The sequence below is a fragment of the Lygodium microphyllum genome, chromosome 30 (assembly GCF_053477565.2).
Source record: "Lygodium microphyllum isolate KBCC chromosome 30, Lygodium_microphyllum_v1.1.10, whole genome shotgun sequence".
Classification (NCBI taxonomy): Eukaryota; Viridiplantae; Streptophyta; class Polypodiopsida; order Schizaeales; family Lygodiaceae; genus Lygodium; species Lygodium microphyllum.
Window position 1 is genome coordinate 55,484,539 of NC_141164.1, and position 576,716 is coordinate 56,061,254.

The following is a 576,716-nucleotide window of genomic DNA, read 5'->3' on the forward strand; positions in this document are numbered from 1 at the left end:
GATAAGGACAAGTCAATATGTGGACAAAAGGATCTCATAGATATCCACTTTGTAAATATATTAGATATTTAGAGATAAGGCTCACCTACCTCATTTAATGTACTTTGTATATATACAACCACTAGCAAAGAAATGCTTAACTACAGTTCACTACCTTTTCTATATTGTCTCTATCTCTATCTCTTATTGTGCACATTATCCTCTTATCTTCAAGTTCATGGTTCTCATTACATGCTATCAGAGCACCAGGTCCTGTCTTTCTAGCTTATCATATTCTCCTTAAATTCACAAACTACTCGTCCTCCTTTACTCTCATTCTTCCAATGGCTCTCATTAATGCCACCACCTCCTACAACCAACACATCAAGATCAACAAACTCAATGGCAACAAATATCAAGTCTGGAAGGTAAGGATGGAACTTCACCTATCTCAAGAAAATCTATGGAATATTATCAATGTCAAGGAAGATTTCCTTGAACAAGAAGGAGGAGACAAGGAAGATTGGATGCAAAAAGATGCAGCTATGAGAATGGAAATACTTATCCATTGTGGAGATCATCAAGTACAACTAGTGAGAACAATAGCCACTGCAAAAGGTATTTGGGAATTCTTCAACAATACATATGAACACACAGATGTTGTTTATCAAATGACCATGTTTAGAAAACTATCTATTGCTACTATGCATGAAGATCAATCTGCCACTAAGTTCTTAGAATAGTGGCAATCCTTGCTAGATGAAACCATAATATCTAGATTTGGTCAGCTCAAAAGAATTACAAGCCACATTTTGTAACATGTCCTCTTCGTATCATCTAGGACACGTCTTAGCAGTCCATCGGAAAGGATGTCTAGAAAGCTCCGCCTGGCACTCCCATGGAATGTTACGGGATTTGCAATTTAGGTCTTTGCGCGTCTGCCACGTAGCGGAAGTATCCTGGCCGTTTCCCCTTAGGATCGACTGGAACTAGGGTTTTCCTGACTGGTCATAACTAGCGTCGGACCCAATCGAACTACTTTATGCAGAAGCGCCAGGTCCGAAGTGGATTCATGCTGCACTTGGTTCAAGGAGAATGGGAAACGAGAGGGATGCAAAGCTCAACCTCTCTTTCATAAGGCATAGATTCATTCCATTCCCCTAAAACAACGTAAATCGGTTAAGACATAACTCTAGGTCATCACTTTCATTATTTGTTTTCTTTGACAATCATCCCGCTGTTCTTTGAGAAAAATTCCCGGCTAACCGGGACCACCCAACGGCAGGACGGACCTATGGCCCATCCTCCGCACTTTCCTCGGTTTGTTTTAGTTATGTAATTATCTAACACATTAATTTGACATGTAACAACCAGCTTCTTTAATTAATCCGTTAAACACTGGTTCCTTCACGTAATCTTATCATGTGACATAGAAAAACAATATCAAACAAGTTTTTTATTAACATATTATCATTGTTATCTATGAAATATAAGGAGTTCCACCCGTAGGCTTGTCCATAATCTGCCTGAAGGCTATCTAGTAATCCACACTGATCACTATTCCAAGCTTCTACCCGTAAACTAGTATGCGGGCCTCGAGATCCAATCCCGAGTCACATTAGCCTCTTGTGCAAGAGCCGGAAGGTGAGGGATTTACGGCCAGAGCCCCCCCTAGCACCCAAGCATCCTCCTACTCCAAGTAGAGCTCAACGGAGCGATCTCTCATGGCGGGTTTGGTCCATGTTCCCGGCATGGTTAACAAACCCCTTGGTTAGGGTTAGGAAGACAGTCAAGGGTAACTGAAACTGCCTCTCCCTTCAGACCTTCAACCTGAAGTTTAGGTGTTTATTTAATTTGTAATTCATAAAATCAAACAGTACTCTAAAATCTCTAGCGAGTAGAATCATTTCCATTAATTGACCTTGTTGTTTGGCAAACTGCTAAGGAATGATTCTTTCCTTTCGAATGTATCCACACTCGTTCTAAGGGATCTTGCAACTTGGCAAGCTCATTTATATTCCGGGTTAGGGCGTACCTTATTAACCCAACTTGGTCAACCTTAAAGTTTATTGGACACTTTTAGTTTCCGATTTATAACTTTCCTTATTTAGAAGGATATCCAAGAATACATCCATTTGCAAGATAACTTGCGTAAGGATCTGCCATCCTTGTTGAGGTTGTTTACCCTTTCGTCTTGTGAATCAATCACAAGACTACATGACTTTGTACTTGTTGCGCAAGTCCTGCATTGAAATAATCTGTTTTAGTTTCCTTAAGATGATGTATGTCGGACCTAGGGTTTCTTTTTAAGAACCTTAGGGACAAACCCTAGTTCTTTATCTTTACGAATTTATTGACCCTACATTAAGGAAAGTAGTCAAGTGCTTAAGGTATAAACATTTCTTTCGTCTTTAAATCATTTCCAATGCATTTTTTTTTCAGTATGGTATTTCTAAGTTTAGATTGGTTTGGTTATCTTTTGGAAGGTAATATTGATCGCTCGTCACGATTTGTTATCCTTGTGACAATTGATTTTTTAGTCGGTAAATTCAATTTAATCTTCCTTTTTCCTTGCAAACGAACTCATGCCAAATAACAATCTTTTCCGTTGCTAAGATATGCAATTAGCAATGATAACTTCCTAGTAATTTGAGTAACGAAAAAAAACCTTTCATGAATTTCATGATCAATCGTTGCAAAAAGGATAGGGTTAATGGTGCAAGATACAATTTTTATACCTTCAGGATTTAACTGAAATATACTACTATAATAAGTAGATGATCTATAATGCATGATGCTATTCGAGTGAAACTATGTTCTATACATTATCATTTGTTCAATTAGACTAAACTCCTTCATTGTAAATAACTCGGAAAAATATATCCTATCCCTAACAATTTCTCTTTGCCTGATTGATTTAAAACTGATTTAAAACCAAGAAGAAAAAAAAACCTGGTTTTGCGATGAGATATCCACATGGATACCAGGAGATGATCCTCCCGCAGCTACTCCTTGGACTTTCTTAGGCAGCATCGCAGTTTGATTGTGAAGATAACTTTTACTCTTTCTTTCGGATTTCCACGGTCTCTCTTTCGAGCCAAGAAGTAGTTCAAAAAGTTGACCACAAGAAGGGATAATAAGATCTCAAAAATCTTATCTTCTTCGGAGAGGGAAAGGTTTATAAAGCTTAAGAGAAAAAGGGTCTATAGGATATAATCACGGTGGAAAACATTATGTGTGAGTGTGGCTTCACAACATCTATGGAAGCCCTTGGGATATCTTTGGCAATGGAGTGGAAGGATTTAGGGTTTTTTTTCAGACACAAAGGAAAAGTTGAAAAATAACACAAGGGTTTATAGTTGGGGGAAAAAGCATGTACGGGTTTTAGAAAGGCCTTAGGAGTGTAATAAAAGAAAAATAACATATGAGGGTAAAACACGGGGTCAAACACAAGACGGGACTTATGGTTCTTGGCACGGGGATTAAGGGTTTTCTCTTGCTAGAGTAAGGTGAATTTTAAGGGACTTGGCTTTAATGCACCTCAGGAAAAGGGTTAATTGTACCCCGGAAAAGGCTTAAGTCTACCCCGGAAAAGGGGTTAATGCACCACGAGAAAGGGGGCTTGGGAGGAGGCCTTTAGAAGTTACTAGAAGCTTCCAAAGCTTCTGGTTACAGTTGTGGTAGGGAGAGGAGATGGGATGACGACTTCCCACATGGCCAGGTGGACATGACCTCAACGGCGCATGTGGCGGCTCTTCGTGCCAGCGATGAACGCCAACGTCCGACACGTAAAGAGAGGCGAGCTTATTGCTGTTGATGTTGCCTATGGGGATGAACGCCAACGTCCCGCACGTCAAGAGAGGCGACGACAGCCCACGTTCGGTCCTCCTCTCGGCCTTCCACTCAACGACATGGCCCGCGGTGTTCCTCCTTGTCCCTGCCTCTGTAGACGCCTCCACTCAGCAATCGATCCACCAGCCTTTCACCATGACCCTCTTCCCTTCTCACCCCCTTAGAGGGGGTATTTATAGGAAGGGATAAGGCCTTCTCTTCCCCTCCCACGTGTTAGGCCACATGTAGACTCTCCCCTCCACCTCATTCACTCTCCCATTTTAGTACCATTCCCTTCCCTCAGCCACGCTTCGGCTAGGGGAAGGTAATAAAAAAATTTACATTAAATTAATATTTATCCTTATCCTCCTCCCAAGAGAAGGTTCCCATGAGAAATACCGGGTTTTGCTAAGCCATGTCCTGATTGGGCTTGGTGGTCAGTGTATTAGATTAACCCATCTCCATGTAACATTGTCACTTCCCCGAGATTTCACCTGGCCTTTATAATATATACATATATTTTTTTAACAAGAATATTGCATTCTCTCCCCCTTAGAGAAATCGAGATGTCCTCATCTGGAGATAAACTGGGGATATTGATGGTTGAGAGTACCTTCCTCTACCCAAGTGGCATCCTCCTCAGGATAATCTTTCCACTGGACGAGATATTCTCTTAAGGTTCTGGATCTTAACTGTCTCTCCCTAACATCTAAGATCCTATCCGGCCTTAGTTGAAGGACTCCTTGACTAGGCATTACAATTTGTTGGTCATCAAATACATGGTTAGGGTTGGGTACATATTTTTTTAATAGGCTGATATGGAATACATTTTGAACCTTTAGGTTCTTAGGGAGTTGTAATCTATAAGCATTGGGTCCTAGGCAATTGAGGACTTTGTACGGCCCACAATACCTTGGACTTATCTTCTCCTAGGGATAGAGAACTCTTTTTAGGGTGTACGTGAATGAAGACCATGTCTCCTTCTTCGAAGACTCTTTCTTGATGCTTCAAATCTGCGTATGCCTTTTGTCTATCCTTGGCCGCTTGTATGTCTTGTCTTATTGACTTTATTTGATAATCCATATCTTCCAACATCTATCTTGACACTTCAACCCTTAGGGTTGGATCAGAAAAGTTTAGAGGACTTCGACAATCATGGCCATATAATGCTTGGAAAGGGGTCATCTGAATGCTTTGCTGGTAAGAAGCATTGTAGGCAAATTCTACCAAAGGCAAGTATTGAATCCACTTTTTGGGTTCTCGAGAGCAATATGCCCTAAGCATATCCTTGATGACTTGGTTTACTCGCTCTGTTTGGCCATCCATTTGGGGATGGTAGGCAGTGCTAAAATAGAGTTGAGTCCCAATAGCTTCAAAGATAGCTCTCCAGAAGTGTGATGTGAAGAGAGAATCTCGATCACTAATGATTCTTTTGGGTAAACTATGTAGCTTGAATATCTCCTTAATCAACAATCTTGCAATGTTGGAGGCTTTATAGTTTGTCTTTACTAGAATAAGGTGTGCAACCTTAGTAAGCATGTCAACCACAACCATGATGGAGTTGTATCCTCCCTGGACTTGGGGTAAGCCTACAACAAAATCCATACTGATGAATTCCCATTTCGTTTGAGGGATGTCAAGCGGTTTCAGTTTCCCTGGCATCATGATATGTTTGGCTTTGAAACGTTGGCAAGACAAACACTTAATGACATATTTGAGAATGTCACCTTTGAGCCTCTCCCAATGGTAGCTCTTCCTAACTGCATTAAGAGTCTTAGCATAACCAGGATGTCCTGCGAAAGAAGAATCATGAGCTTCCCACATTATCTTCTGCTTAAGTGACTGGCTTGCTAGAATACACAGCCTTGTTCTATAGTAGATAAGTCCATTTTCAATGGAAAATTCCTGATACTTAGCTTGCAACTTTTGATTCTGCTCCTTGGTAGATATTTCCTTTAGCATTGTTTGGTAGGCCAAATCATGGCATGCTCCCTCTCTAGCTAATTCAAGTATAGGGTTATTTGGCATAGATACTTTTGTAGCCAGAGATCTGGCCGTTGATGGATTCTGTAGGATTAGGAAATTTAGGAATGCCTTGTGACTAAGTGCATCGGTAACTACATTCTCTTTCCCTGGTCGGTACTTGATTTCAAAGTCATATTCCTCCAACACTTCAATCCACCGACGTTGCCTCATGTTGAGCTCGTTTTTTCACGATTCTTCAATTTCCTTGAAGAATATGCTACTGGATGACCTTCCTGCATAAGTACACACCCCAAGGCAAGAATGCTAGCATCAGTTACTACCTCAAACTCCTTATTGAGGTCAAGAAGTTTTAGAATAGGTGTTGATACCAAACTTTGCTTCAATCTGTCGAAGCTATTTTGTTCGGAAGTTGACCATGTAACGGAAGTCTGCTTCTTTAGTAAGTCTGTAAGAGGTGCTGCAATCAAAGCATAGTTTTTGATGAAGACCCTATACCATCCTGTCAATCCAAGAAAGCTACGTATCTCTTTGACGGATACTGGTATTGGCCATTCAAGCACATCTCTGACCTTGGCTGGGTCTACTGATATTCCTTCTGATGATACTATGAATCCCAGATATTCAATCTGACGCTTGAAGAATGCACACTTCTTTATTTTTGCATACAGCTTATGTGACCTCATTATCTCAAGGACAATCCGAAGTTGAGGTTCATGATCTTCTTCCTATTTAGAATAGACTAAAGTGTCATCGAAGAAGACAAGCACAAAATCATCAAGATATGGTCTAAAGATATCCTGCATTAATCTATTGAAGGTGGCAGGTGCATTCATAAGCCCGAATGACATAACGAGGAACTCAAAGTGCCCATATCTTGTATTGAAAGCCGTCTTTGGGATATCTTCTTCCTTGATCCTTATGTGATAGTAACCTGACCTGAGATCAATCTTGGAAAAGATCTTTGCACCCTGCAGACGATCAAGAAGCTCATCTATTCTAGGAATGGGATACTTGTTTTTGACTGTTTATTGGTTCAACCCTCAGTAATCAATACATAGTCGAAGTGTCCCATCTTTCTTTTTCTGAAATAGTACTGGAGCTTCCTATGGTGAATTGCTAGGCCGGATGTAGCCCTGATCTAAGAGTTGCTTGAGTTGTTCCTTTAGCTCAATTGCTTCTGGTATGGACATTCTATAAGGTCTCTTTGCAATTGGTGTAGCTCCAAGCACTAACCTAATCTCATGATCTACTTCTCTTTGAGGCGGAAGTTCGGTCAATTCTTCAAGGAATAGGTCAGCGTATTCCTTTAGCCAAGAAGGTCCTTCATGAGACTTTTTCTTTTGATCTAACTTGTTGAGTTTGATCAAGTGAACGGATAATCCTTTTTTGACTCCTTTTATGATCCGAGATACTTTGGCCAATTGGATTCTTGGCACTACTGCCTCACCTTGAGGAGACACTCATGGATACCTAAATTCATGACTCTGAATTGGACCGAAGTCTTCTTTCCTCCCAGAAAGAATTCCACCTTAGCAGTTTGCCTTGTACAAGTTACCTCACAACCATTTTCCAATTCCACAAGCAGGGTAGGTGCTTCTACTGTGGCTATTTCTAATCTTTTTGCACATGCTTGTGAGATAAATGAATGTGTACTGCCACAATCAATCAAGGTTTTGAAACCTTTACCTTGATAGTCCGATGGTGTCTGAATCACCGAGAACTGGCGATTCGGCCCTTTCTTGTGTAAAGCGGCATGGACTGTCGCTCTTTTGAATTCTGCTTCCATGGTCGGATCTTCCTCTTCTTCTTCTTTGCATCTTTGCCTATTGGCAATGCAGGCGGTTCTTCCTCTTCCTCGGGTAGCGGCTCCTTGACCACAGCCTGCTCCTTGGAAAGGTGCTTGACGATGTCCTCCATTGAGCTTGGGACATTGCCTCTTGAAGTGACCGGGTTCGTTGCAGTGGAAACAACAGAGGTTCCAGCCATTACTTTGAGTAGGAACAAAGTTGTTGATGTTATTTGTCCTTGCTTTCTTTCTTTGTCCTTGATTATGACCTTGAACTCTCTTCATTTGAGGTTTGAACGCTCCTCTGTTCGGGTCACTATAGACCAAGTTTTGTTACCCCTTGGTCTAGCTTGCACCTCCTCAATTATGGGCGCTGCTCGAATGAGTGCATCCTGAAGATCTGATGGACGTATAGATTCGAGACGGGTATTTACTGGTGGATTTAGGCCCGCACAAAATTTGGACACCTGCTGCGTCATGTCCATATGTGGCGCATACTTTAAAAGTGAAACGAATTTAGAGTAGTATGCGTCAAGAGTGAGTCCTAGCTGTTTTAGTTTGTAGAACTCGTTCATTTTCTGCGTGCGATATGCAGGTTGTAAGTATCTTCCCTGCACGGCTTTCTTCAGTGTCTCCCAGGTAATAGATCCCTCTGTAATCCCTTGATCCCTGCACCATTGCTTCCACCAAAGTTTCGCTTCGCCGGTGAGTTTTTACTTGGCGAGCATAGCGTGATTGGTGGGTGCAGTACCGGCTGCTTTGAAGTAATCCTCCATGGATTCAATCCAAATTTCAGCATCAGCCTGAACAAACCTACCTCTCCCGTCAAACTCGAGTGGCTTTATCTGCTTGAGGAGGAACTTCTTCTCCTGGATCACATCAAAACTTGATGTAGGAGGCGAATTCGGAACCTCTACCTGGGGTTGTGCCTGAATAAAGGTTTTCTTAACGTTATTATATGATAATCGACGTTAGCTTATCTTTCATTTTTAGTTTAACTATCTCGTAAACAATGTAGCTACTTAACTTTTTAACAACTCTTATGCACAGCTAGATATTGAAAAAAAGAAGTCTCTATTTGTATTTACATGGGCATAGCCCTTTTGAATACACTGTTTCATGTAATGATAAGCCAATCGTTACATTCAGTTTGGGGCAACGTTGTATTGCATTTGTCTACAGGAACTGTGTAATAGTAGGGTTTTGGGTCATGGATCTTTAGGAATTGATAAGTCATTGGAAGTTCAGGATACGCTTTCTGTTGGAATCCATACTTCTCATGGCGGCCCAACACTTTAATCCTATCTGCTGGGATTACACGGGTTACTTCCTCATATACATATGAGTTCATCTCAACCCTCTGACCTCGGATATGTAAAGTTGAATTTACGTGAGCTTCCACAAAAACGAACAGCTTCACGACCTTCAAGTCTTCCAACCATTTGATCCTCTTTAGGTTGGTCTTTAGATAAGCAAACTGGTGGGCGACTATACAGTAGATTCCTGAAGACCCCGTCCATCTTCGTTCTATGTATAAAGGTGATGGATTATAAATCTGCTCCAGGATGTTCATCATCCCAATTCTTTGTCTGTAAAGCGGAGAATGCATTACAGTCATAAACAAGACTCGAAATGCCAAAAAATTGTTCCACGCTTCATAATTCTGCAAGACAGCATTGAAGGTAAGAAAATGTTTGGACAGCAACAATTTCTTTACTTCATTTTATTGAGATCTCATAAAAACAATTCCGTTGTTGGTCGGCTCTGATACCAACTGTAACGTGTCCTCTTCGTATCGTCTAGGACACGTCTTAGCAGTCCATCGGAAAGGATGTCTAGAAAGCTCCGCCCGGCACTCCCATGGAATGTTACGGGATTTGCGATCTAGGTCTTTGCGCGTCTGCCACGTAGCAAAAGTATCCTGGCTGTTCCCACTTGGATCGACCGGAATTAGGGTTTTTCTGACTGGTCATTAACTAACAACAACTAGCGTTAAACCCAAACGAACTACTTTACGCAGAAACGCCAGGTTCGAAGGGGATTCATGCTGCACTTGGTTCAAGGAGAATGGGAAACGAGAGGGATGCAAAGTGCAACCTCTCTGCCATAAGGCATAGACCCATTCCGTTCCCCTATAACAGCGTAAATCGGTTAAGACATAACTCTAGGTCATCGCTTTAGTTATTCGTTTTCTTTGACGATCATCCCGCTATTCTTTGAGAAAAGTTCCCGGCTAATCGGGACCACCCAACCACAGGACGGACCTATGGCCCATCCTCCGTACTTTCCTCGGTTTGTTTTAGTTATGTAATTATCTAATACATTAATTTCACATGTAACAACCAGCTTCTTTAATTAATCCGTTAAACATCGGTTCCTTCACGTAATCTTATCACGTGACATAGAAAAACAATATCAAACAAGTTTTTTATTAACATATCATCATTGTTATATTTGAAATACAAGGAGTTCTGCCCATAGGCTTGTCCATAATCTGCCTGAAGGCTATCCAGTAATCCACAGTGATCACTATTCCAAGCTTCTGCCCGTAGACTAGTATGTGGGCCTCGAGATCCAATCCTGAGTCACGTTAGCCTCTTGTGCAAGACCTGGAAGGTGAGGGATTTACGGCTAGAGCCCCCCTGGCACCCAAGCGTCCTCCTACTCCAAGTAGAGCTCAACAGAGCGACCTCTCGCGGCAGATTTGGTCCATGTTCCCAGCACCGTTAACAACCCCCTTAGTTAGGGTTAGGCAGATAGTCGGAAATAACTGAAACTGCCTCTCCCTTCAGGCCTTCAACCGGAAGTTTAGGTGTTTATTTAATTTGTAATTCATAAAATCAAATAGTACTCTAAAATCTCTAGCAAGCACAATCATTTCCATTAATAGACCTGTTGTTTGGCAAACTGCTAAGGAATGATTCTTTCCTTTCGAATGTATCCACACTCGTTCTAAGGGATCTTGCAACTTGGCAAGCTCATTTATATTCTGGGTTAGGGCGTACCTTATTAACCCAACTTGGTCAACCTTAAAGTTTATTGGACACTTTTAGTTTCCGATTTATAACTTTTCTTATTTAGAAGGATATCCAAGAATACATCCATTTGCAAGATAACTTGCGTAAGGATCTGCCATCCTTGTTGAGGTTGTTTACCCTTTCGTCTTGTGAATCAATCACAAGACTACATGACTTTGTACTTGTTGCGCAAGTCCTGCGTTGAAATAATCCGTTTTAGTTTCCTTAAGCTGACGTATGTCGGACCTAGGGTTTCTTTTTAAGAACCTTAGGGACAACCCCTAGTTCTTTATCTTTACGAATTTATTGACCCTACATTAAGGAAAGTAGTCAAGTGCTTAAGGTATAAACATTTCTTTTGTCTTTGAATCATTTCCAAGGAATTTTTTTTCAGTATGGTATTTCTAAGTTTAGATTGGTTTGGTTATCTTTTGGAAGGTAATATTGATCACTCGTCACGATTTGTTATCCTTGTGACAATTGATTTTTTAGTCGGTAAATTCAATTTAATCTTCCTTTTTCCTTGCAAACAAACTCATGCCAAATAACAATCTTTTCCCGTGCCAAGATATGCAATTAGCAATGATAACTTCCTAATAATTTGAGTAATGGAAAAAGACCTTTCATGAATTTCATGATCAATCGTTGCAAAAAGGATAGGGTTAATGGTGCAAGATACAATTTTTATACCTTCAGGATTTAACTGAAATATACTACTATAATAAGTAGATGATCTATAATGCATGATGCTATTCGAGTGAAACTATGTTCTATACATTATCATTTGTTCAATTAGACTAAACTCCTTCATTGTAAATAACTCGGAAAAATATATCCTATCCCTAACAATTTCTCTTTGCCTGATTGATTTAAAACTAATTTAAATCCAAGAAGAAAAAAAAACCTGGTTTTGCGGTGAGATATCCACATGGATACCAGGAGATGATCCTCCCGCAGCTACTCCTTGGACTTTCTTAGGCGGCATCGGAGTTCGATTGTGAAGACAACTTTTACTCTTTCTTCTGGATTTCCACCGTTTCTCTTTCGAGCCAAGAAGTCGTTCAAAAAGTTGACCATAAGAAGGGATAATAAGATCTCAAAAATCTTATCTTCTTCGGAGAGGGAAAGGTTTTTAAAGCTTAAGAGAAAAAGGGTCTATAGGATATAATCACGGTGGAAAAGATTATGTGTGAGTGTGGCTTCACAACATCTATGGAAGCCCTTAGGATATCTTTGGCAATGGAGTGGAAGGATTTAGGGTTTTTTTTCAAACCCAAAGGAAAAGTTGAAAAATAACACAAGGGTTTATAGTTGGGGGAAAAAGCGTGTACGGATTTTAGAAAGGCCTTAGGAGTGCACAAAAGAAAAATAACATATGAGGGTAAAACACGGGGTCAAACACAAGACGAGACTTATGGTTTCAGGCACGGGGACTAAGGGTTTTCTCTTCCTAGAGTAAGGTGAATTTTAAGGGACTTGGCTTTAATGCACCCCGAGAAAAGGGTTAATTGTACCTCGGAAAAGGGGTTAATGCACCACAGGAAAGGGTGCTTGGGAGGAGGCCTTTAGAAGTTACTAGAAGCTTCCAAAGCTTCTAGTTACAATTGTGGCAGGGAGAGGAGATGGGATGATGACTTCCCACGTGGCGAGGTGGACGTGACCTCAACGGCGCATGTGGCGGCTCTTCGTGCCAGCGATGAACGCCAAGGTCCGACATGTCAAGAGAGGCGAGCTTATTGCTGTTGGTGTTGCCTATGGGGATGAACGCCAACGTCCGACACGTCAAGAGAGGCGACAGCAGCCCACGTTCGGTCCTCCTCTTGGCCTTCCACTCAACGACACGGCTCGCGGCGTTCCTCCTTGTCCCTGCCTGCGTAGACGCCTCCACTCAGCGATCGATCCACCAGCCTTTCACCATGACCCTCTTCCCTTCTCACCCCCTTAGAGGGGGTATTTATAGGAAGGGATAAGGCCTTCTCTTCCCCCCCACGTGTTAGGCCGCATGTAGACTCTCCCCTCCACCTCATTCACTCTCCCATTTTAGTACCATTCCCTTCCCTCAGCCACGCTTCGGCTGGGGGAAGGTAATAATTTTTTTTGCATTAAATCAATATTTATCCTTATCCTCCTCCCAAGAGAAGATTCCCATGAGAAATATTACACGTTTCTACTCTCTTCTTTGCCTCTATCTTGGAGAGCCTTTATTACTAGTCAAACTTCCATTCATAAACTCAAGCTTCATCAACTGATTAATAGAATCAAACAAGAGAAAGTCATGAGAGATACCCTTTCTACTTCCTCAAATCAAGAATCCAAGGCTCTAGCTGTAACTGCTTACAACCCAAAACATTTCACAAAAGAGGTGAACACTTTCAACAAAAGCCTAATTTTTCTTCTCGGTCTAACTTGAAAGGGATTCTTGGTAATCCACAACAGAAGCCCAACTCTTACCAGGCTTCTCAATCCCTATCCTTAACAAGAAACCCCCATTATCATCTCATATGTAATGTTTGCAAAAGACAAGGTCATATTGAAAAGGATTGACATCAAAAAAATAGATTCAACAAATATTAATGAAAAGGTCAGGGTCACTTTGTTAGCATCGGCAATTATGACATAGAAGAGGAACCAAAAACAATCATCAGCCTAGCCACCAGTGTTTGGGCACCTTCATCAAACTCCAAAGAAGAATATACATGGTTTCTAGATTCTAGAGCTACTCATCATATGACTTTTCATAAGGAATGGCTAGTCGACTTCAAAGAGATCTCTACTCCACTCTATGTTGCCATGGGGGACAACAGCATTCAACAAGCTCAGGTCTACAGCACAATTCAAGTGGAGCTTCCCTCCAATCACATCATCAAGGTACATAGATTCTATTATGTTCCCAATCTCAATAAAAATCTACTAAGTATCAGTGAGCTCACTTCTATAAAGACCACTACATCTTACAACTACTCTCACCTTCTCTCAAACTTACCTATCCCAAAGAAGGTGGGCTTTATATACTTGGGTATTCACTACTACAACCTTATTCAAATGCTTCAGCTAACTCCACTTCACTCACAAGTCTACCACAAAACGCTCTCCTATGGCACTCTAGGCTTGGTCATGGCTCTCAGAATGTTCTCCAACAACTTTTTCACAAGAATCTTGTCCACGTCATTCCACCTTCTCTCTCTCAACTTCCATTTTGTCAAGCTTGTGCTCTCAATAAAGCCACAAATCTTCCTTATCCCAAATCTTACTCCATTATGACTCAAACACTTCAATTAGTACACCTAGACATTTGTGGTCCAATAAATCCTATATCTCTCACTGGAGCAAAATACGTTATGGTACTTATTGATGATTATTAGATATAATGTTGTAGATTTTCTCACAAGAAAGTCACAAGTCTTCTCCAAGTTTCAAGAATATAAGGAAGCAGTTGAAAATAAGCACGAGTTACGACTCAAAGCTCTTCGTACCGACAAACAGAGGATAATATACTTCAAATGAATTCAAAGATTATTGCAAGGCCTTTGGCATTCAACATGAGCTTACCATACCACATCACCCACAGCAAAATGGAGTTGCTAAAAGAAAGAATCGTGCACTACTCAATGCTGCAAGAGCAGTGCTATCACTAGCTCATCTGGGAAGAGATTACTAGGAGGAAGCAATTGCTACTGCAACATATCTTCAAAATAGGTTATATTCCAACTCCCCTACAAAATAGTACTCCTTACGGGTTGTGGTTTGGTCACTCTCCTGACTTATCGCATCTTAAAGTCTTTGGATGCACTGCATTTCTTGTCAATCAAGATCACAAATCTATGTTTTCGCCTAGAGACACACAACTGATCTTTACAGGACATGGAGAGCCACATGGTCACAAAGCCTATCGCTTCTATGATCCAATTGATAAAGTCTTTATTTATGGCCGAAGTGCCATTTTTTATGAAGATAATCTTATTCTGTCCAACACCACATGTCCATCTCTCACACATTTTCTAGTCAAAGAATCCCCAACATTAGATATGCCTCATACAAATCCAAACTTCACTTCGATAAAATCCTCTCCATCCAGTTCTGGCCACAACCGCTCTTTACCTTTTTCCTCAGCCTATACTTCTTATAAAAGATGGAATTCCCTTAACACATGTGAACACCCCTTATCTTCAAAGCATTCAAGCCTTAAAGCTTTAAAAAACCTTTAAGAGCTATAAAAGTCTCAGGTTGTTGATCAGCGCCAATCACAGCTGCTGACTACAAATAGTGCCACACAACAGCAAAAGCTACACGACACACAACTATTGTCTTCACTAAACGATGGACAGCTCATGGATGCTTTGAGCAATCCCAGCCCACAAGCTCCTCCACAAAACAACAGGCAGCAGGTGTCATCACTGCCTTCCAAAAGGCAGCATTTGGTGCAATCTGTCAACTCCAATTATCCTTTTGCAAGCCAACAAGCTGCCATCATTTGCAAAATCAGATCTCAATCTTCACTTCAAACTTATACTCTTAGTCATCCACAATTTGAAAGTTCCCAAGAAAATCTATATAAAGATCAAGGTTTCATTCAACAAGCCTCATTTCCTCATGAACACTTGCCTCCTCTCCATGCCTCTACTCCCAACTTAGCTCCATCCACTAATGAACAAAAACCTCGAAGGTCTACTCCCATAGCCGCAATGTCTTCGACATCAAGCAGTACTTCTCCTACAGGTCTCATTGTTACGACTCTATGGCCTCCATCTCCAACTTCTCCATGAATGCCCATTACTCTATTCAGTACATCCGACTCTGACAATAAAGAGGTACAATCACAATCAACTCTATGCTTCAAGAACTTACATGATCTTCATCTTCAAGCAAACATTGCTCTTGGCCAAGCTTGAAACTCACCTCCAATCACTATTCCCGAAGCTCCAATTTGTCCTACTATTACTCAAGCACTTCAAAGTACTAAAGTATCTCAATGGCAAGCTGCAATGCTTGAAGAATACAAAGCTCTACTTCACAATAACACTTAGAAATCGGTACCCCTTCCTCCTGAAGAATCTGCAATAAGCTGCAAATCGGTACTTCGCAAAAAGTTCAAACCACATGGCTCCATCCACAAGTACAAAGCTCGACTTGTGGCTCGTGGTTTCAAAGAAATTGAAGGCCTCCATTACAGAAGTACATTCTCTCATGGACTTTCTTTGTCCTCTTTACGGGTATTACTCTCCATGGTAGCTCATTTTAAATTAATTCTTCACCACATTGATGTTAAGATTGCCTTCTTGCATGGTCACTTAGAAGAAAAAATCTATATGTCTCAACCACCAAACTTTGTTGATCCCAAATTTCCTACACACATTTGCCTATTGCATAAAGCTCTTTATGGTCTAAAACAAACATCTAGGCAGTGGTACACTCATATTCATTCTCACTTGCTACACCATGGATTTCGGAGACTAGAAATAGATCACAACATTTATACGTTTCTTCAAAGCAACATTGTCATTATCTTAGGTCTCTATGTTGATGACATTCCTATTCTTGCCAACACTCCTCATGCAATGTCCAAAGCCAAATCTATCATATCTTCACAGTTTGCTATAACAGACTATGCTCATATGCATTGAAATTGAACAATCAACCACATCCATCAAAATGCATCAACATACCTACATTATGTCTATTCTCTCCCGTTATTCCATGCTAAAATGTAATCCCATAGTCACTCCACTTGCCCAAAATCTACAATTGAATCCATCCTCCTCCCATTCTCTTTCAATTGATCAGGCTCGTGAAATGGAGACCATTCCTTACATGGAAGCACATGGATATCTCCGATATCTAATTACTTGTACCCATCCATATTTATCTTATGCAGGACACATTCTCTCCAAGTCCATACATCAACCCACTTATAAACTTTTGGAAGCAGCTCAAACGGGTCTTGCGATATCTAAAATCAACATCAAATGTGAGAATTTGTTTTACAAAAGACAACAATGATTTTCTCTTACGAGCCTATTCTGATGCAGATTGGGGTGGTGATCTTTCTACCCAAAAATCTCTCACTAGTTTTATCATTACTTTAGCAGGAGGTCCCATCTCTTGGAGTACTAAACATCAACACTCCATTGCACTTTCTACTACTGAAGCTGAATATGTGGCATGCAGCATGGCTGCCCAGGAAATAATTTATTTGAAGAAACTCTTGGACGAAATTAGTTTTGGGTATCAGCCTCAGCAAATTCCAATCTTCAGCAATAAAGCATCAATCTCTATCATTCAAGGACCAATATTGAGCATTAAACTCCGCCATATTGATATGAGATATCATTTTGTATGAGAATTAGTTACAAGTTCCCATATCATCCTTCAATATGTACCATCATGTGACAATGCTATTGATTTCCTCACCAAATAAGCTCCTCACATGAAGCACAAAATTACCATGCAAATCCTTTGCATGATCTGATCGGGAGAGGAAAACATTTAGCTAAATTGATGAATTGAATGCAATCTTTTTTTATTTCTCTACAGATATCTATGGAATCCTTTTGAGGGGGGTGTTAAGATAAAGTTGTGGATAAGGATAAAAGGTGGATAAGATAAGGACAAGTCAGTATGTGGACAAAAGGATCTCATAGATATCCACTTTATAAATATCTTAGATATTTAGAGATAAGGCTCACCTACCTCATTTAATGTACTTTGTATATATACAACCACTAGCAAATAAATGCTTAATTACAGTTCACTACCTTTTCTATATTGTCTCTATCTCTATCTCTTATTGTGCACATTATCCTCTTATCTTCAAGTTCCTAGTTTTCATTACACTATTACGTATAATTCACATTTAGCTAACCTGTACTAGACTCAAATAGTCAATGCTATCCTAGTTGCAATTATTGAAATCGCTTCTATCTAGTTTATCACCATGAGGGCTACCATGCTAACTACTACCATGACGAACACACTACTAGTGATACTTCACATTCACTTAGCATGTATTAACATGACATAGCCTAAGTGTATTATAGGATAGCATAGCCTATGTCTATGCCTACATTTTTGGCTATCTTAGTAGTTTGTAGCTAAGCATACATCTATCTTAAAATTATCTACCCTAGCTTGGCCTATATCTAATTCTCCATCTATCCCACACTTACATAGACTAGCTTAGTCTAGGCTAAGCTAGCCTAGACTAAGCACACATGCTCAATCAACTAAGGCACTAGTCCATTTAATTTATACGCTTGATTTTTTCATTTAAATTAAGCTTATTAAATTATTGTATAGAGAAGAAAACTACAAATTAAGCTTGAAGGTGATTTTGAACTTTGATTGAGATTACCATGTGCTCATAACCAAGAAACACATTTAACAATATCTCCAAGTATATATAGAAAGCAACCATGCATACAAAGATGAGCATTGATATCTCTCTATTGAGATAAATTAGAATATGTACATGCATGTATGTGTGATGCATTTACATACATACATGATGTATGTATGTATGTATGTATGTATGTATGTATGTATTTATGTAGAGAGAGAGACAGAGAAAGAGAGAGGAGGGGGCTTAGCAACACCTTTAACAATTTCTATAAGTGTATATAGAAGAAAATCATGCATCCACAAATTCTCACTAATCTATCTCTCATAATATAATTTAGTCTCTCTCTCTCTCTCTCTCTCTCTCTTTGTGCATACACAGAAACATCTCTCTCTCCAAATTAGATCGATTGAGAGAAAGAGGGAGATAGCTTATCTTGAGGACATTTCTAATAGGTACGGCATTGATAAGAAACATAGAGAGAGAGAGAGTGGGAAGTGCAAAAAATGTAGCAGAATAGTCATGGGAATATTTTAAAGAAGCACCACTTAAGCCATGCACATCACATAAGGCATGAAAACAAGTTTTGTGACATCATTTCTAGCATTACTCAATAACCTCATCAAAGCAACACTTGTGGTGAATAATGTGTGATATATGTGTGGGATTGATCATGGTTTAAATGATGCTAAGTTACTACATGTTTCTTAATATGCAATAGCATCATCTTTTGCTATGCCCCTTTCCTTGTTGCTAGATATTCATTTGGTTGACATGCACATGCTTGGCTCTGGTCACATGATGCTACTATGTGCAAACAGAGGGGGTGATATGAAAATGTAATTATAGGAACCATTTGAGTGAGCACTATGTTTATCTCCATCATTTAGAGATAGTGAGTGGGCATATAAAAGAGATAGTTCTAGAAGAATACATTTTATTTGGATTTAGGGAACGCATTAGAGTCAATTATACAACACTCACCCTTCATAAAGGAAGTAAAGAAACATAGATCTAAAAAGTTGGTGTGAACATGAAATGTGTGACAAAAGAGATTTGAGAATGAAATGTCAAAAGGACATCACTTGGTGCAAACATGAAATGTATGACAAAAGAAATTTGAGAATGAAATGTGCGACAAAAGAAAATTGAGAATCAAATGCTAGAAGGATAGGACTTCGAAAAGGGTATTCTTCAGTAAAGCTTTGACAACATCAACTAGGTTGGTCCATGCAATTTTGTTGGAATGATAGATACAACATTTCGTGCAAGAGAAAGACTATGGAGTTGCCACGGGAAGCTTTGTCATTTTATCACCTTAAGTGTAAGGATACCATGTGCCACATTGAACCTTAGGAAAGGCATACCTGAAAATGCAACCAGAAAAAGACATAAATGAGAAGTTGAATCGTAAAGAAGCTTTTAATAATTATAGAATGACACAAAAAAAAGCTTCCAGTTGGATACCCAAGGCAGGTTCGGACCCGGCAGACAAACAACATCCCAAATACAGATGGCCAATTAAATCTCAGCATGAAAAACTGTATGTTCACACACATGGTGGAAGGCCAAAAAAATTAGGGGCCTTTTTTGACACGTCATGGCCAAGTTTTTGCTCCTCTCTTCTGACCTGCCCAGCATGGATACTTCTCCTTCATGCCATGTCTTCTCTTTGGCTCCTTTCCTTGTCTACCACTAATGTGAATGAGATGGCGGACAACTCTTGAGAAATCCTTGTAGATGGGTGGAAAAGGGGATTTTTCACCCTTTTGTCCACCGGGCAAGTGTGAACCCACCCTTAGTGATATTGGAAGTGCCGCATAGGCTTAGGCTTAGCATGCCTTGCCCTGTAGTGCAAGGAATACTTAAACAACTGTTCTTCTGGCGAAGTACAGTTGTGAGGAGGTTCAGGTGTTATGTGTACGCGAGAATTACGAAAACTACGAGGCAGAGGAAATAAACGATACCTCGGCTAATTTGCAGTATTGGTAAAAGATGAGATGATGATTACCTGCTTGCCAATGGGGAGGTCGTCGCAGTCGATGCCACGGTTGAGCTTCTTGAATTTCTTCACGGAGATGTGGCCCTCCCTGGCGAGGTCGAAGCACGTGTCGCCCTTCTCCACCACCACCGCAGAGTTGCACGAAGTCGCCGCAACCCCGATGTCCTCCACGCCCACTACTGCAGCAAAACATTACAAGCATATTCATCAAATCAAATCATGATCGTATGCCCATTTCACACACCAAACAAATCGGGATCCAGTTTCCCGTCCTCAATATATATAAACCATCCTATCACAGCTCGCGAGTGCAGTACTAACAACCATTCATAGCTAGCCACACGCACGCTATTCCGTTTTAACTCATAGCCACACCCTATATAATCAGATTGCTAGCTGCGCCTCACATGAATCGAAGCAATCCTGCATAGTCGCAGCATATATATATCGCAAGTCCACATTGATCAGAGACTCATACATATCAGAAACGCTGCCAGCATCATCATCGTTGCTAGTATTGCGGCAGACATCTTCTTCCCAATGACACCAGCCATAATTGTTATAATCGCCTCTACTGATCGCTGCCTTGAATGCCTACGTTGCGTTGATGTTAATTAGTGATAACAATCGGCCGGCCGGTTGTACTGGGTGCAGACAGTACTCCTCTTACTATATATATACTGAGACGATGGGAGCTCCAGCAACGATATTATCGCCACCGGCGAGCTTATAATTGTTTTATTTTCCCATTAAGCTAATATAAGAACCTTCTAATTCTGGCCGGCTGCGCTTGGACGATCATTTTTCTGCGTTTCTAACATTTCTCCCTTTAATTGTACCATTCAATTGTGCGTGATCTGCCGGCTGGAGCTCCCATTCGACGTTTCGCATTTGCAACAAGGAACTTTAGACACTAAACTAGATGGTAAATAGCTTTATAACTAGTAAATACACATTTTTTTCTAGTTAGTATCTAGGATTTTTTTAATTGAAACTAGGTTTTTAATTTTACTATATAGATGTGAAGCTATAACTAGTAAAATAAGTGTTTATATGGTAAAGAAAGGAAAATTTTTATATATCACCTAATATAGCTATGCTTATTGGATAAAATTATGAAGCTATGGATCATAGGATAATGTGTATGCATAGTAAATCAAAACAAATTTGTATAGAATATCTAACATAGTCATGCTTATATAGTCATGTTAAAGTAATATACATCACAATTGATAGGCCTAACTATCAGCCATGTAATCAATCTCAAATAAGATAATGTCGATACACACTTGTAATGGATATGTTTGTATGCATCCAAAATGTACATGTGCTGTAAGATACATTTGTGCATTTTGATAACTTTTAATTCTTACTCACATAGCACAAATAGTTTACACATTTACAAATAAAATATCATTTTTAACAATATAAATATTTTCTTGTCACATTAAAACAAAGAAGAATCTCATTCAATTCAACTCAATGCCATGGCTCTAAATCTTGAAATTCCCCTCAAATCTCCCCTGAAGTGTGGGATATACCTAGCATCCATACAAGCACAAATAGTTATCAAAAGTTATTTGAGCCCCTTACATACAAGGAGCATATCCATCCATTAGCAAAATAGAAACAATTCAAATTGTAATAGTCTTTTCCTTAAATGAAAGACATAGAACCTCTTGAGTATGAGGAAACTTGAAGAGGGGAGCTCTCAATAGATAGTCATGGCACATGGTCTATTAACTAGGGTAGTTGTATTAAGTTCATGTGGCATATACTCCTACTTTCATGCATGTAGCATATTCATGGGGTGAACAAGGAGTAAGAGATGATGGAACACATAGCATTAACATAAAGCAATAGAAGCAAGACAATGGGATGGAGATGGATTATGCTAGCATTGTCGTTGATAGCATGAACATGGAAGAGCTAGAGAAGAAGATGTGGGGTAACAAAAAATGTTTCAATGAGAATTAAAAGAGAGTCACAGTACAGTTTGGGGAGCAAGTGCTATGTGCATGAGTGGTATCCTTGTTGCCATGCATTCGGCAAAGCAATGCTAAGTATTCTCTATGCAACATGTACATATATTTTAGGGGAAGGTCCCCCTTGAGGATGAGTTTGCTAGATTGTTTTGGCTCACCTATGGATCAAAGTGGTGCTCACATTGTTTTGCTTGCCATTAGACTTCTTTTGGGTCTTGCTTTCATCTAAAGCAAAAAGAGATTGGGTTTTGGGTTGACTTGTTTGGCTTAAAGTGAGCCTTACTGACATGCTTCCATGGCATCATGATTTGATTCCTGAGGAGGTCTTGCAAATTGAATACCTAATATGGGCTAGTTTTCATGGACTTCCTACTTTGCTAGATGGAGAAGTAATGTGCTAGTAGAAGTGCTAGGTAGAGCGCTCTATGTTCTTACAATAATATCAACTAGTGGAGCAAGTGAGCTCTCGTACTTTGGGATAAGAGGAAGAAGATCCTTGAGATGCTCTAGATTTTTTATCCTAATGGGATTGAGTTGTTGGTCGATGTCAAATTCTCCCTCTTCTTGGATACATGCTTCAAATGTAAAGACGATGGGTGCTTTGCAAAGGAATGCCCAAAAAGGAATTGAGATAAGAAAAAGTAAATGAGAAAATAGTGGAGATAAGGAAGAACTTCAAAATAAGAAAAAAGGAAAAAACATAGGTTGAGAAGGCTAAATTCAAGGAAACAAACAAGCCTCAAAAGAAGGAACCTAATTATCAGTTGTGATCCTAAAGATGCTGAAGTTAAAGCGGGATGGAAACAAATAATTTCAACCACCAAATTCTTTGAAGTCTAATGGAGGTAAGAAATAAAAAAATTCCCTTTAAAAGCTTCTTGCAAATGTTTTGTTGACAGTGCTATTTTACTATTTTGGATTATGGAGGTTCGAACAAAGATATAATGTTAGTTAGTTGGCTCACTATGATCTCTTGGAATGTGAGGTGCCTAGGAAGTCCATCCAAGAAGGATGCATTTAGTAGGAGAAAGAAATGGAAGCCCCTCTCTTTCAACACCTCCTTTCTAGAAAGGGAAGGATTCAACTTATATAGCTGAAGGATGCTTGGAAACAAAACAACAATCCAATGGGCAATCCAACATAGAACTAGATGAGATCCATTGCTATCATAACTGAGATTACCAATATGTATGGCAAAGATCAAGATTGACTTCAAAGAGAGTTGCATGTTAGTAGTTAGCAATGCAGTGAGTATATTATTATGACTCTTTCTAAGTGTTCTAGTAATGGGATGTTTTATCAAATTCTCAAAGAAGTGGAGCATTACATGGAGGATTTGCAAAAACATAAAGGTGAAGTTGCCAAAATTTAGTCTAAGCAAAATGGTATCTTATGGGACTGGTTCTTCGACCAATTAATTTTATGAATTGATAAAGCAAAAGAAGCAACAAGAGTTCATCACTATGATAGATGATAGAGGAGGAATCGTGGAATTTATGTAGGTTTCTTTCAATCTCTTTGGAATGTATTTGTGAATGGTCTATGCTTAGGTCCATTTGAGGTAAAGATGTCAATGCCAAAGGGTGTCCCATTGTCCCATTACTCTTTGCTACTATAATCACCAAACCTTTGCTTAGGAATTTGGATTTGAAGGTGCAACATGGAATAAGCAAGGGGCTTCCTATACCATTAAGAAGACACTTGGTGTCCCAATTCTTTGCCAACAATAACTTACCAATATTGTGCAAATAGAGAGGAAACTAGTAGATGCATTTGATGAAAGTGTATGAAATTTTTCTAGAGCTATCTGGGGTTGTGACTAATGTGAGCAAAAGCAAGCTTATTTACCTATGATTGAATGAGTTAGCAAAGTTGCTAAGGGATCTAGGCTTCCAAGTAGCAAAATTGGAGCTGTAGTTGCTTGATTCTAAAGAATTTGGGTGGTTTCAAGATTTCTAGCATCAGACCTTAATTGCTGAGCATATGATGGAGAAATTTATTTGATTATCTTGTACATTATGTATGTTGTGAGTCAAGTAACATGCAATAGTGACAAAAAATACATGCACATGAATGGCCTAATTTTGGCATCATGAATCTAGTGAGATTAATGAAGGTTAAAGATCCATAGCCTAGATTATTATATAAGACACTAGAAGTGAAGTAGGACTCTTGTTTCCCACATTGTAACTAGGGTAATGGTCAACAATGGGAGAGGGATGGTCAATGCTAGCTTGAGTTGATCCAGACCACCTATAGGTGGATACACTTGAATTTTTGTGTTATCTTGAAGATAACAACTAAATAACTTTAATGGTCCCCCTTTATATAGTGATTACGCTTGCAAATCTAAAGCCTAACATGCAATTATCTATATCTTTTTCTATCAAAATAGTTTGAAGAAATTCTAGTAACTGATGAAAGCATGTGTACAATTCTAGATCACTGGGAGGCGGAGACTTAGCCCCATTGCATAAATTCATGTAATGCATTGTTCACCACATGAAAATCAGATACTATTACACACTAGTGAGAGGGGCCTAAAACAAATCAAGATTATACTTGAAACAAATTGGGATTATACCTTCATAGTTGATTTCAATCATAACCTTCATCAAAGTGTTATTTTTCAAATTCTGTTTGGACATTGTTCACCTATCATTTAGATAAGTGATAATCAACATCAATGTGAGAGTAAATGAAACAAATAAAGATAAACTCAAGGGGAGTCGAACCCCAAACACAATTTGTGTCTACCGAGAGGAGTCTACCTGCAAAATTTAAAAAGAATATTTGTATAGAGAGAGACATGATTGCCTCTAAGGCAATCATGCCTTAGAGGCAATCATGCCTCTCTCTCACTCACACACACTCTCTGTCCCTCCCTCGTGCATTTTTCTAATTAAGAGCATATGACTTTAATTCCACATATACACATGTATAGCTCCCACAATATGCATACGAAACTATGTTCTCTAACGAAATTAAAAACTTAAAACTACAAGAGAAAGGCTCTATACATGCGCACTGTACACGCGAAATAGCGGGCACGTTTATTAGCGCGTCTATTGGCGCTAGTATATAGAGGCAAAAAACGTGTCTATATACCCACGTTTCTAAACGCGCTTATGGATGCGAAAATAAACACAGATTTTTCATTTCTCATAGAGTCCCTAAATATGATCAAACATCTTAACAACTAGTATTTTTTAGAATACATTACCAACTTTACTTCTTTGTGGTCTAATATAGCTTACCCAATTGTACTTCTTTGTGCATCTTGGTGCATTGTTCTTTGGATGTGCGCATTCAATTCTAATACTATAACACAACAAACGTTATATGTATCACAAAAGTAAATGGCTCTTAATTGATATTTTAGTTGTTTCTGAGTATTACAAATATACATCCAATCATTCAAAGCTAATTATAAGCTACAATGTATGATCAATCTCATCTTTAATGAGATCGGCCCTTGCTAGACTATCTACCCCTAGGTCTATGTTACCAATAGGCAATAAAAAAAATAAGTCTATCCCACTATCAGATGTATTGCTATGCTCAATTTCTTCGTCAACATCTGCAACCATATTGTTATCCTCTTCTGCGCTTCCTTGAACATCCTCGCGGAGATCATCTTGCACTGCATCATGTATATCATCGATCATGGCATCATCATCTACATCATCATTGATTGCTGGATTGTCATTAACTATCGTTATGTTAGTAGCATTGCCATATATTGGTTTTGAACGATTAGATATGGGGATGACGTGCCACCATCGGTTATTGCTTACCATTGGGTGATACACAACTTGCATTTAAAAAATAAAAAATAAGCAACTTATATATTTATTGTATTTTTAGAATGTATCAAGAAGTAATATATATGAAAATAAATAGCTTCTAATATACATGCCTGCATTATTAAGGTAGTACGAATGTGTCATTCTTGCCTTGGTGAAATTTTGTAGAGTCAATCACTACAAAACCACTTGGATGATGTCTAATTGTGCAATGCTTACCCGTTATTACTACTTCTTTAAACCACTTCACATCTAGTACATATATAAAAAATTGCCTAAAGTCAAACTTCAAAATATCTTGGATCAAGCCACAATAACCTTACATGGTGCCATTGGTATCCTGGAAGTTTGCAAGGATACCACAATCCTAGGTATTTCTCCTACATCTATACACTGCATTCGAAAATGTTTGCCTTCATACAAAATAGCATTGAAGTTTATACACTAGTAGTACATTGTTGAGATCATATTAATGATTTAGGTAAAGATGAAACATGTGAAATTATTATATCATATATAACTAAAGATAATTTAATTATAAGTATATCTCACCTTTGATAAGCAACCTCGTGTGTATTCCCACTTCTTTGCGATATATCCATCGCCTCCTCTTTTTCCATCTTCTCCATTTCTTCATGTAGCCAATCTATATCAATATGATGTGGAATCGCACTTAAATGTTTTGGATATGGGACATTACATCCATGTCTAACACGAAATGCTTGCCTTTCGCTTACTCTTCTTGCTCTTGCTTCTTTATATAGTGTCATCCATTTGCTCGTTACTTTGCTCTTAAGCACACAAAATACATTTAACTTACGAAGTTACTCTTTCATTAGTGCTTTGGTTGTTCCTTTTCCTTGAGGTATTATAAGGTCATCCTCAAATCTTCATCATCTTTCCATAGTCGTGGTAAAGAGGGGTCCACTTTAGTAAGATATTCAAAGATTTGTACAAGGGATGATTGCACTAACCAACCCTCAGCCATGCTTCCCTCAAGCCGTGCATTTTTCCTTACAAAATCTTTTAGGGTTTTCATAAAGCGCTCTAGAAAAACGTCCACCTTGCATAAACTACCCCACAAATTGTGATCTCATCAATTAGATGTATAAGTAAGTGTACTTGAGTAGTCAAAATGGAGCAATAAAAAGTTTCCTCCACCAAACAAACCACCTCAATGGACAATACTTGAGCCTCTTGCAACGTATTTGGATCGATTTCCTTCAAACTCACAAATCTACCAACATACAATTGAGAACAATTATTAGTTTTTCCCATAAATTAAAGCAGGTTTACTACGTGATGTACATAATATGTAAACTAAAAAATATGTATAATGTATACATACCTCGCGAGCTCACCCATCTTGTAACTTGGAATAGGCCATTAAACCATGCAACACAGGGCGATAGCACGTATGCGCGAACTATTAGTGTCACAACATGCATATTCATTCAAGTGAAGTGTAACAAATACAACTTCGAAGCACTGAGATTTCATTCAATGATACACATATTAATGCTAAATGTAAGCCATACATTATGCATTATTCAATGAGATACAATATTCAACTGTACAATAGAGAATGCACATTGTTTTAAAAAGCATTCTAAGTCACCGTGGATTGCAGTAAGAAAGCTTCTCGGTAAAGTTGCAATAACTGAGGCGAATCTGCCAATTCAGCCTCTTCCATCCATTTGGCATCCATTGATGAATAGTTTTTGAACTTCACCAAAAATCTTCTTATAACTATATCTTTCACTTTCCTATCCTTATGTGCCAGGATTTGCTCAAGAACTAGAATCTCATCTAATTCCTCTACTTCACGCTGTTCCTCTTGAACCAAATCTTCTGGCAGTTCACTAATAAAAGGCCTCAATAGGCCCACATGGAATGCATTATGAATTTTCCAATTCTCTGGCAATTTCAACCTATATGCTATGTCATTGATATTCTTTGAGACTTGAAAAGGGCCATAATAACGCATACTCAACTTTGGAAACAAATGTTCCTTGCCCTTCTGTTTTCTCAAACGTGCCATTTCAAAACGCAATAAGACCCAATCATCCTTTTTGAACAAGAGCTCCCGACGATGACTATTAGCAACTCTTTTTTGTTTAGCTTGTGACTTTTCTAGGGCATATTTGACCTTTTTATGCTTCTTCCCAATCTTTTACATAGTGATCTGCTTCAAAGATGTTATCTTTTGTCTGCAAAATGGGAGGCAATTTCTTTCTACCTTCCACAATCTCAAAAGGTGCTTTGCCAGTAGATGAGTGCACTGTATTATTGTATGCATACTCAACCAATGGCAAGTAGTGTTCCCAAGAAGTCTTATGATCTGAAACATAACACTTCAGTAAATCTAAAACAGTCGAATTTGCTTCTTCAGACTGTCCATCAGTTTGTGGATGGAAAGAAGATAAAAATTTCAGTGTAGTGCCCATGTTTTCAAACAATGCTTTCCAAAACAAGCTAGTCATTCTTCGGTCTCTATCACTGACAATTGACTGTGGCATTCTATGGTGCTTGAAGATATTTTACACAAATATCTTTACCATGTGTTCAGACTTAATCTTTTTCCTTATAGGAATGAAATGTGCTTGTTTGCTGAATCTGCAAATGATAGTCCAGATTCCATCATTCCCTGAAGAAGGTCTTGGAAGATCAAAAATGAAATCCATGGCAATACTTTTTCATCGCTTTTCTGGAATAGGCAGTGGTTGCAATAACCCTGGTGCCTTCTGTCTATCAAATTTGACCTTTTGACATACAAGGCAAGATCTGACATATGTATCAATATTAGATCTGAGCGCTCTATTGTATGATGTGATGACTCAGCCTGAGAATCCTCATTATGTGACTTCAAAAATTTTTGCATCTGAGGATTCTTTACGAGTTGTTGGAAAGAGCCAACCATAGTGAGGAGTCGTGCCATAAACAAGTCCTCTTGTTCTTGCTCCTCATCATGTGGTTCAATCTCGGTTCTAGAAGGTGTTGACACCTGTGCATCAATACTCTCTCTTCGGTGTCTATGAGCAAAAGAAGAACTCTCTTCTTCATGGGGGAGTTTTCCTTTGCCTTTATCTATGTCTGCAATCTCTCTAGTCCTGTAATCTTTGTAAAACTTGTGTGTATGGTCTTGTCACCCAAAACTATGCGAGCTTAAATTCTTACAGAAAAGAATTCAAATCCCGGGGATGGAACCATGCAACCAGGTCTATGACTCACATAAAGTGGTAGTTCCTTCAATTAACACCCGGACTTTACATACACACACATAAATAGAGACCTCTCTCCCTCGCTCAACACCAAATTGGCCCCAAAGACCGGCGCCCCTCTCGGTATTTCTTTATCAATTAAAAAGATAGAAAATTACAAAAATGGTAATGTTTCAAAATATATAACTTGTGAATAGTTGGTTTTCATCTCTTCTAAGTAAATCCCGGCTGCATAGGAATAGTATAGCATGTCCAGATTAACATCTCTTACTATCCAGCATGTGCAGAATTCACTGTTCTTACTGTCTAGCACACTGTTCTTACTGTTTAGCATGTGTAGAGTTCACTGTTCTTACTCAGCATGAGCAGAGTTCATTGTTCTTACGATTCAGCATGTACAGAGTTTACTGTTTTGATTCAACATGAACAGAGCTCACTGTTCTTATTCAGCATGTGCAGAGTTCACTGTTCTGATTCAGCATGAACAGAGTTCACTGTTCTTACGATTCAGCATGTACAGAGTTCACTGTTCTAATTCAGCATGAACAGAGTTCATTGTTCTTGTCACGAGGACGTGAAAATTTGATACTTTGCTTATGTTTAATTGACATTTGATTAAAGGATTAATCAAATGTCAATTAAAAGATGCACATGTGTTGCACATGTGAGGTGCAAGCTACTTTCTCATAGTTGAAGACCAAAGAACCCTGTGAAAAAGATGGATGTCAAAGGCAAAAGTTGTAACAAGTTACACTTGTTAGATTCTAGGTGAATTTTGGTGTCAGTTTGCCCCTAGGATCATTAATTGGCCATTAAGTGTCAGTGGTGACACTAGGGACTAGGCATTAAGTAATGGATTAATGCTTGTCCAAGGGTCAATTAATGCATGGGACCACTTTGGGTTGAAAATGGCCTAGCCAATTAATTTTTGGATGGGCAAGGTCAATTTTCTGGGCATGGATTAAGGGCTGAATTAATTTTCAGAATTAATTAATTCTGAAAATTAATTAAATGGCTGGAAAATGCTGAAAATGGATTAAGAAAGCTGCCACTTGGCAAAACTTTTCCATGCAAGTGGGGGAAAGGCTAAATAGGGCTGATTGAGAGCGTTGTATATACGAGTGATTTTTCATGATTGTACTCCTACCATCGCCCCATGTCATCTGTTACAAATTGCTCCCATTTGGATAATGTAGGCAATGACGGTGAAATAATCCGTTTTAGTTTCCTTAAGCTGACGTATGTCGGACCTAGGGTTTCTTTTTAAGAACCTTAGGGACAACCCCTAGTTCTTTATCTTTACGAATTTATTGACCCTACATTAAGGAAAGTAGTCAAGTGCTTAAGGTATAAACATTTCTTTTGTCTTTGAATCATTTCCAAGGAATTTTTTTTCAGTATGGTATTTCTAAGTTTAGATTGGTTTGGTTATCTTTTGGAAGGTAATATTGATCACTCGTCACGATTTGTTATCCTTGTGACAATTGATTTTTTAGTCGGTAAATTCAATTTAATCTTCCTTTTTCCTTGCAAACAAACTCATGCCAAATAACAATCTTTTCCCGTGCCAAGATATGCAATTAGCAATGATAACTTCCTAATAATTTGAGTAATGGAAAAAGACCTTTCATGAATTTCATGATCAATCGTTGCAAAAAGGATAGGGTTAATGGTGCAAGATACAATTTTTATACCTTCAGGATTTAACTGAAATATACTACTATAATAAGTAGATGATCTATAATGCATGATGCTATTCGAGTGAAGCTATGTTCTATACATTATCATTTGTTCAATTAGACTAAACTCCTTCATTGTAAATAACTCCGAAAAATATATCCTATCCCTAACAATTTCTCTTTGCCTGATTGATTTAAAACTAATTTAAATCCAAGAAGAAAAAAAAACCTGGTTTTGCGGTGAGATATCCACATGGATACCAGGAGATGATCCTCCCGCAGCTACTCCTTGGACTTTCTTAGGCGGCATCGGAGTTCGATTGTGAAGACAACTTTTACTCTTTCTTCCGGATTTCCACCGTTTCTCTTTCGAGCCAAGAAGTCGTTCAAAAAGTTGACCATAAGAAGGGATAATAAGATCTCAAAAATCTTATCTTCTTCGGAGAGGGAAAGGTTTTTAAAGCTTAAGAGAAAAAGGGTCTATAGGATATAATCACGGTGGAAAAGATTATGTGTGAGTGTGGCTTCACAACATCTATGGAAGCCCTTAGGATATCTTTGGCAATGGAGTGGAAGGATTTAGGGTTTTTTTTCAAACCCAAAGAAAAAGTTGAAAATAACACAAGGGTTTATAGTTGGGGGAAAAAGCGTGTACGGATTTTAGAAAGGCCTTAGGAGTGCACAAAAGAAAAATAACATATGAGGGTAAAACACGGGGTCAAACACAAGACGAGACTTATGGTTTCAGGCACGGGGACTAAGGGTTTTCTCTTCCTAGAGTAAGGTGAATTTTAAGGGACTTGGCTTTAATGCACCCCGAGAAAAGGGTTAATTGTACCCCGGAAAAGGGGTTAATGCACCACAGGAAAGGGTGCTTGGGAGGAGGCCTTTAGAAGTTACTAGAAGCTTCCAAAGCTTCTAGTTACAATTGTGGTAGGGAGAGGAGATGGGATGACGACTTCCCACGTGGCGAGGTGGACGTGACCTCAACGGCGCATGTGGCGGCTCTTCGTGCCAGCGATGAACGCCAACGCCCGACATGTCAAGAGAGGCGAGCTTGTTGCTGTTGATGTTGCCTATGGGGATGAACGCCAACGTCCAACATGTCAAGAGAGGCGACAGCAGCCCACGTTCGGTCCTCCTCTTGGCCTTCCACTCAACGACACGGCTCGCAGCGTTCCTCCTTGTCCCTGCCTGCGTAGACGCCTCCACTCAGCGATCGATCCACCAGCCTTTCACCACGACCCTCTTCCCTTCTCACCCCCTTAGAGGGGGTATTTATAGGAAGGGATAAGGCCTTCTCTTCCCCCCCACGTGTTAGGCCGCATGTAGACTCTCCCCTCCACCTCATTCACTCTCCCATTTTAGTACCATTCCCTTCCCTCAGCCACGCTTCGGCTGGGGGAAGGTAATAAAAATTTTTGCATTAAATCAATATTTATCCTTATCCTCCTCCCAAGAGAAGATTCCCATGAGAAATATTACACGTTTCTACTCTCTTCTTTGCCTCTATCTTGGAGAGCCTTTATTACTAGTCAAACTTCCATTCATAAACTCAAGCTTCATCAACTGATTAATAGAATCAAGCAAGAGAAAGTCATGAGAGATACCCTTTCTACTTCCTCAAATCAAGAATCCAAGGCTCTAGCTGTAACTGCTTACAACCCAAAACATTTCACAAAAGAGGTGAATACTTTCAACAAAAGCCTAATTTTTCTTCTCGGTCTAACTTGAAAGGGATTCTTGGTAATCCACAACAGAAGCCCAACTCTTACCAGGCTTCTCAATCCCTATCCTTAACAAGAAACCCCCATTATCATCTCATATGTAATGTTTGCAAAAGACAAGGTCATATTGAAAAGGATTGACATCAAAAAAATAGATTCAACAAATATTAATGAAAAGGTCAGGGTCACTTTGTTAGCATCGGCAATTATGACATAGAAGAGGAACCAAAAACAATCATCAGCCTAGCCACCAGTGTTTGGGCACCTTCATCAAACTCCAAAGAAGAATATACATGGTTTCTAGATTCTAGAGCTACTCATCATATGACTTTTCATAAGGAATGGCTAGTCGACTTCAAAGAGATCTCTACTCCACTCTATGTTGCCATGGGGGACAACAGCATTCAACAAGCTCAGGTCTACGGCACAATTCAAGTGGAGCTTCCCTCCAATCACATCATCAAGGTACATAGATTCTATTATGTTCCCAATCTCAATAAAAATCTACTAAGTATCAGTGAGCTCACTTCTATAAAGACCACTACATCTTACAACTACTCTCACCTTCTCTCAAACTTACCTATCCCAAAGAAGGTGGGCTTGATATACTTGGGTATTCACTACTACAACCTTATTCAAATGCTTCAGCTAACTCCACTTCACTCACAAGTCTACCACAAAACGCTCTCCTATGGCACTCTAGGCTTGGTCATGGCTCTCAGAATGTTCTCCAACAACTTTTTCACAAGAATCTTGTCCACGTCATTCCACCTTCTCTCTCTCAACTTCCATTTTGTCAAGCTTGTGCTCTCAATAAAGCCACAAATCTTCCTTATCCCAAATCTTACTCCATTACGACTCAAACACTTCAATTAGTACACCTAGACATTTGTGGTCCAATAAATCCTATATCTCTCACTGGAGCAAAATACGTTATGGTACTTATTGATGATTATTAGATATAATGTTGTAGATTTTCTCACAAGAAAGTCACAAGTCTTCTCCAAGTTTCAAGAATATAAGGAAGCAGTTGAAAATAAGCACGAGTTACGACTCAAAGCTCTTCGTACCGACAAACAGAGGATTATATACTTCAAATGAATTCAAAGATTATTGCAAGGCCTTTGGCATTCAACATGAGCTTACCATACCACATCACCCACAGCAAAATGGAGTTGCTAAAAGAAAGAATCGTGCACTACTCAATGCTGCAAGAGCAGTGCTATCACTAGCTCATCTGGGAAGAGATTACTAGGAGGAAGCAATTGCTACTGCAACATATCTTCAAAATAGGTTATATTCCAACTCCCCTACAAAATAGTACTCCTTACGGGTTGTGGTTTGGTCACTCTCCTGACTTATCGCATCTTAAAGTCTTTGGATGCACTGCATTTCTTGTCAATCAAGATCACAAATCTATGTTTTTGCCTAGAGACACACAACTGATCTTTACAGGACATGGAGAGCCACATGGTCACAAAGCCTATCGCTTCTATGATCCAATTGATAAAGTCTTTATTTATGGCCGAAGTGCCATTTTTTATGAAGATAATCTTATTCTGTCCAACACCACATGTCCATCTCTCACACATTTTCTAGTCAAAGAATCCCCAACATTAGATATGCCTCATACAAATCCAAACTTCACTTCGATAAAATCCTCTCCATCCAGTTCTGGCCACAACCGCTCTTTACCTTTTTCCTCAGCCTATACTTCTTATAAAAGATGGAATTCCCTTAACACATGTGAACACCCCTTATCTTCAAAGCATTCAAGCCTTAAAGCTTTAAAAAACCTTTAAGAGCTATAAAAGTCTCAGGTTGTTGATCAGCGCCAATCACAGCTGCTGACTACAAATAGTGCCACACAACAGCAAAAGCTACACGACACACAACTATTGTCTTCACTAAACGATGGACAGCTCATGGATGCTTTGAGCAATCCCAGCCCACAAGCTCCTCCACAAAACAACAGGCAGCAGGTGCCATCACTGCCTTCCAAAAGGCAGCATTTGGTGCAATCTGTCAACTCCAATTATCCTTTTGCAAGCCAACAAGCTGCCATCATTTGCAAAATCAGATCTCAATCTTCACTTCAAACTTATACTCTTAGTCATCCACAATTTGAAAGTTCCCAAGAAAATCTATATAAAGATCAAGGTTTCATTCAACAAGCCTCATTTCCTCATGAACACTTGCCTCCTCTCCATGCCTCTACTCCCAACTTAGCTCCATCCACTGATGAACAAAAACCTCGAAGGTCTACTCCCATAGCCGCAATGTCTTCGACATCAAGCAATACTTCTCCTACAGGTCTCATTGTTACGACTCTATGGCCTCCATCTCCAACTTCTCCATGAATGCCCATTACTCTATTCAGTACATCCGACTCTGACAATAAAGAGGTACAATCACAATCAACTCTATGCTTCAAGAACTTACATGATCTTCATCTTCAAGCAAACATTGCTCTTGGCCAAGCTTGAAACTCACCTCCAATCACTATTCCCGAAGCTCCAATTTGTCCTACTATTACTCAAGCACTTCAAAGTACTAAAGTATCTCAATGGCAAGCTACAATGCTTGAAGAATACAAAGCTCTACTTCACAATAACACTTGGAAATCGGTACCCCTTCCTCCTGAAGAATCTGCAATAAGCTGCAAATCGGTACTTCGCAAAAAGTTCAAACCACATGGCTCCATCCACAAGTACAAAGCTCGACTTGTGGCTCGTGGTTTCGAAGAAATTGAAGGCCTCCATTACAGAAGTACATTCTCTCATGGACTTTCTTTGTCCTCTTTACGGGTATTACTCTCCATGGTAGCTCATTTTAAATTAATTCTTCACCACATTGATGTTAAGATTGCCTTCTTGCATGGTCACTTAGAAGAAAAAATCTATATGTCTCAACCACCAAACTTTGTTGATCCCAAATTTCCTACACACATTTGCCTATTGCATAAAGCTCTTTATGGTCTAAAACAAACACCTAGGCAGTGGTACACTCATATTCATTCTCACTTGCTACACCATGGATTTCGGAGACTAGAAATAGATCACAACATTTATACGCTTCTTCAAAGCAACATTGTCATTATCTTAGGTCTCTATGTTGATGACATTCCTATTCTTGCCAACACTCCTCATGCAATGTCCAAAGCCAAATCTATCATATCTTCACAGTTTGCTATAACAGACTATGCTCATATGCATTGAAATTGAACAATCAACCACATCCATCAAAATGCATCAACATACCTACATTATGTCTATTCTCTCCCGTTATTCCATGCTAAAATGTAATCCCATAGTCACTCCACTTGCCCAAAATCTACAATTGAATCCATCCTCCTCCCATTCTCTTTCAATTGATCAGGCTCGTGAAATGGAGACCATTCCTTACATGGAAGCACATGGATATCTCCGATATCTAATTACTTGTACCCATCCATATTTATCTTATGCAGGACACATTCTCTCCAAGTCCATACATCAACCCACTTATAAACTTTTGGAAGCAGCTCAAACGGGTCTTGCGATATCTAAAATCAACATCAAATGTGAGAATTTGTTTTACAAAAGACAACAATGATTTTCTCTTACGAGCCTATTCTGATGCAGATTGGGGTGGTGATCTTTCTACCCAAAAATCTCTCACTAGTTTTATCATTACTTTAGCAGGAGGTCCCATCTCTTGGAGTACTAAACATCAACACTCCATTGCACTTTCTACTACTGAAGCTGAATATGTGGCATGCAGCATGGCTGCCCAGGAAATAATTTATTTGAAGAAACTCTTGGACGAAATTAGTTTTGGGTATCAGCCTCAGCAAATTCCAATCTTCAGCAATAATCTTCAGCAATAAAGCATCAATCTCTATCATTCAAGGACCAATATTGAGCATTAAACTCCGCCATATTGATATGAGATATCATTTTGTATGAGAATTAGTTACAAGTTCCCATATCATCCTTCAATATGTACCATCATGTGACAATGCTATTGATTTCCTCACCAAATAAGCTCCTCACATGAAGCACAAAATTACCATGCAAATCCTTTGCATGATCTGATCGGGAGAGGAAAACATTTAGCTAAATTGATGAATTGAATGCAATCTTTTTTTATTTCTCTACAGATATCTATGGAATCCTTTTGAGGGGAGTGTTAAGATAAAGTTGTGGATAAGGATAAAAGGTGGATAAGATAAGGACAAGTCAGTATGTGGACAAAAGGATCTCATAGATATCCACTTTATAAATATCTTAGATATTTAGAGATAAGGCTCACCTACCTCATTTAATGTACTTTGTATATATACAACCACTAGCAAATAAATGCTTAATTACAGTTCACTACCTTTTCTATATTGTCTCTATCTCTATCTCTTATTGTGCACATTATCCTCTTATCTTCAAGTTCCTAGTTTTCATTACACTATTACGTATAATTCACATTTAGCTAACCTGTACTAGACTCAAATAGTCAATGCTATCCTAGTTGCAATTATTGAAATCGCTTCTATCTAGTTTATCACCATGAGGGCTACCATGCTAACTACTACCATGACGAACACACTACTAGTGATACTTCACATTCACTTAGCATGTATTAACATGACATAGCCTAAGTGTATTATAGGATAGCATAGCCTATGTCTATGCCTACATTTTTGGCTATCTTAGTAGTTTGTAGCTAAGCATACATCTATCTTAAAATTATCTACCCTAGCTTGGCCTATATCTAATTCTCCATCTATCCCACACTTACATAGACTAGCTTAGTCTAGGCTAAGCTAGCCTAGACTAAGCACACATGCTCAATCAACTAAGGCACTAGTCCATTTAATTTATACGCTTGATTTTTTCATTTAAATTAAGCTTATTAAATTATTGTATAGAGAAGAAAACTACAAATTAAGCTTGAAGGTGATTTTGAACTTTGATTGAGATTACCATGTGCTCATAACCAAGAAACACATTTAACAATATCTCCAAGTATATATAGAAAGCAACCATGCATACAAAGATGAGCATTGATATCTCTCTATTGAGATAAATTAGAATATGTACATGCATGTATGTGTGATGCATTTACATACATACATGATGTATGTATGTATGTATGTATGTATGTATGTATGTATTTATGTAGAGAGAGAGACAGAGAAAGAGAGAGGAGGGGGCTTAGCAACACCTTTAACAATTTCTATAAGTGTATATAGAAGAAAATCATGCATCCACAAATTCTCACTAATCTATCTCTCATAATATAATTTAGTCTCTCTCTCTCTCTCTCTCTCTCTCTTTGTGCATACACAGAAACATCTCTCTCTCCAAATTAGATCGATTGAGAGAAAGAGGGAGATAGCTTATCTTGAGGACATTTCTAATAGGTACGGCATTGATAAGAAACATAGAGAGAGAGAGAGTGGGAAGTGCAAAAAATGTAGCAGAATAGTCATGGGAATATTTTAAAGAAGCACCACTTAAGCCATGCACATCACATAAGGCATGAAAACAAGTTTTGTGACATCATTTCTAGCATTACTCAATAACCTCATCAAAGCAACACTTGTGGTGAATAATGTGTGATATATGTGTGGGATTGATCATGGTTTAAATGATGCTAAGTTACTACATGTTTCTTAATATGCAATAGCATCATCTTTTGCTATGCCCCTTTCCTTGTTGCTAGATATTCATTTGGTTGACATGCACATGCTTGGCTCTGGTCACATGATGCTACTATGTGCAAACAGAGGGGGTGATATGAAAATGTAATTATAGGAACCATTTGAGTGAGCACTATGTTTATCTCCATCATTTAGAGATAGTGAGTGGGCATATAAAAGAGATAGTTCTAGAAGAATACATTTTATTTGGATTTAGGGAACGCATTAGAGTCAATTATACAACACTCACCCTTCATAAAGGAAGTAAAGAAACATAGATCTAAAAAGTTGGTGTGAACATGAAATGTGTGACAAAAGAGATTTGAGAATGAAATGTCAAAAGGACATCACTTGGTGCAAACATGAAATGTATGACAAAAGAAATTTGAGAATGAAATGTGCGACAAAAGAAAATTGAGAATCAAATGCTAGAAGGATAGGACTTCGAAAAGGGTATTCTTCAGTAAAGCTTTGACAACATCAACTAGGTTGGTCCATGCAATTTTGTTGGAATGATAGATACAACATTTCGTGCAAGAGAAAGACTATGGAGTTGCCACGGGAAGCTTTGTCATTTTATCACCTTAAGTGTAAGGATACCATGTGCCACATTGAACCTTAGGAAAGGCATACCTGAAAATGCAACCAGAAAAAGACATAAATGAGAAGTTGAATCGTAAAGAAGCTTTTAATAATTATAGAATGACACAAAAAAAAGCTTCCAGTTGGATACCTAGGGCAGGTTCGGACCCGGCAGACAAACAACATCCCAAATACAGATGGCCAATTAAATCTCAGCATGAAAAACTGTATGTTCACACACATGGTGGAAGGCCAAAAAAATTAGGGGCCTTTTTTGACACGTCATGGCCAAGTTTTTGCTCCTCTCTTCTGACCTGCCCAACATGGATACTTCTCCTTCATGCCATGTCTTCTCTTTGGCTCCTTTCCTTGTCTACCACTAATGTGAATGAGATGGCGGACAACTCTTGAGAAATCCTTGTAGATCGGTGGAAAAGGGGATTTTTCACCCTTTTGTCCACCGGGCAAGTGTGAACCCACCCTTAGTGATATTGGAAGTGCCGCATAGGCTTAGGCTAAGCATGCCTTGCCCTGTAGTGCAAGGAATACTTAAACAACTGTTCTTCTGGCGAAGTACAGTTGTGAGGAGGTTCAGGTGTTATGTGTACGCGAGAATTACGAAAACTACGAGGCAGAGGAAATAAACGATACCTCGGCTAATTTGCAGTATTGGTAAAAGATGAGATGATGATTACCTGCTTGCCAATGGGGAGGTCGTCGCAGTCGATGCCACGGTTGAGCTTCTTGAATTTCTTCACGGAGATGTGGCCCTCCCTGGCGAGGTCGAAGCACGTGTCGCCCTTCTCCACCACCACCGCAGAGTTGCACGAAGTCGCCGCAACCCCGATGTCCTCCACGCCCACTACTGCAGCAAAACATTACAAGCATATTCATCAAATCAAATCATGATCGTATGCCCATTTCACACACCAAACAAATCGGGATCCAGTTTCCCGTCCTCAATATATATAAACCATCCTATCACAGCTCGCGAGTGCAGTACTAACAACCATTCATAGCTAGCCACACGCACGCTATTCCGTTTTAACTCATAGCCACACCCTATATAATCAGATTGCTAGCTGCGCCTCACATGAATCGAAGCAATCCTGCATAGTCGCAGCATATATATATCGCAAGTCCACATTGATCAGAGACTCATACATATCAGAAACGCTGCCAGCATCATCATCGTTGCTAGTATTGCGGCAGACATCTTCTTCCCAATGACACCAGCCATAATTGTTATAATCGCCTCTACTGATCGCTGCCTTGAATCCCTACGTTGCGTTGATGTTAATTAGTGATAACAATCGGCCGGCCGGTTGTACTGGGTGCAGACAGTACTCCTCTTACTATATATATACTGAGACGATGGGAGCTCCAGCAACGATATTATCGCCACCGGCGAGCTTATAATTGTTTTATTTTCCCATTAAGCTAATATAAGAACCTTCTAATTCTGGCCGGCTGCGCTTGGACGATCATTTTTCTGCGTTTCTAACATTTCTCCCTTTAATTGTACCATTCAATTGTGCGTGATCTGCCGGCTGGAGCTCCCATTCGACGTTTCGCATTTGCAACAAGGAACTTTAGACACTAAACTAGATGGTAAATAGCTTTATAACTAGTAAATACACATTTTTTTCTAGTTAGTATCTAGGATTTTTTTAATTGAAACTAGGTTTTTAATTTTACTATATAGATGTGAAGCTATAACTAGTAAAATAAGTGTTTATATGGTAAAGAAAGGAAAATTTTTATATATCACCTAATATAGCTATGCTTATTGGATAAAATTATGAAGCTATGGATCATAGGATAATGTGTATGCATAGTAAATCAAAACAAATTTGTATAGAATATCTAACATAGTCATGCTTATATAGTCATGTTAAAGTAATATACATCACAATTGATAGGCCTAACTATCAGCCATGTAATCAATCTCAAATAAGATAATGTCGATACACACTTGTAATGGATATGTTTGTATGCATCCAAAATGTACATGTGCTGTAAGATACATTTGTGCATTTTGATAACTTTTAATTCTTACTCACATAGCACAAATAGTTTACACATTTACAAATAAAATATCATTTTTAACAATATAAATATTTTCTTGTCACATTAAAACAAAGAAGAATCTCATTCAATTCAACTCAATGCCATGGCTCTAAATCTTGAAATTCCCCTCAAATCTCCCCTGAAGTGTGGGATATACCTAGCATCCATACAAGCACAAATAGTTATCAAAAGTTATTTGAGCCCCTTACATACAAGGAGCATATCCATCCATTAGCAAAATAGAAACAATTCAAATTGTAATAGCCTTTTCCTTAAATGAAAGACATAGAACCTCTTGAGTATGAGGAAACTTGAAGAGGGGAGCTCTCAATAGATAGTCATGGCACATGGTCTATTAACTAGGGTAGTTGTATTAAGTTCATGTGGCATATACTCCTACTTTCATGCATGTAGCATATTCATGGGGTGAACAAGGAGTAAGAGATGATGGAACACATAGCATTAACATAAAGCAATAGAAGCAAGACAATGGGATGGAGATGGATTATGCTAGCATTGTCGTTGATAGCATGAACATGGAAGAGCTAGAGAAGAAGATGTGGGGTAACAAAAAATGTTTCAATGAGAATTAAAAGAGAGTCACAGTACAGTTTGGGGAGCAAGTGCTATGTGCGTGAGTGGTATCCTTGTTGCCATGCATTCGGCAAAGCAATGCTAAGTATTCTCTATGCAACATGTACATATATTTTAGGGGAAGGTCCCCCTTGAGGATGAGTTTGCTAGATTGTTTTGGCTCACCTATGGATCAAAGTGGTGCTCACATTGTTTTGCTTGCCATTAGACTTCTTTTGGGTCTTGCTTTCATCTAAAGCAAAAAGAGATTGGGTTTTGGGTTGACTTGTTTGGCTTAAAGTGAGCCTTACTGACATGCTTCCATGGCATCATGATTTGATTCCTGAGGAGGTCTTGCAAATTGAATACCTAATATGGGCTAGTTTTCATGGACTTCCTACTTTGCTAGATGGAGAAGTAATGTGCTAGTAGAAGTGCTAGGTAGAGCGCTCTATGTTCTTACAATAATATCAACTAGTGGAGCAAGTGAGCTCTCGTACTTTGGGATAAGAGGAAGAAGATCCTTGAGATGCTCTAGATTTTTTATCCTAATGGGATTGAGTTGTTGGTCGATGTCAAATTCTCCCTCTTCTTGGATACATGCTTCAAATGTAAAGACGATGGGTGCTTTGCAAAGGAATGCCCAAAAAGGAATTGAGATAAGAAAAAGTAAATGAGAAAATAGTGGAGATAAGGAAGAACTTCAAAATAAGAAAAAAGGAAAAAACATAGGTTGAGAAGGCTAAATTCAAGGAAACAAACAAGCCTCAAAAGAAGGAACCTAATTATCAGTTGTGATCCTAAAGATGCTGAAGTTAAAGCGGGATGGAAACAAATAATTTCAACCACCAAATTCTTTGAAGTCTAATGGAGGTAAGAAATAAAAAAATTCCCTTTAAAAGCTTCTTGCAAATGTTTTGTTGACAGTGCTATTTTACTATTTTGGATTATGGAGGTTCGAACAAAGATATAATGTTAGTTAGTTGGCTCACTATGATCTCTTGGAATGTGAGGTGCCTAGGAAGTCCATCCAAGAAGGATGCATTTAGTAGGAGAAAGAAATGGAAGCCCCTCTCTTTCAACACCTCCTTTCTAGAAAGGGAAGGATTCAACTTATATAGCTGAAGGATGCTTGGAAACAAAACAACAATCCAATGGGCAATCCAACATAGAACTAGATGAGATCCATTGCTATCATAACTGAGATTACCAATATGTATGGCAAAGATCAAGATTGACTTCAAAGAGAGTTGCATGTTAGTAGTTAGCAATGCAGTGAGTATATTATTATGACTCTTTCTAAGTGTTCTAGTAATGGGATGTTTTATCAAATTCTCAAAGAAGTGGAGCATTACATGGAGGATTTGCAAAAACATAAAGGTGAAGTTGCCAAAATTTAGTCTAAGCAAAATGGTATCTTATGGGACTGGTTCTTCGACCAATTAATTTTATGAATTGATAAAGCAAAAGAAGCAACAAGAGTTCATCACTATGATAGATGATAGAGGAGGAATCGTGGAATTTATGTAGGTTTCTTTCAATCTCTTTGGAATGTATTTGTGAATGGTCTATGCTTAGGTCCATTTGAGGTAAAGATGTCAATGCCAAAGGGTGTCCCATTGTCCCATTACTCTTTGCTACTATAATCACCAAACCTTTGCTTAGGAATTTGGATTTGAAGGTGCAACATGGAATAAGCAAGGGGCTTCCTATACCATTAAGAAGACACTTGGTGTCCCAATTCTTTGCCAACAATAACTTACCAATATTGTGCAAATAGAGAGGAAACTAGTAGATGCATTTGATGAAAGTGTATGAAATTTTTCTAGAGCTATCTAGGGTTGTGACTAATGTGAGCAAAAGCAAGCTTATTTACCTATGATTGAATGAGTTAGCAAAGTTGCTAAGGGATCTAGGCTTCCAAGTAGCAAAATTGGAGCTGTAGTTGCTTGATTCTAAAGAATTTGGGTGGTTTCAAGATTTCTAGCATCAGACCTTAATTGCTGAGCATATGATGGAGAAATTTATTTGATTATCTTGTACATTATGTATGTTGTGAGTCAAGTAACATGCAATAGTGACAAAAAATACATGCACATGAATGGCCTAATTTTGGCATCATGAATCTAGTGAGATTAATGAAGGTTAAAGATCCATAGCCTAGATTATTATATAAGACACTAGAAGTGAAGTAGGACTCTTGTTTCCCACATTGTAACTAGGGTAATGGCCAACAATGGGAGAGGGATGGTCAATGCTAGCTTGAGTTGATCCAGACCACCTATAGGTGGATACACTTGAATTTTTGTGTTATCTTGAAGATAACAACTAAATAACTTTAATGGTCCCCCTTTATATAGTGATTACGCTTGCAAATCTAAAGCCTAACATGCAATTATCTATATCTTTTTCTATCAAAATAGTTTGAAGAAATTCTAGTAACTGATGAAAGCATGTGTACAATTCTAGATCACTGGGAGGCGGAGACTTAGCCCCATTGCATAAATTCATGTAATGCATTGTTCACCACATGAAAATCAGATACTATTACACACTAGTGAGAGGGGCCTAAAACAAATCAAGATTATACTTGAAACAAATTGGGATTATACCTTCATAGTTGATTTCAATCATAACCTTCATCAAAGTTTTGTTTTTCAAATTCTGTTTGGACATTGTTCACCTATCATTTAGATAAGTGATAATCAACATCAATGTGAGAGTAAATGAAACAAATAAAGATAAACTCAAGGGGAGTCGAACCCCAAACACAATTTGTGTCTACCGAGAGGAGTCTACCTGCAAAATTTAAAAAGAATATTTGTATAGAGAGAGACATGATTGCCTCTAAGGCAATCATGCCTTAGAGGCAATCATGCCTCTCTCTCACTCACACACACTCTCTGTCCCTCCCTCGTGCATTTTTCTAATTAAGAGCATATGACTTTAATTCCACATATACACATGTATAGCTCCCACAATATGCATACGAAACTATGTTCTCTAACGAAATTAAAAACTTAAAACTACAAGAGAAAGGCTCTATACATGCGCACTGTACACGCGAAATAGGGGGCACGTTTATTAGCACGTCTATTGGCGCTAGTATATAGAGGCAAAAAACGTGTCTATATACCCACGTTTCTAAACGCGCTTATGGATGCGAAAATAAACACAGATTTTTCATTTCTCATAGAGTCCCTAAATATGATCAAACATCTTAACAACTAGTATTTTTTAGAATACATTACCAACTTTACTTCTTTGTGGTCTAATATAGCTTACCCAGTTGTACTTCTTTGTGCATCTTGGTGCATTGTTCTTTGGATGTGCGCATTCAATTCTAATACTATAACACAACAAACGTTATATGTATCACAAAAGTAAATGGCTCTTAATTGATATTTTAGTTGTTTCTGAGTATTACAAATATACATCCAATCATTCAAAGCTAATTATAAGCTACAATGTATGATCAATCTCATCTTTAATGAGATCGGCCCTTGCTAGACTATCTACCCCTAGGTCTATGTTACCAATAGGCAATGAAAAAAATAAGTCTATCCCACTATCAGATGTATTGCTATGCTCAATTTCTTCGTCAACATCTGCAACCATATTGTTATCCTCTTCTGCGCTTCCTTGAACATCCTCGCGGAGATCATCTTGCACTGCATCATGTATATCATCGATTATGGCATCATCATCTACATCATCATTGATTGCTGGATTGTCATTAACTATCGTTATGTTAGTAGCATTGCCATATATTGGTTTTGAACGATTAGATATGGAGATGACGTGCCACCATCGGTTATTGCTTACCATTGGGTGATACACAACTTGCATTTAAAAAATAAAAAATAAGCAACTTAGATATTTATTGTATTTTTAGAATGTATCAAGAAGTAATATATATGAAAATAAATAGCTTCTAATATACATGCCTGCATTATTAAGGTAGTACGAATGTGTCATTCTTGCCTTGGTGAAATTTTGTAGAGTCAATCACTACAAAACCACTTGGATGATGTCTAATTGTGCAATGCTTACCCGTTATTACTACTTCTTTAAACCACTTCACATCTAGTACATATATAAAAAATTGCCTAAAGTCAAACTTCAAAATATCTTGGATCAAGCCACAATAACCTTACATGGTGCCATTGGTATCCTGGAAGTTTGCAAGGATACCACAATCCTAGGTATTTCTCCTACATCTATACACTGCATTCGAAAATGTTTGCCTTCACACAAAATAGCATTGAAGTTTATACACTAGTAGTACATTGTTGAGATCATATTAATGATTTAGGTAAAGATGAAACATGTGAAATTATTATATCATATATAACTAAAGATAATTTAATTATAAGTATATCTCACCTTTGATAAGCAACCTCGTGTGTATTCCCACTTCTTTGCAATATATCCATCGCCTCCTCTTTTTCCATCTTCTCCATTTCTTCATGTAGCCAATCTATATCAATATGATGTAGAATCGCACTTAAATGTTTTGGATATGGGACATTACATCCATGTCTAACACGAAATGCTTGCCTTTCGCTTACTCTTCTTGCTCTTGCTTCTTTATATAGTGTCACCCATTTACTCTTTACTTCGCTCTTAAGCACACAAAATACATTTAACTTACGAAGTTACTCTTTCATTAGTGCTTTGGTTGTTCCTTTTCCTTGAGGTATTATAAGGTCATCCTCAAATCTTCATCATCTTTCCATAGTCGTGGTAAAGAGGGGTCCACTTTAGTAAGATATTCAAAGATTTGTACAAGGGATGATTGCACTAACCAACCCTCAGCCATGCTTCCCTCAAGCCGTGCATTTTTCCTTACAAAATCTTTTAGGGTTTTCATAAAGCGCTCTAGAAAAACGTCCACCTTGCATAAACTACCCCACAAATTGTGATCTCATCAATTAGATGTATGAGTAAGTGTACTTGAGTGGTCAAAATGGAGCAATAAAAAGTTTCCTCCACCAAACAAACCACCTCAATGGACAATACTTGAGCCTCTTGCAACGTATTTGGATCGATTTCCTTCAAACTCACAAATCTACCAACATACAATTGAGAACAAAGCAGGTTTACTACGTGATGTACATAATATGCAAACTAAAAAATATGTATAATGTATACATACCTCGCGAGCTCACCCATCTTGTAAATGATATCACACACATCTTTTGAAACACAATGGGATATGCTAGTAGGAAGGATGAACTGTATGTAAATATTCATGTATTGTTAATTAGTCTTCATAGTTACTCCACTAATGAATATATTTATGGCTATGAAAATCCTTACTTGAATCATTTTTTGACATCGTGCGACTTCAAACCAGATAGGTGCTCTACACCTCTTTTCTTTTTCTTTATGAAGGCTCCCTTGAGGCATCTTATATATCCTGTGGGAGTTTGAAAGCTACATGCACTACAAGGATATCAGGCCATAGTGATGCCGATTAGCGACAATAAATAACAGTGTCGCTATTTGCATTGCTATTAGCATCACATATTTGCGTCGCTATTAGCATCGCATTTGCGACACTAATAGCAACACAAATAGCGATGGCACCCAGAGCAAAAAAACATTGGTCGAAACCTGAGCGCGTTATATTTCGCGCATTCATGAAAGAGAGTGAGAGGGAGAGTGATCGTCTTGCTAAGAGGGAGAAAAAGAGAGAAAGAAGACTTCTCACCACCATCACCACCATCGCCGCCGTTCACGAAGAAGAGGAGGAGGTGTATGGAGGGCGAAGAGGAGCCACCGTCACAAAGAGGAGCCGCCAAACCCTTCTTTGAGTCTTTATAGTGAGTGCATTCTCTCTCTCTTTTACTTTTTTTTTTCTATAATTTGTGTATATTGAGAGAGGAAGAGAAAATGAGAGAGAAAGAGAGGGAGAGGGAGAGGGAGGGAGAGGAAATGAGAGAGGGAGAGGGAGGAAATGGGAGAGGGAGGGGAAGTAAATAAGAAAGGGAGAGGGAGGGAGAGAGAGAGAAAGATAGGGAGAGGGAGAGGGGGAGGAAATGGGAAAGGAAGAGGGAGGAAGAGGGAGGGAGAGGGAGAGAGAAAGAGAGGGGGAGAGAGAGGGAGGGAGAGGAAATGATAGAGGGAGAGGGAGACATTAAACATAATAGGGAAATGAAAGAGGAAGAGGGAAATGATAGAGGTAGAGGGAGAGGGAGAAGAACACATTAAACATAATGAGGGAATGAGAGAGGGAGAGGGAGAGGGAGGGAGACACTAAACATAATAGGAAAATGAGAGAGGGAGAGGGAGAGGGAGGAAATTGGAGAGGGAGAGGGAGGGAGAGAGAGAGAAAGAGAGGGAGAGGGAGAGGGGAGGAAATGGAAAAGAAAGAGGGAGGGAGAGGGGGAGCGAGGGAGAGACAAAGAGAGGGGGAGGGTGAGGGAGGGAGAGGAAATGAGAGAGGGAGAGAAAGAGGGAGGGAGACATTAAACATAATAGGAAATGAGAGAGGGAGAGGAGAGAGAAAAATAGAAAAAATCATTAAACCTAATAGGGAAAGAGAAAAAGAGAGGGTGAGTGTAAGGGAGGGAGAGAGAGGAAATTTGAGAGGGAGAGAAAGAGAGAAAAGGAAATGAGAGAGGGAAAGGAGAGATAAAAAAATGAGAGAGGTAGAGGAGAGAGAAAAAGAGAAAAAAATCATTACACCTAATAGGGAAAGAGAGGGAGGGAGAGGAAATGAGAGAGGGAGAGAAAGAGAGAAAAGGAAATAAAACCTTACAATAAGCTCATCCTAGGCTCATAGGGGTTAGGCCGATCCTCAACAAACCTAAGGGATATATGGCTAGAGAACCCTAGCACACTTGCACATCCTAGCATAATATTCTTCCTACAAAGAGACCTCTCATATATGGGGCTTGTCCTAGCTACCACCACACAAGTATACAACGAAGGCAATCCACCTATCAGTTAGAAAAACATTCATTTTTCATAACGTTAATCCAAAAATAACTTTGGATATTCCATACAAATTAATCTCTTCTTAAAAAGAAAAATACAAAAAACTAAAACAGCATCATTCATATGCTTCGCAAAACTAAAACAGCATCACCACAAGATCTCTTAGGAAACTTATCTTTAACTATCAATTTTAATTAGAAAATATAATATAATATTACTTGCAAGGAGTGACACTCTTTTATCATTAACCCTCTTTCTTTCTTAGAATAGTCTTAGGAATAAATTTCTGCTCTAACAAGCATATATTTGAGCATAATAACTATTTTAAGGTTTATTCCATGAGTAGTAGTAGTATATATGCAGCCATCAAGCTAGAGATCATGCTTTGGTTTTTGTGGAGATCCCAATCGCATGTCCTCATAGAGATTATAGTGTGCAATACTGTGGAGAGAAGGTGGGTGAGTTGTAAATGGTAAAGGAGAATTCCATTGATGATGGAGAGAAGATGAGGTGAGTTACCAATTCTATTCTTAGTGAGTGCAACCTACCCATAGTATAGCATCCATGACCGATTGAAATTAGTAAGACTTTGAAATCCTACCTCGAGTATTATAACTATTGTTTTGTGGTGGATTTTCTTACCATAATTCAATGTCAATTTGTGCTTGTGTTTTCCATGGTGTGTTGACTATGGATGTCAGATGCTCTAGTCGGATCTCTCTCTCTTTCTCCTCTCTCTTCTCTCAACCCTTCTCTCTCCCTCAATCTTCCCTCTTTCTCTCTTCCTATACTCTCCCTAAATTATTCTATCTCCCCCTATCTCTTTTCTCTCTCTATCTCTCCTTCTATTTCTACCTCTCTCACTTCTCTCCTCTTCTTCTCTAACTTTACTCTCTCCCTAACTCTTGTCTCTCTCTTCATCTCTATATAAGTAGTCATAGTCATGGTTGTGGTCGTGGTCGTAGTTGTAGTCGTGGTCGTGGTCGTAGTTGTAGTCGTGGTCGTAGTCCTAGTTATAGTCATGGTCGTAGTCCTAGTCGTGGTCATAGTCATGGTTGTACTTGTAGTCGTGGTCGTCGTGGTCATGGTCGTGGTGGTCGTAGTCGTGGTCGTGATCGTAGTCGTGGTCGTCATAGTCATGGTCATGGTCGTGGTCATGGTCATGGTCGTGGCCGTGGTCGTGGTGGTGGTAGTCGTAGTCATAGTCGTGGTCGTGGTCATGGTCCTGGTCCTAGTCATAGTGGTAGTTGTGGTCGTAGTCATAATGTAGAAAAAGAGAGAGAGATGGAAGGAGAGGAGAACAATTTAAGAAAGAAAAAAAGAGAGAGAGATGGAAGGAGAGGAGAACAATTTAAGAAAGAAAAAAAGAGAGAGAGATGGAAGGAGAGGAGAACAATTTAAGAAAGAGAAAAAGAATGATAACAAAAACAAATTGTTTGTCGTAACATAGACAAAATCGGAAACGATGAAGGTCTTGTTGTTCAAGATCGGGAGGCGTACCTTAATCAGCGTGTCCCATGTCCTTGCTCTCAATGCAAGTTGGTAATTAGATGAAAATGTCGATTGTCTATAGAACACGTATGAGGATTCGGCGAGTTTCAATCTGAGATCATTGATCAGGCGATTGTGGATTTTCAACAAACGATAAGAAAAGTTAATATCAATCATGCATTGTACTCGCAAGATAATTCAATACCATATACAATAAGATTGGGTCTGGCTGGAAAATTTTCTATCCAAGGAGGTGACGTCTTGTCCCAAGGAGGAGTGCACTCTTTGTGGCCAATTAGAAGAGTTTGTGGGCGTGCGATGGATGGAGTGCATGAGCCAATCCACCACTTGCAAGGCACTACCCAATCTATACCATCAATGCCAAAGGAGATAGGAAGCCTTCCAGACCTACCTAAAATCATGGAGGCAATGATCGATGCATTGATTTCCATGGATGTCGAGACTTCTGATCTACTTAGAGAGTAAGTATCCATACCATTATATGATGGATGCCGAGTATCTTGCCTGAAGACACTGCTTGTACCCTTAAGTGTGCAAGCAAAATACGGGTGGAGCGATGCGACACTACAGGAGAAAGGCCCTATAGACGCGCATTGTACACGCGAAAAAGCGGGTGTGTTTATAGGCGTGTGTATCAGTGCGTCTATTCACGCTAGTATAAAAAATGTGTCTATATATCCGCCCTGATAAACGCGCTTATAGATGCGAAAATAAACACACATATTTTTCATTTCTCATAAAGTCCTTGAATATGACCAAACCTCTTAACAGCTAGTATTTTTTTACATGTATAGGATCATACGGACATGATATACATGTATATACGACATGATATACATGTATAGGGCATATACATACATAGGACATGATATACATTACCAACTTTACTTCTTTCTGAGTATTACAATTATACATCCAATCATGCCCTATACAAATGTGATTGGATAGGGCATGATGATTGGATGTATACATAGATCAAAGGTTGACTTGTGCATTTGCAATATATATATATATATATAGAGAGAGAGAGAGAGAGAGAAAGAGAGAGAGAACTGATCAATACACTCGCATGTCTCATTTGTTGTGCACTTAACCTAGCCATGCATGCCAATTCATAGCATGAGTAGATTGATGTAAATCAGTTGGCTTGTGCATATGCAAGCTATTCCAGTCATGTCAAGGTGCACTTATAGCTCACATATAATTTTAGACAAGGTGGACCACATGTAACCAATGTGCACATGTCCTCTTTTCATCATCTTTAGCCAATGTGTCCACTTGTTGGTGACTAATACCAACAAGCCAACTACAAATCTCTTATATATGAAATGTATAAGTAAATTAACTTGGTTAATTTGATGAGGCCAAGTTTTCCTTCCATGGATAGTGTGGTTGGCTATATTCTACTTCAAGGTTATAGGAACTTGCAGAAGTCAATGGAGCATCCTAAAAATGACGATACTTTAATTACTATATCAAGTCACTTCATGTACATATCTTTGATTGATTGATGGATAATATGCCTTTCTCTATCTCTTTCGTGTACACCTTCATTGCATTATCTCTCTCTAGCTAAAAACCATTCGTGCTTTATCCACCTATTGATACTTGCATGCAATTGTAAGTGGGATGGTCTAGTAAGTCACTATATATGTGCCAATTGACTTGCCAATGTGTTATCTCTTATCCTCAAGATTTGTTATATATGTCACCACATAGGTCAATTGATTCCCTAAATGCATGCATTGATTCCTTAAATTGTTCCTATACGTCTGTAAGTGCGTGTAACAGGAATTATCTATGCATATACACGCGCAATTACAAGCACTTACATATGCACCACGCAGGTATAGAAAAAGTTTAAAAAATTTGTGGTTTTCTTTTCAAACCTGTGCTTTCCTGCATTTTTTGTGCGTTTTTTGTAGTTCGAGCTCGATATCACTACTCATGTCTATCTATCACTTCATGAAGACAATGAGGCAAGGAAATAAGAGTAAAAAGAGGACAGGAGAAAAGAAGAGCCAAAGAGTAAAGAACAAGAGCCAAACAGCAAGGAAGAGAACAAGATTTAAGGAACTTACCAAGGGAAGAGAGAAGGAGGACAAGGAGCTTGCAACCTAGCCGCCACCCATTGGAACAAGCAAAGAAGGTGAGTTCTTCTTTTCTCTCTCAATCTTGTTTGCTTTCTCTGTTTGTTTGTCTCTCTCTTCTCTCTCTTCACATGCTGGATCTTGTCATCTATGGAGGTTTTTTTGCACATTTTTTAAGCAAGTTTAAAAAGAAATGGTCTGACTGTGTGCGTGTGTGTGCGTCCAGATGACAGTGTAGATGCAGGTATAGACGTGAAAATAGACGCGCTGACAATCGCGCTAACAGACGCTCACAGAGACGCAGATATAGATTCGCACAGAGACGCTGGTATAGACGCTGCATGTAATAAGTTTTATCTGCATAGAGTAATATGACTTTTCTTGTGTAGATGTGGAATCCTGGATCCTCCAGTACCCCATTCAACAAGGAGCAATTCATGGGGGAGATGACCAATTAACTTGGTCGCCCTACCACTGCAGAGGAGGTTTTCAATGTGATGTTTGGAACACCTATCACATCTTTGCCTACATAGGGATCATTTGAGGTACATGGATCGGCCGAAGCCCATGAATCTGCAGAAGCATGTGTATCGAGTGAGGTAGAGGGTAGTGCATGTCGAGGGAGGAGGGAGAGTGGTGCGGGAGGACGAGGAGGTCGAGGGCTTTGTGGGGGTTGCCTAGGTGGTGGCTCTCGATCACCCTCACCGAAAAATGAGAGAGGTGAGCCTCCACAAATGTACTACTCTATCACTGATGCTGGTGGTATCTTGCATGACTTTGAGGGGAGGGAAGTGATAGCCTACTTGAGGAGTATCGTGCATGCCACATACAAAGATTGCATGATTCCCTTCAAGCACCAAAAAAATGGTTTTTGGCAAGAGGTGTTGCAGGCAGTACATAAAAGGTACCCTAATCCCAAGAATTCACGATTCTCAGATGATTAGGGACGGTCAAAGGTGAGAGACACGCTTCATAAGAAGAGGTATCACCTTATGACGCGCCCCAAGGAGTCATTGCGAAGACAAGAGCAGGGGCGCCCTAGATATGGCCAACCACCCAATTGCCACCGTAAGGAGTGGAAAGAGGCCAAGAAGAGAGCAGCAGAGAAAATGATAAGTCGCCAGCATGCAGAGGCGCAACGTATCCAGATGGCAACCATGGAATCGTCGCATTATGGATCGGGTGGCAGGGAGTCATGGGAGGCTCAGTTTGTAAGTATTATTTGATTTCTTTTTTTAAATTAAATTTTGTAATTTGTTTCACTTCATTATGTAGTGTGTTTTAATACGTTGTATGTTCAAATTGTTTTGTAGTATCATATCGTTGGTAGGATGTCGACTCCTAGAGAGGTAGGCTACCATCAAGATCATAACCGCGCATCCACTTGGCAGCATTTCTACGAGGAGGGACTCATCAAGGAGGAGCAATATAATCCTACCATGAGGATTCCACCACCAGAAGAGATATGTTTTATTTTTTACATGAAAAGTATAGATAACTCTAATTTATTATTTGTAATGGTATTTATATACCTTAATCCTTTGTGTAGGGGAACCCTGATGCAGAGGAGGATAGTGAAGGGGGGACTAGCAATAGCGGTGGTGGCAACAACAGCGGCACAAGCAGCGGTGGTGGTAGCGATGATGATGCCTATTTTGAGGAGATATAGAGGAGCCCCATGCATGCATGCCTCCCCTTGGCTTGTAATTTTCATTTTTTATATGTATTACTTTTAGCTAGTGCTTGTGACCATGACGTCACAAGCACTAGAACTCATAATGTAAAAACGTTTCATCTATATATATGAAATTTCGTGTTCTATATACATTGTTTTCTTTTTAGTATCCAATCTTCAAAATAATATTTCTCTGTTTTTCCAAAGCATACAATTTGATGTTGATGGGGGGAAAAAAACCAGAGAGCATGTGGCTTGCAATGCCACATGCTCTTTGGTTTTTTTTTCATACCTCTGTTTTACACATCTATCAGCGCATCTAAATTGCAGGATAAATGCACGTCTATTCTCGTCAAAAACTTGCAGAGTAAACATGGTTTTAGACGCGTAGATACATGCGTGTATAGATACACAATATGAATATGTCCACTTTTTTATAAATTTGATTATATATTTACGTAACGCGTCTATATGTGCATCTAACTGTGCGTGTAACTCTGATTATAAGCACGCTTCTAAATACGATATGGTAGACGCACAAATAGACGTGGTAATAAACGCGCCTGACAATTTTTTCCACAATTCAAATATTGCGTCTACAAGCACGTCTTTGGAGCCTTTTTGTTGTAGTGCCTCCTTTGAGGTTTTTTTGAGTTTTGTGGACCTGGGGCGTGTAGGAGCGCGTCTAGGGTGCAGTGTACACGCACTGATAGACGCGTAACTTTGTTGTGCAAAATATGCAAAGAGAGAGAAAGACAGAGAGATAGAGGGAGAGAGACAGAGAGAGACAGACAGACAAACATATAGAGAGACAAATAGACAAACATGTAGATAGAAATACTCACTATAATGCAATGGCACCTTAAGTGTAACGAATCCTTGCAACGGATCCTAGCTTATAAAATCACTTCTTCTTTTTTCTATTAGCTACCTTGTAAAATTACTTATCTCTCACACTGGTAGTACACGATCTTTGCAATGGAATTTTACGAGAAGGGGCTCATCATAGATAAGGTATATTTTATTATTGCATGAGAAGTACGGCTAATATTCTTGAGTAATATTCTTGTTTTTTTCCCTAATACATAAAATTTGATGGGGGAAAAAAGCTAGAGAGCATGTGGTTGCATGGCAACCACATGCTCTTTGGTTTTTTTTTCATGCACTATTTTGCACGTCTATATTTGCATCTAATTTGCAGGTGAAATCGCATCTATGTGCGCATGTATATGTGCGTGTATATGCGCATCTATAAGTGCGTCTATAGGAGCATCTATATTTGGGTGTATATGTGTGTCTATATGCGCGTGTAGTTTTCACTATAAAAACGCTTGTAGTCGCAAAATTTTAGCCGTGCTAGTAGACGCGGTAATAAACACGCCCGGAATTTTTAAGCACAATTCAAATATTGCGTCTAGATACGCATCTATGGAGCCTTTTTGTTGTAGTAGTGAGTAGCGTGAGGCAGCGAGGGCATGAATAGAGGCCGGAGTGGTCCATCATCTTGGAAGTGGCAGCCACAGGACATATATAGAGGACTTTGTAAGTTTTTCTTTTGTTTTACTTGCTTATTTTTTTACAATATCATTTGTACTGACAATCATGTTTCTAACAGTTAGTATTTTGTTTACAGCACTCCATTACAAATCGCGATCCGACCGGCCTTGAGACTTGATATGCAGAGAGGCACGGTCTCACTGCATTGATCGACCGATTGTATAGATGCGGCGGCCCTATAGGTCACTCATCTTTCTTGTCCCTGGTTACCATATTTAATTAGAATGCATTATTGTATGGTGGACTGATGTGTTGTTGTTTCTTTTTTTGCAGAGTCTGTTCGATGTTCCTTTGTGGCAGGACGAGCTTTTGGATGGGCGAGGATATGTAGCTCGCCCTTGGATCCCTGGAGCTCACACACCTTTCTTTTTTGGTCGCTTGATCTGTGTAGGCATTTTCTATGTAGTAGTGATATCTTGTCATGATTGTACCAGTCGCTTTTACTATGTCATCATGTATTTATTTCATGTATCAGTGTTATGATTTCAGTATACTTTGTTTTTGTTTACACGAGCATTGTACACAGTGTAGAAACTATTTTGTATGGCCCAAATAAAGCACACAATGCCATATGTGGCAGGGCAACTTGCTGCCCTCCCACAAATTTTTTTTCCTATTACCGTCGCCATTAGCATTGCAAATTTACTACACGTGTCGTTATTGGCATCGTTATTAGTATCGCAGAGCATCGGTATCGATGTCGTTATTTATGTCGGTATCGTTGATACCGACGCAAATAACAACGTTGATACCGACACTCAAATCGACGCTGATAGCGACTGTTCTATGGCATCACCAATAACGACACTTTTTGCAACGACGGGAAAAAAATTTGTTATTTACATTTTCGTCTCTTTTAACATCGGTATAAGGCCTATACCTTGTAGTGATATCTATTGCTGCAACATCTTTTCTTCATTCTTCGACAACATCCAAGGTGCTTGCGGTAACTCGGTCTTTCCTTTGGGACCGATGCGTGGCCAAGCTCATCTCATACATCCAATACTATATAAATCCTCTGTTACATTGATAGAATCACGAGCCCTGATTAAGTGATCCCATAATGTAGATGCAACATTCTTGAATATATGCATGGGGTCCAATAAGTGATTGAGTTCAATCCAGTATGGGAGACAAAAAAATATAGAGAATCTAAGGCACAAATAATATATTATTTCTCGTTCTCATAATGGAGTGTACTTTAAAGACAAACAAAAGAAGTAAACTAGTTACCGACTCATGCCGAGTGGAGGATGATCATTAGTGTGCGTCCAAGTGTCCTTCCAATCTTGAATGGTCAGAGATTGTGGAGTTATTTCATTAGTGGGGGTTGCATATTTGGAGTGGTCAATAGAAAGAAAATGATGATGATTGTCATAGATAACCTTCTTCAAGCGTGTTCGTCTAGAAGAAACCAGAGAGGGACCACAAATTGGACATGCATGATATCCTGATGTAGTTAAACCTGTAGAAACAAGTGGGTTAATGATGACATATATTTGATTAAGGGTAAGAATGAATAAAATAGAGTAGGTAACTACGTGAACACTCTCCATAGCGTGGAAAGTCATGCATGGTCCACAACAACATGCCCTTTAAAGTGAAATCTCTAGAGGACAGAGGGATATTATAGTTCACTAATACCACTGGCCATATACTATATGAGGTGCTTTTGATACCAAATGGATTTATTTCATCAAATCCTAGATCAAATCTCAAATTTCTGGGCTCTTCTTTGAAAGCAGTCCACAAATTTTCTACGTGTTGGCAAGCTAGTGTGTCTGAAGGAATTCTCCACTTTCCATCACTTAAATGGTAACTAGCATGCCATGACATGAGTCTCGCAATAGATTCACACTTAAAGATAAGTTGAATACATTGAATAATAGGAAAATTTTGCAAAACCTTACAAGGCACATCCATTGATTTCATCTCCTGGTTGTATCTTGGTTCACCACAAATAGAACACTGTTGTACTGATGTATGATCCCCACGAAACAAGATGCAATCATTGACACATGCATGGATTTTAACATAATCGAGACCTCCAAGAGATTTCAAGAAACGCCTTGCTTTCTCCCTTCTAGTTGGTAATCTATTTCCATTTGGAAGCACTTGTGACAATAACCTGCATATATTGTGCAAAAAAAGTTAACAAACCGCGAATATTGTCTACAAGCATTTATGAATTAATATCAAATGATACATACTTCAATAATGCATTCAAGCTAGCATTACTCCATGCATAAATGGTTTTAAGCTCAGTATCTCGAGACATGCACATAGAACCGAGTATGTGCAACCTTTGCACAATGGAGTTTTTGACGCTATGTGTAGCGGGTTATCTATCTCTCTAGTGGCGCCCTCCCCCCGAACCTCATGGAAAAATAAATCCTGCACCATATTGTCCAAAATCTCTTCCTCAAAACTTGATGGGGCATTTGAAGAGGGATGCTATCGTCGTCATCAGTCTCTACTCTTCTTGAGGACTCTGTCTCCTCGCGTCGATGCTTTGCAACCTCTCGACGCCTTGGAGGGACCATTTGAGGATGTGGTACCGCATCCTGCTCAATAAAAAAAGGGGGTTTGTTTAATGGTGAAGATGCAACATAGACCAATAATATTTGTGCAAATAAAGTAGTAAAAATTACTTGGTCTTTTTCTTGGTCCCACTCTCCATACATGCTAAGGTTTGACATTGTGATTCGATGTCCTAAAAAAAAACCATCCTCGACAATGATCACACATACATTTGATTTTTTGTCATAGCTAAGTATCTTGATTGTGAAGAAGCAATGTCTCATCCTCACTAGAGGATGTATTATTTGTTGACTTAACAGGTCCCATACTAGTAGAAGATGACGACATAATTACACGTGAATCATAAGGATATATATGATTTCATTTGCAATATATGTCATATTCCCTAAATATTTTGATGCTTACAATATGGAGACAAATATTTTGATATTGAAAGACTAGAAAAGTCATGTTGGTCCAAAAACAACCATAAGCTAGCATTTTAATAAGTTTAATTGTAATCGCATCTATCAGTGCGTGTAATATCTTTTATCTACGCATATAGACGTGCAATTACATGCACTTACAAATGTGCCACATAAATATAATTTTATTTTAAAAAAAAGTTGTGGCTTTCTTTTCAAACCACTGCTGTCTTGCGTTTTTTACGCTTTTTTTACAATTTGAGCTTGACATCACTAATCATGTCTATCTATCACTTCATGAAGACAAGGAGGGAAGGAAATAAGAGTAAAAAGAGGAGGGTGTAAGAGCCAAAGAGTAAAGAACAAGAGCCAAACAACAAGGAAGAGAAAAAGAATCAAACAACCTACCAAGGGAAGGGAGGAGGAGGACGAGCTTGCAACCTAGCCGCCACTCGTCGGAACAAGCAAAGAAGGTGAGTTCTTCTTCCTTATCTCAATCTTCATTACTTTCTCTTTGTCTGTTTCTCTCTCTCTCTCTCTTTATATACTTCAGACAATCTATGGAGGCTTCGTGCCATTTTTTATAACACTTTTTGAAAATATGGTCCGACTTTGCGTGTCTAGCTGATAATCTAGACGCGTTTTTAGATGCATATATAGACGAGCTATCGGTATAACTAATTAGAGTCAAGGCCTGAGTTTTTTTGTTTGTTTAATATTATACTTTTGCGTCTGTTGGAGTGTCTAGAATGGAGAGTAGAGGCAGGTATAGACATGCTAACAGACGCGAAACAGAACTACATCTTTCAAAGCTTCTTGATTTTATAGTAATGGATTTTTGCTTGTGTAGAATGGAGAGTAGAGGCAAGTATAGACGCGCTAACAGACGCGAAATAGAACTACATCTTTCAAAGCTTCCTGATTTTGTAGTAATGGATTTTTGCTTGTGTAGATGTGAAATCTTGGATCTTCCAGCAGTGATCCTGATTTGAAACGCATGAACAACACGTTAGCAGAGTTTTCTAGAGGTGTTAGTAGTTTTTTTGGAGGTTTTCCAACAAGGAACAATTCATGGGGGAGATGACCAATTATCTTGGTCGCCCTCCCACTGCAGAGGAGGTTTTTAGTGTCATGTCCAGGGTACCTATCATATCTTTGCCTAGCACTGCCGCACAAACACCAAACCTTGGCACTCCAAACCTTGGTACACCACAACTTGGTACACCTCTAACAGGTACTCCACGCACTATGCATATACATAGATCAACTGATGCACAGGGATCAGCTGAAGTACATGGATCGGCTGAAGCACGTGCATCTACAAAATCACGTGCATCAGGTGAGGTAGAGGGTAGTGCCCGTCGCGGGAGAAGGGAGAGTCGTGCGAGAGGATGAGGAGGTCGAGGGCTTTGTGGGGATTTCCTACGAGGTGGCTCTCGATCACCCTCACCGGGAAATGAGAGAGGTGAGCCTCCACAAATGTACTACTCTGTCATGGATGTTGGTGGTATATTGCATAACCCTCCGGAGGGGGAAGCGATAGCCTACTTGAGGAGTATTGTGCATGCCACATACAAAGATTGTTTGATTCCCTTGAAGCACCAAAAAAGTGGTTTGTGACAAGAGATGCTAAGGGCAGTACATAGAAGGTACCCTAATCCTGAGAATTCGCATTTCTCAAATGATTCGGGACGGTCAAAGGTGAGAGACACGCTTCATAACAATAGGTCTCACCTAATGGTGCACGCCAAGGAGTCACTGCAGAGACGAGCAGAGGCGCCCTGGATATGGCCAACCACCCAATTTCCAGAAGTGGAAAGAGGCCAAGAAGAGAGCAATAGAGAAAAAGACAAGTCGCCAGCATGCAGAGGCACGACGTATCCATATGGTAACCATGGGATCGTCACATTATGGATCGGGTGGCAAGGAGTCATGGGAGGCTGAGTTTGTAAGTATTATTTGATTTCTTTTTCTAATTAAATTTTGTAATTTTTTTCAATTCATTGGGTAGTGTGTTCTAATACGTTATATGTTAAAATTGTTTTGTAGCATCATATCATTGGTAGGATGCCTACTCCTAGAGAGGTAGGCTACCATCCAGATCATAATCGGGCATCCACTTGGCAACATTTCTACGAGGAGGAATTAATCATGGAGCAGTAATACAATCGTGCCATGAGGATTCCACAGTCAGAAGAGGTATGTTTTATTTTTTACATGAAAAGTATAGGTAACTCTAATTTATTGTTTGTAATGGTATTTATATATCTTAATCCTTTGTGTAGACAAACCCTGATGCAGTTGAGGATAGCGAAGGGGAGACTAGCAGTAGTGGTGGCGGTAGCAGTAGCGGCAATGGTGGTGGTAGCGACAATGATGCCTCTTCTGAGGAGATGTAGAGGAGCCCCGTGCATGCATGCCTCCCCTTGGTCTTGTAGTTTTCATTTTTCATATGTATTATTTTCAGCTAGTACTTGCCACCATGACCATGCTTGAGGTCGCAAGCACTAGAACTCGTCATGTAAAAATGTTTCATCTTTATATATGAAATTTCGTGTTCTACATTGTTTTGTTTTCAGTACAAAAATCTTCAAAATATGTACAAATGTTTCAGCACAGTACGCTCATCATGTGTTATTATCAATATATGGACTTTGGCTCTCCACATTCTTTTGCTTTCAGTATAATAATCTTTCTCTGCTCCCTAAGCATACAACTTGATGGGGGGACAAAAAAACCAAAGAGCATGTGGCTTGTAAAGCCACATGCTCTCTAGTTTTTTTTTCATACTCTGTTTTGCGCGTCTATCCATGCATCTAAATTGCAGGAAAAATGCACGTCTATAATCGTCAAAAAATTGCAGAGTACACGTGTTTTTAGATGCGGAGTTACACGCCTCTATAGATGTAGAATTTGAATATATCTTCTTTTTTATAAATATGATTATATATTTACGGAGCGCGTCAATATGCGCATCTATATTTGTGTCTGTTTTCGTGTCTATATGCGCGTGTAGTTTTCACCATAAGCGTGCTTGTAGACGCGAAATTTTAGATGCACTAGTAGATGCGGTAATAAGCACACCTGACATTTTTAAACACAATTCAAATATTGTGTCTTTAAGCGCATCTATGAAGCCTTTTTGTTGTAGTGAAAACAAAAAGTAAGTGAATTTACATATCAAAATAAAAGGTTGACTCTACTTTTACATTATCTAATGACCTTTCATATTTTTATCCAATTTGTGTTTTTTTTTTAAAGATCTCGAAAGAAAAACCATGAAACCATCCCATGACCAGTAGAGACAAAACCTAATTCTCTCTTAAAGGCTGAATAATCAACATCAACAAAATTTTGTTTGTTGAGCCAAAGATGTAGACTATTACAAAGATATAGTCTATATTACAAATATATTTTTGGGATAAAAATTAGGATTATTTTTAAGAGCCCTTTTCTATAATAATATACCAACAACAAGTCATGGGGATATTTATTAAGATTTTAAGGTGCCAATGTTAACAACATATGCAAATTGATTTGAAGCATTAGGTAGATAGGAATATTAGATATATAAGATCCAATTAGACACTAGATGTTGGAAACAGGTCTATTAGAGATGTAGACTCTATTAGATATGTAAATAATTCCATCACTCTTGGTAGCTAATATTATCACTGATGAGACAAAACATTTTTAATTTAAAGAATCTTGAGTGTTACCAAGATCCCTTTAAGTCTTCCAATTTTCATGAGACATTGGCACCATGGCCTCTGTATTTAAAATAATGAGGGTAGATGTTGGAAACAGATCTATTAGAGATGTAGACTCTATTAGATATGTAAATAATTCCACGAGTCTTAGTAGCTAATATTTTCACTTATGAGACTAAACATTTTTAATTTAAAGAATCTTGAGTGTTACCAAAATCCCTTTAAGTCTTCCAATTTTCATGAGACATGGGCACCATGGCCTCTGTATTTAAAATAATGAGGGTAATTCCTATCATGTTGTTGGATACATGTTGGCATAGGGGAGTACAAGCCATCCCAACCTATGGAGATAGAGAGAGAGAGAGAGAGGAATGGTGCACACATCAATATTCTTTTGGCATAATTTCTACCACTGTAGTTGGTCTATAAATGTCTTTCACTCCTATACAAGGGTTCATTTTCATGTCTTAGTACACTAGCTCTCTCTTGTCTTTCCATAGGCTCTTTAGCTAGTTCAAACTCTGTCTTCTTCTCAACCGTCCTTTCTTGATACTTAGCCAACTTCACAGGTTCCTCAAAGGTATGTGGATCCTTCAGCTCCACTTGAGCTTTCCATTTGGATCTTCAACTCGTAGAAAAGTAGATTGCCTTCAAAAATTTTGGGCTACTCCTCCATCATCAAGATGAGGAGCAAGACATTACCTTTTACTACATATGATACATAGCTAATCACAATGGCATCCAAATCTTGCTCCACAACATGTACTTTCTAGGGAGCAAGCCCTATGTGCACCAATGAGATAAAGACATTGAGAATAACTTTTACATAATTGAAGGGTATCTCCTCTGTTTAGCGAAATCCTTATCTTTGCTTATTCCCAAATTCTCCCCATCTTTGAATTCATTTGAGACAAAAACAACTTGAGGTTCAAAGATGTTGACTAGAAATTGAACCTAAAGGCTTGTTTCAAATTTTAGAGGGATTGGAGCAAGAAACTATCCCATCTCCCCAACGAATTTATAAAAAAAAAATCTAGTTTTCCAATCCAATAACAAGTAACCATGCTTCTAGAAGACCCTAAGAAACCTTGAAATTGATTATTCTAATCCTATTATCTAGGTTGGGATTTCACCCTCTGAAGTTATACCTAGGTATTGCATGCCAAAGACAAATCTTAACATGATTTCTCCACTCCAATCTACTTGAAAAGAGAAAATATGAGCCTACTATCCTTACAACTAATATCTACAATGGCACTCCATTGACATCGCTTCTTTGTTCACCATAAGGAAAAAGAAAAGTGATGCTCTAGTCATCCCCAAATATCCCTTGCTCAAATTTAAGATAGATATTTAAAAAAGCCATGTTAGCTGTGAGCACCATCTTGAACACCACTAACTTTGACCACGCAGTTGGCTATTTAATACGGACTCTCGTGATGGTGGTCACAAGGAGCTCCTTGTGAAGCTACCCTTAAAGCTAACTTTAAAGAAAAAACCCTTCATGAAGTGTAAGGTATGTGAAGCTACCCTTAAAGGAAAATTCGTATCCGTTTCCCACCAACCAATATTTTCTTCATTTTCTTGTACTTCCTGTACATACCGTCTTTCTAATCTCTCATCCTCGCATCGTGATTCATGCTCCCATTGTTTTGCATGCCGGTGCTCCCATTCATCTGCATGCTGGTGCTCCCATTGTTCTGGGTGCTTGAGTGAAAACAAGGCTACCAATAGACGTTGCTTTTGCATGACCGAGCTGCCTGTGGATCGAAAGCCAATATCAAAGGAGAAGTACATGATGTCGGCACAAGAATATGATAGAGTACATATGCGATGGACTTATATATTGCGGCCGACAGGTGAGAAAGCTCTCGATCAGACTAGATATGTAAGCTAACAAATGTAAATCGTTATAATATCCTCTCTGCGTCTGATTAGTACTCTGTAATAATTAGTTGTATTGAAAGCTCTCACATATTATAATTGCGATGGACTATGCTAATCAGCACCCTGTGAGCAATGATTGGGCGGCCGGATGTCGATCATCCATATGCGTCTGGGAATAGGTATATTCTGGGATGGAGTATGCTGATCATTACCCTATGAGCAATGATTGGGCGGCCGGATGTCGATCATCCATATGCGTCTAGGAATAAGCATCTGCAAGCCGATGAGATGTTCATATTGAAATGGAAGACCATTAGTTTTGGGAGATGTTGAATGATCCGCAGCCCCCTTTTGCATGAATATTAGGCCTGATCTATTTTTCTGAACATTATTTTGTTTTTCTATGGTTGCAAGTATATAGTAACCTTCTCTCACACATGTAGATCATTTATTCAAAGGGATAAGGTTTTTGGTTATTTGCCACCATTTTGGGTAGAGCTATGAGGCCAATATGCGGCATGTTTCTTTGATATTGGGCTAACCTTGTGTAGTATTGGCTAATCATTCATAGTTATGTGGTAGGAATCGACTACGATTTTCCATCAGCCATTCGTTGCATCTCCATGTGTGGGATCATATATTGACTAGGGTTTGCCTTTTATTGAGTTGATGATCCACATCCATATACTTTGAATTGAAACCTTAATTTAATTAGCTTAGGTTTCTTGTAATTAACATGCCAATCCTATGGTGCCCAAGGCTTTTTTATGGTGGCCTCGACATCATTACAAGTTTAAAGGCTTTTTTATGGTGGCCTCGACATCATTACAAGTTTAAGGGCTTGCCAAAGATCAAAACAAACTTGAGGATTAAAGTTATGATGTTAAACTCCTCAACATCTTTGAGTAAATTTCAGTTATATTCAATCTCATTCAGCCTCATGAGAGTTTGTCCCCCTCCATTTGATGGCTAGAGACTTTGTCCACTCCGTTCCGTCAAATTTTTCCACTTCAACACACCCATTGATTAATTTTGTTACATACTATCTCTCTATAAGTGACTTTTGATATTGCATTTGGTGCTAGAAGGCATCCTTGCCTTGCCAAACATGAATGTACATATCTAATCTAATATGTCCTTTTCGGGTCTCCTACTAATTACTTTTCCTTTGATGTTTTCGCAGGATGCAGTGATATATTCATAAAGGATAAAAGACGATTTACTCCAATATATTAGGTACTTGTGCTAGTGTAGTGATATATTCATAAAGGATTAAAGATGATTTACTCCAATATATAAGGTACTTGTGCCAGTGATATATTCATAAAGGATAAAAGACAATTTACTCCAATATATTAGGTACTTGTGCCAGTGTAGTCATTCATAAAATAAACATTACAACAATTTCCTCGACCGATAGTTTTAGGTATGCTTTTATAGCTTTGGATGGTGGATGTGTGGTGGATATATGTATGTAGCTTTGGATATATGTATGGTGGATCTATGATGCTTTTGTAGCTCTGGATATATGTATGTAAGCCAAATAAAAAATAAAAAATTCAAAGTACTAGTCTATGTAGTTTATGTGTAGTTCAAGGGTATATGTGGAATGAACCACACCCATGCTAATCGGCAATGTCTAGAATAAACTATTGCTATAGGTCTCTGACTTGTTGACTATGGCACAAAACTCACTACACTCTCCTCATGAGTCACAATAAACTATTGCTATAGGTCTCTGACTTCTATATACAACTCACTACACTCTCCTCATGACTCACAATATACCTCCTATATACTCCACTAATGAGGGAACCTCTCAACCACCTCCTTTACACTCACACCCCTCCCCCATAAACCTTCCTTTATGACAACTACCATTACTTTTGACAAGTATGTTGCTCTAGGAGCCCCACTTGAACTCCTCATCACAAAAAAGAGCAAGCTTACACCTAGCTCCAAGCCATTAGTCTTCCTCACTCTTCCTATCCTTTTGTTTTCCCTCATTTTTCCTCAACTTTCCAATCCCTTATCTTGGCCTCATACCCATTTATGTGCTCATCAACTAATGCCAATGTTTACAAAATTTGACGCCATCACTTTAAGGAAGTGTTTGGGAAAGATTACTTCTTTTTAATTGTTTTTAATTACTTATATTTTTAATTACTTATATTTTAAAAAAAAATTAAAAATAATTGTTAAAAATATATAAAGATTTATAATTATAAATTTTTGCTTTGAATATTTGCTTTTGATCCATTGTATTGTAATTATAGTAGTCTTTATATTAATGAACAGTGTCCACAAAGGGAGGTTGGGAGGTCATTCTACGTGTCTTCTATCCCATTGGGGTTGTCTTCTATTGCATCTTTCAAGGCAAGTTATCTCTAGAACCAAAATTACATGCTTTCATGTCCCTCACGAACCCTGTTTTCTTCTTGCTCTTGAGATCAAGGCTAGGACGAGATGGATGGCTTCCAAGCCTCTCGTACCACTCAAAAGGACTGTGGTGTGGTTGAAATTAAGGTTCTTAATGGTGGGAAGGGTTCCATATTAGGAATTATTCCTATTTTATTCATACCTTTTAGTTGCTCTAAATTTATTCATAATACTCCTGATGTATTTCAAACTTTTTTAAGACCACTTATTAGTGAGCTACAAGACCTTTACATAAATGGTATGCAAGTGTCATACAACTACCTTGTAGAAAAGATTTTTAAAAATCCAATGGGATAATCAAAATTTTGTGTTGTTAGATTCATGCTAATGATGGTTACAGGGGATCATCCTGCACAATGCAAAATAAGATCCTTCAAAGATGGTGGGCAATTCTTTTGTCGTAGTGACAAAGCCCAAGCTACTCTTGATACTAGTAATTACTCATTCCAAGGATGTTACCTTTATGATGGTAGTGGATATTAAGCAAGATATCCTCCAACCCAACGGTCCGTAGGTGAAATGATTGATGCCTTATTAAGTTCAAAGAGGGCATGTACACAAGTTGAAAAGGATGGAAAACTAAAGCTTGCAAGATTAGCTAGAGAGTCTATTCTATGGAAACTGTATGATTTGTATGGTTTCAACTTGTCAATAGACTTTGTATATGATGTGATGCATGTGCTATCTCTAAATATATTTCAAAAATACATACCAATACTCATGAGAGCCATGTCCAATGAAAAGAAAAAGATGATAGATTTTTGTTGTGAAAAGGCTTATAAGCTCTCTCCACCCTCTATTCGTTATGGACGGTGGCCTCGTAATCCAACTAAGTACTATGAAAGCTTTAAGGCTGAAGAGAACCAAAAGCTCATCCAATGGTGCTTACCATATATTTTAGGTATAGTTGATGAGATACCAAAGTCAATTTTTGACCTAGGTTTGTTGCTCATAGATATTGCACATGCCTTCTATAGTTATAGTCAATATATTGGTTGGTCAAAAGAATGCTTAGGTGTTGTACATACTTTTTTTTTTCTTAGAGAGTTCAAAAGGAAGAAGCCTTTGGTGCTACTTCTTCTCCCTTAGAACATGTTGCAGGAAATGGAGAACTACTAGATGACATATTGAGACATGGATCGCAGGAAATGCATTCCACATTAGCAACAATCATGTGGACTTTGATAATGCAACCCTTATGTTTCCTTAAACGATCATCAACCATTTGGAGAATTGTGGAGGTATCCTTTTGGATTTCTAGTCCCAACCTTTTCATTAACTCTAAACTCATACTATTGATAGAGGATCCTATGTCCACAATGGCATGCTCCACTAATATATGGTCAAATTATGTTGCCCCCTTGGGTAATACATTTTAGCATGTTCAAACCTATCATCTCCCAGTATGTAACATTTCCGAATTCTAAACCCCCATTCTTCATAAGAACCTCCTCTTAGGAGGCCAAAAGGATAATTTTTGGAAAAATGTCAAATTTTTTTTATCCCTTCTTTCCTCCAGCCGACGGTCGTGCTGGAGGAGAGGGAGGGGAGGCGTGATGACTGAGCATCCTTGTTGGATGCCATGGAGGGGGTGAATGCTATGTGTAAGGCCGTGTGGGGGAGGGAGGTTCCCCTCCCCTCACCTATAAAAGCCCTATGCCAAGGAAGAAAGAGGGGGAAGCTGTCATGTTTCCGTTAAGAGGGAGACTGTGAGATAGGATGGGACACCGCCGTTGAGAGTGGAGGGAGGAGCCATAACGCCACTAGAGGGAGCTGAGTGTAACGCTGCGCGCCGTGAAGGAGGAATTGTCGCCAAAAGTTCTGCCATGCCTTTCAGTTTTTCTGGCCGCCATCTTCAATCCCTTCGCCATTTGTTGAAGCTCCTTTCTAAGAAGCTTCTAAGGGGGCTGTCATAAGCCCCCTTTCCCAAGCAAATTTTTTCACCCCTATTTTTCTTCACAGTTTTAGTCCCTTTTCCCCCTTGCCCCCCCCCCCCCCCCCCCGGGATCCAAAGCCCCCCTTCTTGTTCCCTTTCCTATTGCCTTTTCAAAGCGGATTTTTTATGACTCCACCCCCAAGATTTAACCCCTTCAGAAGCGCCCCTTTACACCTCCTTTTTCCCCCTTGCGTTCTTATACAAAGGGAGTCTCACCTCGGAATTTAGACCCTTGCATTCCACAAAGCCATTTTTTAAAACTCCATTTCCGTGGATTTTCCTTTCCTTATATCTCCCATAAAGCTCACAATAATCAAGTTTTTCAAGTCCATTTTCACATCCCCACAAAGTTTTAAACCCGTTTCTTTTCATTGATTCTCCTCAAGTTCATTTTAACCACCAGATCAAAAACCATCTTTCCTATTGCAACTCCCACAAGCTTATAAGGCCTTCTAAAGCTCGATTTTGAAAGACGCTGGAATCAATCACATCACAAAGGGAGTCTCGTGTGCGAAGGAGACAGCCAAGATCATAAATCTATGTCCAAGGCGGAAAGGTCGAAGTCTCGATGGCTCCTAAGAAGGTGCAAGGCGCAACCGCAGGAGGATCATCTCCTAACATCCATGTGGACATTTCACCACAAGTCTAGGTTTTTCTTCGTAAATTTGATTAACATCGTAATATTTCGATTGTGCATGGATCATTTATAAACTTAGGATGCACTTTTTTGATTGAAATACTTTGGATAAATTAAAAAAAAGCTTACGATCAAGGAAATTGGTCATTTGTATTTTTCCAATGGAACGAATGAAAGGACATAAGACGTCTATGCATTCTTAGCAATTTATTTTATGCATTGCAAAGTAACGAACTTAGACTAACTAATGCCCATCTTTACAAGTCAAAATAATGATAGCACACTTCGATTATGCATGGAAGGAATAAATCGCATTATTGAACATCTTTTCTTCGAAATGATTCTTTAAAGAAGGTTGCTAAAAATCATAGGAAATTGCTAGTCATGGAAAGGATTGTAGGCTGCATGAAGAAGATTAAACTCTAGGCAAATGGCATAAATCTCATTTCAGCTACATAGTTGCTAGAAAAAAGATACATGGTTCAATCATAAAGCCCTAAAGCTTAGTAGCATGAATCTTGATTGTATGTACAGAAGGATCAGTTGGAATTATGCTATAACTTAACATATTCTTTGATCTTAATCAGAAAAATTAGGGTTTGTAAGTCGACTCATACGTAAGCAATGAATCATGTGGTTAGAAAAATGGTATCCTAAATAGCTTCAAGAGTAGACAAGTAAATTGTCTTAACCTAAACACCTAAACCCCGAGGAACTCATTAGGAATGGTTTAATGGATGCAACATATCCCAAGTGCTAACTGGGATTTAGCATGTTGAGGACGTGACTTAATCGCTCTTATTGCAAAGCTGAAACTCTTAAACCTAAAGACTTGCCCACATTCACAGAATGTAGGGACAATAGGACGTACTTGCGAAAGACGATCTAGGGTTTTTACCCTAAGGATCGCTCGCTAAAAGGATGAAACTCAATTTGAATTTGGAACCTTAGGACTGACAATGTCTGCCTAGTGCAATCAGGAATAGATTGTTATGAAGACACCCTAACCCTCTTTCTTATCCAATCATGATTTCGTTATTAGGAGACCCCATTCGATGGGTAAAATAGTTCCATAGTTTTGATGCGACACTTCTGCAACAAGTTTTAGTGTCACATGATCTTGTGAGTTGATCACAAGGGAATGGCCAATTCCCCGCCAATTCCCTGGAGTGAGATTGTAGATTCTTATGCAAGTTTTTCTTGTAAGAGGATGAATAATCGTCCTGATATAGCACCTTTCTTGGGTAAAGTAACCAAGATACGAGGATTAGATATTTGCTTGGAAGCAAAAGACCAATCAGTACATTGGAATAACATATTTACTCCTAATAGAACTTAAGGTATTGGTTAAGTTGGGTTAGTAGGGTACGGCCCTAACCCAAGGATATAAGGGTTAACAAATAAACCCTTGGAGATATTTCCAAGTCGCAATTGATCCCGCATCGAGTGCTGGATGCATTTGGAAAGAAGGTTTCACTCCTTAGCAGTTGGCCAAAAATAACGACAATGGAATTGATTGTGCTCGTAATAGTTTTAAGAGAACTGTTTTGCTTTGTTTGCTCAAAGAATTAAAGGATGAAAAGATATCTAATGCTTCAGGTTGAAGGCCTGAAGGGAGAGGTAGCTTCAGTTACCCCCGACTGCCAGCCTAACCCTAACCAAGGGGGTTGTTAGCTGCGCCGGGAAGGTGGACTGAACCGGCTGCGAGAGGTCTCTCCGTTGAGCGCTACTTGGAGCAAGAGGACGCTTGGGTTCCAGGGGGGCTCTGGTCGTAAATCCCTCGCCTTCTGGGCCCTGCACAAGAGGCCAATGTGACTCGGGATTGGATCTCGAGGCCTGCATACTAGTCTACGGGCGAAATCTAGGATTAGTAATCCCTGTGGATTGCTGATAGCCTTTGGGCGGATTGTGGATAAGCCTACGAGCTAGATTTTATAAATGTAATTCAAAGATAAATATGATAACCTATTGAAAAGGAACTTGTTTGACATTGTTTTTCTATGTCAAGTGCTATGATTATGTGAAGGAACCTGTGCCTAACGAACTAATTAAGGAAGCTGATTGATGCATGTACAACTAAATGTGATAGGTAATTAGATAACTAAAACAACTGGAGGAAAGTGCGGTGGATGTGGCCATGGGTTCGTTCTACATATGGGTGGTCCCGGTTGGCTGAAAACTTTTCTCAATCATGATGGTCAGCAAGAAGATCATTCAAAGGACACAAATAATAAGGGCAATGACCTAGAATCTAAGTTACAATAATCACGATTTACGCTATTTTAGGGGAATGGAATGGAACTATGCCTTATGGCAGAGATGTCGATCCTTGCAACACTCTAGTTTCCCATTCTCCTTGAACCAACTGCAGTGTGAATCCGCTTTGGACCTGGCACTTTTGCGTAAAGTAGTTCGCTCGGGTTCAACGCTAGTTGCCGTTTAGGAAATGACCATTAGGGAAAAACCCTGATTCAAGTCGGTTCTAAGTGGGAATGACCAGAATACTTCTGCTACGTGGCACACACGGAAAGACCTAGATCGCAAACCCCTTGACATTCCATGGGAGTGGTGGGCGGAGCTTTCTAGACATCCTTTCCGATGGACTACTAAGACGTGTCCTGAAGATTACAGGCGGGCACGTTAGAGTTGGTATCATAGCGAACCAACAAAGGATTTGCTTTTATGAAATCTTAATAAGATAAAGTAAAGCAAATGTTGCTATTCCGAACATTTTCTTACTTTCAATGTTGTCTTGCACAATTATGAAGCATGGAACAGGTTCTTAGTTTTCCAAATCATGTTTATGACTACGATGCATTCCCCGGATTATCAACAAAGGGTTGAGATGATGAACATCCTAGAGTGTATCTATAATCCATCGCCTTTGTACGTGGAATGAAGATGGAAGGGTGCCTCAAGAATCTACTAGATAGCTGCCCAACGGTTTGTATACCTTCAAACCAACCTAAAGAGGATCAAGTGGTTGGAAGACCTGAAAGTCGTGAAGCTGTTCATTTTTGTGGAGGCTCACGTAAACTCAACTTTACATATTCGAGATCGGAGGGTTAAGCTAAACTTATATGTCTATGAGGAAGTGACCCGTGTAATTCCCGCCGACAGGATCAAGGTGCTAGGATGCTATGAGAAGAATGGGTTCCAAAAGAAAGGATACCCTGATCTTCCCATGACTTACCGATTCCTGAAGATCCATGACCCGAAACCATACTATTATCCAGTTCTCATAGATAAATGTAATACAACATTATTCTCTCCAAACTAAATGTAAACGGTTGCTCTATCATCTTTGGAAAAGTTGTACTCCAAAAGGGCTAGGCCCATATGTGTTACAACTATATATATCATCTCTCACTTGACTTGGGTCTCACCTATATATACTAACTCTACATCAATATGAATCATTCTTTGGGAGCATGTCTTGTGTATCTCTCTCGTACTCTCTATCTCTCTCAACATGGTAACAGAGCTATGGATGCGTAGCAACAACAAGGAAGATAAGTTGTTTCATTGTTTATACTTGATTGAATTCTTTGTACAAGTGATGATTTGATACATGAACTTGTTCAAATTAGAAGTATTTGTTAATTTTGTCTTTAAAAACAAAACACGTCTGGCTGCGTAGCTCTCGTTGTGCTCTCAAATCCTGTCAAAACCGCTTCTCAATCGGAGTTCTGGATCAAAAGTTATGACAGTTCAGGATTCAAGACAACAATTTTGCTCAAATCTGCGATTCTTTATTTAAAACTGTATTTCTAATTACTGTTCGTTAATCCCCAATTACAGTTTATTAATCGCTCCTCTTTGTTAATGATGTTGATTACGACAAGCAAACATCTTGTTATTTTTAGCGATGTTTTATTATTGTTCACATTCTTTGCTCGACCAAAATAGCACTATTCTTATATGCGTCATTTCGTCTTGCACGTTACGTCTCTCTATTTCGGCCTTTTTTTTTAGTCACTCAATACTTTTTCTCGTTCTTACGTGCATATCCCTAGTTTGATTGTCATGCGTCTCAACTATGCTCCTCTTGATCATGGTTTGCAGATTCTGCGATCTCATCTTATTTGTTTTCTCTCGACATACAGGCATGACCAATTGCGTAATTGCTAACGGATATCCGTCTGGCCAACGTTCGGTTCCCTTCTTCCAAGGACAAGGCTTTCCTGGGTGGAAAGCAAAGATGATGCTAATTCTTGAAGGTGACGAATTATTTGATATTATTTTGGGCGACCTGTCTTGCCCAGTTCAACCTATTGATGTCATGAATAACAATTTTGTGATTACTGATGGTTCATTATTTGAACAATGGAAAATTGATCATATTGATTGGATTCGTCGTGACAAAGCGGCTCGTCGTTACATATTGTCTGCACTTCCTGACTCACTTATGTTGGATGTCTTTCATCTCGAAACCTCTCATGCTATTTGGGAATATCTTATCTCAAGGTTTGAGAATAAATTGGTCACCGAAATTTTATATCTCCAAACTTGTTTGGATAATCTTCAATATAAGGTTGGTACTTCTATGCACTCTCATATCGAGGCTTTTAAAGACATTATGAATCAGCTTAGTGCTGCCAACGCTCCTGTTGCTAAAAATCAGATTGTTACTCAACTTCTTCATACCATCAAAGATCCTTTATTTGACAATATCATCACTATTTTGTCTAACAAGGATAATATCCACTTTGACAAAGCATGTATATCTCTTATTGAATATTCTCAAGGTCATGAGCATCATTTGGAAAAATCTGATGCTGTTTTGGTCACTCGCGAACAAAGGGATTTTGATGCTGCTTTTGTTGCTCGCAAGCATCCTACTTCACGTTTTCAGCAGGGTGGACGTCCTAATCCAGGTAGTAAATCTTCTCGTCTTGCTTATCCTAACAAATATTGTTCTTATTGTGATAAGAAAGGTCATGTGGCTTCTGATTGTTGCTGGGCACATCAATATGATGAGGAGCATGGAGTTACTACAAAGCAACGTCGCCCGTCCAAAAGTTTTCCTCCTTGTGATTATTGTGCACATACAGATCATCCATCTCGTCGTTGTTATAAACGCAGATATGATGAAGAACGTTCTCGAGCTTATATTGTTCAACAAACTACAACTGATGATGATCATACTCATCAGGAGCTCAATTTCATCCATTATGATATCTCTCCAGAAAAGGTACTTCATGTTCATGATAGTTCTCTATTCATCGTTGATTCAGGTGCCACTGGACACATGACATACCAATCGCAGTGGCTTCACAATTATCATTCTCTTCATGTCAAGAAGTTTGTTTACCTTGCGGATGATACGACTTGTCAAGTCAAAGGAGTGGGTGATTTATATCTGGGGACTGTGTCATCCACTAGAATATTAAGGGGAGTTATTCATATTCCAGATTTGCAAACAAATCTTCTTTCTATTGCTCGTCTAGTTGATCTTGGTTTGTTTGTTGGCTTTGATCATAATCAATGTCGTATAGAGAAAGATGGGCATACTATAGCAGTGGCTCCTCGATATGGTAATCTATTTGAGCTATCATTGAACGATACAGTTGCAAATGTTGTTACTGCCCCTAGAGATGTAGATTGCAAATTATGGCATCAACGATTTGCACACTCCGATTTTGCCAAAAATCTTGATCTTCATCATCATGGTCTTGTGCAAGGTATGGATCTTAAATCTCATCCATGTATGGGAATATGTGAGTACTGTGCACTTGGAAAACACTATCATTCGCCTTTCCACACTTCTACTTCATCACATTCCTGTGCTCTCTTGGATTTGGTTCATACCGATATTTGCAGTCCTTTTCCTGCCTCAAAGTCTCAATATCGATATTTTCTAACTTTCATTGATGATTTCTCACGGTACACACATGTCTATCTTCTTCGACATAAGTCTAAGGCTTTACCTATATTTAAAAAATATAAGATAAGTGTGGAGCTTCAAACTGGATTCTCTATAAAGACCCTTCGCAGTGACAATGGCAGTGAATATGTATCCAATCTATTTGATGACTTCTGTAAGGATGAAGGTATTCATCATGAGTTTACAGTTCCTTATTCTCCTCAACAAAATGGTGTTGCTGAGCGTAAAAATCACACGATTCTTAATGCTATACGTTGCATGCTTATGCACTCTGGTTTGTCTTGAAAGTTTTGGACTGAAGTACTTCTAACAGCTGTTTTTATTCAAAATCATCTTCCAACTACTGCACCTGCTGGTAAAATTCCTATAACAATTTGGACAGGGAAGATGCCTTCAATCTCTCACTTTCGCACATTTGGCTGCATTACTTATATTCATGTGCCCAAGGACACTCGACATAAGTTGGATCCTCCAGGTTTGAAGGTTATTTTTCTTGGTTATTCAGATCATTCCAAAGGTTACAAATTTTATGATCCTTCTTCTCAAAAGGTTATCATTAGTCGTGATGCTATATTTGATGAGAAGACTATGGGTGGAACATGGTCGTCAGATGTTTCAGATGATACACAGTCTTTGCTTAGTGCATTTCCTTACTTGCTTTGTGATTCTACTAATTCTGATGATCATAAACCTCCTTCACCTCCAAAGAAGATCAATGAAAATTTGGAGATCTATGTCAATCTTCCTATTCGGATAGAGCATGGATTCTATTCTATTGAATATGATGTCTTTGATGATGCTATGTCTGTCCAAGAGGATCCAATATCGGTTATGGAAGCTATCAATTCGTCTCAAAGGGATCAATGGCAAGAAGCTATGCAAGCTCAGTACGATTCTTTAATCTCCAAAGGTACATGGATTCTTACTGAACTCCCCCCAAATCGTGTTCCTATCAAATGTAAATGGGTTTATAAAACCAAGACCAAAGCTGATGGCTCGTTTGATAAGTTCAAAGCACGACTTGTTGCAAAGGGTTACTCATAGATTGCAGGAGTAGATTATCAAGAAACATTTTCTCCCGTTGTGCGCTCCACAACTGTTCGTATGATTTTGGCTTTTGCAACACTATTTGATCTAGAAATTCACCAAATGTATGTTAAAATGGCTTTTCTCAATGGAGATCTTGAAGAAGAAATCTATATGGAGCAACCTGAAGGTTTTATGATTGCAGGAAAGGAGCATCTTGTATGCTAGCTTCATCGTGCATTATATGGATTGAAGCAAGCCTCTCATGCTTGGTATATTAGGATTGATCTATTCCTCACATCTAAAGGTTTTGTTGCATGTTTTGCTGACCCAAATCTTTACATCAAAAGGGAGGACAAATATTTTATTATTCTTGCTCTATATGTTGATGATACTATTCTTGTGTCAAATAATATTGCTTTCTTGGATGCTATGAAGAAGCTTTTATCGACTGCATTTGAAATGGTGGATCTTGGTGAGATACAATCTTGTTTGGGTATTTAAGTTCAACGACACTGACAACAAGGCATTCTTCTTCTTCGCCAGACAAAGTTTATTGATGATATTGTTAAGAAGTTTGGGTTGACAAATGCGCACTCTGCCAACACTCCCATTCTTTCAAGCTCTATCAGGGTACATCTACAACACGCAATGAAGAATCAGCCATTCATCAACCTTTTGCTAATCTTGTTGGTTGTCTTCAATTTATTGGTTTAAACACAAGACCAGATATTTTATTTGCAGCTAAATTTTTGGGACAATATCTTTCTTCCCCTTCCACTATTCATTGGAGTGCTCCAAAACGTATTCTTAAGTACCTCAAGGGTACTAAGGAATTTGGTCTTATTTATTGTCGTCGAGAGGATTCTTCTTTATCTTCTTCAACTTCTCTTGACCTTATTGGATATATAGATGCTGATTGGGCAAGTTCACACTTATCCATGCGATCTACAAGTGGGAATTGTTTCTTTGTAAATGGATGTTTGGTTTCTTGGTCCAACAAGAAACAACGATGTGTTGCGGTTTCTACAACTGAACCCGAATATGTTGTTGCATCATTAGCAGCTCGTGAACTAGGTTGGCTTCGACAACTACTTGCAGATTTGGGACATCCTTCATCATCTAGTACACCTCTTCGATGTGATAACCAAAGTGCTATTATTCTTACCAAAGACTATATATAACATAGTAAATCAAAGCATATCTCTATTCATTATCATTATGTTCGACATGAAGTCAAGAAAGGTTCCATTATGGTGGAGCATTGTCCTAGTGATCAAATGGTTGCAGAAATCTTCACAAAAGCTCTTAATGAAGCTCGCTTTAGCTCATTAAGACATGCACTTGGTATTGTTCCAAGTTCTTGTCTCACTGATTGAGGCATGTATCATTGTATTCAAGAAAACTTTATAGTAAATCATTTTTGTATCGTAGGTATGTGTAGGGGCTCGGGTTTTTTCACTCATAGCCAGAGACCTTTGTTTGAGTGGGGATGTTACAACTATATATATCGTCTCTCACTTGACTTGGGTCTCACCTATATATACTAACTCTACATCAATATGAATCATTCTTTGGGAGCATGTCTTGTGTATCTCTCTCGTACTCTCTCTCTCTCTCAACAATATGAATGCAATAAGACTTCTTTTTATCAATGTCTGTATTGTCGATGAGAATTGATAAAAAGTTAAGTTGCTAGGATTGTTGGTTGATAGCTGAATTGGAGATGAAATATAATTGTAATGATTAACGAGTAATAACATTAAGAAAAATTTATCCAGGCACAACCTCAGGTACAGATTCCCAATTCGCCTCCTACATCAAGTATTGCTGTAATCCAGGAGAAGAAGTTTTTTCTCAAGCAGATTAAGCCACCCGAATTTGACAGGAAAGGGAGGACTGTCCAAGCGGATGCTGAAATTTGGATTACTTTGAAGCATCTAGTAGTGCACCCGCCAACCAGGCTATGCTCGCCAAGGTAAAGCTCATTGGCGAAGCTAGGCTTTGGTGGAAACAATGGTGCAGAGATCAAGGGATAGCGGAAGGATCTGTTACATGGGAGAAGCTAAACAAATCCATGTAGGGAAGATACTTACCACCTGCATATCGCACGCAGAAAATGAATGAGTTCTACGAGCTAAAACAGCTGGGACTCACTCTTGACACATACTATTCTAAATTTGTCTCACTTCTTAAGTATTCGTCACAGATGCACATGACACAACAAGTGTCAAAATTTTGTGCTGGTTTAAACCCACCAGTGAATACCCTTCTCGAATCTATGCGCCCATCAGATCTTCAGTACGCACTCATTTGAGCTATGTCTATAATTCAGGAGGTGTAGGCTAGACCAAGAGGTATCAAAACTCGATCTTTTAATGACCTAAATAGAGGAGCATATAGACCTCAAATTAAGAGAGTTCAAGGTCAGAATAAGAAACAAAGAAAGAAAGCACGGTGTTGTGCTACTGTGCATTCGAGCCGTAAACACCTCTATTTTTGTTGTGCATTTGTGTTATCTTTTTGCGTGTGATTTATTGTGTGTGATTGATGCATTAAGATAATCCGTCCGTTCAGTATCCGCACCCAATGTACATACTCCACTTGTGTGTTTGTGTTTGTGTGTGTTTCAGTTTGTATGCATGTTGTATATGTGACAAAAAAATATGAAAAACTGATGCCAAATGACATTATCAAGCTGATAAGTTCAATGATGATCTCCAAGAAAAGTGCAGGAAATCGTGGAATCAAATGAGGCAGATGGGGGAGATAAACCAGAGAGCTTTGTGACATCGAAGGTCATTGAAGCATTGAATCAGATCATGCTATCGTGCTATTTTTTCTGATGCTTGTGGTTCATGTCATCCATGGCTGAACTTATGAACCTTGCTTCGATTGGATCACAACAAAAATCCTTTGCTACATCTGATTTCAAAGGTTGGTTATAAATTGGTGCATTTGATACTATGGATTCATGGGAGAAATCATTAAAGTAGTAAAAGAGAAGACTTTCTGTTTTGAAAGTTGGAGGGAAAGATAGAAAGAATGGTACTTTCAGAATAGCCTTACGAATGCTATGTTGAGATTGGAGAGGGAAAAAGCTAAGAAAAGGGGGATATTTTTGAAAGGACTATCAATGGCAGGTGGCAAAAAAGTCTGGGGAGAAGGATGATGACTATCAGGAGGAGCATAGAGATGAAACGGATTTTCCTAGCTCTCAATTCGTTTGACAATCTGCTTCCAAGCTTTATGAGCCACCTTTCTCAAAAGAAGCAGGCCTAGGGACCTTCTCTACTCCTTTGAAATGCTCTTGGCAAGCCCGAGAGTAAGCGTCCTAGTGGGAGACCACGAAAGTCTGCTTGTGGCAAGATTAAAGAGCAGCCTGCATTCTACTCGACCAGAAAGGAGAAGGCAATTGCCTCTATTGTAACTAGAAGCAGAAAAGAAATTTGCGTTGCAACTCTCATATTCAAAATCTCAGCTGATCGCCATCTAATTCAGCTGAAAGGCATGACTTCTTAGCATCCTTATTCCACTTCGGCAGCAGGTAGATCCTCAATCGCAATCATCCACAGCTGCAGTAGTTTATAATCCGACAAGAAAGCCAGAAGATGTTGTCGATGAGAGCTTTTTCAGTGACCCAGAACACTTCTCAGCAACCTCTTCTTCAATACCAGAAGCTGACTGTGAAGCAGACAATTCCAGACATTTCTGCATTTGGCCTCCATCAAAGTAAATATTGGAGGATTATCGTGAGGCTCGATTGTCGCGAACCACAACACCTGGTCATTCAAATCCTGGTCTCTGTTTGATTTTGCTTACTTCTGACACGGTCGCACAGCAAGAAAGCACGTTGGCATAAGGCAGCCTTTCAATGTGGCTGCCATCGCTTTGTGGTGGAGTATGATCTCTCTCTTAGACATGCTTGAAGCATCTGCATTGCAGTGCAGTTTGATGCAATTGATGGTGCTTTAAGCTCCATAGTAGCTTCGCAGAACAGTCTGCCACCTGGGCTGCTAAGTTTTGGAAGGAATAAGCATGAGAAATTTTTAAATTCTTGTAGCAACCTCCTGGTACAGTCACCGAGGACATCATCCTTTGTTAGACACGTTTCTACTGGGCAAGCTGCAGGGATTGATGCAACTCACAAAAGAATCTCCAACATAGTTACGGCTTTGCCGATGGAGACAAGTGATGATGATGACAGTGGATTGTGTACAACTTGTATGTCTTCACTGCTGCCTGTCAATGGCTCTTCTACAACAGCCAATGTTTCCTTAAGGATGTTGGTTCGTTTATATTCAACCAAAACTGCGATGATGTTGCAGAAGTGGCTGAAACCAGTTTATATACCACAAGTGGAGGCATAGCTGATGTCCTTGGCATGATATCAAAGACCTGCTAAAAGTGTATGAAACAATCAAGTTTGTAGAATATAGTTATGGTCAACCATCTGGATTTGTCCAATTTGAGAATGTTGAAACCGTGTACGTTTCACTGGAGGTGAAGACTACACTGTGAGAGCATGGGATACAAGAACAGCTGAGCTTACTCTGAAAATACCTGGTGCTCATTCCAATCGAATCAGGGGGCTGAGTGTATTGGATTCAAGTCATACATCAGAAGTGTTTCCATTCTCTGCTGTCCACTGCTATTGTCTTCTCTTGTGGCAATCTCTTGCTGAAATTTGAATGCTGTGAATAGTCTTGAACTGTGCTGCATGTTGGGTAGACTTATAGGTTGATTGCTCAATGATTATATCGTGAAAAGGCTCAGAATTGATGCCCAGCAGAACTCTTTCTAGCTGAACTCTTCAAGACACTTCAAGCCTATGTGCCAAAGGCATAACTATCTTCAAACACCTGAATGTAAAACAGTTTATGAGATACTATAGATTCTTCTGAACATGGACCTCACGTAATTTACTTAACAAGGAATATAGTGAACTTTGGCATCAAAAATTTGATTTCTTCTTGTTAGCCTCTTTCCTTGTTACAACTTGAACTCCGTGTTCAGCAGCTCTTACACGAAATCTATGACATTTCTGGTGAACCCGACGTGAAAGTGCTGCGTCAATTTTCAGCAAGATGGGAGACTCACAAGAAGAGATGACAGATGAGAATGTCATGAAGAACCTGTTTCAGTCATTTACAACCTATATGCAATAGCAAGCTCACGTGAAACGTGATAGTGATGCCATGGATGCCTTGAAAGCTGTCCAACAGGAGATGAAGCAGTTCAATGGCCAACAAGTGTCAACTTACTTGCATTTATATGAAGAAAAGATGAAGTTTTTTGGGGTTTCTCAAGATGTTTGGAGTCGCTACTTCTTGCGGATCATGGTACGCGCTGTTGAAGTCCGAGTTTCAGAAATTCAAGAAACACATGCTGGCTGGGCAGAGTTTAAGAAGGCATTAAAAGATGAATATTTCCTGGAGGATACAGGTCTTATGAACTGCAAGAATTTCTTAGCATGGGTTTCTATGCCTAATAAGGGACTTTCAGTTACCGCCCTTTTGCGAGAGTTTGAGAGCCGCTATGATCAGTTGGATGGAACTGAGCAGCAAGCTTTGGAGATGCATAAAGTGGAATTATTTTTACAAGCTGCTGATGCTGATTTACAGGAAAAGTTGGATGATCTTTTGGAAGATCAAGCTACCGATTCAGGTTTAAAGATCGAGTAGAGACATGTCATTGATGCTGTGAATGCTCTTGTTAAGAAGCAGCGTAGGAGAGTACGATTGCATCGTAATACAGGATCTGCTTCTGAAAAATCCTTGGAGACCTCTTCTTCTACCCCTGCTGCAAGTTCTATGCCTAAACCTACTCCTCCTATTGTAAATCCACCAGTTCCCGCTGCTCCAGTGCCCTTATCTGTAGATGATGTTATTAAAGCCTTGGCAGATTTGACGATTGAAGCAGTCAAAGCTGAAGTTGGAAAGTTAAAGGAGCAACTTATGTCAGTATACCTACTGTAGCACCTACTCCAGCGACTGCTTTTCCAGATGGCCAAAGAAAAGGGAGACGATGTATTTGGTGCGATAGTACAGAGCACCAACATTGTAGAGATTGTGATGCTTTTCAGGAAGCGCATAAGAAGAATGTAGTGTTCTAGGGACAAGATGGGAAGATATGGCTGACAGAGACTGGTGCTCCTCTTGACATGAACTTTGGTAAGGGAGGCATGAAGAAGCTTGTTGATGATATGGCTGCGCGATCAGCTTATGTGAGTGTTAGAGGAGATGCTTCAGCTTATGGAGTCCAGCTTGAGCAGAAATCAGATGGAGACTCTGCTTTATGGTCCTCTGCCTTGGAGATAGCGAGAAGAGGGAAAGTTCAGGCATCCACTATGACTTGTGTGGGCTCCAACATTCGAGGAGAAACAGGATGGGATTCTCCTATTAACATGTATTCTATTTTTGCTTATATGGCAAAAACACAGGGTTTAGATGCCATGGTTGAGGAAAAGAGAAGAAGAGATGAGGAGGGTCTCAGCACCTTGAAAAAGACTAGAGGGGGGTGACTTTGTTTCACCACCTGTTACAGCTCCACCTATGACAAGTTCTCTAGCTCAATCAGGTCCTGAACAACCTATGGGAGACAAGCAGATGAAAGAGAAGAGGGAGCAGACCTTGATATGCAGACGGATATGAGTAAGATTTTTCATGAAAGAATTTTGAATAGTGAAGTCACTTTTACTGTTGGAGAAGCTCTTGGGATTGCTAGAAGAGAAATACAGGATCAAATGCAGGATCTTTTGCGGAGAAAATAACATGCGATGGAAGGACCTGCTTTACAGGGATTATGGCATGGAGCTCTTGGGGAAGAGCATGATGATGCAGTGATGGTTGAGAATGCTTCTGTCAATCCGCAATTGGAGAAAATAGTTCTGCCTCTGCAGTATGAAGATGATGATACCCCTATCCTCATTCCTCGCAGCCATTTTTCACATAATCATTGGGCTAGAGCAACCACTGAGACGGTGGTAAGGATTGGAGAGAAACAGATTCCTTTGGTCGCTTTAGTCGATCATGGTTCCGAGATTAATCTTATTGCTTGAGGTGTTTATGAGATTGGCAAGTGGCCTATGGATGCAGAGCATGGCTGGTGAATGAGAGCCACCAATAATACTTCTGGTGATATGTATGCTGCTTGTCGGAGCATCATAATTTCTATTGGTAATGTTGAAGAGGATTATCATTGCTTTGTTCAGGATTCTTGCTCTTATCCGATTATTCTTGGATAGCCTTTCATTACAGAAGCAAGAATGGAGACGAAAGTGATGGATGACGGCTCAGCCTATGCACGGATACACAGTAAGGATATTGGTATGTGAGCTGTTCAGTTTATGACTGTTGGGGTAAATCATCCGAGAAACAGGGACTCCTTGCGTGAGGCACCACTACCTGCGAAGGAGTTGGATTTTCATTAGGTACCACTGTCTTGTGAGACACCAGTGGTACGGAGCGGAGAAAAGAGGAGATCTCGCCTCCTGGCAGCTAGTCTTTCTCCACTAATTTTGTTGGTTTTTCTTCAGATAGTTCTGTGAGTTATCAGAAAATTTCAGATTTGTCTAGAGCTGCCAGGCAGTACATTGGTCGTAAGGAGAAAGAGTTGAAGATTGCAGGTATTTTGTAAGCAGAAGAGCATGCAGATGGGCTGTATGAAGGGATGTCTTATGCAGATACATTGTCTGAGATGGGAACAATGCTGAAAATTGATGTATGTAAGGGTTCAAAGATCATACCTGTGCAAACCTTGGATATGTTTCAGGAAATTTCTGATTTTATGCTGAAAACAGAGTTAGAGGTTGAGAAAACTCAGCAAACTAAATCTATGGTTAATCTTGATCACCTTACAGAGTTGCAGAGGGCTGAAACCTTTTAGCCAGCAGAGTTAAATGCTGGAAAAATTCAGCATATGGAGTATGAGGCTGCACCCATGCAGTCCATAGAGCCAAGGGCTGAATCCATTTAGCCAATAGAGTTTAATGCTGAAAAATTTCAGCATACAGAGTTTCAGACTGCACCCATGCAGTCCATAAAGCAAAGGGTTGAAATCTTGCAGTCAACAGAGTTGAGAGTTGCTGAAAATTTGTAGAAATTGTAGCAAAGAAAAGAGTGCCTGACTGATGCCAAGGTTGACACGAAGTATAAAATAGTTGATAAGAAGGTTAAGTCCGTTGCAAGGCCGCTTCCTCTTGATAGTGATGAGCAGATAGAAAAAGCTATGAAACAGCCTATGTTAAGAGATCCTGCAAATATTGGACATAAATTTACAGCTGAAACTCTTGCAGAATTGAAGACTGGAAATGATGATTTCTTGCTTCTAGTGGAAAAAGAATGTTTTAGAGAGATGCTTGGACATCATGGTAAGGCATTTGCTTTCTTTCCTCATGAAATTGGCTGCATTAGTCCCGAATTGGTTGCGCCTATGGTCATCTTCACTGTCCCTCATGTGCCATGGAATATACGTCCTATACCTGTGCCTAGAGCACACTTACCAAAGATGATAGAGTTGCTGAATGAGAACATTAAGATGGGGATTTTGGAACCCTCTTCTGCACCCTATTCTAACAGGTGGTTTACTGTACCAAAGAAGAATGGTACTTTGAGATTTATTCAAGATATGCAGCCCGTGAACAAAGTGACAATCAGGAATGTCGGAACATGTCCAGTTGTGGATGAATTTGCTGAGGCTTTTGCAGGACGAGCCATCTATTCTCTAGGTGACTTGTATTCAAGTTATGATTAGTTTCAGCTTGCCTTAGAAAGCAGGGATATTACTACTATGCAGACACCTATTGGTCTTGTGAGGATGTGTACCTTGCCTCAAGGTGCCACCAACTCAGTTGCTCATATGATGAATGCTATGCATAGAGTTCTACGAGACTATATTCCGTAGTTTACCATGCCTTTCCTAGATGATGTGCCTATTAAGGGTTGTGCAGAAGAAGAAAAGAATGAGAATCTTGATTTGCGAGGATGTAGACAGTTTGTGGCTCAATACTTGGTTGCTTGTGAGAAAATATTGACACGATTAGAGGAGGTAAACTTGACTCTTCCAGGGCTGAAATCTGTCTTTGGTGTTAATGAAGTCATCATAGTTGGGCATATGGTTGGTTATTATGGCAGGAAGCCTTCACCTGCAAAGGTAGATGCCATAAGTAGGATTGTAGAGTATTACTCGACTACTTCAGAGGTGCGGAGATTTGTGGGAGCTTGTGTATTTTACATGATTTGGATTCCTCATTTTGCTCACATAGCAGATGTTCTCTATCAATTGCTTTGAAAGGGGCAGAAATTTCATTGGGATGAGAAGCATTCGAAAGCCATGCGTAAACTCAAGAAGCTGTTGCAGTCAACTCCTACTCTTCGCAAGGCGGATTATCAGTGTGGATGGCCAATCATGTTGACAATTGGTACTAGCCCTATTGGCATAGGTTGGGCAGTGGGACAGGATGATGTTGATGGAAATAGATATGCAATCCGCTTTGGAGCTAAAGTTCTTAATGAGCGACAGAGGAGATATCCGCAGATTAAAAGAGAGTTGTGGGGAGTAGTCACTGCACTAAAGTGTGATAAAGAGTATTTTATTGGAGCTTCAGTTGTTGTGGAAACAGATTGTTTGCCTTTGCTTGGCATGATTACTAGCTGTTCGACTCCAGATATAGCAATGCTTCGGTGGATTGCCTACATCAAATCATTGAATCCAGAATTTCGACATATAGCAGGAAAAGATAATCGAGTTGTTGCTTACATGCTGTCTAGAGCGAGATATGAGGATGAGGAGCCAATGCTTGCAGAAGATGATGAGACAGAGTTTGCAGCTTCTTTCCTTGTTCATGATTGTCATGTATCTACTGTTGAAGCTTTTATTGAAGAACTCTATGTTGATGAGTGACTACAAATTGGACAGTATCTAAGTTCATTGACTCGAAGAGCTGATTGGACAGATGATGAATTCAAGAAAATCAGAAGAAAGGCTTATGGGTATTTCTTGAAAGATGGTTTTCTTTGGAAGCATCCAAAGAAGAGAGGCGGCTTACCCTTGAGAGTAGTTTGTGAGGTAGCAATGAAGATACAGATTATGCGAGAATTTCACGAGAGTTCTTGGGCTGGTCATAGAGGTGTGTGGGCTACCTATGAGAAAATCAAAGAAAGATACTAGTGGAAAGGGATGTATAAAGATGTTTCCCACTTTGTGGAGACTTGCAGGGACTGTCAGCTTTACTCTTTAGTGCGGCATCGTGATGAGTTGCATCCGACTTATCCACTATGTATTCATTATAAATGGGTGGTTGACTTGGTTACTTTGCCAGTGGGACTTTGGCAGATGAGATATCTTGTCTTGGCTAGGGAGGATCTTACAAACTATGTTGAAGGCACATCTTTGCGGACGAAGACCACCACTACAGTATGTAAATTCTTGTTGGAAGAAATATTTTGCAGGTATGGATGTATAGGCAAGATTATAGGTGATCGTGGAGAGCTAGATGTAGACGAATCTAGAGAATTTTTCTCACGGCTTGGGATTAAGTTGGCTCTTACTACTGCCTATAATCCAGAGGGAAATGGCAAGAGCAAAAGAGGACAGCCGCTGATAATTAAGGCATTGGCAAAATCTTGTAGAGGTCGGATTGGAGATTAGCCGAGATTACTACCTTTTGCACTGTGGGCAGATTGCTCTACACATAGCGTGACTATTGGATATATGCATGCAGAGTTGATGTATGGGCAAAAACTTGTCATGCCTATAGAAATTTGTGCTCTCACGTGGAGTGCTCTTCCATGGCAAGAGAATTTATCAAGGGAGGAGCTACTAGCTCTTTGGATTCATCAACTAGAGAGAAGAACAGAATATGTGCAGCTCTAGCAGTTGATCGTTTCAAGGTAGCCCGACTCAGAAACAAGGACAGGTTTGATTTGAGGCATCGCTTGCGGCCTTGAGCCATAAAAGAGGGAGATTGGGTTCTAATCTACGACAATAGCCTAGGGAATCAGCATAGTAGCATGAGAAAAATGGTTCAAAGATGGTTTGGACCATATGAGGTGAAATAGGTTTTTGACAATGCTACCTATGAGTTGGCTGAATTAGATGGGACGGTATTGAGGGTGCCCATTGCTGGAAAACGAGTCAAGATTTTCAAGAGAAGAGAAGATGAAGAGTATTCACTTGAAGCATTGGCAGAAGAAGAGCAGGTAGAAGAAAGTCTAGCAGAAGAAGTAGAGAATATGGAAGATGAAGCTGATGGAGAAACATATCTACTAGAAACTGATGAAGGATTGGACCTGTTTGTGGACTTGGATGATCCTGGATAGTTGGTTCATCCGGAGGATGTGCAGGTTTAGAGGGGGTGGATGTCGTGCTGCTGCGCATCCGATCCGTAAACACCTCCATTTTTGTTGTGCATTTGTGTTATCTTTTCGCGTGTGATTTATTGTGTGTGATTGATGCATTAAGATAATCTGTCCTTTCAGTATCCGCACCCAATGTACATACTCCACTTATGTGTTTGTGTTTGTGTGTGTTTCAGTTTGTATGCATGTTGTATATGTGACAGAAAAATATGAAAAACTGATGCCAACGGACATTATCAAGCTGATAAGTTCAATGATAATCTCCAAGAAAAGTGCAGGAAATTGTGGAATCAAATGAGGTGGATGGGGGAGATGAACAAGAGAGCTTTGTGACATCGAAGGTCATTGAAGCATTGAATCAGATCGTGCTATCGTGCTATTTTTCTGATGCTTGTGGTTCATGTCATCCATGGCTAAACTTATGAACCTTGCTTCGATTGGATCACAACAGAAATCCTTTGCTACATCTAATTTCAAAGGTTGGTTATAAATTGGTGCATTTGATACTATGGATTCATGGGAGAAATCATTGAAGTAGTAAAAGAGAAGGATTTCTCTTTTGAAAGTTGGAGGGAAAGATAGAAAGTTTGGTACTTTCAGAATAGCCTTACGAATGCTATGTTGAGATTGGAGAGGGAAAAAGCTAAGAAAAGGGGGATATTTTTGAAAGGACTATCAATGGTGGGCTAGCAAAAAAGTCTGGGGAGAAGGATGACGACTATCAGGAGGAGCACAGAGATGAAATGGATTTTCCTGGCTCTCAATTTGTTTGACAGCCTGCTTCCAAGCTTTATGAGCCACCTTTCTCAAAAGAAGCAAGCCTGCGGACTTTCTCTACTCCTCTGAAATGCTCTTGGCAAGCCCGAGAGTAAGCGTCCTAGTGGGAGACCACGAAAGTCTACTTGTGGCAAGATTAAAGAGAAGCCTGCATTCTATTCGACCAGAAAGGAGAAGGCAATTGTCTCTCTTGTAACTAGAAGCAGAAAAGAAATTTGCATTGCAACTCTCCTATTGAGAACCTCAGCTGATCGCCATCTAGTTCGGCTGAAAGGCATGACTTCTTAGCATCCTTATTTCACTTCGGCAGCAGGTAGATCCTCCATCGCAATCATCCACAGCTGTAGTAGTTTATAATCCGACAAGAAAGCCAGAAGATGTTGCCGATGAGAGCTTTTTCAGTGACCCAGAACACTGCTCAGCAACCTCTTCTTCGATACGAGAAGCTAACTGTGAAGCAGACAATTTCAGACATTTTTGCATTTGGCCTCCATCAAAGTAAATATTGGAGGACTATCGTGAGGCTCGATTGTCGCGAACCACAGCACCTCGTCATTCAAAGCCTGGCCTCTATTTGATTTTTCTTGCTTCTGACACGGTCACACAACAAGAAAGCACATTGGCATAAGGCAGCCTTTCAATGTGGCTGACATCGCTTTGTGGTGGAGTATGATCTCTCTCTTAGACATGCTTGAAGCATCTACATTGCAGTGCAGTTTGATGCAATTGGCGGTGCTTTAAGCTCCACAGTAGCTTCGCAGAACAGTCTGCCACCTAGGCTGTTAGGTTTTGGAACGAATAAGCACGTGAAATTTGTAAATTCTTGTAGCAACCTCCTGGTACAGTCACCGAGGACATCATCCTTTATTAGACACGTTTCTACTGGGCAAGCTGTAGGGATTGATGCAACTCACAAAAGAATCTCCAACACAGTTACGACTTTGCCAATGGAGATAAGTGATGATGATGACAGTGGATTGTGTACAACTTGTATGTCTTCACTGTTGCCTATCAATGGCTCTTCTACAATAGCCAATGTTTCCTTAGGGATGTTGGTTCGTTTACATTCAACCAAAACTGCGATGATGTTGCAAAAGTGGCTGAAACCAGTTTATATACCACAAGTGGAGGCATAGTTGATGTCCTTGGCGTGATATCAAAGACCTGCTAAAAGTGTATGAAACAATCAAGTTTGTAGAATATAGTTATGGTCAACCATTTGGATTTGTCCGACTTGAGAATGCTGAAACCGTGCACTTTTCACTGGAGGTGAAGACTGCACTGTGAGAGCATGGGATACAAGAACAACTGAGCTTGCTCTGAAAATATCTGGTGCTCATTCCAATCGAATCAGGGGGACTGAGTGTATTGGATTCAAGTCATACAGCAGAAGTGTTTCCATTCTCTACTATCCACTGCTATTGTCTTCTCCTATGGCAATCTCTTGCTGAAATTTGAATGCTGTGAACAGCCTTGAACTGTGCTGCATGTTGGGTAGACTTATAGGTTGATTGCTCAATGATTAGATCGTGAAAAGGCTCAGAATTGATGCCCAGCAGAACTCTTTCCTGCTGAACTCTTCAAGACACTTCAAGCCTATGTGCCAAAGGCATAACTATTTTCAAACACCTGAATGTAAAACAGTTTATGAGATACTACAGATTTTTCTGAACATGAACCTCATGTAATTTACTTAAGGAATATAGTGAACTTTGGCATCAAAAATTCAATTTCTTCTTGTTAGCCTCTTTCCTTATTACAACTTGAACTCCGTGTTTAGTAGCTCTTACACGAAATCTACGACAACGGACTAATAATGCCAATAGCTTTGTCCCTACCCAAAGCAATGGCCGAAATTTTCGTTGTTTTCGCTGCAACGAGCTCGGACATTTTAAGAGGCAATGTCCCAAGCTTGGATGAGGACATTGCCAACAAGCATCTTTCCAAGGAACTAGCAGAGGCCATGGAGCCACTACCTGAGGCAGAGGAAGAACGGTCTATGTTGCCAATAGGGAAATGTGCGAAGAAGAAGAAGATTTGACCATAGAAGCAGAGTTTGGAAGGGCGACAGTCCATGCCGCTCTGGACAAGAAAGGGTCGAACCGCCACTTCTCGGTGATTCAAACACCATCAGACTATCAAGGTAAAGGTTTCAAGACCTTGATTGATTGTGGCAGTACACATTCCTTTATCTCAGCAGCTTGTGCAAAAAGATTAGGAATAGCCACAGTAGAAGCACCTATCTTGTTTATGGAATTGGCATATGTTCGTAAGGTCACTTGTACCAGGCAAACTGCTAAGGTGGAATTCTTTTTGGGAGGAAAGACGACTTCGGTCAAATTCAGAGTCATGAACCTAGGTATCCATGAGTGTCTACTTGGTATGGATTGGCTTAAACCAAATGACGCCCACATTCATTGTGGAAAGGGCCAAATTTCCTTTCGAAACTTTGAAGGGGAATTGGTTACAACTCAAGGTGAAGTAGGGAAGCCAAAAATTCAATTGGCCAAAGCATCTCAGATTATAAAAGGAGTCAAAAAGGGACTACCTATCTACTTGATTAAGCTCAACAAGTTAGATAAAAAGAAAGAGTCTAGTGAAGGACCTTCATGGCTAAAGGAATACGCACACATATTTCCTGAAGAGTTAGCAGAACTTCCACCCCAAAGAGAAGTGGATCATAACATTAAGCTAGTACCAGGAGCTGCGCCAATTGCAAAGAGACCTTATAGAATGTCCATCCTGGAAGGAATTGAGCTGAAGGAAAAACTCAAGCAACTACTAGATCAAGGCTACATCTGTCCTAGCAGTTCACCATGCAGAGCTCTTGTATTGTTCCAGAAAAAGAAAGATGGAACACTTTGACTATGTATTGATTACAGAGGGTTGAATCAATCAACTGTGAAGAACAAGTATCCTATTCCTAAAATAGATGAACTTCTTGATCGTCTTCAGGGAGCGAAGATATTTTTCAAGATTGATCTTAGGTCTGGTTACTATCAGATAAGGATCAAGGAAGAAGATATCCCAAAGACGGCCTTCAACACAAGATATGGACACTTTGAGTTCCTAGTTATGTCATTCGGGCTTACGAATGCGCCTGCCACCTTCAACAGGTTAATGCAAGATATCTTTAGGCCATATCTTGATGACTTCATACTCTTCTACTTTGACGATACTTTATTCTATTCCAAATAGGAAGAAGATCATGAACCCCAACTTCGGATTGTCCTTGTTGAGACAATGAGGGCACATAAGCTATATGCTAAGATGAAGAAGTGTGCATTCTTCAAACATCAGATTGAATATTTGGGATTCATCATATCAGCAGAAGGAATCTCAATGGACCCAGCTAAGGTCAGAGATGTGCTTGAATGGCCAATACCCACAACTGTCAAAGAATTAAAAATTTTCTTGGATTGACAGGATGGTATAGGGTCTTCATCAAAAACTATGCTTTGATTGCAACACCTTTGACGAACTTATTGAAGAAGCAAACATCCATTGCATGGTCAACTCCCAAACAAACTAGCTTTGATAGATTGAAGCAAAGTTTGGTATTAGCACCTATCCTAAAACTTCCAGACCTCAGTAAGGAGTTTGAGGTAGTAACTGATGCTAGCACGCTTGCCTTAGGATGTGTGCTCATGCAGGAAGGTCATCCTGTAGCATACTCTTCAAGGAAACTGAAGAGCCATGAAAAGAATTATACTACCCATGATCTAGAACTGTTAGCTGTCATCCATGCCCTAAAGCTTTGGAGACACTACCGGTTGGGTAACAAGTTTACTCTAGTGATGACTGATCATAAGAGTCTCAAATGGATCTTTACCTAGAATGAGCTCAATATGAGACAACGTTGATGGATTGAAGTACTGGAGGAGTATGACTTTGAAATCAAGTACCGACCTAGAAAGGAGAATGTAGTTGCCGATGCACTTAGTCGCAAAGCATTCATTAATTCACTAATCTTGCATAATCCATCAATAGCTAGATCTCTAGCTACAAAGGTGTCCATGCCAAACAACCCAATACTTGAGCTAGCTAGAGAGGAAGCATGCCATGATTCATCCTATCAAAAGATGCTAAGGGAGATCTTTATCAAGGACCAGGACCAAAAGCTACAGGCTAAGTATCATGAATTCTCTATCAATAGTGGACTTGTCTACTATAGAACGAGGCTATGTATACCGGCAAGCCAGCCACTTAAGCAGAAGATATTGTGGGAAGCTCATGATTCCCCTTTTTCACGACATCCTGGCTATGCCAAGACTCTCAATGCAGTTAGGAAAACCTACTATTGGGAGAGGCTTAAAGGTGACGTTCTCAAATATGTCACTGAGTGTTTGTCATGTCAACGTATCAAAGCTGAACACGTCAAAATGCCAGGAAAGATACAACCACTCGACATTTTCCAAATGAAATGGAAATTCATAAGTATGGACTTTCTTGTTGGCCTACCCCAAGTTCAAGGAGGATACAACTCCATCATGGTTGTGGTTGACATGCTTACTAAGATTGCAAACCTTATTCTAGTAAAGACAAACTATAAAGCCTCAGACATTGCAAGGTTGTTCATCAAGCAGATATTCAAGCTACATGGGCTACCTAGAAGAATCTTTAGTGATCATGATTCTCTTTTCACATCACATTTTTGGAGAGCTATCTTTGAAGCCATTGGGACTCAACTCTCTTTTAGCACAGCTTACCATCCCCAAACCGATGGTCAAACGGAGCAAGTCAATCAAGTTATCGAGGATATGCTTAGGGCACACTACTGTCATGAACCAAAAAGGTGGATTCAATACTTTCCTTTGGTTGAATTTGCCTACAATGCTTCTTACCAACAAAGCATTCAGATGACCCCTTTCCAAGCATTGTATGGTCATGACTGTTGAAGTCCCCTAAACTTCTTAGATCCAACCTTGAGGGTTTAAGCTTCAAGGAAGATGTTGGAAGAGATGGATGACTAAATAAAGTCAATAAGATAGGACATCCAAGCTGCCAAGGATAGACAAAAGGCATACGTGGATTTGAAGCGTCAAGATAGAATCGTCAAGGAAGGAGACATGGTCTTCATTCGTGTACGCCCAAAGAAGAGTTCTCTATCCTTGGGAGATTGCAAGAAGCTAAGTCCAAGGTATCATGGACCATATAAGATCCTCAAGTGCCTAGGACCTAATGCGTATAGATTGCAACTCCCTGAGAACCTAAAGGTTCATAATGTATTCCATATTAGCCTATTGAAGAAGTATGTACCTAATCCTAACCATCTACTTGATGACCAATAAGTTGTAATGCCTAGTCAAGGAGTCCTTGAACTATGACCTGACAGGATCTTAGATGTTAGGGAGAGACAACTGAGATCTTAGATGCTAGGGAGAGACAAGTGAGATCCAGATTCTCTCGTCTAGTGGAAAGATCATCCCGAGGAGGATTCCACTTGGGTAGATGAAAGCACACTCAACCATCAATATCCCCAATTTATCTCGAGATGAGGACATCTCGATTCCTCCAAGGTGGAGAGAATGTAACATTTCCGATTTCTAAACCTCCATTCTTCATAAGAACCTTTTCTTAGGAGGCCAAAAGGATAATTTTTGGGAAAATGACAAAAAAAAATTATCCCCTCCAGTCGACAGTCATGCTGGAGGAGAGGGAGGGGAGGCATGATGAGACTGAGCATCCTTGCTCGATGCCATGGAGGGGGTGAATGCCATGCGTAAGGCTGCATGGGGGAGGGAGGTTCCCCTCCCCTCACCTATAAAAGCCCTATGCCAAGGAAGAAAGAGGGGGAAGCCGTCACGCTGCCGTTAAGAGGGAGGCTGTGAGATAGGATGGTACACTGCGGTTGAGAGTGGAGGGAGGAGCCATAATGCCGCCAGAGGGAGCTAAGTGTAACGCTGCACGCTGTGAAGGAGGAACTGCCGCCAAAAGTTCCGCCATGCCTTTCAGTTTGTCTGGCCGCCATCATCAATCCCTTTACCACGTGTTGAAGCTCCTTAGAAGCTCTAAGAAGCTTCTAAGGGGGCTATCATAAGCCCCCTTTTCTAAGCAAATTTTTTCACCCCCTTTTTCCTTCACAGTTTTAGTCCCTTTTTCCCCTTGCCCCTGCCCCCCCCACAAAACTCTTTCTTGTGGGCTTCGTAAAAGCCCTTTAAAGTGGGTTTAATAACCCCCCCTCCCTCGGGATCCAAAGCCCCCCTTCCCCTGTCCTTTCCTATTGCCTTTTCAAAGCGGGTTTTTTATGACCCCACCCCCAGATTTAACCCCTTCACAAGCGCCCCTTTACACCTCCTTTTCCCCCCTTGCGTTCTTATAGAAAGGGAGTCTCACCCCAGAATTTAGACCCTTGCATTCCACAAAGCCGTTATTTTAAACTCCATTCCCGTGGATTTTCCTTTCCTTACATCTCCCATAAAGCTCACAATAACCGGGTTTTTCAAGTCCATTTTCATAGCATCCCCAAAAAATTTTAAACCCATTTCTTTTCATTGATTCTCCTCAAGTTCATTTTAACCACCAGATCAAAAACCATCTTTCCTATTGCAACTCCCACAAGCTTATAAGGCCTTCTAAAGCTCGATTTTGAAAGACGGTGGAATTGATCAAATCACAAAGGGAGTCTCGCGTGCGAAGGAGACGGCCAAGATCATAAATCTGCATCCAAGGCGGAAAGGTTGAAGTCTCGATGGCTCCTAAGAAGGCACAAGGCGCAACCGAAGGAGGATCATCTCCTAACATCCATGTGGACATTTCACCACAAGTCTAGGTTTTTTCTTCCTAAATTTGATTAACGTCGTAATATTTTGATTGTGCATGGATCATTATAAAATTAGGATGCACTTTTTTGATTGAAATACTTTGGATAAATCAAAAGGAAATAATGTACGATCAAGGAAATTGGTCATTTGTATTTTTCCAATGGAACGAATGAGAGGACATAAGATGTCTATGCATTCTTAGCAAATTGTTTTATGCATTGCAAAGTAATGAACTTAGATTAACTAATACCCCATCTTTACAAGTCAAAATAATGATAGCACACTTTGATTATGCATGGAAGAAATAAATTGCATTATTGAACATCTTTTGTTCGAAATGATTCTTTAAAGAAGGTTGCTAACAATCGTAGATGGAAATTGCTAGTCATAAAAAGGAATCTAGGCTGCATGAAGAAGATTAAACTTTAGGCAAATGGCATAAATCTCGTTTCAACTGCATAGTTGTTAGAAAAAGGCTACATGGTTCAATCATAAAGCCCTAAAGCTTAGTAGCATGAATCTTGATTGCATGTACAGAAGGATTAGTTGGAATTATGCTATAACTTAACATATGCTTTAATCTTAACCAAAAAAGTTAGGGTTTCTAAATCGACTCATATGTAAGCAATGAATCATGTGGTTACAAAAATGATATCGTAAATAGCTTCAAGAGTAGACAAGTAAATTGGGTTAACCTAAACACCTAAACCCCGAGGAACTCGTTAGGAATGGTTAAATCGATGCAACATATCCCAAGTGCTAATTGGGATTTAGCATGTTGAGGACGTGACTTAATCACTCTTATTGCCAAAGCTAAAACTCTTAAACCTAAAGACTTACCCACATTCACGGAATGTAGGGACAATAGGATGTACTTGCGAGAGATGATCAAGGGTTTTTACCCTAAGGATCGCTCACTAAAAGGATGAGACTCAATTTGAATTTGGAACCTTAGGACTGAAAATGTCGGCCTCGTGCAATTGGGAACAGATTTTTATGAAGACACCCTAATCCTGTTTCTTATCCAATCATGATTTCGTGAATAGGAGATCCCATTCGATGGGTAAAATAGTCCCATAGTTTTGATGCTACACCTGTGCAACAAGTTGCAGTGTCGCATGATCTTGTGAGTTGATCACAAGGGAATGGCCGATTCCCCAGAATGAGATTGGCAAATTCTTATGCAAGTTTTTCTTGTAAGAGGATGAATAATCGTCGTGATATAGCACCTTTCTTGGGTAAAGTAACCCTTGGGTTAACAAACAAACCCTTGGGGATCTTGCCAAGTCACAATTGATCCCGCATCGAGTGCTGGATGCATTTGGAAAGAAGGTTTCACTCCTTAGTAGTTGGCCAAAAATAACGACCAATGGAATTGTTTTTCTTGTAACAATTTTCAGAGCACTGTTTTGCTTTGTTTGCTCAAAGAATTAAAGGATGAAAAGATATCTAATGCTTTAGGTTTAAGGCCTGAAGGGAGAGGCAGCTTCAGTTACCCCCGACTGCCTGCCTAACCCTAACCAAGGGGGTTGTTAACCGCGCCGGGAAGGTGGACCGAACCTGCCGCGAGAGGTCTCTCCGTTGAGCGCTACTTGGAGGCAGGAGGACACTTGGGTGCCGCGGGGGGCTCCGGTCGTAAATCCCTCACCTTTCGGGCCCTGCACAAGAGTCCAACGTGACTGGGGATTGTATCTCAAGGCCCGCATACTAGTCTATGGGTGGAATCTTGGATTAGTAATCCCTGTGGATTGCTCAATAGCCTTCGGGTGGATTGTGGATAAGCCTATGGGCTAGATTTTATAAGTGTATTTCAAAGATAAATATGATAACATGTTGAAAAGGAACTTGTTTGACATTGTTTTCCTTTGTCAAGTGTTATGACTACGTGAAGGAACCTGTGCCTAACAGGCTAATTAAGGAAGTTGATTGATGCATGTACAACTAAATGTGATAGGTAATTAGATAACTAAAACAACTTGAGGAAAGTGCGGTGGATGTGGCCATGGGTCCATCCTACGAATGGGTGGTCCCGGTTGGCCGGGAACTTTTCTCAATCATGATGTACAGCAAGAAGATCATTCAAAGGACATGAACAGCAAGGGGGGTGATCTAGAATTTAAGTTACAATAATCTCGGTTTACGTTGTTTTAGGGGAACTGAATGGGACTATGCCTTATGGCAGAGAGATCGAGCCTTGCATCCCTCTCGTTTCCCATTCTCCTTGAACCAAGTGCAACATGAATCCTCTTTGAACCTGGCATTTTTGCATAAAGTAGTTCGCTCAGGTTCAATGCTAGTTGCTATTTAGGAAATGACCATTAGGGAAAAATCCTGATTCAAGTCGGCCCTAAGTGGAAACGGTGTCGAAGGGTTTGTGAAAGCAATATCGCATCCACAGAGGACCTTGACTAATTTCAAGATGAAAGATTAATCAAGAAAGATCAAATTCCATTTGAAAGCTCAATTTTAAATAATATGTGACAAATATCCAGTTACATCTGAATGAGAGCATGTCCAATATACAACTTTTTGTGGAAACCATCCAGATCTAATGTAATCTTGGATAGATATACACAGCTTTTGTATAGTTAAAACTCTGTCATAGATCTTTCAAAATACGTAATTCTTCACCATATAGAATTGTGGTAAGATCAAACGTGAATAACATGAATTTTCATTGTCATGTTGATAATGGCTCATGGTTCACAGCTCATAATGCAGAATCTAAAAGTCTGAGATCTCTGTTGCAGGTTGAAAGTTTCATAGGAATGTGGAGTATCAAGATTTGATTGAGTTTTACAACTGGATTCAGTGTATGATCTAGCATATGTGCTTAAACCAACTCTCTATAGGGATCTCCAAATGTGGGATGATTCATTTTAAGAGGTTTGAAGATTCTATAGTAGCTGAAACTGTGACTGTTGTTGTAAATGTTAAAGATGCTTCTGCTTTACTGCTATTCAAGTCCTCCACTACTTCGTCTTTCATCACCAACATCTTTTTAAGCACATTCCACTGTTTTAGCAACTGCCATGTAAACCCAATTCTCTTATGCTGTCCCTGTAAGTGACTTAATGTGTTATTAAAATCTGTAACCATGTGTCTCACATGGACTTTTCGAAGGTGCATTGTTCTCAGAATTCCTGAATCTTTTTTTGGATCATGTCCACATCATGGGCTGAACGAAGAGGCAATGGCTATCATCAAGTACATGGATGATGAATTTCTGAGCATTAGGCATACTTTCGTTCAAGCTGATGACAAACTGACAGAGCTCTTAAGTTGAAGCCTGAAGTATCGTTTTCATTGGAACATCATACGGAGACCCAATTGATTAATCTCTTGCACCCGTCATCAGTTTTTTACATTATGTTCAAATTCAGCTGTTTGTTTAACTGAGAGTGCCTTCACTTGGCTTCCTTGTGGTATACCTCTGGCGAAATCACCACTTGTGGTACCGAACTGGCCCTCTTGTTGCTCTTCATCTTGTCAACTGTTTCAGCTTTACTGGTTCCCACCTACTCATGAACGGCATTCTCATGGCTGTGGGTGGAGTCAGTGTCAATGTGTCCAGAAATTTCGACCTGTTTTGCAGCCGACGGCTCTGGTCTATCCTCGAGAACCTTCCCTTGGCTCTCAATTGAAAGGGGAATCAAATTCTTGCTAGGGAATTCGGCCCAGCGGCATGTAACTTTGGCGAATGATAACAAATCTGGACGAAGTAGTGTCTGTTTTTGGAGTCCAAAAATATGGCAAGGGTTTGTCCTTTTCATGTGATGGCAATCAGGTTTCAAATGAGAGCGCAGAAGGCCGGCCCTGCTCGATCGCGATTCCTCTCTTTCTGCGTCGTTCAGGCCACCATCTTTCTATCCTCCGAATTTGACGACCTCCAGTTCTCTTTCCACATGAAACAAACGTCGTATGTTTTCTTCTCATTAGAGCTTCAGCATCCCTTGTGAATCTCTGAGAATTGTCTATCTCCCTCCATCTCCTGTCGATCCTCAATGCTCTGTTCCTCCTTCATCTTCATTAATTCATATTTTCATAGTCTACGTCGACTTGCTGTATAGCTTCGGCTTCTCCTTCGCCTCCTTTGTTCTCCGTCCCTGTCCTCCCAAAGCTCTGTTTCCCCTATTTCTCTGATTCCACGTAATACTCCCCTTTCTTCCTGTTCGTCCCGCACTCTCCTTTGTCTTCACACAAAATCAGTCTTTTCGTCCCTTCTGCCAATCAGTCAAACGTTGCTGGGGTCTGTCCTTCATCGTCATTCCGGCCACATCTGCTGCATCCCCCAAGATCGACTGCTTCCGCCACCGTACTCCCTTATTCCCCCAATTGCCGAGTTTTCTTTCTCATGAAGTTTTTAAAAACCAGTAAAAACCTGCGTATCTGAATCTCCAAGGTTTTTCCCCCCAAAAAGCCTCCTTTTCAAAAATAGCCCAAAAGCTTCTCCTTTTTCCCCTCAAAGCACGGCTCCTTTTATGAGCTCGAATATGCCTCCACTAAATATGAAACACTAGAACCCAAAAAAAAAGACATGTCCCAACAAGTGCCTTAGATGTTGCACAAAACAAGAGCTTCATATCGTACTCACAAGGTCAAATGTCCATTCCCAGTTCCAATCTGTAAATTTGTGTAATTCCTTGGCTCATCACTATTCTCCCCTATAATTTCCTCCAAGGATCTTCCCTTTGTTTCAGGGACAAGAAAAGTGAAAAAGAAACCCAGCCCATTGCAGTATTTGCTATTCATAGCAATAAGATTGATTGTGTACAGATTTGAGAAAATGCCCTCCTCTTACATCTGTTTATATAGTTGTAATGTCTTCTCTCCTTGACCCTGCCTGAAAGCAACCCTTCATGCTCGCCACTATACTCATACGCAGAAAATAAATGTAATCACAACAACTAAATATGTACAAAGTACCAAATCCCATGCACAACTTTTGGGTGGTTTACACACCTCGAATGTGCAGCAATACGACATCCACCCCCTCTAATCGTGCGCATCCCCTGGATGGGCCAACTACCCATGATCATTATCATCAAGATCCACAAACAAATCAATCTCTTCGTTATGCATTTCCGGTAGATCAACAAGATTTTCAGCCATATCATCTGTCTCTTCCATTGGAGTTTCTTGTCGTTGCTCTTCTCTTGAAAATTCTTCCAATGCATAATCCTCATCATCTCTTTTCTTGAAAATCTTAATTCTTTTTCCAGCAATAGGCACTCTAAGCACTGTTCCATCCAATTCTGTCAGCTCATATGTTGCATTATCAAAGACATGTCTGACTATGTATGGCCCAAACCATCTTTTCACCATCTTCCGAAGTGCAGTATGCTGATTTTCAAGGCTGCTATCCAACACCAATACCCAATCTCCCTCTTCTATTGCTTTAGGCCGCAAGCGATGCATGCTATCAAACCTGTCCTTGTTCCTTAGTCTAGCAACTTTCAACCTGTCAATAGCTAGCTGAATATCCTCAGGTCTCCTCTCCAACTGTCGAATCCGAAGAGCTAAGAGCTCCTCTCTCATCAAATCCTCCTGCCAAGGTAAAACTGACCAAGTCAAAGCACAAGTCTCAATCGGCATAACAGGTTTCTGACCATACATCAACTCTGCAGGCATATATCCTGTAGTAACACTATGAGTCGTACGATTAGCCCATAAAGCAAATGGTAGAAGTCTCGGCCATTCTCCAATTCGTCCTCTGCATGCTTTGGCTAATGCTTTCACTATTGGCAGATGCCCTCTTTCACTCTTCCCATTTCCCTCTGGATTGTATGCTGTGGTTAGAGCCAATTTGATTCCTAGCTGAGAGAAAAACTCCCTAGCTTCATCTGCATCCAATTCACCACGATCCGCAGTGATCTTACCCACACAACCATACCTGCAGAAAATTTCCTCCAATAAGAACTTACACACTGCACTAGTGGTCTTCGTTCTCAAAGATCTGCCCTCAACATGATTAGAAAGATCCTCTCTAGCCAAAACCATGTATCTCATCTGCCATAGACCCATAGTCATGGTAACCAAATCAACTACCCACTTATAATGAATGCATAGTGGATAGGTCGGATGAAGCTCATCTCTGTGGCGCACTACTGAATACATCTGGCAGTCTCTGCAAGTCTCAACAAAGTGAGAAACATCTCTATACATGCCTTTCCACCAAAATTTCTCCCTGATTTTCTCATAAGTAGCCCATACTCCTCTATGACCAGCCCAAGGACTCTCATGAAACTCCCTCATCACCTGTAACTGTGTCTCTCTATCGCAGACAACCCGCAAAGGTAATCCGCCTCTTTTCTTCGGATGCTTCCAAAGAAATCCGTCCTTGAGAAAATATCCATAGGCTTTCCTTCTAATCTTCTTGAACTCTTCATCTGTCCATTCATCTCTTTTGCTTAGTGTACTAAGGTACCTGCCAATCTGCAACCAATCTCCAACATAAAGTTCTTCTGTAAAAGCCATAATATCAAAGACATGACAAACATGATCAACCATAGTGGCTGAAATTTCTACATCATCCTCTTCTGCAAGTAGAGTCTCCTCATCATCATATCTGGCTCTAGACAACATATCTGCCACTGGATTATCCTTCCCTGCTATGTGTTTAAATTCCGGATTTAATGACTTGATGTATGCAATCCATCTCAACATAGCTATATCCGGAGTAGAGCAACTCGTGATCATACCAATCAATGGCAAGCAATCTGTCTCTACCACAACTGAAGCTCCAATAAAGTACTCCTTGTCACATTTGAGAGCCGTGACAATCCCCAATAACTCCCTCTTAATTTTCGGATATCTCCTCTGTCTCTCGTTTAGGACTTTTGCCCCAAACCGAATAGCATACCTATTTCCATCTGCATCATCTTGACCCACAGTCCAACCTATGCCAATTGAACTAGTGTCAACTGTCAATACAATAGTCCTATCACAATTATAATCCGCTTTCCTGAGAGTAGGAGCATTTTGCAATAACTTCTTCAATTTCCGCATGGCTCTAGTGTGACTCTCATCCCAATAAAATTTCTACCCCTTTCGAAGCAGCTGATACAAACAATCTGCAATGTGTGCAAAATGAGGTATCCAAATCATATAAAACACACAAGCACCAATGAATCTCTGTACCTCTGAAGTAGTAGAACAATACTCTGCAATCTTGCCTATAGCATTCACCTTATCGGGTGAGGGTTTCCTGCCATAATATCCACACATATGCCCAAAAATGACAACCTCATTCACTCCAAAAACAGATTTTTGCCCTGAAAGTGTCAAGTTCACTTCTTCTAACCTGGCCAAAATCTTCTCACATGCTGAAATATGATCAGCCACAAAGTATCTGCATCCCTGCTCATTTAGGCTCTCATTCTTCTCTTCTTCTGCACACCCTTCAATGGGCACATCATCCAAGAAAGGCATAGTAAGCTGAGGTATGTAATCACGAAGGACCTTATGCATGGCATTCATCATATGCGCAACAGAATTAGTGGCACCTTGAGGCAAGGTACACATCCTCACAAGCCCAACAGGAGTTCTCATGGTGGTTATGTCCCTGCTTTCCAAAGCCAGCTCAAACTGATCATAACCTGAATACAAATCACCCAAAGAATAGATGGCACGTCCAGCAAATGCCTCTGCAAACTCATCCAGAACTGGACCTATACCAACATTCCTGATAGTAACTCTGTTCACTGGCTGCATATCCTGAATAAATCGAAGAGTACCATTCTTCTTTGGAACTGTAAACCACGTGTTTGAGTATGGTGCAGATGAAGGCTCAAGGATTCCCATCCTGATTTTCTCATTCAATAAATCAATCAGCTTTGGCAAGTATGCTTTAGGCACTGGAATAGGTCGGAGATTCCATGGAATATGAGAAATAGTAAAAATGACCATAGGAGCAACAATATCAGGATTCACACATCCAATCTCATGTGGGACAAAAGCAAATCCCCTTCCATGACGCTCAAGCATCTCCTGAAAGCATTGCTTCTCCATGGGTAACAAGAAATCACCATTTCCAATTTTCAATTCAGCAAGTGTCTCTGCTGAAAATTTATGACCAATATGCTCCGAATTCCTCAAAATTTGCTGTTTAGCAGCCCTTTCTATTTGCGGATCACTGTCAGGTGGAAGCGGTAGAGCAACCGGCTTCACCTTCTTATCCACAGTTTTATATTTCGTGTCAACCCTGGCTTCATTATGCTCTTCTGCATTACATAAACCTTGCTGTAAATCAGCAATTCTACACTCCAATGGCTGAATATTCTCAGCCCTCTGCTCTATGATTAGGGTTGGGTTGGGCAAGAAGACACCCTAAACCCTGCTTCTTGTCTAAACATAATTCCTTGACCAGGAAACGTCATTCAATGGGTGAAATGATCCCATGGAATAGATGCGACACTTGTGCAACAAGTCGCAACATCGCATAGCCTTGTGGTTTGATCACAAGAGAGTTTTGCCATTCCTTGGAATGAGTTTGGCAGGTTCTTGCGCAAGTTTAACTTACAAGAGGATGAGTAATCATCCTGTTACATCACCTTTCTTGGGGACAATTGCCAAGTTAAGGGAAGATATGTATTTGCTTGGAAGTAAAGGATCAATCAAGTTAGAGCGATATGGTCGCCAAGATTTACTATTGAATTATGAAACCTAAGGTATTGGTTAAGCTGGGTTAACAGGATATGGCCCTAACCCAAGGACAAAATGGTGGACAAACAAACCCTGGGGATCTTGCCAAGTCGCAATTGATCCCGGATCGAATGCTGGATGCATTCAGAGAAAAGGATTTACTCCTTAGCAGTTGGCCAAATAAACGACCACTGGAAATGATTGTGCTTGTAACAGTTTAGAAGCACTATTTGCATTGTTTGCTCAAGGAACTAAATGATGGAAAGTTAATTAATGCTTTAGGTTGAAGGCCTGAAGGGAGAGACAGCTTCTGTTACCCCCAACTGTCTACCTGACCCTAACCAAGGGGGTTGCTAACTGCACCAGGAACGTGGACCGAACCCACCACGCGAGGTCTCTCTGTTGGGCGCTACTTGGAGCAGGAGGATGCTTGGATGCCAAGGGGCTCTAGCCATAAATCCCTTGCCTTTCGGGCCCTACACAAGAGGCGAACATGACTTGGGATTGGATCTCGAGGCCGGCATACTAGTCTACGGGAAGAATCTTGGATTAGTAATCCATGTGGATTGCTGGATAGCCTTCGGGTGGATTATGGATTGCCTTCGGGCAGATTATGGATTAGCCTACGGGCTGGACTTTATGAATGTATTCCAAAGATAAATAAGATAACCTGTTGGAAAGGAACTTGTTTGACATTGGCTTTTCTATGTCAAGTGCTAAGATTACGTGAAGGAACCAGTGTCTAACTGGCTAATTAAGAAAGCTACTTGATGCATGTCCAACTAAATGTGGTAGGTAATTAGACAACTAAAGTAACCCTGAGGAAATTGCAGTGGATGTGGCCATGCGTCCGTGCTATGGATGGGTGGTCCCGGTTGGCCAAAAACTTTTCTCAATCGAAATGGATTGGAAGGAGCACTTCTCAAAGGAAATGAACAGCAAGGACGCTGACCTAGAGTTTAGGTTACTAGAATCCCGATTTATGCTGTTTTAGGGGAATGGAATGGGACTTTGCCTTATGGGTAGAGAGGTTGAGCCTTGCATCCCTCTCATTTCCCATTCTCCTTGAACCAAGTGCAGCATGAATCCGCTTCGTCCCTAGCATTTCTACGTAGAGTAGTTCGCCTGGGGTTCGGGGTTTGACGCTAGCTCCCATTTAGGAAAGTGACCATTAGGGGAAACCTTGATTCAGGTCGGTCCTAAGTGGGAATGGCCGGAATACTTCTGCTACGTGGCAAACGCGGGATGTCCTAGATCGCAAACCCCGTAACATTCCATGGGAGTGCCGGGCAGAGCTTTCTAGTCTCTCTTTTCGATGGACTGCTAAGACATGGCTTGAAAGGGAATAGGTGGACACGTTACAGGTCCTTAGCCCTGCCGACTCGGCCCAACCCCACTCCGACAAGTTGACATTCAGCCCGACCAAATTCACCATTGGGCCCTCGGCTCTCGAACTGGCCGAATTTGACATTCGGACTAGTTACATTCACCTTTTCTCATTCAGCCCTCGGCCCTTGGATGAGCTGAATCGGGCATTCAGCCCCTGCAATTTGGACCTATTGGACCCAATTTGGATTTTTTTTAATTTTAACCTATAGACTCGAACTGACCGAGAGACAATATAGAGCCGAAAACATATCATAGATCGATCACTAGGCTAAAATCTAGAGTAAGTGGTTCAAAATTTGGCTACGAATGGTCCTTCAAATCGTGCATGGCATTTATTATAACGGCCCTGCGGGCTAGGGGGGACTGCCTCCCCTAGACCCCTATAGAGGGGCTCTGCCCCCCTCTGCACCTCCCCCAAGTAGGTTGGAGAGAAAACGCACGCCGTGAGAGGTTCTACACAAGCATGATTCTCACTTGCAAAGGAGCAACCAAAATCCCATACCCGAACAAAGACAAACAGAGACCCTAGAACCTCAATGGGCCAATCTAGCCAACAAGGGCAAAAAGGCCACACTGCAAAAACACGTATGTATTGCACTCAGAATGCATCTAGTCAAAGTGAAAATCAACAACATCAAGCTACAATTGCGAGGATAACTAGATATGACAATCTTGAAGATAGATGCACCTTGAATGGCACTACACAGATGACCCAAAATATCAGTGGAGAATCAACATCTAGTCGTGTAATTGGGGACTCAAAGGCATTTCTCAGAAGGCTTAAGTTTACAAGACAAGACTTGAAAGATGAAGACATAGCACCAAAGGGTGAAACCCACTGTAAAAAGAGAGCACACTATCAATGCTCTGATCGATGAAGAAGCAGATTTTAATATCTTGACCTATGAAGCATGGACCCTACTAGGCCAACCACAGCTCACACAGACTAATGCAACTCTTAGTCCTTATAGGGGACAACCACAAGCACTTTTAGGAAAGTGCAAAATTCTCGCAACAATTGAAACTTAGAGATTGCCTTCATGTTCCTCAAAATACTGCTGTGTGGAAAGGAAACCCTCTTAGGAAGACCCTTCAAAAGGGCGGCCAAGTGTGAGGCTGATTACGTAGCACAGAGGATACACTTGGCACTATCGGGTGTGAGGATAGTCACAACCTTTAGTAAGGGTGACCTCATCAAACCTTGAGGGAAAAGCAAGGTGCTTATATAATAGGAAACCCTTGTAATGAGAGCAAGGACTTGTTGAAAGAGTTAATACAAGCATAGGTTGAACAATGAGAATGAGTGAGTGAGGCCATGCTTGAAACATTAACGCCAAGAGACAATGCTGAGGATGGGCTTGGACTTATAAATATCTTAGAAGACCCCAAAAGAAGCCCAAGCTTTACAGAAGAAGACATCGATGGAGAGCCAATACAACACCGACATGGATATCCAAAGCGTTACTACATGCTCAAGGGTATTATGCAGGTAACCAATGGATTTGGATACCACCACCCCTTTGCTCAATACATCCTTAGAAATTCATCCATGAAAGAGGCATCGCAACCAACATCCTTGACACTTCCAGCACTTCCAAAGCACCTAAAGCCTAGACTGGAGGAGAAATCTCTCAAAGAGGTGGCCAAGAAGAGGATGCATCTGACCAATCAACCTAGCAAAGGCTATTTGGCAAGTCATAGCTAAGTCCATGAGAGAACACTACAGAAAGAGAGTGCTAAGGCCCAACCAAGCACACCAATGATTGACCTAGTTAAGGGTCCTAAGTCCTTAAAGGAGACACCGCAATCACCCAAGAAAGCAAGGACAAAACAATAAAAACAACAACGGCAAGTGCAAGCGATTCTAGACCCCAAGAAGATTGAGATCGAGAGTGCCGAAGAGCTAAGGAATAAAGCATCGAGTCCATCCACCAATGAACCCATTGATAACTCTCCTAATAGCGATGAAACCTCAAACACATCCATGTGCTCTGAAAAATCAAAGTAGTTATTACCATCAACGGTTGCTTGCAACACTCAATCCACTAGGAACAAAACTCACATTGACCAATCAAGAGTGGATACAAAACTATCAAAACAGGGTGTCAAATTTATACAAGTCACATCCAAGGAGAACCATGACGCAATATCAAAGCCTCCGAATAAACATGGAAACCTTGAGAGCATAAGCAATCCTAGCGTTAACCAATCTTTCTCATCTAGGCCTGAGCCCCCAACTATGCTAAAGCCTAGGGAAACTCCTAGAACCTTGCATGAGATAGCAACCGAGCAAGCCCTCATTGAACCTAGAAGTGTCGCAGAATGCTTAATTGACTTGGATGCTAAAATCAAAGTATTTGCATGTGTCTACGTCCTTGCAGACATGGGTGCATTCCCTAAGGAGCAGCTTGAAGAATACTTGCCATTTTTCCTATCCTAGGAAGAGCAAGAACATCTTCAAGAGCACTATGGCAGGCTCCTGCATGAACGCATGCGACTCACCTCAAACGAGGAAGTCGACAAACTACGCCTAACTATAACATTCAATGATGTGCTTTGCCAATCAAATCTCTTAGAGATAGAGAAACTAAAGCAACAATCAGAGGGTTTAAGTCAATTAAAAAAATGTTGGGTTTGAAACCGTGTTGCAATGTCTGAATTAGCAGCCCAAATTATGATAGTTTCAGAGGAGCGATTGGCCAAATGGCGGTCTCAAAGAGACCCAACCTATGTGGCACCAACTTCCTTTTGAGTGTTGAATGCCATTTGGGGTACGAACTTAGCTGGAACTAGCCAAGAGAACTCTTTGACTGATAAGGTTCTCACTGAGGAGGAGTTACATGTTGCCAGTAGACTCGGAGAAGGTGCCATGCTACTCGATATTACAAAATATCTATCATTATTGAGTAAGCTGCCACGAGTACTGGATGTGTGTGCCACACTCGAGTACAATCCGAAGTTTTACAATTGGTTTTTATCCTTGTGAAGTGACATGGATTCGTAAATATGTACATAAATGAACAATGAATTTTGTGACCCTGTATAGATAATATCAACACATACAAGCAATGATAGTCAAGCACAAGGAGAAGAGTTGGGTTTGACAGGTTGAGCTCCCTAAGTCCTATCACCATACATTTAGAAATCGGGTGACCGTTCCCACCTCTAGGAGGAGGGCATGCAACCCTCATTACTGCCATAAGAAGCCTTGACCAACATCTCTAATGGTGTAGACAGGGCACCGTTCCTTTCTATACACCTTTCCCCTTTCCGGTCTATCCTTTCGGAGATGAGCCCTGCTCCACTCCATGACAACCAATCGCGTATCTTAGCATAAGCCAAGATCTACTAATGGATGGAGGCAAAACAAACATCATCACGGGGGTCGTCCCTTTACAACAAAAAAAACATGCCTCACCTCACCCCTCCTCGTCATATGTGCTTGATAACCCACTGTATAATCCCTTCCATTCTGGCCTCAGGGCCTAACCCTTGGTTTGCATTTTGCAAGTCTCCCCATGGTAGCACTCATGGACCACATAGTGCAGCTGGCCTACAAGGAAGATCTCCGCCGTCGAAGGGAGCATAAGGCACTAGCACCCCCACCAGAATACTACATTCCTAATCTAAAGAGGTATGGCGCTGAAAAGAGGCCCCAAACGACACCACCCAAGATGCAGGCTGAAAATCCCCAAGCTAAGAGGATGAGGGCTCAAGGGAGCACACAGGGTGTGGCAACACCAGCCGTATAGGCTTCCACCAAACGTGCAGGCACCAGGTGCTCGAAAGAGGAGAGGGTAGCTCGAGACAAGCAAGAATTTGATGCATTGTTCAAAAGCATTCTATAAACAGTTGCAGCTAGGGACTACACCATTCAGGTCCGGCTCACATCTTCCCCACCAAGCCTCACAGGAGCCCCTCACCGGTCTTCGTGTGAAAGCATTCAATGCCCAATTCACTGCAAGCTCATTGCTACGACCATCCATATGGACAGCATGAGCATTATGGTCATGAGCATGGACAGCCATCTATTGTATATGAGCAGCATGCTTATGTACGTGAGCAACAAACATCAGTGGAAGCAAATGCATATGCTCAACCAAAATGTCCCTCTGATGCACAACAGGGCTATTATCACCTTATGTAGTATGGATAGCATGAATATCATTGTGAGCAACAGCCACATTAGTATGACTATCCATATGGACATCATGAGCATTATGGTCATGAGCATGGACAGCCATCTGTTGTAGATGAGCAACACGATGACTATGAGTAGCATGTTAGAACTATTATTGAGCTGACCAATGGTGATGAGCAGGTGTGTAAATTGCTATCTAAGGATAAACGCATTGGACACCTTACTAGTGATACGATACGGAAATTGCATGCTGCGGGCTTATACTATCGATGTGCTAAGCCAACATCTTGTAATCATCAAGCCACATGTAGGGCAAAGACTGCCAAAATACTCTTGGTATTAGAATATTATGATGCAAAGGATGGAGAAGATCTTGTTGAAGACCATTTTAGTATGGGTCCACAACGAAAACCTCAGTTCAAGAAACCAAATCATGGGTAGCATGTGGATTTGGATGATCATGACCCCATGTGGGAGCCCCGTCATTCCACAGACCTGCAGTTTAAATGCTTGGACATCACTAAGAATGCAAGGTCCATGATTATGCAGCACTTAGGGGTTGATGCAGTCCATGCAATGGTGACTTCAGCCTCATATGCTTCAGTTATACAGAGCATGGTGATGCGTGAGAGGCTTATGGAAGAGCTAGAGAATACCACCACGCTGATCATGCTTCCAGCTGTACTTGACTTTAACCTAACGAAAGCTGATCCAATTCATGGCAGCGATACCACTTTCCCTTTTGACTCGGGTGGCTACAGGTTGACCTTGACCCTCTGCATAGACTAGTACTACTCTTGAATATTAGGCAATCTTTTACTGGGTCTATGCCAAGAACCTCCCCCCCCCACTATCTTTTGCCACTTGTAATGCTGTACAGAGTAGTACTCTGCAGCCCACTACTTGGCTATACCAATAAGTCCGATCTTTGTTTTTTAGGACAAAAACTTCATTTTGAGTGGGGATGGGTTGTAATGGAGGGAAATACTTAGGTCAAGTTATTGTAATGGAGGTAAATACTTAGGTCAAGTTGACCTAAGTATAAATGGTGTAAGGGACACTGCATAGGCACCATTTGATAAATACACATTTGTCCTTTCACCTTCTTCACCTTCTTCCCTGTCCTTCCATGGCTGCCAGCCATTTCTCTCTCGTCTTCTTGCCTTCCTCTCTCTACTTCTAGTCTTTCTCTCTCCTCGTCACCCTCTTTCTCTCTCTTCTTCTTACCTTTCTCTCTCCTCTCCCTCTTCTTCTGCAGTCCTCTCTCTCTTTCCTCTTAGTTAGGACAGTTAGGTCTCCTTTATTACAATATTCTTTTTAGCCTATCAATGCCCATGCAAATTCTGCAATATCTCTTTTATTGTGGCATAAACATGCAAGTAAATTGTCTCTTTATCCCATGAGTCCTCAAAAATTCATTAAACTTATTAGAGAGGTACTCTCCCCCTCTATTTGATCTCAAGCATTTAACTTTCAAACCTGTGTTTGTTTCAACAAATATCTTGAAAGTTTTGAAGTGCTCAAATACATCACTCTTTTCCCTCATGAAATATACCCATAGATTTCTTGAATATTCATCAATAAACTTTACAAAGTATTTGCTATCACCAAGAGATATGTTTCTTATAGGCCCCTAACCATCTATATGCACAACATCAAGTATGCTTTTGCCCACATCTCTGTCATGCAAAAAAGTTTGTCTTTCTTGCTTACCAAATTGACATACTTCACATACTTTACAAAATTTTGCAACTCTAAAAGTAGCCAACTTGTAACTAATCCTTTGGAATGCATTGATTTTAGCCTTTGCACCTTTGCATGCCCATTCCTTTTCCTTTAGCATACATGGTAGCATTTATAGCAAAAAATCTAGCATCTAAAGTGAACATGTGACCAACTCTACTTTCTATTGCAAACAACTTACACTTATCATTAAAGTATTCTACAAAATAACCTTTTACATTAAATGAAACATGCAACCCTTGCTCTACCATTTGGCCAATAGATACTAAATTATTTGTGATTGATAGCACATGTAATACATCTTATAGACTCTTTGTCTAGCCATCATTCAAGGATAAGGGAACCTTTCCAATATGTGAATTAATTTAGTGGAACAAATCATCACCCGTCTGTATATAGCCTAGATTTTGTAAATCTTGCATCTCTCTAGACCATTCAACATGACTAGTCACATGATTAGATGCACTTGGATTTATATATTATATATCATCATGTGTTCCCTTTCTTGTAACAATATTCATCATATGCTGCATAAAAAATAGACATTAATTTTTGTCTTCATTTTGTTGTGAAGATGATCCATAATTTTCTTATTGGAATTTATTACTATGGATATAGTCATTTTTAGCATAATAATGGCATGCAATATGACGTGTTTTGCAACATTAATGATAGAAAATACCAGAATTTCTAGAATCTTTATTTTTCCATCCACATCTTCCTCTAGAGCTCCCCCTACCTCTAAAGTTTCCTTAGCCTCTTGAAACTTGCATTTTTGTGAATAGCTAATTTAACTTGTTTTGCTAGTTATCACTAGCACATTCCATACTATAGTCTCTCGAAGAGGATTTGTTGGGTCCCCTTCCTGAACTTGAGTAAAATATTTGGATCTAGTCACCAATTCTTTTAGATGACTCACCTTGCATATTGATCTCTTTGGTGATCATGAAAGAGACCCTCATCAAAATCTAAAAATGGCCTTTGTACATATATAGAAGTGGTAAATGATTTCTAAGTCTTGTCACTATTAAGGCCACCCAAAGTAAATAAAACCAAATCATCAAGATCAAGCATTGCATCAATAGTTTTCAAAGCATCAGCAATGCCCCTCGTCTTCAAAATATTCTCATTAATATACATTTTTCCTTTCTTCAAAGTGTTCAACTCTTGCTTTAGTTGAATCTTCCATGTCTTTGTATTTATTGAAAACATATTCTCAAAAATTATCTAAGGTATATGTGAAGCTTCTGCATTTGTGATATGCTCTAGCATAGCATTATCAATGACTACAGATTGCCAATATATCATCTTTTTATCCTTTGTATTTCATTCTTCTCATATCTTTAAGTCATTTGCACTCGCAAGGTTACTCAACTTTGGCTCCTTCTTTTCACCTAAAACAAACTTATAAATACATTTTTCAATAAGGAAGTTTGTCACACAAAGCTTCCATGATGAGTAGTTATTCTTATTCAACTTCTCAATGATGGGGTTTCCACTATTATATGTCACTATCACAAAATAGATTTACGACCTCTTGCGATTTTCTTGTTGGAAAAATTCTTATTGAAACACAATCTTTGTTGGGTATAGATGTATCACATCCTTGATCTTTGGCCCTTTTTCTTTTCTAGACAATTTTGGCAGAATGTTAAGGATCTTAAAGGCTTTTTTATCAGTAGTGGGCAAGAGTCTCAATACCTTGTCAAGAACCTATACCTAATTCTGTCGACCATACAAAAATCTTTGTTCATCAAGTGAGCATGAGTAGCATCAATGTAAGCATCATTCATAAAGTCAATAACAAATTCTTCAGCTTCCTCTTGAAGACAAAGAATGGTTGCAAATATGCCATTTCTTTTGCATGCTAGTTTTTCAATCGACACCCTTGATAATCTATTAGAAATGTCCTTGACAACTGTGATAAAAGCTATCTTTGAAATGACATGTTGTGTAGCTCCTCAGGTAAGTTACTCATGAATATATGTGTGCATCATGTGGGTTCAAAATAAGGTATTTTAAAAATACCATTTTAATATATTTTTTACATACAGAAGGGTGTAATATAAAGGGGTTATTTATAGATTGAATAGAAAAGGGTTATCTTTTATTCATAAAAAATTTACAGATAAGGATACTTATAAATAGGCATTGAACGCATGTGATGTAGAGGATATACATATAGTAACTTCCCTAGGTGTAGCTCTCTAGGCCTTGCTTACCTCACTAAAACACTTCTGAGTATAGTAAAACCTAGACCTTCTCTTTCACCTAGGCTTGGAAGACTCTCCTCCGCTAAGCAAAAGAGGGTCCAAGTTGTTTCATTTGCTGATCAGGTGCTCTAGGGAAGGTTGGAAACTTGGCAGTTGTAAGAGAAAACTGTCCAGCAAGATCACATGGTCGGTCATTAACCACATGGAGCTTTCCATGGGTAGGAGGAGAACACATAGTCTTTACCCTTGATTGCTTTGATTGCATGGTATGAGACTGAGGAAAACCAAGGGTAAGAGAAATCTCACGAGGGAAAGCTTGTGAAACCTTTAATGGCCTTACCTCTTCCTCACTATCCTTGCTCTCTATATACACCTTCCTTGCTATCTACTTTGTCCTTGCCATCACCTACTTAGAAAGTGATAAGATGACCATTCAAAAAATACAGACCATAGAGGGTAAGCTATGGTGTGAGAGGAGGGAAGTGTGATCTCATGAAAGGACCTATTTGTGTTGTGTTGTGGAGTTGTAGATATGGCATGAGCCGAGGGAACTTTGATTTCTTGAAGGACCTATTTGCATCGTATTGTGGAGCTATAGATATAGGGAAAGAGGAGGGATGTGTGAACTTGTAAATAACCTATTTGTGCTATATCATGGAGTTGAAAATATGGTGCGAGAGGAGGAAACTATGATCTTTTAAAGGACCTATTCATGCCATATCATGGAGTTGTAGATATGGCACAAGAAGTGGGAAGTGTGATCTCGTGAGAAGGACCCATTCCCATCATATCATGGAGCTATAGATACACTGTGAGAGAGGTGGAGGCATAGATACAATGCAATAGAAGGGAAGTGTGATCTCATGAAGGACCTATTTGCGTTGTGTCATGGAGCTGCAAATATAGCGCGAGGATGGAAAGCCAAATGCAAGAAAGATGCGAGGTGATCTAGATGATACAGTGCAATTGCAACAATTATTATCTTCAAAATTCTTGTGCTTCCTCATCAGTATCGTGGAGGAGAAAATAAGGCAAGATCACAATGATTCAAAATCTTCGAAATAGTTTCCCTCGTTCAGTATTGTGGGGGGAAGATGATACAATGTGATCCCCACAATGTGTTACCTTGATAGGAGGTGGTCTTGCTCCATGTTGTGAAGGAGTGGATATGGCACGATAGACGAGAAGCATTGGCACTGCAAGAGATCTCCTCGCTCCATATCATGGACTACCAAACAAGTGTGTGCAAAGTAGAGCGGATACAACATGATAGGCAAGAGTGGCAATGTATGGGGGGTTGTTTTACGTGTCATATGGTGGATGACTAAGATGAGCCATGTAAGCCACGTTCGGTCTTATATACTTGTGTTGCATGTGAGATCTGGCATCGTATTATTGGCTAGGATTTGGAACATGCATCCACATGGCTGTCCATGTGGCAAATCACTCTAGTTCTCTATAAATACATATTACATGACTTTTTTTCACTTTTTTATTAAATCTTGCACTCGAATTGTTTTAGTTCTCTAAAGCTATTTTTGAGTTCGTTGTGCTATTTTTGGTGCTACTTCCTTTTAGTTTTTTTGGGAATCATGATACAAAGCAAAAAGTGATATTCATGAGGCATCCGAGTTTGTTTTTGTGCCATATTGGCAATTTACAATACGAAGTGAGCAGACATGCTCTATGTGGTCTGCTTCATCTATTCGTGTCGTATTGTGTGCATCCTTTCATGTCTGAATTGCAAGATATTGAAGGCTCCCAACATGTGGTCACTCTAAAGAGGAAAAGAAGAAGGTTGTCTTTAGGATCAAGGGGTTATGGTTGTGCTGCCTTTTCTCTAAAATTTCCACTCCTTCTCTTGCTCCAAATGCAAGTGTAGGAATGCCTGAGAAATCGCTAGTCAAAGGTAAGTCACCATTGAGAGTTCTTGGATTCCCTAAGATCATAGAGGTTTCTCCCTTAGAAAGGCTCTTAGACTTTCTTCTTCTGAATGGCATGGATTTATCTTACTATGGAACTATGAATAATATCTTCAACCCTAATTGGGATATTAACTATGTCTTGAATCCTTGCTTTTTTTTTTTGTGGAGGATTTTGTTGAGTCTGAAACTCTTGCATTGCACCTATGGGTTGAAAAGGATATAAAGGAATATGTTCATATACCTACTGGGAGCTCACATTTAGAGAAGGCATTGTTCACAAGAAAGTGTAGATCTCATTCTCTTGAAAGGTTTTTTGCACCAGATGTGTTTTATTATGCTCATTCTAGGAAATACAAGCTTATGTCAAAAGCAATTGCATTCATTATATATACTGTTGTTAAATATTCTATCAAAAGCAACTGCATTCATTGTGTATACTCTTGTTAAATATCCTCTCAAATTTGATGAACAAAAATTGGAGGAACCAAAATGTTCTAGCTTCTGCCTTTTGGATAAGGTGGCAAATGAGAAGGATGCCAAGGAATGTTTGGACCCTTAGCAAGAATCATATATTGCTCACAAACTAGATGCCAATTAAAAGCTGAGACCATAATTGAAGAAAACCATGTAAATTACATATTGTATGTGACTCCTCTTCTTTCTATTGTAGTGACGGGTTAGGCGGCATGAAGATCGCAATAGCAGGTATTCGTTAGTTGCAGAGAGATAGAGAGTAGAGCAGAGAGTGAGCACACTTTTAGGTACAATGAGTGGAAGAGCTATCATTCTATTTTAGGTACAATGACTGGAAGAGCATGTTTTTAGATAGATATATATGTGTAAGTACAAGTGCTATAGGTGTGTTCACACTCGAGCTTTATTCCCAACAACCTCCCACCTAAAGGCGATGTGCCTTAAGAGGAGAAAATAATCATCTAAGTCTAGGTATGTACAAAGCTCAAATACATATATCTATTTAACTCCCATCATCTGTTGGCACTGGGGAAATCGCTTTGCTGGAAGACCCTTCGTGAGAAGGTCTGCAGGATTATCATCTGTATGCACTTTGACAAGCTAAATGCTCTTGCTATCAAGTACATCTCTAATGAAGTGGTACTTCACTTGTATCTACTTTATCTTTGCATGAAAGACAGGACTCCGTGCTAGCATGATAGCACTCTGATTGTCACAATGGAGAATAGGTAATTTTATGATGCCAAGCTCTCCCACTAGACGTGAAAGTCATAAAGCCTCCTTGCATGCCTTAGTGGGGCAGGCACATAATCTGCCTCTGTAGTAGACAATGTGACATACTTTTGTAGTTTGGAGATCCAAGAGGCTGCTCCTATGAAAGTAAAAAAATATGCAGAATTGGACTTCTTGCAATCTGCATGACCAGCATAGTCTACAACCGTAAAGCCAACAACAGATGCCTTCTTCTTCCAAAGGTGGATGCACAACTTCTTTGTGCCTTTAAGGTATCTCATAATACCTTTCATTGCATCACAATGCTTCTTGCAAGGGGTTGCCATTGAGGGCTGAAATGATGAACGGGTTGCCTCTTACCCATCCAACCTCCAATCCTCACTAAGAGAACTAAAGAGGGGCACCACCTAGCCAAAGAGAGGATGGGCTAGGACATCCCTATTCTCAAAGAGAATCAAGAGAGCCAAGACACAAATTTACAAGAGAGAATATATGTGCTAGACACCACATTGGAATATAAGAGAGAGAGATGAGAGGAGAGGGAGACAAGAGGAGAAGAGGTAGAAGAAGCTCGCCATTATGCTACATGGAATGAGAAGATGAGAAGAGAGGGAGATAATAGGAGAAGAGGTAGAGGAAGCTTGCCATTATACTACATAATAAAAGAACTCACTCATAGCTTACCTCAAAGAGATGAGGGTATTGTAGAGTGCTCTCATGGACTTGTCATTCTCCCTCCCCCCTTCATTCTCCATGGGCTCTTTATATAGCCTCCATGAGGGATTAGATTAAGCTAATCTTCTTGATTAACATAATCCTAGATGATGTATGGCATCTTTGAAAATATGGAGAGTAGTGGATGGGACAAGTCCCCACCTTGGTCATCATGCAAGAAGCCAAGGGTGGTGGTAGACAAAATAGAGAAATGGAGCTAGATTACAAGAGGTGGGTGGCCAAAGCACATTATTATAACATATTTACAAGAAGGATAGAGTGGAAAGTTGGTGTGGTGAAAGAGAGAAAAAAATTTCATATAGCCAGCAGTCTGCACCTTCGTAACTTCAAATCCGTGAGGAATTTGAAAAAAGTTTCTTCTGCAACTTTGTAGACCAGGTCGAAACCGATCGGGCTTGACGAGAATTTTCTTGAAATTCGCTTTTTCTTGGGAGTTATTGAGATTATAAAAAAGGGCTTCCAAAAGCTGCTTTGACTTTAGTATCCCATATGTATATAAATACATATAAGCATGTGACAAAAGGGGTCCATGCTTGTAAGCTTTTGTGCAAGATCCAAATGACACCATGATGTGGATATTGACTTGTATGCAAGGGTGAGGTGTCCTCTAATGATGGTGATAGATTCCAAATCTTAGTGATGCAGACGGGGCCCATGTGTAGTTGGAGGCTAGTCCTTTGAAAAAAATCTATGCACTCACTCAACTCCTAGGTGTAATCCATTTTCATCTTCACTAAGATAACCATCCCTTTTACCCTTTACATTGACATGCCTTCTAAGAACTTGTTCCCCCCATTTGCTAGAGTTATCATAATCGAGAAGCAATGTAGCATACCTAGTGCTTGAAGAGTAAACCTAAAGTGATATGGTAAGCTCTTGATAGGGGCTTTGGCCAAATTTTGTGGTAATAATCCGGGTTGTAAAAAACCCGGATCATTAGCCCTCCCCTTAGGCTAGAGGTATTCATGCCTCTAGCTTGATAATGATGGTCCAATAGAGCAAGGAGGACTGCACCCCCTCATTGGTGGCTCTTCATTGAATGACTGCTCCAAAGTGTTCATATTTCTTTGAAAATAAGGCTTTAGTCGCCATCCATTTACCCTTGTCTTGTGAACCTTCCCATCCATGTCACCTAGCTTATAGCTGCCATTTGGATATCTCCTTATGACCATGAATGGCCCTTCCCACTTGAACACAAGTTTAGCATCCTTTCTGTTATCGAAGCAGTTATCATAGCGTAGCACAAGTGATCCTTCCCTTATGTGTTTGCTAGCCAGCTTCTTATTAAAGGTCTTCCTCCTCTCTTCAGCCTGCATGGAATAGTGTTGGACTGCTGCTTCTCTATCTAACTCCAGCCTCTCTAGATCCAAGATCCTTTCCTCTAACTTCTTATCTTGATTCTTCTCTTGATTGGCTACTAAAACACGCAAACTCGCCAGTTCCACCTCTATAGGAAGCAAAGCTTCTTGGCCATAGACGAGGTGAAATGGAGTATAGCCAAGCGAGGTTCTAAATGAAGTCCTGTAGGCCCAAAGAGCTGCATTCAATTTTTTATCCCAGTGCTTGGGGTGCATGTGTACCTGCTTGGTAATTATCTTACAAATCAGCCCATTCACTTTTTCGACCAAACCATTAGACTGTGGATAGTAGGGAGTAGAATGCCTGTGCTTGATTTTTAGCCTTTCCATTAGCTCCCCTACTAGGTTTGCCCTAAAACCAGGACCGCGATCAGAGATAATTTCCAAAGGTATGCCAAACCTACAACAAATATTTTCAAACACAAATTTTCCCACTTCTTGGGCTGTGATCCTACTAGTTGCTGAAGCCTCTGCCCACCTCGTCATGTAGTCCACTCCCATTATGATGTATTCCTTGCCAGATTGAGTTCGTGGGAGTGGCCCTATTGCATCAATCCCCCATTTCTCAAATGGGCCATATGTAGTTATGGGATTTTTTTCCTCATGCACTAGCTTCCTTGGTCCAGCCTTTTGGCAATTGTCACAAGTGCAACACCAATGTTGCACATCTCGATGTAGACTAGGCCACACAAAACCGGCTTGGAGAATCTTTCTGCTGGTTATTTCTTGAGCAAAATGCCCTCCACAAACCCCTTCATGGCAGCTCTTAATCACATCTATAATCTCCTTTGCTGTTGGCACCCTTCTAAGCACTGCATCCTTTCCTTTGCAATACAACACATCATTTATCAAGTGGTATTTAGTGGCCTTAGTAGCCAGCCACCTTTTCTCACTTTTACTCATATGTGTAGGTGCCTCACCTTGCTCGAGAAAATAAAGTACATCTTGTAGTTGAAACTTGCCTTGAAACAAGGGAAGATTTACTATAATGATGCCCACCATTACCTCTTTCAATTTTTCAGCTGCTAGAGCATCTGCCTCGCCATTTGTGCGCCTTGGCACAAAATAGATTTGGGCTTTCTGTAGCTTTCTCATGAGAGTTTTAGCTTCCCTCATTTTCATTGCTAAGTTATCATTTTTACAAGCCCAGATTCCTTTCATTTGCTTAACAATGAGCATAGAATCCCCAAAAACATTAAGCCGAGTGATACCATGTGAGAGGCACCACCTCAAACCTAAAAGCAAGGCTTGATATTCTGCTTCATTGTTAGAATGGACATCCTCCAAGCTGATACCTTCTCCATAAATTTTGTCACCTTCGGGATTGAACACCACTATTCCTGCTGCCGCTCTGTCTTTAATACGCTTGTACGCCCCATCGAAGTAGAGGGCATGGGCATTCTCCACCCGTGGCGGCTCCTCAAGAGGAGGTGTCTCCTCTTTTACCTTTCCCTTCTCCTTTTCCTTCTTTTGATGGCATCTATGGGTCAACAAATCAGCTAGGCAAGCTCGAGTAGAATCCTCCACCTTGAAGGTGTAGTCAAACTCTTGGAGTTGTATCACCCACTTAGCGATTCTAGCTGAAACATCCATGTGCTGTAAGGCATAGGGAAAATGCTCTTCTGTCGTGATCACTGTGAATGGCCTAGGGAGAAGATAAGGACGAAACTTCCTTACAGCAAACATGAGAGACAAAACCATCACCTCGACCATCTTGTACCCTCGTTCTGATGCTGTCATTACTCTACTAGAAAAGTAAACCGGTCTCATTAGTCTAGTTTTAGCATCCTTTTGTATTAGTGCTGCCCCTAGAGCATCTTCCCCAAAACTCGGGTTGACAAAAAACTCTTGATCCCAACAAGGCTGTAAAATTATAGGAAGGGTGTTAAGAGCCTTCTTCACCTCGTGAAAGCACCTTTCACTGTCGTCACTCCACAAGAGCTCCTCAGAGTGGGTTAACTGTTGTAGTGGAAATATTAATTGGAAGAGGAGATGAATGAACCGCCCCATATATCGCACCTTCTGAATGAAAGAGGTTAGTTGCTTCACAGAAGATGGTGATGGCACTGCCAATAGGGCCTTAACTTTGTTTGGATCTGCTTCAATGCCCCTCTCACTTACGACATGCCCTAACAAAGTTACACTGCTTTCGCCAATGCGACACTTCTCATGGTTTAACTGCCCCCCCATTTGTGTGAGTCGGTTGAAAGCTTCATCCACCTTTCCTAGACGTAAAGCCTTAGAACTATAAATACAAAAGTCATCAATAAAGACCCTAATGGATTTTCCAAAATATGGCTGGAAGACATAATTCATGAATCGCTGGAAGGTAGCTGGGGCATTTGTTAACCCAAATGGCATTACTTTGTAAGCAAAACAACCCCAAGGTGTAATGAAGGTGGTCTTCTGTTGATCCTCCTCAGCTATTTGTATCTGGAAATAACCTGAATACCCATCACAAACAGTGTATCTCTCATGCCCGGCCACCTCGTTGAGTATTTCATCCTGAAAGGGAAGAGAAAAGTAATCTCTCTTTGTTGCAGCATTCAGCGGCTTGTAATCCACACAAATCCTCCATTTTTCATTCTTCTTGGGTATCACCACCATAGGTGAAACCCACTCTGAGTCCCCTATTGGATAGATAAAGCCTACCTTTAAAAGTCATTGCACCTCAGTGAGTAGAGCATTTTGTTGAACTACTCCCAATCGTCGTAGTCGCTGCACCACTGGTCGTGCTCCCTCTTTTAGATTAATGTGATGTTGTATTGCTGTCACACCTGTGATGTGTTCATAATCAGAAATAAAAAGTGCAGAGTGTTTTATCACCACTTCCATGTAGGCTGCCTTCTCCTCAACAGATAGATCCTTAGCCAACATTTTTTCTAACCCCTCCTTCTCGACCTTTGGAAGCTGCTGCGGAATTTCACTACTAGAAGGCCCTTTTAATGTAATCCCCATCACTTCTAGAGAGCTTTCTTCCTCCTCATTAGAAGACTCTCCCTCTGTCATAGATGACCAACCCTCGCTGGAACTCCATTCATCAGCGGTGGTTTCTAACACAAGATCCTCCTGTCGGCCCTCCTTCATGTTGTAGATAGTGCTCTTCCATTTTTTATGCAGCCCCTTTTGTGGCCTGAGCTCTAAAGCCCCTGTCTCCCAATCTTGTCTGGCTTTCATTCCCATTAGCCATGGTCGCCCAAGAATGAGCGGATAGCCATCCCCCTTCACTGGCATCACATACATGTCAAGCTCCAATTGCACTCCACACACCTTTACCTTGACTTTCTTTATGACTCCCAAACAATTTACTACCACATTGTTAGCCATTTTGGCCCCAAATTTAGTAGTTTCATTTACCTCTAATCCCAAACGATGCATCAACTTTTCCATCATGACACAAATCTCTGCACCTCCATCCACATATGTCTTTGACACTCTCTGCCCATTGATTTCAGCTTCCACTAGAGGTACAATATCATTCATCTTTCTAGCCTGGATTGCATTCACATGTCTATTCTTCATGGGTCTAATGCTTACCATCTTTGACCATTGTCGCCGCACTGTTGGAGATAGATGTAGTAATTGTGGCCATGAAATTTTTGGCCCTTGATTCCTCACATCAGCAAGCAAATCATAAGCTCTAGTACCTTTACCCAAGGGAAAATCATCTGGCTCAATGTGTCGGCGTGAGCGAGCCCTCCTCTTTTTACTGTTGCGTGTCTTTGCAGCCACTGATGACTCTGCCTCCTCTTCCATATTTTCAACCTCCTTTGGTGGTGTAGGCTCCATCTTCTCAATTCTCCGGGCTTTCTTCATCGGCATTGCTTCAACCTCTACTACTTTGGCCTTCCCTTTGACATCACTCTCATCTAAACTAATTATCCTAACATCGTGATTCTCTGGCGGTTGGACAGGCAAGGGCGGCACCTCTGCAAGTGGTCGAGGATGCTGGAGAACTTGAACCGGTGGTGGAGGCCTTGGATTCGGTGGAACAAACCTTTTCCTAGGTGGTGTCACTTGTTGTCCCCTCCTTCTTGGTTGGAACCCATTTCCTGGAAAACGCCTGGGATGAGGGCAAAAGTACATACCATGGCCAGTCTCCCCACAATTATAGCAAACATACTCTCTTTCTTGTCTTCTTGGACCTCGATTGCCTTCATTTATGAGGGGAGGGGGCCGCACTCCTTGCACCAAATTTAATGAAAGGCTTTCGAGTTGATTAGTAATGCGTTGTAGGAGCTCTTGCTGTGGTATCTCTGGTTCAGGTGGGGCCTCTGTTATTTCTCTAGGCCTTGGCATGGTTGGTAAAACCTGCATGGGCTCAACTCCCCCCTTCAACTAGGCTTGATACTTCAATTTTCTATCTTTCTCCCTCGCATAAGTGATTGATTCTTCATAGGATGTGGGAAACTTTCCTTTGACCTTCTCCCTTAGTAGAGGATGGAGTCCGGCTAGAAAACAATCTTTCTTAAGGCAATCAGGTACTCTTTCTCCCTCGGCTAAAGAGGTTGTCCATTTATCCCACAATTTTATAAACATGCCTTCATAGGCTTGGTACTCCCGTGCTATAGTTTGACGAAGATCTAAGAGTTGTCTCCAAATATCTTCAGGTGGCTCTATATCTTGGTACTTGTGCATGAATGGGGTCTTGAGATCCTCCCAATTACCCTTTGTAGCCTCTGAGAGAGCTTGATACCACACTCGAGCATCACCCTTTAGAACTAAAGGAAAGGCCCGTACTTTGGTTGCTTCGTCATCCCGGCCTGTGACTAGGAAGGCCATTTCTAAGTCATCCAAAAAGTCCAGAGATTTCTCCCCTTTGTGCCCAAAAAAACTTGGAAAAGCCATGATAGGAAGATGTTGATCTAGCTCAATACAAAATAAAGATGAACACGTCTAGGCCCAAGTCATATCTTATTAAGGGTAGAATAAATGGATTTACAGATGCATTAATCTCAGCAAGACGACAAGGGCCCAATAAGACCCTTATAACATTTTGAAACCTGAGCTTTGTGCTAACAATTATTTGCACGGTTTGTCTAGCAAGTGGACGGATAGGTCCATACAAGTCCCTATGGTTCATGGGATACACTTAGAGTAGAATGAATATGTGTACATTAAAGGAGATGTTATAATCCAAAATAGGGAGTATTATGGGATCAGGTGACAACAAGATCTCTCTCAACCTCTCAGCTCCAAAATAGAAGACCAACCTTTGCTGAAAATGTATCTTTCTACTAATGCACACATCCACCCGAATGTTTTGAACCGATTGAAAGTTGTAGAAAGTAGGAGTAGTCATTTATGCATTAACTACAAATTTACACTACAAACTTTCATGAAGCGTGTCGTTGAAGCTATGGCCTCTTAGATCCCACCATTCGAGAGATGCGAAGGATTTGCTCACCACTGATTAGCGTAGCTTTTGTGTGACCATCATCACTCTTGTAAAGTTCATAGGCTTCGATAGCTACCTTCTCAATTACTTTGAGTCTTCTTGCTAGTAGTAGTTGAAGCGCATCACCATATGTAGCCTCTCGCCAATACCACACACCATTGATGTGTAACTCACCCTCCAAAAACTTGTTAATCCCCGAATTTGAAAGCGCCTTCACCACTTGAAGACGAAGCTCCTTAGGGAGTGTCTTTACACTAGACACCAAGCACTCAACACAATGCCTTGACGTAGAGACTTGATGAGAGCAAGATTTCTCATGAAGCAAAGAAGGATGTGTGTAATTAACTTGCTTTACCCGCATACGTGCCGTTTGTCGATAAAGATCCTTCTTCTCTTGAGCGTCTTTTGGAGACCATTGCGGTACTCTTGAGCGGCGAATCCCTTGAATAGGGTTTGATGAAGATTCCTCCTTAGTGATTTCTTGACAAACACTCGTTGAAGAAGAGGACAACTCCTTAGATGTTTCTTTCTTCATGGAAGTTGTAGATCATAGCTTAAGAACTCCTCAGCGGGGGCACCAAAAATGAGGGCTGAAATGATGAACGGGTTGCCTCTTACCCATCCAACCTCCAATCCTCACTAAGAGAACTAAAGAGGGGCACCACCTAGCCAAAGAGAGGATGGGCTAGGACATCCCTATTCTCAAAGAGAATCAAGAGAGCCAAGACACAAATTTACAAGAGAGAATATATGTGCTAGACACCACATTGGAATATAAGAGAGAGAGATGAGAGGAGAGGGAGACAAGAGGAGAAGAGGTAGAAGAAGCTCGCCATTATGCTACATGGAATGAGAAGATGAGAAGAGAGGGAGATAATAGGAGAAGAGGTAGAGGAAGCTTGCCATTATACTACATAATAAAAGAACTCACTCATAGCTTACCTCAAAGAGATGAGGGTATTGTAGAGTGCTCTCATGGACTTGTCATTCTCCCTCCCCCCTTCATTCTCCATGGGCTCTTTATATAGCCTCCATGAGGGATTAGATTAAGCTAATCTTCTTGATTAACATAATCCTAGATGATGTATGGCATCTTTGAAAATATGGAGAGTAGTGGATGGGACAAGTCCCCACCTTGGTCATCATGCAAGAAGCCAAGGGTGGTGGTAGACAAAATAGAGAAATGGAGCTAGATTACAAGAGGTGGGTGGCCAAAGCACATTATTATAACATATTTACAAGAAGGATAGAGTGGAAAGTTGGTGTGGTGAAAGAGAGAAAAAAATTTCATATAGCCAGCAGTCTGCACCTTCGTAACTTCAAATCCGTGAGGAATTTGAAAAAAGTTTCTTCTGCAACTTTGTAGACCAGGTCGAAACCGATCGGGCTTGACGAGAATTTTCTTGAAATTCGCTTTTTCTTGGGAGTTATTGAGATTATAAAAAAGGGCTTCCAAAAGCTGCTTTGACTTTAGTATCCCATATGTATATAAATACATATAAGCATGTGACAAAAGGGGTCCATGCTTGTAAGCTTTTGTGCAAGATCCAAATGACACCATGATGTGGATATTGACTTGTATGCAAGGGTGAGGTGTCCTCTAATGATGGTGATAGATTCCAAATCTTAGTGATGCAGACGGGGCCCATGTGTAGTTGGAGGCTAGTCCTTTGAAAAAAATCTATGCACTCACTCAACTCCTAGGTGTAATCCATTTTCATCTTCACTAAGATAACCATCCCTTTTACCCTTTACATTGACATGCCTTCTAAGAACTTGTTCCCCCCATTTGCTAGAGTTATCATAATCGAGAAGCAATGTAGCATACCTAGTGCTTGAAGAGTAAACCTAAAGTGATATGGTAAGCTCTTGATAGGGGCTTTGGCCAAATTTTGTGGTAATAATCCGGGTTGTAAAAAACCCGGATCACCATGTATCTGCTAACCACTCCCACTACAAAGGCAGTGTTAGGACGTGTAGCAACCATAACATACTTCAAATTGCCAACAGCTAAAGTGTATGGTATCTTGGCCATTTCAGCCTTCTCATCATCAAATGTAGGGTTTTCTACTGCATAAATTTTCACATATGGAGGTAATGGAACCCCAATTGTTTTCCCCCTCTCCATATTGAAACACTGCAAAATCTTAGAGATATACTCCTACTAAGAGAGATAGAGTGATCCTTTTGACCTATCTCTGAGTATTTGCATGCCAAGAATGTGATTTGCATTACCAAGATTGTTCATGTCAAGGCTGCTATATGAAGACTTTACTTCAGTGAGTCCAAGGCATGAGTATCCGTGCCAGTAGTCAACATGTCATCAACATACAAAACCAAGATAATCAAGCTGCCATCCACTACTTTCTTGGTGTACAAGCACTGATCCATGTAACTTCTATAAAAGCATTGAGACAGCATGAATGTATCAAACTTATGAAGCCATTCTCTTGGTGCTTATTTCAGCCCATAAAAACTCATTTTGAGTTTACATATCATTTTTTCTTTCCCTTTTTCCACAAACCTTTCAAGCTACTGCATATATATGTCTTCATGCAGATCAACATGTAAAAACATAGTCTTTACATCCATCTGTATTAGCTCCATATCTTCAACTACAACCTTAGGGAAGTTACTACATGTATATCCTCTGTATCACGTGCGTTCAATGCCTATTTATAAGTATCCTTATCTGTAAATTTTTTCTAAATAAAAAATAACCCTTTTCTATTCAATCTATAAATAACCCCTTTATATTACACCCTTATGCATGTAAAAATGTATTTTTAAAATACCTTATTTTGAATCCACGTGATGCACACATGTATTCATGAGTAACTTACCCGAGACTGCAACCAAGCCCAGAATGCTTCTCAACATAGTAATCTTGAATACTGGAGAGAAAATCTCATCGAAGTCAATTCCATGCTCTTGTTTGTACCCCTTTGCAACCAATCTTGCTTTGTACTTTGGTGAGGAACCAAAGATGACCTTCATCTTGTAAATCCATTTGCATGGAAGTGTTTTCTGTCCTTTCGATAATTTCACCAAGTCCCAAGTGTAATTTTTTTCAAGAGATTCTATTTCTGACAAAATGGATTCCTATCATTGCTTGCTGTCATATTTGTCTATTTTTTCCTTGAAGCAAGATGATTTACTGCAATCTGTCAACATGACATAATCAACCACATTATTTGCACCAAGAAAAAATCTACTAGGTTGTCTAGTAGCTCTCCACGATCTTCTAACCCAATGATCATTGTTTGCTGGCTGTTCCTACAAGATTCTATTTTCAGCATGCTATCCTGGTATTTCAGCTTGCAAATGAGCATTAACAGCTTGTTGTCCTGGCTATTTCTGCACATGTAGTGGCTCATTATCATGGGTGATAGCTGGCTGATCATTTCCATCATTATTTTTTTGCATTTAAAGGTTCATTTACATCAGGTGTTTACTATTGTATAGCGAGCACATTTTGCTATCGAAAAGGTATTTCTTCTTGGATGACAACCCTATGGACCTCCTCACTCTTTTTGGGTTGTTTGTCCATGCATTCTTTCCAAAAGATAACATCATTATTGTGTATTACTTTCCTTTTCTTGGGATCCCACAATCTTTACTCTCTTTCACCCTCGTCACCATATCCTAGGAAAATACATTTACAGGACTTTGGCTCAAGTTTGCTTCGTTTTTCTTTACAAATGTGCATAAAAGCCTCACAGCTGAACACTTTCAGGGGAGCATATGAAGGTGGCTTGCCCGACTAGGCTCCTTGGTGAACTCTCCCCCCCAAAAAAAATACATGTTTGGTGATCGATTAAATAAGTGTATGGTTGCCATAACATTCTCTACCCAAAAACCATGGGTTAATGTAGCATGAGACAACATTGTATGGACCTTATCCTATATGGTCGGATTCATACGCTCTGCAAGTCCATTTTGGGGTGGATTATGAGGGTCAGTAAGCTCCCTCTTTATCCAATTTCTATTACAAAATTGGTCAAAGGCCTTGGACACATATTCCCCACCATTGTCAGAGCGAAGACACTTAAGTGTCTTATCACTCTAATTTCAGCCAATGCTAAGAATCTTTTAAACTTGTCAAGCACTTCATCCTTACTATGAATAGGATAAACCCATACCTTCCTTGTAGTACCATCAACAAAGGTGACAAAATATTTATTTCCCCCAAAATATAATCCTAGCATCTAACATATATCTGAATGTACTAACTCCAAAGTAGAAGATTTCAAAGAAATAGACTTTTTGTGAGATGTTTTTGCATGTTTTCCATAAATACAATAAATACAATTCTCAAAATCAGCATAATGAAGACAAGGCAAGTAACCCAAATGAGAAAGAACTTTCATTCATGTTTGACTCATGTGTCCCAACTGGCCATGCCATAAAGAAACATTTGATTGCTCGGTCACAGCAACATCATGGTCATGCACACCAGATACATGAAGTGGATACAAGGTATCACTCTTGCACCACTACAACATATACATGCTATAACAATGTTTTCTTTATATATAAAAAATATCCCCGTCGTCGGTATTAGCGTCGCTAGAAAACCGTCGCTATTTAGCGATGCTAATACCGAAAAAAATAGCGACGGTTATTACAGAGAATTTCCGACGCTAATACCAACAATTGCAGAATTATTTTCCGACACTGATACCGATGGTTGTAGAGAATAATTTTTTTTTGTGGCAGCGCTGTAGATGCAGCCCTGCCACAGTTAGAGCTACATAGGGCTAAGAGACAATTCCTACTGTCAAAGAAGTTAGACAATCGATCCCAAATAATTACAAGAATTTGCAAACAAGTAATTTCATGACATTCATTAATAGAAATGTGCACTGCATTGATAAAGAAAATAATAGAACTTAAATTGAGAAGTGCTATTGTGACAAAGCAAATATGGAGTCATGCTACAACATAGAAGTCCGAATCATATATACTTTGCTATTACATATGAAGGATAGATGCCATAATGCCTTACATAATACAAGATGGGGAGTAATCCTATGTAGCCTAATCTTCTCTCTACAACTCATCCGCATCAGAAAACTCCTCTCGCTGTAGTGGCATATCAAAGGGAGTCTGCAACAGCAAATGCATATATAATTGTGAGTACCAAATACAAACTGACATATAATGATAGATTTATCAAATTAGGAATGATATTTATTACTACTTGCCGGTCCTCCGCGAGCATAGAGCTTCTCGATCAGGGCACTCAAGCCATGCTTCTCCCCGTATGTCACCTCTAGTGCAATCGGGTCACGATTCTCGTAAAACCTTGCTATGGCACACAAACATTGAAAAACAACATACTTGAGATTCATGTTTGAAATACATACATCAACATGGATGTTATTAAATTAGAGTACTCTACCCTATTAATACTTACAAAATCTGCCACGAATGTTGTGTGGCCGCCGCTACCAAGGTGATACACTGATCCTGCATCCAAGCGTGCCTTTGCTGCATCCTTCTACTGCTTCCACTTTTCTGGAGTGGATGTCGCCTCATCCTAGAGATTACTCCAGTCCTCTGTATCCAGCCACTCCGGCTTTGATTTGCCCTGCTTGATTGCTTCACGTGCATTAGACTGCCTATGCGACTGATAGGCACGCATACGCATCATCATCCACCCTCTCGAAAATCTATCATTGCTAGAGGGCTGAGGAAACTCTCAATACAATGTATCGATTATGTACTCCTTGCTAGCATCTAGAATCTCCTTCCACTTGTCTGTAATGTTGTGCTGTTGAGTGTTGAAATGACTTGTTTTTTGGCTGATTTTTGTTGTTTTTGAGAGCTGAATGATTGATTTTATGAGATGATTGATTGGTTTGAAAGTGGTTTGAGAGTGTTTTTGATGATATTGATTGTGTTTTGGAAGTTCATGATGTTTATTAATAGAGATGTGATGTTCTGATAGGTTCTGATTGGTTTTGTATACCTTCTGTATAGCTTCTGTTCTGTTCTATTTTGTTCTGATTATCTTCTGTAAGGAGGGATGGATTGATGATTGATGAAGATTGAGATATTTTGAAAGCTTATTGAATTGTTTTTGAGAGTTTGGAATGGTTTGAGTATGAGTTATGAGGTTTTGATGACCTTCTGTAACCTTCTGTAGGTCTTCTGTAGAGCTTCTGTCTCTGTTCTGTTCTGTACTGTAGCTGTTCTGGTACTGTACTGTGACTGTTTTGTATGCTTCTGTATGTGTTCTGTTGAATGAGAGTGTAGCTTGGGAAAGTTTTCTAGACTTGGAAAGAGGTGAATACAAGTGCAAAAGAGCTAAAAGAAGTGGAAGAAGTAGCTGCTGCTGAAGACTAAAGTGAAGACTAAAGTGAAGTGATAGTAGTGAGCTATGAAAAGATACTGTAGTGGCTCTGGTGACTCTTCATATTGAACATACCTCTCGGGAGGGATATCCATGACCTAAGAAGGATTATTATGAGTGATTATGAGAGATTGTAGTGAGGAGATGATGTATTATTGATGGAGAGAGAGAGGGAGAGTCAGAGATAGCCAATTCTACTGAAACAGAGTGATTGTATATGAGAGATTGAGAGAGAAGACTATGAAGATATTGAAGATGAATACTATGTGATGTATTTCCATTCAAAGATGTTTTATTCCTTTTCTTTCTTTTTTCTATTGATGGATTTTGTGAAGGTATTGAAGAATATGGTTGATTCTATCAAATCCGTGGGAGATCTACATGATGTTGCATGAAGATTTGTTGTGCCTGGTGTTCTTTTCTTCATTGTGATCATATGAAACATAATAAAAAAGCTTGTTGATGTTACAAGATATATTTTCTTGCAAGAGAATTCCCTTTTCCTTGGTGTTCCTCTTGGGGCTCCATGTTTTTGGTGCGCAGCCGGGGAAACTTGCCATCAACAAGCACCAGAAGAGGCTGAAAATGAAGAAAATGGCATTGCCAAGAAGAGAAGAATTCAATGGATGTTTGTAAAGTTCCTTCTTCCACTGAAGAGTTGGAATTTCTCATAATCAGAGCCACTTTCCACAAGAAGTTTTTCCCACAATGGCGGAAACACATCACCATCATGATGCATGCTCTATGTGGTGGACAGTTTCCTCTTCCTATTGAAGCAGCAGAAACTTGCATCTTGGTGGCAAACTGTTTGGGGACAAACTGAAGAGAAGAAACAGAGAGAATGACCATCCATGGAAGATTTGGCATTCATTGAGAAGTTTCCAGAAATCATCAAGTGGGAGATTGTGAAGAAGCTTCAGGAGTCTTGGTCTGTGGAGGTTCACAAAGACAAGAAGGAAAAGAGTTGGAATTTGTTCCTGGATGCTCAACAGCAAGATACATGAGATGCTTGGTGCACTGATAATCTTCTGTTTTTTCAATTAGCAACCCACTGGAAGTTGGTAGATAGAGTGTTCTTTACAACATACAGTGTTGAAACTATCAGAAGCTGGCATTACTATGATGATGGCACCACCACAATGCATAGACGGATGCATTTTGACACCTTCAGAACCGAATACCTTCCTCTGTGCAGTGGCATGAAAGCAGAATTCAGAGACGTTGAAAAGGAAGAAGTAGAAGAAATGTTGGCAAGAGAGTCCTCCAGAGACTGAAGCCTTCTGTTAGCCCTCTGTGGAGCACTAACAGCAGTGGAACCAACCCCCTGATGAATGACGCAATAAAGAGGAAAGCGTTAGAATGAGTCCAGAGGTACGTGAGAAGAGAGAAAGAAAAAATCAGAGCCGAGAACGAGTTCGCAGCAGAAGCCGCCTTTGACGCCCTTGCGAAACTCTTTACAGAAGTCCCAATGGCACATCAAGCCCTTCCTCCTCTTGCTGGAGGTCCACTTCCAAGCCAGATCCATCCTGGAAATATTGATGATAGGCCAGTGAATGTAGTTCCATTGCCAGTTTTTAAGGGAGAGTACAATGAAGACCCTGATCTTCATGTAGCAGAGTTTATGGTAGCATGTGTGGCTAACAATGCCAGAACCCCTGAGGATTGGTTAGCAATATTCGCCGCCACTTTCAAGGGCGCGGTGTTTCAATGGTATGAGAGACAAGCAGCAGGAACTTTTGGCACATGGGATGACCTGAAGTTGGCCTTCCTCACTAAATTCAGGCGTGAAGGTTTTGAAGAGCGGATGCGAGAGGAATTTATGAATTTAAGTCAGTCCTCTGGAGAAAGAGTAGAAGCTTATGTCTCACGAATGGAATCCATCCTGAAGAGATGGACTAACTATAATCTAGATGATGGCATTCAGAAGGGGGTGTTTCTTAGAGGATTACAACCAAAAGTCCGTAAGTTTGTGGAGCTGCAAAGACCAGCCACACTGCAAGCTGCAACAGAAGGTGCACGACTGTACGATGAAGTGGAAGCTAGATTGGCAATGAATCCAGGAAGAGAAGTCCTACCTCCTCTGATGCCAGGAATGATGTATCCACCGGATGCAATCCCAGGGACTGTTCCCTACCCCTACCAGCAGATGCTCCCAGTATCACAGTACAGTGCACCAAATCCACAGTGGCCACAATCAATGCCTCAAATGATGGTTCAACCACAACAACAATGGTCCCAACCAATTTCCCTAATGCCAAATCAGCAGCAACAGTGGAACCCTACCAACTGGAGCCAACAGCCAATAGTTCAAATAGGAGCTCTGAATCAGAATCAGAACAGAGACCCCTCTGCCCCAGCCCAACCCATTTATGCAGTGATTACAGAGACTCCTCAAAACTCTACTGCCAGTACCTCAGGAGGAGAAAGCTTGAAGGATTACTTATCCAACTCAGTTGCAAATATCAAAAAGGAGTTGATGGATGTGATTACAGAGCAACTACATACGCTGAAAGTGAATACTGCTAGCATATCCAACGTTGTAGGAGCAGGCAGAGATGTGATGTGGTCAAATACTTGGTGTGGTAAGTGTCATCAAGCAGGTCATTTAGCTACTGAATGTACACGAAAACCAACCATCCTTGCAGCTTTCTGTTCCTACTATTTGCGGAAGAACTATACAGAGGACATTTGCTCTCTGAAAGAGATGCATGATAGGAGAAGGAAGGAAGAAGACGCAAGATTCAACTTGTTGGAATCCAAAATGACAACACAGGATATTGGACCCAAGCCTAGAGAGTTTGGTCCTAATTTCGGACCCAGAAGATTTCCCTCCCAAAGTTATAGAGGAAGACAGCTTGGCGGTGGTCAGAGATCAAAAGTAGAGTGTTACAGATGCAGAGAAAAAGGATACATTTCACCAAATTGTCCAAATCCTAGAAGGTCAGTGGATTATAAGCTCTTATGCAGTCGTTGCAAAGGAGAAGGCCACACTGCAAAAGACTGTCCAAGCCTAGCCCCAATGAAAAATAGTGCTACTGATAGTCCGGCCAAGGCCCAAGAGCCTACCTCCAATTTAGTGGAATTGGAAGTTACTGCCATCATACGTGTAAAGAAGAAGGAACCACCTATCCAGAAAGAAAATAATCCTCCTGCCAGAACACTGAAGTTCAATCTTCCACCAGAAGAACAGAACAGAACAGAGCTTGACAATGCCATACAGAGCACTACAGTCCCATAGAGAGTTACAGAGATAGTTCCAGAGACAGGACCAGAGGTCCAGGAGATAGAAGAGGAGGAGGTTCCACAAGGGGCAGAAGAAGTTCCCATGATTCCTCTGTTGGAAGGAAGAGGGAAAATGAAAATGGGTGTTGCCCCATTCCCTAACCGATTAGAGAAGCCAGTGGATCCTATTAAGAAATACGATCTGGTCAGAGATCTAGATACCTTTAAACCAAATCTCACATTTCGACAATTATTAGTGTTTTCTCCCAGTTGCCGAAAAAGGTTCAAAAGTATATTGACAAGAAGACGTGGATTAGGGATTGCTCCCTCAACAGCAACAAAGTCCAACAAAGCTTCAGAGCCTATCAAAGAAGTGGATGTGGCTAACGCCTTCCTAGATCCGGGTACCCTAGAGACTGGTGTGTGGATAGAAGGCTGCTTCATTGCAAATGCACTGATTGATGGTGGTTCATCAGTGAACATTATGACTGATGTGACAATGAAGGATCTAGACCTACAAGGTATGCAACCAACCCAATGGCTCATCAGACTGGCAGATCAGAGCAGAATCAAGCCTTTGGGGATTCTCCCATATGTGAAGACTACAATGGCCGGAAAAGATTATTGGCTAACCTATCTGGTGGTGAAGCCAAACTCTTATGGTACATCCTACCCTCTGCTACTGGGCAGACCATGGCTTTTTGAAGCCAGAGAAAGGACGGATTGGTTCAAAGGAACCTTGACCTTGGGTAGAGGACCCAACAAAGTGGTGCTGAAGCTATATGGTGCTCAAAAAGGATATGGATCCACCTCCTTGGAATTATCTTCTGACTCACCTAATGAGGCTACGGATGGAACATCAACAGACGAAGATGTTGTCAAACAGATCCTTCCCAGGAAAATAGTGGTACGTTCCTTAACTGTGGATACTGTAAGCCGACTTCCAAAAGACGCAAAGCCATTGTCAATGGGTGAATACTTCCTGCTTGAACCAGGAACTATTTCCGAAATCACTTCTGACAGTGAGATAGAAGCATGGATGTACTGCTCTCCTTGTTACATGGCCATAGCGAAGCCAGCGACAGAGGCAGAAGAGGAAACAAAGAACCTGTTCTTCTCTTACAGAGCTCCTACAGAAGCAGAGATAGAGATAGAGACAAAAGCAGAGACAGAGACAGAGATAGAAACAGAAGAGGATGAATATGATATGGACGAAGAAGGTTATGAAAGTGAGCCAGAAGAATCTATCCTACCTGCAGAGGATACATATGAAGAAGAAGTTCCAGAAGCATCAGAAGCAGACGAGCTCATGCTGTGGGACAGAATGACGATGGTACCATTTGGTCTGGTAAATGGATTTTCTCATATGCAAAATCTTTTTAAGAAATGGATTAAGAAGAATAAGCCGTCTTTCAGCAATGGCTCTTGCCGTCCTCAACCACCTTTGCCAAGAAAAGATGATGATGATGATGCACCGTGCCAACAAGCACCAGTCTCACAATTCCAACAGGCATCAGAGGGTCCCTGTTATGTGACGTTCTTGGATGTGTCATCAGAAGATGAGTCTTCAAGCCAAGATGTAATTAATCTTGAAACCAAACCCGAAACGGCTCTAATCCCATTTCATAAGGAGCAACCTAAGTCTCCACCAAAAGAGGAAGTTGGTTCTAGTGGGACATCGGAAGAGGACATCACTCCCTTGAAGGAGTCGGATCTGTATCCAGAAGCAGTCTATGGGACCTTCATCCATGAAGTAGAAGGTGAAAGGAAGTTAACCTTTGTGGATGCAGATGGCACTGAACACCACTTGAAGGTGGGTAGTAGCCTACCAGAAGAGTTGTTAACTTCGTACAACTTGTTAAAAGAAAATTTGGACGTGTTTGCGTGGTCGTACAAAGACCTAAAGGGAATTGATCCCACAATATGTCAGCATCAAATTGACTTGGAGCCGGATGCCAAGCCAGTATGGCAACGACAGAGGCGAATGAACCCGAATTATTCCACATTGGTGAAAGCAGAGCTGCTGAAGCTTTTGGAAGCCAAGTTCATCTATCTAGTGGCAAATAGTGAATGGGTTTCACCCATCGTGGTTGTACCCAAGAAGAATGGCAAATTGCGAATATGTGTGGATTTCCACAAGCTCAATTCCAGGATGAAGAAGGATCACTTTCCTATCCCTTTCACAGACCAACTATTGGACACAGTGGCACGACATGAGCTTTATTCCCTTCTGGATGGATTTAGTGGATACAACTAAGTGCAGATAGCAGAAGAAGACCAGTCCAAAACAACCTTCACCACAGAATGGGGGATCTATGCTTACCGAGTGATGCCGTTTGGGCTCTGCAATGCCCCTGCTACTTTCCAGCGAGTCATGATAGCCGCATTTCAAAATCATTTGCACGACTTTATTGAGGTATATTTCGATGACTTCTGTGTCTATAGTTTGATCTGTGAACACTAGGGACATTTGGAACAATGCTTTGACTGATGCCGGGAGTATGGGATTTCCTTTAACCTCGACAAATGCATTTTTGGGGTCTTTTCTAGAGTTCTGTTGGGCCACATTGTCTCTGCACAAGGGATATCAACAGATCCTGCAAAGATCGAAAAGATTGCAGCTCTGACAGCACCCACCAACCTCAAACAATTGAGGGGATTCCTAGGCCATGTGGGTTACTACAGAAGGTTCATAGCCCATTTTGCAACAAAGGCAACCTCCTTGCACAAGCTTCTGAGGAAAGATGCAGAGTTTGTTTGGATGGATGAATGTGACAAAGCCTTCACTACTCTGAAGCAGTGTCTGATTAAGGCACCCATTCTACAACCTCCTGATTGAACGAAGGAGTTTCATGTACACATTGATGCATCTATTGAAGGGCTAGGCACAGTTCTCTGCCAGAAGGGCTCCTCGAAGTTGGATCAACCCATTTATTACGCAAGCCGGAAAGTCACTGATCAGGAACGGAACTACACAGTGACAGAGCTTGAGTGCTTGGGAATGGTGTTTGCACTGGAAAAGTTCCGCCACTACCTCCTATCCACCCACTTTAAGTTTTATGTGGATCATGAGGCCCTATCCTTCCTAATGAACAAAGTAGACATGAAAGGACGAATGATGAGATGGCTCCTTCTATTCCAGGAGTTTGACTTTGAGGTGATTACTAAGCCTGGTCGTTCCCATGTTTTGGCTGATCATCTGTCGCGTATCCCACAAACTGCAGACGAGGAGCAGGATGATCCAGACCTTCCTGATGCTTCCCTATTCTTGGTAGAAACTGTAACTCCCTGGTATGCAGACATTGCTAATCTGCTGGCAACTCAACAGTATCCTCCTGGCATTTCTAGTCGAGAGAGGAAGAAGCTTATGTTAGAATCAGCCCCCTACACCCTGCTAGGCGGTGCACTATACAAGGCAAAGATGAAGTGCTCCGAAGATGTGTTGCAGGAGACAAGATTGGGATTGTTTTGAAGGCTTGCCATGACGAGCCATGTGGAGGCCACTTTGCAGGAGAAGCTACAGCCAGGAAGGCTCTAGTAGCAGGATACTGGTGGCCTACCCTTCATAAGGATGCCTATGATTACTGTAAAAGATGTGATGCTTGTCAGCGAATGGGGAAACCTACCAAGACAAGTGCCATGCCACTGCAACCTATCCTTCCCTTGAAGCCTTTCGAGAAGTGGGGCATCGACTTCGTAGGTCCAATCGATCCTCCTACCAGAAGGAAACAGAACTGATAGATCCTCGTATGTACGGATTATGTTACAAAGTGGTGTGAAGCTAAAGCCCTAAAGCGGGACGATGGTAACAGCATGGCCCTGTTCATGTTCGAGAATATCATCACCCGTTTTGGCAGTCCCTTAGAGCTGGTAAGTGACAGAGGCACTCATTTCATTAATAAAGTCATGGAAGAGTTGACAGAGTTGTATAAGATCCGCCATCGCAAGTCCACTCCTTATTACCCCGGAGCCAATGGCCAAGTCGAAGTCATGAATCGCATCCTCTGCTCGATCCTGACAAGAACAATTTCCGCACATCGTCGTGATTGGGACGATCGACTTACAAAGGCCCTCTGGGCGTACAGAACCTCCCATAAAGCAGCAACAGGACAGACACCCTTCCAGCTGTGAATGGTACAGAAGCTGTTTTCCCTATTGAAATGGAATTTCCCTCTTTGAGAGTGGCTATCAAAGAGCGTTTGGGGGACGAAGATTCACTGAAACATCGTCTCCTGCACTTGGAATGTTTGGACCAAACTCGCAGGATGGCTCTACAGTGCATGGAAGCCACGCAAGCTCGATGCAAGGCTTACCATGATAGCTTCATCAAGCACAAGGAGTTCAAAGAAGGTGATTTGGTCCTAGCTTATGATTCCTGATTTGGCAAGTTTCGTAGCAAGCTCCAACAACAGTGGATGGGCCCATATAAGGTACTTGCCATCAACCCTAATGGCTTTGTCCAAGTGCAGACTGTTGATGCCTCTGATGATCCCTTCCTGATCAATGGATATCGCTTGAAGAAGTACTTTCCTCCTTGGGGATCTTGACAATCATGGCCACCTGATCCTTTCCCTCGTTGGCGCGGCACTGTACCTCTTATGATGCTAATTCTGATAGCCGTTCTTCCGCCACTCTTGATGAGGTGGACACAACCCTCTGTCCCCTCAACCCTACCTTCCAGCCTTGATTTCTTATCCTCTATTTTCCACCAGCGACAGTGGAAAGGTTGGTTCTGATACATGGTCTTCCTACCATTCCCTTGCTTAATTCGAAGAAAAAAAAAAGAAACAAAAAAAGAAAAAAATATACATATCGGTCATGGGAGAAAATGATTTAGGTCCCTGTCATGCCGACCTATTCTTCGAGAAAAGGTGGAAACACCCTCGGGAATAGGGGAAAACAAAGAAAAAAAAGAAGAAAAAAAGATAAGAAAAACAAATCTGTTATGGGAGAAAAGGAAGCAATTCCCTGTCATAGCAGGCCTCGTTCCAAGAAAAGGTAGCACACACCCTTGGGCGGGAAGCTGGCTGTGGAAAAGGTGGCAACACCCAACAGTCCAAAAAGTGGATTCATCAATTGATATCCCCAGGATCCAATTTCGAAGCTACCTCCCTTGGTACGCTGTGTCCTGGGCCTCTCTGCAGAGTGTCTAACTGTCCTCTAGCAGACTACATGTCCTATCCAATACAACGTTTGATTTGATGGCTATCTCCCTGGGTATGCCTCTTCAGCAAAACTGACAATACGATCTTCATCGACAAACAATTGAGTGACGCGAGCTTTCATCCTAACTGGATGAGGACGTGAGTATGGGTTGCCCTCTATAACTATCAATAGAGAGTGAGACAAAGGGTGGGGCGAGTGACCAGTCTTTTCCCTTCAAATCAAATGAGAGGTGAGTAGTGTGAATGAAGTGTTGCACACACGGGATGGGCCTCTCAATGCACAACGCACAATTTGTTTTTGTGCACTGCACTATAAGGCTCCCTGGCCTTCCTTCTCGCATCGTATGCCGACACAGGGCGGGATGCACAGTTGCACCATCCAATGCGCACAAGGCATACAACCCTTGCACAAGTGACTGTGAGGATTACATCAATGGGTTTCAAGACATGGTTGCCCTCCTGTATCTATCAGCAGAGCGTGAGATAGAGGGTGGGCTGAGTGTGACTGGAGTTTCTTCAATCAATTACCGAGAGGTGATATTGAGGGACGTTATGACACTTGGAGTCAGGTATGTTTCCGTTTCCCTATGCACCCATGGGATGGGTCTCTACCGTCATCCTAGGACACGTCACCCTGTTCTATACACTGCACTGTAAGGCTCCCTCGCCTTCCTCCTTGCACTTATGCCAAACGCGTTCGACGCACTAATGCACCATCAACTGTGCACCCTGGCATACTCCCTCTGTACCACTCCCTAGTCGATTCCTAAACTGGGTACGAGATATGGGTTTCAATCCTTATTCCTCGAGTGATATTAGTTATGGGGTGAGTGACTGTTCTTTCATTCCATTTGAGTGATTGTGAGTTGAGTGCTATATCCCTCGCCATCGACAAATTTCCTGCGATTCCTTCAATCAGCTACCTCCCTGGGTGCTGTTGCGTGGCCCTTGCCACGAAGGACGTGTGCTGTGGAGATGCCTTGGTACCTCCTGCAGCCGACAACAATACAGGAAGTGCCATTGACAATCAACTTTGATTCCCGACAACATGGGCCAAGTTTTTCTAACCCTACCACTTTTGTTTCTCAGTGACGTTAAGGTTTTAAGTGTGGGGACGTTAGTGGATGGTTTGTTATATGGTTCTAGGTCCATGTTGCTCGGTTAACCCTATCCGTTAAGGTCTTAAGTGTGGGGACGCGTCCCTGCGCGTCTACATTGCATACCCTTCTGCATATGCCTCAACCTGCTAATGCCTCTATGCCATGACTTGCTGTTACCCTAATGGGGTCCCTTCCCAACCACTCGTTCATTTTCCACCCACCCTTGGGGCTGTTCCTTCTCCATTTCTCTTTTTTCCTTATTTTACTGTGTTTTCATGTGAATGCACCCTACGTTCACCGAAGTCCAAATCCATCCCTATAGCCTTGTTCCTCCCTTTGAACTGACCATTTTTCCTTTTTACCTACCCCTGTTTCGGTGCACGGTTTTTGAGTTATTAATTTTTGAAGCATTTTGCGCAAATTAGCCGGTTTTCCATGTGAACGCGCTTTTCTTGCTTCGGAACCGTGATCTGACGTCATAGCCCTGACAACGACTTTTCCCCTGACATTTTTCTGTCGACACCCTCGCGGCATCGACACACTTGTAGGTGCGTACGCGTGTGTGGGTGCTTGAGATCGCTTGCTCGTGATCGTGCGCGGGTATGGGAATTTGTTCGTCCGTTGCTGCCACGCAGCCTATTTTTGGGTATTTTCCCATATTTTTCATTCAAAAACCCGAAAACCCTTTAAAAAAAAAACAATGCAAAATTAAAAAAAAAACTCATTAAACAACCTTTAAAATTCTGAAAAATTTCCAGAAAAATCGAGAAAACTTCCTACTATTTCTGCAACCAATTGTCTATTTTTTTTAAAACCTGTAAATTTCAAGAAAAATTTCAAATTATTTTAAAATTCCATATTCTTTTAAAAATACCCAAACAAATGAAAAAAATTTATTAAAAATGCTAAAAAATTCCAAATTAATTTTTCAAAAAATTCCTAACACTTCAATTAATATTTTTACTTATTTTTGGCATATTTTTCTAAGCTGTCACACTATTTTATTTCACACCTAAATTTCTTAAAAATACAAAAACATAATAAACACATCTTTTTCATCCAAACACAAACTAAACATCTAGAAAAAAAATCCAGATATTTTTGGATTGGGGAGAGCACATTCTTTGCATTTACATACACCCACTACCAGGTATTTTCACTTTTATTTGTTATTTTTTCTGCTATCCCAAAACCCACAGTTAATTCAAAAATTACAAACAAATTAAAGAAAAAACCACAACTAAAAAAAAAAAAAAAAAACAAACAAACAAATTTAAAAAAAAAGAACCTTAAACACCACCATGGCACGCGCATTCGCGCTAAACACACAAATTTTTTTTTAAAAAAAAAAACCCGCCGTTTACTTAGCACGTGCTAAGTGCGCTAAAGAGGCACTTTAATATTTTTTAATTAAAATGAACCAGCCGCCGTCACAAGAGCATGCGCTGGCAAAAAAGCGCTCCACATCACCTGAATTTGTAATCAATGAACTTGCATTTAGAGACCCAGTCTGGGGATCGAAGTCCGGGATTCGAATTAAAGCACCGCTTTAACCTAATAATTGGTAATTACATTTTTAAGAAGGAACCGTCGTTTTCTTGCTAAGGTTTATCACTTAATAAGAATTCATCCATTTCTTAAATAATTTATTAAAATGAATCTTTCATTAAATTAATTTCCCCCTCACTGCACTTAATTCCCCTTTTTAATGAACCGGTTTCGTGGGATGGGTATGCGCAGTCATTAGAGTTATTTCCATGGTCAAACACCGGTTTATCCAAGATGTGGTCTTCATATGTGTAGGTTGTGCTGATGTTTTGGTTCAGTTTCTTTGTTACGATTAAGGGTACGATGTGTAGCTTTTTTTCCTTTATTTGCCTGATACGGGGATTTGGGTGTTTCTATGATGCATAGCATGATTCTTTCGGTCGCATATGTCTCGAAGTCATGTCAAATTTTTTCTAGGCTATGGTTTGCTTGGGGATAGTTGGTCGAGTCATGTTTTATCGTTTTGGTTGTTCTCTTATCCTTGGTTTTTTTGTCTGTTGCTTTGCAGGCATTCTCCTTGATTGTCTGTGTTTATGGTGTGTGTGTAACCATTTGAATGGCGCCTTCTCACGCTCCTCCCCCTATCCAGTATGTCCCACTAGTTAGTAGGGATTACTCTTCCCTACTCACTTGTGAGCCTCTCACGAAGGCCGGACTCGTTGCTTTTGTGGCTACCTTCTTTCCATTGCTTCCAGAGGATCCATCATTGTGTAATGAGTTTCTGGCCTCCTACAACAAGAAGTCGGGACTGGTCCAGGTTATTTCTATGACTTTGATACCTCGAGGCCTAGGGAATGCTCTTTCTCTTCCCTCCAAAGGTGAACCCTTTGTTACCACTCGTCAGCTTTTCTCTAATGAAGAGATTTTGAAGCTATTACAAAAGCAGACAAGGGAAATGCTGGATGCTGGATGTTAAGAAGGTGATCAACTCTTCAGGAGTTTCCTTTTCCATGATCACTGATCCTGTGTGGAAGATGGTCTGTCAGTTTCTCCAGGACAGGTTTATGCCTGCCAAAACGCCATCCCAGTACTTGTCCAAAGAGCTTTTCACAGCTTCAAGGATGGTGTTGAAAGGAGTTGCTATTGACTGGAGCACTTACCTACTCACTAAAATGGATCAACATTTCGTCAAAGTCACCAGGGGCAATGTTACCAATGTCACCTATGGATCGTATTTGTTTGCCTTCTTGACTTACTCAGGTTTACAGAAGAGTGTGCCTCCACCTCCTCCATCAGATTCAGTACATCCTCCTCCACCTTCAGATGAGTTAGAACCCATTGATATAGAGGATGATGATTCTCTGCCTCCCCTGGTCATATAGCGCAAACGCTTGAAGCGGGTAGCGGATAAAGCTCCTTCAGTTCTTCCTTCACTGCCCATTCCTGCTACCTCTGGTAGTGATCTCCCTGGTTATCTCACTTGTAATAACTTGTTCAGAGCACATCGCGAAGGTTCGTTGGACATATCAGTTCCCTCACTGAAGAGTCTAGTCTCGGGAGATGCAATTCCTTTCCTTTGTAAAGACATTCAGAGTTCCATTGAACTGTCAGTGACAGCTTGTGTTCAACAGCTGTACGCTTCCTTTTATGAAGAGCTGATGTAGTCTAAGGACCAGTTGCATAAGGCAACATCCGAGTTAGCCTCTGCTAAGAATACCCTAGCAGATTTGTTTAAGCAGATGGAGCAACAAACCCAACTAGTTGCAACCCAAAGAGATGAGATATCTTCTTTGAAGATTCAATTAACAGAGGCTCAATCAGAGGTTACTAGCCTTTCAGAGGAGAAGGAGAGGATGTCCAAAGAAGCGCACGAGTTCCAAACTCTTTTAGATGACAAACTTTCAGCCTTACAGACTGCTAATCACACAGTGGACTCGCAAGCTTCCCAAATCAAGCAGTTGCAAGATCAACTGGCGAAGTCACGGTCTGTTCCTCCAAGCCCTAATGTTCCCTTGATCCCTTCTCTCTCACAGTAGGACTTGGCTGCTCTTCAGAGACAAGCTATCTTGTGTCCTCTATTCCAAGATAAAGTGGAAAGATTGCAATCCAGAATGGATTTGTTATGGTCTACATTTGAGCAGTTTCAAGAATATGTTCCACCAGACCATTCTTTCTTTGTCCACTACCACTTACAGAAGTTGTCCTTCTACATGAAGCTTTCCACGATGGATTTACCTCTTCTAGAGGATGGATGGAGTGGGGCTTGGTCTGCTGAGTTGCTGACAGAGGTGGTAAGGATGGTGTTTGAAGATTCTGTCACGAGAGATACCATATTGATGTCATACATGTATCTACGTGGAGACTTGTTGATTCCAGATGAGGTGGATATGGCATGGTATGTGGGAGACGTGGTTCTACAAGCTGTTTTGTATGTCAATCATTTGGAGTTGCGCATAGCTGACATGTTCCAGAGTTACTCCTCCAAAGTGGCTGATTGTCCTGATAATTCTTGGCATACCATGATTGATTCTATGGTCCTGAATCAAAGACAGAACATAGCCCCTACCTATGCCCAGAGTACTAATCAACTGAGGGTGGATCTTTTAGCTTATCTTTCAAAACATAATCCGTTTGATTCTCTTTTTTTTTATGCCTATCATAGAAGATCTCTCTTAGGACCTTCTGTTCCTACCCTCCTATATTACCAACAAATGGCTCACCGATATCATATATATCTTTCCCTTTGTCAATCCAATTCCACAACCATTTTACCCCTTCTTTTCCAACCTTAATCTTTCCCTCAAATTCCCATTTTTACATACTGCTCCTTTATTGAGGATAGAGTATTTTCCCCTTCTCCACCATGTCCTTCTCCATCCATTCATGTACCTTCCACATTTCCTATTTATCAGTTAACACCCTTCTTAAGTAATTCCATACAAGTTTCAGCCACTCCTTCTTTAATCTCTTCTTCCTTTTATGATTTTGCATATCCCTCACTTCATCCACTTTTCCTTATTCCACTTCCCTCTCCTAACACTTCTATATCTCAACCACCTCAGTTGGTTAGTGACTATGATGGGTTTGATCATCAGATTTCCAGAAGACGGGGATGGAGCTCGAATGATTCCCTTACAGGACCTCAGATAAACTGGCCAGTAATTCCAGGAGAATGGATAGCTGCCAGTCAAGCTTATCAGAACTATATTCATTTTGCTCAGCAGTATTCACAGTCTGCAAATCCTTCAGTGAGATTAACTGCTCACTTTGCTTGGTATCTGGTGTATATGCATAGGCACTCTCATAATGATTCCAAGCCTATTCCAAAGTTGTGCATGAATGTCAATGTGAGCATTGATTCCCAGCAGCTGGATATATTGTATTTTCATGCCCTTTGTTTGCCTAGCAGATACCTTGTCCTGTTGGAAAGGATGTGCTATCTTCAGTTTTTTCAGAATCCTCCCAAAACATTTGTAGATGAATCTTTGTTTATGGATCGTTTTCGAAATCACCAATCTTTCAAGAGGGATCATCTTCATTGATACCCTTTCTAATGTATGGTGGATGCTTTTTAATGAAAATCTCTTTTTGGAGGAGTCATTCAAATGGTTGTGTTGTGTGTAGTGTTTGTGTTGTGCGTTCATTTCTGTAAAAAGAATGTGGTGATTTCCTATTGGATTGGATTTCGTGCGAGCTACATTTTGGAGAATTGTGGTGATGGGGTCATGGTTGGAGAGTTGAAGATGCTGATGCAGAGGAAGAAGAAGAAAACTCTTATATCCTTTACAAGTTTGTTGTGATTTTCAATTTGATAAGAAGTGTTAATGTATAAAGGGTTTTCCTTTCGTTGTATTTTTATATCAGATACAGGTTATAAGTTGGGGACGTGGTTGGATGGATTTTTTAAAGTATGCACCACACATGGATATGACACAGTAGGTGTCCAAATTTTGTGCGGGCTTAAATCCACCAGTAAATACACGTCTCGAATCTATGTGTCCATCAGATCTTTAGGATGCACTCATTCGAGCGGCGCCTATAATTCAGGAGGTACAAGCTAGACCAAGGGGTAACAAAACTTAGTCTTATAATGACCCAAACAGAGAAGCATTCAGACCTCAAATGAAGAGAGTTCAAGGTCATAATCAGGGACAAAGAAAGAAAGCAAGGACGAATAACGTCAACAACTTTGTTCCTACTCAAAGTAATGGGGGCCGAAACCTCCGTTGTTTCCATTGCAATGAACCCGGTCACTTCAAGAGGCAATGTCCCAAGCTCGGCGGAGGACATTGCCAAGCGCCTTTCCAAGGAATAGGCCGTGGTCAAGGAGCCGTTACCCAAGGAAGAGGAAGAACCGCCTGCATTGCCAATAGGCAAATGTGCGAAGGAGGGGAAGAAGAAGATCCGACCATGGAAGCAGAGTTCGAAAGAGCGACAGTCCACGCCGCTTTGCACAAGAAAGGGCCAAATTGCTAGTTCTCGGTGATTCAGACACCGTCGGACTATCAAGGTAAAGGTTTCAAAACCTTGATTGATTGTGGCAGTACACATTCCTTTATCTCACCAACATGTGCAAAAAGATTAGGAATAGCCATAGTAGAAGCACGTACCCTGCTTGTGGAATTAGCAAATGGTCGTGAGGTAACTTGTACCAGGCAAACTGCTAAGGTGGAATTCTTTCTGGAAGGAAAGGAGACTTCGGTTAAATTCAGAGTCATGAATTTAGGTATCCATGAGTGTCTACTTGGAATGGATTGGCTTAAGCCCAACGACACCCACATTCAATGTGGAAAGGGTCAAGTTCATTTCAAAACTCTGAAAGGGAATTAGTCACAAGTCAAGGTGAGGTAGGAGTGCCAAGAATCCAATTGGCCAAAGTATCTCGGATCATAAAAGGAGTCAGAAAAGGATTACCTGTTTACTTGATCAAACTCAACAAGTTAGATCAAAAGCAAGAATCTCATGAAGGACCTTCTTGGCTAAAGGAATACGCGGACGTATTCCCTGAAGAGTTGACCGAACTTCCACCTCAAAGAGAAGTGGATCATGAGATTAGGTTAGTGCCTAGAGCTGTACCAATTGCCAAGAGACCTTATAGAATGTCCATACCAGAAGCAATTGAGTTGAAGGAACAACTCAAGCAACTGTTAGATCAGGGCTACATCCGGCCTAGCAATTCACTGTGGGGAGCTCCAATACTATTTCAAAAAAAGAAAGATGGGACACTTTGACTATGTATTGATTACCAAGGTTTGAATCAATCAACAATCAAGAACAAGTATCCTATTCCTAGAATAGATGAGCTTCTTGATCGTCTTCAGGGTGCGAAGATATTTTCCAAGATTGATCTCAAGTCAGGTTACTATCAGATAAGGATCAAGAAAGAAGATATCACAAAGATGGCCTTCAATACAAGATATGGGCACTTTGAGTTCTTGGTTATATCATTCAGGCTTACGAATGCACCTGCCACCTTCAATAGGTTAATGCAGGACATCTTTGGGCCATATCTTGATGATTTCGTGCTTGTCTTCTTCGATGACACCTTAGTCTATTCTAAACAGGAAGAAGATCATGAAACTCAACTTCGGATTGTCCTTGAGACAGTGAGGTCACATAAGCTATATGCTAAAATGAAGAAGTGTGCATTCTTCAAGCGTTAGATTGAATTTCTGGGATTCATAGTATCATTAGAAGGAATATCAGTGGATCCATCCAAGGTCATAGATGTGCATGAATGGCCAACACCAGCATCTGTCAAAGAAATATGCAGCTTTCTTGGATTGACAGGATGGTATAGGGTCTTCATAAAAAACTATGCTTTGATTGCAGCACCTCTGACGGATTTACTAAAGAAGCAGACTTCCATTACATGGTCAAATCCCGAACAAAATAGCTTCGACAAATTGAAGCAAAGTTTAGTATGAGCACCTATTCTAAAACTTCCAGACCACAATAAGGAGTTTGAGGTAGTAACTGATGCTAGCATTCTTGCCCTGGGGTGTGTACTTATGCAGGGAGGTCATCCAGTAGCATACTCTTTAAGAAAACTGAAGAACCATGAAAAGAATTATGCTACGCATGATGTGGAATTACTACTTGTCATCCATGCCCTAAAGCTTTGGAGACACTACCTGTTGGGAAACAAGTTTACTCTAGTAACCGACCATAAGAGTCTCAAATGGATCTTTACCCAGAACGAGCTCAACATGAGGCAACGTCGGTGGATTGAAGTATTGGAGGAATATGACTTTGAAATCAAGTACCGACCAGGGAAAGAGAATGTAGTTGCCGATGCACTTAGTCGCAAGGCATTCCTAAATTCCCTAATCTTGCAGAATCCATCAACGGCCAGATCTCTAGCTACAAAAGTATCTATGCCAAACAACCCTATACTTGAGTTAGCTAGAGAGGAAGCATACCATGATTTGGCCTACCAAACAATGCTAAAGAAGATCTCAAAATAGAGCGAGTAAATCAAGTTATCGAGGATATGCTTAGAGTATACTGCTCTCGAGAACCGAAGAGGTGGATTCAATACTTACCTTTGGTAGAATTTGCATACAATGCTTCTTACCAGCAGAGCATTCAGATGACCCCTTTTCAAGCATTATATGGTCATGATTGTAGAAGTCCCCTAAACTTCTCAGATCCAACCTTAAGGGTTGAAGCTTCAAGACAGATGTTGGATGACATGGATGATCAAATAAAGTCAATAAGACAAGACATACAAGCGGCCAAGGATAGACAAAAGGCATACGCGGATTTGAAGCATCAAGAAGGAGTCTTTGAAGAAGGAGACATGGTCTTCATTCGCGTACGCCCTAAAAAGAGTTCTCTATCCCTAGGAGATTGCAAGAAGCTAAGTCCAAGGTATTGTGGGCCGTACAAAATCCTTAAATGCCTAGGACCCAATGCTTATAGATTGCAACTCCCTGAAAACCTAAAGGTTCACAATGTATTTCATATCAACCTATTGAAAAAATATGTACCCAACCCTAACCATGTACTCGATGACCAACAAATTGTAATGCCTAGCCAAGGAGTCCTTGAGCTAAGGCGTGATAGGATCTTAGATGTTAGGGAGAGACAATTAAGATCCAAAACCTTGGGAGAATGCCTCGTTTAGTGGAAAGATTATCCCAAAGAGGATATCACTTGGATAGAATAAGACACTCTCAACCATCAATATCCCCAGTTTATCTCGAGATGAGGACATCTCGATTTCTCTAAGGGGGAGAGAATGTAAAAATTCCAAACGGATAATTCCTTTTTATATGAAAGCAAATGTTTTTTCTTTTCCTCGTCTCCTCTAGCCCAACAGTCGAGCTGGAGGAAGAGGGGACTAGTAAGTGGGCAAGCTCGTTTTGTTGGAGCTTGCCAAGGGCATTAATACATGCCCATCGACACGTTCAGGGGGAAGGATTCCCTCCCCTCCCCTATAAAATTGAGGGAGGGCCGTGTTCGAAAAAAGGAGGGAGAGAATAAAAATGCTGCCGCCTTGCATTTAATGCCGCCCTGCAGTCTGTGGAGGAAGGGAGGGATATGCCACCTCGACGCTATTCTTCCCTCTCAGCATCGCCGCCTGCTGCAGACTACCCCCCCCCCCCCCCCCCCGTCGTTGCCATCTCCAAATTTCTGCCACCGTCGGATGGCTGGTTACCCCTCCCTCCTGCCATGTGGGATATGGAAGCTTCCTTGAAGAAACTTCCTAAGGGGGGGGCTAATTAAGCCCCCTTTTACCCTGCATATCCCTTTTTACACTAAACCCCCCCTCCCCGGTTTTTCTTAGAACCCTTTCACCCCCCATACCCCCCTCTTATATCCTTTTTAACACACCCCCTAAGCCCCTTTTTAACCCCTGTGTCCCCTTTTTCTTTACACACCTTTTTCCCCCGTGCTATCCGAAGAAGCTAAGACCTTAAAGGTCTTGTTACCCCTTTCCGTGGTTAAATCCCTTAACGATTCCTTGCCTCGAAAGAAAGAAGAAGAGTATTGAAGCGGTGGTGGAATTCCGAAAAAGGAGTGTAAAGCTGCCTTCACGTTCGAAGGATTACAACTGCGACGCCGCCTAAGAAAGTCCAAGGAGTAGCTGGGGGAGGGTTATCTCCCGGTATCCATGTGGATATCTCACCCCAAAACAAGGTTTTTCCTTCTTGGTTTTATATCGGTTTTAATTCAATCATGCAAGATGAATTGTTAGGGATAAGATATATTTTGTCCTAGCTATTTATGATGAAGGAATTTAGTTTAATTGATCATACAAAATGGATAAAGTATAAACATGGTTTTCCTTCAAATAGCCTTATGCACTGAAACGAATTATGAGCAAGATTATTTACCCACTAAAGTAGTATAATCCAGTTAAATCTTGAAGGAATAAAAACTGCATCTTGCACCATTAACCCCTAATCTTTTTTTTGCAACGAATCATCATAGAAGGTGAAATTCATGAAAGGTTTCTTATGTTGATTAGGAAGTTATCATTGCTAAACTACATATCTTAGCAAGGAAAAGATTGTTTTTTTGGCATGAGTTTTGTTCGCAAGGAAAAAAGGAAAATTAATTGAATTTATCTAACCTCAAATTGATAAAGTTTAGGACTAAAAAATAAATTGACACATAGATAGCAAATCATGCAGAAGTGATCTCGATATTACCTTCTAAAAGTTAACCGAATTAATATAAACTTAGAAATACCTATGCTGCGAAATATGCATTGGGAATTATTTAAAATCCAAGAAACGTTTATACCTTAAATACTTGCCCACCTTCCCTGATTGTAGGGTCAATAAATCGTAACGTAAAAGAACTAGGGTTTGTCCCTGAGGTTCTTAAAGAAACTAATAAAAGGAGACCCTAGGTCTGACAAATGTCAGCTTAAAGAAACTGAAACGGATTGTTTCATCGTATATTACGATGCAGGACTTGCGCAGCAAGTATGAAGTCATAAGGTCTTGTGATTGATTCACAAGAAGAAAGGTTAAATACCCTCAATAATGATGGTGGATCCTTACGCAAGTTGTCTTGCAGAAGGATGTATTCTTTGATATCCTTCTAAATAAGGAAGGTTAAAAACCGAAAACTAAAGTATCCAATGAACTTCAGGGTTGACCAAGTTGGGTTAATAGGGCACGCCCTAACCTAGAATATAAGGGATCTTGCCAAGTTGCAAGACACCCTAGAATGAGCGCCGATGCATTCAAAAGGAAAGGATCATTCCTTAGCAGTTTGCCAACAACAAGATCGATTAATGGAAATGTTTGTGCTTGTTAGAGATTTTAGAGCATTGTTTGATTTATGAATTACAAATTAAATGAATATCTATACTTCATGTTGAAGGCTTGAAGGGAGAGGCAGCTTCAGTTACCCCCGACTGCCTGCCTGACCCTAACCAAGGGGGTTGTTGACTGCGCCGGGAACGTGGACCAAACCCGCCACGAGAGGTCTCTCCGTTGAGCCTACAAAGTCAAGAATATGGATGTATATCTTCATCCATTAGTCGATGAGCTTAAGATTTTGTAGGAGGAGGGGGTTGTCGTGGAAGATATGAGCAAGCAGATCCTCAACAGTCTACTAATATTCGAGTCATTCTCATTTGGACCATGCATGACTTTCGGGGATTCGAGGAGTGCTCAGGTAAGTAGGCTTCCATTCTTGTTGGTAATATCTATCATATCTCGTTCAAGTTTATATTCACCGGATAGAGGTATTGGGATAGGTCTAGTTACCTCAAGTTATCATGCATGTCCATTGTGTGTGCCACAACTCCCATAGGTCAGAAACCATGAAGAAGATGGTATATCAAGGACACGCCGCTTTCTTGCCGGAGGGTCATGGACTGAGGTAAGGTTTCCTTGGATGACCTCCAACACGAATAAACACCCAAATTAGCACGAGCAAAAAATGTTCCACACGGAGTCACATCCAAACGAAATGCGACGGTTCTAAGTTTTCTACGAGTTACCGTATTGGATCCACTTATAGATCAACCACTTGTTGAATCACATGCATATTTTCAAGAATGTGGACAGCTTACTATAGGACCATATCACAGGAAAGAGAAACATTACACGAGCACAAATGGATTTGAAGGAGGTAGGCAATATGGAGGGACTTTGGTGGCAGTCGAATGCTGATGGTCACTTGCAGCTACCTCGTGCTCCTTAGGTTTTTTCCACTAAATGCGAGTGCCTCGTGAAGCAAATTATCAAGTCTATCCACACTCCGACGGGTATGATGCATTCTCTCAGGTCCTATTTTCTAAAGACGACCAATTATTAGCGCTAGAATCCCATGATTGGCATAAGATATATCAAATTTGTAACTCCAATTGTGATCGAAGAATGCCTTAGTCCAAAAATACACGCAGGGATTTACAAGTTGTCAAATTTAGTGCAATGGATCTCATAGAAGGAGATCAAGATATTCTCTATTGAATCCACAAGGCAGGGAGTAGTGGGCATGGTCAGTCTTTTTAAGAAATACCTGCCCACCAGCATGCTCATGATATAAACCCACCTTCTGGTACATCTTGTAGATGAAGTGGAGATTACTGGACGTGTCCATACGTGATGTATGTTCTTCTTCATATACTTCATGAAAACATGAAAAAGCTTTGTGCGACAATGAGCTCAGCCAAAAGGTAACATGGCTGAAGGTTGGTTAGTGTTTGAGGCATTACTGCATGTTTCACAGTGGCTATCAATGGTGGATTTAGACAACAGTATGCTATGGTTGCTAAAGGACGATGATAGATTGACTAGAGATGTGGTGGTTGGAAATGGGGTGGAAAAAAGAATGGATGTTGTAATGGAGGAGAAAGTGAATTTTTTTTGTATGTTGCACCATGCCTCCATGGAGACATGGCTTGCTAGGTACGAGTTAGCTAGGAAAGATTGGGAAGAAGCATGATCTAAATTTCAACATAGTACGCACCATCGACCCATTTGATATCCCGAGGACATGGAGGAGATGCTGTGGTCTATGTCAATGCGAAGGTTGTATGGAGCTTTGACTGTAGCGTCTTCATGAAGGGATGGAGGTCTCAACTGAGGAGTGGGAATTCTCGAGGGGATGTAGTCCAAAGATGATGACATGTTTAGGGTTTTTCATATCTAGTTTTTATTTGCGACAACTAATTGACTATTTCAATGTACAATAAAAAATATACAGTGCGACGTGGTCGCAAAAACGGCATTTCTGTGTGGAGCGTATCAACGAAATGCGCTCCACAACAGATTGTGGTATCATGCCAAAGTTCAAGCAAGAGAGCCAATGACGAGCAATGGATCCAAATATCGTTATAGATGAGATGGAGTATTTTGGGAACTTGCAAAGTATTATCATGGTGGATTACCATAGCCTCCATGATCCTATTCAATGTGCAGTGGTTCAAAGTGGTAGTTGGAGCTGAGGCAACAATTCAACGAGGTCCATCTGGATTTCTCAAAATAGATTTCAAAAAAATATAGATGGATTTGTGCGACACATTTGTATTGCTGGCCCATTGTGAACAAGTGCATGAACTCATATTTTTTTTAATTTTATTACGACATGGTACATGTCATGAAAGTTAAATATCTCTTGTACATGATTTTGAATATGTAATTTTCTATCAAAACCCCTAACAACCTTGATGGTGGTATGTTGTACTTTCATCTCCCCGAAGTGTGAGAGTATATTATCAAAGCAATGTTCCCAGCATAGATGAGGATAATATTCTAATAGAGGGGTCGATATTGCAAGGGGTGGAGGCCGCTAAAAGCTTGGAGCATGTAGAGGAGCCAGAATCAGGTAACAATGATGGAAATACAGGAGTCCAAGAATTCTTTGAGAACGAGGTCGACTCATCCTTTTGTGGTGACCTGTCTATCAACCTTCCACTATATGTGGAGTTATGTTAGGAGATTGACATGGGGCCATAGGATACTTCATACTTGGAGCATCCACCTACTCAATTCGTTGATGAATCGCTTATAAGGATATATAGGATATGTATTTTAAGTAAGATCATTTTTTGAAGATTTATATTACCATGATTTCTTGATTTATATTGAGTATGCTAACATCAATTTATGTCTGTGTAGGTGATTTTTGTGGATATTTGGATCCACACTATGAGTCGAGGGATGAGCAATATGGAGTTATAGGAGATCTTCACATGTATGTCTCCAAATCAGATGGCTCGATTCAGAGATATGGCAAACCAAGAGCTATCTTGGACACCATCAGGCCATTCTGTTAGATCTATATCAATGCGATGTGATGCTTTAGTTTCTAGTAGACGAGGTCGACACTCTAGACTTGGGTCGGATGGAGGGAGTGATTTTGAGAGATTCTACGGAGATGTGGATGCAGTGAGTCCATGGTCATCTCGAGATACATGTGCTGCTCCTCGCAATTGCGTTGCAAGTTCGAGAGAGTGTGGCTCAGGTGGCTGTTGTGGAGGTACCAACGTAGTGTCTCCGTCATGTCACTCTGCTGGAGTTGTGTCACCTATGGGATTTGTCACACCTATGGGGACGTCTACTCCACTCACCCTAGTTTTTGCTTAGTCATCCACAGGTGGCATCGCTATGGGTGCTACTCCAAGAGATACTACCCCCGTAGGTACACCAAATGTACAGGGGGTCTCCTAGATATTACTAGGAGCGCGGTCATAGGTGGGAGAGGACACATCTTAGGCATATCCTAGAGTGATATGAATACCTTGTAGATAATAGGACAGAAGCCATCATCATGAATGATGAGGGGAGGAGGGTGATGGCTCATATAAGAGAGTTGTGCCAACAAGTTTTTTGGCACAATGTCTTGGATCATTGGAAGAACATACCGGAGGGAGAAAGGTCTACATAGTAGCATCCTTGCATGAGGAGTTTCTAGTACTCGCCATAGCAGATAGGTTTTTCATAGGTTGGATGATGGAGTGCATGTGTGCGTACATGTCACACAGACAATTAGATACACACAAGGCACTTAAGAGTGGGGCCTCAAAGCCTAGTGGCTAGATACAGATGACTAGCGCTGACTCAGTGAGGAGGCTATAAATTCTCCAAGACGTTGGAGATAGCATCACGAGTCATTGAGGGTAGGAGTGGAGGCAGGTCCTTCATCTTGGGAGTGGCAACTAGAGGACTTATTTGGAGGACTTTATAATTTGTTCTGCTTGCTTTTTTTTTTTGCAATATCCTTGTATTGACAATCGTGTTTCTAACAGTTGTATTTTGTTTTCTTTGCAGCACTCGTTTACAAATCGTGATCCCACCTGCCTAGAGACTCGATATGCAAAGACACGCTGTCATTGCATTGATTCACCAATTTCATGGATGTGGTGGCCCAGTAGGCAAGTCATCTCTCTTATCCATAGTTACTAATTTTCATTAAAATACATTATTTTATGGTGGACTGATGTGTAGTTGTTTCTTTGTTACCAGAGTCTATTTGATGCTCCTTTGCGGTGAGATGAGTTTCCAATGGCGATGATCTATAACTCACCCTTGGATCCGTAAAGCACACATCCTCTTCTTTTTTTGTCATGTGATTTATGTAAGCATTTTCTATGCACTGTGTTATTATCATCCTTTGTATCTTGCCATGATTCTATCGTCGCTTTCATTACGTGATATTGTATCCATCTTATGGATTCAATTGCACTTTACCTTCATTTTGACAAGCATTGTATACTTTATTGTAACTCTTTTGTATGGCTCAAATGAAACAAATAATGCTATTTGTGGCAGGGCAGCTTGTATTGCTATCCATGTCGCATATCCGCATCGCACAGATAGCGACGCATATAGGGATGATAATAGTAATTTCTCTATGGCGTCGCTGATGCCGATGTTTTTTGCGATGATAGGGGAAAAATTTTTTATGAACATTTTTATCGCTTTGAACATCAATATGAGGCCTTTATCTTCTAGTGGAAGTTTCCCAATTATTCTAATCTGAACATTTTTAAGAGGAATTGAAAGAATGTGATCCCATATATATTCTTTGATTTTAAATTTACTCAAATTGATAGAGTCTCTAGTTGGGGCTCTTCTTGTAGGGTGCAAGTTTCTTCAATATTTAGACCCAACACTTTCCATGCAATAAATACAAGGATATTTTACATTTATCCCATTACATATTGCAAGCATACATTTGATAGTTTTTAAGTCATTGCTCATGTGTCATTTCACATTAAAATTACCAATCCCATCAACCATCAACATTTCTCCTTAATTTTTGAGACTGAATAATGTTTGTAATACTTGTATGAGTGAACAACCATTTCAATGTTTGATGATTCTTAATTAGTACTTGAGCTATACCAACCCACCAAATCTCCATCTCAAACTCAAACTTATGCACTAGTGCTTAACCCCCAGCATTGATGTACTCCAATATCCTATTCATGATACAAATGCTGACACTTTCCATCTTTTGTCCTTTTTGAATCTATGCTTCATCTAACTTCAGAAAAAACTTCAAAACACCGTGACATTCCTCTACTATGAGTCTATACATATAAACCATTGCAATCTGCACTCTTCTTAGATCAACCCATATATTATTAAATGCAATGTATTCAAAACTGGATTTCCTTTTTATCTTTTTGTCTAGCATAGACGTTTCAATATGAATGTATTTTCCCAAAACATGTGGAATCTTACATCTTATTTTTAATCAACATGTGGAAGTTGTTTTATCCTAAATGTCAATCTTGAGGAGATTAGTCTCCATTTTAAGTATTTTCATGAAATGGTCATTGTAAGGCTATGTGTAGGCTATAAACACATAGACAATTGTCCTCATCTCTCATCATATCTTGGAACACATCATATTTGAGACTGCTAAATATTAACATATTTTTTGCTTCCACACTTATTGGCTATTGTGTAGAGGACTAGACACTACCATTGCCTAGAGCAATTGGTAAGACCTTCATTTCATGGTTGTATTACTTGAAGAGGTATTGCTAAACATTTTAGTAGATAAACCACAAATGAATCTCACACTGATAAGAAAGTGAGCACAAATAAGAGAATGGAAAAATAGTGCTTAGTGTGTGAAAAGAAGATACAGGAGCAAACAAATGCAATTTTGGTGGACATATCTCAAAAATACAAATCCTCCTAAGTTTCAAAACAAGAACAGTGACTGAAAAGGTGACCTTGACATAAATTAAAAGATGAGAGTAATTAATGGATGACCCGTTCAATGAAATAAATATTCTCTCATTAATCATATCTGAGCAACCAAATTCGGTGGTTTCATTCTTCTAAAATCTCAACTAATTAGCAACTTATTTATTTTCTTACAGTGCCTTTTTTGAAGCATTTTTTGCCCTAATGACTAGATCACCAAATAGAGAATCAACAAAGGAATGGAAAAGTTAATTATATTGTAAAGGAATGGGAAAGGATCTATGGGTTATATTTTATTCAACTTTTTATAATCCACAATTTGATCTTGGCATTCTTTCTAGGTACCATTCTAGTAGGAGATAGCCATGTAACTCCATTAAAATGTGCAAGAAATCCAACCGTAAGAAGTTTATCAAAATCTTATGTAGTGTGCTTTGCATATTTTGGATTGATTTGGTACCTCTTTCAAACCATTGGCTTAGCATTTTTCTTTAGATTGATCCTATTGTAACATAAAGTTGGGTCAAATGCTCTCATATTTGTATATTCCTATGGAAAAATATCCTAAAATTTCTTCATAACTCCAACAACCTTTTCTTGAAATATTTATCTATATAGATGCTTAGTTGATACGCTTAGGATTACCTATTGTATTAAAATTTATATCATATAGTTAAACTTTCAAAAACCTTAACAGAGTGTCTCGTAATGTGCTTATATATTTATTTTTCCTAAATAAGAGCCTATTGTCTAACATCATCCTCAACATCTAAATTTCTTGATGACTATTATTCTCCCTATTGATCCTGTGTCCTTTCCTAGTTATCATAGTCCTATTGTTTAACATTAGAACCTTGCATGTCAACATGTGGACTAGATTTTTTGTACTTTTTAGGAGAGCTCCGCTATTTTCTCCACATAGAGATAATTAAGACTCCAAAGTGTTTGTCACAAAGACAACATTCATTGGATATGTCAAGGAAGTATGGTATGTCTAACTTTTAGCCTATTTCTATACCTTTGGATGTTAAGGCTAAGCTTAGTACACATGAGGGTTACGTGATTGAGAAAGTCACTATGTATTGAAAGATTGTGGGCAACCTTATCTTTCTTATGATCACTAGGCCAGACCTAAACTACACACTTAGTTTAGAGAGTTAGTTTATGGAGTTCCACAAGAGTTCCATGAAAGCCATGTTTGGATTTAGTGCACCACACATTATGCTACGTCAAGTCCACATTGGAGTATGCCTTGTTCTATGGTATAGATGTACCATTGGACTTGCACGATTACAAAAATGCAGTTTGGACTAGTAGTATTTCAGACAACAGATCTACCATTGGCTTTACATTTTCCTTTCATAGAGATAGCGTTACAAAGGGAAGAAAGAATTAGTTGAGAGTTACCTAGCAAAAAAGTAGAGAAGAGAGGTGCTACAATCGCTACATGTGAGGTAGCTTGGTTACACAAGCTTCTAAGTGATTTAGAAATGCAGGTGGATAAGAAGGTTATCATCTCCTATGAAAATCTTACCAGCATTCAATTGCATGCATATTCAATTGCATAAGAACCCAAACACATAAAAGTCCATTATCATTTCATTCGGTAGAAGCACGTTCTAGCAAGTGATATTGGCTTGGTTTATGTCAACATAGAGAATCAAGCTGTTGATATTTTTACTAAGGCCTTGGGAGGTGAAAAGCTTCGATGCTTTAGGACTATGCTTAGAGTTCAAGATCTCATCTTGAGGGGGGGAGTGTTGAGATGTGGAGCTCTACATGAGCTCGCATACACTACGTGCCTTGGTAATTTGGCATGGTATAACATGGAGAAAATAGAGATGGATAACCTCTCAAAGGTAATCTAGAAACTATTCTAATAGAGTTTGATAAACTCTAGTTCATCCTTACTAACTTGGGAGATAGAAAAGCTACTTATGAAATGTTTTCCACCAATGCAAATGATGCTATCATGCATTCTTCTAGTGTGTCAAAAAGAAAGCAATTGTCGTAGGTAGACTCTCTACACACCAATCATAAAAGAGATCTATCCATCCATTCATCAATGTTCAAGCTCTCCCCAGAATTCAAAAGAGATTTGCCTTGTAACTTTGGAATTGGAGTTGTCTTTGAATTACCATCTCTTTCAAGATTATACTATAGGATTAGTCTTTAAGTGATTTGTAGGGTCCACAAATGTGCTTGTAGGGGAAACTCACTACAAGATATAGACCTTATACCGACGTTTAAAGCGATGAAAATACAAACAACAAAATTTGCCCACGTCGTCGCAAAAAGCGTCGTAATTGACGACACCATAGAAACGTCGCTAATAGGGACGCATATAGCGATACAACCAGTAAAGTTGCGACGCTCATAGCGATGCCAATAGCAACGCGAGCAGTAAATTTGCGACGCAAATAGCGACGGTAACAGTGAATTTTTTTTTTTGTGGCAGGGCAGCTTGCTGTATGAGAGCCGTACAAAATAGTTTCTGCACTGCTGCATACAAAGCGCTTGCAAACAAAAAGAATGTATACTGAAATCATAAAACTGATACATGAAATAAATACATGATCGCATAAAATGCGATTGGTACGATCATGAAAGGATATCACTAATACATAGAAAATGTCTACATATCAGGCGACTAAAAACTAAAGGTGTGTGAGCTCTAAGGATCCAAGGGCGAGCTAGAAATCCTCGTCCCCCGAAAGCTTGTCCCGCCGCAAAGGAGCATCAAACAGATTCTATAGAAAATGTAACGTGTCCACTAGAATCATCTAGGACACGTCTTAGCAGTCCATCGGAAAGGATGTCTAGAAAACTCCGCCCGGCACTCCCTTGGAATGTTACGGGTTTTGCAATCTAGGTCTTCCCGCGTCTGCCACGTAGCGGAAGTATCCTGGCCGTTTCCCACTTAGGATCGACCGGAATTAGGGTTTTCTTGTTTGGTCATTAGCTAACAGCAACTAGCGTCAGACCCAAGCGAACTACTTTACGCAGAAACTCCAGGTCCGAAGCGGATTCACGCTGCACTTGGTTCAAGGAGAATGGGAAACGAGAGGGATGCAAGGCTCAACCTCTCTGCCTATAAGGCATAGTCCCATTCCGTTCCCCTAAAACAGCGTAAACCGGGTAAGATGTACCTCTAGGCCATCGTTCTCGTTATTTGTTTTGATGATGATGATCATCCGGTTGTTTTTCAAGATTTTTGAGAAAAGTTACCGGCTAACCAGGACCACCCATCCATAGGACGGACCCATGGTCCATCCTCCGCACTTTCCTCGGTTTGATTTAGTTATGTAATTACCTAACACATTAGTTTGACATATAACAAACAGCTCCCTTGATTAATCCCGTTAAGCACTGGTTCCTTCACGTAATCTTATCACGTGACATAGAAAAACAGTATCAAACAACTTCTTTATTATCATATCATCATTTATCTTTGAAATACAAGGAGTTCCACCCGTAGGCTTGTCCATAATCCGCCCGAAGGCTATCCAGTAATCCGCTAGGGATCACTATTCCAAGCTTCTGCCCGTAGACTAGTATGCGGGCCTCGAGATCCAATCCCGAGTCACGTTAGTCTCTTGTGCAGGACCCGGAAGGCGAGGGATTTACGGCCAGAGCCCCCCCTGGCACCCAAGCATCCTCCTGCTCCAAGTAGAGCTCAACGGAGAGACCTCTCGCGGCGGGTTCGGTCCATGTTCCTGGCATGGTCAACAACCCCCTTGGTTAGGGTCAGACAGGCAGTCGGGGGTAACTGAAGCTGCCCCTCCCTTCAGGCCTTCAACCTGAAGCATTTAAATATCTTTTCATCTTTTAGTTCCTTGAGCAAACAATGCAAACAGTGCTTTCTAACCTGTTACAAGCACAATCAATTCCAGTGGTTGTTTATTTGGCAAACTGTTAAGGAGTGAATCCTTCTCTCCGAATGCATCCAGCATTCGATCCGGAATCAATTGCAACTTGGCAAGATTCCTATTGTCCTTGGGTTAGGGTCATTCCCTGTTAACCCAACTTAACCAATACCTTAGGTTTTATTAATAGTAAATCCCGACGGCATGACGCTTTAATTTATTGATTAATCATTTGAGTCCAAGCAAATATCTAACTTCCCTTAACTTGGCAAATTTTCCCTAATGAGGGCGAAGTAACAGGATGACTACCCATCCCCTTGCAAGTTAAACTTGCACAAGAACCTGCCAACCTCATTCCAAGGAATGGCAAAAACTTTCTTGTGATCAAACCACAAGGCCATGCGACGTTGCAACTTGTTGCACAAGTGTCGCCCCATTCCAAGAGATTATTTCACCTATTGAATGGCGTTTTCTGGTCACGGAATTATCTTCAGACGAGAAGCAGGGTATAGGGTGTCTTCTTACCCAACCCATCCCTAATTTCACTAGATCGACAATGTTTGGTCCTAGGGGTTCCAACTCAATTCGAGTTTCATCATTTTGAACGATTAATCCTTAGGGTGGAAACCCTAGATTATTGTTTGCATGAGCATCCAATTGACTCAACATTTCGGGAATGTGGGTAGGACCATTGGGCATGAAGGTTTCGACTTAGCGACAATTGGAAAACTTGGCCGAGTCCTTAACGTGCTAATCCCTAGTTATTGTTTGGGGTATCTATCGTATTGACTGAATCATGCCCATACGAATCCCTTGCGGCCTAGGTGATTTGAATAATTCACTATGCTTGTCTCGTGACAAGGATGAATTCTTCCCTAGAGATAATAAACTAGATCTAAAGAAGAAAAATAGTTTCGACTACCACAATACATGTAAACATGTGACTCACTCTATCTTTCATTGGTAAAGTAAAAATACATGATAAGCTGGATACCAAATTTCTTAGGACCTACTAGGACTTACTTCAAATAATCATGTCTACTACCTTGTTATCTACACTTTAGAATCTCATGCTTTGTTTAAACCCTGCAATCCTTCCCAAATGCAACATTTGATGAATGAATTTTATGCACGATGAAAGTGCAACACGTAACCCTTTCATAACTACAATGTAGTTAAATGAGGTTATTGTAGAGTTAGTGTTGGTATATTCTTTCTTGCAAGCACATGCCACATGCCAATCCATAGATTCATTTTTGATACACCACCATTACTTTTCGGATAACCTCCTACGGGTGTTAACAACTTTTCCCCAAGAACCATTACAATAAAGATTTTTCCTAAATTGCGACATATCCCTATTCTTTCCATGACTAGTCAAAAATACACTTAATAACTTCAGCCATATAATGATAGGCGGTAGGTATTCTAGGCTCGCTAATTTGAAATGCATGATAAGGCAACATAATACTAAGGTCGTATGATGGATAGACAACTCACGTTCATCATGTTGAAAATGTTAATAACTCCATTTCATGCCATGAGATAATTCTAGTAATCGATCAATTAGACAAATTTTCCTCAATTGCCTCTTAATTTGGCTTGGTAAATTTGAACATGCATAGGTGCTTTCTATTCCGTGAGAGTTATCATACCTAATGCATTACTTTTGCGTAGAATCAAAAATCATAAAACCTGGGTTTGTGGGCTCGGGGAGATGTCCACTTGAATGCTAGCAGATGAACCTCCCACAGGCGCGCCTTGCGTCTTCTTGGGAGCCATCGTTAGCGCTTACGGACTTCGGGTTTGCCTTTACCCTTACTCGTTCGGTGAGTCTTCTCCAACTGTTGTAAGCGCTTCAAAATTGTACGTCGGAGATCCCTTCCAAAGTGCAGATCCTTGGAAGTACCGGCCTCACGGGTTTTCGGGTATTGATAGGCCCGGTTTTAAAACTGAAAAGCCCGCATACGACCAAGGCTTATGGCCTCCCCTTAGAAGCTTCTTAAAGAAGCTTCTAAGAAGCTTCTCGGAATTAGCAGCAATGTCGAGGATTGGGAAGAGAGTCGTGGTCAAGGCGAGGATGGGCGGCGGAATGTTGGCGGTGGCTTGGCGGAATGTGGCGGCGGACTGTGGTGGCCTGGCGGACTGTGGTCACTCTCCCTTCTCTCCCTTCGATCGTCCTTTCCCTCACGCCCAGGAGCTTTGGCTCCCTTCTTGTTTTGTGCCTTTGACCCTCTTCCCTTACAATTCGTGCCACAGGGAGGGTCACGTGTGGTGGGGAATGAAGGTGGGAAGCAGCGACAAGTTTCGTCCTCTTCCTCTGATCACACAGCACTGCAGCCTTCACAGCACGGTCCTTCTTCCCTTCGATAGCTTCCTCACGGCTCCCCCTCCATCGGCAGCCTTCACAGCACTTAAATAAGTGAGGGGGAGGGTCCTCCCTCACGTCCCATGCGGCATCATGCATGCCTACATTCCCTTACGAGCTCCAGTCCGAAGCTAAGTCATAGCAACTCCCCTCTCTCTCCTCCAGCACGATCGTTGGCTGGATTTGTTTTTATAACCATAAATCAAAAATTTCATTTTGATTTCTTTCCAAGAGGGGGTTCACACAAGCATAAGCAGTTTCCTTGACTTTGGTCTTGTTCATGCCAATGGAGAATGTACAATTTCATTATCCAATTATTCAATGCCGTCATTCCCTTGCATGAGTATCATACGGGTTGGAAATATTTACAACGGAAATATTACATTCTCTCCCCCTTGGAAGAATCGAGATGTCCTCATCTCGAGATAAACTGGGGATATTGAAGATAGAGAGAGCTTTCATCCATCCAGGTAGCATCCTCTTCGGGATAATCTTTCCACTGGACGAGGTATTCTTTCAAGGTTCTAGATCTCAACTGTCTCTCCCTAACATCTAAAATCTTTTTCGGTCTTAGTTCAAGGACTCCTTGACTAGGCATTACAATTTGTTTGTCATCAAGTACATGATTAGGGTTGGGCACATATTTTTTTAAGAGACTAATATGGAATACATTGTGAACTTTTAGGTTAGCAGGAAGTTGCAATTTATAAGCATTGGGTCCCAGGCATTTGAGGACTTTATACGGCCTACTACCTTGGACTTAGCTTCTTGCATTCTCCTAGCGATAGAGAACTCCTTTTAGGGCGTACACGAATGAAGACCATGTCTCCTTCTCCGAAGACCCTCTCTTGGCGTTTTAAATCCGTATATGCCTTTTGTCTATCTTTGGCTGCTTGTATGTCTTGTCTTATTGAACTTATTTGGTCATCCATGTCCTCCAACATTTGTCTTGAAGATTCGACTCTTAGGGTTGGATCAGAAAAGTTTAGGGGACTTCGACAATCATGACTATACAATGCCTGGAAAGGGGTCATTTGGATGCTCTGCTGGTAAGAAGCATTGTAGGCAAATTCTACTAATGGCAAGTACTGAATCCACCTCTTCGGCTCCCGACAGCAGTATGCCCTAAGCATATCCTCAATGATTTGATTTACTCGCTCTGTTTGTCCATCCGTTTGGGGATGGTAGGCGGTGCTAAAACAGAGTTGAGTTCCAATAGCTTCAAAGATAGCTCTCCAGAAGTGTGAAGTGAAGAGAGAATCTCGATCGCTAATGATCCTTCTAGGTAACCCATGTAGCTTGAATATCTCCTTGATAAACACTCTTGCAATGTCGGAGGCTTTATATTTTGTCTTTACTGGAATCAGGTGTGCAACCTTAGTAAGCATGTCAACTACAACCATAATGGAGTTGTATCCTCCTTGGACTTGGGGTAAACCCACCACAAAATCCATACTGATGAATTCCCATTTCATTTGGGGAATGTCAAGTGGTTGCAATTTTCCTGGCATCATGACATGTTCAACCTTGATACATTGGCAAGACAAACATTCAGTGACATATTTGAGAACGTCACCTTTGAGCCTCTCCCAATGGTAGCTCTTCCTAACTGCATTAAGAGTTTTTGCATAGCCAGGATGTCCTGCGAAAGGGGAATCATGAGATTCCCATAATATCTTCTGCTTAAGTGGCTGGCTTGTTGGTATACATAGCCTTGTTTTGTAGTAGACAAGTCCATTATCAATGGAAAATTCCCGATACTTAGCTTGTGACTTCAGATTCTGCTCCTTGGTAGATATTTCCTTTATCATGGTTTGGTAGGCCAAATCATGGCATGCTTCTTCTCTAGCTAGTTCGAGTATAGGGTTGCTTGGCATAGATACCTTTGTAGCCAGAGATCTGGCCGTTGATGGATTCTGCAAGATTAGGGAATTTAAGAATGCCTTGCGACTGAGTGCATTGGCAACTACATTCTCTTTCCCTGGTCGATACTTGATTTCAAAATCATATTCCTCCAATACTTCAATCCATCGACGTTGCCTCATGTTGAGCTCGTTCTGGGTAAAAATCCATTTGAGACTCTTATGATCGGTTACCAGAGTAAACCTGTTACCCAACAGGTAATGTCTCCAAAGCTTTAGAGCATGGATGACAGCTAATAACTCCAGATCATGCGTGGCATAATTCTTTTCATGACTCTTCAATTTCCTTGAAGAATATGCTACTGGATGACCTTCCTGCATAAGTACACACCCCAAGGCAAGAATGCTCGCATCAGTTACTACCTCGAACTCCTTATTGAGGTCAGGAAGTTTTAGAATAGGTGCTGATACCAAACATTGCTTCAATTGGTCGAAGCTATTTTGCTCGGGAGTTGACCATGTAATAGAAGTCTGCTTCTTTAGTAAGTCGGTAAGAGGTGCTGCAATCAAAGCATAGTTTTTGATAAAGACCCTATACCATCCCGTCAAGCCAAGAAAACTACGTATTTCTTTGACGGATACTGGTATTGGCCAATCAAGCACATCTCTGACTTTGGCTGGGTCTACTGATATTCCTTCTGATGATACTATGAATCCTAGATATTCAATCTGACGTTTGAAGAATGCACACTTCTTCATTTTTGCATACAGCTTATGAGACCTCATTGTCTCAAGGACAATCCGAAGTTGAGGTTCATGATCTTCTTCCTGTTTAGAATAAACTAAAGTATCATCGAAGAAGACAAGCACGAAATCATCAAGATATGGTCTAAAAATATCCTGCATTAATCTATTGAAGGTGGCAGGTGCATTTGTAAGCCCGAATGACATAACCAAGAACTCGAAGTGTCCATATCTTGTATTGAAGGCCGTTTTTGGAATATCTTCATCCTTGATCCTGATTTGATAGTAACCTGACCTGAGATCATTTTTGGAGAAGATCTTTGCACCTTGAAGGCGATCGAGAAGCTCATCTATTCTAGGAATAGGATACTTGTTCTTGACTGTTGATTGATTCAACCCACGGTAATCAATACATAGTCGAAGTGTCCCATCTTTCTTTTTCTGGAATAGTACTGGAGCTCCCCATGGTGAGTTGCTAGGCCGGATGTAACCCTGATCTAACAGTTGCTTGAGTTGTTCCTTCAACTCAATAGCTTCTGGTATGGACATTCTATAAGGTCTCTTTGCAATTGGCGCAGCTCCAGGCATTAGCCTTATCTCATGATCAACTTCTCTTGGAGGTGGAAGTTCAATTAATTCCTCAGGGAATACGTCAGCGTATTCCTTTAGCCAAGAGGGTCCCTCATGAAACTCTTGCCTTTGATCTAATTTGTTGAGTTTGATCAGGTAAACATGTAATCCTTTTCTAACTCCTTTTATGATCCGCGATACTTTGGCTAACTGGATTCTTGGCACTCCTGCCTCACCTTGAGTTGTAACAAACTCTCTTTCAGAGTTTCGAAAGGAAACTTGACCCTTTCCACAGTGGATGTGGGCGTCATTAGGCTTAAGCCAATCCATCCCGAGTAGACACTCATGGATACCTAAATTCATGACTCTGAATTTGACTGAGGTTTTCCTTCCTCCCAGATAGAACTCCTCCTTAGCATTTTGCCTGGTACAAGTTACCTCACGACCGTTTGCCAATTCCACAAGTAGGGTAGGAGCTTCTACTGTGGCTATCCCTAATCTTTTAGCACACGCTGGAGAGATAAAGGAATGTGTACTACCACAATCAATCAAGGTTTTGAAACCTTTACCTTGATAGTCCGACGGTGTTTGAATCACCGAGAACTGGCGATTCGGCCCCTTCTTGTGTAAAGCGGCATGGACTGTTGCTCTTTCGAACTGGAGTAGACATCCCCACAGGTGTGACAAATCCTGGAGGTGACGTAGCTCCAGCTGAACGACGAGATGGAGACACCACGTCCGTGTCTCCACAGCCGCACCCCCCTGATCCTCCTGCAGTCCCTCCCTCTGGCCCAAGTCGTGAGCGTCGAGATTGTCTGCTTGAAGCTGAAGCATCTGATCGCGCTGAAGCAAATCTAGCAGAGCGCCCTGACAAAGAACGAAACAGCTCCTGGTCTGCCATCTCTCTGAATCTCGCGAGCTGATCTGGAGACATGCGTGCCATCATGTCCTGAAACTCCTCATCGCTCATCCCTCGACTCATCCTGAAAATGTCACCTGCACAAATAAAAAATGATGTTAGAATAATCAATTTAAACTATACAAAGCACAGTAATATAAATTATTTTTGAAAAATCCCTCTTAAAATGCATATCTTATGTGCCTTTATGGAAGATCTAAACAACGAATTGAGTAATATAATTCTCCAAGAATGAAGTATTCTATGGTCCCATGTTAATCTTCTGACACAACTCTGCATACACTGGAAGGTCCATAGACATGTCACCACAAAAGAACGAGCCTGTCTTGTTCTCAAAAAATTCTAGGACTTCTGTATTTCCATCATTGTTAGCCGATATGGACTCCAAGCTTGCGGTGGCCTCCACCCCTTGTAATATCGACCCCTCTATTTGCATATTTTCTTCATCTATACCTGGAACATCGCTTTAATCATATACTCTCACACCTCGAGGAGTTGAAGGTATAACATACCACCATCGAGGTTATCAGGGGTTTGGATAGAAGATTACCTGTTCACAAACACTTACAAAGCGAGTTCAAACCATTGTGACATAAACCATGTCGTATTACAATTAGCAAGCAAATGACTCTTTGCACCTATTCACAATGGGCCGGCAACACAAAGGTGTCATGCAAATCCGTCCATTTTTTTTTGGAATCTATTTCGAGAAATCCAGATGGACCTCATCGAACTGTTGCTCCAGCTCCTCCAAGTACCACTTTGAACCACTGCACATCCAATAGTGTCATGGAGAAGCTACGGTAATCCACCGTAATAATACTTTGCAAGTTCCCAAAATACTCCATCTCATCCACAACCGTGTTCGGATCCGTTGCTCGTCGTCGGCTCTCTTGCTCAAACCTTGCCATGATATCAGAGTCCATTGTGGAGCGCATTTTGTCAATACGCTCCACGCGAAAATGTCGTCCGCGCAACCACGCTGCACTATATATTTTTTACTATACATTGAAACACTCAAATTAGATGTAGCAAGAAAATTTAGATATGACACATTCTAAACCCCTCATTACCTTTGGACTACATCCTCTCGAGAACTCCCACTCCTCCATTGAGACCTCTGTTCCTTCGATGGATGCTGCGGTCAAGGCTCCATGCAACCATCGTGTTGACATAAACTGCGGTATCTCCTCCATGCCTTCAGGATATCGAATCGGTCGGTGACGCGTACTGCGTCGGAATTCAGCTCGCGCTTCCTCACGATCTTGCCTTGCAATCTGGTACTTGGTGAGCCACATCTCCATGGAGGCATGGTGCAACATACAAAAGCGATTCACCTTCTCTTCCATTGAGGCATCCATTCTTTTTTGTATCCCATTTCCAACCATCACATCTCCAGTCAGCTTATCATCGTCCTTCAGCGTTCATCTCAGGCTCCAAGATTGTAGGTAGGCCGGGAAGGTTATCTGTCTCCTCTGGCATTCACGGTATAGATGAGCCTTGCGAGTGGTCGATTGGCTCCTGCAATCCATCCATTGCACGTCCACGAACTCTTCTAATTGGCCGCAAAGGGTGCACTCCCCCTTGGGTCGATACATCACCCCCCCTGGATAGAAAATTTGCCAACAAGACCCAATCTTATTGTGTATGGTTTTCAATTAGCTTGAGAGTACAATGCATGATTAATATTAACTTCAAATTATGGTTTTCTGAAAATCCGCAATCGCCTGATCAATGATCTCAGATTGAAACTCGCCAAATCGTCGTACGTGTTCTATAGACAATCGGCGTTTTCGTCTAATTGCCAACTTGCATTGAGGGCAAGGACATGGGACACGCTGATTAAGATATGTCTCGCGGTCTTGAACAATAAGATCTTCTTCGTTTTCCATCTTATCTACATTACAGCAAATGAGGCTTAAATGGATAGCTTTATGGAGATGTACGTCAAGTTGCAAGTTGACCATAAATCTTGCATTGTATATAGTAGTTGAGAGATTTTCTGATGTTATATCTCGGCCTTGTATCATGCTCAAGGATTTGTTTGTCCTGATAGATAATTATTTGTTATATCTCGGCTTTGAGTATAAGTAATCCATTTTGAGGCATCATTGAGGATCTCTTAGTCTAATAATAAATCAGTCTCAACAAAAAGCATCTTAGAAATGTGGTTTTTTTGTCCTAGGATCGCGTATTAAAGTTAATGCGCGCCATCTATGAAATTTAATAACTATAGTAATAAAATTTATTTCAATCAATTCTACTCATAGTCATAAGACCTGAGAGAAAATATCCTATACTCAATTTAAGGGTTTCTTCTTCTATAACAATACTTTTGGCTTCATTCTGATGAAGTACCGTAATGACCATTAGCTAGGGTATCATTTTCTTTTAGTCCTTCCGTTGACTAGTTGGCATGATTTCTAATTTGTTATACCTATAAAGTTAATACAAAAACAATGAATTATGCATATCACAATTAGATCCCCTACTTGGACATTATGAAGGAATTGACCATTTTTAAGCCATCTTAAAGAGTCACCAATGTACGTGGCCCATGGCAAAGTACATTGCATACCATTATTGATAAGTCTATTATCTTAAATTTCCTTCCCCTCCCTCTCCCTCTCTTTCTCTCCCTCTCTCTCCCTCTCCCTCTCTTTCTCTCTTTCTCTCTCATTTCCTCTCCTAAACAAGCAAAAAAGAAAGTGATTCAAACAACAAACAACCAAACCCGTCGTGAGAGAGAGAATGCACTCTCTCTCTCTTACCCTCTCCCTCTCCCTCTCGTTCTCTTTCTCTCTCTCTCTCATTTCCTTCCCCTCCCTCTCCCTCTCCCTCTCTTTCTCTTTCTCTATCTCTCCCTCTCCCTCTCTTTCTCTTTCTCTCCCTCTCTATCTCTCTTTCTCTCTCATTTCCTAAACAAGCAAAAAAGAAAGTGATTTAAACATTAAACAAGCAAAAGGGAGAGGGAGAGAGACAATGCACTCTCCCTCTCTCATTTCCTTACCCTCCCTCTCCCTCTCCCTCTCTTTCTCTCTCATTTCCTCTCCTAAACAAGCAAAAAATAAAGTGATTTAAATATTAAACAAGCAAAAGGGAGAGGGAGAGAGAGAATGCACTCTCCCTCCTTCTCCCTCTCTTTCTCTTTCTCTCCCTCTCTCATTTCCTCCCCCTCCCTCTCCCTCTCCCTCTCCCTCTCTTTCTTTTTCTCTTTCTCTTTCTCTCCCTCTCCCTCTCCCTCTCTTTCTCTCTTACTCTCTCGTTTCCTCTCCTAAACAAGCAAAAAAGAAAGTGATTTAAACATTAAACAAGCAAAAGGGAGAGGGAGAGAGAGAATGCACTCTCCCTCTCTTTCTCTTTCTCTCCCTCTCCCTCTCTTTCTCTTTCTCTCCCTCTCTCATTTCCTTCCCCTCCCTCTCCCTTTCCCTCTCTTTCTCTTTCTCTCCCTCTCTATCTCTCTTTCTCTCTCATTTCCTAAACAAGAAAAAAATAAAGTGATTTAAACATTAAGCAAACAAAGGGAGAGGGAGAGAGACAATGCACTCTCCCTCTCTTTTTCTTTCTCTCCCTCTCTCATTTCCTTCCCCTCCCTCTCCCTCTCCCTCTCTTTCTCTCTCATTTCCTCTCCTAAACAAGCAAAAAAGAAAGTGATTTAAACATTAAACAAGCAAAAGGGAGACGGAGAGAGAGAATGCACTCTCCCTCCCTCTTCCTCTCTTTCTCTTTCTCTCCCTCTCTCATTTCCTCCCCCTCCCCCTCCCTCTCCCTCTCCCTCTCCCTCTCCCTCTCTTTCTCTCTTACTCTCTCGTTTCCTCTCCTAAACAAGCAAAAAAGAAAGTGATTTAAACATTAAATAAGCAAAAGGGAGAGGGAGAGAGAGAATGCACTCTCCCTCTCCCTCTCTTTCTCTTTCTCTCCCTCTCCCTCTCCCTCTCCCTCTCCCTCTCCCTCTCCCTCTCTTTCTCTCCCTCTCTCTCCCTCTCCCTCTCTTTCTCTTTCATTTCCTCTCCTAAACAAGCACAAGAGAGTGATTTAAACCTTGAACAAGCAAAAGAAAGAGAGAGGGAGACTCACCAATGAGATATGGCGAGTGTGGGGCAGCTTCTCTTTGCGATGAAGGCTCCTCCTCTCCTTCGCGAACAACGGCGGTGGCGGCGGCGGCAAGTTTTCTTCCTCTTCTTCTCTCATGATGGTCGCTCTCTCCCTCACTCTCGCTCTCAAAACTCTCAATGAAGCAAAAGAAATGAAAACCGCGCTCGGGTTTCGGCCCCGTTTTTTTCCTGCGGCCCGTCTCTATTTGCGGCAAATAGCGACGCTATTAGCGACGCCAATAGCGACGCCGCTATCCGCCGTCACTAATCGGCATCACTAATGGCCCAAATCCTTGTAGTGATTTCAAGAGGCTCCATGCTTGATGAGGATGGCAACAATCTAATATTTGAGTATGGGCTAACTAGTGTGGAGTAGCCCAAAGAATGGCATAAACTATAGAGAAGTTTAACTTGAGAGACTATTGATGGCTCATGTATTCCAAGATATTTGGGATCTTAGGTTAGTGAAGTATCCCCAAGAGGTGTGAATGCACATGAACATGATCGCTCAAAAGTTCTCAGATTTGTCCCAGTTGCCACAAAGTGAGAAAAATACATGGTGATTCAGAGAATGGAAATGAAGATTCTAAAAGTTAGGGTACCAAAAACTAAGATCATAATGACTATAATAATATGTTGAACTAGAGCCAAAAAATACAAGAAGTAATCAACCAACTAAATAAGTTGAAATAGTACATAGGGCACAATGGCCAAACAATGCAACACATATGTCCAAGTATAAGAGTATAATCTAATACCTTATATTAAGCTCAAGCATCCAAACTCCACGCTACTCGATTTTCAATCTTGTTCTTGCTTGCCTAGTCTTACACGATCAATGCAAACAAGTTTGTCTCTTGGCAATGGGGTGGTGCACGAAAGTATACAAATTCATACCTTATATCATGCATGCTACTTGATTTTAAGCCTCATTCTTGATTTACTAATCTTATAAGATCAGTGAAAATAGGTTTTTCTCTTGGTACTACAATCTTGTGTGTGTATATTCACCATTTCTAGTATAAACTTGCATTCCATTTGAGAATATCCAAACTCCAAAAAGTATACAAGAAACTATTCTATAGGCTTCTTAAAATTAGTAAGACTATCAATGCACCCACTACTTTCTCTTCCAATCAACAAGGAGTGAAATGATTCATGTTGGTATCAATATTTTAAAAATTCCATTTCAACATATAATGCTATGCACACTTAACAATTGTTGTCATTTTTCTACTACTTAATTAAGTCAATTCGGCAGAAAGAGCTACTAGGCTCAGCATTCTCATGGACCTTGCATTTTTCAAAAGTGAGGCTTACTTTAATATATTTAATAAAATATGTAATATGGTGAAGAGAGAGATTTTTGGAAAACTCATAAATTTGACAATGTGCTACATGTAGTATTGATAGTCACTCTACCTTTCTCTAAGGTTTATTACATCTAAAACATCATGATTGCATCATAGTATGGATGTTGATACTAAAGCCCACAAGAGCTCACTTTTATATATTTGATATCTCAATGGAAAATACTTATAACTAGTGAAATCACTTTTCTTTGATTTGTAACAATGAGGGCTACAATGCTGACTACTAGTACCATGCACACACACTATTACGTATAATTCACATTTAGTTAACCTGTACTAGCCTAAAATAGTCAATGCTATCCTAGTTGCAATTATTGAAAGAACTTCTATCTAATTTATCACCATGAGGGATACCATGCTGACTACTACCATGATGAACACCCTACTAGTGATACTTCACATGCACTTAGCATATACTAACATGACAAAACCTAAGTGTATTATAGGATAGCATAGCCTATGTCTATGCCTACATTTCTTGCTATCTTAGTAGTTTGTAGCTAAGCATACATCTATCTTAAAATTATCTACCCTAGCTTGGCCTATATCTAATTGTCCACCTATCCCACACTTACATAGACTAGCTTAGTCTAGGCTAAGCCAGCCTAGACTAAGCTATCTTAGTAGTTTGTAGCTAAGCATACATCTATCTTAAAATTATCTACCCTAGCTTGGCCTATATCTAATTTTCCACCTACCCCACACTTACATAGGCTAGCTCAGTCTAGGCTAGGCTAGCCTAGACTAAGCCACACATGCTCAATCAACTAAGGCACTAGTCCATTAAAGTTATAAACCTTTAATAATTTATATAAGTGTATATAGAAGAAAATCATGCATCCAAAAATTCTCACTAATCTCTCTCTCTCTCTCTCTCTCTCTCTCTCTCTCTCTCTCTCTCTCTCTTTGTCTCTCTATGCATACATAGAAACATATCTCTCTCCAGCCTAGACTAAGCTATCTTAGTAGTTTGTAGCTAAGCATACATCTATCTTAAAATTATCTACCCTAGCTTGGCCTATATCTAATTTTCCACCTACCCCACACTTACATAGGCTAGCTCAGTCTAGGCTAGGCTAGCCTAGACTAAGCCACACATGCTCAATCAACTAAGGCACTAGTCCATTAAAGTTATAAACCTTTAATAATTTATATAAGTGTATATAGAAGAAAATCATGCATCCAAAAATTCTCACTAATCTCTCTCTCTCTCTCTCTCTCTCTCTCTCTCTCTCTCTCTCTTTGTCTCTCTGTGCATACATAGAAACATATCTCTCTCCAAATTAGATAGATTGAGAGAAAGAGGGAGATAGCTTATCTTGATGATATTTCTAGCAAGTACAACATCGATAAGAAACATAGAGAGAGAGAGAGAGCAGGAAGTGCAAAAAACGTAGTAGAATAGTCATGGTAATATTTTAAACAAGCATCACTTAAGCCATGCACATCACATAAGGCATGAAAATAGGTTTAGTGACATCATTTCTGGCATTACTCAATAACCTCATCAAAGCAACACTTGTGGTGAATAATGTGTGATATATGCATGGGATTGATCATGGTTTAAATGATCCTAAGTTACTACATGTTTCTTATGCAATGGCATCATCTTTTACTATGCCCCTTTCCTTATTACTAGATATTCATTTGGTTGACATGCACATGCTTGGCTCTAGTCACATGATGCTACTATGTGCAAATAGAGGGAATGATATGCAAATGTAATTATAGGAACCATTTGAGTGATCACTATGTTTATCTCCATCATTTAGAGATAGTGAGTGGGCATATAAAAGAGATAGTTCTAGAAGAATACATTTAAGTTGGAATTAGGGAATGCATTAGAGTCAATTATACAACACTCACCCTTCATAAAGGAAGTAAAGAAACATAGATCTAAAAAGTTGGTGCAAACATGAAATGTGTGACAAAAGAGATTTGAGAATGAAATGTCGAAAGGACATCACTGGGTGCAAACATGAAATGTACGACAAAAGAAATTTGAGAATGAAATGTGCGACAAAAGGAAGTTGAGAATCAAATGCCAAAAGGACAGCACTTCAAAAAGGGTATTCTTCAATAAAGCTTTGACAACATCAACTAGGTTGGTCCATTCAATTTTTTCAGAATGATAGATACAACATTTCCTGGAGGAGAAAGACTATGGAGTTGCCACGTGAGGCTTTGTCATTTTATCACCTTAAGTGTAAGGATACCATGTGCCACATTGAATCTTAGGAAAGGCATACCTAAAAATGCAACCAAAAAAGGTCAATCTTGGAGAAGATCTTCACACCCTAAAGATGATCATCTATTCTAGGAACAGGGTACTTGTTCTTGACAGTTGATTGATTCAACCCTCGGTAATCAATACACAGTCGAAGTGTTTCATCTTTCTTTTTCTGGAACAGTACTGGAGCTCCCCATGGTGAACTACTAGGACAGATATATCCCTGATCTAGCACTTGCGTGAGTTGTTCCTTCAGTTCAATTGCTTCCGGGATGGACATTCTATAATGTCTCTTTGCAATTGGCGCAACTCCTAGTACTAGCTTGATCTCATGATCCACTTCTCTTTGAGGCGGGAGTTCTGTCAACTCTTCAAGAAATACATCCACATATTTCTTTAGCCATGAAGGTCCTTCACTAGATTCCTAATTTTGATCTAACTTGTTGAGTTTAATCAAGTAGACAAGTAGTCCTTTTCTGACTCCCTTTATAATCCAAGATGCTTTGGCCAAATGAACTTTTGGATTTCCTGCCTCACCTTGAGTTGTGACTAAATCCCCTTCAGAGTCTCGGAAGGAAATTTTGCCCTTTCCACAATGAATGTGAGCGTCATTAGGTTTAATCCAATCCATTCCGAGTAGACAATCATGGATGCCTAAATTTATGACTCTGAATTTGACCGAAGTGGTCTTTCCTCCCAGAAAGAACTCCACCTTAGTAGTTTGCCTGGTACAAGTAACCTCACGACCATTTGCCAATTCCATAAGCAAGATAGGTGCTTCTACTGTGGCTATTCCTAATCTTTTTGCACAAGCTAGTGAGATAAAGGAATGTGCACTGCCACAATCAATCAAGGTCTTGAAACCTTTACCTTGATAGTCCGACGGTGTCTAAATCATCCAGAACTGGCGATTCGGGCCTTTCTTGAAAAGAGCGGCATGGATTGTCACCCTTTCAAACTCTGCTTCCATGGTCGGATCTTCTTCTTCTTTGCACATTTGCCTATTGGCAACGCAGGTGGTTCTTCCTCTGCCTCGGGTAGCAGCTCAACCACAGCCAATTCCTTGGAAAGGTGCTTGGTGATGTTCTCCTCCAATCTTGGGACATTGCCTCTTGAAATGATCGGGTTCCTTGCATTGGAAACAATGGAGGTTTTGGACATTGCTTTGAGTAGGAACAAAGTTGTTGGCATTGTTAGTTCTTGCTTTCTTTCTTTGTCCCTGATTTCGACCTTGAACTCTCTTCATTTGAGGCCTGAATGCTCTTCTATTTGGGTCATTATCAGACCAAGTTTTGTTACCTCTTTGTCTAGCTTGCACCTCCTAAATTATAGGGGTAGCTCGAATGAGTGCGTCCTGTACATCCGATGGGTGCATAGATTCGAGACGGGTATTCACTGGTGGGTTTAAACCAACACAAAATTTTGACACCTATTGTGTCCTGTCCATTTGTGTCGCATACTTAGGAAGTGAGACAAATTTAGAATAGTATGCATCAAGAGTGAGTCCCAGCTGTTTTAGCTCGTAGAACTCATTCATTTTTTGCGTGCGATACGCAGGTGGTAAGTATCTTCCCTGCACGACTTTCTTCAGTTTCTCCTAGGTAACGGATCCTTCCGTGATCCCTTGATCTTTGCACCATTGCTTCCACCAAAACCTGGCTTCACCGGTGAGCTTCAGCTTGGCGAGAATGGCCTGATTGGCGGATGTAGTATGGGCTGCTTCAAAGTAATCCTCCATGGATTCAATCCAAATTTCAACATCTTCTTGTACGGACCTGCCTCTCCCGTTAAATTCGGGTGGCTTAATTTATTTGAGAAGAAACTTCTTCTCCTGGATTATAGCAGTACTTAATGTAGGAGGAAAACTGGAAATATGTACCTGAGGTTGTGCCTAGATAAAGGTTTCTTAATGTTATTATTAGTCAATCGTTACGATCTATATTTCATCTCCATTTTAGCTATCAACCAAGCAATCTAACCACTTAACTTCTTATCAATTATCATGAACAAACAAACATTTGATGAAAGAAAGTCTTATTGTATTTATATGGGCATAGCCCTTTCGGAATACTACATGTCTTGGGATGGTAAGCCAACTGTTTACATTTAGTTTGGGGAGAATAATGTTGTATTACATTTATCTATAGGAACTGGATATTAGTATGGTTTTGGGTCATGGATCTTCACGAATCGGTAAGTCATTGGAAGATCAGGGTATCCTTTCCTTTGGAATCCATTCTTCTCATGGCGTCCCAACACCTTGATCCTGTCAGCGGGGATTACACGGGTCACTTTCTCATATACATATGAGTTCAGTTCAACCCTCTGACCTCAAATATGTAAAGTTGAGTTTACGTGAGCCTCCACAAAAATGAACAACTTCACGACTTTCAAGTCTTCCAACCATTTGATCCTCTTTAGGTTGGTCTGAAGGTATGCAAACCGATGGGCAGTTATAAAGTAGATTCCTAAGGCACCCGTCCATCTTCGTATCATATACAAAGGTGATGGATAATAAATACGATGTTCATAATCCGAACCCTTTGTTGATAAACTGGGAAATGCATCACAGTCATAAACATGATTTGGAACACTAAGAACTTGTTCCATGCTTCGTAATTCTGCAAGACAGCATTGAAAGTAAGGAAATGTTTGGAACAACAACATTTGCTTTACTTCATCTTATTAAGATTTCATAAAAATAAATCCTTCGTTGATTGGCTATGATACCAACTATAACGTGTCCATCTATTATCTTCAGGACACATCTTAGCAGTCCATCGAAAAGGATGTCTAGAAAGCTCTCCTCGGCACCCCCATGGAATGTTATAGGGTTTGCGATCTAGGACTTTCCATGTCTGCCACGTAGCAGAAGTATTCCGGCCGTTTCCACTTAGGACCAACCTGAATTAGGGTTTTTCCTATTGGTCATTTCCTAATGGCAACTAGCGTCGAACCCGAGCAAACTACTTTATGCAGAAACGCCAGGTCTGAAACAAATTCACTCTACACTTGGTTCAAGGAGAATGGGAAATGAGAGGGATGCGAAGCTCAATCTCTCTGCCATAAGGCATAGTCCCATTCCGTTCCCCTAAAACATCGTAAATCTGGATCATTTATAACTTAGACTCTAGGTCAATGCTCTTGTTGTTCGTGTTCTTTGAACGATCTTCCTGCTGTCCATCTTATTGAGAAAAGTTCCCGGCCAACCAGGACCACCCATTCGTAGGACAGACCTATGGTCACATCCTCCGCACTTTCCTTAGGTTGTTTTAGTTATTTAATTACCTAACACATTTAGTTGGACATGTATCAATTAGCTTCCTTAATTAACCCGTTAGGCACTGATTCCTTCACGTAATCATGGCACTTGACATAGAAAAACAATGTCAAACAAGTTCCTTTTCAACAAGTTATTATATTTATCTTTGACATACATAAAGTCCAGCCCATAGGCTTATCCATAATCCATCGGAACGCTATCCAGCAATCCACAGGAATTACTAATCCAAGATTTCGCCCGTAGACTAGTATGCGGGCCTCGAGATCCAATCCTGAGTCACGTTGGCCTCTTGTGCAGGGCCCGAAAGGCGAGGGATTTACAACCAGAGCCCCCCTTGGCACCCAAGCGTCCTCCTGCTCCATGTAGTGCTCAATGAAGAGACCTCTTGTGGCGGGTTCCATCCACCTTCCCGGTGCAGTTAACAACCCCCTTGGTTAGGGTTAGCCAGATAGTCGGGGGCAACTGAAGCTGGCTCTCCCTTCAGGCCTTCAACCTGAAGCATTAGATATCTTTCCATCCTTTAATTCTTTGAGCAAACAAAGCAAAAGAGTGCTCTTAAAACTGTTACAAGCACAATCATTTCCATTGGTCGTTATTTTTGGCCAACTGCTAAGGAGCGAATACTTCTTTCCGAATGCATCCAACACTCGATCTGAGATCAATTGCGACTTGGCAAGATCCCCAAGGGTTTGACTATTAACCCTTGTATCGTTGGGTTAGGGCCGTACCCTATTAACCCAACTTAACCAAAACCTTAAGTGTTATTAGCAATAAATATGTTATTTCAATTTACTGATTGGTCCTTTGCTTCCAAGCAAAAATCTAATCCTCGCATTCTTGGTCATTTTACCCAAGAAAGGTACTATATCAAGACAATTATTCATCCTCTTGCAAGATAAACTTGCGTAAGAATCTGCCAATATCATTCCGAGGAATTGACCATTTCCTTGTGATAAAATCACAAGATCATGTGACTCTGCAACTTGTTGCCAAGTGTCGCATCAAATTATGGGACTATTTACCCATCAAATGGAGTCTTATAATCATGAAATCATGATTAGATAATCCGTTCCTGATTACATTAAGCCGACATTGTCGGTCCTAGGGTTCTGAGTTTCATCTTTTAAGCGAGAAATTCTTAGGAAAAACCCTAGATCACTTCTCGCAAGTAAATTCCAATGTCCCTACATTCCATGAATGTGGGCAAGTTTTTAGGGTATAGGAGTTTTAGCTTTGGTAATACGAGCGACCAGGTAATGTCCCCAATGTGTTAAATCCTAGTTAGATCTTTGGGATATGTTACATTGAGTTAACCCTCCCTAAACGGCTTTCTCGTGATTTTTAGGTGCTTAGGTTTAAACCAATTTAACTTGTCTATTCTTGAAGATAATTACGCTACCATTTCCATAACCACATGATTCATTGTCTACGTGTAAGTTGATTTACAAACCCTAACTTTTTGGGTTACGATCAAATCATAGGTTAGTTATAGCATCATTTCAATTAATCATCCTATAACATGCAAAAAAGATCCATGCTAAAACATGGAGCCTTTTTCTACTTTTATTTCCAAATGAATTTGTTGTATGCACAACTTACACCACCTTTCGTTGATTTTGAGTTTTTAGGCCACTTGGCTAGAGTTAAATCTTCTTCATGCAGTCCTAGAAATTTGCTACGATTGCTAGTAACTTTCTTTAAGAATCTTTTCGAAAAAGATGTTCAATAATGCAATATGTGGTTTATTCCTTCCATGCTGAAGTGTACTATCATAATTCCATTTTGTAAATATGGGCATTAATTAATATAGTTAATGCAAAAAACCTACTTGCTAGACATGCATAGAAATCTTATGCTTGCTTTATTTTTTGTTCGTTTTATTGAAAGATACTAATGACCGAATTCTTTCATCGTGATCTATTTCTTTTAAATTAGTCAAAGTATTTAAATCGAAAGATGCATCCTATCTCCCAAAATGATCCATGCACGATTGAATTATAACGTCATAAATTAAAACTAGGAAGAAAAACCTGGACTTGTGGTGAAATGTCCACATGGATGTTAGGAGACGTGATCCTCTTGCGGTTGCGCCTTGTGCTTTCCTAGGAGCCATTGTGAATGCAGCCTTATCATCTTGGATACAGATTTATGACCTTGGCCATCTTCTTTGCACGTGAAACTCCCTTTTCTAACTCCACCGTCCTTTATGAAATTTTTTCGTTCTTTTTGTAGAAGCTCCGGTGCAAATTGTATACACGGAAAGGGGAAAAAGAAGTAACTTTGTGGTATGCAAAAAGGGGGAAAAGAGGGTGTTTTGTGAAGGTCAATAGGAAGGGGGTTCTAAAGGGACCCCGAGATTAGATTGAAGAACTTGTAAAGAAAAGGGCTTAAAGGACCCTAAAGCAATAGGTGGGGGAAAAACCCACGAGAAGGGTTTAAAATCCCGAGAAGGGGGTAGGAAAACCTTTTGAGAGTAAGTCTTATTAAAGCCGCGGGAATGGAGCTTTTTTATTTGATCCCGGGGGTGGTAGTCTTAGGATGCACTAGGTGGGAAAAAGGGGGGGAAAATGGGGGAAGGAAGGGGTGTATAAAACCTTAAGAGGGGATTCTATGTGGGGGGAAAAGGGTGTATGAGGACCCCAATAGGGCTTTGGATTCCGGAAGGGGCGGGGGTGGTTTCCCAAGCCCACATGGACAAGGGCTAAGAGGAAGCCCACAAGGAGGAATGGGGGTGTAATGTGAAAGGGGGCTTAGGAGGCCCACCCTTGGAAGCCTCCAAGAAGCTTCTAAAGCTTCTGGAGATTGCAAAAACCCATGTGGAAGGAGGCCAAATGGGATTCAACTGGTAGCATCGTGCAACTTCGATGGTGGCCTCGCGATCTTCAGAATCTCGATGCCCCTCCTCTCTCCTCTCGACGCAGCGTGACCGATCCTCCTCTATCTCTTGATAGCAGCTTCAGCAGTTTCTCCACTCCTCTCTCTCCCTTTCCAAATCTCCCATAGCCATGGGTTTTATAGGGAGATGGAGAAGTACCTCCCTCCCCCCACGCAGCATCGCGCATGCCTTTGTCCCCCGTCCCATGGCATCCAACAAGCAGGTTGGTGGCCATTACTATTCCCTTCTCCTCCAGCATGATAGTGGCTGGAGGGGAGAGGGATTTTTTTTGTTGCCATTATCCAATTAACTATCCCCATAACTTATCCTTTTGGCCTCGCCTTCTAGAGGCGGTTCATGCGTGTTTTGTAGAAAATTAGAATATTACATTATGTAGCATGTGTATGAGCGCGTGTACTCTGCATTTTAGACGCGAGTATAGACACACATTTTTTGCAATCTAGACGCGCAGATAGATGCGAAGAACAAAACTGGAAAAAAAAGAGAGAGCATGTGGTTGCTTTGCAACCACACGCTCTCTAGTTTTTTTTTCCCCTCCCATACATCAAATTGTGCATTTGGGAAAAACACAATGGATCTGAAGGCACAAGAATTGAAAACAAAAATCCATGTATTCATTACAGATAAAACACATTTATATGGGGAGTTTAAGTGCTTGCGACCTAAAGCGTGGCCGCAAGTAGTAGGCTCAAAGATGGATAATAGATATACAAGGAAACAAGGCCATAGAGAAGGTATGGTGCTCCTCTACCAATTTGAAAAAGAAACATCTTCGCTAGCACCACCATGGCTACTAGTGTCGCTATCCCTCTCCTCGCAATGCTCCACATCGGGGTTCACCTACACACACAGAAGATCAAGGTTGCTTACGCACAATTGCAAAGAAAAAGTTATAATTAGCTATACTTGTAATAGGAAAGTAAGAAAAACATACCTCCTCTGGCTGTGGAATCCTCATAGCCCGGTTGTATTTCTCCTCAGTGATGAGACCCTCCTCATAGAAGTGAAGCCATGTGGCTGCACGGTTATGGCCTCGATGGTAACCTACCTCTCTAGGAGTAGGTATCCTACCAATGATAGTAGTCTGCAAAACAATTATGATATATAAAAACAATTATGAGACACAATGTATTAGAAAAAATTATATAAAGAATTGAAATAAATATAAATTTTAAAAAACTAGAAATCAAAATATGCTTACAAACTCTGCCTCCCACGACTCTCTGCCGCTTGATCCGATCCCATGGTTTCCATTTGGATGCGTCATGCATCTGCGTGCTAGGGACTCTTCACTTTCTCTTCTCCTTTCTTCTTGGCTTTCTTCCACTCTATGCGGTGGCCATAGATGGTTGGCTATAGGCTCCCCGCCCCTCCTCCTATCTCCTCAGTAACCCGTTGCGCATGTCATGAGGTGGGATCTTTTGTTGTGAAGCAAATCCCTCACTTTTGTGCATCCCCAATCATCCGAGAATCGTTGACCCTCAGGATTTGGGTACCTCCTATGGACTACCCTCAACACCTCCTACCACAAGTTGCTTTTCCAATTTTTGAAGTAGACAAAACAATCTTTATACGTCACATGCACGATGCTCCTCATGTACGCCATTACATCCCTTCCTTCATTATCATGGAAGATGCCACCAATATCTGTAACTCTATAGTACTGGCGTACTGGCTCCTTTACATGATTTTCTGGTGAGGGTGATCACTCGCCACCTCCTAGGCAACCCCCACACAAGCCTCATCCCCCCCCTCGACTCTCCCTCCTCCCTCTTTGTCGACTACCCTCTACCTCAGTGGATGCATGTTCTTCTGCAGATGCACGTGCGTTGAGACTGACACTTGTGCTTCAGCCGATGCATGTAGAGGTGCTGCACGTGGAGTACCTGCAATTGGAGTTTGGAAAGTAGTGCAAGGCAAAGATGTCAGAGGCATTCTAGACATCACACTGAACACCTTGTTTGTTGTGTGGCCAAGGTGTCTAATCATCTCTCCCATGAAGTCTTTCCAACTAGGAAAACCTCCAAAAAATGCATTGACCCCTCTGTCGAACCAGCCCAATGTATCAATCATGCGATCCAGATCCGGGTCATTGCTACATGAACCAGGATGTGACATCTGCAAAAAAAACATAGGAAAAAGACAAATTCGTACAATTTCAGAAATAGAGAATTCCAATATGGCTCATTTTCTATTGTGTTTTCTAGTCCAATAATTCCTTGACTTCTCATTTTCCATTATATCACATTTGTTTGCATACAAACAATCATATATTACCTTCATCCACACATAAACATTTTCAAAGAGCCATAATCCTTGATCCAATCCAACATTAATTATGGAATTTTCTTCAAGTGTATTTTGCAAGCACTTACTAAGGTCCATTTAAGTGAAACAAAGGTGTGGAAATCCCATAGAAAAATACATGGATGCTTATGGCACTTAAAAGTGATAATAATCTAGCTTTCTTTAGACATTGAGCATAAAACTTAAGTGCTAATTCTTCTCATTCATTGTCCTTTGAATCCCCCCGAGTCCCACTCTCAAATATGGGGTTAAGATTTAGCCACTTGGTCAAATCTTTACTCCTTATTTGAAAGTGGAGCATGAAAGATTCCCAAATTCTCTAATATGGTATCGAAAGTATAATGCTACCTAATTCACTACGTTGGAAGGCTAAAGCTTCTAAAAATTTGATCATGAATCAAGAAAATTTATAAACACAAACATGGGATTGGTCACATTCATCATTAAAAAAATATATTGTTGATTAAAAAACTAGATCTACACCCAATGCCCATTGTGTTTTTGTTCTTATTTTGCTTTAGTTATCAATATAAAGAAACATAATAAGCACAATAACGTTTAGGCAATGAAATTTGTTTTTTATCAGAGCTCCCATGAAGTCTAAAAATTATTTTTTATCAAAGCTGGCTAGCGCGTGTATAACTGCGTCTAAAATGCAAGATAGACGCGCTCTCAGACGCATCCCTAAAGTCAACCCTCTAGTTAGAATGCGTGTATATCCGCATATGAGATGCAGTATAGATGCGCTATCAGATATGCTTTCTAGGTCATTGCTTTTGGCACAGTATATCCTCGCATGTGGACGGTAGAATACACGCGCCTGGAGACGGGACTCTGAAGTCAACGCTTCTGGGTAGGGCGCGTGTATTCCCACGTCTCACATGCAGGATACATACACCTGGAGATGCGACTTTGAAGTCAAAGCTTCTTCTGTGCAGAGTGCGTGTATTCTTGCGTCTCCGACACAGAATACACGCGCTCTGAGACGCGGCCTCAGATGCAATGACAGTAAACATAGCTTCGCGTCTATCCATGCGTCTGTATTGAAATGTAGATGCGCTGGCAAATGCGCTCAGTCGGCCGATTTCAATCCGACAACTGCCATTCATGATTTATTTATGCTATACAAAATGCAATCATAGATCCTAATACACACACACACACACACACACACACAGAGGACTCACCTTGGGTGTTTGGTGTGGCGAGTGGTACCGCTTCTTCCTCTCCTTGGTGAGTTACTCTCCCTTTATGATTGCTTGCCGCTTGTTGTCTCCTCCCTTTGCTTCTTCTTCCTCTTGTTCTCCTCTCTCTTGTTCTCTCTTTCTTCCTCTCTTTGGCTTTCCTTTTTCCCCTCTTCTCTCTTTGAAATGAAAGAAGAGATGAGTCATGAGGAGGTGAGACATGAAGAGACTGCATGTCGGCTAAACTCGAGCTTCAGAACTGCAAAAAACGCAAGAAAGAAAAGGCGGAGTTTGAAAAGAAATGATTTAAGTATCTTTTGAATTTTGACGTTTGCATCTATGTTCGCGTGTATATGCGCGTCTAAGTTTACGTAAATGCGCGTATAGACACAAAGTTAGACGCGTAAATAGACGCAAATTTAGACGCGTAGGTAAACGCAGATATAGACATGCATTTAGCTTTTATCATAATTTTTTGTTTTTAAGATAAGTTTTGATAGTAAGTTCTTATCATAAGTTTTTATGTATTTATGATAAGTTTTGTGTATTTAAAATTGAGATCTTAGAATAAATAATACACCAGCTTGAAGTTTTTATGTAAACATATGAGTATGCCATATGTAATCCACTAATATACCATCAATATATGCTATTTTTAGGTAATGCTTTTCAGCATGTTCAAACTAATCATCTCCCACAGAGGCTATTCCCAATGTTTGGCAATATGCCTAGTTGTAAAGGATCTTCTTAAACTCTTTACTCACTCTCATAGATAACTTAATCAACTATAGGAGATTCACATCAGGCTTTACCTCGCAAAGATAATTTGCTAAGTCAAATTCATAATAATCAGTCCTCTTGTAATGTCTCGCAAATTGAAAGCCTCAATGGTGTTGACATGCACAGCTTTGATAAGGCTGACACCACTACCACTCATTTTCCTCTTTGTAATATTTTCTTTGGTCCCTCATCCTAATAAAGGTTAATCCCTTGTGCTCAATGATTAATCAGATCTAGTTGCGTACTCCCTTGTTGAAGAGAGATGATTTCCAAGACCTAGACTTAAATTTAGGTTTACCCTAGATGTGTAGGCTACTTGTAAGTGAGACTCTACCTCCTCTGCTCCTGTAATAGTAGTGTCTATATTAGTAAGAGCAATGCTACTCAAATGCACTTGGATATTGAAGTCCAATCCATGTTAAAGGTACCACAATTGGGTAGCAATTGTAATAGGAATAGAGGTTTGTAATTTGCAAAACACCTCTTTCAGTTTCTTGGCATAAGATCAAGCATTCTTATGGGGCTCTTGATGAGTCACATTTAAAACACACAGCCCATATTCACCACCTCTCTTTGGGGAAAACTCTTGTCAAAAGACCACAAAAAATAAATCAATTGTGGTTATGGTTCCAACTTCCAAGCCATGGTACCAAATTGTAACTCTTCCTTTTAGAGTCATATTGAAAAACATCATGAGATATCCTTTGTCCTGAATTTGGCAATTGAACATTAATTTCTAGAACTCACTAATGTGAAGCTTCGCATCTTCCTATGCTAACTCGTTAAAAATGGCTAGAGAAAAACTTGGGCTAGCAAATGCGGCATTCCTACATGTATTGCAATGGGTTGCACAATCATGACGACTGGGTTTGCTCTGGGGGTTTGTATCGATGGGGTTCAATTTCCACTCAAAGTGAATTGACTTTTTGAAGAAAGTGGAATGCTAGAGCTTTCACCTTCCCCTGATAAATGGATTAGGATATTGATTGGATCAACAAGACCTTTCTTTCTCAAGGACATCAGACTATCACACTTAGGAGAATATCTTTTAATGATCTCAGCTTGCCATCTATCCCTTTTAGCTCTTTCTTGTCATTGACTCTTGGTTTAATAGTGTCTATAAGAAAATAACATATCTATTTCAATGCTCTTTGGCATGAACTAAATAATTGGTCCCTATTAACCAAGATTTAGAAACTGCCACTTATCGAAGGCTTTTGATAAATGCAACACATGTCATGACCTAAAATGGACCCCCCCATGGTGGCTTTAGGGCTCTAACTAGGCCTTCTACGCTCACCAAACCACCTTCATGGCCTTGTGGTTAGGACCATTGGGTGGCTATATACTACTCTAAATAAATAATTCATTTGTATCAATTGTAGTTCGATGGTTTTCCCTTCCCAACTCCAACAAAGGGATATCCAACATACTTGTGATCAACACCTCTATTCACATACACAAAGAGCTCCGCTCCTAGCAGAATGATGTGGCTCCTAAGGCTCTTGTACACCCTAAGGATTGGCCCCAAGATGTACAATCTTACATATAGAACACAAACATAATAGAGTCATCTCATAATGTGAACTTCTTAATTTGTTTCCCAAGATATCGCACTATTCTACAACAAAGGGAAATCTTACACTCTCAACATTGGTCATCACCTAGACATACAATTGCAATGCATTTAGGAATTTATCTATTGATACCATATTTAGATTGAATGTGCAAAGTGTATGGCACTCTATGCTCAAATAACTTAACTAAAAACCAACCAATGTGAAGTGCACAAATAATCTTTTTATGATTTATTTCTACTAGCATCACATTGCGTTACCAAGGAACATCACCGAGCTAATTCTTACTACTAAACCCTTTAAAACTTATATGAACCATAGCCTATATGCAAAGCTATACAAGGAAATCAACAACTTAATCAAATGTCTTTCCATTTCAGTTCCACCAAAACCCATATGAAGTGTAATCTATCAACATATTCATTTCCATGCCATTGAACAACATTAGATTTCCAAAACACAAGAACAACCCCATTTTACTTTAAATCTTGTATTTTAGATTTTGTGATTTTATTATTTTTGATGGATGGGAAATAAAATGAATGAATTTCTAGAATAGCAAACATCAACAAACATGTTTCAATCAATCGCAACCATTTTTCCATCATATGTACTAACGATTCATCATAAAAATTTAATAAAGTTTGCTTACTCCAAAATTTGCATATGTATGTCTTGTATTTTGAGAAAATGGAGCCGTTGATGCTATTTTCCAGCTGTCGTGCTGATGCATCCAAATTACGCAATCTACGTGCCATTATGCTCCCAAACCATTGTCCATCACACTAATTCATCAAATAATTTCTCTCTTTATCTCTCATAAAGATCCATATGAATAAGGAACAAAGAGGATAGATAAATATGAGAGAAAGATTGAAATTTGATTTGGTTGATTACTACACCATTCTTCACGATCTCTAAAGTGATTGATAGTGAGAAATCGATGCTACTCACACCCAAGAGGGTAGGGGAGATGATGACAGTCAAGAAAAATGGAAATTTTTAATGGAGAAAGGGGCACAAAAAAAATGCATCCCCGCAATCTTGTGATAAATTTTTGAGGTTTACCCCTAATTAAGCTCAAAAATTTTAAGTTCACACTTTTGTATAGGTAGTTTCAATCTGTTGGAGGGGCAAGCAATATATTGGAATTGTGATTCGATTGGATGGCCAACTTTCTGGCATCAAAATCTATTACCTTGGCCTCCGTGACATGCATTTCAGCTTCTTCTGCATCCAATAGCTACTTCATAATGCCAAACCTTATGGCCATTAAATGGGGGTCAAATAGATTTCGGTTGACGAATTGACAGTTGCATTGAATTCCTTCTATCAAAATGTGTCTAGGAAAACTCGAACTCCTGGATCTAAACAATTTCATTTTGCACTAAAAATGCCTTTTTTATGGGTCTCAAGCTTCTTTTGTACTTCAAGTTAGCTTCAAAATCTGCTCTCACAATCCCTAGAGTAGATGATTGGCTTGGTGAGCTTAAGGGGGCTAGGTTCTTTACCAAAATTGACTTGAGATCAAGAAATCATTATATTCAAAAATGAGAGGGTGATGAAGTTAAAATCACTTTTAGGATTGATCGTGGATTATACCATTTCTTAGTGGTGTCATTTGGATTTACTTATGTTCCAACTACCTTTCAAAGTCTAGTAAATAAGATTTTCTATCCTTTCCTCTTTCAAATTTTCATTGTCTTCTTTGATGACGTATTGATTTATAGTAAGATTCTACATGACCATTTATCATATAGGAGTAAGGAATTTGATGTATTGAGGCCTCACAAACTCATTACTAAGGAGAAGAAGTGCTCTTTCATACAAACTAAGGTGGAATAATTGGGCCATATTTTCAGTGAAAAAGGGATACATGTTGATGCTAAAGAAGGTGTAGTGTGATAGAGATTGGCTTGTAACAGGAATATGGAGTTATTGCCTTTGAAAGTTGCAAGCTTATTGATAAGAAAATGGCTATGAATGTCTATGACCAAGAGATGTTGGCTATTTCACATGTGATAAAGAAGTGGCATCATTACTTGTATGGTAGCCGGTTTAGAGTTTAATGTAATCATAGGGTCCTACAGTATTTTCTCATTCAATCAAATCTTACTCCTAAGCAATGTAGGCAAGTAGCTACTTGCAAAATTATATGCAAAGACAATGTGGTAGCTAGTTCTCTTTTCAAAATGTGGATACATAAAGTTTCATGAGCTAGATAGTGATTGGATTGAAGAATTACAAGAGGCCTATCTTTTAGATGATGAGCTCCACCATGTTTTTCAAAAATTATAGCAAAGTCTTATGGAGGAAAACTCATATTATCAACCTAAAAATTCACTTATTTGGCTTAATGGCAAGATTATCATTCCCTCTACTTCTTCTTTCAAGAAAAAATTTATGTAGGAGTTACATTCTTTGCCTTAGCTAGAAATTTTGGAACTTTTGACACTACAAGATATAGGCCTTATACCGACATTAAAAGCGACGAAAATGTAAATAAAGAAATTTGCCCCCATTGTCACAAAAAGCATCGTTATTATTGGCGACGCCATAGAACAGTCGATATTAGCATCGTTATTAGTGTCGCTATTTGCGTCGGTGTTTGGGACACTGATAATGATGCAAATAACGATGCTGATACCAACGCTTTGCGACGCTAATAACGACACCAATAACAACGCGTGTAGTAAATTTGCAACGCTAATAGCGACAGTAACATGGAAAAAAAATTTGTGGACATATAGCACTATGTGCTTTATTTGGGCCATACAAAATAGTTTCTGCAATCTGTATAATGCTCGTGTAAATAAAGATAAAGTGTACCTAAATCATAACATTGATACATGAAATAAACACATGATCGCATAATGAAAGCGACTTGTATAATCATGGCAAGATATCACTATTACATAGAAAATATCTACACAGATCACGTGACCCAAAAATAAGGGTATGTGAGCTCCAAGGATCCAAGGGCGAGCTATAGATCATCACCATCCGAAAGCTCGTCCCGTTCACAAAGAAGCATCGAACGGACTCTGCAAAAAAAGAAACAACTACACATCATTCCACCATACAATAATGCATTCTAATTAAACATGGTAACTACGGACAAGAAGGATGAGTGACTTATAGGGCTGTTGCATCCATACAATTAGTCGATCAATGGAGTGAGACCGTGCCTCTCTGCATATCGAGTCTCAAGGCTGGTCGGATCGCGAATTGTAATGGAGTGCTGCAAAGAAAATAAAATACTAGCTGTTAGAAATATGATTGTCAGTAAAAAGGATATTGCAAAAAAATAAGCAAGCAAAATAAAAGAAAAACTTACAAAGTCCTCCAGATATGTCTAGTGGCCGCGCCACTCCCAAGATGATGGACCACTCCGACCTCTAGTTGTGCCCTTGCTGCCTCACGCTGCTGTCTCCAATGTCCTGGAGAACCTGTAGCCTCCTCCCTGAGTCAGTGCTAGTCGTCCGCGTCTAGCCACTCGAGCTTTGCAGCCCCACTCTTGAGTGCCTTGCGTGCGTTCGATCATCTGTGTGACATATATGCACACATGCACTCCATCATCCAGCCCGTAGAAAACCTATCTGTTGTGACTGGTACCAGAAAATCCTCATGCAAGGATGCTACTATGTAGTCCTTGCTCCCCTTTGGTATGTTTTTCCAATGATCCAAGACATTGTGCCAAAAAACTTATTGGCACAACTCTCTCATGCAAGCCATCACCCTCCTCCCCTCATCATTCATGATGATGGCTCCTGACCTATCATCTACAAGGTAGGCATACCCCAAAGTCATCTACAAGGTAGGCATACCCCTTTGGGGTATGCCTAAGATGGGTCCTCTCCCACCTGCAACCACGCTCCTGGGTATATCCAGGAGACCCGTGTACATCTGGTGTACTGACCAAGGTAGAATCTATCGGAGTAGTACCCATACGGGTGCCACCTGTGGACGATTGAGAGGAGTGACTAGAGTAGATGTCCCCACAAGTGTGATAAATCTCGAAGGTGATGCAACTCTAGTCAAACGACAAGACGGAGACATCGCATCCGTGCCTCCACAGCAACCACCTGAGCCATGCTCTCTAGAACCGCCACGAGAGCGAGGAGTGGCATATGTATCCCGAGCCGATCGAAGGCTCACTGTATCCAAATCTCTGCAGCATCCCCCTGAAGCACTCCTTGCGTCTGGCCTAAGTCTGGAGTGTCGACCTCGTCTACTGGAAATTGAAGTATTAGATCCCGCCGAAGTAGATTTAATAGAGCAGCCTAGCAATGTTGGAGACAAGCTCCTGGTCCGCCATGTCTCTGAATCTCACCATCTGATCTAGAGACATGCGCGTGAAGATATCTTGCAACTCCTCATCGCTCATTCCTCTCTAAGTATCCACAAAGGTCACTTGCAAAGATAAAAAATGATGTTATCATAATCAATTTAAATCATACAAAGCACGGTAATATAAATCTTAAAAAATGATCTTACTAAAAAATGCATATCTTATGTACCCTTATAAGCGATTCATCAACCAATTGAGTAAGTGGATGCTCCAAGTATGAAGTATCCTATGGTCCCATGTCAATCTCATGACACAACTCAGCATAAACTAGAAGGTCGATAGACATGTCACCACAAAAGGATGAGTCCACCTCGTTCTTGGACTCCTGTATTTCCATCATTGTTACCCGATGCTGGCTCCTCTACATGCTCCAAGCTTTCGGTGCCCTCCACCCCTTGCAATATCGACCCCTCTATTTGCATATTATCATAATCCATGCTCGGAACATCACTTTGATCATATACTCTTGCACTTTGGGGAGCTAAATGCATAACATACCACCATCGAGGTTGTCGGGGGTTTGGATAGAAGATTACATGTTCACAAACATGTACAAGAGAGATTTAACTATTGTGACATGTACCATGTCGTAATAAAATTAACAAATAAATGAGTTCATGCACCTATTCACAATGGGCCGAAAACACAAAGATGTCACGCAAATCCATTCCTTTTTTTTTCGGAATCTATTTCGAGAAATCCAGATGGACCTCGTTGAACTATTGCTCTAGCTCCTTCAAGTACCACTTTGAACCACTGCACATCGAATAGTATCATGGAAAAGCTACGATAATCCACCGTAACAATACTTTGCAAGTTCCCAAAATACTCAATCTCATCTATAACCGTGTTTGGATCCCTTGCTCAGCGTCGGCTCTCTTACTCAAACATTCCCATGATACCATAGTCTGTTGTGGAGCTTATTTTGTCAATACGCTCCACGCGAAAATATCGTCCGTGCGACCACACTGCACTATATCTTTTGTACTGTACATTGAAAGATTCAATTAGTTGTTGCATATAAAATATAAATACGATAAATTCTAAATACGTCATCACCTTTGGACTACATCCCGTCGAGAATTTCCACTCCTCGGTTGAGACCTTCGCCCGTTCGCAAGACACTGCGTTCAAAGCTCCATGCAACCATCGCGTTGACATAAACTGCGGCATCTCCTCCATGCCCTCGGGATATCGAATGAGTCGATGGCGCATACTACATTGAAGTTCAAATTGAGCTTCCTCTCGATCTTACCTAGCTTACTGGTACCTAGCGAGCCATGTCTCCATAGAGGCATGCTGCAACATACAAAAGCGATTCACTTTCTCCTCCATTGCAGCATCCATTATTTTTTCTATTCCATTTTCAACCACCACATCTCGGGTCAGTCTATCATCGTCCTTCAGCGGACCATAGTATACTGTTGTCTGGATCCACCGTTGGTAGCCATTGTGAAATATGCACTAGTGCCTCAGACACCAACCAACCTTCAGCCATGCTACCTTCTCGTTGAGCTTGTTATCACACAAAGCCTTTCAGGGTTTTCATGAAGTGCTCCAAGAAGAACATCCATCGCATATGGACATGTCCAACAATCTCCACTTCATCTACAAGATGCACAAAAAGGTGGATTTGTATCGTGAGCATACTGGTAGGCAGGTATTTCTCAAAGAGACAGACCGTCTCCATTGCTCCTCACCTCGCAGATTCAATAGAGGATTCTTAATCTCCTTCTGTGAGATCCATTGCATTAAAGTCAACAACTTGTAAATTTCCCTGTGTGTTTTTGGAGTAAGGCATCCTATGATCGTGATCGGTAGTACAAACTACCACAAATGAGAAAGACTTATGAACAATGACTACACTCCAAATAGCAAAATGTGCATGCCACTTACAATCCATTCGTAGTACAAACCTGACATATCTTATGCCAATCATGGGATTTTAGCCCTGATAGTTGGTCATCTTTAGAAAACGCAGACCTAAGAGAATGCATCATATCCGTCAAAGTGCGGATAGACTTGACTATTTCCTTCACAATGCGCTCTTCTTTAGTGGACAAAACCCAAGGAGCACAAGGTAGCTGTAAGCGACCATCAGCACTCGCCTGTGGCCAAAGCATCTTCATCTTGCCTACCTCCTTCAAATCCATTTGTTCCCCTATAGTGTCTCTCTTTCTTGTGATGTGGTCCCATAGCAAGCTACCCACGTTCTTGAAAATATGCATGGGATCCAACAAGTGGTTGATTTGTAAGTGGGTCCAATATAGCAACTCGTAGAAAACTGAGAACCATTGCATTCTATTTGGATGCGACTCCGCGTGGACCATTTTCAGCTCGTACCAGTTTTGGGAATTCATATGTATTGGAGGTCATCCAAGAAAACCTTCCCTGAGCTCATGACCCTCTGGCAAGAAAGTGGCATGTCCTTAATATACCATCTTCTTCATGATTTGTGACCTTCAGGAGTCTATCTATGGCCCGCACAATGGACATGCATGATAACCTGAGGTAACCAGACCCGTCCCAACACATCTATCCAGTGGATATAAACTTGAATGAGCTATGATAGATATTACCAACGAGAATGGAAGCCTTTATGTGAGCACTCTTCGAATCTAGGAAAGTCATGCATCATCCACATGAGAATGGCTCAAATATTAGCGGACTATCGACCATCGTGCTTTTTATCTATTCATTATCTCCTCTCCTTCCATCTCTCTCTCTTTTTCTCTTTCTCTATTATGTTGTATGTTTATTCCCTCTCTCTCATTCCTTCTTCCTTTTTCTCTTCCTCCCCCTCTCTCATTTTCATTAACAAAACATATATCTCTCTCTCTACAACAACAACAACAACTACTACTACTACTACTACTACTACTACTACTACTACTACTACTACTACTACTACTACTACAACAACAACAACAACAACAACTACAACAACAACAACAACAACTACTACAACTACTACTACTACTACTACTACTACTACTACTACTACTACTACTACTACTACTACTACTACTACTCTCTCTCATTCCCTCTCTCTCATTCCTTCTTCCTTTTTCTCTTCCTCCCCCTCTCTCATTTTCATTAACAAAACATATATCTCTCTCTCTACAACAACAACAACAACAACAACAACTACTACTACTACTACTACTACTACTACAACAAGAACAACAACAACAACTACAACAACAACAACAACAACAACAACAACAACTACTACTACTACTACTACTACTACTACTACTACTACTACTACTACGAAAACAAATAAGAAAACTAGACAACAATAAACAAGAAAACAAAAAAAACTATTACTACAACAACAACAACAGCAACAATAACAATAAAAAAGAAAACTACTACTACTACTACAACCACGACTACGACGACTACGACTATGACCACGACTATGACTATGACCACGACCACGACCACGACTAGGACTACGACCACGACCATGACTAGGACTACGACCACGACCACGACCACGACTATGACTACCACAACAACAAACCACTACCACTACAATAAACAAGAAAAGAAGAAAAAACAATAACAACAACAACAACAACTACTACTACTACAATAACAACAAACAAGAAAAGACGAAAAAACTACAACAACAACAACAACAACCACCAAGAAAACTAAACAAGAATAAACAAGAAAAGAAAAAAAACTACTACTACTACAACAACAACAAACAAGAAAACTACTATTACTACTACTAGTACTACTGCTACTACAATTAAGATTACGATTATGACTATGACCACGACTACGAATACCACAACAACAACAAACTAGAAGAGAAAAAAATAAATGACAACTACTACTATCACTACCACTACATTACTACTACTACTACGACTACCACAACAACAACAAATAATAAAAAAAGAAATTAAACGATAACTACCACTACCACAACAACCACAAAAACAACAAACAAGAAAATAAGAAATTAATCTCTAACTACCGCTACCTCTACCACTACCACTACCACTACCACAACTACCACAACAACAACAAACAATAAAAAGAGAAAAGAAGAAACAAAAGAACAACAACAATAACAACAACCTCTCCCTCCTTCTCTCTCTCCCTCCCTCTCCCTCTCCTTCTCTTTCTCTCTTTCCCTATTATGTTTAATGTTTTCTCCCTCTCTCTCTCTCTCGTTCTTTCTTTCCTTTTCTCTCTTCCTTCCCCTCTCTCATTTCCTCTCCCTCCCTCACCCTCTCCCTCTCTTTCTCTCTTTTCCTATTATGTTTAATGTTTTTTCTCTCTCCTCTCCTCTCTCTCTCTCATTTTCTCTCCCTCCCTCTCCCTCTCCCTCTCTTTCTCTCTTTCCCTATTATTTTTAATGTTTCCCTCTCTTTCCTCTCCCTCTCTCTCCTCTCCCTCTCTTTCCTCCCCCTCCCTCTCCCTCTCCCTCTTCCTCTCCCTCTCTCATTTCCTCTCCCTCCCTCACCCTCACCCTCTGTTTCTCTCTTTCCCTATTATGTTTAATGTTTTTCTCTCTCCTTTCCCTCTCTCATTTCCTTTTCTCTCTTTCTCTCCCTCTCTCATTTCCTCTCCCTCCCTCTACCTCGCTTTTACTCATTTCCTATTATGTTTAATGTTTTTTTTCCTCTCTCTCTCGTTCCTTCTTTCTTTTTCTCTCTCTCTCTCCCTCTCTCATTTCCTCTCCCTCCCTCACCCTCTCCCTCTCTTTCCCTATTATGTTTAATATTCCCTATTATATTTAATGTTTTTTCATTCTCTCTCCTTCCTTCTTTCATTTTCTCTCTTCCTCTCCCTCTCTCATTTCCTCTTCCTCCCTCTCCCTCTCCCTCTCTTTCTCTCTTTCCCTATTATGTTTAATGTTTCCCTCTCTTTCCTCTCCCTCCCTCTCTCCCTCTTCCTCTTCCTCCCTCTCCCTCTCCCTCTCTTTCTCTAGTATGTTTAATGTTTCCCTCTCTTTCCTCTCCCTCTCTCATTTCCTCTCCCTCCCTATCCTTCTTTCTCTCCCTCTCTCATTTCCTCTTCCTCCCTCTCCCTCTCCCTCTCTTTCTCTCTCATTTCCTCTCCCTGTCTCAATACACATGAATTTTAACAAAAAAGAAGTAAAAGAGAAAGAGAAAACACAAAAAAAGTAAGAAGGAACAATGCACTGACCGTAAAGGCTTGAAGATGAATTCAGCAGCTCCTCGCGATGGTGGCTCCTCTTCACCTTCCGTACATTTCCTCCTCTTCTTCGCGAACGACGGCGGCAGTGGTGTGAAGCTTTCCTTCTCCCTCTTTCTCTCTTTCTCTCTCTCTCCCTCTCAAATGCAAGATGTTCACTCTTCCTTTTGTTGTCTCTTTTGTGTATGCATACAAAATAATGCACTCGGGTTTCGGCTCGCGTTTTTTTTGTCTGAGCAGCACCATCACTATTTACATCACGATGCAAATAGCGACGCCGCTATTTTGTGTCGGAAAGCGACGTTGCTATACCTCCATATCCTTGTAGTGTGAAACCTATGATAAGATAAACGAAAGACTTTATTGAAAAGGGATGTGGAGAAATGTTAAGGATTTTGTTATGAAGTGTATGCCTTGTCAAAAAAATAAGACTAGCACCCATAAGCTAGGTAATTTATTGTAGCCACTACCTATTCTAGAGGGCAAGTGATGCACATTACCATGGACTTCATTACTAGATTGCCTACCATCAAAAGGGAATGTAATAGTATCTATGTGCTAGTGGATAGACTCACCAAGACATCCCACTTCATTCCTACCAAGACACAATTCACTGCTTTCATAGGTGGCTAATCAATTTTTAGGGTAGATCTTTAGATTACATGGATTATGAAAGGTCATTGTACAAGACATGGATTCAAAGTTTATTGGAGGCATTCAGCTCCATGGCCACCAAAGTGGCTCCTTCTATATACTATCATCCATATACTTGTGGTGACCGGACAAAAAGGTAAATAAGTGTTTGGAGACTTATCTTCACCATTTTCGTCATGATGTGCAGTATGTGTGGGACTCTTGGTTTCATTTGGCTAAGTTTTCCCATAATAACTCTACTCATGCTAGTATTGTAGTTTCATCCTTTAAGGCTATGTATGGTTATAAGGTGCCTTACCCAGAGTCATTTTTAATGAAAAAAATCAATCCTGATGGGAAAGAAGAATTGGAAAGAATAGAGATCCTTCTTTAACAGTGTAATATGAATTTTAAGAAGACCCAAGATCAAATGAAAATATATAAAGATGAAAAGAGGTGAGCTTTATAGTTCTAAGAATGAGAATTAGTTTTGTTGAAAGTACTCAAGTGTCGTTACTCTACCTTGAAGGATGGATCTAGTAACAAGCTTACTCACAGATTCTATGGGTCATATAGGATCCTCAAGTGTATTGGAGACTTGGCATATATACTAAAACTACCCTATTACTCTAAGATTCATAATGTATTTCATCTTAGTGAGCCCTTCTATGGTGCTCATACGGACACAATTGATGAGCTATCTCTTGTAGATGAAGAAACTCTTATTCAATAGATCCTTATGGAGATCATAGATTAGTATGAGAATAATCTTTGTGCTTGTTTTATAATTGAGAATTTCATTAGGTAGAGATATTCGACACCTAAATAAACTTCTTGGAGACCTGAAAACTATATAAGATGAGTTTCCTTACCTACATGATACATTGGTGGTTCAGACATAACTATAATGGAGCTAGAGAGTGTTTAGACATCAATTTGTTTTAGAAAAAAATTATTCTGCCAATTTTATAGAAATATACCACCTATATAGGGTCAAAGTACTCTTCAATAGCTACTTTTGACATATAGCATGCTTCATTTGGATACTTCGATCAAAAGCTATGACAGAATTTATTCAGAAAGATTTGTTCTTACAACAAGTTGTCTATTCATTCTTGACCTTATTTCTTGAAGATATTAAGGCTCCAATGTCTTTTGAAGATTTAGTCCAGTCCATATATTTTTGTAACGTGTCCACTTTTGTTATCTTCAGGGTACGTTTTAGCAATCCATCGGAAAGGATGTCTAGAAAGCTCCACTCGGCACTCCCATGGAATGTTACGGGGTTTGCGATCTAAGACATTCCACGTTTGCCACGTAGCGGAAGTATTCCGGCCGTTCCCACTTAGGACCGACCTGAATTAGGGTTTTCTCTATTGGTCATTTCCTAACGGCAACTAGTGTCGAACCTGAGCGAACTACTTTACGCAAAAACACCAGGTCTGAAGCTGATTCATGCTGCACTTGGTTCAAGGAGAATGGGAAACGAAAGGTCGGAAGCTGATTCAAGGAGAATGGGAAATGAGAGGCATAGTCCCATTCCGTTCCCCTAAAACATCGTAAATCGGGATCATTTATAACTCTAGGTCAACGCTCTTGTTGTTCTGTTCTTTGAACAATCTTCTGGCTATCCATCATGATTGAGAAAAGTTCCCAGCAAACCGGGACCACCCATCCGTAGGACCCATGGCCCACCTTCCACACTTTCCTCAGGTTATTTAGTTATTTAAATACCTAACACATTTAGTTGGATATGTATCAATTAGCTTCCTTAATTAGCCCATTAGGCATTGGTTCCTTCACGTAATCATAGCACTTGACATAGAAAAGCAATGTCAAACAAGTTCCTTTTTAACAAGTTATCATATTTATCTTTGAAATACATAAAGTCCAGCCCGTAGGCTTATCCGTAATTCACCCGAAGGCTATCCAAAAATCCACAGGGATTACTAATTCAAGATTTCCACCCGTAGACTAGTATATGGGCCTCGAGATCCAATCTCGAGTCACGTTAGCCTCTTGTGTAGGGCCTGGAAGGCGAGGGATTTACGACCAAAGCCCCCTGGCACCCAAGCGTCCTCCTGCTCCAAGTAGCGCTCAAAGGAGAGACCTCTCACGGGGGGTTCGGTCCACCTTTCCGGCGCGGTTAACAACCCCCTTGGTTAGGGTCAGGCAGGCAGTCGGGGGTAACTGAAGCTGCCTCTCCCTTTAGGCCTTCAACCTGAAGCATTAGATATCCATTTATCCTTTAATTCTTTGATCAAACAAAGCAAAACAGTGCTTTTAAATCTGTTACAAGCACAATCATTTCCATTGGTCGTTATTTATGGCCAACTGTTAAGGAGTGAATCCTTCTTTCTGAATGCATCCAGCACTTGATCCGGGATTAATTTCGACTTGGCAAGATCCCCTATATCCTGGGTTAGGGCCGTACCCTATTAACCCAACTTAACCAAAACCTTAAGTACTATTAGCAGTAAATGTTATTTTCAATTTACTGATTGGTCTTAAGAAAATATCTAATTCTCGTATCTTGGTCACTTTACCCAAGAAAGGTACTATATCGGGACAATTACTCATCCTCTTGCAAGATAAACTTGCGTAAGAATCTGCCAATCTCATTCTGAGGGATTGGCCATTCCCTTGTGATGAAATCACAAGATCATGCGACTCTGCAACTTGTTGCACAAGTGTCGCATCAACTATGGGACTATTCTACCCATCAACGGTGTCTTCTAATCACGATATCATGATTAGATATAACAATCCGTTCCTGATTGCATTAGGCCGACATTGTCGGTCCTAGGGTTTTGAGTTTCATCTTTTTAGTGAGAGATCCTTAGGAAAACCCTAGATCACTTCTTGCAAGTATGTTCCAATGTCCCTACATTGCGTGAATGTAGGCAAGTCTTTTAGGATATATGAGTTTCAGCTTTGGTAATTATGAGCGACTAGGTAATGTCCTCAACGTGTTAAATCCTAATTAGCTCTTTGGGATACTTTGCATTGAATTAACATTTTCTAAACAAGTTCCTTCGTGGTTTTTAGGTGTTTAGGTTTAAACCAATTTAACTTATCTGGTCTTGAACATGATTCATTGTCTACGTATAATTTGATTTACAAACCCTAATTTTTCGGGTTAAGATCAAAGCATAGGCATAATTATAGCCTAATTTCAATTGATCATCCTATAACATGCAAACAAGATTCATGCTTAAAACATGCAACCTCTTCTACTTTCTTTTCCGAATGAATTTGTGGTATGCTGAACTTACACACTCTTTCATTGATTTAAGTTTTTAGGCCACTTGCCTAGAGTTAAATCTTCTTCATGCAACCCTAGCAATTTTCTACGGTTTCTAGCAACTTTCTTTAGGAATCATTTTGAAAAAGTTGTTCAATAATGCAATATGCGGTTTATTTCTTCCATGCTTAATCGACGTGTACTATCATAATTCCATTTTGTAAAAATGGACATTAATCTAATTTCAATTCATCGCATCGCAATGCATAAAAACTACTTGCTAGAAATGCATAGCAATCTTCTGCTCACTTTATTTTTTTCGTTTTATTGAAAATATTAATGACAGAATTCTTTTGTCGTGAGCTATTTCTTTTAAATTAGTCAAAGTATTTAAAACGAAAGATGCATTCTATCTCCAAAAATGATCCATGCACGATTGGATTATAATGATGTAAATCAAAAATTTAGGAAAAAACCTGGACTTGTGGTGAAATGTCCACATGGATGTTAGGAGACGATCCTCCGGTGGCTGCGCCTTGTGCTTTGTTAGCAGCCATCACGAATGCGGCCTTATCGTCTTGGATGCAGATTTATGACCTTGGCCATCTCCTTTGCATGTGAAACTCCCTTTTGTAATTCCACCGTCCTTTATGAATTTTTCTCCTTCCTTTTGTAGAAGCTCCAGTGCAAATTGTATACACGGAAAGGGAAAAAAGAAAGTAACTTTGTGGTATGCCAAAAAGGGGGAAAAGAGGGTGTTTTTCAAAGGTCAATAGGAAGGGGTTCTAAGGGACCCCGAGGTTAAGATGAAACCTTGTGTAAGAATGTGAGGGGGAAAAAAACTTAATGGGGCTTATAAAAACTTGGATGGGACAACATGGAAAGGACGAGATGGAGACACCACGTCCGTGTCTCCACAGCAGCACCCCCTGATCCTCCTGCAGTCGTAGTCCCTCCCTCTGGCCCAAGTCGCGAGCGTCGAGATCGTCTGCTCGAAGCTGAAGCATCTGATCGCGCTGAAGCTGATCTAGCAGAGCACCCTGACGAAGAACGAGAGAGCTCCTGATCTGCCATCTCTCGGAATCTCGCGAGCTGATCTGGAGACATGCGTGTCATCATGTCCTGAAACTCCTCATCACTCATCCCTCGGCTCATCCTGAAAATGTCGATACCTGCACAGATAAAAAATGATGTTAGAATAATCAATTTAAACTATACAAAGCACATTAATATAAATCATTTTTGAAAAATCCCTCTTAAAATGCATATCTTATCTACCTTTATGGAAAATCTAAACAACGAATTGAGTAATACAATTCTCCAAGAATGAAGTATTCTATGGTCCCATGTTAATCTCCTGACACAACTTTGTATACACTGGAAGGTCGATAGACATGTCACCACAAAAGAACGAGTCTGCCTCGTTCTCAAAAAATTCTACGACTTTTGTATTTCCATCATTGTTAGCTGATGCAGGCTCCAAGCTTGCCGTGGCCTCCACCCCTTGTAATATCGATCCCTTTATTTGCATATTTTCTTCATCTATGCCTGGAACATCGCTTTGATCATATAATCTCGCACCTAGAGGAGTTGAAGGTATAACATACCACCATCGAGGTTGTCGGGGGTTTGGATAGAAGATTACCTATTCACAAACACTTACAAAGCGAGTTCAAACCATTGTGACATAAACCATGTCGTATTATAATTAGCAAGCAAATGACTATTTGTACCTGTTCACAATGGGTCGGCAACACAAAGGTGTCGCGCAAATCCATCCATTTTTTTTCAGAATCTATTTCGAGAAATCCAGATGGACCTCGTCGAACTGTTACTCCAGCTCCTCCAAGTACCACTTTGAACCACTGCACATCGAATAGTATCATGGAGAAGCTACGGTAATCCACCGTAATAATACTTTGCAAGTTCCCAAAATACTCCATCTCATCCACAACCGTGTTCGGATCTGTTGCTCATCGCCGGCTCTCTTGCTCAAACCTTGCCATGACACCACAGTCCATTGTGGAGCGCATTTGGTCAATATGCTCCACCCGAAAATGCCGTCCGCACGACCATGCTGCACTATGTATTTTGTACTGCACATTGAAACACTCAAATTAGATGTAGCAAGCAAATTTAGATACGACACATTCTAAACCCCTCATTACCTTTGGACTACATCCCCTTGAGAACTCCCACTCCTCCATTGAGACCTCTGTCCCTTCGTTGGATGCTGCGGTCAAGGCTCCATGCAACCATCGTGTTGACATAAACCGTGGCACCTCCTCCATGCCTTCGAGATATTGAATTGATCGGTGACGCGTACTGCGTCGAAATTCAGCCCGCGCTTCCTCTCGATCTTGCCTTGCAATCTGGTACTTGGCGAGCCACCTCTCCATGGAGGCATGGTGCAACATACAAAAGCGATTCACCTTCTCTTCCATTGAGGCATCCATTCTTTTTTCTACCCCATTTCCAACCACCACATCTCCAGTCAGCCTATCATCGTCCTTCAGCGTCCATAGCATTTCATTGTCTGGTTCCACCGTTGGTAGCCATTGTGAGATATGCACTAACGCCTCTAACACCAACCAACCTTCCACCATGCTACCTTCCGGACGAGCTCGTTGTCACACAAAGCCTTTCAAGGTTTTCATGAAGCGCTCCAGGAAGAACATCCATCGCGTATGGATAGGTCTAGCAATCTCCACTTCGTCCACAAGATGCACAAGAAGGTGAACTTGTATCGTGAGCATGCTAGTGGGCAGGTATTTCTCAAAGAGACAGACCGTCTCAACTGCTCCCCGCCTTGCGGATTCAGTAGAGGACGTCTGAATCTCTTTCTGTGAGATCCATTGCACGAAAGTCGACAACTTGTAAATGGCCCCGCGAATTTCTGGAGTTAGACATCCCGCGATCGCGATCGGTAGAACAAACTGCCACAAATGAGAAAGCATTAAGAATAATGGTCACTTTTCAAATTTCAAAATGTCCACGCTAATTAAAATCCATTCTGTTCACAAACTTGACATATCTTATGCCAATCATGGGATTTTAGCCCAGACATTTGGTCATCTTTAGAAAATGCGGACCTGAGAGAACGCATCATACCCGTCAGAGTGCGGATAGACTTGATTACTTGCTTCACAATGCGCTCTTCTTTGGTAGACAAAACCCAGGGAGCGCGAGGAAGCTACACTCCCCCTTCAGCACTCGCCTGTGGCCAAAGCGCCTCCATCTTACCTACCTCCTTTAAATCCATTCGTGACCTTATAGTGTCTCTCTTTCCTGTGATGTGGTCCCATAGCAAGCTGCCCACATTTTTGAAAATATGCATGGGATCCAACAAGTGGTTGACCTGTAAGTGGGTCCAATATGGCAACTCGTAGAAACTGAGAACCGTCGCATTCCATTTGGATGTGATTCTGGGTTTACCATTTTCAGCTCGTACCAGCTTGGAGCGTTCATACATGCTGAAGGTCGTCCAAGAAAACCTTCCTTGAGTTCATGATCCTCCGGTAAGAAAGCGGCAAATGTTTGCAATAATACTGTTTAAAAAAAAATCAATGAAGTCTGTGTGCAAGGTACCTGAATAACTAAGTCACACTCGTATCGCTCCAACCGTATTTTGCTTGCACACTTAAGAGTGCAAGCCATGTCTTCAACTGAGATACTCGGCATCCATCATATAATGGTATGGATGCTTCTTCTCTAAGCGAGTCAGATGTCTCAACACCCATGGGAATCAATGCATCAATCATTGCCTCCATCTCAGGCTCCAAGATTGTAGGCAGGTCGGGAAGGTTGTCTGTCTCCTCTGGCATTGACGGTATAGATGGGCCTTGCGAGTGGTCGATTGGCTCTTACAATCCATCCATCGCACGTCCACAAACTCTTCTAATTGGCCGCAAAGGGTGGACTCCCCCTTGGGTCGAGACATCACCCCCTGAATACAAAATTTGTCAACAAGACCCAATCTTATTGTGTATGGTCTTCAATTAGCTTGAGAGTACAATGCATGAAAAATGCTAACTTCAAATTACCGTTTGCTGAAAATCCGCAATCGCCTGATCAATGATCTCAGATTGAAACTCGCCAAATCGCCGTACGTGTTCTATAGACAATCGGCGTTTTCATCTAATTGCCAACTTGCATTGAGAGCAAGGACATGGGACACGCTGATTAAGATACGTCTCGCGGTCTTGAACAATAAGACCTTCTTCGTTTGCCATCTTATCTACATTACAGCAAACGAGGCTTAAATGGATAGCTTTATGGAGATGTACGTCAAGTTGCAAGTTGACCATAAATCTTGCATTGTATATAGTAGTTGAGAGATTTTCCGATGTTATATCTCGGCCTTGTATCATGCTCAACGATTTGTTTGTCCCGGTAGATAATTATTTGCTATATCTCGGCTTTGAGTATAAGTAATCCATTTTAAAATTAATGCGCGCCATCTATGAAATTTTATAACTATAGTAATAAAATTTATTTCAATAAATTCTACTCATAGTCATAAGACCTGAGAGAAATTATCCTATACTCAATTTAAGGGTTTCTTCTTTTATAACAATACTTTTGGGTTCATTTTGATGAAGTACATGGCCCATGGCAAAGCACATTGCATACCATTATCAATAAGTCTATTATCTTAAATTTCCTTCCCCTCCCTCTCCCTCTCCCTCTCTTTCTCTCTTTCTCTCACCCTCTCCCTCTCCCTCTCGTTCTCTTTCTCTCCCTCTCTCATTTCTTTTTCTCCCTCTCCCTCTCTATCTCTCTTTCTCTCTCATTTCCTAAACAAGCAAAAAATAAAGTGATTTAAACATCCTCGAAGCAAAATGGAGAGGGAGAGATACAATGCACTCTCCCTCTCTTTCTCTTTCTATCCCTCTCTCATTTCCTTCCCCTCCCTCTCCCTCTCGCTCTGTTTCTCTCTCATTTCCTCTCCTAAATAAGCAAAAAATAAAGTGATTCAAATATTAAACAAGCAAAAGGGAGAGGGAGAGAGAGAATGCACTCTCCCTCCTTCTCCCTCTCTTTCTCTTTCTCTCCCTCTCTCATTTTCTCCCCCTCCCTCTCCCTCTCCTCTATTTATCTTTCTCTTTCTCTTTCTCTTTCTCTTTCTTTCCCTCTCCCTCTCCCTCTCCCTCTCTTTCTCTCTTACTCTCTCGTTTCCTCTCCTAAACAAGCAAAAAAGAAAGTAATTTAAACATTAAACAAGCAAAAGGGAGAGAGAGAGAGAATGCACTCTCCCTCTCTTTCTCTCCCTCTCCCTCTCCCTCTCCCTCTCCCTCTCCCTCTCCCTCTCCCTCTCCCTCTCCCTCTCTCTCTCTTTCTCTCCCTCTCTCTCCCTCTCCCTCTCCTTCTCTTTCATTTCCTCTCCTAAACAAGCAAAAGAGAACGATTTAAACCTTCAACAAGCAAAAGAAAGAGAGAGGGAGACTCACCAATGAGATATGGCGAGCGTGGGTGGCTTCTCTTTGCAATGAGGGCTCCTCCTCTCCTTCGCGAACAACAACGGTGGTGGCGGCGGCGGCGGCGGCAGCAAGTCTCTTCCTCTTCTTCTCTCACAAAGCCTTCGCTCTCTCCCTCGCTCTCGCTCTCAAAAGGCAAAACAAAAGAAATGAAAACGGCGCTCGGGTTTCAGCCGCGTTTTTTTTCCTGCGGCATCGCTATTTGCGTCGCAAATAGCAATGCCAATAGCGACGCCAATAGCAATGCCGATATCCGCCATTGCTAATCGGCGTCGCTAATTGCCCAATTCCTTGTAGTGCATTGAGGGGGATGTCAGATATGCTCAATGCCCCACCCTTATAAGGTACCACCAATGATGCATGGTGCTCAAAGTTCTGAGGCCCCCATTATGAGGAGAAGCCATATGTAAGCCTAGATATTGGTTGAGTCCTGACTTGTATGTCAAATGAGATCTATGTGACTGGATGGCAAAAAAATGACCGTTGTGGGTGATGATTCATGCCACCCAATTTCACACATTGGAAAGGTTCCCTTGTCCTTGTATGATGGCCAGACAAAGAGTCTGACTGTAATATTTCGGATTCCTAACCCACGTTCTTCATAAGAACCTCCTCTTGATAGGAGGCCAAAAGGATAATATTTCAATTATGACAAATTTTTTTGTAATTATCCCCTCTTTTCCCCAACCAACGGTCGTGCTAGAGGAGAGGGAGAAGAGGCACGATGACTGAGCACCGTGCTAGATGCCATGGGGGGTGTGAATGCCATGCAAATGGCCGTGTGGGGGGAGGGAGGTCCTCCTCCCTTCACCCTATAAAAACCCCCCTGTGGGGGGGTGAGTAAAAGGAGGAAGGCTATGATAATCGAACACTGCCGTGTGAAGAGGGAGTGAACCATAACACTGAGTCGCCGCAAAAAAGAGTGGTAGAGAGAGCTCGAGGAGAGAACGTAACACTGCGAGAAGGAGAGAGGGTGGAGAATTGACGCTGCTGCTTGAAGCTGAGGCCGCCTCCAACGTCATCCAACACTATTGTCGCCAACAAGCCATCGAAATTTGTCATCTCCTCTTCCTCCACGTGGGATCTCCAAGAAATGGTGAACAGGTCCAAGCATTTTACTCGAGTTCAGGAAGGGAACGTGGTAGATCCTCTTTAAGAGGCCGTGGTATGGGACGTGCTAGTGATAACCAGCAAAATAGGTTCAATCAACAGTTTGGTGAAATGCAAGTTTCTGGAGGCAAGGAAACTTTAGAGGTAGGGGGGGCTCCACAGGAAGAGGTGGATTGCAAAATAGAGGTTCTAGAAATTCTATTATTGTTTGCCATTATTGTGGCAAAACATGCAATATTGCAGCCCATCGCTATGCAAAGGAGGATGATATTCATAGTGCTAAATTACAGCAAGGAAACTATGCATCGTTTTCACGATAGAATGAAGAAAAAAATGAGCGTCTATTTGTTATGCAGCATATGATGAATCTAGTTACAGGAAAGGGGACACATGATGATGTATGGTATGTTGATTCAGGTGCATCTAATCATATGACCAGTCATGTTGAATGGTTTGGAGAGATGCAAGACTTGCAAAATCCAGGTTATGTACAGACGGGTGATGATTCATGCCACCCAATTTCACACATTGGAAAGGTTTCCTTGCCCTTGTATGATGGCCAGAAAAAGAGTTTGACTGTAATATTTCGGATTCCTAACCCGGGTTCTTCATAAGAACCTCCTCTTGATAGGAGGCTAAAAAATTACCATATTGGGGAATATGGAAATTTCCCATAAGTTTGAGACATGTGGTCAAATCTTTGGATTTGTCATAACTTGAACACTATAGCTCCAAATCAAGCACTCTATAGCTCAATAGATTCCATTTTTCAAGCACTTTCCAATGATAGGTCACATCATATGGTTTTGAGAAACTTATGGGCATGCTATCCGGACGTCACCTTTTTACTATTCAAGAAATGGGAATTGGGAGATTCCCAAACTCGCTAATATTGTGTTAAAAGGATAATATTGCAATTATGACAAATTTTTTTGTAATTATTCCCTCTTTCCCCCAGTCGATGGTCATGCTAGAGGAGAGGGAGAAGAGGCGCGATAAATGAGCACCACGCTAGATGCCATGGGGGGTGTGAATGCCATGCAAATGGCCGCGTGGGGGGAGGGAGGTCCTCCTCCCTTCACCCTATAAAAACCCCCCTGTGGGGGGGAGGGTGAGTAAGAGGAGGAAGGTTGTGATAATCGGACACTGTCGTGTGAAGAGGGAGAGAACCATAACACTGAGTTGGCGCCAGAAAGAGTGGTGGAGAGAGCTCGAGGAGACAACGTAAAGCTGTGAGAAGGAGAGAGGGTGGAGAATTGACGCCGCTGCTTGAAGCTGAGGTCGCCTCCAGCGCCGTCCCACACTGTTGTTGCCTACAAGCCATCGAAATTTGTCGTCTCCTCTTCCTCCACGTGGAATCTCCAGGACACCCCCCGAAGCTTTAGAAGCTTCTTGGGAAGCTTCTAAAGCCCCCTTAGGAGGCCCCCCTTCTTGTGGGCTTCCTTAAAGCCCTTCCAAGTGGGTTTTAAAAACCCCCCCTCCCTGGGATTTCAACCCCTTCCTGTGGGTTTTCCCCCCACCCCCAAAAATCTCTATTTAAAGTAATTTAACCCCCTTTCCTATTTCCTTTATAAAGAGGGTTTTTATAATCCCAGCCCCCTCGGATTTAACCCCTTCACAGGCGGTCTTTTACACCCCCTTTTCCCCCTTTTTCAAATCCACTAAGTCCATTTAGAACCCCCCTTTCCTGTGGGGTTCCATCCAAGCCCTCTAGAAGACCATTTACCCCGAGAATTAATCCCTTTTCCCCATTTTTCCATCCCACAAAAATCCTATAAGCTAACCTTGCCTTTGGTTTAAAGTAAACCTTCTCGTGGAAATCCTCACTTTCGGGTTTCAAAACCTTGCCTTTCCCATCGGCCCTACAAAGCGGGTTTTTCAAACCCAGAGTTTAAGCCCCTTGCATTCCACAAAGTCATTTTTGACGATTGTAAAGTCCTAATCGTGAAATCATTCCGTACTTTGATGAGGCAGCTTTAAGGCCTTCTAAAGCTCGATTGTGAAAGACGATGGAATCGATCAAGGAAGCCGAACCACAAAGGGAGTTTCGCGTGCGAAGGAGATGGCCAAGATCATAAATCTGTGTCCAAGACAAAAAGGTCGAATTCGTGATGGCTCCTAAGAAGTCACAAAGCGCAAACGCAGGAGGATCATCTCCTAACATACCACAAGTCCAGGTTTTCTTCCTAATTTTGTTTTACGTCGTAATATTTCAATTGTGCATGATTCATTTATGAAAATTAGGATGCACTTTTTCGATTGAAATACCTTGGCTAAATTAAAAGAAATAACTTCGATCAAAGAATTGGTCATTTGTATTAAACGAATGAAAAAGAAGAGCATATGATCTCTATGCATTCCTAGCAAGTGGTTTTTATGCATTACAAAGTAACGAATTTAGATCAACTAAAGATCATCTTTATAAAGTCAAAATTATTTGATTACGCATGGAAAGAATAAATCACATGTCGCATTATTAGGCATCTTTCCTTCGAAATGATTCATTAAAAGAAGATTGCTAATAATCCGTAGGAACTTGCAAGGCATGGAAATGGTTCTTAAGCTGCGTGAAGTAGATTAAACTCTAGTCAATTGGCTTAAATCTCAATCAACTATGTAAATAGTTACAAAAGGTTGTGTAATGCTCGTTCAGCATACGAATATTTCATTTAGAAAAGAAGTTAGAAAAAGGTTGCATGGTTCACATAAAACCCTAACGCTTAGTAGCATGAACCTTGAATGCATGTTCTAGAAGAATCAATAGAAGTTATGCCGTAACTTAGCATATACTTTGATTTTAACCAGAAAAGTAGGGTTTGTAAATCTACTCAAATGTAGGCAATGAATCATGTGGTTGCGAAAATGGTATCGTAAATATCTTCAAGAATAGACAAGTAAATTGGTTTAAACCTAAACACCTAAAACTGCAAAGGAATCACTTAGGAAGGGTTAAATCAATGCAACATATCCCAAAGAGCTAAATAGGGTTTAGCATGTTGAGGACGTTGTCGTATTGCTGCGCATTCGAGGTGTGAAAACCACCAAAAAGTTGTGCGTGTGATTAGATACTTTGTACATACTTAGTTGTTATGTTTGCTCTTTCATTCTATGCTGAAGACGGAGAAGAACAGGGAGTTTTGGTAGATTGGTAACTCGAGATGCAATCTCATAGGCTACACTTATTTCAAGATATGCCGATTATGGGCTTTGTGAGGATGTTTCCAACATCTACAACTGGATGGTATTTCTGGTGATGCTAGTGCATTTGTTTACAGCCTGAAATCATGTAGCATCATAGGAGCTTTAGATACAAGCCGAGAAATTCATGTAGAGATATAAAAAAGGGGGCTAGATAATGAGTTTCATGTTGGCAATACACTTGTGGACATGTATAACAGATGTGGTTGGGCTTCAAGCATGTGGCATTCTTTGGGCATGGCTGCAGCATATTGAGCTCATCTTTGGTGGCATGAATCCTAGACATTACATTGGACAACATACTTACATGCCAGTCACACAAAAAGGCTACTGGCAGTTTGATATGGGAGACTTTCTCGTAGGTGGAAAGACAACAGGTTTCTGTGCCAATGGTTGTGCTGCTATTGCTGATTCTGAAACATCTTTGATGGCTGGGCCAACGGGAATCATAACAGCTATAAATGAGCCCATTGGAGCATTTGGTGTCATGAATCAGCAATGCAAGGCCATGGTGTCTCAATATGGTGATAAGATTATTGAAATGGTTAAGCAGCAGATCACAGAAAAGATATGTGCACAGTTTGGCATGTGCTCCCAAAGAGCAAAGGATTTCAGCCCAGATATTGCAAGCGTACTGGAAGGAGGTTTGGTCGATATAAAAAAATGTGATTAATGCTAAAATTGGCCCGCTTTCCTGGGGGAAAAAGAGGCTTTTCTGGAAAAAGGTGGATCGCTGTCTTTGGAGGAGAGGGACGACAAACTTCTGGAGGAGAACAGAGAAAGGATTGTTCCCCCCCCCTATTTGCAATCGAATCCACAAGGTACCCTCTGACGAGGATGTGCACAATCTTGAATATTCCTGGAGTGGCCGAGTGGCTCAAGTTAGCTCTGGAAAGACAAGGATGCTACTATGACAGAGAGGTCGAAGGTGAAGAAGGACGAGGATGAAGAGGGGACGACGCTGAAGAAAATTACAAAAAAAAAGGTGGCTTTTTTTGGAACGGAAGAGAGACGCCTGGGGTGAACCCTGTCAAACAAGATTCAGAAGAGGACGTCGCTGCTGAAGACAAAGAGAAATAAGACAAGTTCAGATGGAGGACTACGAAGAGAAGAAGATGACGAGGCTACTACGAAGAAGGGACGACGTTGGAAATTGACAATAAAGGAGGGAGATTGACTGTGGAGGAACGACAATGGAGGAAGGAGCCGACAACGATTGATGAGCCTACGGAGGATGTGCAAAGGAGAGAAATGAGTCGACATTGGATTATGCTAATTAAGCTGAAGTGATGAAGAGCTCGACGAAACATATTGAGGTGGATGACAGGAGGAAGGAACAAAGGAGTTGCAGTAGCAAAAGATGAAGAAAAAGCTGAAGATAGGAGTGAATGCGTATCGAAAAAGAAGCTACAGTCAATGATGAAATAGCTGGACAATCAGACGATGACAAAGATCAAGACGACGACCCCATCTCCACTGCCAAAGGCCCGATAATTGCTGCTTATTACACGAAGATCCACCGTTATCAGACACACGAGCTTATGAATGACTATCGCTATTTGTAAGTTCCAGGGTCTGCAGCTGCCACAGAGTCTTGCCTGCAAAGGATCCGCATGTTACCAGTTAATAGCACGCCATGCTTCCAATTTCCAAGTTACTGACTGCTCCCCAGGCTCGACCATACAACAGGATTCCTTCCCCGCTCTGTCCTCGTTTCTCAGAAGTGATGAATTCCAAGGGCTTTTACTGGTCAGAAGTGATGAATTCCAAGGACTTTTACTGCTCAGAAGTAATGAATGCAACATTATAGTGTGGCATGATCAGCCACTTTGAATTAAAGACCCAAGACAGTCTACCTTTGCCTGCATAGCCTGGACAGTAGGCACAAGAACCTTGAAATTATTCACAATGATACCCATGAAAAGCTATACAATATACTGAGTAGAAAACCGGGCTTTTATCAACGAATATGTGTATCCTGCTGAATTCGAAGCATTGAATCAGATGTGCATTTGCTGATGATGACAAAGGATTGAATAGAGACCCTGGTGTACAGAATTCAGATGTGCAGAATTCAAAATATGGGCTTTCAAATGTTTATTAGGCAGGGGAAAGACGGGCTTTAAGAAATCCATTGAGCTTTTCTTTGTAAACTTCTCCATCGACTAAAGATCGACTAAAGATCAATGACCCAATGCCTATCTGGATTGATGCTGAAATATGAACCATGAATCTTTTGTAAAATTCTGGAGCTACTTGCAAACATATAGAAAACTTGAAGATAGTTTGATTACTGAATTGGAATGCTATCCTATCTGAATAAGATTGTTATTTCTCTCTAAAATATCAAGAGTCCAGTCTTCCGCATACAAATTATCTTGGTGTTTCTTATACAGTACCAACCAGCGAATTTCTTTTTGAAATAGCAAGAAGGGACGTGAAGAATTTTAGTTTTTGAATAACCAGTTGGTTATTAAATCAGAATTGATTCCTTTGTGAAACTGAAGCTGTTGATGTTGATTAAGGTTGTAAATGTTACACTTGATTGATCTTCTATCCTGACATTTAACAAGGACTTCTGAAGTTGCGACATTGCTTTCGAAACCCTTCGACAACGTGTCCTAATCACTCTTATTTCCAAAGCTGAAACTCTTATACCCTAAATACTTGCCCTCATTCATGGAATGTAGGGAAAATAGGACATACTTGTGAGAAACGATCTAGGGTTTTTACCCTAAGGATCGCTCGCTAAAAGGATGAAACTCGATTTGAATTTTGAACCCTAAGACCGATAATGTCGGCCTAGTGCAATCACGGACAGATTGTTATGAAGACACCCTAACCCTGTCTCCTATCTATCATGATTCCGTGATTAGAAAACACCATTCGATGGGTAAAATAGTCCCATGGATTAGATGCGAAACTTGGCAACAAGTTGCAGAGTCGCATGATCTTGTGATTTGATCACAAAGGAATGGCCAATTCCTCGGAATAAGATTGGCAGACTCTTGCACAAGTTTATCTTGCAAGAGGATGAGTAGTCATCCTGATATAACACCTTTCTTGGGAAAAGTGACCAAGATAAGGGAATTAGATATTTGCTTGGAAGCAAAAGACCAATCAGTAAATTGGAATAACATACTTACTACTAATAGAACTTAAGGTATTGGTTACGTTGGGTTAATAGGTTACGGCCCTAACCAAAGGATATAAAAGTTAACAAACAAATCCTTGGGAATCTTGCCAAGTCGCAATTGATCCCGGAACAAATGTTGAACGCATTCGGAAAGAAGGATTCACTCCTTAGCAGTTGGCCATAATAAACGACCACTGGAAATGATTGTGCTTGTAACAGTTTAGAGAGCACTGTTTGCTTTGTTTGCTCAAGGAATAAATGGATGAAAATATATCTAATGCTTCAGGTTGAAGGCTTGAAGGGACAGACAACCTCAGTTACCCCGGACTGCCTGCCTGACCCTAACCAAGGGGGTTTTTAACCGCGTCGGGAAGGTGAACCGAACCCGCCGTGAGAGGTCTCTCCGTTGAGCGCTACTTGGAGCAAGAGGATGCTTGGGTGCCTGGGACGCTCTAGCCATAAATCCCTCACCTTCCGAGCCCTGCATAGGAGGCCAACGTGACTCGGGATTGGATCTCAAGGCCCACATACTAGTTTAGGGACGAAATCTTGGATTAGTAATCCCTATGGATTGCTGGATAGCCTTCGGGCGGATTATTGATAAGCCTATGGACTGGATGTTATAAATGTATTCCAAAGATAAATATGATGAGCTGTTGAAAAGGAACTTGTTTGACATTGCTTTTCTATGTTAAGTGCTATGATTACGTGAAGGAACCAGTTGAGGAAAGTGCAGTGTATGTGGCCATGGGTCCGTCTTACGAATGGGTGGTCCCAGTTGACCGGGAACTTTTCTCAATCTTGATGGACAGCAAGAAGATCCTTTCAAAGGACACGAACAACAAGGGCACTGACTTAGAGTTTAAGTTATAATAATCCCGATTTACACTATTTTAGGGGAACGGAATGGGACTATGCCTTATAGCAGAGAGGTCGAGCCTTGCATTCCTCTCATTTTCCATTCTCCTTGAACCAAGTGCCCTGAGAGTCCGCTTCGGCCCTAGCATTTTTTTGGTGTACAAGCACTGATCCACGTAACTTCTATAAAAGCCTTGAGACAGCATGAATGTATCAAACTTATGAAGCCATTCTCTTGGTGCTTATTTCAGCCCATAAAAACTCATTTTGAGTTTACATATCATTTTTTCTTTCCCTTTTTCCACAAACCTTTCAAGCTACTGCATATATATGTCTTCATGCAGATCAACATGTAAAAACATAGTCTTTACATCCATCTGTATTAGCTCCATATCTTCAACTACAACCTTAGGGAAGTTACTACATGTATATACTCTGTATCACGTGCGTTCAATGCCTATTTATAAGTATCCTTATCTGTAAATTTTTCCTAAATAAAAAATAACCCTTTTCTATTCAATCTATAAATAACCCCTTTATATTACACCCTTATGCATGTAAAAATGTATTTTTAAAATACCTTATTTTGAATCCACGTGATGCACACATGTATTCATGAGTAACTTACCCGAGACTGCAACCAAGCCCAGAATGGTTCTCAACGTAGTAATCTTGAATACCGGAGAGAAAATCTCATCGAAGTCAATTCCATGCTCTTGTTTGTACCCCTTTGCAACCAATCTTGCTTTGTACTTTGGTGAGGAACCAAAGATGACCTTCATCTTGTAAATCCATTTGCATGGAAGTGTTTTCTGTCCTTTCGATAATTTCACCAAGTCCCAAGTGTAATTTTTTTCAAGAGATTCTATTTCTGACAAAATGGATTTCTATCATTGCTTGCTGTCATATTTGTCTATTTTTTCCTTGAAGCAAGACGATTTACTGCAATCTGTCAACATGACATAATCAACCACATTATTTGCACCAAGAAAAAATCTACTAGGTTGTCTAGTAGCTCTCCACGATCTTCTAACCCAATGATCATTGTTTGCTGGCTGTTACTACAAGATTCTATTTTCAGCATGCTATCCTGGTATTTCAGCTTGCAAATGAGCATTAACAGCTTGTTGTCCTGGCTATTCCTGCACATGTAGTGGCTCATTATCATGGGTGATAGCTGGCTGATCATTTCCATCATTATTTTTTTGCATTTAAAGGTTCATTTACATCAGGTGTTTACTGTTGTATAGCGAGCACATTTTGCTATCGAAAAGGTATTTCTTCTTGGATGACAACCCTATGGACCTCCTCACTCTTTTTGGGTTGTTTGTCCATGCATTCTTTCCAAAAGATAACATCATTACTGTGTATTACTTTCCTTTTCTTGGGATCCACAATCTTTACTCTCTTTCACCTTCGTCACCATATCCTAGGAAAATACATTTACAGGACTTTGGCTCAAGTTTGCTGCGTTTTTCTTTACAAATGTGCATAAAAGCCTCACAGCTGAACACTTTCAGGGGAGCATATGAAGGTGGCTTGCCCGACTAGGCTCCTTGGTGAACTCTCCCCCCCAAAAAAAAGACATGTTTGGTGATCGATTAAATAAGTGTATGGTTGCCATAACATTCTCTACCCAAAAACCATGGGTTGATGTAGCATGAGACAACATTGTATGGACCTTATCCTATATGGTCGGATTCATACGCTCTGCAAGTCCATTTTGGGGTGGATTATGAGGGTCAGTAAGCTCCCTCTTTATCCAATTTCTATTACAAAATTGATCAAAGGCCTTGGACACATATTCCCCACCATTGTCAGAGCGAAGACACTTACGTGTCTTATCACTCTAATTTCAGCCAATGCTAAGAATCTTTTAAACTTGTCAAGCACTTCATCCTTACTATGAATAGGATAAACCCATACCTTCCTTGTAGTACCATCAACAAAGGTGACAAAATATTTATTTCCCCCAAAATATAATCCTAGCATCTAACATATATCTGAATGTACTAACTCCAAAGTAGAAGATTTCAAAGAAAGAGACTTTTTGTGAGATGTTTTTGCATGTTTTCCATAAATACAATAAATACAATTCTCAAAATCAGCATAATGAAGACAAGGCAAGTAACCCAAATGAGAAAGAACTTTCATTCATGTTTGACTCATGTGTCCCAACTGTCCATGCCATAAAGAAACATTTGATTGCTCGGTCACAGCAACATCATGGTCATGCACACCAGATACATGAAGTGGATACAAGGTATCACTCTTGCACCACTACAACATATACATGCTATAACGATGTTTTCTTTATATATAAAAAATATCCCCGTCGTCGGTATTAGCGTCGCTAGAAAATCGTCGCTATTTAGCGACGCTAATACCGACGCTAATACCGACAAAAATAGCGACGGTTACTACAGAGAATTTCCGACGCTAATACCAATGATTGCAGAATTATTTTCCGACGCTGATACCGACGGTTGTAGAGAATAATTTTTTTTTGTGGCAGCGCTGTAGATGCAGCCCTGCCACAGTTAGAGCTACATAGGGCTAAGAGACAATTCCTACTGTCAAAGAAGTTAGACAATCGATCCCAAATAATTACAAGAATTTGCAAACAAGTAATTTCATGACATTCATTAACAGAAATGTACACTGCATTGATAAAGAAAATAATAGAACTTAAATTGAGAAGTGCAATTGAGAAGTGCTATTGTAACAAAGCAAATATGGAGTCATGCTACAACATAGAAGTCCGAATCATATATACTTTGCTATTACATATGAAGGATAGATGCCATAATGCCTTACATAATACAAGATGGGGAGTAATCCTATGTAGCCTAATCTTCTCTCTACAACTCATCCGCATCAGAAAACTCCTCTCGCTGTAGTGGCATATCAAAGGGAGTCTGCAACAGCAAATGCATATATAATTGTGAGTACCAAATACAAACTGACATATAATGATAGATTTATCAAATTAGGAATGATATTTATTACTACTTGCCGGTCCTCCGCGAGCATAGAGCTTCTCGATCAGGGCACTCAAGCCATGCTTCTCCCCGTATGTCACCTCTAGTGCAATCGGGTCACGATTCTTGTAAAACCTTGCTGTGGCACACAAACATTGAAAAACAACATACTTGAGATTCATGTTTGAAATACATACATCAACATGGATGTTATTAAATTAGAGTACTCTACCCTATTAATACTTACAAAATCTGCCACGAATGTTGTGTGGCCGCCGCTACCAAGGTGATATACTGATCCTGCATCCAAGCGTGCCTTTGCTGCATCCTTCTACTGCTTCCACTTTTCTGGAGTGGATGTCGCCTCATCCTAGAGATTACTCCAGTCCTCTGTATCTAGCCACTCCGGCTTCGATTTGCCCTGCTTGATTGCTTCACGTGCATTAGACTGCCTATGCGACTGATAGGCACACATACGCATCATCATCCACCCTCTCGAAAATCTATCATTGCTAGAGGGCTGAGGAAACTCTCAATAAAATGTATCGATTATGTACTCCTTGCTGGCATCTAGGATCTCCTTCCACTTGTCTGTAATGTTGTGCTGTTGAGTGTTGAAATGACTTGTTTTTTGGCTGATTTTTGTTGCTTTTGAGAGCTGAATGGTTGATTTTATGAGATGATTGATTGGTTTGAAAGTGGTTTGAGAGTGTTTTTGATGATATTGATTGTGTTTTGGAAGTTCATGATGTTTATTAATAGAGATGTGATGTTCTAATAGGTTCTGATTGGTTTTGTATAACTTCTGTATAGCTTCTGTTCTGTTCTGTTTTGTTCTGATTATCTTCTGTAAGGAGGGATGGATTGATGATTGATGAAGATTGAGATATTTTGAAAGCTTATTGAATGGTTTTTGAGAGTTTGGAATGGTTTGAGTATGAGTTATGAGGTTTTGATGACCTTCTGTAACCTTCTGTAGGTCTTCTGTAGAGCTTCTGTCTCTGTTCTGTTCTGTATTGTAGCTGTTCTGGTACTGTACTGTGACTGTTTTGTATGCTTCTGTATGTGTTCTGTTGAATGAGAGTGTAGCTTGGGAAAGTTTTCTAGACTTGGAAAGAGGTGAATACAAGTGCAAAAGAGCTAAAAGAAGTGGAAGAAGTAGCTGCTGCTGAAGACTAAAGTAAAGTGATAGTAGTGAGCTATGAAAAGATATTGTAGTGGCTCTGGTGACTCTTCATATTGAACATACCTCTCGGGAGGGATATCCACGACCTAAGAAGGATTATTATGAGTGATTATGAGAGATTGTAGTGAGGAGATGATGTATTATTGATGGAGAGAGAGAGGGAGAGTCAGAGATAGCCAATTCTACTGAAACAGAGTGATTGTATATGAGAGATTGAGAGAGAAGACTATGAAGATATTGAAGATGAATACTATGTGATGTATTTCCATTCAAAGATGGTTTATTCCTTTTCTTTCTTTTTTCTATTGATGGATTTTGTGAAGGTATTGAAGAATATGGTTGATTCTATCAAATCCGTGGGAGATCTACATGATGTTGCATGAAGATTTGTTGTGCCTGGTGTTCTTTTCTTCATTGTGATCATATGAAACATAATAAAAAAGCTTGTTGATGTTACAAGATAGATTTTCTTGCAAGAGAATTCCCTTTTCCTTGGTGTTCCTCTTGGGGCTCCATGTTTTTGGTGCGCAGCCGGGGAAACTTGCCATCAACAAGCACCAGAAGAGGCTGAAAATGAAGAAAATGGCATTGCCAAGAAGAGAAGAATTCAATGGATGTTTGTAAAGTTCCTTCTTCCACTGAAGAGTTGGAATTTCTCATAATCAGAGCCACTTTCCACAAGAAGTTTTTCCCACAATGGCGGAAACACATCACCATCATGATGCATGCTCTATGTGGTGGACAGTTTCCTCTTCCTATTGAAGCAGCAGAAACTTGCATCTTGGTGGCAAACTGTTTGGGGACAAACTAAAGAGCAGAAACAGAGAGAATGACCATCCATGGAAGATTTGGCATTCATTGAGAAGTTTCCAGACATCATCAAGTGGGAGATTGTGAAGAAGCTTCAAGAGTCTTGGTCTGTGGAGGTTCACAAAGACAAGAAGGAAAAGAGTTGGAATTTGTTCCTGGATGCTCAACAGCAAGATACATGAGATGCTTGGTGCACTGATAATCTTCTATTTTTTCAATTAGCAACCCACTGGAAGTTGGTAGATAGAGTGTTCTTTACAACATACAGTGTTGAAACCATCAGAAGCTGGCATTACTATGATGATGGCACCACCACAATGCATAGACGGATGCATTTTGACACCTTCAGAACCGAATACCTTCCTCTATGCAGTGGCATGAAAGCAGAATTCAGAGACGTTGAAAAGGAAGAAGTAGAAGAAATGTTGGCAAGAGAGTCCTCCAGAGACTGAAGCCTTCTGTTAGACCTCTGTGGAGCACTAACAACATAGTGGAACCAACCCCCTGATGAATGACGCAATAAAGAGGCAAGAGTTAGAATGAGTCCAGAGGTACGTGAGAAGAGAGAAAGCAAAAATCAGAGCCGAGAACGAGTTCGCAGCAGAAGCCGCCTTTGACGCCCTTGCAAAACTCTTTACAGAAGTCCCAATGGCACATCAAGCCCTTCCTCCTCTTGCTGGAGGTCCACTTCCAAGCCAGATCCATCCTGGAAATATTGTTGATAGGCCAGCGAATGTAGTTCCATTGCCAGTTTTTAAGGGAGAGTACAATGAAGACCCTAATCTTCATGTAGCAAAGTCTATGGTAGCATGTGTGGCTAACAATGCCAGAACCCCTGAGCATTGGTTAGCAATATTCGCTACCACTTTCAAGGGCGCGGTGTTTCAATGGTATGAGAGACAAGCAGCAGGAACTTTTGGCACATGGGATGGCCTGAAGTTGGCCTTCCTCACTAAATTCAGGCGTGAAGGTTTTGAAGAGCGGATGCGAGAGGAATTTATGAATTTAAGTCAGTCCTCTGGAGAAAGAGTAGAAGCTTATGTCTCACGAATGGAATCCATCCTGAAGAGATGGACTAACCATAATCTAGATGATGGCATTCAGAAGGGGGTGTTTCTTAGAGGATTACAACCAAAAGTCCGTAAGTTTGTGGAGCTGCAAAGACCAGCCACACTGTAAGCTGCAACAGAAGGTGCACGACTGTATGATGAAGTGGAAGCTAGATTGGCAATGAATCTAGGAAGAGAAGTCCTATCTCCTCTGATGCCAGGAATGATGTATCCACCGGATGCAATCCCAGGGACTGTTCCCTACCCCTACCAACAGATGCCCCCAGTATCACAGTACAGTGCACCAAATCCACAGTGGCCACAATCAATGCCTCAAATGATGGTTCAACCACAACAACAATGGTCCCAACCAATTTCCCTAATGCCAAATCAGCAGCAACAATGGAACCCTACCAACTGGAGCCAACAGCCAACAGTTCAAATAGGAGCTCTGAATCAGAATCAGAACAGAGACCCCTCTGCCCCAGCCCAACCCGTTTATGCAGTGATTACAGAGACTCCTCAAAACTCTACTGCCAGTACCTCAGGAGGAGAAAGCTTGAAGGATTACTTATCCAACTCAGTTGCAAATATCAAAAAGGAGTTGATGGATGTGATTACAGAGCAGCTACATATGCTGAAAGTGAATACTGCTAGCATATCCAACGTTGTAGGAGCAGGCAGAGATGTGATGTGGTCAAATACTTGGTGTGGTTAGTGTCATCAAGCAGGTCATTTAGCTACTGAATGTACACGAAAACCAACCATCCCTGCAGCTTTCTATTCCTACTATTTGCGGAAGAACCATACAGAGGACATTTGCTCTCTGAAAGAGATGCATGATAGGAGAAGGAAGGAAGAAGACGCAAGATTCAACTTGCTGGAATCCAAAATGACAACACAGGATATTGGACCCAAGCCTAGAGAGTTTGGTCCTAATTTCGGACCCAGAAGATTTCCCTCCCAAAGTTATAGAGGAAGACAGCTTGGCGGTGGTCAGAGATCAGAAGTAGAGTGTTACAGATGCAGAGAAAAAGGATACATTTCACCAAATTGTCCAAATCCTAGAAGGTCAGTGGATTATAAGCTCTTATGTAGTTGTTGCAAAGGAGAAGGCCACACTGCAAAAGACTGTCCAAGCCTAGCCCCAATGAAAAACAGTGCTACTGATAGTCCGGCCAAGGCCCAAGAGCCTACCTCCAATTTAGTGGAATTGGAAGTTACTGCCATCATACGTGTAAAGAAGAAGGAACCACCTATCTAGAAAGAAAATAATCCTCCTGCTAGAACAGTGAAGTTCAATCTTCCACCAGAAGAACAGAACAGAACAGAGCTTGACAATGCCGTACAGAGCACTACAGTGCCATAGAGAGTTACAGAGACAGTTCCAGAGACAGGACCAGAGGTCCAGGAGATAGAAGAGGAGGAGGTTCCACAAGGGGCAGAAGAAGTTCCCATGATTCCTCTGTTAGAAGGAAGAGGGAAAATGAAAATGGGTGTTGCCCCATTCCCTAACCGATTAGAGAAGCCAGTGGATCCTATTAAGAAATACGATCTGGTCAGAGATCTAGATACCTTTAAACCAAATCTCACATTTCGACAATTATTAGTGTTTTCTCCCAGTTGCCGAAAAAGGTTCAAAAGTATATTGACAAGAAGATGTGGATTAAGGATTGCTCCCTCAACAGCAACAAAGTCCAACAAAGCTTCAGAGCCTATCAAAGAAGTGGATGTGGCTAATGCCTTCCTAGATCCGGGTACCCTAGAGACTGGTGTGTGGATAGAAGGCTGCTTCATTGCAAATGCACTGATTGATGGTGGTTCATCAGTGAACATTATGACTGATGTGACAATGAAGGATCTAGACCTACAAGGTGTGCAACCAACCCAATGGCTCATCAGACTGGCAGATCAGAGCAGAATCAAGCCTTTGGGGATTCTCCCATATGTGAAGACTACAATGGCCGGAAAAGATTATTGGCTAACCTATCTGGTGGTGAAGCCAAACTCTTATGGTACATCCTACCCTCTGCTACTGGGCAGACCATGGCTTTTTGAAGCCAGAGAAAGGACGGATTGGTTCAAAGGAACCTTGACCTTGGGTAGAGGACCCAACAAAGTGGTGCTGAAGCTATATGGTGCTCAAAAAGGATATGGATCCACCTCCTTGGAATTATCTTCTGACTCACCTAATGAGGCTACGGATGGAACATCAACAGACGAAGATGTTGTCAAATAGATCCTTCCCAGGAAAATAGTGGCACGTTCCTTAACTGTGGATACTGTAAGCCGACTTCCAAAAGACGCAAAGCCATTGTCAATGGGTGAATACTTCCTGCTTGAACCAGGAACTATTTCCGAAATCACTTCTGACAGTGAGATAGAAGCATGGATGTACTGCTCTCCTTGTTACATGGCCATAGCAGAGCCAGCGACAGAGGCAAAAGAGGAAACAAAGAACCTGTTCTTCTCTTACAGAGCTCCTACAGAAGCAGAGATAGAGATAGAGACAAAAGCAGAGACAGAGACAGAGATAGAAACAGAAGAGGATGAATATGATATGGACGAAGAAGGTTATGAAAGTGAGCCAGAAGAATCTATCCTACCTGCAGAGGATACATATGAAGAAGAAGTTCCAGAAGCATCAGAAGCAGACGAGCTCATGCTGTGGGACAGAATGATGATGGTACCATTTGGTCTGGTAAATGGATTTTCTCATATGCAAAATCTTTTTAAGAAATGGATTAAGAAGAATAAGCCGTCTTTCAGCAATGGCTCTTGCCGTCCTCAACCACCTTTGCCAAGAAAAGATGATGATGATGATGCACCATGCCAACAAGCACCAGTCTCACAATTCCAACAGGCATGAGAGGGTCCCTCTTATGTGACGTTCCTGGATGTGTCATCAGAAGATGAGTCTTCAAGCCAAGATGTAATTAATCTTGAAACCAAACCCGAAACGGCTCTAATCCCATTTCTCAAGGAGCAACCTAAGTCTCCACCAAAAGAGGAAGTTGGTTCTAGTGGGACATCAGAAGAGGACATCACTCCCTTGAAGGAGTCGGATCTGTATCCAGAAGCAGTCCATGGGACCTTCATCCATGAAGTAGAAGGTGAAAGGAAGTTAACCTTTGTGGATGCAGATGGCACTGAACACCACTTGAAGGTGGGTAGTAGCCTACCAGAAGAGTTGTTAACTTCGTACAACTTGTTAAAAGAAAATTTGGACGTGTTTGCGTGGTCGTACAAAGACCTAAATGGAATTGATCCCACAATATGTCAGCATCAAATTGACTTGGAGCCAGATGCCAAGCCAGTATGGCAACGACAGAGGCGAATGAACCCGAATTATTCCACATTGGTAAAAGCAGAGCTGCTGAAGCTTTTGGAAGCCAAGTTTATCTATCTAGTGGCAAATAGTGAATGGGTTTCACCCATCGTGGTTGTACCCAAGAAGAATGGCAAATTGCGAATATGTGTGGATTTCCACAAGCTCAATTCCAGGATGAAGAAGGATCACTTTCCTATCCCTTTCACAGACCAATTGTTGGACACAGTGGCAGGACATGAGCTTTATTCCCTTCTGGATGGATTTAGTGGATACAACCAAGTGCAGATAGCAGAAGAAGACCAGTCCAAAACAACCTTCACCACAGAATGGGGGACCTATGCTTACCGAGTGATGCCGTTTGGGCTCTGCAATGCCCCTGCTACTTTCCAGCGAGTCATGATAGCCGCATTCCAAAATCATTTGCACGACTTTATTGAGGTATATTTGGATGACTTCTGTGTCTATAGTTTGATTTGTGAACACTAGGGACATTTGGAACAATGCTTTGACTGATGCCGGGAGTATGGGATTTCCTTTAACCTCGACAAATGCATTTTTGGGGTCTTTTCTAGAGTTCTGTTGGGCCACATTGTCTCTGCACAAGGGATATCAACAGATCCTGCAAAGATCGAAAAGATTGCAGCTCTAACAGCACCCACCAACCTCAAACAATTGAGGGGATTCCTAGGCCATGTGGGTTACTATAGAAGGTTCATAGCCCATTTTGCAACAAAGGCAACCTCCTTGCACAAGCTTCTGAGGAAAGATGCAGAGTTTGTTTGGACGGATGAATGTGACAAAGCCTTCACTACTCTGAAGCAGTGTCTGATTAAGGCACCCATTCTGCAACCTCCTGATTGGATGAAGGAGTTTCATGTACACATTGATGCATCTATTGAAGGGCTAGGCACAGTTCTCTGCCAGAAGGGCTCCTCGAAGTTGGATCAACCCATTTATTACGCAAGCCGGAAAGTCACTGATCAGGAACGGAACTACACAATGACAGAGCTTGAGTGCTTGGCAATGGTGTTTGCACTGGAAAAGTTCCGCCACTACCTCCTATCCACCCACTTTAAGTTTTATGTGGATCATGAGGCCCTATCCTTCCTAATGAACAAAGTAGACATGAAAGGACGAATGATGAGATGGCTCCTTCTATTCCAGGAGTTTGACTTTGAGGTGATTACTAAGCTTGGTCGTTCCCATGTTTTGGCTGATCATCTGTCGCGTATCCCACAAACTGCAGACGAGGAGCAGGATGATCCAGACCTTCCTGATGCTTCCCTATTCTTGGTAGAAACTGTAACTCCCTGGTATGCAGACATTGCTAATCTGCTGGCAACTCAACAGTATCCTCCTGGCATTTCTAGTCGAGAGAGGAAGAAGCTTATGTTAGAATCAGCCCCCTACACCCTGCTAGGCGGTGCACTATACAAGGCAAAGATGAAGTGCTCTGAAGATGTGTTGCAGGAGACAAGATTGGGATTGTTTTGAAGGCTTGCCATGACGAGCCATGTGGAGGCCACTTTGCAGGAGAAGCTACAGCTAGGAAGGCTCTAGTAGCAGGATACTGGTGGCCTACCCTTCATAAGGATGCCTATGATTACTGTAAAAGATGTGATGCTTGTCAGCGAATGGGGAAACCTACCAAGACAAGTGCCATGCCACTGCAACCTATCCTTCCCTTGAAGCCTTTCGAGAAGTGGGGCATCGACTTCGTAGGTCCAATCGATCCTCCTACCAGAAGGAAACAGAACTGATAGATCCTCATATGTACGGATTACGTTACAAAGTGGTGTGAAGCTAAAGCCCTAAAGCGAGACGATGGTAACAGCATGGCCCTGTTCATGTTCGAGAATATCATCACCCGTTTTGGCAGTCCCTTAGAGCTGGTAAGTGACAGAGGCACTCATTTCATTAATAAAGTCATGGAAGAGTTGACAGAGTTGTATAAGATCCGCCATCGCAAGTCCACTCCTTATTACCCCAGAGCCAATGGCCAAGTCGAAGTCATGAATCGCATCCTCTGCTCGATCCTGACAAGAATAATTTCCGCATATCGTCGTGATTGGGACGATCGACTTACAAAGGCCCTCTGGGCGTACAGAACCTCCCATAAAGCAGCAACAGGACAGACACCCTTCCAGCTGTGAATGGTACAGAAGCTGTTTTCCCTATTGAACTGGAATTTCCCTCTTTGAGAGTGGCTATCAAAGAGAGTTTGGGGGACGAAGATTCACTGCAACATCGTCTCCTGCACTTGGAATGTTTGGACGAAACTCGCAGGATGGCTCTACAGTGCATGGAAGCCACGCAAGCTCGATGCAAGGCTTACCATGATAGCTTCATCAAGCACAAGGAGTTCAAAGAAGGTGATTTGGTTCTAGCCTATGATTCCTGATTTGGCAAGTTTCATAGCAAGCTCCAACAACGGTGGATGGGCCCATATAAGGTACTTGCCATCAACCCTAATGGCTTTGTCCAAGTGCAGACTGTTGATGCCTCTGATGATCCCTTCCTGATCAATGGATATCGCCTAAAGAAGTACTTTCCTCCTTGGGGATCTTGACAATCATGGCCACCTGATCCTTTCCCTCGTTGGCGCGGCACTTTACCTCTTATGATGCTAATTCTGATAGCCGTTCTTCCACCACTCTTGATGAGGTGGACACAACCCTCTGTCCCCTCAACCCTACCTTCCAGCCTTGATTTCTTATCCTCTATTTTCCACCAGCGACAGTGGAAAGGTTGGTTCTGATACATGGTCTTCCTACCATTCCCTTGCTTAATTCGAAGAAAAAAAAAGAAAAAAATATACATATCGGTCATGGGAGAAAATGATTTAGGTCCCTGTCATGCCGACCTATTCTTCGAGAAAAGGTGGAAACACCCTCGGGAATAGGGGAAAACAAAGAAAAAAAAGAAGAAAAAAAGATAAGAAATACAAATCTGTTATGGGAGAAAAGGAAGCAATTCCCTGTCATAGCAGGCCTCGTTCCAAGAAAAGGTAGCACACAACCTTGGGCGGGAAGCTGGCTGTGGAAAAGGTGGCAACACCCAACAGTCCAAAAAGTGGATTCATCAATTGATATCCCCAGGATCCAATTTCGAAGCTACCTCCCTTGGTACGCTGTGTCCTGGGCCTCTCTGCAGAGTGTCTAACTGTCCTCTAGCAGACTACATGTCCTATCCAATACAACGTTTGATTTGATGGCTATCTCCCTGGGTATGCCTCTTCAACAAAACTGACAACACGATCTTCATCGACAAACAATTGAGTGACGCGAGCTTTCATCCTAACTGGATGAGGACGTGAGTATGGGTTGCCCTCTGTAACTATCAATAGAGAGTGAGACAAAGGGTGGGGCGAGTGACCAGTCTTTTCCCTTCAAATCAAACGAGAGGTGAGTAGTGTGAATGAAGTGTTGCACACACGGGATGGGCCTCTCAATGCACAACGCACAATTTGTTTTTGTGCATTGCACTATAAGGCTCCCTGGCCTTCCTTCTCGCATCGTATGCCGACACAGGGCGGGATGCACAGTTACACCATCCAATGCGCACAAGGCATACAACCCTTGCACAAGTGACTGTGAGGATTACATCAATGGGTTTCAAGACATGGTTGCCCTCCTGTATCTATCAGCAGAGCGTGAGACAGAGGGTGGGCTGAGTGTGACTGGAGTTTCTTCAATCAATTACCGAGAGGTGATATTGAGGGACGTTATGACACTTGGAGTCAGGTATGTTTCCGTTTCCCTATGCACCCATGGGATGGGTCTCTACCGTCATCCTAGGACACGTCACCCTGTTCTATACACTGCACTGTAAGGCTCCCTCGCCTTCCTCCTTGCACTTATGCCAAACGGGTTCGACGCACTAATGCACCATCAACTGTGCACCCTGGCATACTCCCTCTGTACCACTCCCTAGTCAATTCCTAAACTGGGTACGAGATATGGGTTTCAATCCTTATTCCTCGAGTGATATTAGTTATGGGGTGAGTGACTGTTCTTTCATTCCATTTGAGTGATTGTGAGTTGAGTGCTATATCCCTCGCCATCGACAAATTTCCTGCGATTCCTTCAATCAGCTACCTCCCTGGGTGCTGCTGCGTGGCCCTTGCCACGAAGGACGTGTGTTGTGGAGATGCCTTGGTACCTCCTGCAGCCGACAACAATACAGGAAGTGCCATTGACAATCAACTTTGATTCTCGACAACATGGGCCAAGTTTTTCTAACCCTACCACTTTTGTTTCTCAGTGACGTTAAGGTTTTAAGTGTGGGGACGTTAGTGGATGGTTTGTTATATGGTTCTAGGTCCATGTTGCTCGGTTAACCCTATCCGTTAAGGTCTTAAGTGTGGGGACGCGTCCCTGCGCGTCTAAATTGCATACCCTTCTGCATATGCCTCAACCTGCTAATGCCTCTATGCCATGACTTGCTGTTACCCTAATGGGGTCCCTTCCCAACCACTCGTTCATTTTCCACCCACCCTTGGGGCTGTTCCTTCTCCATTTCTCTTTTTTCCTTATTTTACTGTGTTTTCATGTGAATGCACCCTACGTTCACGGAAGTCCAAATCCATCCTTATAGCCTTGTTCCTCCCTTTGAACTGACCATTTTTCCTTTTTACCTACCCCTGTTTCGGTGCACGGTTTTTGAGTTATTAATTTTTGAAGCATTTTGCGCAAATTAGCCGGTTTTCCATGTGAACGCGCTTTTCTTGCTTCGGAACCGTGATCTGACGTCATAGCCCTGACAACGACTTTTCCCCTGACATTTTTCTGTCGACACCCTCGCGGCATCGACACACATGTAGGTGCGTACGTGTGTGTGGGTGCTTGAGATCGCTTGCTCGTGATCGTGCGCGGGTATGGGAGTTTGTTCGTCCGTTGCTGCCACGCAGCCTATTTTTGGGTATTTTCCCAGATTTTTCATTCAAAAACCCAAAAACCCTTTTAAAAAAAAACAATGCAAAATTAAAAAAAAACTCATTAAACAACCTTTAAATTTCTGAAAAATTTCCAGAAAAACCTAGAAAACTTCCTACTATTTCTGCAACCAATTGTCTATTTTTTTAAAACCTGTAAATTTCAAGAAAAATTTCAAATCATTTTAAAATTCCATATTCTTTTAAAAATACCCAAACAAATGAAAATTTTTTATTAAAAATGCTAAAAAATTCCAAATTAATTTTTGAAAAATTCCTAACACTTCAATTAATATTTTTACTTATTTTTGGCATATTTTTCTAAGCTGTCATACTATTTCATTTCACACCTAAATTTCTTAAAAATACAAAAACATAATAAACACATCTTTTTCATCCAAACACAAACTAAACATCTAGAAAAAAAATCCAGATATTTTTGGATTGGGGAGAGCACATTCTTTGCATTTACATACACCCACTACCAAGTATTTTGACTTTTATTTGTTATTTTTTCTGCTACCCCAAAACCCACAGTTAATTCAAAAATTACAAACAAATTAAAGAAAAAACCACAACTAAAAAAAAAAACAAAACAAACAAACAAATTAAAAAAAAAAGAACCTTAAACACCACCATGGCATGCGCATTCGCGCTAAATACACAATTTTTTTTTTAAAAAAATAAACCCGCCGTTTACTTAGCACGTGCTAAGTGCGCTAAAGAGGCACTTTAATATTTTTTAATTAAAATGAACCAGCCGCCGTCACAAGAGCATGCACTGGCAAAAAAGCGCTTCACATCACCTGAATTTGTAATCAATGAACTTGCATTTAGAGACCCAGTCTGGGGATCGAAGTCCGAGATTCGAATTAAAGCACCGCTTTAACCTAATAATTGGTAATTACATTTTTAAGAAGGAACCGTCGTTTTCTTGCTAAGGTTTATCACTTAATAAGAATTCACCCATTTCTTAAATAATTTATTAAAATGAATCTTTCATTAAATTAATTTCCCCCTCACTGCACTTAATTCTCCTTTTTAATGAACCGGTTTCGTGGGATGGGTATGCGCAGTCATTGGAGTTATTTCCATGGTCAAACACCGGTCTATCCAAGATGTGGTCTTGATATGTGTAGGTTGTGCTGATGTTTTGGTTCAGTTTCTTTGTTACGATTAAGGGTACGGTGTGTAGTTTTTTTTCCTTTATTTGCCTGATACGGGGATTTGGGTGTTTCTATGATGCATAGCATGAATCTTTCGGTCGCATATGTCTCGAGGTCATGTCAAATTTTTTCTAGGCTGTGGTTTGCTTGGGGATAGTTGATCGAGTCATGTTTTATCGTTTTGGTTGTTCTCTTATCCTTGGTTTTTTTGTCTGTTGCTTTGCAGGCATTCTCCTTGATTGTCTGTGTTTATGGTGTGTGTGTAACCATTTGAATGGCGCCTTCTCACGCTCCTCCCCCTATCCAGTATGTCCCACTAGTTAGTAGGGATTACTCTTCCCTACTCACTTGTGAGCCTCTCACGAAGGCGGGACTCGCTGCTTTTGTGGCTACCTTCTTTCCATTGCTTCCAGAGGATCCATCATTGTGTAATGAGTTTCTGGCCTCCTACAACAAGAAGTCGGGACTGGTCCAGGTTATTTCTATGACTTTGACACCTCGAGGCCTAGGGAATGCTCTTTCTCTTCCCTCCAAAGGTGAACCCTTTGTTACCACTCGTCAGCTTTTCTCTAATGAAGAGATTTTGAAGCTATTACAAAAGCAGACAAGGGAAATGCTGGATGCTGGATGTTAAGAAGGTGATCAACTCTTCAGGAGTTTCCTTTTCCATGATCACTTATCCTGTGTGGAAGATGGTCTGTCAGTTTCTCCAGGACAGGTTTATGCCTGCCAAAACGCCATCCTAGTACTTGTCCAAAGAGCTTTTCACAGCTTCAAGGATGGTGTTGAAAGGAGTCGCTATTGACTGGAGCACTTACCTACTCACTAAAATGGATCAACATTTCGTCAAAGTCACCAGGGGCAATGTTACCAATGTCACCTATGGATCGTATTTGTCTGCCTTCTTGACTTACTCAGGTTTACAGAAGAGTGTGCCTCCACCTCCTCCATCAGATTCAGTACATCCTCCTCCACCTTCAGATGAGTCAGAACCCATTGATATAGAGGATGATGATTCTCTGCCTCCCCTGGTCATATAGCGCAAACGCTTGAAGCGGGTAGCGGATAAAGCTCCTTCAGTTCTTCCTTCACTGCCCATTCCTGCTACCTCTGGCAGTGATCTCCCTGGTTATCTCACTTGTAATAACTTGTTCAGACCACATCGCGAAGGTTCGTTGGACATATCAGTTTCCTCACTGAAGAGTCTAGTCTCGGGAGATGCAATTCCTTTCCTTTGTAAAGACATTCAGAGTTCCATTGAACTGTCAGTGACAGCTTGTGTTCAACAGCTGTACGCTTCCTTTTATGAAGAGCTGATGCAGTCTAAGGACCAGTTGCATAAGGCAACATCCGAGTTAGCCTCTGCTAAGAATACCCTAGCAGATTTGTTTAAGCAGATGGAGCAACAAACCCAACTGGTTGCAACCCAAAGAGATGAGATATCTTCTTTGAAGATTCAATTAACAGAGGCTCAATCAGAGGTTACTAGCCTTTCAGAGGAGAAGGAGAGGATGTCCAAAGAAGCGCACGAGTTCCAAACTCTTTTAGATGACAAACTTTCAGCCTTACAGACTGCTAATCACACAGTGGACTCGCAAGCTTCCCAAATCAAGCAGTTGCAAGATCAACTGGCGAAGTCACGGTCTGTTCCTCCAAGCCCTAATGTTCCCTTGATCCCTTCTCTCTCACAGTAGGACTTGGCTGCTCTTCAGAGACAAGCTATCTTGTGTCCTCTATTCCAAGATAAAGTGGAAAGATTGCAATCCAGAATGGATTTGTTATGGTCTACATTTGAGCAGTTTCAAGAATATGTTCCACCAGACCATTCTTTCTTTGTCCACTATCACTTACAGAAGTTGTCCTTCTACATGAAGCTTTCCACGATGGATTTACCTCTTCTAGAGGATGGATGGAGTGGGGCTTGGTCTGCTGAGTTGCTGACAGAGGTGGTAAGGATGGTGTTTGAAGATTCTGTCACGACAGATACCATGTTGATGTCATACATGTATCTACGTGGAGACTTGTTGATTCCAGATGAGGTGGATATGGCATGGTATGTGGGAGACGTGGTTCTACAAGCTGTTTTGTATGTCAATCATTTGGAGTTGCACATAGCTGACATGTTCCAGAGTTACTCCTCCAAAGTGGCTGATTGTCCTGATAATTCTTGGCATACCATGATTGATTCTGTGGTCCTGAATCAAAGACAGAACACAGCCCCTACCTATGCCCAGAGTACTAATCAACTGAGGGTGGATCTTTTAGCTTATCTTTCAAAACATAATCCGTTTGATTCTCTTTTTTTTTATGCCTATCATAGAAGATCTCTCTTAGGACCTTTTGTTCCTACCCTCCTATATTACCAACAAATGGCTCACCGATATCATATATATCTTTCCCTTTGTCAATCCAATTCCACAACCATTTTACCCCTTCTTTTCCAACCTTAATCTTTCCCTCAAATTCCCATTTTTACATACTGCTCCTTTATTGAGGATAGAGTATTTTCCCCTTCTCCACTATGTCCTTCTCCATCCATTCATGTACCTTCCACATTTCCTATTTATCAGTTAACACCCTTCTTAAGTAATTCCATACAAGTTTCAGCCACTCCTTCTTTAATCTCTTCTTCCTTTTATGATTTTGCATATCCCTCACTTCATCCACTTTTCCTTATTCCACTTCCCTCTCCTAACACTTCTATATCTCAACCACCTCAGTTGGTTAGTGACTATGACGGGTTTGATCATCAGATTTCCAGAAGACGGGGATGGAGCTCGAATGATTCCCTTACAGGACCTCAGATAAACTGGCCAGTAATTCCAGGAGAATGGACAGCTGCCAGTCAAGCTTATCAGAACTATATTCATTTTGCTCAGCAGTATTCACAGTCTGCAAATCCTTCAGTGAGATTAACTGCTCACTTTTCTTGGTATCTGGCGTATATGCATAGGCACTCTCATAATGATTCCAAGCCTATTCCAAAGTTGTGCATGAATGTCAATGTGAGCATTGATTCCCAGCAGCTGGATATATTGTATTTTCATGCCCTTTGTTTGCCTAGCAGATACCTTGTCCTGTTGGAAAGGATGTGCTATCTTCAGTTTTTTCAGAATCCTCCCAAAACATTTGTAGATGAATCTTTGTTTATGGATCGTTTTCGAAATCACCAATCTTTCAAGAGGGATCATCTTCATTGATACCCTTTCTAATGTATGGTGGATGCTTTTTAATGAAAATCTCTTTTTGGAGGAGTCATTCAAATGGTTGTGTTGTGTGTAGTGTTTGTGTTGTGCATTCATTTCTGTAAAAAGAATGTGGTGATTTCCTATTGGATTGGATTTCGTGCGAGCTACATTTTGGAGAATTGTGGTGATGGGGTCGTGGTTGGAGAGTTGAAGATGCTGATGCAGAGGAAGAAGAAGAAAACTCTTATATCCTTTACAAGTTTGTTGTGATTTTCAATTTGATAAGAAGTGTTAATGTATAAAGGGTTTTCCTTTCGTTGTATTTTTATATCAGATACAGGTTATAAGTTGGGGACGTGGTTGGATGGATTGTTTTTTAAGAGATATTGAAGATCAAAGTTGAGCTTTTGAATGAACCTGTATTCCCTTTTTTCTAGGTCGCGAGGACACTTCCTTATTAAGTGTGGGGATATGTTGAGTGTTGAAATGACTTGTTTTTTGGTTGATTTTTGTTGTTTTTGAGAGCTGAATGGTTGATTTTATGAGATGATTGATTGGTTTGAAAGTGGTTTGAGAGTGTTTTTGATGATATTGATTGTGTTTTGGAAGTTCATGATGTTTATTAATAGAGATGTGATGTTCTGATAGGTTCTGTATACCTTTTGTATAGCTTCTCTTTTGTTCTATTTTGTTCTGATTGTCTTTTGTAAGGAGGGATGGATTGATGATTGATGAAGATTGAGATATTGTGAAAGCTTATTGAATGGTTTTTGAGAGTTTGGAATGGTTTGAGTATGAGTTATGAGGTTTTGATGACCTTCTGTAGGTCTTCTGTAGAGCTTTTGTCTCTGTTCTGTTCTATACTGTAGCTGTTTTGGTACTGTACTATGACTGTTCTGTATGCTTCTTCTGTATGTGTTTTGTTGAATGAGAGTGTAGCTTGGGAAAGTTTTCTAGCCTTGGAAAGAGGTGAATACAAGTGCAAAAGAGCTGAAAGAAGTGGAAGAAGTAGCTACTGAAGACTGAAGTGAAGACTAGAGTGAAGTGACAGTAGTGAGCTATGAAAAGATACTGTAATGGCTCTGGTGACTCTTCATATCAGACATACCTCTTGGTAGGGGTATCCACGACCTAAGAATGATTATTATGAGTGATTATGAGAGATTTTAGTGAGGAGATGATGTATTATTGATGGAGAGAGAGAGGGAGAGTCAGAGATAGCCAATTCTACTGAAACAGAGTGATTGTATATGAGAGATTGAGAGAGAAGACTATGAAGATATTGAAGATGAATACTATATGATGCATTTCCATTCAAAGATGGTGTATTCCTTTGCTTTCTTTGTTCTATTGATGGATTTTGTGAAGGTATTGAAGAATATGGTTGATTCTATCAAATCCGTGGGAGATCTACATGATGCTGCATGAAGATTTGTTGTGCCTGGTGTTCTTTTCTTCATTGTGATCATATGAAACATAATAAACAAGCTTGTTGATGTTACAAGATAGATTTTATTGCAAGAGAATTCCCTTTTTCTTGGTGTTCCTCTTGGGGCTCCATGTACCGAAATACTTGTTGGCACAACTCATGCATCCTAGAGGTAATAGTTTTTCCATCATCATTCATGTATAAATGACCAGAGGCCTTATCTATAATATATGAATAACCTGCAAGATTTTGAAAATGGGTACTTTCAAGACATTAATACAAATGTGTCAAGCACAATTTGAATTGATAAGTGCCACTACAAAAATCTTCATGCGAAAATACATACCTGGAGGACTGGGTTTTGTGTACCTCTTGTCGGCCCTTGGAGTGATCGGTGGGGTGCGTGAAGGAGTGGGAGCAGTAGACGTCTCCCCGCCACCGCCAGCGAAAGATGGTGTTGACTCCCTGGTAGCAGTGCGAGTGGGAGAGACTGTATCCGCGTCCCAACAAGAGGAGCTACCTCCTCCTTGACCATGTGACTCTGAAGCAAAGTGAGACTGGCGATTGCGTCTACTGGAGACCGAAGCATCGGACCACTCTGTTGATCATGCTGAGGTGGAACGTGTAAAAATTCCAAACGGATAATTCCTTTTTATATGAAAGAAAAATATTTTTTTTTCCCCCTCTCCTCCAGCCCGACAGTCAAGCTGGAGGAAGAGGGGGATTAGTAAGTGGGCAAGCTCCTTGCTGGAGCTTGCCAAGGGCATTGATACATGCCCATCGACAAGTTGAGGGGGAAGGATTCCCTCCCATCCCCTATAAAATTGAGGGAGGGCCGTGTTCGAAAAAAGGAGGGAGGGAATAAAAACGTTGCTGCCCTGCATTTAACGCCGCCCTGCAGTCTGTGGAGGGAGGGAGGGATATTGCACCTCGACGCTATTCTGCCCTCTCAGCGTCAAAGGGTGAGTAAAAAAAAAGGATATAAGAGGGGGTGAAAGGGTTCTAAGAAAAACCGCGGAGGGGGGGGGGTTAGTGTAAAAAGGGATATGGGGGGTGAAAGGGTTCTAAGAAAAACTGCGGGGGGGGGGGGGGGTTTAGTGTAAAAAGGGATATGGTGGGTGAAAGGGTTCTAAGAAAAACTGGGGAGGAGGGGGTTAGTGTAAAAAGGGATCTGGGGGGTGAAAGGGGGCTTAATTAGCCCCCCCCTTAGGAAGCTTCTTCAAGGAAGCTTCCATACCCCACGTGGCAGGAGGGGGGGTAACTAGCCATCCGACGGCGGCAAGAATTTGGAGATGGCGACAACGGGGGGAGGGGTAGTCTGCAGGCGGTAGGCCCCTTTTTAACCCCCGTGTCCCCTTTTTCTTTACACACCTTTTTCCCCCGTGCTATAATCCCTTGTGTTACCCTTCAAATTTCCCCCCTGGGTTTGAAAACCCCTAAGTCCTTTCACTCCCGTGCCCAAAGATCTCCCAAGGTTCATATGGTTGCGAAGCCACACTCACACACAACCTTTTTGCCATGTATATACCCTATAGGGCCTTCTTAGGCTTTATAAACCTTTCCCTCTCCAAAGGAGCTAAGACCTTAAAGGTCTTGTTACCCCTTTCCGTGGTTAAATCCCTTAACGATTCCTTGCCTCGAAAGAAAGAAGAAGAGTATTGAAGCGGTGGTGGAATTCCGGAAAAGGAGTGTAAAGCTGCCTTCACGTTCGAAGGATTACAACTTTGATGCCACCTAAGAAAGTCCAAGGACTAGCTGCGGGAGGGTCATCTCCTGGTATCCATGTGAACACCATATTGGGGAATATGGGAATTTCCCATAAGTTTGGGACACGTGGTCAAATCTTTGGATTTGTCATAACTTGAACACTATAACTCCAAATTGAGCGCTCTATAGCTCAATAGATTCCATTTTTCAAGCGCTTTCCAATGATAGGTCACATCATATGGTTTTGAGAAACTTCTCGGCATGTTATCCAGATGCCACCTTTTTAGTATTCAAAAAATGGGAATTGGGAGATTCCCAAACTCACTAATATTGTGTTTGTGGATATCTCACCCCAAAACCAGGTTTTTCCTTCTTGGTTTTATATCGGTTTTAATTCAATCATGCAAGATGAATTGTTAGGGATAAGATATATTTTGTCCTAGTTATTTACGATGAAGGAATTTAGTTTAATTGATCATGCAAAATGGATAAAGTTTAAGCATGGTTTTCTTCAAATAGCCTTATGCACTGAAATGAATTATGAGCAAGATTATTTACCCACTAAAGTAGTATAATCCAGTTAAATCTTGAAGGAATAAAAACTGCATCTTGCACCATTAACCCCTAATCTTTTTTTTGCAACGAATCATCATAGAAGGTGAAATTCATGAAAGGTTTCTTACGTTGATTAGGAAGTTATCATTGCTAAACTGCATATCTTAGCAAGGAAAAGATTGTTTATTTGGCATGAGCTTTGTTCGCAAGAAAAAAGGAAGGTTAATTGAATTTACCTTACCTTAAATTGATAAAGTTTAGGACTGAAAAATAAATTGACACATAGATAGCAAATCGTGTAGAAGTGATCTCGATATTACCTTCTAAAAGTTAACTCAATTAATATAAACTTAGAAATACCTATGCTGCGAAATATGCATTGGAAATGATTTAAAATCCAAGAAACGTTTATACCTTCAATACTTGACAAACTTCCCTGATTGTAGGGTCAATAAATCGTAACGTAAAAGAACTAGGGTTTTTCCCTAAGGTTCTTAAAGAAAATAAAAAAAGGAGACCCTAGGTCTGACAAATGTCAACTTAAAGAAACTGAAACGGTGTCATCGCGTTAAGAGTTGAAGGTCTACCACCGGGGCTTTTAGTGCAAAAGAAGAGTTTGGGATTCAAGATTTAAAAAAGGAAAAATGGATTGGGTTTTAACAAGATCCGGGGTTTAGAAAGAATTTAGGTACAGAAGAGGAATTCAAGCCTTCTCACTTTGTACTTAGCATACATGAATAGAAGGAATAAGACTAACTTGATTACATCAAATGCTTCAGGATGCATACATAGTTTCATAAAGGATATTTTCAGATTTCTAATTCATTTATGAATGTCAAATAAAAGCTCTATTGGCATTTATTTTATGTACATAGATGGATTTCAAATCCTTTGGGTCAAGTAGATTGATGCTAGAATCAAATACATCCAAGATTTGGGCCAAAGGTACATGAAATGAATGGGAAAAGAATAATTTTAGCTTCAGCCCTGTTTTAAAACAGAAAATTCCAGGCCATAAACAAATTCAAAATGAGTGCATAAACTCAAGAGGAAGCACTTTTGATCATCTATGAACAATGTCCTGAAGAAAATATGTCATTTTTCTCTATTACAACCATAAAAAACCCATGTTTGCTCATAAAAATGGATCAAAATAGTGGGCTGCCCTATTTATGATTGGTTATTCCAGCCCATAACAGTCCATAAGTCTTCAATATTCTCACCCTTTGCTTGCCCCAAAGTCACTCAAGTACTTGGGCACAAGTCGGCTTCATTGGACCAAAAATAAGGAAGAGAAGATGAGAGAAGTCGTGCATAAGAGCAGGCCGAATACTCTTTTCTCAGATTTCCCCTCTTTAATAGACAGTTTCAGCATGCATTTTTGTCAGACCAAAGAGGCAGAGAAGTGGAGCTCTCACCAAGTTTTCATCTTCAGTAGTTGGGCATGTTCATCTTCAGTTTGCATGCTCCACTTCATGCATCTCAGCTCCAGCTTTCCTCCAGCCTTCTTCAGGCAGTGCAGCCCGCATTTTGCGCCGAAAAATGCGGGCTGCTCTCTGCTCTAACCTTGGTCACTTTTTGACCAGCCTAAGTCACTTGCTGATCACCTAAGTCAGTTACTTTTGGTCCCATGTGGACCTAGTGGACTTTTTTACAGTTTTTGGAAATATTTTTGGGTTTTGTCCATATTTTTGTGCCTGAATTAATGTGATTTATCCATCAGACTGTCAATTACTTCCAGATGTCCAAGTTATAGGGTCCCATACACTTATTTTTCATAAATGTACATGGTATAATTGCAAATTATATGATAAATACAAAATAACTTGTATATCTAAGGTAGATATTTAGATAACAATGCCTGAATTTTGTATGCAAATATCTCATATAATTTCCAGTGAAACTCTTCTGAGTTCATAAGAATCCCATGATCTATATCATGGACAATAAACTCTTTGACAACAGATTGTTTCATCGTATATTACGATGCAGGACTTGCGCAGCAAGTACGAAGTCATAAGGTCTTGTGATTGATTCACAAGAAGAAAGGTTAAATACCCTCAACAAGGATGGCGGATCCTTACGCAAGTTATCTTGCAAAAGGATGTATTCTTTGATATCGTTCTAAATAAGGAATGTTAAAAACTGGAAACTAAAGTATCCAATGAACTTTAGAGTTGACCAAGTTGGGTTAATAGGGCACGCCCTAACCCAGAATATAAGGGATCTTGCCAAGTTGCAAGACACCCTGGAACGAGCCCTGATGCATTCAAAAGGAAAGGATCATTCTTTAGCAGTTTGCCAACAACAAGATCGATTAATGAAATTTTTTGTGCTTGCTAGAGATTTTAGAGCACTGTTTGATTTATGAATTATGAATTAAATGAATATCTATACTTCAGGTTGAAGACCTGAAGGGAGAGGTAGCTTCAGTTCCCCCGACTGCCTGCTTGACCCTAACCAAGGGGGTTGTTGACCGTGCCGGGAATATGGACCGAACCCGCCGCGAGAGATCTCTCCGCTGAGCTCTACTTGGAGCAAGAGGACGCTTGGGTGCCAGGGGGCTCTGGCCATAAATCCCTCACCTTCCGGGTCCTGCACAAGAGGCTAACGTGACTCGGGATTGTATCTCGAGGCCCGCATACTAGTCTACTGGCGGAAGCTTGGAATAGTGATCCCTGTGGATTACTGGATAGTCTTCGGGCCGATTATGGACAAGCCTACGGGCGGAACTCCATGTATTTCAAAGATAAATATGATGATATGTTAATAAAGAAATTGTTTGATATTGTTTTTCTATGTCACGTGATAAGATTACGTGAAGGAACCAGTGCTTAACGGTTTAATTAAAGAAGCTGATTGTTACATGTCCAAATTAATGTGTTAGATAATTGCATAACTAAAAAAAACCAAGAAAAGTGCGGAGGATGGGCCATGGGTCCGTCCTACGGTTGGGTGGTCCCAGTTGGCCGGGAACTTTTCTCAAATCTCGAAGAACAGCGGAATGATCGTCAAAGGACACGAACAACAAAAGCGTTGACCTAGAGTTATGTGTTAACCGATTTAAGCTGTTTTAGGGGAACAGAATGGGACTATGCCTTATGGCAGAGTGGTTGAGCTTTGCATCCCTCTCGTTTTCCATTCTCCTTGAACCAAGTGTAGCGTGAATTTGCTTCGGACTTGGCATTTCTGCATAAAGTAGTTCTCTTGGGTTCGACGCTAGTTTGTTGTTAGAAAAAAACCAATTAGAAAAACCCTAATTCCAGTCGATCCTAAGTGGGAACGACCAGAATACTTCCGCTACGTGGCAGACGTGGAAAGTCGTAGATTGCAAATCTCGCAACATTTCATGGGAGTGCCAGGTGGAGCTTTCTAGACCTCTTTTCCGATGGACTACTAAGACGTGTCCTGGACCATACTAATGGGAACATTAAAGTTGGTATCAGAGCCAACCAACAACGAAATTGCTTTTATGAAATCTCACTGAAATGAAGTAAAAAAATTGTTGATGTCCAAACATTTTCTTACCTTCGATGTTGTCTTGCAGAATTACGAAGCGTGGAACATGTTTTTGGTATTTCGAGAATGTTTATGACTGCAATGCATTCTCCGCTTTATAGACAAAGAATTGGGATGATGAACATTCTGGAGCAGATTTATAATCCATCACCTTTGTACATAGAACAAAGATGGACGGGTGCTTCAGGATTCTACTATATAGCTGCCCACCGGTTTGCTTATCTACAAACCAACCTAAAGAGGATCAAGTGGTTGGAAGACCTGAAAGTCATGAAGCTATTCGTTTTTGTGGAAGCTCACATAAATTTGACTTTACATATTCGAGGTCGGAGGGTTGAGATGAACTCATATGTATATGAGGAAGTAACTCGTGTAATCCCCTCCGACAGGATTAAAGTGTTGGGCCGCCATGAGAAGTATGGATTTCAATGGAAAGGATATCCTAAACTTCCAATGACTTACCGATTCCTGAAGATCCATGACCCAAAACCTTACTATTACACAGTTCCTGTAGATAAATGCAATACAATGTTGTTCTCCCCAAACTAAATGTAACAATTGGTTTATCATCACATGAAACATTGTATTCGAAAGGGCTATGCCCATGTAAATACAAATAAAGACTTCTTTTTTTATCAATGTCTGACTGTGCATAAGAGTTGATAAAATGTTAAGTAGCTACATTGTTTACGAGATAGCTGAATTAAAGATAAGCTAACGTCGATTATCGTATAATAACGTTAAGAAAACCTTTATTCAGGCACAACCCTAGGTACAGGTTCCTAATTCGCCTCCTACATCAAGTACTGCTGTGATCCAGGAGAAGAAGTTCCTTCTTAAGCAGATTAAGCCACCTGAGTTTGACGGGAGAGGCAAATTCGTCCAGGCTAATGCTGAAATTTGGATTGAATCCATGGAGGATTACTTCGAAGCAGTTCAGTACTGCACCCGCCAATCAAGCAATGCTCACCAAGTTAAAACTCATCGGTGAAGCCAGACTTTGGTGGAAGCAATGGTGCAGGGATCAAGGAATCGCAGAGGGATCCGTTACCTAGGAGAAGCTGAAGAAAGCCGTGCAGGGTAGATACTTACTACCTGCATATCACACGCAGAAAATGAACGAGTTCTACGAACTAAAACAACTAGGACTCACTCTTGACGCATACTACTCAAAATTCGTCTCACTTTTAAAGTATGCACCACACATGGATATGACACAGTAGGTGTCCAAATTTTGTGCGGGCTTAAATCCACCAGTAAATACACGTCTCGAATCTATGCATCCATCAGATCTTTAGGATGCACTCATTCGAGCGGCGCCTATAATTCAGGAGGTACAAGCTAGACCAAGGGGTAACAAAACTTAGTCTTATAATGACCCAAACAGAGAAGCATTCAGACCTCAAATGAAGAGAGTTCAAGGTCATAATCAGGGACAAAGAAAGAAAGCAAGGACGAATAACGTCAACAACTTTGTTCCTACTCAAAGTAATGGGGGCCGAAACCTCCGTTGTTTCCATTGCAATGAACCCGGTCACTTCAAGAGGCAATGTCCCAAGCTCGGTGGAGGACATTGCCAAGTGCCTTTCCAAGGAATAGGCCGTGGTCAAGGAGCCGTTACCCAAGGAAGAGGAAGAATCGCCTGCATTGCCAATAGGCAAATGTGCGAAGGAGGGGAAGAAGAAGATCCGACCATGGAAGCAGAGTTTGAAAGAGCGACAGTCCACGCCGCTTTGCACAAGAAAGGGCCGAATTGCTAGTTCTCGGTGATTCAGACACCGTCGGACTATCAAGGTAAAGGTTTCAAAACCTTGATTGATTGTGGCAGTACACATTCCTTTATCTCACCAACATGTGCAAAAAGATTAGGAATAGCCATAGTAGAAGCACGTACCCTGCTTGTGGAATTAGCAAATGGTCGTGAGGTAACTTGTACCAGGCAAACTGCTAAGGTGGAATTCTTTCTGGAAGGAAAGGAGACTTCGGTTAAATTCAGAGTCATGAATTTAGGTATCCATGAGTGTCTACTTGGAATGGATTGGCTTAAGCCCAACGACACCCACATTCAATGTGGAAAGGGTCAAGTTCATTTCAAAACTCTGAAAGGGAATTAGTCACAAGTCAAGGTGAGGTAGGAGTGCCAAGAATCCAATTGGCCAAAGTATCTCGGATCATAAAAGGAGTCAGAAAAGGATTACCTGTTTACTTGATCAAACTCAACAAGTTAGATCAAAAGCAAGAATCTCATGAAGGACCTTCTTGGCTAAAGGAATACGCGGACGTATTCCCTGAAGAGTTGACCGAACTTCCACCTCAAAGAGAAGTGGATCATGAGATTAGGTTAGTGCCTAGAGCTGCACCAATTGCCAAGAGACCTTATAGAATGTCCATACCAGAAGCAATTGAGTTGAAGGAACAACTCAAGCAACTGTTAGATCAGGGCTACATCCGGCCTAGCAATTCACTGTGGGGAGCTCCAATACTATTTCAAAAAAAGAAAGATGGGACACTTTGACTATGTATTGATTACCGAGGTTTGAATCAATCAACAATCAAGAACAAGTATCCTATTCCTAGAATAGATGAGCTTCTTGATCGTCTTCAGGGTGCAAAGATATTTTCCAAGATTGATCTCAAGTCAGGTTACTATCAGATAAGGATCAAGAAAGAAGATATCACAAAGATGGCCTTCAATACAAGATATGGGCACTTTGAGTTCTTGGTTATATCATTCGGGCTTATGAATGCACCTGCCACCTTCAATAGGTTCTCTTATTATCCTGACTATATATTTACAATCAGATCTAACTGCTGCAAGCACAGTCAATCTTTCTTGTGCAACCATCAATGCATGTACAAATAAAAAAGAAACAACAGTGAGTGTTTTTAACATGGGAAGCAGCTCCACCCAAATATAGGGTTTCTCTATTAAGGCCCCATCTTATTCTTAGGGTTTCGCTTCCTACTTGCAACTCTTTTTCAGGATCCGTAAGTTATTTCGCGGATCTGATTAAGGACATCTTTGGGCCATATCTTGATGATTTCGTGCTTGTCTTCTTCGATGACACCTTAGTCTATTCTAAACAGGAAGAAGATCATGAAACTCAACTTTGGATTGTCCTTGAGACAGTGAGGTCACATAAGCTATATGCTAAAATGAAGAAGTGTGCATTCTTCAAGCGTTAGATTGAATTTCTGGGATTCATAGTATCATTAGAAGGAATATCAGTGGATCCATCCAAGGTCATAGATGTGCATGAATGGCCAATACCAGCATCTGTCAAAGAAATACGCAACTTTCTTGGATTGACAGGATGGTATAGGGTCTTCATAAAAAACTATGCTTTGATTGCAGCACCTCTGACGGATTTACTAAAGAAGCAGACTTCCATTACATGGTCAAATCCCGAACAAAATAGCTTCGACAAATTGAAGCAAAGTTTAGTATGAGCACCTATTCTAAAACTTCCAGACCACAATAAGGAGTTTGAGGTAGTAACTGATGCTAGCATTCTTGCCGTGGGGTGTGTACTTATGCAGGGAGGTCATCCAGTAGCATACTCTTTAAGAAAACTGAAGAACCATGAAAAGAATTATGCTACGCATGATGTGGAATTACTACCTGTCATCCATGCCCTAAAGCTTTGGAGACACTACCTGTTGGGAAACAAGTTTACTCTAGTAACCGACCATAAGAGTCTCAAATGGATCTTTACCCAGAACGAGCTCAACATGAGGCAACGTCGGTGGATTGAAGTATTGGAGGAATATGACTTTGAAATCAAGTACCAACCAGGGAAAGAGAATGTAGTTGCCGATGCACTTAGTCGCAAGGCATTCCTAAATTCCCTAATCTTGCAGAATCCATCAACGGCCAGATCTCTAGCTACAAAAGTATCTATGCCAAACAACCCTATACTTGAGTTAGCTAGAGAGGAAGCATACCATGATTTGGCCTACCAAAAAATGCTAAAGAAGATCTCAAAATAGAGTGAGTAAATCAAGTTATCGAGGATATGCTTAGGGCATACTGCTCTCGAGAACTGAAGAGGTGGATTCAATACTTACCTTTGGTAGAATTTGCATACAATGCTTCTTACCAGCAGAGCATTCAGATGACCCCTTTTCAAGCATTATATGGTCATGATTGTAGAAGTCCCCTAAACTTCTCAGATCCAACCTTAAGGGTTGAAGCTTCAAGACAGATGTTGGATGACATGGATGATCAAATAAAGTCAATAAGACAAGACATACAAGCGGCCAAGGATAGACAAAAGGCATACGCGGATTTGAAGCATCAAGAAGGAGTCTTTGAAGAAGGAGACATGGTCTTCATTCGCGTACGCCCTAAAAAGAGTTCTCTATCCCTAGGAGATTGCAAGAAGCTAAGTCCAAGGTATTGTGGGCCGTACAAAATCCTTAAATGCCTAGGACCCAATGCTTATAGATTGCAACTCCCTGAGAACCTAAAGGTTCACAATGTATTTCATATCAACCTATTGAAAAAATATGTACCCAACCCTAACCATGTACTCGATGACCAACAAATTGTAATGCCTAGCCAAGGAGTCCTTGAGCTAAGGCGTGATAGGATCTTAGATGTTAGGGAGAGACAATTAAGATCCAAAACCTTGGGAGAATGCCTCGTGTAGTGGAAAGATTATCCCAAAGAGGATGCCACTTGGATAGAAGAAGACACTCTCAACCATCAATATCCCCAGTTTATCTCGAGATGAGGACATCTCGATTTCTCTAAGGGGGAGAGAATGTAAAAATTCCAAACGGATAATTACTTTTTATATGAAAGCAAATGTTTTTTCTTTCCCTCGTCTCCTCTAGCCCAACAGTCGAGCTGGAGGAAGAGGGGATTAGTAAGTGGGAAAGCTCGTTTTGTTGGAGCTTGCCAAGGGCATTAATACATGCCCATCGACACGTTCAGGGGGAAGGATTCCCTCCCCTCCCCTATAAAATTGAGGGAGGGCCGTGTTCGAAAAAAGGAGGGAGAGAATAAAAATGCTGCCGCCCTGCATTTAATGCCGCCCTGCAGTCTGTGGAGGAAGGGAGGGATATGCCACCTCGACGCTATTCTTCCCTCTCAGCATCGCCGCCTGCTGCAGACTACCCCCTCCCCCCCCCGTCGTTGCCATCTCCAAATTCCTGCCGCCGTCGGATGGCTGGTTACCCCCCCCTCCTGCCATGTGGGATATGGAAGCTTCCTTGACGAAACTTCCTAAGGGGGGGGCTAATTAAGCCCCCTTTTACCCTGCATATCCCTTTTTACACTAAACCCCCCCTCCCCGGTTTTTCTTAGAACCCTTTCACCCCCCATACCCCCCTCTTATATCCTTTTTAACACACCCCCTAAGCCCCTTTTCAACCCCTGTGTCCCCTTTTTCTTTACACACCTTTTTCCCCCGTGCTATCCGAAGAAGCTAAGACCTTAAAGGTCTTGTTACCCCTTTCCGTGGTTAAATCCCTTCACGATTCCTTGCCTCGAAAGAAAGAAGAAGAGTATTGAAGCGGTGGTGGAATTCTGAAAAAGGAGTGTAAAGCTGCCTTCACGTTCGAAGGATTACAACTGCGACGCCGCCTAAGAAAGTCCAAGGAGTAGCTGGGGGAGGGTTATCTCCCGGTATCCATGTGGATATCTCACCCCAAAACAAGGTTTTTCCTTCTTGGTTTTATATCGGTTTTAATTCAATCATGCAAGATGAATTGTTAGGGATAAGATATATTTTGTCCTAGTTATTTATGATGAAGGAATTTAGTTTAATTGATCATACAAAATGGATAAAGTATAAACATGGTTTTCCTTCAAATAGCCTTATGCACTGAAACGAATTATGAGCAAGATTATTTACCCACTAAAGTAGTATAATCCAGTTAAATCTTGAAGGAATAAAAACTGCATCTTGCACCATTAACCCCTAATCTTTTTTTTGCAACGAATCATCATAGAAGGTGAAATTCATGAAAGGTTTCTTATGTTGATTAGGAAGTTATCATTGCTAAACTACATATCTTAGCAAGGAAAAGATTGTTTTTTTGGCATGAGTTTTGTTCGCAAGGAAAAAAGGAAAATTAATTGAATTTATCTAACCTCAAATTGATAAAGTTTAGGACTAAAAAATAAATTGACACATAGATAGCAAATCGTGCAGAAGTGATCTCGATATTACCTTCTAAAAGTTAACCGAATTAATATAAACTTAGAAATACCTATGCTGCGAAATATGCATTGGGAATTATTTAAAATCCAAGAAACGTTTATACCTTAAATACTTGCCCACCTTCCCTGATTGTAGGGTCAATAAATCGTAACGTAAAAGAACTAGGGTTTGTCCCTGAGGTTCTTAAAGAAACTAATAAAAGGAGACCCTAGGTCTGACAAATGTCAGCTTAAAGAAACTGAAACAGATTGTTTCATCGTATATTACGATGCAGGACTTGCGCAGCAAGTATGAAGTCATAAGGTCTTGTGATTGATTCACAAGAAGAAAGGTTAAATACCCTCAATAATGATGGTGGATCCTTACGCAAGTTATCTTGCAGAAGGATGTATTCTTTGATATCCTTCTAAATAAGGAAGGTTAAAAACCGAAAACTAAAGTATCCAATGAACTTCAGGGTTGACCAAGTTGGGTTAATAGGGCACGCCCTAACCTAGAATATAAGGGATCTTGCCAAGTTGCAAGACACCCTGGAATGAGCGCCGATGCATTCAAAAGGAAAGGATCATTCCTTAGCAGTTTGCCAACAACAAGATCGATTAATGGAAATGTTTGTGCTTGTTAGAGATTTTAGAGCATTGTTTGATTTATGAATTACAAATTAAATGAATATCTATACTTCATGTTGAAGGCTTGAAGGGAGAGGGAGCTTCAGTTACCCCCGACTGCCTGCCTGACCCTAACCAAGGGGGTTGTTGACTGCGCCGGGAACGTGGACCAAACCCTCCACGAGAGGTCTCTCCGTTGAGCCTACAAAGTCAAGAATATGGATGTATATCTTCATCCATTAGTCGATGAGCTTAAGATTTTGTAGGAGGAGGGGGTTGTCGTGGAAGATATGAGCAAGCAGATCCTTAACAGTCTACTGATATTCGAGTCATTCTCATTTGGACCATGCATGACTTTTCGGGATTTGAGGAGTGCTCAGGTAAGTAGGCTTCCATTCTTGTTGGTAATATCTATCATATCTCGTTCAAGTTTATATTCACCGGATAGAGGTATTGGGATAGGTCTAGTTACCTCAAGTTATCATGCATGTCCATTGTGTGTGCCACAACTCCCATAGGTCAGAAACCATGAAGAAGATGGTATATCAAGGACACGCCGCTTTCTTGCCGGAGGGTCATGGACTGAGGTAAGGTTTCCTTGGATGACCTCCAACACGAATAAACACCCAAATTAGCACGAGCAAAAAATGTTCCACACGGAGTCACATCCAAACGAAATGCGACGGTTCTAAGTTTTCTACGAGTTACCGTATTGGATCCACTTATAGATCAACCACTTGTTGAATCACATGCATATTTTCAAGAATGTGGACAGCTTACTACAGGACCATATCACAGGAAAGAGAAACATTACACGAGCACAAATGGATTTGAAGGAGGTAGGCAAGATGGAGGGACTTTGGTGGCAGTCGAATGCTGATGGTCACTTGCAGCTACCTCGTGCTCCTTAGGTTTTTTCCACTAAATGCGAGTGCCTCGTGAAGCAAATTATCAAGTCTATCCACACTCCGATGGGTATGATGCATTCTCTCAGGTCCTATTTTCTAAAGACGACCAATTATTAGCGCTAGAATCCCATGATTGACATAAGATATATCAAGTTTGTAACTCCGATTGTGATCGAAGAATGCCTTAGTCCAAAAATACACGCAGGGATTTACAAGTTGTCAAATTTAGTGCAATGGATCTCATAGAAGGAGATCAAGATATTCTCTATTGAATCCACAAGGCAGGGAGTAGTGGACATGGTCTGTCTTTTTAAGAAATACCTACCCACCAGCATGCTCATGATATAAACCCACCTTCTGGTACATCTTGTAGATGAAGTGGAGATTACTGGACGTGTCCATACGTGATGTATGTTCTTCTTCAAGTACTTCATGAAAACATGAAAAAGCTTTGTGCGACAATGAGCTCAGCCAAAAGGTAGCATGGCTGAAGGTTGGTTAGTGTTTGAGGCATTACTGCATGTTTCACAGTGGCTATCAATGGTGGATTTAGACAACAATATGCTATGGTTGCTAAAGGACGATGATAGATTGACTAGAGATGTGGTGGTTTGAAATGGGGTGGAAAAAAGAATGGATGTTGTAATGGAGGAGAAAGTGAATTTTTTTTGTATGTTGCACCATGCCTCCATGGAGACATGGCTTGCTAGGTACGAGTTAGCTAGGAAAGATTGGGAAGAAGCATGATCTAAATTTCAACATAGTACGCACCATCGACCCATTTGATATCCCGAGGACATGGAGGAGATGCTGTGGTCTATGTGAATGCGAAGGTTGTATGGAGCTTTGACTGTAGCGTCTTCATGAAGGGATGGAGGTCTCAACTGAGGAGTGGGAATTCTCGAGGGGATGTAGTCCAAAGATGATGACATGTTTAGGGTTTTTCATATCTAGTTTTTATTTGCGACAACTAATTGACTATTTCAATATACAATAAAAAATATACAGTGCGGCGTGGTCGCAAAAAAAGCATTTCTGTGTGGAGCGTATCAACGAAATGCGCTCCACAACAGATTGTGGTATCATGCCAAAGTTCAAGCAAGAGAGCCAATGACGAGCAACGGATCCAAATATCGTTATAGATGAGATGGAGTATTTTGGGAACTTGCAAAGTATTATCATGGTGGATTACCATAGCCTCCATGATCCTATTCAATGTGCAGTGGTTCAAAGTGATAGTTGGAGCTGAGGCAACAATTCAACGAGGTCCATCTGGATTTCTCAAAATAGATTTCAAAAAATTATAGATGGATTTGTGCGACACATTTGTATTGCTGGCCCATTGTGAACAAGTGCATGAACTCATATTTTTTTAAATTTTATTACGACATGGTACATGTCATGAAAGTTAAATATCTCTTGTACATGATTTTGAATATGTAATTTTCTATCCAAACCCCTAACAACCTTGATGGTGGTATGTTGTACTTTCATCTCCCCGAAGTGTGAGAGTATATTATCAAAGCAATGTTCCCAGCATAGATGAGGATAATATTCTAATAGAGGGGTTGATATTGCAAGGGGTGGAGGCCGCTAAAAGCTTGGAGCATGTAGAGGAGCCAGAATCAGGTAACAATGATGGAAATACAGGAGTCCAAGAATTCTTTGAGAACGAGGTCGACTCATCCTTTTGTGGTGACCTGTCTATCGACCTTCCACTATATGTGGAGTTATGTTAGGAGATTGACATGGGGCCATAGGATACTTCATACTTGGAGCATCCACCTACTCAATTCGTTGATGAATCGCTTATAAGGATATATAAGATATGTATTTTAAGTAAGATCATTTTTTGAAGATTTATATTACCATGATTTCTTGATTTATATTGAGTATGCTAACATCAATTTATGTCTGTGTAGGTGATTTTTGTGGATATTTGGATCCACACTATGAGTCGAGGGATGAGCAATATGGAGTTATAGGAGATCTTCACATGCATGTCTCCAAATCAAATGGCTCGATTCAGAGATATGGCAAACCAAGAGCTATCTTGGACACCATCAGGCCATTCTGTTAGATCTATATCAATGCGATGTGATGCTTTAGTTTCTAGTAGACGAGGTCGACGCTCTAGACTTGGGTCGGATGGAGGGAGTGATTTTGAGAGATTCTACGGAGATGTGGATGCAGTGAGTCCATGGTCATCTCAAGATACATGTGCTGCTCCTCGCAATTGCGTTGCAAGTTCGAGAGAGTGTGGCTCAGGTGGCTGTTGTGGAGGTACCAACGTAGTGTCTCCGTCATGTCACTCTGCTGGAGTTGTGTCACCTATGGGATTTGTCACACCTATGGGGACGTCTACTCCACTCACCCTAGTTTTTGCTTAGTCATCCACAGGTGGCATCGCTATGGGTGCTACTCCAAGAGATACTACCCCCGTAGGTACACCAAATGTACAGGGGGTCTCCTAGATATTACTAGGAGCGTGGTCATAGGTGGGAGAGGACACATCTTAGGCATATCCTAGAGTGATATGAATACCTTGTAGATAATAGGACAGAAGCCATCATCATGAATGATGAGGGGAGGAGGGTGATGGCTCATATAAGAGAGTTGTGCCAACAAGTTTTTTGGCACAATGTCTTGGATCATTGGAAGAACATACCGGAGGGAGAAAGGTCTACATAGTAGCATCCTTGCATGAGGAGTTTCTAGTACTTGCCATAGCAGATAGGTTTTTCATAGGTTGGATGATGGAGTGCATGTGTGCGTACATGTCACACAGACAATTAGATACACACAAGGCACTTAAGAGTGGGGCCTCAAAGCCTAGTGGCTAGATACAGATGACTAGCGCTGACTCAGTGAGGAGGCTATAAATTCTCCAAGACGTTGGAGATAGCATCACGAGTCATTGAGGGTAGGAGTGGAGGCAGGTCCTTCATCTTGGGAGTGGAAACTAGAGGACTTATTTGGAGGACTTTATAATTTGTTCTGCTTGCTTTTTTTTTTTGCAATATCCTTGTATTGACAATCGTGTTTCTAATAGTTGTATTTTGTTTTCTTTGCAGCACTCGATTACAAATCGTGATCCCACCTGCCTAGAGACTCGATATGCAAAGACACACGCTGTCACTGCATTGATTCACCAATTTCATGGATGTGGTGGCCCAGTAGGCAAGTCATCTCTCTTATCCATAGTTACTAATTTTCATTAAAATACATTATTTTATGGTGGACTGATGTGAAGTTGTTTCTTTGTTACCAGAGTCTATTTGATGCTCCTTTGCGGCGAGATGAGTTTCCAATGGCGATGATCTATAACTCACCCTTGGATCCGTAAAGCACACATCCTCTTCTTTTTTTGTCATGTGATTTATGTATGCATTTTCTATGCACTGTGTTATTATCATCCTTTGTATCTTGCCATGATTCTATTGTCGGTTTCATTACGTGATATTGTATCCATCTTATGGATTCAATTGCACTTTACCTTCATTTTGACAAGCATTGTATACTTTATTGTAACTCTTTTGTATGGCTCAAATGAAACAAATAATGCTATTTGTGGCAGGTCAGCTTGTATTGCTATCCATGTCGCATATCCGCATCGCACAGATAGCGACGCATATAGGGATGATAATAGTAATTTCTCTATGGCGTCGCTGATGCCGATGTTTTTTGCGATGATAGGGGCAAAATTTTTTATGAACATTTTTATCGCTTTGAACATCAATATGAGGCCTTTATCTTCTAGTGGAAGTTTCCCAATTATTCTAATCTGAACATTTTTAAGAGGAATTGAAAGAATGTGATCCCATATATATTCTTTGATTTTAAATTTACTCAAATTGATAGAGTCTCTAGTTGGGGCTCTTCTTGTAGGGTGCAAGTTTCTTCAATATTTAGACCCAACACTTTCCATGCAATAAATACAAGGATATTTTACATTTATCCCATTACATATTGCAAGCATACATTTGATAGTTTTTAAGTCATTGCTCATGTGTCATTTCACATTAAAATTACCAATCCCATCAACCATCAACATTTCTCCTTAATTTTTGAGACTTAATAATGTTTGTAATACTTGTATGAGTGAACAACCATTTCAATGTTTGATGATTCTTAATTAGTACTTGAGCTACACCAACCCATCAAATCTCCATCTCAAACTCAAACTTATGCACTAGTGCTTAACCCCCAGCATTGATGTACTCCAATATCCTATTCATGATACAAATGCTGACACTTTCCATCTTTTGTCCTTTTTGAATCTATGCTTCATCTAGCTTCAGGAAAAACTTCAAAACACCGTGACATTCCTCTACTATGAGTCTATACATATAAACCATTGCAATCTGCACTCTTCTTAGATCAACCCATATATTATTAAATGCAATGTATTCAAAACTGGATTTTCTTTTTATCTTTTTGTCTAGCATAGACGTTTCAATATGAATGTATTTTCCCAAAACATGTGGAATCTTACATCTTATTTTTAATCAACATGTGGAAGTTGTTTTATCCTAAATGTCAATCTTGAGGAGATTAGTCTCCATTTTAAGTATTTTCATGAAATGGTCATTGTAAGGCTATGTGTAGGCTATAAACACATAGACAATTGTCCTCATCTGTCATCATATCTTGGAACACATCATATTTGAGACTGCCAAATATTAATCATATTTTTTGCTTCCACACTTATTGGCTATTGTGTAGAGGACTAGACACTACCATTGCCTAGAGCAATTGGTAAGACCTTCATTTCATGGTTGTATTACTTGAAGAGGTATTGCTAAAAATTTTAGTAGATAAACCACAAATGAATCTCACACTGATAAGAAAGTGAGCACAAATAAGAGAATGGAAAAATAGTGCTTAGTGTGTGAAAAGAAGATACAGGAGCAAACAAATGCAATTTTGGTGGACATATCTCAAAAATACAAATCCTCCTAAGTTTCAAAACAAGAACAGTGACTGAAAAGGTGACCTTGACATAAATTAAAAGATGAGAGTAATTAATGGATGACCCGTTCAATGAAATAAATATTCTCTCATTAATCATATCTGAGCAACCAAATTTGGTGGTTTCATTCTTCTAAAATCTCAACTAATTAGCAACTTATTTATTTTCTTACAGTGCCTTTTTTGAAGCATTTTTTGCCCTAATGACTAGATCACCAAATAGAGAATCAACAAAGGAATGGAAAAGTTAATTATATTGTAAAGGAATGGGAAAGGATCTATGGGTTATATTTTATTCAACTTTTTATAATCCACAATTTGATCTTGGCATTCTTTCTAGGTACCATTCTAGTAGGAGATAGCCATGTAACTCCATTAAAATGTGCAAGAAATCCAACCGTAAGAAGTTTATCAAAATCTTATGTAGTGTGCTTTGCATATTTTGGATTGATTTGGTACCTCTATCAAACTATTGGCTTAGCATTTTTCTTTAGATTGATCCTATTGTAACATAAAGTTGGGTCAAATGCTCTCATATTTGTATATTCCTATGGAAAAATATCCTAAAATTTCTTCATAACTCCAACAACCTTTTCTTGAAATATTTATCTATATAGATGCTTAGTTGATACGCTTAGGATTACCTATTGTATTAAAATTTATATCATATAGTTAAACTTTCAAAAACCTTAACAGAGTGTCTCGTAATGTGCTTATATATTTATTTTTCCTAAATAAGAGCCTATTGTCTAACATCATCCTCAATATCTAAATTTCTTGATGACTATTATTCTCCCTATTGATCCTGTGTCCTTTCCTAGTTATCATAGTCCTATTGTTTAACATTAGAACCTTGCATGTCAACATGTGGACTAGATTTTTTGTACTTTTTAGGAGAGCTCCGCTATTTTCTCCACATAGAGATAATTAAGACTCCAAAGTGTTTGTCACAAAGACAACATTCATTGGATATGTCAAGGAAGTATGGTATGTCTAACTTTTAGCCTATTTCTAAACCTTTGTATGTTAAGGCTAAGCTTAGTACACATGAGGGTTACGTGATTGAGAAAGTCACTATGTATTGAAAGATTGTGGGCAACCTTATCTTTCTTATGATCACTAGGCCAGACCTAAACTACACACTTAGTTTAGAGAGTTAGTTTATGGAGTTCCACAAGAGTTCCAGGAAAGCCATGTTTGGATTTAGTGCACCACACATTATGCTACGTCAAGTCCACATTGGAGTATGCCTTGTTCTATGGTATAGATGTACCATTGGACTTGCACGATTACAAAAATGCAGTTTGGACTAGTAGTATTTCAGACAACAGATCTACCATTGGCTTTACATTTTCCTTTCATAGAGATAGCGTTACTTAGGGAAGAAAGAATTAGTTGAGAGTTACCTAGCAAAAAAGTAGAGAAGAGAGGTGCTACAATCGCTACATGTGAGGTAGCTTGGTTACACAAGCTTCTAAGTGATTTAGAAATGCAGGTGGATAAGAAGGTTATCATCTCCTGTGAAAATCTTACCAGCATTCAATTGCATGTATATTCAATTGCATAAGAACCCAAACACATAAAAGTCCATTATCATTTCATTCGGTAGAAGCACGTTCTAGCAAGTGATATTGGCTTGGTTTATGTCAACATAGAGAATCAAGCTGTTGATATTTTTACTAAGGCCTTGGGAGGTGAAAAGCTTCGATGCTTTAGGACTATGCTTAGAGTTCAAGATCTCATCTTGAGGGGGGGAGTGTTGAGATGTGGAGCTCTACATGAGCTCGCATACACTACGTGCCTTGGTAATTTGGCATGGTATAACATGGAGAAAATAGAGATGGATAACCTCTCAAAGGTAATCTAGAAACTATTCTAATAGAGTTTGATAAACTCTAGTTCATCCTTACTAACTTGGGAGATAGAAAAGCTACTTATGAAATGTTTTCCACCAATGCAAATGATGCTATCATGCATTCTTCTAGTGTGTCAAAAAGAAAGCAATTGTCGTAGGTAGACTCTCTACACACCAATTATAAAAGAGATCTATCCATCCATTCATCAATGTTCAAGCTCTCCCCGGAATTCAAAAGAGATTTGCCTTGTAACTTTGGAATTGGAGTTGTCTTTGAATTACCATCTCTTTCAAGATTATACTATAGGATTATTCTTTAAGTGATTTGTAGGGTCCACAAATGTGCTTGTAGGGGAAACTCACTACAAGATATAGACCTTATACCGACGTTTAAAGCGATGAAAATACAAACAACAAAATTTACCCACGTCGTCTCAAAAAGTGTCGTTATTGACGATGCCATAGAAACGTCGCTAATAGCGACGCATATAGCGATACAACCAGTAAAGTTGGGACGCTCATAGCGATGCCAATAGCGACGCGAGCAGTAAATTTGCGACGCAAATAGCGACGGTAACAGGGAAATTTTTTTTTTGTGGCAGGGCAGCTTGTTGTATGAGAGCCGTACAAAATAGTTTCTGCACTGCTGCATACAAAGCGCTTGTAAACAAAAAGAATGTATACTAAAATCATAAAACTGATACATGAAATAAATACATGATCGCATAAAATGCGATTGGTACGATCATGAAAGGATATCACTAATACATAGAAAATGTCTACATATCAGGCGACTAAAAACTAAAGGTGTGTGAGCTCTAAGGATCCAAGGGCGAGCTAGAAATCCTCGTCCCCCGAAAGCTTGTCCCGCCGCAAAGGAGCATCAAACAGATTCTATAGAAAAAGAAACAACATATCAATCCACCATACAATAATGCATTCAAATATCTCATGGTAACTACGGACAAGAAAGATGAGTGACTTACAGGGCCGCCGCGTCTATACAATCGGTCAATCAATGCCCTGAGACCATGCCTCTCTGCATATCGAGTCTCAAGGCCTTGCGGATTGCGATTTGTAATGGAATGTTGCAAAGAAAACAAAATGCTAACTGTTAGAAACATGATTGTCAGTACAAAGAATATTTCAAAAAAACAAATAAGCAAAACAAAAGAGAAACTTACAAAGTCCTCCAAATATGTCATGTGGCCGCCACTCCCAAGATGATGCAGTGCTCCGGCCTCGATTCGTGCCCTCGCCACCTCCCGCTGTTGACTCCAACGTCCTGGCGAATCTGTAGCCTCCTCCCTCAGTCGGCGCCAGTCGTCTGCATCTAACCACTCGGGCCTTGGAGCCCCACTCTTGATTGCCTTGCGTGCGTCAAATCGTCTATGTGATATGTATGCACGCATGCAATCCATCATCCAGTCCGTAGAGAATCTATCTACTGCGGCTGGCACCGGAAACTCCTCGTGCAAGGATGCTACTATGTAGTCCTTGCTCCCCTCCGGTATGTTCCTCCAATGATCCAGGACGTTGTGCCGAAAAACTTATTGGCACAACTCCCTCATGCGAGCCATCACCCTCCTCCCCTCATCATTCATGATGATGGCTCCTGACCTACTATCCACCAGGTATCCATAACCCCTAGGAGTCTGCCTAAGATGGGCCCTCTTCCATCTCCGTCCACGCTCCTGGGCATATCTAGGAGACCCCTGTACATCCGGTGTACTGACGGGGGTACCCTCTCCCGGAGTGCCACTCAAAGGGGTGCCACCAAAGAGGGTGCCACCAAAAGGAGTGCCATCAAAAGGCGTGCCACCTGCTGACGGCTGCACAAAAGCCGGAGTAACTGGAGTAGACATCCCCACAGGTGTGACAAATCCTGGAGGTGACGTAGCTCCAGCTGAACGACGAGACGGAGACACCACGTCCGTGTCTCCATAGCCACACCCCCCTGATCCTCCTGCAGTCCCTCCCTCTGGCCCAAGTCGTGAGCGTCGAGATTGTCTGCTTGAAGCTGAAGCATCTGATCGCGCTGAAGCAAATCTAGCAGAGCGCCCTGACAAAGAACGAAACAGCTCCTGGTCTGCCATCTCTCTGAATCTCGCGAGCTGATCTGGAGACATGCGTGCCATCATGTCCTGAAACTCCTCATCGCTCATCCCTCGACTCATCCTGAAAATGTCACCTGCACAGATAAAAAATGATGTTAGAATAATCAATTTAAACTATACAAAGCACAGTAATATAAATCATTTTTGAAAAATCCCTCTTAAAATGCATATCTTATGTACCTTTATGGAAGATCTAAACAACGAATTGAGTAATATAATTCTCCAAGAATGAAGTATTCTATGGTCCCATGTTAATCTTCTGACACAACTCTGCATACACTGGAAGGTCCATAGACATGTCACCACAAAAGAACGAGCCTGTCTTGTTCTCAAAAAATTCTAGGACTTCTGTATTTCCATCATTGTTAGCCGATATGGACTCCAAGCTTGCGGTGGCCTCCACCCCTTGTAATATCGACCCCTCTATTTGCATATTTTCTTCATCTATACCTGGAACATCGCTTTGATCATATACTCTCTCACCTCGAGGAGTTGAAGGTATAACATACCACCATCGAGGTTATCAGGGGTTTGGATAGAAGATTACCTGTTCACAAACACTTACAAAGCCAGTTCAAACCATTGTGACATAAACCATGTCGTATTACAATTAGCAAGCAAATGACTCTTTGCACCTATTCACAATGGGCCGGCAACACAAAGGTGTCATGCAAATCCGTCCATTTTTTTTCGGAATCTATTTCGAGAAATCCAGATGGACCTCGTCGAACTGTTGCTCCAGCTCCTCCAAGTACCACTTTGAACCACTGCACATCCAATAGTATCATGGAGAAGCTACGGTAATCCACCGTAATAATACTTTGCAAGTTCCCAAAATACTCCATCTCATCCACAACCGTGTTCGGATCCGTTGCTCGTCGTCGGCTCTCTTGCTCAAACCTTGCCATGATATCAGAGTCCATTGTGGAGCGCATTTTGTCAATACGCTCCACGCGAAAATGTCGTCCACGCAACCACGCTGCACTATATATTTTTTACTGTACATTGAAACACTCAAATTAGATGTAGCAAGAAAATTTAGATATGACACATTCTAAACCCCTCATTACCTTTGGACTACATCCCCTCGAGAACTCCCACTCCTCCATTGAGACCTCTGTTTCTTCGATGGATGCTGCGGTCAAGGCTCCATGCAACCATCGTGTTGACATAAACCGCGGCATCTCCTCCATGCCTTCAGGATATCGAATCGGTCGGTGACGCGTACTGCGTCGGAATTCAGCTCGTGCTTCCTCACGATCTTGCCTTGCAATCTGGTACTTGGTGAGCCACGTCTCCATGGAGGCATGGTGCAACATACAAAAGCGATTCACCTTCTCTTCCATTGAGGCATCCATTCTTTTTTGTACCCCATTTCCAACCATCACATCTCCAGTCAGCTTATCATCGTCCTTTAGCGTTCATCTCAGGCTCCAAGATTGTAGGTAGGTCGGGAAGGTTATCTGTCTCCTCTGGCATTCACGGTATAGATGGGCCTTGCGAGTGGTCGATTGGCTCCTGCAATCCATCCATTGCACGTCCACGAACTCTTCTAATTGGCCGCAAAGGGTGCACTCCCCCTTGGGTCGAGACATCACCCCCCTGGATAGAAAATTTGCCAACAAGACCCAATCTTATTGTGTATGGTTTTCAATTTTCTTGAGAGTACAATGCATGATTAATATTAACTTCAGATTATGGTTTTCTGAAAATCCGCAATCGCCTGATCAATGATCTCAGATTGAAACTCACCAAATCGTCGTACGTGTTCTATAGACAATCGGCGTTTTCGTCTAATTGCCAACTTGCATTGAGAGCAAGGACATGGGACACGCTGATTAAGATACGTCTCGCGGTCTTGAACAATAAGATCTTCTTTGTTTTCCATCTTATCTACATTACAGCAAATGAGGCTTAAATGGATAGCTTTATGGAGATGTACGTCAAGTTGCAAGTTGACCATAAATCTTGCATTGTATATAGTAGTTGAGAGATTTTCTGATGTTATATCTCGGCCTTGTATCATGCTCAAGGATTTGTTTGTCCCGATAGATAATTATTTGTTATATCTCGGCTTTGAGTATAAGTAATTCATTTTGAGGCATCATTGAGGATCTCTTAGTCTAATAATAAATCAGTCTCAACAAAAAGCATCTTAGAAATGTGGTTTTTTTGTCCTAGGATCGCGTATTAAAGTTAATGCGCACCATCTATGAAATTTAATAACTATAGTAATAAAATTTATTTCAATCAATTCTACTCATAGTCATAAGACCTGAGAGAAAATATCCTATACTCAATTTAAGGGTTTCTTCTTCTATAACAATACTTTTGGCTTCATTCTGATGAAGTACCGTAATGACCATTAGCTAGGGTATCATTTTCTTTTAGTCCTTCCGTTGACTAGTTGGCATGATTTCTAATTTGTTATACCTATAAAGTTAATACAAAAACAATGAATTATGCATATCACAATTAGATCCCCTACTTGGACATTATGAAGGAATTGACCATTTTTAAGCCATCTTAAAGAGTCACCAATGTACGTGGCCCATGGCAAAGTACATTGCATACCATTATTGATAAGTCTATTATCTTAAATTTCCTTCCCCTCCCTCTCCCTCTCTTTCTCTCCCTCTCTCTCCCTCTCCCTCTCTTTCTCTCTTTCTCTCTTTCTCTCTCATTTCCTCTCCTAAACAAGCAAAAAAGAAAGTGATTCAAACAACAAACAACCAAACCCGTCATGAGAGAGAGAATGCACTCTCTCTCTCTTACCCTCTCCCTCTCCCTCTCGTTCTCTTTCTCTCCCTCTCTCATTTCCTTCCCCTCCCTCTCCCTCTCCCTCTCTTTCTCTTTCTCTATCTCTCCCTCTCCCTCTCTTTCTCTTTCTCTCCCTCTCTATCTCTCTTTCTCTCTCATTTCCTAAACAAGCAAAAAAGAAAGCGATTTAAACATTAAACAAGCAAAAGGGAGAGGGAGAGAGACAATGCACTCTCCCTCTCTCATTTCCTTACCCTCCCTCTCCCTCTCCCTCTCTTTCTCTCTCGTTTCCTCTCCTAAACAAGCAAAAAATAAAGTGATTTAAACATTAAACAAGCAAAAGGGAGAGGGAGAGAGAGAATGCACTCTCCCTCCTTCTCCCTCTCTTTCTCTTTCTCTCCCTCTCTCATTTCCTCCCCCTCCCTTTCCCTCTCCCTCTCCCTCTCTTTCTTTTTCTCTTTCTCTTTCTCTCCCTCTCCCTCTCCCTCTCCCTCTCCCTCTCTTTCTTTTTCTCTTTTTCTTTCTCTCCCTCTCCCTCTCCCTCTCTTTCTTTTTCTCTTTCTCTTTCTCTCCCTCTCCCTCTCCCTCTCTTTCTCTCTTACTCTCTCGTTTCCTCTCCTAAACAAGCAAAAAAGAAAGTGATTTAAACATTAAACAAGCAAAAGGGAGAGGGAGAGAGAGAATGTACTCTCCCTCTCTTTCTCTTTCTCTCCCTCTCCCTCTCTTTCTCTTTCTCTCCCTCTCTCATTTCCTTCCCCTCCCTCTCCCTCTCCCTCTCTTTCTCTTTCTCTCCCTCTCTATCTCTCTTTCTCTCTCATTTCCTAAACAAGAAAAAAATAAAGTGATTTAAACATTAAACAAACAAAGGGAGAGGGAGAGAGACAATGCACTCTCCCTCTCTTTTTCTTTCTCTCCCTCTCTCATTTCCTTCCCCTCCCTCTCCCTCTCCCTCTCTTTTTCTCTCATTTCCTCTCCTAAACAAGCAAAAAAGAAAGTGATTTAAACATTAAACAAGCAAAAGGGAGACGGAGAGAGAGAATGCACTCTCCCTCCCTCTTCCTCTCTTTCTCTTTCTCTCCCTCTCTCATTTCCTCCCCCTCCCCCTCCCTCTCCCTCTCCCTCTCCCTCTCCCTCTCTTTCTCTCTTACTCTCTCGTTTCCTCTCCTAAACAAGCAAAAAAGAAAGTGATTTAAACATTAAATAAGCAAAAGGGAGAGGGAGAGAGAGAATGCACTCTCCCTCTCTTTCTCTCCCTCTCCCTCTCCCTCTCCCTCTCCCTCTCCCTCTCCCTCTCCCTCTCTTTCTCTCCCTCTCTCTCCCTCTCCCTCTCTTTCTCTTTCATTTCCTCTCCTAAACAAGCAGAAGAGAGTGATTTAAACCTTGAACAAGCAAAAGAAAGAGAGAGGGAGACTCACCAATGAGATATGGCGAGTGTGGGGCAGCTTCTCTTTGCGATGAAGGCTCCTCCTCTCCTTCGCGAACAACGGCGGTGGCGGCGGCGGCAAGTTTTCTTCCTCTTCTTCTCTCATGATGGTCGCTCTCTCCCTCGCTCTCGCTCTCAAAACTCTCAATGAAGCAAAAGAAATGAAAACTGCGCTCGGGTTTCGGCCCCGTTTTTTTCCTGCGGCCCGTCTCTATTTGCGGCAAATAGCGACGCTATTAGCGACGCCAATAGCAACGCCGCTATCCGCCGTCACTAATCGGCGTCACTAATGGCCCAAATCCTTGTAGTGACTTCAAGAGGCTCCATGCTTGATGAGGATGGCAACAATCTAATATTTGAGTATGGGCTAACTAGTGTGGAGTAGCCCAAAGAATGGCATAAACTATAGAGAAGTTTAACTTGAGAGACTATTGATGGCTCATGTATTCCAAGATATTTGGGATCTTAGGTTAGTGAAGTATCCCCAAGAGATGTGAATGCACATGAACATGATCGCTCAAAAGTTCTCAGATTTGTCCCAGTTGCCACAAAGTGAGAAAAATACATGGTGATTGAGAGAATGGAAATGAAGATTCTAAAAGTTAGGGTACCAAAAACTAAGATCATAATGACTATAATAATATGTTGAACTAGAGCCAAAAAATACAAGAAGTAATCAACCAACTAAATAAGTTGAAATAGTACATAGGGAACAATGGCCAAACAATGCAACACATATGTCCAAGTATAAGAGTATAATCTAATACCTTATATTAAGCTCAAGCATCCAAACTCCACGCTACTCGATTTTCAATCTTGTTCTTGCTTGCCTAGTCTTACACGATCAATGCAAACAAGTTTGTCTCTTGGCAATGGGGTGGTGCACGAAAGTATACAAATTCATACCTTATATCATGCATGCTACTTGATTTTAAGCCTCATTCTTGATTTACTAATCTTATAAGATCAGTGAAAATAGGTTTTTCTCTTGGTACTACAATCTTGTGTGTGTATATTCACCATTTCTAGTATAAACTTGCATTCCATTTGAGAATATCCAAACTCCAAAAAGTATACAAGAAACTATTCTATAGGCTTCTTAAAATTAGTGAGACTATCAATGCACCCACTACTTTCTCTTCCAATCAACAAGGAGTGAAATGATTCATGTTGGTATCAATATTTTAAAAATTCCATTTCAACATATAATGCTATGCACACTTAACAATTGTTGTCATTTTTCTACTACTTAATTAAGTCAATTCGGCAGAAAGAGCTACTAGGCTCAGCATTCTCATGGAGCTTGCATTTTTCAAAAGTGAGGCTTACTTTAATATATTTAATAAAATATGTAATATGGTGAAGAGAGAGATTTTTGGAAAGCTCATAAATTTGACAATGTGCTACATGTAGTATTGATAGTCACTCTACCTTTCTCTAAGGTTTATTACATCTAAAACATCATGATTGCATCATAGTATGGATGTTGATACTAAAGCCCACAAGAGCTCATTTGTATATATTTGATATCTCAATGGAAAATACTTATAACTAGTGAAATCACTTTTCTTTGATTTGTAACAATGAGGGCTACAATGCTGACTACTAGTACCATGCACACACACTATTACATATAATTCACATTTAGTTAACCTGTACTAGCCTAAAATAGTCAATGCTATCCTAGTTGCAATTATTGAAAGCACTTCTATCTAATTTATCACCATGAGGGATACCATGCTGACTACTACCATGATGAACACCCTACTAGTGATACTTCACATGCACTTAGCATATACTAACATGACAAAACCTAAGTGTATTATAGGATAGCATAGCCTATGTCTATGCCTACATTTCTTGCTATCTTAGTAGTTTGTAGCTAAGCATACATCTATCTTAAAATTATCTACCCTAGCTTGGCCTATATCTAATTGTCCACCTATCCCACACTTACATAGACTAGCTTAGTCTAGGCTAAGCCAGCCTAGACTAAGCTATCTTAGTAGTTTGTAGCTAAGCATACATCTATCTTAAAATTATCTACCCTAGCTTGGCCTATATCTAATTTTCCACCTACCCCACACTTACATAGGCTAGCTCAGTCTAGGCTAGGCTAGCCTAGACTAAGCCACACATGCTCAATCAACTAAGGCACTAGTCCATTAAAGTTATAAACCTTTAATAATTTATATAAGTGTATATAGAAGAAAATCATGCATCCAAAAATTCTCACTAATCTCTCTCTCTCTCTCTCTCTCTCTCTCTCTCTCTCTCTCTCTCTCTCTCTCTCTATCTCTCTCTCTTTGTCTCTCTGTGCATACATAGAGACATATCTCTCTCCAAATTAGATAGATTGAGAGAAAGAGGGAGATAGCTTATCTTGATGATATTTCTAGCAAATACAACATCGATAAGAAACATAGAGAGAGAGAGAGAGCAGGAAGTGCAAAAAACGTAGTAGAATAGTCATGGTAATATTTTAAACAAGCATCACTTAAGCCATGCACATCACATAAGGCATGAAAATAGGTTTAGTGACATCATTTCTGGCATTACTCAATAACCTCATCAAAGCAACACTTGTGGTGAATAATGTGTGATATATGCATGGGATTGATCATGGTTTAAATGATGCTAAGTTACTACATGTTTCTTATGCAATGGCATCATCTTTTACTATGCCCCTTTCCTTATTACTAGATATTCATTTGGTTGACATGCACATGCTTGGCTCTAGTCACATGATGCTACTATGTGCAAATAGAGGGAATGATATGCAAATGTAATTATAGGAACCATTTGAGTGATCACTATGTTTATCTCCATCATTTAGAGATAGTGAGTGGGCATATAAAAGAGATAGTTCTAGAAGAATACATTTAAGTTGGAATTAGGGAATGCATTAGAGTCAATTATACAACACTCACCCTTCATAAAGGAAGTAAAGAAACATAGATCTAAAAAGTTGGTGCAAACATGAAATGTGTGAAAAAAGAGATTTGAGAATGAAATGTCGAAAGGACATCACTGGGTGCAAACATGAAATGTACGACAAAAGAAATTTGAGAATGAAATGTGTGACAAAAGGAAGTTGAGAATCAAATGCCAAAAGGACAGCACTTCAAAAAGGGTATTCTTCAATAAAGCTTTGACAACATCAACTAGGTTGGTCCATTCAATTTTTTCAGAATGATAGATACAACATTTCCTGGAGGAGAAAGACTATGGAGTTGCCACGTGAGGCTTTGTCATTTTATCACCTTAAGTGTAAGGATACCATGTGCCACATTGAATCTTAGGAAAGGCATACCTGAAAATGCAACCAAAAAAGGTCAATCTTGGAGAAGATCTTCACACCCTAAAGATGATCAAGAAGATCATCTATTCTAGGAATAGGGTACTTGTTCTTGACAGTTGATTGATTCAACCCTCGGTAATCAATACACAGTCGAAGTGTTTCATCTTTCTTTTTCTGGAACAGTACTGGAGCTCCCCATGGTGAACTACTAGGACAGATATATCCCTGATCTAGCACTTGCGTGAGTTGTTCCTTCAGCTCAATTGCTTCCGGGATGGACATTCTATAAGGTCTCTTTGCAATTGGCGCAACTCCTAGTACTAGCTTGATCTCATGATCCACTTCTCTTTGAGGCGGGAGTTCTGTCAACTCTTCAAGAAATACATCCACATATTTCTTTAGCCATGAAGGTCCTTCACTAGATTCCTACTTTTGATCTAACTTGTTGAGTTCAATCAAGTAGACAAGTAGTCCTTTTCTGACTCCCTTTATAATCCAAGATGCTTTGGCCAAATGAACTTTTGGATTTCCTGCCTCACCTTGAGTTGTGACTAAATCCCCTTCAGAGTCTCGGAAGGAAATTTTGCCCTTTCCACAATGAATGTGAGCGTCATTAGGTTTAATCCAATCCATTCCGAGTAGACAATCATGGATGCCTAAATTTATGACTCTGAATTTGACCGAAGTCGTCTTTCCTCCCAGAAAGAACTCCACCTTAGTAGTTTGCCTGGTACAAGTAACCTCACGACCATTTGCCAATTCCATAAGCAAGATAGGTGCTTCTACTGTGGCTATTCCTAATCTTTTTGCACAAGCTAGTGAGATAAAGGAATGTGCACTGCCACAATCAATCAAGGTCTTGAAACCTTTACCTTGATAGTCCGACGGTGTCTAAATCATCGAGAACTGGCGATTCGGGCCTTTCTTGAAAAGAGCAGCATGGATTGTCACCCTTTCAAACTCTGCTTCCATGGTTGGATCTTCTTCTTCTTTGCACATTTGCCTATTGGCAACGCAGGCGGTTCTTCCTCTGCCTCGGGTAGCAGCTCAACCACAGCCAGTTCCTTGGAAAGGTGCTTGGTGATGTTCTCCTCCAATCTTGGGACATTGCCTCTTGAAATGATTGGGTTCCTTGCATTGGAAATAATGGAGGTTTTGGACATTGCTTTGAGTAGGAACAAAGTTGTTGACAGTGTTAGTTCTTGCTTTCTTTCTTTGTCCCTGATTTCGACCTTGAACTCTCTTCATTTGAGGCCTGAATGCTCTTCTATTTGGGTCATTATTAGACCAAGTTTTGTTACCTCTTTGTCTAGCTTGCACCTCCTAAATTATAGGGGTAGCTCGAATGAGTGCGTCCTGTAGATCCGATGGGTGCATAGATTCGAGACGGGTATTCACTGGCAGGTTTAAACCAACACAAAATTTTGACACCTATTGTGTCCTGTCCATTTGTGGCGCATACTTAGGAAGTGAGACAAATTTAGAATAGTATGCATCAAGAGTGAGTCCCAGCTGTTTTAGCTCGTAGAACTCATTCATTTTTTGCGTGCGATACGCAGGTGGTAAGTATCTTCCCTGCACGACTTTCTTCAGTTTCTCCTAGGTAACGGATCCTTCCGTGATCCCTTGATCTTTGCACCATTGCTTCCACCAAAACCTGGCTTCACCGGTGAGCTTCAGCTTGGCGAGAATAGCCTGATTGGCGGATGTAGTATGGGCTGCTTCGAAGTAATCCTCCATGGATTCAATCCAAATTTCAACATCTTCTTGTACGGACCTGCCTCTCCCGTTAAATTCGGGTGGCTTAATCTGTTTAAGAAGAAACTTCTTCTCTTGGATTATAGCAGTACTTAATGTAGGAGGCAAACTGGGAATATGTAACTGAGGTTGTGCCTAGATAAAGGTTTCTTAATGTTATTATTAGTCAATCGTTACGATCTATATTTCATCTCCATTTCAGCTATCAACCAAGCAATCTAACCACTTAACTTCTTATCAATTATCATGAACAAACAAACATTTGATGAAAGAAAGTCTTATTGTATTTATATGGGCATAGCCCTTTCGGAATACTACATGTCTTGGGATGGTAAGCCAACTGTTTACATTTAGTTTGGGGAGAATAATGTTGTATTACATTTATCTATAGGAACTGGATATTAGTATGGTTTTGGGTCATGGATCTTCACGAATCGGTAAGTCATTGGAAGATCAAGGTATCCTTTCCTTTGGAATCCATTCTTCTCATGGCGTCCCAACACCTTGATCCTGTCAGCGGGGATTACACGGGTCACTTTCTCATATACATATGAGTTCAGCTCAACCCTCTGACCTCAAATATGTAAAGTTGAGTTTACGTGAGCCTCCACAAAAATGAACAACTTCACGACTTTCAAGTCTTCCAACCATTTGATCCTCTTTAGGTTGGTCTGAAGGTATGCAAACCGATGGGCAGTTATAAAGTAGATTCCTAAGGCACCCGTCCATCTTTGTATCATATACAAAGGTGATGGATAATAAATACGATGTTCATAATCCGAACCCTTTGTTGATAAACTGGGAAATGCATCGCAGTCATAAACATGATTTGGAACACTAAGAACTTGTTCCATGCTTCGTAATTCTGCAAGATAGCATTGAATGTAAGGAAATGTTTGGAACAACAACATTTTCTTTACTTCATCTTATTAAGATTTCATAAAAATAAATCCTTCGTTGATTGGCTATGATACCAACTATAACGTGTCCATCTATTATCTTCAGGACACATCTTAGCAGTCCATCGAAAAGGATGTCTAGAAAGCTCTCCTCGGCACCCCCATGGAATGTTATAGGGTTTGCGATCTAGGACTTTCCATGTCTGCCACGTAGCAGAAGTATTCCGGCCGTTTCCACTTAGGACCAACCTGAATTAGGGTTTTTCCTATTGGTCATTTCCTAATGGCAACTAGCGTCGAACCCGAGCAAACTACTTTATGCAGAAACGCCAGGTCTGAAACAAATTCACTCTACACTTGGTTCAAGGAGAATGGGAAATGAGAGGGATGCGAAGCTCAATCTCTCTGCCATAAGGCATAGTCCCATTCCGTTCCCCTAAAACATCGTAAATCTGGATCATTTATAACTTAGACTCTAGGTCAATGCTCTTGTTGTTCGTGTTCTTTGAACGATCTTCCTGCTGTCCATCTTATTGAGAAAAGTTCCCGGCCAACCAGGACCACCCATTCGTAGGACGGACCTATGGTCACATCCTCCGCACTTTCCTTAGGTTGTTTTAGTTATTTAATTACCTAACACATTTAGTTGGACATGTATCAATTAGCTTCCTTAATTAACCCGTTAGGCACTGATTCCTTCACGTAATCATGGCACTTGACATAGAAAAACAATGTCAAACAAGTTCCTTTTCAACAAGTTATTATATTTATCTTTGACATACATAAAGTCCAGCCCATAGGCTTATCCATAATCCATCGGAACGCTATCCAGCAATCCACAGGAATTACTAATCCAAGATTTCGCCCATAGACTAGTATGCGGGCCTCGAGATCCAATCCTGAGTCACGTTGGCCTCTTGTGCAAGGCCCGAAAGGCAAGGGATTTACGACCAGAGCCCCCCTTGGCACCCAAGCGTCCTCCTGCTCCATGTAGTGCTCAATGAAGAGACCTCTTGTGGCGGGTTCCGTCCACCTTCCCGGTGCAGTTAACAACCCCCTTGGTTAGGGTTAGCCAGATAGTCGGGGGCAACTGAAGCTGGCTCTCCCTTCAGGCCTTCAACCTGAAGCATTAGATATCTTTCCATCCTTTAATTCTTTGAGCAAACAAAGCAAAAGAGTGCTCTTAAAACTGTTACAAGCACAATCATTTCCATTGGTCGTTATTTTTGGCCAACTGCTAAGGAGCGAATACTTCTTTCCGAATGCATCCAACACTCGATCCGAGATCAATTGCGACTTGGCAAGATCCCCTAGGGTTTGACTATTAACCCTTGTATCGTTGGGTTAGGGCCGTACCCTATTAACCCAACTTAACCAAAACCTTAAGTGTTATTAGCAGTAAATATGTTATTTCAATTTACTGATTGGTCCTTTGCTTCCAAGCAAAAATCTAATCCTCGCATTCTTGGTCATTTTACCCAAGAAAGGTACTATATCAAGACAATTATTCATCCTCTTGCAAGATAAACTTGCGTAAGAATCTGCCAATATCTGTAACGTGTCCACTAGGATCATCCAGGACACGTCTTAGCAGTCCATCGGAAAGGATGTCTAGAAAACTTCGGCCGGCACTCCCATGGAATGTTATGGGTTTTGCAATCTAGTCTTTCCGTGTCTGCCCCGTAGCGGAAGTGTCCCGGCCGTTCCCACTTAGGATCGACCGGTATTTGGGTTTTCCTGTTTGGTCATTAACTAGCAGCAACTAGCGTCAGACCCGAGCAAACTACTTTACGCAGAAACGCCAGGTCTGAAGCGGATTCACGCTGCACTTGGTTCAAGGAGAATGGGAAACGAGAGGGATGCAAGGCTCGACCTCTCTGCCATAAGGCATAGTCCCATTCCGTTCCCCTAAAACAGCGTGAATCAGGTAATAGGTAATTCTGAGTCATCGTTCTCGTTATTTGTTCCAGCGATGATGATCATCCCTCTGTTCGTTGAAGATTTTTGAGAAAAGTTCCCGGCTAACCGGGACCACCCATCCATAGGACGGACCCATGGCCCATCCTCCGCACTTTCCTCGGTTTGTTTTAGTTATGTAATTACCTAACACATTAATTTGACATATATCAAACAGCTTCTTTGATTAGCCATGTTAAGCACTGGTTCCTTCACGTAATCTTATCACGTGACATAGAAAAATAATATCAACAACTTCTTTATTATCATAACATTATTTTATCTTTGAAATACAGAGGTTCCGCCCGTAGACTTGTTCATAATCTGCCCGAAGGCTATCCAGTAATCTGCCAGGGATCACTATTCCAAGCTTCTGCCCATAGACTAGTATGCGGGCCTCGAGATCTAATCCCGAGTCACGTTAGCCTCTTGTGCAGGACCCAGAAGGTGAGGGATTTACGGCCAGAGCCCCCCCTGGCATCCAAGCGTCCTCCTGCTCCAAGTAGAGCTCAACGGAAAGACCTCTCGCGGCGGGTTCGGTCTACGTTCCCGGCGCGGTCAACAACCCCCTTGGTTAGGGTCAGGCAGGCAGTCGGGGGTAACTGAGCTGCCACTCCCTTCAGGCCTTCAACCTGAAGCATTTATATATCTTTCATCCTTTAGTTCCTTGAACAAACAATGCAAACAGTGCTTTCTAAACTGTTACAAGCACAATCAATTCCAGTGGTCGTTTAGTTGGCAAACTGTTAAGGAGTGACTCCTTCTCACCAAATGCGTCCCGCATTCGATCCGGAATCAATTGCAACTTGGCAAGATTCCTATCGTCCTTGGATTAGGGTCATACCCTGTTAACCCAACTTAACCAATACCTTAGGTTTTTAATTAGTAGTAATCCCGGCGACCATGTCGCTTTAATTTATTGACTAATCATTTGCGCCGAGCAATTACTTAACTCCCCTTAACTTGGCAAATTTTTCCTAATGAGGATAGAGCAAAAGGATGACTACCCTTTCCCCTTGCAAGTTAAACTTGCGCAAGAACTTGCCAACCTTATTCCAAGGAATGGCAAAACTCCTTACGATCAACCTGCAAGGCTAAGTGATGTTGCAACTTATTGCACAAGTGTTGTCTCCATTCCAAAAGATCATTTCCCCTAATGAATGGTGTATTCAGGTCACGGAATTAACTTCAGACGAGAGGGAGGGTTTAGGTTGTCTTTTTACCCACCCCATCCTTAATTTCGCTAAATCGACAATGTTTAGTCCTAGGGTTCCAACTCAATTCGAGTTTCATCATTTTAAATGCTTAGTCCTTAAGGTAGGAATCCTAGATTATTGTTTACATGAGCATCCAATTAGCTTAACATTTTGGGAATATGGTTAGGACTATTGGGTTTGAAGGTTTCGACTTAACGTCAATTGGAAAACTTGGCCGAATCCTTAACGTGCTAATACCTAGTTAGGGTTTGGGATATCTATCGTATTGACTGAACCTTGCCCATATGAATCCTTTGCGGCTAGGTGATTTGGGTAATTCACTATGCTTGTCTCGCGACAAGGATGAATCCTTCCTAGAGATAATAAACTAGATCTAAATAAGAAAGATGGTTTCGACTACCACCATACATGTAAACATGCGACTCACTCTATCTTTTATTGGTAAAGTAAAAATACATGATAAGCTGGATACCAACTTTCTTAGGACCTACTAGGACTCACTTCAAATAATCATATCTGCTACCTTGTTATCTTCACTTTAGAATCTCATGCTTGTTTAAATCCTACAACCTTTCCTAAAGGCAATACTTGATGAATGAAATTTTATGCACGATGGAAGTGCAACATGCAACCCTTACATAACTACAACGAAGTTAATTGAGATTACTGTAGAGTTAGTGTTGGTATATTCGTTCTTGCAAGCACATGCCACATGCCAATCCCTAGATTCAATTTGTGACATGCCACCATTACTTTTCGGGTAACCTCCTACAGGTGTTAACAATTTTTCGCCATGAACCATTACAATAAAGATTTTTCCTAAATTGCGACATAAGCTTATTCTTTCCATGTCTAGTCAAAATACACTTAATAACTTTAGCCTTATAATGATAGGCGGTAGGTGTTCTAGACTCTTTCTTTGAAATGCATGATAAGGCAACATAATACTAAGGTCGTAAGATGATAGACCACTCACGATCATCATATTGAAATTATTATTAACTCCATTTCATGTCACGAGATAATAGACAAATTTTCCTCAATTTCCTTTTTATTCGGCTTGATAAATTTGAACATGCATAGGTGCTTTCTATCCCGTAAGAGTTATCATACCTAATGTATTACTTTCGCGTAGAATCGAAATCATAAAAACCTGGGTCTGTGGGCTCGGGGAGATATCCACTTGAATGCTTGGAGATGAACCTCCCGCAGGCGCACCTTGTGACTTTTTAGGGGCCATCGTAGGCGTGGTTTCGGCTTCTGGTTTGCCTTTGCGGTCTATGAATTTACTTGCCTTGGTATGCAGCCTCCAGATCTTTGCCTTTTTCCTTCGTGCGCAGGAGATTCCTTTGCGGGACTTTGGATAAATGGTGCTTGCGGAAGAGGGCTTTATGAGCTTCTTCTTCTTCTCTTCAAAGTCCGGGGGGGGTAGGAATGGACTTATGGGGAATCTAGTGGGAAGGGGCCTTAGGAAAGCCCCCTTAGAAGCTTCTTAAAGAAGCTTCTAAGAAGCTTCTGGTGTGTATAGATCCGACGTGGAAGAGGGAGGGGTAGTAATGGTAGGAGAATGACGTCGAGTGGGGGGGAAAATTGGTAGCAGCCTGACACGGCGGAGCTGCGGCAATAGCTGGCGACCTGCGGCGAGCACAAAGGCAGTCTCTAGCAGCACGGCGTCCTCTCAGTCTGGCGGCAATTGGCGTCCACGACAGTAGTGTCTACGGCGTCCTCCGCACGCAGCACGGCCCTATCCTTCCTCCTCCCTCCCTTCCACTAGGGGGGGTTTTTATAGGCCAAGGGGGGGGAGAAGGCCTCCACCACGTGGCCCCCCTTGCATGGGTTCCCCCCCTCCCATGCAGGCCACGACTTTCATATCCCATCCCCCCCCACACTCCCTTTTCTCCAGTCGTGCATCGGCTGGGGAAAAAGGGATAGAAATAAAAAAATTTGCCTTAATTATTCAAATTGCCCTTCCCAAGAGGGTGTTTTTGTGAGACTAGCGGTTTCGAACTTTCGGGTTTGATTTACCAACGCGGAGGACCCCATTTCTCGCGTGCGGGTCACACATTACACCGCCAATAATTTCAATACAAGAGATAACCTTTGCACAAGGTTTACGTCGTGTGCGGGACGTCAATATTCATGGGTGGGAATATTACAATATCATTCCGAGGAATTGACCATTTCCTTGTGATAAAATCACAAGATCATGTGACTCTGCAACTTGTTGCCAAGTGTCGCATCAAATTATGGGACTATTTACCCATCAAATGGAGTCTTATAATCATGAAATCATGATTAGATAATCCGTTCCTGATTGCATTAAGCCGACATTGTCGGTCCTAGGGTTCTGAGTTTCATCTTTTAAGCGAGAAATTCTTAGGAAAAACCCTAGATCACTTCTCGCAAGTAAATTCCAATGTCCCTACATTCCATGAATGTGGGCAAGTTTTTAGGGTATAAGAGTTTTAGCTTTGGTAATACGAGCGACTAGGTAATGTCCCCAATGTGTTAAATCCTAGTTAGATCTTTGGGATATGTTACATTGAGTTAACCCTCCCTAAACGGCTTTCTCGTGATTTTTAGGTGCTTAGGTTTAAACCAATTTAACTTGTCTATTCTTGAAGATAATTACGCTACCATTTCCATAACCACATGATTCATTGTCTACGTGTAAGTTGATTTACAAACCCTAACTTTTTGGGTTATGATCAAATCATAGGTTAGTTATAGCATGATTTCAATTAATCATCCTATAACATGCAAAAAAGATCCATGCTAAAACATGGAGCCTTTTTCTACTTTTATTTCCAAATGAATTTGTTGTATGCACAACTTACATCACCTTTCGTTGATTTTGAGTTTTTAGGCCACTTGGCTAGAGTTAAATCTTCTTCATGCAGTCCTAGAAATTTGCTACGATTGCTAGTAACTTTCTTTAAGAATCTTTTCGAAAAAGATGTTCAATAATGCAATATGTGGTTTATTCCTTCCATGCTGAAGTGTACTATCATAATTCCGTTTTGTAAATATGGGCATTAATTAATCTAGTTGATGCAAAAAACCTACTTGCTAGACATGCATAGAAATCTTATGCTTGCTTTATTTTTTGTTCGTTTTATTGAAAGATACTAATGACCGAATTCTTTCATCGTGATCTATTTCTTTTAAATTAGTCAAAGTATTTAAATCGAAAGATGCATCCTATCTCCCAAAATGATCCATGCACGATTGAATTATAACGTCATAAATTAAAACTAGGAAGAAAAACCTGGACTTGTGGTGAAATGTCCACATGGATGTTAGGAGACGCGATCCTCTTGCGGTTGCGCCTTGTGCTTTCCTAGGAGCCATTGTGAATGCAGCCTTATCATCTTGGATACAGATTTATGACCTTGGCCATCTTCTTTGCACGTGAAACTCCCTTTTCTAACTCCACCGTCCTTTATGAAATTTTTTCGTTCTTTTTGTAGAAGCTCCGGTGCAAATTGTATACACGGAAAGGGGAAAAAGAAGTAACTTTGTGGTATGCAAAAAGGGGGAAAAGAGGGTGTTTTGTGAAGGTCAATAGGAAGGGGGTTCTAAAGGGACCCCGAGATTAGATTGAAGAACTTGTAAAGAAAAGGGCTTAAAGGACCCTAAAGCAATAGGTGGGGGAAAAACCCACGAGAAGGGTTTAAAATCCCGAGAAGGGGGTAGGAAAACCTTTTGAGAGTAAGTCTTATTAAAGCCGCGGGAATGGAGCTTTTTTATTTGATCCCGGGGGTGGTAGTCTTAGGATGCACTAGGTGGGAAAAAGGGGGGGAAAATGGGGGAAGGAAGGGGTGTATAAAACCTTAAGAGGGGATTCTATGTGGGGGGGAAAAGGGTGTATGAGGACCCCAATAGGGCTTTGGATTCCGGAAGGGGCGGGGGTGGTTTCCCAAGCCCACATGGACAAGGGCTAAGAGGAAGCCCACAAGGAGGAATGGGGGTGTAATGTGAAAGGGGGCTTAGGAGGCCCACCCTTGGAAGCCTCCAAGAAGCTTCTAAAGCTTCTGGAGATTGCAAAAACCCATGTGGAAGGAGGCCAAATGGGATTCAATTGGTAGCATCGTGCAACTTCGATGGTGGCCTAGCGATCTTCAGAATCTCGATGCCCCTCCTCTCTCCTCTTGACGCAGCGTGACGGATCCTCCTCTATCTCTTGATAGTAGTTTCAGCAGTTTCTCCACTCCTCTCTCTCTCTTTCCAAATCTCCCATAGCCATGGGTTTTATAGGGAGATGGAGAAGTACCTCCCTCCCCCCACGCAACATCGCGCATGCCTTTGTCCCCCGTCCCATGGCATCCAACAAGCAGGTTGGTGACCATTACTATTCCCTTCTCCTCCAGCATGATAGTGGCTGGAGGGGAGAGGGATTTTTTTTGTTGCCATTATCCAATTAACTATCCCCATAACTTATCCTTTTGGCCTCGCCTTCTAGAGGCGGTTCATGCGTGTTTTGTAGAAAATTAGAATATTACATTATGTAGCATGTGTATGAGCGCGTGTACTTTGCATTTTAGACGCGAGTATAGACACACATTTTTTGCAATCTAGACGTGCAGATAGATGCGAAGAACAAAATTGGAAAAAAAAGAGAGAGCATGTGGTTGCTTTGCAACCACACGCTCTCTAGTTTTTTTTTCCCCTCCCATACATCAAATTGTGCATTTGGGAAAAACACAATGGATCTGAAGGCACAAGAATTGAAAACAAAAATCCATGTATTCATTATAGATAAAACACATTTATATGGGGAGTTTAAGTGCTTGCGACCTAAAGCGTGGCCGCAAGTAGTAGGCTCAAAGATGGATAATAGATATACAAGGAAACAAGGCCATAGAGAAGGTATGGTGCTCCTCTACCAATCTGAAAAAGAAACATCTTCGCTAGCACCACCATGGCTACTAGCGTCGCTATCCCTCTCCTCGCAATGCTCCACATCGGGGTTCACCTACACACACAGAAGATCAAGGTTGCTTACGCACAATTGCAAAGAAAAAGTTATAATTAGCTATACTTGTAATAGGAAAGTAAGAAAAACATACCTCCTCTGGCTGTGGAATCCTCATAGCCCGGTTGTATTTCTCCTCAGTGATGAGACCCTCCTCATAGAAGTGAAGCCATGTGGCTGCACGGTTATGGCCTCGATGGTAACCTACCTCTCTAGGAGTAGGTATCCTACCAATGATAGTAGTCTGCAAAACAATTATGATATATAAAAACAATTATGAGACACAATGTATTAGAATAAATTATATAAAGAATTGAAATAAATATAAATTTTAAAAAACTAGAAATCAAAATATACTTACAAACTCTGCCTCCCACGACTCTCTGCCGCTTGATCCGATCCCATGGTTTCCATTTGGATGCGTCATGCATCTGCGTGCTAGGGACTCTTCACTTTCTCTTCTCCTTTTTTCTTGGCTTTCTTCCACTCTATGCGGTGGCCATAGATGGTTGGCTATAGGCTCCACGCCCCTCCTCCTATCTCCTCAGTAACCCGTTGCGCATGTCATGAGGTGGGATCTTTTGTTGTGAAGCAAATCCCTCACTTTTGTGCATCCCCAATCATCCGAGAATTGTTGACCCTCAGGATTTGGGTACCTCCTATGGACTGCCCTCAACACCTCCTGCCACAAGTCGCTTTTCCGATTTTTGAAGTAGACAAAACAATCTTTATACGTCACATGCACGATGCTCCTCATGTACGCCATTACATCCCTTCCTTCATCATCATGGAAGATGCCACCAATATCTGTAACTCTATAGTACTGGCGTACTGGCTCCTTTACGTGATTTTTTGGTGAGGGTGATCACTCGCCACCTCCTAGGCAACCCCCACACAAGCCTCATCCCCCCCCTCGACTCTCCCTCCTCCCTCTTTGTCGACTACCCTCTACCTCACTGGATGCATGTTCTTCTGCAGATGCACGTGCGTTGAGACTGACACTTGTGCTTCAGCCGATGCATGTAGAGGTGCTGCACGTGGAGTACCTGCAATTGGAGTTTGGAAAGTAGTGCCAGGCAAAGATGTCAGAGGCATTCTAGACATCACATTGAACACCTTTTTTGTTGTGTGGCCAAGGTGTCTAATCATCTCTCCCATGAAGTCTTTCCAACTAGGAAAACCTCCAAAAAATGCATTGACCCCTCTGTCGAACCAGCCCAATGTATCAATCATGCGATCCAGATCCGGGTCATTGCTAGATGAACCAGGATGTGACATCTGCAAAAAAAACATAGGAAAAAGACAAATTCGTACAATTTCAGAAATAGAGAATTCCAATATGGCTCATTTTCTATTGTGTTTTGTAGTCCAATAATTCCTTGACTTCTCATTTTCCATTATATCACATTTGTTTGCATACAAACAATCATATATTACCTTCATCCACACATAAACATTTTCAAAGAGCTATAATCCTTGATCCAATCCAACATTAATTATGGAATTTTCTTCAAGTGTATTTTGCAAGCACTTACTAAGGTCCATTTAAGTGAAACAAAGGTGTGGAAATCCCATAGAAAAATACATGGATGCTTATGGCACTTAAAAGTGATAATAATCTAGCTTTCTTTAGACATTGAGCATAAAACTTAAGTGCTAATTCTTCTCATTCATTGTCCTTTGAATCCCCCCGAGTCCCACTCTCAAATATGGGGTTAAGATTTAGCCACTTGGTCAAATCTTTACTCCTTATTTGAAAGTGGAGCATGGAAGATTCCCAAATTCTCTAATATGGTATCGAAAGTATAATGCTACCTAATTCACTACGTTGGAAGGCTAAAGCTTCTAAAAATTTGATCATGAATCAAGAAAATTTATAAACACAAACATGGGATTGGTCACATTCATCATTAAAAAAATATATTGTTGATTAAAAAACTAGATCTATACCTAATGCCCATTGTGTTTTTGTTCTTATTTTGCTTTAGTTATCAATATAAAGAAACATAATAAGCACAATAACGTTTAGGCAATGAAAATTGTTTTTTATCAGAGCTCCCATGAAGTCTAAAAATTATTTTTTATCAGAGCTGGCTAGCGCGTGTATAACTGCGTCTAAAATGCAAGATAGACGCGCTCTCAGACGCATCCCTAAAGTCAACCCTCTAGTTAGAATGCGTGTATATCCGCATATGAGATGCATTATAGATGCGCTATCAGATGTGCTTTCTAGGTCATTGCTTTTGGCACAGTATATCCTCGCATGTGGACGGTAGAATACACGCGCCTGGAGATGGGACTCTGAAGTCAACGCTTCTCGGTAGGGCGCGTGTATTCCCACGTCTCACATGCAGGATACATACACCTGGAGATGCGACTTTGAAGTCAAAGCTTCTTCTGTGCAGAGTGCGTGTATTCTTGCGTCTCCGACACAGAATACACGCGCTCTGAGACGCGGCCTCAGATGCAATGACAGTAAACATAGCTTCGCGTCTATCCATGCGTCTGTATTGAAATGTAGATGCGCTGGCAAATGCGCTCAGTCGGCCGATTTCAATCCGACAACTGCCATTCATGATTTATTTATGCTATACAAAATGCAATCATAGATCCTAATACACACACACACACACACACACACACACACACACACACACACAGAGGACTCACCTTGGGTGTTTGGTGTGGCGAGTGGTACCGCTTCTTCCTCTCCTTGGTGAGTTACTCTCCCTTGATGATTGCTTGCCGCTTGTTGTCTCCTCCCTTTGCTTCTTCTTCCTCTTGTTCTCCTCTCTCTTGTTCTCTCTTTCTTCCTCTCTTTGGCTTTCCTTTTTCCCCTCTTCTCTCTTTGAAATGAAAGAAGAGATGAGTCATGAGGAGGTGAGACATGAAGAGACTGCATGTCGGCTAAACTCGAGCTTCAGAACTGCAGAAAACGCAAGAAAGAAAAGGCGGAGTTTGAAAAGAAATGATTTAAGTATCTTTTGAATTTTGACGTTTGCATCTATGTTCGCGTGTATATGCGCGTCTAAGTTTACGTAAATGCGCGTATAGACGCAAAGTTAGACGCGTAAATAGACGCAAATTTAGACGCGTAGGTAAACGCAGATATAGACGTGCATTTAGCTTTTATCATAATTTTTTGTTTTTAAGATAAGTTTTGATAGTAAGTTCTTATCATAAGTTTTTATGTATTTATGATAAGTTTTGTGTATTTAAAATTGAGATCTTAGAATAAATAATACGCCAGCTTGAAGTTTTTATGTAAACATATGAGTATGCCATATGTAATCCACTAATATGCCATCAATATATGCTATTTTTAGGTAATGCTTTTCAGCATGTTCAAACCAGTCATCTCCCACAGAGGCTATTCCCAATGTCTGGCAATATGCCTAGTTGTAAAGGATCTTCTTAAACTCTTTATTCACTCTCATAGATAACTTAATCAACTATAGGAGATTCACATCAGGCTTTACCTCGCAAAGATAATTTGCTAAGTCAAATTCATAATAATCAGTCCTCTTGTAATGTCTCGCAAATTGAAAGCCTCAATGGTGTTGACATGCACAGCTTTGATAAGGCTGACACCACTACCACTCATTTTCCTCTTTGTAATATTTTCTTTGGTCCCTCATCCTAATAAAGGTTAATCCCTTGTGCTCAATGATTAATCAGATCTAGTTGCGTACTCCCTTGTTGAAGAGAGATGATTTCCAAGACCTAGACTTAAATTTAGGTTTACCCTAGATGTGTAGGCTACTTGTAAGTGAGACTCTACCTCCTCTACTCCTGTAATAGTAGTGTCTATATTAGTAAGAGCAATGCTACTCAAATGCACTTGGATATTGAAGTCCAATCCATGTTAAAGGTACCACAATTGGGTAGCAATTGTAATAGGAATAGAGGTTTGTAATTTGCAAAACACCTCTTTCAATTTCTTGGCATAAGATCAAGCATTCTTATGGGGCTCTTGATGAGTCACATTTAAAACACACAGCCCATATTCACCACCTCTCTTTGGGGAAAACTCTTGTCAAAAGACCACAAAAAATAAATCAATTGTGGTTATGGTTCCAACTTCCAAGCCATGGTACCAAATTGTAACTCTTCCTTTTAGAGTCATATTGAAAAACATCATGAGATATCCTTTGTCCTGAATTTGGCAATTGAACATTAATTTCTAGAACTCACTAATGTGAAGCTTCGCATCTTCCTATGCTAACTCGTTAAAAATGGCTAGAGAAAAACTTGGGCTAGCAAATGTGGCATTCCTACATGTATTGCAATGGGTTGCACAATCATGACGACTGGGTTTGCTCTGGGGGTTTGTATCGATGGGGTTCAATTTCCACTCAAAGTGAATTGACTTTTTGAAGAAAGTGGAATGCTAGAGCTTTCACCTTCCCCTGATAAATGGATTAGGATATTGATTGGATCAACAAGACCTTTCTTTCTCAAGGACATCAGACTATCACACTTAGGAGAATATCTTTTAATGATCTCAGCTTGCCATCTATCCCTTTTAGCTCTTTCTTGTCATTGACTCTTGGTTTAACAGTGTCTATAAGAAAATAACATATCTATTTCAATGCTCTTTGGCATGAACTAAATAATTGGTCCCTATTAACCAAGATTTAGAAACTGCCACTTATCGAAGGCTTTTGATAAATGCAACACATGTCATGACCTAAAATGGACCCCCCCATGGTGGATTTAGGGCTCTAACTAGGCCTTCTACGCTCACCAAACCACCTTCATGGCCTTGTGGTTAGGACCATTGGGTGGCTATATACTACTCTAAATAAATAATTCATTTGTATCAATTGTAGTCCGATGGTTTTCCCTTCCCAACTCCAACAAAGGGATATCCAACATACTTGTGATCAACACCTCTATTCACATACACAAAGAGCTCCGCTCCTAGCAGAATGATGTGGCTCCTAAGGCTCTTGTACACCCTAAGGATTGGCCCCAAGATGTACAATCTTACATATAGAACACAAACATAATAGAGTCATCTCATAATGTGAACTTCTTAATTTGTTTCCCAAGATATCGCACTATTCTACAACAAAGGGAAATCTTACACTCTCAACATTGGTCATCACCTAGACATACAATTGCAATGCATTTAGGAATTTATCTATTGATACCATATTTAGATTGAATGTGCAAAGTGTATGGCACTCTATACTCAAATAACTTAACTAAAAACCAACCAATGTGAAGTGCACAAATAATCTTTTTATGATTTATTTCTACTAGCATCACGTTGCGTTACCAAGGAACATCACCGAGCTAATTCTTACTACTAAACCCTTTAAAACTTATATGAACCATAGCCTATATGCAAAGCTATACAAGGAAATCAACAACTTAATCAAATGTCTTTCCGGTTCAGTTCCACCAAAACCCATATGAAGTGTAATCTATCAACATATTCATTTCCATGCCATTGAACAACATTAGATTTCCAAAACACAAGAACAACCCCATTTTACTTTAAATCTTGTATTTTAGATTTTGTGATTTTATTATTTTTGATGGACGGGAAATAAAATGAATGAATTTCTAGAATAGCAAACATCAACAAACATGTTTCAATCAATCGCAACCATTTTTCCATCATATGTACTAACGATTCATCATAAAAATTTAATAAAGTTTGCTTACTCCAAAATTTGCATATGTATGTCTTGTATTTTGAGAAAATGGAGCCGTTGATGCTATTTTCCAGCTGTCGTGCTGACGCATCCAAATTATCCAATCTACGTGCCATTATGCTCCCAAACCATTGTCCATCACACTAATTCATCAAATAATTTCTCTCTTTATCTCTCATAAAGATCCATATGAATAAGGAACAAAGAGGATAGATAAATATGAGAGAAAGATTGAAATTTGATTTGGTTGATTACTACACCATTCTTCACGATCTCTAAAGTGATTGATAGTGAGAAATCGATGCTACTCACACCCAAGAGGGTAGGGGAGATGATGACAGTCAAGAAAAATGGAAATTTTTAATGGAGAAAGGGGCACAAAAAAAATGCATCCCCGCAATCTTGTGATAAATTTTTGAGGTTTACCCCTAATTAAGCTCAAAAATTTTAAGTTCACACTTTTGTATAGGTAGTTTCAATCTGTTGGAGGGGCAAGCAATGTATTGGAATTGTGATTCGATTGGATGGCCAACTTTCTGGCATCAAGATCTATTACCTTGGCCTCCGTGATATGCATTTCAGCTTCTTCTGCATCCAATAGCTACTTCATAATGCCAAACCTTATGACCATTAAATGGGGGTCAAATAGATTTCGGTTGATGAATTGACAGTTGCATTGAATTCCTTCTATCAAAATGTGTCTAGGAAAACTCGAACTCCTGGATCTAAACAATTTCATTTTGCACTAAAAATGCCTTTTTTATGGGTCTCAGGCTTCTTTTGTACTTCAAGTTAGCTTCAAAATCTGCTCTCACAATCCCTAGAGTAGATGATTGGCTTGGTGAGCTTAAGGGGGCTACGTTCTTTACCAAAATTTACTTGAGATCAAGAAATCATTATATTAAAAAATGAGAGGGTGATGAAGTTAAAATCACTTTTAGGATTGATCGTGGATTATACCATTTCTTAGTGGTGTCATTTGGATTTACTTATGTTCCAACTACCTTTCAAAGTCTAGTAAATAAGATTTTCTATCCTTTCCTCTTTCAAATTTTCATTGTCTTCTTTGATGACGTATTGATTTATAGTAAGATTCTACATGACCATTTATCATATAGGAGTAAGGAATTTGATGTATTGAGGCCTCACAAACTCATTACTAAGGAGAAGAAGTGCTCTTTCATACAAACTAAGGTGGAATAATTGGGCCATATTTTCAGTGAAAAAGGGATACATGTTGATGCTAAAGAAGGTGTAGTGTGATAGAGATTGGCTTGTAACAGGAATATGGAGTTATTGCCTTTGAAAGTTGCAAGCTTATTGATAAGAAAATGGCTATGAATGTCTATGACCAAGAGATGTTGGCTATTTCACATGTGATAAAGAAGTGGCATCATTACTTGTATGGTAGCCGGTTTAGAGTTTAATGTAATCATAGGGTCCTACAGTATTTTCTCATTCAATCAAATCTTACTCCTAAGCAATGTAGGCAAGTAGCTACTTGCAAAATTATATGCAAAGACAATGTGGTAGCTAGTTCTCTTTTCAAAATGTGGATACATAAAGTTTCATGAGCTAGATAGTGATTGGATTGAAGAATTACAAGAGGCCTATCTTTTAGATGATGAGCTCCACCATGTTTTTCAAAAATTATAGCAAAGTCTTATGGTGGAAAACTCATATTATCAACCTAAAAATTCACTTATTTGGCTTAATGGCAAGATTATCATTCCCTCTACTTCTTCTTTCAAGAAAAAATTTATGTAGAAGTTACATTCTTTGCCTTAGCTAGAAATTTTGGAACTTTTGACACTACAAGATATAGGCCTTATACCGACATTAAAAGCGACGAAAATGTAAATAAAGAAATTTGCCCCCATTGTCACAAAAAGCATCGTTATTATTGGCGACGCCATAGAACAGTCGATATTAGCATCGTTATTAGTGTCGCTATTTGCGTCAGTGTTTGGGACACTGATAATGATGCAAATAACGATGCTGATACCAACGCTTTGCGACGCTAATAACGACACCAATAACAACGCGTGTAGTAAATTTGCAACGCTAATAGCGACAGTAACATGGAAAAAAAATTTGTGGACATATAGCACTATGTGCTTTATTTGGGCCATACAAAATAGTTTCTGCAATTTGTACAATGCTCGTGTAAATAAAGATAAAGTGTACCTAAATCATAACATTGATACATGAAATAAACACATGATCGCATAATGAAAGCGACTTGTATAATCATGGCAAGATATCACTATTACATAGAAAATATCTACACAGATCACGTGACCAAAAAATAAGGGTATGTGAGCTCCAAGGATCCAAGGGCGAGCTATAGATCATCACCATCCGAAAGCTCATCCCGTTCACAAAGAAGCATCGAACGGACTCTGCAAAAAAAGAAACAACTACACATCATTCCACCATACAATAATGCATTCTAATTAAACATGGTAACTACAGACAAGAAGGATGAGTGACTTATAGGGCTGTTGCATCCATACAATTAGTCGATCAATGCAGTGAGACCGTGCCTCTCTGCATATCGAGTCTCAAGGCTGGTCGGATCGCGAATTGTAATGGAGTGCTGCAAAGAAAATAAAATACTAGCTGTTAGAAATATGATTGTCAGTAAAAAGGATATTGCAAAAAAATAAGCAAGCAAAACAAAAGAAAAACTTACAAAGTCCTCCAGATATGTCTAGTGGCCGCACCACTCCCAAGATGATGGACCACTCCGACCTCTAGTTGTGCCCTTGCTGCCTCACGCTGCTGTCTCCAATGTCCTGGAGAATCTGTAGCCTCCTCCCTGAGTCAGTGCTAGTCGTCCGCGTCTAGCCACTCGAGCTTTGCAGCCCCACTCTTGAGTGCCTTGCGTGCGTTCGATCATCTGTGTGACATATATGCACACATGCACTCCATCATCCAGCCCGTAGAAAACCTATCTGTTGTGACTGGTACCAGAAAATCCTCATGCAAGGATGCTACTATGTAGTCCTTGCTCCCCTTTGGTATGTTTTTCCAATGATCCAAGACATTGTGCCAAAAAACTTATTGGCACAACTCTCTCATGCAAGCCATCACCCTCCTCCCCTCATCATTCATGATGATGGCTCCTGACCTATCATCTACAAGGTAGGCATACCCCAAAGTCATCTACAAGGTAGGCATACCCCTTTGGGGTATGCCTAAGATGGATCCTCTCCCACCTGCAACCACGCTCCTGGGTATATCCAGGAGACCCGTGTACATCTGATGTACTGACCAAGGTAGAATCTATAGGAGTAGCACCCATACGGGTGCCACCTGTGGACGATTGAGAGGAGTGACTAGAGTAGATGTCCCCACAAGTGTGATAAATTTCGAAGGTGATGCAACTCCAGTCAAACGACAAGACGGAGACATCGCATCCGTGCCTCCACAGCAACCACCTGAGCCATGCTCTCTAGAATTGCCACGAGAGCGAGGAGTGGTATATGTATCCCGAGCCGATCGAAGGCTCACTGTATCCAAATCTCTGCAGCATCCCCCTGAAGCACTCCCTGTGTCTGGCCTAAGTCTGGAGTGTCGACCTCGTCTACTGGAAATTGAAGTATTAGATCCCGCCGAAGTAGATTTAATAGAGCAGCCTAGCAATGTTGGAGACAAGCTCCTGGTCCGCCATGTCTCTGAATCTCACCATCTGATCTAGAGACATGCGCGTGAAGATATCTTGCAACTCCTCATCGCTCATTCCTCTCTAAGTATCCACAAAGGTCACTTGCAAAGATAAAAAATGATGTTATCATAATCAATTTAAATCATACAAAGCACGGTAATATAAATCTTAAAAAATGATCTTACTCAAAAATGCATATCTTATGTACCCTTATAAGCGATTCATCAACCAATTGAGTAAGTGGATGCTCCAAGTATGAAGTATCCTATGGTCCCATGTCAATCTCATGACACAACTCAGCATAAACTAGAAGGTCGATAGACATGTCACCACAAAAGGATGAGTCCACCTCGTTCTTGGACTCCTGTATTTCCATCATTGTTACCCGATGCTGGCTCCTCTACATGCTCCAAGCTTTCGGTGCCCTCCACCCCTTGCAATATCGACCCCTCTATTTGCATATTATCATAATCCATGCTCGGAACATCACTTTGATCATATACTCTTGCACTTTGGGGAGCTAAATGTACAACATACCACCATCGAGGTTGTCGGGGGTTTGGATAGAAGATTACATGTTCACAAACATGTACAAGAGAGATTTAACTATTGTGACATGTACCATGTCGTAATAAAATTAACAAATAAATGAGTTCATGCACCTATTCACAATGGGCCCAAAATACAAAGATGTCACGCAAATCCATTCATTTTTTTTGGGAATCTATTTCGAGAAATCCAGATGGACCTCGTTGAACTATTGCTCTAGCTCCTTCAAGTACCACTTTGAACCACTGCACATCGAATAGTATCATGGAAAAGCTACGATAATCCACCGTAACAATACTTTGCAAGTTCCCAAAATACTCAATCTCATCTATAACCGTGTTTGGATCCCTTGCTCAGCGTCGGCTCTCTTACTCAAACATTCCCATGATACCATAGTCTGTTGTGGAGCGTATTTTGTCAATACGCTCCACGCGAAAATATCGTCCACGCGACCACACTGCACTATATCTTTTGTACTGTACATTGAAAGATTCAATTAGTTGTTGCATATAAAATATAAATACGATAAATTCTAAATACGTCATCACCTTTGGACTACATCCCGTCGAGAATTTCCACTCCTCGGTTGAGACCTTCGCCCCTTCGCAAGACACTGCGTTCAAAGCTCCATGCAACCATCGCGTTGACATAAACCGCGGCATCTCCTCCATGCCCTCGGGATATCGAATGAGTCGATGGCGCATACTACATTGAAGTTCAGATTGAGCTTCCTCTCGATCTTACCTAGCTTACTAGTACCTAGCGAGCCATGTCTCCATAGAGGCATGCTGCAACATACAAAAGCGATTCACTTTCTCCTCCATTGCAGCATCCATTATTTTTTCTATTCCATTTTCAACCACCACATCTTGGGTCAGTCTATCATCGTCCTTCAGCGGACCATAGTATACTGTTGTCTGGATCCACCGTTGGTAGCCATTGTGAAATATGCACTAGTGCCTCAGACACCAACCAACCTTCAGCCATGCTACCTTCTCGTCAAGCTTGTTATCACACAAAGCCTTTCAGGGTTTTCATGAAGTGCTCCAAGAAGAACATCCATCGCATATGGACATGTCCAACAATCTCCACTTCATCTACAAGATGCACAAAAAGGTGGATTTGTATTGTGAGCATACTAGTAGGCAGGTATTTCTCAAAGAGACAGACTGTCTCCATTGCTCCTCACCTCACAGATTCAATAGAGGATTCTTAATCACCTTCTGTGAGATCCATTGCACTAAAGTCAACAACTTGTAAATTGCCCTGTGTGTTTTTGGAGTAAGGCATCCTATGATCGTGATCGGTAGTACAAACTACCACAAATGAGAAAGACTTATGAACAATGACTACACTCCAAATAGCAAAATGTGCACGCCACTTACAATCCATTCGTAGTACAAACCTGACATATCTTATGCCAATCATGGGATTTTAGCCCTGATAGTTGGTCATCTTTAGAAAACGCAGACCTAAGAGAATGCATCATATCCGTCAAAGTGCGGATAGACTTGACTATTTCCTTCACAATGCGCTCTTCTTTAGTGGACAAAACCCAAGGAGCACAAGGTAGCTGTAAGCGACCATCAGCACTCGCCTGTGGCCAAAGCATCTTCATCTTGCCTACCTCCTTCAAATCCATTTGTTCCCCTATAGTGTCTCTCTTTCTTGTGATGTGGTCCCATAGCAAGCTACCCACGTTCTTGAAAATATGCATGGGATCCAACAAGTGGTTGATTTGTAAGTGGGTCCAATATAGCAACTCGTAGAAAATTGAGAACCATTGCATTCTATTTGGATGGGACTCCGCGTGGACCATTTTCAGCTCGTACCAGTTTTGGGAATTCATATGTATTGGAGGTCATCCAAGAAAACCTTCCCTGAGCTCATGACCCTCTGGCAAGAAAGTGGCATGTCCTTAATATACCATCTTCTTCATGATTTGTGACCTTCAGGAGTCTATCTATGGCCCGCACAATGGACATGCATGATAACCTGAGGTAACCAGACCCGTCCCAACACATCTATCCAGTGGATATAAACTTGAATGAGCTATGATAGATATTACCAACGAGAATGGAAGCCTATTTATGTGAGCACTCTTCGAATCTAGGAAAGTCATGCATCATCCACATGAGAATGGCTCAAATATTAGCAGACTATCGACCATCGTGCTTTTTATCTATTCATTATCTCCTCTCCTTCCATCTCTCTCTCTTTTTCTCTTTCTTTATTATGTTGTATGTTTATTCCCTCTCTCTCATTCCTTCTTCCTTTTTCTCTTCCTCCCCCTCTCTCATTTTCATTAACAAAACATATATCTCTCTCTCTACTACAACAACAACAACAACTACTACTACTACTACTACTACTACTACTTACTACTTACTACTTACTACTTACTACTTACTACTACTACTACTACTACTACTACTACTACCACTACCACTACCACTACCACTACCACTACCACTACCATTACTACCACTACTACCACTACTACTACTACTACGAAAACAAATAAGAAAACTAGACAACAATAAACAAGAAAACAAAAAAAACTATTACTACAACAACAACAATAGCAACAATAACAATAAAAAAGAAAACTACTACTACTACTACAACCACGACTACGACGACTACGACTATGACCACAACTATGACTATGACCAGGATCACGACTATAACTATGACTAGGACTACGGCCATGACTATGACCACGACCACGACCATGACTAGGACTACGACCACGACCATGACTAGGACTACGACCACGACCACGACCACGACTATGACTACCACAACAACAAACCACTACCACTACAATAAACAAGAAAAGAAGAAAAAACAATAACAACAACAACTACTACTACTACTACTACAATAACAACAAACAAGAAAAGACGAAAAAACTACAACAACAACAAACAAGAAAACTACTATTACTACTACTAGTACTACTATTACTACAATTAAGATTACGACTATGACTATGACCACGACTACGAATACCACAACAACAACAAACTAGAAGAGAAAAAATTAAATGACAACTACTACTATCACTACCACTACATTACTACTACTACTACGACTACCACAACAACAACAAATTTAAAAAAAAAAAATTAAACGATAACTACCACTACCACAACAACCACAAAAACAACAAACAAGAAAATAAGAAATTAATCTCTAACTACCGCTACCTCTACCACTACCACTACCACTACCACAACTACCACAACAACAACAAACAATAAAAAGAGAAAAGAAGAAACAAAAGAACAACAACAATAACAACAACCTCTCCCTCCTTCTCTCTCTCCCTCCCTCTCCCTCTCCTTCTCTATCTCTCTTTCCCTATTATGTTTAATGTTTTCTCCCTCTCTCTCTCTCGTTCTTTCTTTCCTTTTCTCTCTTCCTTCCCCTCTCTCATTTCCTCTCCCTCCCTCACCCTCTCCCTCTCTTTCTTTCCTTTTCTCTCTTCCTTCCCCTCTCTCATTTCCTCTCCCTCCCTCACCCTCTCCCTCTCTTTCTCTCTTTTCCTATTATGTTTAATGTTTTTTCTCTCTCCTCTCCTCTCTCTCTCTCATTTTCTCTCCCTCCCTCTCCCTCTCCCTCTCTTTCCTCTCCCTCTCTCTCCTCTCCCTCTCTTTCCTCCCCCTCCCTCTCCCTCTCCCTCTTCCTCTCCCTCTCTCATTTCCTCTCCCTCCCTCACCCTCACCCTCTGTTTCTCTCTTTCCCTATTATGTTTCATGTTTTTCTCTCTCCTTTCCCTCTCTCATTTCCTTTTCTCTCTTTCTCTCCCTCTCTCATTTCCTCTCCCTCCCTCTACCTCGCTTTTACTCTTTTCCTATTATGTTTAATATTTTTTCCCCTCTCTCTCTCGTTCCTTCTTTCTTTTTCTCTCTCTCTCTCCCTCCCTCACCCTCTCCCTCTCTTTCCCTATTATGTTTAATATTCCCTATTATATTTAATGTTTTTTCATTCTCTCTCCTTCCTTCTTTCATTTTCTCTCTTCCTCTCCCTCTCTCATTTCCTCTTCCTCCCCCTCCCTCTCCCTCTCCCTCTCTTTCTCTCTTTCCCTATTATGTTTAATGTTTCCCTCTCTTTCCTCTCCCTCCCTCTCTCCCTCTTCCTCTTCCTCCCTCTCCCTCTCCCTCTCTTTCTCTAGTATGTTTAATGTTTCCCTCTCTTTCCTCTCCCTCTCTCATTTCCTCTCCCTCCCTATCCCTCTTTCTCTCCCTCTCTCATTTCCTCTTCCTCCCTCTCCCTCTCCCTCTCTTTCTCTCTCATTTCCTCTCCCTGTCTCAATACACATGAATTTTAACAAAAAAGAAGTAAAAGAGAAAGAGAAAACACAAAAAAAGTAAGAAGGAACAATGCACTGACCGTAAAGGCTTGAAGATGAATTCAGCAGCTCCTCGCGATGGTGGCTCCTCTTCACCTTCCGTACATTTCCTCCTCTTCTTCGCGAACGACGGCGGCAGTGGTGTGAAGCTTTCCTTCTCCCTCTTTCTCTCTTTCTCTCTCTCTCCCTCTCAAATGCAAGAGTTCACTCTTCCTTTTGTTGTCTCTTTTGTGTATGCATACAAAATAATGCACTCTGGTTTCGGCTCGCGTTTTTTTTGTCTGAGCAGCACCATCACTATTTACATCACGATGCAAATAGCGACGCCACTATTTTGTGTCGGAAAGCGACATTGCTATACCTCCATATCCTTGTAGTGTGAAACCTATGATAAGAAAAATGAAAGACTTTATTGAAAAGGGATGTGGAGAAATGTTAAGGATTTTGTTATGAAGTGTATGCCTTGTCAAAAAAATAAGACTAGCACCCATAAGCTAGGTAATTTATTGTAGCCACTACCTATTCTAGAGGGCAAGTGATGCACATTACCATGGACTTCATTACTAGATTGCCTACCATCAAAAGGGAATGTAATAGTATCTATGTGCTAGTGGATAGACTCACCAAGACATCCCACTTCATTCCTACCAAGACACAATTCATTGCTTTCATAGGTGGCTAATCAATTTTTAGGGTAGATCTTTAGATTACATGGATTATGAAAGGTCATTGTACAAGACATGGATTCAAAGTTTATTGGAGGCATTCAGCTCCATGGCCACCAAAGTGGCTCCTTCTATATACTATCATCCATATACTTGTGGTGACCGGACAAAAAGGTAAATAAGTGTTTGGAGACTTATCTTCACCATTTTCGTCGTGATGTGCAGTATGTGTGGGACTCTTGGTTTCATTTGGCTAAGTTTTCCCATAATAACTCTACTCATGCTAGTATTGTAGTTTCATCCTTTAAGGCTATGTATGGTTATAAGGTGCCTTACCCAGAGTCATTTTTAATGAAAAAAATCAATCCTGATGGGAAAGAAGAATTGGAAAGAATAGAGATCCTTCTTTAATAGTGTAATATGAATTTTAAGAAGACCCAAGATCAAATGAAAATATATAAAGATGAAAAGAGGTGAGCTTTATAGTTCTAAGAATGAGAATTAGTTTTGTTGAAAGTACTCAAGTGTCGTTACTCTACCTTGAAGGATGGATCTAGTAACAAGCTTACTCACAGATTCTATGGGTCATATAGGATCCTCAAGTGTATTGGAGACTTGGCATATATACTAAAACTACCCTATTACTCTAAGATTCATAATGTATTTCATCTTAGTGAGCCCTTCTATGGTGCTCATATGGACACAATTGATGAGCTATCTCTTGTAGATGAAGAAACTCTTATTCAATAGATCCTTATGGAGATCATAGATTAGTATGAGAATAATCTTTGTGCTTGTTCTATAATTGAGAATTTGATTAGGTAGAGATATTCGACACCTAAATAAACTTCTTGGAGACCTGAAAACTATATAAGATGAGTTTCCTTACCTACATGATACATTGGTGGTTCAGACATAACTATAATGGAGCTAGAGAGTGTTTAGACATCAATTTGTTTTAGAAAAAAATTATTCTGCCAATTTTATAGAAATATACCACCTATATAGGGTCAAAGCACTCTTCAATAGCTACTTTTGACATATAGCATGCTTCATTTGGATACTTCGATCAAAAGCTATGACAGAATTTATTCAGAAAGGTTTGTTCTTACAACAAGTTGTCTATTCATTCTTGACCTTATTTCTTGAAGATATTAAGGTTCCAATGTCTTTTGAAGATTTAGTCCAGTCTATATATTTTTGTAACGTGTCCACTTTTGTTATCTTCAGGGTACGTTCTAGCAATCCATCGGAAAGGATGTCTAGAAAGCTCCACTCGGCACTCCCATGGAATGTTACGGGGTTTGCGATCTAAGACATTCCATGTTTGCCACGTAGCGGAAGTATTCCGGCCGTTCCCACTTAGGACCGACCTGAATTAGGGTTTTCTCTATTGGTCATTTCCTAACGGCAACTAGTGTCGAACCTGAGCAAACTACTTTACGCAAAAACACCAGGTCTGAAGCTGATTCATGCTGCACTTGGTTCAAGGAGAATGGGAAACGAAAGGTCGGAAGCTGATTCAAGGAGAATGGGAAATGAGAGGCATAGTCCCATTCCGTTCCCCTAAAACATCGTAAATCGGGATCATTTATAACTCTAGGTCAACGCTCTTGTTGTTTGTGTTCTTTGAACAATCTTCTGGCTATCCATCATGATTGAGAAAAGTTCCCAGCAAACCGGGACCACCCATCCGTAGGACCCATGGCCCACCCTCCACACTTTCCTCAGGTTATTTAGTTATTTAATTACCTAACACATTTAGTTGGATATGTATCAATTAGCTTCCTTAATTAGCCCATTAGGCATTGGTTCCTTCACGTAATCATAGCACTTGACATAGAAAAGCAATGTCAAACAAGTTCCTTTTTAACAAGTTATCATATTTATCTTTGAAATACATAAAGTCCAGCCCGTAGGCTTATCCGTAATTCACCTGAAGGCTATCCAAAAATCCACAGGGATTACTAATTCAAGATTTCCACCCGTAGACTAGTATATGGGCCTCGAGATCCAATCTTGAGTCACGTTAGCCTCTTGTGTAGGGCCTGGAAGGCGAGGGATTTACGGCCAAAGCCCCCTGGCACCCAAGCGTCCTCCTGCTCCAAGTAGCGCTCAAAGGAGAGACCTCTCACGGGGGGTTCGGTCCACCTTTCCGGCGCGGTTAACAACCCCCTTGGTTAGGGTCAGGCAGGCAGTCGGGGGTAACTGAAGCTGCCTCTCCCTTTAGGCCTTCAACCTGAAGCATTAGATATCCATTTATCCTTTAATTCTTTGATCAAACAAAGCAAAACAGTGCTTTTAAATCTGTTACAAGCACAATCATTTCCATTGGTCATTATTTTTGGCCAACTGTTAAGGAGTGAATTCTTCTTTCTGAATGCATCCAGCACTTGATCCGGGATTAATTTCGACTTGGCAAGATCCCCTATATCCTGGGTTAGGGCCGTACCCTATTAACCCAACTTAACCAAAACCTTAAGTACTATTAGCAGTAAATGTTATTTTCAATTTACTGATTGGTCTTAAGCAAATATCTAATTCTCGTATCTTGGTCACTTTACCCAAGAAAGGTACTATATCGGGACAATTACTCATCCTCTTGCAAGATAAACTTGCGTAAGAATGTGCCAATCTCATTCTGAGGGATTGGCCATTCCCTTGTGATGAAATCACAAGATCATGCGACTCTGCAACTTGTTGCACAAGTGTCGCATCAACTATGGGACTATTCTACCCATCAACGGTGTCTTCTAATCACGATATCATGATTAGATATAACAATCCGTTCCTGATTGCATTAGGCCGACATTGTCGGTCCTAGGGTTTTGAGTTTCATCTTTTTAGTGAGAGATCCTTAGGAAAACCCTAGATCACTTCTTGCAAGTATGTTCCAATGTCCCTACATTGCGTGAATGTAGGCAAGTCTTTTAGGATATATGAGTTTCAGCTTTGGTAATTATGAGCGACTAGGTAATGTCCTCAACGTGTTAAATCCTAATTAGCTCTTTGGGATACTTTGCATTGAATTAACATTTTCTAAACAAGTTCCTTCGTGGTTTTTAGGTGTTTAGGTTTAAACCAATTTAACTTATCTGGTCTTGAACATGATTCATTGTCTACGTATAATTTGATTTACAAACCCTAATTTTTCAGGTTAAGATCAAAGCATAGGCATAATTATAGCCTAATTTCAATTGATCATCCTATAACATGCAAACAAGATTCATGCTTAAAACATGCAACCTCTTCTACTTTCTTTTCCGAATGAATTTGTGGTATGCTGAACTTACACACTCTTTCATTGATTTAAGTTTTTAGGCCACTTGCCTAGAGTTAAATCTTCTTCATGCAACCCTAGCAATTTTCTACGGTTTCTAGCAACTTTCTTTAGGAATCATTTTGAAAAAGATGTTCAATAATGCAATATGCAGTTTATTTCTTCCATGCTTAATCGACGTGTACTATCATAATTCCATTTTGTAAAAATGGACATTAATCTAATTTCAATTCATCGCAATGCATAAAAACTACTTGCTAGAAATGCATAGCAATCTTCTGCTCACTTTATTTTTTTCGTTTTATTGAAAATATTAATGACAGAATTCTTTTGTCGTGAGCTATTTCCTTTAAATTAGTCAAAGTATTTAAAACGAAAGATACATTCTATCTCCAAAAATGATCCATGCACGATTGGATTATAACGATGTAAATCAAAAATTTAGGAAAAAACCTGGACTTGTGGTGAAATGTCCACATGGATGTTAGGAGACGATCCTCCGGTGGCTGCGCCTTATGCTTTGTTAGCAGCCATCACGAATGCGGCCTTATCGTCTTGGATGCAGATTTATGACCTTGGCCATCTCCTTTGCATGTGAAACTCCCTTTTGTAATTCCACCGTCCTTTATGAATTTTTCTCCTTCCTTTTGTAGAAGCTCCAGTGCAAATTGTATACACGGAAAGGGAAAAAAGAAAGTAACTTTGTGGTATGCCAAAAAGGGGGAAAAGAGGGTGTTTTTCAAAGGTCAATAGGAAGGGGGTTCTAAGGGACCCCGAGGTTAAGATGAAACCTTGTGTAAGAATGTGAGGGGGAAAAAAACTTAATGGGGCTTATAAAAACTTGGATGGGACAACATGGAAAGGACGAGACGGAGACACCACGTCCGTGTCTCCACAGCAGCACCCCCCTGATCCTCCTGCAGTCGTAGTCCCTCCCTCTGGCCCAAGTCGCGAGCGTCGAGATCGTCTGCTCGAAGCTGAAGCATCTGATCACACTGAAGCTGATCTAGCAGAGCGCCCTGACGAAGAACGAGAGAGCTCCTGATCTGCCATCTCTCTGAATCTCGCAAGCTGATCTGGAGACATGTGTGTCATCATGTCCTGAAACTCCTCATCACTCATCCCTCGGCTCATCTTGAAAATGTCGATATCTGCACAGATAAAAAATGATGTTAGAATAATCAATTTAAACTATACAAAGCACATTAATATAAATCATTTTTGAAAAATCCCTCTTAAAATGCATATCTTATCTACCTTTATGGAAAATCTAAACAACGAATTGAGTAATACAATTCTCCAAGAATGAAGTATTCTATGGTCCCATGTTAATCTCTTGACACAACTCTGCATACACTGGAAGGTCGATAGACATGTCACCACAAAAGAACGAGTCTGCCTCGTTCTCAAAAAATTCTACGACTTCTGTATTTCCATCATTGTTAGCCGATGCAGACTCCAAGCTTGCCGTGGCCTCCACCCCTTGTAATATCGATCCCTTTATTTGCATATTTTCATCATCTATGCCTGGAACATCGCTTTGATCATATAATCTCGCACCTCGAGGAGTTGAAGGTATAACATACCACCATCGAGGTTGTCGGGGGTTTGGATAGAAGATTACCTATTCACAAACACTTACAAAGCGAGTTCAAACCATTGTGACATAAACCATGTCGTATTACAATTAGCAAGCAAATGACTATTTGTACCTGTTCACAATGGGTCGGCAACACAAAGGTGTCGCGCAAATCCATCCATTTTTTTTCGGAATCTATTTCGAGAAATCCAGATGGACCTCGTCGAACTGTTACTCCAGCTCCTCCAAGTACCACTTTGAACCACTGCACATCGAATAGTATCATGGAGAAGCTACGGTAATCCACCGTAATAATACTTTGCAAGTTCCCAAAATACTCCATCTCATCCACAACCGTGTTCGGATCTGTTGCTCGTCGCCGGCTCTCTTGCTCAAACCTTGCCATGACACCACAGTCCATTGTGGAGCGCATTTGGTCAATATGCTCCACCCGAAAATGCCGTCCGCGCGACCATGCTGCACTATGTATTTTGTACTGCACATTGAAACACTCAAATTAGATGTAGCAAGCAAATTTAGATACGACACATTCTAAACCCCTCATTACCTTTGGACTACATCCCCTTGAGAACTCCCACTCCTCCATTGAGACCTTTGTCCCTTCGTTGGATGCTGCGGTCAAGGCTCCATGCAACCATCGTGTTGACATAAACCGTGGCACCTCCTCCATGCCTTCGAGATATTGAATCGATCGGTGACGCGTACTGCGTCGGAATTCAGCTCGCGCTTCCTCTCGATCTTGCCTTGCAATCTGGTACTTGGCGAGCCACCTCTCCATGGAGGCATGGTGCAACATACAAAAGCGATTCACCTTCTCTTCCATTGAGGCATCCATTCTTTTTTCTACCCCATTTCCAACCACCACATCTCCAGTCAGCCTATCATCGTCCTTCAGCGTCCATAGCATTTCATTGTCTGGTTCCACCGTTGGTAGCCATTGTGAGATATGCACTAACGCCTCTGACACCAACCAACCTTCCACCATGCTACCTTCCGGACGAGCTCGTTGTCGCACAAAGCCTTTCAGGGTTTTCATGAAGCGCTCCAGGAAGAACATCCATCGCGTATGGACAGGTCTAGCAATCTCCACTTTGTCCACAAGATGCACAAGAAGGTGAACTTGTATCGTGAGCATGCTAGTGGGCAGGTATTTCTCAAAGAGACAGACCGTCTCAACTACTCCCCGCCTTGCGGATTCAATAGAGGACGTCTGAATCTCTTTCTGTGAGATCCATTGCATGAAAGTCGACAACTTGTAAATGGCCCCACGAATTTCTGGAGTTAGACATCCCGCGATCGCGATCGGTAGAACAAACTGCCACAAATGAGAAAGCATTAAGAATAATGGTCACTTTTCAAATTTCAAAATGTCCACGCTAATTAAAATCCATTCTGTTCACAAACTTAACATATCTTATGCCAATCATGGGATTTTAGCCCAGACATTTGGTCATCTTTAGAAAATGCAGACCTGAGAGAACGCATCATACCCGTCAGAGTGCGGATAGACTTGATTACTTGCTTCACAATGCGCTCTTCTTTGGTAGACAAAACCCAGGGAGCGCGAGGAAGCTGCACTCCCCCTTCAGCACTCGCCTGTGGCCAAAGTGCCTCCATCTTACCTACCTCCTTTAAATCCATTCGTGACCTTATAGTGTCTCTCTTTCCTGTGATGTGGTCCCATAGCAAGCTGCCCACATTTTTGAAAATATGCATGGGATCCAACAAGTGGTTGACCTGTAAGTGGGTCCAATATGGCAACTTGTAGAAAACTGAGAACCGTCACATTCCATTTGGATGTGATTTTGGGTTTACCATTTTCAGCTCGTACCAGCTTGCAGCGTTCATACATGCTGAAGGTCGTCCAAGAAAACCTTTCCTGAGTTCATGATCCTCCGGTAAGAAAGAGGCAAATGTTTGCAATAATACTGTTAAAAAAAAATCAATGAAGTCTGTGTGCAAGGTACCTGAATAACTTAGTCACACTCGTATCGCTCCAACCGTATTTTGCTTGCACACTTAAGAGTGCAAGCAATGTCTTCAACTGAGATACTCGGCATCCATCATATAATGGTATGGATGCTTCCTCTCTAAGCGGGTCAGATGTCTCAACACCCATGGGAATCAATGCATCGATCATTGCCTCCATCTCAGGCTCCAAGATTGTAGGCAGGTCGGGAAGGTTGTCTGTCTCCTCTGGCATTGACGGTATAGATGGGCCTTGCGAGTGGTCGATTGGCTCTTGCAATCCATCCATCGCACGTCCACGAACTCTTCTAATTGGCCGCAAGGGGTGTACTCCCCCTTGGGTCGAGACATCACCCCCTGAATACAAAATTTGTCAACAAGGCCCAATCTTATTGTGTATGGTTTTCAATTAGCTTGAGAGTACAATGCATGAGAAATGCTAACTTCAAATTACCGTTTGCTGAAAATCCGCAATCGCCTGATCAATGATCTCAGATTGAAACTCGCCAAATCGTCGTACGTGTTCTATAGACAATCGGCGTTTTCATCTAATTGCCAACTTGCATTGAGAGCAAGGACATGGGACACGCTGATTAAGATACGTCTCGCGGTCTTGAACAATAAGGCCTTGTTCGTTTGCCATCTTATCTACATTACAGCAAACGAGGCTTAAATGGATAGCTTTATGGAGATGTACGTCAAGTTGCAAGTTGACCATAAATCTTGCATTGTATATAGTAGTTGAGAGATTTTCTGATGTTATATCTCGGCCTTGTATCATGCTCAACGATTTGTTTGTCTCGGTAGATAATTATTTGCTATATCTCGGCTTTGAGTATAAGTAATCCATTTTAAAATTAATGCGCGCCATCTATGAAATTTTATAACTATAGTAATAAAATTTATTTCAATCAATTCTACTCATAGTCATAAGACCTGAGAGAAATTATCCTATACTCAATTTAAGGGTTTCTTCTTTTATAACAATACTTTTGGGTTCATTTTGATGAAGTACGTGGCCCATGGCAAAGCACATTGCATACCATTATCAATAAGTCTATTATCTTAAATTTCCTTCCCCTCTCTCTCCCTCTCCCTCTCTTTCTCTCTTTCTCTCACCCTCTCCCTCTTCCTCTCGTTCTCTTTCTCTCCCTCTCTCATTTCTTTTTCTCCCTCTCCCTCTCTATCTCTCTTTCTCTCTCATTTCCTAAACAAGCAAAAAATAAAGTGATTTAAACATCCTCCAAGAAAAATGGAGAGGGAGAGATACAATGCACTCTCCCTCTCTTTCTCTTTCTATCCCTCTCTCATTTCCTTCCCCTCCCTCTCCCTCTCGCTCTGTTTCTCTCTCATTTCCTCTCCTAAATAAGCAAAAAATAAAGTGATTCAAATATTAAACAAGCAAAAGGGAGAGGGAGAGAGAGAATGCACTCTCCCTCCTTCTCCCTCTCTTTCTCTTTCTCTCCCTCTCTCATTTTCTCCCCCTCCCTCTCCCTCTCCCTCTATTTCTCTTTCTCTTTCTCTTTCTCTTTCTCTTTCTCTTTCTTTCCCTCTCCCTCTCCCTCTCCCTCTCCCTCTCCCTCTCCCTCTCTTTCTCTCTTACTCTCTCGTTTCCTCTCCTAAACAAGCAAAAAAGAAAGTAATTTAAACATTAAACAATCAAAAGGGAGAGAGAGAGAGAATGCACTCTCCCTCTCTTTCTCTCCCTCTCCCTCTCCCTCTCCCTCTCCCTCTCCCTCTCCCTCTCTCTCTGTTTCTCTCCCTCTCTCTCCCTCTCCCTCTCCTTCTCTTTCATTTCCTCTCCTAAACAAGCAAAAGAGAACGATTTAAACCTTCAACAAGCAAAAGAAAGAGAGAGGGAGACTCACCAATGAGATATGGCGAGCATGGGCGGCTTCTCTTTGCAATGAGGGCTCCTCCTCTCCTTCGCGAACAACAGCGGTGGCGGCGGCGGCGGCGGCGGCAGCAAGTCTCTTCCCCTTCTTCTCTCACAAAGCCTTCACTCTCTCCCTCGCTCTCGCTCTCAAAAGGCGAAACAAAAGAAATGAAAACGGCGCTCGGGTTTCGGCCACGTTTTTTTTCCTGCGGCATCGCTATTTGCGTCGCAAATAGCAATGCCAATAGCGACGCCAATAGCAATGCCGATATCCGCCGTCGCTAATCGGCGTCGCTAATTGCCCAATTCCTTGTAGTGCATTGAGGGGGATGTCAGATATGCTCAATGCCCCACCCTTATAAGGTGCCACCAATGATGCATGGTGCTCAAAGTTCTGAGGCCCCCATTATGAGGAGAAGCCATATGTAAGCCTAGATATTGGTTGAGTCCTGACTTGTATGTCAAATGAGATCTATGTGACTGGATGGCAAAAAAATGACCGTTGTGGGTCTAATCTTTGGGTAAGATTGAGTAGTTAACCTAGTAGTAGCAACTCAAGTCACATTGCATCGAGTTGTAGGGTAAGGAAGTTATTAGGGGCCCCTATTTTGGGGCCCGAGGGGGGGGTCACAGAATTTTTCCTCAGCGAACTAGTGGAGGCTCATATGGTAGGTCGGTCAAGCCGATCGAATGTCCTTTGTGGGCTACAAAAGCTAAAACCCCTTCACAACCATCAATTATCTATCAGTCACCCGGTTAGAGTTGTTATATCTAGCCTTAAGCTCTTCACCTATTTTCTGTCTAGATTGCCATCTAAGCTTCACAGTGGAAGAGCATGGGTGGATAGAGCCATCTTTGTATCAATTATTTGGAGAGAAAGAAAATTTATATTCTCCTCTTATCTGTTGTGTACTCTCTATATCTTTCTCAAATTCTGTTTGCTACGCCATGTAATTTTTACATAGGTTGTCTAGTTGGATCTACAAGAGAAAGGGATTCCTCTCCTGAAAGATAACTGTGCGTATCTCTGTCACTTTCTTACACTACCTATGCATCGTGTGTTCAGGGAAGACTACATCATGGATGCGGATGACTTTCCATGTTTGTGGATCCCAAAGATGATAACCCATCTTACCTGTATCTCCACAGCCAAGGAAAATGCGTTTCACACTTTTCAAATCCAGCTTATTATGTTGGTCCTTGGACACATGGTAGAAGGCCTCACATCCAAACACAAGCAAATGAGCATATGAGGGACTTTTTTTATGCTCATTTTTTTAAAATTCTCATTTGTTACACCTATTTACAATGGATTGTGTGACTTTTATCCACCACAAAACCTCACGGAATTCCATGAGACCACAATGGATTGTGTGACTTTTTTTTATTCCATGGTGGATTCCGTGAGGTTTTGTGGTGGATTTCGTAAAACTATATTTATTTGCTGGGGCTCGTATAAAAGGTGGATTCCTTGTGCAAGAATTTGACAAGGATGCTTGTCCTTTTCAAGTGTCATATTAATTTAATGTGCACATGGGTGATTCCGCAAAATACATATTTAAATTAATGGACGTTTATGAGTTTAGAGTGCACTCGTATAAAAGTAAGATTAGGACAAAGTTTCAACCTATTTATTTATTTTGTAGCTGAAGATTGCTAGATATTCACTTTTATCAATTTAATTTTATTATTTTCTAACAATTGTGAATGCTTTAGTTGATGTGTAGAGTAGGCGGTGATTGTGTTGGGAAGCACTGGGTGATAGCGTGTATTCAAATTACCTAGAAGAAATTATCATTTTTAATCGGCGCGTCCCATATCATTAAAGCTGTGGCACTAGTATTTATTTAGGCACGCTTATTTATTCAAGTGCTTGACAAATATTTATTATTTTGTATACGTATAGACACATGATTTAAATATTTCATTATTGGACATTGTATCTGGGTAAAGCTCAACTTTTGGGATGCCCAACCACTTTATTATTCATTTCGACAAAAGCAAACACAAAAGCTAAAGCATTCTAATTGTAAAATTGGGCTATTTGTGAGCTTTGAGATGAATAAATTTATAAATACATGCCTTCTGAAGCACTCACACAGGGCATGGGGGGAGACTGTACCCAATTTTTCTCTTTTCTTCATGTCGTGCAAATCTTTCTTATTGTTTTATGAGCATTTAGTAGAGTTCTTTTGTTCTTGGAGACCTTCCAACACTCGCTACGTACACATCCAACATCTGATTTACACACCAGAGATATCCGAACGAAGCTGAGATTAAGGGCTTCCAATCGCTTACCATCTCGTGCAAAGGCAAAGCTCTTGGAATGAGTGGACTCTATAGGTTGTCTCACAATGAACCGTCAATAGCAGCGTGTTTGTGGGGCTGTGAAAAACCCCCCGCTATGGTATTGCATCACGAAGGACCACTTTCTAGCGACGGAGGACCACTTCCTAAGCTCTTGTATCAAGACTTTTTTTTTTCAGATAGAAGAAAAACTTCATTAAGATTAACTTTTAAGCTTTACAAAGCTTAAGCTCTTCATGACTTCAGTGGCAATTGTGGTGCCAGTATGTTCTTGACGGTGGTGATTTGGACAAGGACGTCCTCTTGTACTGTCGTAGACCAAAATGACTTCATCAAGCTTTTTCCTTAAAAGCTTAAGCTTAAGGTTTTAAGCTTTCCTAAAGATTAAAAATTTCAAATCTTCCCATAACAGTTATTCACACCAAATACTTCTCGAACTACTCTCGAAAGTTTCAATAAGCCTCAGTTCGTATCTACACTCTCACAGAGCCAACTTTCAGCAAAACAAGTAGATTGTTATATATAGTCTACATGGAAGAAGTATTTGATGGAAGAAGACCTTCATCAATTACCGTAACCACAGAGAAGAAATATTGTAAAAATACTTTTTTTTTAAAAGCAAGCCTTTAAACCTAACCTTTAGCTATGCTCATCCCTTTAATGAGATTTTGAGTGTGTGAAGTTGTTTGAAATTTTACAGGATGTCCGATTAAACTATGGAAGAATTTATGGCCGAAGGTGATTTGTCGGAACCAATGATGGAGCAAAAATTGGACCTAATTATGATGCAAATTCAAGAGGAACAAAAAGCACGTCAAACTTTGCAAGCTCAACTGACTACTCTTCAATGATCCACTGTCAATCAAGATGGACCGCAACTCGAAGATGTTATACGACATATGATCGATGCGACACTCGAAGCACAATCTATCAGGAAAGAAGCCAAGATAAGTAGAAGAAAATTCAAAGTCCATACTTTTAATGGGCTACTTGATGGAAAAAAATTTCTTGCTTTTATTAGTCAGTTTGATGGTTACTTCCATGAAAAACAGTATGCCAAAAAAGATAAACTCAAATGTGTCACTCACCATTTAGTGGACAAAGCATCATTATGGTAGATTGTTGTCCACAAGAGTATTAATTGTCCTACTACTTGAGAGGCTTTTCAAAAGAATTTTTTGCAGAATTTTCTTCTACCTCAATTCCATGAAAAAGCAATCAAACAATGGGATCTTCTGCAACAAAGAGATCATGAGCCTATTCTGCAATACACTGAGGATTTATGGAATGCCTTATTGCAATTTCGAATGCTTGAAGATGTACCTAAGGCGATCCACAAGCACAAGTAAATGTCTGGTTTGGTTTGGCACTTCTATACGGAGGTGAACATGTTCAAGCCAATGACTCTAGAGGATGCGATTTCTCTAGCCCATTATGCTAAAGACAAAATTTGTGGATGAGAGAAGCAAAAACAATAACTTTCAACTAACGGTAACTTTGCTACAAAGCAATTAAATTCTAACTTTTGAAGATTCAATCAAAATCGCTTTGTTCCTTCTTCTTTCCGTAAACTTAGACACGACCCCCTGCTTTACCATCAAACACAAATTCAAATGCTAAGCCATCTTTCCAGCCAAATCGCAATATACCTAAACTCCCAGCCATTACCAATAATGTTTCCAAAGCCAAGTCTATAGTTTGCTACAAGTGCCACCAACCTGGACACTTAGCGGTGAATTGTCAATCCAAGAAGCCAACTATTCATATCAATTACTTGGGAGTGACTAAAGATGAAGACCATGAAGAAATGCCAACTATTCATATCAATTACTTGGGAGCAACTAAAGATAAAGACCATGAAGAAATGCCAGATTTTATGAAAGATGATGATGATATCAGTACTGGTTTAGATAGCTTACCAAGTCTGCCAAATCCTCATTCATTATGAAAGATGAAATGTCTTATGCATGTTTGTTTTGCATGATGATGGGAGCACACATGATTTTATTTCTACAAAATTGGTAAAAGAATGAAATTTACATACTATTCCAACTCATTATCGCATAAAAGCTGCATTCTTAGGCACTAGATACAATGCCACACAAAAAGTTTATGATTTAGAAATTAAAATTGGCGATTATGTTGAGCACAGAAATTTCTTGGTTGTGCCTTTGCAAGCTAGTGACATTATTTTAGGAATGCCTTGGCGTCACAATTATAATCCCAATATAGATTATTCCACACATTCAATGAAAATTTATTCTAACGGAAAACAAATTACATTACATGGAACACACACCTTAGATAATTTTCCATTGCTTAGTCGCACACATGCTAAACGTGCATTAGAAAAAGGTAACAAATCATACTTAGTATAGGTGAATGAAAATAAAGCTAAGGAAAATCATATGCATCCTAGGCATGCACAATTTCTTTCACAATTTAAATTATTTTTTGATGCTGATTTACCCCTTGGTTTACCACCTACATGTCGTGAAGATCATAAAATAGATTTAATCCCTAGCTCTCAACCACCATGTAAAGCACCTTATAGACACAATTAAATTGAACAGAAAGAAATCCAAGCCCAAGTTGAAGGATTGTTAAACCGAGGACTTATTAGGCCCATTAATTCTCCTTTTGGTGCACCTATCCTATTAGTCAAGAAGAAAAATAATACGTATAGGATGTGCATTGACTATTGTGCCCTAAACAAGATCATTGTCAAGAATAGATATTCGATCCCTAGGGTAGATGACCTCATGGATAAACTACAAGGGGCCACAATATTTAGCAAGATAGATCTCAAATCTTGATATCATCAAGTATGATTGGATACATCTAACATTTTTAAAACTACATTTAGAACTCGATTTGGTCATTACGAATTCCTTGTTATGCATTTTGGTTTGACTAATGCACCAACGTCATACATTTAGTCGTATGATGAATCACATATTTTTGAAGCATCGGCATTGTGTAGTTATTTTCTTTAATGACATATTGGTTTTCAGCAAGAATTGTGTAATGCTCGTTCAGCATACGAATATTTCATTTAGAAAAGAAGTTAGAAAAAGGTTGCATGGTTCACATAAAACCCTAACGCTTAGTAGCATGAACCTTGAATGCATGTTCTAGAATAATCAATAGAAGTTATGCCGTAACTTAGCATATACTTTGATTTTAACCAGAAAAGTAGGGTTTGTAAATCTACTCAAATGTAGGCAATGAATCATGTGGTTGAAAAATGGTATCGTAAATATCTTCAAGAATAGACAAGTAAATTGGTTTAAACCTAAACACCTAAAACTGCAAAGGAATCACTTAGGAAGGGTTAAATCAATGCAACATATCCCAAAGAGCTAAATAGGGTTTAGCATGTTGAGGACGTTGTCGTATTGCTGCGCATTCGAGGTGTGAAAACCACCCAAAAGTTGTGCGTGTGATTAGATACTTTGTACATACTTAGTTGTTATGTTTGCTCTTTCATTCTATGCTGAAGACGGAGAAGAACAGGGAGTTTTGGTAGATTGGTAACTCGAGATGCAATCTCATGGGCTACACTTATTTCAAGATATGCCGATTATGGGCTTTGTGAGGATGTTTCCAACATCTACAACTGGATGGTATTTCTGGTGATGCTAGTACATTTGTTTACAACCTGAAATCATGTAGCATCATAGGAGCTTTAGATACAAGCCGAGAACTTCATGTAGAGATATAAAAAAGGGGGCTAGATAATGAGTTTCATGTTGGCAATACACTTGTGGACATGTATAACAGATGTGGTCGGGCTTCAAGCATGTGGCATTCTTTGGGCATGGCTGCAGCATATTGAGCTCATCTTTGGTGGCATGAATCCTAGACATTACATTGGACAACATACTTACATGCCAGTCACACAAAAAGGCTACTGGCAGTTTGATATGGGAGACTTTCTCGTAGGTGGAAAGACAACAGGTTTCTGTGCCAATGGCTGTGCTGCTATTGCTGATTCTGGAACATCTTTGATGGCTGGGCCAACGGGAATCATAACAGCTATAAATGAGGCCATTGGAGCATCTGGTGTCATGAATCAGCAATGCAAGGCCATGGTGTCTCAATATGGTGATAAGATTATTGAAATGGTTAAGCAGCAGATCACAGAAAAGATATGTGCACAGTTTGCCATGTGCTCCCAAAGAGCAAAGGATTTCAGCCCAGATATTGCAAGCGTACTAGAAGGAGGTTTGGTCGATATAAAAAAATGTGATTAATGCTAAAATTGGCCTGCTTTCCTGGGGGAAAAAGAGGCTTTTCTGGAAAAAGGTGGATCGCTGTCTTTGGAGGAGAGGGACGACAAACTTCTGGAGGAGAACAGAGAAAGGATTGTTCCCCCCCCTATTTGCAATCGAATCCACAAGGTACCCTCTGACGAGGATGTGCACAATCTTGAATATTCCTGGAGTGGCCGAGTGGCTCAAGTTAGCTCTGGAAAGACAAGGATGCTACTGTGACACAGAGGTCGAAGGTGAAGAAGGACGAGGATGAAGAGGGGACGACGCTGAAGAAAATTACAAAAAAAAAGGTGGCTTTTTCTGGAACAGAAGAGAGACGCATGGGGTGAACCCTGTCAAACAAGATTCATAAGAGGACGTCGCTGCTGAAGACAAAGAGAAATAAGACAAGTTCAGATGGAGGACTACGAAGAGAAGAAGATGACGAGGCTACTACGAAGAAGGGACGACGTTGGAAATCGACAATAAAGGAGGGAGATTGACTGTGGAGGAACGACAATGGAGGAAGGAGCCGACAACGATTGATGAGCCTACGGAGGATGTGCAAAGGAGAGGAATGAGTCGACATTGGATTATGCTAATTAAGCTGAAGTGATGACGAGCTCGATGAAACATATTGAGGTGGATGACAGGAGGAAGGAACAAAGGAGTTGCAGTAGCAAAAGATGAAGAAAAAGCTGAAGATAGGAGTGAATGCGTATCGAAAAAGAACCTACAGTCAATGATGAAATAGCTGGACGATCAGACGATGACAAAGATCAAGACGACGACCCCATCTCCACTGCCAAAGGCCCGATAATTGCTGCTTATTACACGAAGATCCACCGTTATCAGACACACGAGCTTATGAATGACTATCGCTATTTGTAAGTTCTAGGGTCTGCAGCTGCCACAGAGTCTTGCCTGCAAAGGATCCGCATGTTACCAGTTAATAGCACGCCATGCTTCCAATTTCCGAGTTACTGACTGCTCCCCAGGCTCGACCATACAACAGGATTCCTTCCCCGCTCCGTCCTCGTTTCTCAGAAGTGATGAATTCCAAGGGCTTTTACTGGTCAGAAGTGATGAATTCCAAGGACTTTTACTGCTCAAAAGTAATGAATGCAACATTATAGTGTGGCATGATCAGCCACTTTGAATTAAAGACCCAAGACAGTCTACCTTTGCCTGCATAGCCTGGACAGTAGGCACAAGAACCTTGAAATTATTCACAATGATACCCATGAAAAGCTATACAATATATTGAGTAGAAAACCGGGCTTTTATCAACGAATATGTGTATCCTGCTGAATTCGAAGCATTGAATCAGATGTGCATTTGTTGATGATGACAAAGGATTGAATAGAGACCTTGGTGTACAGAATTCAGATGTGCAGAATTCAAAATATGGGCTTTCAAATGTTTATTAGGCAGGGGAAAGACGGGCTTTAAGAAATCCATTGAGCTTTTCTTTGTAAACTTCTCCATCGACTAAAGATCAATGACCCAATGCCTATCTGGATTGATGCTGAAATATGAACCATGAATCTTTTGTAAAATTCTGGAGCTACTTGCAAACATATAGAAAACTTGAAGACAGTTTGATTACTGAATTGGAATGCTATCCTATCTGAATAAGATTGTTATTTTTCTCTAAAATATCAAGAGTCCAGTCTTCCACATACAAATTATCTTGGTGTTTCTTATACAGTACCAACCAGCGAATTTATTTTTGAAATAGCAAGAAGGGACGTGAAGAATTTCAGTTTTTGAATAACCAGTTGGTTATTAAATCAGAATTGATTCCTTTGTGAAACTGAAGCTGTTGATGTTGATTAAGGTTGTAAATGTTACACTTGATTGATCTTCTATCCTGACATTTAACAAGGACTTCTGAAGTTGCGGCATTGCTTTCGAAACCCTTCGACAACGTGTCCTAATCACTCTTATTGCCAAAGCTGAAACTCTTATACCCTAAATACTTGCCCTCATTCATGGAATGTAGGGAAAATAGGACATACTTGTGAGAAACGATCTAGGGTTTTTACCCTAAGGATCGCTCGCTAAAAGGATGAAACTCGATTTGAATTTTGAACCCTAAGACCGATAATGTCGGCCTAGTGCAATCACGGACAGATTGTTATGAAGACACCCTAACCCTGTCTCCTATCTTTCATGATTCCGTGATTAGAAAACGCCATTCGATGGGTAAAATAGTCCCATGGATTAGATGCGAAACTTGGCAACAAGTTGCAGAGTCGCATGATCTTGTGATTTGATCACAAAGGAATGGCCAATTCCTCAGAATAAGATTGGCAGACTCTTGCACAAGTTTATCTTGCAAGAGGATGAGTAGTCATCCTGATATAACACCTTTCTTGGGAAAAGTGACCAAGATAAGGGAATTAGATATTTTCTTGGAAGCAAAAGACCAATCAGTAAATTGGAATAACATACTTACTACTAATAGAACTTAAGGTATTGGTTACGTTGGGTTAATAGGTTACGGCCCTAACCAAAGGATATAAAAGTTAACAAACAAACCCTTGGGAATCTTGCCAAGTTGCAATTGATCCCGGAACAAATGCTGAACGCATTCGGAAAGAAGGATTCACTCCTTAGCAGTTGGCCATAATAAACGACCACTGGAAATGATTGTGCTTGTAACAGTTTAGAGAGCACTGTTTGCTTTGTTTGCTCAAGGAATAAATGGATGAAAATATATCTAATGCTTCAGGTTGAAGGCTTGAAGGGACAGACAGCCTCAGTTTCCCCGGACTGCCTGCCTGACCCTAACCAAGGGGGTTTTTAACCGCGTCGGGAAGGTGAACCGAACCCGCCGTGAGAGGTCTCTCCGTTGAGTGCTACTTGGAGCAAGAGGATGCTTGGGTGCCTGGGGCGCTCTAGCCATAAATCCCTCACCTTCCGAGCCCTGCATAGGAGGCCAACGTGACTCAGGATTGGATCTCAAGGCCCACATACTAGTTTAGGGACGAAATCTTGGATTAGTAATCCCTATGGATTGCTGGATAGCCTTCGGGCGGATTATTGATAAGCCTATGGGCTGGATGTTATAAATGTATTCCAAAGATAAATATGATGAGCTGTTGAAAAGGAACTTGTTTGACATTGCTTTTCTATGTTAAGTGCTATGATTATGTGAAGGAACCAGTTGAGGAAAGTGCGGTGGATGTGGCCATGGGTCCGTCTTACGAATGGGTGGTCCCAGTTGACCGGGAACTTTTCTCAATCTTGATGGACAGCAAGAAGATCCTTTCAAAGGACACGAACAACAAGGGCGCTGACTTAGAGTTTAAGTTATAATAATCCCGATTTACACTATTTTAGGGGAACGGAATGGGACTATGCCTTATAGCAGAGAGGTCGAGCCTTGCATTCCTCTCGTTTTCCATTCTCCTTGAACCAAGTGCACTGAGAGTCCGCTTCGGCCCTAGCATTTTTTCTTAAGGTAGTTTGATTGGGGTTCGATGCTAGTTGCCGTTTAGGAAATGACCATTAGGGAAAAACCCTGATTCAGGTAGGTCCTAAGTGGGAGCGGCTAGAATACTTCCGCTACGTGGCAAATGTGGAAAGTCCTAGATTGCAAACCCCGTGACATTCCATGGGAGTGCCGGGCGGAGCTTTCTAGACATCCTTTCCGATGGATTGCTAAGAGGTGTCCTAAAGATTACATGCGGACACGTTACAGTTGGTATTAGAGCAAACCAATGAAGGATTTGTTTTAAGAAATCTTAATAAAAAGAAGTAAAGCAAATGTTGCATTCTGAACATTTCCTTACCTTCGATGCTGTCTTGTAGAATTATGAAGCATGCCTTGCCATCAAATTGGGGTGGCTAAATTTGCTTAAGAAGGAACATCTTCTCTTGCATGTCAGCATTCATGGGTGCAGAAGGTGCTTGAAAATCAAGCCATACCACTTAGGTTATTTAGGTTATGTCTATGATCCGATCATTAATCAATCATGCATCATTAAAAAGTTTTTCTCTGATACCAACTATAATATGCCCACTCCTCAAATCGTGGGACATGTCTTAGTAATCCATTGAGAGAAATATTTAGAAGATACCTCCCGGCACTCCCAAGGAATGACACAGGCTTGCCAACTAGGGTCTCTCGAGTTTGCCCCGCAACGGAACTAATCCAACCGTTCCCACTAGGATCGACCTGAAGTCTGGGTTCCTAGTCAACATTGTCTAAGGTTATAGACTGACTTTTTCTTAATATTTCCTATAACATCTCCTTTGAGGAAAGCTCTCAGCTAACTGAGACCACTCTTTCGTAGGATAGACCCATTGGTCACATCCACGACACTTCCCTCAAGGGTTGTTTTAGTTATCTAATTACCTACCACATTATGCTTGACACATAAAAATAGCTTTCTTAATTAACCTATTAGTCATAGGTTCCTTTACGTAATTTAGGCCACAGACACAAAGATAAGATAAAACAAGATCAAACACTTCCTTAACTTATCTTTGGATTAATGTTTGTCTCCCATCCATACAGGACAATTAAGTGTTCCTTTCTACCTCCGCAAAAAAATCCTTCCATCTCCTGACAATAAAACCCGAAGGTTTATCCTTCCAAGATTCCGCCTTGTAACTAGTATCAAGGCCTCGAGATCCCATCTCGAGTCACATAGAACACTTGTCTAGGGCCAGGAGACATTGGGATTTATGGCCAGAGCCTCCAGTGGCACCCAAGTGTCCTCCTACGCCAAGTGATTTCCACAGAGAGACCTCTCGTGGCGGGTTTCGTCGACATTCCTGGTGCAGATTCACAACCCCGTTGGTTAGGGTTTGGTGGTTCGCGGGCAGTAGCTAGCACCATCCTTCCTTAATTAATCCTTTTATGAATCCATCATAACTAAGGCAAAACGAGCCTATCATTTCCAATCAAGAAAATAGGATTTTCCACATCAAGCAATCACTTTGCTTATAAACCACTTGTCCTTAGTAGGATCTTCTCTTACCAAAGAAACCAGCCAATTCACTTAGAGCTAGGAGGGTATCCACTTCAATAATCTAAGACAAGATCATTAAAAACAACTCACAAGCACGTGTGTTTAATCACTCAACTCCTTTTGAATCTCTCTTTTCCTTGGGTTTTATTCTAGGGTTCCAAGTTGTGAATCCTCGATTCTTTGCACGTATTTTAACATACTTGGTAATCTTTAAAACACATTAAATATATTTCAAGACTTGTCATACATTCTTTCCATCCTCTCTTAGTGTGATGCTATGTAGAATTTTAGCATCAAACTCATCTCCCATGCACAAGGATCATTTAATAAACTGACACAATCTACGATCCTTAACTACCTTCACATTTAGTTCATGACTTTTTAATACTAATATGCATGTATTTGTGTGGCTTAAGTACATAAAAGCCTAAAATTCCATGCATTTCTGCAGTTGTATGCTAAGAACGAGAACTATTATTTCATGTGTTCATTGTAATCACAGGCACGAATCATGAATCCTAGATAACTGTTCATGTACTAGATTGGGTGGAAGCCTATTATTTTATGTGAAATATTGTAAAAACCCTATCATTTCATGTATGCAAACCTATGCCGAAATCCATTTCTCATTATTTCATGCATGCAACCCTATCATGTAAGTCTACTCTCATGTTTCCTTAAATGAATGTAAGATCTTAAAATACGTAAGCATAGGGCCTAGATCCTTAAAAAACATGGTTTTAATTTGGGCACAGAGGGACATTTGGTGTGTTAGCCGCTTCACTTGGATGGTCTTAACCTTCGAATCTCTTCTTCTTCTTCTTTCACTAACTCCTTTCTTCTCCTCCTCTTCTCAGTCTCTCCTCCTCCTCTTCTCTCTCTTCCTTCTTTCTCTTCTCTCCTTCTCTTCCACTACGCTCTCTTCTCTTTCCCTCTCCTTCTTCTTCCCTTCTCCTTGTCTCCTCCTCTTCTCTCTCTCTCTCTCTCCCTCCTCTTCTCTCTCTTCCTTCCTTCTCTTCTCTCCTTCTCTTCCACCACTCTCTCTCTTACCTCTTCTCCTTCTTCTTCTTCTCCTTCTCTCTTCTCTCACTTCTCTCCCCCTTCTCTCCTTCTTCCCTTCTTCTTCTTTTATTCTCTATTCCTCTCTCTCCCTCTTCTCTTCTTCTTCCCTTGTTATTGTTTTCTTCTCTTCTTCTCTCTCTCCCTCTTCTCTCTCCTCCCTCTTTTCTTCTCCTTCTCTTCTTCTCTCTCTCCTTCTCTGTAACATTTCCGAATCAAAAATATATATCCTTCACATGAACCTCCTCCTAATACGAGGTCATAATGATAATTAAGTTAGGATAATGACAAATTTTTTTAACTATTACTCCCCTTATCCCCCCCAGCCGACTATCGTGCTGGAGGGGAGGGGAATAACAGGAATGATCAAGCTCCTCGATGGAGCTTGTAGAGGGAAAAGCTCATGCGTATTGATGCGTGGGGGAGAGAGGATCCCCCTTCCCTCACCTATATAAAGGCTATGGGGCATAGCCAACACTACAACAGAAATGAGGCATAGATGCGCACGTTAGATGCGCAAAGTCAGGCGCGTCTATCAGAGCGTCTATAAATGCGTGTAAATAGACACGAATTTTGCGTCTATATATCCGCGCAAATAGACGCTAATATAGACACGCTATCAGACACACAATTATTTAACCACCTAAAATTAGCAATTTACATAATTGAAAAACCAAAGTTAATAATTATTTAACCACTTGAAATTGATTCTTGAGCATGCACATGTGCGCATGATAAAAACCATAGAATTGAGAATACACATTGAATCATTCAATTGAAAAAATAGAGTTAATAATTACTTTTTCATTGCTCTCTAATGAATGAAAGTTCCTCCAGTTGACAAGCCTGATATAAGTAATTAGTGGCAAGCGACAGAAACCTTACTATTAGTAGCAAGCATTGCAATATATGTATCTCGTAATTTCTCTATGTACTTGAAGATGATAAAAGATACTTCCTTTTTATTATGGAAAATTCAATGCTTGCTTTAAAATTGACTATTGATTCTTGAATATGCACATGTGCACATGACAAAAAGCATAGAATTAGGAATACACATATATTGAATCAATAAGCAAATTAAGTATGTTACAGTGAATGATCCATCTCATCTTCAATGAGATCAGCCCTTGCTAAACTATCTACTTCTAGGTCTATGTTATCAAGAGGTAACGAAACAAATAAGTCTATCCCACTATCAAATGTGTTGCTATATTGCTCAATAACTTCATTAATATCATCGACAATCACATTATTGTCTTCCTCTGCGTTTCCTTGAACATCATCGCAAGGTTCATCTTGTACTATATCACACATATCATCCATTATGGTGTCATCATGCACATCATCATTATTTGTTGGATTGTCATCTGCTATCTGCATGTTGGTAATATTACCATATATTGGTTTTGAACGATTAGATATAGGGATGACATACCACCATCGGTTATTGTTTACCATTGGATGATACACAACCTGTATTTGAAAAACAAAAGCAAAAAACTTAAGTACTTATTATATTGTGTATATGTATCACATGTATACATATAAAAAAATTAGCCTTTGCATATATACCTACTCGCATTATTGAGGTAGTACTAATGTGTCATTCTTGTTTTGGTGAAATTTTGTAGAATCAATGATTACAAAACCACTTGGATGGTGTCTGATTGTGCAATGCTCACCATTTGTTACCACTTCTTTAAACCACTTCACATCCAGTACATATATAAAGAATCATCTGAAGTCAAGCTTCAGAATATCTTGGATCAAGCCACAATAACCTTCCATGGTACCATTGGCAGCCTCGAAGTGAGCAAGGACACCACAATCTTGGGTATTTCTCTTTTCATCTATACGTTGAGTTCGAAGATGTTTACCCTCACACCAAAGTGCATTGAATAATGTGCACTAGTAGTAAAAGATAAAAGATCAAACATGTCAATTATTTATATAAAATAAAACTTATAGAAACAAATTAATTGATAGTATGTCTCACCTTTGATAAGCAACCTCGTGCGTATTCCCACTCTTCTTGAGATATATTAATTTCCTCCTCTTTTTTCATTCTCTCCATTTCCTCATGTAACCAATCTATGTCAATATGACGTGGGAGCGCATTTAGATGATCTAAAAATGAGACATTATGTCCATATCTAGTGCGAAATTCTTGTCTTTCACTTTTTCTTCTTGCCCTTGCTTCATTATATAGTGCCACCCATTTGCTCATAACATCACTATTGAGCACACAAAAACTATTTAACTTACGAAGTTCTTCTTTTGTTAGCACTTTACTCATTCCTTTTCCTTGAGGTACTATAGAGGTCATCCTCAAGTCTTCATCATCTTTTCATAGTCATGGTTGAGAGGGATCCACTTCAGCAAGATATTTAGAGATATAAACAAGGGATGATTGCACTAACCAACCCTCAACCATGCTTCCCTCAGGCCGTGCTTTTTGCCTCACAAAATCTTTCAAGGTTTTCATGAAGCGCTCAAGAAAAAACATCCACCTTACATGAACTGCCCCACAAAGTGCGATCTCATCAATCAAATGTATGAGTAAACGTAATTGAGTAGTCAAAATGGATCGAGGAAAAATTTCCTCCACCAAACAAACCACCTCAATAGATAATACTCGAGCATCTTGCAATGTGTTTGGATCAATTTCCTTCGAGCTCACGTATCTGTCAAGATGTATTTGAGAATTGTTTATTTTTATGTAGAAATTCAAAGATATATAATGAAAAAATACAATGTATACACACCTCACAAGCTCTCCCATCTTGTAAATTATATCACATACATCTTTGGAGGCACAATGGGATATGCTAGTAGGAAGTACGAACTGAATGTAAACAATATTCATAGATGCAAATTGTCAGTAGAGGAAAAAGTCATCATACCCCAAAGTTTACACATAGTTATGCCACTAATTATTACTATAATCATGGTTAGAGATACCCTTACTTTAATCATTTTGTGCCAATCGTGGGACTTCAAACCAGATAGTTGCTCCACACCTCTTTTCTTTTTCTTTATGAAGGCTCCCTTGAGACATCTCATACATCCTGTGGGTGTTCGAAAGCTATATATTTGTTCCTTCATAATTTTTTCCTCGTTCTTTGATAATATCCAAGGTGCATGGGGTAGCTCAATCTTTCCTCTGGGTCCAATGCGTGGCCAGGCTTGTCTCATGCGACCAATGTTACGTAAATCCTCCCTTACATTAAGTGAATCGCGAGCCCCTATCAAGTGATCCCATAATGTAGATACAACATTTTTGAATATGTGGACAGAAGACGAAAGAATATAGAGAACCTAACAAACAAACAATATATTATGTAAACAATTCATCATGCTAAATACTTTAAAGTCAATCGAGAGAAATGCACTTCTTACCGACTCATGCCATGTGGAGGGTGGCTGTCGGCATTAGTCCATCTCTCCTTCCAATCTCGAATGGTTAGAGATTGTGGAGTCATTCCATTAGTAGGGAGAACATATTTGGGATGGTCAATAGGAAGAAATCGATGATGATTGTCATAGATAACCTTCTTTAAACGTGCCGGCCTAGAGGAAACTAAAGAGGGACCGCAAATAGGACATGCATGATATCCTGACGTGGTTAAACCTGAAAGAACAAGTGAATTAATAAAATGCAATTGATTCAAGTCTTGAATTTCAAATATAGAGTTATATATATGTACCTGAACACTCTCCGTATCTTGGAAAGTCGTGCATGGTCCACAACAACATGGCCTTCAATGTGAAATCTCTAGAGGATGCAGATGCACTTGTATCTTGCACCTCAATACCTTGCCATAACATTTCTAACTCTTCAATCAAAGGCTCTAAGTAAATGTCCATGTTTTTTACCTTGTGCTTTCCAAGAATCAGAAGGGACAACATCACATGTCCCTTTTTAATTGCCATGGATGGAGGAAGATTATAGTTCACCAATATCACTGGCCATATACTATATGATGTGCTTTTGATGCCAAATGGATTGATTCCATCCATACCTAAACCAAATCTCAAATTTCTTGGCTCTTCTTTGAAAACGGGGCACAAATTATCTATATGTTGCCATGCGGGTGTGTCTGCAGGGATCCTCCATTTTCCATCACTTGAACGATGACTAGCATGCCATGATATGAGCTTTCCAATAGACTTATACTTGAACATAAGTTTTATATGTGGAACAATCGAAAAATGTCGCAAAACCTTACGAGGCACATCCATTGACTTCATCTCCACTTCGTATCTTGATTCGCCACAAACAGGACACTCTCGTGGGAACTCATGAATCCCACGAAATAAGACACAATCATTGACACATGCATGGATCTTGACATAATCGCGGCCTCCCAGAGATGTCAAGTAATGTCTTTCTTGCTCTCTCTTAGGTGGCAATTTGTTTCCTTTTGGAAGCATTTGTGATAATAACCTACATATATTTTAAAAGTGAGTTAAAAAACCACCAACATATATTTTTGTCAGATTTCAAAATAGAGAGGTTAACAATTGGCATTACTTCAAACTGAATTGATACCTACTTCAATAACGCATCCAAACTGACATTACTCCATCCATAAATTGTTTGCAAGTTAAGTATCCCGAGGGACACACGAAGAATGGAGTACGTACAACCTTCATACAATGGAGTAGATGATGCTACGTATAGTGGATCATCTAGCTTCGTAGAGTGACCTTCTCCCTGAACCGGTTGTGAAAATAGATGGTGTACCATGTTGTCCAAAATCTCATCCTTCTCAACCACAAAAGGGAGTTTCATGTACGTTGATATATAATTCCTGTAACATAGACTAGCAATCTTAGTGGTAAAAAAAAAAATGAATACCGGTGATTTTTCTTGGTCCCATTCTCCATACAAGCTGAGGTGTGACATTGCAATTCGATGTGCTCGAAAAATACACCCTCGACAACGATCACATTGCATCTAATTTTTCGTCGTAGCCATGGATCTCGATTATGAAGACGCAATGTTTCATCCTCATTTGAGGATGTGCTCATTGACTCACCAGCTTGCACCGCACTAGGTGATGACGACGTCGACATGATTAAACCTAATTCATGACAACATCAAAATATTTGTCATTCATATATGTTTACATAAGATCTTAATTTTAAATACACAAAAATCATCATCTTAAAACTTATCTTAACTTATCAAAACTTTTGAAGAATTCACTATCAAAACTTATCTTAAAAACAAAACATCATGATAAATCCCAAATCCGCGTCTGCCTACGCATCTATTTTCGCGTCTACAATTGTGTCTATATTCGCATCTATAGTCACATCTATCTGAAAAATAGACACACATATACACACGAAAATAGACGCACATGTCAAAATTCAAACCATATTTAAATCATTTCTTTTCAAACTGTGCCTTTCCTTTCCTGCGTTTTTTGCGGTTCTGAAGCTTGAGTTTAGCCGACATGCAGTCTCTTCATGCCTCACCTAGTCTCTTCATACCTCACCTCCTCATGACTCACCTCTTCTTTCATTTCAAACACACAAGAAGGGAAAAAGGAAAGCCAAGGAGAGGAAGAAAGAGAGAACAAGAAAGAGGAGAACAAGAAGAAGCAGCAAGCAAGCAAACAAGCATGAAGGGAGGGTAACTTACCAAGGAGAGGAAGAAGGAGAAGGAGAAGCGCCACCACCTGCCACACCAAACACCCAAGGTGAGTCTCTCTATCTCTCTCTCTTTGTTTCTCTCTTCCTCTCTCTGCTCTGTCTGTGTATTGCTCATTTGTGATTCCATTATAATGTATTGCATTATGTAAATCATCAATGGCTGTCATCCGCCCAAAATCAGCCGACCCAGTGCATCTGCTAGCGCGTCTACATCTCAGTGTAGACGCGGACATAGATGCGCAAAAAGTTGTCTCCTCTCAGTGCGTGTGAGAGGGCGTCTTACAGCGCGTGTGCTCTACAATGCACACGCGCTGCACAGAATCGTAGCCATGCATTCTACACGCGATTTTAGACGCACATTGACCTTGGATGCGCGTCTGGCAGTGTGTCTGTGTTGCAGGTTAGATGCGCAAATAGATGCACATTGACCTGGGATGCGCATCTAGTAGTGCGTCTGTGTTGCAGGTTAGATGCGCAAATAGATGCACATTGACCTGGAATGCCCGTCTGACAGCGCGTCTGTGCTGTACGTTAGATGCGCAAATAGACGCATTGGATAGAAGATGAACAGCAATGTTATGTCAAAGGCTTAAAAACTACAATGTTATACTTTTATACACATTAAAAACTGCAAGGTCCTATTGTGTGACACCACCTAGAGCAGAATCTTGTTGCGTAGTATTGATTAACTTCTAAATAGAAGTCTAGTTAGATCTAAAAGTGACAAATTAGGAAGTGTTATACTTTTATACACATTTATACAAACATTACATTCTCTACATAAAGTGAGATTGAAGCTTGTGTGTTCTACATGTGGATCTCGTGAATTAGAGCCCTCACATAGGCATATAGGCCTCAATGTGCCCTCTAGTCTATGGATAGTCAACTCCACCCCTCATCCATGAGTTGCTTGTACTGCACAATATCCTCCTATGTTTTTTGTATGCAAATAAATTTTTCTTTTTCCTGTGTTTTTTTTGCAGATGTCGTATCCTGGTTCATCTAGCAATGACCTAGATGTGGATCGTATGAATGATACATTGGCCTCCTTTGGCAGGGGGTCAATGCATTTTTTGGAGGTTTTCCTAGTAGGGAAGACTTCATGGGAGAGATGACTAGACACCTTGGCCGCTCTCCCACAGTGGAGGAGGTGTTTAGTGTCATGTCTGGGATGCCTCTAGCGTCTTTGCCTGGCACTACTTCCCAGACTCCACATGCAGGTACTCCACATACAGGTACTCCATATGCAGGTACTCCACATACACGTCCTCCATATGTAGGTACTCCACATACAGGTACTCCATATGCAGGTACTCCATATGCAGGTACTCCATTTGCAGAGACTCCACGTGCTCCACGTGCATCGGCTGAAGCACAAGCATCTGCAGAAGCACGTGCATCTGCAGAAGCTCGTGCGTCCAGTGAGGCAGAGGGCAGTCGATAGAGAGGGAGGAGGGAGAGTCGAGGGGGAGGACGAGGGTTCTGTGGGGGTTTCCTAGGAGGTGGCGAGCGATCACCCTCACCAGTAGATCATGTAGAGGAGGTTGTATGCCATTACTATAGAGTTATAGATGCCGGTGGCATCTTTCATGATGATGAGGGAAGGGATGTAATGGTGTACATGAGGAGCGTCGTGCATGCGACGTATAAAAATTGTTTCATTACCTTCAAAAATCAGAAAAGCGGCTTGTGGCAGGAGGTGTTGAGGGCAGTCCATAGGAGGTACCCAAATCCTGAGGGTCAGCGATTCTCGGATGATTGGGGACGTACAAAAGTGAGGGATATGCTTCACAACAAAAGATCCCACCTCATGACACGAGCCAGAGACTCACTGCAGAGGCTGGAGGAGGGGCGTGGAGCCTACAGCCAACCACCTATGTGCCACCGCGTAGAGTGGAAGAAAGCCAAGAAGAAAGCACTTGAGAAAGTGAAGAGTCGCCAGCACACAGAAGCGTGACGGATCCAAATGGAAACCATGGGATGTCGCATTACGGATCGGGCGGCAAAGAGATGTGGGAGGCAAAGTTTGTAAGTATATTTTGATTTCTAGTTTTTTTAAATGTATATTTCTTTAAATTCTTTATATATTTTAGTCTAATATATTGTGATGTCTAATTGTTTGTATATCTCTAAATGTTTTGCAGACTACCATCATTGGTAGGACACCTACCCCTAGAGAGGTAGGTTACCATCGAGACCATAACCACGCAGCGACATGGCTTCACTTTTATGAGAAGGGTCTCATCACTGAGGACCAATACAACCGGGCCATGAGGATTCACAGCCAGAGGAGGTATGTTTTTCTTACTTTCCTATTAAAAGTATAACTAATTATAACTTTTTCTCCACCTTGTCTATGTAAGCAACCCTGATATTTTGTGTGTGTAGATGAACTCGGATGTGGAGTATAGCGAGGAGGGGGATAGTGATGCTAGTAGCCATGGTGGTACTAGCGAGGATGTTTCCTCTTCAGATTCGTAGAGGAGCACCATACCTCCTCATGAGGCCTTATTTTCTTGTATATGTATGATATCTCTTTGAGCCTACTGCTTGCAGCCATGCTTTAGGTCGCAAGCACTCAAAACTTCCCTTGTAAATGCTTTGATATATAATGAATATATGGATTTTCACTTTCAATTCTCGTGCCTGTAAGATACATTGTCTTTTTCCCAAATACACAATCTGATGTATGGGAGGGAAAAAAAAAAACCAGAGAGCCACATGCTCTCTGGCTTTTTTTTTCCAGTTCTGTTTTGCGCGTCTATCAGCGCGTCTAAATTGCAGGTAATTCGCATTTATTCGTGCGTCTATAATGCAAACTACACGCGCTGAATAATTCAAATTAAAAAAGGAAATGAAATATCTTTTTTTTTTAAATGACATTTTTTGTTTTTCGTTCACATCTATCAGTGCTTGTAAAAGCGCGTCTAAAAGCGTGTCTATATGTGCGTGTATATGTGCGTCTATTGCGCGTCTAATTGTGCATGTAAAGTCATCGATACATGCAATTATAGACGCGCAAATAGATGGGCAGGATAGACGCGCCCATAAGTTTTTCTCTGTATTTAAAAATCGTGTCTAAATGTGCGTGTATGAGGCTTTTTTGTTGTAGTGCAAGAGAAAAAGAGGGCGGTGCCATGAGAGCATGAGAGGACGTCGTCCGACTGCATAGAGGGAGAGAGTGAAGACTCTGTGTGCATTCCTCGAGAGGAGGAGGGGACCATCACCGTGCCGCTCCGCTGGCCAAAAGGGAAGAGGAAAGTCGCCACTGCCATCCGTCACCACGCCGCCACAGCCGCTCCTGGCTGTCATCACGCTGCTCAGGAGGAGTCATCTCCCTCCACATGGCCTTTTTAGAAGCTTCTAGAAGCTTCAAAAGGGGGCTGACATAAGCCCCCTTTTATATAACACCCCCTACTTCCCCCCCCCCCACACACGAGATTCCCTCCGAAGGGCTCTATAAGCCCTCTTTTCCCCCCTGATTTGCCATTGAAGGGCCTTCAAGTGGTCCTTAAGCCCTCCCCCCCCCCTCATGCCAAAAAAATTCCTTCTTTAGCCCCTTTCATACCTTTGTTTCCCCCCCCCCCCCCAACACAAAAAGAAAAAACTCATCTTTAATCTCCACACAAAATCCACTATTAAGGGTCTTTTGACACCTTCTTCCCCCATACAAAAGCCCTCGTAAGGGTCTTTTACACCTTATATTTTCCCCTTTCCTGTGGGTCCTTAAAAAGCCATTAAGCCCTTTCCCGTGGCTTTAATGGACCTTACTCACGGAGGTTTTTAATGTTGGAAAGTGCGAGGAAGATGAGAGACGAAAGGAAGAGAGAGGAGAAGAGAGACACGAGACACCGAAAGTGGAACCCCAGAAGTGTATCACTGAGCACACATGATAGGAATATATAGAGGGGGTCTGGGGCGCTATATATAGACAGACTATATATAGCTAACACCCCCACTCAAATAAAGGTCCCTTACTATGGATGAAAAAACCCTTGGGGGCTCAAGGGAAAAACCCATAGCTCTATATAGGCCTACCGTTATATTAATATTTAAAATATAAAATTACAAAGTTGAACTTACAAGAGCCTATTCATAGGCATCAAAGGAGCAAGGAGCTACATTACTCCTGAATTACAACAGCCTATTCAGAGGCATCAAAAGAGCTTTATCACTCCTAAATATACAACATGTAAAATAAGGATAAGCGACATCACTGTAAAAGATAAAATCTCCAAGAAATTCCTTCAACTGAACTTGGGATGTAAGCAGTATATCTGTCACATCAAAACTTAAAGAAAAACGTTACAGTGACATTAGAACAACACAAGGTCTATAGAGACGGTTCGCGACGCCGCTCTATAGACAATATAACACATGTGGGGCCCCATGAACATAATATAAATAAAACAATTTGTCATCAGCTGAAATATAGACGCTCATCAGCAGTTGGAAAGAATATAAACGAAATAATGTGTCATCAGCTGGAATATAGACCCTCGTCAGCTGGAAAGAATATGAACGAAACAATGTATCATCAGCTAGAATATAGACGCTCATCAATGGAATAACGAAGGAGGACGATCATCATGAAGCATGGCAACATTAACATCCAAAAGTAATGTTGATGTTGAAATGTAGAGATACATATCCAGCTAATCAAAAGACTGGTTGAGGCGATCACTCCCACAGCTTCATGGGGATCCATTTAGCTCTCTTTGGAGCCTTCGTCCCCTGTAGAGGTGCCACAAGATGCAATCCTTTATTCAAAGACTTCCCAGCTTGTGTTGACTTGACCCTCATGTTTGCAAGCTGACCTCCTACCCACGGTGGGTGCAAGAAAGAATGAATCCAAAGACCTTCTCCAATTATCTTGTGCTTGTAATCTGGATAGTTGCAATGTCTCTTGCTCTGTGTGTGATCCCACCACTCTCATGGAGTCGTACCTTCTCCAGTTATCTTGTGCTTGTAATCTGGATAGTTGCAATGTCTCTTGCTCTGTGTGTGATTCCACCACTCTCATGGAACTGTGAAAACCGAATGCCACAATGTTGCAATATGCTCCTTCCGTTCATGATTAAAACAACTGTTGTTGGCCTTATGGTGCCTCCTATGATGGCTATCATAATCATGATGATGATGGTTATGATCTCCATGTGCTATAGATGAAGGTATGGCCAAAATCTTTCTGCTCCATCTTGCGACCGATGAGTATTATCAAGAGTTTCGAAATCTTTAAGCTCATTGCCATCCATTATAGCAACAGGACCATTTGCTACAATGCCACGTTTGGTTATGACAGTTCTAGCAACCTTTACCACCAAAGGCTATAGCAAAAATCGTGGCCTAGAGCTGAGGCTCACGAGCCATCTAGAACTTAAGAACTTGTAGATGCAGACTTGATGCTCAGTCCACTTTCATCTGTAACATCTCTTTGTGGAGGCCTAGCAAAAGGCCAAAAGCAAGACAGAGGATGCTGTCAAAATAAGCAAGACAGAGGATAACACCATATTGGGGAATATGGGAATTTCCCATAAGTTTGGGACACGTGGTCAAATCTTTGGATTTATCATAACTTGAATACTATAACTCTGAATTGAGCGCTATATAGCTCAATAGATTCCATTTTTCAAGTGCTTTCCAATGATAGGTCACATCATATGGTTTTGAGAAACTTATGGGTATGTTATCTGAGTGCCACCTTTTTAGTATTCAAAAAATGGGAATTGGGAGATTCCCAAACTCACTAATATTGTGTTGGATGCTGTCAAAATAAGCATGGACCTGCATCCTAATGCAGTGGATTAGGTAGGGTAATAACATAGCTTGTGCTCGTACGATATGTTGGCCCTGAATCCAACAACATCCTTGGACTCAGCCACAGCCCATAGCTCTAAATCCACCAAATAGAAGACCAGTACGACAAGCTTCTTCCCTTATGATAAGATTTTTTTCTGATATGAGAACCCTCAAGTCCAGGATGGAGCGATATGATTTGTTCCTTGTAAGCTTGAAAGCTCTGAGAAGAACCCTGATGCCAACTCAGACACTGTACACGGATGGAGCGATATGATTTGTTCCTTGTAAGCTTGAAAGCTCTGAGAAGAATCCCGATGCCAACTCGGACACTGTATGCCAAGAGGAAGCTCCGGCAAAAGCTCCCAATGGAACTAGCAACGTAAGAATCAGAATGCTAGCAGAGGTGGTGCCTCCCACTGAAAAATGAAGAGTACCGATCGTCCCTGCCATGGTTGTAGGCCCCTACTAAGGAAGCCCGAGGCCATGATTTCTTTCTTGCTGGTCAATGATAGCATGAGAGCGGCCGATGGCTCGTTTGCGTTTTTGATGATTGAGTAGGCGTAGATTGAGATGAATACAAGAGCGCCGAGATGTCGATCATCGAACAGGGAAAAGATAGAGAGGAGGATGGGAAAAGGGCAAAGGACACCGGTGCCTCACCCTTCTCTTTGTCTCTCCTGCCTGCACAAGCAAGTCGATGCTGCATCAGAAAAGGGCGAAGGAGACCGGTGCCTCACCCTTCTCTCTGTCTCTCCTCTGCCTCTTGCAGTCTCCTGAGGGCGGCCTCCTTCTCCAGGGACGCAAGGGTAGCTCTCTGCTGAGCCCACTGCGGCTTTGCTTTGTGGCTCAGGACTGTCATGCTGTGCATGAGAAGCCCCCAAATTTGGCCTGTCCTCCTTTTTATATTTAGAAGAGACGCAGATGTGGTGGATGGTGCCACTGGGGCTACCATCATGAGCACTGTAATGACCACCACCATGAGCATCATCATGATAAGGCCCAAGCTGGAGGATGTGGACAGCCATGGTGCTGGGAAGGCCTGTGCAGAGTGTGGGTTGTCGTGTGAGCGGGCGGCTGAAAAAGGAAGCCGCGGTCCTCATACAGAGGAACAAGGCAGCAAGGCCAAGGATTCATCCTCCAACAATAGCGGCAGCAGGCCGGGCTTTAGCTCTGATACCATGTTGGAAAGTGCGAGGAAGATGAGAAACGAAAGGAAGAGAGAGGAGAAGAGATACATGAGACACTGGAAGTGGAACCCCAGAAGTGTATCAATTGAGCACACATGATAGGAATATATAGAGGGGACCTGGGGCGCTATGTATAGAAAGACTATATATAGCTAACATTTAAAACACCCCCTTCCCGAGTTTTAAACCCTTTCCGTGGGTTTCTCCCCTCCTCCACAGAAATATCCCTTCAAAGAGCTTCTACGAAAGGAAGGAAAAGAAAACTCGTAAAGGCCGGTGGAATTACAAAGGGAGTTTCGCAAAGCTGCATCCAAGACGGAAAGACCGAATTCGTGATGGCTCCTAAGAAAGCACAAGGCACTACCGCAGGAGGATCGTCTCCTAGCATCCACGTGGACATCTCACCACAAGTCTAGGTTTTCCTTCCTAATTCTTATTTTACGTTGTTATAATTCAATCGTGCGTGGATGATTTTTGGAGATAGGATGCATTTTTCGTCTAAAATACTTTGGTTAGTTTTGAAAGAGTTAGCTCACGACGAAAGAGTTCAGCCATTAGTATTTTCAATAAAATGAACAAGATAAAGTGAGCAGAAAATTGATATGCATTTCTAGCAAGTAGTTTTTGTGCATTGCAATGAATTGAAATTAGATTAATGTCCATATTCACGAAACGGAATTATGAAAGTACACTCCGATTAAGCATGAAAGGAATAAACCGCATATTGCATTATTAAACATATTTTTCGAAATAATTCCTAAAGAAAGTTGCTAGAAACTGAGGAAATTGCTAGGGTTGCATAAGTAAGATTTTTACTCTCGACAAGTGGACTAAAAACTTAAATCAATGAAATATTGTTTAAGTTCTGCATACAACAAATTCATTCAGAAATGAAAGTAGAAAAAGGCTGCATTAGCATGAATTGTGTTCGCATGTTATAGGATGAGTAATTTAAATTAGGCTATAACTTAACCTATGCTTGATCTTAAACCCAAAAGTCAGGATTCGAAAATCAAATTATGCGTAGACAATAAGTCATGTGGTTATGGAAATGATAGCGTAATTATCTTCAAGAATAGATAGGTTAAATTGGCATAAACCTAAACACCTAAACTTGCAGAGTACTTGTTTTAGAAAGAGTTAATTCAATTCCAAAGAACTAACTAGGATTTAATACGTGACCTAGTCGCTCGTATTGCCAAGGCTGAAACTCCGATACCCTAAAGACTTGCCCACATTCACAGAATGTAGGGACATTGGAACATACTTGAGAAGTGATCTAGGTTTTTTCCCTAGGAATATCTCGCTAAAAAAAGATGGAACTTGGAACCCTAGGACCGACAACGTCAGCCTAATGTAATCATGAACCGATTGTTTCGTGACTCCATTCGAAGGGTAAATAGTCCCATAGCTTGATGGGAAACTTGTGTGACAAGTAGTAGAGTCACACGATCTTATGAATTGATCACAAGGAAATGGCCAAATTCCTCAGAATGAGTTTGGCAGACTCTTACGAAAGTTATCTTGCAAGAGGATGAAAAATTATCCTAATATAGTATCTTTCTTGGGTAAAGATAATTGCTTGAAAGTAAGAGACCAACCAATAAATTGGAATAACATGTGAACTTCAGGTATTTACCAAGTTGGGTTAATAGGGTACGGCCCTAACCCAGGATATAGGGGATCTCGCCAAGTTGCAAGTAATCCCGGATCGAGTGTTGGATGCATTCGGAAAGAAGGATTCACTCCTTAGCAGTTGACCAACAATCACGACCAATGGAAATGATTGTGCTTGTTATAGATTTAAGAGCATTGTTTTACTTTGTGTGATCAATGAATTAAAGAATAAATGAAGGGAGAGGCAACCAACTGCCTGCCTGACCCTAACCAAGGGGGTTGTTAACCGCGCCGTGAAGGTTGAGCGAACCCGCCAGGAGAGGTCTCTCCGTTAAGCGCTACTTGGAGCAGGAGGACGCTTGGGTGCCAGGGGGGCTCTCGCCGTAAATTCTTTGCCTTCCGGGCCCTGCAGAAGAGGCTAACGTGACGTGGGATTGGATCTAGAGGCCCACATACTAGTCTATGGGCGGAATCTTGGATTACTGATCCCTGGAGATTGCTGGATAGCCTTCGGGTGGATTGTGGATAGGCCTACAGGCTAGAATTTATGTATTTCAAAGATAAATATAATAAACTGTTGAAAAGGAACTTGTTTGACATTGTTTTTCTATGTCAAGTGCTATTATTACGTAAGAGAACCAGTGCCTAACGGGTTAATTAAGGAAGCTGATTGATACATGTCCAACTAGATGTGTTAGGTAACTAAATAACTAAAACAACTTGAGGAAAGTGCGGAGGATGGGCAATGGATCCGTCCTATGGATGGGTGGTCCCGGTTGGCCGAGAAATTTTCTCAATCATGATGGACAGGTTCAGAGAATACGAACAGCAAGAGTGTTGACCTAGAGTCTAAGATACAGATGATCCCGATTTATGTTGTTTTAGGGGAACGGAATGGGACTATGCCTTATGGCAGAGAGGTTGAGCTTTTCATCCCTCTCATTTCCCATTCTCCTTGAACCAAGTGGAGCATGAATCCGCTTCGAACCTCGCGTTTCTGCGTAAAGTAGTTCGCTCGGGTTTGACGCTACTTGCCGTTAGGAAATGACCAATAGGGAAAACCCTAATTCAGGTTGGTCCTAAGTGGAAACGGCCGAAATACTTTCGCTACAAGGCAGACTCGGAAAGACCTAGATCGCAAACCCCATAACATTCCATGGGAGTGCCGGGCGGAGCTTTCTAGACATCCTTTCCGATGGACTGCTAAGACGTGTCCTGAAGATAACAAGTGGACACGTTATAGTTGGTATCAGAGCGAACCAACAACGGAATTATTTTTATGAAATCTTAATAAGATGAAGTAAAGCAAATGTTACTGTTCCAAACATTTTCTTACTTTCAATGTTGTCTTGTAGAACTATGAAGCATGGAACAGGTTCTCGGTATTTCCAGTCATGTTTATGACTGTGATGCACTCCCCGCATTATCGACAAAGGGTTGAGATGATGAACATCCTAGAACGTATCTATAATCCATCACCTTTGTACATGGAACAAAGATGGATGGGTGCCTCAGGAATCTACGTACTATATAGCTACCCACCAGTTTGCATACCAATAGACCAACCTAAAGAGGATCAAGTGGTTGAAAGACCTAAAAGTCGTGAAGCTGTTCATTTTTGTGAAAGCTCATGTAAATTCAACTTTACATATTCGAGGTCGAATGGTCAAACTAAACTCATATGTATGTGAGGAAGTGACTCGTGTAATCCCCACTGACACGATTAAAGTATTGGGGCGCCATGAGAAGAATGGGTTCCAAAGGAAAGGATACCCTAGACTTCCAATGACTTATCGATTCCTAAAGATCCATGACCCGAAACCATACTATTATCGAGTTCCTATAGATAAATGTAATACAACATTATTCTCCCCAAACTAAATGTAAAAAATTGGCTTATCATCGCAAGAAATGTAGTATTCCGAAAGGGCTATGCCCATATAAATACAATAAGACTTCCTTTTATCAATGTATGTTTGTGCATAAGAATTGATAAAAGTTAAGTAGTTAGATTTCTTGATTGATAGCCGAAATCAAAATGAAGTATAAATCGTAACGATTATCGATTAATAAAGAAACCTTTATCCAAGCACAACCCCAGGTACAGAATCCCAGTTCACCTCCTACATCAAGTACTGCTGTAATCCAGGAGAAGAAGTTTCTTCTCAAGCAGATTAAGCCACCCGAATTTGACGGGAGAGGCAGGTCCGTCCAAGCAGATGCTAAAATTTGAATTGAATCCATGGAGGAATGTTTCGAAACAGCCGGTACTACACCCGCCAATCAAGCTATGCTCGCCAAGCTGAAGCTCACCGGTGAAGCCATACTTTGGTGAAAGCAATGGTGCAGGAATCAAGGGATTGCCAAAAGATTTGTTACCTGGGAGAAGTTGAAGAAAGCCATGCAGGGAAGATACTTACCACCTACATATCACACGCAGAAAATGAATGAGTTCTACGAGCTAAAACAGTTGGGGCTCACTCTTGACGCATACTACTCTAAATTTGTCTCACTTCTAAAGTATGCGCCACAGATGGACATGACACAGCAGGTGTCAAAATTTTGTGCTAGTTTAAACCCACCAATGAATACCTGTCTCGAATTGATGCGCCCATCAGATCTTCAGGATGCACTCATTTGAGCTGCCCCTATAATTCAGGAGGTGTAGGCTAGACCAAGAGGTAACAGAACTTGGTCTTATAATGACCTGAACAGAGGAGCATTCAAGGCTCAGATGAAGAGAGTTCAAGGTCAGAATCAGGGACAAAGAAAGAAAGCAAGGACTAATAATGTCAAAAACTTTGTCCCTACTCAAAGCAATGGCCGAAACCTCCTTTGTTTCCACTGCAATGAGCTCGGTCATTTCAAGAGGAAATGTCCCAAGCTTGGAGGAGGACATCGCCAAGCATCTTTCCAAGGAATGGATAGGGAGCCACTACCCAAGGCAGAGGAGGACATCACCAAGCATCTTTCCAAGGAACGGATAGGGAGCTGCCTACATTGCCAATAGACAAATATACAAAGAAGAAGAAGACCCGACCATGGAAGCAGAGTTTGAAAGGGCGAGAGTCCATGCCGCTCTTCACAAGAAAGGGCCGAATCGCCAGTTCTCGGTGATTTAGATATCGTCGGACTATCAAGGTAAAAGTTTCAAGACCTTGATTGATTGTGGCAGTACACATTCCTTTATCTCAGCAGCTTGTGCAAAAAGATTAGGAATAGCCACAGTAGAAACACCTATCTTGCTTGTGGAATTGGAAAATGGTCATGAGGTTACTTGTACCAAGCAAACTGCTAAGGTGGAATTCTTTCTGGGAGGAAAGATGACTTCGGTCAAATTCAGAGTCATGAATTTAGGTATCCATGAGTATTTACTCGGAATGGATTCGCTTAAACCTAATGACACCCACATTCATTGTGGAAAGGGCCAAGTTTCCTTTAGTCACAACTCAAGGAGAGGCTGGAAGTCCAAAAATTCAATTGTCCAAGGCATCTCGAATTATAAAGGGAGTCAGAAAAGGACTACCTGTCTACTTAATTAAGCTCAACAAGTTAGATCAAAAGTAGGAATCTAGTAAAGGACCTTCTTGGCTAAAGGAATACGCCGATGTATTTCTTGAAGAATTAACATAACTCCCGCCTCAAAGAGAAGTGGATCATGAGATTAAACTAGTACCAGGAGCTGCGCCAATTGCAAAGAGACCTTATATAATGTCCATCCCAGAAGCAATTGAGCTGAAGGAGCAACTCAAGCAACTGCTAGATCAGGGCTACATCTGTCCTAGCAGTTCACCATGGGGAGCTATAGTACTATTCCACAAAAAGAAAGCTGGCACACTTCGACTATGTATTGATTACAGAGGGTTGAATCAATCAACTATCAAGAACAAGTACCCTATTCCTAGAATAGATGAGCTTCTTGATTGTCTTTAGGGTGCAAAGATATTCTCCAAGATTGATCTCAGATCTGGTTACTATCAGATAAGGATCAAGGAAGAAGATATCCCAAAGACGGCCTTCAACACAAGATATGGGCACTTTGAGTTCCTAGTTTTGTCATTCAGGCTTACGAATGCACCTGCCACCTTCAACAGGTTAATGCAAGATATTTTTAGGCCATATCTTGATGACTTGGTGCTCATCTTCTTCGACAACACTTTAGTCTATTCTAAATAGGAAGAAGATCATGAACCCCAACTTCAGATTGTCCTTGAGACAATGGGGTCACATAAGCTGTATGCTAAAATGAAGAAGTGTGCATTCTTCAAACGTCATATTGAATATTAGGGATTCATAGTATCAGCGGAAGGAATCTCAGTGAACCCAGCCAAGGTCAGAGATGTGCTAGAATGGCCAATACCAACATCTATCAAAGAAATACACAGCTTTCTTGGATTGACAGGATGGTATAGGGTCTTCATAAAAAACTATGCTTTGATTGCAGCACCTCTGGACGGACTTGCTGAAGAAGCAAACATCCATTGCATGGTCAACACCCGAACAAACCAGCTTTGATATATTGAAGCAAAGTTTGGTATCAACACCTATCCTAAAACTTTGAGACCTCAGTAAGGAGTTCGAGGTAGTAACTGATGCTAGCGCACTTGCCTTAGGATGTGTGCTCATGCAGGAAGGTCATCCTGTAGCATACTCTTCAGGGAAATTGAAGAGTCATGAGAAGAATTATGCTACACATGATCTGGAATTGCTAGCTGTTATCCATGCTCTAAAGCTTTGGAGACACTACCTGTTGGGTAAAAAGTTTACCCTAGTGACTGATCATAAGAGTCTTAAGTGGATCTTTACCTAGAACAAGCTCAACATGAGGCAAGGTCGGTGGATTAAAGTGCTAGAAGAGTATGACTTTGAAATCAAGTACCAACCAGGAAAAGAGAATGTAGTTGCCGATGCACTCAGTTGCAAGGCATTCCTTAATTCTCTAATCTTGCAAAATCCATCAACAGCTAGATCTCTAGCTACAAAAGTATCCATGCCAAAAAATCCAATACTTGAGTTAGCTAGAGAGGAAGCATGTCGTGACCCAGCCTATCAAAAGATGCTAAGGAAGATCTCTATCAAGGATCAGGACCAAAAGCCTCTCGTCATAAGGGCTTGTTATGGCCTGAAAAGACCAAAATAGAAATATAGAAATACTAGTTTTGCTTGAAATATTCCAACTATTGTAGAAAAAATTTGAATTGATTGGTAAATATATTAATCATTTACTCCTCATGATTGATATGCATACATAAAATATACATTATGTTTGCTCACAAAACACTACTCTTGTTGGGATAAAGGGTAGTGCCCAATGGAGTGCCTCTGCTCGCCCTAAGGGCTAGGTTTGTACATGACTTATATACCTATCTGAAAACTTTATTGGATACTCTTGAGTACCACAAAACTACTATGTCATTGTCTCTCTCTCTCTCTCTCACCTGCATCTATAGCTTCACTCCTTTGATCTCTGCAATCAACAAAGTAGCATCAAAGCGTAGGACTTGGAGTTGGAGCTTGGCATTGTGGTACTGGAGCTTGGCAACAAGGTCAATAAGTCCTTTTTTGAATTCTCACAGGTTGCAAGACAACCATAGCTCAGGTTTGTTGAAGCTTCTCCACCTCTATTTTGTTTGCAACTCATAAAGGCTTGTGTGGGCATTGTGTAAGCCCCCTTTCTCTCTCTTTATGCCCCTCCTTGGGCTCCATTGACTCCACATAGTGTTGTTGCCCTACTTGAATAGTCAACGCTATTTGCGGCTCTAGACAACAGGCCCTCTTCTGGCACTTTTCAACATATCCCTCATCATAGGCAATTAAGGAGTGCACACTTGAGCTCCTGGATTCTTGGTTTTGAGTCCTACCATTGACATGTTGATCCTTACATCAACTTGGAGCACCTACCTTTAGATTTGGGATTGATTTACACACTTTATGAGCTGAAAAGAGGGCAACACATATCTTTGTGTGTCTAGTGCATACAGATCATGCTCATTTGATGGCTATTCGATGTCAGTGGATGCTGGATGTCTCAGAGATCATGTGGCATTGTCTTGAGGTCATTTGGAGCTAATCTTGGAAATAATTTTTCACAATTTGAAAACTTTCTTGTGGCTAGAATACACAATCCATAGCATGCAATTTATAGGCACCTGTGTCCTTGAATGGCATGTCCTTGGACATGCATGTTGATGCGTACACATGATCAAGTGATGTCAAGACACTGAGGAATGATATGCCTATTTATTGAAGTGCATTTGGGCTGATTTTAACAAAGATTTCACTCAATTTTGACAGAGATTTGTTGGCTAGAACATATAGGGATGAATGTTATTTTGACAGTACATGTCTCATGCATTGCTTCCAAGCTTATCTCAGGGATTCAAAATGATGTATTGATGCTTGACTTTGATGTCATGTATATGGAAAAGGCCTTGGGAAGATCTTATGCTTGTTTTTGAGGATTGAAATCTTGCTCTTTACTGTCATAAAACTACACGTCATAGGAACAAATTTGAGAGATTTTTACTTGGACTTTGTGCTTCGCGCTTGAGTCGGTAGACATTGTTTTGGTACTAGATTACCCGCATACACTTAGGGTAGAGATTGGACCTGCTTTATATGTCACTTAAATGCATCAATTTTGGCAAACATTTTGTAGCTATAAATAGTGGATAAATGCCATTGATATGCTGGGATATGATCAGTAAACTTATCTAAATCAAAGATCTTGGAATCTCTTACTAGTTGAAATTTACAGTTCTTCTTGGTCACTTGTCTTGACATTTTTTGGCTTGCATCTATGTACTTTTGGGATGCAACTATGATTGGAAGTAGTGACAGCAGCAATTTATTGCACATCAAGAAGCTTGAAGGAGCACACAACTTTGCAGTTTGGCAAAAGTAGTGCTATAACATCTTGTTGCAGACGAAGCAGGCAAAGATGATCAAAGAGAAGGGGATAAAACCAATGAATGTAGATCAAGATGACTGGGCTGAGCTGAATAAGCTTGCTCACTCGACCATCAAGATGTCAGTCTCTAATGGTTTGTTGTTCAACATAGAAGGGCTTGATACTGCTTATGCCATTTGGATGTGACAAGAGTAATTGTATGCCTCGAAAAGTGCTACAAGCAAAGTTTAGTGGCTAAAGAGAATCATGGATTTGTGCATGAAAGAAGGCATTGCCATGTCTGCTCACCTCAGTGATTTTAATTCCATTTTCAGCTAGCTTCTAACCTTGAAGTTCAACATTGATGAGGAGTTCAAAGCTACATTCTTGCTATGCACTTTGCCAAAGAGCTAGGATACTTTTAGGATTGCTATGAGAAATTCTAATGCTATTCTATTGGATTCGGATGTAGAGAGTGCTCTACTCATGGAAAAAATGAATTGTCAGAACAATGCATCTAGCAAGTCTTCTAGTGCTTTGCATACCAGAGGCAGATTGCAATAGAAAGGGTAATCTGATAGCAAGGGACATAGTAAATCTTATGGTAAGGATGTTGAATGCCATCATTGTGGCAAGAAGGTTCACTTCAAATGTGACTGCTATAGATGAAAGAAAGAGAAAGGCAAGGGCAAGAAGATAGATGACAACAAAGAACAAAAGAAAGAGAGTTAGTCTCCTAAAAGAAGAGCAGTGTAATGATCGAAGAGGTGAATGTAGTCAGTCATGAGAGCAACAGTGGGAATGGTCCTCTTGGTCTCTTCTTGTTTCAGTGCACATGCCTTGATTGCAAATACGGATGATGATATACACACTTGGATTTTAGATTCACATGCCTCTTTTCATGTCACCCCTCATCGCAAGCTATTTTCCGACTACACTGGGGGTAGACACAAAGTTGTCCATCTTGGGGACAACTATGCATGTGACATTATTGGTATTGGCAGTGTGGAGCTGCAGTTTCAGCATGGATCTATCTTTCCTCTTCAGCATGTTGGGCATGTACCTTAGCTCAAGAAGATCTTGATTAGTACTGGTTAGCTAGATGATGATGGTTTTCATACCACCTTTGGTGATGGGAAATGGAAGATGTGTAAGGGATCTAGGGTTATTGGCAGAGGTTGCAAGAGTGACACTTTGTATCCACTTCATGTATCTAGTGTGTGTTACCATATTATCACCGTGACCAAGTAGCGAAGTGTTTCCTTGTGGCATGGCGGGTTGGGACACATGAATTAGATATGAATGAAAGTACTTTCTCGTTTTGGTTACTTGCCTTGACTTCGTTATGCTAATTTTGAGCACTGTGATCATTGTGTTTATGAGAAGCATGCACAGATGTCTCATAAATGGTTTCTGTCTTTAAAATATTTTCCTCTAGAGTTAGTACATTTTGATGTCTATTAGATGTCAGGGTTATCTCCAGGGGAAAGAAATACTTTGTCACTTTTTTCAATGATGCTACTTGGAAGGTATGGGTCTACCCTATTCGTAGCAAGGACAAAGTGCTTGACAAGTTTCAAACGTTATTGGTATTGATTGACAGCCAATTTGATAAGACACTAAAATGTCTTCACTCTAACAACGGTGGGGAGCATCTATCCAAAGCCTTTCAGATATTTTATGAAAATAAGGGGATAAAGAGGGAGCTCACTACCCCTCATAATCCACTCCAAAATGGAGTCGTAGAGTGCATGAATCGGACCATACAGGATAAGGTTCATAGGATGATGTCTCATACTGCATTACGCCATGGCTTTTAAGTAGAGGTTGTTATGAGAGCCCTTCATCTGATTAATAGGTCAACGAACAGTCTTTGGGGGGAGACTCCCTCAACAAGAGTGTTGGGAAAGCCAACTTCTTATGCTCATTTGCGAGTGTTTGACTGTGAGGATTTTGTGCACATATGAAAAGAAGAATGCAGCAAACTAGGACCAAAGTCCAGTAAATGCATATTCCTAGGATAAATTTGACGAGGGTGAGATGGAGTATAGAATTTGGGATCCCAAGAAAAGAAAGACAGTATGCAATAATGACATTATCTTCTATGAAGATCGCATGCATAAGTAGCCCAAGAAGAGTGAAGAAGTTAGGAGGGTTGTTTTCAGGGAGGATATACCTTTTAGACAACTGTTTGTGCCCAATGGACATCAATGTATACCTATTGTAAATGACCTTGAAAATGCAAGGAATGGTGTTGGAAATTACCACTAAGGTATTTCCCAAGATGATCCACAATTACAACAAGGAAATATCCAGTTAGGACAGCTAGCACCAAGGACTGGACAACATGCTGAAATTTCAAAACAACAAGTTGAAAATGTAGGTTTGGAAGTTCCAAAACTAACAAATGCTGAGCCTTCACTCCATAGGTTGACCCGACTATCAAGGCCACCTATGACACGATTGTTCTTGGTATGCAGTATGCTACAAATTATGTCATGGTTACTAACTGTGGTGAGCCATCATGCTTCAAGAAATCAATGACTAGACAAGGCAACAAGAAGTGGTTCAAGGCCATGCTGTCGAAAATGGAATCACTTGATAAGAATGGTACTTTGGGACTTGGTGTAGCTGCCTAAAGGGAAGAAAGCTCTTCCATGCAAGTGGGTTTACAAGATGAAGGTCACTTTTGGTTCTTTGCCAAAGTACAAAGCATGGTTGGTTGCAAAGGGATATTAGCAGGAACATGGAATGGACTTTGACAATATCTTCTTTTTCATAATCAAGACGAATACTCTAAGAAACATTTTGGACTTAGTTGCAGTTGAAGATATGGAGCTCATATAGATGGATGTAAAGACTACTTTTTTACATGGTGATCTGTGTGAGGAAATATATATTCAGTAGCCTAAGGGTTTTGTTGCTAAATACAAAGATACGATGGCCTGTAAACTAAAAAGAAGTTTGTATGGGCCGAAACAAGCACCACGGGAATGGTATCATAAGTTTGATACATGCATGCAATCTCATGGCTATTAGAGGAGTCAAGTTGATCACTGCTTGTACACAAAGAAGGTAGCGGATGACAGCTTGATTATCTTGGTTCTATATGTTCATGGTTCATGACATGCTAATTGCTAGCAGGGAAACTCATGCTTTGGATTCATTGAAGCAGAATCTACATGGCAACTTTGACATGAAGGATATTGGTGATGCAAAATCACATTCTTGGGATGCGGATACTCAAAGATAGGTCAAAGGAGTTAATCTATCTGTCTCAACAGGAGTATGTCTCCAAGATTTTGCAACGTTTCAATATGGAGGGGGGGAAGCAATTAGAGTTCCATTGGCTCCATATGTGAAACTTAGTGCAGAGGACAGTTCTACATCTAATGAAAAGAAGGCTAAAATGGCCAAGATTCCATATGCTTTAGTTGTTGGTAGTCTAATGTATGCCATGGTTGCTGCACATCTTGATATTGCATTTGTAGTGGGAGTGGTTAGCAGGTATATGGCAAGCCCTGGCAAGAAGGATTGGAAAGAAATGAAAGGTATTATGAGATACCTCAAGGGCACAAGAGATTTGTGCATTTGCTTTGGTAAGCAGAAGGCATCTATTGTTGGCTTTACATATGTAGACTATACTGGACATGCGGACTGCAGGAAGTCCACTTCAGGGTATGTGCTTACCTTCACAGGAGGATCTATTTCTTGGATATCTATGCTAAAAAAATGGGTTGCATTGGCTACTACTGAGGCAGAGTATGTGGTCGCCACTGAGGTATGCAAAGAGGCCCTATGGTTGTCATGTTTGGTTGTTGAGCTTCGTATCACTGAGATTCATGTCCTCCACTATGATAGTCAAAGTGCTATTGTGTTAGCACAGAACCCTGTCTTTCATGCAAAGACAAAAGACATACAAGCGAAGTATCATTTCATTAGGGAGGTACATGACACATAAGAGCATTGAGCTAGTCAAGGTGCACATTGATGATAACCCTGCAAACCTTCTCATGAAGGGACTCCCAGCAAAGCCATTTGCCCATTAGAAGAAAATGATGGGTATTGGATAGGTGTGATCTCTTTTAACTTTGTACATACATAGACTTAGCTTATTCTTTTCCTCTACCTTTTGGGCACATTGGCTTTAGGGGCGGAGGTTGTTGGGATAAAAACTTTATTGGGTACTCTTGAGTACCATAAAACTACTTTATTGGGTACTCTCGAGTGGCGCGACGCAGATGATTGGCGCCCACTCAGTGAGGAGGCTACAAATTCTCCAAGACGTTGGAGACAACAACACGAGTCGGGAGGGCACGAATGGAGGTAGTAGTGGTCCTTCATCTTGGAACTGGCGGCCATATGACTTATTTGTAGGACTTTATAAGTTTTTCTTTTATTATGCTTGCTTCTTTTTTTTTGCAATATCCCTTGTATTGACAATCATGTTTCTAACACTTGTATTTTGTTTTCTTTGCAGCACTCTATTACAAACCACGATCCCATCGGCCTAGACACTCGTCATACAAAGAGACAGGGTCTCACTACATTGATCGACCAATTGTATGGACATGGCGGCCGAGTAAGCTGCTCTCATCTTTCTTGTCCGTAGTTATTAATTTTCATTAAAATGCATTATTGTATGGTGGATTGATGTGTAGTTGTTTCTTTTTTTGCAGAGTTCGTTTGATGCTCCTTTGTGGTGGGATGATTTTTTCAATGGCGATGATCTATAGCTCGCCCCGCTCTTGGATCCGTGGAGCGCACATCCTCTTCTTTTTTGGTCATGTGATCTATGTAGGAATTTTCTATGCACTATGTTATTATCATCCTTTGTATCTTGCCATGATTATACCATCACTTTGATTATGTGATCTTGTATTCATTCTATATATTAGTATTATGGATTCAAGTACACTTTACCTTCATTTTGACGAGCATTGTACACTTTACAATAACTCTTTTGTATAAGGCACATAATGCTATTTGTGGCAGGGTTAGCTTGTTGCCCTGCCATAATTCTTTTTTTCCTGTAACGGTCGCTATTAGCGTCACAAATTTACTGTACGCGTCACTATAAGCATTGCAAATCGTCGCTATATGCGTTACTATTCGTGTCGCTTATGTGACATTGATAGCGACGCATATAGTGATGATAATAGCGATTGTTCTATGGCATTGCTAATACCGATGTTTTTTGCAACAACGGGTGCAAATTTCTTTATGAAAATTTTCGTTGCTTTGAATGTTGGTATGAGGCATGTATCTTGTAGTGGAAGTTTGCCAATTATTCTAATCTCTACATGTAAAGTACATATATGAACATTTTTAAGAGGAATTGAAAGAATGGGATCCCATATATCTTCTTTGATTTTATATTTACTCAAATTGATAGAGTCTCTAGTTGGGGCTCTTCTTGCAAGGTGCAAGTTGCTTCAATATTTAGACCCAACACTTTCCATGCAATAAATACAATGATAGTTTACATTTATCCCATTACATATTCCAAGAATACATTTGATAGTTTTTAAGTCATTGCTCATGTATCATTTTACATTAAAATTACAAATCCCATCAACCATCAACATTTCTTCTTAATTTTTGAGACTTAATAATGTTTGTAATACTTGTATGAGTGAACAACCATTTCAATGTTTGATGATTCTCAATTGGTACTTGAGCTGCACCAACCCACCAAATCTCCATCTCAGACTCAAATTTATGCATTGGTGCTTGACCCCCACCATTTTTGTACTCCAATATCCTATTCATGATGCAAATGCTGACGCTTTCCATCTTTTTTCCTTTTTGAATCTATGCTTCATCTAACTTCAGGGCAAACTTCAAAACACCATGACATTCCTCTACTATGAGTCTATGCATATGAAACATTGCAATCTGCACTCTTCTTAGATCAACCCATATATTATTAAATGCAATGTATTCAAAAATAGATTTTCTTTTTATCTTTTTGTCTAGCATAGACGTTTCAATATGAATGTATTTTACCAAAACATGTGGAATCTTAGGATTCATAAAAGTCATTGCAATTGATATACTACAAGGGATTGAGACAATCCAAATGTAGTTATTCTATTACATTTAAATTTTTTAACCATAATCTAGAGATAACATAATATTTTTGACTAATACCCACAATGTCACATGTCTCTACAATTTCATTTGGTTTTGCTGTGCCCTTTAAGTCCTTTACCAATTCTTTGAGAGTTGGGCCTCTCAAATCCATATTTTGAGATGACTTAAGAATCCTCAAAATATCATTCTTATTCATGGTTTCTTTTCTTGATATGTTAGAGACATATTTCTTTGCAGGATTTAGTCTTCTTTTATTTACTCTCATACACAAGCTAGTTATATTTTTTAATGGTCTCTTCGTCTCTCTGAATCCTATTGGTTTTTTCTTTAACTGCGCTAGCTTATTTTGTAATGACTTATTAAAGACAATATTAGTGAGTTTGGGAATCTCCCAATTCCCATTTTTTGAATACTAAAAAAGTGGCACCCAGATAACATGCCCATAAGTTTCTCAAAACCATATGATATGACTTATCATTAGAAAGTGAATGAAAATGGAATCTGTTGAGCTATGGAGCACTCAATTTGGAGTTATAGTGTTCAAGTTATGACAAATCGAAAGATTTGACCACCTGTCCCAAACTTATAGAAAATTCTCATTTTTTCCAATATGGTGTTATTAGCATTTTCTAGAATGTCATTCTTATTTGTACAATAGCCAAGCATCCCATTATAACCTTCTCCAACATATCTTATGTAGTCATGAATATTAAAACAATTAGGAGGTTTGCTAGTGGAAGGATCCTTGGGATAAATATTTCCATCCACCCACAAACCTATATGTTTATTTTCTTGTGTTCACAATCTCTTAACCTCAATCCCATCTATTAGTACTCGATGATGTATACTTCTCCAAGATGTATAAAAATTGGATCTAGTTGAATGGTAAGTTTGTACTTGCATGTGCTCGCATTTGTATTACTTGAAGAGGTATTGCTAAACATTTTAGTAGATCAATCAGAAATGAATCTCACACTAATAAGAAAGTGAGCACAAAGAAGAGAATGGAAAAATAGTGGTTGATGTGTGAAAAGAAGACACAAGAGCAAACAAATGCAATTTTGGTGGACATATCTCAAAAATACAAATCTTCCCAAGTTTCAAGACAAAAACGATGGTTGAAAAGATGACCTTGACATAAATGAAAAGATGAGGGTAATTAATGGATGACCCCTTCAATTAATTAAATATTCTCTCATTAATCATAGCTGAGCAACCAAAATTGGTGGTTTCATTCTTCCAAAATCTCAACTAATTAGCAACTTAATTATTTTCTTCCATGTGCCTTTTTTGAAGCATTTTTGGCCCTAATGACCAGATCACCAAATAGAGAATCAATAAAGGAATGTGAAAGTATCTATGGGTTATATTTTATTCAACTTTCTATAATCCACAATTTGATCTTGGCATTCTTTCCAGGTACCATTCTAGTAGGAGATAGCCATGCAACTCTATTAACATGTGCAAGAAATCCAACCCTAAGAAGTTTATTAAAATCTTCTTTAAAGTGCTTTGCATATTTTGGATTGATTTGGTACCTCTTTCAAACTATTAGCTTAGCATTTTTCTTTAGATTGATCCTATTGTAACATAAAGTTGGGCAAATGCTCTCATATTTGTATATTCCTATGGAAAAATATCCTAAAATTTATTCCATAACTCCAACAACCTTTTCTTGAACTCTTTACCTATATAGATGCTTAGTTGATAGGCTTAGGATTACCTATTGCATTAAAATTTATATTATACAGTTCAACTTTCAAAAACCTTAACAAAGTGTCTCATAATGTGCTTATATATTTATTTTTCCTAAATAAGAGCCTATTGTCTAGCATCATCCTCAACATCTAAATCTCTTGATGACTATTGTCCTCCCTATTGATCATTTATCCTTTCTTAGTTATCATAGTCCTATTGTTTAACATTAGAACCTTGCATGTCAACATGTGGACTAAATTTTTTGTACTTTTTAGGTGAGCTGTGCTATTTTCTCCACATAGAGATAATCAAGACTCCAAAGGGTATATGGTTGTCACAGAGACAAGATTCATTGGATATGTCAAGGAAGTATGGTATGGCTAACTTTTAGCCTATTTCTATACCTTTGGATGTTAAGGCTAAGCTTAGTGCACATGCGGGTGACTTGATTGAGAAAGTCATTATGTATCGAAAGATTGTGGGCAACCTTATCTATTTGATGATCACTAGGCCAGACCTAAACTACACACTTAGTTTAGAGAGTTAGTTTATGCAGTTCCACGAAAGCCACGTTTGGATTCAGTGCACCACACATTATGCTATGTCAAGTCCACATTGGAATATGCCTTATTCTATGGTATAGATGTACCATTGGACTTGTACGATTACACAAATGCAGATTGGACTAGTAGTATTTTAAACAAGACATCTACCAGTGGATTTACATTTTCCTTTCACTGTGATAGCGTTACTTGGGGAAGCAAGAAGTAGCTGAGAGTTACCTAGCAAAAAAGTAGAGTAGAGAGGTGCTACAATTGCCACATGTGAGGTAGCTTGGTTACACAAACTTGGTGATTTAGGAATGTAGGTGGATAAAAAGGTTATCATCTCCTGTGAAAATCTTAGCAATATTCAATTGCATAAGAACCCACTCTATCATGCAAGGACCAAACACATAAAGGTCCATTATCATTTTATTCGATAGAAGCATGTCCTAGCAAGTGATATTGAAATAGTTTATGTCAACATAGAGAATCAAGCTGTTGATATTTTTATCAAGGCCTTAGGAGGTGAAAAGCTTCTATGATTTAGGACTATGCTTGGAGTTCAAGATCTCACCTTGAGCTCAAGGGGGGGAGTGTTGAGATGTGGAGCTCTACATGAGCTAGCATACAATACTTACCTTGCTAATGTGGCATGATATAACATGGAGAAAATAGAGATGGGTAACCTATCAAAGGTAATCTAGAAACTATTCTAACTTGAAGAGTTATTTCTAGAATCTGATAAACTCTAGTTCATCCTTACTAACTTGGGAGATAGCAAATCTATTGATGAAATGTTTTCCACCAATGCAAATTATGCAATCATGCATTCTGCTAGTGTGTCAAAAAGCAAGCAATTGTCTTATGTAGACTCTCTACACACCAAACATAAAAGAGATCTACCCATCCATTCATTAATGTTCAAGGTCTCCCCGAAATTCAAAAGAGATCTACCTTGTAACTTTGGAATTGGAGTTGTCTTTGACTTATCATCTCTTTCAGGATTATAATGCAGGATTAGTATAGGGGAAACTTCAAGAGGCTCCATGTTTGATAAGGATGGCAACAATCTAATATTTGAGTATGGGATAACTAGCATGGAGTAGCCCAAAGAAAGGCATCAACTATAGAGTAGTTTGACTTGAGAGACTATTGGTGGCTCATGTATTCCAAGATATTTGGGATCTTAGGTTGGTGAAGTATCCCCAAGAGGTGTGAATGCACATGAACATGATCGCTCTAAAGTTCTTAGATTTGTCCTAGTTTCCATAGAGTGAGAAAAATAGATGGTGATTGAGAGAATGGAAATGAAGATTCTAAAAGTTAGGGTACCAAAAACTAAGATCATAATGACTATAATGATATGCTGAACTAGAGCCAAAAAATACAAGAGCTAATCCAACAACTACATAAGTTAAAATGGTACATAGGGAACAATGCCCAAACAATGCAACACATATGCCCAAGTATAAGAGTACAATCTAATACCTTATATTAAGCTCAGGCATCCATGTCAACCTCCATGCTACTCGATTTTCAATCTTGTTCTTGCTTGCCTAATCTTACACGATCAATGCAAATAGGTTTGTCTCTTAGCAATGGTGTGGTGCATACAAGTATAAAAATTTATACCTTATATCATGCATGCTACTCGATTTTAAGCCTCGTTCTTGGATTCCTAATCTGATAAGATCGGTGCAGATAGGTTTTTCTCTTGGTACTACAATGATGTGTGTATATAGTCACCATTTTTAGGATAAACTTGCATTCCATTTGAGAATATCCAAACTCCAAAAACTATACAATAAACTATTCTATAGGATTCTTGAAATTAGTAAGACTATCAATGCACCCACTACTTTCTCTTCTAGTCAACAAGCAGTGATTATGATTAATGTTGGTATCAATATTTTAGAAATGCCATTTCAACATATAATGCTATGTACACTTAACAATTGTTGTCATTTTTCTAGTGTTGGTATCAATATATCTAGTAAAAGATGTAATATGGTGAAGAGATAGATTTTTGGAAAACTCAGAAAATCAACAATTTGCTACATGTAGTATAATTGATAGTCACTCTGCCCTTCTCTAAGGTTTATTACATCTAAAACATCATGATTGTATCATAGTATTGATGTTGATACTAAAGCCCACAAGAGCTCATTTGTATATATTTGATATCTCGATGGAAAATACTTATAACTAGTGAAATCGCTTTTCTTTGATTTGTAACAACAAGGACTTTAATGTTGACTACTAGTACCATGCACACACACTATTTGTTAAGATAAAGTTGTGGATAAGAGTAAAAGGTGGATAAGATAAGGACAAGTCAGTATGTGGACAAAAGGATCTCATAGATATCCACTTTTTAAATATCTTAAATATTTAGAGATAAGCCTCACCTACCTCATTTAATGTGCCTTGCATATATACAATCACTAGCAAAGAAATGCTTAACTGCAGTTCACTACCTTTTCTATATTGTCTCTATCTCTATCTCTTATTGTGCACATTATCCTCTTATCTTCAAGTTCCTGGTTTTCATTACATGGTATCAAAGCACCAGGTCCTATCTTTCTAGCTTATCATATTCTCCTCAAATTCACAAACTACTCGTCCTCCTTTACTCTCATTTTTCCAATGGTTCTCGTTAATGCCACCACCTCCTACAACCGACACATCAAGATCAACAAACTCAATGGCAACAACTATCAAGTCTGGAAGCTAAGGATGGAACTTTATCTATCTCAAGCAAATCTATGGAATATTATCAATGGCAAGGAAGACTACCCTGAACAAGAAGGAGCAGACAAGGAAGATTGGATGCAAAGAGATGCAGCTATGAGAATGGAAATACTTGTCCATTGTGGAGATTGTCAAGTACAACTAGTAAAAACAATAGCCACTGCAAAAGGTATTTGGGAATTCTTCAACAATACATATAAACACACATATATTGTTTATCAAATGACCATGTTTAGAAACCTATCTATTGTTACTATACATGAAGATCAATATGCCACTAAGCTCTTAGAATAGTGGCAATCCTTGCTAGATGAAACCATAATATATGGATCTGGTCATCTCAGAATAATTACAAGCCACATTTCTACTCTCTACTTTGCCTCTATCTTGGAGAGCCTTTATTACTACTCAAACTTCCACTAATAAACTCAAGCTTTAACAACTAGTTAATAGAATCAAGCAAGAGCAAGTCATGAGAGACACCCTTTCTACTTCTTCAAATAAAAAATCCAATGCTTTAGCTGTAACTGCTTACAACCCAAAACATTTTCACAAAAGAGGTCAATACTCTCAAAAAAATCCTAAGTTTTCTTCTCAGTCTAACTTCAAAGGGATTCTTGGTAATCCACAGCATAAGCCCAACTCTTACTAGTCTTCTCAATCCCTATCCTTAACAAGAAACCCTCATTATCATCTCATATGTAATGTTTGCAAAAGACAAGGTCATATTGAAAAGGATTGACATCATAAAAATAGATTCAACAAATATCAATCAAAAGGTTAGGGTCACTTTGTTAGCATCGGCAATTATGACATAGAAGAGGAACCAGGAACAATCATCAGCCTAGCCACCAGTGTTTGGGCACCTTCATCAAACTCCAAAGAAGAATATACATGGTTTCTAGATTCTGGAGCTACTCATCATATGACTTTTCATAAGGAATGGCTAGTTGACTTGATGGGACCTAAAATGGGTTGGCAGTGGCTAAGGAACTAGCTAGACCTCATGCCCTCAACAGACAACCCCACCACATGGCCTCATGGGCCAAGAGCGTCTATCGAGGGATACACTATCCTAAACAATAATTACTGTGCGTTTATAGTCTATAATCCAATGGATGTTCCCTTCCTCGTCTCCTCAGAGGGATATTATACATATATCGGCAATAAATGCCACATATCACAGACACAAGGGCACCCCACCGACGACTGATTGTCGTGGCCCTACTGCAGCTCTCCTATATCTTGGGGATTGGCCCCTTGATGCGCTGGTTCCACACATAGATACATTCGAAACAAAATCCCCTCTTAGTGCCAATATATTTAACGTTCCAGGAATGCAATTATCCTCACTTATCCACCCCCTTTGACCCACCGTCTAGACCTATAATCAGGTTGCTCACTCTCTCTACGTGGGCCAAGTCCTAAAGAAACCAAGTGCTATGCATCCAGGAGCTTGTAATTAATACAATTTAATGATACTTGATGCAAATGTGTATATGATTAAGTGCTCAAACAATTGAAAAATAGCCTCATGCATTGTGCAATTTCATTCTTTTCATGCTTCCATACACTAACGCGTAATTACTGCAACGAGAGAAGATATCGAGCCTTACACTCATGCTGTGCTTCCCTTTATTTAACTTAACGTCATCCTATATGAGTAATGCATCTAATACATTAGATTTTATATTATATTTCAACACTCAAACTTCCCTCCTTCCCTATCGTTTAAGGTTTTACCTCGTTGCATAGGTAAGGGGGTGATTTCATGTGTATTTCGCACAAAATAAGCAATAAATACTCAAAAAAACATATAAATAGAGATAACCTGAGGCAAAAGCTCATGCTTTATCCTCATTATACACTCACAGACACATCCATAATTTTTTGTAATTTTCCTCGTCCGTTCCCTATTTTTTTTCCTTTTAACAAGCATTTTTCTTATTTATTATCAATAAAAATGAAAGAAAATTAGCATTATTTCACAGCTATGGCTCTTGATTCCTTAAACAACAAACATGCAGATTTTATTGGTTTTTTTTTCATGCTTTTCTCATTTTAAGCCCAAAAATCCCATTTTTACTCTAAAAACCATGCTTTTCGGTTTTTTTCCATTTATTTTTCACACTTTGTGTATATTTTTTGAGTTTTTTATTATGAAAGACTAAAACCAACTCTAACTTGATTGATCCTTTTCTTACTAAGCAATACATAACTTCCCTTAACTTGGCAAATCAGCCCAAGAAGGGGGATGTAGCAGGATGTTTACTCATCCTCTTGCAAGTTAGACTTGCACTAGAACCTACCAACCTTATTTCAAGGAGTGGAAAATATATCTTGTGATTAAAGCACAAAGCCATGCGATGTTGCAACTTGTTGCTCAAGTGTCGCACCTAACTCATGGGATTATTTCACCCATCAATGGCATTTCTTGTTCAAGGAATTTGTTTAGTCAAGGTGTAGGGTGTGGGGTGTCTTCTTACCCAACCCAACCCTAATTGTACTAGGCCGGTCCTAGGGTTTCCAAACTCAATCTAAGTTTTAGCGTTAGGTTGATCGATCCTTAGGGTAGAGACCCTAGATCGTTAGTGTATGGGTGTCCAATTAACCCAAACATTCAGTGAATGTCGGTAGGACCTTTGGGTTTGAGGGTCTCGACTTAGCGACCATATGCGATACTAGGCAGAAATTCTAATGTGCTAAACCCTAGCTAGCACTTGAGGTGTTCGTTGTGCTAACTAGCTATGCTTATACGAATCCCTTGAGGGTTCACCCTTATAAGTGATCCAACCAAACACTACAAGGATTTGAGCTAGTAGCGACACCGATTAGCGACGGCGGGTAGCGGCGTCACTATTGGCGTCGCTATAGTGTCGCGACGCAAATAGCGATGCTCCACAGGGAAAAAAAGTATGCCGAAACTGAGTGCGGTCTCATTTCGCGTTTGCGGCTTGTGTATTTTGAGAGCGAGAGCGAGGGAGAGAGTGACCGTTGTGAGAGAAGGAGTGGAAGAAGACTTGTCGCCGCCGCCACTGTTGTTTGCGAAGGAGAGGAGGAGCCTTCATCGCAAAGAGAATCCACCCCACACTCGCCATATCTCATCGGTGAGTCTCCCTCTCTCTTTCTTTTGCTTGTTTAAGGTTTTAAATCACTTTCTCTCTTTTGCCTGTTTAGGAGAGGAAATGAGAGAGAAAGAGAGGGAGAGGGAGAGAGAGGGAGAGAAAGAGAAAGAGAGGGAGAGGGAGAGGGAGGGAGAGTGCATTCTCTCTCTCCCTCTCCCTTTTACTTGTTTAAGGTTTAAATCACTTTCTTTTTGCTTGTTTAGAAGAGGAAATGTGAGAGAAAGAGAGGGAGAGGGAGATAAAGAGAAAGAGAAAGAGAGGGAGAGGGAGAGGGAGGGGGAGGAAATATTTTACCCCATCTGAACTCAAGTATTCTACCTATGATAAGGAATTGCTTCCTTAATTAGCCCATTAGGCATTGGTTCCTTCACGTAATCATAGCACTTGACATAGAAAAGCAATGTCAAACAAGTTCCTTTTTAACAAGTTATCATATTTATCTTTGAAATACATAAAGTCCAGCCCGTAGGCTTATCCGTAATTCACCCGAAGGCTATCCAAAAATCCACAGGGATTACTAATTCAAGATTTCCACCCGTAGACTAGTATATGGGCCTCGAGATCCAATCTCGAGTCACGTTAGCCTCTTGTGTAGGGCCTGGAAGGCGAGGGATTTACGGCCAAAGCCCCCTAGCACCCAAGCGTCCTCCTGCTCCAAGTAGCGCTCAAAGGAGAGACCTCTCACGGGGGGTTCGGTCCACCTTTCCGGCGTGGTTAACAACCCCCTTGGTTAGGGTCAGGCAGGCAGTCGGGGGTAACTGAAGCTGCCTCTCCCTTTAGGCCTTCAACCTGAAGCATTAGATATCCATTTATCCTTTAATTCTTTGATCAAACAAAGCAAAACAGTGCTTTTAAATCTGTTACAAGCACAATCATTTCCATTGGTCGTTATTTTTGGCCAACTGTTAAGGAGTGAATTCTTCTTTCTGAATGCATCCAGCACTTGATCCGGGATTAATTTTGACTTGGCAAGATCCCCTATATCCTGGGTTAGGGCCGTACCCTATTAACCCAACTTAACCAAAACCTTAAGTACTATTAGCAGTAAATGTTATTTTCAATTTACTGATCGGTCTTAAGCAAATATCTAATTCTCGTATCTTGGTCACTTTACCCAAGAAAGGTACTATATTGGGACAATTACTCATCCTCTTGCAAGATAAACTTGCGTAAGAATGTGCCAATCTCATTCTGAGGGATTGGCCATTCCCTTGTGATGAAACCACAAGATCATGCGACTCTGCAACTTGTTGCACAAGTGTCGCATCAACTATGGGACTATTCTACCCATCAACGGTGTCTTCTAATCACGATATCATGATTAGATATAACAATCCGTTCCTGATTGCATTAGGCCGACATTGTCGGTCCTAGGGTTTTGAGTTTCATCTTTTTAGTGAGAGATCCTTAGGAAAACCCTAGATCACTTCTTGCAAGTATGTTCCAATGTCCCTACATTGCGTGAATGTAGGCAAGTCTTTTAGGATATATGAGTTTCAGCTTTGGTAATTATGAGCGACTAGGTAATGTCCTCAACGTGTTAAATCCTAATTAGCTCTTTGGGATACTTTGCATTGAATTAACATTTTCTAAACAAGTTCCTTCGTGGTTTTTAGGTGTTTAGGTTTAAACCAATTTAACTTATCTGGTCTTGAACATGATTCATTGTCTACGTATAATTTGATTTACAAACCCTAATTTTTCGGGTTAAGATCAAAGCATAGGCATAATTATAGCCTAATTTCAATTGATCATCCTATAACATGCAAACAAGATTCATGCTTAAAACATGCAACCTCTTCTACTTTCTTTTCCGAATGAATTTGTGGTATGCTGAACTTACACACTCTTTCATTGATTTAAGTTTTTAGGCCACTTGCCTAGAGTTAAATCTTCTTCATGCAACCCTAGCAATTTTCTACGGTTTCTAGCAACTTTCTTTAGGAATCATTTTGAAAAAGATGTTCAATAATGCAATATGCAGTTTATTTCTTCCATGCTTAATCGACGTGTACTATCATAATTCCATTTTGTAAAAATGGACATTAATCTAATTTCAACTCATCGCAATGCATAAAAACTACTTGCTAGAAATGCATAGCAATCTTCTGCTCACTTTATTTTTTTCGTTTTATTGAAAATATTAATGACAGAATTCTTTTGTCGTGAGCTATTTCTTTTAAATTAGTCAAAGTATTTAAAACGAAAGATGCATTCTATCTCCAAAAATGATCCATGCACGATTGGATTATAACGATGTAAATCAAAAATTTAGGAAAAAACCTGGACTTGTGGTGAAATGTCCACATGGATGTTAGGAGACGATCCTCCGGTGGCTGCGCCTTGTGCTTTGTTAGCAGCCATCACGAATGCGGCCTTATCGTCTTGGATGCAGATTTATGACCTTGGCCATCTCCTTTGCATGTGAAACTCCCTTTTGTAATTCCACCGTCCTTTATGAATTTTTCTCCTTCCTTTTGTAGAAGCTCCAGTGCAAATTGTATACACGGAAAGGGAAAAAAGAAAGTAACTTTGTGGTATGCCAAAAAGGGGGAAAAGAGGGTGTTTTTCAAAGGTCAATAGGAAGGGGGTTCTAAGGGACCCCCAGGTTAAGATGAAACCTTGTGTAAGAATGTGAGGGGGAAAAAAACTTAATGGGGCTTATAAAAACTTGGATGGGACAACATGGAAAGGACGAGACGGAGACACCACGTCCGTGTCTCCACAGCAGCACCCCCCTGATCCTCCTGCAGTCGTAGTCCCTCCCTCTGGCCCAAGTCGCGAGCGTCGAGATCGTCTGCTCGAAGCTGAAGCATCTGATCTAGCTGAAGCTGATCTAGCAGAGCGCCCTGACGAAGAACGAGAGAGCTCCTGATCTGCCATCTCTCTGAATCTCGCAAGCTGATCTGGAGACATGTGTGTCATCATGTCCTGAAACTCCTCATCACTCATCCCTCGGCTCATCTTGAAAATGTCGATACCTGCACAGATAAAAAATGATGTTAGAATAATCAATTTAAACTATACAAAGCACATTAATATAAATCATTTTTGAAAAATCCCTCTTAAAATGCATATCTTATCTACCTTTATGGAAAATCTAAACAACGAATTGAGTAATACAATTCTCCAAGAATGAAGTATTCTATGGTCCCATGTTAATCTCCTGACACAACTCTGCATACACTGGAAGGTCGATAGACATGTCACCACAAAAGAACGAGTCTGCCTCGTTCTCAAAAAATTCTACGACTTCTGTATTTCCATCATTGTTAGCCGATGCAAGCTCCAAGCTTGCCATGGCCTCCACCCCTTGTAATATCGATCCCTTTATTTGCATATTTTCTTCATCTATGCCTGGAACATCGCTTTGATTATATAATCTCGCACCTCGAGGAGTTGAAGGTATAACATACCACCATCGAGGTTGTCGGGGGTTTGGATAGAAGATTACCTATTCACAAACACTTACAAAGCGAGTTCAAACCATTGTGACATAAACCATGTCGTATTACAATTAGCAAGCAAATGACTATTTGTACCTGTTCACAATGGGTCGGCAACACAAAGGTGTCGCGCAAATCCATCCATTTTTTTTCGGAATCTATTTCGAGAAATCCAGATGGACCTCGTCGAACTGTTACTCCAGCTCCTCCAAGTACCACTTTGAACCACTGCACATCGAATAGTATCATGGAGAAGCTACGGTAATCCACCGTAATAATACTTTGCAAGTTCCCAAAATACTCAATCTCATCCACAACCGTGTTCGGATCTGTTGCTCGTCGCGGGCTCTCTTGCTCAAACCTTGCCATGACACCACAGTCCATTGTGGAGCGCATTTGGTCAATATGCTCCACCCGAAAATGTCGTCCGCGCGACCATGCTGCACTATGTATTTTGTACTGCACATTGAAACACTCAAATTAGATGTAGCAAGCAAATTTAGATACGACACATTCTAAACCCCTCATTACCTTTGGACTACATCCCCTTGAGAACTCCCACTCCTCCATTGAGACCTCTGTCCCTTCGTTGGATGCTGCGGTCAAGGCTCCATGCAACCATCGTGTTGACATAAACCGTGGCACCTCCTCCATGCCTTCGGGATATTGAATCGATCGGTGACGCGTACTGCGTCGGAATTCAGCTCGCGCTTCCTCTCGATCTTGCCTTGCAATCTGGTACTTGGCGAGCCACCTCTCCATGGAGGCATGGTGCAACATACAAAAGCGATTCACCTTCTCTTCCATTGAGGCATCCATTCTTTTTTCTACCGCATTTCCAACCACCACATCTCCAGTCATCCTATCATCGTCCTTCAGCGTCCATAGCATTTCATTGTCTGGTTCCACCGTTGGTAGCCATTGTGAGATATGCACTAACGCCTTTGACACCAACCAACCTTCCACCATGCTACCTTCTGGACGAGCTCGTTGTCGCACAAAGCCTTTCAGGGTTTTCATGAAGCGCTCCAGGAAGAACATCCATCGCGTATGGACAGGTCTAGCAATCTCCACTTCGTCCACAAGATGCACAAGAAGGTGAACTTGTATCGTGAGCATGCTAGTGGGCAGGTATTTCTCAAAGAGACAGACCATCTCAACTACTCCCCACCTTGCGGATTCAATAGAGGACGTCTGAATCTCTTTCTGTGAGATCCATTGCATGAAAGTCGACAACTTGTAAATGGCCCCGCGAATTTCTGGAGTTAGACATCCCGCGATCGCGATCGGTAGAATAAACTGCCACAAATGAGAAAGCATTAAGAATAATGGTCACTTTTCAAATTTCAAAATGTCCATGCTAATTAAAATCCATTATGTTCACAAACTTGACATATCTTATGCCAATCATGGGATTTTAGCCTAGACATTTGGTCATCTTTAGAAAATGCAGACTTGAGAGAACGCATCATACCCGTCAGAGTGCGGATAGACTTGATTACTTGCTTCACAATGCGCTCTTCTTTGGTAGACAAAACCCAGGGAGCGCGAGGAAGCTGCACTCCCCCTTCAGCACTCGCCTGTGGCCAAAGCGCCTCCATCTTACCTACCTCCTTTAAATCCATTCGTGACCTTATAGTGTCTCTCTTTCCTGTGATGTGGTCCCATAGCAAGCTGCCCACATTTTTGAAAATATGCATGGGATCCAACAAGTGGTTGACCTGTAAGTGGGTCCAATATGGAAACTCGTAGAAAACTGAGAACCGTCGCATTCCATTTGGATGTGATTCTGGGTTTACCATTTTCAGCTCGTACCAGCTTGCAGCGTTCATACATGCTGAAGGTCGTCCAAGAAAACCTTCCCTGAGTTCATGATCCTCCGGCAAGAAAGCGGCAAATGTTTGCAATAATACTGTTTAAAAAAAAATCAATGAAGTCTGTGTGCAAGGTACCTGAATAACTTAGTCACACTCGTATCGCTCCAACCGTATTTTGCTTGCACACTTAAGAGTGCAAGCAATGTCTTCAACTGAGATACTCGGCATCCATCATATAATGGTATGGATGCTTCCTCTCTAAGCGGGTCAGATGTCTCAACACCCATGGGAATCAATGCATCGATCATTGCCTCCATCTCAGGCTCCAAGATTGTAGGCAGGTCGGGAAGGTTGTCTGTCTCCTCTGGCATTGACGGTATAGATGGGCCTTGCGAGTGGTCGATTGGCTCTTGCAATCCATCCATCGCACGTCCACGAACTCTTCTAATTGGCCGCGAAGGGTGCACTCCCCCTTAGGTCGAGACATCACCCCCTGAATACAAAATTTGTCAACAAGGCCCAATCTTATTGTGTATGGTTTTCAATTAGCTTGAGAGTACAATGCATGAGAAATGCTAACTTCAAATTACCGTTTGCTGAAAATCCGCAATTGCCTGATCAATGATCTCAGATTGAAACTCGCCAAATCGCCGTACGTGTTCTATAGACAATCGGCGTTTTCATCTAATTGCCAACTTGCATTGAGAGCAAGGACATGGGACACGCTGATTAAGATACGTCTCGCGGTCTTGAACAATAAGACCTTCTTCGTTTGCCATCTTATCTACATTACAGCAAACGAGGCTTAAATGGATAGCTTTATGGAGATGTACGTCAAGTTGCAAGTTGACCATAAATCTTGCATTGTATATAGTAGTTGAGAGATTTTCTGATGTTATATCTCGGCCTTGTATCATGCTCAACGATTTGTTTGTCTCGGTAGATAATTATTTGCTATATCTCGGCTTTGAGTATAAGTAATCCATTTTAAAATTAATGCGCGCCATCTATGAAATTTTATAACTATAGTAATAAAATTTATTTCAATCAATTCTACTCATAGTCATAAGACCTGAGAGAAATTATCCTATACTCAATTTAAGGGTTTCTTCTTTTATAACAATACTTTTGGGTTCATTTTGATGAAGTACGTGGCCCATGGCAAAGCACATTGCATACCATTATCAATAAGTCTATTATCTTAAATTTCCTTCCCCTCCCTCTCCCTCTCCCTCTCTTTCTCTCTTTCTCTCACCCTCTCCCTCTCCCTCTCGTTCTCTTTCTCTCCCTCTCTCATTTCTTTTTCTCCCTCTCCCTCTCTATCTCTCTTTCTCTCTCATTTCCTAAACAAGCAAAAAATAAAGTGATTTAAACATCCTCCAAGCAAAATGGAGAGGGAGAGATACAATGCACTCTCCCTCTCTTTCTCTTTCTATCCCTCTCTCATTTCCTTCCCCTCCCTCTCCCTCTCGCTCTGTTTCTCTCTCATTTCCTCTCCTAAATAAGCAAAAAATAAAGTGATTCAAATATTAAACAAGCAAAAGGGAGAGGGAGAGAGAGAATGCACTCTCCCTCCTTCTCCCTCTCTTTCTCTTTCTCTCCCTCTCTCATTTTCTCCCCCTCCCTCTCCCTCTCCCTCTATTTCTCTTTCTCTTTCTCTTTCTCTTTCTTTCCCTCTCCCTCTCCCTCTCCCTCTCCCTCTCTTTCTCTCTTACTCTCTCGTTTCCTCTCCTAAACAAGCAAAAAAGAAAGTAATTTAAACATTAAACAATCAAAAGGGAGAGAGAGAGAGAATGCACTCTCCCTCTCTTTCTCTCCCTCTCCCTCTCCCTCTCCCTCTCCCTCTCCCTCTCCCTCTCTCTCTCTTTCTCTCCCTCTCTCTCCCTCTCCCTCTCCTTCTCTTTCATTTCCTCTCCTAAACAAGCAAAAGAGAACAATTTAAACCTTCAACAAGCAAAAGAAAGAGAGAGGGAGACTCACCAATGAGATATGGCGAGCGTGGGCGGCTTCTCTTTGCAATGAGGGTTCCTCCTCTCCTTCGCGAACAACAGCGGTGGCGACGGCGGCGGCGGCGGCGGCGGCAGCAAGTCTCTTCCTCTTCTTCTCTCACAAAGCCTTCACTCTCTCCCTCGCTCTCGCTCTCAAAAGGCGAAACAAAAGAAATGAAAACGGCGCTCGGGTTTCGGCCGCGTTTTTTTTCCTGCGGCATCGCTATTTGCGTCGCAAATAGCAATGCCAATAGCGACGCCAATAGCAATGCCGATATCCGCCGTCGCTAATCGGTGTCGCTAATTGCCCAATTCCTTGTAGTGCATTGAGGGGGATGTCAGATATGCTCAATGCCCCACCCTTATAAGGTGCCACCAATGATGCATGGTGCTCAAAGTTCTGAGGCCCCCATTATGAGGAGAAGCCATATGTAAGCCTAGATATTGGTTGAGTCCTGACTTGTATGTCAAATGAGATCTATGTGACTGGATGGCAAAAAAATGACCGTTGTGGGTCTAATCTTTGGGTTAGATTGGGTAGTTAACCTAGTAGTAGCAACTCAAGTCACATTGCATCGAGTTGTAGGGTAAGGAAGTTATTAGGGGCCCCTATTTTGGGGCCCGAGGGGGGGGTCACGGAATTTTTCCTTAGCGAACTAGTGGAGGCTCATATGGTAGGTTGGTCAAGCCGATCGAATGTCCTTTGTGGGCTACAAAAGCTAAAACCCCTTCACATCCATCAATTATCTATCAGTCACCCGGTTAGAGTTGTTATATCTAGCCTTAAGCTCTTCACCTATTTTCTGTCTAGATTGCCATCTAAGCTTCACAGTGGAAGAGCATGGGTGGATAGAGCCATCTTTGTATCAATTATTTGGAGAGAAAGAAAATTTATATTCTCCTCTTATCTGTTGTGTACTCTCTATATCTTTCTCAAATTCTGTTTGCTACGCCATGTAATTTTTACATAGGTTGTCTAGTTGGATCTACAAGAGAAAGGGATTCCTCTCCTGAAAGATAACTGTGCGTATCTCTGTCACTTTCTTACACTACCTATGCATCGTGTGTTCAGGGAAGACTACATCATGGATGCGGATGACTTTCCATGTTTGTGGATCCCAAAGATGATAACCCATCTTACCTGTATCTCCACAGCCAAGGAAAATGCGTTTCACACTTTTCAAATCCAGCTTATTATGTTGGTCCTTGGACACATGGTAGAAGGCCTCACATCCAAACACAAGCAAATGAGCATATGAGGGACTTTTTTTATGCTCATTTTTTTTAAATTCTCATTTGTTACACCTATTTACAATGGATTGTGTGACTTTTATCCACCACAAAACCTCACGGAATTCCATGAGACCACAATGGATTGTGTGACTTTTTTTTATTCCATGGTGGATTCCGTGAGGTTTTGTGGTGGATTTCGTAAAACTATATTTATTTGCTGGGGCTCGTATAAAAGGTGGATTCCTTGTGCAAGAATTTGACGAGGATGCTTGTCCTTTTCAAGTGTCATATTAATTTAATGTGCACATGGGTGATTCCGCAAAATACATATTTAAATTAATGGACGTTTATGAGTTTAGAGTGCACTCGTATAAAAGTAAGATAAGGACAAAGTTTCAACCTATTTATTTATTTTGTAGCTGAAGATTGCTAGGTATTCACTTTTATCAATTTAATTTTATTATTTTCTAACAATTGTGAATGCTTTAGCTGATGTGTAGAGCAGGCGGTGATTGCGTTGGGAAGCACTGGGTGATAGCGTGTATTCAAATTACCTAGAAGAAATTATCATTTTTAATCGGCGTGTCCCATATCATTAAAGATGTGGCACTAGTATTTATTTAGGCACGCTTATTTATTCAAGTGCTTGACAAATATTTATTATTTTGTATACGTATAGACACATGATTTAAATATTTCATTATTGGACATTGTATCTGGGTAAAGCTCAACTTTTGGGATGCCCAACCACTTTATTATTCATTTCGACAAAAGCAAACACAAAAGCTAAAGCATTCTAATTGTAAAATTGGGCTATTTGTGAGCTTTGAGATGAATAAATTTATAAATACATGCCTTCTGAAGCACTCACACAGGGCATGGGGGGAGACTGTACCCAATTTTTCTCTTTTCTTCATGTCGTGCAAATCTTTCTTATTGTTTTATGAGCATTTAGTAGAGTTCTTTTGTTCTTGGAGACCTTCCAACACTCGCTACGTACACATCCAACATCTGATTTACACACTAGAGATATCCGAACGAAGCTGAGATTAAGGGCTTCCAATCGCTTACCATCTCGTGCAAAGGCAAAGCTCTTGGAATGAGTGGACTCTATAGGTTGTCTCACAATGAACCGTCAATAGCAGCGTGTTCGTGGGGCTGTGAAAAACCCCCTGCTATGATATTGCATCACGAAGGACCACTTTCTAGCGACGGAGGACAACTTCCTAAGCTCTTGTATCAAGACTTTTTTTTTTTCAGATAGAAGAAAAACTTCATTAAGATTAACTTTTAAGCTTTACAAAGCTTAAGCTCTTCATGACTTCAGTGGCAATTGTGGTGCCAGTACGTTCTTGACGGTGGTGATTTGGACAAGGACGTCCTCTTGTACTGTCGTAGACCAAAATGACTTCATCAAGCTTTTTCCTTAAAAGCTTAAGCTTAAGGTTTTAAGCTTTCCTAAAGATTCAAAATTTCAAATCTTCCCATAACAGTTATTCACACCAAATACTTCTCGAACTACTCTCGAAAGTTTCAATAAGCCTCAGTTCGTATCTACACTCTCACAGAGCCAACTTTCAGCAAAACAAGTAGATTGTTATATATAGTGTACATGGAATAAGTATTTGATGGAAGAAGACCTTCATCAATTACCGTAACCACAGAGAAGAAATATTGTAAAAATACTTTTTTTTTAAAAGCAAGCCTTTAAACCTAACCTTTAGCTATGCTCATCCCTTTAATGAGATTTTGAGTGTGTGAAGTTGTTTGAAATTTTACAGGATGTCCGATTAAACTATGGAAGAATTTATGGCCGAAGGTGATTTATCGGAACCAATGATGGAGCAAAAATTGGACCTAATTATGATGCAAATTCAAGAGGAACAAAAAGCACGTCAAACTTTGCAAGCTCAACTGACTACTCTTCAATGATCCACTGTCAATCAAGATGGACCGCAACTCGAAGATGTTATACGACATATGATCGATGCGACACTCGAAGCACAATCTATCAGGAAAGAAGCCAAGATAAGTAAAAGAAAATTCAAAGTCCATACTTTTAATGGGCTACTTGACGGAAAAAAATTTCTTGCTTTTATTAGTCAGTTTGATGGTTACTTCCATGAAAAACAGTATGCCAAAAAAGATAAACTCAAATGTGTCACTCACCATTTAGTGGACAAAGCATCATTATGGTAGATTGTTGTCCACAAGAGTATTAATTGTCCTACTACTTGAGAGGCTTTTCAAAAGAATTTTTTGCAGAATTTTCTTCTACCTCAATTCCATGAAAAAGCAATCAAACAATGGGATCTTCTGCAACAAAGAGATCATGAGCCTATTCTGCAATACACTGAGGATTTATGGAATGCCTTATTGCAATTTCAAATGCTTGAAGATGTACCTAAGGCAATCCACAAGCACAAGTAAATGTCTGGTTTGGTTTGGCACTTCTATACGGAGGTGAACATGTTCAAGCCAATGACTCTAGAGGATGCGATTTCTCTAGCCCATTATGCTAAAGACAAAATTTGTGGATGAGAGAAGCAAAAACAATAACTTTCAACTAACGGTAACTTTGCTACAAAGCAATTAAATTCTAACTTTTGAAGATTCAATCAAAATCGCTTTGTTCCTTCTTCTTTCCGTAAACTTAGACACGACCCCCTGCTTTACCATCAAACACAAATTCAAATGCTAAGCCATCTTTCCAGCCAAATCGCAATATACCTAAACTCCCAGCCATTACCAATAATGTTTCCAAAGCCAAGTCTATAGTTTGCTACAAGTGCCACCAACCTGGACACTTAGCGGTGAATTGTCAATCCAAGAAGCCAACTATTCATATCAATTACTTGGGAGTGACTAAAGATGAAGACCATGAAGAAATGCCAACTATTCATATCAATTACTTGGGAGCAACTAAAGATAAAGACCATGAAGAAATGCCAGATTTTATGAAAGATGATGATGATATCAGTACTGCTTTAGATAGCTTACCAAGTCTGCCAAATCCTCATTCATTATGAAAGATGAAATGTCTTATGCATGTTTGTTTTGCATGATGATGGGAGCACACATGATTTTATTTCTACAAAATTGGTAAAAGAATTAAATTTACATACTATTCCAACTCATTATCGCATAAAAGCTGCATTCTTAGGCACTAGATACAATGCCACACAAAAAGTTTATGATTTAGAAATTAAAATTGGCGATTATGTTGAGCACAGAAATTTCTTGGTTGTGCCTTTGCAAGCTAGTGACATTATTTTAGGAATGCCTTGGCGTCACAATTATAATCCCAATATAGATTATTCCACACATTCAATGAAAATTTATTCTAACGGAAAACAAATTACATTACATGGAACACACACCTTAGATAATTTTCCATTGCTTAGTCGCACACATGCTAAACGTGCATTAGAAAAAGGTAACAAATCATACTTAGTATAGGTGAATGAAAATAAAGCTAAGGAAAATCATATGCATCCTAGGCATGCACAATTTCTTTCACAATTTAAATTATTTTTTGATGCTGATTTACCCCTTGGTTTACCACCTACATGTCGTGAAGATCATAAAATAGATTTAATCCCTAGCTCTCAACCACCATTGTAAAGCACCTTATAGACACAATTAAATTGAACAGAAAGAAATCCAAGCCCAAGTTGAAGGATTGTTAAACCGAGGACTTATTAGGCCCATTAATTCTCCTTTTGGTGCACCTATCCTATTAGTCAAGAAGAAAAATAATACGTATAGGATGTGCATTGACTATTGTGCCCTAAACAAGATCATTGTCAAGAATAGATATTCGATCCCTAGGGTAGATGACCTCATGGATAAACTACAAGGGGCCACAATATTTAGCAAGATAGATCTCAAATCTTGATATCATCAAGTATGATTGGATACATCTAACATTTTTAAAACTACATTTAGAACTCAATTTGGTCATTACGAATTCCTTGTTATGCATTTTGGTTTGACTAATGCACCAACGTCATACATTTAGTCGTATGATGAATCACATATTTTTGAAGCATCGGCATTGTGTAGTTATTTTCTTTAATGACATATTGGTTTTCAGCAAGAATGAGAATGAGCATTATGAACATTTATCTTTGGTTTTCAAATTATTGAAAGAGAATCAATTATATGATAACCCTGAAAATAATGACATTCTTCAAACCCAAATTGAATATAGGAGTATGATGCCAGGAGGCATATTCCAAGGTGGATTTTGTGAGACCATAGTGGTGGATTCTGAGAGTTTTTTGAATTCCACGGTGGATTCTGTAAAACTATTTTTATTTGTTGGGGCTCATACACAAGGTGGATTCCTTGTGTGAGAAGTTAACGAGGACATCTATCCTTTTCGGGCGTCACATTAATTTATTATGCATGTGGGTGATTCCATATCGGGTGATTTTGCAAAATACATATTTAAATTAATGGACGTTTATGAGTTTAAAGTGTAGTCGTATTAAATTAAGATTAGGACAGAGCTTCAACCTATTTATTTATTTTGTAGCTGAAGACTGCTAGGCATTCACTTTTATCGATTTAATTTTATTATTTTTTAAAAATTATGAATACTTCAATTGATGTGTAGCGGAGGCGATGGTGGCATTGGGAAGCACTGGGCGATAGTGTGTATTCAAATTACCTAGAAGAAATTATCATTTTTGATAGGCGTGCGTCTTATCATTAAAGATGTGGCGCTAATATTTATTTAGGTGTGTTTATTTATTGAAGTGCTTGACAAACATTTATTATTTTGTATGGGCATCCATGCATGGTTTAAATATTTCATTATTGGACATTGTGTTTGGGCACAACTCGACTGTTGGGGCACCCAACCACTTTATTCTTTATTTGGAAAAAAGCAAACAAAAAAGCTTAAGCATGATAATTGTAAAATTGGGCTACTTTTTAGCTTTGAGATGAATAAATTTATTAATACATGACATGTGAAGCGCTCACACAGGACATGGGGGGAGATTGTACCCAATTTGTCTCTTTTCTTCATGTTGTGCAAATCTTCCTTTTTGTTTTGAGTATTTAGTAGAGTTCTTTTGTTCTTGGGGACCTTCGAGCGCTTGCTATGTATGCATACAACATCTGATTTGCTCACCACTGACGCTTAATTCCTTTCTCATAAAATTTTTTCTCAAAGGCACATGAGACGTACTCACCCCCTTTATCTATCCTTACACATTTCCTACCCAAACTGATTCTCTGTGAGAGCAAGCCAACGTTGAAATATGGCCAAGGCATCATATTTTTGCTTTATGGAATAAGCCCAAAACCTTATGTGAATAATTATCAATAAATGAGACAAAGTACTTCGTACCTCCTAATGACTAACAGGGCATGGGTCCACATACATCTAAATGTACAAGAGCCAAAGGCTCACCCATGCATGGAATACCAGACTTTTTAAGTGAACTCCTAGTGTGCTTGCCATATAAACAATGATCACATGCTTCAAAATGCAAGTAGTCAAAAGGCAAAAGACACTTCAAAGTTGTTGAGATGACACACTCAACACATGTGGACATTAATGATGGACTGCCTGGTTAGATGGGTCCACACGTCTACACTTAGCACGTCAGCAGTCATTATGACTCTCACATGGCCACTGACTCATTACTTATTATATTCAGGTTGTTACACCTATTTACAGCTGGCATAGTTATAGTGCTAGCCGACTAGTATAGTTGGTTATGCATTGTTTGACTTAGTAGGCCACTTTCCTTTATGTTGTATCTTATCTATACTTTGTGTACATTGTATAGTGTGTGGAAGAAGAAGAAGAAACCAGCATGTTTTGGCCTCCATATCTCTTCTTGTGTTCTTGAGTGAGTTTCCTCTTATATATACAGTGTGTGTTTGGTGCAGCATCTCAAGAAAGTCCCCCCACCATGCAATTCGTGATATGGTATCGGAGCTGCGCCACTGAGAGAGGCTAATTTCAAAGGATGAAGTGAAGGAGAAGAAGCAAGGTTCAAGCAAGCAAGCCACGGTTAAGAAGCTCTCCCATTCTTCCACTCTCTCTCTTGGATAGTTCCGTGGAGGCATTGGAAGCAGGGTCGAGCAAAAATCTCAGATTATTGTTATGAGATTTGGTGTGTGAGAAAATCATTGTATATTTTACAAATTAGTCCTTTAGGGCCTTCCCACAGTTATTTTGGGCATCTGAGGCCATTTTAGGCCCTGTTTTAGAGCCGCAATGTTGCGGATAGTAGTTTGAGGGTACACTATGATTTCGGCTGCATTGACCGAAAGTGGGTGCACAGGTTACAGATTGCGAATCTGTAATTTTTGAGGTGTTTGCACGAAGCAAACATAAGTTTTATCTGCAAACAGGTTGCATATTACATGTACTATTGAGCAATCAGTGAAAAAGGTTGCTTAGTGTATTATTGTGCACGTGTTGTGGAAGATTGCAGAAGACTATCTTGATGTGTTATATCCTTATTTGTGATAATGGCAGAGAACAATGGAAATCCCATTATTGAGAAGCTAGTCAAGAACAACTACCCTGCATGGAAGTTCCGTGTGACGAACTTCCTCATTGGAAAGGGCCTTTATGTGACAATCCACAAGGGTCACCAAGCGGTAGGAGGAAACTCTACTATTGTGATGGGGTTTTCTTGATTGAGTGACCCCTGCACGGCCCTAACCAAAGGATATAAAAGTTAACAAACAAACCCTTGGGAATCTTGCCAAGTTGCAATTGATCCCGGAACAAATGCTGAACGCATTCGGAAAGAAGGATTCACTCCTTAGCAGTTGGCCATAATAAACGACCACTGGAAATGATTGTGCTTGTAACAGTTTAGAGAGCACTGTTTGCTTTGTTTGCTCAAGGAATAAATGGATGAAAATATATCTAATGCTTCAGGTTGAAGGCTTGAAGGGACAGACAGCCTCAGTTTCCCCGGACTGCCTGCCTGACCCTAACCAAGGGGGTTTTTAACCGCGTCGGGAAGGTGAACCGAACCCGCCGTGAGAGGTCTCTCCGTTGAGCGCTACTTGGAGCAAGAGGATGCTTGGGTGCCTGGGGCGCTCTAGCCATAAATCCCTCACCTTCCGAGCCCTGCATAGGAGGCCAACGTGACTCGGGATTGGATCTCAAGGCCCACATACTAGTTTAGGGACGAAATCTTGGATTAGTAATCCCTATGGATTGCTGGATAGCCTTCGGGCGGATTATTGATAAGCCTATGGACTGGATGTTATAAATGTATTCCAAAGATAAATATGATGAGCTGTTGAAAAGGAACTTGTTTGACATTGCTTTTCTATGTTAAGTGCTATGATTATGTGAAGGAACCAGTTGAGGAAAGTGCGGTCGATGTAGCCATGGGTCCGTCTTACGAATGGGTGGTCCCAGTTGACCGGGAACTTTTCTCAATCTTGATGGACAGCAAGAAGATCCTTTCAAAGGACACGAACAACAAGGGCGCTGACTTAGAGTTTAAGTTATAATAATCCCGATTTACACTATTTTAGGGGAACGGAATGGGACTATGCCTTATAGCAGAGAGGTCGAGCCTTGCATTCCTCTCGTTTTCCATTCTCCTTGAACCAAGTGCACTGAGAGTCTGCTTCGGCCCTAGCATTTTTTCTTAAAGTAGTTCGATTGGGGTTCGATGCTAGTTGCCGTTTAGGAAATGACCATTAGGGAAAAACCCTGATTCAGGTAGGTCCTAAGTGGGAGCGGCTAGAATACTTCCGCTACGTGGCAAATGTGGAAAGTCCTAGATTGCAAACCCCGTGACATTCCATGGGAGTACCGGGCGGAGCTTTCTAGACATCCTTTCCGATGGATTGCTAAGAGGTGTCCTAAAGATTACATGCGGACACGTTACAGTTGGTATTAGAGCAAACCAATGAAGGATTTGTTTTAAGAAATCTTAATAAAAAGAAGTAAAGCAAATGTTGCATTCCGAACATTTCCTTACCTTCGATGCTGTCTTGTAGAATTATGAAGCATGCCTTGCCATCAAACTGGGGTGGCTAAATTTGCTTAAGAAGGAACGTCTTCTCTTGCATGTCAGCATTCATGGGTGCAGAAGGTGCTTGAAAATCAAGCCATACCACTTAGGTTATTTAGGTTATGTCTATGATCCGATCATTAATCAATCATGCATCATTAAAAAGTTTTTCTCTGATACCAACTATAATATGCCCACTCCTCAAATCGTGGGACATGTCTTAGTAATCCATTGAGAGAAATATTTAGAAGACACCTCCCGGCACTCCCAAGGAATGACACAGGCTTGCCAACTAGGGTCTCTCGAGTTTGCCCCGCAACGGAACTAATCCAACCGTTCCCACTAGGATCGACCTGAAGTCTGGGTTCCTAGTCAACATTGTCTAAGGTTATAGACTGACTTTTTCTTAATATTTCCTATAACATCTCCTTTGAGGAAAGCTCTCAGCTAACTGAGACCACTCTTTCGTAGGATAGACCCATTGGTCACATCCACGACACTTCCCTCAAGGGTTGTTTTAGTTATGTAATTACCTACCACATTATGCTTGACACATAAAAATAGCTTTCTTAATTAACCTATTAGTCATAGGTTCCTTTACGTAATTTAGGCCACAGACACAAAGATAAGATAAAACAAGATCAAACACTTCCTTAACTTATCTTTGGATTAATGTTTGTCTCCCATCCATACAGGACAATTAAGTGTTCCTTTCTACCTCCGCAAAAAAATCCTTCCATCTCCTGACAATAAAACCCGAAGGTTTATCCTTCCAAGATTCCGCCTTGTAACTAGTATCAAGGCCTCGAGATCCCATCTCGAGTCACATAGAACACTTGTCTAGGGCCAGGAGACATTGGGATTTATGGCCAGAGCCTCCAGTGGCACCCAAGTGTCCTCCTACGCCAAGTGATTTCCACAGAGAGACCTCTCGTGGCGGGTTTCGTCGACATTCCTGGTGCAGATTCACAACCCTGTTGGTTAGGGTTTGGTGGTTCGCGGGCAGTAGCTAGCACCATCCTTCCTTAATTAATCCTTTTATGAATCCATCATAACTAAGGCAAAACGAGCCTATCATTTCCAATCAAGAAAATAGGATTTTCCACATCAAGCAATCACTTTGCTTATAAACCACTTGTCCTTAGTAGGATCTTCTCTTACCAAAGAAACCAGCCAATTCACTTAGAGCTAGGAGGGTATCCACTTCAATAATCTAAGACAAGATCATTAAAAACAACTCACAAGCACGTGTGTTTAATCACTCAACTCCTTTTGAATCTCTCTTTTGCTTGGGTTTTATTCTAGGGTTCCAAGTTGTGAATCCTCGATTCTTTGCACGTATTTTAACATACTTGGTAATCTTTAAAACACATTAAATATATTTCAAGACTTGTCATACATTCTTTCCATCCTCTCTTAGTGTGATGCTATGTAGAATTTTACCATCAAACTCATCTCCCATGCACAAGGATCATTTAATAAACTGACACAATCTACGATCCTTAACTACCTTCACATTTAGTTCATGACTTTTTAATACTAATATGCATGTATTTGTGTGGCTTAAGTACATGAAAGCCTAAAATTCCATGCATTTCTGCAGTTGTATGCTAAGAACGAGAACTATTATTTCATGTGTTCATTGTAATCACAGGCGCGAATCATGAATCCTAGATAACTGTTCATGTACTAGATTGGGTGGAAGCCTATTATTTTATGTGAAATATTGTAAAAACCCTATCATTTCATGTATGCAAACCTATGCCGAAATCCATTTCTCATTATTTCATGCATGCAACCCTATCATGTAAGTCTACTCTCATGTTTCCTTAAATGAATGTAAGATCTTAAAATACGTAAGCATAGGGCCTAGATCCTTAAAAAACATGGTTTTAATTTGGGCACAGAGGGACATTTGGTGTGTTAGCCGCTTCACTTGGATGGTCTTAACCTTCGAATCTCTTCTTCTTCTTCTTTCACTAACTCCTTTCTTCTCCTCCTCTTCTCAGTCTCTCCTCCTCCTCTTCTCTCTCTTCCTTCTTTCTCTTATCTCCTTCTCTTCCACTACGCTCTCTTCTCTTTCCCTCTCCTTCTTCTTCCCTTCTCCTTGTCTCCTCCTCTTCTCTCTCTCTCTCTCCCTCCTCTTCTCTCTCTTCCTTCCTTCTCTTCTCTCCTTCTCTTCCACCACTCTCTCTCTTACCTCTTCTCCTTCTTCTTCTTCTCCTTCTCTCTTCTCTCACTTCTATCCCCCTTCTCTCCTTCTTCCCTTCTTCTTCTTTTATTCTCTATTCCTCTCTCTCCCTCTTCTCTTCTTCTTCCCTTGTTATTGTTTTCTTCTCTTCTTCTCTCTCTCCCTCTTCTCTCTCCTCCCTCTTTTCTTCTCCTTCTCTTCTTCTCTCTCTCCTTCTCTGTAACATTTCCGAATCAAAAATATATATCCTTCACATGAACCTCCTCCTAATACGAGGTCATAATGATAATTAAGTTAGGATAATGACAAATTTTTTTAACTATTACTCCCCTTATCCCCCCCAGCCGACTATCGTGCTGGAGGGGAGGGGAATAGCAGGAATGATCAAGCTCCTCGATGGAGCTTGTAGAGGGAAAAGCTCATGCGTATTGATGCGTGGGGGAGAGAGGATCCCCCTTCCCTCACCTATATAAAGGCTATGGGGCATAGCCAACACTACAATAGAAACGAGGCATAGATGCGCACGTTAGATGCGCAAAGTCAGGCGCGTCTATCAGAGCGTCTATAAATGCGTGTAAATAGACGCGAATTTTGCGTCTATATATCCGCGCAAATAGACGCTAATATAGACACGCTATCAGACACACAATTATTTAACCACCTAAAATTAGCAATTTACATAATTGAAAAACCAAAGTTAATAATTATTTAACCACTTGAAATTGATTCTTGAGCATGCACATGTGCGCATGATAAAAACCATAGAATTAAGAATACACATTGAATCATTGAACTGAAAAAATAGAGTTAATAATTACTTTTTCATTGCTCTCTAATGAATGAAAGTTCCTCCAGTTGACAAGCCTGATATAAGTAATTAGTGGCAAGCGACAGAAACCTTACTATTAGTAGCAAGCATTGCAATATATGTATCTCGTAATTTCTCTATGTACTTGAAGATGATAAAAGATACTTCCTTTTTATTATGGAAAATTCAATGCTTGCTTTAAAATTGACTATTGATTCTTGAATATGCACATGTGCACATGACAAAAAGCATAGAATTAGGAATACACATATATTGAATCAATAAGCAAATTAAGTATGTTACAGTGAATGATCCATCTCATCTTCAATGAGATCAGCCCTTGCTAAACTATCTACTTCTAGGTCTATGTTATCAAGAGGTAACGAAACAAATAAGTCTATCCCACTATCAAATGTGTTGCTATATTGCTCAATAACTTCATTAATATCATCGACAATCACATTATTGTCTTCCTCTGCGTTTCCTTGAACATCATCGCAAGGTTCATCTTGTACTATATCACACATATCATCCATTATGGTGTCATCATGCACATCATCATTATTTGTTGGATTGTCATCTGCTATCTGCATGTCGGTAATATTACCATATATTGGTTTTGAACGATTAGATATAGGGATGACATACCACCATCGGTTATTGTTTACCATTGGATGATACACAACCTGTATTTGAAAAACAAAAGCAAAAAACTTAAGTACTTATTATATTGTGTATATGTATCACATGTGTACATATAAAAAAATTAGCCTTTGCATATATACCTACTCGCATTATTGAGGTAGTACTAATGTGTCATTCTTGTTTTGGTGAAATTTTGTAGAATCAATGATTACAAAACCACTTGGATGGTGTCTGATTGTGCAATGCTCACCATTTGTTACCACTTCTTTAAACCACTTCACATCCAGTACATATATAAAGAATCATCTGAAGTCAAGCTTCAGAATATCTTGGATCAAGCCACAATAACCTTCCATGGTACCATTGGCAGCCTCAAAGTAAGCAAGGACACCACAATCTTGGGTATTTCTCTTTTCATCTATACGTTGAGTTCGAAGATGTTTACCCTCACACCAAAGTGCATTGAATAATGTGCACTAGTAGTAAAAGATAAAAGATCAAACATGTCAATTATTTATATAAAATAAAACTTATAGAAACAAATTAATTGATAGTATGTCTCACCTTTGATAAGCAACCTCGTGCGTATTCCCACTCTTCTTGAGATATATTAATTTCCTCCTCTTTTTTCATTCTCTCCATTTCCTCATGTAACCAATCTATGTCAATATGACGTGGGAGCGCATTTAGATGATCTAAAAATGAGACATTGCATCCATATCTAGTGCGAAATTCTTGTCTTTCACTTTTTCTTCTTGCCCTTGCTTCATTATATAGTGCCACCCATTTGCTCATAACATCACTATTGAGCACACAAAAACTATTTAACTTACGAAGTTCTTCTTTTGTTAGCACTTTACTCATTCCTTTTCCTTGAGGTACTATAGAGGTCATCCTCAAGTCTTCATCATCTTTCCATAGTCATGGTTGAGAGGGATCCACTTCAACAAGATATTTAGAGATATAAACAAGGGATGATTGCACTAACCAACCCTCAACCATGCTTCCCTCAGGCCGTGCTTTTTGCCTCACAAAATCTTTCAAGGTTTTCATGAAGTGCTCAAGAAAAAACATCCACCTTACATGAACTGCCCCACAAAGTGCGATCTCATCAATCAAATGTACGAGTAAACGTAATTGAGTAGTCAAAATGGATCGAGGAAAAATTTCCTCCACCAAACAAACCACCTCAATAGATAATACTCGAGCATCTTGCAATGTGTTTGGATCAATTTCCTTCGAGCTCACGTATCTGTCAAGATGTATTTGAGAATTGTTTATTTTCATGTAGAAATTCAAAGATATATAATGAAAAAATACAATGTATACACACCTCACAAGCTCTCCCATCTTGTAAATTATATCACATACATCTTTGGAGGCACAATGGGATATGCTAGTAGGAAGTACGAACTGAATGTAAACAATATTCATAGATGCAAATTGTCAGTAGAGGAAAAAGTCATCATACCCCAAAGTTTACACATAGTTATGCCACTAATTATTACTATAATCATGGTTAGAGATACCCTTACTTTAATCATTTTGTGCCAATCGTGGGACTTCAAACCAGATAGTTGCTCCACACCTCTTTTCTTTTTCTTTATGAAGGCTCCCTTGAGACATCTCATACATCCTGTGGGTGTTCGAAAGCTATATATTTGTTCCTTCATAATTTTTTCCTCGTTCTTTGATAATATCCAAGGTGCATGGGGTAGCTCAATCTTTCCTCTGGGTCCAATGCGTGGCCAGGCTTGTCTCATGCGACCAATGTTACGTAAATCCTCCCTTACATTAAGTGAATCGCGAGCCCCTATCAAGTGATCCCATAATGTAGATACAACATTTTTGAATATGTGGACAGAAGACGAAAGAATATAGAGAACCTAACAAACAAACAATATATTATGTAAACAATTCATCATGCTAAATACTTTAAAGTCAATCGAGAGAAATGCACTTCTTACCGACTCATGCCATGTGGAGGGTGGCTGTCGGCATTAGTCCATCTCTCCTTCCAATCTCGAATGGTTAGAGATTGTGGAGTCATTCCATTAGTAGGGAGAACATATTTGGGATGGTCAATAGGAAGAAATCGATGATGATTGTCATAGATAACCTTCTTTAAATGTGCCGGCCTAGAGGAAACTAAAGAGGGACCGCAAATAGGACATGCATGATATCCTGACGTGGTTAAACCTGAAAGAACAAGTGAATTAATAAAATGCAATTGATTCAAGTCTTGAATTTCAAATATAGAGTTATATATATGTACCTGAACACTCTCCGTATCTTGGAAAGTCGTGCATGGTCCACAACAACATGGCCTTCAATGTGAAATCTCTAGAGGATGCAGATGCACTTGTATCTTGCACCTCAATACCTTGCCATAACATTTCTAACTCTTCAATCAAAGGCTCTAAGTAAATGTCCATGTTTTTTACCTTGTTCTTTCCAAGAATCAGAAGGGACAACATCACATGTCCCTTTTTAATTGCCATGGATGGAGGAAGATTATAGTTCACCAATATCACTGGCCATATACTGTATGATGTGCTTTTGATGCCAAATGGATTGATTCCATCCATACCTAAACCAAATCAATGATTTCTTGGCTCTTCTTTGGAAACGGGGCACAAATTATCTATATGTTGCCATGCGGGTGTGTCTGCAGGGATCCTCCATTTTCCATCACTTGAACGATGACTAGCATGCCATGATATGAGCTTTCCAATAGACTTATACTTGAACATAAGTTTTATATGTGGAACAATCGAAAAATGTCGCAAAACCTTACGAGGCACATCCATTGACTTCATCTCCACTTCGTATCTTGATTCGCCACAAACAGGACACTCTCGTGGGAACTCATGAATCCCACGAAATAAGACACAATCATTGACACATGCATGGATCTTGACATAATCGAGGCCTCCTAGAGATGTCAAGTAATGTCTTTCTTGCTCTCTCTTAGGTGGAAATTTGTTTCCTTTTGGAAGCATTTGTGATAATAACCTACATATATTTTAACAGTGAGTTAAAAAACCACCAACATATATTTTTGTCAGATTTCAAAATAGAGAGGTTAACAATTGGCATTACTTCAAACTGAATTGATACCTACTTCAATAACGCATCCAAACTGACATTACTCCATCCATAAATTGTTTGCAAGTTAAGTATCTTGAGGGCCACACGAAGAATGGAGTACGTACAACCTTCATACAATGGAGTAGATGATGCTACGTATAGTGGATCATCTAGCTTCGTAGAGTGACCTTCTCCCTGAACCGGTTGTGAAAATAGATGGTGTACCATGTTGTCCAAAATCTCATCCTTCTCAACCACAAAAGGGAGTTTCATGTACGTTGATATATAATTCCTGTAACATAGAATAGCAATCTTAGTGGTTTAAAAAAAAATGAATACCGGTGATTTTTCTTGGTCCCATTCTCCATACAAGCTGAGGTGTGACATTGCAATTCGATGTGCTCGAAAAATACACCCTCGACAACGATCACACTGCATCTAATTTTTCGTCATAGCCATGGATCTCGATTATGAAGACGCAATGTTTCATCCTCATTTGAGGATGTGCTCATTGACTCACCAGCTTGCACCGCACTAGGTGATGACGACGTCGACATGATTAAACCTAATTCATGACAACATCAAAATATTTGTCATTCATATATGTTTACATAAGATCTTAATTTTAAATACACAAAAATCATCATCTTAAAACTTATCTTAACTTATCTTAACTTATCAAAACTTTTGAAGAATTCACTATCAAAACTTATCTTAAAAACAAAACATCATGATAAATCCCAAATCCGCGTCTGCCTACGCATCTATTTTCGCGTCTACAATCGTGTCTATATTCGCATCTATAGTCGCATCTATCTGAAAAATAGACACACATATACACACGAAAATAGACGCACATGTCAAAATTCAAACCATATTTAAATCATTTCTTTTCAAACTGTGCCTTTCCTTTCCTGCGTTTTTTGCGGTTCTGAAGCTTGAGTTTAGCCGACATGCAGTCTCTTCATGTCTCACCTAGTCTCTTCATACCTCACCTCCTCATGACTCACCTCTTCTTTCATTTCAAACACACAAGAAGGGAAAAAGGAAAGCCAAGGAGAGGAAGAAAGAGAGAACAAGAAAGAGGAGAACAAGAAGAAGCAGCAAGCAAGCAAACAAGCATCAAGGGAGGGTAACTTACCAAGGAGAGGAAGAAGGAGAAGGAGAAGCGCCACCACCTGCCACACCAAACACCCAAGGTGAGTCTCTCTATCTCTCTCTCTTTGTTTCTCTCTTCCTCTCTCTGCTCTGTCTGTGTATTGCTCGTTTGTGATTCCATTATAATGTATTGCATTATGTAAATCATCAATGGCTGTCATCGGCCCAAAATCAGCCGACCCAGTGCATCTGCTAGCGCGTCTACATCTCAGTGTAGACGCGGACATAGATGCGCAAAAAGTTGTCTCCTCTTAGTGCGTGTGAGAGGGCGTCTTACAGCGCGTGTGCTCTACAATGCACACGCGATGATACACGCGCTGCACAGAATCGTAGCCATGCATTCTACACGCGATTTTAGACGCACATTGACCTTGGATGCGCGTCTGGCAGTGTGTCTGTGTTGCAGGTTAGATGCGCAAATAGATGCACATTGACCTGGGATGCGCATCTAGTAGTGCGTCTGTGTTGCAGGTTAGATACGCAAATAGACGCACATTGACATGGGATGCCCGTCTGACAGCGCGTCTGTGATGTACGTTAGATGCGCAAATAGACGCATTGGATAGAAGATGAACAGCAATGTTATGTCAAAGGCTTAAAAACTACAATGTTATACTTTTATACACATTAAAAACTGCAAGGTCCTATTGTGTGACACCACCTGGAGCAGAATCTTGTTGCGTAGTATTGATTAACTCCTAAATAGAAGTCTAGTTAGATCTAAAAGTGACAAATTAGGAAGTGTTATACTTTTATACACATTTATACAAACATTACATTCTCTACATAAAGTGAGATTGAAGCTTGTGTGTTCTACATGTGGATCTCGTGAATTAGAGCCCTCACCTAGGCATATAGGCCTCAATGTGCCCTCTAGTCTATGGATAGTCAACTCCACCCCTCATCCATGAGTTGCTTGTACTGCACAATATCCTCCTATGTTTTTTGTATGCAAATAAATTTTTCTTTTTCCTGTGTTTTTTTTGCAGATGTCGTATCCTGGTTCATCTAGCAATGACCTAGATGTGGATCGTATGAATGATACATTGGCCTCCTTTGGCAGGGGGTCAATGCATTTTTTGGAGGTTTTCCTAGTAGGGAAGACTTCATGGGAGAGATGACTAGACACCTTGGCCGCTCTCCCACAGTGGAGGAGGTGTTTAGTGTCATGTCTGGGATGCCTCTAGCGTCCTTGCCTGGCACTACTTCCCAGACTCCACATGCAGCTACTCCACATACAGGTACTCCATATGCAGGTACTCCATATGCAGGTACTCCACATACAGGTCCTCCATATGTAGGTACTCCACATACAGGTACTCCATATGCAGGTACTCCATATGCAGGTACTCCATTTGCAGGGACTCCACGTGCTCCACGTGCATCGGCTGAAGCACAAGCATCTGCAGAAGCACGTGCATCTGCAGAAGCTCGTGCGTCGAGTGAGGCAGAGGGCAGTCGATAGAGAGGGAGGAGGGAGAGTCGAGGGGGAGGACGAGGGTTCTGTGGGGGTTTCCTAGGAGGTGGCGAGCGATCACCCTCACCAGTAGATCATGTAGAGAAGGTTGTACGCCATTACTGTAGAGTTATAGATGCCGGTGGCATCTTTCATGATGACGAGGGAAGGGATGTAATGGTGTACATGAGGAGCGTCGTGCATGCGACGTATAAAAATTGTTTCATTACCTTCAAAAATCAGAAAAGCGGCTTGTGGCAGGAGGTGTTGAGGGAAGTCCATAGGAGGTACCCAAATCCTGAGGGTGAGCGATTCTCGGATGATTGGGGACGTACAAAAGTGAGGGATATGCTTCACAACAAAAGATCCCACCTCATGACACGAGCCAGAGACTCACTGCAGAGGCTGGAGGAGGGGCATGGAGCCTACAGCCAACCACCTATGTGCCACCGCGTAGAGTGGAAGAAAGCTAAGAAGAAAGCACTTGAGAAAGTGAAGAGTCGCCAGCACACAGAAGCGTGACGGATCCAAATGGAAACCATGGGATGTCGCATTACGGATCGGGCGGCAGAGAGATGTGGGAGGCAAAGTTTGTAAGTATATTTTGATTTCTAGTTTTTTTAAATGTATATTTCTTTAAATTCTTTATATATTTTAGTCTAATATATTGTGATGTCTAATTGTTTGTATATCTCTAAATGTTTTGCAGACTACCATCATTGGTAGGACACCTACCCCTAGAGAGGTAGGTTACCATCGAGACCATAACCACGCAGCGACATGGCTTCACTTTTATGAGAAGGGTCTCATCACTGAGGACCAATACAACCGGGCCATGAGGATTCACAGCCAGAGGAGGTATGTTTTTCTTACTTTCCTATTAAAAGTATAACTAATTATAACTTTTTCTCCACCTTGTCTATGTAAGTAACCCTGATATTTTGTGTGTGTAGATGAACTCGGATGTGGAGTATAGCGAGGAGGGGGATAGTGACGCTAGTAGCCATGGTGGTACTAGCGAGGATGTTTCCTCTTCAGATTCGTAGAGGAGCACCATACCTCCTCATGATGCCTTATTTTCTTGTATATGTATGATATCTCTTTGAGCCTACTGCTTGCAGCCATGCTTTAGGTCGCAAGCACTCAAAACTTCCCTTGTAAATGCTTTGATATATAATGAATATATGGATTTTCACTTTCAATTCTCGTGCCTGTAAGATACATTGTCTTTCTCCCAAATACACAATCTGATGTATGGGAGGGGAAAAAAAAAACCAGAGAGCCACATGCTCTCTGGCTTTTTTTTTCCAGTTCTGTTTTGCGCATCTATCAGCGCGTCTAAATTGCAGGTAATTCGCATTTATTCGTGCGTCTATAATGCAAACTACACGCGCTGAATAATTCAAATTAAAAAAGGAAATGAAATATCTTTTTTTTTAAAATGACATTTTTTGTTTTTCGTTCACATCTATCAGTGCTTGTAAAAGCGCGTCTAAAAGCGTGTCTATATGTGCGTGTATATGTGCGTCTATTGCGCGTCTATTTGTGCGTGTAAAGTCATCGATACATGCAATTATAGACGCGCAAATAGACGGGCAGGATAGACGCGCCCATAAGTTTTTCTCTGTATTTAAAAATCGTGTCTAAATGTGTGTGTATGAGGCTTTTTTGTTGTAGTGCAAGAGAAAAAGAGGGCGGTGCCATGAGAGCATGAGAGGACGTCGTCCGACTGCATAGAGGGAGAGAGTGAAGACTCTGTGTGCATTCCTCGAGAGGAGGAGAGGACCATCACCGTGCCGCTCCGCTGGCCAAAAGGGAGGAGGAAAGTCGCCACTGCCATCTGTCACCACGCCGCCACAGCCGCTCCTGGCCATCATCACGCTGCTCAGGAGGAGTCATCTCCCTCCACATGGCCTTTTTAGAAGCTTCTAGAAGCTTCAAAAGGGGGCTGACATAAGCCCCCTTTCATATAACACCCCCTACTTCCCCCCCCCCCCCCCCACACACGAGATTCCCTTCGAAGGGCTCTATAAGCCCTCTTTTCCCCCCTGATTTGCCATTGAAGGGCCTTCAAGTGGTCCTTAAGCCCTCCCCCCCCCCCCCATGCCAAAAAAATTCCTTCTTTAGCCCCTTTCATACCTTTGTTTCCCCCCCCCCCCCCCCAACACAAAAAGAAAAAACTCATCTTTAATCTCCACACAAAATCCACTATTAAGGGTCTTTTGACACCTTCTTCCCCCATACAAAAGCCCTCGTAAGGGTCTTTTACACCTTATATTTTCCCCTTTCCTGTGGGTCCTTAAAAAGCCATTAAGCCCTTTCCCGTGGCTTTAATGGACCTTACTCACGGAGGTTTTTAATGTTGGAAAGTGCGAGGAAGATGAGAGACGAAAGGAAGAGAGAGGAGAAGAGAGACACGAGACACCGAAAGTGGAACCCCAGAAGTGTATCACTGAGCACACATGATAGGAATATATAGAGGGGGCCTGGGGCGCTATATATAGACAGACTATATATAGCTAACACCCCCACTCAAATAAAGGTCCCTTACTATGGATGAAAAAACCCTTGGGGGCTCAAGGGAAAAACCCATAGCTCTATATAGGCCTACCGTTATATTAATATTTAAAATATAAAATTACAAAGTTGAACTTACAAGAGCCTATTCATAGGCATCAAAGGAGCAAGGAGCTACATCACTCCTGAATTACAACAGCCTATTCAGAGGCATCAAAAGAGCTTTATCACTCCTAAATATACAACATGTAAAATAAGGATAAGCGACATCACTGCAAAAGATAAAATCTCCAAGAAATTCCTTCAACTGAACTTGGGATGTAAGCAGTATATCTGTCACATCAAAACTTAAAGAAAAACGTTACAGTGACATTAGAACAACACAAGGTCTATAGAGACGGTTCGCGACGCTGCTCTATAGACAATATAACACATGTGGGGCCCCATGAACATAATATAAATAAAACAATTTGTCATCAGCTGAAATATAGACGCTCATCAGCAGTTGGAAAGAATATAAACGAAATAATGTGTCATCAGCTGGAATATAGACCCTCGTCAGCTGGAAAGAATATGAACGAAACAATGTATCATCAGCTAGAATATAGACGCTCATCAATGGAATAACAAACGAGGACGATCATCATGAAGCATGGCAACATTAACATCCAAAAGTAATGTTGATGTTGAAATGTAGAGATACATATCCAGCTAATCAAAAGAGTGGTTGAGGCGATCACTCCCACAGCTTCATGGGGATCCATTTAGCTCTCTTTGGAGCCTTCGTCCCCTGTAGAGGTGCCACAAGATGCAATCCTTTATTCAAAGACTTCCCAGCTTGTGTTGACTTGACCCTCATGTTTGCAAGCTGACCTCCTACCCATGGTGGATGCAAGAAAGAATGAATCCAAAGACCTTCTCCAATTATCTTGTGCTTGTAATCTGGATAGTTGCAATGTCTCTTGCTTTGTGTGTGATCCCACCACTCTCATGGAGCTGTACCTTCTCCAGTTATCTTGTGCTTGTAATCTGGATAGTTGCAATGTCTCTTGCTCTGTGTGTGATTCCACCACTCTCATGGAACTGTGAAAACCGAATGCCACAATGTTGCAATATGCTCCTTCCGTTCATGATTAAAACAACTGTTGTTGGCCTTATGGTGCCTCCTATGATGGCTATCATAATCATGATGATGATGGTTATGATCTCCATGTGCTATAGATGAAGGTATGGCCAAAATCTTTCTGCTCCATCTTGCGACCGATGAGTATTATCAAGAGTTTCCAAATCTTTAAGCTCATTGCCATCCATTATAGCAACAGGACCATTTGCTACAATGCCACGTTTGGTTATGACAGTTCTAGCAACCTTTACCACCAAAGGCTATAGCAAAAATCGTGGCCTAGAGCTGAGGCTCACGAGCCATCTGGAACTTAAGAACTTGTAAATGCAGACTTGATGCTCAGTCCACTTTCATCTGTAACATCTCTTTGTGGAGGCCTAGCAAAAGGCCAAAAGCAAGACAGAGGATGCTGTCAAAATAAGCAAGACAGAGGATAACACCATATTGGGGAATATGGGAATTTCCCATAAGTTTGGGACACGTGGTCAAATCTTTGGATTTATCATAACTTGAATACTATAACTCTGAATTGAGCGCTATATAGCTCAATAGATTCCATTTTTCAAGTGCTTTCCAATGATAGGTCACATCATATGGTTTTGAGAAACTTATGGGTATGTTATCTGAGTGCCACCTTTTTAGTATTCAAAAAATGGGAATTGGGAGATTCCCAAACTCACTAATATTGTGTTGGATGCTGTCAAAATAAGCATGGACCTGCATCCCTGTGTAGTGGATTAGGTAGGGTAATAACATAGCTTGTGCTCGTACGATATGTTGGCCCTGAATCCAACAACATCCTTGGACTCAGCCACAGCCCATAGCTCTAAATCCACCAAATAGAAGACCAGTACGACAAGCTTCTTCCCTTATGATAAGATTTTTTTCTGATATGAGAACCCTCAAGTCCAGGATGGAGCGATATGATTTGTTCCTTGTAAGCTTGAAAGCTCTGAGAAGAACCCTGATGCCAACTCGGACACTGTACACGGATGGAGCGATATGATTTGTTCCTTGTAAGCTTGAAAGCTCTGAGAAGAATCCCGATGCCAACTCGGACACTGTATGCCAAGAGGAAGCTCCGGCAAAAGCTCCCAATGGAACTAGCAACGTAAGAATCAGAATGCTAGCAGAGGTGGTGCCTCCCACTGAAAAATGAAGAGTACCGATCGTCCCTGCCATGGCTGTAGGCCCCTACTAAGGAAGCCCCAGGCCATGATTTCTTTCTTGCTAGTCAATGATAGCATGAGAGCGGCCGATGGTTCGTTTGCGTTTTTTATGATTGAGCAGGCGTAGATTGAGATGAATACAAGAGCGCCGAGATGTCGATCATCGAACAGGGAAAAGATAGAGAGGAGGATGGGAAAAGGGCAAAGGACACCGGTGCCTCACCCTTCTCTTTGTCTCTCCTGCCTGCACAAGCAAGTCGATGCTGCATCAGAAAAGGGCGAAGGAGACCGGTGCCTCACCCTTCTCTCTGTCTCTCCTCTACCTCTTGCAGTCTCCTGAGGGCGGCCTCCTTCTCCAGGGACGCAAGGGTAGCTCTCTGCTGAGCCCACTGCGGCTTTGCTTTGTGGCTCGGGACTGTCATGCTGTGCATGAGAAGCCCCCAAATTTGGCCTATCCTCCTTTTTATATTTAGAAGAGACGCAGATGTGGTGGATGGTGCCACTGGGGCTACCATCATGAGCACTGTAATGACCACCACCATGAGCATCATCATGATAAGGCCCAAGCTGGAGGATCTGGATAGCCATGGTGCTGGGAAGGCCTGTGCAGAGTGTGGGTTGTCGTGTGAGCGGGCGGCTGAAAAAGGAAGCTGCGGTCCTCATACAGAGGAACAAGGCAGAAAGGCCAAGGATTCATCCTCCAACAATAGCGGCAGCAGGCCGGGCTTTAGCTCTGATACCATGTTGGAAAGTGCGAGGAAGATGAGAAACGAAAGGAAGAGAGAGGAGAAGAGATACATGAGACACTGGAAGTGGAACCCCAGAAGTGTATCAATTGAGCACACATGATAGGAATATATAGAGGGGACCTGGGGCACTATGTATAGAAAGACTATATATAGCTAACATTTAAAACACCCCCTTCCCGAGTTTTAAACCCTTTCCGTGGGTTTCTCCCCTCCTCCACAGAAATATCCCTTCAAAGAGCTTCTACGAAAGGAAGGAAAAGAAAACTCATAAAGGGCGGTGGAATTACAAAGGGAGTTTCGCAAAGCTGCATCCAAGACGGAAAGACCGAATTCGTGATGGCTCCTAAGAAAGCACAAGGCACTACCGCAGGAGGATCGTCTCCTAGCATCCACGTGGACATCTCACCACAAGTCTAGGTTTTCCTTCCTAATTCTTATTTTACGTTGTTATAATTCAATCGTGCGTGGATGATTTTTGGAGATAGGATGCATTTTTCGTCTTAAATACTTTGGTTAGTTTTGAAAGAGTTAGCTCACGACGAAAGAGTTCAGCCATTAGTATTTTCAATAAAATGAACAAGATAAAGTGAGCAGAAAATTGATATGCATTTCTAGCAAGTAGTTTTTGTGCATTGCAATGAATTGAAATTAGATTAATGTCCATATTCACGAAACGGAATTATGAAAGTACACTCCGATTAAGTATGAAAGGAATAAACCGCATATTGCATTATTAAACATGTTTTTCGAAATAATTCCTAAAGAAAGTTGCTAGAAACTGAGGAAATTGCTAGGGTTGAATAAATAAGATTTTCACTCTCGACAAGTGGACTAAAAACTTAAATCAATGAAATATTGTTTAAGTTCTGCATACAACAAATTCATTCAGAAATGAAAGTAGAAAAAGGCTGCATTAGCATGAATTGTGTTCGCATGTTATAGGATGAGTAATTTAAATTAGGCTATAACTTAACCTATGCTTGATCTTAAACCCAAAAGTCAGGATTCGAAAATCAAATTATGCGTAGACAATAAGTCATGTGGTTATGGAAATGATAGTGTAATTATCTTCAAGAATAGATAGGTTAAATTGGCATAAACCTAAACACCTAAACTTGCAGAGTACTTGTTTTAGAAAGAGTTAATTCAATTCCAAAGAACTAACTAGGATTTAATACGTGACCTAGTCGCTCGTATTGCCAAGGCTGAAACTCCGATACCCTAAAGACTTGCTCACATTCACAGAATGTAGGGACATTGGAACATACTTGAGAAGTGATCTAGGTTTTTTCCCTAGGAATATCTCGCTAAAAAAAGATGGAACTTGGAACCCTAGGACCGACAACGTCAGCCTAATGTAATCATGAACCGATTGTTTCGTGACTCCATTCGAAGGGTAAATAGTCCCATAGCTTGATGGGACACTTGTGTGACAAGTAGTAGAGTCGCACGATCTTATGAATTGATCACAAGGAAATGGCCAAATTCCTCAGAATGAGTTTGGCAGACTCTTACGAAAGTTATCTTGTAAGAGGATGAAAAATTATCCTAATATAGTATCTTTCTTGGGTAAAGATAATTGCTTGAAAGTAAGAGACCAACCAATAAATTGGAATAACATGTGAACTTCAGGTATTTACCAAGTTGGGTTAATAGGGTACGGCCCTAACCCAGGATATAGGGGATCTCGCCAAGTTGCAAGTAATCTCGGATCGAGTGTTGGATGCATTCGGAAAGAAGGATTCACTCCTTAGCAGTTGACCAACAATCACAACCAATGGAAATGATTGTGCTTGTTATAGATTTAAGAGCATTGTTTTACTTTGTGTGATCAATGAATTAAAGAATAAATGAAGGGAGAGGCAACTTCAGTTAACCCCAACTGCCTGCCTGACCCTAACCAAGGGGGTTGTTAACCGCGCCGTGAAGGTTGAGCGAACCCGCCACGAGAGGTCTCTCCGTTAAGCGCTACTTGGAGCAGGAGGACGCTTGGGTGCCAGGGGGGCTCTCGCCGTAAATTCTTTGCCTTCCGGGCCCTGCAGAAGAGGCTAACGTGACGTGGGATTGGATCTAGAGGCCCACATACTAGTCTATGGGCGGAATCTTGGATTACTGATCCCTGGAGATTGCTGGATAGCCTTCGGGTGGATTGTGGATAGGCCTACAGGCTAGAATTTATGTATTTCAAAGATAAATATAATAAACTGTTGAAAAGGAACTTGTTTGACATTGTTTTTCTATGTCAAGTGCTATTATTACATAAGAGAACCAGTGCCTAACGGGTTAATTAAGGAAGCTGATTGATACATGTCCAACTAGATGTGTTAGGTAACTAAATAACTAAAACAACTTGAGGAAAGTGCGGAGGATGGGCAATGGATCCGTCCTATGGATGGGTGGTCCCGGTTGGCCGGGAATTTTTCTCAATCATGATGGACAGGTTCAGAGAATACGAACAGCAAGAGCGTTGACCTAGAGTCTAAGATACAGATGATCCCGATTTATGTTGTTTTAGGGGAACGGAATGGGACTATGCCTTATGGCAGAGAGGTTGAGCTTTGCATCCCTCTCATTTCCCATTCTCCTTGAACCAAGTGGAGCATGAATCCGCTTCGAACCTCGCGTTTCTGCGTAAAGTAGTTCGCTCGGGTTTGACGCTACTTGCCGTTAGGAAATGACCAATAGGGAAAACCCTAATTCAGGTTGGTCCTAAGTGGAAACGGCCGAAATACTTTCGCTACAAGGCAGACTCGGAAAGACCTAGATCGCAAACCCCATAACATTCCATGGGAGTGCCGGGCGGAGCTTTCTAGACATCCTTTCCGATGGACTGCTAAGACGTGTCCTGAAGATAACAAGTGGACACGTTATAGTTGGTATCAGAGCGAACCAACAACGGAATTATTTTTATGAAATCTTAATAAGATGAAGTAAAGCAAATGTTACTGTTCCAAACATTTTCTTACTTTCAATGTTGTCTTGTAGAACTATGAAGCATGGAACAGGTTCTTGGTATTTCTAGTCATGTTTATGACTGTGATGCACTCCCCGCATTATCGACAAAGGGTTGAGATGATGAACATCCTAGAATGTATCTATAATCCATCACCTTTGTACATGGAACAAAGATGGATGGGTGCCTTAGGAATCTACGTACTATATAGCTACCCACCAGTTTGCATACCAATAGACCAACCTAAAGAGGATCAAGTGGTTGAAAGACCTAAAAGTCGTGAAGCTATTCATTTTTGTGGAAGCTCATGTAAATTCAACTTTACATATTCGAGGTCGAATGGTCAAACTAAACTCATATGTATGTGAGGAAGTGACTCGTGTAATCCCCACTGACACGATTAAAGTATTGGGGCGCCATGAGAAGAATGGGTTCCAAAGGAAAGGATACCCTAGACTTCCAATGACTTATCGATTCCTAAAGATCCATGACCCGAAACCATACTATTATCGAGTTCCTATAGATAAATGTAATACAACATTATTCTCCCCAAACTAAATGTAAAAAATTGGCTTGTCATCGCAAGAAATGTAGTATTCCGAAAGGGCTATGCCCATATAAATACAATAAGACTTCCTTTTATCAATGTATGTTTGTGCATAAGAATTGATAAAAGTTAAGTAGTTAGATTTCTTGATTGATAGCCGAAATCAAAATGAAGTATAAATCGTAACGATTATCGATTAATAAAGAAACCTTTATCCAAGCACAACCCCAGGTACAGAATCCCAGTTCACCTCCTACATCAAGTACTGCTGTAATCCAGGAGAAGAAGTTTCTTCTCAAGCAGATTAAGCCACCCGAATTTGACGGGAGAGGCAGGTCCGTCCAAGCAGATGCTAAAATTTGAATTGAATCCATGGAGGAATGTTTCGAAACAGCCGGTACTACACCCGCCAATCAAGCTATGCTCGCCAAGTTGAAGCTCACCGGTGAAGCCATACTTTGGTGAAAGCAATGGTGCAGGAATCAAGGGATTGCCAAAAGATTTGTTACCTGGGAGAAGTTGAAGAAAGCCATGCAGGGAAGATACTTACCACCTACATATCACACGCAGAAAATGAATGAGTTCTACGAGCTAAAACAGTTGGGGCTCACTCTTGACGCATACTACTCTAAATTTGTCTCACTTCTAAAGTATGCGCCACAGATGGACATGACACAGCAGGTGTCAAAATTTTGTGCTAGTTTAAACCCACCAATGAATACCTGTCTTGAATTGATGCGCCCATCAGATCTTCAGGATGCACTCATTTGAGCTGCCCCTATAATTCAGGAGGTGTAGGCTAGACCAAGAGGTAACAGAACTTGGTCTTATAATGACCTGAACAGAGGAGCATTCAAGGCTCAGATGAAGAGAGTTCAAGGTAAGAATCAGGGACAAAGCAAGAAAGCAAGGACTAATAATGTCAACAACTTTGTCCCTACTCAAAGCAATGGCCGAAACCTCCTTTGTTTCCACTGCAATGACCTCGGTCATTTCAAGAGAAAATGTCCCAAGCTTGGAGGAGGACATCGCCAAGCATCTTTCCAAGGAATGGATAGGGAGCCACTACCCGAGGCAGAGGAGGACATCACCAAGCATCTTTCCAAGGAACGGATAGGGAGCTGCCTACATTGCCAATAGACAAATATACAAAGAAGAAGAAGACTCGACCATGGAAGCAGAGTTTGAAAGGGCGACAGTCCATGCCGCTCTTCACAAGAAAGGGCCGAATCGCCAGTTCTCGGTGATTTAGATATCGTCGGACTATCAAGGTAAAAGTTTCAAGACCTTGATTGATTGTGGCAGTACACATTCCTTTATCTCACCAGCTTGTGCAAAAAGATTAGGAATAGCCATAGTAGAAACACCTATCTTGCTTGTGGAATTGGAAAATGGTCATGAGGTTACTTGTACCAAGCAAACTGCTAAGGTGGAATTCTTTCTGGGAGGAAAGATGACTTCGGTCAAATTCAGAGTCATGAATTTAGGTATCCATGAGTATTTACTCGGAATGGATTCGCTTAAACCTAATGACACCCACATTCATTGTGGAAAGGGCCAAGTTTCCTTTAGTCACAACTCAAGGAGAGGCTGGAAGTCCAAAAATTCAATTGGCCAAGGCATCTCGAATTATAAAGGGAGTCAGAAAAGGACTACATGTCTACTTAATTAAGCTCAATAAGTTAGATCAAAAGTAGGAATCTAGTAAAGGACCTTCTTGGCTAAAGGAATACGCCGATGTATTTCTTGAAGAATTAACATAACTCCCGCCTCAAAGAGAAGTGGATCATGAGATTAAACTAGTACCAGGAGCTGCACCAATTGCAAAGAGACCTTATATAATGTCCATCCCAGAAGCAATTGAGCTGAAGGAGCAACTCAAGCAACTGCTAGATCAGGGCTACATCTGTCCTAGCAGTTCACCATGGGGAGCTATAGTACTATTCCACAAAAAGAAAGCTGGCACACTTCGACTATGTATTGATTACAGAGGGTTGAATCAATCAACTATCAAGAACAAGTACCCTATTCCTAGAATAGATGAGCTTCTTGATTGGCTTTAGGGTGCAAAGATATTCTCCAAGATTGATCTCAGATCTGGTTACTATCAGATAAGGATCAAGGAAGAAGATATCCCAAAGACGGCCTTCAACACAAGATATGGGCCCTTTGAGTTCCTAGTTTTGTCATTCAGGCTTACGAATGCACCTGCCACCTTCAACAGGTTAATGCAAGATATTTTTAGGCCATATCTTGATGACTTGGTGCTCATCTTCTTCGACAACACTTTAGTCTATTCTAAATAGGAAGAAGATCATGAACCCCAACTTCAGATTGTCCTTGAGACAATGGGGTCACATAAGCTGTATGCTAAAATGAAGAAGTGTGCATTCTTCAAACGTCATATTGAATATCAGGGATTCATAGTATCAGCGGAAGGAATCTCAGTGAACCCAGCCAAGGTCAGAGATGTGCTAGAATGGCCAATACCAACATCTATCAAAGAAATACACAGCTTTCTTGGATTGACAGGATGGTATAGGGTCTTCATAAAAAACTATGCTTTGATTGCAGCACCTCTGGACGGACTTGCTGAAGAAGCAAACATCCATTGCATGGTCAACACCCGAACAAACCAGCTTTGATATATTGAAGCAAAGTTTGGTATCAACACCTATCCTAAAACTTTGAGACCTCAGTAAGGAGTTCGAGGTAGTAACTGATGCTAGCGCACTTGCCTTAGGATGTGTGCTCATGCAGGAAGGTCATCCTGTAGCATACTCTTCAGGGAAATTGAAGAGTCATGAGAAGAATTATGCTACACATGATCTGGAATTGCTAGCTGTTATCCATGCTCTAAAGCTTTGGAGACACTACCTGTTGGGTAAAAAGTTTACCCTAGTGACTGATCATAAGAGTCTTAAGTGGATCTTTACCTAGAACAAGCTCAACATGAGGCAAGGTCGGTGGATTAAAGTGCTAGAAGAGTATGACTTTGAAATCAAGTACCAACCAGGAAAAGAGAATGTAGTTGCCGATGCACTCAGTTGCAAGGCATTCCTTAATTCTCTAATCTTGCAAAATCCATCAACAGCTAGATCTCTAGCTACAAAAGTATCCATGCCAAAAAATCCAATACTTGAGTTAGCTAGAGAGGAAGCATGTCGTGACCCAGCCTATCAAAAGATGCTAAGGAAGATCTCTATCAAGGATTAGGACCAAAAGCCTCTCGTCATAAGGGCTTGTTATGGCCTGAAAAGACCAAAATAGAAATATAGAAATACTAATTTTGCTTGAAATATTCCAACTATTGTAGAAAAAATTTGAATTGATTGGTAAATATATTAATCATTTACTCCTCATGATTGATATGCATACATAAAATATACATTATGTTTGCTCACAAAACACTACTCTTGTTGGGATAAAGGGTAGTGCCCAATGGAGTGCCTCTGCTCGCCCTAAGGGCTAGGTTTGTACATGACTTATATACCTATCTGAAAACTTTATTGGATACTCTTGAGTACCACAAAACTACTATGTCATTGTCTCTCTCTCTCTCTCTCACCTGCATCTATAGCTTCACTCCTTTGATCTCTGCAATCAACAAAGTAGCATCAAAGCGTAGGACTTGGAGTTGGAGCTTGGCATTGTGGTACTGGAGCTTGGCAACAAGGTCAATAAGTCCTTTTTTGAATTCTCACAGGTTGCAAGACAACCATAGCTCAGGTTTGTTGAAGCTTCTCCACCTCTATTTTGTTTGCAACTCATAAAGGCTTGTGTGGGCATTGTGTAAGCCCCCTTTCTCTCTCTTTATGCCCCTCCTTGGGCTCCATTGACTCCACATAGTGTTGTTGCCCTACTTGAATAGTCAACGCTATTTGCGGCTCTAGACAACAGGCCCTCTCCTGGCACTTTTCAACATATCCCTCATCATAGGCAATTAAGGAGTGCACACTTGAGCTCCTGGATTCTTGGTTTTGAGTCCTAGCATTGACATGTTGATCCTTACATCAACTTGGAGCACCTACCTTTAGATTTGGGATTGATTTACACACTTTATGAGCTGAAAAGAGGGCAACACATATCTTTGTGTGTCTAGTGCATACAGATCATGCTCATTTGATGGCTATTCGATGTCAGTGGATGCTGGATGTCTCAGAGATCATGTGGCATTGTCTTGAGGTCATTTGGAGCTAATCTTGAAAATAATTTTTCACAATTTGAAAACTTTCTTGTGGCTAGAATACACAATCCATAGCATGCAATTTATAGGCACCTGTGTCCTTGAATGGCATGTCCTTGGACATGCATGTTGATGCGTACACATGATCAAGTGATGTCAAGACACTGAGGAATGATATGCCTATTTATTGAAGTGCATTTGGGCTGATTTTAACAAAGATTTCACTCAATTTTGATAGAGACTTGTTGGCTAGAACATATAGGGATGAATGTTATTTTGACAGTACATGTCTCATGCATTGCTTCCAAGCTTATCTCAGGGATTCAAAATGATGTATTGATGCTTGACTTTGATGTCATGTATATGGAAAAGGCCTTGGGAAGATCTTATGCTTGTTTTTGAGGATTGAAATCTTGCTCTTTACTGTCATAAAACTACACGTCATAGGAACAAATTTGAGAGATTTTTACTTGGACTTTGTGCTTCGCACTTGAGTCGGTAGACATTGTTTTGGTACTAGATTACCCGCATACACTTAGGGTAGAGATTGGACCTGCTTTATATGTCACTTAAATGCATCAATTTTGGCAAACATTTTGTAGCTATAAATAGTGGATAAATGCCATTGATATGCTGGGATATGATCAGTAAACTTATCTAAATCAAAGATCTTGGAATCTCTTACTAGTTGAAATTTACAGTTCTTCTTGGTCACTTGTCTTGACATTTTTTGGCTTGCATCTATGTACTTTTGGGATGCAACTATGATTGGAAGTAGTGACAGCAGCAATTTATTGCACATCAAGAAGCTTGAAGGAGCACACAACTTTGCAGTTTGGCAAAAGTAGTGCTATAACATCTTGTTGCAGACGAAGCAGGCAAAGATGATCAAAGAGAAGGGGATAAAACCAATGAATGTAGATCAAGATGACTAGGCTGAGCTGAATAAGCTTGCTCACTCGACCATCAAGATGTCAGTCTCTAATGGTTTGTTGTTCAACATAGAAGGGCTTGATACTGCTTATGCCATTTGGATGTGACAAGAGTAATTGTATGCCCAGAAAAGTGCTACAAGCAAAGTTTAGTGGCTAAAGAGACTCATGGATTTGTGCATGAAAGAAGGCATTGCCATGTCTGCTCACCTCAGTGATTTTAATTCCATTTTCAGCTAGCTTCTAACCTTGAAGTTCAACATTGATGAGGAGTTCAAAGCTACATTCTTGCTATGCACTTTGCCAAAGAGCTAGGATACTTTTAGGATTGCTATGAGAAATTCTAATGCTATTCTATTGGATTCGGATGTAGAGAGTGCTCTACTCATGGAAAAAATGAATTGTCAGAACAATGCATCTAGCAAGTCTTCTAGTGCTTTGCATACCAGAGGTAGATTGCAATAGAAAGGGTAATCTGATAGCAAGGGACATAGTAAATCTTATGGTAAGGATGTTGAATGCCATCATTGTGGCAAGAAGGTTCACTTCAAATGTGACTGCTATAGATGAAAGAAAGAGAAAGGCAAGGGCAAGAAGATAGATGACAACAAAGAACAAAAGAAAGAGAGTTAGTCTCCTAAAAGAAGAGCAGTGTAATGATCGAAGAGGTGAATGTAGTCAGTCATGAGAGCAACAGTGGGAATGGTCCTCTTGGTCTCTTCTTGTTTCAGTGCACATGCCTTGATTGCAAATACGGATGATGATATACACACTTGGATTTTAGATTCACATGCCTCTTTTCATGTCACCCCTCATCGCAAGCTATTTTCCGACTACACTGGGGGTAGACACAAAGTTGTCCATCTTGGGGACAACTATGCATGTGACATTATTGGTATTGGCAGTGTGGAGCTGCAGTTTCAGCATGGATCTATCTTTCCTCTTCAGCATGTTGGGCATGTACCTTAGCTCAAGAAGATCTTGATTAGTACTGGTTAGCTAGATGATGATGGTTTTCATACCACCTTTGGTGATGGGAAATGGAAGATGTGTAAGGGATCTAGGGTTATTGGCAGAGGTTGCAAGAGTGACACTTTGTATCCACTTCATGTATCTAGTGTGTGTTACCATATTATCACCGTGACCAAGTAGCGAAGTGTTTCCTTGTGGCATGGCGGGTTGGGACACATGAATTAGATATGAATGAAAGTACTTTCTCGTTTTGGTTACTTGCCTTGACTTCGTTATGCTAATTTTGAGCACTGTGATCATTGTGTTTATGAGAAGCATGCACAGATGTCTCATAAATGGTTTCTGTCTTTAAAATATTTTCCTCTAGAGTTAGTACATTTTGATGTCTATTAGATGTCAGGGTTATCTCCAGGGGAAAGAAATACTTTGTCACTTTTTTCAATGATGCTACTTGGAAGGTATGGGTCTACCCTATTCGTAGCAAGGACAAAGTGCTTGACAAGTTTCAAACGTTATTGGTATTGATTGACAGCCAATTTGATAAGACACTAAAATGTCTTCACTCTAACAACGGTGGGGAGCATCTATCCAAAGCCTTTCAGATATTTTATGAAAATAAGGGGATAAAGAGGGAGCTCACTACCCCTCATAATCCACTCCAAAATGGAGTCGTAGAGTGCATGAATCGGACCATACAGGATAAGGTTCATAGGATGATGTCTCATACTGCATTACGCCATGGCTTTTAAGTAGAGGTTGTTATGAGAGCCCTTCATCTGATTAATAGGTCAACGAACAATCTTTGGGGGGAGACTCCCTCAACAAGAGTGTTGGGAAAGCCAACTTCTTATGCTCATTTGCGAGTGTTTGACTGTGAGGATTTTGTGCACATATGAAAAGAAGAATGCAGCAAACTAGGACCAAAGTCCAGTAAATGCATATTCCTAGGATAAATTTGACGAGGGTGAGATGGAGTATAGAATTTGGGATCCCAAGAAAAGAAAGACAGTATGCAATAATGACATTATCTTCTATGAAGATCGCATGCATAAGTAGCCCAAGAAGAGTGAAGAAGTTAGGAGGGTTGTTTTCAGGGAGGATATACCTTTTAGACAACTGTTTGTGCCCAATGGACATCAATGTATACCTATTGTAAATGACCTTGAAAATGCAAGGAATGGTGTTGGAAATTACCACTAAGGTATTTCCCAAGATGATCCACAATTACAACAAGGAAATATCCAGTTAGGACAGCTAGCACCAAGGACTGGACAACATGCTGAAATTTCAAAACAACAAGTTGAAAATGTAGGTTTGGAAGTTCCAAAACTAACAAATGCTGAGCCTTCACTCCATAGGTTGACCCGACTATCAAGGCCACCTATGACACGATTGTTCTTGGTATGCAGTATGCTACAAATTATGTCATGGTTACTAACTGTGGTGAGCCATCATGCTTCAAGAAATCAATGACTAGACAAGGCAACAAGAAGTGGTTCAAGGCCATGCTGTCAAAAATGGAATCACTTGATAAGAATGGTACTTTGGGACTTGGTGTAGCTGCCTAAAGGGAAGAAAGCTCTTCCATGCAAGTGGGTTTACAAGATGAAGGTCACTTTTGGTTCTTTGCCAAGTACAAAGCATGGTTGGTTGCAAAGGGATATTAGCAGGAACATGGAATCGACTTTGACAATATCTTCTTTCTCATAATCAAGACGAATACTCTAAGAAACATTTTGGACTTAGTTGCAGTTGAAGATATGGAGCTCATATAGATGGATGTAAAGACTACTTTTTTACATGGTGATCTGTGTGAGGAAATATATATTCAGTAGCCTAAGGGTTTTGTTGCTAAATACAAAGATACGATGGCCTGTAAACTAAAAAGAAGTTTGTATGGGCTGAAACAAGCACCACGGGAATGGTATCATAAGTTTGATACATGCATGCAATCTCATGGCTATTAGAGGAGTCAAGTTGATCACTGCTTGTACACAAAGAAGGTAGCGGATGACAGCTTGATTATCTTGGTTCTATATGTTCATGGTTCATGACATGCTAATTGCTAGCAGGGAAACTCATGCTTTGGATTCATTGAAGCAGAATCTACATGGCAACTTTGACATGAAGGATATTGGTGATGCAAAATCACATTCTTGGGATGCGGATACTCAAAGATAGGTCAAATGAGTTAATCTATCTGTCTCAACAGGAGTATGTCTCCAAGATTTTGCAACGTTTCAATATGGAGGGGGGGAAGCAATTAGAGTTCCATTGGCTCCATATGTGAAACTTAGTGCAGAGGACAGTTCTACATCTAATGAAAAGAAGGCTAAAATGGCCAAGATTCCATATGCTTTAGTTGTTGGTAGTCTAATGTATGCCATGGTTGCTGCACATCTTGATATTTCATTTGTAGTGGGAGTGGTTAGCAGGTATATGGCAAGCCCTGGCAAGAAGGATTGGAAAGAAATGAAAGGTATTATGAGATACCTCAAGGGCACAAGAGATTTGTGCATTTGCTTTGGTAAGCAGAAGGCATCTATTGTTGGCTTTACATATGTAGACTATACTGGACATGCGGACTGCAGGAAGTCCACTTCAGGGTATGTGCTTACCTTCACAGGAGGATCTATTTCTTGGATATCTATGCTAAAAAAATGGGTTGCATTGGCTACTACTGAGGCAGAGTATGTGGTCGCCACTGAGGTATGCAAAGAGGCCCTATGGTTGTCATGTTTGGTTGTTGAGCTTCGTATCACTGAGATTCATGTCCTCCACTATGATAGTCAAAGTGCTATTGTGTTAGCACAGAACCCTGTCTTTCATGCAAAGACAAAAGACATACAAGCGAAGTATCATTTCATTAGGGAGGTACATGACACATAAGAGCATTGAGCTAGTCAAGGTGCACATTGATGATAACCCTGCAAACCTTCTCATGAAGGGACTCCCAGCAAAGCCATTTGCCCATTAGAAGAAAATGATGGGTATTGGATAGGTGTGATCTCTTTTAACTTTGTACATACATAGACTTAGCTTATTCTTTTTCTCTACCTTTTGGGCACATTGGCTTTAGGGGCGGAGGTTGTTGGGATAAAAACTTTATTGGGTACTCTTGAGTACCATAAAACTACTTTATTGGGTACTCTCGAGTGGCGAGACGCAGATGATTGGCGCCCACTCAATGAGGAGGCTACAAATTCTCCAAGACGTTGGAGACAACAACACGAGTCGGGAGGGCACGAATGGAGGTAGTAGTGGTCCTTCATCTTGGAACTGGCGGCCACATGACTTATTTGTAGGACTTTATAAGTTTTTCTTTTGTTATGCTTGCTTCTTTTTTTTTGCAATATCCCTTGTATTGACAATCATGTTTCTAACACTTGTATTTTGTTTTCTTTGCAGCACTCTATTACAAATCACGATCCCATCGGCGTAGAGACTCGTCATACAAAGAGACAGGGTCTCACTACATTGATCGACCAATTGTATGGACATGGCGGCCGAGTAAGCTACTCATCTTTCTTGTCCGTAGTTATTAATTTTCATTAAAATGCATTATTGTATGGTGGATTGATGTGTAGTTGTTTCTTTTTTTGCAGAGTTCGTTTGATGCTCCTTTGTGGTGGGATGATTTTTTCAATGGCGATGATCTATAGCTCGCCCCGCTCTTGGATCCGTGGAGCGCACATCCTCTTCTTTTTTAGTCATGTGATCTATGTAGGAATTTTCTATGCACTATGTTATTATCATCCTTTGTATCTTGCCATGATTATACCATCACTTTGATTATGTGATCTTGTATTCATTCTATATATTAGTATTATGGATTCAAGTACACTTTACCTTCATTTTGACGAGCATTGTACACTTTACAATAACTCTTTTGTATAAGGCACATAATGCTATTTGTGGCAGGGTTAGCTTGTTGCCCTGCCATAATTCTTTTTTCCCTGTAACGGTCGCTATTAGCGTCACAAATTTACTGTACGCGTCACTATAAGCATTGCAAATCATTGCTATATGCGTTACTATTCGTGTCGCTTATGTGACATTGATAGCGATGCATATAGTGATGATAATAGCGATTGTTCTATGGCATTGCTAATACCGATGTTTTTTGCAACAACGGGCGCAAATCTCTTTATGAACATTTTCGTTGCTTTGAATGTTGGTATGAGGCATGTATCTTGTAGTGGAAGTTTGCCAATTATTCTAATCTCTACATGTAAAGTACATATATGAACATTTTTAAGAGGAATTGAAAGAATGGGATCCCATATATCTTCTTTGATTTTATATTTCCTCAAATTGATAGAGTCTCTAGTTGGGGCTCTTCTTGCAAGGTGCAAGTTGCTTCAATATTTAGACCCAACACTTTCCATGCAATAAATACAATGATAGTTTACATTTATCCCATTACATATTCCAAGCATACATTTGATAGTTTTTAAGTCATTGCTCATGTATCATTTTACATTAAAATTACAAATCCCATCAACCATCAACATTTCTTCTTAATTTTTGAGACTTAATAATGTTTGTAATACTTGTATGAGTGAACAACCATTTCAATGTTTGATGATTCTCAATTGGTACTTGAGCTGCACCAACCCACCAAATCTCCATCTCAGACTCAAATTTATGCATTGGTGCTTGACCCCCACCATTGTTGTACTCCAATATCCTATTCATGATGCAAATGCTGACGCTTTCCATCTTTTTTCCTTTTTGAATCTATGCTTCATCTAACTTCAGGGCAAACTTCAAAACACCATGACATTCCTCTACTATGAGTCTATGCATATGAAACATTGCAATCTGCACTCTTCTTAGATCAACCCATATATTATTAAATGCAATGTATTCAAAAATAGATTTTCTTTTTATCTTTTTGTCTAGCATAGACGTTTCAATATGAATGTATTTTACCAAAACATGTGGAATCTTAGGATTCATAAAAGTCATTGCAATTGATATACTACAAGGGATTGAGACAATCCAAATGTAGTTATTCTATTACATTTAAATTTTTTAACCATAATCTAGAGATAACACAATAATATTTTTGACTAATACCCACAATGTCACATGTCTCTACAATTTCATTTGGTTTTGCTGTGCCCTTTAAGTCCTTTACCAATTCTTTGAGAGTTGGGCCTCTCAAATCCATATTTTGAGATGACTTAAGAATCCTCAAAATATCATTCTTATTCATGGTTTCTTTTCTTGATATGTTAGAGACATATTTCTTTGCAGGATTTAGTCTTCTTTTATTTACTCTCATACACAAGCTAGTTATATTTTTTAATGGTCTCTTCGTCTCTCTGAATCCTATTGGTTTTTTCTTTAAGTGCGCTAGCTTATTTTGTAATGACTTATTAAAGACAATATTAGTGAGTTTGGGAATCTCCCAATTCCCATTTTTTGAATACTAAAAAAGTGGCACCCAGATAACATGCCCATAAGTTTCTCAAAACCATATGATATGACTTATCATTAGAAAGTGAATGAAAATGGAATCTGTTGAGCTATGGAGCACTCAATTTGGAGTTATAGTGTTCAAGTTATGACAAATCGAAAGATTTGACCACCTGTCCCAAACTTATAGAAAATTCTCATTTTTTCCAATATGGTGTTATTAGCATTTTCTAGAATGTCATTCTTATTTGTACAATAGCCAAGCATCCCATTATAACCTTCTCCAACATATCTTATGTAGTCATGAATATTAAAACAATTAGGAGGTTTGCTAGTGGAAGGATCCTTGGGATAAATATTTCCATCCACCCACAAACCTATATGTTTATTTTCTTGTGTTCACAATCTCTTAACCTCAATCCCATCTATTAGTACTCGATGATGTATACTTCTCCAAGATGTATAAAAATTGGATCTAGTTGAATGGTAAGTTTGTACTTGCATGTGCTCGCATTTGTATTACTTGAAGAGGTATTGCTAAAAATTTTAGTAGATCAATCAGAAATGAATCTCACACTAATAAGAAAGTGAGCACAAAGAAGAGAATGGAAAAATAGTGGTTGATGTGTGAAAAGAAGACACAAGAGCAAACAAATGCAATTTTGGTGGACATATCTCAAAAATACAAATCCTCCCAAGTTTCAAGACAAAAACGGTGGTTGAAAAGATGACCTTGACATAAATGAAAAGATGAGGGTAATTAATGGATGACCCCTTCAATTAATTAAATATTCTCTCATTAATCATAGCTGAGCAACCAAAATTGGTGGTTTCATTCTTCCAAAATCTCAACTAATTAGCAACTTAATTATTTTCTTCCATGTGCCTTTTTTGAAGCATTTTTGGCCCTAATGACCAGATCACCAAATAGAGAATCAATAAAGGAATGGAAAATGTAATTATAATGTATTGAAATTTCTATAAAGGAATGTGAAAGTATCTATGGGTTATATTTTATTCAACTTTCTATAATCCAAAATTTGATCTTGGCATTCTTTCCAGGTACCATTCTAGTAGGAGATAGCCATGCAACTCTATTAACATGTGCAAGAAATCCAACCCTAAGAAGTTTATTAAAATCTTCTTTAAAGTGCTTTGCATATTTTGGATTGATTTGGTACCTCTTTCAAACTATTAGCTTAGCATTTTTCTTTAGATTGATCCTATTGTAACATAAAGTTAGGCAAATGCTCTCATATTTGTATATTCCTATGGAAAAATATCCTAAAATTTATTCCATAACTCCAACAACCTTTTCTTGAACTCTTTACCTATATAGATGCTTAGTTGATAGGCTTAGGATTACCTATTGCATTAAAATTTATATTATACAGTTCAACTTTCAAAAACCTTAACAAAGTGTCTCATAATGTGCTTATATATTTATTTTTCCTAAATAAGAGCCTATTGTCTAGCATCATCCTCAACATCTAAATCTCTTGATGACTATTGTCCTCCCTATTGATCATTTATCCTTTCTTAGTTATCATAGTCCTATTGTTTAACATTAGAACCTTGCATGTCAACATGTGGACTAAATTTTTTGTACTTTTTAGGTGAGCTGTGCTATTTTCTCCACATAGAGATAATCAAGACTCCAAAGGGTATATGGTTGTCACAGAGACAAGATTCATTGGATATGTCAAGGAAGTATGGTATGGCTAACTTTTAGCCTATTTCTATACCTTTGGATGTTAAGGCTAAGCTTAGTGCACATGCGGGTGACTTGATTGAGAAAGTCATTATGTATCGAAAGATTGTGGGCAACCTTATCTATTTGATGATCACTAGGCCAGACCTAAACTACACACTTAGTTTAGAGAGTTAGTTTATGCAGTTCCACGAGAGTTCCACGAAAGCCACGTTTGGATTCAGTGCACCACACATTATGCTATGTCAAGTCCACATTGGAATATGCCTTATTCTATGGTATATATGTACCATTGGACTTGTAAGATTACACAAATGCAGATTGGACTAGTAGTATTTCAAACAAGACATCTACCAGTGGATTTACATTTTCCTTTCACTGTGATAGCGTTACTTGGGGAAGCAAGAAGTAGCTGAGAGTTACCTAGCAAAAAAGTAGAGTAGAGAGGTGCTACAATTGCCACATGTGGGGTAGCTTGGTTACACAAACTTGGTGATTTAGGAATGTAGGTGGATAAAAAGGTTATCATCTCCTGTGAAAATCTTAGCAATATTCAATTGCATAAGAACCCACTCTATCATGCAAGGACCAAACACATAAAGGTCCATTATCATTTTATTCGATAGAAGCATGTCCTAGCAAGTGATATTGAAATAGTTTATGTCAACATAGAGAATCAAGCTGTTGATATTTTTATCAAGGCCTTAGGAGGTGAAAAGCTTCTATGATTTAGGACTATGCTTGGAGTTCAAGATCTCACCTTGAGCTCAAGGGGGGGAGTGTTGAGATGTGGAGCTCTACATGAGCTAGCATACAATACTTACCTTGCTAATGTGGCATGATATAACATGGAGAAAATAGAGATGGGTAACCTATCAAAGGTAATCTAGAAACTATTCTAACTTGAAGAGTTATTTCTAGAATCTGATAAACTCTAGTTCATCCTTACTAACTTGGGAGATAGCAAATCTATTGATGAAATGTTTTCCACCAATGCAAATTATGCAATCATGCATTCTGCTAGTGTGTCAAAAAGCAAGCAATTGTCTTATGTAGACTCTCTACACACCAAACATAAAAGAGATCTACCCATCCATTCATTAATGTTCAAGGTCTCCCCGAAATTCAAAAGAGATCTACCTTGTAACTTTGGAATTGGAGTTGTCTTTGAATTATCATCTCTTTCAGGATTATAATGCAGGATTAGTATAGGGGAAACTTCAAGAGGCTCCATGTTTGATAAGGATGGCAACAATCTAATATTTGAGTATGGGATAACTAGCATGGAGTAGCCCAAAGAAAGGCATCAACTATAGAGTAGTTTGACTTGAGAGACTATTGGTGGCTCATGTATTCCAAGATATTTGGGATCTTAGGTTGGTGAAGTATCCCCAAGAGGTGTGAATGCACATGAACATGATCGCTCTAAAGTTCACAGATTTGTCCTAGTTTCCATAGAGTGAGAAAAATAGATGGTGATTGAGAGAATGGAAATGAAGATTCTAAAAGTTAGGGTACCAAAAACTAAGATCATAATGACTATAATGATATGCTAAACTAGAGCCAAAAAATACAAGAGCTAATCCAACAACTACATAAGTTAAAATGGTACATAGGGAACAATGCCCAAACAATGCAACACATATGCCCAAGTATAAGAGTACAATCTAATACCTTATATTAAGCTCAGGCATCCATGTCAACCTCCATGCTACTCGATTTTCAATCTTGTTCTTGCTTGCCTAATCTTACACGATCAATGCAAATAGGTTTGTCTCTTGGCAATGGTGTGGTGCATACAAGTATAAAAATTTATACCTTATATCATGCATGCTACTCGATTTTAAGCCTCGTTCTTGGATTCCTAATCTGATAAGATCGGTGCAGATAGGTTTTTCTCTTGGTACTACAATGATGTGTGTATATAGTCACCATTTTTAGGATAAACTTGCATTCCATTTGAGAATATCCAAACTCCAAAAACTATACAATAAACTATTCTATAGGATTCTTGAAATTAGTAAGACTATCAATGCACCCACTACTTTCTCTTCTAGTCAACAAGTAGTGATTATGATTAATGTTGGTATCAATATTTTAGAAATGCCATTTCAACATATAATGCTATGTACACTTAACAATTGTTGTCATTTTTCTAGTGTTGGTATCAATATATCTAGTAAAAGATGTAATATGGTGAAGAGATAGATTTTTGGAAAACTCAGAAAATCGACAATTTGCTACATGTAGTATAATTGATAGTCACTCTGCCCTTCTCTAAGGTTTATTACATCTAAAACATCATGATTGTATCATAGTATTGATGTTGATACTAAAGCCCACAAGAGCTCATTTGTATATATTTGATATCTCGATGGAAAATACTTATAACTAGTGAAATCACTTTTCTTTGATTTGTAACAACAAGGACTTTAATGTTGACTACTAGTACCATGCACACACACTATTTGTTAAGATAAAGTTGTGGATAAGAGTAAAAGGTGGATAAGATAAGGACAAGTCAGTATGTGGACAAAAGGATCTCATAGATATCCACTTTTTAAATATCTTAAATATTTAGAGATAAGCCTCACCTACCTCATTTAATGTGCCTTGTATATATACAATCACTAGCAAAGAAATGCTTAACTGCAGTTCACTACCTTTTCTATATTGTCTCTATCTCTATCTCTTATTGTGCACATTATCCTCTTATCTTCAAGTTCCTGGTTTTCATTACATGGTATCAAAGCACCAGGTCCTATCTTTCTAGCTTATCATATTCTCCTCAAATTCACAAACTACTCGTCCTCCTTTACTCTCATTTTTCCAATGGTTCTCGTTAATGCCACCACCTCCTACAACCGACACATCAAGATCAACAAACTCAATGGCAACAACTATCAAGTCTGGAAGCTAAGGATGGAACTTTACCTATCTCAAGTAAATCTATGGAATATTATCAATGGCAAGGAAGACTACCCTGAACAAGAAGGAGCAGACAAGGAAGATTGGATGCAAAGAGATGCAGCTATGAGAATGGAAATACTTGTCCATTGTGGAGATTGTCAAGTACAACTAGTAAAAACAATAGCCACTGCAAAAGGTATTTGGGAATTCTTCAACAATACATATAAACACACATATATTGTTTATCAAATGACCATGTTTAGAAACCTATCTATTGTTACTATACATGAAGATCAATATGCCACTAAGCTCTTAGAATAGTGGCAATCCTTGCTAGATGAAACCATAATATATGGATCTGGTCATCTCAGAATAATTACAAGCCACATTTCTACTCTCTACTTTGCCTCTATCTTGGAGAGCCTTTATTACTACTCAAACTTCCACTAATAAACTCAAGCTTTAACAACTAGTTAATAGAATCAAGCAAGAGCAAGTCATGAGAGATACCCTTTCTACTTCTTCAAATAAAAAATCCAATGCTTTAGCTGTAACTGCTTACAACCCAAAACATTTTCACAAAAGAGGTCAATACTCTCAAAAAAATCCTAAGTTTTCTTCTCAGTCTAACTTCAAAGGGATTCTTGGTAATCCACAGCATAAGCCCAACTCTTACTAGTCTTCTCAATCCCTATCCTTAACAAGAAACCCTCATTATCATCTCATATGTAATGTTTGCAAAAGACAAGGTCATATTGAAAAGGATTGACATCATAAAAATAGATTCAACAAATATCAATCAAAAGGTTAGGGTCACTTTGTTAGCATCGGCAATTATGACATAGAAGAGGAACCAGGAACAATCATCAGCCTAGCCACCAGTGTTTGGGCACCTTCATCAAACTCCAAAGAAGAATATACATGGTTTCTAGATTCTGGAGCTACTCATCATATGACTTTTCATAAGGAATGGCTAGTTGACTTGATGGGACCTAAAATGGGTTGGCAGTGGCTAAGGAACTAGCTAGACCTCATGCCCTCAACAGACAACCCCACCACATGGCCTCATGGGCCAAGAGCGTCTATCGAGGGATACACTATCCTAAACAATAATTACTGTGCATTTATAGTCTATAATCCAATGGATGTTCCCTTCCTCGTCTCCTCAGAGGGATATTATACATATATCGGCAATAAATGCCACATATCACAGACACAAGGGCACCCCACCGACGACTGATTGTCGTGGCCCTACTGCAGCTCTCCTATATCTTGGGGATTGGCCCCTTGATGCGCTGGTTCCACACATAGATACATTCGAAACAAACTCCCCTCTTAGTGCCAATATATTTAACGTTCCAGGAATGCAATTATCCTCACTTATCCACCCCCTTTGACCCACCGTCTAGACCTATAATCAGGTTGCTCACTCTCTCTACGTGGGCCAAGTCCTAAAGAAACCAAGTGCTATGCATCCAGGAGCTTGTAATTAATACAATTTAATGATACTTGATGCAAATGTGTATATGATTAAGTGCTCAAACAATTGAAAAATAGCCTCATGCATTGTGCAATTTCATTCTTTTCATGCTTCCATACACTAACGCGTAATTACTGCAACGAGAGAAGATATCGAGCCTTACACTCATGCTGTGCTTCCCTTTATTTAACTTAACGTCATCCTATATGAGTAATGCATCTAATACATTAGATTTTATATTATATTTCAACACTCAAACTTCCCTCCTTCCCTATCGTTTAAGGTTTTACCTCGTTGCATAGGTAAGGGGGTGATTTCATGTGTATTTCGCACAAAATAAGCAATAAATACTCAAAAAAACATATAAATAGAGATAACCTGAGGCAAAAGCTCATGCTTTATCCTCATTATACACTCACAGACACATCCATAATTTTTTGTAATTTTCCTCGTCCGTTCCCTATTTTTTTTCCTTTTAACAAGCATTTTTCTTATTTATTATCAATAAAAATGAAAGAAAATTAGCATTATTTCACAGCTATGGCTCTTGATTCCTTAAACAACAAACATGCAGATTTTATTGGTTTTTTTTTTCATGCTTTTCTCATTTTAAGCCCAAAAATCCCATTTTTACTCTAAAAACCATGCTTTTCGGTTTTTTTCCATTTATTTTTCACACTTTGTGTATATTTTTTGAGTTTTTTATTATGAAAGACTAAAACCAACTCTAACTTGATTGATCCTTTTCTTACTAAGCAATACATAACTTCCCTTAACTTGGCAAATCAGCCCAAGAAGGGGGATGTAGCAGGATGTTTACTCATCCTCTTGCAAGTTAGACTTGCGCTAGAACCTACCAACCTTATTTCAAGGAGTGGAAAATATATCTTGTGATTAAAGCACAAAGCCATGCGATGTTGCAACTTGTTGCTCAAGTGTCGCACCTAACTCATGGGATTATTTCACCCATCAATGGCATTTCTTGTTCAAGGAATTTGTTTAGTCAAGGTGTAGGGTGTGGGGTGTCTTCTTACCCAACCCAACCCTAATTGTACTAGGCCGGTCCTAGGGTTTCCAAACTCAATCTAAGTTTTAGCGTTAGGTTGATCGATCCTTAGGATAGAGACCCTAGATCGTTAGTGTATGGGTGTCCAATTAACCCAAACATTCAGTGAATGTCGGTAGGACCTTTGGGTTTGAGGGTCTCGACTTAGCGACCATATGCGATACTAGGCAGAATTTCTAATGTGCTAAACCCTAGCTAGCACTTGAGGTGTTTGTTGTGCTAACTAGCTATGCTTATACGAATCCCTTGAGGGTTCACCCTTATAAGTGATCCAACCAAACACTACAAGGATTTGAGCTAGTAGCGACACCGATTAGCGACGGCGGGTAGCGGCGTCACTATTGGCGTCGCTATAGTGTCGCGACGCAAATAGCGATGCTCCATAGGGAAAAAAAGTATGCCGAAACTGAGTGCGGTCTCATTTCGCGTTTGCGGCTTGTGTATTTTGAGAGCGAGAGCGAGGGAGAGAGTGACCGTCGTGAGAGAAGGAGTGGAAGAAGACTTGCCGCCGCCGCCACTGTTGTTTGCGAAGGAGAGGAGGAGCCTTCATCGCAAAGAGAATCCACCCCACACTCGCCATATCTCATCGGTGAGCCTCCCTCTCTCTTTCTTTTGCTTGTTTAAGGTTTTAAATCACTTTCTCTCTTTTGCCTGTTTAGGAGAGGAAATGAGAGAGAAAGAGAGGGAGAGGGAGAGAGAGGGAGAGAAAGAGAAAGAGAAAGAGAGGAAGAGGGAGAGGGAGGGAGAGTGCATTCTCTCTCTCCCTCTCCCTTTTACTTGTTTAAGGTTTAAATCACTTTCTTTTTGCTTGTTTAGAAGAGGAAATGTGAGAGAAAGAGAGGGAGAGGGAGATAAAGAGAAAGAGAAAGAGAGGGAGAGGGAGAGGGAGGGGGAGGAAATGAGAGAGGGAGAGAAAGAGAAAGATAGGGAGACGGAGACGGAGGGAGAGTGCATTCTCTCTCTCCCTCTCCCTTTTGCTTGTTTAATGTTTAAATCACTTTCTTTTTTGCTTTTTTAGGAGAGGAAATGAGAGAGAAAGAGAGAAAGAGAGGGAGAGGGAGAGAGAGGGAGAGAAAGAGAGGAAGAGGGAGAGGGAGGGGAAGGAAATGAGAGAGGGAGAGAAAGAGAAAGAGAGGGAGACGGAGGGAGAGTGCATTCTCTCTCTCCCTCTCCCTTTTGCTTGTTTAGAGAGGGAGGGGAAGGAAATAAGAGAGGGAGAGAAAGAGAAAGAGAGGGAGAGGGAGAGGGAGAGGGAGGGAGAGTGCATTCTCTCTCTCCCTCTCCCTTTTGCTTGTTTAATGTTTAAATCACTTTCTTTTTTCCTTGTTTAGGAGAGGAAATGAGAGAGAAAGAGAGAAAGAGAGGGAGAGGGAGAGAGAGGGAGAGGAAGAGAGGAAGAGGGAGAGGGAGGGAGAGTGCATTCTCTCTCTCCCTCTCCCTTTTGCTTATTAAAGGTTTAAATCACTTTCTTTTTTGCTTGTTTAGGAGAGGAAATGAGAGAGAAGGAGAGAAAGGGAGGGAGAGGGAGAGAGAGAGGGAGAGAGAGGGAGAGAGAGAGAGAAAGAGAGGGAGAGGGAGAGGGAGAGGGAGGAAATGAGAGAGGAAGAGAAAGAGAAAGAGAAAGAGAGGGAGAGGGAGAGGGAGAGGGAGGGAGAGTGCATTCTCTCTCTCCCTCTCCCTTTTGCTTTTGGAGAGTGTTAAGATATATTGTGAGAGGGAGAGGAAATGCGAGAGAAAGAGAAAGAGAGGGAGAGAGAGGGAGAGAAAGAGAAAGATAACATATATTGGAATGATAGCATATCCATGATTATGGTAATGGTATCCACTTTGCTTTTTTTATGGGTACCATTACATCGACTCCTTAAGAGGGCTAAAAATTAGTCATACACTTTATAAAGTCTAATTAGGAGATTTAAGATGCACGATATTAGACTTATCGATAATGGTATGCAATGTGCTTTGCCATGGGCCACGTACATTGGCGACTCTTTAAGATGGCTTAAAATTGGTCATGTCCTTCATAATGTCCAAGTAGGGGATCTAATTGTGATATGCATCATTCATTGTTTTTGTATTAACTTTATAGGCATAACAAATTAGAAATCATGCCAACTAGTCAATGGAAGGATTAAAAGAAAATGATACCCTAGCTAATGGTCATTACGGTACTTTATCAAAATGAACCCAAAAGTATTGTTATAGAAGAAGAATCCCTTAAATTGAGTATAGGATATTTTCTCTTAGGTCTTATGACTATGAGTAGAATTGATACACGATCCTAGGAAAAAAAGCCACATTTCTAAGATGCTTTTTGTTGAGACTCATTTATTATTAGACTAAGAGATCCTCAATGATGCTCATAAATGGATTACTTATACTCAAAGCCCTCTAGTGCAGTTTTTTACAATAACGAATAATTATCTACCGGGACAAACAAATCCTTGAGCATGATATAGGGCCAAGATATAACATCAATAAATCTCTCAACTACTATGTACAATGCAAGATTTATGGTCAACTTGCAACTTGACATACATCTCCAAAAAGCTATCCATTTAAGCCTCGTTTGCTGTAATGTAGATAAGATGGAAAACGAAGAAGGTCTTATTGTTCAAGATCGCAAGACATATCTTAATCAGCGTGACCCATGTCCTTGCTCTCAATGCAAGTTGTCAATTAGACGAATATGCCGATTGTCTATAGAACACGTACGACAATTTGGCAAGTTTCAATCTGAGATCATTGATCACGCGATTGCGGATTTTCAGCAAATGGTAATTTGAAGTTAATATTAATCATGCATTGTACTTGCAAGCTAATTGAAAACCATACACAATAAGATTGGGTCTTGTTGGCAAATTTTCTATCCAGGGGGTGATGTCTCGACCCAAGGGGGAGTGCACCCTTTGCGGCCAATTAGAAGAGTTCGTGGACATGCGATGGATGGATTGCAAGAGCCAATCCACCACTCGCAAGGCCCATCTATACCGTCAATGCCAGAGGAGACAGACAACCTTCCCGACCTACCTACAATCTTGCAGCCTGAGATGGAGGCAATGATCAATGCATTGATTCCCATGGATGTCAAGACATCTGACCCGCTTAGAGAGGAAGCCTCCATACCATTATATGATGGGTGCCGAGTATCTCGGTTGAAGACATTGCTTGCACTCTTAAGTGTGCAAGCAAAATATGGGTGGAGTGATACGAGTGTGACCGAGTTATTCAGGTACCTTGCACATATGCTTCATTGATTTTTTTTTTTGCACTATTATTACAAACATTTGTGTTTTTTCAAGGTGTTTTTTGATTTTTTTCAGGTTATTGAAATATCACATATTACCACCTGCAAATACCATGCCTGAGTCTCCTGATAATGCACGACATGTTTTACGGAAGCTTAGCATGGACTACAATAACATCCATGCATGTATCAACGACTGCATACTGTTTCGAGATGAATACGAGATTATGGAGACATGTCCAAAGTGTGGTGCTCACAGGTATCGACAGGACTTGCAAGGGAAGACCATCCCTCAAAAAGTTCTCAGACACTTTTCGCTCATCCCCCACATAAACCACATGTTTCGCACGTCTGGCATGGCAAGCTTGACAACGTGGCATGTGCAGAATAGGTCCACGGATTGAGTTCAATGAATATCAGCAGATTCGCGCGCATGGAGCCACATTGACTCTACCTTCCGAGGCTTTGCGCGAGAGCCAAGGAATCTTCGGCTTGGTCTCGCAATAGATGGTGTGAATCCATTCGGTCTGCGCTCAACTTCTTACAGTGTGTGGCCTATAGTGCTTGTCAACTACAACATCCCTCCATGGCTTTCTACAAAGAAATGACATCTCATCCTTAGCTTCTCGTCCCAGGCCACTACAAAGTAAAAAATATGGATGTGTATCTTCGTCCATTAGTCGATGAGCTTAAGATTTTGTGGGAGGAGGGGGTCACTGTGTAAGATATGAGCATGCGCGATGATCGGCAGGGTCAACCAACATTCGAGCCATTCTCATGTGGATGATGCATGACCTTCCGGGATTGGGAGAGTGCTCAGGTGAGCAGACCTCCATTCTCGCTAGTAATATCTATATTTTATCTCATTCAATCAAGTATTCACTAGGTCGTGGCTCGCCTTACAGGTCTGGTTACCTCAAGTTATCATGCATGTCCATTGTGTGGGCCACAGTTAGACTCCGAAGGTCACAAACCATGAAGAAGATGGTATATCAAGGACACGCTGCTTTCTTACCGGAGGATCATGAACTCAGGGAAGGTTTTCTTAGATGACCTCTAACACATATGAATACCGCAAGCTGATACGAGCTGAAAATGGTAAACCCGAAATCACATCCAAATGGAATGCAACGGTTCTCTGTTTTCTACGAGTTGCTATATTGGACCCACTTACAGGTCAACCACTTGTTGGATCCCATGCATATTTTCAAGAATGTGGGCAGCTTGCTATGGGACCACATCACATGAAAGAGAGACACTATAGGGTCACGAATGGATTTGAAGGAGGTAGGTAAGATGGAGACGCTTTGGCCGCAGTCAAGTACTGATGGTGGAGTGCAGTTTCCTCGCGCTCCTTGGGTTTTGTCCACCAAAGAAGAGTGCATTGTGAAGCAAGTATCCGCACTCCGATGGGTATGATGCGTTCTCTCAGGTCCGCATTTTCTAAAGATAACCAATTGTCGGGGCTAAAATCCCATGATTGGCATAAGATATGTCAGGTTTGTGAACAGAATGGATTGTAATTAGCGTGGGCATTTTGCAATTTGAAAAAGTGGCCATTATTCATAACGCTTTCTCATTTGTGGCAGTTTGTCCTACCGATCGCGATCGCAGGATGCCTTACTCCAGAGATTCACGGGGCCATTTACAAGTTGTCGACTTTGGTGCAATGGATCTCACAGAAAGAGATTAAGACATCCTCTATTGAATTCGCGAGGCAGGGAGCAGTGGAGACGGTCTGTCTCTTTGAGAAATACCTGCCCACTAGCATCTTCATGCTACAAGTCCACCTTCTTGTGCATCTTGTGGACAAAGTGAAGATTGCTGGACCTTTCCATATGCGATGGATGTTCTTTCTGGAGCGCTTCATGAAAACCCTGAAAGGCTTTGTGCGACAACGAGCTCGGCCAGAAGGTAGCATGGCCGAAGGTTGGTTGGTGTCTAAGGCGTTAGTGCATATCTCACAATGGCTACCAACGGTGGAACCAGACAATGAAATGCTATGGACGTTGAAGGACGATGATAGACTGACTAGAGATGTGGTGGTTGGAAATGGGGTAGAAAAAAGAATGGATGCCTCAATGGAAGAGAAGGTGAATCGCTTTTGTATGTTGCACCATGCCTCCATGGAGACATGGCTCGCCGAGTACCAGATTGCAAGGCAAGATCGAGAGAAAGCGCGAGCTGAATTCTGACATAGTAGGCGTCATCAACCGATTCGATATCCCGAAGGCATGGAGGAGATGCCGCGGTTTATGTCAACACGATGGTTGCATGGAGCCTTGACCGCAGCATCCAGCGAAGGGACAGAGGTCTCAATGGAGGAGTGGGAATTCTCGAGGGGATGTAGTCCAAAGGTGATGAGGGGTTTAGAATATGTCGTATCTAAATTTTATATGCGACATCTAATTTGAGTGTTTCAATGTACAGTACAAAATATATAGTGTAGCGTGGTCGCGCGAACGATATTTTCGCGTGGAGCATATTGATAAAATGCGCTCCACAATGGACTGTGGTGTCATGGCAAGGTTTGAGCAAGAGAGCGGGCAACGAGCAACAGATCTGAACACGGTTCTGGATGAGATGGAGTATTTTGGGAACTTGCAAAGTATTATTACGGTGGATTAACGTAGCTTCTCCATGATACTATTCGATGTGCAGTGGTTCAAAGTGGTACTTGGAGGAGCTGGAGCAACAGTTCGACGAGGTCCATCTGGATTTCTCGAAATAGATTCCAAAAAAAAATGGACGGATTTGCGCGACACCTTTGTGTTACCGGCCCATTGTGAACAGGTGCATAGAGTCATTTGCTTGCTAATTGTAATACGACATGGTTTATATCACAATGGTTTGAACTCGCTTTGTACGTGTTTGTGAACATGTAATCTTCTATCCAAACCCCTGACAATCTCGATGGTGGTATGTTATACCTTCAACTCCTCGAAGTGCGAGAGTATATGATCAAAGTGATGTTCCAGGCATAGATGAAGATAATATGCAAATAGAGGGGTCGATATTACAAGGGGTGGAGGCCGCCACAAGCTTGGAGCCGCCATCGGCTAATAATGATGGAAATACATGAGTCCAATAATTTTTTGAGAACGAGGCAGACTCATTCTTTTGTGGTAACATATCTATCGACCTTCCAGTGTATGCAGAGTTGTGTCAGGAGATTAACATGGGACCATAGGATACTTCATTCTTGGAGAATTGTATTACTCAATTCGTTGTTTAGATCTCTTATAAAGGTACATAAGATATGCATTTTAAGAGGGATTCTTTAAAAATGATTTATATTACTGTGCTTTGTATAGTTTAAATTGATTATTCTAACACCATTTTATATCTGTGTAGGTGACATTTTCAGGATGAGTCAAGGGATGAGCGATGAGGAGTTTCAGGACATGATGACAGGCATGTCTCCAGACCAGCTCGCGAGATTCAGAGAGATGGCAGACCAGGAGCTGTCTCATTCTTCGTCAGGGCGCTCTGCTAGATCTGCTTTAACGCGATCAGATGCTTCAGCTTCGAGCAGACAATCTCAATGCTCACGACTTGGGCCAGAGGAAGGGACTGTATTGGGATCAGGGGGATGCTGCTCTGGAGACACGGAACTCGTGTCTCCATCTCGTCGTTCAGCTGGAGTTGCGTCACCTCCAGGATTTGTCACACCTCTGGGGACGTCTACTCCAGTTACTCCAGCTTTTGCGCAGTCGTCAGCAGCAGGTGGCACCCCTTTGAGTGCCACTCCGAGAGAGGTTGCCCCCATCGGTACACCAGATGTAGAGGGGTCTCCTGGATATGCCCAGGAGCATGGATGGAGATGGGAGAGGACCCATCTTAGGCAGACTCCTAGGGGTTATGGATATCTGGTTGATAGTAGGTCATGAGCCATCATCATGAATGATGAGGGGAGGAGGGTGTGTTGAGATATCGAGCTCCACTCGTGATACGCCTGGGTGACCGTTGTGTATTTATGTCACTGACTTGTCAGTTGCAGACGCGGTTGGTACACCGCCCATGAATAATAGCTACATGATAGCTATCCTTATCTACTCTAGTTCGTGGCTCAGTTAGGATGCCACCTTAGTTAGTTGAGTTTGGTTTGAGACCCATATATAGGGTTCTTCTATTTCTTTGTACTAGAGTTCTTTTGGCTTACACAACTAAGAAGAGGAAAACTGTTTTCAGCCTCCACCCTTGTGTGTCTTCCCCCATTGTGCAAGCAAGAAAGCTTCAAGCGAGACTCCTTCCTTCTCTCCCACATTCTTGACATGGTATCAGAGCCTTGTTCGTGGTAAGGAGCTCAAGAAAGCAAGCCAAGCTCGCGGTGTTCTGGTAAGAGGAGTAGTGTTGCTTTCATTTTCTGTTTTGGGAGTAGATCTCTGCAGGTAGCACAATCGGAAAGTGCAGGAGTGCATTGTCTCAGGTTGAGACGCCCTTCGCGGTGAAGCAAGAGGGCAGTATATGCTGCGAGCAAGGGCTTTAGCCCTTGACGACCTTGTTTTTTTTATTTGAGGCCATTTCGGGGCCTGTTTTGGAGGCGGAACTTTTTTGCACGCACTCAGGAAAAGGCCCAGTTTTATGCAGTGCAGCCACTGTTCTACAGGTCGGTGAATAGTTACTGTAAAAATTGCATTGTATGCTTGTGCACAGAGACATTGGGAGTTACAGAATCATCCCTATTGCCTGTTGATGCAAAATCGTCACTAGGAAGTGACTGTGTGGTCAAATACCACTTTCGCCAGTTTTGCAGATTTTCCCTTGTGAGGGTGAAGCTGTGGTTTTTGCAGTGACAGAATTTTTTGCAGTCTTCTGTAATGGCATCTGATTCTCTTTCACAGATTGTCACTGAAAAGCTTGACAAGAACAACTTCCAAGCATGGAAGTTTAGAATGACGAATTTCCTTATGGGAAAAGGATATTGGGAATTTGTTGCAGGAAATGAAGAAGAACGAGTTCTTCCTGATGTTCCCAATCAACAGCAAATGCAGGCATTTAAAGCATGGCATGAGAGAGCCAAGAAAGTTATGTATTGGCTGTCTATCAGCATTTCAGACTCTATGATTGTGCATATTCAGGATGCAAGTACGCCAAAGGAGGCATGGGATACTTTGTCAAAAATGTATAGCACAAATACGCAAGCCAGGAAAATGCAGCTCAAGCAAGAGTTGCACAATGTGCAAAGGGAAAATATGAGCATCAACGACTACCACATGAAGGTGAAGAAGATTGCAGATGCACTTGCTTCCATTGGGTCACCAGTGGAAGATGATGACTTAGTTTCTGTGACCTTGAATGGTCTAGGAAAGGATTATGCACAGTTTCGGACATCCATTTCAGTTCGTGAAAGATTTCCTGATTTTGAGGAGCTGATTGCTCTTCTAATTTCTGAGGAGCAAAGAAATGGTGGTGCATCTTCTTCAGGAGGAACTTCAAAAGAAGCTGTCTTCTACTCAAATGCTGGAAGAGGTAGAGGCAGAGGTAGAGGAGGCCGATTTGCAGGCCGTGGCAGAAATCAGAATATGCAGCAAACTCAAGAAAACCAGTCCTATGGAGGAGGACGTGGTAACTCTAGAGGCAGGGGGAGCCAAAGAGGTTGTGGTGGATGGCAAAGAGGCCAAAATGCAAACAGTAATGTTGAATGCTACTATTGTGGTAAAATGGGTCATATGGCTAAAGATTGCTATAAAAAGAAGAATGACATCATGAATGGAAAAGTGCAACAAGGAAATTATGCATCCTCTAGTAGACAGGGTGATGACAGAAATGAGCATCTGTTTATGGTGCAGCACATGAACAATTCTGTGACAAGTGCAGAAGAAAGCAACGATGTATGGTATGTTAACTCAGGTGCATCAAACCACATGACAGGTCATGCAGAATGGATGGAGGATGCAAGGAAAATGGAAAAACCAGGATTTGTGGAGACTGGTGATGATACTGCACATCCTATTGTGCAGATTGGAAAAATTCCCTTGTCTATGCAAGATGGAAAAAAGAAATACCTGTCCGATGTATTTCATGTCCCGAATATCACCAAGAATCTGGTTTCTGTTGGTCAAATGGTTGAACAGGGCTTGCAGGTCAGATTTAATCCTCATGGATGCTTTGTTGAGGATATGAAAAATAAAGGTCGCTTGATGGCAAAAGGAAAGAAGAAGGGCAGAATGTTTACATTGGATGCAGACATGTCTGAATTGAGTGCAGCAATGTTTGCACATGGGACCGGTGTAGTTGCAGATATTGATATCTGGCATAAACGCATTGGTCATGTTAATGTACAGCGACTTAAATCAATGCAGGCCCAAAATATTGTTGCAGGTTTACTGAAATTCAAGGTTGCAGAAATGCATAAGGTATGTGAAGCCTGTCAGTTTGGAAAACAGGCAAGGAAAGCATTTCCTAGACATGTTCAAGAGAGTAAGAAGCCATTGGAATTAATCCACTCTGATGTGTGGACAACTAAAGCTGCATCTCTTGGAGGCTGTCATTATTTTGTCAGTTTTATTGATGACTATAGCAGAAAAGTTTGGGTGTATTTTATGAAAAAGAAAAGTGAAGTTTTTGGGCATTTCAAAACTCTTAAAGCTATGGTTGAAAAAGAAACAGGCTTGCAGATAAAATGCCTAAGGTCAGATGGAGGGGGAGAGTACCTCTCAAATGAGTTTGCAAGGTTCCTGCAGGAGCATGGCATAAAGCAGCAATATTCATGCAATCATACCCCACAACAAAATGGAATTGCAGAAAGAAAAAACAGGCATATTGGAGAGGTATCTCGTGCCATGCTCAATGAAAAAGACTTGCCAGATTTTTATTGGGCTGAAGTAGTTGCTACAGCAGTCTACATAATGAACAGGACTCCCACTGCAGCAATACATGGAATGACTCCAGAGGAGAGGTATACTAGTAGGAAACCAGATATTTCTCATTTGAAAATTTTTGGTTGCATTGCCTATGTACATGTGCCAGATGAGTTGAGATCCAAGTTGGATCCAAAAGCTGAGAAGTGCATCTTTATTGGTTACTCTCTGCAGCAAAAAGGGTATAGATGCTATAACCCTTCTACTCGTAAGTTTACAGTGAGCAGAGATGTTGTTTTTGACGAGATGAGTAGCTGGTATAAACCAGTAAATGTGATTGATGATGTAGATGCACAAAATGGTAATGCTGCACAAAATTCACAGTAGCAGTCACAAAATATAAGTGGACCTGGAGCGTCCTCTAGTAGTGGTTCACATTCTTCGCCATGGACAGGAAGATTGAGATCAGGAGAATCTTCTCAAAGTAATGTAGATAGTGGTATGCAGGTATCATGAAAAGGAAAAGAGAAGGTTGATCAGTCCATGTTTGATGTGAATGCAGGTCACTCTTATGTGGATGGTGAATCCAGTGGCTCAGAACAGAGCATTGATGATGAGTTGGGTATTCCTTCTATTGTTACACCTGGAGTAAGGAAGACCAGGGATGTTTTGAGAGCACCTGGGAGTGAACCTACTTTGTGCAGGTCTACGAGAGCTAGGTATCCTGTGGATAGGCTAAAATATGATGGATTTACAGCCATTCACTATGCATATATGGTTAAAGTGATACAGGAACTAGAACCCACTTCTTTTGAGGAAGCCATGGGAAAAGAAAAATGGGAGAAAGCCATGGATGAAGAAATGGATGCCTTGGAAGCAAATGCTACATGGGAATTGGTACCTTTGCCTAAAGGTAAAAATGCAATTGGCTGTAAGTGGGTTTATAAGGTGAAGCACAATGCAGATGGTTCTGTGAATAGATACAAGGCAAGATTAGTAGTCAAGGGGTATGCACAAACATATGGCATTGACTATGAAGAAACATTCAGTCCGGTTGCAAGGATGGCAACCGTAAGAGCAGTCATTGCTTTGGCTGCATCAAAGGGATGGTCTTTACATAAGATGGATGTAAAGAATGCCTTCTTGCATGGTGATTTGCAAGAAGAGGTCTATATGGAGCAGCCACCAGGTTATGTGCATGCTGTTCATCCTGAGTTTGTTTGCAGGTTGAAGAAAGCCTTGTATGGCTTGAAGCAAGCACCTAGAGCATGGTCTGACAAGATAGGATAGTATATTGTCACTATTGGCTTTCAGATTTCCAAGGCAGATTTCTCACTTTATGTGAGAAAAACAGAGAAAGGTATTATGCTACTTGTCATTTATGTTGATGATTTGATTATGACAGGTGACAGTGATGAAGATATCCTTCATGTGAAAATGCTATTGAAGCAGAAGTTTGAGATGAAGGATTTGGGAGAGCTGCGTTATTTCTTGGGCATTGAGGTGATTAGATCACCAAGTGGGATACAGCTCTTGCAGAGGCAGTATGGATTGGACATGCTGTCCAAATATGGGATGACAGGATGTAAGCCTATTTCAGTTTCTTTGGAGCAGAATGTGAAGCTGAGCACAGATGCAAGTGAGCTTCTAGAAGACCCTACTATGTACAGACGCATAGTAGGAAGTTTGATTTATATGACTATTACCAGGCCAGATTTGAGCTATGCTGTTGGATTGGTAAGTCAGTTTATGCAGGCTCCAACGAAACCACATTTGGATGCGGCTAGACGCATACTCAGGTATGTGAAGTCCACATTGCAGTATGGACTATTTTATGAGACTGGGGTTCAGATACAGTTGCATGGATACACTGATGCTGATTGGGCTGGTAGTATTTCTAATAGACAATCTACCAGTGGATATGTGTTCTCTTTTGGGAGTGCTGCAGTCACTTGGGGCAGCAAGAAACAGCCTACAGTTGCCTTGTCGAGCACAGAGGCTGAGTACAGGGGTGCAGCAATGGCTGCATGTGAGGTAGCTTGGTTGCATAAGCTACTTTATGATATGCATCAGTCTACAGATGGACCAGTTGTCATTTATTGTGACAACATGAGTAGTATACACTTGGCAAATAACCCAGTCTATCATGCTAGAACAAAGCACATTGAGGTGCATTATCACTATGTGTGAGAGAGGGTTTTACTAGGTCTTATTGATCTAGTTTATGTCAGCACAGAGGATCAGGTAGCTGACATATTCACGAAGGCATTGGGCGCAGAGAAGCTGCGCAAGTTCAGAGACCTGCTTGGTGTGCAGGAATTGGGATTGAGCTCGAGGGGGAGTGTTGAGATATCGAGCTCCACTCGTGATACGCCTGGGTGACCGTTGTGTATTTATGTCACTGACTTGTCAGTTGCAGACGCGGTTGGTACACCGCCCATGAATAATAGCTACATGATAGCTATCCTTATCTACTCTAGTTCGTGGCTCAGTTAGGATGCCACCTTAGTTAGTTGAGTTTGGTTTGAGACCCATATATAGGGTTCTTCTATTTCTTTGTACTAGAGTTCTTTTGGCTTACACAACTAAGAAGAGGAAAACTGTTTTCAGCCTCCACCCTTGTGTGTCTTTCCCCATTGTGCAAGCAAGAAAGCTTCAAGCGAGACTCCTTCCTTCTCTCCCACATTCTTGACAGGGTGATGGCTCGCATGAGAAAGTTGTGCCAACAAGTTTTTCGGCACAACGTCTTGGATCATTGGAAGAACATATCGGAGGGGAGCAAGGACTACATAGTAGCATCCTTGCATGAGGAGTTTCCGGTGCCAACCATAGTAGATAGATTCTCTACGGGTTGGATGATGGATTGCATGCGTGCATACATGTCACATAGACGATCCGACGCAGGCAAGGCAATCAAGAGTGGGGCTGCAAAGCCCGAGTGGTTAGATGCAGACGACTGGCGCCGACTGAGGGAGGAGGCTACAGATTCGCCAGGACGTTGGAGTCAGCAGCAGTGAGAGGCGGCGAGGGCACGACTCGAGGCCGGAGTGGTCCATCATCTTGGGAGTGGCAGCCACAGGACATATTTGGAGGACTTTGTAAGTTTCTCTTTTGTTTTGCTTGTTTGTTTTTTTGAAATATTCTTTGTACTGACAATCATGTTTCTAACAGTTAGCATTTTATTTTCTTTGCAGCACTCCATTACAAATCGCGATCTGCAAGGCCCTGAGACTCGATATGCAGAGAGGCACGGTCTCAATGCATTGATCGACCGATTGTATAGACGCGGCAGCCCTGTAAATCACTCATCTTTCTTGTCCGTAGTTAGCATGAGGTATTTGAATGCATTGTATGGTGGATTGATGTGTTGTTTCTTTTTCTACAGAATCCGTTTGATGCTCCTTTGCGGCAGCACGAGCTTTCGGGGGACGAGGATTTGTAGCTCGGCCTTGGATCCTTAGAGCTCACATACGTTTATTTTTTAGTCGCCTCATCTATGTAGACATTTTCTATGTATTAGTGATATCCTGTCATGATTGTACCAATCACTTTTTATGCGATCATGTATTTATTTCATGTATCAGTTTTATGATTTCAGTATACATTCTTTTTGTTTGCAAGCACTTTGTATACAGTAGTGCAGAAACTATTTTGTATAACTCTCATATAGCACCAAGCTACCCTGCCACAAAAATTTTTTTTCCCTGTTACCGTCGCTATTTGTGTCGCAAATTTATTGGTTGCGTCGCTATTGGCGTCGTTATGTGCATCGCAAATTTACTGGTTGCGTTGCTATATGCATCACGATGTATATAGCGATGCATATAGCGACACCAATAGCGACGTTTCTATGGCATCGTAAATAACGACACTTTTTGTGACGACGGGGGCAAATTTTATTGTTTGTATTTTTGTGGCTTTAAACGTCGGTATAAGGTCTATATCTTGTAGTGAAAACCGGTCTACTTGTCTTACGATAAGAAACGATCTCTTCTTAGAGATGCTAAATTGTTCTAAGGGTGTAAATAATTAGATTCACGATGCAACGTTTATGTAAGAATGCAAAATGTAGACTTTTCCTTCAATGCAACTATATGGTTTGCAAATAACCCTTTCTTTTCTTGCTAAAGTCATGATGAATGACAAATTTGAGGATAACTTGCATAAAACCTACAAAGATTTACATCAAGGAATTATGCCTATAACCTTTCATTCAATGCAATTGAATTTCATCCTTTGATAAGCCATGCAACATTTTTCTAAATGCAACTTCGATGAAATGAAATTTACGCATGTACGAATATGTAATGTGCATCCCTTTTCCAGATACAACATCGTTAATAAAGTTCATGCAAGACGAATATTATAGGACTAGTGTTGACTCAATCCATTCCCAAGCATTTTCACATGCAACTTGCAGTACATGGTTCCATTTCCATGCTATGCAATTTATCGGATAACACCTAGCAGATGTTAACGATTTTCCCTTATGCGAATCACGACAAGGAAGTTATTGCAATATACACTTATTCTTTCCACGGCCAATAAAAAATGCACTTAACAATTTCATCTTTTATCCCTACGCAATATGCGTTTAGGCTTGTCACTTTGGAAATGCACAAAAAAAAAGCAACATGCAACTACGCTCGTAAGACGGACAAGTAATTTCTTTATGTGGAATTAAACTCGTGGAACCTGGGCTTGAGGGCTCCTGGGAATGTCCACGCGTATGCTTGGGGAAGAATCTCCCGTGGGTGCGCCTTGCGTCTTCTTGGGAACCATAGAATTCTGGTCTAGCAACTCTTCTTTGACTCTTTCGCGTATCGACTTCCTTCCTGTCCTCGACTTTCAATTCTGTGTGGGACATGGCCCTTGCAGAATGTGATTTTTGGCTAGACCCGCAGTGGTGAGGGTGAACAAGGCTTATAGAAGCCTTCTTTCTAGAAGCTTCTAAGAAGCTTCTATGCTTCTAGGAAGAAGCTACATGTAGAGAGAAGGGTTCATTTAGTGGGAGAAGATGCCGATGACGGAGAGAGAGGTGATAATGACGATAGTGATGGTAGAGGAGAGGCGGCAGCAGCGGCGGCGTTCCCAAGCAGCATGGCGGCCTCTCCTTCTCTTGCCTTCTTCCCACCCTCTACCCACGCTAAAGGGTGATTTTATAGTGCTAAGGGGGGGGAGGGAGAGACTCCACACATCTAAAGCCCTCATGCTTCTCTCTTCTCCCCATACACTCCACCTCTACGCATCGTTCTCCCACTCCCTCTCCTCCAACCATGCACCAACTAGGGGAAGGGATAATTAGTAAAAAAAAATTCCTAACTTTTCACCACTATCCATTTTCCCTTTATCCAAGAAGGGTGTTCTTGCATGGCTTGCGGTCTTCGTGCGCCGGCCTTAATTGCACATCGCGGAAGGGGATTTTTATCACGTGTGCAGGGTAACCACTAATTAGCCACCGTCATTAGTCGACGTGGGAGATGACTTTACACAACTTTTATGCGGGCATGCGGGGGTCAAGTTCTATAATATTTTTGGGTGGAAATATTACATGCGAGTCTACAAAACAGGCCATGTTTGATGCGCAGTCTGCCTCCACACTGCTATGTTCAACCCACCTTCAGTTTGGAAGCAATCTGGTACCACATTGGACGAGCATTCACCAATTGGGCTTCATTCTTCTTCACACGCAGGAATTGCCCCTTGCAGGAGAGAGAGAGAGAAGAGAGAAAGATTGAAATTTGATCTTCACAACCAGACAGCCATTTGACGCTCAGTCTGGAGTGATGGGGAGTGAAGATCAAGTGCAGATCGTGTATCCAATTGGTTGGGGGTTGCTTAAAGCCCCCATAGCCCCCTCAATCATTAGCAAGATGGCGCCCTCTCCCTGCAAGTTGCGTGAAAATCAGCGCTCCCTCCCCTCAAATTCGTTTTTGTTTGTGGGCTCCCTAAAGGGAGCCCCCAAGGGTCATGCCCTTTGGCATCCTTTAAGTCCATTTTCACTTAACATTTGGCCTTGGCCTCCCTAGGACTCCCATTTTCGCGTTCGGTACCCAAATTGCAGTCTAAAAAATCGTGGGCATCCGTCTTGAAGTCCTCCACTGTCGAGCATCTCCCAGGGTCCTGTCTAACACACCAAAAATTTATGAAAGTTCATCAATTCTCGTCTAGTGGGTCTTTTAAACCTTTTTCGGGCATTGCCACTTCAAATCGTACTGATTGCCATTGCCGCCTTCCATGAAGTCATTTTTTTCCCTATAATTCGGAATTTTTTACTATTTTTAAGCACTTCTCAGCATCAAAAATCATCTATCACGACTTCAAAGAGATCTCTACTCCGCTCTATATTGCCATGTGGGACAATGGCATTCAACAATCTTAGGGCTATGGCACAAATCAAGTGGAGCTTCCCTCCAATCACATCATCAAGGTACATGAATTCTATTATGTTCCCAATCTCAAGAAAAATCTATTAAGTATTAGTGAGCTCACTTCTATGAAGACCACTGCATCTTACATCTACTCTCACCTTCTCTCAAACTTACCTATCCCAAAGAAGGTCGGCTTTATACACCTGGGTATTCACTACTAAAACCTTCTTCAAATGCTTCAGCTAACTCCACTTCACTCACAAGTCTACCACAGAACGCTCTCCTATCACACTCTAGGCTTGGTCATGCCTCTCAGAATGTTCTCCAACCACTTATCCATAAGAAGCTTGTCTGCGGCATTCCACCTCCTCTCTCTCAACTTCCATTTTGTCAAGCTTCTACTCTCCATAAAGCCACAAATCTTCCTTATCCCAAATCTTACTCCATTATGACTCAATCACTTCAATTAGTACACTCAGACATTTGTGGTCCAATAAATCGTGTATCTCTCACTGGAGCAAAATACTTTATGGTACTTATTGATGATTATTCAAGATATATTGTTGTATATTTTCTCACGAGGAAGTAAAAGTTTTCTCCAAGTTTTAAGAATATAAGGAAGCAATTGAAAATAAGCACGAGTTATGACTCAAAGCTCTTCGTACCGACAACGGAGGAGAATATACTTCAAATGAATTCAAAGATTATTGAAAGGACTTTGGCATTCAACATTAGCTTACCATACCACATTACCCATAGCAAAATGGAGTTGTCAAAAGAAAGAATCGTACACTACTCAATGCTGCAAGAGCTATGCTATCACTAGCTCTTCTGGAAAAATACTAATGGGAGAAAGCAATTGCTACTACAATATATCTTCAAAACACGTTGTATTTCAACTCCCTACAAAATACTACTCCTTACGGGTTGTGGTTTGGTCACTCTCCTGACTTATCACATCTTAAATTCTTTGGATGCACTGCATTTCTTGTCAATCAAGATCACAAATCTATGTTTTCTCCTAAGGCCACACAGTTGATCTTTATAGGATATGGAGAGCCACATGGTCACAAAGCCTATCGCTTCTATGATCCAATTGATAAAGTCTTTATTTATGGCCGAAGTGTCATTTTTTATGAAGATAATCTTATTCTGTCCAACACCACAATATGTCCATCTCTCACACTTTTTCTAGTCAAAGAATCCCCGACATTAGATATGCCTCATACAAATCCAAACTTCACTTCGATAAAATCCTCTCTGTCCAGTTCTGGCCACAACCACTCTTCACCTTTTCCTCGACCTATACTTCTTATAAAAGATGGAATTCCCTTAACACATGTGAACACCCCTTATCTCCAAAGCATTCAAACCTTAAATCTTTAATAAAACCTTTAAGAGCTATAAAAGTCTCAGGCCATCGATCAGTACCAAAATCACAGCTGCTGACAACGGTAAAAACACACCTGTAAACGGTGCCACGCAACAACAGAAGCTACACAACACACAGTTGCCGTCTTCACTAAATGATGGACAGCTCATGGATGTCTTGAACGATCCGAGGCCACAAGCTCCTGCACGAAACAACATGCAGAAGGCGCCATCACTACCTTCCAAAGGGCAGCATTTGGTGCAATCTATCAACTCCAATAATCCTTTTGCAAGCCAACAAGCTACCATCATTTGCAAAATTAGATCTCAATCTTTACTTTAAACTTACACTCTTAGTCATCCACAATTTGAAAGTTCCCAGGAAAATCTATATAAAGATCAAGCTTCCATTCAACAAACTTCATTTCCTCATGAACACTTGCCTCCTCTCCATGCCTCTACTCCCAACTTAGCTCCATCCACTGATGAACAAAAACTTCAAAGGTCTGCTCGTATAGCTGCAATGTCTTCGACATCAAGAAATACTTCTCCTATGGCTCTCATTGTTATGACTCTACAACCTCCATCTCCAGGTTCTCCATCAATGCCGATTACTCTATTCAGTACATCTGACTCTGACATTGAAGAGGTACAATCACAATCAACTCTGTGCTTCAAGAACTTACATGATCTTCATCTTCAAGCCAACATTGCTCTTGGCCAAGCTCGAAACTCACCTCCAATCACTATTCCCGAAGCTCCAATTTGTCCTAATGTTACTCAAGCACTTCAAAGTACTAAAGCATCTCAATGGCAAGCTGTAGTAATGCTTGAATAATACAAAGCTCTACTTCACAATAACACTTGGAAATTGTTACCCCTTCCTCCTCGAGAATTTGCAATAAGCTGCATTAAATGGGTACTTCGCAAAAAGCTCAAACCAGATGGCTCCATCAACAAGTACAAAGCTCAACTTGTGGCTCGTGGTTTCGAAGAAATTGAACCCTCCATTACAGAAGTACATTCTCTCATGTACTTTCTTTGTCCTCTTTATGGGTATTACTCTCCATGGCAACTCATTTTAAATTAATTCTTCACCACATTGATGTTAAGATTGCCTTCTTGCATGGTCACCTAGAAGAAAAAATCTATATGTCTCAACCACCAAACTTTGTTGATCCCAAATTTCCTACAAACGTTTGCCTACTGCATAAAGCTCTTTATGGTCTAAAACACGCACCTAGGTAGTGGTACACTCGTATTCATTCTCACTTACAACACCATGGATTTCAGAGGCTAGACATAGATCACAACATTTATACTCTTCTTCAAAGCAACATTGTCATTATCTTAGGTCTCTATGTTCATGACATTCCTATTCTTGCCAACGCTCCTCATGCAATGTCCAAAGCCAAATCTATCATATCTTCATAGTTTGCTATAACAGACTATGGTCCTATGCATTATTGTCTTGGCATTGAAATTGAACAATCAACCACATCCATCACAATGCATCAACATGAATCCATCCTCCTCCCATTCTCTTTCAATTGATCAAGCTCGTGAAATGGAGACCATTCCTTACATGGAAGCACTTGGATATCTCTGATATCTAATTACTTGTACCTGTCCATATTTATCTTATGCAGGACACATTCTCTCCAAGGCCATACATTAACCCACTTATGAACATTGGAAGCAGCTCAAATGGGTCTTGTGATATCTAAAAGCAACATCAAATGTGAGAATTTGTTTTACAAAAGACAGGAATGATTTTCTCTTACGAGCCTATTCTGATGCAGATTGGGGTGGTGATCTTTCTACCCGAAAATCTCTCACTAGTTTTATCATTACTTTAGCAGGAGGTCCCATCTCTTGGAGTACCAAACAACAACACTCTATTGCACTTTCTACTATTGAATCCGAATATGTGGCATGCGGCGTGGCCATCCAAGAAATAATTTATCTGAAGAAACTCTTGGAAGAAATCAGTTTTGGGTATCAACCTCAGCAAATTCCAATCTTCACTGACAATAAAGCATCAATCTGTGTCATTGAAGGACCAAAATTGAGCATGAAACTCTGCTGTATTGATATGAGATATCATTTTTTACGAGAATTAGTTGAAAGTTTCCATATCATCCTTCAATATGTACCATCATGTGACAATGATGTTGATTTCCTCAACAAATCAGTTCCTCACTTGAAGCACAAAATTGCCATGCAAATCCTTTGCATGATCTGATCGGGAGGGAAAAACATTTAGCTGAATTGAATGTAATCTTTTTTTATTTCACTATAGATACCTATGGAATCCTTTTGAGGGGGGATGTTAAGATAAAGTTGTGGATAAGGATAAACGTTGGATAAGATAAGGACAAGTAAGTATGTGGACAAAACAATCTCATAGATATCCACTTTGTAAATATCTTAGATATTTAGAGATAAGGCTCACCTATAACCTCATTTAATGTACCTTGTATATATACAACCACTAGCAAAGAAATGCTTAACTACAGTTCACTACTTTTTCTATATTGTCTCTATCTCTATCTCTTATTGTGCACATTATCCTCTTATCTTCAAGTTCCTAGTTTTCATTACACTATTACGCATAATTCACATTTAGTTAACCTGTACTAGCCTCAAATAATCAATGCTATCCTAGTTGTAACTATTGAAATCACTTCTATCTAATTTATCACCACGAGGGCTACCATGCTGACTACTACCATGATGAACACACTACTAGTGATACTTCACATTCACTTAGCATGTACTAACATGACATAGCCTAAGTGTATTATAGGATAGCATAGCCTATGTCTATGCCTACATTTTTGGCTATCTTAGTAGTTTGTAGCTAAGCATACATCTATCTTGAAACTATCTACCCTAGCTTGGCCTATCTAATTGTCCACCTATCCCACACTTACATAGACTAGCTTAGTCTAGGCTAAGCTAGCCTAGACTAAGTCGCACATGCTCAATCAGTTAAGGCACTAGTCCATTTAAGTTATACTCTTGATTTTTGCATTTAAATTAACCTTACTAAATTATTGTATAGAGAAAAAAACTACAAATTAAGCTTGAGGGTGATTTTGAACTTGGATTGAGATTACCATGTGCTCATAACCAAGAAACACATTTAACAATATCTCCAAGTACATATAGAAAGCAACCATGCATACAAAGATGAGCATTGATATCTCTTTTGAGATAAATTAGAATATGTACATACATATACATGCATGTATGTATGATGCATTTACATACGTACATGATGTATGTATGTATGTATGTATGTATATATGTAGAGAGAGAGACAGAGAAAGAGAGAGGAGGGGGCTTAGCAACACCTTTGACAATTTCTTTAAGTGTATATAGAAGAAAATCATGCATCCACAAATTCTCACTAATCTCTCTCTGATAATATAATTTAGTATCTCTTTCTCTCTCTCTCTCTCTCTCTCTGTGCATACATAGAAACATATCTCTCTCCAAATTAGATAGATTGAGAGAAAGGGGGAGACAACTTATCTTGATGACATTTCTAGCATCTACAACATTGATAAGAAACATAGAGAGAGAGAGTGGGAAGTGCAAAAAATGTAGCAGAATAGTCATGGGAATATTTTAAAGAAGCATTACTTAAGCATACACATCATATAAGGAATGAAAACAAGTTTAGTGACATCATTTCTGGCATTACTCAATAACCTCATCAAAGCAACACTTGTGGTGAATAATGTGTGATATATGCGTGGGATTGATCATGGTTTAAATGATGCTAAGTTACTACATGTTTCTTATGCAATAGCATCATCTTTTGCTATGCCCCTTTCCTTGTTGCTAGATATTCATTTGGTTGACATGCACATGCTTGGCTTTGGTCACATGATGCTACTTTGTGCAAACAGAGGGAATGATATGCAAATGTAATTATAGGAACCATTTGTGTGAGCACTATGTTTATCTCCATCATTTAGAGATAGTGAGTGGGCATATAAAAGAGAGTTCTAGAAGAATACATTATAGTTGGAATTAGGGAATGCATTAGAGTCAATTATACAACACTCACCCTTCATAAAGGAAGTAAAGAAACGTAGATCTAAAAAGTTGGTGCGAACATGAAATGTGTGACAAAAGAGATTTGAGAATGAAATGTCGAAAGGACATCACTTGGTGCAAACATGTAATGTATGACAAAAGAAATTTGAGAATAAAATGTGCGACAAAAGGAAGTTGAGAATCAAATGCCAGAAGGATAGGGCTTCGAAAAGGGTATTCTTCAGTAAAGCTTTGACAACATCAACTAGGTTGATCGATGCAATTTTGTCGGAATGATAGATACAATATTTCTTGCAGGAGAAAGACTATGGAGTTGCCACGTGAAGCTTTGTCATTTTATCACCGTAAGTGTCAGGATACCATGTGCCACATTGAACCTTAGGAAAGGAATACCTGAAAACGCAACCAGAAAAAGACATAAATGAGCAGCTGAATCGTAAAGAAGCTTTTAATAATTATAGAATGACACAAAAAAAAGCTTCCAGTTGGATACTTAGTGATATTGGAATACTTAAACAACTGTTCTTCTGGCGAAGTACAGTTGTGAGGAGGTTCAGGTGTTGTGTACGCGAGAATTACGAAAACTACGAGGCAGAGGAAATAAACGATACCTTGGCTAATTTGCAGTATTGGTAAAAGATGAGATGATGATTACCTGCTTGCCAATGGGGAGGTCGTCGCAGTCGATGCCACGGTTGAGCTTCTTGAATTTCTTCACGGAGATGTGGCCCTCCCTGGCGAGCTCGAAGCACGTGTCGCCCTTCTCCACCACCACCGCAGAGTTGCACGAAGTCGCCGCAACCCCGATGTCCTCCACGCCCACTACTGCAGCAAAACATTACAAGCATATTCATCAAATCAAATCATGATTGTATGCCCATTTCACACACAAAACAAATCGGGATCCAGTTTCCCGTCCTCAATATATATAAACCATCCTATCACAGCTCGCGAGTGCAGTACCAACAACCATTCATAGCTAGCCACACGCACGCTATTCCGTTTTAACTCATAGCCACACCCTATATAATCAGATGGCTAGCTGCGCCTCACATTAATCGAAGCAATCCTGCATAGTCACAGCATATATAATATATCGCAAGTCCACATTGATCAGAGACCCATACATATCAGAAACGCTGCCAGCATCATCATCGTTGCTAGTATTGCGGCAGACATCTTCTTCCCAATGACACCAGCCATTGTGGCGAGTCAATAAATTGCAAGCCCAAAATTAGAATCGTGTGACTTTCACATGACATCTGTAATCGTGTGACTTTCACATGATATCGATAACTGATCCAGAAACTGCCCAATCATGTGTACTTAACCCCCTCTCTGGAAATCGATCAAATATATCTCATTCCACCTTCTGCGCCTTTGTGTGTTAATCTGTGTATGCGTGTGCCTGTTTCTTAACATGGTATCACTATAGCACACGCCCACCCACCACCCTTTTCTTCCTGTGCGTCGCCTCTGCTAGTGCCTGTTTGTTGATCCGGACAACAACATGGCACAGCAAGCACCACTTTCTCTCATCCCTTCCACAGTGCGGAGCTATCATCTTGATAAGCTCACGGGCACCAATTACCTCACCTGGGCCACTCGTGTCACCCTTTTGCTCAAGCGAGCATCTCTGTGGGACATTGTGGATGGTTCCACAGCCCAACCTACTGCAAATGATCCCAATCTAGCCGATTGGACGACCAAAGACCTGCAGGCCCAAACAGAACTCATGCTTCACTTGGGTGATCGCCAAGTTCAAATGGTCAGGCGTTGCCAGACCTCTGCTGAAATCTGGACATTTCTGCGTTCCAATTATCACCATGAGGACCTTATCACCCGCGTCACAGCACTCAAAAAGCTATTGACCACCACTCTCTCAGAGCAGCAAAACACTCCTCAATTTGTTGATGAATGGCGAACTCTTCTAGATAACGCCCTCTTGTCTGGCCTGCAATTGGACGCGAGCCTCCAATCCATGCTGCTCTTGGCTGCACTCCCATCATCTTGGCGGCCTTTCATCACCACCCAAGCATCGGTGGTCGGTCTCACTGTTGAGACGCTCATTGCCCGAATTCTCCAAGAAGACACCATGCGGAGCGGATCCTCCTCTACACAAACCACAATCATACCTGCTGCTCAATACCTCCAGCGCTCTTCAGGAGGCTTCAAGCGGAGGTCCTTTCAACGGTCCAGCGGCCCTCCCAAAACACAGCCAAGAAACAACATCCCAGCCAATCCAATATGTGGATATTGCAAACGCCATGGTCATGTCGAACGCGATTGCCCCACCAAACGGCGTGATCAGCAGCGAACTGATCGTCGTCCACGCGCACACTTACAACAAGTGAAGGACCCCAACCTTGGTCAATATGGTATTGAAACATTACAGCTCTTCAATTCTGTTGTTAGCAATTGTGACACAACAATGTCTGCTCACAATTTTACTTCAAAGTGGCTCCTTGACACTGGTGCCACCCACCATATGACTCCCCATTGCCATTTGCTTCGTGGCTACAAATCTTTCTCCAAGAGTGTGCAGGTCTACCTTGGTGACAATCGGAGTCTCAGTGTGGTCGGGCTCCGCTATATCCATGTCTCTTTGCCAAGCGGCACTGTCGCAACAATCATGGATGTCTATCACATCCCAGGACTCAGTCGCAACATCCTATTAGTTACGGCTGCCACCTCAACATGTTCATCTATCGAGTTCTTTCACGACCATTGTGTGATTCATTTCAAGCTTCCCATTGGTTAGTTCGAATTAATCAAGCTTCAACAAAAGCACAGGCTGTACCCCATCTTTCTCTCCCAGCAAGGCCACCATTCAGTCATCGCCTCAACTTCAACTCTATCCCTGAATCTCACCAAAGCTACCTCAACCTTGCTGTGGCATTACCGTCTTGGACATATCAACTCACCAACTCTCCATCAGATGGCAAAGAACCACCTTTGCCGAGGCCTACCTGCAAACCTCTCACCAATTGATCTTTGTGAAGGCTGCCTCCTTGGCAAATCTACCCACAAGCCCTTCCCTCGGTCTCAAACCCGCTCAACACAGTTGAATCAGCTGGTCCACAGTGACTTGTGTGGCCCGATGGAAACCAAATCCCTTACAGGCTCTCTCTATTTTCTAACTTTTATTGATGATTTTTGCAGATACACGACCATGTATTTTCTCAAACTCAAGTCTCAGGTCCTAGAATGCTTTCAGGATTATTGCACTCTGGCTATGCGCTCGCATGACCTCCCGGTTCAAGCTCTCCGCTCCGATAATGGAGGAGAATACAAGTCCAACAACTTTCAGGTTTTTTGTCAAAGCAAAGGAATCCAGCAACAGTTTACAGTACCCTACTCTCCTCAACAGAATGGTGTCTTTGAAAGAAAGAACGAGACGCTGGTCCAATCAACACGTGCCATGTTGCTCACCGCCGGCCTCTCCAAACCTTATTGGGAAGAAGCAGTCGCCACTGCTTGTTACCTTCAAAATCGGATTCCACACTCAGTTAATCCAAAATACACTCCACACTTTCATTGGTTTGGGCGAGCTCCAAACCTGCAACACCTTCGCATCTTCGGTTGTGTTGCTTATCCTATCAAGGCTGTTTCCTTGCGACAAAAACTTGATGCCACAGGTGAGCGGATGATCTTTGTTGGCTATGGTGACCGCTTTGGGATGAAGGCCTACCGGTTGTATGATGCCCATCAGCGCAAATTTCATTTTTCTCACTCTGTCTATTTCGATGAGTCTTCGTTGCTCAGCCCACAACCAGCTCCTCCCTTTGAACCATCTGTGCCACTGCCTCCTAACTCTCATCTTGAACTCCCTCCCCCAACTCAGGTCGAATGGGAAGAGCCTGATGTACCCCTCATTCCAACCCCACCAATGCAGCACCCAGTCGCTGACTTGCCATCAGCCCCCAATTCTCCAAACCTGATTGGAACCCCACTTCCTCGACCAACGCCTCCTTGGTCTTTGGGAGGTTGCACCCACTCTCATCTTTTCCCTCAATCTCCAAATCCTCTGTATTCGCGTGGCGCGTCCCCCACACCTGCCCTCTACAAAATACCAAACCTAAATCCACTCCCAAACTCCACTTCACTGCCTGATCTGCCTTCTCATCCATCTCCAGCAGAGCAACATGAAATTCCCCAAGCTTCATCAACTCCACCTACCTCCACAGTACCGAACAGCCATAACTTACCATCTCCTGTACGTGTGGAGCCGATGCACCAACCTTCCTTGCTGGTTCCTCCTCCCAGAGCCCGCTTAGCCATGTCTCCTAAGGTTCGCTCTCTTAAGGAGATTTATGAAAGCAACAACTTATCCCTTTTGCTGGATTCTTCAGTTGAACCGACTCACATCACTGCTGCTGTGGAAAGTCTTAGCAGCCCTCTGGTTGCTACTGTCTTCAATCTCCAAGTTCTCTATGCCACCTCTCAAGCCCCAGCAGATGATCTCGGCGCTTTGCCATTATCTGCTGAATCGATTGATGCCATTACCATGGATGATGCTCTGGCTGGACCTGAGGCATCAAAGTGGAGAGAAGCACTTGATTCTGAATATCAATCGCTGATTGACAACCACACCTGGCGATTGGTACCTGCCCCGCCAAATAGAAAATTGGTCACTTGTAAATGGCTCCTGCGCAAAAAGTACCACGCCGATGGTAGTGTCTCACACCACAAAGCTCGCCTTGTGGCACGAGGATTCTCTCAAGTACCTGGCCTGGATTACAGTGAAACCTTCTCTCCTGTTCTCCGGATTACCAACTTTCGGGTACTAATTGCAATTTCTGCCTAGTTTGGCTTCTTGCTCCATCAAATGGATGTACGTACAGCATTTCTGAATGGTGATCTGGAAGAATTAATATACATGCAGCAGCCCCCTGGTTACATCTCTATTCAGCATCCTCACCATGTCTGCCAACTTCTCAAATCCCTATACGGGCTGAAGCAATCATCCCTTCAATGGTACAGGCGCTTTCACCAATGCATGGATAATCTCGAGTATCTACGCCTTCAGTCAGATCCGAATGTCTACAGTCGTCACACTAAAGGCATTTTCCTTCTGCTTGCCATTTATGTGGATGACATTTTGCTTCTGTGCAATTCTCAGACAGCTCTTGATGCAGCCAAGGCTGAGCTCCATTCTTCTTTTTCCATGACTGACATGGGTGCTCTCCATTATTGCCTTGGCATTCAAGTGCATCAAGCTGGTGGCACCATCACACTCTCACAAGAGGCATACATCCTGTCCCTTCTCAAAAAGTTCAATATGGCAAAATGCAAAGGGATGGAGACCCCCTTGCCAACCAATCTTAAACTTCAGCCATCAGATCCCTCTCAGCAGCACCAGCAGATCTTTCCTTGCTCCAACATCCTCGGCGGTGTCCGTTATCTCGTCACTTGCACCCGCCCTGACATCTGTTTTGCTGCCAACCTCCTCTCCCGATTCATGCAGCACCCCGGAGCTCCTCACATTCAAAACCTCAAGCGCCTTTTGCGCTACCTGAAACACACCAAATCTTTTGGTATTTCCTATCATGCTGCTACCCCTCTACCTTCACCTTTCTTGGTAGGTTACTCTGATGCAGATTGGGGGGGTGATCAAGTTACTTTACAATCTACCTCAGGTTATGTTTTCCTTCTCTCCGGAGCCGCATTTGCATGGCAGAGTAAGAAGCAAGATCGAGTGACTTTGTCGTCAACAGAAGCGGAGTATGTTTCCATGACACTCGCACTCAAGGAAGGTATTTGGCTGAAGCATTTACTGATGGAAACTTCCCTTTTCACGGATCAACCACTTCTTCTCAATTGAGATAACATGTCGGCCATTACCATTGCAAAGAATCTGAAGCACTTAGAGAAGACCAAGCACATTGCAATGAAGCTGCAGTTCATAAGGGAGCTGATCCAAGAAGGAAGTATTCAGCTAGCTCATGTCCGCACAGAACATCAATGGGCAGATTTCCTCACTAAACCACTGGCAAAAGTGAAGCATCTGGAAAGCTGCAGACAACTCGGATTAGATCCTGTATAATTGGCCTTAGTAATTTAGGGGGGTGTGTGGCGAGTCAATAAATTGCAAGCCCAAAATTAGAATCGTGTGACTTTCACATGACATCTGTAATCGTGTGACTTTCACATGATATCGATAACTGATCCAGAAACTGCCCAATCATGTGTACTTAACCCCCTCTCTGGAAATCGATCAAATATATCTCATTCCATCTTCTACGCCTCTGTGTGTTAATCTGTGTATGCGTGTGCCTGTTTCTTAACAGCCATAATTGCTATAATCGCCTCTACTGATCGTTGCCTTGAATGCCTACAACGTTGCGTTGATGTTAATTGGCGATAACAATCGGCCGGCCGCTTGCACTGAGTGCAGACAGTACTCCTCTTACTATAAATATACTGAGACGATGGGCGCTCCACCAACGATATTATCGCCACCGGCGAGCTTATAATTGTTTTATTTTCCCATTAAGCTAATATAAGAACCTTCTAATTCTGGCCGGCTGCGCTTGGACGATCATTTTTCTGCGTTTCTAACATTTCTCCCTTTAATTGTACCATTCAATTGGCGTTATCCTAATGGCGTGATCTGCCGGCTGGAGCTCCCATTCGACGTTTCGGATTTATCACCGTTTGCTCTGTAGAGTTCTCTATATTAGAAACAGCTAGTCTTGCATGATTAGCGCCCTACGGTGGCGTGAATTAGTGCTCGTTACAGTTTTAAGTAAACGACACAGTGATGGAACTTAGCGCTCATGTTGTACTATATTTTTGTGTGAATCTCTATATAACTCTAGGCACTTGTGAATTCCATACGATCACGGTTACAACTTAATATGGGACTTACTCGAAGAAAATCGCATGTAAGAGACCATAGAATGCCAAGGTGGCTTTTCGAAGAGGAGATCAAATGGCATCCAACAACATCCAATTGATTGTCTTATACCGTTCTCAAAGAGTTGTCTTTCTTTCAAGCAATAAGGCTACCGTAACTTCACATGTAATGAGCTCCTCATGGACTAGATGTATCCTCATACATGTGAATTCATAGTCAAAATCCATCCACATGCATCCATCCCACCCACATTCAAAAAGGATCTGTATAACACCATTTCTAGCAAGATCAATTAGAAGGTCCATCAAATCCCCATGTATATGTATACTCTAATATCTTTTGTATTCTAGTTAAATCCATCCTTTAGAAGGTCCATTAAATACCCATGTAAATTCTTTTCAAACAAAGAAGTGCACTTGTAGTATGTGACTGCCACATGCCATTGTAGCATCCAAGTTGCCAATGTGCATATGTATACTATGCTTGCACATAAAGCTTCTTATAAGCCCATAAAAGTTTTCATTATCCTCTCTCACAAAGTGGTAATGCACCTCAATGTATGTTATCCTTGCATGGAACATTGGGTTCCTAGCTAATTGTATGTTGCTCATGTTGTCATAGTGAATGACAACTGGACCATCTCCCTGCACATCCATGTCACCCAATAAATTTTGAAGCTATACCACCTCACATGTTGCCATAGGAGCACCTTTGTACTAAGCCTCTGTACTCGATAATGCAATTGTAGGTTGCTTTTCGTTGCTCCACATAACTGCTGCACTACCAAGGGAAAACATGAATCCACTTCTCATCCACTTGTAGATCATCTATGTATTCGAACACCTACATATCCTTACCTACCTCATACAAAAGACCATACTGCAAAGTGGACTTCACATACCTCAATATGCATCTAACAACATCCAAGTGAGGCTTTCTAGGCATCTTAATTAGATTTGGTGTTCAAACATTGCTTGGTTTCTTATATCACTTCATTTCCATTCTCTCAATCACCATCTATTTTTCTCACTCTGCGCGGCAACTTGGACAAATTTGAGAACTTTTGAGCAATCATGTTCACGTGTATTCACACATCTCTTGGAGATACTTCACCAACCTAAGATCCCAAATATCTTGGAATACATGAGCCACCAATAGTCTCTCAAGTCAAACTACTCTATAGTTGATGCCATTCTTTGGGCTACTCCATGCTAGTTAGCCCATACTCAAATCTTAGATTGTTTCCATCCTCATCAAACATGGAGCCTCTTGAAGTTTCCCCTACATGCACATTTGTAGACCCTACAAATCTGATGCCAGGAGGCATATTTCACGGTGGATTCCGTGCCACAGTGGATTCCGTGAGGTTTTACGGTGGATTCTGTAAACTTTGATGACCGGGGCTCATACACAAAGTGGATTCTTTGTGCGAGAAGTTGATGGGGACGCCTGTCTTTTTCGGGCGTTTCATTAATTTAGTGTGTACATGGGTAATTCCATAGCGGATGATTCCACAAAATGCATATTAAATTAATAAACGTTTATGAGTTTAGAGTGCGCACTCGTAATAAATTAAGGTTAGGATTTATTTCTAATCAGTTGATTTATTTATGTAGCTAAAGACTGCTAAGTATTCACTTTTGTGGGTTTAATTGTATTATTTTACTAACGATTGTGAATGCTTCAGTTGATGTGTAGAGATAGCAGCAGTGGCGGAGGAAAGCATTGGAGGATAGCGAGTATTCGATTTATCGATTATATTTTGATAGGCGCCACGCCTATATTTTGTCATGCCTATTTATTGAGGCATCGATTATTTATTATTATTTTGTATGCGCATGGGCGCACGGTTATGTTATTTCTATTTGGACATTGTATTGGGCGTGCCAGACTCTTTGGGCATCGTCCATTAGCTTTATTCCTATTTTTGTGTTAAAGCAAACTCAAAAGCTAAAAGCTTGCTATATTTTTGTAAATTGGGCTATTATTGAGCATGAAGATAAAATATACATAAAATACATGCTTTGTGAAGCGCTCACACAAGGCATGGGGGGAGATTGCACCCAATGGGTCTCTTGCTCTTGTCGTTCATGCTTTTTACCTTGTAACTTGTGCAAAAAGTAGAGTTCATTGTTCTTGGGGACCTTCTAGCATTCACTACGTGAGCATACAGCATTTGCTCTGCGCACCAGTGGTATCAGAGCAGAGTTGAGATCAAGAGCTTCCAATCGCTACCCATCTTGTGCGAAGGCGGAGCTCCTGGAACGATCGGGCTTTACGGTCAATCTCGTCGCAAACCGTCGATACAGACAGACTTCTGGCGATCAAGAACCCTTGTTTCCGTCATTGGATCGCGAAGGACTGGGCTACAGAGACGGAGGACCACTCTTACATCTCCTTCATCAAGTCGTGGATAAACAATGAGAAATCCTCCATAGCCAATAAGCTTAAAAGCTTTTCTTTTTAATAAGCTTAATAATAAAGCTTATAAGCTTTAAGAAGCTTAAAAGCTTCGAATCAACCCGCGAGGTATCTGAGGACATCGCCATTTTTCCGCGACGTTAGCAAAACGCCCCCCCTCCCCACAATTTAGGATTTTCCTTAAGCTAAGCTAAAAAGCTTAGTTACCTAAGTTGCAAGACATACAAGTCTCTCAGATCCAGCAAATACTGCAAGTTTGCAAAGTTCAGATTCAATAAGTCTCTCAAGTCTAAGTTCTGCAAGTTCTGTAAATCGACTAAGTCACATAAGTCTGCAACTCTGCAAGTCAGACTAGTCAACTGGAGTCAAAACTGACTTGTGCTCAAAACTCCTAGAAGGGCTGTTCCTACGTAGAAACTCCGAACTGCAAAGTTGTTCATTGGAAGGTACTCTATCCATATGCAGGTTTGCTGAGGCATTTTCAGCATACGAAGAAGGATAAATCACACATTTTTCCGAAGATTGAGAAAGCCATACCCAAAAACACATAAGCCTTGTATTCCCGAACTTGAGCTACGCTCATCTCGCTAACTTGATTTTGAGTGAGAAATGTCTTTTTAGTTTTGCAGGATGACGGAACCACATATGGATGATCTTATGGCTGAAGGCGACTTACCTGAACCCACGATGGAGCAAAAGCTGGACTTAATCATGATGCAATTGGAAGAAGAACGAAGGGCTAGGCAAGCATTGCAAGCTCAACTAGCAAATTTACAAAGAGCGTCTACTGACAAAGAAGAACCTCAAGCTGAAGATCTTATTCGACGTACCATCGACGCAACTCTTGAAGCTCAAACCATCCGCAAGGAATCAAAGATAAGTAAAAGAAGATTCAAATTCTGTACTTTCAATGGCATACGAGAAGGAAAAACTGTTCTAGCATTCATTAGTCAGTTTGATGACTATTTCCATGAGGAAATCTATGCAGAAAAAGATAAAATCAAGTGTGTCACTAATCATTTAGTAGACAGAGCATCTCTTTGGTGGACTGTAGTACGCAAGAGCATAGATTGTCCTGATACTTGGGAGAATTTCAAGAAGAAGTTCATGCAGAATTTCCTTCCACCACAATTTCATGAGAAAGCTATTAAGCAATGGGATCTTCTCCAGTAACGGGATCGTGAGCCTATTCCTCAGTATACAGAGCGTTTTTGGAATGCATTACTCCAGCTACGCATGCTTGAAGACGTACCTAAAGCGACACACAAGCGCAAGTATATGTCTGGACTCCTTGGGCATTATTACGCTGAAGTTAACATGTTCAAGCCTGCTAGCCTTGAAGACACCATTTCACTAGCTCACGACACTGAAGATAAGCTACGAGGTAGAGATAGACGTCCATAGCAATTCCAAGCCAATGGTAACTGTGGACCTAAACAATTCAATTCCAATTTTAGAAGATTTAATCCAGGTCGTTTCTCTTCATCATCTTTCCGCAAAAATTGGGCAAAACCACCTGCATTACCATCCAATGTCAATCAAAACCCTAAGCCTATTCCACAGTCAAATCCTAATGTACCTAGACTTCCCGCCATTGCAAACAATGTAACCAAAGCCAAGCCAATAGTATGCTATAAATGCCACCAGCCTGGACATCTAGCAGCAAATTGTCATTCAAAGAAGCCACCTGCCCATATCAACTACCTTGGAGCAATGGACGAAGACGAACATGAAGATATGCCTGATTTCACTGAAGATGAGGATGACAGTATTACACCTTCGGATACTTTATCATGTATGCCTACTCCGCATTCTTTATTGACTATGAAATGTTTGGTGCAATTTAAAGGAAAAGATTATTTTGCACGATGACGGTAGTACTCATGATTTTATTTCAGCAAAATTAGTAAAAGAATTGAAGTTACAGACTGTACCTATGCATTATCGCATCAAAGCTGCATTTTTAGGCACTAGGTATAATGGTACACAGGAAGTGCAAGATTTAGAGATTCAAATTGGTCAATACACTGAAAGAAGAAATTTCCTAGTTATTCCATTACAGTCGAGTGACATTATTTTAGGTATGCCTTGGCATCACCAGCATAACCCAGATATAGACTATTCCACACACTCAATGAATATTAATTTTCAAGGAAAATCTATTACATTATATGGTATGCATGCATCTAATGTTTTTCCACTGCTTTCGCATACTCAAGCTAAACGTGCATTACGCAAGAGTAGTAAATCGTATCTCATTTGGGTGAATGAATTGCAAGTAAAAGAAAGTCATATGCACCCTAGGCATAAAGAATTTCTTGCACATTTTAAGGACTATTTTACAAAAGACCTACCACCTGGTTTACCTCCTTCACGTCCAGAAGACCATAAGATAGATTTGATCCCTGGCACACAACCACCTTGCAAAGCACCATATAGGCATAACCAGATAGAGCAAAAAGAAATTCAGAGTCAAGTTGTGGAATTACTAAATAGAGGATTGATTCGACCTAGCAGTTCTCCATTCGGTGCACCTGTTCTGTTAGTCAAGAAAAAGAATAATACCTATCGTATGTGCATTGACTATCAAGCTTTAAATAAGATCACTGTAAAGAATAGGTATCCCATTCCTAGAGTTGATGACCTTATGGAAAAACTGCAAGGATTTGCTATATTTAGTAAAATAGACCTTAAGTCTGGTTATCATCAGGTGAGACTAGATAAGTCTGACATATTCAAGACTGCATTTAGGACACAGTTTGATCATTACAAATTTTTAGTGATGCCATTTGGATTGACTAATGCACCTGCTACGTTTAGTAGAATGATGAACCGTATATTTTTGAAATATCAGTATTGTGTAATTGTCTTCTTTGATGATATTTTGGTGTTTAGTCAAAATGAGAAAGAACATTATGAGCATTTGTCATTGGTTTTTCAGTTATTGAAAGAAAATCAACTATATGCAAATCTTGAAAAGAGTGAATTCTTTAAAACAGAAATTGAGTATTTAGGTCATATTGTATCATCTGATGGAATTAAAGTTGACCCTAAGAAAATAGATGCAATATTAAATTGGCCTGTACCTAAAAACGTGCATGAGTTACGCTCATTCCTTGGTCTTGCTAGTTTCTATAAAAAGTTTGTATGTAATTTTTCATTACTTGCATTACCATTAACCAAACTTCTGAAGAAAGGAATTGTTTATCATTGGTCCGAAAATCAACAGAAATCCTTTGACTTACTGAAACATGCATTAACCCATGCCCCTGTTCTACAGTTGCCTGATTTTAATAGACCATTCTTTCTAGTAGTGACCGATGCTAGTGGATCAGGAATAGGAGTTGTACTTATGCAAGACAACCATCCTATAGCATATTCTAGTTGTAAGCTGAAATCCTCTGAGCTGAAATATTCCACATATGACAAAGAACTATTAGCAGTTGTACAAGCATTAAGATAGTGGAAACACTACTTAATGGGTTCAGAATTTATGATTAAGACCGATCAGCAGAGTATTAGACATTTACTTAGCCAACCCCAAATCTCTGATCGACATATCAAATGGGCCTCCTTTATTCAAAGTTTTCATCCTATCATTCAATACCAACCTGGAAAAGAAAATGTAGTAGCTAATGCATTAAGTAGAAGACCTGCTATTCATAATATTTCTGTCATATCTTTTGATTCTTTGCTTGCTATAAAAGATACTTATCATCAGGATATTACTTTTCATGCTGATTGGAATAAATTAGTCCAAAATAATTTGATTCCTATTGATTCATTGTCATATAATGATGGATTTATGTTTTATGAAAAGAGATTGTGTATTACAATTCCATTCCGATCTTTTGTTTTGAATGAAATTCATTGTCCCCCATATCAAGGTCATAGAGGTATCATATCTACTTTACGTACGTTAACTAAAGATTTTTATTGGCCACATATGGATGCTGATGTATCTAACTTTGTTTCTGAATGTTTGATTTGTCAAAGAGTTAAGAGACATCATGGTAAACAGTATGGATTACTTATGCCTTTGTCTATTCCATCTAAACCTTGGGAACAAATTTCTATGGATTTCATTACTGGTTTACCTAATACTAAATCTAACCATGATATGATTCGGACATTCGTAGATAGATTTAGTAAACAAGCATATTTCATTCCATGTAAGAAAACTTTAACAGCATCATAAGCAGCACAGTTGTTTTTGAAAAATGTTTTTACTAACCATGGATTGCCAAAACTTATTATTTCAGATCGTGATTCTAGATTTTGTAACAACTTTTGGATTACTCTGTTTCCTAACCTAGGCACAAAGATTGATTTCTCATCTGCATTTCATCAAGAAACTAATGGACAAACAAAAGCCACTAACAGCACAATTCTACATCTTTTACGTGCATATACTATCTCTAAATCACAGACATGGGACACACATTTGCATTTATTACAGTTTGCATATAACAATACACCACACACATCTACAAAGAAAGCACCGTTTGAAGTGATTTATGGATATAGATTATCTACACCTGTTGCATCTTTGTCAAATAGAATTCAGAGTGCTGATGATATTGCTAGTATGCATAATACTATTTTTGATGAGGTTAAAGATATGATTGCCAAAGCCCAGCAATCATATACCAAACAAGCCAACAAGAAAAGACAAGCAATACATTTCAAAGTTGATGACTATGTTTGGTTGAGAATAGAAAAACGTAGACTACAAAGTGTAGATAGACATCCAGTTGTGAAATTAGCCCCTAGATTCTATGGACCATTTAGGATCATTCATAAAATAAATGACAATGCATTCAAGTTAGAATTACCACCTCATTGGAAAATTCACAACACATTTCACATTAGTTTATTGAGACCATTTAGAGGCCAATTACCTGTACACCCTGTTTATGAAAACCCACCTTTATTAGAGGAAGAGACTGAAATACTTGAACCAGAAGCTATCATAGACACTGAATTTTTGACCACTAGAACTGGCCGAAGATATTCTAGATATCTAGTTAAATTTAAGAACCATCTCGTAGAGGAAGCACAATGGATGCAGGCTAGAGACTTAAAAGCTTTCCCCACTCTGTTAGCTCCACATTGAGCTAATAGCAATTGAGATCAATTGCTATCCCACCCCGGGGGTATGATGCCAGGAGGCATATTTCACGGTGGATTCCATGCCACGGTGGATTCCGTGAGGTTTTACAGTGGATTCTATAAACTTTGATGACCGGGGCTCATACACAAAGTGGATTCTTTGTGCGAGAAGTTGATGGGGACGCCTGTCCTTTTCGCGCGTTTCATTAATTTAGTGTGTACATGGGTGATTCCATAGCGGGTGATTCCGCAAAATGCATATTAAATTAATAAATGTTTATGAGTTTAGAGTGCGCACTCGTAATAAATTAAGGTTAGGATTTATTTCTAACCAGTTGATTTACTTATGTAGCTGAAGACTGCTAAGTATTCCCTTTTGTCGGTTTAATTGTATTATTTTACTAACGATTGTGAATGCTTCAGTTGATATTTAGAGATAGCAGCAGTGGCGGAGGAAAGAATTGGAGGATAGCGAGTATTCGATTTATGGATTATATTTTGATAGGTGCCACGCCTATATTTTGTCATGCCTATTTATTGAGGCTTGGATTATTTATTATTATTTTGTATGTGCATGGGCGCACGGTTATGTTATTTCTATCTGGACATTGTATTGGGCGTGCCAGACTCTTTGGGCACCATTCATTAGCTTTATTCCTATTTTTGTGTTAAAGCAAACTCAAAAGCTAAAAGCTTGCTATATTTTTGTAAATTGGGCTATTATTGAGCATGAAGATGAAATATACATAAAATACATGCTTTGTGAAGCGCTCACACAAGGCATGGGGGGAGATTGCACCCAATTGGTCTCTTGCTCTTGTCGTTCATGCTTTTTACCTTGTAACTTGTGCAAAAAGTAGAGTTCATTGTTCTTGGGGACCTTCCGGCATTCACTAGACGAGCATACAGCGTCCGTTCTGTGCACCAAAATCACTTAGAGACTAATCATGCAGTATAATCTTGAAAGAGATGGTAATTCAAAGACAAATACAAATCCAAAGTTACAAGGCAGCTCTCTTTTGAATTCTAGGGAGAGCTTGAACATTGATGAATGGATGGGTAGATCTCTTTTATGTTTGGTGTATAGCAAGTCAACATAAGACAATTGCTTGCTTTTTGACACACTAGCAGAATGCATGATTGCATCATTTGCATTGGTGGTCATCAATAGCTTTGCTTTTTAGTAAGGATGAACTAGAGTTTATCAGGCTCTAGAAATGACTCTTCAAGTTAGAATAGTTTCTAGATTACCTTTGAGAGATTATCCATCTCTATTTTCTCCATGTTAAGCACTACAAATAGTGTCCATCAATGAATTGAGCATGTGGCAATTCACTACCACCACTTTTTGGTCTCAGAGTTTCCTTTGAGGCATTGTGTTTTTAGTATTAGGTTGGAAAGTTTGTGAGATCAAAATTTTCAAAGCCTATCACTCCAAACAAGCTACCCATTATTCCACTGAGTAGGGATATTAGTACTAAAATCTTTGAAACCTAAAGATGCATTATAACACCTAAAGTTAATATTGTATTTTACAAGGATCTTCTTTTAGTGTTTGATCCTAGTTTCTTCAAAGTTTTATAATTGACAAAGATGGATCATGTGAACTTTATTAGATCACAAAAAAGGGATGGAACTCCATTTTAGTCATAATCCTTTTACCCACTTGGTTCTTAGTAGGTAGTAGGGAAGGCATGTGCATTATGGATAGGTACACTATGATTATGGGTATAACAAGGATTGGTATGAGTAGCTACATGCATGTGTTAGTGATGTATATTCTTTTGGACAACAACATGTGTACGATGGTCATGCTTACTCTCATGGGAAGGAACATGCATATGTAATTGAAGATCATGCATATTATGGACAACATCATCAATGTAGACAACATGTTGTTCATTATTCTTATGATGGTAAACCATCCCATGGTTAATATTATGGTGGTTATCAACCATTTCACAGGTTGCAGTCGCTGCATTATGGTATCAATTCCTTGAGCAGCTTTCTTTAGGAAATGCATATGACCATAATTCTTTGGGGCACCATGATGCATATGTTCATGATGTATATGACGAATAGCCTTCATATTTTGCTCCACATTTGAATGATGGACAACACCCACAAGTATTTGAACATCATCATTATGAGAGGCCATGTCCATATTCCTCTTTATTAAACAATATATCTTCTTCCTATGCAAACTATAGGTCTATTGCTAAAGCAAATAATGATTGCAAATTTGGGTGACTATGTGAGAGAATCTTTAGCTAAGGTTACTTGAAGTAGATACTTAACTAGTGACAAGATAAGATAATTACTAGTGTGCAAATCGGATGATGTATACATATGTAGCGAGCATCGGAAGGTCCCCAAGAACAAGGAACTCTACTTTAAGCTCAAAATTTAAGAGAATAAACTTGCACGACATGAGGCAAAAAGACCAATTGGGTGCAATCCCCCCCATGCCTTGTGTGAGCGCTCCACAAAGCATGTATTTAATCATTTACTCATCCCCAAGCTCAAAAAAAATCCAATTTTACAATAATCATGCTTTAGCTTTTGTCTTTGCTTTTGTCCAAATAAAGAATAAAGCGGTTGGGTGGCCCAAGAGTCAGGCAATGCCCAAATACAATATCTAATAATGAATATTTAAATCATGCGTCCATGCACATACAAAATAATAAATATATGCCAAGCGCTTCACTAAATAAGGGCGCCAAAATAAATATTAGCACCACGCCTAAGACACGCACCCATCAAAAATGATAATTTCTTCTAAATAACTTGAATACATGCTATTACCCAGTGCTTTCCAACGCCAGCATTGCCTGCTCTACACATCAACTAAAGCATTCACAATTGTTAGAAAGTAATAAAATTAAACTAACAAAAGTGAATACCTAGTAGTGTTTCAACTACAAAAGAAATAAATAGGTTGGAACTCTGTCCTAACCTTAGTTCAATACAAGTGTGCACTCTAAACTCATAAACCTCCATTAATTCAAATATGTTGAAACTCTGTCCTAACCTTAGTTCAATACGAGTGTGCACTCTAAACTCATAAACCTCCATTAATTTAAATATGTATTTTGCGGAATCACCCACTTGCACATTAAATTAACCTGACACCCAAAAATGACAGATGTCCCCGTCAACTTTTCGCACAAAGAATCCACATTGTGTACGAGCCCTGACAAATAAATATAATTTTACGAAATCCACCATGGAATATGCCTCCTAGCATCATACTCCCAGGGTGGGATAGCAATTGTCCTCAATGGCTATTAGCTCAATGTGGAGCGAGTAGTGAGGGGTAAGCAGTTAGGTCACGAGCATGCATCCATTGGGCCTCTTCAACAGGATGATTTTTAAACTTTACCAAATATCTTGAATATCTATGGCCAGTTCTAGTGGTCATATAATCAATGTCTAAAATGGTTTTGGGTTCAAGGATTTCAGTTTCTTCTTCTAACAAAGGAGGATTTTCATAGACAAGGTGGGCATGTAATTGGCCTTTGAAAGGTCGTGACAAACTTATATGAAAAGTATTGTGGATTTGCAAGTGTTGGGGTAGTTCTAATTTAAAGGCATTATCATTGATTTTGTGAATGATTTTGAAAGGTCCATAAAATCTAGGAGCTAACTTTACAACAGGGTGTTTCTCAACACTTTGTAATATTCTCTTTTCAATACGTAATCAAACATAATCATCAACTGTGAAATTCATAGATTTTCTTTTCTTATTAGCTTGTTTTGTGTATGATTGCTGGGCTTTTGCAATTATGTCTTTGACTTCAACAAAAATAGTAGTATGCATATTGGCAATATCATCAATAGTTTAATTTTGTTTGACAATAAAGTAATAGGTATAGGCAATCTATATCCATAAAGGATTTCAAAAGGTGATTTCCATGTAGCTGTATGTGGGGTATTATTGTATGTAAACTAAAGTAGATTCAAGTGTGTATCCCATGTTTGTGGTTTTGAAATTGTGTATGCATGTAAAAGATCTAAAATTGTACTGTTTCTAGCTTATGTTTGTCCATTTATTTTAAGATGAAATGCAAATAAAAAATCAATCTTTGTTTCTAAATTAGCAAAGAAAGTAGTCCAAAAATTATTGCAGAATCTAGAATCACGATCATAAATAATAACTTTTGGCAAACCATGGTTAGTGAAAACTGTTTTCAATAACAATTGAGCAGCTTGAGATGCAGTTAACGTTTTCTTGCATGGAATGAAATACGCTTGTTTGCTAAACCGATCTATAATAGTCCAAATCATATCGTGATTAGCTTGAGTGTTAGGTAAACTAGTAATAAAATCCATTGAAATGTGTTCTCATAGTCGTTCTAGAATTGGTAAAGGCATTAACAAACATAATGCTTACCATGGTGTCGCTTAACTCTTTGAAAAATTAAACATTTAGATACAAAGTTAGAAACATTAGATTGCATCAGTGGGGCTAGTAAAAATCTTCAACCAATTTACACAAAGTGAAAATAATATCTCTATGGCCTTGATATGGGGGACAATGAATTTTGTGCAATACAAATGATCTAAATGGAACAATTACACATAATTTTGTGAAAATAATATCTCTATGGCCTTTTCTCATAAAGCATAAATCCATTAGCATAAGACAATGAATCAATTGGAATCCAGTTATTTGTAGTTAATTTATTCCAATCAACTTGAAAACTAGGGTCTTGATTATAGGTATCTTTTATAGGAATAAGGAAATCAAAAGATATCAAAAAAATTTATCAATCATTGGTCTTCTACTCAAGGCATTAGCAATAACATTTTCTTTGTTGGGTTGATATTGGATAAGTGGATGAAAACTTTGAATAAAAGCAGTCCATTTAATATGATAGTAGTTAGAGATTTGTGGCTGGCTAAGGAGATATTTGATACTTTGTTGGTCATTTTTTATCATGAATTCAGATCCCATTATGTTGAGTGTTGAAATGACTTGTTTTTTGGCTGATTTTTGTTGTTTTTGAGAGCTGAATGATTGATTTTATGGGATGATTGATTGATTTAGAAGAGGATTGAGAGTGTTTTGGATGATATTGATTGTGTTTTGGAAGATCATGATGTTTGTTGATGGTTTTGTGATGTTCTGATAGGTTCTGAATGGTTCTGTATACCTTCTGTTTTGCTCTGTTTTGGTCTGTTTTGATCTGATTGTCTTCTGTAAGGAGGGATGGAGTATTGATTGATGAAGAATGAGATATTGTGAAAGCTTATTGAATGTTTTGTGAGAGTTTGAAATGGTTTGAGAGTGAGTTATGAGGTTTTGATGACCTTCTGTAACCTTCTGTAGGTCTTCTGTAGAGCTTCTGCTTCTGTTCTGCTTCTGTACTGTAACTGTTCTGGTACTGTTCTGTAGACTGTTCTGTATGCTTCTGTAAGTGTTCTGTGGAATGTATGTGTGATTTTGGGGAAAGTTTTCTAGCCTTGGAAAGAGGTGAATACAAGTGCAAAAGAGCTGAAGGAAGTGGAAGAAGTAGCTGTTGAAGACTCGAGAGAAGACTAGAGTGAAGTGACAGTAGTGAGCTGTGAAGAGACACTGTAGTGGCTCTGGTGACCTTTCATATCAGACATATCTCTTGGGAGGGGTATCCACGACCTAAGAGTGATTATTGAGAGTGATTTTGAGAGATTGTAGTGAGGATATGATGTATTATTGATGGAGTGTGTGAGAGAGAGTCAGAGATAGCCAATTCTACTCAAACAGAGTGATTGTATATGAGAGATTGAGAGAGAAGACTATGAAGATATTGAAGATGAATACTATGTGATGTATTTCCATTTCAAGATGGTGTACTTCTTTGCTTTCTTTGTGATATTGATGGATTTTGTAAAGATATTGAAGAATATGGTTGATTTTATTAAAAACCGTGGGAGATTTACATGATGCTGCATGAAGATTTGTTGTGCCTGGTGTTCTTTTCTTCATTGGGATCATATGAAACATGATAAACAAGCTTGTTGATGTTACAAGATAGATTTTCTTGCAAGATAATTCCCTTTTCCTTGGTGTTCCTCTCGGGGCTCCATGTTTTTGGTGCGCAGCCGGGGAAACTTGCCATCAACAAGCACCAAAAGAGGCTGAAAATGAAGGAAATGGCATTGCCAAGAAGAGAAGAATTCAATGGATGTTTGTAAAATTCCTTCTTCCACTGAAGAGTTGGAATTTCTCATAATCAAAGCCACTTTTCACAAGAAGTTCATCCCACAATGGCGGAAACACATCACCATCATGATGCATGCTCTATGTGGTGGACAGTTTCCTCTTCCTATTGAAGCAACATAAACTTGCATCTTGGTGGCAAACTGTTTGGGAACAAACTGAAGAGCAGAAACAGAGAGAATGAACATCCATGGAAGATTTGGCATTCATTGAGAAGTTTCCAGACAACATCAAGTGGGAGATTGTGAAGAAGCTTCAGGAGTCTTGGTCTGTAGAGGTTCACAAGGACAAGAAGGAAAAGAGTTGGAATTTGTTCGTGGATGCTCAACAGCAAGATACATGGGATGCTTGGTGTACTGATAATCTTCTGTTTGTTCAATTAGCAACCCACTGGAAGTTGGTAGACAGAGTGTTTTTCACAACATACACTGTTGAAACCATCAGAAACTGGCATTACTATGATGATGGCACCACCACAATGCTCAGACGTATGCATTTTGACACCTTCAGAACCGAATACCTTCCTCTGTGTAGTGGCATGAAAGCAGAATTCAGGGACGTTGGGAGGAAAGAAGTAGAAGAAATGTTGGCAAGAGAGTCCTCCAGAGACTGAAGCCTTCTGTTAACCCTCTGTGGAGCACTAACAACATAGTGGAGTCAACCCCCTGATGAATGACGCAATAAAAAGGCAAGTGTTGGAACGAGTCCAGAGGTACGTGAGAAGAGAGAAAGCAAGAATCAGAGCCGAGAGCGAGCTCGCAGCAGAAGCCGCCTTTGACGCCCTTACGGAACTCTTTACAGAAGTCCCAATGGCACATCAAGCCCTTGCTCCTCCTGCTGGAGGTCCACTTCCAAGCCAGATCCGTCCTGGAAATATTGATGACAGACCAGCGAATGTAGTCCCATTGCCAGTTTTTAAGGGAGAGTACAATGAAGACCCCGATCTTCATGTAGCAGAGTTTATGGTAGCGTGTGTGGCTAACAATGCCAGAACCCCTGAGCATTGGTTAGCAATATTCCCCGCCACTTTCAAGGGCGCGGCGTTTCAGTGGTATGAAAGACAAGCAGCAGGAACTTTTGGCACATGGGACGACCTGAAGTTGGCCTTTCTCACTAAATTCAGGGGTGAAGTTTTGAAGAGCGGATGAGAGAGGAATTTATGAACCTAAGTCAAACCTCTGGAGAAAGAGTAGAAGCTTATGTCTCAAGAATGGAATCCATCCTCAAGAGGTGGACTAACCATAATCTAGATGATGGCATTCAGAAGGGAGTGTTTCTCAGAGGATTACAACCAGAAGTCCGTAAGTTTGTGGAGCTGCAAAGACCGGCCACACTGCAAGCTGCAACAGAAGGTGCAAGACTGTACGATGAAGTGGAAGCTAGATTAGCAATGAATACAGGAAGAGGAGTCCTACCTCCTCTGGTCCCAGGAATGATGTACCCACTAAACGCAGTCCCAGGGACTGTTCCCTATCCCTACCAACAGATGCCCCCGGTATCACAGTACAATGCACCAAATCCACAGTGGCCACAATCCATGCCTCAAATGGTGGTTCCACCACAACAACCATGGTCTCAACCAATTTCCTCAATGCCAAATCAGCAGCAACAGTGGAACCCTACCAACTGGAGTCAACAGCCAACAGTTCAAACAGGAGCTCTGAATCAGAACCAGAACAGAGACCCCTCTGTACCAGCCCAACCAGTTTATGCAGTGATTACAGAGAATCCTCAAAACCCTCCTGCCAGTACGTCCGGAGGAGAAAGCTTGAAGGATTATTTATCCAACTCAGTTGCAAACATAAAAAAGGAGTTGATGGATGTGATTACAGAGCAACTACAGACGCTGAAAGTGAACACAACGAGCATATCCAACGTTGCAGGAGCAGGAAGAGATGTGATGCGGTCAAATACTTGGTGTGGTAAGTGTCATCAAGCAGGCCATTTAGCCACTGAATGTACACGGAAACCAACCATTCCTGGGGCCTTCTGTTCCTACTGTTTGCGGAAGAATCATACAGAGGACATTTGCTCTCTGAAGGAGATGCATGATAGGAGAAGAAAGGAAGAAGACGCAAGATTTAACTTGCTGGAATCCAAAATGACCACACAAGATATTGGACCCAAGCCTAGAGATTTTGGTCCTAATTTCGGACCCAGAAGATTTCCTTCTCAAAGTTACAGAGGAAGACAGTCTGGCGGTGGTCAGAGATCAAAAGTGGAGTGTTACAGATGCGGGGAAAAGGGACACATCTCACCAAATTGTCCAAATCCTCGAAGGTCAGTGGATTACAAGCCCTTATGCAGTCGATGCAAAGGAGAAGGCCACACTGCAAAAGACTGTCTAAGCCCAGCCCCAGTGAAAAACAGTGCTACTGATAGTCCGTCCAAGGTCCAAGAGCCTACCTCCAATTTGGTAGAATTGGAAGTTGCTGCCATCACGCGTGCAAAGCAGAAGGAACCACCTACCCAGAAAGAAAATAACCCTCCGGCCAGAACAGTGAAGTTCAATCTTCCACCAGAAGAACAGAACAGAACAGAGCTTAACAGTGCCGTACAGAGCCCTACAGAGCCACAGAGAGTTACAGAGACAGGACCAGAGGTCCAGGAGACAGAAGAGGAGGAAGTGCCACAAGTGGCAGAAGAAGTTCCTGTAATTCCTCTGATGGAAGAAAGAGGGAAAATGAAAATAGGTGTTGCCCCATTCCCTAACCGATTAGAGAAGCCAGTGGATCCTATTAAGGAATACGATCTAGTTAGAGATCTAGATACCTTTAAACCAAACCTCACATTCCGACAATTATTGATGCTGTCCCCCAGTTGCCGGAAAAGATTCAAAAGTATACTGACAAGAAGACGTGGTTTAAGGATTGCTCCCGCAATAGCAACAAAGTCCAACAAGGCTCCAGAGCCTGTAAAAGAAGTGGAAGTGGCTAACGCTTTCCTAGATCCGGGTACCCCAGAGACTGGCGTGTGGATAGAAGGCTGCTTCATTGCAAATGCACTGATTGATGGTGGTTCATCAGTGAACATTATGACGGATGTGACGATGAAGGATCTAGGCCTACAAGGTCTGCAACCAACCCAATGGCTCATCAGACTGGCGGATCAGAGTAGAATCAAGCCTTTGGGCATTCTTCCATATGTGAAGACTACAGTGGCTGGAAAAGATTATTGGCTAACCTATTTGGTGGTGAAGCCAAACTCTTATGGTACATCCTATCCTCTGTTACTGGGCAGACCATGGCTTTTTGAAGCCAGAGCAAGGACGGATTGGTTCAAAGGAACCTTGACCTTGGGCAGAGGACCCAACAAAGTGGTGCTGAAACTGTATGGTTCTCAAAAAGGACATGGCTCCACCTCCTTGGAATTATCTTCTGATTCCCCTAACGAGGCTATGGATGGAACATCAGCAGACGAAGATGCTGTCAAACAGATCCTTCCTAAGAAAACAGTGGCACATTCCTTAACAGTGGATACAGTAAGCCGACTTCCAAAAGATGCAAAGCCATTATCAATGGGTGAATACTTCCTGCCTGAACCAGGAATGACTTCTGAAATCACTTCTGACAGTGAGATAGAAGTATGGATGTACTGCTCTCCCTGTTACATGGCCACAACAGAAGAAAAAGCAGAGCCAGAGACAGAGGCAGGAGAGGAACCAGAGAATCTATTCTTCTGTTACAGAGCTCCTACAGAGACAGAAGCAGAAGCAGAAGCAACAACAGAGACAGAAGCAGAAGCAGAAGCAGCAACAGAGACAGAAGCAGAGACAGAAGCAGAAACAGAAACAGAAGCAGAAGCAGAGACAGAGACAGAAGAGGATGAATATGATATGGACGAAGAGAATGATGAAAGTGAGCCAGAAGAATCTATCCCACTTGAAGAGGATACATTTGAGGAAGAAGTTCCAGAAGCATCAGAAGCCGATGAGCTCATGCTATGGGACAGAATGGCAATGATACCATTTGGTCTGGTAAATGGATCTTCTCATATGCAAAACCTTTATAAGAAATGGATTAAGAAGAGCAAGCCGTCTTTCAGCAGTGGCTCATGCCATCCTAACCCATCCTTGCCGAAGAAAGATGATGATGATGCACCGTGCCAACAAGCACCAATCCCACGAACCCAACAAGCATCAGAGGGTCCCTGTTATGTGACGTTCCTGGACGTGTCATCTTCAGAAGATGAGTCTTCAAGCCACGAGGTAATTAATCTTGAAACCAAACCCGAAACGGCGCTTATCCCATTCCAACGTCTTAAGGAGCAACCTAAGTCCCCACCAAAAGAAGAAATCGGTTCTAGTGGGACATCAGAAGAGGACATCACTCCCTTGAAGGAGTCGGATCTGTATCCAGAAGCAGTCCGCGGGACATTCATCCGTGAAGTAGAAGGTGAAAGGCAGTTAACCTTTATGGATGCAGAAGGCACTGAACGCCACTTGAAGGTGGGTAGCAGTCTCCCAAAAGAGGAGTTGTCAACCTTGTACCACTTGTTGAAAGAAAATTTGGACGTGTTTGCGTGGTCCTACAAAGACCTAAAGGGGATTGATCCCACAATATGTCAACATCATATTGACTTGGAGCCTGATGCCAAGCCAGTACGGCAACGACAGAGGCGAATGAACCCGAATTATTCCACATTGGTGAAAGCGGAGCTGCTGAAGCTTCTGGAAGCCGAGTTCATCTATCCAGTGGCAAATAGTGAATGGGTTTCACCTATCGTGGTTGTACCCAAGAAGAATGGCAAATTGCGAATATGTGTGGATTTTCGAAAGCTTAATTCCAAGACAAAGAAGGATCACTTTCCTATCCCTTTCACAGACCAATTGTTGGACACAGTGGCAGGACATGAGCTTTATTCCCTTCTGGATGGGTTCAGTGGATACAACCAAGTCCAAATCGCAGAAGAAGACCAATCCAAAACAACCTTCACCACAGAATGGGGGACCTATGCTTACCAAGTGATGCCATTTGGGCTCTGCAATGCCCCTGCTACTTTCCAACGAGTCATGATGGCCGCATTTCAAAATCATCTGCACGACTTTATTGAGGTATATTTGGATGACTTCTGTGTCTATAGTTTGATCAGTGAACACTGGGGACATTTGGAACAATGCTTTGACCGATGCCGGGAGTATGGGATTTCCCTCAACCCCGACAAATGCATCTTTGGGGTCTCTTCTGGAGTTCTGTTGGGCCACATTGTCTCTACACAAGGGATATCAACAGACTCTGCAAAGATCGAAAAGATCTCAGCTCTGACAGCACCCACCAACCTCAAACAGTTGAGGGGATTCCTAGGCCATGTGGGTTACTACAGAAGGTTCATAGCTCACTTTGCAACAAAGGCAACCTCCTTGCATAAGCTCCTGAGGAAAGATGTAGAGTTTACTTGGACGGAGGAATGTGACAAAGCCTTCCACACTCTGAAACAGTGTCTGATAGAGGCACCCATTCTGCAACCTCCTGATTGGACGAAAGAGTTCCACGTACACACTGATGCCTCCATTGAAGGCTTAGGTGTTGTCCTCTGCCAAAAGGGCTCCTCGAAGTTGGATCAACCGATCTATTATGCAAGCCGAAAAGTCACTGATAGGGAATGAAACTATACAGTGACAGAGCTGGAGTGCTTGGCAATGGTGTTTGCCCTGGAGAAGTTTCGCCATTACCTCCTATCCACCCACTTTAAATTTTATGTGGATCATGAGGCCCTGTCCTTCTTGATGAACAAAGCAGATGTGAAAGGACGAATGATGAGATGGCTCCTTCTATTCCAAGAGTTCGACTTTGAGGTGGTTACTAAGCCTGGTCGTTCCCATGTTCTGGCTGATCATCTGTCGCGTATCCCACAAATTGCAAACGAGGAGCGGGATGATCCAGACCTCCCTGATGCTTCCCTATTCTTGGTGGAAACTGTAATTCCCTGGTATGCAGACATTGCCAATCTGCTGGCAACCCAACAGTACCCTCCTGGTATTTCTAGTCGGAAAAGAAAGAAGGTCATGCTAGAATCAGCCCCATACACCCTGCTAGGTGGTGCACTGTACAAGAAAGGCAAAGATGAAGTACTCAGAAGATGTGTTGCAGGAGAAGAGATTGGGATTGTTTTGAAGGCTTGCCACGACGAGCCATGTGGAGGTCACTTTGCAGGAGAAGCTACAGCCAGGAAGGCTCTGCTAGCAGGATATTGGTGGCCTACCATTCACAAAGATTCCTATGATTACTGTAAAAGATGTGATGCTTGTCAAAGAATGGGGAAACCCACGAAGACAAGTGCCATGCCACTACAACCTATCCTTCCCTTAAAGCCGTTTGAGAAGTGGGGCATCGACTTCGTAGGTCCGATCGACCCTCCTACCAGAAGGAAACAAAACAGATACATCCTCGTATGTACAGATTATGTCACAAAGTGGTGTGAAGCTAAAGCCCTAAAGCGGGACGATGGTAACAGCGTGGCCCTGTTCATGTATGAGAATATCATCACCCGTTTTGGCAGTCCCTTAGAGCTGGTAAGTGACAGAGGCACTCATTTCCTCAACAAAGTCATGGCCGAGTTGACAGAGTTGTATAAGATCCGCCATCGCAAGTCCACTCCTTATTACCCCAGAGCCAACGGCCAAGTCGAAGTCACCAATCGCATCCTCTGCTCGATTCTGACAAGAACAATTGCCGCACATCGTCGTGATTGGGACGATCGACTTACAGAGGCCCTCTGGGCGTACAGAACCTCCCATAAAGCAGCAACGGGACAGACACCCTTCCAGCTGGTGTATGGTACAGAAGCAGTTTTTCCTGTTGAACTGGAACTACCCTCTTTGAGAGTGGCAATCAAAGAGCGTTTGGGGGATGATGATTCACTGGAACGCCGTCTCCTGCACTTGGAATGTTTGGACGAAATTCGTAGGATGGCTCTACAGTGCATGGAAGTCACGCAAGCTCGACGCAAGGCTTACCATGACAGCTTCATCAAGCACAAGGAGTTCAAAGAAGGTGATTTGGTCCTAGCCTACGATTCACGCTTTGGCAAGTTTCCTGGCAAGCTCCAACAGCGGTGGATGGGCCCCTATAAGGTACTTGCCGTCAACCCTAATGGTTCTGTCCAAGTGCAGACCCTGGATGCCTCTGATGATCCCTTTCTGATCAATGGATATCGCCTGAAGAAGTACTTTTCTCCTTGGGGATCTTGACAATTACAGACACTTGATCTTTTCCCTCGTTGGCGCGGCACTGTACTTCTTATGATGACACTTCTGTTAGCCGTTCTTCAATCACTTCTGATAAGGTGGACGCAACCCTCTGTCCCCTCCAAACCCCCTTCCAGCCTTGACCTCTTATCCTCTATTTTCCACCAGCGACAGTGGCGAGGTGGGTCTTGACATATGGTTTTTCTACCATTTCCTTGTTCAATATGAAGAAAAAAAAAGAAAAAAGAAAAAACATATCGGTCATGGGAGAAAAGGACTTAGGTCCCTGTCATGCCGACCTATTCTTCAAGAAAAGGTGGAAACACCCTCGAGAATAGGGGAAAATTAAAAAGAAAAAAAGAAAAAAACAAAGAAAAAAAAGAAAAATAAACAAATAAACAAATCTGTTATGAGAGAAAAGGAAGCAATTCCCTGTCATAGCAGGCCTCGTTCCAAGAAAAGGTGATAAACACCCTTGGGCGAGAAGCTGGCTGTGGAAAAGGTGGTAACACCCAGCAGTCCAGAAAGTGGATTCATTAATTGATATCCCTCGGATCCAATTCCGAAGCTGCCTCCCTTGGTACGCTGTGTCCTAGGTCTCTTTGCAAAGTGACTAACTGTCCTCTAGTAGACGACATATTCCTATCCAACACAATGTTCGAATTTGATGGCTACCTCCCTGGGTACGCCTCCTCAACAACTAATGACGCGATCTTCATCGACAAACAATCGAGTGATGTGAGCTTTCATCCTAACCGGATGGGGAAGCGAGTACGGTTGCCCTCTGTATCTATCAACAGAGAGTGAGACAGAGGGTGGGGCGAGAGACCAGTCTTTTCCCTTCAAATCGAATGAGAGGTGAGAAGTGTGAATGAAGTGTTGCACGCACGGGATGGGCCTCTCAAAGCACAAAGTACAATTTGTTTCTGTGCACTACACCATAAGGCTCCCTTGCCTTCCTTCTTGCACCGTATGCCGGCACAGGGCGGGATGCACAGTTGCACCATCAAATGCGCACAAGGCATACAATCTTTGCACAAGTGATTGTGAGGATTACATCAATGGGTTTCAGGAAAAGGCTGCCCTTCTGTATCTATCAAACAGAGCGTGAGACAGAGGGTGGGTTGAGTGTGACTGGAGTTTCTTCAATCAAATACCGAGAGGTGAAGATTGAGGGACGTTACGACACTTGGAGTCAGGTATGTTTCCGTTTCCCTATGCACCCACGGGATGGGTCTTTACCGTCAACACAAAACACATCACCTCGTTCTGTACACTGCACTGTAAGGCTCCCTTGCCTTCCTCCTTGCACTTATGCCAGACGGGCGGGATGCACTAATACACCATCAACTGTGCACCCTGGCATACTCCTTTCTACACCATTTCCCCCTTGTCGATTCCTCAACCGGGTATGAGAAATGGGTTTTAATCATTCTTTCTCGAGTGATATTAGTCATGGGGCGAGTGACTGTTCTTTCATTTCAATTGAGTGACTGTGAGTTGAGTGCAATATCCCTCATCATTGACGAATTTCTTGCGATTCCTTCCATCAGTTACCTCCCTGGGTGCTGCCGCGTGATCCCTGCCATGACGGACGTGTGCTAAGAAGATGCCTTGGTCCCTCCAGCGCCAACAACAACACTGGACGTGCCATCGACACTCAACCTTGATTCTTGACGAAACGGGCCAAATTCTTCTAACCCTACAACTTCTGTTTCTTAGTGATGGTCATGTTTTAAGTGTGGGGACGTTGGTGGATGGTCTGTGGCGTGGTCCTAGGTCCCTGTTGCTCGGTTAACCCTATCCGTTAAGGTCTTAAGTGTGGGGACGCGTCCCTGCGCGTCTACAGTGCATACCTTTCTGCATATGCCTTACCCTGCTCATGCATGAATGCCATGACTTGTTGTTACCCTGATGGGGTCCCTTCCCACCCACCCGGTTATTTTCCACCCACCCTTGGGGCTGTTCCCTTGCAGTTTTCCTTCATTCCCTGATTTTGAGGTCCTGCTATGTAAATGCCTCTTACGTTCACCAAGGTCCAAATCCAACCTTATAGCCCTGTTCCTCCCATTGAACGGTCCATTTTTCCTTTTTACCTACCCCTGTTCCGGTGCCCGGTTTTTCAGTTATTAATTTTTGAAGCATTTTACGCAATTTAGACGGTTTTCCATGTGAACGCCCTTTTCTTGCTTCGGAACCATGATTTGACGTCATAGCCCTGACCAAAGCTTTTCCCCTGACATTTTTCCTTTTTATTCTGCATCATTCCGATACATGGTTTGTCCGTTATTAATTTTCTGGGTTTTCACGACTTTTTCGTGTGTATTTTTGACATTTTTCCATGTGAACCTGCCTTGTTTGCATCGGAATTCCAATTTGATTTGACAGCCGTGTTCCCTGTGCCTTCCCCTCCCTTTTTCCTTTTTCCTCTACCCTTTTTCAACTTCTGGATTTTTACTTATTAATTTTTAAATGACTTTTCGGGAGTATTTTTGGAGTTTTTCGCATGTAAACCCCTCCTACTTCCGCCGGAACTGTGTTTTAACGTGATAACCCTGTGCCACCCCTTCCTGCGGACATTTTTTCTTCTTACTGCATGTCATTCCGGTGAATGGTTCGTCCGATATTAATTTCCGATCCCATTTTTCGGTTTGTTTTTTGGGTTTTTCCCATGTGAACGCGTCTTATCTTAGTCGGAATTATGTTTTGACATGATAGGATTGTCGGGCACATCTTTCTGCCTAGTTTTCCTTTTTGCTGCACCTCATTCCGATGCACGGATCTTTCGATATTAATTTTTAAATTGTGTTTTTGGTTCGTTTTTTGTGTTTTTTGCACGTAACTGCCCTTTACCCCTCCCGGAACCCCCGTCCCATATTTTTCTTGTTTCCCCCCTGTCGTCCTGCCCATTTTTCATTTTTATGGTATTTCGTTTTGACATCCGGATTGGGAGTTATTAATTTTTCTTTATTTTTACGTTTTTTCTCGCGCCCGTTTTGAGCGTCAACGCGCCCGTTTTCGATTTAACGCGTCTTCACGCGCCCCGGTCGTGTCCGCGTACCCCGTACCGTCATCCCTGCGTCGTTTCAATCCCGTCACGGCAAATTTTTTTTACCCCGCCCCGCGCACGAGCGCGGGACGGGGATCCGCCCCCTTTTGACCCCGTCCATCCTCCCTTACCCCTGCCCGCCCACCTTTTATTGAAAAAAAACAATTCAAAAAAAAAAAAAACCCAACCAACGGACATCCTTCCCCCCCGACTCTCAACCACCTCTCCTCTCTTCTCTCTCTTTTGCTTTCTCTCTCTCTCTCTCCCTCTCTGTGCGTTCCTCTCCCTCCTCCATCATCTCCCTCCATTTCCACCTCCTCTTCCTTCTCTCTCCTTCCTCCTCCTTCCACTGCTTCTCCTGCCGCCACCTCCCTTCCTTCTCTTCTCCCTCTTCCTTCTCTCTCCCTCTCCCTTCCTTCTTTCCTCTCTCCTCCTTCCTCCTCTCCTCCACCCTCGCCTCCACAGCGCCCGCCTGTGGATCTCCTCCCTGCACCTCCCGCAGCGACCTCCTTCTCCCCTCCCGCAGCCTTCTTCTCCCGCCTCCTCCCCTCCTCCTTCTCTGCCCTTCTCCTCTCCTTCCCCTCCTTTCCTTTCCTCTCCACCCCCCAGCGCTGTCCGCTGCCTCTGCTGCGGCCCGCCACTGTGCTGCCCCCAGTCGCCACCTCTCCCGCCCTCGCCAGCCTCTGCCTGGTCGTCGTCGCCGCAGCGCCGTCGCAGTCCGGCCGCCCGCCGCGCTCGCGCCATCGCCGCCTCGCCAGAGCCGTCGCCGCCGTCGTTGTCGCAGACCAGTCCGCCGCCGCTCGTCCATCTCCACCTCCCCTCACCTCCACCTCCAACCTCCACCTCCTCCTCAGGTCACTAACCTAACTCACTAAGTTAACACCTAACCTAAACTAACTTAGTTACGACTTAACTAACTAACTTAGTTAGATTTACTTAACTAACTTAGTTAGACTTTAGACTTAACTAACTTAGGTAGACCTAACTTAACTAACCTAGGTTGACTTACCAGACTAACCTAGGTAGATTTACCTGACTAACATGACTAACCTAACTTAAGTGACTTGTGATTAATGTGACTTAATTAATCACAACATTAATTTTTCCCTAAAAAATTTTCAAAAAATTTTCTAAAAATTCCTTCTGTCTTTTGTTAATTTTTGGACCATTGTCTGCTAGGAATTGCCTTTTCTATAATTTTAGAAAAATCCATCTTTCCTAAAATTACCCATAAATTGCAAAAAAATATGGAAAAATCATTAAAAATTTTGTAAAACATTGTAAAAAATTCTGAAAAACATTCTAAAAAAATTCCCTCACCTCCCTTGCTCATTTTCCATTTATTCCAACATAAAAAAATCACAACTAAAAATAAAATAAAATAAATAAAAATAAAAAACCAACATAAATCACCTTAACACATCTGCTAAGGTGTTCATTGTTGTTTCATCAGTGCTTTTTGCTTTTCCTTTACTGGGACTCTTCCGTGCGCATTCCTGCATTTCATACACACCCTTCCGGGTATTTATTTTCTGTTATCTATTTATTTATTTATTTTTCCCCTTAATCACAATTAATTGTTAAAATAAACCCTTTAATTCACCCACCATGGCACGCGCATTCGCGCTAAACACACATTTTTTTTTAAATTAAAATAAACCAGCCGTTCACTTAGCACGCGCTACGTGCGCTAAAGAGGCACTGTAAAATTTTAATTAAAATAAACCAGCCGTCACATGAGCACGCGCTGGCAAAAAAGCGCTCCACATCACCTTAATTATAATCAATGAATTGCATTTAGAGACCCAGTCGGGAATCGAAGTCCGGGAATCGTATAAAAGCACCGGTTTAACCTAATAATTGGTAATTAAATTTATAATAAGGAACCGCCGTTTTCTTATTAAGGTTTATCACCTAATAAAACTTCACCCATTTTTAATAATTGATTAAAATCAACCCTTCATTAAATTAATTCCCCCCTCACTACACTTAATCCCCTTTTCAATGAACCGTTTCGTGGGATGGGTATATGCAGTCATTAGTGTTATTTTCCATGGTCCAGTCTTGGTTCTATCATAGATGTCGTACAGATGATATATTGCTATGGTATGGTTTTGGTTTCCTGTTTTAGTTACGGTTACGGTTACGAGTACGGTATGCAGTTTTTTTTATTTTGTTGCCTGATACGGGGTTCAGGGTGTTTGTTTGATGCATCGCATGAAGCTTTCGGTCGCATTTGTCTCGAGATCATGTCAAATTTTTTCTAGGATGTGGTTTGCTTGGGGTTAGTAGGTCGAGTCACGTTTGATTGGTTATTCTCTTATCCTTGGTTTTTGTCTGTTGGTTTGCAGGCATTCACCTTGATTGTCTGTGTTTGTGGTGTGTGTAACCATCTGAATGGCGCCTTCTCATGCTCCTCCCCCTATCCAGTACGTCCCACTAGTTAGTAGGGATTACTCGTCCCTACTTACTTTTGAGCCCCTCACGAAGGCAGGACTTGCTGCTTTTGTGGCCACTCCTTTTCCATTACTTCCAGAGGATCCGTCCGTATGTGATGAGTTCCTGGCCTCTTACAGCAAGAAGACAGGAGTAGTCCAAGGCATGTCTATGACATTGACGTCTCGCGGCTTAGGGAAGGCTCTGTCCTTACCCTCCAAAGGAGAACCTTTTGTGACCACTCGACAGCTCTTCTCTAATGAAGAGATTCTCAAGCTGTTGCAGAAGCAGACAAGGGAAGTCCTTGATGTTAAGAAAGTGATAAACTCTTCAGGAGTTTCGTTTTCTATGATCACTGATCCCGTATGGAAGACGATGTGTCAGTTCCTTCAGGACAGGTTCATGCCTGCCAAAACGCCATCACACTATTTGTCCAAAGAGCTTTTCACAACTTCCAGGATGGTGCTGAAAGGAGTTGCCATTGATTGGAGCACATACCTCCTTACTAAGATGGATCAGCATTTTGTTAAAGTCACGAGGGGTAATGTTACCAATGTTACCTATGGATCCTATTTGTCTGCCTTCTTGACCTATTCAGGTTTACAGAAGACTGCGCCTCTACCTCCTCCATCAGATCCAGTACCTCCTCCTCCACCTTCAGAAGAGTCAGCACCTATTGACATCGAGGATGATGATTCTCCGCCTCCCCTGGTCATACAGCGTAAACGCTTGAAGCGGGTAGCGGACAAAGCCCCTGCTGTACTTCCCTCAATGCCTATCCCTGCTACTTCTGGCAGTGAACTCCCTGGGTATCTCACTTGCAATAACCTATTCAGAGCACATAGAGAAGGATCCTTGGATATATCAGTTTCTTCCCTGAACAGTCTCGTTTCAGGAGATGCCATTCCTTTCCTCTGCAAGGATATTCAAAGTTCCATTGAGTTGTCAGTGACAGCCTGTGTTCAACAGCTGTACGCATCTTTCTATGAGGAGCTCATGCAGTCCAAAGACCAGTTACATAAGGCAACCTCTGAGTTAGCATCTGCTAAGGATACCCTAGCAGATCTATTTAAGCAAATGGAACAGCAAACCCAACTGGTTGCCATTCAAAGTGATGAGATTTCTTCATTGAAAACCCAGTTATTCGAGGCTCAGTCACAGGTTACTAGCCTTTCAGCAGAGAAGGAGAGGATGTCCAGTGAAGCGAAAGAATTCCAAGTTCTTTTAGATGACAAGCTTTCAGCTTTACAGATGGCTAATGACACAGTGGCCAACCAAGCCTCCCAAATCCAGCAGTTGCAAGATCAGCTTGCAAAGTCCCGCTCTGTTCCTCCAAGCCCTCCTGTTCCATTAATTCCTTCTCTTTCACAGCAGGACTTGGCTGCCCTACAGAGACAGGCTACTTTGTGCCCTCTATTCCAAGACAAAGTGGAAAGATTGTAGTCCCGAATGGACTTGTTATGGTCTACCTTTGAACAGTTTCAGGAATATGTCTTACCTGACCATTCTTTCTTTGTCCACTACCACTTACAGAAGTTGGTCTTCTATATGAAGCTTTCCACGATGGATTTACCTTTTCCAGAGGATGGCTGGAGTGGGGCTTGGTCTGCTGAGTTGTTGACAGAGGTAGTCAGAATGCTCTTTGAAGATTCTGTCACGCCAGACACCATGTTGATGTCATACATGTATCTCCGAGGAGATTTGTTAATTCCAGATGAGGTAGATATGGCATGGTATATGGGGGATGTGGTCTTACAGGCTGTTCTCTATGTCAATCATTTGGAGTTGCGCATAGCTGATATGTTCCAGAGTTATTCCTCCAAAGTGGCTGATTGTCAGGATAGTTCGTGGCATCCCATGATTGATTTGCTGGTCCTCAATCAAAGACAAAACACAGCTCCTACCTTTGTATAGAGTACTAACCAACTGAGAATGGATCTCTTAACCTATCTTTCCAAACATAATCCATTTGATGCTACTTTCTTTGATGCCTATCATAGACGATCTCTCTTGGGACCTTCTGTTCCTACCCTCCTCTATTACCAACAATTGGCTCACCGTTATGCTATATATTTTTCCCTTTGTCAAACAAATTCCACAGTAATTTTACCACTTCTTTTTCAACCTTCCAATTTCCCTCAAATTCCTATTTTCACTTACTGTTCCTTTATTGAGGATAGGGTATTTTCCCCTTCTCCACCCTATCCTTCACCCCTCATAAATGTACCTTCTACATTTCCTATTTATCAATTAACACCTTTCCTTAGTGATTCCTTACAAATTTCTGCCACTCCTTCTTTAACCTTTTCTTCCTTTTATGATTTTTCCTATCCTTCCCTACATCCACTTTCTCTTATTCCATTACCCTCTCCTAACACTTCCATATCTCAACCACCTCAGTTGGTTAGTGACTGTGCCGGTTTTGATAATCAGATTTCCAGAAGAAGGGGATGGAGTTCGGATGATTGCCTTACAGGACCGCAGATTAATTGGCCAGTAATTCAAGGGGAATGGACAGTTTCAAGTCAAGCTTATCAAAACTATGTTCATTTTGCCCAGCAGTATTCCCAGTCTGCAGATCCCTCAGTGAGATTAACTGCTCACTTTGCTTGGTACCTGGCGTATATGCATAGGCATTCCCATACTGATTCAAAGCCTATCCCAAAGTTGTGCATGAATGTCAATGTTAGCATTGATTCCCAATAGTTGGAGATACTGTATTTTCATGCCCTCTGTTTGCCTAGCAGATACTTGGTCCTGTTGGAAAGGATGTGCTGTCTCCAATTTTTTCAAAATCCTCCTAAAAACTTTGTAGATGAATCCTTATCTATGGATCGATTCCGACAACATCAATCTTTTAAGAGGGATCATCTTCATTGATGCCTTTCCAATGTATGGTGCAAGCTTTTTAATGCCAAACTCTTCTTTTTGAGAAAGTCATTCAGATGGTTGTGTTGTGTATTAGTGTTGTGAGTTCATTTATGTCAAACGAACGTGGTGGTTTCCTATTGGATTTTGTGTACGAGCTATGTTTTGGAGATTTGTAGAGATGGGGTCGTGGTTGGAGAGTTGAAGACGATGCAGATGACGAAGAAGCAAACTCTTATATCCTTTACAAATTTGTGGTGATTTTTAGTTTGATAAGAGGTGTTAATGTGTAAAAGAGTTTTCCTTTCTTTGTATTTTTATCTCAGAAACAGGTTATAAGTTGGGGTCGTGGTGGATGGATTTTTTGAAAAGATATTGAAGATCAAAAGTGAAGCTTTTAAATGAACTTGTATTCCCTTTTTCTTGGGTCGCGAGGACGCTTCCTTATTAAGTGTGGGGATATGTTGAGTGTTGAAATGACTTGTTTTTTGGCTGATTTTTGTTGTTTTTGAGAGCTGAATGATTGATTTTATGGGATGATTGATTGATTTAGAAGAGGATTGAGAGTGTTTTGGATGATATTGATTGTGTTTTGGAAGATCATGATGTTTGTTGATGGTTTTGTGATGTTCTGATAGGTTCTGAATGGTTCTATATACCTTCTGTTTTGCTCTGTTTTGGTGTGTTTTGATCTGATTGTCTTCTGTAAGGAGGGATGGAGTATTGATTGATGAAGAATGAGATATTATGAAAGCTTATTGAATGTTTTGTGAGAGTTTGAAATGGTTTGAGAGTGAGTTATGAGGTTTTGATGACCTTCTGTAACCTTCTGTAGGTCTTCTGTAGAGCTTCTGCTTCTGTTCTGCTTCTGTACTGTAACTGTTCTGGTACTGTTCTGTATGCTTCTGTAAGTGTTCTGTGGAATGTATGTGTGATTTTGGGGAAAGTTTTCTAGCCTTGGAAAGAGGTGAATACAAGTGCAAAAGAGCTGAAGGAAGTGGAAGAAGTAGCTGTTGAAGACTCAAGAGAAGACTAGAGTGAAGTGACAGTAGTGAGCTGTGAAGAGACACTGTAGTGGCTCTGGTGACCTTTCATATCAGACATATCTCTTGGGAGGGGTATCCACGACCTAAGAGTGATTATTGAGAGTGATTTTGAGAGATTGTAGTGAGGATATGATGTATTATTGATGGAGTGTGTGAGAGAGAGTCAGAGATAGCCAATTCTACTCAAACAGAGTGATTGTATATGAGAGATTGAGAGAGAAGACTATGAAGATATTGAAGATGAATACTATGTGATGTATTTCCATTTCAAGATGGTGTACTTCTTTGCTTTCTTTGTGATATTGATGGATTTTGTAAAGATATTGAAGAATATGGTTGATTTTATTAAAAACCGTGGGAGATTTACATGATGCTGCATGAAGATTTGTTGTGCCTGGTGTTCTTTTCTTCATTGGGATCATATGAAACATGATAAACAAGCTTGTTGATGTTACAAGATAGATTTTCTTGCAAGAGAATTCCCTTTTCCTTGGTGTTCCTCTCGGGGCTCCACATTAAATAGTGTTTCCATTGTCGTAAAGCTTGTACTACAACTAGCAATTCCTTATCATAGGTAGAATACTTGAGTTCAGATGGTTTAAGTTTGCAGCTAGAGTAGGCTATGGGATATGAATCTTACATAAGGACAGCTCCTATTCGAGATCCACTAGCGTTAGTGACTACTAGGAAAAATGCTCTATTAAAGTCAGGGAGTTGCAATACAGGAGCATGTGTTAAGGTATGCTTTAGTAAATCAAAAGACTTTTGCTGATTTTCGGACCAATGATACACAATATCTTTCTTTAATAATTTTGTCAAAGGTAATGCAAGCAATGAAAATTTTCTCACAAAATTTCTGTAAAAGCTAGTAATTAGACTAAGAAAGAACGTAATTCATGTACATTTTTAGGTATCGGCCAATTCAAAATTGCTTCTATCTTTTTAGGATCAACTTTAATACCTTTAGATGAAACAATATTTCCTAAGTATCCAATTTGGGTTTGGAAAATTTCACTCCCTTTAGGGTTAGTATATAATTCATTCTCTTTCAATAATTTGAAAACCAAGGATAAATGTCATAATGCTCGTTCTCATTTTTACTGAAAACCAATATGTCATCAAAGAAAACAATGACACAATGCTCATTCATCAAAAATATGCGATTCATCATATGACTGAATGTGATTGGTGTATTAGTTAAACCAAAAGGCATAACAAGGAATTCATAATGTCCAAATTGAGTCCCAAATGCAATTTTGAAAAGATTAAATGTGTCCAATCGTACTTGATAGTATCCAGATTTAAAATCTATTTTGCTAAATATTGCAGCTCCTTGTAGTCTACCCATGAGATTGTCTACCCTAGGGATCATATATCTATTCTTGACATTGATCTTATTTAGGGAACAATAATCAATGCATATCCTATAGGTGTTATTTTTCTTCTTAACTAACAGGACAGGTGCACCAAAAGGAGAACTACTAGGCCTAATCAAACCTCGGGTTAACAATTCTTCAACTTGGTTTTGAATTTTTTTCTGGTCAATTTGATTATGTCGATAAGGTGTTTTACATGGTGGTTGAGAACCTAGAATTAAGTCTATTTTATGATCTTCAGGACATGTAGGTGGTAAACCAAGTGGTAAATCAGCACCAAAACAATCTTTTAATTGTGAAAGAAATTGTGCGTGCCTAGGATGCATTTGATTTTCCTTAACTTCAATTTCATTCACCCGTATTAAGTAGGATTTGCTACCTTTTCTTAATGCACATTTAGCCTGTGTATGACTAAGCAATGGAAAATTATCAAGGGTGTGCATAGCATGCAATGTGATTTGTTTTCCATTAGAATAAATCTTCATTGAATGCATGGAATAATCTATATCGGGATTATATTGATGACGCCAAGGCATTCCTAAGATAATGTCACTAGATTGCAAAGGCACAACTAAGAATTTTTTGCTCTCGACATAATCACCAATTTTAATTTCTAAATCATGTACTTCTTGTGTTCCATTGTATCTAGTGCCTAAGAATGAAGCCTTGATGCGATAATGAGTCGAAACAGTATATAAATTCAATTCTTTGACCTATTTTGCAGAAATAAAATCATGTGTGCTCCTGTCATCATGTAAAACAGTCTTTTCTCTACCATGTACAAGACATTTCATCGTTAATAAAGAATGGGGATTTGGCATACTTGGTAAAGTATCTGAAGTAGTACTGATATCATTATCCTCTTCTGTGAAATCTCACATGTCTTCATGGTCTTCATCTTCAATCGCTTCCAAGTAGTTGATATGAACAATTGGCTTTTTGGATTAACAATTCACCGCTAGATGTCCACGTTGATGGCACTTATAGGAGACTATGGATTTGCCTTTAGAAACATTATTGCTAATAGCAGAAAGTTTAGGAATGTCAGTGAAAAAATAAAGAATGAAGTGATAGTGATGGGGACCACTACAACATATACATGCTATAACGACATTTATAACGACGTTTTCTTTATATATGAAAAATATCCTCGTCATCGCTATTAGCGTCACTACAAAACCGTCGCTATTTGCCTCGCTATTTTCGTCGGTATTAGCGTCGCTATTTAGCGATGCTAATACCGACGAAATTAGCGATGAAAATAGTGACGGTTACAAAGGAATTTCCGACGCTAATACCGACGATTGCAGAATTATTTTGCAATGCTAATACCGACGGTTGCAGATTTTTTTTTTTGGTAGGCTGCAGATGCAACCCTGCCACAGTTAGAGCCACACAGTGCTAAGAGACAATTCCTGCTGTCAAAGAAGTTAGACAATCGATCCCAAATAATGACAAGACTTTGCAAACAAGTACTCTCATGACATTAATTAACACAAATGTGCACTATATTGATAAAGAAAATAACAGAACTTAAATTAAGAAGTGCTACTGCGACAAAGCAAATATGTATATACCTATATATCAATATGTAGTGAATAACATGGAGATGTGTATATGGAGTCATGCTACAGCATAGAAGTCCGAATCATATACACTTAGCTATTATATATGGAGGATAGAGGCCATAAGGCCTTACATAATACAAGATGGGGAGTAATCCTATGTAGCCTAATCTGCTCTCTACGACTCATCCGCATCAGTTAATAGATCTTCCACTATGCCACTACAACTCCTCTTGCTGTAGTGGCATATCGAAGGGAGCCTGCAACCACAAATACATATATAATTGTGAGTATCAAATACAAACTGACATAAAATAACAAATTTCTCAAATTAGGAATGATATTTATTACTACTTACCGGTCCTTCGTGAGCATAGAGCTTCTGGATAAGGGCACTCAAGCCATGCTTCTCCCCGTATGTCACCTCTAGTGTAGTTGGGTCGCGATTCATAAAACCTTGCTGTGGTACACAAACATTAAAAACAACGTACTTGAGATTCATGTTTGAAATACATACATCAACATGGATGTCATTAAATTAGATTACTCTACCCTATTAACACTTACGAAATCTGCCAGGAATGTTGTGTAGCCACCGCTACCAAGGTGATGCACTGATCCTGCATCTAAGCGTGCCTTTGCTGCATCCTTCTGTTGCTTCCACTTGTCTGAAGTGGATGTCGCCTCATCCTGGAGATTACTCCAGTCCTCTGTATCCAGCCACTCTGGCTTCAACTTGCCCTGCTTGACTACTTCGCGTGCATCAGACCGCCTATGCGACTGATAGTCACACACACGCGTCATCATCCACCCTCTCAAAAATCTATCATTGCTAGAGGGTTGAGGGAACTCTCGATGCAGTGTATCGATTATGTACTCCTTGCTGGCATCTGGGATCTGCTTCCACTTGTCTGTAATGTTGTGCCAAAATACTTGTTGGCATAACTCATGCATCCTAGAGATGATAGCTTTTCCCTCATCATTCATGTACAAATGGCCAATGGCCTTATCTATGAGATACGAGTAACCTGCAAGATTTTGCAAACGGGTACTTTCATGACATTAATACAAATGTGTCAAACACAACTTGAATTGATAAGTGCTACTGCGAAAAAGGATGCGAAAAGACATACCTAGAGGAGTGGGTTCCGTGTACTTCTTGCCGGCCCTAGGAGTGGTCGGTGGGGTGCGTGAAGGAGTGGGAGCAGTAGACGCTTGCCCGCCATCGCCAGTGAAAGATGGTGTCGACTCCCTGGTGGTAGTGCGAGTGAGAGAGACTACATCTGTATCCCCAAAATAGGAGCTGCCTCCTCCTCGACTACGTGACTCTGAAGCAAAGCGAGACCTGCGACTGCGTCTACTGGAGACCGAAGCATCAGACCGTCCTGAGTCTACCGATCGTGCTGAGGTGGAACGGGAAAGCTATGCATCAGCTCTATCTCTAACCTATGCTAGTTGCTCTGGTGAGAAATGTGCTAGTATCGTTTCAATGTCATCGTCTGTAAAATCACAACTCATCCTGTCGTCCGTGTCCAAATCCTAAACATGCACATACAAGGGAAAATAATAATATTAGATAATGAATTGCAAGACATAATAAAACTAAGACTTAATTTGCAAGACTTCATTTTAAAATAATTATAAAAAAATAGATAATACAAAACACCATACTCCAAAAACATACAAACTGTCCTAACCGATTTGCAAAAAGTGGCATTGCTGTAGTGGGAGGAACGTTTTGATCGAGCCACTTTTGTTTAGGGTTCCACAATCTCATCTTAACATAGCTCAGTATACATCGGGAGATCTATACAAAATTCTCCACAAAATGAGGACTCTACTTCATTTTCAAAAAACCCATCCTCTATCTCCTCTATCTCCATAGGTGAGATGTCTTGGTCCTCCAGGCAGTTCATCCTAGTTTCTTGTATGCCTTCTGTCATTGCCGCTATTAAAGGTGTCTCTTCTATGATTGGTACGGGGGTTCTGGAAAACACGGGGATACTCCTAGGTGTCATGGGAATGACATACGACCATAGAGGTTGTTGCAGATTAGGGAGAAAGATGACCTGATCCATATTACGAATAGTATAAAAGTTCACTTTGAGATTGCTAAAGCGTGTCAAGTATTAGGGACTCTTACTTTCTCATAGTGATTTGGCAAAAAAAAAGTATCACTCAAATCGGTCCAGTTCTTCGTTGAGTCAATCTCAACAAAGCCACTTGGCCCTCGCCGAACAGTTGCACCTGCTCCTTCGAGAGTAACCTTGAACCATTACACATCAAATATGGTCACGGAGAAACTTCGAAAGTCCACTGCAAGGATACTCTGTAAACATCTGAAATACTTCATCTCTACAACTACACGGTCTTTGGTCCACCATCCTGTGATCAAACCAGCTCACTGCATTCATTCTCATAGGAGGGCGACCAAGAAATCCTTCTCTTATGACATGACCCTTTGGCAAAAAAGCCCGATGTCCCTCAAATACCATCTTCTTCATAGATTTTGACATACAAGAATCCAACCTTGGTCCACATAGAGGACATGCATGGTAACCTGACGTGACTAGCCCTGCAGAACACACATGTACAATGAGGCATGTCATAACACCAACATCGCTCAAATAAAACTAGCAAAATAAGAAAACACACTTTACTAGAGCATTCTCCATAACCTGGAAAGTCATGCATGGTCCACATAAGAATTGCCCTTATAGTTTCGGATCGCCTACCAATATGTTTTGATCATGTCCTCCACTACAATTCCCTCCCACAACTCCTTTAGCTCATCAATCAATGGAGAGAGGTAGACATCCATATTCTTGACTTTGTATCGTCCAGGCACAAGCAAGCTGAGCAAAAGGTACCCTTTCTTGGTGGAAAGCCATGGCGGTATATTGTAGTTAACGAGGACCACAGGCCATACACTATAGGAGGTGGAACGTAAACCAAAAGGATTTACCCCATCCATGGGAAGACCGAATCGTAGATTCCTCACTTCCTTTGCAAATGCTATACACCATCAGTGGATCGATTTTCCACATGCCATGTAGTCAACTTTGGAAAACTCTTGGTCCGAAAAATGTGATGAACATGCGGCATCAGCGGAAAGTGCCTCAAAACCTTCTGCGGAACAGTTTGTCCTTGCAAGTCATTTCGATACCTATCCGCACGACACTTGGGACATGTGGCCAACAATTCAAACTCTCCCCGAAAGAGAACACAATCATTGGGGCAAGCATGAATGCAATTATAATCCATCCCTAGCTTTCGCAGCACTTCTCTTGCATCATCACAAGACTCAGGCATCATGTTTTGGGTAGGAAAAATGTAAGATTTCAACGTTCTACAAATTGCAATGAAGCACGTTATTAGAGTACTACATAGCACATTTTAATGTCTTTCAATAAAGAATCATACACATCATAATATACCTAAATAACTCGCTCACACTCGCATTGCTCCATTCATACTTTGTTTGTATGCTCAACAATGCAAGAAGTATCTTCAAACGGGATACCCGGCTCCCATCATACAATGGAATGGCAGCCTTCACAATTAAAGGATCTTGGGATTCTGAGTCTATCGGAAGCAATGATTCGATCATGTCCTCTAACTCGGGCTCCAAAAAAGCAGGAGGATCGTCCATGTCTCCAGCATTCTCACCCATAGAAGGGGGTTGAGAGTTATCACCTTCTATGAGACAGTTAGTTATCTGAGATGGCATTTGTATAGAGTGTGGACGAACCCGTCTTACTGGACGCAAGAGATGTGCGGACTGCAATGTATTGACATGGTCCTGACCCTGTAAAGGACGTTAAGGAGCGAACTTCTAAGATAACCCCAAACTATTATACTTAAATCAATTACATGTCATATAGTAATGAGAGAGAACTTACCGCAATCTCGTAATTCAAGACTGCTTGGTCGATTATCTCAACTCGAAACTTTCCATACCGTTGCACATGCTCTATGGACAAATGACGTTTGCGACGAATGGCCAATTTGCATTGTGTGCATGGACAGGGGACATGTCGATTGAGCCAAGGCTCACGATCCCCACCATGTTGGTCGTGAGTGCTAGACATCTTGACTGCGATGTAATGGAATGATAATTTAATAACAATTCTATATTATATATTGGAACCACTCCACTATATATATTTCAGGTCTTTTTTTTTTAAATTTTTGTACCTATCTCTTTGAGTTCGGCTCTAAACTTATCTATCTTTGAGGTTGGCTCTAAACTATGCTCACACACATACATTTTTATAGCAGTTAATAGATCTTCCACTATGCCTTGAAAGGCACAACTCCTTTTGAAGCCTTTATTGGTCATACGCTAGTAGTGAGTTGTTTGAAAGTTTTTGGATGCATTACTTATGCTCATAGAAAGAAATTAGACTCTAAATCTCTCAAACGTATTCTCATAACATCACCAAAGCATTTTACTTTTATGATCCTAGAAAAAGAAGTATTTCTACATCTAGAAATATCATTGTGGATGAATATGTAGTTTACAAAGATCTTGCAAAAGATACAATCCAAACAAAACAAGCATCTCATTTCTCTTTCTCTACATCTCTATCTCGCTCACTCTCTCTCTAAAATTATAATCAAGCAAAACAAGCATCCCCCTTCACACTCCTTTCCATTTCTCTTTCTTTCAACACTTCCTACCCTATATACATTGCAAAGATTGAAGAGAACCAACACAAGAAAAAATATAAAAACACTCTCTTCCATTTCTCTCTTTTAACACTTTCTAACCTACATTGCAAATTAAAGCAACACAATGATTGAAAAAAAACTAACACTTTCTAACCTACATTTCAAAGTCGGGCACGTCTATCACAGCATCTATAGGCGCGTCTAAACGTGCGTGTAAATAGACACGACTTTTGCGTCCATATATCCGCGCAAATAGACGTGCTTATACACGCAAAAATAGACACACACGTCAAAATTCAAATCATACTTAAATCATTTCTTTTCAAACTATGCCTTTCCTTTCCTACGTTTTTGGCGGTTCTGAAGCTTGAGTTTAGCCGACATGCAGTCTCTTCATACCTCATCTAGTCTTTTCATGCCTCACCTCCTCATGACTCACCTCTTCTTTCATTTCAAACACACAAGAAGGGAAAAAGGAAAGCCAAGGAGAGGAAGAAAGAGAGAACAAGAAGAAGCAGCAAGCAAGGAAGCAAGCATCAAGGGAGGGTAACTTACCAAGGAGAGGAAGAAGGAGAAGGAAGAAGCGCTACCACCCGCCACACCAAACACCCAAGGTGACTCTCTCTCTCTCTCTCTCTCTCTTTCTTTCTATCTTCCTCTCTCTGCTCTGTCTGTGTATTTAGGATTTGTGATTCCATTATGTATTTCATTTTGTAAATCAATAATGGCGGTCATCTGCTAAAATCAGTCGACCAAGCATGTCTGATAGCGTGTCTACATCTCAGTGTAGACGCAGATATAGATGCGGAAAACGTTTCTCTAGGGGCACGTCTTTGAGCGCGTGTGCGGGCACGTGTGCTCTGCAGTGTACACGCGAGGATACACGCGCTGAGAGACACCCAGAGAGACACAGGTATAGACGCGCACAAAGACATAGGTATAGACGCTGTATGTAATATGTTTTATCTACACAGGGTAATATGATTTTTCTTGTGTAGATGTGGAATCCTGGATCCTCTAGCACCCCATTCAACAAGGAGCAATTCATGGGGGAGATGACCAATTATCTTGGTCGCCCTCCCACTACAGATGAGGTTTTCAGTGTGATGTCTAGGACACCTATCACATCTTTGCCTACACAGGGATCAGCTGAGGTACATGGATCGGCTGAAGCACGTACATCTGCAGAGGCACGTGTATCGAGTGAGGTAGAGGGTAGTGCACATCAAGGGAGGAGGGAGAGTGGTGTGGGAGGACGAGGAGGTCGAGGGCTTTGTGGGGGTTGCCTAGGTGGTGGCTCTCGATCACCCTCACCGGAAAATGAGAGAGGTGAGCCTCCACAAATGTACTACTCTATCACCGATGTTGGTGGTATCTTGCATGACTTCGAGGGGAGGGAAGTGATAGCCTACTTGAGGAGTGTCGTGCATGCCACATACAAAGATTGCATGATTCCCTTCAAGCACAAAAAAAATGGTTTGTGGCAAGAGGTGCTGCGTGTAGTACATAAAAGGTACCCTAATCCGAAGAATTCACGATTCTCAGATGATTGGGGACGGTCAAAGGTGAGAGACGCGCTTCATAACAAGAGGTCTCACCTTATGACGCGCGCCAAGGAGTCATTGCGGAGATAAGAGCAGGGGCGCCCTGGATATGGCCAACCACCCAATTGCCACCGCAAGGAGTGGAAAGAGGCCAAGAAGAGAGCAACGGAGAAAATGACAAGTCGCCAGTATGCAGAGGCGCGACGTATCCAGATGGCAACCATGGGATCGTCGCATTATGGATCGGGTGGCAGGGAGTCATGGGAGGCTGAGTTTGTAAGTATTATTTGATTTCTTTTTTTAAATTAAATTTTGTAATTTGTTTCACTTCATTATGTAGTGTGTTTTAATACGTTGTATGTTCAAATTGTTTTGTAGTTCCATATCGTTGGTAGGATGCCTACTCCTAGAGAGGTAGGCTACCATCGAGGTCATAACCGGGCGTCCACTTGGCAGCATTTCTACGAGGAGGGACTCATCACGGAGGAGCAATATAATCGCACCATGAGGATTCCACCACCAGAAGAGGTATGTTTTATTTTTTACATAAAAAGTATAGATCAATATGATTTATTGTTTGTAATGGTATTTATATACTTTAATCCTTTGTATAGGCTAACCCTGATGCAGTTGAGGATAGAGAAGGGGGGACTAGCAGTAGCGGTGGCGGCAACGGCAGTGGCACAGGCAGCGGTGGTGGTAGCGATGATGATGCCTCTTCTGAGGAGATATAGAGGAGCCCCATGCATGCATGCCTCCCCTTGGCTTGTAATTTTCATTTTTGATATGTATTACTTTCAACTAGTGCTTGCGATCATGACCTCACAAGCACTAGAACTCATAATGTAAAAACGTTTCATCTATATATATAAAATTTCGTGTGCTACATACATTGTTTTGTTTTCAGTATCCAATCTTCGAAATAATCTTTCTCTATTTTTCCTAAGTATACAATTTGATGTTGATGGGGGGAAAAAAACCAGAGAGCATGTGGCATGCATGCTCTCTGGTTTTTTTTTCATACCTCTGTTTTGCGCGTATATCAGCGCGTCTAAATTACAGGATAAATGCGCATCTATTCTCGTCAAAAACTTTCGAAGTAAATGCAGTTTTAGACGCCACTACAAGGATTTGGGCTAGTAGCGACGCCGATTAGCGACGGCGGATAGCGGCGTCGCTATTGGTGTCACTAATAGCGTCGCTATTTGCGTTCCATTGGCGTCGCTGCCAATGCAACGCAAATAGTGACGGGCCACAGGGAAAAAACGCGGCCTAAATCGAGCGCGGTTTTCATTTCTTGTTTGCTCCATTGAGAGTTTTGAGAGCGAGAGCGAGGGAGAGAGCGACTGTTGTGAGAGAAGGAGAGGAAGAAGACTTGCCGCCACCGCCGCCGTTGTTCGCGAAGGAGAGGAGGAGCCTTCATCGCAAAGAGAAGCCGCCCCATGCTCGCCATATCTCATCTGTGATTCTCCCTCTCTCTTTCTTTTGCTTGTTCAAGGTTTAAATCACTCTCTTTTGCTTCTTTAGGGGAGGAAATGAAAGAGAAAGAGAGGGAGAGGGAGAGAGAGGGAGAGAAAGAGAAAGAGACGGAGAGGGAGAGGGAGAGGGAGAGGGAGAGAAAGAGAAAGAGAGGGAGAGTGCATTCTCTCTCTCCCTCTCCCTTTTGCTTATTTAATGTTTAAATCACTTTCTTTTTTGCTTGTTTAGGAGAGGAAACGAGAGAGTAAGAGAGAAAGAGAGGGAGAGGGAGAGGGAGAGGGAGAGAGAGAAAGAGAAAGAGAAAGAGAAAGAGAAAGAGAAAGAGAGGGAGAGGGAGAGGGAGGGGGAGGAAATGAGAGAGGGAGAGAAAGAGAGGGAGAGGGAGGGAGAGTGCATTCTCTCTCTCCCTCTCCCTTTTGCTTGTTTAATGTTTAAATCACTTTATTTTTTGCTTGTTTAGGAGAGGAAATGAGAGAGAAAGAGAGGGAGAGGGAGCGGGAGGGGAAGGAAATGAGAGAGGGAGAGAAAGAGAAAGAGAGGGAGAGTGCATTGTCTCTCTCCCTCTCCCTTTTGCTTGTTTAATGTTTAAATCACTTTATTTTTTGCTTGTTTAGGAAATGAGAGAGAAAGAGAGATAGAGAGGGAGAGAAAGAGAGGGAGAGGGAGAGGGAGGGGAAGGAAATGAGAGAGGGAGAGAAAGAGAAAGAGAGGGAGAGGGAGAGAAAAAGAAAGAGAGGGAGAGGGAGAGGGAGAGGGAGAGAAAGAGAAAGAGAGGGAGAGTGCATTCTCTCTCTCCCTCTCCCTTTTGCTTGTTTAATTCACCCTTACAATTCACCTTTCTCTACTATGAACCTTATTTTGATATTCAAACCCCATGTCAACCATTCAACCAATTTCCTCAAGTAACTTTTCCCAACAACTTTTCCATCAAGGCCTCTTTAGAATTTTGAAAGGAAGTTTAGGAATAACCGATGGTCATAAGATAGGTGTTGTAGGAAGAAGTGGGAATGGAAAATCAAAATTGGTCCAGGTTTTCTTTTGAATTGTTGAACAATCTGCTAGTGGAATAATCACTTTTGATGAAGACAACATTACTTCTATGGACTCAAGGTTAGGGAGCCATATTCATGATTTTTCCAAGAACCTTATCTTCAAGAATATGCACTCTCTATTTTGATGTGCATATGGTTTCTAGAGGTTGATGCAGGTTGTCAAAGTTGAGAAGCCACAACCTCTTAGATGGTAAGGATGTTGATCTACTAGAAGTTGAAATGCTTGTTTTAGGAGCACTAGGTTATTGTAAATCAAAATAACTTTGCGGATCCTAAAATCAAAGTGGAACAAGGTAGAAGCATGAGATCCCTCCAAACCATCGACGTTGTTCCAAGACATTGGCATCCTCCTCAAAAGTTGTTTCTCCTTCTTTAGCTTTTATAAGAGCATATGCAACTATGGTAGTATCATGAAATTCAATATCCTTAATGCTATCTCTTGAAATGGCAAAGTGCCCTAACAAAAATATGCCTTGGAATAGAACTTCATGCTCATTTACTCATAATTTGAGATCAAATGCAATGTCGAATCCATGATATCCAAGATCTCAAGTAGATGCATGAAGGGCTTCGGGCTATGCGCTTTGGGACACACTTGTCATAGATGTACCATAGGGTGGCATAGGTGGCTAGGTGCACTTTTTCTTTAACAGAGGTATTGCAAAGGCTCCATAGATTCACACAAGTGGATGGCACAGGTGGCTTCAGATTGTGTGTGTACTTGTTACAGAGGTGCCACAGGTTGGTGTAGGTGTCATGGGCCAGCATTGAGCACTAGAGTAGGTGTCATGGGGTGGTGTTGACCAGTAGAGGTTAGCATACATGCCACACACTCCTACCACATGCAAGCATAGGTCAAAGGAAGTAGAGGTGTGACTCATTGCTATGGTAAGCACATCATGAATAACAAGCCAACGAGGAGGAGAAGGAAGGGTAGTCTCACTCGAAGCCTAGAACTTGGACATTCGAGACTGGAGGACTTCGTGAGTAGAGAGAGAGAGAGAGAGAGAGAGAGAGAGAGAGAGAGAGAGAGTAGAGAATTGAAGGCTTATAGCAACTCTACCCAAAAATATGTATTTGGCCAATGAATTGAAGGCTTATAGTTATTAGCCAATGAATGGACTTGAATAGTAATTTTACATAATATTTAAAATTGAGCATATTATAACCACTTGATTTTGTTATGTATTATACTTAAAATCTAGAATGGAGGCCTATGTAAGGGTATAACCCCATGCACACACTTAGGGGATAAGGGTGCAACTTATAGAGCATGTATGATACCACATGAGTTCTAGAGAAAACATATTTTATATAGTAAATGTTACTTGGGATTATATTTACAAAAAAGGTTTTTTGAATATAATTTAAAGAATAAATTTAGAAGTTTAGCAAAGTAAAGGGGGTCATTTCATGATCTTATAGTATGTAAAGAAAAGACGTTTCTGAATATCCTCTGAACGCACGTTATACCCCAAAGTCTAAGAAGATAATTGTTCAATGTCTACAACCAATTGTAACCCAAAATATTTAACCCCCTTCAACTAACTTTGTATCTCTTGCTCAATCTAATACTTTCCTTTGGCAATCCTGGAGCAAATTCAAAAAATAGTCTCTTAAGAAAGAGACTTCGTAATCACTCATTAATTTCACTAAAATGTCCCCTTTATCTTATTATGTGTGAAGCTCCCCTGCCATCCAAACATACCCTCTTATTGCTTACTTCCCACTCCTTCCACAAGCTTATCTTCACATGGTGGATAACTTACATTTTATGTTTGATCATTTGGATAAGCCCTCTATAAGCCTTAATCACTTGGTTTACACTACAAGGATTTGGGCTAGTAGCGACGCCGATTAGCGACGGCGGATACTGGCGTCGCTATTGGCATCGCTATTTGCGTCGCCAATAGCGTCGCTATTTGCGTCGCATAATAGCGACGGGCCGCAGGGAAAAAACGCGGCAGAAACCGAGCGCCGTTTTCATTTCTTGTTTGCTCCATTGAGAGTTTTGAGAGCGAGAGCGAGGGAGAGAGCGACCATCGTGAGAGAAGGAGAGGAAGAAGACTTGCCGCCGCCGTTGTTCGCGAGGGAGAGGAGGAGCCTTCATCGCAAATAGAAGCCACCCCACGCTTGCCATATCTCATCGGTGAGTCTCCCTCTCTCTTTCTTTTGCTTGTTCAAGGTTTAAATCACTCTCTTTTGCTTCTTTAGGAGAGGAAATGAAAGAGAAAGAGAGGGAGAGGGAGAGGGAGAGGGAGAGAAAGAGAAAGAGAGGGAGAGTGCATTCTCTCTCTCCCTCTCCCTTTTGCTTGTTTAATGTTTAAATCACTTTCTTTTCTGGTTGTTTAGGAGAGGAAACAAGAGAGTAAGAGACAAAGAGAGGGAGAGGGAGAGGGAGAGAGAGAAGGAGAAAGAGAAAGAGAGGGAGATTGAGAGGGAGGGGGAGGAAATGAGAGAGGGAGAGAAAGAGAGGGAGAGGGAGGGAGAGTGCATTCTCTCTCTCCCTCTCCCTTTTTCTTGTTTAATATTTAAATCACTTTATTTTTTGCTTGTTTAGGAGAGGAAATGAGAGAGAAAGAGAGGGAGAGAAATAGAGGGAGAGGGAGAGGGAGGGGAAGAAAATGAGAGAGGGAGAGAAAGAGAAAGAGAGGGAGAGTGCATTGTCTCTCTCCCTCTCCCTTTTGCTTGTTTAATGTTTAAATCACTTTATTTTTTGCTTGTTTAGGAAATGAGAGAGAAAGAGAGATAGAGAGGGAGAGAAAGAGAGGGAGAGGGAGAGGGAGGGGAAGGAAATGAGAGAGGGAGAGAAAGAGAAAGAGAGAGAGAGGGAGAGGGAGAGAAAGAGAAAGAGAGGGAGAGTGCATTCTCTCTCTCCCTCTCCCTTTTGCTTGTTTAATGTTTAAATCACTTTCTTTTTTGCTTGTTTAGGAGAGGAAACGAGAGAGTAAGAGAGAAAGAGAGGGAGAGGGAGAGGGAGAGGGAGAGGGAGAGAGAAAAAGAGAAAGAGAAAGAGAAAGAGAAAGAGAAAGAGAGGGAGAGGGAGAGGGAGGGGGAGGAAATGAGAGAGGGAGAGAAAGAGAGGGAGAGGGAGGGAGAGTGCATTCTCTCTCTCCCTCTCCCTTTTGCTTGTTTAATGTTTAAATCACTTTATTTTTTGCTTGTTTAGGAGAGGAAATGAGAGAGAAAGAGAGGGAGAGGGAGCGGGAGGGGAAGGAAATGAGAGAGGGAGAGAAAGAGAAAGAGAGGTAGAGTGCATTGTCTCTCTCCCTCTCCCTTTTGCTTGTTTAATGTCTAAATCACTTTATTTTTTGCTTGTTTAGGAAATGAGAGAGATAGAGAGGGAGAGAAAGAAAGGGAGAGGGAGAGGGAGGGGAAGGAAATGAGAGAGGGAGAGAAAGAGAAAGAGAGGGAGAGGGTGAGGGTGAGAGAGAGTGTGTGCATTCTCTCTCACTCTCCCTCTTGCTTGTTTAATGTTTGAATCACTTTCTTTTTTGCTTGTTTAGGAGAGGAAATGAGAGAGAAAAAGAGAAAGAGAGAAAGAGAGAAAGAGAGGGAGAGGGAGGGGAAGGAAATTTAAGATAATAGACTTATCGATAATGGTATGCAATGTGCTTTGCCATGGGCCACATACATTGGTGACTCTTTAAGATGGCTTAAAATTGGTCATGTCCTTCATAATGTCCAAGTAGGGGATCTAATTGTGATATGCATAATTCATTGTTTTTGTATTAACTTTATAGGCATAACAAATTAGAAATCATGCCAACTAGTCAATGGAAGGACTAAAAGAAAATGATACCCTAGCTAATGGTCATTACGATACTTCATCAAAATGAAATATTTTATTTCATTCAATCAAGTATTCACTAGGTCGTGGCTCGCCTTACCGGTTTGGTTACCTCAGGTTATCATGCATGTCCATTGTGTGGGCCACAGTTAGATTCCCGAAGGTCACGAACCATGAAGAAGTTGGTATATCAAGGATATGCCGCTTTCTTGCCGGAGGATCATGAACTCAGGGAAGGTTTTCTTGGATGATCTCCAACACGTATGAACGCTGCAAGGTGATATGAGCTGAAAATGGTAAACCCAGAATCACATCCAAATGGAATGCGACGGTTCTCAGTTTTCTACGAGTTGCCATATTGGACCCACTTACAGGTCAACCACTTGTTGGATCCCATGCATATTTTCAAGAATGTGGGAAGCTTGCTATGGCACCACATCACAGGAAAGAGAGACACTATAGGGTCACGAATGGATTTGAAGGAGGTAGATAAGATGGAGGCGCTTTGGCCGCAGTCGAGTGCTGAAGGGGGAGTGCAGCTTCCTCGCGCTCCCTGGGTTTTGTCTACCAAAGAAGAGCGCATTGTGAAGCAAGTAATTAAGTCTATCCGCACTTCGACGGGTATGATGCGTGGGCATAAGATATGTCAGGTTTGTGAACAGAATGGATTGTAATTAGCGTGGGCATTTTGCAATTTGAAAAGTGGCCATTATTCATAATGCTTTCTCATTTGTGGCAGTTTGTCCTACCGATCGCGATCGCATGATGCCTTACTCCAGAAATTGGTGGGGCCATTTACAAGTTGTCGACTTTGGTGAAATGGATCTCACAGAAAGAGATTAAGACGTCGTCTATTGAATCCGCAAGGCGGGGAGCAGTTGAAACGGTCTGTCTCTTTGAGAAATACCTACCCACTAGTATGCTCACGATACAAGTTCACTTTCTTGTGCATCTTGTGGATGAAGTGGAGATTGCTGGACCTGTCCATATGCGATGGATGTTCTTCCTGGAGCGCTTCATGAAAACCCTAAAAGGCTTTGTGCGACAACGAGCTCGTCCAAAAGGTAGCATGGCGGAAGGTTGGTTGGTGTCAGAGGCGTTAGTGCATATCTCACAATGGCTACCAACGGTTGAACCAGACAATGAAATGCTATGGACGCTGAAGGACGATGATAGGCTAACTGGAGATGTGGTGGTTGGAAATGGGGTAGAAAAAAGAATGGATGCCTCAATGGAAGAGAAGGTGAATTGCTTTTGTATGTTGCACCATGCCTCCATGGAGACGTGACTCGCCAAGTACCAGATTGCAAGGCAAGATCATGAGGAAGTGGGAGCTGAATTTCGACGCAGTACGCGTCACCGATCGATTCGATATCCCGAAGGCATGGAGGAGATGCCGCGGTTTATGTCAACACGATGGTTGCATGGAGCCTTGACCGCAGCATCAAGCGAAGGGATAGAGGTCTCAATGGAGGAGTGGGAGTTCTCGAGGGGATGTAGTCCAAAGGTAATGAGGGGTTTAGAATATGTCGTATCTAAATTCGCTTGCTACATCTAATTTGAGTGTTTCAATGTACAGTACAAAATATATAATGCAGTGTGGTCGCACGGACGGCATTTTCGCGTGGAGCGTATTGACAAAATGCGCTCCACAATGGACTGTGGTGTCATGGCAAGGTTTGAGCAAGAGAGTCGACGACGAGCAACGGATCCGAACACAGTTGTGGATGAGATGGAGTATTTTGGGAACTTGCAAAGTATTATTACGGTGGATTACCGTAGCTTCTCCATGATACTATTCGATGTGGAGTGGTTTAAAGTGGTACTTGGAGGAGCTGGAGCAACAATTCGACGAGGTCCATCTGGATTTCTTGAAATAGATTCCGAAAAAAAATGGATGGATTTGCGCGACACCTTTGTGTTGCCGGCCCATTGTGAACAGGTGCAAAGAGTCATTTGCTTGCTAATTGTAATACGACATGGTTTATATCACAACGGTTTGAACTCGCTTTGTACGTGTTTGGGAACAGGTAATCTTCTATCCAAACCCCCGACAACCTCGATGGTGGTATGTTATATCTTCAACTCCTCGAAGTACGAGAGTATATGATCAAAGCGATGTTCCAGGCATAGATGAAGAAAATATGCAAATAGAGGGGTCGATATTACAAGGGGTGGAGGCCACCGCAAGTTTGGAGCCCGCATCGGCTAACAATGATGGAAATACAGAAGTCCAAGAATTTTTTGAGAACGAGGCAGACTCGTTCTTTTGTGGTGACATGTCTATCGACCTTCCAGTGTATGCAGAGTTGTGCCAGGAGATTAACATGGGACCATAGAATACTTCATTCTTGGAGAATTGTATTACTCAATTCATTGTTTAGATCCTCCATAAAGGTACATAAGATATGCATTTTAAGAGGGATTTTTCAAAAATTATCTATATTACTGTGCTTTGTATAGTTTAAACTAATTATTATAACATCATTTTTTATCTGTGCAGGTGACATTTTCAGGATGAGCGATGAGGAGTTTTAGGACATGATGGCACGCATGCCTCCAAATCAGCTCGCGAGATTCAGAGAGATGGCAGACCAGGAGTTGTCTCGTTCTTCGTCAGGGCGCTCTGCTAGATCTGCTTCAGCGCGATCAGATGCTTTAGCTTCAAGCAGACGATCTCAACGCTCACGACTTGGGCCAGAGGGAGGGAGTATATCGGGATCAGGGGGTGCTGCTATGGAGACACGGACGTGGTGTCTCCGTCTCGTCATTCAGCTGGAGATGCGTCACCTCCAGGATTTGTCACACCTGTGGGGACGTCTACTCCAGTTACTTCGGATTTTGCGCAGCTGTCAGCAGGTGGCACCTCTTTTGGTTGCACCCCCTTTGGTGGCACCCCTTTGAGTGGCACTCTGAGAGAGGGTACCCCCGTCGGTACACTGGATGTACAGGGGTCTCCTAGATATACCCAGGGACGTGGACAGAGATGGGAGAGGACCCATCTTAGGCAGACTGCTAGGGGTTATGGATACCTAGTTGATAGTAGGTCAAGAGCAGTTATCATGAATGATGAGGGGAGGAGGGTGATGGCTCGCATGAGGGAGTTGTGCCAACAAGTTTTTCGGCACAACGTCCTGGATCATTGGAAGAACATACCGGAGGGGAGCAAGGACTACGTAGTAGCATCCTTACACGAGGAGTTTCTGGTGCCAGCCGCAGTAGATAGATTCTCTACGGGCTGGATGATGGATTGCATGCGTGCATACATGTCACATAGACGATCTGACGCACGCAAGGCAATCAAGAGTGGGGCTGCAAAGCCCGAGTGGTTAGATGCAGACGACTGGTGCCGACTGAGGGAGGAGGCTACAGATTCGCCAGGACGTTGGAGTCAGCAGCGGGAGGCGGCGAGGGCACGACTCGAGGCTGGAGTGGTGCATCATCTTGGGAGTGGCGGCCAAAGGACATATTTGGAGGAGTTTGTAAGTTTTTCTTTTGTTTTGCTTATTTGTTTTTTTGAAATATTCTTTGTATTGACAATCATGTTTCTAACAGTTAGCATTTTGTTTTCTTTGCAGCACTCCATTACAAATCGCGATCCGCAAGGCCTTGAGACTCGATATGCCGAGAGCCACGGTCTCAATGCATTGATCGACCGATTGTATAGACGCGGCGGCCCTGTAAGTCACTCATCTTTCTTGTCCGTAGTTACCATGAGATATTTGAATGCGTTATTGTATGGTGGATTGATATGATGTTTCTTTTTCTGCAGAATCCGTTCGATGCTCCTTTGCGGCGGGACAAGCTTTCGAGGGACGAGGATTTGTAGCTCGCCCTTGGATCCTTGGAGCTCACACACCTTTAGTTTTTAGTCGCCTGATCTATGTAGACATTTTCTATGTATTAGTGATATCCTTTCATGATTGTACCAATCACATTTTATGCGATCATGTATTTATTTCATGTATCAATTTTATGATTTCAGTATACATTCTTTTTGTTTGCAAGCGCTTTGTATGCAGTAGTGCAGACCACAATTTTTTTTTTCTCTATTACCGTCGCTATTTGCGTCGCAAATTTACTGCTCGCGTCGCTATTGGCCTCGCTATGAGCATCGCAAATTTACTGGTTGCGTCGCTATATGCGTCGCTATTTGCGTCGCTATTTGGCGTCGCTATCTCGCAAATAGCGACGCATATTGCGACCTTTCTATGGCATCGTCAATAACGACGCTTTTTGCGATGACGGGGGCAAATTTTGTTGTTTGTATTCTCGTCGCTTTAAACGTTGGTATAAGGTCTATATCTTGTAGTGCGCGTAGATACACGCGTGTATAGACGCACAATATGAATATATCCACTTTTTTATAAATATGATTATATATTTACATAGCGCGTTTATACGCGCATCTATAGGCGCGTCTAAGTGTGCGTCTACTTCTAACTATAAACGCGCTTTTAGACACGATTTTGTAGATGCGAAAATAGATGCGTTAATAAACGCGCCTAACTTTTTTTTCACAATTCAAATATTGCATCTACAAGCGCGTCTATGGAGCCTTTTTGTTGTAGTGATAGTCCATGGTCCCTTGCCATAATTTGTAAGTGCAAGGCCTCTCATAAGCATTAAGGTCCTCATGTCCATATAATTATGCATTCAAATAACCGATTCTTTCCCTCTACAAAAACTACCGATGACATGAAATTCTAAAAACACAAGGTAACTCCATCTTGATCCCCAACTTGCAATATGGAAAAATGCTTTGACAAAAATATATTGGATCCCAAACATATTATCTGAGCATAACACCCAACAAACTTTACACAAACACCTTGTGACACTTGACAACCACTAGAATTGCTCATATAAATATCCATATATGAAGCTTTGAAGATTCCAACCATGTTCATGAGGATGTACAATAACCACAAAGAAGAGTACCTAGAACAATAAGCATTATATGTCAAAGATACAAGCCTACCGAGCAATACCATATGCTATTAAACAAAAAAGTTCTAATGAATTGCAATTTTGAGGGCTTGCAACCTACAATGGGAATATCATAATGAAGAGTTTTGCAAAGGGATGCATAGACTTAGAGATTTGAGGCATGTCCAACTATTCTATGCAAAAGAATTGGCACATTAGGGGCAACCTACAATGGGAATATCTTAATGAAGAGTTTTGCAAAGGGATGCATAGACTTAGAGATTTGAGGCATGTCCAACTATTCTATGCAAAAAAATTAGGACATTAGGGGCATTGGGAATATACAAAGTGTCAAGAATTGGGCGACAGGTACTTTTTTGAGTTGTTGCGCACAAACACACACTATACACATAAGAGGAAGCTCACTCAAGAACACATGAAGAGAGATGAAGGCCAAAATGTTTTATTACTAGCTTCTTCTTCTTCTTCTTCTTCTTCTTCCTCACACAATACAATGTACACAAAGTACAGATAAGATACAACATAAAGGAAAGTGGTCTACTAAGTCAAACAATGCATACTTGACTTTACTATTCAACTGGTGCTATAACTATGCCAGCTAGAGAGGTATGTGCAACAAACTAAATATAATACATGATAATTCAGTGGCTATTTGAGGATCATAATGGCCATTGATGTGCTAAGTGTAGACGTGTAGATCTGTCTAACTAGGTGGTCCATCATCGATGCCTACATGTGTTGAGCTTGCCATCTCAATACTCCCCCTCAAGCTCAACTATATCGCTGCAACTCCAACTAAGCTTCAAAATTTTTGAAGCTTCTCTACACCCGATGCCTTTGTAAAAATATTAGCTATTTGATCCTGTGTACTGACATATACCAAGTCAATCTCTCTTGCAAGTATATTCTCTCTCACAAAGTGGTAATGCACCTCAATGTATGTTATCCTTGCATGGAACATTGGGTTCCTAGCTAATTGTATGTTGCTCATGTTGTCATAGTGAATGACAACTGGACCATCTCCCTGCACATCCATGTCACCCAATAAATTTTGAAGCTATACCACCTCACATGTTGCCATAGGAGCACCTTTGTACTAAGCCTCTGTACTCGATAATGCAATTGTAGGTTGCTTTTCGTTGCTCCACAGAACTGTTGCACTACCAAGGGAAAACATGATTCCACTTCTCATCCACTTGTAGATCTTCTATGTATTCGAACACCTACATATCCTTACCTACCTCATACAAAAGACCATACTACAAAGTGGACTTCACATACCTCAATATGCATCTAACAACATCCAAGTGAGGCTTTCCAGGCATCTTAATTAGATTTGGTGTTCAAACATTGCTTGGTTTCTTATATCACTTCATTTCCATTCTCTCAATCACCATCTATTTTTCTCACTCTACGCGGCAACTTGGACAAATTTGAGAACTTTTGAGCAATCATGTTCATGTGTATTCACACACCTCTTGGAGATACTTCACCAACCTAAGATCCCAAATATCTTGGAATACATGAGCCACCAATAGTATCTCAAGTCAAACTACTCTATAGTTGATGCCATTCTTTGGGCTACTCCATGCTAGTTAGCCCATACTCAAATATTAGATTGTTGCCATCCTCATCAAACATGGAGCCTCTTGAAGTTTCCCCTACATGCACATTTGTAGACCCTACAAATCACTTAGAGACAAATCATGCAGTATAATCTTGAAAGAGATAGGCTCCATGTTTGGTGTGTAGAGAGTCAACATAAGACAATTTCTTGCTTTTTGACACACTAGCAGAATGCATGATTGCATCATTTGCATTGGTGGTCATCAATAGCTTTGCTTTTTAGTAAGGATGAACTAGAGTTTATCAGGCTCTAGAAATGACTCTTCAAGTTAGAATAGTTTCTAGATTACCTTTGAGAGATTATCCATCTCTATTTTCTCCATGTTAAGCACTACAAATAGTGTCCATCAATGAATTGAGCATGTGGCAATTCACTACCACCACTTTTTGGTCTTAGAGTTTCCCTTGAGGCATTGTGTTTATAGTATTAGGTTGGAAAGTTTGTGAGATCAAAGTTTTCAAAGCCTATCACTCCAAACAAGCTACCCATTATTCTACTGAGTAGGGATATTAGTACTAAAATCCTTGAAACCTAAAGATGCATTATAACACCTAAAGTTAATATTGTATTTTACACGGATCATCTTTTAGTGTTTGATCCTAGTTTCTTCAAAGTTTTATAATTGACAAAGATGGATCATGTGAACTTTATTAGATCACAAAAAAGGGATGGAACTCCATTTTAGTCATAATCCTTTTACCCACTTGGTTCTTAGTAGGTAGTAGGGAAGGCATGTGCATTATGGATAGGTACACTGTGATTATGGGTATAACAAGGATTGGTATGAGTAGCTACATTCATGTGTTAGTGATGTATATTCTTTTGGACAGCAACATGTGTATGATGGTCATGCTTACTCTCATGGGAAGGAACATGCATATGTAATTGGAGATCATGCATATTATGGACAACATCATCAATGTAGACAGCATGTTGTTCATTATTCTTATGATGGTAAACCATCCCATGGTTAATATTATGGTGGTTATCAACCATTTCACAGGTTGCAGTCGCTGCATTATGGTATCAATTCCTTGAGCAGCTTTCTTTAGGAAATTCATATGACCATAATTCTTTGGGGCACCATGATGCATATGTTCATGATGTATATGACGAATAGCCTTCATATTTTGTTCCACATTTGAATGATGGACAACATCCACAAGTATTTGAACATCATCATTATGAGAGGCCATGTCCATATTCCTCTTTATTAAACAATATATCTTCTTCCTATGCAAACTATAGGTCTATTGCTAAAGCAAATAATGATTGCAAATTTGGGTGACTATGTGAGAGAATCCTTAGCTAAGGTTACTTGAAGTAGATACTTAACTAGTGATAAGATAAGATAATTACTGGTGTGCAAATCGGATGATGTATACATATGTAGCGAGCATCGGAAGGTCCCCAAGAACAAAGAACTCTACTTTAAGCTCAAAATTCAAGAGAATAAACTTGCACGACATGAGGCAAAAAGACCAATTGGGTGCAATCCCCCCCATGCCTTGTGTGAGCGCTCCACAAAGCATGTATTTAATCATTTATTCATCTCCAAGCTAAAAAAAAAACCCAATTTTACAATAATCATGCTTTAGCTTTTGTGTTTGCTTTTGTCCAAATAAAGAATAAAGCTGTTGGGTGGCCCAAGAGTTAGGCAATGCCCAAATACAATATCTAATAATGAATATTTAAATCATGCGTCCATGTGTGTAACGTGTCCACTAGAATCATCTAGGACACGTCTTAGCAGTCCATCGGAAAGGATGTCTAGAAAACTCCGCCCGGCACTCCCTTGGAATGTTACGGGTTTTGCAATCTAGGTCTTCCCGCGTCTGCCACGTAGCGGAAATATCCTGGCCGTTTCCCACTTAGGATCGACCGAAATTAGGGTTTTCTTGTTTGGTCATTAGCTAACAGCAACTAGTGTCAGACCCAAGCGAACTACTTTACGCAGAAACGCCAGGTCCGAAGCGGATTCACGCTGCACTTGGTTCAAGGAGAATGGGAAACGAGAGGGATGCAAGGCTCAACCTCTCTGCCTATAAGGCATAGTCCCATTCCATTCCCCTAAAACAACGTAAACCGGGTAAGATGTACCTCTAGGCCATCGTTCTCGTTATTTGTTTTGATGATAATGATCATCCGGTTGTTTTCAAGATTTTTGAGAAAAGTTCCCGGCTAACCGGGACCACCCATCCATAGGATGGACCCATGGTCCATCCTCCGCACTTTCCTCGGTTTGATTTAGTTATGTAATTACCTAACACATTAGTTTGACATATAACAAACAGCTCCCTTGATTAATCCCGTTAAGCACTAGTTCCTTCACGTAATCTTATCACGTGACATAGAAAAACAGTATCAAACAACTTCTTTATTATCATATCATCATTTATCTTTGAAATACAAGGAGTTCCGCCCGTAGGCTTGTCCATAATCCGCCCGAAGCTATCCAGTAATCCGCTAGGGATCACTATTCCAAGCTTCTGCCCGTAGACTAGTATGCGGGCCTCGAGATCCAATCCCGAGTCACGTTAGTCTCTTGTGCAGGACCCGGAAGGCGAGGGATTTACGGCCAGAGCCCCCCCTGGCACCCAAGCGTCCTCCTGCTCCAAGTAGAGCTCAACGGAGAGACCTCTCGCGGCGGGTTCGGTCCACGTTCCCGGCACGGTCAACAACCCCCTTGGTTAGGGTCAGGCAGGCAGTCGGGGGTAACTGAAGCTACCCCTCCCTTCAGGCCTTCAACCTGAAGCATTTAAATATCTTTTCATCTTTTAGTTCCTTGAGCAAACAATGCAAACAGTGCTTTCTAAACTGTTACAAGCACAATCAATTCCAGTGGTTGTTTATTTGGCAAACTGTTAAGGAGTGAATCCTTCTCTCCGAATGCATCCAGCATTCGATCCGGAATCAATTGCAACTTGGCAAGATTCCTATTGTCCTTGGGTTAGGGTCATTCCCTGTTAACCCAACTTAACCAATACCTTAGGTTTTATTAATAGTAAATCCCGGCGGCATGACGCTTTAATTTATTGATTAATCATTTGAGTCCAAGCAAATATCTAACTTCCCTTAACTTGGCAAATTTTCCCTAATGAGGGCGAAGTAACAGGATGACTACCCATCCCCTTGCAAGTTAAACTTGCACAAGAACCTGCCAACCTCATTCCAAGGAATGGCAAAACTTTCTTGTGATCAAACCACAAGGCCATGCGACGTTGCAACTTGTTGCACAAGTGTCGCCCCATTCCAAGAGATTATTTCACCTATTGAATGACGTTTTCTGGTCACGGAATTATCTTCAAACGAGAAGCAGGGTATAGGGTGTCTTCTTACCCAACCCATCCCTAATTTCACTAGATCGACAACGTTTGGTCCTAGGGGTTCCAACTCAATTCGAGTTTCATCATTTTGAACGATTAATCCTTAGGGTGGAAACCCTAGATTATTGTTTGCATGAGCATCCAATTGACTCAACATTTCGGGAATGTGGGTAGGACCATTGGGCATGAAGGTTTCGACTTAGCGACAATTGGAAAACTTGGCCGAGTCCTTAACGTGCTAATCCCTAGTTAGTGTTTGGGGTATCTATCGTATTGACTGAATCATGCCCATACGAATCCCTTGCGGCCTAGGTGATTTGAATAATTCACTATGCTTGTCTCGCGACAAGGATGAATTCTTCCCTAGAGATAATAAACTAGATCTAAAGAAGAAAAATAGTTTCGACTACCACAATACATGTAAACATGCAACTCACTCTATCTTTCATTGGTAAAGTAAAAATACATGATAAGCTCGATACCAACTTTCTTAGGACCTACTAGGACTTACTTCAAATAATCATGTCTACTACCTTGTTATCTACACTTTAGAATCTCATGCTTTGTTTAAACCCTGCAATCCTTCCCAAATGCAACATTTGATGAATGAATTTTATGCACGATGAAAGTGCAACACGCAACCCTTTCATAACTACAATGTAGTTAAATGAGGTTATTGTAGAGTTAGTGTTGGTATATTCTTTCTTGCAAGCACATGCCACATGCCAATCCATAGATTCATTTTTGATACACCACCATTACTTTTCGGATAACCTCCTACGGGTGTTAACAACTTTTCCCCAAAAACCATTACAATAAAGATTTTTCCTAAATTGCGACATATGCCTATTCTTTCCATGACTAGTCAAAAATACACTTAATAACTTCAGCCATATAATGATAGGCGGTAGGTGTTCTAGGCTCGCTAATTTGAAATGCATGATAAGGCAACATAATACTAAGGTCGTACGATGGATAGACAACTCACGTTCATCATGTTGAAAATGTTAATAACTCCATTTCATGCCATGAGATAATTCTAGTAATCGATCAATTAGACAAATTTTCCTCAATTGCCTCTTAATTTGGCTTGGTAAATTTGAACATGCATAGGTGCTTTCTATTCCGTGAGAGTTATCATACCTAATGCATTACTTTTGCGTAGAATCAAAAATCATAAAACCTGGGTCTGTGGGCTCGGGGAGATGTCCACTTGAATGCTAGGAGATGAACCTCCCGCAGGCGCGCCTTGCGTCTTCTTGGGAGCCATCGTTAGCGCTTACGGACTTCGGGTTTGCCTTTACCCTTACTCGTTCGGTGAATCTTCTCCAACTGTTGCGAGCGCTTCAAAATTGTACGCCGGAGATCCCTTCCAAAGTGCGGATCGTTGGAAGTACCGGCTTCACGGGTTTTCGGGTATTGATAGGCCCGGTTTTAAAACTGAAAAGCCCGCATAGGACCAAGGCTTATGGCCTCCCCTTAGAAGCTTCTTAAAGAAGCTTCTGGGAATTAGCAGCAACGTCGGGGGGGGGGGGGGGGGGGTCCCAATGATTGGGAAGAGAGTCGTGGTCAAGGTGAGGATGGGCGGCGGAATGTTGGCGGTGGCCTGGCGGAATGTGGCGGCGGACTGTGGCCGCCTGGCGGACTGTGCTCACTCTCCCTTCTCTCCCTTCGATCGTCCTTTCCCTCACGCCCAGGAGCTTTGGCTCCCTTCTTGTTTTGTGCCTTTGACCCTCTTTCCTTACAATTCGTGCCACAGGGAGGGTCACGTGTGGTGGGGAATGAAGGTGGGAAGAAGCGACAAGTTTCGTCCTCTTCCTCTGATCACACAGCACTGCAGCCTTCACAGCACGGTCCTTCTTCCCTTCGACAGCTTCCTCACGGCTCCCCCTCCATCGGCAGCCTTCACAGCACTTAAATAAGTGAGGGGGAGGGTCCTCCCTCACGTCCCACGCGGCATCATGCATGCCTACATTCCCTTACGAGCTCCAGTCCGAAGCTAAGTCATAGCAGCTCCCCTCTCTCTCCTCCAGCACGATCGTTGGCTGGATTTGTTTTTATAACCATAAATAAAAAATTTCATTTTGATTTCTTTCCAAGAGGGGGTTCACACAAGCATAAGCGGTTTCCTTGACTTTGGTCTTGTTCATGCCAATGGAGAATGTACAATTTCATTATCCAATTATTCAATGCCGTCATTCCCTTGCATGAGTATCATACGGGTTGGAAATATTTACAACGGAAATATTACAATGCGCATACAAAATAATAAATATATGCCAAGCGCTTCACTAAATAAGGGCACGAAAATAAATATTAGCACCACGCCTAAGACACATGCCCATCAAAAATGATAATTTCTTCTAAATAGCTTGAATACATGCTATTGCCCAGTGCTTTCCAACGCCAGCGTTGCCTGCTCTACACATCAACTAAAGCATTCACAATTGTTAGAAAGTAATAAAATTAAACTAAAAAAAGTGAATACCTAGTAGTGTTTCAGCTACAAAAGAAATAAATAGGTTGGAACTTTGTCCTAACCTTAGTTCAATACGAGTGTGCACTCTAAACTCATAAACCTCCATTAATTCAAATATGTTGAAACTCTGTCCGAACCTTAGTTCAATACGAGTGTGCACTCTAAACTCATAAACCTCCATTAATTTAAATATGTATTTTGCGAAATCACCCACTTGTACATTAAATTAATCTGACACCCAAAAAGGACAGGTGTCCCCGTCAACTTTTCGCACAAAGAATCCACATTGTGTACGAGCCCTGAAAAATAAATATAATTTGACGAAATCCACCATGGAATATGCCTCCTAGCATCATACCCCTAGGGTGGGATAGCAATTGTCCTCAATGGCTATTAGCTCAATGTGGAGCGAGTAATGAGGGGTAAGCAGTTAGGTCACGAGCATGCATCCATTGGGCCTCTTCAACAGGATGATTTTTAAACTTTACCAAATATCTTGAATATCTATGACCAGTTCTAGTGGTCATATAATCAATGTCTAAAATGGTTTTGGGTTCAAGGATTTCAGTTTCTTCTTTTAACAAAGGAGGATTTTCATAGACAAGGTGGGCATGTAATTGGCCTTTGAAAGGTCGTGACAAACTTATATGAAAAGTATTGTGGATTTGCAAGTGTTGGGGTAGTTCTAATTTAAAGGCATTATCATTGATTTTGTGAATGATTTTGAAAGGTCCATAAAATCTAGGAGCTAACTTTACAACAGGGTGTTTCTCAACACTTTGTAATATTCTCTTTTCAATACATAATCAAACATAATTATCAACTGTGAAATTCATAGATTTTCTTTTCTTATTAGCTTGTTTTGTGTATGATTGCTGGGCTTTTGCAATTATGTCTTTGACTTCAACAAAAATAGTAGCATGCATATTGGCAATATCATCATAGTTTAATTTTGTTTGACAATAAAGTAATAGGTGTAGGCAATCTATATCCATAAATGATTTCAAAAGGTGATTTCCATGTAGCTGTATGTGGGGTATTATTGTATGTAAACTCAAGTAGATGCAAGTGTGTATCCCATGTTTGTGGTTTTGAAATTGTGTATGCATGTAAAAGATCTAAACTTGTACTGTTTGTAGCTTATGTTTTTCCATTTGTTTTAGGATGAAATGCAGAGAAAAAATCAATCTTTGTTTCTAAATTAGCAAACAAAGTAGTCCAAAAATTATTGCAGAATCTAGAATCACGATCAGAAATCATAACTTTTGGCAAACCATGGTTAGTGAAAATTGTTTTCAAAAACAATTGAGCAGCTTGAGATGCAGTTAACGTTTTCTTGCATGGAATGAAATACGCTTGTTTGCTAAACCGATCTAGAATAGTCCAAATCATATCGTGATTAGCTTGAGTGTTAGGTAAACTAGTAATAAAATCCATTGAAATGTGTTCTCGTGGTCGTTCTAGAATTGGTAAAGGCATTAACAAACATAATGCTTACCATGGTGTCACTTAACTCTTTGACAAATTAAACATTTAGATACAAAGTTAGAAACATTAGATTGCATCAGTGTGACTAGTAAAAATCTTCAACCAATGTACACAAAGTGAAAATAATATCTCTATGGCCTTGATATGGGGGACAATGAATTTTGTGCAATACAAATTATCTAAATGGAACAATTACACATAACCTTTTCTCATAAAACATAAATCCATTAGCATAAGACAATGAATCAATTGTAATCCAGTTATTTGTAGTTAATTTATTCCAATCATCTTGAAAACTAGGGTCTTGATTATAGGTATCTTTTATAGGAATAAGGAAATCAAAAGATATCAAAGAAATATTATGAATCATTGGTCTTCTACTCAAGGCATTAGCAACAACATTTTCTTTGTTGGGTTGATATTGGATAAGTGGATGAAAAATTTGAATAAAAGCAGTCCATTTAATATGATAGTAGTTAGAGATTTGTGGCTGGCTAAGGAGATATTGGATACTTTGTTGGTCATTTTTTATCATGAATTCAGATCCCATTAAATAGTGTTTCCATTGTCGTAAAGCTTGTACTACAGCTAGCAATTCCTTATCATAGGTAGAATACTTGAGTTCAGATGGTTTAAGTTTGCAGCTAGAGTAGGCTATGGGATATGAATCTTACATAAGGACAGCTCCTATTCGAGATCCACTAGCGTTAGTGACTACTAGGAAAAATGTTGTATTAAAGTCAGGGAGTTGCAATACAGGCGCATGTGTTAAGGTATGTTTTAGTAAATCAAAAGACTTTTGCTGATTTTCGGACCAATGATACAAATATATTTCTTTAATAATTTTGTCAAAGGTAATGCAAGCAATGAAAATTGTCTCACAAAATTTTTGTAATTCATGTACATTTTTAGATATCGGCCAATTCAAAATTGCTTCTATATTTTTAGGATCAACTTTAATACCTTTAGATGAAACAATATATCCTAAGTATCCAATTTGGGTTTGGAAAATTTCACTCTTTTTAGGGTTAGTATATAATTCATTCTCTTTCAATAATTTGAAAACCAAGGATAAATGTTCATAATGCTTGTTCTCATTTTTACTGAAAACCAATATATCATCAAAGAAAACAATGACACAATGCTCATTCATAAAAAATATGCGATTCATCATATGACTGAATGTGACTGGTGTATTAGTTAAACCAAAAGGCATAACAAGGAATTCATAATATCCCAATTGAGTCCTAAATGCAATTTTGAAAAGATTAAATGTGTCCAATCGTACTTGATAGTATCCAGATTTAAGATCTATTTTGCTAAATATTGCAGCTCCTTGTAGTCTATCAATGAGATTGTCTACCCTAGGGATCATATATCTATTCTCGACATTTATCTTATTTAGGGAACGATAATCAATGCATATCCTATAGGTGTTATTTTTCTTCTTAACTAACAGGACAAGTGCACCAAAAGGAGAACTACTAGGCCTAATCAGTCCTCGGGTTAACAATTCTTCAACTTGGTTTTGAATTTTTTTCTAGTCAATTTGATTATGTCAATAAGGTGTTTTACATGGTGGTTCAGAACTTAGAATTAAGTCTATTTTATGATCTTCAGGACATGTAGGTGGTAAACCAAGTGGTAAGTCAGCACCAAAATAATCTTTCAATTGTGAAGAAATTGTACGTGCCTAGGATGCATTTGATTTTCCTTAACTTCAATTTCATTCACCCGTATTAAGTAGGATTTGCTACCTTTTCTTAATGCACATTTAGCCTATGTATGACTAAGCAATGGAAAATTATCAAGGGTGTGCATAGCATGCAATGTGATTTGTTTTCCATTAGAATAAATCTTCATTGAATGCATGGAATAATCTATATTGGGATTATATTGATGACGCCAAGGCATTCCTAAGATAATGTCACTAGATTGCAAAGGCACAACTAAGAATTTTTTGCTCTCGACATAATCACCAATTTTAATTTCTAAATCATGCACTTCTTGTGTTCTATTGTATCTAGTGCCTAAAAATGCAGCCTTGATGTAGTAATGAGTCGAAACAATATATAAATTCAATTCTTTGACCTATTTTGCAGAGATAAAATCATGTGTACTCCCGTCATCATGTAAAGCAGTCTTTTCTCTACCATGCACAATACATTTCATCGTTAATAAAGAATGGGGATTTGGCATACTTGGTAAAGTATCTGAAGTAGTACTAATATCATCATCGTCTTCTGTGAAATCTCGCATTTCTTCATGGTCTTCATCTTCAATCGCTCCCAAGTAGTTGATATGAACAGTTGGCTTTTTGGATGAACAATTCACCGCTAGATGTTCAGGTTTATGGCACTTATAGGAGACTATGGATTTTCCTTTAGAAACATTATTGGTAATAGCAAAAAGTTTAGAAATGTTAGTGAAAAAATAAAGAATGAAGTGATAGTCATGGGGACCACTACAACATATACATGCTATAATGACATTTATAACGACATTTTTTATATATATGAAAAATATCCTCGTCATCGCTATTAGCGTCACTACAAAATCGTCGCTATTTGCCTCGCTATTTTCGTTGGTATTAGCGTCGCTATTTAGCGATGCTAATACCGACGAAATTAGCGACAAAAATAGTGATGGTTACAAAGGAATTTCCGACAACACAATATTAGCGAGTTTGGGAACCTCCCAATTCTCATTTTTTGAATACTAAAAAGATGGCACCCGGATAACGTGCCCATGAGTTTCTCAAAACCATATTATGTGATCTATCATTGGAAAGTGCTTGAAAAATGGAATCTATTGAGCTATAGAGCGCTTGATTTGGAGTTATAGTGTTCAAGTTATGACAAATCCAAAGATTTGACCACATGTCCCAAACTTATGGAAAATTCCCATATTCCCCAATATGGTGTTCGACGCTAATACCGACGATTGCAGAATTATTTTGCGACGCTAATACCGACGGTTGCATTTTTATTTATTTTTTGGTAGGCTGCAGATGCAGCCTTGTCACAGTTAGAGCCACACAGTTCTAAGAGACAATTCCTGTTGTCAAAGAAGTTAGACAATCGATCCCAAATAATGACAAGACTTTGCAAACAAGTACTTTCATGACATTAATTAACACAAATGTGCACTACATTGATAAAGAAAATAACAAAACTTAAATTGAGAAGTGCTACTACGACAAAGCAAATATGTATATACCTATATATCAATATGTGGTGAATAACATGGAGATGTGTATATGGAGTCATGCTACAACATAGAAGTCCGAATCATATACACTTAGCTATTACATATGGAGGATAGAGGCCATAAGGCCTTACATAATACAAGATGGGGAGTAATCCTATGAAGCCTAATCTGCTCTCTACAACTCATCCGCATCAGTTAATAGATCTTCCACTATACCACTACAACTCCTCTTGCTGTAGTGGCATATCGAAGGGAGCCTGCAACAACAAATACATATATAATTGTGAGTATCAAATACAAACTGACATAAAATGATAGATTTCTCAAATTAGGAATGATATTTATTACTACTTACCGGTCCTTCGTGAGCATAAAGCTTCTGGATCAGGACACTCAAGCCATGCTTCTCCCCGTATGTCACCTCTAGTGTAGTCGGGTCGCGATTCATAAAACTTTGCTGTGGCACACAAACATTAAAAAACAACGTACTTGAGATTCATGTTTGAAATATATACATCAACATGGATGTCATTAAATTAGATTACTCTACCCTATTAACACTTACAAAATTTGTCAGGAATGTTGCGTAGCCGCCGCTACCAAGGTGATGCACCGATCTTGCATCTAAGCGTGCCTTTGTTGCGTCCTTCTGTTGCTTCCACTTGTCTGAAGTGGATGTCGCCTCATCTTGGAGATTACTCCAGTCCTCTGTATCCAGCCACTCCGGCTTCGATTTGCCCTGCTTGACTACTTCACATGCATCAGACCGCCTATGCGATTGATAGTCACGTACACGCGTCATCATCCACCCTCTCAAAAATCTATCATTGCTAGAGGGTTGAGGGAACTCTCGATGCAATGTATCAATTATGTACTTCTTGCTGGCATCTAGGATCTGCTTCCACTTGTCTGTAATGTTGTGCCGAAATACTTGTTGACACAACTCATGCATCCTAGAGATGACAGCTTTTCCCTCATCATTCATGTATAAATGACAAGTGGCCTTATCTATGAGATACGAGTAACCTGCAAGATTTTGCAAATGGGTACTTTCATGACATTAATACAAATGTGTCAAACACAACTTGAATTGATAAGTACTACTGTGAAAAAGGATGCGAAAATACATACTTGGAGGAGTGGGTTTCGTGTACTTCTTGTCGGCCCTAGGAGTGGTCGGTGGGGTGCGTGAAGGAGTGGGAGTAGTAGACGTCTGCCCGCCATCGCCAGTGAAAGACGGTGTCAACTCCCTAGTGGTAGTGCGAGTGGGAGAGACTGCATCTGTATCCCCACAATAGGAGCTGCCTCCTTCTCAACTATGTGACTCTGAAGCAAAGGGAGACCTGCGACTGCGTCTACTGGAGACCGAAGCATTAGACCGTCCAGAGTCTACCGATCGTGCTGAGGTGGAACGGGAAAGCTGTGCATCGGCTCTATCTCTGACCCGTGCTAGTTGCTCCGGTGACAAATGCGCTAGTATCGCGTCAATGTCGTCATCTGTAAAATCACGACTCATCCTGCCGTCCGTGTCCAAATCCTAAACATGCATATACAAGGGAAAATAATAATATTAGATAATGAATTGCAAGACATAATAAAACTAAGACTTAATTTGCAAGACTTCATTTTAAAATTAAAAAAAAATAGATAATACAAAACACCATACTCCAAAAACATACAAATTGTCCTAACCGATTTGCAAAAAGTGGCATTGCTATAGTGGGAGGAACGTTTTGATCGAGTCACTTTTGTTTAGGGTTCCACAATCTCATCTTGACATAGCTCAGTATACATCGGGAGATCTATACAAAATTCTCCACAAAATGAGGACTCTACTTCATTTTCAAAAAACCCATCCTCTATCTCCTCTATCTCCATAGGTGAGATGTCTTGGTCCTCCAAGCAGTTCATCTTAGTTTCTTGTATGCCTTCTGTCATTGCTGCTATTAAAGGTGTCTCTTCTATGATTGGTACGGGGGTTCTCGCAAACACGGGGATACTCCTAGATGTCATGGGTATGACATACCACCATTGAGGTTGTTGCAGATTAGGAAAAAAGACGACCTGATCCATATTACGAATAGTATAAAAGTTCACTTTGAGATTGCTAAAGCGTGTCAAGTATTAGGGACTCTTACTTGCTCATAGTGATTTGGCAAAACAAATGTATCACTCAAATCGGTCCACTTCTTCGTTGAGTCAATCTCAACAAAGCCACTTGGCCCTTGCTGAACAGTTGCACCTGCTCCTTTGAGAGTAACCTTGAACCATTGCACATCAAATATGACCACGGAGATACTTCGATAGTCCACTACAAGGATACTCTGTAAGCATCCGAAATACTCCATCTCTACAACTACACGGTCTTGGTCCACCATCCTGCGATCAAACCAGCTCAGTGCATTCATTCTCGCAGGAGGGCGACCAAGAAATCCTTCTCTCATGGCATGACCCTTTGGCAAAAAAGCCCGATGTCCCTCAAATACCATCTTCTTCATAGATTTTGACATACAAGAATCCAACCTTGGTCCACATAGAGGACATGCATGGTAACCTGACGTGACTAGCCCTGCAGAACACACATGTACAATGAGGCATGTCATAACACCAACAACGCTCAAGTAAAACTAGAAAAATAAGAAAACACGCTTTACTAGAGCATTCTCCATAACCTGGAAAGTCATGCATGGTCCACATAAGAATTACCCTTATAGTTGCGGATCGCCTATCAATGTGTTTGATCATGTCCTCCACTGCAATTCCCTCCCACAACTCCTTTAGCTCATCAATCAATAGAGAGAGGTAGACATCCATATTCTTGACTTTGTATCGTCGAGGCACAAGCAAGCTAAGCAAAAGGTGTCCTTTCTTGTTGGAAAGCCATGGCGGTATATTGTAGTTAACAAGGACCACATGCCATACACTATAGGAGGTGGAACATAAACCAAAAGGATTTACCCCATCCATGGCAAGACTGAATCGTAGATTCCTCGCTTCCTTTACAAACGTTGTATACCATCAGTGGATCAATTTTCCACATGCCATGTAGTCAACTTTGGAAAACTCTTGGTCCGAAAAATGTGATGAACATGCGGCATCAGTGGAAAGTGCCTCAAAACCTTCTGCGGAACAGTTTGTCCTTGCAAGACATTTCGATACCTGTCCGCACGACACTTGGGACATGTGGCCAACAATTCAAACTCTCCCCGAAAGAGAACACAATCATTGGGGCAAGCATGAATGCAATTATAATCCATGCCTAGCTTTCGCAGCACTTCTCTTGCATCATCACGAGACTCAGGCATCATGTTTTGGGTAGGCAAAATGTAAAATTTCAACGTTCTACAATTTGCAATGAATCATGTTATTAGAGTACTACATAGCACATTTTAATGTCTTTCAATAAAGAATCATACACATCATAATATACCTGAATAGCTCTCTCACACTTGCATCGCTCCATCCATACTTTGTTTGTATGCTCAACAATGCAAGAAGTATCTTCAAACGGGATATCCGGCTCCCATCATAAAATGGAATGGCAGCCTTCACAATTAAAGGATCATGGGATTCTGAGTCTATCGGAAGCAATGATTCGATCATGTCCTCTAACTCGGGCTCCAAAAAAGCAGGAGGATTGTCCATGCCTCTAGCATTCTCACCCATAGAAGGGGGTTGAGAGTTATCACCTTCTATGAGACAGTTAGTTATCTGAGATGACATTTGTATAGAGCGTGGACGAACCCATCTTACTGGACGCAAGAGATCTGCGGACTGCAATGTATTGACATGGTCCTGACCCTGTAAAGGACATTAAGGAGCTAACTTCTAAGATAACCCCAAACTATTATACTTAAATCAATTACATGTCATATAGTAATGAGAGAGAACTTACCGCAATCTCGTAATTCAAGACTGCTTGGTCGATTATCTCAACTCGAAACTCTCCATACCTTGCACATGCTCTATGGACAAATGACGTTTCCGACGAATGGCCGATTTGCATTGTGTGCATGGACAGAGGACATGTCAATTGAGCCAAGCCTCACGATCCCCACCATGTTGGTCGTTAGTGCTAGACATCTTGACTGCGATGTAATGGAATGATAATTTAATAAGGATTCTATATTGTATATTGGGACCACTCCACTATATATATTTCAGGTCTTTTTTTAAAAAATTTTCGTATCTATCTCTTTGAGTTTGGCTCTAAAATTATCTATCTTTGAGGTTGGCTCTAAACTATGCTCACACACATACATTTTTGTAACAGTTAATAGATCTTCCACTATGCCTTGAAAGGCAGAACTTCTTTTGAAGCCTTTATTGGTCAAACGCTAGTAGTGAGTTGTTTGAAAGTTTTTGGAAGCATTACTTATGCTCATAGAAAGAAATTAGACTCTAAATCTCTCAAACGTATTCTCATGAGTAACATCACCAAAGCATTTTACTTTTATGATCCTAGAAAAAGAAGTATTTCTACATCTAGAAATATCATTGTGGATGAATATGTAGTTTAGAAAGATCTTGCAAAAGATACAATCCAAAAAAAACAAGCATCTCATTTCTCTTTCTCTACATCTCTATCTCTCTCAGTCTCTCTCTAAAATTATAATCAAGCAGAACAAGCATCCCCCTTCACACTCCTTTCCATTCCTCTTTCTTTCAACACTTCCTACCCTATATACATTGAAAAGATTGAAGAGAACCAACACAAGAAAAAATATGAAAACACTCTCTTCCATTTCTCTCTTTCAACACTTCCTAACCTACATTGCAAATTAAAGCAACACAAAGATTGAAGAAAAACTAACACTTTCTAACCTACATTGCAATGAATAAAAATCAACACAAGAAAAAATTTGAAAACACTCACTTCCATTTATCTCTCTTGTTGAGATATCGAGCTCCACTCGTGATACGCCAGGGTGACCGTTGTGTATTTATGTCACCGACTTGTCAGTTGCAGACGCGGTTGGTACACTGCCCATGAATAATAGCTACATGATAGCTATCCTTATCTATTCTAGTTCGTGGCTCAGTTAGTATGCCACCTTAGTTAGTTGAGTTTGGTTTGAGACCCATATATAGGGTTCTTCTATTTCTTTGTACTTGAGTTCTTTTGGCTTACACAACTAAGAAGAGGAAAACTGTTTTCAGCCTCCACCCTTGTGTGTCTTCCCCCATTGTGCAAGCAAGAAAGCTTCAAGCGAGACTCCTTCCTTCTCTCCCACAATCTTGACATGGTATCAGAGCCTTGTTCGTGGTAAGGATCTCAAGAAAGCAAGCCAAGCTTGCGGTGGTCTGGTAAGAGGAGCAGTGTTGCTTTCATTTTCTGTTTTGGGAGCAGATCTCTGCAGGTAGCACAGCCGGAAAGTGCAGGAGTGCATTGTCTCAGGTTGAGACGCCCTTCGCGGTGAAGCAAGAGGGCTTGCAAGTCAGATTTAATCCTCATGGATGCTTTGCTGAGGATATGAAAAATAAAGGTCGCTTGATAGCAAAAGGAAAGAAGAAGGGCAGAATGTTTACATTGGATGTAGACATGTCGGAATTGAGTGTAGCAATGTTTGCACATGGGACCGGTGTAGTTGCAGATATTGATATCTGGCATAAACGCATTGGTCATGTTAATGTACAACGACTTAAATCAATGCAGGCCCAAAATATTGTTGCAGGTTTGCCTAAATTCAAGGTTGCAGAAATGCATAAGGTATGTGAAGCCTGTCACTTTGGAAAACAGGCAAGGAAACCATTTCCTAGACATGTTCAAGAGAGTAAGAAGCCATTGGAATTAATCCACTCTGATGTGTGGACTACTAAAGCTGCATCTCTTGGAGGCTGTCATTATTTTGTCAGTTTTATTGATGACTATAGAAGAAAAGTTTGGGTGTATTTTATGAAAAAGAAAAGTGAAGTTTTTGGGCATTTCAAAACTCTTAAAGCTATGGTTGAAAAAGAAACAGGCCTGCAAGTAAAATGCCTAAGGTCAGATGGAGGGGGAGAGTATCTCTCAAATGAGTTTGCAAGGTTCCTGCAGGAGCATGGCATAAAGCAGCAATATTCATGCAGTCATACCCCACAGCAAAATGGAATTGCAGAAAGAAAAAACAGACATATTGGAGAGGTATCTCGTGCCATGCTCAATGAAAAAGACTTGCCAGATTTTTATTGGGCTGAAGCAGTTGCTACAGCAGTCTACATAATGAACAGGACTCCCACTGCAGCAATACATGGAATGACTCTAGAGGAGAGGTATACTGGTAGGAAACCAGATATTTCTCATTTGAAAATTTTTTATTGCATTGCCTATGTACATGTGCCAGATGAGTTGAGATCCAAGTTGGATCCAAAAGCTGAGAAGTGCATCTTTATTGGTTACTCTCTGCAGCAAAAAGGGTATAGATGCTATAACCCTTCTACTCGTAAGTTTACAGTGAGCAGAGATGTTGTTTTTGATGAGATGAGTAGCTGGTATAAACCAGTAAATGTGATTGATGATGTAGATGCACAAAATGGTAATGCTGCACAAAATTCACAGCAGCAGTCACAAAATATTAGTGGACCTGGAGCGTCCTCTAGTAGTGGTTCACATTCTTCGCCATGGACAGGCAGATTGAGATCAGGAGAATCTTCTCAAAGTAATGCAGATATGGTATGTAGGTATCACGAAAAGGAAAAGAGAAGGTTGATCAGCCCATGTTTGATGTGAATGCAGGTCACTCTTATGTGGATGGTGAATCCAGTGGCTCAGAACAGAGCATTGATGATGAGTTGGGTATTCCTTCTATTGTTACACCTGGAGTAAGGAAGACCAGGGATGTTTTGAGAGCACCTGGGAGTGAACCTACTTTGCGCAGGTCTACGAGAGCTAGGTATCCTGTGGATAGGCTGAAATATGATGGATTTACAACCATTCACTATGCATATATGGTCAAAGTGATACAGGAACCAGAACCCACTTCTTTTGAGGAAGCCATGGGAAAAGAAAAATGGGAGAAAGCCATGGATGAAGAAATGGATGCCTTGGAAGCAAATGCTACATGGAAATTGGTACCTTTACCTAAAGCTAAGAATGCAATTGGCTGTAAGTGGGTTTATAAGGTGAAACACAATGCAGATGGTTTTGTGAACAGATACAAGGCAAGATTAGTAGTCAAGGGGTATGCACAAACATATGGAATTGACTATGAAGAAACATTCAGTCCGGTTGCAAGGATGGCAACCGTAAGAGCAGTCATTGCTATGGCTGCATCAAAGGGATGGTCTTTACATCAAATGGATGTAAAGAATGCCTTCTTGCATGGTGATTTGCAAGAAGAGGTCTATATGGAGCAGCCACCAGGTTATGTGCATGCTGTTCATCCTGAGTTTGTTTGCAGGTTGAAGAAAGCTTTGTATGGTTTGAAGCAAGCACCTACAGCATGGTCTGACAAGATAGGACAGTATCTTGTTACTATTGGCTTTCAGATTTCCAAGGCAGATTTCTCACTTTATGTGAGAAAAACAGAGAAATGTATTATGCTGCTTGTCATTTATGTTGATGATTTGATTATGACAGGTGACAATGATGAAGATATCCTTCATGTGAAAATGCTATTGAAGCAGAAGTTTGAGATGAAGGATTTGGGAGAGCTGCGTTATTTCTTGGGCATTGAGGTGATTAGATCACCAAGTGGGATACAGCTCTTGCAGAGGCAGTATGGATTGGACATGCTGTCCGAATATGGGATGACAGGCTGTAAGCCTATTTCAGTTCCTTTGGAGCAGAATGTGAAGCTGAGCACAGATGCAGGTGAGCTTCTGGAAGACCCTAGTATGTACAGATGCATAGTAGGAAGTTTGATTTATATGACTATTACCAAGCTAGATTTGAGCTATGCTGTTGGGTTGGTAAGTCAGTTTATGCAGGCTCCAAGGAAACCGCATTTGGATGCGGCTAGACGCATACTCAGGTATGTGAAGTCCACATTGCAGTATGGACTATTTTATGAGACTGGGGTTCAGATACAGCTGCATGGATACACTGATGCTGATTGGGCTGGTAGTATTTCTGATAGACGATCTACCAGTGGATATGTGTTCTCTTTTGGGAGTGCTGCAGTCACTTGGAGCAGCAAGAAACAGTCTACAGTTGCCTTGTCGAGCACAGAGGCTGAGTACAGGGGTGCAACAATGGCTGCATGTGAGGTAGCTTGGTTGCATAAGCTACTTTATGATATGCATCAGTCTACAGATGGGCCAGTTGTCATTTATTGTGACAACATGAGTAGTATACACTTGGCAAATAACCCAGTCTATCATGCTAGAACAAAGCACATTGAGGTGCATTATCACTATGTGCGAGAGAGGGTTTTACTGGGTCTTATTGATCTAGTTTATGTCAGCACAGAGGATCAGGTAGCTGACATATTTACGAAGGCATTGGGCGCAGAGAAGCTGCGCAAGTTCAGAGACCTGCTTAGTGTGCAGGAATTGGAATTGAGCTCGAGGGGGAGTGTTGAGATATCGAGCTCCACTCGTGATACGCCAGGGTGACCGTTGTGTATTTATGTCACCGACTTGTCAGTTGCAGACGCGGTTGGTACACTGCCCATGAATAATAGCTACATGATAGCTATCCTTATCTATTCTAGTTCGTGGCTCAGTTAGTATGCCACCTTAGTTAGTTGAGTTTGGTTTGAGACCCATATATAGGGTTCTTCTATTTCTTTGTACTTGAGTTCTTTTGGCTTACACAACTAAGAAGAGGAAAACTGTTTTCAGCCTCCACCCTTGTGTGTCTTCCCCCATTGTGCAAACAAGAAAGCTTCAAGCGAGACTCCTTCCTTCTCTCCCACAATCTTGACATCTCTTTCAACACTTCCTAACCTACATTGCAAAGCAATATAAAGCAACACAAACACTTTCTAAGTTTACACTGCAAAGCAAAACAAAGATGGTAAAGAAACCAAAACAGTGCATACCGTAGTGCTCTCTTCTTCTTCGACGACCTCTTCGTGCGGGTGACGCTCCTCTCCTCGCGTGCGGCTCGCGGCTTGCTTCCTTGCTCACCTCCCTTTCTCACCTCCCTCTCTTGCTCACCTCCCTTTCTCTTTCTCTCCGCCTTTGCCTTGATTCTGCAGTTCGCGCATGCATTTGAAAGAAACATTTGGGTTTCCCCGAAATGTTACCAAAGTAAGTTGTCGCTATGAGCGTCACTATTTACATCGCTATTTGTGTCACTAAATAATGACGCTAATAGCGATATTTTTAGTAACGCAGATAGCGACGCTAATAGCGATGCTAATACAGACACATTTTTTGACTTAAAATATTTTGAGGATTAACGACGTAAATAGCGACGCCGAAAAAAAACGTCGCTACTTAGCGTCGCTATATGTGTGTACCCTTATAGTGGACTCGCCACTTGCAATGTGTAGGCATGGATATTGTTAGCATAGTAATACGTGGGCACCTAGGGAGAGGCACCTTGACACCCAACAACCTCCCCCTTGAAGGAAAATCTTCCACCGTGAGATCAAGGGAAAAAAGAAAAAAGTATAAGTATACATAGGTACAACAGGATGAGGAAAGATGTCATCTCATCCTACGCCCAGACTTTTTGTGATGATCAAGTCTGTAGGATTTTGTTTAATCAAGATCTTGACAAGATCAACAATCATATGCTCAATGACCTCACGAATGAATTGATACCTCACCTCAATGTGTTTCGTATTCGTATGGAATATTAGATCTTGGCTAAGTTGATAGCACTCAGAGAATCTGAATGCATTGTAGGGATAGCATCTATCACACCAAGGTCAACAACCAAATGGCCTAACCAGATGGCCTCCTTGCAAGACTTAGTGGCTGCAACATACTCAACCTTTGTAGTGGAGAGAACCATGCATTTCTACACCCTAGACATCCATGAAACAACACCTTCAGCAAAACAAAATATATAACCAGAAGCGGACTTCGTATTGTCTGCATGTCCTACATAGTCAGAGGTAGTGTATCCCACAATTGTTGTATCCTAGCTACCATAACAAATGCACATATTAGCAGTGCCCTTTAGGTACCTCATGATACCTTTCATGAGATCCCAATGCCTCTTGCCAAATGTAGCCATATAACGTGCCACAACACCAACTACAAAAGTAATATTTGGATGGGTGGCTATTATGGCATACATAAGAATGCCCACTATAGATACATAGGATATTGGCCCTCTTTACCTTTTTCTCGTTTGTTTGCAGACAATCAGCCTCTAATACCTTCACATGAGAAGGTACTGGACAACCAATAGGCTTCACATCCTTGCATACATAAGTGCTCAAGGACTTTATGGATATACTCTTTCTATGGTAGACAGAGTAGTTCCTTGAGACCTCTCACACATAATGTGCATACCAAGGATATGAGAGGCATGTCCCACATCTCTCATCTCAAGAAATGCCATCCACATAGAGTAACAAACTCAATAATGAACTATCACGAGCTTTCTTTCTGTACAAGCATGAATCCATAACACTATGACTATAGTTGTATGACTGCATAAAACTATCAAACTTGCAGTACCACTCTCTAGGTGAGTGCTTTAGACCATAAAGACTCTTCCTCAGTCTGCACATTAGGTGTTCCTTACTAGGCTCTCGGAAAAACCCCTAGGCTACTCCATGTATATCTCATCATGCAAGTCCCCATGTAAGAAAGCCATCTTGAAATCCAATTGATAAAGATCCAAGTCAAGTTGGGAAACCAAAGCCAAGACTAAGCACAAGGTAGTCATCTTAACCATGGGCAAAAAGACTTCATCAAAGTCAACACCATGTTCCTCCTTACAACCCTTAGCAACCAATCTGGCCTTGTATGTTGGCTTGGGGTACTTTTTACTTGCAAGGCAAAGCCTTCTTGCCACACTAGGGAAGGAAACTAGGTCGAATGTATGATTCTTATGCGATGAGTCAATCGAGTACTACATAGCCCTCTCCTAGGAGTAACAGTCACCCTGTCATATAGCCTCATCATAGGTGAGAGGCTCTCCTACATCTGTAATTGAGAAATAATCCATGGAGGGCATATAACAGTCATGAGGTTATCTATCTCTAGTAGAACACCTCAAGGTAGGCTCTGCTGCCTATCCAACATTCTGTCTAGTATCCGAGCCATGATCATCAATGGTTGTTGATACATGCTATTAGATATGCTCAATGCCCTACCCTCATAAGGTGCCACCAATGATCCATGGTCCTCAAAGTTGTAAGGCCTCCATTATGACGAGAAGCTATATGTGAGCCCGGATATTGGTTGAGTCCTGACTTGGATTCAGTATACAACCAAAGCATCAGAGGCTTGCAATGTATTGAGGAATCAATATGAAACGTAAAACAAAACAAGGATTCAAAACTTGGAGAATCAACTAGCAGCGAAGAAGTTTGCTAAAGGAGAGACGACTGAAGCATTCATCACTCGAATTAAGAATTTGTGTGACAAGATGTCTAGCGTTGGGATACAAAAGATTAGCAACAAGGAGCTAGCTCAGAGGTGTCTTCAGATTTATCCACAAAAGTTTGATGGACTAGTAACTACCCTTAATAGTTAGGTGAGATCTCAAGCTTTGACTTTTGAGGAGTTTTTCACATTATTGATGGAGGAGGAGTTGAGACTGAAAGCCCAAGAAGGAAGCAACAATGGAGATGTGGGATTCTCTGCCAATGCAAAAGGAAATGGTAGTTCCTCTGCCAAAAATCATGGTGACAAAAAGAAGAAGGATGGTAAAAAGAAGATTCAAGGAGAGTGCTTCTATTGCAAGAAGAAAGGACATGCAATTGTAGATTGTCGTGTCAAGAAGGTAGATGAAAATAATGGTACCCTTAAAAGTAAAGGAAAAGAGACAGCCAATATGGCTGTGAAGCAAAGTTGGAGTTATTCATGGCGACCATTGAGGAAGTGTGCTCCTCGGTGCAAGAAGAATCTATCACTAACTCATGGTTGTTGGATAGTGGAGCCTCCCATCACATGACCGATAAGAAAGGTCTATACAGTTCTATGCAATCTCTACAAGAATCCATCACTATGATGGTTGGAAATGATGCAAAATACCCTAGTGCAGGCACATGCATTATTTCTTTTGTTACTACAAATGGTGAAGTAAAAAAGCTTTCAAATGTGTTGTATGTTCCCAAAATTAGAAGAAATCTGTTATCAATTTTTTGCAATAATTGATCTTGAAGTGAGGTTTAAGAAAACAGGTGCAAAATTTCTTGATAATGTTGGAAAAGTTGTTGGCAAAGGAGAAAGAAGGAACAACCTGTATGAGGTAAGTGCTCTAACAGCCACCGCTAGAGTGGGCACATCTATGCTTTGGCATGAAAGGTTTGGACACATCCGATTGGCAATGTTGAAGAAGATGCACAAGCAAGGTATGGTTGCTCACCTATTTGCAATGTGACTGAATTGAATGAACCATCTAAAGCTTGTATGATGGGCAAGCAACAAAGAAATGCATTTCCTCAGGAAAGCAAGAATAGAGCACAAGCTCCTCTAGAGTTGGTGCATGTTGACTTATGTGGTAAGATGCCTACGTAGGCCTTGGGGGGATCTTATTTTATGTTGATTGTAGACAAATGTAGTATGAAGATGTGGTTGTAGTTCCTTCATGATAAGGTTCAAACACAATATTAGTGAGTTTGGGAATCTCCCAATTCTCATTTTTTGAATACTAAAAAGATGGCACTCGGATAACATATCTAGAAGTTTCTCAAAACCATATGATGTGACCTATCATTGGAAAGCGCTTGAAAAATGAAATTTATTGAGCTATACAGTGCTCAATTTGGAGTTATAGTGTTCAACTTATGACAAATCCAAAGATTTGACCACGTGTCCCAAACTTATGGGAAATTCCCATATTCCCCAATATGGTTTTTTCAAGCTTTTGGTATGTTTAAAGAATGGCTAAAACTTGTTGAGAATGAAATAGGAAAAAGTGTGAAGAAATTTAGAACAGATGGTGGTGGTGAGTTCAAGTCAAAGGAGTTTGAAGAATTTTGCAAGAGCAAAAGGATCAAATGTTAATTGACGACGCCTCACACACCTCAGCAAAACGGTATTGTGAAATGTAGGAGTCGCACCATTATGGAGATGACAAGATGCATGCTAAAGGAAAATGGATTGCCTAACCATTTTTGGACTAAAGCTATTAATACTGTAGTCTACATTCTAAATCGGAGCTACATAAAGGCTCTCAAGGGAAAAACACCTCATAAGGCTTACACTGGTAAGAAACCATCTGACTCACATTTTAGAATTTTTGGATGTTGCAAATGAGAAGAGAAACAAGTTGAAACAAAAAAATAAAAAATGTATCTTCTTGGGTTATAGTGATGAGAAAAAGGCTTGCAAATTATATGACCAAGAGGCAAATAAGATCATTGCGAGCCATGATGTGGTGTTCAAGGAGCAACTGCATATAGTGGAGCAGGAGAAGGCAAGTTCTTCCACTTTATCATCAAGTGAAGTAGTCTACTATGAGCCTGTTTGGAGAGTTGTCCCTATCCTTAAGGAGGAGAAAGCATCATCTTTAGATGATGAGGAAAAAGTTCACAAACTTGACATCACCCCACCGAAAAGCCATTGCCGCATTGGGTGAAGCAGCTCTATGACCACAATAATCCTATGCCTACATTTGTTGAGGAGAAGGCAGATGGACCAAGGAGGTCTCGAAGAGAATAGAGGTGAAAGGAAGGGCTTATACTCACATAGTCAATATGGCCTTGATGGCTGAGATTATGAGAGAGGTAAAGCAACCAATTTACTTAGAAGAAGCACTTGTAGATCCAGCATGGAAGGCAACTATGCAAGCTGAGTATGGCAATATAATGAAGAATGACACTTGGGAGCTAGTGGACTAGCCAACAAAGTTAAAGGTTATTGGAACCAAGTGGATCTTGAAGGTAAAGTACACGATTGATGGTACCTTAGAAAAGTACAAAGCCAGATTGGTTGCCTAAGGATTTTCATAGGTTGAAGGGTTTGTTTTTCTTTGCCCCAGCTGGAATGACCACTATTTGCATAGTACTTTTAGTGACCGCTCACAAGTAGTGGCCAATTTACTAAATGGGTGTTAAGTCAGCATTCTTAAATGGTGACCTCAAGGAGGAGGTATACATGGCTCAGCCACCAAGGTTTGAGACCCCCCATTCTGAAAACAGAGTGTGTAAACTAAAGAAGGCATTGTATGGGCTGAAACAAGTCCCCCATAGCATGGTACTAGTGGATAGATAAGTTATTTTAAGCTTAAACATCAAAAGATGCACCTCAGTTGCAGAATTGGGCTTGTTTCACTATTGTTTGGGGATTGAAGTTTGGCAAGAGCCAGAAAATATCTTCATCTCTCAGAAGAAGTATGCATGGGAGATCTTGAAGGCATTTGGCATGACTGAGCTGTGCAAGGAGATAGCTACACTTATGAAGGTGAATGCAAAGTTATCCATTGAGGATACATCAACACTAGTCGACACCGGGAGGTACAAGAGGTTGATGATCTACTTGTGTAACACCAGACCAGATATTCGTTTTGCTATTGGTGTTTTGTGAAGGTTCTCAAACAAATCTCATGAGATTCATTGGAAAGATGGGATACGAGTGCTTAGGTACTTGAAGGAAATTCTTGATTATGGTATCATATACAGTTTTGAAACTTCTCTTGTGGAAAACAGTGACTCAGATTGGGCAGGAGGTAGTGATTTTAGGAAGTCACTTTCTAGTTATTGTTTATCTTTGTGTTCAGGAATTTTCTCTTGGATTAGTAAGAAGTAGCCCAATAATGGCATAGTCTTCTACCAAAGCAGAGTACAAAGGCAGCTTGGTTTGCTACATGTGAAGCAGTATGGTTGAGAAGGATCCTATGGCATATGGGAGTGCAGGATGAAGAACCAATTGTGTTGAGATGTGATAATCAAAGTTGCATCACCATTGCCAAAAATCCATTGTTTCATGCGCACACCAAAGATATAGAGATCCAGTATCACTATGTGCGTGATTTGATCGATGATGGGATAATGAAAGTGGTCTACTGTCCAATAGAGGAGAATGGAGTGGATATCTTCACCAAAGCACTTACAAAGGATCTACTTCAAGTTCATCTTTAGAGATTCGGCATTGGGCTGAGGAGATAGTTCACCGACATTGAGGGGGATGTCAGATATGCTCAATGCCCCACCCTTATAAGGTGCCACCAATGATCCATGGTGCTCAAAGTTCTAAGGCCCCCATTATGAGGAGAAGCCATATGTGAGCCTAGATATTGGTTGAGTCCTGACTTGTATGTCAAATGAGATCTATGTGACTGGATGGCAAAAAATGACCGTCGTGGGTCTAATATTTGGGTTAGACGGAGTAGTTAACCTAGTAGTAGCAACTCAAGTCACATTGCATCCAGTTGTAGGGTAAGGAAGTTATTAGGGGCCCCTATTTTGGGGTCCGAGGGGGGGGTCACGGAATTTTTCCTTAGCGGACTAGTGGAGGCTCAAATGGTAGGTCGGTCAAGCCGATTGAATGTCCTTTGTGGGCTATAAAAGCTAAAACCCCTTCACAACCATCAATTATCTATCAATCACCCGGTTAGAGTTGTTATAGCTAGCCTTAAACTCTTCACCTATTTTTTGTCTAGATTGCCATCTAAGCTTCACAGTGGAAGAGCATGGGTGGATAGAGCCATCTTTGTATCAATTGTCTGGAGAGAAATAAAATTTATATTCTCCTCTTATCTGTTGTGTACTCTCTATATCTTTCTCAAATTCTGTTTGCTATGCCATGTAATTTTTACATAAGCTGTCTAGCTGGATCTACAAGAGAAAGGGATTCCTCTCCTGAAAGATAACTGTGCGTATCTCTGTCACTTTCTTATGCTGCCTATGCATCGTGTGTTCATGGAAGACTACATCATGGATGCGGTTGACTTTCCATGTTTGTGGATCCCAAAGATGATAACCCATCTTACCTGTATCTCCACAGCCAAGGAAAATGCATTTCACACTTTTCAAATCTAGCTTATTATGTTGGCCCTTGGGCACATGGTAGAAGGTCTCACATCCAAACACAGGAAAATGAGCATATGAGGGAGGTTTTCCTTTCCATATCTCCTCTACAACCTAGAATTAAATACCACTGCAAGGTGAATCAACTGACTGATGCGAAGAGGCATATTCCATGGCGGATTCCATGAGACCACAATGGATTGTGTGACTTTTTTTTATTCCATGGTGGATTCCATGAGGTTTTGTGGTGGATTTCGTAAAACAATATTTATTTGCTGGGGCTCGTATAAAAGGTGGATTCCTTGTGCAAGAATTTGACGAGGATGCTTGTTCTTTTCAAGTGTCATATTAATTTAATGTGCACATGGGTGATTCTGCAAAATACATATTTAAATTAATGGACGTTTATGAGTTTAGATTGCACTCGTATAAAAGTAAGGTTAGGACAAAGTTTCAACCTATTTATTTATTTTGTAGCTAAAGACAGCTAGGTATTCACTTTTATCAATTTAATTTTATTATTTTCTAACAATTGTGAATGCTTTAGTTGATGTGTAGAGTAGGCGGTGATTGCGTTGGGAAGCACTGGGTGATAGCGTGTATTCAAATTACCTAGAAGAAATTATCATTTTTTATGGGCGCATCCCATATCATTAAAGACGTGGCACTAATATTTATTTAGGCACGCTTATTTATTCAAGTGCTTGACAAATATTTATTATTTTGTATGCGTATAGACACATGATTTAAATATTTCATTATTGGACATTGTATCTGGGCAAAGCCCAACTTTTGGGATGCCCAACCACTTTATTCTTCATTTCGACAAAAGCTAAAGCATGTTAATTGTAAAATTGGGCTATTTGGGAGCTTTGAGATGAATAAATTTATAAATGCATACCTTGTGAAGCACTCACACAAGGCATGGGGGGAGATTGTACCCAATTTTTCTCTTTTCTTCATGTCGTGCAAATCTTCCTTCTTGTTTTATGAGCATTTAGTAGAGTTCTTTTGTTCTTGGGGACCTTCCAACACTCGCTACGTACACATCCAACATCTGATTTACACACCAGAGATATCCGAACGAAAGCTGAGATTAAGGGCTTCCAATCACTTACCATCTCGTGCAAAGGCAAAGCTCTTGGAATGAGCGGACTCTATAGGTTGTCTCGCAACGAACCGTCAATAGCAGCGTGTTCGTGGGGCTGTGAAAAACCCCCTACTATGCTATTGCATCACGAAGGACCACTTTCTAGCGACGGAGGACCACTTCCCAAGCTCTTGTATCAATACATTTTTTTTTCAGATAGAAGAAAAACTTCATTAAGATTAACTTTTAAGATTTACAAAGCTTAAGCTCTTCATCACTTCAGTGGCAACTGTGGTGCCAGTATGTTCTTGACGGTGGTGATTTGGACAAGGACGTCCTCTTGTACTGTCGTAGACCAAAATGATTTCATCAAGCTTTTTCCTTAAAATCTTAAGCTTAAGGTTTTAAGCTTTCCTAAATATTCAAAATTTCAAATCTTCCCATAGTAGTTATTCACACCAAATACTTCTCGAACTACTCTCGAAAGTTTCAATAAGCCTCAGTTCGTATCTATACTCTCACAGAGCCAATTTTCAGCAACAAGCAGATTGTTATATATAGTCTACATGGAAGAAGTATTTGCTGGAAGAAGACCTTCATCAATTACCGTAACCGCAAAGAAGAAATATTGTAAAAATACTTTTTTTTAAAAAAAGCAAGCCTTTAAACCTAACCTTTAGCTATGCTCATCCCTTTAATGAGATTTTGAGTGTGTGAAGTTGTTTGAAATTTTACAGGATGTCCGATTAAACTATGGAAGAATTTATGACCGAAGGTGATTTATCGGAACCAATGATGGAGCAAAAATTGGACCTAATTATGATGCAAATTCAAGAGGAACAAAAAGCACGTCAAACTTTGCAAGCTCAACTGACTACTCTTCAATGATCCACTGTCAATCAAGATGGACTGCAACTCGAAGATGTTATACGACATATGATCGATGTGACACTCGAAGCACAATCTATCAAGAAAGAAGCCAAGATAAGTAAAAGAAATTTCAAAGTCCATACTTTTAATGGGCTACTTGATGGAAAAAAATTTCTTGCTTTTATCAGTCAGTTTGATGGTTACTTCCATGAAGAGCAGTATGCCAAAAAATATAAACTCAAATGTGTCACTCACCATTTAGTGGACAAAGCATCATTATGGTAGATTGTTGTCCACAAGAGTATTAATTGTCCTACTACTTGGGCGGCTTTTCAAAAGAATTTTTTGCAGAATTTTCTTCTACCTCAATTCCATGAAAAAGCAATCAAACAATGGGATCTTCTGCAACAAAGAGATCATGAGCCTATTCTGCAATACACTGAGTATTTATGGAATGCCTTATTGGAATTTCGAATGCTTGAAGATGTACCTAAGGCGATCCACAAGCACAAGTAAATGTCTGGTTTGGTTTGTCACTTCTATACGGAGGTGAACATGTTCAAGCCAACGACTCTAGAGGATGCGATTTCTCTAGCCCATGATGCTAAAGACAAATTTTGTGGATGAGAGAAGCAAAAACAATAACTTTCAACTAACGGTAACTTTGATACAAAGCAATTAAATTCTAATTTTTGAAGATTCAATCAAAATTGCTTTGTTCCTTCTTCTTTCCGTAAACCTTAGACACGACCCCCTACTTTACCATTGTAATATTTCCGCGTAATGCCTACCGTAAATATTAACTTCCCGCTCTCATCGTAAACTCGTGCAAAGATTATCACCAGTGCCAGCAGCCATACGCGGGAAATGGAGACACTCCACCTTACGAAAATAGGGTCGGGGATTGAAAACCGGCATAGCCGCGGGAAAACTCCCTCTTGGGAGGAGGATAAGGGGATAAAGGTGGAATTAGTGCAAATTTTTTTATTATTTTCCCCAGCCGATGTGTGGCTTGGGGAAAGGGGATGGGCTAGCATGTGAAGGGAGAGGGAGAGAGACATGCAATTGACCACGTGGGTAGTCCCCTCTCCCCTCCTTGGGCTATAAGAACCCCCTCTTGGGGGGAAGGGAGGACATGGCTGTGAGAGGGAGGAGGTCGGACCGCGTGTTGCAGGAGGTCGCTGTCGTGAAGGGGGAAACAATGGGCGGAAGCTGCCGTGAATGAAGTGGAGGACGGCAGAAGGCTGTCATGAGGAAGTGCCAGGCGGCCGTGGATGAAGGGAGAGAACGGGCCGTGTAGAAGGAAGGAGGACGGCTGAACGGCTGCTGCTGCCGTGAAGGAAGGGGTGGCTATGAGAAGGGGGAAGGGAGGACAAGCGTGAGAGGGAGAGGAGGTCGCCGTCGCCATGCTGCGCCCAGTCCGCCGCCACGCCAAATCACCACCCCCTCCACGTCGCACGTCACAGGCAGAAGCTTCTTAGAAGCTTCTCTAAAGAAGCTTCTAAGGGGCCTTCTTAAGCCCCCCTTCCCACTACCTTTTCCCCCATTAGTCTATCCACACCCCCGGGGACTTTGAAGAGAAGGAGGCGACACGGGAAGCCCTTCATCAGCCCATTTTTATCCCGGAATTTGAAGAAAAGGAGGTGACAAAAGTCCTTCCTACTACATTGCCATAGGTCTATCCACACACCCCCGGGACTCTGAAGAGAAGGAAGCGACGAACCTTCTCACCGATTTTCCACGAGCCCTCTAGGCTCAGATCTTGTAGAGAAGAAGAGGGGTCCTCAACACCTTTCCACAATATCATTAACCCTCGGGATTTTGGAAGAGTAAAAGAGGAAGACTATAAAGGTCCTTCCCCACCAATCCCCCCAATGCCGGTCCTTGGATTTTTGGAAGAAGAAGAAGAATTCTAAAGGCCCATTCTTGCAAGGCCCATTCGCAAGAGCCCTTTTTTCCGCGGACATCATCGTAAGGCCCACACAATCCTTCCTAAAACCGGAATTTCAAGGTGGATTAAAGCTCTCAAATCTCCATTGTCAAGGGGATCTCATAAGAACCCTAAGGCCTTCCCAAGGAAAATCCCGCAAGACGGAACGTCGGTCAAGGAAGCCATATATCAAAGAGAATTGCGCATACAAGGGAGACGGGCCAAGGTCATAAGATTGCAAGCTAAGGCAAAAAGTTGAAGTCCACAAAGGCTAAATGGAGATCGAATTCGCGATGGCCTCTAGGAAGATCACAAGGTGCGATGCTGGAGGTTCACCCCGAGCATACGTGGATATTTCCCGGGATCCGCAAGTCCAGGTTTTATCTATTTGGATTCCACACAAAAGTATTGGAATTATTTACGATAACTTCACGAATTAGGAAGCACTCATGCATGTTCGAATTCAACTAGTCAAGTTAAATGCAATTGGAAAATGAATTGGTTATTTGAACATTTATTAGAAATAGCTTAAGATATGACAATTGATTATTGGTACGTTCAATAGAGTTAATGGAAAGAGCATAAGGTGTCTATGCATTTGCAGGACCTTATTAGTAAGTTTCCTTTTGTGCATTTAAAAGCGACGAGCCTAGGATAACTGTTGCCTCATTACAAGGTTGAAATTGTTGAGGTACACCTTTTTAATAGGCATGGAAAGATTAATGGCATGTCCCGTTTTTGGATAAATCTTCCTTGTAATAAGTTAACATCCATAAGACGTTATTCGAAAAAGAAAAGAAGTCACTCCTTAACAGTTGCCAGCTAAACGACCATTGAAATTGATTGTGCTTGTAACAGTTTAGAAAGGACTGTTTGCATTGTTTGCTCAATGAACTAAAGGATGAAAATATATCTAAAGCTTCAGGTTGGTGCCTGAGAGGCAGCTTCAGTTACCCCCGACTGCCTGCCTGACCCTAACCAAGGGGGTTGTGAACCGCACCGGGAACGTGGACCGAACCCGCCGTGAGAGGTCTCTCCGTTGAGTTCTGCTTGGAGCAGGAGGACGCTTGGGTGCCAGGGGGGGATCTGGCTGTAAATCCCTCGCCTTCCGGGTCCTGCACAAGAGACTAACGTGACTCGGGATTGGATCTCGAGGCCCGCATACTAGTCTACGGGCGGAAACTTGGATTAAGTAATCACTGAAGGATTACTGGATAGCCTTCGGGCGGATTATGAATACGCCTACGGGCGGAAACTCCTTGTATTTCAAAGATAAAAGGATAAAATGATAATAAAGAAGTTGTTTGACATTGTTTTCTTTATGTCCTGTGATAAGATTACGTGAAGGAACCAGTGCTTAACAGGGTTAATCAAGGAAGCTGTTTGTATATGTCAAACTAATGTGGTAGATAATTACATAACTAAAACAAACCGAGAAAAGTGCGGAGGATGGACCATGGGTCCGTCCTATGGACGGGTGGTCCCGGTTAGCCGGGAACTTTTCTCAAAGTCTTCGACGAACAGAGGTTGATCGTCATCTCCGGAACAAGTAACGAGAACGATGACTTAGAATTAACTATTACCCGATTCATGCTGTTTTAGGGGAACGGAATGGGACTATGCCTTATGGCAGAGAGGTCGAGCCTTGCTTCCCTCTCGTTTCCCATTCTCCTTGAACCAAGTGCAGCGTGAATCCGCTTCGGACATGGCGTTTCTGCGTAAAGTAGTTCGCTCGGGTCTGACGCTAATTGTTGCTAGCTAATGACCAAACAGGGAAACCCAAATTCAGGTCGATCCTAAGTGGGAACGGCCAGGATACTTCCGCTACGTGGCAGACTCGGGAAGACCTAGATTGCAAAACCCGTAACATTCCATGGGAGTGCCGGGCGGAGTTTTCTAGACATCCTTTCTGATGGACTGCTAAGACGTGTCCTGAATGGTTCTAGTGGACACGTTACAACCATCAAACACAAATTCAAATGCTAAGCCATCTTTCCAGCCAAATTGCAACATACCTAAACTCCCAGCCATTACCAATAATGTTTCCAAATCCAAGTCTATAGTTTGCTACAAGTGCCACCAACCTGGACACTTAGCAGTGAATTTTCAATCCAAGAATCCAACTATTCATATCAATTACTTGGGAGTGACTAAAGATGAAGACCATGAAGAAATGCCAACTATTCATATCAATTACTTGGGAGAAACTAAAGATAAAGACCATGAAGAAATGCCAGATTTTATGAAAGATGATGATGATATCAGTACTGCTTTAGATAGCTTACCAGGTCTCCCAAATCCTCATTCATTATGAAAGATGAAATGTCTTATGCATGTTTGTTTTGCATGATGATGGGAGCACACATGATTTTATTTCTACAAAATTGGTAAAATAATTAAATTTACATACTATTCCAACTCATTATCGCATAAAAGCTGCATTCTTAGGAACTAGATACAATGCCACACAAAAAGTTTATGATTTAGAAATTAAAATTGGCGATTATGTTAAGCACAGAAATTTCTTGGTTGTGCCTTTGCAAGCTAGTGACATTATTTTAGGAATGCCTTGGCGTCACAATTATAATCCCAATATAGATTATTCCGCACATTCAATGAAAATTTATTCTAACGGAAAACAAATTACATTACATGGAACACACATCTTAGATAATTTTCCATTGCTTAGTCGCATACATGCTAAACGTGCATTAGAAAAAGGCAGCAAATCATACTTAGTATAGGTGAATGAAACTAAAGCTAAGGAAAATCATATGCATCCTAGGCATGCACAATTTCTTTCACAATTTCAATTATTTTTTGATGCTGATTTACCCCTTGGTTTACCACCTACACATCGTGAAAATCATAAAATAGATTTAATCCCTAGTTCTCAACCACCATGTAAAGCACCTTATAGACACAATTAAATTGAATAGAAAGAAATCCAAGCCCAAGTTGAAGGATTGTTAAACCGAGGACTTATTAGGCCCATTAATTCTCCTTTTGGTGCACCTATCCTATTAGTCAAGAAGGAAAATAATACGTATAGGATGTGCATTGACTATCGTGCCCCAAACAAGATCATTGTCAAGAATAGATATTTGATCCCTAGGGTAGATGACCTCATGGATAAACTACAAGGAGCCACAATATTTAGCAAGATAGATCTCAAATCTTGATATCATCAAGTATGATTGGATACATCTAACATTTTTAAAACTACATTTAGAACTCAATTTGGTCATTACGAATTCCTTGTTATGCATTTTGGTTTGACTATTGCACCAACATCATACATTTAGTCGTATGATGAATCACATATTTTTGAAGCATCAGCATTGTGTGATTGTTTTCTTTAATGACATATTGGTTTTCAGTAAGAATGAGAATGAGCATTATGAACATTTATCTTTGGTTTTCAAATTATTGAAAGAGAATCCGTTATATGATAACCCTGAAAATAATGAAATTCTTCAAACCCAAATTGAATATAGGAGTATGATGCCAGGAGGCATATTCCAAGGTGGATTTTGTGAGACCATAGTGGTGGATTCTGAGAGTTTTTTGAATTCCACGGTGGATTCTGTAAAACTATATTTATCTGTTGGGGCTCCACATAAGGTGGATTCCTTGTGTGAGAAGATAACGGGGACATCTATCCTTTTCGGGCGTCATATTAATTTAATATGCATGTGGGTGATTCCATATCGGGTGTTTTTGCAAAATACATATTTAAATTAATGGACGTTTATGAGTTTAAAGTGCAGTCGTATTAAATTAAGATTAGGGCAGAGCTTCAACCTATTTATTTATTTTGTAGCTGAAGACTGCTAGATATTCACTTTTATCGATTTAATTTTATTATTTTTTAAAAATTATGAATACTTCAGTTGATGTGTAGCGGAGGCGATGGTGGCATTGGGAAGCACTGGGCGATAGCGTGTATTCAAATTACCTAGAAGAAATTATTATTTTTGATAGGCGTGTGCCTTATCATTAAATATGTGGCGCTAATATTTATTTAGGTGTGTTTATTTATTGAAGCGCTTGACAAACATTTATTATTTGGTATGGGCATCGGTGCGTGGTTTAAATATTTCATTATTGGACATTGTGTTTGGGCACAGCTCAACTGTTGGGGCGCCCAACCACTTTATTCTTTGTTTGGAAAAAAGCAAACACAAAAGCTTAAGCATGATAATTGTAAAATTGGGCTACTTTTTAGCTTTGAGATGAATAAATTTATTAATACATGACATGTGAAGCACTCACACAGGACATGGGGAGAGATTGTACCCAATTTGTCTCTTTTCTTTATGTGCAAATCTTCCTTTTTGTTTTGGGTATTTAGTAGACTTCTTTTGTTCTTGGGGACCTTCGAGCGCTTGCTATGTATGCATACAACATCCGATTTGCTCACCACTGACGCTTAATTGCTTTCTCATAAAAATTTTTCTCAAAGGCACATGAGACGTACTCACCCCCTTTATCTATCCTTACACATTTCCTACCCAAACTGATTCTCTATGAAAGTAAGCCAATGTTGAAATATGGCCAAGACATCATATTTTTGCTTTATGGAATAGGCCCAAAACCTTATGTGAATAATTATCAATAAATGAGACAAAGTACTTCGCACCTCCTAGTGACTGACAGGGCATGGGTCCACATACATCTAAATGTACAAGAGCCAAAGGCTCACCCATGATTGGAATACCAGACTTTTTAATTGAATTCCTAGTGTGCTTGCCATATAAACAATGATCACATGCTTCAAAATGCAAGTAGTTAAAAAGGAGAAGACACTGCAAAGTTGTTGAGATGACATGCTCAACACATGCAGACATTAATGATGGACCACCTGGTTAGATGGGTCCACATGTCTACACTTAGCACGTCTGTGGTCATTATGACTCTCACATGGCCATTGACTCATTACTTATTATATTCAGGTTGTTACACCTATTTACAGTTGGCATAGTTATAGCGCCAGTCGACTAGTATAGTTGGTTATGCATTGTTTGACCTAGTAGGCCACTTTCCTTTATGTTGTATCTTATCTATACTTTGTGTACATTGTATAGTGTGTGGAAGAAGAAGAAGAAACCGGCAAGAAAATGTTTTGGCCTCCATATCTCTTCTTGTGTACTTGAGTGAGTTTCCTCTTATGTATACAGTGTGTGTTTGGTGCAACATCTTAAGAAAGTCCTCCCACCATGCGATTCGTGACATGGTATCGGAGCTGCGCCACTGAGAGAGGCTGATTTCAAAGGCTGAAGTGAAGCAGAAGAAGCAAGTTTCGAGCAAGCAAGCCACGGGTAAGAAGCTCTCCCATTCTTCCACTCTCTCTCTTGGATAGTTCTTGTGGAGGCATTGGAAGCAGGGTCGAGCAAAAATCTCAGATTGCTGTGAGATTTGGTGTGCGAGAAAAACACTGTATAGTTTGCAAGATAGTCCTTTAGGTCCTTCCCACAATTATTTTGGGCATCTAAGGCCATTTTAGGCCCTGTTTTAGAGCCACAATGTTGCGGACAACAGTTTCAGGGTACACTATGATTTCGGCTGTATTGACCGAAAGTGGGTGCACAGGTTACAAATTGCCAATCTATAATTTTTGAGGTGTTTGCACGAAGCAAACATAAGGTTTATCTGCAAACAGGTTGCATATTACATGTACTGTTGAGCAATCAGTGAAAAAGGTTACTTAGTGTATTATTGTGCACGTGTTGTGGAAGATTGTAGAAGACTATCTTGCTATGTTATATCCTTGTTTGTGATAATGGCAGAGAATAATGGAGATCCCATTATTGAGAAGCTAGTCAAGAACAACAACCCTGCATGGAAGTTCCGTGTGACGAACTTCCTCATTGGAAAGGGCCTTTATGAGTTTGTCTCAGGTGAAGAAAAGGAGCCAGAGCTGGGTATCCCTCCTACTGCAAATGAGTTAAAAGCATGGAAAGAGTGGAATGCGAAAGACAAAAAGGTGATGCACTGGCTATCTGTAGTAATTGATAATACTGTCCTGGGACATATCAAGAATGCAGAAACTTCACATGCAGCTTGGATAATTTTTGAGAGCATGTTTTCAGTAAATACAAAGGCACAAAAGATTCAACTCAAGCAAGAGTTGAATGCCTTGAAGAAAGGAAAAATGTCTGTCAATGAGTATGTGTTGAAGGTGAGAAGCATTGCAAATTCTTTAGCAACGATTGATACAATGCCGAATGATGATGATTTGGTTTCATCCACTCTCAGTGGGCTTAACAATGAGAAGGCATGAAAATCATTTGTTACTTCAGTATATGTATGGAAGCCATTTCCAGATTTTGATGAGCTGATCTCTCTCATGATTACTAAAGAGATCAATATGCTGGGTGATTCGTCTGAAAGAAATGGTGAACAAGTCCAAGCATTTTACTCGAGTTCAAGAAGGGGACGTGGTAGATCTTCTTTAAGAGGCCATGGTATGGGACATGCTAGCGATAACCAGCAAAATAGGTTCAATCAACAGTTTGGTGAAATGTAAGTTTCTGGAGGCAGAGGGAACTTTAGAGGCACGGGGAGCTCCAGAGGAAGAGGAAGATAGAGGTTCTGGAAATTCTGTTATTATTTGCCATTATTGTGGCAAAATAGGCAATATTGCAGCCCATTGCTATGCAAAGAAGGATGATATTCGTAGTGCTAAATTGCAGCAAGGAAACTATGCATCGTTTTCACAACAAAATGAAGAAAAAAATGAGCGTCTGTTTGTTATGCAGCATATGATGAATCTAGTTACAGGAAAGGGGACACATGATGATGTATGGTATGTCGATTCAGGTGCATCTAATCATATGACCAGTCATGTTGAATGGTTTGGAGAGATGCAAGACTTGCAAAATCCAGGTTATGTGCAGATGGTGATGATTCATGCCACCCAATTTCACACATTGGAAAGGTTCCCTTGTCCTTGTATGATGGCCAGACAAAGAGTCTGACTGTAATATTTTGGATTCCTAAACCACGTTCTTCATAAGAACCTCCTCTTGATAGGAGGCCAAAAGGATAATATTTCAATTATGACAAATTTTTTGTAATTATCCCCTCTTTTCCCAACTGACGGTCGTGCTAGAGGAGAGGGAGGAGAGGCGCAATGACTGAGCAGTACGTTAGATGCCATGGGGGGTGTGAATTCCATGCAAATGGCCATGTGGGGGGAGGGAGGTCCTCCTCCCTTCACACTATAAAAACCCCCCTGTGGGGGGGGGGTGAGTAAGAGGAGGAAGGCTATGATAATCGGACACTACCATGTGAAGAGGGAGAGAACCATAACGCTGAGCCGCCGCCAAAAAGAGTGGTAAAGAGAGCTCGAGGAGAGAACGTAACGCTGCGAGAAGGAGAGAGGGTGGAGAATTGATGCTGTTGCTTGAAGCTGAGGCTGCCTCCAGCGCCGTCCAACACTGTTGTCGCCAACAAGCCATCAAAATTTGTCGTCTCCTCTTCCTCCATGTGGGATCTCCAAGAAATGTTGAACAGGTCCAAGCATTTTACTCGAGTTCAGGAAGGGAACGTGGTAGATCCTCTTTAAGAGGCCGTGGTATGGGGCGTGCTAGCGATAACCGGCAAAATAGGTTCAATCAACAGTTTGGTGAAATGCTTTTTATGTGTCAAGCATAACGTGGTAGGTAATTAGATAATTAAAACAACCCTCGAGGGAAGCGTGGTGGATGTGACCAATGGGTCTATCCTATAGAAGGGTGGTCTCGGTTAGCCGAGAGCTTTCCTCAAAGGAGATGTTAGGAAAAAGTTGGTCTATGACCTTAGACAATGTTGACTAGGAACCCGAACTTCAGATCGATCCTAGTGGGAACAGTCGGATTAGTTACGTTGTGGGACAGACTCGAGAGACCCTAGTTGGCAAGCCCGTGTCATTCCTTGGGAGTGCCGGGAGGCTTCTTCTAAATATATTTCTGGATGGACTGCTAAGACGTGTCCCACGATTTGAGGAGTGGGCACGTTACAGTTGCGATTGGTTTTGTTGTCACATCCAATGGTTGTGCTATTGCTCGTGATGTCCATGGTTATGATGATGATGATGATGCAAGTAGATGTGTAGGCCAGTAGTGTGATGATGATGATGATGCATGTGCATGCCGATAGTGATGGCATTAGTTCTAGGCCAGTGTGAAGGTTGTAGTGATTGGCTTTGTTGTTTCACTTGGTGGTCATGCTACTATTGGTGATACTCATGATATGTAGGCATTGATTTATGGTGTCATGTTGCTTTTGCTTGTGATGATGATTATGATAAAGACAATGTTGGTGTAGGCACATGTTGCTACTCATGATGATGATGTTGAGGACAAGAATGGTGTATGCTCGAGGTAATGGAGATGGTAATAGACAGTTTGCAACTGCATTGTGATGATAATGATAGCGTTGAAGAGAAATAGTATAGGAAATGGCTCTTAGGGGACAGAGATATCATCACTCAATTGGAGGGAGTATGATCACTAAAAAAGAAAGGTTGAAAGGGTGGTATACATGTTGTTTCTTTCTAATTCCACTCTTTCATTGCTTTTGCTTTTTAAGCCTATGGCTTAAAAAATCAAGTTGTGCAGGGGACACATATTCTTCCCTTCCCTCCCAGTTTTTTTGTTTCTCTCACATGTTTACAACTCGTAACAGCTCCATCTAATAAAAGCTTTCAAGTAACATGACTTGTGGATAATTCCACCACTTCCACTATGTGAAATGGCTATTGTTATAATATTTCATACAGTGATTTCTTTAAAAACATGATAATTTATTTGCAATTTTTTTTTGCCTTTAGGGTCTTGTTCTTTCCTTCATGTCCTTTGCTTTCATCTAGTTAACAACATGTAGTTTTTAAATATGTCCCATAGGCCTCTACCGCTATCATGAGCTTATAACCCCAATTTGAATGCAATGTTGAGACAAATTTTTTCAATACAATAATGAGAACTTTGTTTGTGGCTTCTACTTGGCCATTCATTTGGGAATAATGAGGACTAGAATTGCTACGGATGACTAGGAATGTAGATAGTAGGTTCCCAATAACTTCATTAAGGAGGTGTGTCTCTTAATCACTAACAATTTCAATGGGGCAATCAGAGTGTGAGATGACTTGCTCGCAGAAAAACCATATAGTGGTTTGTGAATTGTTCTTATGGGTTTCCCTAGCATCAATCCATTTAGTTATGTAATCCATGGCTACAATGATGTATCAAGCCTATGAATATTGTGTGGCTAGGCTAATGGGTTCCAAGAAGTGTACATTCCATTTTTCAAAATGTTTGAAGGCAATTAGTTTGACAAATCTAGATGCATCCTTATTAAGAGAGTGGGCCACCACAATTGGTCTTGAATTACTTTTTAGAATGTGGTATTTGTGTCAAAATGTCCTTCGACTATGCCACCATGAGCCTCTTATAGCACATCATCAATTTCAAGAGGTGTATTAGAGTTTTTTTAATTGGTCATTCAAGTAGGCCTAGCTCAAGGATATGTATAATGTTATCAGTCCAATGACGCATGGCCTTGTTGCCATTGGTCACTCATGATAAATGATTGGCAATGAAATGATGTTTACCTTTATGCACCATAAGAGATAAATCAAACTCCAATAATAATAAAAGCCATCTAGTGATGCATCCCATAGTATATGGTTTATTTATAAGGTATATCAATGCCTAATGGTCAACAAAGAAAGTGAAAGGTAAAGCGAGGAGATAATGACAAAGCTTTTTCATAGCATAAACCATTGCTAACCCTTGTCTTTTTGTAGTAAAGTAGTTCACTTCTATCTTAATGAGCTATCACCTAGCAAAGCTCACAAGGAAATCCATATTGTGCTAACCAGGTTGACATGATAGTCTTTTGTAATGCTTTGTAGGAAGCTTAAAATTCCTTCCTCTAGGCCTATGTAATTACTAGCTTGACTTTCCTTCCTCTAGGCCTAAGTAATTACTAGCTTGACTTTCCTTCCTCTAGGCCTAAGTAATTAGTAGCTTCTAGAGTGGTTGTGCCATGGTATTGTAGTTTAGAATAAATTGCTAATAATACCCTATATGGCCAAGGACGCATTACATTCCCTTTAGGTTGGTGGATGCCAGAGAGAAATTCATAATAACTTTAATTTTAGTTGTGCTAGTTGGGATCCCATTTCTAAATACAATGTAGTCACTAGGACCAAGTATTCACTAACTTAACTTTCCTTCCTCTAGGCCCAAGTAATCATAGTAGCTTTCAGAGTAGTTGTGCGATGGCAGTATGTTTTAGCACAAAGTGCTTATAATATTTGGCATGGCCAAGGGAGCATTGCATTCCCTTCGGGTTGATAAATGGAGAGAGATTCATAATAACTTTAAATTTTGTTGTCCAATTGTGATCCCATTTCTAGACACAATGTGACCCAAGATTATACCATGCTTGATCTAGAACTAACATTTGAGGAGATTCAAGGAGAGGTTATATTGCCCACATTTTTTAAAGGTTAGGTGTAGCTTGTCAAGATGTTCTTCCCAATGATGTGGACACATATGATCATTGATAAACACCTCAAGCCACTTCCATAGCATGTCGTTGAAGATAATGCACATGAGCCTCTAGAAGGTTGCTAATCCATTAGTTAGCTAGAAAGACATGATATATATGCAAAAACCCCTCCATTTGGTGCAAAGGTAGTTTTGGTTTATTGTTTGAGTGGACTTACACTTGATTATATCCTTAAAACACCATCTAAGAAGTTGGGCTTCCTTCTCTACTACTCATTCAATCACATGATGTCAAGGAGAGAGTTGAGAGGTAAGAGAAAGAAGAGAAAGGAGAGAGAAAATAGTGATGAAGAGAGAGAAATACTAGAAAATCAGGAAAGAAGAGAGAGAAGCCAATGAAGTTGTGAACAAGGAGGTGAGGTAAGAGATAGTAAATATATTATTCTTAGTGATTGTGTGACAATGTATTATTAATAATTCCAAACTAATATATATATTCTTCTTAGATTCTTACAATTCATCCCTGCCTAAAGGTTTTTGCCCAAAAAAACAAACTTATAATGGTTGGACATGATAGGTGAAACAGAGTGACAAGGTATTATTAATAATTCCATACTAAAATATATCTTCTTCTTAGCTTTTTGCAATCCATCCTTACCGAAAGGTTTTTGCCCCCAAAAATAAACGTATAATGGTTGAACAAGATGCATGAAATAGAGAAATACTATGATTTTAACTATACAAAGTATGGAAAATGAATGAAAGATTGAAAATTGTAATATTCCGATTTGCTAAAAAAACACGCATGAACCGCCTCTAGAAGGGAAGGCCAAAAGGATAAGTCATGAGGATAATTAAATGATTAATGGCAAATTTTTTTAATAATTTCTCTCTCCTCCAGTCGACTGTCGTGCTAGAGGAGAAGGGAATAGCAAGGGGTGAGCAAGCTCCTTGTTGGAGCTTGCTGAAGGAAGGAGGCCATGCACTATGGCCACGTGGGGGCGGGAAGAATCCCCTCCCTCAACTATAAATTCCATGAGAGGAACCGCCAAGGGGAACACGGTCGTCGAGAGAGAAGCCAACACACTGATATTGCCATTGAGGAGTGTGAGAGGGCTAGATTGCCGTCGTGTGTGTGAAGTAAAGCCAGGAGGGTGGTCCCGGTCGTGGAGCGAGAGTGGGAAGCCATCAAACTATCTATACGCTGCCATAGAAGAGGAGAGGGCTGTGAGAGAGGAAGAGTGGAAGCCAGGCTTGTTGCCGTGAAGGAGGGGGCCGTCGGACTGTCGACACTGCCGTTGAGAGGGAGGGGCCAACCATTACTATCTTCCTTCAGTCGTCGCCACAGGGAGAAATGCTGTCGTGATTTGCTGCCATTCCTTTTCACCACGTGGGCTTCCACGTTTCTTTTCAAAAGATTTAGAGCTTCTTAGGAAGCTTCTAAAGTGGGCTCTTTAAGCCCCTTTTCCCCCCCCACACAACAACTCCTCTTTAAGCCCCTTTTCCCACCCACATAAAATCCCCTTTTTAAGGGCTTATACACCCTTGTTTTCCCCTTTTTTCCCATAGGGTCTTGCCAGACCTTGTAAAAGGCCATTAAGCCCTTTCCCGTGGCTTTACTAAGCCTCACCCCTCGAAAGGTTTAAACCCCCCCCACCCCCCCCACCCCCCCCCCCCCCCCCCCCCCCCCCCCCCCCCCCCCCCCCGAGATTTAAAATCCTCCTCCTGGGTTTTTCCCAACCTTGGAATTCAAAGCCCCTTTCCGTGTTGTCCAATCCAAGTTTTTATAGCCTATATGGGCTGAAGCAAGCACCATGGCAGTGGTACAAAAAGTTTGACACTTTTATGCTATCTCATGAGTTTACAAGCAGTCATGCAAATCATCCCTTGTACATGAAAAAGGATACGGATGGCAGCCCCATCATACTTGTTTTGTATGTGGATGATATGTTGCTAGCTGGGAAAAGAAAGACTAGCTTGGATGCTCTCAAAAATCAGTTGAAATTAGCCTTCTCCCTGAAAGATTTGGGAAATGCAGAGCATATTTTGGGCATCAGAATTCGTAGAGATAGAATGCAAAATTTGTTGTTTTTATCTTAAGAAAAGTACTTTGAAAAAGTACTAGACAGATTTAACATGGTTGAAGCTAAGCCTTTTGGGGTACCCTTAAGTTTTTTTCCCCCTCACATTCTCACAAGGTTTTCATCTTAACCTCGGGGTCACTTAGAACCCCCTTCCTATTGACCTTCGAAAAACACCCTCTTTTCCCCCTTTTTGGAAAACCACAAAGTTACTTTCTTTTTTCTCTTTCCGTGTATATAATTTGCACCGGAGCTTCTACGAAAGGAAGGATAAAAATTCATAAAGGACGGTGGAATTACAAAAGGGAGTTTTGCGTGCAAAGGAGATGGCCAAGGTCATAAATCTGCATCCAAGACGATAAGGCCGCATTCGCGATGGCTACTAAGAAAGCACAAGGCGCAACCGCACGAGAATCGTCTCCTAACATCCATGTGGACATTTCACCACAAGTCCAGGTTTTTTCCTAAAATTTTTATTTACTTTGTTATAATCCAATCGTGCATGGATCATTTTTGCAGATAGGATGCATCTTTTGTTTTAAATACTTTGACTAATTTAAAAGAAATAGCTCACGACAAAACAATACGATCATTAGTATTTTCAATAAAATGAACAAAATAAAGTGAGTAGAAGATTGCTATGCATTTCTAGCAAGTAATTTTTATGCATTGTGATGAATTCAAATTAGATTAATGTCCATTTTTACAAAACAGAATTATGATAGTACATGTCGATTAAGCATGGAAGAAATAAACCGCATATTGCATTATTGAACATCTGTTTTGAAATGATTCCTAAAGAAAGTTGCTAGAAACCGTAGAAAATTGCTAGGGTTGCATGAAGAAGATTTAACTCTAGGCAAGTGGCCTAAAAACTTAAATCAATGAAAGAGTGTGTAAGTTCAGCATACCACAAATTCATTCAGAAAAGAAAGTAGAAGAGGCTGCATGTTTTAAGCATGAATCTTGTTTGCATGTTATAGGATGATCAATTGGAATTAGGCTATAATTATGCCTATGCTTTGATCTTAACCCGAAAAATTAGGGTTTGTAAATCAACTTATACGTAGACAATGAATCATGTTCAAGACCAGACAAGTTAAATTAGTTTAAACTTAAACACCTAAAAACCGTGAAGGAACTAGTTTAGAAAAAGTTAATTCAATGCAACATATCCCAAAGAGCTAATTAGGATTTAACATGTTGAGGACATTACCTAGTCGCTCGTAATTACCAAAGCTGAAACTCCTGTACCCTAAAAGACTTGCCTACATTCACACAATGTAGGGACATTGGAACATACTTGCGAGAAGTGATCTAGGGTTTTTCAAAGGATCTCTCACTAAAAAGATGAAAAGGTGAAACTCAAAACCCTAGGACCGACAATGTCGGCCTAATGCAATCATGAACAGATTGTTATATCTAATCATGATACCGTGATTAGAAGACACCGTTGATGGGTAGAATAGTCCCATAGTTGATGTGACACTTGTGCAATAAGTTGCAGAGTCGCATGATCTTGTTATTTCATCACAAGGGAATGGCCAATTCCTCAGAATGAGATTGGCAGATTCTTACGCAAGTTTATCTTGCAAGAGGATGAGTAATTGTCCCGATATAGTACCTTTCTTAGGTAAAGTGACCAAGATACGAGAATTAGATATTTGCTTAAGACCAATCAGTAAATTGAAAATAACATTTACTGCTAATAGCACTTAAGGTTTTGGTTATGTTGGATTAATAGGGTACGGCTCTAACCTAGGATATAGGGGATCTTGCCAAGTCGAAATTAATCCCGGATCGAGTGCTGGATGCATTCGAAAATAAGGATTCACTCCTTAGCAATTGGCCAAAAATAACAACCAACGGAAATGATTGTGCTTGTAACAGATTTAAATGCACTGTTTTGCTTTGTTTGATCAAATAATTAAAGGATAAATGGATATCTAATGCCTCAAGTTGAAGGCCTGAAGGGAGAGGCAGCTTGAGTTACCCCTGACTGCTTGCCTAACCCTAACCAAGGGGGTTGTTAACCGCGTCGAGAAGGTGGAATGAACTCGCCGCCAGAGATCTCTTTGTTGAGCGCTACTTGGAGTAGGAGGACGCTTAGGTGCCAGGGGGCTCTAGCCGTAAATCCCTCGCCTTTCGGGCCCTGGACAAGAGCTAACGTGACTTGGGATTGGATCTCGAGGCCCGCATACTAGTCTAGGGGCGAAAATCTTGGATTAGTAATCCCTGTGGATTGCTGCATAGCGTTCGGGCGGATTATGGATAAGCCTACGGGCTGGACTTTATCTATTTCAAAGATAAATATGATAACCTATTAAAAAGGAACTTGTTTGACATTGCTTTTCTATGTCAAGTGCTATGATTACGTGAAGGAACCAGTGCCTAACGGGCTAATTAAGGAAGCGGATTGATACATGTCCAACTAAATGTCTTAGGTAATTAAATAACTAAACAACGTGAGAAAACGCGGAATGTCCTAGATCGCAAACCCCGTAACATTTCATGGGAGTGCCGCACGAAGCTTTCTAGAGATCCTTTCTGATGGACTGCTAAGACATATCCTGAAGATAACAAGTGGACACGTTACAGTTGGTATCAGAGCGAACCAATGAAGGATTTGTTTTTATGAAATCTTAATAAGATGAAGTAAAGAAAATGTTTCTGTTCCGAACATTTCCTTACTTTCAATGTTGTCTTGCAGAATTACGAAGCATGGAACAAGTTCTTAGTGTTCTGAGTCATGTTTATGACTGTGATGCATTCCCTGAATTATCAACAAAGGGTTGAGATGATGAACATCCTAGAGTGTATCTATAATCCATCACCTTTGTACATGGAACGAAGATGGATGGGTGCCTCAGGAATCTACTATATAGCTACACACCGGTTTGCATACCTACAGACCAATCTAAAGAGGATCAAGTGGTTGGAAGACCTAAAAGTCGTGAAGCTGTTCATTTTTTTGGAAGCTCACGTAAATTCAACTTTATATATTCGAGGTCGGAGGGTTGAGCTGAACTCATATGTATATGAGGAAGTGACCCGTGTAATCCCCACCGATAGGATCAAGGTGTTGGGGCGCCATGAGAAGAATGGGTTCCAAAGGAAAGGATATCCTGATCTTCCAATGACTTACCGATTCCTGAAGATCCATGACCCGAAACCATACTATGATCCAGTTCCTATAGATAAATGTAATACAATATTATTCTCCCCAAACTAAATGTAAACAGTTGGCTTATCATTGCAAGACATGTTGTATTCCGAAAGGGCTATGCCCATATAAATATAAATAACACTTCTTTTTATCAATGTCTGATTGTGCATGAGAATTGATAAAAAGTTAAGTGGTTAGATTACTTGGTTGATAGAAAAAATGGATATGAAATATAAATCATAATGATTATCATGTAATAATGTTAAGCAACCTTTATCCATGCATAACCCTAGGTACAGGTTCCCAATTCGCCTCCTACATCAAGTACTACTGTAATCCAAGAGAAAACGTTTCTTCTCAAGCAGATTAAGCCGCTTGAATTTGACAAGAGAGACAGGTCCGTCCAAGCAGATGCTGAAATTTGGATTGAATCCATGGAGGATTACTTTGAAGCAGCCGGTACCACACCCGCCAATAAGGCTATGCTCGCCAAGCTAAAGCTCACTGAGGAAGCCAGGCTTTGGTGGAAGCAATGGTGCAGAGATCAAGGGATCGTGGAAGGATACGTTACCTGGGAGAAGCTGAAGAAAGCCGTGTAGGAAAGATACTTACCATTTGCGTATCGCACGCAGAAAATGAATGAGTTCTACAAGCTAAAACAGCTCGGACTCACTCTTGACGCATACTATTCTAAATTGGTCTCACTTCTTAAGTATGCGCCACAAATGGACATGACATAGCAGGTGTCAAAATTTTGTGCTGGTTTAAATCCACCAGTAAATACCCGTCTCGAATCTATGTGCCCATTAGATCTATAGGACACACTCATTCGAGTTGCCCCTATAATTTAGGAGGTGCAGGCTAGACCAAGAGGTAACAAAACTTGCTATTATAATGACCCAAATATAGGAACATTTAGGCCTCAAATGAAGAGAGTTCAAGGTCAGAATCAGGGACAAAGAAAGAAAGCAAGGACTAACAATGTCAACAACTTTGTTCCTACTCAAAGCAATGGCCGAAACCTCTGTTGTTTCCACTACAACGAGCCCGGTCATTTCAAGAGGCAATGTCCCAAGCTTGGAGGAGGACATCACCAAGCACCTTTCCAAGGAACTAGCCGTGGTTAGGGAGCTGCTACCCGAGGCAGAGGAAGAACCACCTACACTACCAATAGGCAAATGTGCGAAGAAGAAGAAGATCCGACCATGAAAACAGATTTTGCAAGGGCGACAGTCCATGCCGCTCGCCACAAGAGAGGGCTGAATCACCAGTTCTCAGTGATTCAGACACTGTCAGACTATCAAGGTAAAGGTTTCAAGACCTTGATTGATTGTGGCAGTACACATTCCTTTATCTCACCAGCTTGTGCAAAAAAATTAGGAATAGCCACAGTAGAAGCACCTATCTTTCTTATGGAATTGGCAAATGGTCGTGAGGTTACTTGTACCAGGCAAACTGCTAAGGTGGAATTCTTTCTGGGAGGAAAGACGACTTCAGTCAAATTCAGAGTCATGAATTTAGGTATCCATGAGTGTCTACTCGGAATGGATTGGCTTAAACCTAATGACACCCACATTCATTGTGGAAAGGGCAAAATTTCCTTTCGAAACTCTGAATGGGATTTGGTCACAACTCAAGGTGAGGCTGGAGTGCCAAAAATTCAATTGGCCAAAGCATCTAGATTATAAAGGGAGTCAGAAAAGGACTACCTGTCTACTTAATTAAGCTCAACAAGTTAGATCAAAAGCAAGAGTCTAGTGAAGGACCTTCTTGGCTAAAGGAATATGCAGATGTATTTCCTGAAGAGTTGACAGAACTCCCGCCTCAAAGAGAAGTGGATCATGAGATCAAGCTAGTACCAGGAGCTGCGCCAATTGCAAAAAGACCCTATAGAATGTCCATACCGAAAGTAATTGAGCTGAAGGAACAACTCAAGCAACTTCTAGATCAGGGCTACATCCGTCATAGCAGTTCACCATGGGGAGCTCCCATACTGTTCCAGAAAAAGAAAGATGGAACGCTTCGACTATGTATTGATTACCGAGGGTTGAATCAATCAACTGTGAAGAACAAGTACCCTATTCCTAGAATGGATGAGCTTCTTGATCATCTTCAGGGTGCGAAAATCTTCTCCGAGATTGATCTCAGGTCTGGCTACTATCAGATAAGAATTAAGGATGAAGATATTCCAAAGATGGCCTTCAACACAAGATATGGGCACTTTGAGTTCCTAGTTATGTCATTCCGGCTTACGAATGCGCCTGCCACCTTCAAAAGGTTAATGTAGGATATCTTTAGGCCATATCTTGATGACTTCATGCTCGTCTTCTTCGATGACACTTTAGTCTATTCCAAACATGCGGAAGATCATGAGACCCAACATCGGATTGTCCTTGAGAACAATGAGGTCACATAAGCTGTATGCTAAGATGAAGAAGTGTGCATTCTTCAAACGTCAGATTGAATATCTGGGATTCATCGTATCAGTAGAAAGAATCTCAGTGGACCCAACCGAGGTCAGAGATGTGCTACAATGGCCAATACCAACAACTGTCAAAGAAATACGCAGCTTTCTTGGATTGACAGGATGGTATAGGGTCTTCATCAAAAACTATGCTTTGATTGCAGCACCTCTGAGATGGACTTACTGAAGAAGCAAACATCCATTGCATGGTCAAACCAGCTTTGATAGATTGAAGCAAAGTTTTGGTATCAGCACCTATCCTAAAACTTCTAGACCTCAATAAGAAGTTCGAGGTAGTAACAGATGCTAGCACGCTTGCCTTAGGTTGTGTGCTCATGCAGGAAGGTCATCGTGTAGCATACTCTTTAAGGAAATTGAAGAGTCATGAGAAGAATTATGCTACGCACGATCTGGAATTGTTAGCCGTCATCCATCCAAAAGTATGGAGTTTAGCTCCATAAGTTTGATCCGATCCTTCAGCTCATTCTATAAAATTTTCCTTTTCTTCGTTTAATCTAAAATCTTGGGTAACAAGTTTACTCTAGTGACTGATCATAAGAGTCTCAAGTGGATCTTTACCCAAAACGAGCTCAACATGAGGCAACATCAGTGGATTGAAGTGTTGGAGGAGTATGACTTTGAAATCAAGTACCGACTAGGAAAAGAGAATGTAGTTGCCAATGCACTCAGTCCTCGCAAGGCATTCTTTAACTCATTAATCTTGCAAAATCCATCAACAGCTAGGTCTCTAGCTACAAAGGTATCTATGCCAAACAATCCAATACTTGAGTTAGCTAGAGAGGAAGCATTCCATGATCCAGCCTATCAAAAGATGCTAAGGGAAATCTCTATCAAGGATCAGGACCAAAAGCTGTAGGCTAAATATCATGAATTCTCTATCAATAATGGACTTCTCTACTATAGAATGAGGCTATGCATACCGGCAAGCCAGTCACTTAAGCCGAAGATATTGTGGGAAGCTCATGATTCCCCTTTCTCAAGACATCCTGGCTATGCCAAGACTCTCAATGTAGCTAGAAAGAGCTACCATTGGGAGAGGCTTAAAGGTAACATTCTCAAATATTTCACCGAGTGTTTGTCTTGTCAACGTATCAAAGCCGAACATGTCAAAATGCTAGGGAAGTTGCAACTGCTTGACATTCCCCAAATGAAATGGGAATTCATCAGTATGGACTTTGTTGTTAGCCTACCCCAAGTTCAGGGAGGATACAACTCCATCATGGTTGTGGTTGACATACTTGGACACCTTATTCCAGTAAAGACAAACTATAAAGCTTCAAACATTGCAAGGTTCTTTATCAAGGAGATATTCAAGCTACATGGGCTACCAAGAAGAATCGTTAGTGATCGTGATTCTCTCTTCACATCACACTTCTAGAGAGCCATCTTTGAAGCCATTGGGACTCAACTCTATTTTAGCACAGCTTACCATCCCCAAACGGATGGCCAAACAGAGTGTGTCAATCAAGTCATCAAGGATATGCTTAGGGTATACTTCTGTTGTGAATCAAAAAGGTGGATTCAATACTTACCTTTGGTTGAATTTGCCTACAATGCTTCTTACCAACAAAGCATTCAGATGACCTCTTTTCAAGCATTGTATGGTCATGACTGTCGAAGTCCCCTAAACTTCTCAGATCCAACCTTGAGGGTTGAAGCTTCAAGGCAGATGTCGGAAGAGATGGATGACCAAATAAATTCAATAAGACAGGACATCCAAGCCACCAAGGATAGGCAGAAGGCATACGCGGATTTAAAGCGTCAAGATAGAATCTTCGAGGAAGGAGACATGCTCTTCATTCGCGCACATCCTAAGAAGAGTTCCCTATCCTTAGGAGATTGCAAGAAGCTAAGTCCAAGGTATTGTGGACAGTACAGGATCCTCAAGTGCCTAGGACCTAATGCCTATAGACTCAACTCCCTGAGAACCTAAAGGTTCATAATAATGATCAAAAAGTTGTAATGCCTAGTTAAGGGGTCCTTGAACTAAGGCATGATAGGATCTTAGATGTTAGGGAGAGACGACTGCGATCGAGAACCTTGAGAGAATGCCTCGTCCAGTGGAAAGATTATCTCGAGGAGGATGCCACTTGGATAGATGAAAGCTCTCTCAACCATCAATATCCCCAGTTTATCTCGAGATGAGGACATCTAGATTCCTCCAAGGGGGAGAGAATGTAATATTCCAATTTGCTAAAAAAACACGCATGAACCACCTCTAGAAGGTGAGGCCAAAAGGATAAGTCATGAGGATGACTAATGGAAAATTTTTTTAATAATCCCTCTCTCCTCCAGCCGAGTGTCATGCTAGAGGAGAAGGGAATAGCAAGGGGTGACCAAGCTCCTTGCTGGAGCTTGCTGAAGGAAGGAGGCCATGCACTATGGCCGCGTGGGGGCGGGAAGAATCCCCTCCCTCAGCTATAAATGCCATGAGAGGAAGCGCCAGGGGGGCACGGCCATCGAGAGAGAAGCCGACACACTGATAGTGCTATTGAGAAGTGGGAGAGGGCTAGATTGCCCTCGTGTGTGTGAAGTAAAGCCAGGAGGGTGGTCGCAGCCGTGGAGCGAGAGTGGGAAGCCATCAAACTATCTATACGCTGCCATAGAAGAGGAGAGGCTTGTGAGAGAGGAAGAGTGGAAGCCACGCTTGCTGCGGTGAAGGAGGGGGCCGTCGGACTCTCGACATTGCCGTCAAGAGGGAGGGGCCAAACACTATTGTCTTCCTTCAGCCGCGCCGCCACATGGAAAAATGCTGTCGTGATGTGCTACCATTTCTTTTCACCACGTGGGCTTCCACATTTCTTTTCAAAAGCTTTAGAGCTTCTTAGGAAGCTTCTAAAGCCTCCTAAGAAGCCCCCCTTCATGTGGGCTCTTTAAGCCCCTTCCCGCCCCCCCCCACACAACAACTCCTCTTTAAGCCCCTTTTCCCGCCCACATAAAATCCCCTTTTTAAGGGCTTATACACCCTTGTTTCCCCCCTTTTTCCCGTAGGGTCTCGGAAGACCTTGTAAAAGGCCATTAAACCCTTTCCCATGGCCGTCACCTCCAGGATTTGTCACACCTGTGGGGACATCCACTCCAGTTACTCCGGCTTTTGCGCAGCCGTCGGCAGATGGCACGCCTTTTGGTGGCACTCCTTTTGGTGGCACCCCTTTAAGTGGCACTCCGGGAGAGGGTACCCCCGTCGGTACACCGGATGTACAGGGGTCTCCTGGAGATGCCGAGGAGCGTGGACGGAGATGGGAGAGGGCCCATCTTAGGCAAACTCCTAGGGGTTATGGATACCTAGTGGATAGCAGGTCAGGAGCCATCATCATGAATGATGAGGGGAGGAGGGTGATGGCTCGCATGAGGGAGTTGTGCCAACAAGTTTTTCGGCACAACGTCCTGGATCATTGGAGGAACATACCAGAGGGGAGAAAGGACTACATAGTAGCATCCTTGCATGAGGAGTTCCCGGTGCCAGCCGCAGTGGATAGATTCTCTACAGGCTGGATGATGGATTGCATGCGTGCATACATGTCACATAGACGATCTGACGCACGCAAGGCAATCAAGAGTGGGGCTCCAAAGCCCGAGTGGTTAGATGTAGACGACTGGCGCCGACTGAGGGAGGAGGCTACAAATTCGCCAAGACGTTGGAGTCAGCAGCAGCGGGAGGCGGCGAGGGCACGAATCGAGGCCGGATCGGTACATCATCTTGGGAGTGGCGGCCACAAGACATATTTGGAGGACTTTGTAAGTTTCTCTTTTTTTTTGCTTATTTGTTTTTTTGAGATATTCTTTGTACTGACAATCATGTTTCTAACGGTTAGCATTTTGTTTTCTTTGCAGCACTCCGTTACAAATCGCGATCCGCAAGGCCTTGAGACTCGATATGCAGAGAGGCACGGTTTCAAGGCTATGATCGACTGATTGTATAGACGCGGCGGCCCTGTAAGTCACTCATCTTTCTTGTCCGTAGTTACCATGAGATATTTGAATGCATTATTGTATGGTGGATTGATATGTTGTTTCTTTTTCTGCAGAATCCGTTTGATGCTCCTTTGTAGCGGGACGAGCTTTCGGGGGACGAGGATTTGTAGCTCACCCTTGGATCCTTAGAGCTCACACACCTTTAGTTTTTAGTCGCCCGATCTATGTAGACATTTTCTATGTATTAGTGATATCATTTCATGATTGTACCAATTTTATGCGATCATGTATTTATTTCATGTATCAATTTTATGATTTCAGTATACATTCTTTTTGTTTGCAAACGCTTTGTATGCAGCAATGCAGAAACTATTTTGTATGGCTCTCATACACCACACAGTCTGCCACAATTTTTTTTTTCTCTGTTACCATCGCTATTTGCGTCGCAAATTTACTGCACGCATCGCTATTGGCGTCGCTATGAGCGTCGCAAATTGTCTGCAACCGTCGCTATATGCGTCGCTATATAGCGACGCATATAGCGACGATTCTATGGCGTCGTCAATAACGACACTTTTTGTTGTTTGTATTTTCGTCGTTTTAAACATCGCTATAAGGTCTATATCTTGTAGTGATGTCGGTGAACTATCTCCTCGGCCCAATGCCGAATCTCTAGATATGAACTTGAAGTAGATCCTTTGTAAGTGCTTTGGTGAAGATATCCACTCCATTCTCCTCTATTGGACAGTAGACCACTTTCATTATCCCATCATCGATCAAATCACGCACATAGTGATACTGGATCTCTATATCTTTGGTACGCGCATGAAACAGTGGATTTTTGGCAATGGTGATGCAACTTTGATTGTCACATCTCAACACAATTGGTTCTTCATCCTGCACTCCCATATGCCATAGGATCCTTCTCAACCATAATGCTTCACATGTAGCAAACCAAGCTGCCTTTGTACTCTGCTTTGGTAGAAGACTGTGCCACTATTGGGCTACTTCTTACTAATCCAAGAGAAAATTCCTGAACACAAAAAGAAACAATAACTAGAAAGTGACTTCCTAAAATCACTGCCTTCTGCCCAATCTGAGTCACTGTTTTCCACAAGAGAAGTTTCAAAACTATATATGATACCATAATCAAGAATTTCCTTCAAGTACCTAAGCACTCGTATCCCATATTTCCAATGAATCTCATGAGATTTGTTTGAGAACCTTCACAAAACACCAATAGCAAAACTAATATCTAGTCTGGTGTTACACAAGTAGATCAGACTATCGATCAACCTCTTGTACCTCCCGGTGTCGACTAGTGTTGATGTATCCTCAATGGATAACTTTGCATTCACCTTCATAAGTGTAGCTATCTCCTTGCACAACTCGGTCATGCAAAATGCCTTCAAGATCTCCCATGCATACTTCTTCTGAGAGATGAAGATATTTTCTGGCTCTTGCCAAACTTCAATCCCCAAACAATAGTGCAGCAAGCCCAAGTCTGCATCTAAGGTGCATCTTTTGAAGTTTAAGCTTAAAATAACTTATCTATCCACTAGTACCATGCTATGGGGGCTTGTTTCAGCCCATACAATGCCTTCTTTAGGTTACACACTCTGTTTTTAGAATGGGGGGTCTCAAACCCTGGTGGCTGAGCCATGTATACCTCCTCCTTGAGGTCACCATTTAAGAATGCTGACTTAATATCCATTTGGTAAACTGGCCAGTACTTGTGAGTGGCCACTAAAAGTACTATGCGAATAGTGGTCATTCCAGCTGGGGCAAAGAAAAACAAACCCTTCAACCTATGAAAATCCTTAGGCAACAAATCTAGCTTTGTACTTTTCTAAGGTACCATCAGTCGTGTACTTTACCTTTAAGATCCACTTGGTTCCAATAACCTTCAACTTTGCTGGCTAGTCCACTAGCTCCCAAGTGTCATTCTTCATTATATTGCCATACTCAGCTTGCATAGTTGCCTTCCATGCTGGATCTACAAGTGCTTCTTTTAAGTAAATTGGTTGCTTTACCTCTCTCATAATCTCAGCCATCAAGGCCATATTGACTATGTGAGTAGAAGCCCTCCTTTTCACCTCTATTCTCTTCAAGACCTCCTTGGTCCGTCTGCCTTCTCCTCAACAAATATAGGCATAGGATTATTGTGGTCATAGAGCTACTTCACCCAATGCAGCAATGGCTTTTTTGGTGGGGTGATGTCAAGTTTGTGAATTTTTTCCTCATCATCTAAAGATGATGCTTTCTCATCCTTAAGGATAGGGACAACTCTCCAGACAGGTTCATAGTAGACTACTTCACTTGATGATAAAGTGGAAGAACTTGCCTTCTCCTGCTCCACTATATGTAGTTTCTCCTTGAACACCACATCATGGCTCGCAATGATCTTATTTGCCTCTTGGTCATATAATTTGCAAGCCTTTTTCTCATCACTATAACCCAAGAAGATACCGTTTTTATTTTTTTGTTTTAACTTGTTTCTCTTCTCATTTGCAACATCCAAAAATTCTAAAATGTGAGTCAGATGGTTTCTTACCAGTGTAAGCCTTATGAGGTGGTTTTCCCTTGAGAGCCTTTATGTAGCTCCAATTTAGAATGTAGACTACAATATTAATAGCTTTCGCCCAAAAATGGTTAGGCAATCCATTTTCCTTTAGCATGTATCTTGTCATCTCCATAATGGTGCGACTCCTACAGTTCACAATACCATTTTGCTGAGGTGTGTGAGGCGTCGTCAATTAAAATTTGATCCTTTTGCTCTTGCAAAATTCTTCAAATTCCTTTGACTTGAACTCACCACCACCATCTGTTCTAAATTTTTTCACACTTTTTCATATTTCATTCTCAACAAGTTTTAGCCATTCTTTAAACTTACCAAAAGCTTGAAAAAACCATATTGGGGAATATGGGAATTTCCCATAAGTTTGGGACACGTGGTCAAATCTTTGGATTTGTCATAAGTTGAACACTATAACTCCAAATTGAGCACTGTATAGCTCAATAAATTTCATTTTTCAAGCGCTTTCCAATGATAGGTCACATCATATGGTTTTGAGAAACTTCTGGATATGTTATCCGGGTGCCATCTTTTTAGTATTCAAAAAATGGGAATTGGGAGATTCCCAAACTCACTAATATTGTGTTTGAACATTATCATGAAGGAACTACAACCACATCTTCATACTGCAGTTGTCTACAATCAACATAAAATAAGATCCCCCCAAGGCCTACGTAGGCATCTTACTACATAAGTCAACATGCACCAACTCTAGAGGAGCTTGTGCTCTATTCTTGCTTTCCTGAGGAAATGCATTTCTTTGTTGCTTGCCCATCATACAAGCTTCAGATGGTTCATTCAATTCAGTCACATTGCAAATAGGTAAGCAATCATACCTTGCTTGTGCATCTCCTTCAACATTGCCAATCAGATATGTCCAAACCTTTCATGCCAAAGCATAGCTGTGCCCACTCTAGCGGTGGCTGTTAGAGCACTCACCTCATACAGGTTGTTCCTTCTTTCTCCTTTGCCAACAACTTTTCCAACATTATCAAGAAATTTTGCACCTGTTTTCTTAAACCTCACTTCAAGATCAATTATTGCAAAATACTGATAACATATTTCTTCTAATTTTGGGAACATACAACACATTTGAAAGATTTTTTACTTCACCATTTGTAGTAACAAAAGAAATAATGCATGTGCCTACACTAGGGTATTTTGCATCATTTCCGACCATCATAGTGATGGATTCTTGTAGAGATTGCATAGAACTGTATAGACCTTTCTTATTGGTAATGTGACAGGAGGCTCCACTATCCAACACCCATGAGTTAGTAATAGATTCTTCTTGCACCAAGGAGCACACTTCCTCAATGGTCGCCAAATAACTCCAACTCTGCTTCACAGCCATATTGGCTGTCTCTTTTTCTTTACTTTTAAGGGTATCATTATTTTCATCTACCTTCTTGACACGACAATCTACAATTGCATGTACTTTCTTCTTGCAGTAGAAGCACTCTCCTTGAATCTTCTTTTTACCATCCTTCTTCTTTTTGTCACCATCATTTTTGGCAGAGGAACTACCATTTCCTTTTGCATTGGCAGAGAATCCCACGTCTCCATTGTTGCTTCCTTCTTGGGCTTTCAGTCTCAACTCCTCCTCCATCAATAATGCGAAAAAATCCTCAAAGTCAAAGCTTGAGATCTCACCTAAGTATTAAGGGTAGTTACTAGTCCATCAAACTTTTGTGGACAAATCTGAAGACACCTCTGAGCTAACTCCTTGTTGCTAATCTTTTGTATCCCAACACTAGACATATTGTCACACAAATTCTTAATTCGAGTGATGAATGCTTTAGTCGTCTCTCCTTTAGCAAACTTCTTCGCTGCTAGTTGATTCTCCAAGTTTTGAATCCTTGTTTTGTTTCACGATTCATACTGACTCCTCAATACATTGCAAGCCTCTGATGCTTTGGTTGTATACTGAATCCAAGTCAGGACTCAACCAATATCCGAGCTCACATATAACTTCTCCTCATAATGGAGGCCTTACAACTTTGAGGACCATGGATCATTGGTGGCACCTTATGAGGGTAGGGCATTGAGCATATCTAATAGCCTGTACCAGCAACCATTGATGATCATGGCTCGGATGCTAGACAGGATATTGGGTAGGCAGCAGAGCCTGCCTTGAGGTGTTCTACTAGAGATAGATGACCTCATGACTGTTATATGCCCTCCATGGATTATTTCTCAATTACAGATGTAGGAGATCCTCTCACCTATGATGAGGCTATATGAAAGGGTGACTGTTACTCCTAGGAGAGGGCTATGCAGTACTCGATTGACTCATCGCATAAGAATCATACATTCGACCTACTTTCCTTGCCTAGTGTGGCAAGAAGGCTTTGCCTTGCAAGTAAAAAGTACCCCTAGCCACCCCAAGCCAACATACAAGGTCAGACTGGTTGCTAAGGGTTGTAAGGAGGAACATGGTGTTGACTTTGATGAAGTCTTTTTGCCCGTGATTAAGATGACTACCTTGTGCCTAGTCTTGGCTTTGGTTTCCAAACTTGACTTGGATCTTTACCAATTGGATTTCAAGATGGCTTTCTTACATGGGGACTTGCATGATGAGATATACATGGAGTAGCCTAGGGGTTTTGCCGAGAGCCTAGTAAGGAGCACATAATGTGCAGACTGAGGAAGAGTCTTTATGGTCTAAAGCACTCACCTAGAGAGTGGTACTGCAAGTTTGATAGTTTTATGCAGTCATACAACTATAGTCAAAGTGTTATGGATTCATGCTTGTACACAAAGAAAGCTCGTGATAGTTCATTATTGAGTTTGTTACTCTATGTGGATGGCATTTCTTGAGATGAGAGATGTGGGACATGCCTCTCATATACTTGGTATGCACACTATGTGTGAGAGGTCTCAAGGGACTACTCTATCTATCATAGAAGGAGTATATCCATAAAGTCCTTGAGAACTTATATATGCAAGCATGTGAAGCCTATTGGTTGTCTATTACTTTCTCATGTGAAGGTATTACAGGCCGATTGTCTACAAACAAACGAGAAAAAGGTAAAGAGGGCCAATATCACTACAAGATATAGACCTTATAGCGACGTTTAAAGCGACGAAAATACAAACAACAAAATTTTCCCCCGCCGTCGCAAAAAGCGTCGTTATTGATGACGCCATAGAATCGTCGCTATATGCGTCGCTATTGGCATCGCTATAGCATATAGCGACGGTTGCAGAGAATTTGTGATGCTCATAGCAACGCCAATAGCGACGCAAGCAGTAAATTTGCGACGCAAATAGCGACGATAACAGAGAAAAAAAAATGTGGCAAGGCAGCAAGCTGCCCTGCCACATATAGCACTGTGTGCTGTATGAGAGCCATACAAAATAGTTTCTGCACTGCTGCATACAAAGAGCTTGCAAACAAAAAGAATGTATACTGAAATCATAAAACTAATACATGAAATAAATACATGATCGCATAAAATGCGATTGGTACAATCATGAAACGATATCACTAATACATAGAAAATGTCTACATAGATCAGATGACTAAAAACTAAAGGTGTGTGAGCTCTAAGGATCCAAGGGCCAGCTACAAATCCTTGTCCCCCGAAAGCTCGTCGCGCCGCAAGAGAGCATCAAACGGATTCTGCAGAAAAAGAAACAACATATCAATCCACCATACAATAACGCATTCAAATATCTCATGGTAACTACGGACAAGAAAGATGAGTGACTTACAGGGCCACCACGTTTATACAATCGGTCGATCAATGCCGTGAGACCGTGCCTCTCTGCATATCGAGTCTCAAGGCCTTGCGGATCGCGATTTGTAATGGAGTACTGCAAAGAAAACAAAATGCTAACTGTTAGAAACATGATTGTCAGTACAAAGAATATCTCAAAAAAACAAATAAGCAAAACAAAAGAGAAACTTACAAAGTCCTCCAAATATGTCCTGTGGCCGTCACTCCCAAGATGATGCACTGATCTGGCCTCGATTCGTGCCCTCGCCGCCTCCGGCTGCTGACTCCAACGTCCTGGCGAATTTGTAGCCTCCTCCGTCAGTCGGCGCCAGTCGTCTGCATCGAACCACTCGAGCTTTGGAGCCCCACTCTTGATTGCCTTGCGTGCGTCGGATCGTCTATGTGACATGTATGCACGCATGCAATCCATCATCCAGCCCGTAGAGAATCTATCTACTGTGGCTGGCACACCAGAAACTCCTCGTGCAAGGATGCTACTATGTAGTCCTTGCTCCCCTCCTGTATGTTCCTCCAATGATCCAGGACATTGTGCTGAAAAACTTGTTGGCACAACTCCCTCATGCAATCCATCACCCTCCTCCCCTCATCATTCATGATGATGGCTCCTGACCTACTATCCACTAGGTATCCATAACCCCTAGGAGTCTGCTTAAGATGGGCCCTCTTCCATCTCCGTCCACGCTCCTGGGCATATCCAGGAGACCCCTGTACATCCGGCGTACTGACGGGGGTACCCTCTCCCGAAGTGCCACTCAAAGGGGTGCCACCAAAAGGAGTACCACCAAAAGGCGTGCCATCTGCCGACGGCTGCGCAAAAGTCGGAGTAACTGGAGTGGACATCCCCAAGGTGTGACAAATCTTGGAGGTGACGCAGCTCCATCTGAACGACGAGATGGAAACACCACGTCCGTGTCTCCGTAGCAGCACCCCCCTGATCCTCCTGCAGTCGCAGTCCCTCCCTCTGGCCCAAGTCGCGAGCGTCGAGATCGTCTGCTCGAAGCTGAAGCATCTGATCGCGCTGAAGCAGATCTAGCAGAGTGCCCTGACGAAGAATGAGACAGCTCCTGGTCTGCCATCTCTCTGAATCTTGCGAGCTGATCTGGAGACATGCGTGCCATCATGTCCTGAAACTCCTCATCGCTCATCCCTCGACTCATCCTGAAAATGTGGATACCTGCACAGATAAAAAATGATGTTAGAATAATCAATTTAAACTATACAAAGCACATTAATATAAATCATTTTTGAAAAATCCCTCTTAAAATGCATATCTTATCTACCTTTATGGAAGATCTAAACAACGAATTGAGTAATACAATTCTCCAAGAATGAAGTATTCTATGGTCCCATGTTAATCTCCTGACACAACTCTGCATACACTGGAAGGTCGATAGACATGTCACCACAAAAGAACGATTCTGCCTTATTCTCAAAAAATTCTACGACTTCTATATTTCCATCATTGTTAGCCGATGCGGGCTCCAAGCTTGCGGTGGCCTCCACCCCTTGTAATATCGACCCCTCTATTTGCATATTTTCTTCATCTATGCCTGGAACATCGCTTTGATCATATACTCTCGCACCTCAAGGAGTTGAAGGTATAACATACCACCATCGAGGTTGTCGGGGGTTTGGATAGAAGATTACCTATTCACAAACACTTACAAAGCGAGTTTAAACCATTGTGACATAAACCATGTCGTATTACAATTAGCAAGCAAATGACTATTTGCACCTGTCCACAATGGGCCGGCAACACAAAGGTGTCGCGCAAATCCGTCCATTTTTTTTCAGAATCTATTCCAAGAAATGCTCCAAGTACCACTTTGAACCACTGCACATCGAATAGTATCATGGAAAAGCTACAGTAATCCACTGTAATAATACTTTGCAAGTTCCTAAAATACTCCATCTCATCCACAACCGTGTTCGGATCCGTTGCTCGTCGCCGGCTCTCTTGCTCAAACCTTGCCATGACACCACAGTCCATTGTGGAGTGCATTTTGTCAATACGCTCCACCCGAAAATGCCGTCCGCACGACCATGCTGCACTATATATTTTGTACTGCACATTGAAACACTCAAATTAAATGTAGCAAGCAAATTTAGATATGACACATTCTAAACCCCTCATTACCTTTGGACTACATCCCCTCGAGAACTCCCACTCCTCCATTGAGACCTTTGTCCCTTCGCTGGATGCTGCAGTCAAGGCTCCATGCAACCATCGTGTTGACATAAACCGCAGCATCTCCTCCATGCCTTCGGGATATCGAATCGATCGGTGACGCGTACTGCGTCGAAATTCAGCTCCCGCTTCCTCACGATCTTGCCTTGCAATCTGGTACTTGGCGAGCCACGTCTCCATGGAGGCATGGTGCAACATACAAAAGCGATTCACCTTCTCTTCCATTGAGGCATCCATTCTTTTTTCTACCCCATTTCCAACCACCACATCTCCAGTCAGCCTATCATCGTCCTTCAACGTCCATAGCATTTCATTGTCTGGTTCCACCGTTGGTAGCCATTGTGAGATATGCACTAACGCCTCTAACACCAACCAACCTTCCGCCATGCTACCTTCTCGACGAGCTCGTTGTCGCACAAAGCCTTTCAGGGTTTTCATGAAGCGCTCCAGGAAGAACATCCATCGCATATGGACAGGTGCAGCAATCTCCACTTCATCCACAAGATGCACAAGAAAGTGAACTTGTATCGTGAGCATGCTAGTGGGCAGGTATTTCTCAAAGAGACAGACCATCTCAACTGCTCCCCGCCTTGCGGATTCAATAGAGGACGTATTAATCTCTTTCTGTGAGATCCATTGCACCAAAGTCGACAACTTGTAAATGGCCCCACGAATTTCTAGAGTAAGGCATCCCACGATCGCGATCGGCAGGACAAACTGCCACAAATGAGAAAGCAATATGAATAATGGTCACTTTTCAAATTTTAAAATGTCCACGCTAATTAAAATCCATTCTATTCACAAACTTGACATATCTTATGCCAATCATGGGATTTTAGCCCAGACATTTGGTCATCTTTAGAAAATGCGGACATGAGAGAACGCATCATACCCGTCGAAGTGCGGATAGACTTGATTACTTGCTTCACAATGCGCTCTTCTTTGGTAGACAAAACCCAGGGAGCGCGAGGAAGCTACACTCCCCCTTCAGCACTCGACTGCGGCCAAAGCGCCTCCATCTTACCTACCTCCTTTAAATCCATTCGTGACCCTATAGTGTCTCTCTTTCCTGTGATGTGGTCCCATAGCAAGCTGCCCACATTCTTGAAAATATGCATGGGATCCAACAAGTGGTTGACCTGTAAGTGGGTCCAATATGGCAACTCGTAGAAAACTGAGAACCGTCGCATTCCATTTGGATGTGATTCCGGGTTTACCATTTTTAGCTCATACCAGCTTGCAGCATTCATACGTGCTGCAGGTCGTCCAAGAAAACCTTCCCTGAGTTCATGATCCTCTGGCAAGAAAGCGGCGTGTCCTTGATATACCATCTTCTTCATGGTTCATGACCTTCGGGAGTCTAACTGTGGCCCACACAATGGACATGCATGATAACCTGAGGTAACCAGACCTGTAAGGCGAGCCACGACCTAGTGAATACTTGATTGAATGAGATAAAATATAGATATTACCAGTGAGAACGGAGGTCTGCTCACCTGAGCACTCTCCCAATCCTAGAAAGTCATGCAACGTCCACATGAGAATGGCTCGAATGTTGGTTGACCGCCGACTATCGCGCTTGCTCATATCTTACACAGTGACCCCCTCCTCCCACAAAATCTTAAGCTCATCGAGTAATGGACGAAGATACACGTCCATATTTTTTACTTTGTAACGGCCTGGGACGAGCAAGCTAAGGATGAGATGTCCTTTCTTCGTAGAAAGCCATGGAGGGATGTTGTAGTTGACAAGCACTATAGGCCACACAGTGTAAGAAGTTGAGCGTAGATCGAATGGATTCACACCATCCATTGCGAGACAGAGCCGAAGATTCCTTGGCTCTCGCGCAAAGCCTGGGAAGGTAGAGTCAATGTGGCTCCATGCGCACGAATCCACTCATATTTATTAAACTCCATCCGTGGATCTATTCTGCACATGCCACATTGTCAAGCTTGCCATGCCGGACGTGTGAAACATGTGGTTTATGCGGGGGATGAGCGGAAAGTGTCTGAGAACTTTTTGAGGGATGGTTTGCCCTTGCAAGTCCTGTCGATACCTGTGAGTACCACACTTTGGACATGTCTCCATAGTCTCGTATTCATCTCGAAACAATATGCAGTCGTTGATACATGCATGGATGTTATTGTAGTCCATGCCAAGCTTCCATAAAACATGTCGTGCATCATCACGAGACTCAGGCATGGTATTTGTAGGTGGCAATATATGATATTTCAATAACCTGAAAAAAATCATAAAACACCTTTAAAAAACACAAATGTTTGCAATAATACTGTTAAAAAAATAATCAATGAAGCCTGTGTGAAAGGTACCTGAATAACTCAGTCACACTCGTATCGCTCCAACCGTATTTGTCTTGCACACTTAAGAGTGCAAGCAATGTCTTCAACCGAGATACTTGGCACCCATCATATAATGGTATGGATGCTTCCTCTCTAAGCGGGTCAGATGTCTCAATATCCATGGAAATCAATGCATCGATCATTGTCTCCATCTCAAGCTCCAAGATTGTAGGCAGGTCGGGAAGGTTGTCTGTCTCCTCTGGCATTGACGGTATAGATGGGCCTTGCGAGTGGTCGATTGGCTCCTGCAATCCATCCATCGCACGTCCACGAACTCTTCTAATTGGCTGCAAAGGGTGCACTCCCCCTTGGGTCGAGACATCACCCCCCTGGATAGAAAATTTGCCAACAAGACCCAATCTTATTATGTATGGTTTTCAATTAGCTTGAGAGTACAATGCATGATTAATATTAACTTCAAATTACCATTTGCTGAAAATTCGCAATCGCCTGATCAATGATCTCAGATTGAAACTTGCCAAATCGTCGTACGTGTTCTATAGACAATCGGCGTTTTCGTCTAATTGCCAACTTGCATTGAGAGCAAGGACATGGGACACGCTGATTAAGATATGTCTCGCGGTCTTGAACAATAAGACCTTCTTTGTTTTATCTACATTACAAGAAACGAGGCTTAAATGGATAGCTTTATGGAGATGTACGTCAAGTTGCAAGTTGACCATAAATCTTGCATTGTATATAGTAGTTGAGAGATTTTTTGATGTTATATCTCGGCCTTGTATCATGCTGAAGGATTTGTTTGTCCCGGTAGATAATTATTTGTTATATCTCGACTTTGAGTATAAGTAATCCATTTTAAAATTAATGCGCGTCATCTATGAAATTTAATAACTATAGTAATAAAATTTATTTCAATCAATTCTACTCATAGTCATAAGACCTGAGAGAAATTATCCTATACTCAATTTAAGGGTTTCTCCTTCAATAACAATACTTTTGGGTTCATTTTGATGAAGTACCATAATGACCATTAGCTAGGGTATCATTTTCTTTTAGTCCTTCCGTTGACTAGTTGGTATGATTTCTAATTTGGCATGCCTATAAAGTTAATACAAAAACAATGAATTATGCATATCACAATTAGATCCCCTACTTGGACATTATGAAGGAATTGACCATTTTTAAGCCATCTTAAAGAGTCACCAATGTACGTGGCCCATGGCAAAGCACATTGCATACCATTATTAATAAGTCTATTATCTTAAATTTCCTTCCCCTCCCTCTCCCTCTCTTTCTCTCCCTCTCTCTCCCTCTCTCTCCCTCTCCCTCTCTTTCTCTCTCCCTAAACAAGCAAAAAAGAAAGTGATTCAAACAACAAACAACCAAACTCGTCGTGAGAGAGAGAATGCACTCTCTCTCTCTCACCCTCTCCCTCTCCCTCTCGTTCTCTTTCTCTCCCTCTCTCATTTCCTTCCCCTCCCTCTCCCTCTCCCTCTCTTTCTCTTTTTCTCCCTCTCCCTCTTTATCTCTCTTTCTCTCTCATTTCCTAAACAAGAAAAAAATAAAGTGATTTAAACATCATCCAATCAAAAGGGAGAGGGAGAGAGACAATGCACTCTCCCTCTCTTTTTCTTTCTATCCCTCTCTCATTTCCTTCCCCTCCCTCTCCCTCTCCCTCTCTTTCTCTCTCATTTCCTCTCCTAAACAAGCAAAAAATAAAGTGATTTAAACATTAAACAAGCAAAAGGGAGAGGGAGAGAGAGAATGCACTCTCCCTCCTTCTCCCTCTCTTTCTCTTTCTCTCCCTCTCTCATTTCTTCCCCCTCCCTCTCCCTCTCCCTCTCTTTCTCTTTCTATTTCTCTCCCTCTCCCTCTCCCTCTCCCTCTCTTTCTCTCTTTCTCTCTTACTCTCTCGTTTCCTGTCCTAAACAAGCAAAAAAGAAAGTGATTTAAACATTAAACAAACAAAAGGGAGAGAGAGAGAGAGAATGCACTCTCCCTCTCTTTCTCTTTCTCTCCCTCTCTCTCTCCCTCTCTTTCTCTCCCTCTCTCTCCCTCTCCCTCTCCTTCTCTTTCATTTCCTCTCCAAAACAAGCAAAAGAGAACGATTTAAACCTTGAACAAGCAAAAGAAAGAGAGAGGGAGACTCACCAATGAGATATGGCGAGCGTGGGGCGGCTTCTCTTTGCAATGAGGGCTCCTTCTCTCCTTTGCGAAAAACGGTGATGGCAGTGGCGGCAGCAAGTCTTCTTCCTCTTCTTCTCTCACAAAGCCTTCGCTCTCTCCCTCGCTCTCGCTCTCAAAAGTCGAAGCAAAAGAAATGAAAACCGCGCTTGGGTTTCGGCCGTATTTTTTTCCCTGCGGCGTCACTATTGGTGTCGCTATTTGTGTCGATAGCGATGAAAATAGCGCAAAGAGCGACACCAATAGCGACGCAAATAGCGACGCCGATATCCGCCGTCGCTAATCGGCGTCACTAATTGCCCAATTCCTTGTAGTGTATCCTATGTATCTATAGTGGGCAGTCTTATGTATGCCATAATAGCCACCCATCCAAATATTACTTTTGCAGTTGGTGTTGTGGCACGTTATATGGCTACATTTGGCAAGAGGCATTGGGATCTCATGAAAGGTATCATGAGGTACCTAAAGGGCACTGCTAATATGTGCATTTGTTATGGTAGCTAGGATACAACAGTTGTGGGATATACTACCTCTGACTATGTAGGACATACAGACAATATGAAGTTTGCTTTTGGTTATATATTTTATTTTGCTGGAGGTGTTGTTTCATGGATGTCCAGTGTGTAGAAATGCATGGTCCTCTCCACTACAAAGGTTGAGTATGTTGCAGCCACTAAGTCTTGCAAGGAGGCCATCTGGTTAGGCCATTTGGTTGTTGACCTTGGTGTGATAGATGCTATCCCTACAATGCATTCAGATTCTCTGAGTGCTATCAACTTAGCCAAGATCTAATATTCCATATGAATACGAAACACATTGAGGTGAGGTATCATTTCATTCATGAGGTCATTGAGCATATGATTGTTGACCTTGTCAAGATCTTGATTAACCAAAATCCTACAGACTTGCTCATCACCAAAAGTCTCTTAGTGGAGCGCTTTGCATTCCTTAGGAAGATTATGGGCGTAGGATGAGATGACATCTTTCCTCATCCTGTTGTACCTATGTATACTTATACTTTTTTCTTTTTTCCCTTGATCTCACGGCGGAAGATTTTCCTTCAAGGGGGAGGTTGTTGGGTGTCAAGGCGCCTCTCCCTAGGTGCCCACGTATTACTATGCTAACAATATCCACGTCTGCACATTGCAAGTGGCGAGTCCATTATAAGGGTACACACATATAGCGACGCTAAGTAGCGACATTTTTTTTTCGGCATCGCTATTTACGTCGCTAATCCTCAAAATATTTTAAGTCAAAAAATGCGTCTGTATTAGCATCGCTATCTGCGTTGCTAAAAACATCGCTATTAGCGTCGCTATTTTGTGACGCAAATAGCGACGACTTACTTTGGTAACATTTCGGGGAAACCCGAATGTTTCTTTCAAATGCGCATGTGAACTGCAGAAGCAAGGCAAAGGCAGAGAGAAAGAGAAAGGGAGGTAAGCAAGGAAGCAAGCTGCGAGCCGCATGCAAGGAGAGGAGCGTCGCCCGCATGAAGAGGTCGTGGAAGAAGAAGAGAGCATGACGGTATGCACTGTTTTGGTTTCTTTACAATCTTTGTTTTGCTTTGCAATGTAGGTTAGAAAGTGTTGGTTTCTCTTCAATCTTTGTGTTACTTTGTGTTGCTTTGCAATGTAGGTTAGGAAGTGTTGAAAGAGAGAGAAATGGAAGTGAGTGTTTTCAAAAAAAAATTTGTGTTGGTTTTTATTCACTGCAATGTAGGTTAGAAAGTATTAGTTTTTCTTCAATCCTTGTGTTGCTTTAATTTGCAATGTAGGTTAGGAAGTGTTGAAAGAGAGAAATGGAAGAGAGTGTTTTTATATTTTTTCTTGTGTTGGTTCTCTTCAATCTTTGCAATGTATATAGGGTAGGAAGTGTTGAAAGAAAGAGAAATGGAAAGGAGTGTGAAGGGGGATGCTTGTTTTGCTTGATTATAACTTTAGAGAGAGAGTGAGAGAGATAGAGATGTAGAGAAAGAGAAATGAGATGCTTGTTTTGTTTCGATTGTATCTTTTGCAAGATCTTTCTAAACTACATATTCATCCACAATGATATTTCTAGATGTAGAAATACTTTTTTTTCTACTGCAGAAAAAGAGACAACACATCAATCCACCACACAATAATGCATTCAAATATCTCATGGTAACTACGGACAAGAAAGATGAGTGACTTACAGGGCCGCCGCATCTATACAATCGGTCGATCAATGCATTGAGACCGTGCCTCTCTGCATATCGAGTCTCGAGGCCTTGCGGATCGCGATTTGTAATGGAGTACTGCAAAGAAAACAAAATGCTAACCATTAGAAACATGATTATTAGTACAAAGAATATTTCAAAAAAACAAACAAGCAAAATAAAAGAGAAACTTACAAAGTCCTCCAAATATGTCCTATGGCCGCCACTCCCAAGATGATGGACCACTCTGGCCTCGAGTCGTGCCCTCGCCGCCTCCCGCTGCTGCTGACTCCAACGTCTTGCCGAATCTGCAGCCTCCTCCCTCAGTCGGCGCCAGTCATCTACATCTAACCACTCGGGCTTTGCAGTCCCACTCTTGATTGCCTTGTGTGCGTCGGATCGTCTATGTGACATGTATGCACGCATGCAATCCATCATCCAGCCCGTAGAGAATCTATCTACTGCGGCTGGCACCGGAAACTCCTCATACAAGGATGCTACTATGTAGTCCTTGCTCCCCTCTGGTATGTTCTTCCAATGATCCAGGACGTTGTGCCGAAAAACTTGTTAGCACAACTCTCTCATGCGAGCCATCACTCTCATCCCCTCATCATTCATAATGATGACTCCTGACCTACCATCAACCAGATATCCATAACCCCTAGGAGTCTGCCTAAGATGGGTCCTCTCCCATCTCCGTCCATGCTCTTGGGAATATCCAAGAGACCCCTCTACATCCTGTGTACCGACGGGGGTAACCTCTCTCAGAGTGGCACTCAAAGGGGTGCCACCAAAAGGGGTGCCGCCTGCTGACGGCTGCGCAAAAACCGGAGTAACTGGAGTAGACATCCCCATAGGTGTGACAAATCCTGGAGGTAACGCAACTCTAGCTGAATGATGATACGGAGACACCACATCCGTTTCTCCACAGTAGCATCCCCCTGATCCCGATGCAGTGCCTCCCTCTGGCCCAAGTTGTGAGCGTTGAGATCGTCTACTCGAAGCTGAAGCATTTGATCGCGCTGAAGCAGATCTAGCAGAGTGCCCTGATGAAGAACGAGACAGCTCCTGGTCTGCCATCTCTCTGAATCTCGCGAGATGGTCTGGAGATATGCATGCCATCATGTCTTGAAACTCCTCATCGCTCATCCCTTGACTCATCCTGAAAATGTCACCTGCACAGATAAAAAATTGTGTTAGAATAATCAATTTAAACTATACAAAACACAGTAATATAAATCATTTTTAAAAAATCCCTCTTAAAATGCATATCTTATGTACCTTTATAAGAGATCTAAACAACGAATTGAGTAATACAATTCTCCAAGAATGAAGTATCCTATGGTCCCATGTTAATCTCCTGACACAACTCTGCATACACTGGAAGGTCGATAGACATGTCACCACAAAAGAATGAGTCTGCCTCGTTCTCAAAAAATTATTGGACTCCTGTATTTCCATCATTGTTAGCCGATGCGGGCTCCAAGCTTGTTGTGGCCTCCACCCCTTGTAATATCGACCCCTCTATTTGTATATTATCTTCATATATGCCCGGAACATCGCTTTGATCATATACTCTCGCACTTCGAGGAGTTGAAGGTATAGCATACCACCATCGAGGTTGTCGGGGGTTTGGATAGAAGATTACATGTTCACAAACACGTACAAAGTGAGTTCAAACCATTGTGACATAAACCATGTCGTATTACAATTAGCAAGCAAATGACTCTATGCACCTGTTCACAATGGGCCGGCAACACAAAGGTGTCGCGCAAATCCGTCCATTTTTTTTTTGAATCTATTTTGAGAAATCCAGATGGACCTCGTCGAATTGTTGCTCCAGCTCCTCCAAGTACCACTTTGAACCACTGCACATCAAATAGTATCATGGAGAAGCTACGTTAATCCACCCTAATAATACTTTGCAAGTTCCCAAAATACTCCATCTCATTCACAACCGTGTTCAGATCCGTTGTTCGTCGCCGGCTCTCTTGCTCAAACCTTGCCATGACACCACAGTTCATTGTGGAGCGCATTTTGTCAATATGCTCTACGCGAAAATGTTGTCCGCGCGACCATGCTGCATTATATATTTTGTATTGTACATTGAAACACTCCAATTATATGTCGCATATAAAATTTAGATACGACATATTCTAAACCCCTCATCACCTTTGGACTACATCTCCTGGAGAATTCCCATTCCTCCATTGAGACCTCTGTCCCTTCGCTGGATGCTGCGGTCAAGGCTCCATGCAACCATCATGTTGATATAAACCGCGGCATCTCCTCCATGCCTTCGGGATATCGAATCGGTTGATGACGCGTACTGCGTCGGAATTCAACTCGCGCTTCCTCTCGATCTTGCCTTGCAATCTAGTACTTGGAGAACCATGTCTCCATGGAGGCATGGTGCAACATACAAAAGCAATTCACCTTCTATTCCATTGAGGCATCCGTTCTTTTTTCTACCCCATTTCCAACCACCACATCTCCAGTCAGTCTATCATCGTTCTTTAGCGTCCATAGCATTTCATTGTCTGGTTCCACCGTTGGTAGCCATTGTGAGATATGCACTAACGCCTCAGACACCAACCAACCTTCGGCCATGCTACCTTCTGGCCGAGCTCGTTGTCGCACAAAGCCTTTCAAGGTTTTCATGAAGCGCTCCAGGAAGAACATCCATCACATATGGACAAGTCCAGCAACCTCCACTTTGTCCACAAGATGCAGAAGAATGTGGACTTGTATCGTGAGCATACTAGTGGGCAGGTATTTCTCAAAGAGATAGACCGTCTCCACTGCTCCCCGCCTCGCGGATTCAATAGAGGGCGTCTTAATCTCTTTTTGTGAGATCCATTGCACCAAAGTCGACAACTTGTAAATGGCCCCGCGAATCTCTGGAGTAAGGCATCCTGCGATCGCGATTGGTAGGACAAATTGCCACAAATGAGAAAACATTATGAATAATGGACACTTTTCAAATTGCAAAATGCCCATGCTAATTACAATCCATTCTGTTCACAAACCTGACATATCTTATGCCAATCATGGGATTTTAGCCCTGACAATTGGTCATCTTTAGAAAATGTGGACCTGAGAGAACGCATCATACCCGTCAGAGTGCGGATAGACTTGATTATTTGCTTCATAATGCACTCTTCTTTGGTGGACAAAACCCAAGGAGCGCGAGGAAGCTGCACTCCACCATCAGCACTCGACTGCGGCCAAAGCGCCTCCATCTTACCTACCTCCTTCAAATATATTCGTGACCCTATAGTGTCTCTCTTTCCTATGATGTGGTCCCATAGCAAGCTGCCCACATTCTTGAAAATATGCATGGGATCCAACAAGTGGTTGACCTGTAAGTGGGTCCAATATGGTAACTCGTAGAAAACAGAGAACCGTTGCATTCCATTTGGATGTGATTTCGGGTTTACCATTTTCAGCTGGTACCAACTTGCGGCATTCATACGTGTTGGAGGTAATCCAAGAAAACCTTCCCTGAGTTCATGATCCTCTGGCAAAAAAGCGGTGTGTCCTTGATGTACCATCTTCTTCATGGTTCGTGACCTTCGGGAGTCTAACTGTGGCCCACACAATGGACATGCATGATAACCTGAGGTAACCAGACCTGTAAGGCGAGCCACGACCTAGTGAATACTTGATTGAATGAGATAAAATATAGATATTACCAGTGAGAACGGAGGTCTGCTCACCTGAGCACTCTCCCAATCCTAGAAAGTCATGCAACGTCCACATGAGAATGGCTCGAATGTTGGTTGACCGCCGACCATCGTGCTTGCTCATATCTTACACAGTGACCCCCTCCTCCCACAAAATCTTAAGCTCATCGAGTAATGGACGAAGATACACGTCCATATTTTTTACTTTGTAACGGCCTGGGACGAGCAAGCTAAGGATGAGATGTCCTTTCTTCGTAGAAAGCCATGGAGGGATGTTGTAGTTGACAAGCACTATAGGCCACATAGTGTAAGAAGTTGAGCGTAGATCGAATGGATTCACACCATCCATTGCGAGACAGAGCCGAAGATTCCTTGGCTCTCGTGCAAAGCCTGGGAAGGTAGAGTCAATGTGGCTCTATGCACGCGAATCCACTCATATTTATTAAACTCCATCAGTGGATCTATTCTGCACATGCCACATTGTCAAGCTTGCCATGCCGGACGTGCGAAACATGTGGTTTATGCGGGGGATGAGCGGAAAGTGTCTGAGAACTTTTTGAGGGATGGTTTTCCCTTGCAAGTCCTGTCGATACTTGTGAGCACCACACTTTGGACATGTCTCCATAGTCTCGTATTCATCTCGAAACAGTATGTAGTCGTTGATACATGCATGGATGTTATTGTAGTCCATGCCAAGCTTTCGTAAAACATGTTGTGCATCATCACGAGACTCAGGCATGGTATTTGCAGGTGTTAATATATGATATTTCAATAACCTGAAAAAAATCATAAAACACCTTGAAAAAGCACAAATGTTTCTAATAATAGTGTCAAAAAAAAAAATCAATGAAGCCTATGTGCAAGATACCTGAATAACTCGGTCACACTCATATCGCTCCACCCGTATTTTTCTTGCACACTTAAGAGTGCAAGCAATGTCTTCAACCGAGATACTCGGCACCCATCATATAATGGTATGGATGCTTCCTCTCTAAGCGGATCAGATGTCTCGACATCCATGGGAATCAATGCATCGATCATTGCCTCCATCTGAGGCTCCAAGATTGTAGGTAGGCCGGGAAGATTGTCTGTCTCCTCTGGCATTCACGGTATAGATGGGCCTTGCGAGTGGTGGATTGGCTCCTACAATCCATCCATCGCACATCCACGAACTCTTCTAGTTGGCCGCAAAGGGTGCACTCCCCCTTCGGTCGAGACATCACCCCCCTGGATAGAAAATTTGCCAACAAGACCCAATCTTATTGTTTATGGTTTTCAATTAGCTTGCGAGTACAATGCATGATTAATATTAACTTCAAATTACCGTTTCCTGAAAATCCGTGATCGCTTGATCAATGATCTCATATTGAAACTTGCCAAATCGTCGTACGTGTTCTATAGACAATCGGCGTTTTCGTCTAATTGACAACTTGCATTGAGAGCAAGGACATGGGACACGCTGATTAAGATATGTCTCGCGATCTTGAACAATAAGACCTTCTTCGTTTTCCATCTTATCTACATTACAGCAAACGAGGCTTAAATGGATAGCTTAATGGAGATGTATGTCAAGTTGCAAGTTGACCATAAATCTTGCATTGTACATAGTAGTTGAGAGATTTATTGATGTTATATCTTGGCCCTATATCATGCTCAAGGATTTGTTTGTCCCGATAGATAATTATTCGTTATTGTAAAAAACTGCACTAGAGTGCTTTGAGTATAAGTAATCCATTTATGAGCATCATTGAGGATCTCTTAGTCTAATAATAAATCAGTCTCAACAAAAAGCATCTTAGAAATGTGGTTTTTTTTTCCTAGAATCGCATATTAAAATTAATGCCATCTATGAAATTTATCAACTATAGTAATAAAATTTATTTCAATCAATTCTACTCATAGTCATAAGATCCAAGAGAAAATATCCTATACTCAATTTAAGGGATTCTTCTTCTATAACAATACTTTTGGATTCATTTTGATGAAGTACCGTAATGACCATTAGCTAGGGTATCATTTTCTTTTAGTCCTTCCGTTGACTAGTTGGCATGATTTCTAAATTTTTATGCCTATAAAGTTAATACAAAAACAATGAATTATGCATATCACAATTAGATCCCCTACTTGGACATTATGAAGGACATGACCAATTTTAAGCCATCTTAAAGAGTCACCAATGTATGTGGCCCATGGCAAAGCACATTGCATACCATTATCGATAAGTCTATTATCGTGCATCTTAAATCTCCTAATTAGACTTTATAAAGTGTATGACTAATTTTTAGCCCTCTTAAGGAGTCGATGTAATGGTACCCATAAAAAAAGCAAAGTGGATACCATTACCATAATCATGGATATGCTATCATTCCAATATATGTTATCTTTCTCTTTCTCTCCCTCTCCCTCCCTCTCTTTCTCTTTCTCTCGCATTTTCTCTCCCTCTCACAATATATGTTAACACTCTCCAAAAGCAAAAGGGAGAGGGAGAGAGAGAATGCACTCTCCCTCCCTCTCCCTCTCCCTCTCCCTCTCTTTCTCTCCTTCTCTCTCATTTCCTCTCCTAAACAAGTAAAAAAGAAAGTGATTTAAACCTTTAATAAGCAAAAGGGAGAGGGAGAGAGAGAATGCACTCTCCCTCCCTCTCTCTCTCCCTCTCCCTCTCTTTCTCTTTCTCTCCCTCTCTCAATTTCTTCCCCTCCCTCTCGCTCTCCCTCTCCCTCTCTTTCTCTCCCTCTCTCTCCCTCTCCCTCTCTTTCTCTCTCATTTCCTCTCCTAAACAAGGAAAAAAGAAAGTGATTTAAACATTAAACAAGCAAAAGGGAGAGGGAGAGAGAGAATACACTTTCCCTCTCCCTCTCCCTCTCTTTCTCTGTCTCTCCCTCTCTCATTTCCTTCCCCTCCCTCTCTAAACAAGCAAAAGGGAGAGGGAGAGAGAGAATTCACTCTCCCTCCCTCTGTTGAGAAATAGACAAATGATGTATGCTCCAAGAGGAGCTGCCCTGAATCCCATATGCACATGAGGAGAGTGGAACAACTCAAAGCCTATAAAGCATTGTACTTGACTATGAAATGAAGACAATATCATGATGCTTGGTACTTTCAGTTAAGTGTCTTATCATTGTCAATTCTACACAAGATTGTGTTTATGAGTCCAAGCTTATCTATCTTGGAACCTAATTCACTTGTGTAATAGTTGGTCTCTACTTGTCCATGTCATTATGAACTTGGTCTTCATCTTTGATCCACCATAGCTTGTGTCATGTCCTAGATCCGCATCATTTAACATGGTATCAGAATCCAGTTGGGCATGGCAAAGCTCATACTCTGAATCTCTCGTCTCCCTTCACCTCTGGTAATCTCTAACCAGCCCACATTCAGCTCATATCTCCAGTTTCAACTTCAAATCTCTGTTGGACCTTGTGGCAGCCATAGCCAGACTGCACCTACCCACCTTGGAGCTCTTGGATCTCTCTCTACAGGCCATATCTTCAAGTGATTCCTTCTGGAGGTATCTTCCCTTGCTCAAGACGCTTCATTCTAGCACCTCAATCGATGACATTACTGCTTCCCAGCTCCAACATTACAGAAATCGAAACACGCTATCCAACAGTCTGCGCCTGTCCATGGTCATACTGCTGAGGCCAATCGTACAGTTCTCAATCGACCCTATGAGCATAGGGCTTTTGAAGCTCACTATGCAAGCCTACTCCCCATGCAATGGTCAACTCGTTGAGCTGCACAAATTGAAAGAACAGTCGGTTGTCTGAAACCCTAGAGGAAGCCATATCCAGAAATTTGAAAAGCTTGGTAACCTTGTTCTTTTTCTCATTACCATCATCAACAGTGATTTTGATCACTGAGGAATACTCTCTGAAGCTCATTACTAGTCTGGAAGAAGTGTCCAAGGAAGCTCAGAAGCAACCCACGAAGTTCCTGAGAGGAAGCAGATCAAGTACCGACTAGTATCCATTAACACTCAACTAGTGTCAATTTGACATTGATTCTCTTGTGTCTCTTGATAGATTAAAATACAATTTTTTGGTGGTTGTAACGTGTCCACTAGAATCCTCTAGAATACGTCTTAGCAGCCCATCGGAAAGGTTGTCTAGAAAACTCCACCCAGCACTCCCATGGAATGTTGCGGGTTTTGCAATCTAGGACTTTCCGCGTCTGCCACGTAACGGAAGTGTCCTGGCCGTTCCCACTTAGGATCGACCGGAATTGTTTGGTCATTTACTAACAGCGACTAGCGTCAAACCTGATCGAACTACTTTACGCAGAAACGCCTGGTCTGAAGCGGATTCATGCTGCACTTGGTTCAAGGAGAATGGGAAACGAGAGGGATGCAAGGCTCGACCTCTCTGCCAAAAGGCATAGTCCCATTCCATTCCCCTAAAACAGCGTGAATCGGGTAATCGGTAATTCCAAGTCATCGTTCTCATTACCTGTTTCGGTGATGTTGATCATCCTTCTGTTCGTCGAAGACTTTGAGAAAAGTTCCCAGCTAACCGGGACCACCCATCCGTAGGACGGACCCATGGTCCATCCTCCGCACTTTCCTCGGATTGTTTTAGTTATGTAATTACCTATCACATTAGTTTGACATATACAAACAGCTTCTTTGAATTAACCCTCTTATGCACTGGTTCCTTCACGTAATCTTATCACAGGACATAAAGAAAACAATGCCAAACAGCTTCTTTATTATCATTTTATCCTTTTATCTTTGAAATACAAGGAGTTCCCGCCTGTAGGCGTATTCATAATCCGCCCGAAGGCTATCCAGTAATCCACCAGGGATCACTAATCCAAGTTTCCGCCCGTAGACTAGTATGCGGGCCTCGAGATCCAATCCCGAGTCACGTTAGTCTCTTGTGCAGGGCCCGGAAGGCGAGGGATTTACAGCCAGAGCCCCCCCTGGCACCCAAGCGTCCTCCTGCTCCAAGTAGAGCTCAACGGCAAGACCTCTCACGGCGCGTTCGGTCCACGTTCCCGGCGCGGTTAACAACCCCCTTGGTTAGGGTCAGGCAGGCAGTCGGGGGTAACTGAAGCTACCTCTCCCTTCAGGCTTCAACCTGAAGTATTTAGATATATTTTCGTCCTTTAGTTCATTGAACAAACAATGCAAACAGTGCTTTCCAAACTGTTACAAGCACAATCAATTTCCAATGGTCGTTTAGCTGGCAAACTGTTAAGGAGTGACTCCTTTTCTCCGAATGCAACCCGCATTCGATCCGGAATCAATTGCAACTTGGCAAGATTCCTATCATTCTTGGGTTAGGGTCATACCCTACCAATACTTTAGGTTATGTTGTGGTAGGTTCCAGCGACCATGTCGCTTTAGTTTATTGTCTGGTCATTTGCTTCAAGGCAAACACCTAACCTTTCCTTTTCCTTGGTAGTTATCCCCCAAGAAAAGTGAGTAACAGGATGATTACCCATCCTCTTGTAAGTTAAATTCTTTCAATAACTTGCCAACCTCATTTCGAGAGATGATAAAACTCTCTTGTGGGCAAATCTCAAGTCTATACAAAGTTGCAGCTTTTTGCACATGTATTGCATCTATTCCACGGGATCATTCTACCCAATTGTTTAGCGTTTTCCGGTCACGGAATTTACCTCCAGCCGAGTGGCAGGGTTTTAGGGTATCCTCCAAACCATTCCTAATTATGTTGGCCCATGATCCTAAAAATAGGCAACTCCGTCGGAGTTTCATCATTTTAAACGAATGATCCTTGGGATAAAACCTTAGATCATTTCATGCATGAACATCCAATTGATTCGACATTTCGTGTGTATGTGACATGTTCAGCCTTGATGCGTTGGCAAGATAAACATTCAGTGACATATTTGAGGACGTCACCTTTGAGCCTCTCCCAATGATAGCTCTTCCTGACTGCATTAAGTGTCTTTACATAGCTGGGATGTTCTGCGAAAGGGGAGTCATGAGCTTCCCACAATATCTTCTGCTTAAGTGACTGGCTTGCTGGTATACATAGCCTTGTTCTATAGTAAATGAGTCCATTGTCAATAGAAAATTCATGATACTTTGCCTGCAACTTCGGATTCTGATCCTTGGTAGATATTTCTTTTATCATTGCTTGGTAGGCTAAGTCATGGCATGATTCCTCTCTAGCTAATTCGAGTATAGGGTTGCTTAGCATTGATACCTTTGTAGCTAGAGATCTGGCCGTTGATGGATTCTGCAAGATTAGAGAGTTTAGGAATGCCTTGCGACTGAGTGCGTCGGCAACTACATTCTCTTTCCCTGGTCGATACTTGATTTCAAAATCATATTCCTCCAATACTTCAATCCATCGACGTTGTCTCATGTTGAGCTCGTTCTGGGTAAAAATCCATTTGAGACTCTTATGATCGGTTACTAGAGTGAACTTATTTCCCAACAGATAGTGTCTCCAAAGCTTTAGAGCATGGATGACAGCTAATAACTCCAGGTCATGAGTGGCATAATTCTTTTCGTGACTCTTCAATTTCCTTGAAGAATACGCTACTGGATGACCTTCCTGCATAAGAACACACCCCAAGGCAAGAATGCTAGTATCAGTTACTACCTCTACTCCTTACTGTGGTCTAGAAGTTTTTAGGATCCGTGCTGATACCAAACTTTGCTTCAACCTATCGAAGCTAGTTTGTTCGGCAGTTGACCATGCAATGGACGTTTACTTCCTCAATAATTCTGTCAAAGGTGCTGTAATCAAGGCATAGTTTTAGATGAAGACCCCATACCATCCTGTTAAGCCAAGAAAACTACGTATCTCTTTGACCGATACTGGTATTGGCCATTCAAGCACATCTCTGACTTTGGCCGGATCCACTGATATTCCTTCTGATGATACTATGAATCCGAGATATTCAATCTGACGTTTGAAGTATGCACACTTCTTCATTTTTGCATATAGCTTATGGAACCTCATTGTCTCCAAAACAATCCGTAATTGAGGTTCATGATCTTCTTCCTGTTTAGAATAAACTAAAGTATCGTTGAAGAAGACAAGCACGAAATCATCAAGATATGGTCTAAAAATATCCTGCATTAATCTATTGAAGGTGGCAGGTGCATTTGTAACCCCGAATGACATAACCAAGAATTCAAAGTGCCCATATCTTGTATTGAAGGCCGTTTTTGGAATATCCTCATCCTTGATCCTGATTTGCTAGTAACCTGACCTGAGATCAATTTTGGAGAAGATCTTTGCACCTTGAAGGCGATCAAGAAGCTCATCTATTCTAGGAATAGGGTACTTGTTCTTGACTGTTGATTGATTCAACCCACGGTAATCAATACATAGTCGAAGTGTCCCATCTTTCTTTTTCTGGAATAGGACTGGGGCTCCCCATGGTGAATTGCTAGGCCTGATGTAACCTTGGTTTAACAGTTGCTTGAGTTGTTCCTTCAACTCAATAGCTTCCGGAATGGACATCCTATAAGGTCCCTTTGCAATTGGCGCAGCTCCAATTACTGGCTTGATCTCATGATCTACTTCTCTTTGAAGTGGGAGTTCTGTTAACTCTTCAGAACTACGTCCCCGTATTCCTTTAGCCAAGTGACCAAATCACTTTTATCAATATTCATAGTCAAGACAATCGTTGATTAAAAAGTTTTATTCCATTCATATCAACATAGCCCTTTCGGGGTGCAATTATTTCTTGGGGCGATGGAACAAGTTAATACATTAATTCTAGGAGAATAAGATATTATTGCATTCAGCTACAGGAACTGAGTAGTAGTACGGATTGGGGTCATCGATTTTCAGGAATCGATAGTTCATTGGAAGATTAGGGTATCTTTTCCTTTGATATCCCTTCTTCTCATGACGTCCCAAAACCTTGATTCGGTCGGCAGGAATTCTTTGAATCACTTCTCCGTATACATACTTATTCTGGTTAACCCTTCGACCTCCAACCTGTAGGGTTGCGTTTGCGTGAGCCTCAACAAAGATGAACAGCTTCACGATCTTCAAATCCTCCATCCACTTGATTCTCTTCAAGTTAATTTGAAGGTACGTAGGTCGATAGGCAGTTATGTAATAGATCCCTGAAACACCCATCCATCTCTGTTCCATGTACACAGGCGATGGGTTGTAAATGCGGTCTAGGATGTTCATCATCTCAACCCTCTGTCGATAATCCGTGGAATGCATCGCGGTCATAAACATGACTTGGAACACTAAGAACTTGTTCCATGCTTCGTAATTCTGGAAGACAGTAATCAAAGTAAGGAAATGTTTGGGACACAACATTTGCTTTACTTCTTCTTATTAAAATTTCCTAAAACAAGTCCTTTGTTGGTTTGCTCTGATACCAACTGTAACGTGTCCGCTAGAATCATTCCGGACACGTCTTAGCAGTCCATCGGGAAGGATGTCTAGAAAGCTCCGCCCGGCACTCCCATGGAATGTTACGGGACTTGCGATCTAGGTCTTCCCGCGTCTGCCACGTAGCGGAAGTATCCTGGCCGTTCCCACTTAGGATCGACCTGAATTTGGGGTTTTCCTGTTTGGTCATTAGCTAGCAACAACTAGCGTCAGACCCGAGCGAACTACTTTACGCAGAAGCGCTCGGTCCGAAGCGGATTCACGCTGCACTTGGTTCAAGGAGAATGGGAAACGAGAGGGATGCAAGGTTCGACCTCTCTGCCATAAGGCATAGTCCCATTCCGTTCCCCTAAAACAGCGTAAATCAGGTAGGATGTAACTCTAGGTCATCGTCTTCGTTATTCGCTTTGATGCTGAAGATCAACCTGCTGTTCGTCGAAGACTTTGAGAAAAGTTCCCGGCTAACCGGGACCACCCATCCGTAGGACGGACCCATGGTCCATCCTCCGCACTTTCCTCGGTTTGTTTTAGTTATGTAATTACCTACCACATTAGTTTGGCATATAACAACCAGCTTCTTTGATTAACCCTGTTATGCACTGGTTCCTTCACGTAATCTTATCACAGGACATAAAGAAAACAATGCCAAACAACTTCTTTGTTATCATTTTATCCTTTTATCTTTGAAATACAAGGAGTTTCCGCCTGTAGGCGTATTCATAATCCGCCCGAAGGCTATCCAGTAATCCACCAGGGATCACTAATCCAAGTTTCCGCCCGTAGACTAGTATGCGGGCCTCGAGATCCAATCCCGAGTCACGTTAGTCTCTTGTGCAGGGCCCGAAAGGCGAGGGATTTACAGCCAGAGCCCCCCCTGGCACCCAAGTGTCCTCCTGCTCCAAGCAGAACTCAACGGAGAGACCTCTCGCGGCGGGTTCGGTCCACGTTCCTGGCGCGGTTAACAACCCCCTTGGTTAGGGTTAGGCAGGCAGTCGGGGGTAATTGAAGCTGCCTCTCCCTTCAGGCTTCAACCTGAAGTATTTAGATATGTTTTCCTCCTTTAGTTCATTGAGCAAACAATGCAAACAGTGCTTTCTAAACTCTTACAAGCACAATCAAATTCCAATGGTCGTTTGGTTGGCAAACTGTTAAGGAGTGACTCCTTTCCTCCGAATGCAACCCGCATTCGATCCGGAATCAATTGCAACTTGGCAAGATTCCTATCATTCTTGGGTTAGGGTCATACCCTACCAATGCTTAAGGTTTTGTTGTGGCAGGATCCAGCGACCATGTCGCTTTAGTTTATTGTCGGGTCATTCGCAAATACCTAACTTTCCTTTTCCTTGGCAATTATTCCCCAAGAAAAGTGAGTAACAGGATGATTACTCATCCTCTTGTAAATTAACTTGCCAACCTCATTTCAAGAGATGACAAAACTCTCTTGTGGACAAATCTCAAGTCTATACAATGTTGCAGCTTTTTGCACATGTATTGCATCTAATTCCACGGGATCATTCCATTGCTTAGTGTTTCCATTCACGGAATTTACCCCAGCCGAGTAACAGGGTTTTAGGGTATCCTCCAAATCATTCCTAATTAGGTTGGCCCATGGAACTAAAGATAAGCAACTCCGTCGGAGTTTCATCACTTTGAACGAATGATCCTTAGGATAAAACCTTAGATCATTTCATGTATGAAAATCCAATTGATTCGACAATTCATGAACGTGGGTAAGATCTTTAGATTCGCGGGTTTTGTCTTGGCAACCAGTGTAATGCTAGGTCGAATTATTATTGCACTAACCCTAGTTAACACTTGGGATACTTATCATATCGACTCAATCATGCCCATATGAATCCTTGTGGTTTAGTCAATTCAATTATGCTTGTCTTGCGACAAGGATGATCCTTCTAAAGGTAATAAACTAAATCTAACGGAGGACAATAGTTATAACTCCACCAATTCGTGTAACATGCGGTTTATTGTTTTTACGCAACACATAGTCCATGATAACCTTATCTTTCCTTGGTAAGGTAAAATGCTTGCCAATCTGTATGCTAACTTTCCTAGGTCCTACTAGGATTTACCAATTAATCATGCCTACTACTTTGTAGTCTATACTTTCGAATCCTATGCTTTGACTCCTAAATGCAGCTCTTAACGAATGGCATTTTTCGCATGACGACTACGCAATACACAACGTTCTCCTAGCTACGAAGTAGTTAATGAAACTTATACAAAGCTAGTGTTAACTTATTCCGTCTTACATGCTATTTGCAAGACCATACGTTCATTTTAGTATTCTATTATTTCTTTCCGGATAATACCTTATGGTGCTAACCTTTTCCTATGAAATCATTGCGAGAAGTATGTTGCCTAATGTGCGGCACACACTTATTCCTACCATGTCTAGGACGAAAGAGAATGCATTTGTAAATTCCATTTCTTTGCCTAAGTTTAGACTCATTACTTTGATAATGCACCAAAAAAACTACATGCCACTAGCCTTCTAAGGTGGATAACTCGTTCAAATTCATGATATTTTTCAATCTTGCCTAATGTTCAAGAGATGCTTTATCACATGTATTTCTTTCCAATTTCCATATGCATTAAAATTAAACGTAAAAATGCAATTTCCTCTATGACCTAAGCGCGTCTAATCATGCGAGAATAACTCGAAAGAACCTGGACTTGTGGGCTCGGGAAGATGTCCACTTGTACATTCGGAGATGAGCCTTCCGCGGTCGCACCTTGTGATCTTTTTGGGGCCATCGTAGTCGTAAATTCGACTTACGATTTGCCTTTGTGGTCTACGGAGTGACGGCCCTCGGAATGCAGCCTTCCGACCTCTGCCTTTATCCTTGTATGCGGGAGATTTCATTTTTGGGACGGTGCTTGCGGCAAAGGCTTTAGGAGTCTTTCAAGAAAACTCGAATCGGCACGGAATTTAATCTCGGACGGCTCGCGGCTTTAAAATCTTCTTGTGAAAGCCTTTTCGATGGGTCTTGCGGGGGTCTTTATGGCTTCACCGTCCCCTCTTCAAAGTCCCGGGAAGGGTATGAAGAGGTCTTCTTAGTAATGTGGTGGGAAGGGACCTTAAGGAGGCCCCCTCCTTAGAAGCTTCTAAAGAAGCTTCTAAGAAGCTTCTGTAGCTTCAACAAAAACACGTGGGGGGGGGGGGTCGTGATCCACGTGGCGGGGCAGCGTGAGCTGGCCGGCGGATAGGGCGGCAGCGACTGGCGGACTGGACTGGCGGTGGCTATGGCAGCTGGCGGCAGTGCGGCGGCTCCTGAACGATGGCGGCCCTTCCTCCCTTCACGTCGGCACGGCGACCTCCTCCTCCTCTAGCTCTCTCCCTCCCACAGCTTCTCCCTTTCTCTCACTCCCTCCAGCACACCCCCTTGATGGGGGGTGTTTATATAGGCATGGGGGTGGGGAAGAGGGCCTCCACACACGTGGAGGACTCCCCTCATGCAGCCCCTCACTTGGCCATCCCCCCTCCACACTCCCTCTCCTCCAGCCATGCATCGGCTGGGGGAAGGGATAATAGTAAAGAAATTTGCCTTAATTTATCCTATTGCCCCTCCCAAGCGGTCGTTCCCTTGCGGTTATACGGTCTTCAACCCCGGCTTTTAATTATCGACGTGGAGACCTCGTGAATGGTATGGTTTAAGTTACTAATAACTTGCGAAGTAGGGAATACCTTTGCACAGGGTTTACACCGCGTGCGGACAGTTAATATTTACGGTACGGAGTGTGCGGAAATATTACACCTGCCTAATGTTTCAAAGATACTTATCAAATGTATTTTTTTCCAATTTCCACATGCATTAAAGTTACGCGTAAAAATGCAATCCCCTTTATGAACTAAGCGCGCCTAATCATTTCTTTATGCGAAAATAACTCGAAAGAACCTGGACTTGAGGGGTCGGGGAGATATCCACTTGTATACTCGGAGATGAACCTCCCGCAGTCGCACCTTGTGATCTTTTGGGGGCCATCGTAGGCGTGGTCTCGGCTTCTGGTTAGCTTTTGCGGCCTACGAATCGACTTGCCTTGGCATGCAACCTCTCGACCTTTGCCTTCTTCCCTTGTACGTAGGAGATTCCTTTACGGGATTTGGATAAATGGTGCTTGCGGAAGAGGGCTTTATGAGTTCTTTTGGCACGGAATTTATTCTTGGATGGCTTGCGGCTTTAAAAATCTTTTTGCGAAAGCCTTTTCGATGGGTCTTGTGGGGGGACTTTACGGCTTCCACCCTCTCCTCTTCAAGTTCCGGGGAGGGGTATGAATGGGTCTTTTGGGGAATGTGGTGGGAAGGGGGCTTAAGGAGGCCCCCCCCTTAGAAGCTTCTAAAGAAGCTTCTAAGAAGCTTCAGCTTCTACAGGCCATGGGGGGGATCGTGCTTCAGGCGGGGCGGTGGTCTGAGGTGGACTGGCGGTCTGGGCGGCAGGGGCGGCGGACTGGCGGTCTGGGCGGCAGCGTCGGCGAATTGGTGGTCTGGGCGGCAGCGTGTCGCTTCACGGCGACCTCCCCCTTCACGTCCGGCATGGCGACCTCCTTCAGCTCCTCGTCCAGCACGTCCAGCACCCCCCCTGCACCCTCTAGCTAGGGGGGTGTTTATATAGGCGTTGGGAGGGGTGGGAAAGAGGGCCTCCACACACGTGGAGGACTCCCCCTCATGCAGCCCGACCTCACTCTTCCTTGGCCATTCCCCCCCCACACTCCCTCTCCTCCAGCCATGCATCGGCTGGGGGAAGGGATAATAATAAAAAAATTTGCCTTGAATTTATCCAATTGCCCTTCCCAAGCGGTTGTTTCCTCGCGGCTATACGGTCTTCAACCCCGGCCTTTAATTCTCGACATGGAGGCCTCATTTTTGAGCGTGCATGGTGTGGATTAGGTTACCAATAATCACGAAGTAGGGAATACTCTTGCACAGGGTTTACACGGCGTGCGGGAAGTTAATATTTGCGGTATGGGGTACGCGGAAATATTACATTCTCTCCCCCTTAGAAGAATCGAGGTCCTCATCTCGAGATAAACTGGGGATATTGAAGATTGAGAGAGCTTTCGTCCATCCAGGTAGCATCCTCTTCGGGATAATCTTTCCACTGGACGAGGTATTCTCTCAAGGTTCTAGATCTCAACTGTCTCTCCCTAACATCTAAAATCTTTTCCGGTCTTAGTTCAAGGACTCCTTGACTAGGCATTACAATTTGTTGGTCATCAAGTACATGATTGGGGTTGGGTACATATTTTTTTAAGAGACTAACATGGAACACATTGTGAACCTTTAGGTTATCAGGAAGTTGCAATTTATAAGCATTGGGTCCTAGGCATTTGAGGATTTTATATGGTCCACAATACCTTGGACTTAGCTTCTTGCATTTACCACGAGATAAAGAACTCTTTTTCGGCCGTACACGAATGAAGACCATGTCTCCTTCTCCGAAGACCCTCTCTTGGCGCTTCAAATCCGCATATGCCTTTTGTCTATCTTTGGCTGCTTGTATGTCTTGTCTTATTGACCTTATTTGGTCATCCATGTCCTCCAACATTTGTCTTGAAGCTTCTACCCTTAGGGTAGGATTAGAAAAATTTAGGGGACTTCGACAATCATGACCATACAATGCCTGGAAAGGCGTCATTTGAATACTTTGCTGGTAAGAAGCATTGTAAGCAAATTCTACTAACGGCAAGTATTGAATCCACCTCTTCGGCTCTCGACAGCAGTAAGCCCTAAGCATATCCTCAATGATTTGATTTACTCGCTCTGTTTGTCCATCCGTTTGGGGATGGTAGGCAGTGCTAAAACAGAGTTGGGTTCCAATAGCTTCAAAGATAGCTCTCCAGAAGTGAGAAGTGAAAAGAGAATCTCGATCGCTAATGATCCTTCTAGGTAACCCATGTAGCTTGAATATTTCTTTGATAAACACTCTTGCAATATCGGAGGCTTTATAGTTTGTCTTTACTGGAATCAGGTGTGCAACCTTAGTAAGCATGTCAACTACAACCATAATGGAGTTGTATCCTCCTTGGACTTGGGGTAAGCCCACCACAAAATCCATACTGATGAATTCCCATTTCATTTGGGGAATGTCAAGTGGTTGTAATTTTCCTGGCATCATGACATGTTCAGCCTTGATACGTTGGCAAGACAAACATTCAGTGACATATTTGAGGACGTCACCTTTGAGCCTCTCCCAATGATAGATCTTCATGACTGCATTAAGAGTTTTTGCATAGCCGGGATGTCCTGCGAAAGGGGAGTCATGAGCTTCCCACAATATCTTCTGCTTAAGTGACTGGCTTGCTGGTATAAATAGCCTTGTTCTATAGTAAATAAGTCCATTGTCAACAGAAAATTCATGATACTTGGCCTGTAGCTTCAAATTCTGATCCTTGGTAGATATTTCTTTTATCATTGCTTGGTAGGCTAAGTCATGGCATGCTTCCTCTCTAGCTAATTTGAGTATAGGGTTGCTTGGCATAGATACCTTTGTAGCCAGAGATCTGGCCGCTGATGGATTCTGCAAGATTAGGGAGTTTAGGAATGCCTTGCGACTGAGTGCATCGGCAACTACATTCTCTTTCCCTGGTCGATACTTGATTTCAAAATCATATTCCTCCAATACTTCAATCCATCGGCGTTGCCTCATGTTGAGCTCTTTCTGGGTAAAAATCCATTTGAGACTCTTATGATCGGTTACTAGAGTGAACTTATTTCCCAACAGATAGTGTCTCCAAAGCTTTAGAGCATGGATGACAGCTAATAACTCCAAATCATGAGTGGCATAATTCTTTTCGTGACTCTTCAATTTCCTTGAAGAATACGCTACTGGATGACCTTCCTACATAAGAACACACCCCAAGGCAAGAATGCTGGCATCGGTTACTACCTCGAACTCCTTATTGAGGTCAGGAAGTTTCACAATAGGTGCCGATACCAAACATTGCTTCAATTGGTCGAAGCTATTTTGCTCGGGAGTTGACCATGTAATGGAAGTCTGCTTCTTTAGTAAGTCGGTAAGAGGTGCTGCAATCAAAGCATAGTTTTTGATAAAGATCCTATACCATCCTGTCAAGCCAAGAAAACTACGTATCTCTTTGACAGATACTGGTATTGGCCATTCAAGCACATCTCTGACTTTGGCTGGATCTACTGATATTCCTTCTGATGATACGATGAATCCTAGATATTCAATCTGACGTTTGAAGAATGCCCACTTCTTCATTTTTGCATACAACTTATGAGACCTCATTGTCTCCAAAACAATCCGTAGTTGAGGTTCATGATCTTCTTCCTGTTTAGAATAGACTAAAATGTCGTCGAAGAAGACAAGCATGAAGTCATCAAGATATGGTCTAAAAATATCCTGCATTAATCTATTGAAGGTGGCAGGTGCATTTGTAAGCCCGAATGACATAACCAAGAATTCAAAGTGCCCATATCTTGTATTGAAGGCTGTTTTTGGAATATCCTCATCCTTGATCCTGATTTGATAGTAGCCTGACCTGAGATCAATTTTGGAGAAGATCTTTGCACCTTGAAGGCGATCAAGAAGCTCATCTATTCTAGGAATAGGGTACTTGTTCTTGACTGTTGATTGATTCAACCCACGGTAATCAATACATAGTCGAAGTGTCCCATCTTTCTTTTTCTGGAATAGGACTGGAGCTCCCCATGGTGAATTGCTAGGCCAGATGTAGCCCTGATCTAACAGTTGCTTGAGTTGTTCCTTCAACTCAATAGCTTCCGGAATAGACATTCTATAAGGTCTCTTTGCAATTGGCGCAGCTTCAGGTATTAGCCTTATTTCATGATCAACTTCTCTTGGAGGTGGAAGTTCAGTTAATTCCTCAGGGAATACGTCAGCATATTCTTTTAGCCAAGAGGGTCCCTCATGAGACTCTTGCTTTTGATCTAACTTGTTGAGTTTGATCAAGTAAACAGGTAATCCTTTCCTAACCCCTTTTATGATCCGCGATACCTTGGCTAGCTGGATTCTCGGCACTCCTGCCTCACCTTGAGTCGTAACAAACTCTCTGTCAGAGTTTTGAAAGGAAACTTGACCCTTTCCACAGTGCATGTGGGCGTCATTGGGCTTAAGCCAATCCATCCCGAGTAGACACTCATGGATGCCTAAGTTCATGACTCTGAATTTGACTGAGGTTTTCTTTCCTCCCAGATAGAACTCCTCCTTAGCAGTTTGCCTAGCACAAGTTACCTCACGACCGTTTGCCAATTCCACAAGTAGGGTAGGTGCTTCTACTGTGGCTATTCCTAATCTCTTAGCACATGCTGGTGAGATAAAGGAATGTGTACTGCCACAATCAATCAAGGTTTTGAAACCTTTACCTTGATAGTCCGACGGTGTTTGAATTACCGAGAACTGGCGATTCGGCCCCTTCTTGTGTAGAGCGGCATGGACCGTCGCTCTTTCGAAATCCGCTTCCATAGTCGGATCTTCCTCTTCCTCTGCTTCACATCTTTGCCTATTGGTAATGCAGGCAGCTCTTCCCCTTCCACGGGCGGCGGCTCCCTGACCGCGGCCAGCACTTTGACGGTGTCCCTCACTAAGCTTGGGACATTCCCTTCTGAAGTGACCGAGTTCGTTGCAGTGGAAACATCGGAGGTTTCGGCCATTACTGTGAGTAGGAACAAGGTTGTTGATGTTATTTGTCCTTGCTTTCTTTCTTTGTCCTTGATTGTGGCCTTGAACTCTCTTAACCTGGGGTCTGAATGCTCCTCTGCTTGGGTTGCTATAAGTCCAGTTCTTAATACTCCTTGGTTTAGCTTGCACTTCCTGAATTATAGGTGCTGCTCGAATGAGTGCATCCTGAAGATCTGATGATCGCATAGATTCGAGACGGGTATTTACAGATGGATTTAAGCCTGCGCAAAATTTGGACACCTGCTGTGTCGTGTCCATTTGTGGCGCATACTTTAAGAGTGAGACAAACTTAGAGTAGTATGCGTCAAGAGTGAGTCCTAACTGTTTTAGCTCATAGAACTCATTCATTTTCTGAGTACAATATGCGGGCGGCAAATATCTCCCTTGCACGGCTTGCTTTAACTTCTCCCAGGTAACGGACCCCTCTGAAATCCCTTGATCCCTGCACCATTGTTTCCACCATAGTCTGGCTTCACCGGTGAGTTTTAATTTGGCGAGCATGGCCTGATTGGTAGGTGCAGTGCCAGCTGCTTCAAAGTAGTGCTCCATAGATTCAATCCAAATCTCAGCGTCCGACTGGACGAATCTGCCTCTCCCGTCAAACTCGGGTGGCTTTATCTGTTTGAGGAGGAACTTCTTCTCCTGGATCACAGTAGTACTTGATGTAGGGGGCGAATTTGGAACCTGTACCTGGGGTTGTGCCTGGCGTAAAAGTTTTCTTAACATTATTATATGTTAATTGACATTAGCTTATCTTTAGTTCAGCTAATTCGTAACTCATGAAGCATCTTAACTTTTTGCAACAACCCTGATGCACAATCAGATAGTGGTAAAAGAAATCCTTATTTATATTTATATGGTGTAGCCTCATACAACATCTCGAGTGATGATAATCCAATCATTACATTTAGTTTGGGGAGAACAACATTGTATTGGATTTGTCTACAGGAACTGTGTAATAGTAGGGTTTTGGGTCATGAATCTTTAAGAATCGATAATTCATCGGAAGTTCAGGATATCCTTTCCGCTGGAATCCATACTTCCCATGGCGGCCCAATACCTTAATCCTATCAGCTGGAATTACACGGGTTACTTCCTCATATATATATGAGTTTAATTCAACTCTACGACCTCGAATATGCAAAGTCGAATTCACGTGAGCTTCCACAAAAATGAACAGCTTCACGACTTTCAAATCTTCCAACCACTTGATCCTCTTCAGGTTGGTCTGTAGATAAGCGAACCGGTGGGCAGCTATGTAATAGATTCCTGAAGACCCAGTCCATCTTCGCTCTATATATAGCGGTGATGGATTATAAATTTTCTCCAAGATGTTCATCATTTCAATTCTCTGCCTATAATGCGGAGAATGCATTGCAGTCATGAACATGATCCGGAATACCAAAAACTTGTTTCACGCCTCGTAATTCTGCAAGACAATATTGAAGATGAGAAAATGTTTGGACAGGAACAAATTCTTCACTTCATTTTTTCAATGAAATCTTTATGAAAACAATTCCGTTGTAAGTCGGCTCTGATACCAACTGTAACGTGTCCACTAGAATCCTCTAGAACACGTCTTAGTAGCCCATCGGAAAGGTTGTCTAGAAAACTCCACCCGGCACTCCCATGGAATGTTGCGGGTTTTGCAATCTAGGACTTTCTGCGTCTGCCACGTAACGGAAGTGTCCTGGCCGTTCCCACTTAGGATCGACCGGAATTGTTTGGTCATTTACTAACAGCGACTAGCGTCAGACCTGATCGAACTACTTTACGTAGAAACGCCTGGTCTGAAGCGGATTCATGCTGCACTTGGTTCAAGGAGAATGGGAAACGAGAGGGATGCAAGGCTCGACCTCTCTACCAAAAGGCATAGTCCCATTCCGTTCCCCTAAAACAGCGTGAATCGGGTAATCGGTAATTCCAAGTCATCATTCTCATTACTTGTTTCGGTGATGTTGATCATCCTTCTGTTCGTCGAAGACTTTGAGAAAAGTTCCCAGCTAACCGCGACCACCCATCCGTAGGACGGACCCATGGTCCATCCTCCGCACTTTCCTCAGATTGTTTTAGTTATGTAATTACCTACCACATTAGTTTGACATATACAAACAGCTTCTTTGAATTAACCCTCTTATGCACTGGTTCCTTCACGTAATCTTATCACAGGACATAAAGAAAACAATGCCAAACAACTTCTTTATTATCATTTTATCCTTTTATCTTTGAAACACAAGGAGTTCCCGCCTGTAGGCGTATTCATAATCTGCCCGAAGGCTATCCAGTAATCCACCAGGGATCACTAATCCAAGTTTCCGCCCGTAGACTAGTATGCGGGCCTCGAGATCCAATCCTGAGTCACGTTAGTCTCTTGTGCAGGGCCCGGAAGGCAAGGGATTTACAGCCAGAGCCCCCCCTGGCACCCAAGCGTCCTCGTGCTCCAAGTAGAGCTCAACGGCAAGACCTCTCACGGCGGGTTCGGTCCACGTTCCCGGCGCGGTTAACAACCCCCTTGGTTAGGGTCAGGCAGGCAGTCGGGGGTAACTGAAGCTACCTCTCCCTTCAGGCTTCAACCTGAAGTATTTAGATATATTTTCGTCCTTTAGTTCATTGAACAAACAATGCAAACAGTGCTTTCCAAACTGTTACAAGCACAATCAATTTCCAATGGTCGTTTAGCTGGCAAACTGTTAAGGAGTGACTCCTTTTCTCCGAATGCAACCCGCATTTGATCCAGAATCAATTGCAACTTGGCAAGATTCCTATCATTCTTGGGTTAGGGTCATACCCTACCAATACTTTAGGTTATGTTGTGGTAGGTTCCAGTGACCATGTCGCTTTAGTTTATTGTCTGGTCATTTGCTTCAAGGCAAACACCTAACCTTTCCTTTTCCTTGGTAGTTATCCCCCAAGAAAAGTGAGTAACAGGATGATTACCCATCCTCTTGTAAGTTAAATTCTTTCAATAACTTGCCAACCTCATTTCGAGAGATGATAAAACTCTCTTGTGGGCAAATCTCAAGTCTATACAAAGTTACAGCTTTTTGCACATGTATTGCATCTATTCCACGGGATCATTCTACCCAATTTCTTAGCGTTTTCCGGTCACGGAATTTACCTCCAACCGAGTGGCAGGGTTTTAGGGTATCCTCCAAACCATTCCTAATTATGTTGGCCCATGATCCTAAAAATAGGCAACTCCGTCGGAGTTTCATCATTTTAAACGAATGATCCTTGGGATAAAACCTTAGATCATTTCATGCATGAACATCCAATTGATTCGACATTTCGTGTGTAAGATTCTTAGGTTTGCGGGTTTAGACTTGGCAACCAGTGTAAAACTAGGTCGAATTCTTATTGCACTAACCCCTAGTTAACACTTGGGATACCTATCATATCGACTGAGCCATGCCCATATGAGTCCTTTGTGGTTTAGGTTACTTAGTCAATTCAATTATACTTGTCTTGCGACGAGGATGATCCTTCTAAAGGTAATAAACTAAATCTAACGGAGAACAATAGTTATAACTCCACCAACACGCGTAAACATGCGATTTATTGCTTTTACGCATCACATGGTCCACGATAACTTTATCTTTCTTTGGTGCACGATAATCTGGATACTAACTTTTCCTAGGACCTACTAGGTCTTACATCAATAATCATACCTACAACCTTGTTGTCTACTTTCGAATCTTATGCTTTGACGAACCATGTAACCTTTCCTAAATGCGGTTTCTGATGAATGACGTTTTCGCATGATGACTATGCAATACCCAACATTCTCCTAGCTACAATGTAGTTTAACGAAGTTTATACCAAACTAAAGCTAGTGTTAACTCATTCCATTTTACATGCTATTTGCAAGTCCATCATTTCCGTACTCTATTATTTCTTTTCGAATAATATCTCTTGGTGTTAACCTTGCCTCATGAAATCATTACGAGGAGGATGTTGCCTAACATGCGGCACACGCTTATTCCTACCATGTCTAGGACGGAAGAGAATGCACTTGTAAATTCCATTTCTTTGCCTAAGTTTAGACTCATTACTTTGATAATGTACCAAAAACTACATGCAACTAGTCTTCTAAGGTGGATAACTCGTTCAAATTCATGACATATTTCCAATCCTGCCTAATGTTTCAAAGATACTTATCAAATGTATTTTTTCCCAATTTCCACATGCATTAAAGTTACGCGTAAAAATGCAATCCCCTTTATGAACTAAGCGCGCCTAATCATTTCTTTATGCGAAAATAACTCGAAAGAACCTGGACTTGAGGGGTCGGGGAGATATCCACTTTTATACTCAGAGATGAACCTCCCGCAGTCGCACCTTGTGATCTTTTGGGGGCCATCGTAGGCGTGGTCTCGGCTTCTGGTTAGCTTTTGCGGCCTACGAATCGACTTGCCTTGGCATGCAACCTCCCGACCTTTGCCTTCTTCCCTTGTACGTAGGAGATTCCTTTACGGGATTTGGATAAATGGTGCTTGCGGAAGAGGGCTTTATGAGTTCTTTTGGCACGGAATTTATTCTTGGATGGCTTGCGGCTTTAAAAATCTTTTTGCGAAAGCCTTTTCGATGGGTCTTGTGGGGGGACTTTACGGCTTCCACCCTCTCCTCTTCAAGTTCCGAGGAGGGGTATGAATGGGTCTTTTGGGGAATGTGGTGGGAAGGGGGCTTAAGGAGGCCCCCCCCCTTAGAAGCTTCTAAAGAAGCTTCTAAGAAGCTTCAGCTTCTACAGGCCACGGGGGGGATCATGCTTCAGGCGGGGCGGCGGTCTGAGGTGGACTGGCGGTCTGGGGAATGTGGTGGGAAGGGGGCTTAAGGAGCCCCCCCCCCTTAGAAGCTTCTAAAGAAGCTTCTAAGAAGCTTCAACTTCTACAGGCCACGGGGGGGATCATGCTTCAGGCGGGGCGGCGGTCTGAGGTGGACTGGCGGTCTGGGCGGCAGGGGCGGCGGACTGGCGGTCTGGGCGGCAGCGTCGGCGGACTGGTGGTGTGGGCGGTAGCATGTCGCTTCACGGCGACCTCCCCCTTCACGTCCGGCACGGCGACCTCCTTCAGCTCCTCGTCCAGCACGTCCAGCACCCCCCCTGCACCCTCTAGCTAGGGGGGTGTTTATATAGGCGTTGGGAGGGGTGGGAAAGAGGGCCTCCACACACGTGGAGGACTCCCCCTCATGCAGCTCGACCTCACTCTTCCTTGGCCATTCCCCCCCCACACTCCCTCTCCTCCAGCCATGCATCGGCTGGGGGAAGGGATAATAATAAAAAAATTTGCCTTGAATTTATCCAATTGCCCTTCCCAAGCGGTTGTTTCCTTGCGGCTATACGGTCTTCAACCCCGGCCTTTAATTCTCGACGTGGAGGCCTCATTTTTGAGCGTGCATGGTGTGGATTAGGTTACCAATAATCACGAAGTAGGGAATACTCTTGCACAGGGTTTACACGGCGTGCGGGAAGTTAATATTTGCGGTACGGGGTACGCGGAAATATTACACTGGTTAACTGAAGATTAGCAACATGGCAGAGCTTGAGTAAATAGCAAAGTTCAATGGAGAAGGCTTCCATGCCTGGAAGGAAAAGACCATGTATCACCTAATGCGGAAAGACTTGTGGGACCTGTTTGAAGATGATGCAGATAACAAGAAGGAAGATGATGAAAACGGGTTCGTTGAAGAAGAATAGTTCAAATCCAAAGAATGGAAGAAGATGAATAATAAGGCACTAGGCATCATTGCCTGGGGACTAAGTGATGACGTGTTACATCATATATCTGGCATTAGAAATGCTAAAACCGCCTGGGAGGAACTTGATAGAATGTTTGGTACTCAAGCAAAGAACTCAAAGGTAAAACTTCTCATGCAGTTTTATAAACTGGATATCAAAGACAGTGCTTCTATGACCATACATATTAATAAGTTTAAGAGTTTAAAAACTCAGCTTGCATCTCTTAAAAAGAATATTGATGAAGATGAAGCAATAGCTGTACTACTTGCAAGTGTAAACAAGGATCCATATGAGAACCTTGTGTCCACTCTAAGTAATGTTCCGAGTCTCTCACTCAAGGATATTGAGCACTCACTACTTGATGAAGAAAGAAAGTTTAAAAGCAAAGATGTAAAAGAAACTAGCCCAAGGGAAAACCTCTTATACACTAGAGGAGCTACTAGACCCAAAGGAAGAGGTCGAGGATTCATCAACAACAATAACAAGGATCGGATTACATGTCACTATTGTGGTAAGACTGGTGTAATATTCCCATTTGAGAATATTACTAAACGGACCTCCCGCTCTCATCGTAAACTCGTGCAAAGATTATCACCAGTGCCAGCAGCTAATCTATAACCACACGCGAGAAATGGAGACACTCCACCTTAGGAAAATAAGGCCGGGGATTCAAACCTGCATAGCCGCGGGAAAACTCCCTCTTGGGAGGAGGTTAAGGGGATAAAGGTGGAATTATTGCAAAATTTTTGAATTTATCTTCCCCAGCCGATGTGTGGCTGGGGGAAAGGGATGGGCTAGTAAGGGCAGCATGAGGAGGTGGGGGGAGAGAGCCATGCAACGGGCCACGTGGGGAGGTCCCCTCTCCCCCCCTTGGACTATAAGAACCCCCTTTATGGAGGGGGGGAAAAAGGAGGCTGCGACAGGCTGCATAAGGCGTGAGTGAAGGAGACGACGACCTCACTGTGGGAGGCATTGACGCTGCCATTGTGGGGGAAGGAGGAGTGGAGGACGAATCGTCGTGCTGCGCCGTGGAGGAGAGGGAGACACCGGTGACACGTCGCCACGTGGGCTTGTTTAGCCACCGCCAGCAAGCCTCCAAGTCGCCACGCCGCCACGTGCTACCAAAAGCTTCTTAGAAGCTTCTCTAGGAAGCTTCTAAGGGGGCTTCTCTAAGCCCCCTTCCCGTGGAGTCCCTATAAAGCCCATTTTACCCCCGGGATTTTTAAGTCCCCTTCCCTTTGGATCTCACACAAGCCATTCCCTAGGCGGGTTTTAAAGCCCTCCCTTTTGATCCTCAATAAGCCCATCCCAGGCTTTGAAGCAAAGGAAGCTACTACGGCCCTAGGCCCGGTTCTTCATAAAGAAGAAGAGGGGTTTCTCTAAGCCCCTTCCCACTCGATTTCCCCCATAAGCCCATTGAATAGGGTTGCTTTAAGGCCCTTTTTCAAGAACCTTTACCCCAGAATTTTGAAGAAATTAAGCATAAAGGCCTTGCCACTAATCACCCATAAGGCCCTAGGCTTGGGATTTAGAGTTCCCCTTTTCCGCAAGGCCCACAAAATCCTTCCTAAACCCGGAATTTCAAGGCGAATTAAAGCTCTCAAACCTCCATTGTCCAAGGGTCCTCATAAGAACCCTAAGGCCTTCCAAAGTCAAATTCCACAAGTCGGAACTTCGGTCAAGGAAGCCATATCTCAAAGGGAATTGCGCATACAAGGGAGACGGGCCAAGGTCATAAGACTGCAAGCCAAGGCAAGAAGTTGAAATCCACAAAGGCTAACCGGAGATCGAATTCGCGATGGCCTCTAAAAAGTCACAAGGCGCAACCGTAGGAGGATCATCTCCTAATATTCATGTGGACATTTCACCGAACCCGCAAGTCCAGGTTTTCTTCCTATTTTTGATTTACGTCGAAGTAGCAATTATGCATGGTTAATTCATGGAATTAGGATGCACTTTTGCGATTGAAATACATTGGCTATTTTAAAGGAAGTAACTCACGATTGAAGATCGGTCATTTGCATTTTTCAATGGAATGAACGAAAAAGAGCATAAGGTGTCTATGCATTTGTAGGACCTTATCAGTAAGTTTCCTTTTGTGCATTCAAAAGTGACGAGCCTAGGACAACTATTACCTCATTACAAGGTTGAAATTATTGAGGTACACCTTTTTACTAGGCATGGAAAGATTAATGGCATGTCACATTTTTAGATAAATCTTCCTTGTAATGATTCATGAGGAAAAGTTAACACTCATAAGATGTTATTCGAAAGAAATAGAAGAGCACGAAAATGATCTATGGACTTGCCAGTGGCATGTAAAATGGAATAAGTTAACACTAGCTTTAGTTTTGTATGAGCTTCATTGACTACAGTGTAGCTAGGAGAAAGTTGTGTATTGCATAGTCGTCATGCAAAAATGTCATTCATCAGGAGCCGCATTTAGGAAAGGTTGCATGGTTTATCAAAGCTTGAGATTCTAAAGTGTAGACAACCAGGTTGTAGGCATGATTATTTGATGTAAGTCCTAGTAGGACCTAGGAAAGTTAGTGTCCAGATTATCAGGCATTTTTACTTTACCAAGGAAAGATAGGGTTATTGTGAACCA

The 576,716-nt window shown here is 41.0% G+C and overlaps 3 protein-coding genes and 2 pseudogenes across 5 annotated transcripts; 2 read left to right on the plus strand and 3 right to left on the minus strand.

Annotated features, from left to right (window-relative positions):
- Window positions 1–19,105: 19,105 nt before the first annotated feature.
- LOC148009866 (secreted LysM effector Blys4-like) lies at window positions 19,106–20,592 on the minus strand. Of its 2 annotated transcripts, none has more exons than XM_087673206.1 (3): window positions 20,413–20,592; window positions 19,944–20,110; window positions 19,106–19,299 (listed from the first exon to the last, which is right to left on the minus strand). In XM_087673206.1, exons 1-3 carry the CDS (start codon window positions 20,486–20,488, stop codon window positions 19,285–19,287), a joined length of 258 nt encoding a protein of 85 aa, XP_087529332.1. In that variant the 5' UTR covers window positions 20,489–20,592; the 3' UTR covers window positions 19,106–19,284. The 2 variants fall into 2 exon arrangements, with proteins under 2 accessions (XP_087529332.1, XP_087529331.1); XM_087673205.1 differs by having other exon boundaries at window positions 19,944–20,113.
- A 6,742-nt stretch (window positions 20,593–27,334) lies between these two features.
- On the minus strand, window positions 27,335–27,766 carry LOC148009867 (uncharacterized). The gene has a single exon (XM_087672837.1). It carries the CDS (start codon window positions 27,764–27,766, stop codon window positions 27,335–27,337), a length of 432 nt encoding a protein of 143 aa, XP_087528963.1.
- Window positions 27,767–38,468: 10,702 nt separating this feature from the next.
- Window positions 38,469–39,931, minus strand: LOC148009868 (secreted LysM effector Blys4-like). Of its 2 annotated transcripts, none has more exons than XM_087673230.1 (3): window positions 39,776–39,931; window positions 39,307–39,473; window positions 38,469–38,662 (listed from the first exon to the last, which is right to left on the minus strand). In XM_087673230.1, the coding sequence occupies exons 1-3, from the start codon at window positions 39,849–39,851 to the stop codon at window positions 38,648–38,650; spliced, it is 258 nt and encodes an 85-aa protein (XP_087529356.1). In that variant the 5' UTR covers window positions 39,852–39,931; the 3' UTR covers window positions 38,469–38,647. The 2 variants fall into 2 exon arrangements, with proteins under 2 accessions (XP_087529356.1, XP_087529355.1); XM_087673229.1 differs by having other exon boundaries at window positions 39,307–39,476.
- Window positions 39,932–209,023: 169,092 nt separating this feature from the next.
- LOC148009869 (phytepsin pseudogene) lies at window positions 209,024–209,539 on the plus strand (annotated as a pseudogene).
- Window positions 209,540–303,310: 93,771 nt separating this feature from the next.
- Window positions 303,311–303,826, plus strand: LOC148009870 (phytepsin pseudogene; annotated as a pseudogene).
- Window positions 303,827–576,716: the final 272,890 nt, after the last annotated feature.

Bases quoted from the DNA above. Each gene is read 5' to 3' on its own strand.
- LOC148009866 (XM_087673205.1), bottom strand. From the start codon at position 20,488: ATGGCTGGTGTCATTGGGAAGAAGATGTCTGCCGCAATACTAGCAACG. The intron at 20,114-20,412 runs GTATGAGTCTCT...GTTTTGCTGCAG, and splicing joins GCTGGCAGCGTTTCTGATAT to TAGTGGGCGTGGAGGACATC.
- LOC148009867 (XM_087672837.1), bottom strand. From the start codon at position 27,766: ATGGCACGTTTGAGAAAACAGAAGGGCAAGGAACATTTGTTTCCAAAG.
- LOC148009868 (XM_087673229.1), bottom strand. From the start codon at position 39,851: ATGGCTGGTGTCATTGGGAAGAAGATGTCTGCCGCAATACTAGCAACG. The intron at 39,477-39,775 runs GTATGAGTCTCT...GTTTTGCTGCAG, and splicing joins GCTGGCAGCGTTTCTGATAT to TAGTGGGCGTGGAGGACATC.